This window comes from Eleutherodactylus coqui, chromosome 1 (assembly GCF_035609145.1).
Source record: "Eleutherodactylus coqui strain aEleCoq1 chromosome 1, aEleCoq1.hap1, whole genome shotgun sequence".
NCBI lineage: Eukaryota > Metazoa > Chordata > Amphibia > Anura > Eleutherodactylidae > Eleutherodactylus > Eleutherodactylus coqui.
In genome coordinates, this window is record NC_089837.1 from 264,832,687 (window position 1) to 265,409,402 (window position 576,716).

General features: G+C 43.8%; 1 protein-coding gene across 2 annotated transcripts; it reads left to right on the plus strand.

The window, feature by feature from the left end:
• Positions 1-64,269: 64,269 nt before the first annotated feature.
• On the plus strand, positions 64,270-476,391 carry BACH2 (BTB domain and CNC homolog 2). Of its 2 annotated transcripts, XM_066608426.1 has the most exons (8): positions 64,270-64,538; positions 146,871-146,995; positions 239,303-239,465; positions 249,277-249,352; positions 303,832-304,086; positions 414,680-416,209; positions 471,324-471,530; positions 473,072-476,391. In XM_066608426.1, exons 4-8 carry the CDS (start codon positions 249,296-249,298, stop codon positions 473,549-473,551), a joined length of 2,529 nt encoding a protein of 842 aa, XP_066464523.1. In that variant the 5' UTR covers positions 64,270-64,538; positions 146,871-146,995; positions 239,303-239,465; positions 249,277-249,295; the 3' UTR covers positions 473,552-476,391. The 2 variants fall into 2 exon arrangements, with proteins under 2 accessions (XP_066464523.1, XP_066464532.1); XM_066608435.1 differs by lacking the exons at positions 64,270-64,538; positions 146,871-146,995; positions 239,303-239,465; positions 249,277-249,352 and adding an exon at positions 257,720-257,835.
• The last annotated feature ends 100,325 nt before the right edge of the window (positions 476,392-576,716 follow it).

A 576,716-nucleotide genomic window follows, 5' to 3' on the forward strand; every position in this document is an offset into this window, starting at 1 on the left:
TGGGGTTCTTGAAGCCTACACTCACTACAAACACTCTCCCTACAGCAACTCCAATAGAACAGCACTTTCCCTCACTAACTCACACGGCATCTGAGCCGAGCCGCGGGAGGGTCCGACTTTTATACTCGGGTGACATCTGATCGCCCCAGCCACTCACAGCAGGGGGGTGGTATAGGGCTTGAACGTCACAGGGGGAAGTTGTAATGCCTTCCCTGTCTTTCAATTGGCCAGAAAAGCGCGCTAACGTCTCAGAGAGGAAACTGAAAGTAACCAGAACACCGCGTGGTACTCGTTACGAGTAACGAGCATCCCGAACACCCTAATATTCACACGAATATCAAGCTCGGACGAGTACGTTCGCTCATCTCTAGTCCCAACTCCATTATTCAATTCTATGCGCAAAAGAATTAGCGTCCAAATTTTACATGCGGAATGTAATTTTCTCTTTTCCCAATGTCATAGAAACATGAAATTTGGCACAAGCATTGATTGTGTCATAAATATGAAATGTTAATGGGTCCCAACTCGATTATTCAATTCTAAGCACAAAAGAATTAGTGTCTAAATTTTACGTATGGAATCTAATTTTCTCACTGCCTGATGTCATCTATATATATAAAATTGAATGTATGCGTGTCTGTCTGCGTGTCTGTTTGTCCTTTATGCGCTACTACACCATTCATCCGATCGCCATGAAACTTTGGGAAGTTGTTGAGTACACTCCTGGGAAGATTATAGGCATAATACATTTATGCTACGATAAATGGCGCGCATGCATGGTGTCGTCGACAGTTACGACCCCCCCACGTAGATCGTTCGATTTCCATCATTGCCACTAATTCTCTCACTTCCCGATGTTGTAGAAACATGAAATTTGGCAGGAGCATTGATTGTCATAAATAGGAAAAGCTAATGGGTCCCAGCTCGATTATTCAATTCTATGCGCCAAAGAATTAGCATCCAAATTTTACGTACGGAATCTAATTTTCTCGCTTCCCAATGTCATAGAAACTTGAAATTTGGCACGAGCATTGATTATGTCATAAATAGGAAAATCTAATGGGTCCCAACTCGATTATTCAATTGTAAGCGCCAAAGAATTAGCATCCAAATTTTACGTACGGAATCTAATTTTCTTGCTTCCCAATGTCATAGAAACTTGAAATTTGGCACGAGCATTGATTATGTCATAAATAGGAAAATCTAATGGGTCCCAACTCGATTATTCAATTGTAAGCGCCAAAGAATTAGCGTCCAAATTTTACGTACGGAATGTAATTTTCTCACATAGAAACTTGAAATTTGGCACGGGCATTGAATATGTCATAAATAGGAAAAGCTAATGGGTCCCAACTCCATTATTCAATTCTATGCACAAAAGAATTAGCGTCCAAATTTTACGTACGGAATGTCATTTTCTCACATAGAAACTTGAAATTTGGCACCGGCATTGATTATGCCATAAATAGGAAAAGTTAATGGGTCCCAAGTCGATTATTCAATTCTAAGCGCAAAACAAATAGCGTCCAAATTTTACGTACGGAATCTAATTCTCTCACTTCCTGATATATATAAATGAATGTATGTCTGTCTGTCTGTCCTTTATGCATTACTACACCATTCATCCAATTGCCATGAGACTTTGGGAAGTTGCTGAGTACACTCCTGGGAAGATTATAGGCATAGTACAACTATCCTATGATAGGTGACGCGCGTACGAGCATCGTCGACAGTTATGCCCCCCAGACAAAGATCGTTTGATTTCCATCTCAAGCACGAAAGCAAAAGGCATTACGAACAACGGGATGAGTGTTCAACTACAAAATGATGCATCCGCCGAATGTTTCGCAAGACAATTGCTGGATATTGAGAATGCTGAGGTAAAATGAAAGCTGTGCTGTGATTGGTTGCTATTTCTTATACTGCTGAGGTAACATGAAAGCTGTGCTGTGATTGGTGGCTACTTCTTATACTACTGAGGTTGCATGAAAGCTGTGCTGCGATTCGTTGTTATATATTATACCACTGAGGTAACATGAAAGCTGCGCTGTGATTGGTTGCTATATATAATACCGCAGAGGTAACATGAAAGCTGCGCTGTGATTGGTTACTATTTTTTATATTGCTGAGGCAGAATAAAAGTTGCGCTGTGATTGGTTGTTATTTCTCTTACTGCTGAGGTAACATGAAAGCTGCGCTGTGATTGGTTGTTATATTTTATACTGCTAAGGTAACATGAAAGCTGTGCTGTGATTGGTTGTTATATATTATACCACTGAGGTAACATGAAAGCTGTGCTGTGATTGGTTGTTATCTAGATATATAAAAACAAATTAATGTATGTCTGTCTGTCTTCGCAGCAACGCGCAACGGGTAAGCTAGTTTTATATAAAGGAAACGTTGCATGGTTACCTCCACGTGGTGTTTCCTGGGTAACGCAGAGAACTATGCAAAATGGTGAACATATGTTTTTCCGGTATCTCTAAAGTAACTACGACTTCATAAGATTTTCTGTGTGAACACCAGATAAACACCAGTACCAAATTAACTCGGGTGAAGCCGGGTATATCAGCTAGCTATTCAATAATAAACTTTATCAGGGAGCGACAAAGAAATTAAACTTTAGTAAAGCAAAATTTGTTTAGTTCAGAGCTACTATCGGTAACATTAATTGGGACAACATCCTCAAAAATATCTGTACAGACAGCAAATGGGAACAGTTTTAAAACATCCTATTTACCTCATGTGAGCAGTTTATACCCTTTAAAAATAAAACTACGAAGGGCTAGTGATAAATCTTTGGCTTTACCCAGAAAGAAATGAGATAGGGAGATGAATCTTTACATTTATTCCACATACTCTCTGCTGATGTCAACACACTTCTTACATCGGTATTCCAAGTTCTGTAAGCCTTGCAAAAAGAAGGATTTCGGTTGTGCCTCCAACCAGTCATCCGTAGCAGCCATGGCATCAGAAATGGTGTGAAATTTGGTACCCTTAAGTTGTTTCTTCAGGTTTGGAAACAGATGATAGTCGGAGGGAGCTAGATCTGGTGAATAAGATGGGTGGTCAACCAGCTGGAAGCCTAGCTCCACCAGTTTTGCCGCTTGTGCAGTGTGAGCGGAGACGTTGTCTTGCAGGAACAAGATTCCTTTGGACAGCTTGCCGCACCTTTTGACCTTCAGAGCTGCCTTCAATTGGTCCAAAAGCTCAATGTAATACATTGCATTGATGGTGGAAACACTTTGAAGGTAGTCCACTAGCAGCATGCCCTCCTTATCCCAGAACACAGATGCGTTCACCTTAGTGGCTGATTTTTGCACCCTGAACTTCTTTGGGCGAGGAGAACCACTGTGCCTCCACTCTTTTGACTGCTCCTTGGTTTCGGGGTCATACAAATAAATCCAGGTCTCATCCATAGTGACCAGTCGATCCAGGAAGTTCTTATCAGTCCGGAAACGCTGACAAATGGACCGGGAAGTTTTCACTCGCATACTTTTCTGATCTGTTGTCAAACATTTGGGGATCCACTTTGTAGATAGCTTCTTCATGTTTAAATGTTCATGGATAATGGCACACACACGTTCACGAGAAATCCCCATGATGTCTCCTTTTCCTTTAGCTGAAATTTGCCTATTCTCCAGTATGAGGTTGTGCACAGCACTGACGATCTCCGGAACAACACCCTCTCTTGGTCATCCAGGACGTTCCTCATCATTGGTGCTGAAGTGGCCCGTTTTAAATTTTTCAATCCAGTTCTTAACTGTAGAATATGAAGAACATTAATTGCCCAATGTCTGTGACATATCACCATGAATATCCTTCGCGGACTTTCCTTGCAGAAACAAGAATTTTATCACTCCTCTGCTCTCATTTGCTGTGAATATCGCCTTAGACTCTGCCATTTTGTTTTCCCGTGTGCATAGATCACTGCTGCCATAAACTACAAACACAAAATTTTGAAAACATATATTAGACACATACGGCTTTCGTGTGATGTAACATTTGTTACCATAGAAACAAAAAAAGAACACAAAGCTAAAGACTTATCAGTACCCGCTCAAAAAAGTAGAAGGAAATCAATATGGCTCGACAAGACTGTAAGGGGGGCAATAAACGGAAAAAAGAAAGCGTTTAAACTACTAGAATAAGAAGGCAGCGAAGAAGCGCTAAAATCATACTGGGAAAAAAACAAAATATGTAAAGGAAAGATCAAAAGTGCTAAGGAGGAGGCAGAAAGACTGATCACCAAAGAGAGCAAAAACAACCCTGAACTATTCTTCAATTATATTAAGAGCAAAAGGATTTGCACTGAGAGAACTGGCCCTTTAATAAATAATACAGGAGAGATCATAGAAAACGATGGGGGGGAAGGCAAATCTATTAAATACTTTCTTTCCAAATGTATTCACGAACGAAAGGGAAATGTGACACGAGATGCAGGGGAATAAAATGAACCCCACTGCAAAATATTGCATGCCTAACACAGAAAGAGGATTAAAATCGACAAATCAACGATGCCCAGATGGAATACACCCAAGGGTTCTAAGGGAGCAAGAGTGAAGTGATAGCTAGACCGTTATTTCTTATATTTATGGATACTATCAAGACCAGGGTTGTACCATTGGATTGGCGCATTGCCAATGTAGTTCCAATATACAAAAAGGAGTCCAAAAGAGAGCTAGGAAACTACAGGCCGGTAAGTCTCACTTCAATAACTGGAAATATATTCGAGGGGTTTCTGAGAGACACTATCCTATAATACCTCAAGGAGAACAACGGAATAACTCCTCACCAGCATGGGTTCATGAGGGGTCAATCCTGTCAGACCAACCTGATCAGCTTTTATGATGAAGTAAGCTCTAGGCTGGACCTGGGAGAGTCTATTGATCGTGTATATCCGGATTTCTCTAAAGCATTTGACACCATGCTGCATAATAGGTTGATATATAAAATGAGACAGCTCAGACTGGGTGAAAACGTGTGTATCTGGGTAAAAAACTAGCTCAGAGATAGAAAGCAGAGGGTTGGGTGCCACAGGGTTCAGTATTAGGCCCCATTCTGTTCAATATATTTATCAATGACCTGATAGAGGGACTGCACCGTAAAATATCAGTATTTGCAGATGATACAAGATTATATAAGATAACTAATGCAACAGAGGACAATATGCGGCTACAAAAGGACCTGGATAAGCTGGGGGCTTGGGCTGAAAAATGGCAAATGAAGTTCAATGTTGACAAATGTAAGGTTATGCACATGGGCAGGAGAAACGGATGTCACCAATATAGACTAAATGGGATACTGCTAGAGAAAAATTATATGGAAAAAGACCTGGTGAATTGTAAATTTAACTGGAGCAACCAATGCTAGTGAGCTGCTGCAAAAGCTAATAAGGTCTTGGGGTGCATTAAAAGAGGCATAGGGGTGAGGGACGAGAACATTATTCTTCCATTATATAAGGTACTTGTCAGGCCTCATATGGAATACTGTGTAGAGTTCTGGACACCGGTGATCAGGAAAGATGTTGCAAGAAGTCACAAGGGCGGAGGAAGTCCCAACGGGTTGTGTAGAGTGTCACGGGAGAGGACCCCTTTAAAATATAACCTTTATTAAATACAATTTAAAAACTTTAAATATGTTTTTTTAGGACCAGTAGCAAAAGACAAACAAACATGTATCAAGTGAGGCTGGTGCAAGAAAATTGCATCACCCACGTGCATATACACTAGCAGTAGGCTATGTACTATCTTGAACACGTACAATAAGGCTAGGGTCACACAGGGCGGATTTTCGTCGGAAATCTCGCGGTTTGGCCGCAGCAAAAACCGCGAGATTTCCGCCGGGAGAACCGCCGCGGTTTAAGCCGCGGCGGCTTTGAAGTGGCCCGGCCGCGCTGCGGCCCGGCGCTCCCATAGAGGAGAGCGCGGCCGCAGCGAAGAATGGACATGCTGCTTCTTTTGAAACCACCGCTGCGGCAGACGCGGTTTCAACCGGATTTACTGCAGCGGATTAGCCGTCCCGTGTGGACGAGATTTCTGAGAAATCTCATCCACATGGCTGGCTAATCCCGGGATTAGCGGCCGCGGGCGGTTTTGCCGCGGGCGGATCTGCTGCGGCAAAACCGCGGCAAATCCGCCCTGTGTGACCCTAGCCTAAAGGTGCTGACGATAGCCTACAGAACTCTCCCTTTGCACTTATGTAATAACGACTATGGTGCCAGTGTAAACTTATTTCTGGCAGCGTAAAAGAAGTGATCAATATATATGTCTCCACCTCATTTAAAGTGCAAAATCGTGAGTAACCACCCTGCCAAGTAAAAAACAGCAATGTGAGAGGATATTACTCAGCAATCATATCTAGAGACTGCACGACTCATCATAGGTGTGAGATGTTGCAATGCTTAAAGGGGTTGTCTCGCGGCAGCAAGTAACATAGTAACATAGTATGTAAGGCCGAATGAAGACATTGTCCATCTAGTCCAGCCTGTCTATCCTACTGTGTTGATCCAGAGGAAGGCAAAAAACCCCAGGGCCAGAAGCCAATTAGCCCTTTTGGGGGAAAAATTCCTTCCCGACTCCCTAATGGCAATCAGACTGTTCCCTGGATCAACCCCTAATAGTTCCTACCTGCCTGTATACCAGGATTGACCCTTAACCTAATATTTATATCCTGTAATATACTTCTTCTCCAGAAAGACATCAAGTCCCCTTTTAAACTCCTCTATCGATTTTGCCATCACCACTTCCTCCGGTAGAGAGTTCCACAGTCTAACTGCTCTTACAGTAAAGAACCCCTTTCTATGTTGGTGATGAAACCTACTTTCCTCTAATCGTAGCGGATGTCCTCTTGTTACCGTCGTGGTCCTGGGTTTAAACAGATCGCGGGAGAGATCCATGTGTTGTCCCCTCATGTACTTATACATGACAAGTGGGGTCATACACTTCTGTATGGCCATATTAATGCACTTTGTAATATACATTGTGCATTAATTATGAGCCATACAGAAGTTATTCACTTACATGCTCCATTGCTAGCGTCCCTGTCGCCATGGATCCGTCTAAATTCGCTGTCTTCTGACGTTTTTAGATGCGCTTGCGCAGTCCGGTCTTCTGCCTGGTGAATGGGGCTGCTCGTGCCGGAGAGCTGGTCCCGCGTCGTCATCGTAGCTCCGCCCCGTCACGTGTGCCGATTCCAGCCAATCAGGAGGCTGGAATCGACAATGGACCGCACAGAGCCCACGGTGCACCATGGGAGAAGACCCGCGGTGCATCGTGGGTGAAGATCCCGGCGGCCATCTTGGAGAAGGAAGAAGGAAGAAAGAAGTCGTCGCAGAGCGGGGATTCGGGTAAGTAATATATATATATATATATATATATATATTTTTTTTTTTTTAACCCATCCCTTGGGTTTGTCTTGCGCCGAACAGGGGGCCTATTGAAAAAAGAAACCCCGTTTCGGCGCTAGACAACCCCTTTAAATAGGGGCATTGGAGGTCTGGTAGATAACCCCCTTTGTTTAGGAATATTCAGGACTGGGTATACTGACAAAAGTGTGAGGTCAGCATATAATACGACCTAAAGCGGTTTAACCCCTAGTCTGACAAGCCAACTCCAAATGGAGATAAGGAAAATGTTTGAGTGGCAAATCGAATTTCTGGTTCAAACTGAACATGGATGATGGGTTCAGGGAGTTGGACGAGAAAGTCAGTTCGCTAAAGGGTTCAGATTTGGTTACAAAATTTAATTCATATTCAGATCTCGGTTCAGTTCGTGGTTCTACGCGTTTCGTCGCAAGAGCGACTCATCAGGAACCCATGAAAAAATAGAACCTTTGGAAAGTTTTACAAATAGCTCAAAAGGAGGATGTTTGGAGTACTGGTTGGCTAAAAATGAAAAACGACACTTGTGAGCCTCCAGAACAACTGTAAAAAAGGAGAGTAGTATAGAGTAGCTGAAATAAAGTAAAGCACTCGAAAATGAGAGTGTTACAAAAATATTCAAATTAGTAGATTTGAATATTCTCCACTATGCTGTCCCTGTCTGACTGGGTGGAAAACTGGCTAGTTGAAGCTCATATATCTGAAGCCCTAGTAAACAATCTCACCAAGGCAAGGAAAAATTTCCCATCCCCCAAGAAAACTGACAAACAAGGATACAGATATAGTCTCCAGCCTTAGTGGTAGACTGGAGAGCAATCGCTAAGGCTGGAGACTAATCGTGGGCATAAAGCGGACTCGGATGCTAGTGCAGCTGTGAACGTCTCATTAATGCAGTAACGCTCCTTTTGTTTGGCCCAAACCACTGTCTCAGATAACTGTGGTGACACGAGAGAAAATACATGTTGCCCAGCGCTGTACATCAGACCCCAAGCAGGAGGAGGAGATGGAATAATAAGGCCAAAAAACCATGAACGAGGTAGGACCCGCAATACTCTGTGTGGGAAGTATGTGAGCGGGCCCTGGGTCAGGCTCGGTCCCAGCCTCCAGGTGCCGTGTGTTAAATAGCTATGGGAAATCCATGTGTCCCCACGCACTTCATTCTGTGTAGGTGTCAGATAGTTAAACACCGTAATGGGAAGTCTTTGACTTCCTTGGGCTTGCCTATGCTGTGGGTGCACAAAGATGGTATTACACAGGAAGAAACTAGGGTGCCCAAACATGGCAGAATTTCACCTGGCCAAGGACCTTGGCCTTGGCCCACATTTCTGCCCAAGTCAGTCAGTGAATTTGTGCCAGATAGGTAAAACACCGTGATATGAAGTCTTTGTGCACCCACAGCATAGGCAGACCCCAGTAACATTTCTATAGCAAGAGTATAGGCGGACCCCAGAAACATTTCTATAGCAAGAGTATAGGCGGACCCCAGTAACATTTCTATAGCAAGAGTATAGGCGGACCCCAGTAACATTTCTATAGCAAGAGTATAGGTGGACTCCAGTAACATTTCTGTAGGCAAAATATAGAGAGACCCCAGTAACATTTCTGTAGTAAGAGTATAGGCGGACCCCTGTAACATTTCTGTAGCAACAGTATAGGCGGACCCCTGTAACATTTCTGTAGCAACAGTATAGGCGGACTCCAGTAACATTTCTATAGCAAGAGTATAGGCGGACCCCAGTAACATTTCTGTAGTAAGAGTATAGGCGGACCCCAGTAACATTTCTGTAGCAAGAGTATAGGCGGACCCCAGTAACATTTCTGTAGCAAGAGTATAGGTGGATCCTAGTAACATTTCTGTAGCAAAAGTATAGGCGGACCCCTGTAACATTTCAGTAGCAAGAGTATAGGTGGACCCCAGTAACATTTCTGTAGCAAGAGTATAGGCAGACTCCTGTAACATTTCTGTAGCAAAAGTATAGGCGAACCCCTCAAACCATTCAGTAGAAACTGCATAGGCGGACCCCAGTAACATTTCTGTAGCAAGAGTATAGGCGGACCCCAGTAACATTTCTATAGCAAGAGTATAGGCGGCCCCTAGTAACATTTCTGTAGCAAAAGTATAGGTGAACCCCTCAAACCATTTAATAGAAACTGAATAGGCAGACCCCAGTACCATTTCTATAGCAAGAGTATAGACGGACCCCAGTTACATTTCTGTAGCAAGAGTATAGGCGGACCCCAGTAACATTTCTGTAGCAAAAGTATAGGCAGACCCCTGTAACATTTCTGTAGCAAGAGTATAGGCAGACCCCAGTTATATTTCTGTAGCAAAAGTATAGCCGAACCCTTCAAACCATTCAGTAGAAACTGCATAGGCTCACCCCAGTAACATTTCTGTAGCAAGAGTATAGGCGGACCCCAGTAACATTTCTGTAGCAAGAGTATAGGCGGACCCCAGTAACATTTCTGTAGCAAGAGTATAGGCGGACCCCAGTAACATTTCTGTAGCAAAAGTATAGGCGAACCCCTCAAACCATTCAGTATAAACTGCATAGGCGGACCCCAGTAACATTTCTGTAGCAAGAGTATAGGGGGACCCCAGTAACATTTCTGTAGCAAGAGGATAGGCACACCCCCGTAACATTTCTGTAGCAAGAGTATAGGGAGACTCCAGTAACATTTCTGTAGCAAGAGTATAGGCGGACCCCAGTAACATTTCTATAGCAAGAGTATAGGCGGCCCCCAGTAACATTTCTGTAGCAAAAGCATAGGTGAACCCCTCAAACCATTCAGTAGAAACTGAATAGGCAGACCCCAGTAACATTTCTATAGCAAAAGTGTAGACGGACCCTAGTTACATTTCTGTGGCAAAAGTATAGGCAGACCCCTGTAACATTTCTGTAGCAAGAATATAGGCAGCCCCTATAAACATTTCTGTAGCAAGAGTATAGGCGGACCCCAGTAATATTTCTGTAGCAAAAGTATAGCTAAACCCCTCAAACCATTCAGTAGAAACTGCATAGGCGGACCCCAGTAACATTTCTGAAGCAAGAGTATAGGCGGACCCCAGTAACATTTCTGTAGCAAGAGCATAGGCAGACCCCCATAACATTTCTGTAGCAAGAGTATAGCCGGACTCCAGTAACATTTCTGTAGCAAAAGTATAGGCGAACCCCTCAAACCATTCAGTAGAAACTGCATAGGCGGACCCCATTAACATTTCTGTAGCAAGAGTATAGGTGGACCCCAGTAACATTTCTGTAGCAAGAGCATAGGCAGACCCCCGCAACATTTCTGTAGCAAGAGTATAGGCGGACTCCAGTAACATTTCTGTAGCAAAAGTATAGGCGAACCCCTCAAACCATTCAGTAGAAACTGCATAGGCGGACCCCAGTAACATTTCTGTAGCAAGAGTATAGGCGGGCCCCAGTAACATTTCTATAGCAAGAGTATAGGCGGCCCCTAGTAACATTTCTGTAGCAAAAGCATAGGTGAACCCCTCAAACCATTCAGTAGAAACTGAATAGGCAGACCCCAGTAACATTTCTATAGCAAAAGTATAGACGGACGCCAGTAACATTTCTGTAGCCAGAGTATAGGCAGACCCCAGTTACATTTCTGTAGCAAGAGTATAGGCAAACCCCTCAAACCATTCAGTAGAAACTGCATAGGAGGACCCCAGTAACATTTCTGTAGCAAAAGTATAGGCAGACCCCTGTAACATTTCTGTAGCAAGAGTATAGGCGGACCCCAGTAATATTTCTGTAGCAAGAGCATAGGCAGACCCCCATAACATTTCTGTAGCAAGAGTATAGGCGGACTCCAGTAACATTTCTGTAGCAAAAGTATAGGCGAACCCCTCAAACCATTCAGTAGAAACTGCATAGGCGGACCCTAGTAACATTTCTGTAGCAAGAGTATAGGCGGACCCCAGTAACATTTCTATAGCAAGAGTATAGGCGGCCCCTAGTAACATTTCTGTAGCAAAAGCATAAGTGAACCCCTCAAACCATTCAGTAGAAACTGAATAGGCAGACCCCAGTAACATTTCTATAGCAAAAGTATAGACGGACCCCAGTTACATTTCTGTAGCAACAGTATAAGCGGACCCCAGTAACATTTCTGTAGCAAAAGTATAGGCAGACCCCTGTAACATTTCTGTAGCAAGAGTATAGGCAGCCCCTATAAACATTTCTGTAGCAAGAGTATAGGCGGACTCCAGTAACATTTCTGTAGCAAAAGTATAGGCGAACCCCTCAAACCATTCAGTAGAAAGTGCATAGGCGGACCCCAGTAACATTTCTGTAGCAAGAGTATAGGCGGACCCCAGTAACATTTCTATAGCAAGAGTATAGGCGGCCCCTAGTAACATTTCTGTAGCAAAAGCATAGGTGAACCCCTCAAACCATTCAGTAGAAACTGAATAGGCAGACCCCAGTAACATTTCTATAGCAAAAGTATAGACGGACCCCAGTTACATTTCTGTAGCAACAGTGTAAGCGGACCCCAATAACATTTCTGTAGCAAAAGTATAGGCAGACCCCTGTAACATTTCTGTAGCAAGAGTATAGGCAGCCCCTATAAACATTTCTGTAGCAAGAGTAAAGGCGGACCCCAGTAACATTTCTGTAGCAAGCGTATAGGCGGACCCCAGTAACATTTCTGTAGCAAGCGTATAGGCGGACCCCAGTAACATTTCTGTAGCAAGAGTATAGGCGGACCCCAGTAACATTTCTGTAGCAAAAGTATAGGTAGACCCCTGTAACATATCTTTAGCAAGAGTATAGGCAGACCCCAGTAACTTTTCTGTAGCAAGAGTATAGGTGAACCCCTCAAACCATTCAGTAGAAAAGGTATAGGCAGACCCCTGTAACATTTCTGTAGCAAGAGTGTAGGCGAACCCCTGAAACATTGGTGTACCAAGAGTATATGCGAACACCTGAAAAAATTTGGTTACCAAGTGTGTAGGCGAAAGCCAGAAAAATTAGTTAGAAAACAGTATAGGCGAAGACCAGAAAAATTGGTGTACCAAGAGTACAAGTGCACCCCTGAAAAATTGCTCAACCGCGAGGGAAGGTAAAACCCATAAACATTTTTTAAAGATACAGCTCGCTTTTGCTTAATTTGTAACAGAGCCTGGAGGCAGCCCTGTGAAACAATTGGTTGCTGTTAAAGTATAAATACTTTTGAAACTTTGAAAAATTGTAAAAAACTTTTAAACAGAGCCTTTTGGGCCGCAGAAAAATTGGCAGCTCAGCGTGATGACATGCTGTTTTAGGAGGAGGGGTAGGAGGAGGAGGAGTAATAATATCTGAGAGTGATTGACTAAGCTAATGCCCCCTTTTTTTGTGGTGATAGAGGATGCATTTTTCTCCTGTTGCAGCAAAAAGAATCATTAGGTTCCGCTGCTTTCCGCTGGTGGAGAAGAGAAGTCTGGGGAAATCCAGCCATTGTTCATCTTTAGGAGTGTAAGCATGTCGGCACTGGCAGTTGACAGGTGGGTACGCTTATCCGTGATGATTCCCCCAGCTGCATTAAACACCCTCTCTTACAAGACGCTAGTGGCAGGGCAGGCCAGTACCTCCAGGGCATACAGCGCAAGTTCGTGCCATGTGTCCAGCTTTGACACCCAATAGTTGTATGGAGCAAAGGCATCACGGAGGACGGTGGTATGATCGACTATGTACTCCCTCATCATCTTTTTACAGTGCTCCCTCCATCTCAGTCTTAACTGGGGAGTGGTGACACAGTCTTGCTGGGGAGCCATAAAGCTGGGAAAGGCCTTGGAGAGTGTTCCCCTGCCTGCGCTGGACATGCTGCCTGATCCCCGCTCCTCCCCTGCTACTTGGCCCTCTGAACTGTGTCTTCTGCCACTAGCACTGTCAGATGGGAACTTTAGCATCTCTTTTTCCACCAGGGCCCTGTGGTATTGCATCACTCTCGTATCCCTTTCCTCTTCGGGAATGAGAGTGGAAAGGTTCTCCTTATACCGTGGGTCGAGAAGAGTGTACACCCAGTAATCCGTGTTGGCCAGAATGCGTCTAATGCGAGGGTCACGAGAAAGGCAGTCTAACATGAAGTCAGCCATGTGTGCCAGGGTCCCAGTATGCAACACATCGCTGTCCTCACTAGGAAGATGACTTTCAGGATCCTCCTCTTCCTCTTCAGTCCATACATGCTGAACAGATGAGAGGCAAACAACATGGGTACCCTCTGCAGTGTGGCCAGCTGTCTCTTCCCCCTCCTCCTCCTCCCCCTCCCCCTCCTCCAAAGCGCGCTGAGATATAGACATGACATACTGTCATCCCCTGTCTCCTGTTCCAACCACAAAGCGTCGGCCTTTATGCTTAGCAGCCAACTTCTTAGCAGATAAAGCAGCAGGATGGTAACGTTAATGATGGCCGCATCGCCGCTCACCATCTGGATAGACTCCTCAAAGTTTCCAATGACCTGGCAGATATCTGCCACGCATGCCCACTCCTAGTAAAGAATTGGGGAGGCTCACTACCACTCCGCTGCCCATGTTGCAGCTGGTATTCCGCTATTGCTCTACGCTGCTTGTACAGCCTGGCAAACATGTGCAGCATAGAATTCCAGTGTGTGGGCATGTCGCACAGCAGTCGGTGCTCTGGCAGCTGAAACCGATGTTGCAGGGTCCTCAGGGTGGGAGCGTCTGTGGTGGACTAGCGGAAATGTGTTCAGACACAGCTTACCTTGCCGAGCAGGTCAGACAAGTGGGGGTAGTTTTTCAGAAACCGCTGAACCACCAGATTGAAGACGTGGGCCAGGCATGGCACGTGTGTGAGGCTGCCGAGCTGCAGAGCCGCCACCAGGTTATGGCCATTGTCACACACGACGATGCCCGGTTGGAGGCTCAGCGGCGAAAGCCAGAGCTCGGTCTGCTCTGTCAGACCCTGCAGCAGCTCAGGGGTCATGTGCCTCTTGTCACATAAGCTGATTAGTTTCAGCACGGCTTGCTGATGCTTGCCCACCACCGTGCTGCCGCGCCGCACGCTACCGACTGCTGGCGACGTGCTCACACTTCTTAATTGAGAGGTAGACATGGCGGAGGAGGAGCAGGAGGGGGAGGGTTTGGAGGAGGTGGCATAAAATGCCGCAGATACCAGCACCAAGGTAGGAACCCCTATTCTGGGTGTGGGTAGGACGTGAGCGGTCCCAGGCTCTGACTTGGTCCCAGTCTCCACCAAGTTCACCCAATGTGCCGTCAGGGAGATATAGTGGCCCTGCCCGCCAGTATTTGTCTACGTGTCTGTGGTTAAATGGACCTTCCCAGTAACCGCGTTGGTGAGGGCACGATTTATGTTGCGGGAGACGTGCTGGTGTAGGGCTGGGACATCACACCGGGAAAAATAGTGGCGACTGGGGACCGAGTAGCGCGGGACCACCACCGCCATCATGTTTTTGAAAACCTCCGTTTCCACAAGCCTGTACCGCAGCATCTCCAGGCTGATTAATTTGGCAATGTGCACGTTTAAAGCTTGTGCATGCGGGTGGGTGGCGGCGTATTTGTGCTTTCACTCCAACGCTTGTGTTAGTGACAGCTGAACGCTGCACTGAGAGACATTGCTGGATGGAGTGGAGGACGGTGGAGGTGAGGGTGTGGGTGCAGGCCGGGAGGCGCTCGTGCCTGTGTCCTGGGAGGGGGATTGGATTTGTGTGGCAGGTTAGGGCACAGGAGAAGAGGCAGTGGTGTGACCTGCACATGCTGGTGGTGGTGAGGCTGGTAGAGGTGGCTCCCCGGCTGATCTTGGTGTGACACAGGTTGCACACCACTGTTCGTCGGTCGTCCGCGCTCTCACTAAAAAACATCCACACCTTTGAACACCTAGCCCTCTGCACGGAGGCTTGCCGTGAGGGGGTGCTTTGGGAAACAGTTGGGGGATTCTTCGCTCTGGCCCTGCCTCTACCCCTGGCCACTCCACTGCCTCTTCCAACCTGTCCTGCTGCTGCACTTGCCTCCCCCTCTGAAGCGCTGTCCTCAGTAGGCTTAGCAAACCAGGTGGGATCAGTCGACTCATCGTCCAGCTGCTTTTCCTCCGAATCCTCTGTGCGCTCCTCCCTCGGACTTACTGCCCTTACTACTACCTCACTGACAGACAACTGTGTCTCCTCATCCTCATCCACAAAAAGCTCTTGAGACAGTAGCCGGTGTTGCAGCCGTTCTGAGGTTCCCACCTTGCTTTCAGGCCAGACCAGGGTTTAGCGGTATTCCTTACTTCTCCCGGAGCTGAGGGGTGTGCTGACTGCAAGAGTGATATCAGTGATCACCTGGTGCTGAATAGCTCTGCTCCTATTTAAGCAGTGCTAGTACTGACCCCAGTGCTGGTCAATGCTTCAGTTGCCACTGGACAGCTGCTGTGGAACACCTCCTGGTTGAAGCTCCTTTTTGTATAGCTAAGTTCTTTATTTCTTCTTTGTTTGGTTTTATGTTCCTTTCTTTGGTATTAGGGCTCCCTGATAGGGATTTGTCAGTGGCCCAGGCACGTGTGCGGGTCCGCACCTATTGGAGCGATCGGCCCGCCGAATAGGCAGGGCCCCTTCCCGGGTTAGGGGTCTGCAGGGAGAGGTATTGCCGTAGTTTTATGTTTCCTTTGCACAGTTGTGCCTTTTCCTTTGTTTTGGAGGTTGCACTCCCGGTGGGACGCAACAGCCGGAAGTCCTCAGCCTCATCACCCGGACTCCGGGAACTTTCCAAAGGTTGGGCATCGGTCACGACAAACTCCTCAGGTGAGAGAGGAACCGTTTTTTCCCACTTATGGCAGGGACCAGAGAACAGTTCCTGGGAGTTTGCCTGCTCAGAATATGTTATTTTCATGGAGTGAGGAAGCTGGGAGGAAGGAGGAACAGCCAGAGGATTCAGAGTTGCAGTCCTTGGGCCGGGAGTAGTGAACTGCGTAGAAGACTGGGTGGTCGATACATTGCTGGACTCGTTTTCTGCCATCCACGACAGGACCTGCTCACACTGCTCTGTTTGTAATAAAGGTCTACCATGCGGACTCGTAAATTGTGATATGAAGCTGGGGAGCCCAGAAACTTGCCTCTCTCCTAATCCCACAGCAGCCGGCTGTGATTCACCAAGCCCAGAAACTTGGCCTGTGCCCACACCCTCATTTGGACGCCCGCGTCCGCGTCCTCGACCCTTACCCCTACTCCTCATCATGGCGGATTAAGAATAGAGCAGGGCCCAAATAAATTACCCCACTGTACAGCACTGACAACTGTGGCTTAATTCACTGCACACAGAGACTAGTAGATAGCGGAGGCTCTATGCTGTGACTTGAAAAAATTAACCCGCTGTCTTGCGCTGATACCTAGGGGTAATTTACTGCTCGCAGAGACTTGTAGATAAGAGAGGCTGTATGGAGTGGGAGAAGACTCTAAAGCCAGTGGATAGTGCTGGTAACTGTGGCTATCTCAACCCCACCAAGGAAAGGGTATTGTGAGACGCTCTGCACAGTTGCAGAGCTGAGATACTTTGCAGTGGCCCAGGAAATATTGCCGTACTGTTTACCGGTGAGACCTCTGTTTAATGCACTGCAGACATAGAACGATATAACTGAAATAGTTTGCAGTGGCCCAGGAAATATTACAGTACTGTTTAACGGTGAGACCTCTGTCTAATGCACTGCAGACACAGAACGGTATAACTGAACTAGTTTGCAGTAGGCTAGGAAATGTTAGAGTGCAGTTTCACGGTGAAAGCTGGTTGTACAGCACTGCAGGCTGAGAATGCTATTACGGAAATGCAGGGAACAGGCCTAGATGCGTAATACAAAAGTTGGTGCACTACTGCTACCAGACAGCCACAACTGTAAAGCACACGGTCAGATGTAGCCCTAAGGAGGACCGTTGGGGTTCTTGCACAGAGGATCAGGATTGTATAACTTTCCCTATAGAAGTCGCTGTGTCCTAAACTCTGCGTTATGCACAGCACACACAGAACGGTATAACTGAAGTAGTTTGCAGTAGGCTAGGAAATGTTAGAGTGTAGTTTCACGGTGAGAGCTGGTTGTACGGCACTGCAGGCTGATAACACTATTACGGAAATGCGGGGAACAGGCTTAGATGCGTAATACAAAAATTGATGCACTGCTGCTCCCAGCCAGCCACAACTGTAAAGCACACAGTCAGATGTAGCCCTAAGAAAGACCGTTGGGGTTCTTGCACAGAGGAACAGGACTGTATAACTTTCCCTATAGAAGCAGCTCTGTCCCTAAACTCTGCGTTATGCACTGTTATAGTTGAAATGGCCTGCACAGCCTGAGATGCTTAAAAAAAAAATTGGTGCACTACTGCTCCCAGCCAGCCACAACAGTAATGCACACTATGAAGAGTAGCCCTAAGAAGGACCGTTGGGGTTCTTCATGACAGATCCTACTCTAACACTGTCCCTTTATCAGCAGCAGCACTATCCCTAACCTCTGCCAGCGTGCGTCTGAGGCGAGCCGAGGGACCAGTTTAAGTACTCGGTGGTCACCTGATCGGCCCAGCCAATCACTAATGTGGGGGGGGAGGGCTGGCACGTCACAGCAGGAATTTGTAATGCCTTCCCCGCATGTCTTTGTCTAGAATATGACGCTAAACATGCTGGGAAGGAAATGCAATTGACTCAAGTACCGTGTGGTGTTCGTCTCAAGTAACGAGCATCTCAAGTAACCTAATACTCGAATGAGCATCAAGCTCGGACGAGTGTGCTCGCTCATCTCTACATAGATCTAATAATATTTCCCCTAAAACCTATCCTATTCAATACTGGAAACATTTTTGCTGTGATTTTTGGAAAATGGTAGCAAAAAGCCAAATCTTCTTTACAAAGTTTTATATTATGTCAAATCTATTCACACAAATATTTAGAACAGATTCATGCATATTAATTATAATATTAAGTTGTCATATACCAATGAATCTATCAGACTATAACTGAAAAGGAATCATAATGACAATATAGTTCTAGAGTGTTCTAAGGGGATTAAAATACTTCACTACAAGTACTGTATGACTCTTAAGCCTTATTATAAAGGGAATGGATTACAAATTCTTATCCAGCTGGAGCTCTTCTTTTTTGCTCTTCTTATTATATTATATGCATGATACAGTGATAACAGAAGCACAGATCATTGACATTTCATTGATTCAACTTTGTTGCATGTGGGTTTTGTCATTTCAAACCCTCATTATATTTATACATTGAAAACAAATCTACATATATAACTTTTGATGTGTATCACAAATATACAGACTAATGATTCTAGCATTTATGGTTGACATAGCTAAGGCTGGTTTTACATGCATATTTAGCCTCCAATGAGGCCAATATCAATATTGGTACATCGTTCTGAGCTGGCTGTTTACTCATAGGAAATATTTTGGTAGGATGGCAGTTATTTTTAGAGAAGAAATCTTTCCTATTTATGCAAAATACAATTCTGCTATTACTCCTAAAAGGGTTTTTCCCTTAAATCACTATTTATAATAACGATGAGAAATATGAAATGTTTGTCCTGAATAAGGACTGTTATAAACACAAGTAATTGAGAGACACTTTGCAGGTATAGAAGAGACTATAGGATTAGTGCTACCTATTAAAGTAAAAGATGCACTGAAGGTGACTCAAGTGTGTTGCGAACCTAAAGGGTTTATACATTCTGCGCAAACCCTTAATGAGCAAAATAATAGGTCTCCAAGGATCGTCTTGGTCTCCATTTTTTTCTGCTGCAGAGGCGGAGACCCTGAAAGATCACTAGGGCAAGCCAAGCAGACAACATTTAAAACCAATATCTCCACGGTCATCTGTATGGTGCTATATGGAAGCAACACAGGACATCACATAGAGTGCTACTGATCATAGCGCTGCAGGGACTCCATGAGCCTTTGTACAATCTTGGCAAGCTTAGGTCTACCATGTGTGTGTGTGTGAGTAGATAGATAGATAGATAGATAGATCTATATATATATATATATATATATATATATATATATATATATATATATATATATATATATATAGTGCTACTTTGGATCTTATTCTAATGCCTGAGGAAGAACCCTGAGTAGGTTTGTAGGCTTGCTGTATCGTCATCTCTTTTTGTTAGCCATTAAAAGATATCATCATATTTTGCTTTACTGGCTAATATGGTGCCAAACCTTTTTTCTTTTTAGGTGACAAATATGACATCCCTCTACAAGGATGAGAGCAATCCCTCCAGATCTCCTTCTTGCGATAAAATTCATTGATTAGTTCAAAGAGCCTAGAGCAGTGTTTCCCAACTCCAGTCCTCATGGAGCCCCAAAAGGTCATGTTTTCTGGACTTCCTCAGTATTGCACAGGTGATGTAATTATTGTCAGTGCCTCAGACATTGTCACAGGTCTCCTGTTGAGGCTTCATGAGGACTGGAGTTGGGAAACACTGGCCTAGAGGATACATCGCATATATAAACAGAGGTCAGATAGGCCTTTGTTTGTCCAAGAAAATACATTTCATCACATCTATATATATCTATATAGAAACATGAAATTTGGCACGGGCATTGATTATGTCATCAATAGGAAAAGCTAATGGGTCACAACTCCATTATTCAATTCTAAGCGCAAAAGAATTAGCGTCCAAATTGTACGTACGGAATCTAATTCTCTCAGTTCCCGATGTCATAGAAACATGAAATTTGGCACGAGCATTGATTATGTCATAAATAGGAAAAGTTAATGGGTCCCAACTTGATTATTTAATTCTAAGCGCAAAAGAATTAGCGTCCAAATTTTACGTATGGAATCTAATTCTCTTAGTTCCCGATGTCATAAAAACTTGAAATTTGGCGCAAGCATTGATTATGTCATAAATAGGAAAAGTTAATGGGTCCCAATTCGATTATTCAATTCTAAGCGCAAAAGATTTAGCGTCCAAATTTTACGTACGGAATCTAATTCTTTCACTTCCCAATGTCATAGAAACTTGAAATTTGGCGCGAGCATTGATTATGTCATAAATAAAAAACGCTAATGGATCCCAACTCAATTATTAAATTCCAAGCGCAAAAGAATTAGCGTCCAAATTTTACGTACAGAATCTAATTCTCTTACTTCCCAATGTCATAGAAACTTGAAATTTGGCACGAGCACTGATTATGTCATAAATAGGAAAAGCTAATGGGTCCCAACTCGATTATTCAATTCTAAGCGCAAAAGAATTAGCATCAAAATTTTATGTACGGAATCTAATTCTCTCACTTCCCAATGTAATTTGGCACGAGCATTGATTATATTATAAATAGGAAAAGTTAATGGGTCCCAACTCGATTATTTAATTCTAAGCGCAAAAGAATTAGCGTCCAAATTTTACGTACGGAATCTAATTCTCTCACTTCCTGATGTCATCTATATATATCAAAATGAATGTCTGCCTGTCCGTTATGCATTACTACACCATTCAACCGATCGCCATGAAACTTTGGGAAGTTGTTGAGTACACTCCTGGGAAGATTACTGGTATAGTACAACTATCCTATGATAGGTGGCGCGCATGCGAGCATCGTCGACAGTTATGCCCCCCAGACAAAGATCGTTTGATTTCCATCTCAAGCACAAAAGCAAAAGACATTACGATCAAGCGTGTTCAAATACAATATGATGCATCCGCCGTACGTTTCGCAAGACAATTGCTGGATATTGAGAATGCTGAGGTAAAATGGAAGCTGTGCGGTGATTGGTTGCTATTTCTTATACTGCTGAGGTAACATGAAAGCTGTTCTGTGATTGGTTGCTATATATTATACTGCTGAGGCAACATGAAAGCTGTGCTGTGATTGGTTGCTATATATTATACCGCTGAGGTAATATGAATGCTGCGCTGTGATTGGTTGCTATTTTTTATATTGCTGAGGCAGAATAAAAGTTGCGCTGTGATTGGTTGTTATTTCTCTTACTGCTGAGGTAACATGAAAGCTGCGCTGTGATTGGTTGTTACATATTATACTGCTGAGGTAACATGAAATCTGCGCTGTGATTGGGTGTTATATATTATAAAGCTGAGGTAACATGTAAACTGCGCTGCGATTGGTTGTTATATATTATACCACTGAGGTAACATGAAAGCTGCGCTGTGATTGGTTGTTATCTATATATATATATATATATATATATATATATATAAAACGAATGTATGTCTGTCTGTCTGTCTTCGCAGCAATGCGCGACGGGTAAGCTAGTGCACAATAAAATTATTTTTCATATGCATTTTCAGAGAAATGTAACTTTTTTATTTTTCCAGGTATAGACCTGCGTGAACTTGTTTTTTTTGTGGGATGAGCTGACAATTTTATTGGTAGCAATTTGTGGTATAGAAGTTTTTGTAATCGCTTCTTGTTGCTTGTTTTGGGTCCCAAGAACTATAAACAAGCACAACTTTGACATTGTTTTTTATTTTTCATCTATGCCATTCACTATGAAGCATAAATAACATGTTAACCTCATTCTGCAGGTCAGTATTAGGGAGATACCAAATTTGTATGGCTTTATAAAAGTATTTTTTCTAGAAAAACATTTTCTGCATCGTCATGTTCGGAGCGCCACATTTTTTGTTTTCTGTATATGAAACTGTGTGAAAACTTGTCTCTTGCAGGAGTTTAAGTTTTCATTTCATTTTGGGGTATACGCAACTTTAAAAAAAAATCTTTTTACTCCATTTTTTGGGGAGACAGAATGATCAAAATCATCAATTCTGGCATTACTTTTTTTAAAATGTATTTTACAATGTCAAACGTGCTAAAAATGACTTCTTAATTTCATTCCATGGGTTGTGTTGCCATATTTTGGGAGACCTTGCTTTTTTATTTTGTAATTTACAAAGCTGTGTGAGATTTTATGTGGGAACAGCTTATATTTTCATTGATACCAGATTGAGGAATAGGCAACTTTTTGTTTGCTTTCTATTGGGTATTTGGGAACCAAGTTTAAAAAAAAAATGCACCCATGTGGTATAAATGAAATGTTAACCTTATTCTGTCGGAACTTGAACATGTGATCGTCTGATTGCATACATAATAAACTGTACTACTTATGTAGTAAAGTGTGCTATGTGTAGCTTCCATTTCTCTGACTGACAGGCATATAAGAACACTAGCTAATATACCCGGCTTCGCCTGAGTTAATTTGGTACTGGTGTTTATCTGGTGTTCACACAGAAAATCTTATGAAGTCGTGGTTACTTTAGAGATACCAAGGAAAACATATGTTCACCATTTTGCATAGTTCTCTGCGTTACCCAGGAAACACCATGGGAGGTAACCATGCAACGTTTCCTTTATATAAAATGACATCAGGAAGTGAGAGAATTAGATTCCATACGTAAAATTTGGACGCTAATTCTTTTGCACTTAGAATTGAATAATCGAGTTGGGACCCATTAACCTTTCCTATTTATGACATATTCAATGCTTATGGCAAATTTCATGTTTCTATGACATTGGGAAGTGAGAGATTTAGATTATCTACGTAAAATTTTGACGCTAATTATTTTGCGCTTAGAATTGAACAATCGAGGTGGGACCCATTAACTTTTCCTATTTATGACATAATCAATGCTCATGGCAAATTTCAAGTTTCTCTGACATCGGGAAGTGAGAGAATTAGATCCCGTACGTAAAATTTGGACGCTAATTTTTTGCGCTACAATTGAATAATCGAGTTGGAACCAATTAAGTTTTCCTATTTATGACCTACTCAATGCTTTTGCCAAATTTCATGTTTCTATGACATCGGGAAGTTGGAGAATTAAATTTTGTATGCAAAATTTGGATGCTAATTCTTTTGCGCTTAGAATTGAATAGTCGAGTTGGGACCCATTAGCTTTTCCTATTTATGACATAATCAATGCTTGTGCCAAATTTCACGTTTCTATGACACCAGAAAGTGAGAAAATTACATTCAGTACGTAAAATTTGGACGCTAATTCTTTTGCGCATAGAATTGAATAATCTAGTTGAGACCCATTAGCTTTTCCTATTTATGACATAATCAATGCTCGTGCCAAATTTCAAGTTTCTATGACACCGGAAAGTGAGAAAATTACATTCCGTATGTAAAATTTAGACGCTAATTCTTTTGCGCATAGAATTGAATAATCGAGTTGAGACCCACTAGCTTTTCCTATTTATGACATATTCAATGCTCGTGCCAAATTTCATGTTTCTATGACACCGGAAAGTGAGAAAATTACATTCCGTACGTAAAATTTGGACGCTAATTCTTTTGCGCATAGAATTGAATAATCGAGTTGGGACCTATTAGCTTTTCCTATTTATGACATAATCAATGCTCCTGCCAAATTTCGAGCTTCTATGACACAGGGAAGTGAAAGAATTAGATTCCGTACGTAAAATTTGGACGCTAATTCTTTTGCGCATAGAATTGAATAATCGAGTTGGGATCAATTAGGTTTTCCTATTTATGACATACTCAATGCTTTTGCCAAATTTCATGTTTCTACGACATCGGGAAGTTGGAGAATTAAATTTTGTACGCAAAATTTGGACGCTAATTCTTTTGCACTTAGAATTGAATACTCGAGTTGGAACCCATTAGTTTTTCCTATTTATGACATAATCAATGCTCCTGCTAAATTTCACGTCTCTATGACACCGGAAAGTGAGAAAATTATATTCCATACGTAAAATTTGGACGCTAATTCTTTTGCGTATAGAATTGAATAATCAAGGTGGGACCCATTAGCGTTTCCTATTTATGACATAATCAATGCTCGTGCCACATTTCACGTTTCTATAACACCGGAAAGTGAGAAAATTACATTCCATACGTAAAATGTGGACGCTAATTCTTTTGCACATAGAATTGAATAATCGAGTTGGGACCCATTAGCTTTTCCTATTTATGACATAATCAATACTCCTGCCAAATTTCGAGTTTCTATGACACCGGGAAGTGAGAGAATTAGATTCCGTACGTAAAATTTTGATGCTAATTCTTTTGCGCTAGAATTGAATAATCGAGTTGGGACCCAATTACTTTTCCTATTTTGGAGATAATCTATGCTTGTGCCAAAATTCATCTTTCTAGGACATCGGGAAGTTGGAGAACTTTTGGCGAGTGAGTGAGTCAGTCAGTGAGTCAGTTAGGGCTTTCAGCTTTATATATATAGATACTAGCTGATATACCCGGCTTCGCCCGAGTTAATTTGGTACTGGTGTTTATCTGGTGTTCACACGGAAATCTTATGAAGTCGTGGTTACTTTAGAGATACCGGAAAAACATATGTTGACCATTTTGCGTAGTTCTCGGTGTTACCCAGGAAACACCATGGGAGGTAGCCATGCGACGTTTCCTTTATATAAAATGACATCAGGAAGTGAGAGAATTAGATTCCATACGTAAAATGTGGACGCTAATTCTTTTGCGCTTAGAATTGAAGAATCGAGGTGGGACCCATTAGCTTTTCCTATTTATGACATAATCAATGCTCGTGCCAAATTTCACATTTCTATGACACCGGAAAGTGAGAAAATTACATTCCGTACGTAAAATTTGGACGCTAATTCTTTTGCGCTTAAAATTGAATATTCGAGTTAGGACCAATTAGCTTTTCCTATTTATGACATAATCAATGCGTGTGCCAAATTTCACGTTTCTATGACACCGGAAAGTGAGAAAATTACACTCCGTACGTAAAATTTGGACGCTAATTCTTTTGCGCATAGAATTGAATAATCGAGTTGGGACCCATTAGCTTTTCCTATTTATGACATAATCAATGCCCGTGCCAAATTTCGAGTTTCTATGACACCGGGAAGTGAAAGAATTAGATTCCGTACATAAAATTTGGACGCTAATTCTTTTGCGCATAGAATTGAATAATCAAGTTGGGACCCATTAACTTTTCCTATTTATGACATATTCAATGCCCGTGCAAAGTTTTAAGTTTCTATGACATTGGGAAGTGAGAGATTTAGATTATGTACGTTAAATTTTAACGCCAATTCTTTTGCGCTAGAATTGAATAATCGAGTTGGGACCCAATTACTTTTCCTATTTTGGAGGTAATCTATGCTCCTGCCAAATTTCATGTTTCTACGACATCGTGAAGTTGGAGAACTTTTGGCGAGTCAGTCAGTCAGTCAGTGTGTCAGTCAGTGTGTCAGTCAGTGTGTCAGTCAGTGTGTCAGTCAGTCAGTCAGTCAGTGAGTCAGTGAGGGCTTTCGTCTTTATATAGATAGATGCTGTTAAACCATAATAAACCAGCATAGAAGGCAGACACAGTGACAATTATTTGGCCTCCAGTTGGCATGGCAACCATTGGTACTCTGCAATTGCATTGTGGAGGGTTAATGGACATAGGATAGGGACACCAAAGCACATACATACCTCCTTCATTTAAGGGGTTAATTGGCAGCAATAAGGCTTATCTCCGATCCAAACTACTGCAGCAGAACCATGGCTGTCAGTTACAGCTGTAAACCCGCTGTGGTAACTGTGGACTTAGCATCTGACCACCACTATACATGTACAACAAGTAGCAGGAACGTCTGTCCCTTTGTGCCGCACATGTACAGCACACATCAAGAAAGGATTAAATGAATGGCAAACAATTTAATTAAGAGTTATTTGAGGCTTTTTTGTTTTTGCCTTTTTTTGTGAATTCTGATATAAAAAAGTAATGAGTGGCAATGACAGCGCATCACAAAATTAGCTAGGAATAAATTGGATTGTAGACTAGAAGTGTTGGAAGGTTGCTATGGTAATAATAAAGGCATTATGTTTGCAGAATCTTTTAAAGTTGTGTAATATAGAATGATAGCAACATAATAGCATAGTTTGTATGGCTGAGAAAAGACATAAATGAATTCACTTTAGCCTACTATTGGGCAGTGTTGAACTAGGGGATGACAAAAAACAGCCTTGAGAATATAAACACATTACCTTACCTCATTTTAGGGAAAAAATGCCTTTCAGACTCCAAATATGATAATCATAATAAATCTGGACTTTCAAACATGCAACATGTACAGGCAGCAACCTGGACAGGCAGTGGTTACTCCCTTTGCATTGGAATAGGCCTACAGGAAGAGGCCGTAGGGCGGACTACACTGTCCCTAACCTGGCTGTCATGCTGCAGTACCTGATTCAGGGTCCACCTCAAGTGGTTGCATAGATGGGACTGTCATGCCATAGGAATGGAACACTGAGTCCTCTTTCCCATAGAACTCCTGGTCACAGGGTCCCCTGGTGGTTGTCCAGATCAAAGAAAAGCACTACTCATGACTTCACATGCTGCTCAACTTTTTATTAAACCAGTAACCAAACTTTTATTCCAAGTACGCTGCTTTGCTTGCAACTCTCTGAGCTTCTCCTCAAACTTGCATGGGACTTCTCTTAAAGCGATCTGTACAGCCGTACAGATAAGTTGGTGCTGACAGCTGTGGCAGGTTGGTACCGTATAACTGTCCCAGTAGTTAGGGACCTTAACCTTTTCCATTATGCCTCTTGATCTCTGTTCATGCTGCTTTGGTGCCAACTCTCTGAGCCTCTCTTCAAACATGCACGGGACCTCTCTCTCTACAGTTTGTCCGTGACTCACTTCTCAAACATCCTGCTGAATCAGCAAGATGGAAACTAGCACTTTGTAATTTTTCCTAGACCAGTCAGTCTCCTTGACTAGAATTTTTAAAGCAACATACCCCAATTAGCAAACAGCTTTTTATTCCACATACACACATCAGTATGTACCCACAAATGCTGTTCACGGGCTTTATACATTACACATGATGCATACTAGATGCATTGCCATTCATGAAGCACATTGCTGTTAAGAGGATTACATAGTAAAGGCCCTTTTACTTGGGCAGATAATCAGCTAAAATAGCATTCATGTGACTGAGGAAATGCTTGTTTGTTGACTGGTAACATCTTTCATTTATTAATATAGAAAATGTACAAAAAACACGTAAACCGGGAGATATAGAATATCTAATTTATATAGGATTGACCAGTCTCAAGCCACTCCCCAACTATGGAGAGCAGAGAAGAAAGAAAAGAAAAAAACAACTTTTAAATTAAATTAAATCTGCATCTGTTATTCCTAGTTACACTTTACAGTTGGCCCTTATGGTCCATATGCCTCTTCGAAGGTTTTCAGATCTCATACACTACCTTCTCCATTTTCCTATTAAACTCCACTACATTTAGTCGTTTACTAACTATTGGGGCTCCTTTAAGCTTCTATATTTTTGCTAATAATAATCTTGCTTGAAATAATATCCAAAATAATAACAGATTCTGACATTTATTCAGTTCTAATATCTTGACGCTTCTGAAAATCCAGATCATAGGGTCCATACTTATGTACATATGAGTCAGGCTATTAATTCACTGTATATTATCAATCCAATATCTTAACAGTTTGGAAAGTGTCAAAATAGGTGGGTTAACCTGACATTGTCATCTCCACAACACTAGTACTTCTCCAAACTCCCATTTTCCATAAAAGTACTGGTGTATGATATAATTAATGTTCAAAAAAACTGAGAAACCTTGTATGAGGCTTTCAAGCATATAAATGGGATTCCATCCATTATTGCTAACATTGTTTAACCATTTATTTTATCTTCCCAGAAATACTTCTTTACAAATCATTTATATATAGTAACTAGCTGATATACCCGGCTTCGCCCGAGTTAATTTGGTCCTGGTGTTTATCTGGTGTTCACACGGAAAATCTTATGAAGTCGTGGTTACTTTAGAGATACTGGGGAAAAAAATGTTAATCATTTTGCATGGTTCTTTGCATTACCCAGGAAACACCATGTGGAGGTAACCATGCGACGTTTCCTTTATATAAGATGACATCAGCAGGTGAGAGATTTAGATTCCGTACATAAAATTTGGACGCTAATTCTTTTGCACTTAGAATTGAATAATCGAGTTGGGACCCATTAACTTTTCCTATTTATGACATAATAATCAATGCTAGTGCCAAATTTCAAGTTTCTATGACATCGGGAACTGAGAGATTTAGATTCTGTACCAAAAATTTGGACGCTAATTATTTTGCACTTAAAATTGAATAATCAAGTTGGGACCCATTAACTTTTCCTATTTATGACATATTCAATGCTCCTGCCAAATTTTAAGTTTCTATGACATCGGGAAGTGAATTAGATTATGTACGTAAAATGTGGACGCTAATTCTTTTGCGCTTAGAATTGAATAATCGAGTTGGGACCCACTAAAAGTTCCTATTTATGACATAATCAATGCTCGAGCCAAATTTCAAGTTTCTATGACATTGGGAAGTGAGAGAATTAGATTCCGTACATAAAATTTGGACGCTAATTCTTTTGCGCTTAGAATTGAATAATCCAGTTGGGAGCCATTAACTTTTTCTATTCATAACATAATCAATGCCCATGCCAAATTTCAAGTGAGAGAATTAGATTCCGTACATAAAATTTGGACTTAGAATTAAATGATCGAGTTGGGACCCATTAACTTTTCCTATTTATGACATCATCAATGCTCGTGCCAAATTTCAAGTTTCTATGAGATTGGGAAGTGAGAGAATTAGATTCTGTACATAAAATTTTGACGCCAATTATTTTGCGCTAGAATTGAATAATCAAGTTGGGACCCATTAAATGTTCCTATTTATGACATAATCAATGCCCGTGCCAAATTTCATGTTTATATGACATCGGGAAGTAAGAGAATTAGATTCCGTATGTAAAATTTGGACGCTAATTCTTTTGCGCTAGAATTGAATAATTGAGTTAGGACCTCTTTACTTTTCCTATGTTGGACATAATCTATGCTTGTGCAAAATTTCATGTTACTACGACATCGGGAAGTGAGAGAATTAGTGGCGAGTCAGTCAGTCAGTGAGTCAGTCAATGAGTCAGTGAGGGCTTTCGTCTTTATATATATATAGACTAGCTGATATACCCGGCTTCGCCCGAGTTAATTTGGTACTGGTGTTTATCTGGTGTTCACACAGAAAATCTTCTGAAGTCGTGGTTACTTTAGAGATACTGAGGAAAAACATATGTTCACCATTTTGCATGGTTCTTTGCGTTACCCAGGAAACACCACGGGGAGTTAACCATGCGACGTTTCCTTTATATAAAATGACATCGGGAAGTGAGAGAATTAGATTCCATACGTAAAATTTGGACGCTAATTCTTTTGCACTTAGAATTGAATAATCGAGTTGGGACTAGAGATGAGCGATCACCAAAATGCTCGGGTGCTCGTTACTCGGGACGAAATTCCCGCGATACTCGAGGGTTCGTTTCGAATAACGAACCCCATTGAAGTCAATGGGCGACCCGAGCATTTTTGTATTTCGCCGATGCTCGTTAAGGTTTCCATGTGTGAAAATCTGGGCAATTCAAGAAAGTGATGGGAACGACACAGCAACGGATAGGGCAGGCGAGGGGCTACATGTTGGGCTGCATCTCAAGTTCACAGGTCCCACTATTAAGCCACAATAGTGGCAAGAGTGGGCCCCCGCCCTCCCAACAATTTTTACTTCTGAAAAACCCTCATTAGCAATGCATACCTTAGCTAAGCACCACACTACCTACAACAAAGCACAATCACTGCCTGCATGACACTCTGCTGCCACTTCTCCTGGGTTACATGCTGCCCAACCCCCCTCCCCCCTGCACGACGCAGTGTCCACAGCGCACACCAAACTGTCCCTGCGCAGCCTTCAGCTGCCCTCATGCCACACCACCCTCATGTCTATTTATAAGTGCGTCTGCCATGAGGAGGAACTGCAGGCACACACTGCAGAGGGTTGGCACGGCTAGGCAGCGACCCTCTTTAAAAGGGGTGGGGCGATAGCCCACAATGCTGTACAGAAGCAATGAGAAATATAATCCTGTGCCACCGCCATCAGGAGCTGCACACGTGGGCATAGCAATGGGGAACCTATGTGCCACACACTATTCATTCTGTCAAGGTGTCTGCATGCCCCAGTCAGACCTGGCTTTTTAATTCATACACACAGGCAGGTACAACTCCCTATTGTGAAGTCCCTGTGGACCCACAGCATGGGTGGGTGCCAGGAAGCCACCAGCGGTACATAAAAATATCCCATTGCATTGCCCAACACAGCTGAGGTAGTAATGTCGTGCTTAATGCAGGTGGGCTTAGGCCCACACTGCATGCCCCAGTCAGACTGGTAATATGTACCTTAACAGTAACCGCGTTGGTGGTAATGTGGTGGTGACTGTGGACCTAGTAGCGCGGTTTTATTTTGTTGGTTTTCGGAATGTGGCCAGGATTAAGTGGGCCGTGGCGGGGGATGTTTTTGAGGCACTACGTGTCCTCTCCACGTGTCCGTGGTTATATGCACCTTAACAGTAACAGCGTTGGTGGGAAATGGCCTCGCCGCCATCATGTCTTTGGGAAGCCTCTGTTTCCACACCCCAGAGACATACCATTAGCAGCGGTATAGGCAGAGCCCATAATTCGTAACATTTCAGCCGTAGCATTAGGACAGGCCCCACTAACATATCACTAGCAGCATTATAGGGGGAGCACAGTATTAGTTCCATTTCAGTAATAGTAGCACTCAAGACAGGCCCCAGTAACAATTCCGAAGCAGCAGTATAGTGGGAGCGCAGTCTTCGTTCCATTTCAGTAGCTGCAGTATAGACAAGGCCCAAGTTACATTTATGTAGCTAAAGTGTAGGCCAACCCCACACACCTTTCTGTACCATGAGTGCAGGCGAAGAACATAGAAATTGCTATGATTACACTGTAGGTGAGTGCCCAAAAAAATTGGTGTACCAACAGTACTAATGTACCTCAGTAAAAATTGGCCATGCCCAACCAAGATGGCAGGTGAAACCCATTAATCGCTTTGGTTAATGTGGCTTAAGTGGTAACTAGGCCTGGAGGCAGCCCAGTTTAACGAAAAATTATTTCAAGTTAAAGTTCCAACGCTTTTAAGAGCATTGAAACGTATAAAAAATTTTTAGAAAAATTATATGAGTGATTACGTGAGGTTTCAGGAGGAGGAGCAGGAGGAGGAGGAGGAATATTATACACAGATTGATGAAGCAGAAATGTCCCCATTTTGGATGGTGAGAGAGAACGATGCTTCCATCCGCGGGTGCAGCCTACGTATTGCTTAGGTATCGCTGCTGTCCGCTGGTGGAGAAGAGAAGTCTGGGGAAATCCAGGCTTTCTTCATCTTGATGAGTGTTAGCCTGTCGGCACTGTCGGTTGACAGGCGGGTACGCTTATCTGTGATGATTCCCCCAGCCGCACTAAATACCCTCTCCGACAAGACGCTAGCCGCAGAACAAGCAAGCACCTCCAGGGCATACAGCGCTAGTTCAGGCCACGTGTCCAGCTTCGACACCCAGTAGTTGTAGGTGGCAGAGGCGTCACGGAGGACGGTCGTGCGATCGGCTACGTACTCCCTCACCATCCTTTTACAGTGCTCCCGCCGACTCAGCCTTGACTGGGGAGCGGTGACACAGTCTTGCTGGGGAGCCATAAAGCTGTCCAGGCCCTTAAAGACTGTTGCACTGCCTGTGCTGTACATGCTGCTCGATCTCCGCACCTCCCCTGCTACCTGGCCCTCGGAACTGCGCCTTCTGCCACTAGCGCTTTCGGGTGGGAATTTTACCATCAGATTATCCGCAAGGGTCCTGTGGTATAGCAACACTCTCGAACCCCTTACCTCTTCGGGAATGAGAGTGGGAAGGTTCTCCTTATAGCGTGGGTCGAGCAGTGTGTACACCCAGTAATCCGTAGTGGCCAGAATGCGTGTAACGCGAGGGTCACGAGAAAGGCATCCTAACATGAAGTCAGCCATGTGTGCCAGGGTACCTGTACGCAACACATGGCTGTCTTCACTAGGAAGATCACTTTCAGGATCCTCCTCCTCCTCAGGCCATACACGCTGAAATGATGACAGGCAAGCAGCATGGGTACCGTCAGCAGTGGGCCAAGCTGTCTCTTCCCCCTCCTCCTCATCCTCCTCATGCTCCTCCTCCTCCTCCTGAACGCGCTGAGATATAGACATGAGGGTGCTCTGACTATCCAGCGACATACTGTCTTCCCCCGGCTCTGTTTCCGAGCGCAAAGCGGCTGCCTTTATGCTTTGCAGGGAACTTCTCAAGATGCATAGCAGAGGAATGGTGACGCTAATGATTGCAGCATCGCCGCTCACCACCTGGGTAGACTGCTCAAAGTTTCGAAGGACCTGGCAGATGTCTGCCAACCAGGCCCACTCTTCTGAAAATAATTGAGGAGGCTGACTCCCACTGCGCCGCCCATGTTGGAGTTGGTATTCCACTATAGCTCTACGCTGCTCATAGAGCCTGGCCAACATGTGGAGCGTAGAGTTCCACCGTGTGGGCACGTCGCACAGCAGTTGGTGCACTGGCAGAGTAAACCGATGTTGCAGCATCCGCAAGGTGGCAGCGTCCGTGTGGGACTTGCGGAAATGTGCGCAGAGCCGGCGCACCTTTACGAGCAGGTCTGACAAGCGTGGGTAGCTTTTCAGAAAGCGCTGAACCACCAAATAAAGACGTGGGCCAGGCATGGCACGTGCGTGAGGCTGCCGAGCTGCAGAGCCGCCACCAGGTTACGGCCGTTGTCACACACGACCATACCCGGTTGGAGGCTCAGCGGCGCAAGCCAGCGGTCGGTCTGCTCTGTCAGACCCTGCAGCAGTTCGTGGGCCGTGTGCCTCTTATCTCCTAAGCTGAGTAGTTTCAGCACGGCCTGCTGACGCTTGCCCACCGCTGTGCTGCCACGACGCGCGACACCGACTGCTGGCGACGCGCTCCTGCTGCTGACACATCTTGATTGCGAGACAGAGGTTGCGTTGGAGGAGGAGGAGGAGGAGGAGGGTGCTTTAGTGGAGGAAGCATACACCGCCGCAGATACCACCACCGAGCTGGGGCCCGCAATTCTGGGGGTGGGTATGACGTGAGCGGTCCCAGGCTCTGACTCTGTCCCAGCCTCCACTAAATTCACCCAATGTGCCGTCAGGGAGATGTAGTGGCCCTGCCCGCCTGTGCTTGTCCACGTTTCCGTTGTTAAGTGGACCTTGGCAGTAACTGCGTTGGTGAGGGCGCGTACAATGTTGCGGGAGACGTGGTCGTGCAGGGCTGGGACAGCACATCGGGAAAAGTAGTGGCGACTGGGAACTGAGTAGCGCGGGGCCGCCGCCGCCATCATACTTTTGAAGGACTCCGTTTCCACAACCCTATACGGCAGCATCTCAAGGCTGATAAATTTGGCTATCTGGACGGTTAACGCTTGAGCGTGCGGGTGCGTGGCGGCGTACTTGCGCTTGCGCTCAAACACTTGCGCTAGCGACGGCTGGACGGTGCGGTGCGACACATTGCCGAGGACAGCAGAGGTGAGGGTGTGGGTGCAGGCCAGGAGACGGTAGTGCCTGTGTCCTCAGAGGGGGGTAGGATCTCAGTGGCAGGTTGGGGCACAGGGGGAGAGGCAGCGGTGCAAACCGGAGGCGGTGAACCGCCTTCGTCCCACCTTGTGGGGTGCTTGGCCATCATATGTCTGTGCATGCTGTTGGTGTTGAGGCTGTTGGTGGTGGCTCCCCGGCTGATCTTGGCGCGACAAAGGTTGCACACCACTGTTCGTCGGTCGTCAGGTGTCTCTGTGAAAAACTGCCAGACCTTAGAGCACCTTGGCCTCTGCAGGGTGGCATGGCGCGAGGGTGCGCTTTGGGAAACAGTTGGTGGATTATTCGGTCTGGCCCTGCCTCTACCCCTGGCCACCGCACTGCCTCTTGCAACCTGCCCTGCTGCTGCCCTTGCCTCCCCCTCTGAAGACCTGTCCTGAGTAGGCGTTGCAAACCAGGTGGGGTCAGTCACCTCATCGTCCTGCTGCTCTTCCTCCGAATCCTCTGTGCGCTCTTCCCTCGGACTTACTGCCCTTACTACTACCTCACCGATAGACAACTGTGTCTCATTGTCATCATCCTCCTCACCCACTGAAAGGTCTTGAGACAGTTGCCGGAAGTCCCCAGCCTCATCCCCCGGACCCCGGGAACTTTCCAATGGTTGGGCATCAGTGACGATAAACTCCTCTGGTGGGAGAGGAACCACTGCTGCCCAATCTGAGCAGGGGCCCGAGAACAGTTCCTGGGAGTCTTCTCGCTCCTGAGCATGTGTCATTGTAGTGGAGTGAGGAGGCTGGGAGGAAGGAGGAGCAGCAGACAGAGGATTCGGATTTGCAGCAGTGGACGGCGCAGAACTGTGGGTGGACGATAGGTTGCTCGAAGCACTTTCTGCCATCCACGACAGGACCTGCTCACACTGCTCATTTTCTAATAAAGGTCTCCCGCGTGGACCCATGAATTGTGCGATGAATGTCGGTACGCCAGAAACGTGCCTCTCTCGTAATCGCGCAGCAGTCGGCTGCGATACACCTGGATCAGGAGTTCAGCCTGTGCCCACACCCTCACTTGGCCCTCCGCGTCCTCGGCCGCGTCCACGTCCTCTAGGCCTACCCCTACCCCTCAGCATGCTGTATTACCAGTGATTTGATTTCCCAGGCAGGAAATAAATTGGCGCAAGCCTGCAGGCCAAATATACTTTTTTCCCTTTTTTTTAAAAGGAAAGGCCCACTGCGTCTATTCAATGAATAATAAGTTTAATAACTGTGTTGTGCCCCTGCAAATGTGTCACAGAACTTTAGTGTTGCAGAGTTATTAACTACAGCTGAGCAAGGAATTTCACAGGCAGGAAAGAAAGTGGCGCAAGCCTGCTGTAAAACGTAGCTGGTTGCGTCTGATTTTTTTACGTTCTCCACGCAGCACACACGTACCCAGAGCCCCGAGGACTGTCAGAGGCAGGCCAAATATACTTTTTTCCCTTTTTTTTAAAAGGAAAGGCCCACTGCGTCTATTCAATGAATAATATATGTCTTCTGGCCCTGCCTAATCAATTCTGTCCCTGTAGTATTAATGCAGGGTGCAATGCTCTGCACAGACGATTTTGAGGAAAAAAAAAATATGCAACACAGCTAACAGCAGCCTGCACAGTACTCCACACGGTTAAATGTGGCCCTAGAAAGGACCGTTGGGGTTCTTGAAGCCTACACTCACTCCTAACACTCTCCCTGCCTAACCACCACTTCTGTCCCTAATACAGGGTGCAATGCTCTGCACAGCCGATTTTGAAAAAAAAAAAATATACACTACCGTTCAAAGGTTTGGGGTCACCCAAACAATTTTGTGTTTTCCATGAAAAGTCACACTTATTCACCACCATGCGTTGTGAAATGAATAGAAAATAGAGTCAAGACATTGACAAGGTTAGAAATAATGATTTGTATTTGAAATAACATTGTTTTTACATCAAACTTTGCTTTCGTCAAAGAATCCTCCTTTTGCAGCAATTACAGCATTGCACACCTTTGACATTCTAGCTGTTAATTTAAGCTTGTGAAATTGCACCCCACGCTTCTAGAAGCATCTCCCACAAGTTGGATTGGTTGGATGGGCACTTCTGGCGTACCATACGGTCAAGCTGCTCCCACAACAGCTCAATGGGGTTCAGATCTGGTGACTGCGCTGGCCACTCCATTACCGATAGAATACCAGCTGCCTGCTTCTGCTGTAAATAGTTCTTGCACAATTTGGAGGTGTGTTTAGGGTCATTGCCCTGTTGTAGGTTGAAATTGGTTCCAATCAAGCGCTGTCCACTGGGTATGGCATGGCGTTGCAAAATGGAGTGATAGCCTTCCTTATTCAGAATCCCTTTTACCCTGTACAAATCTGCCACCTTACCAGCACCAAAGCAACCCCAGACCATCACATTACCTCCACCATGCTTAACAGATGGCGTCAGGCATTCTTCCAGCATCTTTTCATTTGTTCTGCGTCTCACAAACGTTCTTCTTTGTGATCCAAACACCTCAAACTTGGATTCATCCGTCCACAACACTTTTTTCCAGTCTTCCTCTGTCCAATGTCTGTGTTCTTTTGCCCATCTTAATCTTTTTCTTTTATTGGCCAGTCTCAGATATGGCTTTTTCTTTGCCACTCTGCCCTGAAGCCCAAAATCCCGCAGCCGTCTCTTCACTGTAGATGTTGACACTGGTGTTTTGCGGGTACTATTTAATGAAGATGCCAGTTGGGTACCTGTGAGGCGTCTGTTTCTCAAACTAGAGACTCTAATGTGCTTATCTTCTTGCTTAGTTGTGCAACGCGGCCTCCCACTTCTTTTTCTACTCTGGTTAGAGCCTGTGCTGTCCTCTGAAGGGAGTAGTACACACCGTTGTAGGAAATCTTCAATTTCTTAGCAATTTCTCGCATGGAATAGCCTTCATTTCTAAGAACAAGAATAGACTGTCGAGTTTCAGATGAAAGTTCTCTTTTTCTGGCCATTTTGAGCGTTTAATTGACCCCACAAATGTGATGCTCCAGAAACTCAATCTGCTCACAGGAAGGTCAGTTTTGTAGCTTCTGTAACGAGCTAGACTGTTTTCAGATGTGTGAACATGATTGCACAAGGGTTTTCTAATCATCAATTAGCCTTCTGAGCCAATGAGCAAACACATTGTACCATTAGAACACTGGAGTGATAGTTGCTGGAAATGGGCCTCTATTCACCTTTGTAGATATTGCACAAAAAAACAGGCATTTGCAGCTAGAATAGTCATTTACCACATTAGCAATGCATAGAGTGCATTTGTTTAAAGTTAGGACTAGTTTAAAGTTATCTTCATTGAAAAGTACAGTGCTTTTCCTTCAAAAATAAGGACATTTCAATGTGACCCCAAACTTTTGAACGGTAGTGTATATACACTGCTAACAGCAGCCTGCACACGGGGAGATGGAAGGACCGTTGGGGTTCTTGAAGCCTACACTCACTACAAACACTCTCCCTACAGCAACTCCAACACAACTGGACTTTCCCTCAGCTAACTCACAAGGCATCTGAGGCGAGCCGCGAGAGGGGCCGCTTTTTATACTCGGGTGACATCTGATCTCCCCAGCCACTCACAGCAGGGGGGTGGTATAGGGCTGGAACAACACAGGAGGAAGTTGTAATGCCTTCCCTGTCTTTCAATTGGCCAGAAAAGCGCGCTAACGTCTCAGAGAGGAAACTGAAAGTAACCGGAACATCGCGTGGTACTCGTTACGAGTAACGAGCATCCCGAACACGCTAATATTCGCCCGAGCATCAAGCTCGGACGAGTACGTTCGCTCATCTCTAGTTGGGACCCATTAACTTTTACTATTTATGACATAATCAATGCCCGTGCCAAATTTCATGTTTATACGACATCGGGAAGTGAGAGAATTAGATTCCGTATGTAAAATTTGGACGCTAATTCTTTTGCGCTAGAATTGAATAATCGAGTTAAGACCTCTTTACTTTTCCTATGTTGGACATAATCTATGCTTGTGCAAAATTTCATGTTACTACGACATCGGGAAGTGAGAGAATTAGTGGCGAGTCAGTCAGTCAGTGAGTCAGTCAATGAGTCAGTGAGGGCTTTCGTCTTTATATATATATAGACTAGCTGATATACCCGGCTTCGCCCAAGTTAATTTGGTACTGGTGTTTATCTGGTGTTCACACAAAAAATCTTCTGAAGTCGTGGTTACTTTAGAGATACCAGGAAAAACATATGTTCACCATTTTGCATAGTTCTCTGCGTAACCCAGGAAACACCACGGGGAGTTAACCATGCGACGTTTCCGTTATATAAAATGACATCAGGAAGTGAGAGAATTAGATTCCATACGTAAAATTTGGACGCTAATTCTTTTGCACTTAGAATTAAACAATCGAGTTAGGACCCATTAACTTTTCTTACTTATGACATAATCAATGCCCATTCCAAATTTCATGTTTCTATGACACCAAGAAGTGAGAGAATTAGATTCTGTACGTAAAATTTGGACGCTAGTTCTTTTGCGCTAGAATTGAATAATCAAGTTGGGACCCATTAACTTTTCCTATTTATGACATATTCAATGCTTATGGCAAATTTCATGTTTCTATGACTTTGGGAAGTGAGAGATTTAGATTATGTACGTAAAATTTGGATGCTAATTCTTTTGCGCATAGAATTGAATAATTGAGTTGGGACCCACTAGCTTTTTTTATTTATGACATAATCAATGCTCGTGCCAAATTTCACGTTTCTATGACACCGGAAAGTGAGAAAATTACATTCCGTATGTAAAATTTGGATGCTAATTCTTTTGCGCATAGAAATGAATAATGGAGTTGGGACCCATTAGCTTTTCCTATTTATGACATAATCAATGCTCCTGCCAAATCTCGAGTTTCTATGACACCGGGAAGGGAGAGAATTAGATTCCGTACGTAAAATTTGGACGCTAATTCTTTTGCGCATAGAATTGAATAATCGAGTTGGGACCTATAAACTTTTCCTATTTATGACATATTCAATGCCCGTGCCAAATTTTAAGTTTCTATGACATTGGGGAGTGAGAGATTTAGATTATGTATGTTAAATTTCAACGCTAATTTTTTGCGCTAAAATTGAATAATCGAGTTGGGACCCAATTACTTTTCCTATATTGGAGATAATCTATGCTTCTGCCAAAATTCATGTTTCTACGACATCGGGAAGTTGGAGAACTTTTGGCGAGTCAGTCAGTGAGTCAGTTAGTCAGTGAATCCATCAGTCAGTGAGTCCGTCAGTGAGTGAGTCAGTGAGGGCTTTCGTCTTTATATATATAGACTAGCTGATATACCCGGCTTCGCCCGAGTTAATTTGGTACTGGTGTTTATCTGGTGTTCACACGGAAAATCTTATGAAGTCGTGGTTACTTTAGAGATACTGAGGAAAAACATATGTTCACCATTTTGCATGGTTCTTTGTGTTACCCAGGAAACACCACGGGGAGTTAACCATGCGACGTTTCCTTTATATAAAATGACATCGGGAAGTGAGAGAATTAGATTCCATACGTAAAATTTGGACGCTAATTCTTTTGCACTTAGAATTGAATAATCAAGTTGGGACCCATTAACTTTTCCTATTTATGACATATTCAATGCTTATGGCAAATTTCATGTTTCTATGACATTGGGAAGTGAGAGATTTAGATTATGTACGTAAAATTTTGATGCTAATTCTTTTGCGCATAGAATTGAATAATAGAGTTGGGATCCATTAGCTTTTCCTATTTATGACACAATCAATGCTCGTGCCAAATTTCCCGTTTCTATGACACAGGAAAGTGAGAAAATTACATTCTGTACGTAAAATTTGGACGCTAATTCTTTTGTGCATAGAATTGAATAATGGAGTTGGGACCCATTAGCTTTTCCTATTCATGACATAATCAATGCTCATGCCAAATTTCCCATTTCTATGACACCGGAAAGTGAGAAAATTACATTCCGCACGTAAAATGTGGATGCTAATTCTTTTGCGCTTAGAATTAAATAATGGAGTAGGGAACCATTAGCTTTTCCTATTTATGACATAATCAATGCTCGTGCCAAATTTCCTGTTTCTGTGACAAAAGAAAGTGAGAAAATTACATTCTGTACGTAAAATTTGGATGCTAATTCTTTTGCGCATAGAATTGAATAATGGAGTTGGGAACCATTAGATTTTCCTATTTATGACATAGTCAATGCTCGTGCCAAATTTCCCGTTTCTATGACACCAGAAAGTGAGAAAATTACATTCTGTACGTAAAATTTGGATGCTAATTCTTTTGCGCATAGAATTGAATAATGGAGTTGGGACCCATTAGCTTTTCCTATTTATAACATAAGCTCCTTAACGGCCATCGTCAAAAAACGTATGGGTGGTTGGTAAGGGGTTAAGCTATGATAATGTTGTTAAACTTTCAGTCACTGCTGTAGAAAAGGTAAAATTGGTAGGTCAGTGATAAAAAACTGAGTAAAGGCTACTATTAGCATAGAAAGGACTTTGTGTCGTTAAACTTTGCTATTATATGCAAACACAGATAACCCATACAGTTATCTTGAAGATAATTTATAAAGAATCAAGGTGCTGTTCAAAAGTTTGATTACTTCTTTCAATTTTTCAATTTTGATTGAGAATAAAAGCAGCTGAAAAATGTATTCCTATCCTATGAGTAGAGGAAAAGCGTTTCCAGAATTTGAAAGTGAATTGTTCTCCACAATCTGCAACCATATTGTCAGGGATTCCATGTAATTTGAAAACGTCAACAGTTTGTTTTTCTGAGACCATCCTCAATTAAGCATCAGCTTTACCATATTTTGATCTACTGTAGATTGGCAATTAATCACAAAATTAAATTGAGAAAAAAATACACTCTATCTTGCTTGTCTGGAGGAAAACCTTTTGGCATCATGGATGAATTCCGGATTTCAATGATCAGTAACAACCACTGTTACAGAATTAGGGCTCAGTCAGACGGGTGTTTTTTCGCGCGATTTGCGCATGCGCATGTGTCCGGCGATTTTATAAAACCATTGCTTTGCAATGGTATCGGACACATGAGCGCTTTTTATGCACTCGTCCGATAAATTATAGAACAGAAATCGCAGATCGCACCTATCTGCGATCTGCAATTTCTGTTCTCTTCTCTATATGAGCTCAATGGGGCCGGCGGCAGCAGCGCTGAGCCAATCAGAGGCAGGTCTGACTCACACCCATTCATGAATTCATGAATGGGTGTGAGTCAGACATGCCTTTGATTGGCTCAGCGCTGAGCCAATCAGGGGGCAGGTCTGACTCACACCCCCTTCACACCCACTGCAGGCCGGCCGCTCTGAACTCCGTCTGCCGGGAGAAGGTGAGTATATATATTTTTTTTATTTTTACACATTTCTGGATGAATTGCAGGGAAGGGCTTATATATTTAAGCCCTTCCCGACAATTCCTCCCGTGCTCGCCCGCAGCGCATTGCTTTCAATGGAGCCGGCTGTATTGCCGGCTCCATTGAATTCAATGCGCTGGACAGCTCCGGCCCATTTTTAATTTAACGCGGCTAGGAGCAGATTTTTCGGGCGATTTCTTTGGCCCCGGTCACGCGATTTGCGGATGCGCATCCGTCATGCAATCCGCAAATCGCGCAAAAAAACGCCCGTGTGACTAGGGCCTGAAAGCCCTTCAAATATTTGTAGACAGGTGTTAAGTTTCCTCTCAGTCTTATTTTTTGCAAGCTAAACCTTCCCAGATCCTTTAACCGTTCTTCATAGGACATGATTTGTAGACCGCTCACCATCTTGGTAACTGTTCTCTGAACTTGCTTCAGTTTGTCTATGTCTTTTTTAAAGTGGCGTGCCCAGAACTGGACACAGTATTCCAGATGAGGACTGACCAAGGAGGAGTAGAGGGGGATAATTATGTCATGTGATCTAGACTCTATGCTTCTCCTAATACATCCCAGAATTGTGTTTGCCTTTTTTGGCTGCTGCATCACATTGTTGACTCATGTTCAGTTTCTGATCTATTAGTATACCTAAGTATTATTCACATGTGCTAATGCTTAGCCCAACTCCTCCCATACTGTATGCGCTTTTTTCATTTTTCTTGCCCAGATATAGGACTTTGGATTTCTCCTTGTTAAATACCATTCTGTTAGTCGCCGCCCACTGTTCCACAGTCTCACTGCTCTTACAATAAAGAACCCCCTTTTGTGTTGTTGATGAAACCTGCTTTCCTCTAGATGTAGAGGATGCCCTCTTGTTACCATCGCAGTCCTGGGTATAAACAGATCATGGGAAAGATCCTTGTATTGTCCCCTAATGTATTTATACATAATTATTTGATCGCTCCTTAGCCATCTTCTTTCCAGGCTAAATAATCCCAATTTTCATAGCCTCTCTGGGTACCCCAGTCCTTCCATTCCGTTTATGAATTTAGTTGCCCTTCTTTCAACCCCCTCGAGCACTGCAACATGTTTTCTGAGCACCGGTGTCCAGAACTGTACACAGTATTCCATGTTGGGCCTGACAAGGTGCCTTATATAGTGGAAGAGTAATGTACTCGTCCCTCGCCCCATATGTCTTTTAATGCACCCCAGTACTTTATAGGGCATGGGATTAGCTGGAATCCCTGATATATAGAGATGGGATGTATTTATGGGAGTATTGTTTTCCCTTTTGCTTTTTCAATTTTTTTTTTTGATTATTCCTTATTTTTGTGTTTAAGAAATTGCATCCTAGCTGTGTTTACAGTAATATTACGTTTTTTTGTTTCTCTTTTTATTAGATTTAGAAATAAGGAAAAGGTTAATGTATACTTTCGCTCTGTATTCTCGTGTTTATCAGAACAAATATCGCACTATGCTGCTCTATTAACTATCTTCAAAGAACGGAAGCAAATGGTGTGTTGGATAGCCTATAGAACTTTTTTTTTGTAATTAAACTTTTTCCACAGATTTTATATATATTTTGTATTTTCTGAAATCAAAAGAGAAAAGGCCTGTTGTAAGCCATAACACTACTGTGAACAGAGCCTACATACAATTTTTTTATGAACAAAAATAAGAAGCAGCATAAAAAAAATATATGTCTGATTTTGTTCATTCTGTTGCAGTGGATGATCTAAAGAGGAAGTGTCGAAGTGCCTGTGACCCCGTGACCACTTCTTGAAGGAGTATACAGAGAAGGGCAAAACTGGTGCTCGAGGGAAACAAATGATGTACCTCGCACCCACAATAGACCTGTATCCTTAAGTATAATTTAGCATACAAATGGGCTAGGAAATGTGACTACCTGCAGTTTCATCAAAATGTATGCCTGCCATAGAGACATGTCAAAAGCCTAGAATATGACCCACGTTATGCATAGGTGCACATGGTGCAATGCAATACAAGGTTTCCCTATTGAAGACAGCTGCAGCGGGGGACCGATACTTCACCGAAGTGATGCAAGGCAGTTTTGTTACAAAAACGCCTTACATCCGTAGCAAAATCAACGGTTGGTGAGTGCGATATTGGGCAGTGATTCACAGCTCAATATAGCGCTTGTCCATGTGAAGTTGGTCTTAGGCCTCATGTCCACGGGGAAAATCAGGCCTGCTACGGATTCTCCATGTAGAATCTGCAGCGGGTCCCTCCTGCCCCGCGGACATGAGCGCTGAAAATAGGAATAAATCAGAATTAACTTACCTCTCACACGCTCCGGATACTTCCTTCGCTGCGGCGTCATCTTCTCTCGTCGCGGCCAGATCTTCTTTCTTCGGCTCGGCGGATGTGCATGATGACGTCGGTGACGTGCCCCGCGCATGCGCCGGGCCGAAGCAAAATGATCCAGCCACGACTGAGAGAAGATGGCGCCGCGGCGAAGAGAAGAACCGGAGTGTGTGAGTAAAATCAGATTTTTGTGTCCCGCGGATCCGGACGGCTTCCATAGGCTTCAATAGAAGCCCGCGGGAGCCGTCCCCGCGGGAGACCCGCATGAAAATGGAGCATGGTCCAGATTTTTTCATGCTCCATTTTTTTTTAAATCACTTTTATTGACGATCCACGGGTATTTATCTACCCCGCGGGTGGTCAATGCATCCCTATGGGATGCGGATCCGCGGGCAGGAGAAGAGTTAAAATCCGCTGCGGATTTTAATTCTTATTTTGCCCGTGGACATGAGCCCTTAATCCTGAACAAATTTACACATCTGTTATTTTCTTTTTGCAACAAAATAAATATATCACACTACTTTCCACCACAATTTTCTCTAGCACGCAATATTTCCTTTTTTTACTGTATAGTAGTAGAACTCACACAATGTAATAGTACGCCGGAGTTCAGAACTACACAAATTTTTAGCCATGCAGCATGGCGATTTTAGTACCTCAAGATGGTGGTAGTATTGCTTCACTCCATTACACCATACAGAGATCATACTCTTGTTGCTAGATACATTGATACTTCCTCTCTCTATAATGAGATATTATACACTGTTATCATATGTGTTGTCTACAAAGTATTGTTATTCTAAAACCTTTATTTTGTGGTAAAGCTCCCGGCCCGAGTACAGTTCTGAAACTATAGACCTATTCAACATAAAAAATAAGATGATAAGCAGGTAGAATATGATTGTGTTTGGTCTGTATGAATATGTTTTAGTGCAGGTAGTGTTGCGTGTGCAAAATTAAACAAGGCTTTTTTCTCATTTTGCACAGGACCTGGGACAGCATGGAATCTCCCCAGGAGGAACAGGAGGGAGGCATCTCAGTGTCTGTAATGAGCTTGGTGTCAACTCCGGTTACAATCACTTCTGATGTCACTGACGAAGGCACAAGCATCAGTCAGGGCTTCATATCACAGGGTCCTGGAGCTGGTAACAGCAACAGTCTCCTAGAAGTACAATTTTGCGGGATCAGAGAGTGGCAGAGGAGCTAAGACGAAAAGCAAATTAAAATTGTAAGCTTACTCTATGTAGAATCTCTGCTCCTACAAACTCCTTTGGATGTTTACGGACAAATAACAGGTTTTGCATTGTGCTTTAAAGCAGACAGTAAACATTGGTTTTTTTTTAAGTTTTAAAGAAAAACTTTGAATAATTAGGCCACATTATATAAGCTCGCAACCCACGTCATGGGTTCTCATTTCATTATATCACAGTTCCCTACTTTAAAAAAAAAAAAAAACTAGGTAAAACAAAACTTGTCCCTGAGAAGTCAGAAAGTAGTCCACAAATATGTCTCTGATTAGAAGTCCAGATGATGCAGGCCTACTGTGTGGTTTGATCTACTGCAACAACTTGTGAGGTTGCTGCAACCGGGTCATCAACCACAGTCCAACTGGCATCATTGGTCCAGCAAAAATTGTACAGAACCACAGTGGCTTGAATTACTGCTAACACATTCTTGGGTTCCATCTAAATTGTGCCTAGGAAAACTCATCAGAATCTCAAAGGCACATTTGACAAAAGGACAAGCCCATGTGAGACGGTAATTAAAAACCTGTCTCCTGGTGTCCAACCCTGTGTGCAGAAAAGATAGCAAAACGTGGGTGGCCAGGCCAAATCTCTAATCAATAATGAATAGGGCTGGTGGTCCTGAAGGACCTGGAAGCATATGTGGCTCTGGTTGGAAAAAAGCTGCTGCTGCATTCTGGATTCCATGAAAATGGGAGCATCTGCAGCGCTTCCATAGGACCCGATATCAACAAGTATAAACTGATAGTTACTATGAGCCAGAGCCAACAGAACTACTGAAAAGTACTGTGTATAGATGTAATATATCCCTGAGTGTGGTGGCTTCTTTACACAGATGTGCTTGTGTCCAGGGCTCCAATGCAGTTTGGAAATTGTGCAGCAGCTTGAAAACCTTCTACTATCAAGCAAGGCTTGTGGAGTGGGTGGCAGCATCACTGATGGCTTCAGCTGCTCCCAAATAACATTGCAGGTCCTCCTAAAGATCCCACAGATGGTGGAGTGGCCCAACAGGAACTCAAAATGCAGTGAAGCAAATGAATTCCTGGTGGTGAAAAAAATCTGAAAAGAAAAGAGAGACACAGAAAACGTTTCCGGATGATGTCTCAAGTCACTGTAAGGGCTGTTGAAGTCGCCCATTCTGGCTCTCTGTGACACCAGAGGGGGAACCCACAACTTCCGCTTCTTTCTTCTAGGCTCTTCTGTTAGGTTGTGTGTCTGGGACCTGTGGTTCTGCAGGTTTTTATGAGCATAGCTTCACAGTGAGGGTTAATAGAGCTGGCTGTGTGTGGTGATTCTCCAGCCAATCCCCTTTGGTCTGTTGCACTTAAATACCAGCATCTCTTGGTAGAAGATGCTGGTCATTTTACTCTGCGTTAATCCCACTCAGAGCTGCTGTTATGCATGCTTGTCTGAGGTGTCTCTCTCTCTCTCTCCTTCCTTGAGGATGGTCTGCACACCTGTTGTCCCTCCCCTCCTTGCATTCTGGGATGCGTGCATTGAGTAGGTATGGTGACGGCACCGGTGTGCACACCTGCAGATTTCTCCTTAACCCTTTACAGATGTGGCCTCCAGACGTCTGATATCTTATGTGTGTGTCAGATGGGTGATTCCTGACACTGTTCCCTGTTGTGCTGGCGTGATGGCTGACTCTTTATCCCCTTAGTGTGAGGACACTTGGACTAGCTATAGTTTGCTACATTTATGCATGTGAGTTCTGGGTGGGGATCCTGTTCTATGTGGTATGCATAACCTTGTGTGTTGCTGTGAACAGCAACATGTTTTGTATGTCTGTGCAGGTGGCCAGACATGTGCTCTATGCACAGTCATGTTCTGTGTGGTATGCATGACCTTGTGTGTTGGTGTGAATAGTGACTTGTTCAGTATGTCTGTGCAGGTGGCTAGACATGAGGTGTGAACTGTCGTGTTCTATGATAAGTGTGTGTGAACAGTGTCATGTCCTGTGTTTTGTATGTATTTCCAGTTTCTTAATCAGGGATAGCCAGGTCCCAGATAAAGACAGTGGGGCTGTCCTGATCAGGACAATCATCCTGGTTTTAGGCAGAGGTTCCTCACTTTAGTAAGGGACAGGTGTCCTTCCATCTTTACCTGGAGAGGTGTAGTTGGTCTATGCAACATGATGAGAGTTGTTGCGGTTTTATTAGGACACCATCTTGCGTCCGTGCAAAGGTGTGGCGCTTAAGTGCGCCACATGTACGTAACATCTACCTCCAGGATCGATGGGGCTGTGCAAAAGTGGAAAAAAACAGCCAAGCCAAGACCGCATCATCCTCTAATGAAGACATGGTTCTCAGAGCACTGCTAATGACTCTCACCAATGTGGAGCATGTGAGCACTAGAACGATGTTTCCATGGGGTTGGCCAACTTCTGACATCATTTCCTGCTTGCGTAAGTTTTTGCGCTTGTAAAATATGCAGCACATATGCAAGTATACGCGAGCAGAAACACACGCATACGCGACAAAACGCAGCGATATGAAATTCAATTAGAGGTAAAACACTGCAAATTTTACACTGTATACTAAGCAGTGTAAGCAGGTCTAAGTATTCACCCCCAAATGTCAAAACTTTGTGGAGACACTTTTTGCTGCAATTACAAGTCTCCTGGGGTACTATATATCTCTCTATTAGCTCAGCATCTCTAGACACTGGGATTTTCTCACATTCTTCCAGGTAAAACTGCTCCAACTCCTTCCAGATAGATAGTTATGCTGGTATCCATTAGTCTACAGGTCATGCCACAGATTCTCCATTAGATTGACAAGATCTGGGCTGTGACTGGAAGATATTTCCATGTTACCCCCAAGACCCCTCCTGTGTAACTTTGGCAGTAAGTTTTTAGGTCCTTGTCCTGCTGCAAGGTGGTCCTCTGTCCCAGTCTCACATTTGCAGCAGACTGGGACGGGTTTACCTCCAAAATTGTACTTAATGCTGTCTATCTTTTACTTCAGTCCTGACCAGTTTACCAATTCTCCCCCACTCCTTGATTCTGCCACATTGTGCTTCACTGCGGAAATGGTATTCTTGGGCTTAACAGGAAGTGTTGGGTGCCCCACACATATTGTTTTCCATGACTATCTCCTTTGAGTGGAGAACATGCTTTTTACCCTTATTACAGCAACGTTTTGAATGGTGTGATAATCACAGTATAATGCTCCTATTGATTTCAATAGGGCCTCACAGACATGCGCTCACATGCCGTGCTTTCTAGCGTGTCAATTTTCGAGCGCTGTCTGCTCTATTTTGCCACGATTAACCGCCTCATCACCCATCAGATTGATGGGGTGCATTAAAACCCACTGTTGGAGGCAGTAACCTGCGTCCGAAAACGGTGGTAAAATTGTGTCAAAATTCTGCAATCAAAATTGTGGCATTTTGCCAGCATTATGTGTGAGAGTGGCCTTACTGAGAGGTTTCATAGCAAAGAGGTGTATACATATAAAGGGTAAAAAAACATGCACTCTTAACTAACAATTTGAACTATTTTGTCAGGTGTGTTGCATTTTTAGTGTCTGTGTAGGTGACCAGACATGAGTTATGAACAGTTACTAGTTTAGGGTGGATTTCCTTTGTTGGTGCATGTGAACAATGTCCTGTCTTTTACCATCCAGGGTAAACCAGGCCCCTGGGTTCCAGTGTGGGGCCATTCCTATTGGGACGACCGCCCCGCTTGTAGGCAAAAGTCGTGGGATTATCTAGTTAGAGTAGGGACTCATGAGACAATGAGGACCCTTGCCATGGGCTCGTGAGCCTAAGTATCTTGGCCAAAATACGAACCAATACCTCATACAAGGATCAGTTCCTGCTACACTCAGAGGGAGAATACCAGTGCAACAGAGCTGAAGTGCTGCAATCTGGAGGTCCAGTGGGGACCAGTGAAGGCCCTGAGTCGGACAGGGATGACAACCCTCAACTCATACCCTGGTGGGGCTCAAATAGTATGGACTGTTTTCTGTACATGATTGCTGTGTTGTATGAATAAATGCTGGCAGGTGCCACAGGCGAGTGACCCCCAACTTGCCACAGCACTTTCACCTGTCTCAATCCATTCCAGCCAACCCATATTTGGGTTGTGTTTGCGTAGGTCTTTTCCCCATGGTCTGCCTGACCTCTATAAAATATATGGTGGACATGTGTTCCTTTTTTCATGACAACTAGAGTGTACTGTGGATATGAAAATCCACAGCATGACTAGCTTCATTAAAGCCACATTCACTTACATTATACTGCACTTTGTTGTGGAATGTTCACTGTATGTATCCCCTAAAACTTAAAAACGTTTTGGTGCCTCACTGACACGACATCACATACAGCAACAAAACACAAAGACTAAACACAGGCTCAATGTCAAGCCAGGGATTGAAGTTATATGAACAAAAGCCCTATGATCAGTTGTAACCAGTCAGGGAGCCGGTAACGCAGTGTATCCGTGGTCACCACCACTGTCCAGTGACCATATGCTGAATATTAGATGTCACTTAGTCTAGGTATGGCCAGGTAGACTAGTACCGATAGAGGCCCTACTGGACGTGATTTGGGGCTAATGACCAGATGATGGTCAGTGACTCATAAACTTCCAAGCACATAAAGATTTTTTACCCTGAGTAAATACCCTGATTAGAAACAGATGGATGACTGGAAAAAATGTTTTACAGGAAACCCGGACAACGATTAGGATAGGTTCTCAAATATAAACTGGTTCAACGCGTTTCTGTCAGGTGTTGACTCATCAGGAACCCAATATCAGATAGCTGTCATCTAAAGGATGGGTATCATGACCCATAGATACCAATAATGTATAATGTGGCTGCCGTATGTTTGAGTTGAGGGTATCTAACAGTCCAAAATAATGGCCAAGTGGCTAGGGGTTGGTAGCCCTTAGACTGTGAACCCTCGCCTACTCTTTCCCTAGTACTAGAGAACCCTTGGAACAGAAGAAATATTCTGTAAAAAGATTATAGTACAGAACAAGCTAGTGACCAGCTAAATCCTATATTGACTATTTAGCTGGTAACTAAGATAAATAATAGACCCTAATGAATTGATGTCTGATCTGTAGAGTATTTGGTCTAGACTATTCTAATCCCCTGTCCAATAGAGGTTACTAGGCTAGTGATTAGGGGATGAGCTCCAATCCTATTAAAGCAGTGTGGAAAGAGAGAGAGATGTGGCAGCACCTCCAGTCTGGATGGTAGACTGGAGATCAATGAACTCTGAGTGACTGTGTCTTCTTATATGAGGCAGAAAGGTTACCACCCCTGATGGGGGTTTGTCCCTATTAGCCAATACAAATGCACAGACTCTACAATGTACGCCCCATTGGGAGGAGGGGATACATACAGTGAATATTTTCAAAAAATCTTTTTCTTTCGTATCCTCCTGCCTCTGTGATTTATTGTTGTGGAATGTGGTGCACATTCTACAGCTAAAATTCAGCAACATTTCTACAAGTGTGAACTCACCTTTAATGGGGTTATACTAGGACCAAAGCAGCCAAAATGAGCTGATAATTGCCTGCAATGTCCAGGATGTCAGTGATGTCTTGTGGCAACTGGAAGTGGAGAGCAGTGGACTGGGCACCAGCAGAACAGTAATAGGGGAGGATCAGGTAAGGTCAGCACAGATTCTGTTATTTTTTATAGCAACTTTTTTGCTCATGGATAACCCCTTTTAATGACTGTAAACCAGAGATCTTGCAATGTCAATACACTGTAGATAATGCTCCATATAAAATGGGTCTAAGCATAAAAATTGGCATTTAAAGGCGCAGCTATCAACTTTTTACTGATCTGAATGATTAACTCCTTCACAATCAATGGCATACGTGCTTGTAAACTTAGCCTGCTCTATATACCATTGGTGCTAGCTGTAATTAAAAGCTGGCAAATGCTCACAATTCCCATGGTGAGATCAAGTGGTGATTGCAAACGTTTAACCATTGAGATTCCATGGTCTAAGCCAGTGTTTCCCAAACTTTTCAGTCTTGGGGCACCCCTTAGAAAAATTTTTTTACGCTGTGGCACCCCTACTAAAAGGGGGTGTGGTTAGGGGGAGTGGCTATGGTGTGGTCAGGGGCATGACTAGGGTGCTTATTACGACCTATGGTTTGACCTCTGGGCACCCGATGGCCTCTAGTGATCGCCACCCCGCTGGCTGCTGCATCACTTGACCAGTGATGCTGTGCTCACTAGAGGCCAGGTTAAGGAGGTGCCTAGAGAGCAAAGACTTTGGAAATGCGAGGGATCGCAGTATCTTCTGAAATCAGCAGCTGATTTCAAGTCAAAATCCACGATGGTGCGTACTTTGATTGTGTCTTTTGGGAATTTTCCGAAACAGAACATCCACAGTATTTTCTCTATGTGTACACATACCCTACTAAGCCATTATCATTGTCGCATTGCAAGCACCATAACGGTATGAGGGCTTGTTTTTTGGGGGACAAGTTGTATTTCTTAAGGCAGCACTCTAGGGGGCCATATAATGTGTAGAACTTTTATTATTTTTTTTCCTTTGGGGGGCCTCATTCACATGCCTGTGTGCGTTAAAAGCTGCAGGGGTCCCGCAGAGTTTTACTAGTCCGTGTGGAGTCAGCTACTGCTGTGAGTACACTGCACATGACCACGTAACGCATGCACACTATCGTGCGTAGTGCGACTTTATCCTGCTTTTTTAATGTTCCACTCTGTTTCATAGTGAGGCTGTGTTGCATATGAAGCCCATAGAAAAGAATAGGGCTGTTCATGTGCGATACATGTTGAAAAAGAGAAGGCTGTGATCTTTTTCTCACACATACACTGTGTTTAAGGGTAAGTGTAACAGTTAGCCTTACTTTTATAATATAAGCCTAGCTGTTACACCTACCCCTCACCCTAACCCTCAATCCCTGCCTCAAATTGCTGCATGGTACTTTTCCCCTGCCGGACCGCTCCTCCGCAGACAGCCCCCCTTAACCCCCCTGCAACGGCACTCATGGCTCTCACTGCAGGTCCACCTGCAGCCAAAGCAGGCAGGAGTGCTGTGAGTCACGTCCCTGCTGCTGTCCCCAGCTCCCGCTCACCCTGCACCTGCACTCTCTGCTCCCGCTGCGGCTCCACCTATGGCCAAAGCAGGAGGGAGTGCTGTGAATGGCATCCCCGCTGCTTTCCCCAACTCCCGCTCACCCTGCACTGGCACTCTCAGCTCCCGCTGCTGCTCCCCCTGCGGCCAGAGCAGGCAGGAGCGCTGTGAGTGGTGTCCCCGCTGCTGTCCCCGTCTCCAACTCACCCTGCACTGGCACTCTCAGCTCTTGCTCCCCCTGCACATCACACACTCACCCCGGAGTAGTCCTCAACAGCTGCAGCAGCAGGGTGGTGGCCAAGGGAGAGGACACAGCACAGCACGGCACCCGGGCAGCTGAAGCAGCTTGCAGAGCCATGAGTTCATGCCTATAAAGCCCTGTCTGTCCTTTGCAAAGTAAATAAATGGTATTTATTTTTCTTAAGACATATGTCTATCCAGTTCAGCTTACTACCCCCCCCCCCCCCCCAATGTTGATCCAGAGGAAGGCAACCCCCCTTAGTTAAAGGCTTAGATTTAACTAAAATTCCCAAGTCCTTTTTCATGTCCGTGTTACCCAGTGGTTTCCCATTTAGTGTGTAATGGTGACATGTATTTCTTCTGCCCATGTGCATAACCTTACATTTATCAGTGTTAAACGTAATTTGTCACTTTTCTTCCCCAGCTCCAAACTCATCCAGATCCATTTGCAACCACCATGAGTACTCTCTTGTGTTTATTACTTTACATATTTTTTTTAATTATCTGCAGATATTGATATTTTACTGTGCAATCCTTCTAACAGGTCATTCATAAACATATTAAAATGAATAGGCACCTGAACCGACCCCTGTGGTACCCCACTAGTAAGGGTGACCAAATTAGGGTTTATTCCATTAGTAACCACCCTCCGCTTTCTATCACTGAGCCAGTTATTTACCCACATTCTCATCCAGACCAAGTATTCTAATTTTATATACCAACCTTCTATTATACAGCACAGTATCAAACACTTTGGAAAAGTCCAGATACACAAGATCCAATGATTCTCCCTGCTCAAGTCTAGAACTTACCTCCATGAACCACATGTAACTTTAGTAATTTTCGTTTTGTTTGTGTCCCCCATGTGCCTTTGAAAGCGCTGCGGAATAGGTTGGCGCTATACAGATGAAGATTATTTTTTTTTATTATTATTCTTATTATAGCAGCTGATCAGATTGGTTTGACAGGAGTGACCTTAGATGAGGCTGGGCTTAACTGTTCTGCATGCTGAGAGAATTGGATAAGTGGCCCAAACTCATGTAAACCTTTGAAAACACAAAGTACTTATTTAACCCCTTGAGTGGCACGCCCGGAAATTTTCCGGGACGAGCTCCACTGCCCATAGCGATATAGCCCGGAAGATTTCTGGACTATGTTTCACTATGGGAGCTGCAGAGCACACTGCCATAAGCTGTGGCAGTGTGCTCTGCCTACACAGACCCACACAGAACAGTGCAGGACTTTGAAAAACAGCCGGCAATCTCCCGCTTTCATTTTCAAAGTCCTGCAGTGTTTTGTTTACAGGTTGCCATAGAGACCATCGGCTTGTCAGAGAGGCAGGGAGAGCTGGTGCTTGGCTGTCAGAGGATAGCCAGGCAACAGCTCTGCACAGCAAAGAATGGAGAAAACCTCCGATCTCTGCTGTGTTAACCCTTTATATGCCATGGTCTATACAACCACAGCATGTAAAGGGCTGACAGAGGGAGGGGGCTCCCTCTGTCAGAGGATAGCCGGGCACCAGCTCTTACACAGCAAAGAATGGAGAAAACCTCCGATTTCTGCTGTGTTAACCCTTTAAATGCTGCTGTCTATGTGACTGCAGCATGTAAAGGGCTGTCACTATCGGACCCCCAGAATGTGATCAGGGGATCCTGATAGGTCTCTGTGGAAGTCCCCTAAAGGGACAAAAATTTCAAAAAAAGTTAAAGCATTATTAAAATAAAAAACACTTGTTTCCCTTTATTTTGTAAAAAATTAAAAACAAAATTACACATGTGGTATCCCTTTGTTGTAATGACCCAGAGGAGGAAGTTAGTGCATTATTTAACCCCTTAATGACACAGCCCCTTTTTTTCTTTTCCCCTTTTCTTTTTTTCCTCCCCCCGTTAAAAAAATCGTAACTCCTTTATTTATCCATCAATGTCGCTGTATGAGGGCTTGTTTTTTGTGGGACGAGTTGTATTTTTCAATGGTGCTATTTAAAGTGCCATATAATGTACTGAAAAACTTTTACAAATTCTAAGTGTAGTAAAATGAAAAAAATGACATTCCGCCATCTTTCAGTGCGTTTTGTTTCTACGGCACACAAACTGCAACAAAAATGACATGATAACTGTATTCTATGGGTCAGTACGATTACTACGATACCAAATGTGTATAGTTTTTTTTTTTTGCTGTAGTATTTGTATATTTTTCAAAGACATTTAATTTTTTAAAATTATTTTCTGCTGCATCTTCTGCGCGCAATAACTTTTTAATTTTTCCGTCGACGTACTTGAGCAAGGTCTCATTTTTTGCGGGATGTCCTGTAGTTTACGTTAGTGCTAATTTGGAATACATAGGAGTTTTTGATAGCTTTTTATTGCATTTTTTCTGGGAGACAGTGTGACTGAAAAAGTGTATTTGTGGTGTTCTTTATTTTTTTTTCGGACTACATTCACCGTGCGGGGTAAATAATGCACTACTTTGATAGACCAGACTTTTACGGACGTGGCAATACCAAATATGTATTTTTCTTTTATGATTTAGATATGGCAAAAAGAGGGTGATTTAAACTTTTATTACTTTTTTTTTTTTAAACTGAAAAGGTTGCGAAAAAGAAAAAAAATATTTTAATTTGGTATTGGCATAATCGTACTGGCCTGTAGAATTACTTTAATACATTATTTATACTGCTCAGAGAATGCAGTGAAAAATAAAAATAAAAAACATGCCACAATTACAGATTTTGTTAATCTTGCCCCTAGAAAAAATGGAATAAAAATTGATCAAAATTTTACATGTTCCAAAAAATTAGATAAATGAAGACTAGAGTTCATCTCGTAAAAAACAAGCCCTTCTAGAGCTCTGGCAATGGACAAAAAAAATTAATACGGCTCTTGGAATGTGGCGACACAAAAGTAGATCTTTAAGAAAAAAAATTTTTAAATGTACAAAAATAGCAAAACATAAAAAAACGGTATAAACTTGGTATTGCCGGAATCGTGTTGACTCAGAGAATAATGTCATCACATTATTTATTCTGCACGCCGAACGCCGTAAAAAATGAAATCCAAAAAACAAATGGCAGAATTTCTTTTTTTCCCCCCAATCTCTACAAAAGTTATGCAATACATTTTATATACCCAACAATGATGCCATCAAAAAGTACAACTTGTCTCGCAAAAAAACAAGCCCTCATATGGCCGTGTCAATGGAAAAATGAAAAAGTTATGACTGTTGGAACGAGACTGCAAAATTAGTTGAAATTAAATGATTAGACCATTTAAAAAACCTGCCCTGGTGGGCACGACAGGGTGGTAAGAAACCCACCACTCAAGGGGTTAAATCAGTAAAGAAGTGATCTTTTGCTCACTTTGATGCCAGCTTTTATGCCCATGACCACTTTGGGCCAGGTGAATGCATCTATATTTGATGAGCATCATCACCCTCTTTGTGTTGGCGGTATGAGAACAATGGTCCAAACACATTTAACCCTTTGATACTACCAGTTACATATTTCAATCAATAAAAAATAACCATCTACCCACTTTGATGCCAGCTTTTATGCTCAGAACCACTTTTGACCAGGCTGACCTCAATTGTATTTGACGTGGATCTTTATGCTAATAGTGTTGGGTGTGAGACCAGTAGCTCAAACTCATTTAATCCTTTGAAAACACCAGTTACTTAATCAAGTCATTAAAAAGTGCCAGATTGCACATATTGATACCAGCTTTTGTATCATTTTGGGCCAGGCAGACCTCAATTGTGTTTGATGTAAGGCATCATCTTCTGTGTGTTGATAGTGTGAGAATATTGGCCATAACACAATTAACCCTTTGCAAATAGCAGTTACTTGTCAGGAAAAAGTGCCCACCTGACCCCTTTCCAGAAACAGTTTGGGCCAAATAGTTTGGGCCAGACTGACTTCAACTGTATTTTATGCAAGGGATCACTGCTCGTGTGGTAGCCACTGGCATACTGCTAGGGGTCGCAACTGCAACCCGACCCCTTAGCGAATGTGGGCCCTCGGGCCCTTGCCATATGCCTTTTTGTACTGCCTCGGCCCGTGGGCTGGCTGTGGGTGGCACTCAGGGAGGGTAGGGCCATTACTCGGGGAACTGGCACCCAATTACAGGCTGCTGGTCCTCCCTTCCACTGAGGGACTGCAGTTGTGATTGGTCACAAGTCACAACTGCACTGACGGCCGCGTGATTAATCCGGCCGGTGGTACACTGACAGTGTCGGGGAGTGGAGAAGGAGAGCGGACCATGCAGTGGTATGTACTGTATAAGTTATACCAGCTGTACATATAATTATATACAACATACCCCACATCTCAATATATATAGGAGATGTACATCTGCTATACACAGTGATATGGACCATGCTGGTATAACCTGAATATGTCCTGTATATAATTATGTATGTACTCTGGTATAAGCTAGACATCTCCTGTGTATAATTATATGGATTATCCTGGTATAAGCTGGGTATCTCCTGTATATAATTATATATGTACAGCTGGTATAAGTTATACATCCTGTATATAGTGATATGGACCATACGGGTATAACCTGGTATATCACTATATACAGGAGATGTATAGCTTATACCAGCTGTACATATATAATTATATATAGGAGACACCCAGGTAATGGTGGTTTTACCTGCATTTGGGTTTCCACTTTTTTGCTCCATTCGGGGACCAGGAAAGGGGGATCCCAGGAAAGGGACAGAACCCATTGGCTATATTGTGGTCCCTCTCCTTTCTGCCCAGCTACCCAACTTTTGGACGGAAGAAAAAGCACAGCATGCAGCACCTTTTCTCCTGGTATTTTAAGCTGGACCTGTGATGGAACCTCCGACTGGAAGTTCCGACACAGATATGAAACCAGGCTTATACCAGCAAGGTCGATATAACTGTATGCAGGAGATGTTTATACAGTATATCTCCCTGTATAAAGTTATATGGACCATGCTGATATAGCCTGGGTATCTCCTATCTATAATTGCACGTAATTAAAAAATGCATTAAAAACCTGCATGCGGTTTTAAAAAAAAATGGCAATCAGAATAATCTCTGGATCAACCTTTGATAGTTCCTATCTAAATATAAGACCCGGAACTACAAACTCGCTGGTCACCTAATGTCTATATCCTGTAATATCCTTCCGCTCGAGAAAGACGTCTATTCCCCTCTTAAACTCCTCAATTGATTTTGCCATCACCACGTCCTCAGGCAGAGAGTTCTACAGTCTCACTGCTCTTACAGTAAAGAACCTTCTTCTGTGTTGGTGACGAAACCTGCTTTCTTCTACACATAGTGGATACCCTCTTGTTACCGTCGCAGTCCTTGGTATAAACAGATCATGGGAGAGATCCTTGAATTGTCCCCTAATATATTTATACATAGTTATTTGATCACCCCTTAGCCGTCTTTTTTCCAGGGTGAAAAGTCTTAATTTTGATCGCCTCTCTAGGTATTCCAGTCCTCTCATTCCATTTATTATTTAGTTGCCCTTCTTTGAGCCCCCTCAAGCACTGCAATATCCTTCCTGAGTAGTGGGGTCCAGAATTGTACACAGTATTCCATGTGGGGCCTGACACGTGCCTTAAATAGTGGGAGAATAATGTTCTCGTCCTTCACCCCTATACCTCTTTTAATGCACCCTAAGACTCTATTAGCTTTTGCAGCAGCTGACTGGCATTGGTTGCTCCAGTTAAATCTACAATCCACTAGTACCCCTAGGTCTTTTTCCATATCATTTTTCCGAAGCAGTACCCCATTTAGTGTATATTGGTGACATTCGTTTCTCCTGCCCATGTGCATAACCTTACATTTATCCACATTGAATTTCATTTGCCATTCTTTTGCCCAAGCCCCAGCTTATCTAGGTCCTTTTGTAGCTGTACATTGTCCTCCGTTGCATTGACTATATTGTATAATTTTGTATCATCTGCAAATACTGATATTTTACTGTGCAGTCCCTATCAGGTCGTTGATAAGTATATTGAACAGAATGGGGCCTAGTACTGAGCCCTGTGGCATCCCACTAGCGATGGTGGCCCAGAGTACGAACCATTTATTTACACCCTCTGCTTTCTATCTCTGAGCCAGTTCTTTACCCAGATACACACGTTTTTGCCCAGTCCAAGCTGTCTCATTTTTTATAGCAGCCTATTATGTGGCACGGTGTCAAAGGCTTTAGAGAAATCCAGATATACGAAATCAATAGACTCTACCAGGTCCAGCCTAGAACATACTTGTTTGTAGAAGCTGATCAAATTCGTCTGACATGATCGCCCCCTCATGAACCCGTGCTGATGAGGAGTTATGCTGTTGTTTTTCTTGAGGTATTCTAGGATGGCGTCTCTCAGAAACATCTCGAATATTTTTCCAGTTATTGAAGTGAGACTTATCAGCCTGGTGGTCTAGCTATCACATCACTTAGTTCTCTTAAAACCCTTGGGTATATTTCATCTGGACCTGGCGATTTATCGATTTTAATCCCCTGTAACCAGCTCTGCACTTCCTCTTGTGTTAGGTATGCAATATGTAGCGGGGGTTCGTTTTTTCCCTTGCATCTTGTGTGACATTTCCTTTTCGTTCGTGAATACACTTGAAAATAAACTATTTAACAGATTTGCCTTCCCCCTTCGTCTTCTATGATTTTTCCTGCATTATTCGTTAAAGGGCCAGTGCTCTCAGTGCAAATCCGTTTGCTGTTAATATAGTTAAAGAATAGTTTAGGGTTATTTTTGCTCTCTTTGGCAATCAATCTTTCTGCCTCCTCCTTAGCAAATTTAATCTTATCTTTGCATATTTTGTTTTTTTCCCTGTACGATTTTAGCGCTTCTTCGCTGCCTTCTTGTTTTAGTAGTTTAAACGCTTTTTTTGGTTTGTTTATTGCCCCCCTTACAGTCTTATCGAGCCACATTGGTTTCCTTCTACTTGTTGTTCTTTTTTAAGGGTATGAACTGCTCACATGAGGTGGTTAGGATGTTTTAAACTTTTCCCATCTGTTGTCCTTACTGATATTTTTGAGGATATTGTCCCAATTAATGTTACCAATAGTAGTTCTCAGCTGATCAAATTTTGCTTTACTAAAGTTTAGTTTTTTTGTTGTTCCCTGGTAAGGTTTCTTATTGAATGACAGCTGGAAATTAATTATATTGTGGTCACTATTTTCCAAGTGTTCCTCAACCGGTACCCCCATTATTCGGTCCGGTTTGTTAGTTAATACCAAGTCCAGGGTGACCCTCCCTCTAGTTGGCTCCTGCACAAGTTGGGTAAGGTAGTTATCTTTAATTGTTCTCAAGAACTAATCCCCCTTGTTAGATTTGCAGGTTTCATTTTCCCATTTTATATCCGGATAATCAAAGTCCCCCATAATAATGACTTCATTGTGGTTTGACACCTCTTCTATCTGCTTTAATAATAAGATTTCAGTTTCTTCTGTTGCTTTTGGTGGCATATAGAAAACCCCTATCAATATTTTGTTATTTTTTCTCTCTGTATTTCTACCCACAGACATTCCATGGGTTCATCTCCTACACCTATATTTTCTCATAGCCTCGGCATTAAGTACGATTTAACGTACATACATACCCCTTCCCCTTTCTGTTCACCATGGTCTCTTCTCAAGAGATTGTAACCCTGTAAATTCACCGGCTAATTGCTCTTATCATCAAGCCATGTTTTCGTTATTCCAACTATATCGTAGTTTTCATCAGTCATTCTCGCTTCAAGCTCGCCCACTTTGCTGATCAGACTTCTTGCATTTGTAGCCATACAATTTAGATGTTTTTTTTTGTTACTTAAATTCATTTTGCTATTAATGGTACTATTGGCTGTTTTGTCAATTCTAACTGTACTAACCCCACCCCCTGCTCAACCCCCATTCCCATTACTTGGACCCAGGTCGCTATTTACACTGTCTACCCCCCTGTTTCTCTTTTTGCCCTCCCCCAGTCCCTAGTTTAAACACTCCTCTAGCCTACTAGCCATCTTCTCCCCCAGCACAGCTGCACCCTCCCCATTAAGATGCAGCCTGTCTCTATGGTAGAGTCTGTAGCCAACAGCAAAGTCAGCCAGTTCTTCAGGAACCCGAACACCTCCTTCTTACACCAACTCCGGAGCCACTTGTTTACCTCTCTAAGATCCTGCTGCCTTTCTAGTGTGGCTTTTGGTGCAGGTAGTATTTCCGAAAAAAACTACCCTGGAGGTCCACGCCCTAAGCTTGGATCCTAGGTCCCTGAAATCGTTTTTGAGGGCCCTCTATTTACCGCTAATCTGTTCATTGGTGCCAATGTGCACCATGACCGCTGGATCCTCACCAGCCCCTCCTAGTAATCACTCAATCCGATCCGCGATGTGTCAAACTCGAGCGCCAGGAAGACAACACACCGTTCAAAGATCCTGGTCTTTATGGCAGATTGCCCTATCTGTCCTCCTTATAATTGAGTCCCCCACCACTAGGACCTGTCTAGTCTGTCCTGCGCTCCCGGTCCCCATCTCACTGGAGCACTTATCCCCATGGCGTTCAGAGGGCATGTCGTGCTGCAGCGGTGCTGGCTCTGTCATGGCATCCCCCTCATCTGCCAACTTTGCAAATTTGTTGGGTTGTGCCAGTTCAGGACTAGCCTCCCTGATTCTCTTCCCTCTACCCCTCCTTCCATCTGTCACCCAGATGGCTGCCTGCTTCCCCCTGCTCTTCCGTACTACCATCCTCCCCTGCCTCTATCCCAGCGAGCGCCTGCTCAGTGAGCAGCAAACTCCTTTCCATGATGCCAATGGACCTCAGTGTTGCCAGTCGCTCATTTAGATCCAGGATTTGGGCTTCTGAATGTGCGATGAGCATGCATCTTGCGCAACAGTATGCACCCTCGAGGACTGCATACATTGCACAAGTACCACATTGGATGACATTGCCAGGCATGGAACTTAACTTGTGGAAGTGGTGAAGTAGTGAAGATTGACTATATCACCCTTCAAACATGCCTTCACCCATGCGCAGCCGTTCACACACCTCTGCCTGTGCGCAGCTGCTCTCACACCTCCGCTTGTGCGCCTTTTTTTTTTTACTTTTAACGCCCACACACTTTCTACTTGCTCTCATTCAGTCACCCAGTTATGCTTCACTTACACCCCACAAACAGACACTTACACACTCAGACTCTTACACCCCCTCACTTAGTCACAGACACACTTAGACCCACAGACACACACTAAAACACACACACTAAGACACACACACACTAAGGCACAGAGAATATACCTATCAACTCCCATCAGCAGCTCCAACACCTGCAACACCTCTCTTGGCGGCCGCGCTCACTGGCCTCCTGCCGCTCCGCTAACTGCTTCTCCTCTTCCTCTTCACTCCTCTTCAGCCGCTGGACGTATCTTTGCAGCGGCCCTCCTGGTCTTCATGTGGCTCTGGTGCCGCTGCAGCGTTGTCCTGCTCCCGCTCTCTGCTCCCCGGCTCCCGCTAATGTCACTTCCGCCTGCTGATGTCACTTCCAAGCGTAATAATAATATAATAATAATCTTAATTTGTATAGCGCCATCTTATTCCGCAGTGCTTTCAAGAATGAGAGAAATCCACACAGTACAACAATTACAATGTGAGATACAATCAGTTTGAAACAAATGGGGTGGGGGTGGTACAGGAGGTAAAGGGGGGGGGAGTGAGGCATGGAGAACACAGGCAGTTGGGGATTTCATGTGGAAATCAGTTATTAGAAAGCAAACGGAGTGGAGCGGTAAGGGGGTGCATTGGCAGATGTCGTATGTGATAGATAAGGTGGAAGGAATGGGGAACCATAGGGAGGGGCGGGGGACTAGGTCAGGGGATTTTGTATGCCCCCCTTTAGAGGTGCATTTTTAAGGCGCGTTTGAAATTTCGTGCATTGGGAATTGTACGGATGACTTGTAGGATGAGGACCCCGACAGCGAAGGGAAGAGGAGAGGAGGGGACCAAGGACCGAGCCCTGGGGTACCCGAACAGCGAGAAGAAGTGGAGAGGAGATAGAGCCAGCAAACGAGACACTGAAAGAGCAGTCAAAGAAATAGGAGGCGAACCAGGAGAAAGCTGTGTCCTTTAGACCAATAGAGTGGAGCATAGTGAGAAGGAGGTCATGGTCAACAGTGTCAAATGCAGCAGAAAGGTCAAAGAGGAGGTACTGGTGTACCTTGATGCCACCGGAAGCTAGGGATGTGACAGGACTTCCATGGAGGAATGCGCCTGTCAAGCCCCTAGCTCCCGATTGGTGGAATAGCGCAGGGTCCTGGAAGGTGCTGCAGTGGATATGGGGCACAATGCGTGGCATATCAGTAAAAAGGCCCAGCTCCAGCCCTGTAAACCGGCTATGTGTCACAGTAACGCCGCTGTTGCCGCACTCCCTGAATCTTACCCGGCGCTGTGTTCTACCGCTGTTATCCGGCTGTGTGTAACAGTGCAACGCCGCAGTAGTCTCTCTGCTCTCCTGATGCAGTGATTGTAGTGTCCCGTGGCGCTATGGGATCCCTGCAGTCTTCGGATGCCGGCTGTCACTGTGTCTCCCCCTGGCGCTGTGGCCTTTCTGCTGCAGCCCGCGATGTCCAACTTACATAGGGTGGGCGCCTTGTGGCCCTCCATCGGGAAATACACTTCAGGCCGCTGTGGCCTCCCTGCTGCCGAGGCCGCTCAGTGCTTCACCAGTCAGGCGTTGTCACCTTGTAGGCCGCCGGCAGGGATGGACCTTGCAGCTGGGGCTGTGGTATCCATGTAATATACATCCTTAGTGGGCTGCCAGGACCTGCAGCCCAGGTAGCTGTGCAGCCAATTACATAGAGGGGGTGTCACCCCCCTGTCAATCTTGTCCCCACCAGTACTTCACCAGTAGTCACTTCTCAACTTTGCCATCATCAGGTCATTTGATACTTTTGTGAGGGCAGTTTCGGTCGAGTGTAGAGAGCGGAAACCAGACTGGAGGGTGTCGAGAAGTAATTTGTCAGAGAGAAAGCGTGTAAGGCGGAAGTAGACCAGGCGTTCTAGTAATTTGGAGGTGAAGGGGAGGTTTGAGACGGGTCGGTAGTTAGCGGCATCAGTCGGGGCAAGGGTTGGTTTTTTAAGCAGAGAGGATATGATGGAGTGTTTACATTAGGAGGGGATAGTGCCAGAGGTTAGGGAGAGGTTGCAGATTGTGGTGAGGTGACTAATGGGAGCTGGGGAAAGGGACCGGAGGAGGTGAGAGGGGAGAGGGTCGCTAGTGCAGGTGGTGAGGCGGGCAGCAGAAAGCAGTCTGGAGACTTCTTCCTCTGTCGTTGGTTCTATCATAGTAAGTGAGTAGGTGCTGAATGCAGTGCTAAGGAGACTGGGATCAGGGCTAGCCGTGCTGTTTTTGGAGATCCAAACGTGAGTGGATCTGCATAAGGCAATATATTTAATTGCCTGTGAATTACCGTGTATCACATTTGCATAATACGCAGTAATCGTACACTCGTGTGAGCCCAGCCTAAGGGGTTACAAACAAATTTTCATGTAGTCCAGGAAATAAGCCATGCTTGGAAAGCTTACACCAAGGGGCTGGATAATGTATATAAATCCGTTTGGCAGCTGTATGCTTAGCGGTTTATATGTGGGTACGGGTACAGATAGAGGGGAGCCCAAGGTGAACATTTGCACCCGGGCCCCTGAGCCTCTAGTTACGCCCCTGGTGCCAGCAATGTGAGATAAGTGACCCAACCTCATTTAATACCCTTCCTGCATGCCCACTGTAATGCCCATTTTTTCAGGTAATTTTCAGCTGTATGCTCCTGATTGCATCGCACTGCAATGTCATTCATTATTAAACTACCTTCTGCTCATTAATGGAGCAGGAAAAAATGGCATTTTTACGAACAAGAAATTGCTGAATAAGACAGCAAGCCGCGCATGGCGAGAGCCGCAGAGGAATGCATGGAGCAGCTGGGCTGATGTGAAAGCATGAATCAATAGTAGGAGACAATGCGGTCAGTGTGCCGCCGGCGACAGCGAGCAGCACTGTGTGACACAGCAGCTCACAGCAGATGTCAGTAACGAGTAAGCCGCCAATAAACAACAGGCGCTCGTAGAAGGGGGCGGGCCGGCCGGAGAGCAACAAACACATAGCACTACACACGCCGGCAGGATGAGGGGAGAGCCGCACACAAGCCGCTCATTGTATACGGAAGGGGGCGCTGCATAATGTGTCAGCTGCCGGGGAAGTCACACTGCTGCCTCATCAGTGCATGGACTGACATCTCCACATAGGAGGCTGCTGTGACTCCTTCCTCTTCACCAGCTCCACGTACAAGGGCTGGGGGTGGATCCTGGTGAGAGAAGCTGTCCCCGGGCACAACAACAACAACAAGGACGGCGAGCAGCCTGAGCAGCGGCCGCGGCTGGTGCTGGCCATGTCATGTGTCCCTGAGCGGCAGGAGGAACTGAAAGTGCAAACAAGGTGAGTGCAGCCTGAGGAGGGGGCGCAGCTGTGGGGGGGAGCCCAGCGCTGCGCTCTCTAGCGCCCGCCCCGCACGCTATAGTGCGCTCATGTGACCACACAACAAAGGACATGGATGGAGGGAAAGTTGCTGTCACTAGTGTGCGCGGCGGTGCTGTCACCGTGTGCAGCCGCTCCAGCATGGCTCTTGTTATGGTGCTCCGGGGAGACAGCTGTTACACGGGGAGGCCGCTTCTAGTGCCGTTAACCCCTGCGTGGCCCAGGTGTTACACGGGGAGGCCGCTTCTAGTGCCGTTAACCCCTGCGTGGCCCAGGTGTTACACGGGGAGGCCGCTTCTAGTGCCGTTAACCCCTGCGTGGCCCAGGTGTTACACGGGGAGGCCGCTTCTAGTGCCGTTAACCCCTGCGTGGCCCAGGTGTTACACGGGGAGGCCGCTTCTAGTGCCGTTAACCCCTGCGTGGCCCAGGTGTTACACGGGGAGGCCGCTTCTAGTGCCGTTAACCCCTGCGTGGCCCAGGTGTTACACGGGGAGGCCGCTTCTAGTGCCGTTAACCCCTGCTTGGCTCAAGTTGGCGTACTTGCTTCCATAGAAATGGGGCAGTGCGTTTTCTACTGCAAAAGTTGTAAAACGTAGAAAAAAATGCTGCTTGCTGTGAACGGAAATGGCTATTTATATGGTAAAATTGTCACCTTTCCTACAGCCTGTGTGCGGCTTCTGTCTGTATGGTCGTTATTGTAAGTGGCGCACACTCCTGCTCTATGCTGAAGACCGTTACCTCACAAAGTGTCCATTACTGGTGACTGAGCAGTGGAGAACAACCAGAAGTGTTTATCTGTGTGCCGCTCATCCCGTACTGGAAGCTGTCTCCCATTCATAAGCATTGTGTGGCCGCTGAGCGTCCTGTCAGCCACGTGACGCTTTGTAGTACACATATACACATTATTATTGATGCAGCTCGCCCATTGGTGTGTTCTCTCATGGGTTAATCTTCATTACATGCAAAGCACTGCGCTCCTTAGCCAGCGATTTCACGGTCACCTTATGGTTCTTGCTGAAGCCTTGAGGGAAGAGATGGGAAATACATTGTGAGAACGGGGACTTGGCAGCATGACAGGGATACCGGCTAGAAGCGAGCACGTCATCCCCATGCAGCACATACGTGTGTCGTCACATGTGCTCCTTTACAATCTCCACAGTCTATTCCTAGCTTAGTCACGGAGTGAGACGGGGTGAGCAGCGCGGGGCGGCTGTATAATTAGAGGAAGAGCTTCATGAACCTGGCTTCAGGTGACCAGCGCGACATTTATAAAACGGCTGCGATATTTTTGAAGCTATTACGACACAATACCTTATAATTGAGAAAGGGGCCTTGCGGGGTTCGGCTTGTTACTTATGGCTGCAAGACATACTTAGCAAAGGCTTACGGTAGACTTCTGACAAGTATGGCAGGTCAGGGCTGGTGTGGAGCTTCTGCCAGTTTGCTCCTATTCTAGGCACTGATCATGAGCTTTAGTATAATATGTTTTGGACGGAGCTCCACTCAGTTACAACTTTTACGGAACGCAAGAGTTGTCCCCACGACAGTCCTGAGAAGTCAGCCCCGTTGTGCCATACAGACCCTTCTTGTTGGCTGCAAGTACAAAAACTGATTTCTGTGTGGCTTGGGCCGCTTTCACACTGCCGTTTGGGTCAGTTCAGGGTTTCTGTCTCTCTGCTCATTTTTGGAAGAGAGAAACTGAGAAAAAACGGATCTGTTTTTTTTTCCCCCGTTGATATCAGCGGGGTTTACAAAAAAAAAAGCTTCAGTTTGTTCCCATTCCATTAGGTTTTTGTTTTTGTTGGGCAGGAAAATAGTAAAGTCTGAGGCGTTATTTTTCCGTAAAAAATAAAAGGAAACCTGAAGAAATGGACGCCTTTCTGATTGCTTTAGTTTTTTTTTTTTAAAACATAATTGATTTTAATGGAGAAAAATGGATGTTTTTCTGTTCTATTTCAATTTCTCTTCTCCAAAAACGGAGCAGAAAGATGGAAACCCTGAGCTGAACCGTAACGCTGCTGTGAAAGCAGCCTTAACCCTATCATAAAAGTCAGATACCTCACCAGCAAGATTTGTCTTCTCAGCTCTGGTGTGATGCAGATTTTTCTTTAGGTTTCTTCTATGTGTAGGTAACAAAAATCTACTGGTAATCCCTTTTATTCACAAAAGAAAGAAGCTGTCAAGGTTGCAGGTTGGCGCTGCGCCCTAAAACTTAAGAGCAAAGATAACGGCAGTAACACGTGATTTCTGTATTAACAATCATTGACGTCTACAGGAAATCAATGCTTTATGTTTTACACTTGTTCGGTAAATGAGCGGGTGCTACTTACTGATGTGTGCAATATACACCCGGCCGTGACGCAGCACAGTTTGTAAGAATTTTTAAAGACAAGCAGCGGTGGTTTCACATCTGCACTCAGGATTCCGTTTTTCTCCTCCGTTCGGGCAGCAGCGAAGGGGAATCTCTGGTGGAACGGTTCTGTCCACCACCGAGCTGCATGCAGTGATTTTTCTTCTGGTATTTGCGTCCAAATCTGCAATACCACCTCTGGCAGGAGGTTCTGACGCAGATGTGAAAGCCGCCTAAAATAGAAAAAAACATGCATTTGAAACCTTTTAGATGGCTTTTTTTTATTTTGTAACTTTTTCAAGTTCAAGACAGAAAAAGTGCCATAATCAACATGTCACTTTTTGAAAATAACACACCGCAAAAGCCATGAATCAAATGGAGCTTATTTACTAATAGTGTCCTAAAGTTACAGTGCAAATTTCGGGTGAATGCCAATGGACGGATGTTTCCCGTGGTGGAAATCTGCGGAAGCTTTCCTTCCTGCCAGTGCTCACATGCAGACTTCTACCGTGGGTTTCCACAGCAGTAAATAAATCGCGGCATGTTCTATAGCATTAATGGAGACCGCGGAATTCTGTGATCACCAGCAGGCACTTTTTGTTTTTAAACGCGGTACTCCCGCGGCGTAAATGTACGGGTGTATCCTGCGACGCTCGTGGGCATGAGTCCTTAGACTTGACAGTCTTATAATGAGTCTAATTTATCACTGAAGGATAAATCTGTCACATTTTAAGACTGTCTAGTCTAAATTTACACCACCTATGGGTTGGCTTAGTTTATGACAAAAATTGCACCAAAAGTTTGGCACAATTTAGCCCAAGCCTCTTTGGAAAAGTTAAAAAAGCTGTCTGAAAATGTCTAAAAAAAAGAATCAAATATTTAATCAGTATAAGTATTAAATTTCAAATAAAAAAATGTCACTTCTTAATTCTAAGTGGATGTGATAAGTCACATACATATGGTGCGAGATCAACGTCCATATCAGGGCGAAAGTTACATCTATATTACCACCACCCAGAATGGGGGATTTCATGGGCAGATAATTGAGATTAAAGTATATTAAGGTGTGTAAGTTCAGCTTGGCATTCAGATGGGCACTTGTGTATAAACTATCATGTTTTCACTGGTCTTCTTTATAGTCTCAGGGTAAGGCATCATTCCCCCAAACACAGCATTTCCAAATCGGAGCTGAAGATTAGATTCTCCCGATTAGCCTTTTGACGTTTGGCATTTTTGACTTTTTGTAATCCTCACCAGCCGCTCTATCCTCCTGAATATGTTTTCAGTAATTTGAAATAAATTTCTCACACTCCTTTGCACCACACTTTTCTCAAATACTTGTGGTTTGCTTCCCCCACACCCTCCAGCGTTCTTGTAGATCTCATTGAGACGAATCAAATGACCCCTCACACAACGTGATAGCATGCTGGAGTCCAGAGCTACACGAATTATTTGCCGCAGAGTGATTTCAGTCCCTCAGGATGGTGACGCTATGGCATCACCTGGTAGCGGCATACTGCGGTCAGACTCTTGCTGCTCGGTACACTGGTCCTACCTCGTCACAATGAGACATTTAGCACTGTGGTCTAGAAATTATTTTGATCTTAAAACTTTTTCATGTTTTTGTAACTCTTATTGGCTCGAGTAGATTCTGAGACTATAGACGCAATCTACAACAAAACAGATGATCGATGTGGTGCAAGTATGTAAGACCGTTTCCTGGCCTAATGTGCGCCTGCAAACCGTTGTATTTTGAATAGTAAATAAGCCCCACTGTGTGTTGGGCTCCTCAGTGACCTGCTGTATATTTTAAAGTGACCCATACTAGTCAGTGTACTAATGTACACATTGTTTCTTTCACACGGACACACAGATTGTGTTAGGAAAACCCGCTATGCAGTATTCTGATCTGTATTTCTTGGATCTGTTTATGGTGTGATATGTACCATACTGTAGGTTAGAGTAGGAATATGCTGGGTAAATGAACGATGACCTTCAACCTAGTAATAGTTGCCGGGTCACAGCTGAGAAGCCTGACTAAGCTTTGGAGCTAAATTGGTCTTTCTTCTTCTTTGTCATCATGTTAAGCCTTAAGATCACCAGCAGAAAGGGAAAACTTGCCGGCAAACGTACTACAAATCATGTCCGTGTTATCTGTTGCTGACTTTGTTTCATCCATTTATGAATTATTGGACTGCTGAATAATCTATTTTGGGGGGAAAATGGCCAGTCAGCTGTATTAGTGAACACTGTGTATGCCTAATGAGTAGAAATGTAAAAATTACACTCTAATCTCCCTTAGGCCACATGCACACGGGCGGCTCGGATTCCTTATGTGGAATCTGGCCCTGGCAGCAGCGGTGTCCACGCATACCTGTTTTACTGTGGGTGGCCCGAACGGCTCGCCGTTAGACATGCACAGTACATATTTATTTTTTTAAATCCCTGCTTTTCCCGCGGTATCCGCGGCTTATCCACAATGTTGATTGCGGACAGGCTGCGGGTTGGGTGGCTTCCATTGACTTCAATAAAAGCCATCTGTGTGGACACCGCAGGAAAATGGAGCAGGTGGTGATTTTTCTTTAAATTTCTTTCCCTCCACGAGTGGAAACCACAATTGGATTTCGCTGGTGTGCATGAAAAAAAAAATCATTTTTCCTTGGCATTCTATGGAGGGTATTTGTTGCAGAACCCGGAGGCAGACGCCTGCTCGGGATTCTGCAGAAAAATCTTCCTGTGTGCATGCACCCTTAGGACTCATGCACACGGGCATGCACTGATTCCACTGCTAAATCCCACAGCGAAATCCGTGTGTGCCTGCAGACATGGGCATTATAAAGACAGGTTCTTGCCTCTCTGGACCTAGCGCAGGTCTCCTCCGCCGGCCCCACTGGAGACAATGGGCGAGATCGCAAAAAGATAGAACATGCTGCGATTTAGTTTTCACGCTGCATTACAGGCGTGAAAACATTGCAAATGTGAAGTGAGCCATTGCAAGCCATTGGCTTCAGAATTTTGCGATGACTCGCAGCTCTGGGAATTATTGCAATTTCATCGCCAGCACCCTCAGGCAGATATGCAATGATTAAAGTTGTGGTGTGATTAGATTAACAGTCTTACCACCGGAGGCCCTAAAAGTGGTTCCCCCCTTTGACTATAAAAAGGCTCTCAGAGGCTACTTATGTTCAGTGGACCTCTTTTTCCACTTGTGTGGAGATTGTTGACCACTAGGCTCCTCTATGAAGCAATCCAAGAGATTTAGACCTGTTAACAGAGTCTTGAAGTATGGGTTGGGCTGCCTCTGTTACAGGTCAAGCCCAAAAGCTTCCCATTGGCACCCGCACACACCACCTGGTAGGCGTGGCGGTGGAGATATTCTCCACTAGTAGCCTATATGTGATGTCTGCTCCATCTATCTTTGGGGCTGACACCCTGATATTCCTGGCTGCAGGATAGTTGTTACAAGAAGCCCTTCTCACATGCCTTTCCTCCTGCCTGGCCAGCGGCACTCCCTACTCCTTCCGCCATCTGTGATTTGATAACTCACGGCTAGCAGTGAGGACATTGGGGGCACCTGCAAGGAGGATTACCGGAAAGGTGAGGAAATAAGCGGCATCCTCTTCAAGGTAAACGCTGCCGCGGCTTCGTGAGCGAAGGAAGGGAGCCGTGGAGCTCTGTACAGGATACAGCTGCTGGCCGATGAAGTGCAGGACGGATGGGGAGAAAATGCCTGGCTGAGTGAACCCTGGAGGCTTGAGTCAAGAGGTGGGCATTACTATGCAGAGAAGATGTATGTGTGGGAGTCAGTGGGAAGCTTTTGGGCATGACCTGGGCATTGCCTGTAGCAGAGGCTGCTCAACCCATACTTTCGGTGGAGACATATTACGCTAGTACTGCATTTGAGAAGCTGGATGGTTGCATCGATGAATTGCTGCCACTTAGGTTGTTCTGACCCAAACTATTAGGAGGTGTTAGAACCAATGGATGTGTGAGGGCACATACAAGGCGACCAGGCTCAGGATCATCTAATTGTTTAACAAGTATAAGCAGTTCCAACTGTTTTGCTATCTGTCATTCAGTGACAGGTGGCTCCATCGTTACAGGCCCTTGTGTCTATTTGAACCATTTCCTCCGCGCCCTTAGCTGAAGGATATTTGGTTTTACGGCGCCTATCATGTGAAGCGTCTTTAACTATCTCCTTAGTTTGCAGTGGTGTCATGTTGTGGAGCTGCACACTGTCCTCAGTGCTGCTGTGATGGTCTGGGGGCTATCGCATATGACAGTCGGTCACCCCTAGTAGTGGTACGATGGACAATGACCGCTCAGCGATATCTTCAGGACATCCTGCAGTCACATGTGTTCCTCTCATGGCAGGGCTTCCAGGAGGTATTTTCCAGCAGGATAATGCTCAGCTGCATACACAAGGGTGTCACGGGAATGCCTCCACAATATTGCCATACGTGGCTGCCTAGTCAACAGATTTATCGCCAATAGGGCATGTATGGGACCATCTGGGATGCCAACTTAGACAGCCTAATATTTGCAAGATCTAGAGGCTCAGCTACAGCAAATGTGGACAGATATGCTGCAGGGTACCATATGGAAACTGCATGCCTCCATGCTTGCCTGTATCGCATCTTGTATCCAAGCTAGAGGCGGTACAACAGGGTACTATAGCCTCTATGCTTCCCATATTGCATCTTGCATACTAGATAGAGGCAGTACGACGGGCTACTAGAGTCTCCCTTCAAGGGGTCAGTTTCCCCCAATAAATGATCCTCTTGCTCTGATATTGTAATCCCTTACTTACATCAGCGTTACACTCACACGCAGACAACTCTTTCTGGGTGCTTGAGGTTTTTTTTACAATGAGTTTGTGTGTGTAGATAACTAGCCTTTCTGTTCATACAATCTGCAATCTGTATGGGTTGGATTGGCCCTTGTTTAACATAGTCATGCACTAAATACAAATTGTATTATCAATCTGATGTCTATGGTAATTTTTGAGACTGCGTGCAGTTTTCAGTTATTTTTAAGTGACTAGCTTTGGCTTTTCCATGACTGCTCAAGTGGACAACTATTTTTTGCTATTTATTTGCTAATTTTTTTTAGAGTTTCAAAGTATTCTACAAGGCACCCAGTGTTAATTTATTGTTCCATTAATGGCTTGTAAATGTTTGTATATTGTTGATGTATTGCATGAAGCGCTATTATCTAGGCACATACAGTATTGTTGTTTTTTCTCTAAGGCTAGGTTCACACAGGGCAGATTTGCCGCGGTTTTTCCGTTGCGATTTTGCCGCAGAAGAACTACTTCTGCGGAAAAACCGCTTCGAAGGTTAATTCGGGCTTGTGGATTTTCAGTTTTTTCCGCAGCGCTTTTTTACTTTTTGTCGCGTATTTGGTGCGGTTTTGGCTGCGTCCATAGAGGTCTATGGACAAAAAAGCGCTGTGGAAAAGACCAAAGAATGAACATGCTGCATCTTTTAAAACTGAAAGTTAATTATTTTCCCTTTTCCGGGTTATGCTAGATTCACACTGTTTATCTTTCCACTTGTTTTTAATGTATGTTAAAAGAAAAAAAAACAGCTAGGACTGGATCCTTTTGAATTCCGAATGTTTTCAGTTTTCTTCCAGTTGATTTCAGGCTTTGTCCTTTCACAGGATCCAAAAGCCCAGCATGCTACTTGTTATGTTTTTAAAATTAGCATAAACTAATATCATTTTATGCATCAAATCAATCCATTTGCATCGTACGAAGCAAAAAAAAATAAAAATCTAAAACAGTCAGTGTGTGCCTCCTTATGAAGGGCCCACTCACACGGGAGTATGTGGCCTGCAAATTTTCCATGTGTGTAATATGCAGTGCACAGCAAATACTTGCAATATGCATATTTGCTGTGTATGTTAAATCCTTATAGCCTATATTGGTGCGTATTGCACACAAAAATAGGATATCTTGCGGTATTTATCACACTTAGGGCGCCTACCCACTTGCGATTTTTTTATTTTTATTTATTTTTTTTTAAATTTATTTATTTTTTTTTCCCCTTTGCGTTTTTTCTGAAGAGCAATTAGGATAGAATGTGTTCTTGTCCACTTGCGTTTTTTTTTTCGGTCCGTTGCAATTTTTTTTTTTTGTTTATTCTTTGTTTATTGAAGGAAGTCAAATATGAACAACAATTCGTAACATTACAGGTAATAATAGTTGCATATAATCTTAGCTGAACAAAATCCAGAAACGAGATCGATTTTCCTTTATTATTTTTTTTTTTAACGAGAAAAGTAGAAAGAAAGTAATAATAGAGTTAGAGTTGTGGGGTGCAGGAGAGGTGGGGAGGGCAAGAGAGGATGGAGGGCGGTGAAAAGGAAGGGGGGGGGGGAGGGGGGGGGGGATAGGGGGTAGGCACCTCTTGCATCTCCGGCGGTGTAACATTTATGAGAAAGAGGTATGAAACGTGTCAGTAATCAGCTTACGTCTTAATCGGCTGTGTCAACCTAAGATAATAGGCTATTCCAAACCCTACAGCTAAGTCTAAGAATTAGTCCAAGAACTCCAAGTTTCCCTAAATTGTGTATGCGTTCTGTTTGCCCAGCTCGACAATTCCTCAAATCTACGGATTTCGTTGACTTTTGACAGCCACTGCGAGAAGGTGGGAGCTTGGGGTTGAAGCCAGTTTAAGGGAATAAGAGTTTTTGCTGCTGCTAAAAGGTGCGTGATCAAGTTTATTTTGGAGGGCTTGTAGTTTGCAGACGGTTTAGCAAGAAAGACATGCTCCGGGAGGAGGCTAAAGTCGCTGCTAGTTATGTCTCGTATCTTTGTCTCAACTTGATCCCAGAAGGGTTTTATTCGCGGGCAGGACCACCAGATGTGCACCAGAGAGCCGATGTGTTCACTGCACCGCCAGCATATATTGGAGTTCGCGAGTTTGTAGGCAAAAAGCCATTCTGGAGATTTGTACCAGCGTGTTAGTAACTTATAATGATTTTCTTGCAATCTGATGCACCTGGAGTGTCCATGAGCGTTTTCTAAGATAGTTTTAACCTCTTTATCTGACAAATTAATCTTAAGTTCTGCTTCCCAGGATCTAATAAATGTGGGTCTGGAAATATCCTGCCGATCGATGAATTTCTTTTTGAGAGTTGAGAGTTTCCTGTTGTGTGTCTGTCTGGCTGTGGCCACTCTTTCAAAATCCGTCAGCGGGCGGGAGGATGAAAATGTTCTATTGAACCTATCAAGGGTTTTTGATAAATGCAAGGTCTGTAGATGGTCGAGAGGGGGATGCGGGACCAGAGCTAGTAGTTTTTCAGTGAGTTGTGTATCTCTGGATGCCCGATGAAACCACAAGTCGTTTATTGTAAGTTTGTTTAGAAGGGTCCAAAGTTTTTCTGTATGTTTATCCAGCTTTATGTTTAAAATCCCTGGAACAAGGGTTAAGGGTGTTATAGGAGAGGGGAAAGGAGCTAATTCTTCTTGTAGAAGGTCCCAAATCTCGCAGGCACCGCTTATAAGTGGGTCATTTGTAGCTTTTTTGTAAATTTTGCCTGAGGGGCACCATAAGTCCTTTGAGAAGGTTGTTCCATATGAGGCATGTGCCAGAGAGCTTACGACTTGGTTTTTAGATGGATTCACTAGTTCAAGCCATCTGTTTAGCTGAATGGCTTTATAATATTTTTCAATATCTGGTAGGTTTATTCCTCCTCTCTCCTTTTTCTGTGTTAGCAATTTATGTGAAAGGCGAGGACGCTTATTATTCCAGAGGAATTTAGAGAAGTTTGACTTAATGCATTTGAAGAATGAGTTTGGTAGGCGAATTGGAATCATTTGGAGTTTATATAGAATTTTTGGTACAATATATGTTTGGATCAGGTTTTTCCTGCCAAACCAGGTTAAGAATGGTAAGTTGTATGTTTTAAGTAACATCATCACTTCTTCTAGAAGAGGAGCGAAATTTTTATTATACAGATTCTCTAAGTTTTTTGTAATCCGTATCCCTAAATAGTCGATGTAAGTTTTGGCCCAGCTGAAGGGTGAGGATGCCTGTAGTGTTTTTACGGCTGTTACAGGGAGTGTGATGTTTAATACAGTAGATTTGGCGGCATTTATTTTGAAGTTTGAGACTGTACCATACAATTGCAATAATTCATTGATTTTGTTCAGGCTCTTTTCGGGATTTGTTAGAATGAATAATATGTCGTCTGCGAAAGCTAGAGTTTTTATTTGATGTTGGTCTAATTTTAGGCCTTGTATATCTTTGCTTTGTCTAACCATCTGCAGCAGAATTTCTATTGAGAGGATGAAAAGAGTAGGGGATAGGGGGCAGCCTTGCCTTGTTCCATTTGAGATTGAAAAGGGTAGGGAGAATATGTCATTGACTTTTATTTTTGCGTGCGGGTTCGAATATAGTGAGAAAATAGCTCGTGTGAGGGAGGGAGGGAAATTAAATTTATCTAATACAGCTCGCATAAAGGTCCAATTTACTCTATCAAATGCTTTTTCAGCATCAATACCTAGCAGGGCTAGGGGTAGTTTTTTATTCTTGGCGTATCTCATAATGTGAAGAAGGCGCGCAGAGTTGTCTTTCCCCTCTCGACCAGCCACAAACCCAGATTGTTCTTCGTTAATTAGCCTCGGTATTATTTTATTAATTCTTCTAGAAATTAGTTTGGCCCATATTTTGACGTCTAAATTTAGAAGCGAAATGGGTCGGTAGCTACTGCACAAATGGGGGTCCTTCCCCTCCTTATGTATAAGGGTAACGTAAGCTTCTTGGGCTTGTTTTGGTAGTTGTGCTCCCTCTAGCAGGGCGTTGAAGGAGGAAACCAATTGAGGTAAGATAATTCCCTGATATTTTTTATAATAGGCCAGTGGGAGGCCGTCTGGCCCAGGGCTTTTATGTTGTGCGAAGCTGTTTAAGACAGATGTGAGTTCCTCTAAAGTTACTGGTTTTGTTAAGTCGCAGGCCTCTTCCTCGTTCAGTTTTGGGAGAGCTAATGGGGCAAGTAGGTCCTCAATTTTTTTCTTTTTATCTTCTAGTTCAGTGTTGTCTAGTTTGTTCAAATTATATAGGTCTGTGTAGAACTCTCGAAAAGCTTGAGCTATTTTTATGGAACTGTGATGTAATTTTCCCGCTCCGTCAGCAATTGTGGGGATATATGTTTTACTCCTCGCTTTTTGATGTATGAGGTCATGAGTCTACCTCCCTTATTGCCGTGTGCATACAACTGGTGTTTAAAGTATAGTAGGGATTTAGCGAATTTATTATTTAAAATATCTTTGAGTTTTTCTCTAAGCGCTGTTAATTTAGGTTGGGCTTCTTGTGCTTTTTTTTGTTTTGCTATCCGTTCTAGTATAGAAATCTGTGAAAGTATGTCGTCAATCTCCTTTTGATTACGTTTTTTCTGAGTTGCTCCTAGGGCTATGAATATACCTCTGATCACCGCTTTGTGAGTCTCCCAGACCAGCGGTTGTTTGTCTTGAGTTTGAACGTTCTCTTTAAAGAAAAGGTCCAAATTTTTAGCTATTTTTTCCGCTATTTCCTGGTTTTCCAGCAGAGATTCGTTTAGTCTCCATGACCAGTTTTTGCTCACTGAGCTCGGTTTGGTAAGAGAGACTGTTACAGGTGCGTGATCAGAGATTGTTATGTTTCCTATATTCGGGTTTTTTATTTGGTGCATTGAGGCTGAGGAGATAAAGATATAATCAATTCTTTGATGCGATTTATGTACTTGGGAATAGAATGAGTAGTCTTTAACTGTCGGGTTAAGGGTTCTCCAAACATCAATGACTTGAAGGTTTTGGAGTGAGCTAATTAATTTTTTCCGCGCTTTCTGAGATATCTGGGATTTCCCTGAGGATGAATCTAGAAGGGGGTTTATGGTGAGGTTAAGGTCAGCTCCTATTATTATCTTGCCCTCTGCAAATAATTTGAGTTTGTTTAAAGCTTCCAGCAGCCATGCAATCTGATTTTGATTAGGAGTATAGAGATTCACCAGAGTATATGTTTCGGAGTGAATTTTACCCTTTAGGAAGAGCATTCTCCCTTCTGTGTCTGATAATTTTTTCTCAAGGATGAACGGAACCGAGGAGTGAAGTGCTATAGCAACTCCTTTGGACGCGCTTGAGGGGTGATTGTTAAAGTGCCATTTATCAAATTCTTTTTTAGAAAGTTTTGGGGTGTTTTCACCTTTGATGTGAGTCTCCTGTAAGAAGACTATTGAGGATTTTAATTTTTTAAGGAGCCACCTTATTCTACTTCTCTTTTGAGGTGAGTTCATACCTTTTACGTTTAGGGTTGTGATTTTGTATTCTTCCGCCATTATGGGTTGAGGTGCGGGTGAATACGTTTATGCTGCAAGTACCAAAACAGCCAAACGTATTATTTTGGCTGGGTTAGGTGTGGTCTTCGAGTTGGGTAATAGAAGGGGAGGGGGGAAAGAAGGAGTCTGAGGGAGGAAAGAGAGGGGAAAGAGAGACAGGGGAAGGGAGAGAGAGAGAAAAAGAAAATTGATTGAATTGAAAAAAAAAAACAAAAAAAAACAAGGAATTCTATGAGAGTGTTCCCAGTGGAGTCCGGGAGTAAGATAGAAAAACAATCCTTCTCAAAATGAGGAAAAGGATCGTAAAACTAAGTGTATTAAGTGTTGTAGGTGGAACGTGCCCTACTTAATGCATAAAAGTGCTAATAAACAACATGAAATTTTCTTAGCATGCTAAATTCTTGCATAGTTATGTCTGTGCATAAAAACATCATGTCAAGTATCAAGTATCTCCAAATACAAACTAACATTGCAGGTGTGCGCGTGACCACCACCCGGCCCCCCCGATACACGCCGCGGGGGAGGAGGGGCGGGAAGGAGGCCAGGCGCAACCACCAATGCGTACATTGAACCAATAAGGTAAAACTTCCGAAGGCTCGCCGAAGGGGCCTCGACTCACAGTATCGCCAGGAGGCGAAAAGGAGCAAAAAAAAGAAGAAGAAAGGCTCCAGCGCCAACTGGGCCGGGCCCATCTCAAATATAACAGGCGAGCGTGATTATGTCTGTGCATAAAACATCATGTCAAGTATCAAGTATCTCCAGAATACAAACTAACACTGCAGGTGTGCGCGTGACCACCACCCGGCCCCCCCAAACACGTGCCGCGTGGGAGGAGGGGCGGGAAGGAGGCCAGGCGCAGCCCACCAATGCATACATTGAACCAATAATGTAGATCTTCCGAAGGGTCGCCGAAGGGGCCTCGACTGGCAGAGTCGCCAGGAGGCGAAAAGGAGCAAAAAAAAGAAGAAGAAAGGCTCCAGCGCCATCTGGGCCGGGCCCATCTCAAATATAACAAGCGAGCGTAATTATGTCTGTGCGTAAAACATTGTGTCAAGTATCAATTAACTCCAAAATACCAACTGACACTGTAGGTATGCGCGTGACCGCCACCCGGCCCCCCCAGACACACGACGTGTGGAGGGAGGAGCGGGGAGGAGGCCAAACACAACCCAACAATGCATATATGAAAACAGTAAGTCAACTCTTCGGAAGGGTCACCGGATGGGCCTCGGCTCGCATCATCGCCAGGAGGCGAAAAGAAGTAAAAAGGCAGAAGACAGGTTCTAACGTCCGCTGGGTCGAGCCCGTCTCAGAAATAAGAAACGGGCCAATCGGAGAGTGTCACATTTCCGAGACCAGACAACACCTTCACCTTTATGTCATATCATAGCCTTGTGGTGACTAGTCTCCGAAAGGGCGCCACAAAGATTAAGTGTAATTAAACAGGTGGTGGTGCATGGCGGTACTTATCAGAGGTAGATCAAGTCTCTTGTTCTAGCTTTGTCTTTCCCTCCAAGGCGAATTCGGGTTCGCTGCAAGCGTGTCTCGAACGGGTCCTCTACTGCGTATGAGAGGGTTGAAAAGAAGGAAGGGAAAAGAAAAAAAAAACACAGGGGACCGGGGAGCCAGATAAGTTGAAGTTAGTTTAAGTCATACACATTCTGGATATGATAGTTCCAAAGGACGACAGGTCTATGTCAGTCAGGTGAGCTGCATCGTCTGCTTCAGCTCTGACACCATTCGGTTTCTCAACCATCTTGCAGTATGGGGGTCCCAGTACTCTGTGCCTGCTGGAAGTCGAGCCTGGCTCTGGATCTCCTATTTTTGGGGGATTTGGAGCGTGAGACGGTCTTCCAAGGGGTCTGCTTCTCTAGTCTCCGGTCCCCATCCCTCCCCCCCAGAGGCATCCATGAAGTGATCTGGATTGGCGAGATCCCCAACACATTCCAAGCTTTCTCCAGATCAGCTGGAGTGTGTATGGTGATCCGTTTACCGTCTTTCTGAATCGCCAGGCCGAAAGGAAAGAGCCATGCGTACTGTAAGTTCTTTGCTCTAAGTGCCTCAAGGAGGGGTTTAAGTTGCCTTCTCTTTGCGAGGGTAGAAGGAGCCAGATCTTGGTATATTTGGAAGACAACGTCCTGATACTTTAATTGGCTTCTGTCTCTAGATGCTGTTAATATTGCATGGGTATCATTGAAAGAGAGTAGGCCGCAAATTATGTCTCTCGGAGGATCTCCGGTTTTTGGTTTGGGTCTTAGGGCTCTGTGAATTCTCTCAATGATGATCTGGCTGGCTCGTTCTTCGCCTAAGAGGTCAGTGAATATGGTTGCGGCAGCACTTCTCAAGGCATCAGTTGAAATAGACTCCGGAATACCCTTAAGTCTAATGTTTCGTCTACGGCTTCTATTTTCTTGATCCTCAATTAAGACTAAGGCTCTGTCAATCTGGTCTCTTTGTGTATCTACATGGTCGGTCAAATCGTTTGTTTGCGCGATGAGATCAGTGTATGTATTCTCCAGATCTTCAACTCTGTTACCTATTTGGTGGATTTCTGTTTTTATTTCTGTCAGTTCTTTCAGTATAGGATGTAGCGCCTGCGCTAGCGCTTTTTTGAGAAAGTTCTTGGTTATACTCGATCTATGTGCACTGCTACATTCTGTATCATTGTCGCTGTCAATATCAGAAGCCGACATATTATCGTCTTCTGTAACCGGCGGTGGGTTTTTCTTGGAAGGGCCTGCTGGAGATTGAGCGCTACGTTTCTTTAAAAAGCGCTGTAAGTCGGGTTGATTCTTGGAATTTATCTGCTGTCCGGGCGTAGAGACTGCTTTATCTTTTGTCTTTACCATTTTGGAGATAGCTAAGGCTAAGACTCTTGCGTAGGGCACGGTTTAATATGAATTTTTTTAGAACATGGTCATTCTACTGCTTTCCCCTTTTTTTTTTTTTTTTTTTTTTTTTAGGGGGAAGAGTATTTGGGGCACTCTCCTGTTTCTTTAATAGAGATGGGGAGATAAGGAGGTAGGTGGTTTTGGGAGGTGGGGGACGTGGGCCACCTCTGCAGGAAGAGAGTCTGTGCAGGTCAGTACTGTCTATGAGAAGCACTCTATGTGTGGTACAGAGTGCCCCCTAGTTGTGACTGTCGGCTGGATGTCTGCCTCAGTTCTGGGCTGGAATCCTGCTGTGCTTATGGGTGAGCACTGTCTCCTCCTGTGGAAGGCACTGGCCTCCTTTGCTGGGAACGGAGAGGTAAGCGGGGGCTCCTGTCTCTTTAAGGCTTATGTGTGACAGCCTTATGTGTGGTTTGCAGGTGCCGGCTTACCGTTATGGTTCCCGCGCCCGCCGCCGTCACGGAGCTCCTTATGCCTATGCTGTGTCAGCTCCGGCTCCACCGGTGTATGTGGCAGGGCAAGGGAGCTTCCTTTGCCTTTACAGAATGCTCCGGTTGCTTTCGCTCGCCGGCGTGCAGGCCGCGGTCTCTTGCGGCCGGAAATCTAGCCCCCGGCTCCGGCCTGTCAGCTAGGCCTCAGCTGCCGTAGCTCAAAGCGGCTTCTGCGGAGTCCCCGCTCCGGTCTCGACGCTCCCGATGTCTCCGGGAGGACTTCTTAAAGCTTGAGGAGCCTTAGATGAGTGGAGAGGATGTCCCCAAACTTAGTTTTTAGGGTGTTCTCCAGCGGGCTCTCTCTCAGTGCGGCTTCTCAGTATGGTGGTTAGGCCACGCCCCGTCCGTTGCAATTTTTAACATAGGAACTGTCAGTTGCATATGTGTCCTTATTTTTCTCTTAATGCACCCATGAATGTCAATGGAAATTAACGGAAAAGGTGCGAAAAACGCCGCGGAAAACGCTGCGTTTTTCACGCACGAAAATCGCAAACGCCAGTGGGTAGGCGCCCTTATAGAAGAAAAAAAACCTACAGGGGTATAAATGGCTTAAAAGAAATGGTCTTTTAGCACAATGTATTATTCAGGCTACATATGCCCTTGTGAGTTTATTAACTCATAAGCCATAATTAAACAGCTCATCGCGTTAGTTTAATATAACTGCAAAGTAAAATACATATATGGTTACATGTTTGTCACCTCTTTATAAGGCCCACTTACCCACGGGTAGCTATTTGCTGCAGAATCCGTGGCGGGCATCCGCACCTCGGATCAGCAGCAAATGGCGCCCATAGCATGCTATGGGAAATCAATTCTTCCTCCTCACTCGCGGAAACCAATTTCGGTTTCCATAAGTGGAGAAAAAATTGCAGCATGCTCCATTTTCGTGTAGATTCTGCGAGAACGGCTTCCATTGAAGTAAATGGAAACCGTCTGATCTGCAGCCCGTCTGCCCCCCAAAAATTGAAAAGAGTCTGTACTACGCATGTGCAAAGGCAAGCCGCTGGGTCTATTTGCAGTACAGAAAAGAAGCCGACAGAGTAGGTACACGCAAACACCACTGCTGCCAGAGCCGAATTCTATTGCGGGATTCCACATGCGGAATCCGGCTCTGCAGTGTGCAGGAGGCCTAAGGCTGCATCATGCACATTGCTGGAGCCAGATTCTCTCTCCTGTACATGTTCTTTCATCAAAAATGGGAATGAAATTAAGATAAAAGTAGAAAGGAATGTTTTCCATCTCTTGTGCTGGGATTTCTTCCCATTTTTGATGACAAAAGACATAGGAGAGTGGATCTTCCAAACAGAATGACCATAAAGGCCAATGTACATATGATTTAAACTTTCCCTGTTGATTAGGCTCAGTTACATCTATGTTTGGGTTTAGGTCATAATTTCATCTCTGTTCCATTTTTGGAATCTGGAAACTGAATTAAAATGGTAATGGTTTTGTTTTTCCCCCATTGATGAAATAGGTTTAAAAAAAGAAACAAAGAAAAAACCCTTGTGTTTGCTTCCGTCCGTTAGGTTTCCCTTCTCTATCTGGAACAAATAATGCTTCAGGCTCTGCTTTCTGTTCTAATGGAAACCCCAAAATGTCAATGGGAGAAGAACAGATCCATTTATTTTCGTTTAATTCGGAGCAGAGAGACTGAAATATGATTGAAGCCCCAACGTAGATGTGAACTTCACATAGAGGCTTTGTCACATTTGATTCTAGCAATGTTTCTATATTACAGTGGAGACTGTGATTTACACTTGTTTTGTTTATGCTTGTACACTTTTAGTACATTTTTTTTTCGTTTTGCAGTTCTAGTTTAGGTTAATTGCAAATAAGATAAAAGAACTATGCTGAGTATATCATTATTTCCATGACAGGATATGTGTTAAGGCTCATTTAGACGGGGCAAGTGTCAGGCAAACTATGTTCGACACTCGCCCCCACACATACTAGCTCTCGTGCACCTGCACGGGGGCTAGTATTGCTGGCTCACAGCAGGGAGGCTGCAGAAGATTTCTCTCCTCGTGCTCCCCCACCCCTCTCCATTGCCTTAACATAGTGGCCGTTCAGTACTGAACGGCTGCTATTTACACTGAACGATAAGCATTCATTCAGCTGATTGTCCATCGTTTATGCTGCATGAATGATGAGCGATGAGCTGATCGCTGATTGGTTAGTGTAAATAGCAGCCGTTCAGTACTGAATGTCCGCTATGGTAAGGCAATGGAGAGGGTTGAGGGAGCGAGAGGAGAGAAATCTCCTGCAGCCTCTCCACTGTGAGCCAGCGATATCAGCTCCCGTGCAGCAGCACGAGAGCTAGTATGTGTGGGGACGAATGTCGGTCTAAGTGGGCCTTTATTGATAGAAGCACAGCCTGTTTCATTAGCAGTCAAGATGACCCTTTCTACAAGTGCTCCTCCCGCTGTGTAGGCAAGGTGTACATGGAGTTCTGCTCTCAGGGACTAAATGTACTACCCAGGCATTTTAGAAGTTATGAAAATGCACAGCACTTAGTTCACATCGTTTATTTACAGATAGATGCTACATGCTATCGTGTTTCCCTGATAATAAGACCTACCCCGATAATAAGCCTTGTTTTTCAGGGTGGCAGGGGGGCTTGAAATATAAGCCCTCCCACGAAAATAAGCCCCAGCTACACTACATGTAAAAAAAAAAAGAAAAAAACCCACTCACCTAGCAGCCAGCGTTTGGTTCCCTCACACTGGTCTTCATCACTGCTGCAGGCTTCCGTGTCCTGTGACACGCCGACAGAGCAGTTCTTCCTGCTGGCGGGGCTTGAATACCCCGCTTCCAGCGAGCTGATGCTCCGATTGGTTAATCGAGCGCCGTGTCAGCCAATGAAAACCGGCGCTCGATTAACCAGTCATTCAATTCCCCACTACCAGAAAGAACTGCTCTGTCGGCGTGCTGGAGGACATGGAAGCCTGCAGCAGCGATGAAGACTAGCACGAGGGCCCTGAACATCGGCTGCTGGGTATTATAAGGCACTGCCTCTTTTGAGGCAAAAATTAATATGACAGTGTCTTATTTTCGGGGGCAACACGGTAGAACCAGAACTCCAAGCAGTCTTCTCAGTCTATCTGTAGAGGTGGAGCTGGTGTACAAGATACAAACTGTCAGGTTTTGACAAAGCACTGGAGACCACAGGTGCCAGAACAGTCTAGGAGCCAACTCTTTAGTGACTTGGCAAGACTTATAGATATTAGAAAAAAGCAACCCAATAAGTAAGGCAGCAGTTGTTAATTTCTAGGCATATTAGCTGTCTGTCCTCTTACTCATGGATGCATTTGGAGTACTCAATGAACATTTTGTATTCCATCATTCGGATGATTTATAGGAAGTTCAGAATTTGTCTGCTCTGTGATCACAACCGTACCTCCTATTATCTTCAGTTCTGTGAAACTATAACCGTGTAACATCATTTGGAAATGGTATTAAGTGAAAATAGATAAATAGCATCCTATTTTATTTGACCAAACTTGCTATATGAAGAATAATGCTACCGCTCAATCCAAATGTTTTCTGTGCTAAGGACTAAACCATTCTTAGTAAAACAGATGAAATAATAATAATGCTCTGTACATTTGCACAAATCTTTCTTTTTTTTAAACTTAGATCTTGGTGAGAACCTTCCATGATGTGCTTTCAACCTTTTCTCATGTTAAAAAATGTATACCGTATATACCGGCGTATAAGACGACTTTTGAACCCCGAAAAATCTGCTCTGAAGTCGGGGGTCGTCTTATACGCCGGTAATACCAAAAAAAAAGTGTAAAAAAAAAAAAAATCATTACTCGCCTCCCCCGGCGTTCTGTCGCGCTCCGGCAGGATGTCGCTCGCTTCTCGTCCCCGGCGCAGCATTGCTTTCTGAATGCGGGGCTTGGAATCCCCGCCTCCAAAAAGCTAATACACACGCCGTCAGCCAGTTACAGCCATTCAATGACAGCATTGAATGGCTGTGATTGGCTGAAGGCGCACGTGGCTTCAGCCAATCACACCCATTCAATGATGTCATTGAATAGTGTGATTGGCTGAAGCCACGTGCGCCTTCAGCCAATCACACCCATTCAATGCTGTCATTGAATGGCTGTAACTGGCTGACGGCGTGTGTATTAGCTTTCTGGAGGCGGGGATTCCAAGCCCCGCATTCAGAAAGCAATGCTGCGCCGGGGACGAGGAGCGAGCGACATCCTGCCGGAGCGCGACAGAACGCCGGGGGAGGTGAGTAATGATTTTTTTTTTTTACACTATATTACCGGCGTATAAGGTGAAAGTTGGGGGGTCGTCTTATACTCCCCGTCGCCTTATACGCCGGTATATACGGTAGGTGTTTTATCTGCTAAAACACTGGATCCGGAAGCTCTATATATCATTCCTCCCCTATCTAATATATATATATATATATATATATATATATATATATATATATATATATATATATATATATATATATATTTTTTACCAGTGTGATGTCAAACACTTCAATCATGACTTAAGCGAACAATGCTGGAACTCGCCGTACGTCCATATTCCTCCAACATTGTTCGCTACCCGGACCGAGTGGCAGGATGTGAGTATTTCTTTGCGTTATACACAGGACGCATACGAGCATGAAGCAGCGGCAGCAAGGTGAGATGCTATGGTGTGGAATTTAAATGTGCCTTCAAAATCCAATGTGCCTTCAATCATGAGTCTGGTCATACAATATCCTGGTTGAAAAACATACGGTGTACACAGTTGAAACAAATGCAGCTTTTTCCGCTTTTCAGAATATCGCTTTCAGAAAGTTATAGTAATAAAAAGAGGAAGTTGTGTGTTTTATGACTCTGAAGCTTTGATGTTCTAAAAGAAAACAGCCCAGAGCAGTGTTGTGATTGTTACAGAATACCATATTGAAGAGTTCATGCTAGAAATGACTGATTTGATTGTGTGGTGCCAAACATATCAGTGTCGATAGCGTGTTTGTGTGTGTGATGTGTAATCCATATTAATTACTCAAAGCAAGTGTTATTTTGTTAAAAAATAATAGTAATTGCTTAATAACCGAGAAGAATGCCAGTACTTTCCTAGTAAGTGTGGTCTTTATGGGATCTTATAACTATGTTGCCTGTACATTCTTCTTATGTATAGAACTCCAGGATATTATGGCACAATTTACAATGACAAACAGAATTGCATGATAGGATTTTGTTTTCTACATGGCATAAAACGGGTTAATTTTGACCTTGAAGTGGAAAACAGGAACTGTAAATGGAGGTGTTCCTGATGTCCAATTTGCATACACCCATCTTTTATTTATGAGGTAGGTGTGTGGAGTGGTTTGTGTATGTGAAAACAATAGCGCTTGTCAGCAATTTCCTACAGGCAGCAGCTGCTGACTCACGTGTCTGCTTCAGCCCTGAGTTGCCCTATCTAAATCATCCACAGCCTGAATGAAAGAATGTGCGACTGTCAGTTATCTGATTGTTGTTCATCTGGCTTGTACGTACCCTTTAACGAATGAAATAGAGACATAAAAGCCATTGGCTGGGCAGTTTGGATGCTGTTTACTCTGTATACATACTACGTTGGCCAGATTTTACCTTGATTGCACTTGGCTCATTCCAGCATGGAGTACAGAACAATTGCATCATTTTCATTGTAACAAAGGAAGTATTGTTCTCTTCTCTGTTGCACGCATCATGCTATTTTTCTGGGATTTCTTCCACAGCCTTTCCCCTTGCTGAGATGTAAATAAGCCTCCTACAGTACTGCGACTAAGAAATAGTCCAGACTCCTCTTTCAGAGCTTAGCTTTTCTTTTCTTGTTACTAATATGTTACTAACTACACCTGTTTCAAAAGTGATTACCACAAAATAGTAGGACAGAACAATTGATACCGCTTCTCATTTTTTTGTTTTGCAAGGTTTCTTGTGAATTCCCTAAGCAAATAATTGTTTCATTGTAAGAGACTCTGGGCTCATGTTCCCAAGAGGTAGGAAAGAGCCTGTCCTTAGCTGTTAAAGTTCATGGTGTTTTTCAGGAAATCGGGGTGAATGACCTGGAAAGATTCTGTAGAGTCATGCAGAAGTGGATCTTCCATCTTCCAACAGCAACTGCTTATTGCAGTGTATGTATACAAAAACTAAAGGGAAGTGTCTGTCTGTGGCACCTCTGCTACTATCTCCCACTGACCTTAAACTGCTACATTTCTTCTTTACACATCATATGTTATCATCTGCATCATACGGGCTTTTTGTTTGTTTGCTTCATATTCATTAGTAACAAAGCAAGAAAAATCTTCTAATTATACAGCTTGAAGTATTTTATAATCTTCAGTTTTTTTCATATGAAGTGTGTTAAGTAAAAATAAGGCAGAAAGCTAGAAAAATTACCCCTTTGTTTTATGGAATAAGAAACGTGAAAATAAAGTGATCTGAATTAAAGAAGTGTTCTAACAAAAACATATATATTTTTTCCACCACTGCTCCCCTCACCCAATTGTCTATCTCGCTTTGCACCTTTAATATGTACATTATACTCTTTTTCCCCACAGTGCGTTTTCCTGTTTGATGCTTATCGGGCACTATTTAGATTTTTAGCTCTCCCCCTGCTTTCTCTAAATCTTTGTTGTATTAGCAATTCCATGATGCATCCCATTGGCAGCTAGAGTCCGTACCATCTCTGCCTGCTGGGCGGACATTTTGATTATAATTACCCTTGTTTATTCTCCTAAATATGCTAAAGACCATAAGTGTACAGTCAGGGAGGATGAACTGTAATCTATTTCATTATAACTGTGTGACCAGAGTCTCTGAGTCACCTCTTCACAGAGGGCACAGAAACTCGTATGTGGAATAGCTCATGCAGTTTCAACCTACAAGTAACTGAGATAGTAATCCCCTTGCAAGAACAGATAGAGAAATAACTCCCAGGGAGTTACTAAGTGAAGAGGATTAATACTAGCAGATTGATATATATACATACATATATATCTCTCTGTGTGTGTGTGTGTGTATATATATATATATATATATATATATATATATATATATATATATATATATATATATATATATATATATATATATATATATATATATATATATATATATATATATATATATATATATATATATATATATATAATCTCAGTTACACAGTTAATTACTTTTTTTTTCCTTTTAAGCAAAGTGTTCCTTTCAGTACAGGGATTGCAATGCAGAAAATGTAGGTTTCTGTGCCAACAAATAGTTAAAGGGGTTGTCCCGAGGCAGCAAGTGGGTCTATACACTTCTGTATGGCCATAATAATGCACTTTGTAATATACATTGTGCATTAATTATGAGCCATACAGAAGTTATAAAAAGTTTTTTACTTACCTGCTCCGTTGTTAGCGTCCTCGTCTCCATGGAGCCGACTAATTTTTGGCCTCCGATGGCCAAATTAGCCGCGCTTGCGCAGTCCGGGTCTTCTGTGTTCTTCTATGGAGCCGCTCGTGCCAGAGAGCGGCTCCGTGTAGCTCCGCCCCGTCACGTGCCGATTCCAGCCAATCAGGAGGCTGGAATCGGCAGTGGACCGCACAGAAGAGCTGCGGTCCACGAAGCAAGAGGTTCCCGGCGGCCATCTTCACAGGTAAGTATAGAAGTCACCGGAGCGCGGGGATCAAGGTAAGCGCTCCGGTAAGCTGTCTGTACGTCCCTGCATCGGGGTTGTCTCGCGCCGAACGGGGGGGGGGGTTGAAAAAAAAAAAAACCCGTTTCGGCGCGGGACAACCCCTTTAAACCATAAGCCATGATATGCTCTATGTAGAAGTCAGTAAAGTCTCCTTGTTCTCACCATGGAAGTCAAAGGAGTCTAAAATATGTATTCTTGTTTTATACAGCGTTGGCTATTGTGTGGATACTACAGTTATGTATTGCATATTTGTATTCTCTGTATAGAAACTAATGAAATCTTAATTTATAGTTTGTGTTCTCCCCATATAAGACAATCCTAAAATACAAATTTGTATTCACCACACAGGAGCCATGGGAGTTCTGGTACAGATTCATATTTTTAGACTTCAATAAGGAGAACATTGATGTATATTATATGGGTTGCCTGTTCATGCTCTGCAAACTGAATCCTAGGTTTAGATTTGCTGAATCATCAGCTAATTGAATCTTGTGTTTTGCTTGTGAGTAAAAGAAGTTCCCAGCAGAATGTGTTCTAAATCCTCAAATTCATTTTATCCCTCCCGTAAATTGAGAACACTTTTTGTTTTGCCCTTGAATTATTACAGAATTACTTAAGTGTACATTTTGTTGAATTCTAAAGTATCTTTGCTTTTGAAGGTGATTGCTATATATGCTCCTCATCATAAAGCTCTATGATGTTGATGATGTGACACGTGGTGAGCTGGAATTTGTGGTCCTAGTACTGATTCAACATACATTTCCTTCATTTTCTCAATAAGGCCTCATGTCCACGGGGAAAATCAGATCCGCTGCAGATTCTCCATGGAGAATCTGCAGCGGGTCCCTCCTGCCCCGCGGACATGAGCGCTGAAAATAGAAATTTAAAAGCATTTACCTATCCGTAGCGGGCGGCGAAGGTCAGCTGTTCCTCACGGCCGGATCTTCATTTTCGGCCGGCGGATGAATTCCTGACGCCGGTGGCACGTCGCCGGCACGTCGTCGACGTGCCGCGCGCATGCGCCGGGCACATCCGCCGAGCCGAAGCAAGGGAGATGCGGCCGTGAGGAAGAGCAGAGCTTCGCGGCCCGCTGCGGGTGAGTAAATGCTTTTAATTCCTATTTTAGGTCTCCCGCGGATCCGGACGGCTTCCATAGGCTTCAATAGAAGCCCGCGGGAGCCGTCCCCGCGGGAGACCCGCATGAAAATGGAGCATGGTCCAGATTTTTTCATGCTCCATTTTTTTTTAAATGCCTTTTATTGACGATCCGCGGGTATTTATCTACCCGCGGGTGGTCAATGCATCCCTATGGGGTGCGGATCCGCGCGCGGGAGATCCGCTGCGGATTTTAAATCACATTTTGCCCGTGGACATGAGCCCTAAGAGAGTGTCAGAGGGAACACAGCTTTTACATCACAAAATGTAATCATACTTGTAATGCAGCTAAAAAGTCAAAAGATGCACATTTTAAATTTAAAATCTGTATATTAATTGTTTCTCCTAGTTATACTTTTGGCCAGTATTTGTTGCCTTGGAATAACTAGCTTGTGTCGACTATACTTTGCAATCTATGTAAGCACGAAGTAGATTTTTGTTTAGCTTGTACTGTATCACCTGTCCATAGTGATGCCTTTTTTTGTTGATCAATATCCTATTTTAATAAATGTTTTACACATCAGAAAGTTAGGTACATTATAAATTACATGAAAAAATGGAGACCGACTAAACCCATTCAAATGTAACACAATAGATGACCTGGTATGCCTTTCACAGCTATCCATGTTAGGGGAGGGCAAATACTTTTCGTTTTATTCATTTTTTTTTTCACGCGTGGTCATTTAATACCAGGTCCACTTGTATTTCTTCTATATAATTTGACTAATTTCTTTCTCTTAATATTACCACCAGGCTGTGCACTAGTTGGGCACTGTCTGCCATTGTTGTTGGTGGTTTCTGCATCAAAGAACTTCTATTATGTAATGAATAGACTGTATAGTCTATAAATCTGTAAAAGGGAAGAGTTCAGTAAAAACTGCATATTATTGTATTGCAATAGGTTTTTACACAAAAATTGTTTTGCAAGTACGGTTTAGGCTTATCTTTTAAAGGAAAATTTGGTAGTTATTGAAAGAAAAAAATGGCTAGCTATTAGAATAGCTAGAATACTTGTTTCCCTACATAATGACAAATTGTCAACTTTTTAACAGACCTTTCATTTATACCTTCCTCTTGATCATCACATCCTGAAACTAATTAGGTGTACTTCATAGCTTTATTTTATTTATTTATTTTTTTAAACCTTACTATTTTGTAAGACATTTCAGTGGGAATCATCCACAGCTTTTATTTTTAGTTTTTTCAGTTATTCACAGGCTTCTGGTGGACATTCTAGACTTCATAAGTGTAACTATTTTCAGCCTATTTAACCCCTTCAAGCCTATAATTTGCCTAATTACGTTGGCAGTTTTATGGCTGATTAGTTTTAATAGGACACTGCAATTTTCCAGTCCAGGCTATGGTGATAAGTTGACCTTAGCAATGTGATGTGGCAAAAAGTGAAATAATTATATTACATTTGACACAATTTTTACCATTTTAGTGTGGCCAGGTTTCTGAAAAGAAAGTGATTATTTTTGGTCTTTTTATAAAAAGAAAAAACCTAAAATGCAGTAAAAATTACCATAGTTCCTAACCTTCCAGTCCAAGCACAGATTTATCATGTATTCTGGATAAAATAGATGCCCTATGATAGTGCCACTGTCCCAAGCCGCGTTGCCTCTCGTGCAGAATGGGAGGCTTCCCAAAATCACAAAAAATACATGTCCTCCATTTATGCTCTTGCTGCCTGCTTCCTATGTGCACTTAATAAAAAAAAACTTCACCCAGTTGCTAGAAGTGTAACTGCTATTGTGGGTAAAATGTTTGGAGTATTTCTAAGGCCACTCTCACAAATGGTCTTGGCGCTTTGCCGCGATCTTACCTTCGTTTTCAGAGGCAGTTTCCTGCCTCGGACAGCAGCTTTTAGCACACCCCATCTTTAATGAGGTGCGCAAAATGCAGAATATAGAGCAGACAGCGCTCAAAAATCGCGGTGTTGGAAAGCGCCACGTTTGAGCACATCTGTGAGGCTCCATTTAAATCATTAAGAGCATTATACCGCGATGTTCAAAATGCTGCCATAGTTGCGTAAAAAAAACAAAACTGACGTGTGAGGATGGCCTAAGGGGAGATGCTATCCTGGAGTTCCTCAATGAAAATAATTACCATATATACTCGAGTATAAGCCTAGTTTTTCAGCACATTTTTTTTTTTTGCTTAAAAAGCCCCTTTCGGCTTATACTCGAGTGAGGTAACAAAAAAAACAAAATACTCACCTCCTAGCCTGCGTCTGTGCTCCTGGCGCGATGGTCTCCCCGGCGGTGCAGCAAGCTGCTTGAGAATTCTCCCTGCTCAGCTTTGAATTCCCCCACCGTCAGCGCTGTGTAGGTAAGCGCTGTGATTGGACCGAGCGCCAGCCAATCACATTCGGCACTCGATCATTCACAGCCATTCAGTGGATGACATCACTGAATAGCTGTGATTGGTTTATTGAGCGCCAGCTGTGATTGGCTGGCGCTCGATCCAATGACAGCACTTACTTGCACAGCACTGACGGCGCGGGAATTCAAATGATTTCACAGCAGCATTTAAAGGGTCAACAGCCCCGATTGGCTGCGCCGCCGAATGGGGCTGTTGCCTGCTGGTGTCAGTTGTAATAAACAGCTGACACCCGCGATGTATGTAACGGGAGGACGTAAAAACACGATGGGGTGGTCACGAAGGGGTTAAACCCATCTGATCAGCTTTTACAAGGAGGTAAGTTTTGGATTGGCGGCACTCTTTCAATTTGATTCTATGCCACATAGAAGAATGGTATATAAAATGTGAATGTGTGATCTAGGTGATAATGTGTTTAAGTTGGTAAGTAACTTTGTACAGTAAAATATCAGTATTTGCAGATTATACGAAACCTTGTAAAGTAATTTAACATGAGAGGGCAGTCTACAGTTGAAACAGATATGGATAAGCTGGAGGCTTATCTCCCATTCATCCCTATTGGTAAGCGTATGCACAGAATCGTCTGAAAAGAGTCAGTGTGTGCGCTTGACAACTTCAAAAGGACATAGTCAAGGAACAGGGAGTTCAGGGAGCTGTGTTTCAACGTAGTTTATGGGGCTCAGAGGTGATGACAGGTTCCCTTTAAATGCTATGTTACTCTAGCATCTGTACAGATTCTAGGTAAGGTAGATGGGCTTTCAACTTTATAGGGATTCTGTCTGCTGCAGTATCTATTTATGGGTCAGTGAGGCGCCATAATTTTATTTTTGTGGTCAGTAGCCACATCTCAGTGAAAATTCAACTTTAAAGTTTCAACACATACCCAGTACAAGTGCTATGTGGTCAGGTTGATGTCCTCCTGTGCTCTCCTTGTATGCCCAATCGGATGCTCTACAGATTCTCCTGATTGGATGTTACACCTATCAGTCATTACTGTAGAGCATCTAACTGGACAGAGAAGGAGAGCAATACAGGAAGTTCTACCCACAGAGCACTTTCAGTGGCCACATTTTAAAGATTAAAAGTTGTGTTTTGCCCTGATACTGCTACTGAAAGATGTAATAAAAATGTCTCCCTGCCCCCTATCTAGATTTACCAGCAGTTTTGCATGGGCAAAACTGCTGAGAGAATCCCTTTTTAATGGAGATCTTGCTTTTAAGCATTAAATGGTGTTTTACGAGAATAGCAAGTTATCCACAAGATAGGGGATCATTTGTTGATCGATGGGGTTCTCGCCACAAAGTTTATTTCATTTCACTGGGACTGCCAAGATACCTAGCAGTAAATTTAATAGGTTTATACCAGCTATATTAGTGTACAAGGGAAAAGAATTTACAATTTTATTATTTTGATTGTTTGTAAAATGCAGACCAAGATAATGGTACCTTTTTGATCCTGTAATGAAGGGCTAATTTACCCGCAAGAAGGAAAAACTATGATAGATTATGAAAAAAATATAGCTTTTTTTTTTTTTAATGAATGCATTAGTCCAAAATGCGTTAATGATTATGAAATTACGTGATTACATTTGCTAAATTAGGTGACAGAGCTGCCCTTCATTGTCCTATAATTCCCTCTGTAGGTTTGTAATGCTCTTTGACATATGATAGGTAACATATCTTAGAAAAATCTATTTCTGTTTTGTTTTTGAATTGGTAGTCTTTCATTTTCCCAATAAACAATCCATCATAGAGGTATGTCAATGAAAAAATAAACTAGTTATTTTAACGCGACAATGAAAAAAAGAGTGCTTTAGTCACTAAGGTGCAAAATTGGTCACTAATGGGTTAAAATAAGGAACTGAAACAAAGTATATTATGAAGTTGAATAACTTTTCACTATATCATGATTTTTCTTTAGAGAAGACTGGAAAACGCATTTAGATTCCGGGCTAGTGACAAATGTGTGGACCAATGTTTTTGAGTTATCAGGTCTATTAGTATGCGTGATATGTTATATAGAAAACTACTCCTGTGCTATAAATTGACCTTATACAGAATGCTGTGCCAAAGATAGTGATTCTTGGTTTCCGCCGATGCAAGTGACTCATTAGTATCAGTGAGTTGGTTACTTCTAATAATAAAACATGTGGTTTTAGTTAGTAAGTCTGAGTAAAAGGTTGGAAAATATTGCTCTTTTGATTTTTTTTTTTTTCTTCACCTTACAGTTTGGTAAACATTGCAGTATATCATGTATACGATCTCATGTTCTTTCCATAGTCTTTTTAGCGAAATGGCAAGTTGTTTAGCATGAATAACAAAAGTACCTTTACATTTAGTGTAGCAATTGTGAGCAGCACATACAAAATTAGGTTCCTCATACACTTTAAAAAAAAAAAAGGATCAAGTATTTATTAAATTCCGTATCCGTATCGGGGGGAGAGGGGGGGAGTCTTAGGGGGTTAATGTCTAAAGGTGCATTTAGACTGAAAGACGGTCACTCAAAAATCACTCAAACGGCAGTTTGGGTGACAGTTTTGAGCGATCATCATTGCATAACTCTTAAGTAGCTAATTAGTTACTTAAAGAGTTATAAATGCAGGTGGAGCAGGATACTGCTAATTGCGAGAAAAAAACAGCTGTTTGCATATACAAAACAGCTGCTTTGTTTTCAGTTATTAGCTGTGTCTCGCTGAGCAGACAGCTCCTTTGTTCTTGGAGCTTTCAGCTAGTATCCTGCTTGAATTATAAGCCCTACCCCGAAAATCAGCTGTAACTAAAGGGGGGGAAAAAAAAAGTATACATCACCTCTCCCGCGCTGTCCGGGGCGCCGCCGCAGCTTCTCCCCAGGTCCCGGCACTGATCTTCTTCTGATTGAAAAATCCCCGGCTGCTGGAAGTGCTAACTGTGATTGGCTGCCGCTTAGCCAATCACAGCCAGTGCTCGAAGAATGGCTGTGATTAATTCAATCACTGCCATTCATCGAGCACTGGCTGTGATTGGCTACGTGTCAGCCAATCACAGCCAGCGCTTCCAGTAGGCGGGAATTTTTAATCCCCGGCCAGAAGAGAAGATCAGTTCTAAGGTGATGTATGTGTATTTTTTTTTCTCTTCCTGCAGTTAGGGCTTTGACAGTAGCATTTGCTACTGTCAAAGTTGCATCGCATTGCACGAAAACCGCGTTTTCATGTGATGCAACAGAGAGGAAGGCTCCATAGGGAAACATGGGCTACAAAACCTCACGAGTCGCGGGCATATCGCCGGATCTGTGAGGTTTTTGTGTCATTTTGTAGCATGCTACAAAACACTGCATGTGTAAAGGAACCCAAAGGAAAGCATGGGCTTCTCATAAATGCGATTTGTAGCATTGTAGCAACGCTACAAAATCTCGCAACTTTGTCGCCCATGTGAAGGAGGTCTTAAAGTGTACTTTAAAACTCATGTGTCATTGGGGGACATCTTTAGCGTTACCTAGCATTTAGATGACATATATAAATATTCATTATAACAAAGTCCTGATAAAGTCTGAAAATGGTGAAGTTCCCACCACATTTTCATTTGTGTTGGCGTAAGGGCTTATTCAGATGAGCGTATATGGGTTGGGTTTTCACACCTGACCGATATACGTTGCCCTTCTCTGCAAGGTGAGGAGGTGGGCCAGGCGCTAGTGCATTGAGCTCCAGCCCCTTTTCCGTCTCTCGCCACTGTTTTCAATCGAATGTGCGGGATGAGGGGGAGCTAAGTTCCGTCTCCGCCCATCTCAGTGCAAACAGTGGCAAGGGGCGGAGAGGGGGCGCAAGCTCAATGCACTAGTGCCCGGCCCGCCTCCTTCCCTTGCAGAGAAGCGCAGCGTATATCAGTCGGGTGTGAAAACCCGACCGATATACTCTCCTCTGAATAAGCCCTAAGGGCTTATTTAGATGACTGTATATCAGCTCGGTGTGAAAACCGTGCCGATATACCGTCGTCTAAATAAGCCCTAAGAGTGTAAAGTTGTTTTGTTTTTTCTTTTTGGTTCTTTAAAATGTTTTGTTTTTTTTAAACCTAAAGTATGTTTTTTCCTCATTCATTCACCTAAGAAAATACGCAAACTATGAACTGTTTTTTCCTACTTTATTTACATATATGCCACAACTCTATTCGAATGTGTAACATAGTGCACAACTTCCATCAGAGAATGGAAAAATGTGGCATGCGGCAATGCTTCATACTGAACTTTTTTCCTCCTCTTCATTCCAGCTTGACCAAATAAGTAGGTGCTGTGGTTGTTGGAGGAAATAATCACACTATTTAAGTACGTGCTTCAGTTGCTTTGACAAGAAAATTGTTTTTTCAAAGTTAACATAGTTCTAATTCCTTTAACTTCCATCTGTCCTGGGGTTATGTTCTTGTATATGGTACTCATAGCCATACATGTGCTTTCTGTATAGTAGCTTGGTTAAGTCATCACATTGTCCCATGTATCTATAATTGTTTAACCCTTTTGAGTATTTGTTCCATAGTTTTAAATTACTCACAAATGTGATTAATCATTTACAGCCCTGAAAGGGTTAAAGGCTATGTACGCCTTTTTGCGCTCCTTTTTCTTTTCTTTAATCAATTTCAGAAATTAAGACACCTTGTAATTTTAGTTTTCATTAAAAATTACTTATTGTTTGGTTTCAATGCTTGTATTATTTTCCAAGGCACTACAAATCGGAGGACTGACAGATTTGCAAAATTGATCAGTGAGACTAAACTGATGGCTGCTTCTCAGCCTCTTCCCTAGCCTGCTCTCCTGAACACATTACACAGAAAGGGATTTGTGAGACGTGACTAGAAGAAATCAACATATAGTAATTTAAAGGTTCATGTGAATCTTTACCCAGGGAAAGCCTATTTCATTGTTGATTACAGTCACTCCAAGGTCTACGTTTTTGTTTTGTTTTTTAAACCACTGCCTTTCCTTAGCGATGACACAGAATCTGCGACCTTTCTGCAATGTCATTGTGGAAGGGCAGTGGATTGGAGAGCTTCCATTGACTTCAATGGAAGCCGTCCACATGGAATCTGCAAAAAAATGGAGCATGCTGCGATTTTTCCTTTGCTTGTGGAAACTGCAATTGGTTTCCCCAAGTGTGCAGGAAGAATCGATTTACCATAGCAAGCTATGGGCGCTATTTGCTGCAGATTCGCTGTGATGTTTGTCCAGTTCGTCTCCCACCCGCTTGTCACTTGATGTAAAGATAGCACTGTGCAGTAATCAACTACACTGTGCTTACCTGTTCCTCCACCACCAAGCTATCTCCCATTAGTAAATGGTAAACTGCGAGACAGCAATATGTAGTACTGAGTGGGCGTGGCTACACAGCCTCTGACACAGGGGAGGGGGAGCTGATCATTGCTGGGATTGCCCCCCCCCCCCCCTCCAGCACCAAATCTCAGTGGAGGACTTAAGACACCGTACGTTTAATGCCTCATGTCCACAGGCAGATTGGATTCCGCATGCGGGAGCCTGCAACGGAATCTGACCCTGCCCATGGCTGAGAGCACTGTGGTTCTTCTACTTACCCATCTGGGTCTTCATTTTCTTCCCTGCGGATGTGTGAATAAGCGCCACACATGCACAGTGGAGTTTTTAGTTTTTTTTCAAACTCATGCTCTCCCGAAGAATCTGCAGCCCGCCAATGGAAGCCGTCCGTGCGGGATCCGATGCTTATTCCGACGTGCGTATATCGGACGGATTTTCACGCCCAGCTGTTATACTCTGTCCCTCTCTGCAGGGGGAGGAGGCGAGCCCGGCCGGGAGCAGTGCACTGAGCTCCCGCCCCCTCTCCACACCTCGCCACTAGTTGCAATGGGAAGGGGCAGGAGCTCAGTGCACTGCTCCCATCCCATCCCGCTCCACATCCTGCAGAGGGAGACTGAGTAGATCGGCCGATAATGAAAACCTGGCCGATATACGCACATCGGAATAAGCCCTGAAATGGAACATGCTGGGATTTGGTCGGGGTGGTTAAAAAAAATAGGTCTGCAAATCAAATCTGCATGCTTTATTCCATTTGCAAATCAAGCCCGCCTGTGGACACTGGGCCTACGGCATTTTAAAAGCAGGAGAACGAAAATGCAAAGCAAAAAACAGGTAAGTACGGCAATTTTTTTTTCTGCAGAGACTTGGTAAGATACGTGTGTATTGATTTTTTTTTTTTCATGCACAGGGGTTTCCAAAGCCCTTAAATTTTTGACTTTAAACCAGTGTTTAATGTATTTAGTTTGGTGGACCTGATATCTATTGATAGAAGCAGCAAACTGTATTTTTTTTTACTTGAATCAATGGAGAAAAGCTTGAAAGCTTAATATATTTACAGAATTGCCTGTAGTATGTAATTACATAGACTGTTCCACAGGGGGTACAAATTTTGATCCCAGTTACTGATGACTAGACATCCCCCGGTCACACGGTAATAAAGAAGAATGTCGTTTATCCTCCATGCCTCTGTAGTTATCTTATTGGAGAGAATATTCAGAGATGGATCCTCCTCAGGTAGAGCCAGCAAACAAAGATGATACATGCTGCTCTGTGACATCATGGGATTGATAGAATAGTATAGAGCATAGGTACTCAATAGGAGGACTGCAGCCACCACCTGTTCGGGCTCCTGCTGCCCAGACCTAGAAGAAGGAACCTCTGGTAGTTCCCCGTCCCCCTGCACTAACGCTTTTCACTGTGATCACCCTTGTCAGGATGTGATGATGAACGCAGCACAGCTTTGCTCACCCCTGGCACTGCATTCAGTAATTTTGAGAGCAGGGACATGGGGAGAAGTGAAGCTACGCTGTGGCTTGTATCATAAGGCGGCAGCAGCATAGAACTCCTCTGCATGTATTTACATAGGACTGTATGTTAGATGGAGCAGAAGGGAGAGTAATAGATGTGTTTTACATGGGACTGTGTATTAGAGCCTCTTTGAGGAGAGATGCTTTATATCGGACAGTATGTTGAGGTTGAAAGGAGTGATGCTTCTTCGCTTGGGACACTATGATAGCGGAGATGAAGAAAGGGGAAAATGTGGTTTTTACATAGAACTGTATGATGGAAAAGTTAGTGGAAGATGGTGGGGTCACAAGGGACCGTATAAATAAGAAGGGCCACAGGGGCTCAGCATAACTAAGAGGGGCCACAGAAGATGCAGAATAACTAAGAAGGGCCACAGAGGGGCACTGTTTACTTTGGGATAGTTGCTGAGAGGAGTATTTGGGGTAACCTCAGCAATGGAAGAATGTGCAGAGATGAGTTGTAGCTAGACATTGTGGACTGAGCCCAGATAGAGAAGAAAACCAAAAACAGATGTCAGAAGCCAGATAAGACATTACCTGTGATCATTGGAGCTAACTGGTATAGAACTGATGTCCTGGCTCATCCATATGTACTGTAAAATGTGTAAATGAAAACGTTAACTCATTCGGCAAGAAAAAAGCCCTCACACAAATTAGTTGGGGGGGGGGGGGGAATAAAAAAATACTTGCTCTCAGAACAAGACGAGTTTAAGTGTTCTCTATTGCAGAAGTACTAAGAAAAAACATTTTTGTAATTATGTGCCTTGCTTGAACCCTCATTACCAGATAGTAGACCTTTACAAAACTATTTGAGTATCCTTGGCACAGAACAAGAGAAAGCGGGATGAAATCCAATAATTTCTGACTTTGTTAGGCCGGCTACTCGTGTCTATCGCCCTCTTGCTTTTTCGGGCGGATACGGGCGTCACTCTGCTCCTCCTATATGACTGGGCTTGTAGCTGTGTACTTTCCATTAGCACTGGATAATCCTCCCCAGTGCTCTCAGCTCAGCTGCAGGGTAATTGGTTATTGCCCTACTATTTAGCTGAACTGGGGATCCTCCTCCGTGCCTGCATATTGGTATGAGTTTATCTTGCAAAGGTCTCCTGCTTCTGACTCCTGTGTTTGCCCTGATTCTGAGACTTATTACCTGGATTACGTTTGCCCCGACATTGGACCAGATTCTGATTGTAGTTTAGACTGTTTCACGGTGCTTTGCATCGGTGTCTCTGACTCTTGTTGGTCAGCAGCCAACTACACCGGAGGTACTCCAGGCGTTAGCGGTCTGCGCGTTTTCCCGCAGCGAATGCTAGATCTCTGTACATGGGTTAAAGCGTGAATACCAGGGAACAGTCAGGATAAACCCTTAGGGCTCCCACACACTTGCGTTTTTTTTAACGCAACGTTAGTGCTGCGTTTTTCTTTTTTTTTTTTTTTTTTTTCAGCGCAGTTTTTTAACGCAAATATCAATGGGATTTTCTAATGTTAATAACGCATCGCAAGTTTGTGCTTTAGTGATTTTTGTGCGATGCGTTTTTAACATTAGAAAATCCCATTGACATTTTGCCTTAAACTGCAGCGTTTAAAAAAAAAACAAAAAAAAAAACGCAAGTGGCTAGGAGCCCTTAGGATTAGCCCAAAGCCAAACCTGTTAGTTGGATCCACACTCTTTGCCCGTAATGGATTTGAGTACTGAAGTGTCTGGCTGGCTACTGAAATGAAAAAAAGAGTGTGACAATCTGGTATGGATGTCAGATGCGGCACAAAATACCGGAAGAAACCACTGCATGCAGTGCTTCTTCTTCTAGCTAACAGCCAGGCAGCTGAACAGAAAGCGAACAGACCTCATTATAGCTAATAGTATCTGTTTGGCCGTGTTCAGTTCCATCATTAGATAGAGCCATTTGGCCACGGAGATTCCCCTTTCCTGCTCCCCGAATGGAGTAGGAAAGTGGAATCCCAGACATATAACATTTTCTAAATTCAACACTGGTTCTGTCCTCCTTGCAAAAAACTATGAGGACAGAAACCTGGACGGCACCATAGGGGGCAATATGTGAGATGGAGACCTCTTTGGTCTGTCTCATATTTTCCACCACAGTCAGTCTTTTACACAAGGCAGAAAAGTGCTGTGCTGCTGTGTAATCACCGTATTGAAACCTAGCCTTAAAGGAGCTGCCTAGGATTATTATTATTTTTTAAGTGCCCTCTTCAGTGAATACTCGGGTGACTATCAGCCCATGTAAAAGTACCCCAAGTCAAAAAAGTGGCTCAAAAAGTTGAAAGAAGATTGCCTTTTACAAACAAGGAAAAGGATACAAGAAGCAAAGGCAACGAATGTTCCTAGACATACATAGGGCTCTTGACATTTTATTTGAAATCACTCGTTTCTGAGAACATTTTCTGAGAACTGCAAACCCAACTGCTGCATACAAAAGTCTAGCAAACAGGATATAAGAAATGCACACATCGCTCATGCCGTGGGATGATCTGTTAGATTTACCTCTCTACAAATTTCAAGCTACATAATTGTGGAAAGATTTAGATGATAAAAACAGTATTTTCCCATATTTTTTCAGGTATGATTTTTGCTCCTTTTCCTATGTTCACAGGTTGTTGGCAGTAGCTACAATCATTGGCCCTGTTGGTTATGCATGCTCCCGGAAGCAGCATGGAGACTGATTAGCATTGTTTTTCAGCGGTGCAGTTTTGAATTCACATTTGACCAAGGAATATAGAGTAATTCAAAAATAATGGTGCAAAAGTAAAGCTGCTTTATTTGGGTTGCACCCAACAACCAGAATGACCTGAATCGGTAGAAGAACTCTTAACATTCTTTATCTTACAGATGTTCAATGTGGATGGCGTTCTTGACATGGCAGATATCAATTTGATAGTCCTGCTCTGTAGCGTTTCCAGCACTTAGGCCCCATGTCCACAGGTGAATTTGATTTGCAAAACCTGCGCAGGTCACCCGCAGCTCAAGCCGCCCATAGAGAAGCATAACCCCTGCGAATTTGATTTTAAATGATTTGCGGATGCCACACATGGATAAATCGCAGCATGCTCCATTTTGTCATGCGGATCATGCACGGGTTCGGCTCCATTTATCTCTATGGGAGCTTAAGTTTTAATTTTACAAAAACATATCGATTACCTTTTTCTTTAAAAATTTGCTGCACAGTGTTATCGTTAATTCTCGCTTCTTTAAACCATTTTTTTAAAGGATAACAATTTGCAACAAATTTGTAAAATTTTTCATAACCGAAAGGAATTGATTGTTTCTGTAAAATTAAAACCTGCTGATTATACGGGTAAAAATGAATAATAGCAGCATGTTTCATTTTCAAGTTATTTAACCCAGTTAAGCATATTCTATATAATGTACTGAAAAACTTTTAAAAAGTTCTAAGTGGAGTAAAATGGGAAAAAAAAAAAAAATTTCTGCCATCTTTTAGTGCGTCTTGTTTCTACGGCCTACAAACTGCAACAAAAATAACATAACTTTATTCTAGGCGTCCGTATAATTACTACGCTACCAAACTTATATTGGCAAAAAAAACTGGATATCATGTTTGAACTCAGCACACTAAAGTTATTGTAAGCCGCCGATCTGCTTATCGGTTACAAAAATTGTGTTGCACGGTGTTATCATACAGTGTAAAAGACCCTTAAAGTGCATTGCAAACTTGGAAGAGTTCTATCTTTTCATTTCATTCTAGCTGTTGTGATTCAAATCATGTATGAATAAATCCGCTTTTGTACCATTCTTTTGAATCGCCCTGTATGTCTATATGCATTTTATATTTTCTCAACGTCCTTGTGTGGGTTTTTTCTAGGTACTTTGGATTCCTCCAACACTCCAAAAATCTACTTACAGGCTTACTGGCTTCCTATGTTATTGCCCCTAATGGGTGTTGGAGGATGAGCATCTTTGTGACAGACACTGATGTCCATGCTGCATAACTCCATGTAACAGCTGCATTTTCCAAGTTGTCTTTTGAGTCCCTTGTGTGAGAAAAGCACATTGCAGATAATTGTCTTTATATTATTGGCATATGTTCCTGGTATGTCACATATTTCAGTGCAGAATGAATAGTGAAGCGAAAGTCACTACATATTCAGCCTTGTACATAAAACCAGATAGCATTGTTCTTGACGGCCAATCAGATATCCGCTTTAAAGGGAACCTGATATCTGCAGGCAGCATGTTATACAGCAGAAGAAGCTCAACAAATTAGTATCTAATTTTATTGGAAAAGATTTAAGAATAAAATTTTGCATTTTATTTTGCATCCCTGCTTATTCTGAGCTCAGGTCCGCCCACTGGTCCTCTATCAGTGTTTGCCGGCTATCTGTATGACTATGTCTGAACTAGCTGTCAATCACTATATAGGACTGCGTACTGAACCTCTAAGCGCAGAATAAGCAGGGATTTACATGAATGAAATACAAGTTATACGGAATCCCACTAAACTTATATATTAAACTTCTTGGCTCATCCTGTTCTATATGGCGCTGCCTGCAGTTTGGAAAGCATGTTCAAGCTGACAGGTTCCCTTTAATTTTTCAAGTGAAGATCAGAGAATTAAAGAAGCAATCGGCATAGATGCCAGCCCATGTACTAATTCTCGATATGAGACCTATCTGGATCTGCCAAGATAAAACGAGCCAAAGACAAATTTTATTATATAAATAGAGCCAAAATAATTTTGTTGCTGGGAAGAAACATATATATGGCCGCCTGCACACGAACGGATTTACATTGCGGAATCCGCGGTCGGCATCCGCACCACAGAGCTGCAGCAATTACGTGGAAAAAAATCGCAATATGTTCTAATTTAATGCTAATTCTGCAGGGGCTTCAATTAAAGACAATGAAAGCCGTCCGACCCACGGCCCTTCCATGTCATCGCCTAGCGACGGTGCAGGAATAATAAACCAAAAAAAATCTGTACTGTGCATGTATTACGGGGGGCTTGCTGCTGCCTTCTGCAGTACAGATAAATAAGATAAAATGCAGGTACGCGCGGACGCCGGCTGCTGCAGGGGGGGGGGGCGGATTCGGCTGTGTGCTCCTCCATGCGGAATCCGACCCGTTCGTGTGCAAGCTTTCTAGATCTGCAACAGGAAAGACTAACAGGATAAAGCCCTATCAATCGATCTATTGGTTATTTGATTTGTGGGTTTTGATCTATTTTTATTACTACAAATCTATTTGGCATATACACAGTTTTGCCTCAAGGGGAAACTTTCTTGACATGTTCACTGACCTTTTTCTTTTTTTTTGGTAGTTTACCATAAAATCTCTACATCAATGTCACTTCAGATGCTTTGTATATTATGAATTCATAATGCATCGGTTTGTGGAAAATGTGAAAGTATGTAGGTGTCTGTAAGCTACAGTGGTTACTAACCACTTTGAAACTTTTACATGAGGCATAGTCAGCATACAGAAATACTGTATATGTAGTACATGAAGAACAGACCTACAATATTGTTGAATATTATTGCAAGGCGTTTTCATGTGACAGCCGCGGCAGAGGTTCGGAGTTTCTTCCATTGTTTTCAATGGGAGATCTCGCATCGCTTCACGTGCACTTTGCACATGTTGCAATGCTGCTGCCGGCCCCATTGAAAACAATGGGCGCTGCAGTGCGAGAGCACACATCACGATAAAACATGCTGCGATTTGTTTTCCACATTGCGATGCCATGCAGGAAAACATTGCTCATGTTTATGACCCCATTAAAAAAAAAAAATGGGGTTCATATTTGTGCGTCTCGCAAAGCACAAACCTTGCGTGATTTTCTCGTCTGTGTGAAGCCGGCCTAAGTCAGCCTTCTACTGTATGAGATGTATACTTAATAATTTACTAAACTATTTAAAGGCAATTTAACTATAAAAGTATGTTTAGAGAATATTAGGTTTAGCAAACTAGTTTAAAATATACTGAAAACATTTTCCTGCGATTCATAATTATAGTTCTGCCTCATATAGAAGTGCACTTTGAGCCAAAACCAAATCTCCATATATAGTAAATACAAATTTAAAGAGATGGCAAATGTTTGTACATGTTTTATTCTTTAGAGTTAAATGCTCTTTAAGGAACTACTAGTAGTAGACAAAAGGAATCTCTTTCCAAGAATTGGCTTAAAATCATACAATGCTCCAACCTCCTCCGTTTGGTAGTGTAAGCTATCAATTTTGTAAAATATGTTTTCTTGCTTTTTTAGGAACTTATCTGTTATGTTGATTTTCTCAATACTTGGAAGAAAATATTCATTCTAGAAAAAACAAATTACAGTATCCTGTAAAATTGTGCTAACATGGATTCTTTAGGATGGGGTGGGTGATGGAGGAATAGTAGTGAAGCCAATCCATTGAGTTCTATTGCTACTTTGTGTTAATAGATAAATCCTTAAGAACCCTTACACACAGTGGGAATATCATTCAGTTTATAATGGGATAATGCGAAATTGAGCAATAATCGTCAAGTGGAAAGACTGCCAGTAACTGATTTGAAAATCAAGGTAGCCCTAGCTGACTTCTTTCACCACTTGTTTTAGCAACTTCACAATTATGTTTAACTCTATGTAATGCTCAGAGCTTCCTTTGGGGATCACACCATGATTTCTAGGAATTTTTAATATTGAGAACATAGTTAATATATCAATAATGATAACCTAGTTTTATAGCACTATTCTTACAGTGAAAACTACTGAAACACCAATGAACTAATGGCTTTAAAATGAAACTGGGTTTTAGCCAGAATACAGCCTGAGCTATACTAGGTTAGAAGTGGGAGATGAATGGAAATCTGCACATACCTGTAGCTCTCACTCTGGACTGTATATCCCGAAGTATTGTACCTATGGCATCAATCTGTTTTTTGTTTAAAGCCAATAATATTAGCTTTAAAACAAGATCAAGCTTCTCTATCTGCTACACAACCTGAGATACAGCAAGATGAAGCTCTGCACCTTCTGCAAACGGCTCTCCTTTTTCTTTCACTTTTTGAGGGAGGAGGAGGGGGCTTTCGGGTTGCTGACAGGTTACCTAGAGGTGGGAAGACCTAAATCAAATCCTTCTGTACAATACAGATCACCCTAACATGGACTTGAACTCAGAGGTGGAGAGAAGAGAAGCTGGAGGAGGGAGAAGCCCAGTCACCATGCACCAGCCAGGAGTGCGTATTTTTGTGCATTGTGCTAGCTTGGAGAAAGAGCTCTGGCAGACCTTCCAGAGTGAAACTTGTGGAGTGTGCAAGGACCTGCATATCCAATCAGCTACTCTTCCAAAATAAAGTATTTGCATGCATGCATCAGTTCTGCTCCAGTTTGCAATCAGTCCACATTCCGTTAAAGACTGATCAGTTTAAAAAAAAACTCCAAATGCAGGAGCGAAAACACCCTAAATCAGAGTGTGAAGAGTGGAAAAGCCATCTTAAGTATTAGGGACTGTATATCATGCAGACTGTAGTCTGAAACTAGGAGCTAGTTTCAACCTGCATATCTGGGTCTGAAAAGGAATGACGGAATGAAGATTACAGTCTGACACAATGCAATTTTTTTTTTATCTAAGGCCGCTCTCACACAGGCGTATTATCATTAATAATTGTTGCACGTATTTCCAGTAGCTCATTGATTTGCATTGGGCCACTCACACCAGCATATTCTTAGCGTGTAAAAATTGCAGCATGCTCTTTCATGGCACATAGACATAGACATAGATGCCAAGATAGTGCATGGGGATTAGCAGTACACAGCAAGTATGCATGTCATTTGCGTACTTGGTGTGTGCCCACGCGTGAGACTCTCGTGCGCAGCAAATGTGGTTGTGTGAGCCTGGCATAAAGGTAGCCACTAACTAAGAAAATCTGGTATAGCTGTTGTTGCTCTTTTATTCGGAAGCCATGATTATAATATAAATAGAACCTTACAGTTTAAATATCCATATCCTCCACATAAATACTGTAGTTATTTTTCTAAATACATTGTTGCACCGTACATAAAAAAATTAAAAAGTTACAAGATTTTGAATGCAGCGATTTTAGAAAAAAAAATTTCCAAGTTTTTTTTATTGCAGAAAAGTGGAAAAACTTTTAAAAAATGCAAAAATTTTGGTATCGTTGCAACCGTACCGACCCGCAGAAAAAATGGATTGCATCATTTGTGCTGCATGATTAATGCTGCAAAAAAAAAAAATCTATGGGAGAATTGATGTTTTCTCTCCCTGCTATCATAGAAAAAATAATAAAAGTTTTACAATATAGTCTATGTACCCAAAAGTGGCACTGATAAAAACTACAGTTCACCACGCAAAAAACAAGCCCTCATATGGCCGCGTCGACTGAAAAATAAAAAAGTTATGACTTCTGAAAAATGGAGAAGAAAATCCGCTAAAAATTGTTGCGTCCTTAAGCCCAAAATAGGCCGTGTCATTAAGGGGTTAACTATATTATCATATTCTTAAATGATTAGTGTAAAAACAAAAAAAAGCATTCTGAGGACAGCATAAGCTCACCTTTGTGCTGTACCATATTGTACTGCTCCTGAGGTATCTTAGCCCAGAGCAGCATTCAACATTCTAGGTGATAAAAGCTGTTGTGGTACAAGCCCTTTTAATGCTTTCAGTAATTACACTATGAGCCCTTTTTTAAAAGTATCTGTGTTCTTAATCAATGGTGTTTCATGAATATTAAATTGTGAAACCACTTTAAATATCTATAATTTAGAGAATCTGTAGGATTCTTCCTGCAATATTTTTAGCATAGGTTCGAAATTGTATCAATAGTTTTTTATGTAAAGTGTCTATAGTTCTATTCAAGTATTTAATACCCTTGCATGGATGGTCAAAAGAGAGCTTGTTTTGTATGTAATGTGTCCGAGATATTCGTAGGCAAGATTTGAGTTTTCTGTGTGTTTATCTCATAATAAGGGGTGAAAGTCTTCATTCATGTGTGTGCTGTACAAAAAAGCTGTTTTTAAAATGACACAAGTGCCAAAAAAATGCAAATCGTGATTTTTGCCTTCTGCTTTGCTCAGGTTCATTCAGAAACTTTTGGGTAAGAATATGCAACACATCTCTAGAGGACTTTTCAAAATGGTGTCATTTGTGGGGGTTCTCTGTCGTCTTGGTCGCTCAAGGGCTCTTCGAGTGTGCTATGGGGCCTAAATCGCTTTCAAACAACATTTCTGTTCTGAAAGCCACCGGCTGCTCCTTTTGGTTTGGGCCCCGTTGTGCATACGAACATAAGATTAGGACCACAATGGGTATGTTTCTAAACCTAAGACAAACTGGTATCCATGTTGGGTGTAAATCCTCATTATCGTGCACTACAGAAAAAAACCTTGTCTTTTTAAATGACATATTTGCAAAAAGATGACATTTTATTTTATCTCCCCTAAATTTCATTAATTCCTGAAAAGAAACTGTGGGGTCAAAATACTCATGACCCCTCTCAGTGAATAAAATAAAATGTGTATTTTTTAAAATGGGGTCATTTGTGGTGGTATCTGTCATTCTGACACCTTTTGAGCCTTTGAAAACTTGGCTTGGTGTAGGAAAACAAAATGTTCCTCAAAATGTTAATCAATGTTAAATTTGTCCATCTTCTAAATGGTTAAAAAAAAACTGAAGTTTTTCCAATGTGCTTCCAGAATAAAGTAAACAGATGAAAATCTATTTCTCATCAAAAATATGTACAGCATGTTTGCCTGAATTCCGTTACGGCCATCTCTCCCCATAGAGAGGAGAGCGGACAACACAGAAACTTAGAAAGAATTCACATGCCGCGTCTTTGAATTCCATGCGACATGTCAATTTCAGCGCTGCTTGGCCGCAATGGATCGGCTGCAGCACGTGGACAAGATTTTTGCAAATCTCGCCCACTTTGCTGCTTTATCCAGAGAAACTATGCACGGAAATTCCATGGCAATTACGCCCAGTGGGAACCCAACCTTACTGTTCCAGGCTCTAACAGCAGCAGGGCAGATTTGTCAATTAGCAGTGAGCTTTGTTTGCAAGATTTCACCACATGCGACTCTTTTGGCCCTTGTTGGATGGAGTGCTTTGGCTCCTTAGTAGGTAGGGAGACATCTACTTTCCACTATCGCAGAAGGCTAATCCCTTCATCCAGTTATTTAAGCTGAGCTGAAGGGTTGGATAAGCTTGGCTTACTTGGTCTGTAGAGAAATTCTAAGTACTTTAGCATAGCATTTATGGAAGTGTCAGTGACTGATGCATCATTAACAGAAATGTCGTTAATAATGTCTGCGATGATGTAGTTGTACTAACTGAGTAATCACTCGCCCCTGTACCAGGTTGTCCCTCCAGGGAGTCCAACTCCTATCTTCTGCTTTGCTGCACTAGCAGAGGGAGAAGAGGCTGCATCAGGCATGTGGCCGAGAAGATGATGACTCTGTCGTTGTGGAGGCTCCCGCCTGTCTTTCACAAGAATTCCCTTCATTTTTGCGAATGAACTAACGTGGCTTGAATTGGAAGCTCTGCTAACTTATGGCTCAGAGTTGTTTCTTTGTGCGCTCCCTGGGAAGTTGCTCGCTCTGGCAAGCGTTCTGCAGGTTCAATTGCAGGGAAGCCTCCACAGGAACTTCTGGGCGTGCGAAGCTTGGTCCCATGCCACTTTACTGAGAAAAGTAGGCAATTGTAGACAATTGGGCCGTAGGTGAGACCCATTTGTCGGTGATTTTTCTACTTTGGAGTTGCTGTGGAGCCCTAAAGTTTCAGTAACTCTGCATTTAGGCAGCCATTCACTTCGGCAGTCAAGCTATAACCCCAGGCTTTTGACTTTAATCGTCAAGTGGTTCAACACCAATATTCTGTTTGAAAGTGGCTTCACACCCACAAAAGGTTGTGGACCTTTACACCTACACGGACAGATTTCAAAAGGTGCCATGTAATTATTTTTTCATAAGGTAGTGCTGCAGGGGAATGGTACACTTGCTGGCAGGTTTCCCTGCAGATTACAGGTGACCACTAAGGCAGCAGTGGAGCACCCCGTCATCATTTTTTTAATTTTTTTTTTCGTTTTTCTTGTGGGGAACATTTGTGACATTAGTTTTTCAAAAGTGACACCCCCAATAAAGTGTCCTTCCAATTCTTCTTTTCCCAGCTCAGGTGTGGAATGACACTAATGCTAACTGCATGTTAAAATTGCCAAAGTAATGACTGGAAAATATCACAGGACCTATTGTAATCAGCCAGCTTAAATACAAAAACATACCCAAGTGTCTAAATAAATCAAAGCAGTTTAACTAATCGTTGCACAGTTAGTTATTAAGCTCAGGAAGGCTGTTGTTTTTTCAGAAGTAATGTGCAATAGGTTTTATGTGACTGTTAAATATTAATCAAATAGATTTGTAGGTGACCATTCATTTGTCTAAAAACGCCACCATTTCTTGCTGTGAGATGAAATAAAAATCCTTCACTACTAGCCCCATGTAACCTGATTATAGCCCCATGAGGTACAGTTACGCCATATAGGTTCAGGGTTTGTATAGAGGGTGACTGGAAGCCGCTTACGCTCCACACAATGCGTGTGTTGGCTGCCTTTTACAGCTGACACCCACCCTCTACAATTGCAATCAGCATTTCCGCTGATTGCGGCTGTTAACCCTTTTAAATACCGTCATCAATTTTGACAGTGGCATTTAAATGCCCTAATCAGAGATCGGGGGTCCAAAATGGGCCCCTGTGATGAGATCATGGGGGTGCTGTTTGGTTTCCTTAGCAGCCGGGGGCCTTCTGAAAGCCTCCATGGCTACCATTACAGATTGCTTATTAAGCCATGCCTGTGTTGTTTTTATGGTAATGTAAGCTACGTCACTAGCAAGTGCTCATTAAGATATTTTGTAACTATATTCTAGAAATGTAAAATAAAAATAAAAAAAATTAAAAAATGCACACTTGATTTATAAGGTATACACTTTTTACCTTTTATTTTTCTTGTACCTTCCTCCGCTGTAAACATCTATTTTGATCTTTTATCAGAATGCAATTAGTTTGCACCTGTTTTGGTGAAATTGAGGCCTCATGTCCACGGGCAGATTTGATTTGTGGAATTTGATTTGCGGTCACCCGTGCGGAAGATCCACATTTCAAAGTTCCCATAGGGAAGCATTGGCATCTGCTACTAATTTAAGCATGCGGATTACATTTGTGGACCGTTTGGTGTGGAAAACAAATCACAGGACGCCCAATTTCAGTGCGGACGGGCTTGGTAGAAGTCAATGGGTGCGGACCGTCTACAGTGCATCTGCAAATAGAATTGCAAATGCACTGCGGATTTGAAGGTTAAAATCAATTAGGGAGGTGGGGAAAAGGCTGGAAGGTGGGGTTGCAGATTTTTTTCCATGCGATGATCCGCAGTGCACCTGCTACATCCGTGCAGATAAACCATTACATCTGTGATCTCCCACAAATGGTTTCCACGGGCTCCTGCCATGGAAATCCACATGTGGAATCCGATCTGCCCGTGGACATGAGGCCTGAGGCCATGCGGGACTCCCGCAGCGGAGTTCGCCCTGGTGCCTGGCCAGTGACCTCTGCGTGGCCGCCTGCACATGGGCGGGTCAAACCCTGTATGCGGGATTCCCGCAGCAGACTTTGACCCGGTGGCAGGCCTGCTTAACTGTCTGGCATCTGCTCGTGTGCTGCCAATGTGCCGGGTGGCACATGCACAGTGCAGGGGACGCCGCCCCGCCACTATGGCGATGATGTGGCCCCCTCTGCTGCAACTGTGTCGGCCGGCGCATGCTCAGTTGAGAGGACGCTGCGCCGTCGCTGTTGTGATGACGCAGCTCCTGCAGCCATTCCAAAATGATGTTTGCAAAATGTCCGACTTAGCCGCAGCGGATTTGCCGTCACGTGTCCACATGGCTGGCTAATCCCGGGATTAGCGTCCGCATGCGGATTTGCCGCGGTGAAATTCTGCACGGAATTTCCGCGGCAAATCCGCCCCGCGTGAATCCAGCCTTAAATTGGAAAATTTTAGAATGACTTTGTTAAATCTCAAAAAAAGTTGTCAATTGTAATCTTTTGGAATGTTTACATTTTTTCTTAGATGTTTTGTTTTTACAACATCATGTATCATAATCAACAAAGTAATTGCATTGTTGTACATCAGTGTATAATGTAAGAGTATAGTCTGCTTGCTCACCAAGTGAGTCCGTCAGTCCGATAAAGACCCATGTACCGTTTTCACTACATAATTGCTGCAGTAGCTTTCAGATTTTTAGTGCATGATTACCTGGATCGAAATAAATATCGTAAAAGACTAAGGCCTCATGTCCACGGGGAAAATCGGGCCCGCTACGGATTCTCCATGGAGAATCTGCAGCGGGTCCCTCCTGCCCCGCGGACATGAGCGCTGAAAATACAAATAAATGGGAATAAACTCACCTCCCATCCGCTCCGTTTCTTCTCTTCGCGGCGGCGTCATCTTCTCTCGTCGCGGCCGGATGTTCATTCTTCGGCTCGGCGGGTGTGCATGATGACGTCGGTGACGTGCCCCGCGCATGCGCCGGGCCGAAGCAAAATGATCCGGCCGCGTCGGAGAGAAGATGGCGCGGCGCCGAAGAGAAGAATCGGAGCGTGTAAGTAAAATATGATTTTTGTGTCCCGCGGATCCGGACGGCTTCCATAGGCTTCAATAGAAGCCCGCGGGAGCCGTCCCCGCGGGAGACCCGCATGAAAATGGAGCATGGTCCAGATTTTTTCATGCTCCATTTTTTTTTAAATCACTTTTATTGACGATCCGCGGGTATTTATCTACCCGCGGGTGGTCAATGCATCCCTATGGGATGCGGATCCGCGCGCGGGAGAAGAGTTAAAATCCGCTGCGGATTTTAATTCTTATTTTCCCCGTGGACATGAGGCCTAAGGGCTCCTACACACTTGCATTTTTTTTTTTTACGCAAATGTCAATGGGACTTTCTAATGATAAAACCACATTGCACAAAAATCGCAAAGCACAAACGTGCGGTGCGCTTTTAACATTACAAAAGTCCCATTGACATTCGTGTTAAAAAAACGCAGCGTTTCACAAAAAAAAATTTGTGGGAGCCGGGCCCTAAGAGTGTGGAAAAAGTTACTTTCTCGTCCGTATCATTGGGGGCCACAGCCTAGACCATGGGATATAGCCACTGCCCTAGGAGGCGACACTAAGCAAAAAAGTGTTAGCTCCTCCCCCCTGGCTATATCCCCCCTGCAGGCACTCAGCTAATTAGTCTTTAGCTTAGTGTCTGCTAGGAGGCAGACGTGGCTATTCGCGGGAATCCGGGGAGTCGGGGCTTTTCCCTGGCTCTACTGGCCTCCCGGGGGTGACGCAGGCAGGGGGTGTCTCCACCAGTACTGCGGCGTCTCACCCAGAGAAGAAAAAGGGGCCAGACCCTGCAATGCGTATTGGCGTCAGTTACCCGCCAGCCATAGGGCTCCCCCTCCCTGGAGTAGCGCACTGTCTGACTAGTGACGCATGGGGGGCAGCACTGCTGGAGACAGATCGACGTGCGGAGAGGCTGTGGCTTCCCTGACACGACGCAAGGTACCTCAAGGCGGACGTAATCGAGAACGGACAGCATGATGGCAGCGGCAGCAGCAGCTCTCCCGGCAGCAAGGGTGGGGGCGCTGGCTGGGCAGGTCACTTCCGGGCCCGGCGCTCTGGGGGGCGGGGCCCCGACACTACGGCCGTAAAACATCACTTCCGGGTCGCAGGCGGACTTCCGGGGCAAGCCACACCCCCTCCGACCGCGGCAGACTTAAAAGAAGCAGCCAGGCAGAGGAATGGCCGCTCTCAGCAGCAAGACACTCCGTTTGTCTGGCACTACTGAGCCCAGCACTGTGCGCAGCTCTCAGCACAGCACACAGCAGCATCCAGCAGCATCCAGCATCCAGCCCTTATACGGCCCTGCAGACATTTGGCTACAGAGTGAGCACCCGGACAGCAGCAGCACCTTCTGTAACGGGCACCAGCAGCTGTATCAGCCCCGCAGCAGTTCCTGCCACACACCTGCCGGGTCACCAACGCTACTATTCCGTGTGGTGGACCCACGTCGACTCCCGACGGCCTTCAAGCGTCAGGACCAGAGGCTCCAGCTGGATCAGGGGAACCGCTAAAACAGCTGCTAGACTGGGTAAGCCCTGCCAAGGCAGCACTTCGCGGTGTCTCCCCTCCCCCTCCCCTGTCCCCCCCCGCAGGTACTCCTGTGGCAGTACGTAGCATCCCCTCTACCCGGAGGTTTTTCTGTTTGCCGTGTCTGACCCTAGATCAGAGGGTTCCAGCCCGGCCAAGGGGAGGGTGAAGCATTACGCTTGCTATAAGTGTACCACGGCACGTGCGGTTCCAGGGATCCCGGTGCCCCCCGCCGCCCCTGTGGAGCCAGGGCCCGAACCCCAATGGGCGAGGTCCCTGGCCGCTGCCGTTTCTGGCCTAGCCACATCATCTGCGGCGATTTTACGCCAGTTAGAATCCAGCTCGGACGTTTCCTCTTCGGAATATGCGCGCGGGAGGGCACGCAAAAGGAGGTCTCGCAGCAGCAAGGACACCTCCCGTAAATCTCGCCATACCAGGAGGTCGTCTAGACCCTCCAAGTCCAGGCGGTCCAGAGACTCTCATGGTTCCCATGGGTCCAGGGAGTCCGTCCATACTTACTACAGGTCAAGGCATTCTTCGCGGTCCCGGTACTCTGCAAGACCGGTCCGGGCTCGCCATGACTCCCCCCGAGCATCGTGCTCGCGGGCTTCTCAGGATACGGCCCAAACAGCGGGCGAGAGCAGTGGGTCAGAAGACGACGAACGCTCCGCGGTCTCATCTGCTTCTGATCTGGACGATGAACAGGTTTCGCGGCTGGCGAGCCTAATGGACAGCCTAGTAATAGCTGCAAGAGAAACCCTCCAAGTAACGGAGGAACCAGTAGACGACTCCTTCTACGGTGTCATTTAGACGGCAGAGGAGATCGCGACAGGTCTTTCCAGACCATCAGGATTTCGCGGACGTCCTTAATAAAGAATGGCAGAACCCTGACAAAAAATTTGGGTTGGGCGGTACCTCCGGTAGTCGATCCGCCGGTGTCACGGCTATCTAGAGGCACGGCGTTGCCAACAGCCGAAGTGGCAACCCTGGCTAATCCTCAAGACCGAAAACTAGATACATTTGACAAAATCAGTGTTTCAGGCTACGGGCACCGTCCTGCAGCCGATCTTCGCGGCCGCATGGGTCAGTAAAGCGTCCATAGCCTGGGCCAAACAGCTCCGGAAAGACATTCTGGCAGGCGCTCCACCTAGTGAACTACTTGAAGCAACAGACAATATCATACAAGCGAACAAGTTCGTATGCGCAGCAGAGCTAGGTGCAGCTAAGTTTGTGGCTCGAGCGTCCGCCGCTTCTGTCGCGGCAAGGCGAACACTCTGGCTGAAGAGCTGGTCAGCTGATTCAGCGTCCTAGATGGTACTAACAAAGTTGCCATTTGAAGGAAATGGGCTCTTTGGACCTAAGTTAGATGACTTGATAAAGGACGCCACAGGTGGCAAAAGCACGTCATTGCCACAAATTCCAACAAGAAAGGAAAAGGTTCCATTGAAGAGGAAACCGTTTTTTAGGTCCTTTCGTCGTTTCTCGTCCTGTTCTGGATCAGGGCAGTGGTTCCAATCTAGGAGGACCCCGACAGACGCAAGGAAGGGTCCAACCTTCAAGACGAGACAAGCATGGCGATCCCGACCTGGAACATCTAAGGCGGCGGGGGGGGGGGGGGGCAGGCTCTCCCAATTCCGGGAGACATGGTGGAGTTGCGTGAGCGACAAGTGGGTGCAGGAGATCGAGGCATCCGGGTACGCGATCGAATTCGCGATTCTGCCACAGAATTCGTTTTGCAAGTCCAGAGTGCCTGCCACCCCGGAAGGAGTAGCCAACCTACAATTGGCAGTGGAAAATCTTTTGGCACAGGGGGTTGTAAAACCAGTGCCAGGGGCACAAGAGAGGCAAGGGTTCTACTCAAATCTTTTTCTGGTGCCCAAAAAAGACGGCAGGGTGAGGCCAGTACTGGATTTAAGGAGACTGAATCAATTCATCAAAACAAAGCATTTCAGGATGGAGCCGATCAAATCCATGCAGCCGGGGGAATTTCTGTCCTCAATAGACATCAAGGACGCATACCTCCATATTCCGATTCGGGAAGCACACCAAAAATTCCTTCGTTTCGAGATGCAGGGAAGGCATTTTCAATTCACGGCTCTGCCATTCGGCCTGTCAACTTCCCCAAGAGTATTTACGAAAGTACTAGCAGCAGTGATGGCACTACTCCATGCAAAGGGTATAGCGGCCATACAATACCTGGACGATGTGCTAGTAAAAGCACTGTCACGGTACAGCAACATCAGGAGTTTACGCGTCACGATGGAAACTTTAGAAGAATTTGACTGGATAGTAAACCGCAAAGAATCGTGCCTAATACCAGCACAACGGTTGGAGTTCCTAGGCATGATATTCGACACCAGCCAGCACCGAGTCCTACTACCTCAAACAAAGGTAGACAAGCTTCTACACGGTATTAGGTCTCTAATGCAGAAGAGACCGTTAAACATCAGACACTGTATGAGTATTCTGGGCCAGATGGTAGCAGCCTTCGAGGCGGTCCCCTTTTCCCAGTTCTGGTCAAGGATGCTACAACATCTGATATTGTCCCGCTGGAACAGGTCCACACTGACCCTGGAACAACGAATCCGGATAACCCCTCAAGTCCAGGATGCGTTGAAGTGGTGGCTGAAACCTGGGAGGCTTCAGGCGGGACGGCCTTTGGGCCCAAAACGATAGGTAGTATTGACGACGGACACCAGCCACTCAGGCTGGGGTGGAACACTGGGGGGCCAGTCTGTTCAGGGAGTTTGGTCTCAGAGAGAAACAAGGTTGCACATCAACATCCCAGAATTACGGGCCATTTATCTGACTCTCCGGCACCTAGTGTGAGGAGCGGTGAGTGCAGCCGATGCAATTTTCGGTGGCCAGAATACTGGCATTCCTACAATCGGATCTCGAAATAGGATTAAGGGTAGGCTCGCTAAGGGGGCTGGTGTCAGCACTGACGGTGCTGTTTCAGAGGCCAATCGCAAACAGAATGGCTGTGCGTACATTCCTACAAGGAGTCGCCCATACGACGCCGCCGTTGAAACCTCCGGTTCAAACATGGGATCTTAATCTCGTGTTGGAGGCTATGACAGACCAACCGTTTGAGCCGCTGAAAGAGATCCCTATGCGACTACTGACCTGGAAGGTAGTATTCCTCGTCGCTATTACCGCTATTCGTAGGGTCTCGGAGCTGGCGGCCTTGTCTATACAGACCCCTTATATGACTTTCCACCAAGATAAAGTGGTACTGAGACCATCACCAGAGTTTCTACCGAAAGTAGTCTCGGAGTTTCACATCAATGAAGAAATTGTCTTGCCTTCCTTCTGTCCAACGCCAGTACACACAAGGGAAAAAACGCTGCACCAGCTGGACTTGGTAAGGGCGCTGAAGATCTATGTAAAAAGAACCAAAGCATTCCGTAAAACTGACACCCTCTTCGTGATTCCGGAGGGGCTCGGCAGCCTCAAAGGTCACCCTAAGTGGATAAGGTCCTTGATAACAGAGGCGTATCACACCTCAGGACGCACGCTACCATTTCGGGTTACGGCCCACTCCACACGGGCGGTGGGGGCCTCCTGGGCGGTCCGGCACGGAGCCTCGGCACTTCAGGTGTGTAAGGCAGCCACCTGGACTTCCTTACATACGTTTTCAAAGTTTTATAAGGTCTACATATCTGCATCATCGGACGCCGCGCTCGGCCGGAAGATCTTGCAGGCGGCGGTCCTTTGACCCCGTCAAACTTTAAATGCCCACCCAATATATATATTTTCGGGACTGCTTGTGGACGTCCCATGGTCTAGGCTGTGGCCCCCAATGATACGGACGAGAAACGGATATTTTTGGTATAACTTACCGTAAAATCTCTTTCTTGTCACGTTCATTGGGGGCCACAGCACCCACCCCTTGTTTATTTAAGCGGTTGCTGGAACTTTCTGTTCTTCGGTCATTGTTTAGCAGAGAATTATGCCAAAATATGTATCTTGGTATGTATAAAACATAATATGTATAATCGTACTCCCACTGGCTTCCTACTGCTTGCAGACAGACTAATTAGCTGTGTGCCTGCAGGGGGGATATAGCCAGGGGGGAGGAGCTAACACTTTTTTGCTTAGTGTCGCCTCCTAGAGCAGTGGCTATATCCCATGGTCTAGGCTGTGGCCCCCAATGAACGTGACGAGAAAGATTTTACGGTAAGTTATACCAAAAATATCTGTTTCGGGTAATCGTGTGGATTTGGATGTAGATATTGTACTGCAGTGAATGAATTCTGCTGTGAAAATTTCTGTTACAAATGGGGCATTCTGCAGATGTGAAAATCTGCAGCATGACTGGCCAAAGCCTCTGGCATGCTTCCCATGTGTACGGGTTGTGCCTGAGAGGCTTAGGCGCAACGCTCATCAGACAGCACACGGACACCTGTGTGTACAAGCTGCACATTGACGTGTATTACCATGTCCTAGTTCTCCTCTGATAGGGTTTGTTAAAAGCCCATTCACTTACATATTGTACTGTACATTGCTGCAGAATCTTGGCTTCCATTCTGCAGTAATTCTGCTGTGTGAACTCACCCTAACTTTGAATTGTATCACAGCAAAGGGAAAAATCAAATATCACTGCCAGTGGCCATATTTACTACTATACTAATACAAAGAGACCCTAGGACAAATAAAAGCACCACTTCCCAGCATAATGCAGACAGGCAGATTGCTATATGGAGCAGCACTGCACAAGGGCAAGATACTGATGCACTCGCACACCTGCAAGTGGCTGCTTAGTATTATACTCGCACTTAGATGAGGCGGGGTGCCAAGTCCCACAGAAATGTGTAGTAAACTATAGTTACTCTGAATTGGTACTATGTTGTGCTGCTGAAAAGTGTGTGTGTGTGTATGTATATGTGTGTGTGTGTGTGTGTGTGTATGTATGTATGTATGTATGTATGTATGTATGTGTATATATATATATATATATATATATGTGGCAATGTCTGCGTGGGGGGTTGGGGTTGGCGACTACAGAGCAGCACACTCGGTTGATTTAAAAAGTCCACTTTTATTTTCTTCAAGGAAATCCAATGCAAACACATCAGCCACTGGCTGCACAGGTATTATTGTATCGTGACCCCACCAGGAAGTACTGGTGGACTCAAGATTGACAGGGGGGTACCAGAGCTGCTTTGGCTGCAGGTCCTGGAAGGGCACTACAGAATTACAGAAAAGCCATACAGCGGCCCCAGCTACAGCAGCAAGGGGCTTCCCCGCCGGTAATCCTGAAGTCAGAACCCCCGTAAGTCTTGCAGCGCAGTGCAGAATTAAAAGTAGAGAGGGAAGTGCGCCGTGAAGCAGCTCTAACTCACTGTCACATCGCGGTTCAGGGAGTCCAAAGGACCGAGGGGAGAGACACTCACAGCCGGTGGCCCACACACTCCCCGAGGACAGCAGGGCTCATACAGCGGCAACACCCCTTACCTCTCCACCTTACCCCCATTTCACTTTGAAATCGCTGCCGGCTTCAGGGAGGCCACAGGGTGGGGGGAGAAGTGGCGGCAGAGACACTGATAGCCGGCGGACGCACAGTTGACGAGGGATCATACAGAAGAGGGGCAACAGCGGCCGGGGACTGCCACAAGCTGGGAGCCGGGTCACAGGGGTGCAGCACAGTGGCGGCTAACACAGTGCGGCTCACTAACATGCCAGGCGCTTCAGCCCCTCATACAGTGCAGTACCTTGTAGGACCTAAAAATATTCCGCCAATCTGGAGCTCGGGGTGTGGCAGGGGAAACCCTGTCAAACCCCTAGCTTCCGGTGGCATCAAGATACTAGAATACCGGCTGCACATACACTTAGTCCTGGTGAAAGATAATAAACGCTTGCCCATCAAGACGTTAACTGCACAGTAGTTCCTCACTACTAACAGTGGCCTAATGCCACTACATGTATCCAACAGGGTGATAGTCTGGAGGCGTCCTTATCTAGCAGGTTCGTGATCTCCCACAGACGTCAGGCTTTAGCGCCTCTCTCTCTGAGCGGGGCCTAGCTCTGGCGTCTGGCAGCAACACTGCTCTGGAATTGAGCTCTGCTCTCTCAGCAGCAGCTACAGCTACCAGCTTGCAGCCTGGGACTGAATGTGTCGGGAGTTTTTAAGCTCCTCCAAATAAGGAAGATGGAACCTCTGCAGCGCCACCTATTGGATGGCAGCATTCCTTCAAATCAACCTGAGCCTTTATACAGGCCTATAGAGCAATATATACGTGTATGTATGTGGGTATGCATGTGTAAATACAGATTTTTTTTTTTAACATGACCAAAACATGCCATTTTAACGGGAGTGTATAGACTCTCTATATCCACTGTGTGTGTGTGTATGTGTATATCTATCTATCTATCTATCTATCTATCATAGAATTTTAGTCATTTGTACTCATATTCTGTACTAAACTTGTTTGTGATTTGTCAATAAGCAACAAATGTGTAGCAGGGCTTTATGGAATAGATGTTTCATTCATAAAGTTTAGTGGCTTAAAGACACACAACACCACTACTCGCACATTTTGGCAGCCTTACTTCTGTAGTTTGTTTCAGATTTGATTCAGAACTTTGAAAACAATTTTTTTAATATAAACATTCCTATCTATAAAAAGATTCTGTATGAAGGTTTTTTTTCTCACTTATTTCCCTGATTTATGGTAATAAGCTTATTATATTGTGTGTGTGTGTGTGTGTGTGTGTGTGTGTGTGTATATATGTGTGTATGTGTAATATATATTTAAAGTGCTAACGACCACTTGTCCATCAATCCGTGTGTGAGTTACATGCAGCCGCCCCCTTATAACATTATGGTGACGTCATTACAGGTCCTTTACCCTCCTTCTGCACTGAATGAGGAATTATGGGCAGACAACATCCCCCACAAACCTCTGTGGCCCCAGTTGCTATGGATACAGCAGTACTCAGTCTGGCAGTTTGTAGCTGGACACCTGTGTGGAGACTCCAATAAATGACACATCACAAATGCACACATACATAGCTGGCGGTGCATATTGACCAACAACTTTAAAGCATAGTCCTTCACCACTATCTTTACATCTACTGAATGTGATATCATGTCATCTCAAAAGCTAATGCCGCCAACACCAGTCCATCTAATCATGAACCATTGTCCAGTGTTGAAACAAACCATCGCTGTTGTGCAAACATGTCACCACAGCGGGTTCAGTGCCACTATGAAGCTAATGCAGCTTACCTGAACAGCGATAAGCCACAATTTCGCCTCAGCCACCGGCTGCAGTTCGTAAAACACATGCAGCTAATATGCGAAAGCTACGAGCGAACATGTCTCCTCAGCGAGCTGCTGAAGTTCATAAATCACATGCAGCTCCTATGCGAAAGCAACGTAGCAGAGCTGTGTGTGTCACTTGCATGCAGCAGAGCTGTGTGGTGAATTGCGCCACCAGAAACACTGGTACTTTAATTTCCTAATAATTACTAGTCAAACTACTAACAACCACCTGTCGTTACATGCTCCTGCCTGACAGCAGCCGTGTACTTACAGGAACTGTGATGGTGTCACTGTCATGTGATCAGTCACCTGGGCTTTGTGTCTTTGAGTTACATGCTCCGCACCTGATCATATGATGGTGAGGTCATCACAGGTCCTTCACTTTATTAAAAAAAAACAAAACTGCAGAGCCGGAAGCATATATCTATATTCCACAACACTTCTGCTCGATTCACAACCTGATTGGTTGTTTGGGTTGGCTGATTCACAGTGATTGGTTGGTTGTTTTGGTTGGCTGATTCACAGTGATTGGTTGTTTGGGTTGAATCGAGTAGAAGTGTTGTGGAATATAAATATATGCGAGCTGGACAGCAGCCGTGTGCTACCAGCACCTGTGATGACGTCACCGTCATGTGATCAGTTGCCTGCGTGGGAGTAGTCCAGGGTCTCTTGACTGTGGGTGATCAGTGTGTGTGTAGGACTCTGCTGTTCTGGTTATGATCCCTGTTGTATGGGATGAAAAATGTATGTAGCAGAGCTGTGTGTGTGTGTGTGTGACGTGCATGTAGCAGAGCTGTGTGCTGCTTTGCGCCCTCAGAAACACTGGTGCTATAATTTACTAATAGTGTGTGTTTTTTTTAAAAAAAAAGTGTAAATTTTTTATTTTTTGGGGGGGGGGGGGGGTTGCTATCCCATCTTAGGTTATATAGGCAAAACAGGAACAAACATAATATATTATATTTTTTTAAAAGGACACTTTTCAGCCAACTTTTGCACATCATCTAATAGCTTGTTTGTCTCTTCAATCTTATAATGTACTTAAGTTAGAATTTCTGTTTTACCAATGTAAATCAAGTGTGAAGTGCTGTCCCTCTACAACCACTACCTGTTGTTTGGGATTCAACTTCTCTAGCAACTAAGACTGTTACACATCTTCTTAGCTGTGTGAAAGGAGCTAGCTTAACAGACACTCTCACTGCTCTGCATGCTGTCAGATCCGAAGTCCGTGTATACACAACCTCTGCTTCTCCCTATGGTCGGATTCCAGTTGCAAGATCCTCGCGGCGGGATGCAACCCTCGCTTACCTATCCGGCGCCTTCTCTCTTTGTTCTGTGATGTGCTGGCTGGCGCACAGCCGCGCATGTACAGAGCAGAGCAGGAGCGTCAATCTTAAAAACAATTCATTAATTTGGTACTGCTGTAACGACACACAGAATAAGAATAATATATCATTTATACTGCATGATCAAGGGCATGTGGGAAAAAAAATCACCCAAAAAATGAAAAATTCATCAGAAGGTCACATTCATTCCAAAATGGTACCAATGAAGGCATAAGTTTGCTCCACAAAAAACGAGCCCTCAAGCAGCTCCTCAGATAAAGAAAAAATAAGTTGTTTCTCTGCATATGGTGATACAAAAAAAGTGGTAAAAATGTCAAAAAAGAATGCAAATCTGGCAATGTCACAACCCTACTGGTATTGGTCGCTTAAAAAATAGGTTTTGATATTTTCATCAAAATTACAAAAATTCTCCCTATACTTACATGCTTTCTGACAACCAAAATAAATAAAGGGATGCTTTCAAAATGGTAACAACATACGGCGCACTTATGGCAAACGTTATTTATTAGCTAATTTACTTAGTATAATTATCTCTTGAAAAGAAGCAGGAAAATTCAAAGTTTGAAAATGTGCACATTTTTAAAAAATTTCTATAAATTTAATTTAAAGATTTATTTTTATGGATAAATGCAAAACGTATCAATGACAATTCACCACTTACAATAAGTAAAATGTGTTATGAAAAAAAAAGTTTCATAGTCCCCTTCATACGTAAAAGCATTCCAAATGTGTTACCAATTTAAATGGTACATGTCATTTTCAAAATAGGGCGTGGTCAGAAGGCCAAAACTGGCTGCTTGTGGAAGGGGTTAAACTGCATGCAGGTTTTTGATGCATTTTTTTTTTCTGTTCAAATATTTTTTATTGGTTACAAATCTGTCAACAGTTTAAACATAATTTAGGTCACTTCAAAAGTCTTGAGACCAAAACAAGAAAAGAACCCAAAAAACTATTGTATGAATATCTACTTTAAAGTCCGTTGTAAATACTATGAACTTGAAGGGGAGAAGAGACAGTACTTTGCAGAAGGATGAGATTGCTTTATGAGTGTTGATTAGTAGACAAATGTGTTGTATAGATGTAGAGAGGTGCGCTCTCGCCTTTTCTCCTCTCGATCTTGTCTTATGATACGATACTGGGTGTCTCGTCTCGACCCTTGTTAGAATTCTGGCATGGACTTCTCCTTTACTGCCGACACGTGTTTTACTTACTCTAAGACATACATTGGGATGGGGGAGGGGTGAGGAAGAGGCCAGGGGGAGAAACTTGGGGGTGAGGGAAGGGGAGGGGGGAGAGGAGAGGTATATGGAGATAGGCGATGTGGTCGGGGGGGGTGCTCCATGCGCGGATGAAGTGGTCGAGTTAGTTGATAGATCCTTGATCTATCCACTTTCTGAGGTTGTCGGATCCCCTAAACGCTACCCACGGCTGCCATGTCTTGTAATAGGCTTCCCATAGTTTGGGCTCGTCTGCTCCCTGCTCATCGAATCTCATGAGGGTATGGAGTTCCTCCACCCACATGCCCCTAGTTGGGGCGGTTGTTGAACGCCAGAGTCTTGGGATGAGTCTTCTTAGTGCTATTATAAAGTGTTTCAACAAACTTGATTTAGCTATTCTCGCAGCGCCTGGGAACAGTGAGAGCAGGGCGAGTTTGGGTGTCATTATCACGTCTGAGTGGTTAACATGGTTGAACAGGGTTGTCACTTCCTTCCAGAGCTCGGCTACTGGTTGACATTCCCACCATATATGGATCATGGTGCCTCTGCTCCCACTGCATCTCCAGCACCCCGAGGAGACCTGGGGGAAGACCCTCTGTAATTGGTCGGGGGTTCTGTACCATCTTGAAACGATCTTATAGTTGAGGTCTTGGATTCTACCCGCCGTGGAAACCTTATGAGTAAGGGGCCAGATTTTGCCCCAATCCTCGTCGGGGAGGTTTTCACCCAGCTCTCGTTCCCATGACTCTTTATATTTCAGGTCCTCGTCCCCCGTCTCCCGACACAGCAGTATTTTGTATAATTTAGAAATCATGTGCCTCTGGCTTAGGCGTGATAGGCAAATTTGTTTGAACTCCGTAAGGGATGCCGTCAGATTCACTTTTGGTGTCAGCGAGCTCACAAATCCCCTTAACTGCAAGTATTGAAACCAGGTACCTGGCTGTGGTGGGGACTGGCCCAGGATCTCTGTCATGGGTTTCAGTCCCGACCCTGTCACTACATCCCTTAGCCTGGGGGTTGGTGTGGCCGGGAGGGACAGCAGTCTCGTCTGGCTTATAGTGGTCTCGAATAGAGGGTTTGCTGTGAGCGGTGTTAATGGGCCTGGGACTGTGACTAAACCATATCGGGGCGCGAAGCTCGCCCATATGTTAAACAATTGGAGACTGAAGGGAGAGATGTTCGGAATTGCCTTAACACATCTGGGGGGTATCCAGGGCGCTCCGTAGAGGCCATCAGGCTCACCTGAATGCTCTACTTCCACCCAGAGTCTTGAGCTCCTACTTTTGATGATGTCAAGGACGCAGTTTGCGATGTTGGCCTTGTGGTATAGAGAAAAATCTGGTAGCCCCAATCCACCCCTTTCTTTTTCCCTCGTCAATATGGAGAAGCGTAGACGTGGTCTACGGCCCCTCCAGACGAAGTTTGTGATCAGAGATCTAAGTTTTTTGAAGAATACTCTTGGGAGCCCTATTGGGATGGCTTGGCAGATGTAGAGAAATCTGGGCAATACATCCATTTTTACTGCGTTAATTCGCCCATTCCACGAGATGTAGAGGGGATTCCATTTGCCCAAGTCCTTCTCCAGGTTCTCGACAAAGGGAATAAAGTTTAATTTATAGGCTGAGGCCAGCTCTGCTGAAATGTTTATTCCTAGGTATTTTAAGTGTGAGTCAACCCACCGAAAGGGGAGTACCGATCTCAGGTGGGTAACCTCGGCCTGCGGTAGCGAGATGTTCAGGGCCTCTGATTTCTGTGCATTAATTTTATAGTTGTTAATTCTCCCGAATTTTTCGAATTCCTTTAAGAGCACAGGCATGCCGACTCGGGGATTGGATAAATATAATAACAGGTCATCGACGAATAATGCCATTTTATGCTCTGCGGAGCTGATCTTAAGGCCTTTTATTGAGTCGTTGCTTCGGATGGAATTGGCTAGGGCTTCCATGGTAAGGATGTACAGAAAGGGGGAGAGGGGACACCCCTGTCTCGTCCCGTTGCTCACTCTGAACGGGTCGGACAACGTCCCGTTCACTCTAATTTTAGCCGTGGGGTCCTGATAGAGCGCCATGATCCACTGGAGCATCCGTGGGCCCAGTCCGATTTTCTCTAGCGTGGCTGAGAGGAAGGCCCAGCTCACCCTGTCGAAAGCCTTCTTTGCGTCAATCGACAGGAGGCATAGGGGAGTATTTGTTGATTTGGCCCTCGCTATTAGGGACATTGTTTTAATGGTGTTATCCCTTGCCTCTCTGCCAGGAACAAAACCGACCTGCTCCAAGTGGATCATTCTGGGGATTTGGTTCTGTAATCTATTTGCTATCAGTTTCGCGAACATCTTGATGTCTACGTTTATTAGTGAGATTGGTCTATAGCTCCCGCAGGCCAAGGGGTCCTTATCCGGTTTAAGTATAATTGTGATATGAGCTTGTAATGCCTGCGTGGGGAACGGGTGGCCTCTGCTTACAGTGTTGAAAGCGTCTAGTGCTATTGGGGCTAGTTCTTCCGCAAATAGTTTGTAAAATCTGGCCGTATACCCGTCTGGGCCTGGGCTCTTGTTGACTTTCAGGTTTTGGATTATGTCGGTTAGTTCTGCTGGTGTGAAATCTTGCTCCAGGGCCTCTGCCTCCGCTGATGTCAGGCTCTTAGGGGCATGTTCGGAAAGGTAGGTGTCTATCTCGTTTTTAAGGAGCTGGGTTGGGGCATGGGGCTCTGTTGGGATGTTGTAGAGTTTATCGTAATAGGATTTAAACTCCTCCAATATGTCTTTGGTGTTATGGACCAATTGACCTCTGGCAGTTTGGATTTTGGGGATATATGTTTGGGGGGACCTGAGGTGAAGGGTTCTGGCTAGGTGGTTTCCGCATTTATCCCCATATTCAAACGACCCTTTTCTAAGTTTGTCCCTGAAGGCCAGAGAGCGCTGATCTAGTATCCCCAAGATCTGTTGGCGGATTGAAGATATTTCCGCTCTCAGGACTTCACTTTGCTGTCTTTTATTAGCGGTCTCCTTGGCCCTCAGGGTGGCCAATAGCCCCGTGAGGGTGGCCGATCTTTCTTTTTTGATCCTGGCCCCCTGGGAGATCAACACGCCTCTTAGTATACACTTAAGGGTTTCCCATTTTATAGGTGCGGGGGTCTGGTCCGCTTAGTGTGTCTCCTTGAAGATTTCTATCTCTTTTCTGAGTGCTGCTACGCATAGAGAGTCTTTTAGGAGGTTATCATTAAGTCTCCAGGACTGGCTTCTAGGTGTAGCTCCCCAGCCCGCTAGGCCCCCAAAGACTGGGGCATGGTCTGACCACAGCATGTCCCCATGTGAGCACGAGGGGGAGCTATCTAAGAGACTGTGTGAGATCAAAAGATAGTCAATCCTGCTATAGGAGTTGTGAGCTGCTGATTGGAAAGTGTAATCTCGGGTGTCTGGGTGCAATATTCTCCAGAGATCTATTAAATGTAGTGTGTCTTATTTTTTTTTTGAGTGTCCTGGTTGCTGCCCGGGAGACGGAGGACTTACCCGATGTGGTGTCCATGACGGGGTCCATTGCCATGCTGAGGTCTCCACCCATAATAATTTTCGATCCGTCTGCAAAGTTGGCTAGGGCATTCAGCACCCTCAGCGCAGCGGAGACTTGGTTCTGGTTGGGGAGATAAATATTGGCAAAGGTGGTTACTGTACCTAGTATTTCTACTTTAAGAAAAATATATCTGCCTCCTGAGTCAATCAGGGAGTCGACTTGCTGGTACTGGAGGGTCCTATGTAAGGCAATGGAAACCCCTCCCGCCTTTCTCAGGGGGTCGGGACTATGTAGCCACGTGGGGTAGTATGAGGAGGAACAGGTTGGCACGCACCCTGCCTTGAAGTGGGTCTCTTGTAGCATAGCTACCATCACCTTTTTTTTATGTAAGTGGTAGAGGAGTTGTCTTCTCTTCTGGGGGCTGTTCAGGCCTTGGGTGTTGTAGGTGCAGAAGGTTAAATTCGCCATTTGGGCTTAAATGCGGGGGTGATTGCGTGCCTCCCCTCTCCCCTCGGATGGGTAGTGGGTGGGGGGAAATGGGGAGAAGTGGACACAAGAGGGGAAGACACATAAGGGAATAACATAGGGGGGAGAAACATGTAACTTGCAAACAAACAGTAATTGGTGAAGGGGCACTAAGAGACCCCTATAACTAATGGTCTGCCTAGGATAGGCAGGAAACAACAGCTTTAATAAGCTGTTAGCCCTACGTGGGAGAGTGAAAGCTACGAAGGGGTGGGCTCTCTCCCGCTTCCCGACCCCGTATGAAGAATGATTCCCGGGTTTAACGTCCGGGACTATTAGGCATGTATGTGAACGTTCCCAGACCCGGCCGAGTCAGTTCCCTCCCCTGTTGGTTTAGGATTATAGTGTGTTCATCTAGAAGGGGTGAACATGAAAGAGGGGGGGATAGATATGGAAGGAGTATAGATATGGAAACAGATGAATCAGATCGGTATAGCTTTGCATGACAGAATAAGAATGAGTTCGTCCGGATCATTCTACTGCTCCACTTCTGTCGTCGTTTTTTCCTCCCTGGCGGAGGTCTCTGCGTCGGCGTCTGGACCTCGGGGGTGCAGGTTGCCACGTGTTTCTTGGGGGCTGCACCGGAAGGAAGGACGGCGACGGCCAGTCCGGAAGTTGGACTGGAGGGAGTTCCAGAGCGCCCAGGAAATGCGGCAAGTCTCCCGGTCCTCGAAATGTTGATGACTTGCCATTCTTGGAGGCGTGTAATTGAAAGGGGAAGCCCCACCGATAGGGGATCTCTCTTTCCTGAAGGAGAGTCAGTAAGGGCCTCAGGGCTCTGCGCAACTGTAGGGTTCGTCGAGAGAGGTCCGGAAGAATCAGGATCGGGGTTCCCTTGAAAGACAGGTCTTTGATGTAACGTATTTTTTGTAAGATTAGGTCCTTGTCCTTATAGAAATGGATTCGGCAGATCACGTCCCTTGGTCTGCCAGGGTCGGAGGATTTCGGGCCTAGTGATCTGTGTATTCTGTCCATTTCTAGTGTGGAGGACTCTGGTCTTTTTAGTATATTGTTAAAAAATGACTGGGCCCAGTTTTCGAGTTGTGATGGTTCAACTTCTTCAGTAAGGCCTCTTATACGCACATTATTTCTTCGATGACGATTTTCCAAGTCATCTAGATGTGTATAGAGCTCTTGGATCTGCTGTGAGTGTAGATGAAGTTCTTGATCATGGGCCTCGAGAGTCTCTGTGACCTTTTCCTGAGCCGCCTCCACTGCCTCTACTCTCTGGCCTATTTGTCGAATCTCGTGTTGCAGGGACTCTACATCCTTCTTGCGCGCAGTCTCGAGTTGCTGAAAGAGAGTGTCGATATGGTTCTGCGTCGGTAGGGCCCGGAGGTGACTTTTCCAGTCCCAGCCGTCTTCGGCCACTGGTGTGAGGGTTGGATTGCTGGGTTCTCTCTGTGTGGGACGCCGGAGGTGCGGTTGGCCTACTATGTCACTGGGGTTATCCCCGCTATCTGGGTTTGGTTTACATGGTTGTGTCTTCAGGACCCTGGGTTTAGCTGCGCTCTGCGGGGCGAACTGTGTGGGTCTCCTCTGGACCCCGCTTCTTTGTGGGAGCGGGGAGCTATGGGTTTGCTGAACTGTAGGGCCGGCCCCTGCATCAAGATGGAGGCTATTTGAGGGATCTTTGAGAGGGTCTCTAGATCCTGGCGATGCTTCGGGGGAGCTGTGTGTCGGTGGGGAGCTGGGCCGCGACAGGACATGGCACAGTGATGGGGTATGATCCCTTGTTTGTGGGTGTTTGTTTGATGGGGGTCCTCCCCTTGGCTCTGGGGATTGTGGGAGCTCAAGGCTTGAGCTGGCTTTAGCCCGTGTTTTGCTGTCAGAGGAGGCCGAGCCTGTTACCCCTTGGGGTGACGGGGCCCCTTTTAGTATGGAGCAATATGGAGGGGCTCTGCCCTGTTGGGCTGTGTCCCCTGGTACTTGTGTTCCTGTGGGGCTCTGGTATAGAGTGTGCAGTGGGGTGTCCGGGGCTCCGGTGTTTACAATCATTGGGGAGAGTATGTCATCTCTCTCCCCTGTGCCCGGCTCTTCTGCTTCACTCACCGCTCCTGCCGCCGCTGGTGTTATATTCCGGTCCCGGCTGGCTGCGCTCGCTCTCCCTCTGCTGTTCCTGGCCATCTCGGGGGGGCCGCTGTTCTCCGGCGCCTCTCCACTGTCTCCTCCGCTCTCCCCGCTGTGCCTGCTGTCAGCACTGCGGTGTATGGTGTCTTCGCTCCTTTCACTCATCTCCGGCGGCTGTTCCTGCTCGGAGTCGGAGCTTGCAGGTCTCGCCGGAGGTGCTGCGGGCGCCATCTTGGGTGCGGCGGCTCGGCGCTCCTCTCCTGCCGCTCTCCTCATATACGCTGCAATGCCGCTCCCGGAGACTTTCGGCGATGCCCATGGGGTTCCTCTCCTCCTTCCCATCGCCATGGTTGTGAGTAGCCGGGTCTGGGTCATCCACGGACAAAGATATAGGGGTCAGTCGCGGGAGCCGAGCTGGGATGCGACTCACTCCTTCATGAGCTAACCACCCTAGCCTGATGCATTTTTTTTTTTATTGTGTGTAAAGCATGCAATCATATGCAGGAGGATACTAGGTTACACCAGCATGGTCCATATCACTATATACAGGGAGAAGTAAATAAATCTCCTGCATACAGTTATATTGACCATGCTTGGTGTAAGGCCGATTTAACACCTGTGTTGGAACCTCCGGTCAGAGATTCTGTCACAGATCTGGCTCAAAATACTGGAAGAAAAAGCACTACATGCTGTGCTTTTTCTTCTCTCCAAAAGCCAGGCAGCTGGACGGAAAGCGGATGAACCCCATTATAATCAATGGGGTCCATCCAGTGCTGTTCGCTTCTGTCCAGAGGCTGAGACGTTCGGTCGCGGTGATTCCCCTTTCCTACCCCCCTAAGGGAGCAGAAAAGCAGATTTCACCAGTGCAGGTGTGAAACCACCCTAACCTGGGTATCTCCTGTATTTAATTAAGCTATACATCCTGTGTATAGTGATATGGACCATGCTGATATAACCTGGGTCAGGGTATACCAGCATGGTTGATATCACTAAATACAGGATGTATAACTTATACCAGCTATACATATATAATTATATACAAAGGATATCCAGGTTATATCAACATGCTCCATATCACTATATACGGTAGATGTACATCCCTCTGTAACACTGTATATAGTGATGTGGAGCATGCTGATGTAACCCGGAGATCTCCTGTATATAATTATATATGTACAGCTAGTATAACTTATAACAGTTGTACATATTTGAGTATGTGCAGTACTTGCTACCGCATGTACTCCTCCTCCCCTCCCCAACACTGTCAGTGCACTACCGGCCGGACCAATCACGCGGCCGACCAATCACAACTGCAGACTCTCAGTGGAAGGAAGGAGCGTGCATTGGGGGAGTCTGCAGCCTGTGATTGGCTGCTGGCTTCCCGGTAATGGCCCTCCCCTCCCTAAGCATCCTGCGGGGCGTGGCAGTAAGACTTTTAATGGCAGGGGGCCGTTTGTAAAGGGGCTGGGTCACAATTGCGACCCCCTAGTGGTACGCCAGTGACTGCTGGGGTTAATCCACAGAGCAGCTGTCTGAACTCTTTCCTCCTCCCCTGATAAGCCCAGTAGTCTTGCTGACAGGCTACCTGGCTTTTCAATCAAGATTAGAAATATTATCAAGATCAAAACTTGAGTAATGAGCCATGCACTCTTTTTGATTAGCTCTAGTGATGAGTTTAGATCGATAATCTAATCATTCTGATACTAATATCATTATTGTAAGAGCATATGAGCCTTCCAGTAATCCTCTTGTATCACGTTGAGAGGTTATTTTTTCTTCTACTTGGTTTGGCATTCCAGCCACAAGCCGTATAGATATAGTTGGATTGTGACTGTGGTCATTAAAGCTTTCTCTATAGTTCTGAATATTTTTTTTAACGTGTATGTATTCAGCCTTTGTTTGTCGTGTTCTAATAGATTTCTCCTATTTTTGAATAGTCTTTTCAAAACACATTTTTTTGCTTTGTGGAGAGTGATGCATGCTTCGAGCGGGCTTGCCACAGCTTAAATCCTCTTTGGCTGGCTTCCTCTGACCAAACATCCCTCATCCAAATCCTGGTCACATATTCAGGATTGTCCTAAAGGTAACCCACTAGTCCATTTTTGTGGGTTGGTTTATTTGATTAGGGGTGTCTTTCATTGGGAACATTCCATTCCCTTTACACGCTAGTCTCTCTGATCTTTGGAGGTGTCTATTGTATTTTAGCCTGTCCTTGGCCCTGGTTTTAAGTAATCTAAATAAAGGATAATTTTTAGGTTTCTATATTCTATCTGGTGACAGTGTTTAATGAGGCAATAGATGGGTTCCTTTCTTTCAGAAATGTTAGAGCCCCTTAATGTTACTTTACCCAAGCCTGCCAAAGAATCCACTTCCCCCACCAATTTTTGTCCTATTTCCCTATTGAACAGTAATGTAAAATTTTCTGCTATGATCTTCAACATCCAACTTTTTTTTCCTTTTTTTTACTATTCTTTTAATGCTGGTTGCTGCAATTGCGGTATGTTTTGTCCCACAGTCCCCTGATGGAACACATTGGTTCCTGAATCTCATTATTTGGACACCATTTTAACGGATTTCTTCATCTGGGTGCATTTCCCCTTTATTTACAATTTCTAACAGAACTCAACAGGGCTGCACTCTCTCCCTCCTTATTTTTGCCTTTCTTATGGAACCTCTAGCTGAATAGATTTAAAACCAATAATAAAATTAAAGGAATTAAACCAGGACATCAGAAACACAAAATAGGACTGTATGCCGATTACATTGTCTCAGCTTTAACAGACCCTGTCTCCTCTTTAAAACAGGCCCAATCTGTAACTTCTTGTTTTGGAAAAAAATCATATAGGGTAAACAATACAAAATCTCAATTGCAGGAGGTTGGGATTGATGATAAAACTAAGCAACTTTTAATTATTCCTTCCCTTATGTACGGAATCACTATTGATCCCTTATTTAGGTATTCATATAACAAGCCCTAGTTCCTGTACATTCACTAAAAATTAAATGCTTCATTACATTCCATAACTCTTCAATAACTTTAGTAAACCCTTTTATTTTATGGGCGGGAAGGATAGCTGCTGTTAAAATGATGGTTTAACCAAGCAATAACTAAGTTTTTAGAACTGTAGCAATCTCTATCCCAAACTCCTTCGTTACTAAGCTACAGACTATTCTTAACAATTTCATTTGTGGTGTCACTCCTGCTAAAATTAAATTTTTCAACTTGGCTAAGCCCTATGAAATATATGGCATGAAAGCCCCGACATTAAACGTGATTTTCATGCAGCAATTTTAGAACAAAATAAATATTGGTGGATATCCTCTTTGAATAAGTGGTGGGCATTGATTTGGTCTACCGTCTTCCGGTATTAGTGTATCTTGACACCACCAGGAATTCCTGGTGGAGTCAGGACTGACGGGGGTAACACCCCCTGAATGTGATTGGCTGCACATGGTGTTGGGCTGCAAGTCCACTAAAGATGAACACAAAAAAGCATGCAGTGGACGCCGACACTGCAGCCGCAAACCCCCTGGAGCAAGTGCCTTACCCTGCGTGGGGGCCCACAAATTGTCACCCCCATCAGAGTAGAAACGGTGGTCGGCGCCGGCAAAACAAATTCACGCAGCTTTACAGCCAGCGCCCGTCACACTGCAGTGATGCAGGCGGCAGAAGAGACCTGACAGTCGCCAGCCGGGAGGTGGACGGCAGCGGCGGCAGACAAAAAAAGAGAGGTGAGGCCGTCCCACAAAGGAGAGGTGAGCGGGCGGCTGCGTAGCGTGGATGCAAGAAATCCCGTCCGGCACGGAGCACAGTGGCTGCAGCGTCTCCATTGATTTGTTTTAGCGCTTCAACCTTAGCCTGAGGGTTACTCTCGTTCTTTGGGCATCACATTCTCACATGTAAATGCTGCCATATTACAGCAGTAACATGGGAGCATTTACAGCTAATAATGTAAGGCTAAGAAGTATTGTAGGTCTCGGGCTTTGTCCTAATTCCCATAGACGGATTTCCGCCGCGTAATAGCTCAATGTACATGCTGAGGAATTCCGCAGCATGAAATTACCTGCGGCATGTCCTATTTGCCGCGGAAGTATACGCGGATGGCTTCCATTTTAGTCAATGGAAGCCGCCCGTCACGCTATACTTCCGCTGTAGCACAGCGTAAGTATAGCATGAATACGCGCCTTGCCTACCGCTGGCCACGTCATGTGACGCCGCTGACGCGCCATGCGCTGTACTGCACATGCGCGCCGGAGCGTCATGCGGGACCCGCGCAGTGGATCTGGAGGGAAGTATGGGGTCTTTATAGGAGCGCCGTGTGCATAAGGCCTAAGGCTGCAGCGATGGGACAAATCAACCACCACACTGTGCTGCTAGGACCTTTGTGCCTTGAGCCTATCAGGAGCTGGTGGTGTGACAGGTGTGTTCCTCCTGTCAAACCCCTAGCTTCCGGTGGCGTCAAGGTATACTAATACCTCTGATTCCTTATCGAGCTTGCTAACCATGGCCTATGTGCACATTAGGTTTCCTCATCCCTATCTCTAGTTTCAATCTCTTTTTTTACCTTCTACGTTTTTTTTTATGCTCCAACCTCACAGACTTTGAATTTGGAGCTAGGGAATCTGTGGGCATAAGGGAAATTGGTGATTTATATGAAAATAATTCTTTATTAGATTTTCCTACACTTTGTAACCATGAGAACAAGACTTAACTATGAGTTCCAACTGCAGGAATGGAGGATAGTTCTGTCTTGGACTAAAAAGGTTTCACATGGAATCAGGCATTGGGACCCCTCATAAAAAATATTTATGCGTTATGAGAGAATTTTGCCTCAGGGGTACTTACTTTCATACGTGGTGGTCCTGCCCTGTCATTTGTTCTTTTTGGAATACGATTTTTGATTTTGCTTAAACTCCATCATGTCATTATGTGGCCCTGGATTTGGTACTTGCTCTTTGTCTATAGATTAACTTCCATCTTGTTGTTAAGTGAATATCTTGCTTGGCAATTGCCAAAAAATCGAAATCTCCAGATGCACCTTCTTTGAGCGCAGTTATTAATTCTATTAATCTTGCATATCTTTTGGAGGAACTGTATTCTTAAAGATGCATTAATAAAACCTTCTCCTTTTCTTCCTGGGTACATTGGACGGAATATTTGTCTCAAAACCCCTGATAATGTTCACATTGCCTACATTGTTCTTTTTTCAGAGATGTGTTGCTTGTGCTGGGCCCAAAAGCCATGGGAGACCGTATAGTCTGTTTTTGTTTTGATCTGTTCAACCCCTGCTTCTTTCTGATTAGTTTTCCTTTCTATGGAACTTTGTGATTTGCGGACACTTTACTCCTTTTTATTTTAATATTTATTCACTTTTTGTACACTCATGCAATTATGTTAAATTAACACACTTTCTTTAATGCCTGTCGTTACCATATTGTGATATGTCTACCGAGTCTTTTCTTTTTAGACCTGCCTGCTAACTCTCAAATTTCGTTTTTTATTTCAAAATAATTTCAATAAAAAAATAATTATAACATATTTTTTTTTTTTTTTTGTGCAAAAGTAGTTAAAAAAAAAATATTTAAACTTGGCGGGGCAGTAATTATGCTGCTTTAGATAAGAACAATTTTGCCATCCATCTCTCCACCAAAAAAAAACATTGTAAAAGTTATACAATACATTATATGTACCCCAGAGTGATGCCATTAAAAAATACTTGTCCCAAAAAAACAAACCCTTGTAGGACTATGTCAACGAGTTATTGCTCTTGGAATCCAATGATAAAATCACTTGGCCCTTGGGGGACTGAGGGGTTAAAGGGGTTGTCCCGCGGCAGCAAGTGGGTCTATACACTTCTGTATGGCCATATTAATGCACTTTGTAATGTACATTGTGCATTAATTATGAGCCATACAGAAGTTATAAAAAGTTTTATACTTACCTGCTCCGTTGCTGGCGTCCTCGTCTCCATGGTGCCGACTAATTTTCGCCCTCCGATGGCCAAATTAGCCGCGCTTGCGCAGTCCGGGTCTTCTTCTTTTCTGAATGGGGCTCCGTGTAGCTCCGTGTAGCTCCGCCCCGTCACGTGCCGATTCCAGCCAATCAGGAGGCTGGAATCGGCAATGGACCGCACAGAAGCCCTGCGGTCCATGGAGACAGAGGATCCCGGCGGCCATCTTCAGCAGGTGAGTATGAAGACGCCGGACCGCCGGGATTCAGGTAAGCGCTGTGCGGGTTGTTTTTTTAACCCCCTGCATCGGGGTTGTCTCGCGCCGAACGGGGGGGGTTAAAAAAAAAAAAAAACCCGTTTCGGCGCGGGACAACCCCTTTAAGGGCTAATGCCCACGGCCTGATTATGTGGCGGAAATATGCAGAAAATAGGTTAAATAGAACCTAATAGCTTAATGCTAATGCTGCGGAATTCCACAGTGAGAAATTACCCGCGGCATGTCCTATTTGCCGCGGGAATACGCGTGAGCGGCTTCCATTGCAGTCAATGGAAGCCGTCCGTCACGCTATACTTCCACTGTAGCACAGCGTAAGATAGCGTGAAAATGCTTCCCCGCCCACCACTGGCGCGTCATGTGACACTGCCAGCGCATCATGCGCTGTCCTGCTCATGCGCACCGACGTGTCATTTGAGGCTTCGCGCAGCGGATCTGGAGGTAAGTATGGGGTCTTTGGGGGAAGCGGGGGCGTCGTGACGGACTCCGCTGCGGTATTCCGCTTGCAGAGCCTATCTCGGCCATGTAAAGTAGGCCTAAAGCAAGTGCTCCTTTTCACTTATTTGTATGTACCAGTCCAGGAATTGTGTCTATAAAGAGTAGGAGAAAATTACGTATTCTTATCTCGTCTTCAATTTTTCCTGTAAACGCCCCCCCCCCCCCTAAAACTGTTCATTGTTGAGAGTATTACTGAAGCATACAATTGTGTAATGATGCATAATAAGTGAAGGAAGGAGCCTTCTAAGGAACTGTGTATCGGTATGTAAATGTATGCTCAGCGTCTGTCAGCTGTAGGTGTTGTTTTGCTGAATGGCAAACAAACTACAATTGTCAAAAAAGAAGCTAGAATATGGCACTCATTTTGTAGTTTACTCTACTTTCACATTACTAATGTGAAGCACAGAGACAACTGGACATTAAGAAGTAAGGTTAAAAGTTGAGTCAAAGAAATGTGGTGCGACCTCAAATTTGTAATATCCTTAGGATAAGTGTTAAATGTTTGATCGCTGAGACCCAAACCAATCACTGGAATGAGGATCCCAAGTCCCCCATTGTGCTCAACTGTGGTGAGGAGGAATTTGATTATAAAGGCAGTTCAGTATATGTGTCGCTGGGCGTTGGAAACCGCCAAGTGATAAGCAGAGGTGAAAGGGGACTTGGGACTCCCCTTCTAGATACTGTGTGAGGCTGAGCAATCAAACATTTACATAATTGTCTGGTGAGAATTGTCATTGGTATGTAAATAATCTCTTGGTCATCAGTGTCAAAAATACATGTAGTTTGGTGTATTGACCTATTAGCGAGCCTAACTAAAAATTTAGTCCGTGAATCCCTGACCGTAGCACGTGCGTTTCAAATGGCGAATTAATTTTTCAATGGTCTTGGTTGCTGCTCGCAGGGTATGTCACAAAGGCACGGGCAATGGTTGAGCACTAGGTGGGTGTTTTAAAATCGAAACTTTGTCCTCCCGTCAGCCAATCGCTCTGCCTTTAGCCAAAAGCGAACTGCCAAACAATGGATTTTAAGTGGACTGAAAGACAACAATGAGCAAATGGGTAACGAAAATTACACGATGGGCGCGCGTTTACACACAACCATTATCACTCAAAAGTTGGCTCTTGAGCGATAATCATTGTGTTTAAATGGGCCTTTATGAAGGCTCTAAGCGTGATGTGAACAAAGGCTAAGCTTGTTACTGGAATCTATTAGCAAAAAAGGCTGATTTCTCAAGAATAAGAAACTAACGTAGACAGCAAATGGGAGCTTTTTGAGAATAATTAAAATAACACATTTTTATTTTTGTTTTATTTTAAACTGCTAATATTATAAAAAAAAAAATAAAATAAATAAAGCCCGATCAATCACCAAAAAAAAATCAGAACTGAAAAGTGTCTTTGCTGGGATCCCCACCTATCACAAGAACGGGAGTTCCATATCAATGGCACAATGATAACACGTGCACCAATGCTGCATGGGACTGCTGGAGATAGCAGAGTTCATGAGCCCTAGTCCTTTAGAGACTATTGGGACCACTGTTCTCCAGATCAGTGGGGAGTCTCAGCCATCTTCCTTAACTGATCAGATAGTTATTCCCTATTGTGTGGCTACAGAATAACTTCATTTTGTGAGTTAACCCTTTTTAAGCCATTTAACTAGACATGCTAAAAATCTAGAAAAGTTCAAAACGCTAATACTTTTTTGGTATTGCTATATGTATATTTTTAGTCTACATACAGTATATGCTGCTGTGTTTTTGAAGTGAATTACTTGTACGTATATGTCAAATAAGTCTTCCCATTAATGATCTTACATAAAAACAGAGAAAAAGTGTAATTTGTTAAGTACCGTATATACTTTAAATATAAGCCCTTCCCAGAAAATGATCCCTAGCTGTAGTAAAAAAGAAATTAAAAAAATTATATATATAATTTTTTTTATTACACATACTCACCTGTCCGCCGCTGCCAGGGGCTCGGCGCGTCTAGCCGCTTGTGTTCCTGACACTGTAATGAAGTTTTTTCAGCAGTTGGGGATTTAAAATCCCCGCCTGCTGAAAGGGCTGCGTCTGATTGGCTGAGTGCTCGACCAATCACAGGCAGCACTTAGCCATTCATTGAATGACAGCTGAGCACTGCCTGTGATTGGTCACAGCATTCAGCAAATCACAGGCAGCGCTCAGCCATTCATTGAATTCAATGAGGGAGGGGGGGGTGGGGGCTTTTTCAGCATAAAAAAATGTGCTGAAAAAGTCAGCCTATACTCGAGTGTATACGATAATTATTAGAGCTAAGGTTCCCTGACTATTGCCTCTAGAAAAGCTTGTCCATATTTTTCAGAAATTGTAAAACACAAAAGCATAGTATGAAAATAATTTCTACCTACTATTTGGTAATATTGGACCTAATTGGAGAAACTCAAAACGTTTATCTTTGCACAACCACCTACGCACAGCAATTTTCAGAATTTTTCTAAGTGTAGAATTTGTGTGTTAATATACTGATTCCATGGCAACTGCTACCTGCTCTGTAGACAGCTATAGACACTGCCTGCAGAATCTTGCCTTTATAAGAGGCTTTGGCTACTATAGTGGAATATGTAATACTTTTAGAAAAAAATGTTTTAAGGGAAGTACAGCTGCTTTATTAGACGTTTTGTTCTAAAATTATAAAAAGCACATGTAAAATTGCAGTTTGTACATTTTTCTATGAGTTTAAGAGAATTATATGGAGAAGTGACAAGTACTACATTTTACTACATTAACCCCTTGAGTGGCACGCCCGGAAAATTTCCGGGGACGAGCTCCACTGCTCATAGCAACATAGCCCGGAAGATTTCCGGGCTATGTATCACTATGGGAGCTGCAGAGCACAATGCCACAAGCTGTGACAGTGTGCTCTGCCTGCACAGACCCACAGAGAGCAGTGCAAGGGCTTTGAAAAACCAGCAGAAGATATTGCCGACATGTCGGCAATGTCCTGCTTTGTTTACAAGTTGCCATAGAGACCATCGGCTTGTCAAGCAAGCCGATGGTCTCTGTGGCAGGGAGAGCTTGGTGTTTGGCTGTCAGAGGACAGCTAGGTACCAGCTCTTACAGCAGAGATCAGAGAAAACCTCCGATCTCTGCTGTGTTAACCCTTTACATGCTGCAGTCTATGTGACTGCAGCATGTAAAGGGGTTGTCACTGCAGCATGTAAAGGGCAGTCACCATCGGACCCCCGGAATGTGATCAGGGGTCCTGATGGGTCCCTGTGGAAGTCCCCTAAAGGGACAAAAAAAATAAAAAAATAAAAAAAAATAAAAAAAAAAAGTTAAAAAATTATTAAAAAAATTAAAAAAACACTTGTCTCCCTTTACTTTGTAAAAAAATCAAAAATACAATCACACATGTGGTATCCGTGTGCGTCGTAATGACCCAGAGAAGGAAGTTAATACATTATTTAACCCCTTAATGACATGGCCCCTTTTTTTCTTTTTTCCCCATTTCTTTTTTTCCTCCCCCCTGTTTAAAAAATCACAACTTGTCCCGCAAAAAACAAGCCCTTATATGGCCATGTCAATGAAAAAATGAAAAAGTTATGGCTCTTGAGACGCAACTGCAAAACTAGTTGAAATTCAATGATTAGACCATTTTAAAAAACCTGCCCTGGTGGGCACGACAGGGTGGTAGGAAACCTGCCACTCAAGGGGTTAAACAAAGGTAGAAAATACACACATTGTCAAAAATTATGAAGCACTTAGAAGCAGTTGACATTTTTCTGCAAGACTACGTCCCAGGCATATGTGCAAATGATTTAGAGTTGTGGTGTGATTAGATGAACAGTCTTGCCATCTAAGGCCCTAAAAGTGGTTCCACCATTGGCCTATAAAAAGGCTCTCAGAGGCACCCAGCGTGCAGTGACCACTTTTCCTGCTTGTGTAGAGCTTGTTGCCCACTATACCCCTCCACAACACAAAGAGATTTCCCCCAGTTAACAGTTTGATTGCGGGTGCATTATTGAAATCCAAGAAGCTGGATGTTTGTATTGATGAACTGCCCACCACCTGAGCTGTTCTGATCACATTAAGAGATGTTGGGATCAGTGGATACACAAGGGCACGCACACAGGGCGAGCGAGCTTGGGTTGCCCTCGACAGACCAATAGTAGAGAAGCACAAGCAGCTCTCACAGTTTTGTTGTCCACCATCCAGAGATAAGTGGCTCCAACATTACAGGCGCGTTTGTCTGTTGGAAACATTTCCAGGTGCTTGATTGAAGGACACTTGGTCTCATGGCACCCATTACGTGTACTGTCCTTTACACCCGCTGTCGCTTCTGTTTGCAGTGGTTTTGTGGACTACAAAACTTGATTGCTATGGAGTGGAACTGGGTTGTCTTCAGCGATTTCATTCAGGTTTAGCTTCGGCAATGATGACGGCCGTGTTTGTGTCTGGAGACCTAGGGGGGAGCGCCCCAATCCTGACTTTGCTGTGGAGCTGTACACTGCACCCACTGATAGTATGGGGGGGCCATTGCATACAACAATCACTCACCCCTAGTAGAACTATGAGTGATAATGACAGCCCAGCAATATATTCAGCAAGATAATCATTGGCCGCACACAGCAAGGGTGTCACAGGAATGTCTGCATAACACTGTCACACTTCCATGACCTGCTTTGTCTCCAGTTTTATTGCCAACAGAACATGTATGGGACCTTCTCGGACGCCGACTTCGACAGCCTACAAGTTAACATGATTTAGAGGCTTTTTTACAGCAAATGAAGACTAGTATGCCATAGGATACCATACAGAACCTGTATGCCTTTATGCCTGCCTGTATCACACGTTTCCAGGCTAGAGGTGATACAAGAGTGTACTAGAGTCTCCCTTCAAGTGTTCCGTTTTCTGTAGTAAATGATCCTTTTGCTCTGATATTATAATCACTTACTTATATTAACCCCTTCACGACCAAGGACCTACCGGTACGCCCTGTGGCCGCGGGGTATGTATGAAAAAAGGTTGCGAGCGTCAGCTGTTTATAACAGCTGACACCCGTGGACAATAGCCGCAAGCGGCTATTAACCATTTAAATGCCGCTGTCAATTCTGACAGCGGCATTTAAATCCCCCGAACGATGTTCAGGGGTCCCGCACGGCCCCCCGCGGTGAGATCGGGGGAGCAGTGCAGGTGTCATGCCAGCCGGGGGCCTAATGAATGGCCCCAGGGCTGCCTTAACAGACTGCCTATCAAGCCATCCACACAGGGTGGCTTGATAGACTGCCTGTCAAAAAGCAGTATGACGTAATGCTATAGCATTACGTCATACTGCAGGAGCAATCAAAGCATCGCATCTTAAAGTCCCCCAGGGGGATTTCAAAGTAATGTAAATAAAAAATCAATAAAGTTTTTTTTAATTGAAAGAAAAAAAAAGTTGTAAAAGTTTATTAAATCACCCCCCTTTTGCCATATCTATTATTAAAAAATCTAAATAATAAATTAAAAATATGTATTTGGTATCGCCGTGTCTGTAAAAGTCCGAACTATCAAAGTAGCACATTATTTTTCGCGCACGGTGAACATCGATCGGAAAAAAAAATAAAGAACGCCAGAAATGCACCTTTTTAGTTACCCTGTCTCCCAGAAAAAACACAATAAAAAGCGATCAAAAAGTCGTATGTATTCCAAAATGGTAAACTACAGGACATCCCGCAAAAAATGAGACCTTTGCTCAACTACGTCGACGGAAAAATAAAAAAGTTATTGCGCGCACAAAATGACCGCAGAAAATAATTGAAAAAACTTAATGTCTTTGAAAAAAAAAAGAGGAGTTTAGTAAAAAAAAAAAAATGGTACTTTAAATAGCACCATTGAAAAATACAACTCGTCCCGCCAAAAACAAGCCCCCAAACAGCGACGTCGATGATAAATAAAGGAGTTATGATTTTTTTAAAGGGGGAGGAAAAAACGAAAATGCAAGAAGAAAAATGGCCGCGTCATTAATGTTACAATCACACATAGAAGGTGTCATTCAATTCCTACAACTCCTTCTTTGACAATGAATGTTGAACCAGAATGACCAGAGCCATTCACTTTAATGTATCTTGATATTTTTTTTATCTAACTGCTGAATTGTGTATAATATTTAATAAGATCATCAAAGCATTCAGTGCGAATGAAGTATGTGTGCAAAGTACATACTTGTCCTTGCACAAAGAATAAACAAGTCAAGAATTTTTTTTCTTAACTATTTTTTTTATTTTTACTAATACCCAATTGACCTCCACTGCCAAAAAGTGAGAGAGATTTGACATCTCAAAATTATATGTAACATTTGTCATGCGCTGCGGAATATGTTGGCGCTATACAAATAAAGATTATTATTATTATTATTATTATTAATATGAGACACATTCTTCTAAATTGGTACTCAAAATTGTTCATGAAATTGTTAAACAGCTTTTATACCTAATTAGAACATTGTTGTACTTAGAATACTTTAGGGCTTATCAAAGCCAATTTAACATATTTTGATTTATAAGAAAAAGATTTATATTTAATTTTTATATCCTGCTTTAATCTTTTCATGACCAAGGGTCATTGATGCGACTGCGCCCAAGTTACACTCTGCAGTTCTGGAATTGACACTTTCCAAAAAATCATAATTAGTTTTTTTTTCTGGGGAAATATCTACATGAGGGCTTGTTTTTTGCAGTACGAGTTGTATTTTTCAGTGTTATCATTTAACCCCTTAGTGACAGCCCTATCGTAAAACTACGTCCTGCTATTGCAGGACGTGTATGGAGAGAGGTAGCGGCGCTATCTCCCTCCATACAGCGCGGGCATCAGCTGTTTATTACAGCTGACACCCGCGGGCAATAGCTGTGCTCGGCCCTTCGGCCGATCGCGGCTATAAACCCTTTAAATACCGCTGTCAATTCTGACAGCGGCATTTAAATCCCCCGAACGCTGTTCGGGGGTCCCGCACGGCCCCCCCGCGGCGAGATAGGGGGACCGTGCAGGTGTCATGGCAGCCGGGGGCCTAATGAATGGCCCCAGGGCTGCCTTAGCAGACTGCCTATCAAGCCATCCACACAGGGTGGCTTGAAAGACTGCCTGTAAAAAAGCAGTATGACGTAATGCTATAGCATTACGTCATACTGCAGGAGCGATCAAAGCATCGCATGTTAAAGTCCCCCAGGGGGACTTCAAAGTAATGTAAAAAAAAATAATCAATGAAGTTTTTTTAATTGTTAAAAAAAAAGTTATAAGTTTAAATCGCCCCCCTTTTGCCATATCCATTATTAAAAAATCAAAATCAAATAAAAATATGTATTTGATATCACCGCGTCCGTAAAAGTCCGAACTATCAAAGTAGTGAATTATTTTTCCCGCACGGTGAACATCGTCCGAAAAAAAAAAAAAAGAACGCCGGAAATACACTTTTTTAGTTACCCTGTCTCCCAGAAAAAACGCAATAAAAAGCGAACAAAAAGTCGTATGTATTCCAAATTGATACTATCGGAAACTTCAGGACATCCCACAAAAAAATGAGCCCTTGCTTAACTACGTCGACGAAAAAAAAAAAAAGGTATTGCGCGCACAAAATGACCGCAGAAAATAATTTAAAAAAATTAAATATCTTAAAAAAAAATAAAAGTACTACAGCAAAAAAAAAAATACTATACAAGTTTGGTATCGTAGTAATCATACTGACCCATAGAATAAAAATAGGCCGTTTTTGTTGCAATTTGTGTGCTGTAGAAACAGGACGCACCGAAAGATGGTGGAATGTCGTTTTTTTTTTCCATATTTCTCCGCTAAGAATTTTTAAAAAGTTTTTCAGTAAATTATATGGTGCAATAAATAGTGCCATTGAAAAATACAACTCATCCCGCACATACAGCGACGTCGATGGATAAATAAAGGAGCTACGATTTTTTTAAAAGGGAGTAGGAAGAAACAAAAATGGAAAAAAGCAAAAAAAAGCTCCGTCACTAAGGGGTTAATGTTCCATATAAAGTATTGGAAGACTTTAAAAAATTCCTACGTGTGGCTGAAATTGGGAAAAAAACACAATTGCACCATTTTGGGAGGGTTTTATTTTTACAGTGTTTATGGTGCAGTAAAAATGACGTCTTTATTCTGTGAGTCAGTATGATTACAGCAATATTAAATTTAGGGCTAATGGCCATTGCCGGATTATGCCCATAGCCAAATAGCTCAATGTTCACGTTGCGGAATTCCATTGCGGAATTCTGCAGCGTGAAGTAACCTGCTGCATGTCCTATTTGCCGGGGGAATACACGCAGACGGCTTCCATTGGAGTCAATAGAAGATGCCTGTCACGCTATACTCCCGAAGTATAGCGTGAATACGCGCTCCGCCGGCCGCGTCATAAGACACTGCCAGCGCGATATGCGCTGTACTGCGCATGTGCACTGGCGTGTCATGCGGGAGCTGCACAGCAAATTCAGAGGCAAGTATGGGGTCTTTGGGGGGGGGGGGGGGATCGCCGTGACGGACTCCGCTGCAGTACTCAGCTAGCGGGGCCCGTCACGGCTGTGGGCATGGGCCCTTATAGAGATCTTATGCAGTACTCTGCAAAAAAAAAACTTTTAATAATGTAATAAGAACAGAGATTGCTTTCTGCCACCATATTTTGACCGCCATAACTTTTTCCCTCCCCCCTGTGTATAGGATCATGTAAAAGGCTTTTTTTTTTTTGCGTTGTGACATGTACCAATTTTGATGGTTTTTTTTATTCAGCTTTTACTTTGAGATGGAGTGACCAAAAAAGTGCAAGTCTGAAATTCCTTATTCTTTTCTAACGGAGTTTACCCTGCAAGATTAATTATTGTAATATTTTCAATAAACTGGACTTCTGCAGATTTATCAATTATCAATTTTTAGATTTATTTTTTTTTCCAAAGTCTGCGAAAGGGTGTTTTTTTTTTTTTTTTTTTTTTGTTTTTTTTTTACAATTGTTAAATCTTTATTTTACTCATTTGTACTTGAGAATGCTCACTTCTGCCATGACACCTGGATGGCTCCCCCAGGATTTTGTTACTTTGGGACATTTAAGTGCCGCTATCAGAACGGACAGTGGCATTTAACCCTTTCCAATCCACTGTCTGACGTCTAAAGACATTATGATTTAAGGCTGTACGGCTCCGATGTTCGAAGACATCCGTTGGGGTTCTCTTACTGTATATTGCCAGCCTCCCTGCTGTTGGAGCCTATCCAACATGTCACCTCATGCAATACTGGCTTTAGTCAGCAGATAGCGCCGTTTTATAACGGCATAAAAAGAGTAAGCCCCCTAGGAAAATCTGGATACAAATTGGATTGGAAAGGGTTAAAGGATTAACAGCTGTGATCAGAGTTCTCTTCAATTATGGCTCTTGCAGGGGGTGTCGGCTGTCAGCCCGTGGATGGCTATAGATGTCCTAACTGCACAAGGTTAACCCTTTCCAATCCAGTGTCTGACGTCTGAAGACATTATGATTTAAGGCTGTACAGATCCGATGTTGTAAGACATCCGTTGGGGCACTCTTACTGTATATTGCCAGCCTCTCTGCTGTCGGAGCCTATCCAACGTGTCACCTCATGCAGTACTGGCTTTAGCCAGCAGATAGCGCCTTTGTAGAATGGCAGAAAAAGAGTAAGCCCCCCTAGGAAAACCAGGACACAAATTGGATTGGAAAGGGTTAAAGATGAGGTTCAAACGAAGAGCATCTTTAAGCCTGGGTTCACACAGGGCAGACTTGCCGCAGTTTTGGCGCAGATTGCCGTTGCATATCCGCACTGCGGCAAAACCGCTGCGTTTGCAGTGCAATGCAGCACAAATGAGATTTGCCAAAAAGCTGTTCTCACAGTGCAGATTTTTTCCGCACAGCCGCAGTGCGGAAATGCAACTGCGGCACGGTTTTAAAAGATGCAGCATGTTCATTCTACAGTCTTTTCCGCAGCGCTTTTTTGTCCATAGACCTCTATGGACGCAGCCAAATGCGCTGCGGAAAAAAACACTTGCGGATTTTTCCGCACGAAATTAACCTTTGAAGCGGTTTTGCCGCAGAAGCAGTTCTTCTGCGGCAAAACCGCGACAGAAAAACCGCAGCAAATCCGCCCTGTGTGAACCTAGCCTTAGACACAAAAAAGTGAATAAGAGTGTGTGTATAGCTAGTATGGAAAAAGTACCTGGACAATGCTCTCTTGCTTACAGTGAATTTGATCTGGTTTCCACTTTCTTAGAAGTTTCCTTAGCTGTGCATATTCAAGTAATTATGTTTTGGTTACATAAGATCATTTTGCCTAAATAGCTAAATACATATAGATGAAACATTGCAAACCTGGGAATAAGAATATACATCAGCTGTTGGTTAGAGTCATTAAAACTGTAACGTAATTTTCCTTTCTTTTCACAGATCATGCTAGTTGTTAAAGACGTATCTGGATGAGACTTGCATCTCCAGGAAACATTAAAGATCACATTTGACAAGCACTACTAACATAGTGTACTATTAAATGACTGCTTTTGGACTAGCTTCAGGTAAGGAAACCTAGACTGATGTATTTGAAATGGGGAAAAGACAACTGACTGCGCTCGTGGGGTTAATGATTTTTATTATTATAACAGAGCGAGGCGTTTCGAAGGACATATACCGCCTTTATCAAGCTCAATGAGACTGATGTATGATGAGTTTTTGTGTAGTATTTTGTAGTTGTTTTCATTCTGGTGGACTATTCACTTACACTGTATGTACAGTTTATGCCTAGTTCATTAGAAGTGGCCCAAAGCCTGTGATGATAACGAAAGTCCCCTAAATGTACATAACTGGTTTCTTCCAGTGTCCTCATTGGTGAAATGGAATTATTAACCCACAACTGGCATGCTGTCTCATGGCACTATTTCACCAGCAATCTTTGTCTACTAATAAAACATTCTTCCAGTGTGCAATACATCAATTTTAAATGTTAGTGAAGCAAAATAATTTCTTTTAAAAGAATTTCTTTGAATGTGCACTTTATACAATTTTGTACTGTGGAGAACAATTCGGATCTGCTCTAGGTCTTAGATTGTGTAATGTTTGTATGATGAAACCACTTTAATTGAGTACCCTTTTAGATCGTTCATGGGCAATAGTAGTGAGGTTTTTAAAGTACCATATGAATGCAGCAAAATGCCCTGTTTGCGTCTTGAATTCAAATCCTAACAATATAAGATCTTGTTGAATAAAGAATGTCACAGTAGTCCATTGAACCCCGACTTATAACTAAGAAATATTGTGCCATGTGTCTAACGAATGCATGAAAAGAACACTTAGCTTATCTACTGTGTTTATTAGGAGAATGTTGGCCTGACCTCTCGCTGCCCATCTCCCAGTGCTGGCAGCCGCAGCGTACAGGTGAATACCACAGTAGCCATCTTTTAATAAATCAGAAGCAGGCACACTTCCTTATGAGTACAGCAATCACTACTCCTTTTTCTATGGGTATATTAGAAAAAAATGAAACTGCTGTTTTGTGCTATTTTGTCTTAGTAGCCACTTGGCAGTATATTATAGCGACAAATCTGTTTTATGAAGGAAAAAACAAAACTAGAACCAGCAAAGTAGAAAAAGGTTTGTGAATCGGGCAAAATCCACAGGAGTCACAATCTGTTTTCATTTGCCATGTTCCCTATTGAATTAAATGAGGTAGATGGCACAAAAATGCCAATTTACAGATTTTGGCATTAATGAAAAATTAGTGTTTTCCTTTTTACGTGCAGCTAAGACTAGCTTCACATAGTGTTAGGTGCTAGGAAGTGCTCCCACAGTATACATATAAAATACCCATATAATTAAATTAGCTGATATAACAGATGTTACCCAAGTTATTTTAGTACAGGTGTTTATCTGTTGTTCACGTAGAAAATTTTATGAAGCCGTGGTTACTTCGGAGGAACCGAGGAATAAAATATGTATACACATAGAGGAGTGTCAGATTCTCCTCAGACTGCATGTACCGATGTCCCTCTGCAGAATGTGCCACCCCCCCCCCCTACTGAGGTAGATTCTCCTCAGTGTATATACACAGAGAGGTGATGTAGATTCTCCTCAGTATGCAAATTATTTCCCTAAGTTTTATGGTTTCTGAGAAAAGAACTATCTTATGTATTGTGGATTTTCACACAGTTTTTCACTCTTAGAATTGAATACTGTTACAAACACTTTTTATTTTTCCTATTGAGGACCTAAAGAATGGTCGTGGCAAATTTCACATTTGTACAACACCAGGACATTGGAGAATTAGTGGCGAGTTAGGCAGTAAGGGATTTCACATACAATTAAAAAAAGAAAATTACATAATATAATGTTAGACAGATATACAAGTTTCCTTTTTGCTAATGAGTATCTAAGGCGACTATGCTATTCTGTCCTGCAAAAATAGCAGAAACAATTGGAAACTTGGCCAAAGAGAGACTTAGGCCCAATGTCCACTTGCACGCACTGATTCCACTGCTGAATCCCACAACGGTATCCGTGCATGCCTGCGGACATGGAGAGGAAAAGACAGTTTCTCCGGATCCAGCGCGGGTCTCCTCCGTCGCGGCTGGATCTTTCTTTAGCACGGTGGATGTGGCCGGGTGTGTCGGCAGACGCGCCTGGCGCATGCGCAGTGCTTTTTTGGAATAATCTCCTGCTTTCCCGGGGATCCGTGGCACGTCCACAGTATCAGGTGCGGGCAGTCCGTGGATCGGACCACTTTCATTGACTTCAGTGGAAGCCGTCCGCGCAGCATCCGCAGGAAAATGGAGCATGCTGCTATTTCTTCCCGCACGTGCGATCCGTATGCTGGGGAAAAAAATCACATCTGCATGCTTTTCGCTTGTGGGCGCCCATGCATCCCTGTGTGTAGCTTAATTTGCGGATCTCCCACGCAGGTGCCCTGCGCAGGTTCCGCAAATCAGATCCGCCCTTGGACATTGGGCCTAAGGTTTGCATCTTTGGTCTCGATTTGACTATTTAACGCCTGGATGGACAGGCTGGGTGCACACTGAAACACTTTGACAGTGGCGCCAGTATTGCAAATGAGCATGTTGCAGAAGTTCACAGCAAGTATAGGCAGTATGATTCTCTAGGCCAGTGATGGCGAACCTTTTAGAGACCGAGTGCCCAAACTGCAACCCAAAACCGACTTAGCCCCAGTGCGAATAGTGACCCACCCCAGAGCGGCTTTAGTGGTTATAGTGACCCCACACAGCGGCCCCAGCGGTAATAGTGACACCACATCGTGGCCCCAGTCGTAATAGGGACATCCCACAGTGACCCCCCATGAGTAATAGTGACACCACACAGAGGTCTCAGTGGTAATAGTGACATCCCACAGTGACCCCCCAGTAGTAATAGTGACACCACACAGAGGTCTCAGTGGTAATAGCGACATCCCACAGTGGCCCCCAGTAGTAATAGCGACATCCCATAGTGGCCCCTGTAGTAATAGCGCCCCCCTCTGAGACCCAAATCCCCCCCCCACCTCCTCTGCTTGGTGCTGTTGCTGCCACTGATCCCAGGAGCACAATGTGATGTGCTGCCGGACACCTTCTCTCCCCTGCTCTCGCGGAACCAAGTAGGAGATGTGAGGGGAGGGGGGAGGAGGATCCCGGCTGCACACTGACATCATAATGTGCCCCGGGATCAGCGCCTCTAGCAGCGCTGCTGAGTGAATACTAGAGATGAGCGAACGTACTCGGATAAGCACTACTCGTCCGAGTAATGTGCTTTATCCGAGTATCTCTCCGCTCGTCCTGAAAGATTCGGGACGCGCTGCGGAGCGGGGAGCTGCAGGGGAGAGTGGGGAGGAACGGAGGGGAGATCTTTCTCTCCTTCTCTCCCGCCCGCTCTGCCCCGCTCCCCGCTGCGACTCACCTGTCAGCAGCGGAGCGCCCCGAATCTTTCAGGACGAGCGGAGAGATACTCGGATAAAGCACATTACTCGGACGAGTAGTGCTTATCCGAGTACGTTCGCTCATCTCTAGTGAATACCAGTAGGGGAGCTGCGGCACCCCTGCTAGTATTCACTAATGTGGTGAGCGGCCGACAGCGGCGAGTGCCAGCTGGGAAGGCTCTGAGTGCCGCCTCTGGCATGCATGCTATAGGTTTGCCACCACTGCTCTAGGCTATCCCATCTCAGTATTGGGACACAGTTTTGTAAAGTAATTTACTATTTTGTTTTCTGCTAGTCAAACTACTAATGACCACTTGTCAGTTAGTATGTGAGTGCTTTTGGTGCTCCACCCCTGGTGATATCATTGCTCTGCTCCGTTGTGATGTCATCAAAGTTCCTACAACATATATAAAACACACAGCCTCACCGACAGAAGAACAACACCGTTAGGGCTCTTGAGAAGGGGAAGGCAAAAATAACAAAATGAGAATACAACTAAGCCATTATTATCTCAGACACAACTCTACGGTCCTGACAGAAGACAGCAATCTACCGTCACCTTGGAGATCCGGTGGACTGAAGGACCTGTGGTGACGCCACTTCTGTGGGAGGAGCCATTGTGCAGTTTGGTAGAAAGTACTGTATACTTGATAAACCAACAGCACCTACTATCAGGACCTGTGATAATGTCACATGACCAAGGGTGATCACTGTATCCAAGAGTCTGGTGATGTGTGGAATAGCAGAGCTGTGTGTGTGTGATTGAATCAGGTTGTAGCAGAGCTGTGTGTGTGATGTGTGGGATTAGGATGGATGTACAATGTAGGAGAGCTGTGTATGTAATGTGTGGGGATTAAGATGGATGTAGTAGAGCTGTGTTTGTAATGTGTGGGAATCATAATGAATGTACAATGTAGTAGTGCCGTGTGTGTAATGTGTGGGAATCAAGATAGTTGTACTACAGTTGTGTGTGGCATGTAGTAGAGCTGTGTGTGCAATGTGTTGTGTGTGTAATGTGTGGGGTCAGGTTGGATGTAGTAGAGCTGTGTGTGCAATGCATGTACCATGTAACACAGCTGTGCGGCGCATTGCGCCACCAGAAACACTGGTACTATAATTTTCTAATAATTACTAGTATCCTAGTTTTGAGTAAGGTAACGGAGATCTAATATGGGCCTACCGCAATAATCCACAGCAAAAATCCAAGGCTGAGCCTTAGAATTCTGCTGATCGCTGACTTTTAGCAGGGCCGCACGCTGAGTTCTCAGCGGGATACCGCTGATACTATCGTTTCAGCTGGTATCCTGCTTGGAGAACAAATCACGGGTATGCAGAAGACAAGCAGTCCAGCTTCTCTTCTGCATAGCCTGCTTGGAGCGCTCAGCTGTACACTAGCTGAATGCTCCGCGAAGACAATATCTGTATGCAGAAAACAAGCGGCCCCGCTTGTCTTCTGTATACCCCGCTCGGAGCACTCAGCTGTATAGAACAGCTGAGCGCTCCGAGAAGAGAACAGTTGTATACAGAAGATAGCGGCCCCTCTTGTCTTCTGTATACCCTGCTCGGAGCACTCGGCTGTATAGAACAGCTGAGCGCTCCGAGAAGAGAACAGCTGTATACAGAAGATTGGGGTCCCGCTTGTCTTCTGTATACAGCATGAGCTTCATTTGTACACTAATAAGCTGTTAAGCAGCTAATTAGCCACTTAAGTGCTTATGCAAAGTGAACGCTAAAAACTGTCACTCAAACTGCCGTTTGAGCAAATTTTGAGCGATCATCTTGCTGTGTAAATGCACACAATTATTATATTCACAGAGAGGGCAGCACAAGTCAAACTAAAAGTTGAAAAAGCCCTATTCACAGACGTGACTTGGTTAAAATAATAGATTTTATTAAGTTTTATCTAAAAAAACACACAATTGGGCACAACAAAAGACACAACACAAACTCCAAGTTGTAATGGAAAGACGTTAGCCCACCTAATGGTTAGTTGGAAATAGGTTGGTGGGTTTCAATAGTACAACTTGGTATTACTTCTGATACTCCGTATTTCTTAATGTCGCACATCAGTTAGGAATACAGACTACACAGGGGCTGTTCATAGGTTTTCCAAAAAACAGACCCCCAGTTGGATATCTGTAGTTTTGTTAATGTAATGACAGTATTCGACCAGAGATTCTCAGGTTGCGGAGAGATGATATTCAACCTGAGGAAGTGAATATCTCTGTCAAAATTTCTGCCTACTGAGCTGAAAAAATTTTTTAACAGCTCAAACGGACAGAATGTCAAAGATTTTGATTTTAGTCAATTTTTTTATTCCTTATAAACAGTACTCCTGCTCATGGCGACAATGTTTGAGCAGAAACTTTCCGGTTGCGAAAAAGTGATATTCAACCTAGGAAAGTAGTTATCTCTGTCAGAACTTACTGCTTAGTGAGCTGGAAAACATGAACCGCTCAGAAGGACAGTGTGTCAGGGATTTGAATTGTCAATGTTTTTACTCATTATGAACAGTACTCCCACTCTACGCGTTTCACCACTGTGTATACGTGGATCCTCAGGAGACTTAGTACTTGGAGAGTAATAATAACAGTAATGTTTCCAGAGTTGTGGTAGTAAATCGTTAGGGTATCACTCAATAGTTAGAGTATCACTAAAATATTTAATCCTCAATCAGAGAGTGAGCTCTTAGCGTTCAATTTGAGCTAGTCGGGTTTAGCCTCGATAAAGGGATAGTTAAAGGTTGTAGATACGAGGTTATTTATTTCGGATGTTAAACCCTTCTCTATCAGTCTCACTTCAAATTGTCCTATGCCAGGTATAATGGTCAATAGGATCTCTTTTCAATGAGAGTAGGGATAGAAAGTACTACATGCATGAGATTCCTGGGTTTGGAATTTTGGTCTGGAGGTAATAATACCTAGCAGATCCAAATTCCTATAATTGGGTGAAGGAGGTTTCAAGTCCTAAAGTCCTTAACTACTCATGCAAATGCATGCAATAAGGCAATTAGCGTAGCAGGACAAGGAGTCAATCCTCCCTAGGTATAGAGGAGTATTTTTCCCTACACCCTCCTTTCTCTTTTTCCCCTTTCTTTTTTTCCCCCTTCCCCTCTTTCCCAGTAAGCTCAAGATTACTGCATGGACTGCAATCCCTACAAAAAGATAGAGAGCTCAAGAGGTCAGAGCATGACATAGAGTAGTTCCCATCGCCTTGATGGTAGGCTAGGGAGTGGGGGCCGTCAGGAAAAGTGATGCTTAAATAGCTCATAGCCACACCTCATAATGGGTTAGCCCATTCATGGTAGCCAGTCATATTCTACCAGGAAGTAAATAAAGACCATATGGAATGGTCTCACGCTGATCTCAGTTGTTTAGTAAGCGTGGAAGGCCGAACAATAGCAGCCCTCCATCTAATCGAACATGTGTTACAACAACCTACCTGTCGATCAGTGTATATGATTGTGGATAAGATGTTAGATACACTATACGATCGTGGAAGCGCGCCGGAGAGGCGTTGTTGTAGAGCTGACGTCACGTCGTTGTTGATGCTCCGACGTGATCACGCGCGTGCGTCTGACGTCAGGGCGCTCCTAGTCCCGGAAACTCCCGAACGACTAGTATTGAGATGCGCCGGCGTCACGACGCAGAGCGTCCTACGTCAGCGCGTTACCTGTCTCCAGGACAACTGGGTAAACAGCATACTTCCTACCAGTGTTTGCCCTAATGACATATAAGGGGGCGGTGATCTGCAATGCCGGGGTGTGACTACGTCCTACGACAGTGTGTTACCTGTCTCCAGGACAACTAAATAAACAGCATATTTCCAACCATCGCTTACCCCGATGACATATAAGGGGGCGATGATCTGCGATGTCGGGATGTGACCCGGGTCTATGACCCTCCGCCTTGGAGCCAATGAAGAAGGTAATCCAAGGGCATACATTAATCCCACTTTAATAGTGGAATGTCGTCATGTCTGAAAATATCAACCGCTGTTCAGATCAACATAAAGTTGGAACAGCCTATTGATGTTGTATTAATTATTCTAAGAGAATCTCAATTATATTTTGGGTCATTTGTTGTAGATGATAGAGACTCTCATGCGGAATCTAGTTCAATAGTCACCTTGATATCACGTGGATTTAAAGGGAAACTTGGCCAGGTTATTAAATTAGATCAGATGAAAATAAACCTGATAGTATAGATGCGTTCTTAAATTATTTCGTTGCCAGGACCATTGGTCCTAAGGAATGATGGCCAAGAAAAGGTAAGTAAATCTTTATAAACAAGGTGACCCTAGTTGTCAGAGGGTTGAGGCAATAGACAGATACTTAGTGTTTCCCTATAAGAAGCAGTTGAACAGGAGTTGTTCATTCAGTCCTGACGGTTGGAGGGTCTCGCAGCGATATATCCATCCTGCCTCTTTTTGAAGAAGCAGGGAATCCATGTCTCCTCTTCTTCCGTCAGGTCTCACCATTTCCATACCCTGGAATTTCAAGCAATTTGGGTCGCCCCCGTGCTGTTGCCAAACATGGGTGGCTACCGATGTAACTTCATTCCTTTCTACGTTGCCGATATGTGCGAGGATTCTGCGGCGAAATTGTTGACGAGTTTTCCCTATATATTGCTTTTGGCATTTACAGGTGATGAGATAAACCACATTCATGCTTGTACAGTTAATAAAATCTCGTATTGAGTACTCTCTTCCTGTTTTTGTTGATTTGAAAGCATCCCCTTTTTAAATAAACTTGCATGCTAAGCATTTAGAGCAGGTGAAGGTGCCCCTTGGGATTGAGCGAGATAGCCAATCACCCTGTGGTTTTGAAGGTTTAAGAAAACTTTTCACTAGATGGTCTTTGATATTTCTGCCGCGTCGGTAGGTTATTTTTGGGTAGGGTGGAATAAAGGTTTGTATATCTTGGTCATTCCGAAGAATGTCCCAATATGATCTTAGGATATCAAGAACCCTTTTCTGCCCCGTATCAAATGTACCGACAATGCGCATTTCTTTTTTGTTTTCACGTTTTTTCGGAATTAGTAATTCATTCCTTTTACAGGCACGTGCGTGTTCTTCTGCTTGATTAAGGACTTGCGCTGGATATCCTCTTTTTTCGAACCTCTCTCTTAATTTCTGGCATTCGATGTTGAATGTTTCGTCTTCAGAGCAGTTCCGCCTTATTCTGAGATACTGCCCTTTGGGGATGCCATTTCTGAGGGGTTCAGGATGGAAGCTGTTCCAGGACAGCAAGCTATTTGTTGCCGTTATTTTCCGATACAAACTAGAGGAGAGTTTACCATCCGGTTGAACCTCAACGGATATGTCCAAGAAGGTCATAGACGATCTACTGATATCTGCTGTGAATCGGAGATTGATGTCATTATTGTTCAACCAATTCACGAAATTTTGGAACTCGAGTTTTGTCCCCGTCCACAGAATCAGTACATCGTCTATGTATCTGATCCAGGTCAAGATGTTTTTTGACCATTCCAGATTTTCAGTGGAGAACACGCATTTTTCTTCCCACCAGCCCAGGAGCAAATTTGCGTAAGTTGGGGCACATGACGTCCCCATCGCGGTGCCCCTGAGCTGGTGGAAAAATTTCCTGTCAAACAGAAAATAGTTATGTGAAAGAATGAAATTCAAAAGCTGTAATATGAATTCATTCTGTGCCTGATAGTGAATACCTCGTTGGGATAGGAAATGCGCTATGGCTTGTAAGCCCACTTCATGAGGGATCGAGCTGTAGAGAGCCTCGACATCCAAGCTCGCCAACCACGTATCGGGACTTACCGAAATCCCTTCAAGTTGACGCAGGACGTCCATCGTGTCCTGTGCAAAAGAGGGTAGTGCAGAGACAAATGGTCTCAATACACGATCCACATAAATGCTAGCATTTTGGGTAAGATTGTTAATGCCGGACACGATTGGACGTCCTTTTAAGGGACTGGTCCCTTTGTGAATTTTGGGTAGGGTATAGAAAGTCGCTATTCTAGGGCTTGTTGGTGTCATAAACTTGAATTCAGATTCGCTAATACACTTCAATTCTTTGGCAGCACACAAAATTTTGTTAAGTGCTGTCTGGAAAATGAGTGTAGGGTCTTCCCTAAGTATGGCGTATGTGGTTCGGTCATCAAGGAGATCCATACACATTTGTATGTATTTGTCCTTGTCGAGTAGAACCACATTTCCGCCTTTATCAGACGGCTTGATAACAATGTTTTCGTTGTTTTCCAAGGTCCTTAATGCCGATTTCTCAGATCGTGTCATATTTGGAGGTTTTTTGTGTTCAAATTTGATCTTCCTGAGATCCCTTGTAACTAGTTTCTCAAAAAGATCCAGTTCCGAGCAATTGATAGCTGGTGGGTTGGATTTATTCTTGGGTTTGCAATCCGTACATGCTGCGGGCCTTATCATTTCATCTTCTAGACTCTGGAGTTCTCTAATTGCCGGAATATCAGCAATAGCCACTCCAAGATCATTTGCCAGCTTACGGTCCTGGAGGGAGAAGTACTTCTTCCAGCGTAACTTCCTCACGAAGAGGGAGATGTCCTTTGTCCAGACGAACGGCTCATAGCGGGTCGTCGGGACAAAGGACAGCCCCCTCTCCAGAACGGCAATCTCATGCTTAGTGAGTGTATGTGTTGATAGGTTGACAATTTTCATTTTGTCACCCGATGACACATCTCTCCTTACTTGCTGAGGTGGCTCGAGCATGTTTGATATTGTCAGTAATTTGTTTGTTGTTCTCGGCGTCCCCTCAAAAAATACTGCGAGATGGGAAAATCCTGAGGGTGTTGTTGATTAGAACGCGCTCGCCCTCTACCACGTCCGCGGGTTCTGCCGCGTCCGTGGTTAGGTCGAGGGTGATTACTCGTATACACTAATCTAGACCCTTCGCTATCAGATTGCTCCGCTTCCGATGAACTGGGTTCAGTTTCAGAACCTCTATTTCCCCCAAAATAGGCTCTGTTTTCCCGAAAGTCGGCAAGATCGCGCAAAAACAGGGAATGTTTCCTATCTTTTATATGCTGGGTGTATTTAGCGATATTTTCCTGTAAGTTTTTTTCCAAGGTAGGGTATTCTGGATCTGCTAATAGTGTTTTGGATTTTTCTATCAGCTCATCCAGTCGTTTCTGATCTTTGATGAGTGTATTTTTTTCTTCCTCAATCAAGAGCTTTATCAGCCTGAGCGATGATTCTGTCGCTTCTACCTCCCATTTTTTAAGGAACTCAGGGTTACGACAGCGAACCGGGGGTAGTACAGGATTCCTCAAACCCCTTGGTACTATCCTATGCTCTTCATATTTAGATAATCCTTGTATTTCCCACCAGCATCGGACGTATTCCCTGTATACCTTAGTTAGCTCTTTAAAGACTGTCCGAATTGAGATGTTAGTCGAGTTCGAGGTATAACCCTCCTCAGAAAAAACTGAATTTGCCTCAGTCAACCACTCTGTAGTACAAATATTCCGCGAGACAAAACCTGCCATTAATATTAATTAAATTATATTCACAGAGAGGGCAGCACAAGTCAAACTAAAAGTTGAAAAAGCCCTATTCACAGACGTGACTTGGTTAAAATAATAGATTTTATTAAGTTTTATCTAAAAAAACACACAATTGGGCACAACAAAAGACACAACACAAACTCCAAGTTGTAATGGAAAGACGTTAGCCCACCTAATGGTTAGTTGGAAATAGGTTGGTGGGTTTCAATAGTACAACTTGGTATTACTTCTGATACTCCGTATTTCTTAATGTCGCACATCAGTTAGGAATACAGACTACACAGGGGCTGTTCATAGGTTTTCCAAAAAACAGACCCCCAGTTGGATATCTGTAGTTTTGTTAATGTAATGACAGTATTCGACCAGAGATTCTCAGGTTGCGGAGAGATGATATTCAACCTGAGGAAGTGAATATCTCTGTCAAAATTTCTGCCTACTGAGCTGAAAAAATTTTTTAACAGCTCAAACGGACAGAATGTCAAAGATTTTGATTTTAGTCAATTTTTTTATTCCTTATAAACAGTACTCCTGCTCATGGCGACAATGTTTGAGCAGAAACTTTCCGGTTGCGAAAAAGTGATATTCAACCTAGGAAAGTAGTTATCTCTGTCAGAACTTACTGCTTAGTGAGCTGGAAAACATGAACCGCTCAGAAGGACAGTGTGTCAGGGATTTGAATTGTCAATGTTTTTACTCATTATGAACAGTACTCCCACTCTACGCGTTTCACCACTGTGTATACGTGGATCCTCAGGAGACTTAGTACTTGGAGAGTAATAATAACAGTAATGTTTCCAGAGTTGTGGTAGTAAATCGTTAGGGTATCACTCAATAGTTAGAGTATCACTAAAATATTTAATCCTCAATCAGAGAGTGAGCTCTTAGCGTTCAATTTGAGCTAGTCGGGTTTAGCCTCGATAAAGGGATAGTTAAAGGTTGTAGATACGAGGTTATTTATTTCGGATGTTAAACCCTTCTTCTCTATCAGTCTCACTTCAAATTGTCCTATGCCAGGTATAATGGTCAATAGGATCTCTTTTCAATGAGAGTAGGGATAGAAAGTACTACATGCATGAGATTCCTGGGTTTGGAATTTTGGTCTGGGGGTAATAATACCTAGCAGATCCAAATTCCTATAATTGGGTGAAGGAGGTTTCAAGTCCTAAAGTCCTTAACTACTCATGCAAATGCATGCAATAAGGCAATTAGCGTAGCAGGACAAGGAGTCAATCCTCCCTAGGTATAGAGGAGTATTTTTCCCTACACCCTCCTTTCTCTTTTTCCCCTTTCTTTTTTTCCCCCTTCCCCTCTTTCCCAGTAAGCTCAAGATTACTGCATGGACTGCAATCCCTACAAAAAGATAGAGAGCTCAAGAGGTCAGAGCATGACATAGAGTAGTTCCCATCGCCTTGATGGTAGGCTAGGGAGTGGGGGCCGTAAGGAAAAGTGATGCTTAAATAGCTCATAGCCACACCTCATAATGGGTTAGCCCATTCATGGTAGCCAATCATATTCTACCAGGAAGTAAATAAAGACCATATGGAATGGTCTCACGCTGATCTCTTCAAAAAGAGGCAGGATGGATATATCGCTGCGAGACCCTCCAACCGTCAGGACTGAATGAACAACTCCTGTTCAACTGCTTCTTATAGGGAAACACTAAGTATCTGTCTATTGCCTCAACCCTCTGACAACTAGGGTCACCTTGTTTATAAAGATTTACTTACCTTTTCTTGGCCATCATTCCTTAGGACCAATGGTCCTGGCAACGAAATAATTTAAGAACGCATCTATACTATCAGGTTTATTTTCATCTGATCTAATTTAATAACCTGGCCAAGTTTCCCTTTAAATCCACGTGATATCAAGGTGACTATTGAACTAGATTCCGCATGAGAGTCTCTATCATCTACAACAAATGACCCAAAATATAATTGAGATTCTCTTAGAATAATTAATACAACATCAATAGGCTGTTCCAACTTTATGTTGATCTGAACAGCGGTTGATATTTTCAGACATGACGACATTCCACTATTAAAGTGGGATTAATGTATGCCCTTGGATTACCTTCTTCATTGGCTCCAAGGCGGAGGGTCATAGACCCGGGTCACATCCCGACATCGCAGATCATCGCCCCCTTATATGTCATCGGGGTAAGCGATGGTTGGAAATATGCTGTTTATTTAGTTGTCCTGGAGACAGGTAACACACTGTCGTAGGACGTAGTCACACCCCGGCATTGCAGATCACCGCCCCCTTATATGTCATTAGGGCAAACACTGGTAGGAAGTATGCTGTTTACCCAGTTGTCCTGGAGACAGGTAACGCGCTGACGTAAGACGCTCTGCGTCGTGACGCCGGCGCATCTCAATACTAGTCGTTCGGGAGTTTCCGGGACTAGGAGCGCCCTGACGTCAGACGCACGCGCGTGATCACGTCGGAGCATCAACAACGACGTGACGTCAGCTCTACAACAACGCCTCTCCGGCGCGCTTCCACGATCGTATAGTGTATCTAACATCTTATCCACAATCATATACACTGATCGACAGGTAGGTTGTTGTAACACATGTTCGATTAGATGGAGGGCTGCTATTGTTCGGCCTTCCACGCTTACTAAACAACTGAGATCAGCGTGAGACCATTCCATATGGTCTTTATTTACTTCCTGGTAGAATATGATTGGCTACCATGAATGGGCTAACCCATTATGAGGTGTGGCTATGAGCTATTTAAGCATCACTTTTCCTGACGGCCCCCACTCCCTAGCCTACCATCAAGGCGATGGGAACTACTCTATGTCATGCTCTGACCTCTTGAGCTCTCTATCTTTTTGTAGGGATTGCAGTCCATGCAGTAATCTTGAGCTTACTGGGAAAGAGGGGAAGGGGGAAAAAAAGAAAGGGGAAAAAGAGAAAGGAGGGTGTAGGGAAAAATACTCCTCTATACCTAGGGAGGATTGACTCCTTGTCCTGCTACGCTAATTGCCTTATTGCATGCATTTGCATGAGTAGTTAAGGACTTTAGGACTTGAAACCTCCTTCACCCAATTATAGGAATTTGGATCTGCTAGGTATTATTACCTCCAGACCAAAATTCCAAACCCAGGAATCTCATGCATGTAGTACTTTCTATCCCTACTCTCATTGAAAAGAGATCCTATTGACCATTATACCTGGCATAGGACAATTTGAAGTGAGACTGATAGAGAAGAAGGGTTTAACATCCGAAATAAATAACCTCGTATCTACAACCTTTAACTATCCCTTTATCGAGGCTAAACCCGACTAGCTCAAATTGAACGCTAAGAGCTCACTCTCTGATTGAGGATTAAATATTTTAGTGATACTCTAACTATTGAGTGATACCCTAACGATTTACTACCACAACTCTGGAAACATTACTGTTATTATTACTCTCCAAGTACTAAGTCTCCTGAGGATCCACGTATACACAGTGGTGAAACGCGTAGAGTGGGAGTACTGTTCATAATGAGTAAAAACATTGACAATTCAAATCCCTGACACACTGTCCTTCTGAGCGGTTCATGTTTTCCAGCTCACTAAGCAGTAAGTTCTGACAGAGATAACTACTTTCCTAGGTTGAATATCACTTTTTCGCAACCGGAAAGTTTCTGCTCAAACATTGTCGCCATGAGCAGGAGTACTGTTTATAAGGAATAAAAAAATTGACTAAAATCAAAATCTTTGACATTCTGTCCGTTTGAGCTGTTAAAAAATTTTTTCAGCTCAGTAGGCAGAAATTTTGACAGAGATATTCACTTCCTCAGGTTGAATATCATCTCTCCGCAACCTGAGAATCTCTGGTCGAATACTGTCATTACATTAACAAAACTACAGATATCCAACTGGGGGTCTGTTTTTTGGAAAACCTATGAACAGCCCCTGTGTAGTCTGTATTCCTAACTGATGTGCGACATTAAGAAATACGGAGTATCAGAAGTAATACCAAGTTGTACTATTGAAACCCACCAACCTATTTCCAACTAACCATTAGGTGGGCTAACGTCTTTCCATTACAACTTGGAGTTTGTGTTGTGTCTTTTGTTGTGCCCAATTGTGTGTTTTTTTTTAGATAAAACTTAACCACACAATTATTATCGCTCAAAAAATGTCTTTTGAGCGACTTTTGAACGAGAATCGTTGCGTCTAAATGGGCCTTAAAGCTTACTTTCCTTGCCACGTCACTTATTATCTCATCTACATAAAATGAGATTCGTTTTTTTTTCCTGTATTCTTAGCTGAAGTAAAAGCATTGCCTTTAATGTTATTACCTCACAGATTTCTAAGATGTTTTTTTTTTTTCTTAATTTTGCAATGATTGAGGCATAGACGCATAACTAAAACCACACATATACTCTTTTTTTATTCGTCATTTGCAGTATTGAGTACACATTAAAGGCCATATCAGTAGGGAACATACATTCACTCCAGATTATGTCATGTGCGTATATTCATGTGACAGCTGGCTAAACTTAGAAGCTGCCACATTAGTACAGCTCTACATGATCTACTGAGATTGATGGCTTTGTTGCTGGTGGTTCAGAGGTTAGGGTGCTTTTACACAGAACGTCCTACTGCCCAAAACGCCATCCTAGCGATAATTGATGTGGTTTTTTTTACACAGAAATGATTATTGCTAGTGAATGGAGGCGGAGTGGGCCGGGGATGCTTCCGACCCGCCTATCTCCATTCACTATTCAGATGTAAAGGACTGCTTGTTTATGCGGCCCGTCTGTCGGTTAGTTTTATGCATACAGGAACTGAATGTACGAGAAGTGAACCAATTCTTGTTCATCATTCAGTCGGGGCATGCATTTACACTAATGATAATCGTTCATATTACTGCTCAATGCGGCAATCTGAACGATTTATTGGCCCGTGTAAAAGTGACTCAAGATATTGAACTTACTGCTGTGACTTGAGCTGGGGCATGAAACTCAAAATGCATTCTTTTCCCTGCCATAACCTCCACTTATGCATACAGTTGTCCGTTTCTTTTATTTGCAACTGCAATTTTCAGTCCAATGCCTTTGCTTGCTCAGAATTTAACAGTGTTGTACTGAATTTGCCACATCTGGGGCTGTTTTGAAGAACCTAGTAGGAGTAAGTGCCTGTAGATATGACAGTTTAGTAAAGGCCCTTTTACACGACTATTATCGTTCTTCCGCGGGGCTTTGAACGATAATCGTCCTATGTAACAGCATACAGAAAGTGAACGACTGGACAAGAATCGTCCAGTTGTTTACTTTTAAGCAGCTTAAAATCCAAACAACACGTGGTCTGGTATAAACGGCAGACGCTCAGTACTGAACGGCCGCTGCTTACTGGGAATTGAGAAGAGCGAGGAGAGAATGCTCCTCCAGCTCTGTCAGTGATCCAGCGATGCTTGCTCCTGTGCAGAGCAAGCATCACAGGGACTAGTGCTGGGCATCGTTTGCCCAACACTCATATGTAAAAGGGCCAGAAGAAAATTGAGTTGTTCAAATGAGCGAGTGGGGGAAAAAATAAAGTGTCCTATACATTGATTTGTCTGATCAACAACTTGCCCTGCATTGCTCATTATTCTCATGTGCAGAGTATTACGTATGCAGTGATCAGTAAGGCCACTCTGACCTGGCTGTTTTCGGACGCAGGTTTCTGCGTTCGGCGGTTTTTAATGCACCCCATCCTATGGATGGGTGATGAGGTGCATTAAAGAAAGCAAAAATAGAGCAGACAGCTCTCGAAAATCGCCTTTATAGAAAACGCTACATTCGTCGCACGTCTGTGCGGTGCATGGAAATCAGTAGGAGCATTGTATTGCGATTAATTACGGTAAGAAGCGCATGTGTGAGCGTGGCCTGTCTACCAGAGTACATAGTACATTGATAGAACTAGTTATCTAGCTAACGATTAAACTGAGCATGACGCACCAACATTTTAGCACAACAATGCCTGTCAGTCCTGCTGGGACGTGTCATCAGTATGCCATAAATATGAGGCAGGATGACTCTCAGAAATGTTTATCTTTCTGAAGAGCCACTAGCTTCACATTCAGTGTCTTGTATGCGTAGTAAAAGTGTTTACAGATGTATGGCTGTCCTCGCAGACAAAATATCGAAGCTGCTGTTTTCGTCTAGTACATTTTCCCTCATTGTTGAAATTCTATCCATGTTCAGCTATGAAGCTGATGTCATTTATGGTGAATGTGCTTTTTCCACTTTCCAGGGGAGGGTTTGAGGTTTTTTTTTCTCAATGTGAAACAAGTGTCAAGGGCGCCACGGCAACTCTTGCGTCTGCCAAGAATGTGCCTATTTTTAAACACTGTGGATCAAATATCAGCAATGTGGGTTCCAAATCCTTATCTGTGTGTAGAAGGAAGCACTCCTCTGTGTAGTCTACAAATGGGAATGCCTCTACTTGTCCATGTTTACATTGCAGCTCCGCATGCTTCAGTAATTATAGGAATGGTACCAGAGGGAAAAGGGGGATGGGAGGACAGGATGCTATATGAGGTAAAGTTTGCTTTGAAAGTTGGTGAATGAAAAGGAACTCTGTCTGGGAAAGTAGTTTAAAAGAAGGAAGGGAGGGAGAGTTTCATCCACACAGGGAAATACTCTGTGCTTTACATCTACTTCACTGCATAGAAACCAGATGGCCAGCTGGAACACCCGCTCCGAAAATGGAGAAGCCAAACATATGGCTGATGGTCGAGAGAGGCATTTTAAAGCCAGAGCATTTCTTAGTGCTTCACATTACAGACTGTTATGTCATTGCCAAGCTAAGTGCTTAATACCCACTGTGGTCATCAGGCATACACTTACACAAATGACTTAGCTCTTCGTTGGCAAAAAAGAAGTTGACATCATCGGTTAGTTTTTCTAAATCATCCCTTTTCTTTCCTGTGCTGCAGTAGGGGGAGGTAGTTAATTATCCACTTGTGTTTTATTTGCATTAATTTCCGGTCTGTTCGTTTAGTATCTGTGACAGGGTACTGCTGATGTACGTGGCACTGGGAGATGTTGTTTTGGGATATCTGGGCAGCCCTAAGGCCTATGTTATCTACGGAACTGCTGAGCTCATTCATCTTTTTTTCACGGCCATTTCCTTTTATTTTCAGCCAAATCTGTCAAGCCTGACAGCCGAGTAATTTGAGCCAGAGAAAGGGCAGAGCTCCAGGTCCTTTCCACAAAGCAATTCCTCTCCTCCCCTCCTGGGAAGACTCTGAACTTGGCCTGCTTTATGCAGATGGATTTGTTGAGTCATGTGAGATCATTTGCACAAAAATATATAGTGAGTTAGCGGCAACCAGTAAAATGAACAGATAGAATGCAGCAAACTAAAGGAAATGCTTTAGAGAGGTTTGCTTACTAAAAACGGCTGATGAATTAGTTTAATATTATATCAACCCCCCCCCCCCAAAAAAAAAGATATATATATATATATATATAGTGTGTGTGTGTGTGTGTATATATATGTGTATATATATATATATATCTAAAATAGCTCACAAAGATGAATACAGAAATCTGGTTTTATATATCTGTAAGCATAAGCAGCTGTTAAATGACGTTCAGTCTGAAGATTTGACTGTTGTCAGCGGAGCTATAAAAGTCTTTCTAACTTGTTCTTAAGTGCTAAACTATTGTGTTTTTTTTATGATAAATATGCATGGTTGATGTAGTGTAACTTCTTGAGCCTGGGACCTATATAGATAGAGTGGATTCCCTGTGCGATCCATAGGACTCCTTGCTTTGGTGGCTTGCTGTGTGATTAGATTTTTTCACTCTGAAGATCCGATGACCAGCCGTGTGTTGTTCTGCTGTTCTGAGGCTGACTTAAAATATAATTAAACCTGCATGAAAATTATCCCTTCAAGAACCAGACAGAAGAATGTGGTGTAGATTCTTTCTTGAATAAGGTAATGTCTATTTCACAGAAAGAGGTGGGGCCAATCTAGTGAGCTAACTCAACACATCTATAAAAGGGAAAGAGAGAAGGCAAGTATCTTTCTCCAACATGATGATGTGTGCAATAAAGCAGCCCATGCTCATGTCTGCCTTCATTGCAGCTATTTTTTTCTCCTGACAGAGAGAGAGCATGAGGAGTTATACTTGTATTATCTGCTACAGTGTATTATATCCTGTAGTCTCTTCAAAAATTACAGAAGGTGCAACTAAAAAATAAAATGTCATCATTATGTAAAGTCACTCTACACATTGTAGGGAGCCTATAACTTTCTATCAGTGGAACCAGGTTTTTCTGTTGGCGTGGCATAGTTTCTACTCGGAATTTCATTTTACAGTGTATATGTGATTATAATAGAGTACATAAAATGTTGAGTAGCTTCAGTTTTCTACTGGTTGCTTAGTGAAATCTGTGTACAGTTTATAGAAACAATTACAAACTTCATAGCTGAGTTCCTATAATGCAATAACCTTTGCTTCACTTCATTCTGGGCAGCATGGATTCATTATCCTTCTTTTAGAAGAGCAAAGCTACTATTAATAAGTTTGTCCTGATCATATAGCATTCTTTGATCTAACTCAAAACTCATGTTAAAGCCAAGGGTCTTTCTACATGGAGCAATCAATCACCGGAACGAACTATAGCCGTTTGCGTTCAAATGATGTCCGTTACATGCGCAGATAATCGTAAAAAAAAATTTTTTCGTGTTTTTTTTTTTTTTTAATCAAAACTCGTTCGTCTGTCAGGGAAGTCGAAATGCCTAGGAGTTGTCTGCAAATGACTGAATGATCGCTCAGACACCTAGTGCGAGAGAGAGATACAGAGATTGATTTTATATATATATATATATATATATATATATATATATATATATATATATATATATATATATATATATATATATATATATATATATATATATATATATACACACACAAAAGGTATGGAGACACTTGGGAAACGGTTGGGAACTCCATCCTGTGTGTGCCATTATGAAAGCTACCGTTTTAGAACCAGGACAATTATTTTCAAATGGAAAGGGGTGCATGTCACATGTATCTGATAGAATTTGATATGGAATCCAAATCTGTGTTAAATGTCATATACCTTTTATTCCTGCCAAAGTTCTTAATTTTTCCATGATATGGAACACATATTCATTGTTTTCAAGGCTAGTCTTGCACAAGTGTCCTGGATCCGCAGTTGTATGTGCAGCACACTCTGGATTTTCACTCTGTAAACCCTGGGCTTGACCTAACTCCACAGGTGGAAGTCCAAAGGGGTGAGATACAGCGAGCACGGGAGTCACTCCACCAGGCCACGACCTCCAATCCACTTCCCTGGTAATCTCTGATCCAAAAACTCGCGGAAATCATGTCCATGTTGTGGGGCGGCACCATCCTGCTGGAAGATCACTGGGAATGTGCTGTCTTCATTCACACTTCATAACAATTGCAGATACTTGACAGCAGTGAGGTTACAGTCAATGAAGAATGGGCCTACTATCTTCATTCCCCCACATACCACGGCTCAACCATGACTTTCTGTGTGTCAGCCATGTTGAATGGATCTGTCCAGTGCAGTTTTGTGTCGTACCAGTAGCGAAGGTTTGTTTTGTTCAGTTCATCTCCCTGTTCAAGTACAAGTTTGCGTCATCACTGAACAGTATCATCTCTGTAAAATATATGTCCCGTTGCAAATGATTTTACACCCATTCTGCAAATTTAACACAGCGATTTAAGATCGTTCTCATTGTGATGATGCAGCAACTGGATCTTGTACGGGTGCCATTTGTGAATAGCCAGTACCTGCCCGATGGTGCTTTGACTCACCCCGCTCTCCTGTGACAGATGCCGAGTGCTATGATGTGGGCTCTTGCAGAAGGATGTCAAAATGGCTATTGTTGTTGCTTTTTTCCTGTGGCAGTTTTGTTATGTTCACTTTTTGGCATGTGCAATATAGAACCTGTTCGGTGAAATTTTAAAGCAATTTGCCAATTGTGCTATGGTGGATAGGTGGTGTATTACAGTGCCTACCATTGGAATCCAGTGCAATGACTTTGGTACTGCCCTCACCAGAAATCAGTACAATTTCTGTCCTCTCCTCACATGTAAATCTAGCAGTCATATCTTTATCTGTAACAATGAGAAAATTGATAACTTTGGCAGGAATAAAGGTAGTCGCATTTTGACAAGTTTGGCTTCCTCATCAAATTCTCTATTAGATACATAGATCACATATACCCTTTCTCATTTGAAAATATGCCACTGCATTAGACACTACTCCTCACAAGTTTGCCCCCTTCCCCTTAGCAACATGCCGCACACAGGATGGCATTCCCAAAAATTTGCTTTCCATTTATTCAGATATCTCCATACCTATTTGGAATATATATATATATATATATATATATATATATATATATATATATATATACACATACATACACTGCCGTTCAAAAGTTTGGGGTCACCCAAACAATTTTGTGTTTTCCATGAAAAGTCACACTTATTCACCACCATGCGTTGTGAAATGAATAGAAAATAGAGTCAAGACATTGACAAGGTTAGAAATAATGATTTGTATTTGAAATAACATTGTTTTTACATCAAACTTTGCTTTCGTCAAAGAATCCTCCTTTTGCAGCAATTACAGCATTGCACACCTTTGACATTCTAGCTGTTAATTTGTTGAGGTAAGCTTGAGAACTTGCACCCCACGCTTCTAGAAGCATCTCCCACAAGTTGGATTGGTTGGATGGGCACTTCTGGCGTACCATACGGTCAAGCTGCTCCCACAACAGCTCAATTGGGTTCAGATCTGGTGACTGCGCTGGCCACTCCATTACCGATAGAATACCAGCTGCCTGCTTCTGCTGTAAATAGTTCTTGCACAATTTGGAGGTGTGTTTAGGGTCATTGTCCTGTTGTAGGATGAAATTGGTTCCAATCAAGCGCTGTCCACTGGGTATGGCATGGTGTTGCAAAATGGAGTGATAGCCTTCCTTATTCAGAATCCCTTTTACCCTGTACAAATCTCCCACCTTACCAGCACCAAAGCAACCCCAGACCATCACATTACCTCCACCATGCTTAACAGATGGCGTCAGGCATTCTTCCAGCATCTTTTCATTTGTTCTGCGTCTCACAAACGTTCTTCTTTGTGATCCAAACACCTCAAACTTGGATTCATCCGTCCACAACACTTTTTTCCAGTCTTCCTCTGTCCAATGTCTGTGTTCTTTTGCCCATCTTAATCTTTTTCTTTTATTGGCCAGTCTCAGATATGGCTTTTTCTTTGCCACTCTGCCCTGAAGCCCAAAATCCCGCAGCCGCCTCTTCACTGTAGATGTTGACACTGGTGTTTTGCGGGTACTATTTAATGAAGATGCCAGTTGGGTACCTGTGAGGCGTCTGTTTCTCAAACTAGAGACTCTAATGTGCTTATCTTCTTGCTTAGTTGTGCAACGCGGCCTCCCACTTCTTTTTCTACTCTGGTTAGAGCCTGTTTGTGCTGTCCTCTGAAGGGAGTAGTACACACCGTTGTAGGAAATCTTCAATTTCTTAGCAATTTCTCGCATGGAATAGCCTTCATTTCTAAGAACAAGAATCGACTGTCGAGTTTCAGATGAAAGTTCTCTTTTTCTGGCCATTTTGAGCGTTTAATTGACCCCACAAATGTGATGCTCCAGAAACTCAATCTGCTCACAGGAAGGTCAGTTTTGTAGCTTCTGTAACGAGCTAGACTGTTTTCAGATGTGTGAACATGATTGCACAAGGGTTTTCTAATCATCAATTAGCCTTCTGAGCCAATGAGCAAACACATTGTACCATTAGAACACTGGAGTGATAGTTGCTGGAAATGGGCCTCTATACACCTTTGTAGATATTGCACAAAAAACCAGACATTTGCAGCTAGAATAGTCATTTACCACATTCGCAATGTATAGAGTGCATTTGTTTAAAGTTAGGACTAGTTTAAAGTTATCTTCATTGAAAAGTACAGTGCTTTTCCTTCAAAAATAAGGACATTTCAATGTGACCCCAAACTTTTGAACGGTTGTGTGTGTGTGTGTGTGTGTGTGTGTGTGTGTGTGTGTGTGTGTGTATATATATATATATATATATATATATATATATATATATATATATATATATATATATATATATATATATATATATATATATATATATATATATATATGTGTGTATATATATATATGTATATATTGTGTGTGTGTGTGTGTGTGTGTGTATATATATATATTGTGTGTGTGTGTGTGTGTGTATATATATATATTGTGTGTGTGTGTGTATATATATATGTATATATAGTGTGTGTGTGTGTGTGTGTGTATATATATATATATATATATATATATATATATATATATATATGCGCAGAGTCTCCCTCGGTATTATTGTACCTTGACGCCACCATCTACTACAGTTGGAGAGAGCAGTGACAGGCTGGTGACGCCCCCTGAACCTGATTGGCTGCCGAGATGGGTGCCCTGCAGGTCCTGAAAGGTCAGTATGAATATACCCAGGCACCTGCTGCTGTCCTCCCCGCTGTCGTAAGTATTAATATCCCTGGCGTCCTGCTGCTGTCCTCCCCGCTGCTGTAGTAAGTCTCCCAGGCTCCCCACGCTGCAGTTCTGTGGTCCCTGGCCGTCTCCCTTCTCTCACCTTCTCCGCTGATGCTGCTGTAGAACGCCGCTGAGTGCCGGTGTCCGTGTGGCTTCTGCCCCCTTGCGCTGTCCTGCTCATCGCCGCTGTCCTTCTCTCCCCAGCGGCAGCAGCAGTGGCAGGGAATGCCGTGTAAGGTGAGGCAGTGGCGGCACGACAGTAGAGTGCGTCCCTTCCCCGCTGCAGCTGCTCCTACCCGCTGGCCCTGTCCCTTCTGTCTGGACGGACCGCTTGGGCAGGGGAGATGGAAGTAGGTGGCTGCTAGTGGCAAACACATTTCTGCATGCTGTGTAGTGCTTTTTGCCTGCTGTGGACTGTTAGGGTTAGGGATAATTGTCCTGTTAGGCTTATATTACTAACTGTAAATGCTTCTATATTACAGGTGTAACATGGAAGCATTTACTAGTAATAATGTAAGCCTAACAGGGCAATTTTCCCTAACCCTAACCATCCACAGCAGGCAAAAAGCACTACGCACACTGCTGCTAGGACAGCCTTAGACAAGACAGCCAATCAGGAGTTAGGGGTGTGACAGGGGCATTCCTGCATCCAAGCCCTGTCAAACCCATAGCTTCTGGTGGCATCAAGATACAATAATTCTCTCCCTCTCCCTCCCCCCCTCCCCCCTGCAGACGGCTAGGTCGGATCCCGTTGCGAGAATTCTCGCAGCGGGATGCGGACCCATGCCCCTGCACAGCCCTGCGGCCCGCCTGATCCCGACGTCTCCTCTGCTCTGGCATGCGCTGGCCGCCGCCCAGCCGGCGCATGCGCAGAGCAGAGCCAGCGTGTCACCAGTGACTTTTCTGTGCGGGCCTCTACGAAACCCATACAGAAATGCAGCATCCCGCGATTTGTTTTCCGATCCTGTGTTCACGCGGACAAATTGCGGCCATGTGCATAGGATTGAATTATTTAATGCAATCCTATGCAAGCTGCACGGGCGGAAATCCTGCAGGAAATCCCGTAGCGGAATTTCCGCCCGTGTGCAAGACTGGAGCACGTTTAGAGAAGAGCTACCAAGATGGTGAGTGGTCTTCAAATCATGTCCTCCTGAGGAACAGTAAAAATGTTCTGATTGCAAAAAAGAAGGCAGAGAGGAAATTTAATAGCTGCCTACTAGAGATGAGCGAGCACGCTCGTTTAAGGCTGCTACTCGATCGAATAGCAGTCTTATCGAGTAACTGTGTACTTGCCCTAGCATCATGCAGAGGGGGGGAGGCGGGGGCCAGCGGGGAGGAAGAGAGATCTCTCTCACTCTCCCCCCGCTCCCTCCCCTCGCCCCCCCGCATGCTGCTTGGGTGAGTACACAGTTACTCGATAAGATTGCTATTCGATTTAAGTAGCAGCCTTAAACGAGCATGCTCGCTTATCTCTACTTACTACAAATATCTGAGGGGCTGTCACAGTGCAGAGGAATCGGCCTTATTCTCATTTGTACAAGGAAAGACTAGAAGCAATGGGATGAAACTGAAAGGGAGAAATTAGATATTAGAAAAAACTTTCTGACAGTGAGGGTGATCAATAAATGGAACAGGCTACCATGGGAGATGGCAAGTTCTCCTTCAATGGAAGTCTTTAAACAGAGGCTGGACAGACATCTGACTGGGATGATTTAGTGAATCCTGCATTGAGCAGGGGGCTGGACCAGATGACCCGGGAGTTCCCTTCGAATTATACAATATTTGCCTGGCTCTCATTCATGCACTGCAAACCTTAACTTATGAATGATTGTGACGTTTGGCTATCAGCACTACTGGCACCAATGAATGACTATTCTGGGAATATGGCTAGACAGGTTGATAACTCTATGCAAGGATTAAGGGTGAAGAATTCCTTAGACTCTGTGACACAGTCTAAACAGTGCCAAACTAATTGGTAATAGATAATCAACATCTCTGGTGCAAAACATTGCAATGTCTAGCTCCCCATATTTCTAAATTTTTAGGATCTCTTCCACAATGATTGCATACATGCTGTTTATTAATTTGTTCAAAGATCTTTCCCGGTATAGAAATCAGACTCACAGGCTTGTAGTTTCCTGGATCCACCTTCTTCCCTTTAGATAATAAAGGGAAGTCTGTGCACCCGGCATCAGCGCTGAGAAGAGGAGGAGTGGTGCTGACTACAAGAAGAAGGTAAGTATATGGGTTGGGGAAGGGCATTACTACTGGCCACTGTGAGGGTCACTATTAGTACTGAAGCCACTGTGGGGGCCACTATTACTACTGAAGCCACTGTGGGGGCCACGATTACTACTGAGGCCACTGTGGGGGTCCCTATTACTACTGGGGTCGATATAGGGGACATTATTACTACTGAGACTGATATAGGGGACACTTACTACTGAAGCCACTCAGCACGTGGCTGCATACCTCAAGCCAACTTAGGGTATATTTACACGTGGCAGAAATGCTGTGCAATTTCTGCAGCGGAAATTTCCGTGGCAAATTCCACAGCATTTCTGCATCAAAAAAACGTAAAAGCCCAAATTGGTGTGGATTTTGATTAGAAATCAACCGCATGTCCACAGCTGATTTCATTCTATGCGGCGCTCTCCTCACCTCCTCCGAAGGCTTCCGCAATCAGCGCTGCGCGACTCCTGGTCCCAGCGGCCCGGTTATGTATGGCCGCACTGGTCAGGTGATGTTGGTCAGGTGAAGCCACTACAGGCCGCCGAAAACCAGAAGCCAAGGTGCATTGACAGCAGGAAGCCTTCAGAGAAGGTGAGGGGGATCGCTGCATAGTATTAAATCAGCTGCAGGTACACAGATGATTGCCAGTCTAAAACCACACCAATGGTACTCCAATGCTTCAGCTAGGAAAAAAACACACTGTGTTCCTCACAGTCTATTGTAAAGCGGCCCTGTCCTTTTTATAATGACAGAGGTAAAATCATATTTTGGGATAAGCCCCGCCCCCTGAAGTGTTGGCACTTTGCTATAAATAAGTGGGTTTTGGGTTGCAGTTTGGGCACTCTGGCTCTAAAAGATTTGAAATTACTGTCCTATAGCAGCTTTTACTTTTGACTTTGATTCAGCTTTAAATAGGCAATCAGAACTAACTTGATTAACGAGCATTTATTGCCCTGGCAATCTAAGTGTCAGTTGTGAGAAGCGTGCCATGGCTGGATCTAGGATGGCTGTGGCTGAAGTCGGGACTAGACAAAAACAGAGCCTGCTTGCCTAGCAACCAGACGCTGTAGGTTTGGTCACCTGCTGGGACTCCTTGCTGGAGCCAGCACGGTGAGTATCTGGTATTAGCTGTTGAAAAAGTTAACATCAGCAGCTGATATTTCTTAAAGTGTACCTGTCTCAGGTATATATAATGAGTAGCACTATTTCTGGATGTTATATGACTTGTATATGGAATGCATCACCAGTTTTTCTTTGCACAAGATAGCAAAAAGTGGCAGCATCAATGGTGTTTACATAAAACAAAAAAAATCTTTATTGCTCCATGTTAAAAACAGGCATCGTTTCAACTGCTAAAGTCTTTCTCCAGACCCGGTTTTCTTTTGCAGGCGCCATCCGTAAATGTCAGTTCTCCCTAAGCTAATGAGTGGAAATTAGCTGCTTGATGTCTCCCATAAACTGCACACATATAGAAGTTGCGATTCTGCTCCTCGGTCTCTCTCTTGCACACAGAAGCAGCAGCATGGAGGACATTATACAGCAGTACTGAGCAGTCTAGATGTGGAGCTAGGGTGAGAGGGAACACGTATTAGAGCCAGTCTCTGTTGTCCCTGGTTATCTCTGTGGTATTGCTGCTTATCTCCATTCACTTTTGTTGCATGAACCTACCCTTAGAACGTATTAGTAAGTTTGCCTCAGCATGTATTCTCTGTTAGTGAAAAACTATAATATTATTGCTAAGCAATTTGAAAAGTACTGCTGCTGTGTCCACACAAATGTTTTCCCTTTAAAAAAATACACTTATGATCCTGTGCATAGAAAACCAAACCATATTTGTGTTTTCCATTCTGCTAATGCTTTCAAGGTAAAGGGAGAAAAACGAGCGCTTCTCAGGATTTAATAGCATCTTGATGCTACTTCAGCTTAATTTTCCTCAAACCACACGGCAGTATTCCCATCTTGACAGCCGTAGGAAAGGATTACGCCATGCTGGAAGTGGTCTGACTGAAGCTAAAAATAGCTGTGCAGATTGCACACAAAGAAAAGAATGTAAAACAATAGGAATCCAAACGGCTGGTGTGTCTGCATTTTCCTAGAAGACACATCAATAAGATGACTCAATAAAGACCTCTACAGATTTTTTAGAGCATGGACTTAGGAGACCTTTGCACACACATACAGAGGAGACTCATAACCTTATAACTCAGAGAGGGGTTTCTGTTTTCTATTCTAGTATGAGCTTTTCCACATGGAACTTTATGTCATTAACCAGAATGTGCTGGTAGAAATGTGAAACAAGTGCTTTCTATTCAGGTTATAATGATTTGATGAGAGACACAAGCTTTGATTACATGGTCAACTTTCTTGCATATGCTTGGAAAGTATTCAGTACAAAATAATACGAGTCCTTCTTATTTTATGTCATTTATCCATCAACCCTCCTCTCAGAAGTTCCCACCCAAGGTCATATAAGCCTTAGGCCTCCCTCCCACGAACGAATTTCCGCCGCGTAATTCGCGGCAGAAATCCGCTGCGTTGCCCGCAGCTATTAGGTTCTATTGAACCTAATAGCTCAGTGCTCACGGTGCGGAATTCCACCACGGAATTCCGCACCGTGAAATCTCCCGTTCTCACCTGCGGCATGCTCTATTTGCCGCGGGTGTACGCGCGGATGGCTTTCATTGCAGTCAATGGAAGCCGTCCGTTCACGCTATCTTCTGCTGTAGCACAGCTTAAGATAGCGTGAAAACGCTTCCCCGCCCACTGCCGCTGCGTCATATGACGTGGCCAGCCGCGTCATGTGACGCGGTGGGCGTGTCACATGACGCGGCGAAGGTGGGCGGGGAAGCTTCATGCGGGAGCAAGGATGTCGGATCCGCAGGTAAGTTTGGGGTCTCCTGGGGGGCGCCGTGACAGGCTCCACCGTGGAATTTTGCGGCGGAGCCCGACACGGCCGTGTGCAGCCGGCCTTAGGGCTCCTGCACACTTGCGTTTTTCTTGCGCATTTTTTTTTCATGCTATTGTCAATGGGACTTTCTAATGCTAAAAACGCATCGCAAGTTGGTGCTTTGCAATTTTTGTGCGATGCATTTTTAACATTAGAAAGTCCCATTGACAATCGCGTTAAAAAAACGCGCAAGAAAAACGCAAGTGTGCAGGAGGCCCTTAGAATAGGTTTCCACGCTGTGGTAATCACATGCTTTGAAGCCCTAATTACACACAATAGCCAATGACTGCGCAATCCTACCAGCGTTATCATGAAGGTCGTGTAGCCATTGGCTGCCATGGAAACTGTTTTTGCAGTTTTTCTTTTTTTTTCTCATGACACATAGGGTTATTTCTGTACATCATTTTCACTGACTTTTTTTAACTTTTTTTTTAGCTGTTTTATAGTTTATTTTTTAAATTAGTGTATTCATGCTAAAATAAAGCACAGGAATGCATTCCTCATACTGTTTCGGATGTTTTGATATATAATTTGTATAGTGTAAGATTACAGGGTGCATATGGTGACCTGTTATTTTTGTGACTATTTTTTTTACACCTCTATGTCCCTCATGAGGTCCTTGGGGCAATCATTCACATGGTCTTTTTTTTTTTTTTTTTTCATTTCACACTTTTTCACTGTAGCTGGGACATTCATAGGAGCCCCTTTTACAGGGAAAACTGCTCATCTGTGTCTGCTCCTACACTGCACCTGAATATCATATGTGACCAAGGCTTAATGCTGAACTATAGAAACCAATTAGTCTGTCTTCAAAGGCCTTATTCACATCTGCACTAATCTTTTCCAAAAAGAGCACAATGCAGAAATGACATAGTGCCAGATCCGTTATTCACCTTAGATGAACGGCACCCAACAAACCCCATTAACTGTAATGGTGTCTATCAGATTTCTGTCATGTTGTCTGTCATTTCACTAGAAGAAAAAAAGTGCTGCGTGTTGCTTTGTTTTTTGGTAAGTTTAGTGGAATCTGTGTTGGTGTCAACTAACAGAACCTCCAACACGTGTGCACAAGGCTTTATTGACCGTTCAGATAACCCTCTGAAGAATGAGCCCTTAGGCCTTCCTCATACAGACTTTTTTGTACAACGTTTAGCGCTGCATTTTCTGCGCTGCACTAAACTCTGAACAATGCTCCCTTTCATTTCAATGGGGCTGCTCATACAATCGTCAAAACATAGCGTCTGCAACGCTGTACTTTGACAGCAATGCATGTTCTATCTTTGGCTGTTTTCAGCTGTGTGTTGCCCATTGAAATGAATGGGCAGTGGTTTCAGTGCTGCTGAAAATGTGGCACAACTTGGTACCACGTTTTTGGCAGCGCTAAGCGCAAATGCTAGTTGCATTACCAAAAAAAAGAAAAAAGAAATCCTCACCTAGCAGGCGCCATCTGGGTCCCTGCCGCTGCTCTCCAGAGCTTCAGGCAGGCTTCTGGGCACTTGTCATCGCCGACGGAGCATCTTTCGCTAGTGACAGGGTTTGAAGACCCCGCCTCCAGCAGGAGATTGCTCTCATTGGCTCAGCCAGAGCTCGATGAACCAATCACAGCCATTCAATGGTGGCGCTCAGTCAATCAGAGCAATCGCTTTCTGGAGGCGGGGTCTTCAAACCTCGTCACTAGCAAAAGGATGCCCCGTCGGCACTGACAAGTGCCTGGGAGCCTGCCCAGAGCTCCGGTGAACAGCGGAAGGGACTCAGACAGCGCCGGCTGGGTGGGTATTAATTTTTTTTTTCAGCTTCCTTCACAGTGTTTTCAGCTATGCTGAAAACGCAGCCATAATGCTGGGAAAACGCATGCTGAGAAAATGCATGCCAACGCTGCTGAAACCGCAGTAAACACAGCGCTAAATGCCGTGTTTCTGCAAACGTCTGTGTGAGTGAGGCCTAAAAGTCCTGCTTCATGACAATATACGACTATTTGTCAACGTAATCAGCAACTTATAATGATGTTGTTTTAAGGTGCTAGACAGGAACCTAAGGCCCTTTTACACCGGATGTTATCGTTCTGGTCATAAAAAACCCAGCACTCTTGTGGGGTTTTGAACGATAATCGTCCCGTGTAAAAGTATGCAGAAACTGAATGACTGGACAAGAATCGTTGAGTCGTTCAGTTTTAAGCATGCTTAAAATCCTGAACGACGATCATTCAGTATAAACAGCAGTCATTCAGTCTTGAGCGGCTGCTACTTACAGTGAATTGAGAGGGGCAGGGGGAGAGCGAGGAGAGAACTCTCCTGCAGCCGCCCCGCTTTCCTGCTGGCCCTTCTGTCAGTGATCCAGCAATAACAGCACAGTGTAACAGCACGGGAGCAAGTATACACAGGGACGAGTGTCGGGCATCGTTTGCTCTATCGTTGCCTAATTTTCCAATATAATATTTAAAGTATCTTCAAGTATTGTTCTTGAATTTAAACCAATTTTTTTATCATATAGTATATTTTAAATTTAGAGGTATTTTAAGGATTTAAATTGTTTAGCTAATTGCAGTACACATTTCTGTTGAACAAGATTGTAAATACCTTTTAATTACTACACAACAGAGACAAACATCAATTACGGTAGTCATCCTAATAAGAAAACACAGTTGTAACCAATATGCATTACCGAAAACTCAAGTGTTGCAACTTTGAAGAGGCATCTTGTTGTAAAGCAGCAACTTGTCAAACATGCTCTTTTCCATTACTTTCAATTTGATTTTTAATGTGCCTCCGTTTAGAGTCTTTCTGCTGAAAGTGAGGATAAAAAAAAACAAAACGCAAATGCCTTTGATAAGTCTGTAGCTAATTTATCTCTCATTATGAGTCTGCTATTGCTAAATGCGTTGCACATCAATACAATAAGCTTGAACTAGTGTGCAGCAAGCGCTGAAAATATGATGTGTTTAGTAAGTGTGAGATAAACTATATTCCTTTAAATATATCTGCCTAAAATCTTATTGGAAATATATTTTTCACATCTGGCCAGGATGTACCAAAATCAGTCCCCTGAACAGTTCTCGGGCTACGTTTACACAGTGGAACAAAGAACATAAACCACCGCAGGTAACGTATGAAATAGCAAATGGAGGGGGAAACTTTGCCTATAGTGGATGCCCCATCCTAATAAGAATGCACCCCACCCATGATTCTTGGCTACTCACTGTCCCTACTTGGGACAGAAGTAAACCACTAACTAAGAATACAACTACCACCAGTAACCACAGTACTTAGCTTAAAATGAGCAGGAAAAAACAGACCAAGATCCAACTCTGATTCCAACACCCATTAGTTGAAGACTGAAAAACATCAAAACACCTAGAATACCAACACGCATAAGCAGATAGAATAGCTAAAGTAAGGACAAGTTATTGGTTAGTATTTTAGCCAAGATACTTAAACTCATGAGCCTATGACAAGGGTCCTCGTTGTCTCGTGAGTCTCTGCTCTAACAAGACAACTTAAACCCCAGGGAGTCCTGCCTGCAAGCAGGGAGATCATCCAAATAGGGACGGCCCCACACTGGAACCTAGGGGGTCTGGCTCGCCATAGATGGTAAACAGCATACAAGCTGAGCAGGACACTGTTCACACCAACAGACGAGTGAATTGCAGACAAGGGAATCCCACTCAGAACCTCATGCATGCTGCAACACCAAGCAAAACATGCATGACTCAAAACACCCAAGATTCTGTGAGGGAAAACACTCCAAACACCAGGAAAAGATAATTGACCAGTTCCATCTATCAAGAGGGGCTGACATTTACGTGCAGCAGACTTGTGGTGATTGGCTGACTGGAGCAATATACACCCAGCAGGCTCAATCATCCTACCTGGGAATCCTCACTGATCTTTAGGATAAAGTGACCCATGGTGGTAGTTTGAGGGGCACACTTGATTAATGTATATACTTTTTACCTTGCAGATCTTTGAATGATTGGGTTCTCCTAAAGAGTTGTCTTAGGCTTGACATTTATCACATCTGTTGGATAGGTGATAAATGTTGATTTTGACAGCTGAATTAAGAGGAGCACTGCTTGGAGCGTGGGCCCATTTTAAGGTTCTTCCTCTACTGTACTTTAGTGGGCACATCCAATCCGTCCAGTGGTCTGGCAGAGTGATTGCCACCCCCCCATCTCCCCTACTTTCCCTAAATTCGCTTTTATCTATGTTGCAGAATACAGTAAGGCTGCCTGTCCACGACCGAGATGGAATATCGCTAGCGATATTCTGCCGCGGGGGAGTAGGGGGGAGCCTTGACAGGTCTCTGTGATGAGCCTATCTATTAGATGCCGCGATTTGAATCCCACGAGCAGAGAATCACTGATTCTCCACTCGTGGACGTCGGGCTGTGCTTTCCATAGTTAGCCTATAGAAAGCGTTCACTGCGTTACCCGCTACCGGATTATTTCCACAAATGACGCAGTGACATATTGCCCATGGACAGGCAGCTTAAGTCATATAATTATGATGCTTGTATCTCTGTTCTTCCTTTTGAGGTTTTGTTTATATTAAGGCTATAGTACAGCCAATTGTTTTTGTTTTTTTTTCTTCTTTAATTTATTTACATCACTAAGGCATATAAAACTAAGTAATGTGCACTGTGATGCATGTTATAAGTAGCAACCCTTCAAGACTCTGCATGTTTAAGATTTAATTTATTCTGCACCAGTAAAATAATTTTGAATGAGCGTTTTATGAATTAATTTGTCTGCAGATTGTGAACTGAACTCAAACACCCACACCTCCCCCTGTTCAATATGTTACTGTCTAAGATTACTGTAGTAAGGAAGAAGCAATTAAAAAAACTCACCAGAGTGCATTACATCTTTAAAAAATAAAACCGTAATTGTTAACAGAAGTGAATGCAGTTTGGGTTCTCTCACACAACCGTTTTTTACCACGTACTACGCTTGCGGGTTTTGCGCACGTAATATGCAGTAGTTAACTTACATTGCTTTAAATAGTGCCTCTCACACAGAGCACACAAAATGTACGTGCAATAAAAGAACGTGACATGCAATATCATGGTGCATATTGCGCACGCATACACGCCAAGATGGTGTATAGGGATTTGTAGGCACACAGCAGTACACAATACAATGAGATACGCCTGTGGAAAACATTTGTATGAGAGAGCCATCCGTTAAATGCTGAAGTTATAGCCATAGTGCCTGCTGGAAAAAAGATATGTGTGATATTTGTACTTTCCAATATTTGTTAACTTTCTGTGATTACAAAGCTCATTTCCAGTTTGGCTCTTTTCCCATCTGTGTTTGGGCTTCTGTTTTGCTGCTCTGTTAAGGCAAGCAGGAAAATGGAATGCATGTAAAGAACAGATCAATCCTACAAAGGAACTAAGCCACTCCTAACGGACACTATTGACTGTATTGGAGTTTGACCTGCCCTCCGGCATTTTCCCAGAGGTTTAGACAGATCTATACCAGAGGCACCAAACAGGGCTTCAGACACAAATCTAAGCAGCTGACATGTCACAAACCAAGTTAAGACTACAGTTTTCTACTGTTTTGGTTTTGTCCACCCACAGCCTTAGTATTTTAAAGCGTATTTGCATTTTCAGGTGCACCCCTTGGCATTTTAAATCAAGTTGCCACGTGTGTAAATGAGAAGCAGCGGTATTTTGGGGCCATTATATGGCTTTAATCCTCTATTATTCACTCTGCAGGCTGTATCTGGCATTTTCAATTGACTCCAGCAATAGGTCTGTGTAAGGGGCTCACCCCCACCCCCCTTCCTCTATAGACATCTAAGGACAGCATGAGTCATTAACCTACTCCACTTCCTGTGTTCCCTGTTAGGCTGCCTGTCCACAGATGATGATCTGCGAGCAATAAATCGCCCGCAGATCATGCTCTGTAAAACTTTCCATAGGGTTGCTATGGAAACCGCAGCCCCGGCGTCAACGAGCAGAGAATCCTAGCGATTCTCCGCTCACGGGGTTTAAATCGCAGCATGCTGCGATTGCCACGATCCTCCACGGTGAGCCTATCTATTAGATAGTCTCATCTCGGAGACCTGGCAGTGCTGCCCCCTCCTCCCCTGCGTCGGAAAATCGCCTCGGCTGTGGACAGAGGAGCTTGCTAGAAACTGGCATTACTTAACCACAGGCTAGCACTTAAGAGTGATAATTTTTCAGCCTGAATTCGTCTCCACTTTTGCTAGTTATCACATTGCCTCTCCTGTCTTACAGTGACCCTTTAAGCCATTTTGGAATTTCCTTGGCCTTCTGCTTTAAGTACCGTAATTGATGGCAGACTAGCCCATGTGATCCAACAGTGCCACCATCCATCAAAGCAGTTCAGTACATCAGTAGTGTAGCTACCACTTCATAATGGTCCATAGATAGGATGGGACATTGGTTAGGATTCAGCCAAATGCCTCCCTGACATCTCCGACCAGTGTGGTGGACTGTAGCAGAAACGCTAATCTCTGGGTTAGTAATGCAGGTGAGCTGTGGGTAGGAAGATCCTAAGGATACGTCATTAATTTTTCAGTCCCAGTCCCTTGAAATGGAGATACTAGAATTGTATTTCTGTTCCAGAATATATCCTATGTTACATGACTAAGTGGAAATGTTCATATTTATTTTTCTAATTGTATTTTCACTTTGAAAATTACAATAAAATTGTTAAAAGGACTTCAGAGCCTATCAGAGTAATTATTTACATTTTACTAACTTTCTTGGCTTTTCTATAGGAGATTTGTACTACCATATGGTACTACAAAGTCTGTGTGTATCTTCTTAACCTTTTGTAACCACGGCCTTCAGTGCTTAAATGTCACTACACAATTTCACCTATTAAATTAAGACACTTTAGTAAAATAAAATGAGGCTGACACAGTATGGGCCTTATCTTTTTAATGCCGCAAACTTCCTAAAGTGTGCCAATACATTTTTAGACATACACACGAAAATCAGCCATAACATTAAAAACACCTGAATATTATTGTGTAGGTCCCCTTTCTTCTGCCAAAAAAGTTCACCCATTGGGATAGTAGAACTACAAGTACCAGGATGTTTCAGGCAGTAGATTTGTGAATGACAGGCAAATGACGAAGCCTGTTTGCGCCTTAGTGACGGAGCCAAACTTTGAAAATCTGACATGCATCGTTCAACGTAGCATAACTCCGTAAAGGCTTTGCATATCCAAGTGATTCTGACATTGTTTTTTCTCCACATGTTGTACTTTTATTTAGGTGGTAAAAATAGACCAATAGAATTTGTGTATATTTATTAAAAGTGCCAATATAGGGAAAATGTTGAAAAAATTGTCATTTTTTTTCACATTTTCAACTGTAATATCTCAAATATATGCATACTGTACAAATTTTGCTCAGATATACACTACCGTTCAAAAGTTTGGGGTCACATTGAAATGTCCTTATTTTTGAAGGAAAAGCACTGTACTTTTCAATGAAGATAACTTTAAACTAGTCCTAACTTTAAACAAATGCACTCTATACATTGCTAATGTGGTAAATGACTATTCTAGCTGCAAATGTCTGGTTTTTTGTGCAATATCTACAAAGGTGTATAGAGGCCCATTTCCAGCAACTATCACTCCAGTGTTCTAATGGTACAATGTGTTTGCTCATTGGCTCAGAAGGCTAATTGATGATTAGAAAACCCTTGTGCAATCATGTTCACACATCTGAAAACAGTCTAGCTCGTTACAGAAGCTACAAAACTGACCTTCCTGTGAGCAGATTGAGTTTCTGGAGCATCACATTTGTGGGTTCAATTAAACGCTCAAAATGGCCAGAAAAAGAGAACTTTCATCTGAAACTCGACAGTCGATTCTTGTTCTTAGAAATGAAGGCTATTCCATGCAAGAAATTGCTAAGAAATTGAAGATTTCCTACAACGGTGTGTACTACTCCCTTCAGAGGACAGCACAAACAGGCTCTAACCAGAGTAGAAAAAGAAGTGGGAGGCCGCGTTACACAACTAAGCAAGAAGATAAGCACATTAGAGTCTCTAGTTTGAGAAACAGACGCCTCACAGGTACCCAACTGGCATCTTCATTAAATAGTACCCGCAAAACACCAGTGTCAACATCTACAGTGAAGAGGCGGCTGCGGGATTTTGGGCTTCAGGGCAGAGTGGCAAAGAAAAAGCCATATCTGAGACTGGCCAATAAAAGAAAAAGATTAAGATGGGCAAAAGAACACAGACATTGGACAGAGGAAGACTGGAAAAAAGTGTTGTGGACGGATGAATCCAAGTTTGAGGTGTTTGGATCACAAAGAAGAACGTTTGTGAGACGCAGAACAAATGAAAAGATGCTGGAAGAATGCCTGACGCCATCTGTTAAGCATGGTGGAGGTAATGTGATGGTCTGGGGTTGCTTTGGTGCTGGTAAGGTGGGAGATTTGTACAGGGTAAAAGGGATTCTGAATAAGGAAGGCTATCACTCCATTTTGCAACGCCATGCCATACCCAGTGGACAGCGCTTGATTGGAACCAATTTCATCCTACAACAGGACAATGACCCTAAACACACCTCCAAATTGTGCAAGAACTATTTACAGCAGAAGCAGGCAGCTGGTATTCTATCGGTAATGGAGTGGCCAGCGCAGTCACCAGATCAGAACCCCATTGAGCTGTTGTGGGAGCAGCTTGACCGTATGGTACGCCAGAAGTGCCCATCCAACCAATCCAACTTGTGGGAGATGCTTCTAGAAGCGTGGGGTGCAATTTCACAAGCTTACCTCAACAAATTAACAGCTAGAATGTCAAAGGTGTGCAATGCTGTAATTGCTGCAAAAGGAGGATTCTTTGACGAAAGCAAAGTTTGATGTAAAAACAATGTTATTTCAAATACAAATCATTATTTCTAACCTTGTCAATGTCTTGACTCTATTTTCTATTCATTTCACAACGCATGGTGGTGAATAAGTGTGACTTTTCATGGAAAACACAAAATTGTTTGGGTGACCCCAAACTTTTGAACGGTAGTGTATATTTCCATCTGTTCACTTTATTCTGGACGCATGTTTGAAAAACGTTCTTTTTTTTTTTTTAACCATTTAGGAGATGTACAAATTTAACATTAATTATCAACATTTTGAGGAACACTTTATTTTCCGGCACCAAGCCAAGATTGCAAAGGCTCATAGGTGTCAGAATTATAGATAACCCCACAAGTGACCCCATTTTAAAAACTACACCCCTTAGTGTATTTACCAAGGGGGGTCAGGAGTATTTTGACCCCACAGTTTCTTTTCATGAATTAATGCAATTTAAAGTAGAAAAAATAAAATTTCATATTTTTGCAAATACGTAATTTTTAACACAGGATTTTTTTCTATAGTGCACATGAAAATAAGTATTTACACCTGAAAATGCATTCCCCCGTTTGTTTTGTGTTCAGAAACACATACCCATTGTGGCCCTAATCTTCTGTCCGTATGTACAACAGGGCCAAAACCGAAAGGAGCAGCCAGTGGCTTTCAGATCAGACATTTTGCTTTAAGGCGTTTTAGGCCCCATTGCTCACTTGTAGACCCCTTGAGCGGCCAAAGCGCGAAGGACCCCCACAAATAACCTCAGTTTGAAAACTAGAACTCTTAGCGCATTAATCTAGGGGTGTACTGCGTATTTTGACCCAACAGTTTTTGAATGACGCAAAGCAGAAGTAAAAAAATTACGATTTTTTTTTTTGGCAATTATGTCATTTTAAAAATAGTTTTTTTTGTACAGCATACATAGGAATGAAGACGTTCACCCCAAAATGTATACCCCCATTTTTTCCGTGTTCAGAAAAGTACCCCTTGTGGCCCTAATTTTCTGTCTGGATGCACAACGGGGCCCAAACTAAACGGATCGTCAAACTTTAACTGTCTTTTAACTTTTACGTGATCACCATTATCTATTGGATTATGGCGATCACATGACCGAAGACCGCTCACTGCGGTCCCCCGTCACATCTCCAAGCTCTTGGCTACCTTCAGTAGCAAGGAGATTTGAAATTTCTTCTTGCCCTCCCCAGCTTCTGCGTCTGCCATTTTGGCGACAGGCGCATGCGCCAAAACTGAGGAAAGGTCCACGGATAAGGATCCCGTCAGGGGACATCGCCGGTGGTGTTATTTAAGTAATTTCACCTCCCCTCACGGATCCGATCCGTGACGGGAGGTGAAAATTGAGCTTTTTTTTACTTTTATCCATTGAATAACGGCGATCACGTGACTGGGAAAAGCGTACCATGACACCCCATGAAATCTCCAGGCTCTTGGCTACATTTAGTAGCCAGGTGCAGGGAGATTTTAAATTACCCCGCCAATCTGCGGCTTTTACGCCTGCGTCCGCTGTTTTGGCGACGGACGCGTGCGCAGAAGCCGGGCACGGTCCACAGATAAATCTGGGGGCTTTAGGTACCTAATTTCATCTCCCCTCATGGATATGATCCATGAGAGGAAATGAAACAAACTTTTCTTTTTTTTTTTTTTCTTCACTTTTTAAACTTTTTTTTTTATTTATTTTTTTTTTACTTTTACATGATCTCTGCTATCCATTAGATAGCAGCGATCTTGTGACCGGGAACCGCATACAGCTGCTCCCGGTGACAGCTTCCTGTTCCTGCTCTCGGCTACTCATACTAGCCGGGAGCAGAGAGTTTTAAAATTTCCCAGGCCTCCCGGCTCTCTGCACATGCGCGTGACGTAATGCGTCCGGCGCGCGTGACGTAATGCGTCCGGCGCGCGTGACGTAATGCGTCCGGCGCGCATGTGCAGGCGCCGGCGGCAGGGCCGGGGAGAAAGAAGATGATACCGGACGGCGCGGAGGACGGGGGGTGAGTACCCTCAGCTCCCCTTACGGATCGGATCCGTAAGGGGAGCTGAAATCTCAACTGTTTTTAACTTTTTGGTAACTTTCACGCGATGGATACCGGCGATCGCGTGACTGGGGGTGGGGTCCCGCGGCCCTGGATGACAGCTCCATGCTGTTGGCTACCTCCGGTAACCGGCAGCATGGAGCTATCACGTCCTGAGCCTGCAGGGCTTTCATTCCTAGAGGAGGCATGCTTTTGTGTCCTCTAGGAATTAAGCCCAGCAGGCCAGGACGTAAAAAGGCAATGGGGCTATCACTAAGGGGTTAAACCAATATACCTCAGAAGATAAGCAGCTACTATACTACCACAATTCAAATCTTTTTGAGAGGTTTGCAGTTAGAGCTGGAGTTATAAACTTTAGGCCGGCTGCACACGACCAGGTCGGTTTCCACATTCGTAGCCCGCAGCAGAATTCCGACCCTGTGCCCAGCCGGCATGCGCGCATACATGCTTTCTTCTTGGGGGCTGTACTGTGGATGGTCTACATGGCGAGCCGTCAGACATGCGCAGTACAGTTTGTTTGTTTGTTTTTTTTAAATCCCGTCTTTTCCCACTTCAATGGAAGCCGTCCACGCAAAAACCACACCAAATTAGAGCATGCTGCAATTTTTCCTCAGCGAGCGGAAAGTCGCAACTGATTTCCAATTGTTAAGAGGAAGAAGCGTTTTGCAGTAGCATGCCATTGGCGGTATTTGCTGCGGAATCCAAAGGCGGACGCCCGCTTCGGATTCCACAATGTAAATCTGCCTGTGTGCAGCCGGCCTTAACCTCCTATATCTCAGAATATTTGTTGTGTTGAGAAACTAGTTATTGGCATTAATGTGAGGTCAAAGTCAAACCTTGATCTGCAGTTTAGCATGAGTTGTAGCCATTTGTAGCAAGGGCACATTTTATATGTCCTTTGCTACTGAAATGCCTCTCTGCAAGGACCTAGGACATACATCCTGGAAAGAAAAGGGGTTATTCCAAGAACACACAATCATGCCTTTCTCATTTACAGCTTCTATTCAGGTTCAAGTGCCCAGAGCTGGAGGATGCTAAGTGTAAGGGTCCATTTAGATGGGACAAATGTCGGGCAAACGATGCCCACCACTCGTTCTTGTGTGTCTTCGCTCCTTTGCTCCTGCACGGGAGCTAGTATCGCTGGCTCGCTCACAGAGTGGCCAACAGGTGGGCGCAGGCGGTTGCAGGAGATTTCTCTCCTCTTACTCCCCCGCCACTCTCCATTGACTTAACACAGCAGCCGTTCAGTACTGAATGGCCACTATTTACACTGACCGTTGAGCGATCAGCTCATTGTCCATGGTTTATACTGTATGGACATTGAGCTACTCGCTCATCACTCAGTGTAAATAGCGGCTGTTCAGTACTGGGCGGGGGAGCACAAGGAAAGAAATCTCCTGTAGCCTCCCCGCAGGTGCACGAGAGCTAGTATGTGCAGGGCTGAGTGTCGGGCATCGTTTGCCCAACATTCGTCCCATCTAAAAGGGGTTTTAGTTTAGTTCTGGGGTGGATGAGAATTAAGGCTGTTGGCACAGAACGGTGTTGCTGACTATAGACACAGCGTGTCAGGACAGCAATGGAGATAAAGGAAGCCCATGTTTGGGGGACAGGAGCCTATGGTCTGCTTCAGCTGCGCTGGAAACCTAACAAGCTCATTAGAAGCAGCTGCAGCAACAGAGTTCATAGAGTGGAAATAATTAATCATTGGTTGCCTCAGTGGATGGTTATGGCCCATTGCACACTAAGGATGCCTGCAGAATTGGTGTCTTTCCAGACACCAGCAGCATTCACTGAAGGCCTAGCAACATGACATGGCTGCTGCAAGAACATGGAAAGACAGTACCATTGTAGCAGGGTGTCCGATTCCCTCTGCTGCCGTTGATGTATGAGAGACTGCCATATTAGATTTGGACATGAGAGGGCTCCAACATAAAGTAAGAGACTTTCTTCAATAGAAGAGAATGAGCAATGTTAATCTAAAGAATTTGTTGGAAGGTTCTGGTAGACTGCCTAGTAGGATGTAAAAGATGACTAGTTGTGGTTCTGGAGTCTTCTTGTGTGGGGCAGCTCTGCAGTGCTACTGGACAAGTTAAGATGCTGCTGTGGGATACTACCTACTCACGAACCACATCTGAAAATTGTTGGTGCTGGAATTTCGTTACCACTACAGTTGGTTGCTGCTGCGACTCTGAAAGCTTCTGGTGACTACTCCAGAAAGTATGGAATCGGGCGAATTCCTTAACCAGCTTGAGTTGATGGAAGATTTACACTAATCTAGCTCAGCCAATGGTGCCACTTTTTGAGAGCCAAGAGAGAGCGGTCTCCTGCGATTGTTGTGTACACACATACTACAGGAGAAGAGGTGGAATCCTGTATTGTGCCAGATCATAAGGTTTTATCCATCTACCTGGAGCCTATCCAAACACGTCAGAAGATGACATTTTACATATTTGGGGGATTTTGTATTTACTGTGTGACATATAATGCTGAAAATGTGATATTCATTGTTAATGAAGAGTGTATTTGAGAAAAAGCTGTTTAAGGTTAGAATAGAGTGCTAAGAGGATCACAGTTAGCATAGAGTTGCAACAAGTTTCCTGGTTATTATCTGGTGTGTTACGAGGCTTTCATTCTTATTGCTAGCTCCAAACCTTTAATGAAATAAACTATTTTTATAAATGGGTCTCCTTACTTAGCATTCTATCCTACATTCCTGGGTGCCTTGCCACGTCCTGCTACACCAGGATGGTAAGCAGTGAGCAGCAACTTGATTGGCACAGTACATAACAGTTTGCAGTGTGGCAGGGTGCATTTTCCTGCAGAATATTTACATTAGAATGTATTTTTTCTACTACGCTGATTCATCTATAAATGTATCCTTCTATACATATCTGATTCTGATAGATCCTATTGGAGAGTAACTGCCAATTAGCAGAATATTGTGTACAAGCAACATACTTTAATACTTTGTATGCCCATCCCACCCCTCTTTGGCTTCTGATAGTGCTTTCATACTGTTCAGCATTCTTTAATTGGATTTTATGATAATGTCCTTTAATTCTATAGAACCAGACTTTCAGTAGTCTCTCAAAAACTCTGTTGGTTACAAGCCCTTCTGCATTCATTTTGTTTTTAAGGCTGCACCAAATGTACTCTAAGCACCTTGAGCATGGATTCTTTAAACACATGCATCACACTTTTTGCTGTGCGCCAGTGAGCCCCATCCTGCATAACCATGCCACTTATTGAGCTGATTATACAGCCAATTCTCAATCACATTCCAGTACTGATATTGATCCATCATTCTTTTTATTGTGTGCAAATGACCTGACCCTTTTACTGAGGTGACGCCTCAGACCATTGGTTTATCCAGATATTTAACTTTTGGGGCAACGCAGTCATCTAGGAATTTTTCTCCTGGCTTCCTCCTTACATGCAAACAACAATTGTCCATCTTTTCAGACATTGACTCATCAGAGAGGCACACTCTTTTCTAATCTTTGGAACTCCAATTGATAAACTGCTTGGCCTAAATAAAGGCTCTTTTACACAGGATTATCGCTCACAATTTGCTCAAGAGCCATATTTTGAGCTATAACGTCGTGTGTAAATGTGTTCCTATTATGCACCTACTGTGCACTTTTTTGTCCATTGCTGACTGCAGATAAGCATGAAATCCATCGGGACTGATAAGATGGACTGCACGCTGAGTTCTTCGCGGGCAGCACTGATAACATTCTCTTTAACATCTCCCCCCCCACCGGCTCTCTGCCTTTTCAGCTCCCTTTCGAGCAGTTTGCAATGGGAGTGGGTGGAATGGGGCAGAGCTAAGCTCCCGTCCCCTCCCCTTGTCCATAGCCAGCAACATGAGTGGGCGGGACAGAGGATAGCTTAGCCCCACCCCCATCCCACCCCCTCCCATTGCAAATGCCGGAGTGGAGGAGAGAGGCGGTGAGGGAGGGAAGGGGGGACTGCTTAGGTGGAAGCGTATATCGGCCGGCCATGAAAACGCTGGCCGATATACGCTCGTGTAAATAAGCCCTTAAACTGTAGGGCAGTAACAAAAAAAAAACAAAAAACACGTGCCCGGTAGACTAAAGCCCCAGGGTCCATGAGTGTAATAGCTGATGGCTATCAGCTGCAAGAGATAGCCAAGAGGCTGGAGCTGTCATAGGTGGCCATGGTGTACGACCCCGGTCACGTGATCGCCACTATCCAATGGATAACGGCGGTCACATAAAAGTACAGTTAAATAAAATTGAAGTTTCATCTCCACTCATGGATCGGATCCGTGATAAGAGCTCAAACTACTGCAAGAACCTGATGCCGCTTTCTGATGCAGAGCCTAGGAGATTTAAAATTACTTGCCTAAGCCCCTCGGATTTGTACTCCGATGGGATCTTGATCTGCGGTCCTCTCCCTGGCTTCTGCGCATGCGCCCGTCAGCAAAATGGCAGGCATATGCGCTGAAGCCAAGGATTGCCCAAGAAGTTTTAATATTTCACGGGGTGGGGCGCTTTATGTGATACCTGGTCATGTCATTGCCGTTATAAAATGGATAACTGTGATCATGTAAAATTCAAAAAGAAAGTTAGGTTTACCTACCCCCACGGATCAGATCTATGAGGGGAGGTGAAATTACTTACCTAAGGCCCCCGGATTTGTCCCCTGACAGGATTTTTATACACAGACCGTTCCCTGGCTTCTGCGCCTGTGCTTGTTGGCAAAATGGTGAATGCAGGAGTTGAAGCTGGGGTAGGGTCCGGGAAATGTGCAGTGACTGGAGGCCTTGTGGAGCGGTCCCCGTTCACGTGATTGCTACCTTTTTATATCATTGGATAATGGCAATCTACCTTAGGCCGGTCTCACACGACCGGATAGGAATTGCGGATTACGCATGCGTTTGATCCACGGTAATACACGGATCAGTCAAATTGATTGGATTACACCATTCCGCTCACATCAGCGGGTCAAAATTACATAATCCACTTGCAGAAAAACAGAATGCAGCATGTTCTATTTTACTGCGGATATCTGCGACATAGAGCCCATTGTGCTCTATGGTCACAGATATACCCGCAGCCCATATGCAATTACATTGTGTACAGGCTGCAGGTACCCATGTCATCGCTAAATGATGGTGCAGGAAATATGAACAAACACACAAAAGGTGTACTGCGCATGACCGCCTGCGTGAGTATGCAGTTATGCGCAGTACATTCACGTGGCCGTACATAGGTCCATGGCCGGACTCGCAGCTGGGATCCTCCTGGGGGCCCATGCAAGCAGATTCCAATTACGGCCGTGTGAGCCCGGCATTATTCAGATCGCTACCTATAATGCCTATGTAATTTACAAAAAGTCCCCAAGATCGCTCACTGTCCTACAGTTCCAGGAGCAGCTTGTTGAGTTTGTTGAGACCACCGCACCTCGCAAGCTTACGAAGCCTCACAGAGCGCCAATTTTTACATTCCATCCCTGCCACTGAGGCCAAGAAATACTCCCCAAAAAGTGTTGGTTTTCCAGTAAGCATGGAAAGATTCTTTTTAGGTTGTCCGTTTATTTTTCTGCGCAAGTGTGCAATGGGGCCTGGAGTTTATTCAGTTAGGCCTAGCCTTGTGTGCTATAAGTAGAATGGGGCTAAAATGGGGGTATTGCTGAAAACAGAACTACTAGTGCTATAAAATTTTGGGTGTGTCTCTCCAGTTTTTCCTGCTTGAAACAAAGAAAACTGTGAGAATGCTCAGTACACACCTAGATGAATTTGTTACGGGGTCTAGTTTTCAAAATGGGGTCACTTATGGGGGCATTCTATCGTTTTGGCAGCTTGATGGCTCTACAAGTGAGAACTAGCCATGGGGGCATTCTATCGTTTTGGCAGCTTGATGGCTCTACAAGTGAGAACTAGCCATGTTTCCAGTAAGCAGATTGGGGCTACAATGGGTATGTTTCTGAACACAGGATAAACAGGGCTATCCATTTTGGGGTGAACGTCTTCATTCATTTGTGTCCTGTTTTTAAAATGACACAATTCCCAAAAAATAAAAATTGTAATTTTTTTCCTTCTGCTTTGTTTTGATTCATTCAAAAACTGTGTGGTCAAAATATGCAGTACATCCCTAGATTAATTCATTAAGTGGTCTAGTTTTCAAAATAGGGTCATTTTGTGAGGGTTCTCTATCATTTTGGCCTCTCAAGGGCTCTACAAGTAAGCAATTGGGCCTGAAACACTTTGAAGCAAAATTTTTGTTCTGGCTATCTCTTTCGATTTGGGCTCCATTGTGCATAGAGACATAAGATAAGGGCCACAATGGGTATGTTTGTGAACACAGGACAAATCTTTTCATGTGCACTATAGACAAAAAACTATGTTTAAAATGACATATTCACTTAGAGCCCCGGTGTGTATGTCATCGGGACCCAGCGATTTGTCCTATTTTAAACTTTTAACCCCTTGAGTGGCGGGTTTCCTACCACCCTGTCGTGCCCACCATGGCAGGTTTTTTAAAATGGTCTAATCATTGAATTTCAACTAATTTTGCAGTTGCATCTCAAGAGCCATAACTTTTTCATTTTTCCATTGACATGGCCATATAAGGGCTTGTTTTTTGCGGGACAAGTTGTGATTTTTTTAAACGGGGGAGGAAAAAAAGAAATGGGGAAAAAAGAAAAAAAGGGGCCATGTCATTAAGGGGTTAAATAATGTATTAACTTCTCTGCGTCATTACGACGCATGGATACCACATGTGTGATTATATTTTTGATTTTTTACAAAGTAAAGGGAGACAAGTGTTTTTATTATTTTTTTTATAATTTTTTAAAACTTTTTTTTCTTTTTTTTTTCTTTTGTCCCTTTAGGGGACTTCCACAGGGACCCATCAGGACCCCTGATCACATTCCGGGGGTCCGATGGTGACAGCCCTTTACATGCTGCAGTGACAGCCCTTTACATGCTACAGTCACATAGACTGCAGCATGTAAAGGGTTAACACAGCAGAGATCGGAGGTTTTCTCTGATCTCTGCTGTAAGAGCTGGTACCTAGCTGTCTTCTGACAGCTAACAACCAGCTCTCCCTGCCACAGAGATCATCGGCTTGCTTCTGACAAGCCGATGGTCTCTATGGCAACCTGTAAACAAAGCAGGACATTGCCGGCAGATTGGCAATATCTTCTGCTGGTTTTTCAAAGCCCTTGCTTTGTTCTCTGTGGGTCTGTGCAGGCAGAGCACACTGTCACAGCTTGTGGCATTGTGCTCTGCAGTTCCCATAGTGATACATAGCCCGGAAGATTTCCGGGCTATGTTGCTATGAGCAGTGGAGCTCGTCCCGGAAAATTTCCGGGCGTGCCACTCAAGGGGTTAATGGGGCTCTGCACTCCTTCCTGGGTCAGATTGGTGACACTTAGTGGAGAGTTTAATTTATCACTCTGCATCTCATCTGACATTTCCTTTTCCTCAGTAAATACACTGGAAATAAAAACTATTTAAAAGATTTGGTTTGTCCTCATCACCCTCTACAGTTTTTCCTATATTAACCCTTTCCAATCCAATTTGTATCCTGGTTTTCCTAGTGGGCTTACTCTTTTTCTGTCGTTATACAACAGCGCTATCTGCTGGCTAAAGCCCGTACTACATGAGGTGACACGTTGGATAAGCTCTGAAAGCAGAGAGGCTGGCAATATACAGTTAGAGAACCCCGATGGATGTCTTCCAACATCGGAGCTGTACAGCCTTAAATCATAATGTCTTCAGAGGTCAGACAGTGGATTGGAAAGGGTTAAAGAGCCAACCTTTACCATATTAATTTGTTTTGCTATTTATATATTTGTAGAAAAGCTTAGGGTTAGTTTTACTCTCTTTGGCAATGAGTTTCTCTGTCTCCACCTTTGCTGCATTTATCACCTTTTGACATATTCCCCCCCCCCCTTTTTTATGGGCACCTTGTTTTTGCAGTTAAACACCTTAAGGATCAGCCACTTTTTAGGGCTTTTACCCATGCCCACTGCCCTATTTTTTTTTCCTTCAGCTACCAAAATTATTTTTGCTACTTTTTCTTTTACTGTGACATATAGGGCTATTTTTTTAATATCTTTTTCACTGACTTTTTTTTCCATTGTTTAGTTTTATTAGGGGTAAAAGGCTAAAAGTGATGGTTTTGTGTATGTATATTTTTTCATTTTATTCTGTAATTTTTTCTTATTTATATAGAACTATTTTTACCATCTATTTCCTCCATGATGTTGTTAAGGACCGTTACACATGACCGGTCACATTAACCTTTCAAGCCTTGGGTTCCAAATTAGTGTGTACCTGGATGCATCAAGGAGGCCAAAAACTATATAATTTATAGTTTTTAGTTCCCACAGATACGTAGAGTTGAGCTGCGGCAGATATACAGCTCACTCTGCTTAAGGCGTGCGTACTCTGAATCTTTATTAACTTTTCATACCGTTTCTCAATACAGGAAAGGAATACGTCATTAGTCATGGCTTTAATCTTATCGGGTTAGAAAAACATCAAGAATCGTGTATTTTTCAACAATCAGCGTAGTGAGAATATCTTGCAGAAAATGTCCTTCAAATGATTATTCCTCCCTTGTGAGTTTGGATGATCGCAGCGTCTTATCAGCACGATTTGCTCTTTTCCCAAAGCTCAGGACGTGGGGGAGTCTCTTCTGATAGCGACTGTACCAGGCAAATGTTCTCGGATGAATAGAAAAAAAAAATCATTAGACATTGCACCGAATGTCATGCAGCTAAAGTTATTTCTGCTTTAATTATTGTTTCACTACACACAAGCTTATTTACATCTTATAATGCTCCATTTTGTATCTAGCGGCCATTTTGAGACAGATTCTTCCATTTTATGGACCTGTACCTTCTCAATGTCACATAAGACCTCGGGGGGGGGGGGGTGGGCGGGATGGGGTTATTACATGTTTTTAAAAAAAAATTTTTATTTGACTCTTTTTTTTCCACTGCCGGCCGCAGCAGAAGAGTGAGCGGCCGGGCCGCTTCAAAACCGCCGCAGGTTTTGAAGCAGCAGTTCTCCTGGTGGAAATCTTGCGGTTTTTCGCTGTGGCCAAACCGCGAGATTTCCTGTCGGGAATCCGCCCCGTGTGGACCCAGCCTTAGAATACAGCACATACATGTTGACTTTATGTAGCTCTTAATTATAATGCTCCTGCTCCTCCTCTGTTTGCAAAAAGAAATGTGGACCGACATGCTGTAGGATACTATACACAACCTGTATGCTTCCATGCCCGCCCGTACCACATCTTGCATCCAAGCTAGAGGCGGACCAACAGGGTACTAGAGCCTCCCTTCATGTGTTCGCTTTTCTACAATAAATGATCCTTTTGCCCTGGTATTCTAATCCCTTATATTAATGTTACAATCACACATAGAAAGTTTCATTTGATTCTGACAAAGCCTTCTAGGTGCTTGATGTTATTTATTTTTTGACAATGAGTGAATGTGTGTGTATATATATATATATATATATATATATATATATATATATATATATATATATATATATATATATATATATATAATCTTTTTTAATTGGATTATAATGTACACTCGCACTTACCAGTACTGTGTTCACTCATTGATTATCTATCCTCTCTTGTTAGCACTTAAGGCCTAGCAATAAATTCCCAATCTGTGTAGCAGAGTACTAAAGTCATCCATTTGTATGTTCTGGAGAGCAGAAGCACTTGTGACAAGATGTTATTCAGTAATGGTGCTACACATGCTCTGCATATTAGCCCTTTAACCCCTTCATGACATGGCCTATTTTGGGCTTAAGGACGCAACAATTTTTGGCGGATTTTCTTCTCCGTTTATCAAAAGTCATAACTTTTTTATTTTTCCGTCGACGCGGCCGTATGAGGGCTTGTTTTTTGCGTGGCGATCTGTAGTTTTTATCGGTGCCACTTTTGGGTACATAGACTATATTGTAAAACTTTTTTTATTTTTTTTTATGATAGCAGGGAGAGAAACCGCATCAATTCTGCCATAGATTTATTTATTTATTTTTTACAGCGTTAATCATGCAGCATAAATGAGACATTCCATTTTTTCTGCGGACCGATACGGTTACAACGATACCAAAATTCTTACATTTTTTTTAGGTTTTCCCACTTTTCTGCAATAAAAACCCTTTTTTTTTTTTTTTTTGGAAATCTTTTTTCTATTCTAAATTGCTGCATTCAAAGTCCTGTAACTTTTTTTATTTTTCGATGTACGGCGCTCTGAGTGCTTATTTTTTGCGAGACAAGCTGTAGTTTTTACTGGTACCATTTTGGGGTACATACGGCTTTTTTGATCACTTTTATTGCGTTTTTAGTGAGGCAAAATGCTACAAATTAGCATTTTGCCTCAGTTTTTTTAGCGTTTTTTTCCGTGCACAGTCAAAAGCATGTGCAACTTATTGTATGCGTCGTTACGGACGCGACAATACCAAATATGTGGGGTTTTATTTATTTTTTTACCTTTTTTTATGCTAATTTGAGAAAAAGCATAAAAAAATGGGTTTTTTTACTTTTTTTACATTTTTTTTAATTCCTTTTTTTAATCTTTGTTTTTTTTACACTGTTTGTGTCCCTCTGAGGGACTTTAACCACTGCCCTGATGATCGCTGTCATAAGGCATGGCAGAGCTACTGCTCTGCCTTGCCTTATCGCTTATACAGCAATCATAGGCATAGGCAATACAGGACTCCAGTGTCTGGTGTCCTGTTGCCATGGTGACAGGCCGGGCTCTCGCGATGACATCGCGAGTTCCGGCCGGAGACACAGAGGGAGTCTAAGTAGAGGGAGGGAGTCTAAGTAGATCGCGGCAGGGAAGGGGTTAACAGCGGGGGGGGGGGGGGGGGCGCATCTTCGATGCCCCCTCTGTTGCAGCGGGACGCCGGCTGTGACTGACAGCCGGCTCCCGCTGCAGGATAGCGCGGGATCATATGTGATCCCGCACTATCTCCAGGACATAAGTTTACGTCCTGTTGCGGGAAGTACCAGGCTGCCAGGACGTAAACTTACGCCCTGCAGCGGGAACGGGTTAAACTATTTTCTACATACATTCAAATATTATGTAGTTGGTTTAACCCTCTCCAATTCAGTGTTAGACCTCAAATGATATTCAACTTTCCCTGCATAGCCGTGATGTCAGACGAGGTTTGACACATGTTTTTTACACTAGGGAAGACAGCTCTAGGATGTCAGAAGCTGTTCTGCATATCAAGTATAATCTTGTGCTTTTAGAAAAAAATGCATATATGTTGATGTAGAAGTTTTCCTTTCTCTCTCTTTTCCCCACCTGCACATTATACCTGACCATGAAATATGTAAAGCGCAGGTAAAATCTTTTTCATATTTACACAAGTTCTGTCATCTGGCATCCAGACAACACACATACATCCACTTGTTTTCTAGGTCGAAGTGTAATCAGCCCTATGGAGTGATTGATCAGATTTGTATGAGTAGATATTATCCAAGTATATTGTGTAAGGCCACCTATACACGGGTGGATTTGCATTGCGGAATTCGCGTTGGGGGTCCGCACTGCGGTTCTGCAGCAAATACTGTCCTTAGCATGCTATGGAAAAACACTTTTTGTCCTGCACATTTGTGGAAACCAATTGCGGTTTCTGCAAGCGTAGAAAAAATCCCAGCATGCTTGATTTTCGTGCGGTGTCCGCATAGACAGTCATTGAAGTCAATGGAAGCTGTCCGACCCGCAGCCCGTCTGCAATTAACATTACGTATAGGTCACGGATTCCGCTTTATTGATTAGCGACGGTGCGGGAAAGATAAACATTTGGAAAATAAAAAAAAGCTGTGCTGCGCATGTTTGACGGCAAGTCACTGGGTCCATGCGCAGTACAGATAAAGAAACAAAATGGCAGGTACACGTGGACGCCGGCTGCGGTTAGGGCCAGATTGCGCTCCGGGCTCTAGCATGCGGAACACGGCTCTGCTGTGTGCAGCTGGCCTAGTAATGTGTATGTTAGAACTTTGGAAGCAGGTAACGTATTCTAGAACTTCATCATGGGCCTTGTGTGGCACAGTGTGTTAAAGCAGCAGAATGCGGTCCTGAGCTCTCGCTTAAACCACACATGATTTAGGGAGCCGGCTTAGTGGGGGGTAATAAACAAATTACCTAAAAGCGCTGCGGAACAGTTGACACTATACAATTACAATCTTCTTCCTTCCCCTTCATCTTTCACATACACAGCTCTCATTGGACGTTTTATCCAGACGTATTATGCACAATGACAGTTGTGTACTAAGTACAGACGACAGCAGTGGCCTACAGCATTATTTCCAAGCAGGGGCGTAACTATAGGGGATGCAGGCCATGCAGTTGCACCCGGGCCCAGGAGCCTTGGGGGACCTATTAGGCCCCTCTTCTCTATATACGGAGCCCAGTACTATGAATAAAGCATTATATTTGGGGGCTCTTTCACACCTTGTATATTTAAACCATTTATTTTCTCTTTGTCCTGCATGCAACTTTTTTAAAAATTTTAATTTGGAAAGTGCCTAAAAAATTGCTATACTCCGCTATAGCGTTTCACCTGCTCCCAGCCATTTCAAACCACGCTGCGCTGTTCACCCAAGGATTTACTGGTAGAGGCATATGTTCACATGATATCTAAGGCCAGTCATTGATCTCAGCATTTCTGATGCTGGGGACTGACCGTGTGCATCAGATAGTCAGAGAAGCAGTGTGCCCATTTTTGTTTCTCCAGGTCCGGAGGGTCACTTTAATTGAAGCTGTGAGGGTGTATTAGTTATTTATTTAGGCCATGAGGGACATTAGTTCTAAATAGAAGCCATGAGGGGCTATAAGTTCAGCACACTGTATGGAAAGAAAATATAGAGGTTTGGAAACCAATTCACGGTGGCGTCAAAGATGTTTGTGTGTCACGTTCTGCAGACAATTGTGACTGGGAGAAGATGTTATGGCATCTGGACCGGAAGGAGAAGTAAATGGGAAAGCAAATAACTACAGTCAGTGAAGATGTCACTTGTGATTTACTGGATATAATGGCATTGTAATCACTTATGCAGTCTATAGAGTAACTGTGTAGAGCTGGTATGTACTGGTATGTGGTTATTAGGGTAATAATGGTCCTTGGTACACTGCTTTGGGTTTTTTCAAGCTACACTATGCTGGTATTATTTGGCCCTCATATAATGTTATTATTGGTAATCGTGATCTTTGTTGTGGTCTTTATTCAGTGACCGTATGTTGGTACTAATCTCTACATGATAATTATACGTAATAATGGTGTGGTGATATTATTTCACTCAGATATAGTATTATATTGGGAATGTTGGTTTTGCACAGTGACAGTATGGAGGTAATTCTAGAGGTCATGAGGATTGCAATGATACAGTGTGTGTTTTTTAGCTTTCAAAAGATAAGACAACTGTTTGTGTTTTTTTTTTTTTTTTTATTGTATACTCTTTTTAAAATAAACTTTACTAATATTTGTCCTGCTCTTTATTTAAGGTGGTTTCACATCTGTATCGGGGAGCAGGAAAGGGGAATCCCCGTGGCCAAACCGTTCTGTCTCCTGACTATAATGGGGTCCGCCCACTTTCCAACCAGCTGCTGGCTTTTGGACCGAAAAAAAAGCGCTTCATGCAGCGCTCTTTCTTCTGGTATTTTCAGCTGCATCTGTGACAAAACCTCTGACCAGAAATGAATTATTCCCTGTGAGTCTAAAACTGCAAAGCAATCTATTAGGCTGTGCTGAAGGCATACAGCTGTGGGATGCCTGGAGGACTTTTCTAGGTCTCTGGCTGCCATGGTTACCCATTGGCTTCCTGTGATTGTGGAGAAATGATAGGGACAAAGGGAGCCCTCTCCCTCTGTTTAACCACCTAGATGCCGTGGTTGCTATTGACCATTGTATCTAGGGAGGTAAATGACTAGTATCAGAGTTTTCTCTGATCCTGTCCATTAGATGAGAGCTCAGTTGTCAGTCAGCACAGAGCTTTCGCCAGAATCATGTGGGTGAAGGACCCATGACATACAGTAAATGTATATCGACTAAAGACAAAAAAGTTCATGATGATTAATTATGTTATTGAGGCTTAAAGGGAACCTGTTATGTTACCATGGTGCTGTTAGGGAATGTGACGGGGAGCCGGATGATGTATTTTTTTTGTACTCTCCTACTCCCACGATCCAGTGGTGTCCACCTCTGAAGTCGGCGCAGTGCACAAAAATCTGAATCTTTTCCAAGTCTTCCTGTCACATCCCCTAACCGCACCATAAATTTGTTTGTACGTGACAGTTTCCTTAGGTTAAAAATAAGTAGCACATTTTAAATGGCCATTCTCTTCTTGGCTGCCAGAGCCTACGAAAAGAGTTGAGAGCTTAGCCCACCACTGTTTCTGTAGCTCCCATTCCCTTCAGTAAGAGCTATGGGAATAGTGCTTGGCTCTTTCTGACAGATCGTTGGAATAGAGCACCTAGTTTGAAAAGCTAAGAAGGGAATACCTTTTTAATATATACCTCCAGTACTAACCTGTTATATGCATTGTAGAATATTTGCTCCAAGGAGCTATACACACCACATAGGCTTCTCTCCTCCTTCCTTCAACATAGCTGTGTCTGTTGGTTTGCTGATCCTTGCCTACGTGTGTTTGCCCTACTTATTTCCGGTTGGTCCATCTACTGTACAACATGAAGCCACTTTGTAATTTTTTACCAGGACCACTCTGAGTTCCCAGTCCGTCCCTGATGGTTAGAACAGCTGTTTCACTACAAGATGTTATGATAATCTGCTATATCTTTCTGTGTTCTTTTGACTGCAGAGCATTTTACGTGCCCAGTTATTGCGTCTACACACTCAATTATAGGACCTGTTTATACAGCCATATTTGCTGTCTGGCCAAGCATGAGAATTTGTCCCTGGCATAATGTAATCAGATACTGCCACAGTTATCTAATAGTGCCAAACTAAGTGTACAATTCTTTTTCTTCTTCTAACATGAAGGCTATTGATAAACGATCTTTCTGAACATGCAGTAAAAGATACACTAAAAACAGCTGACAGGTTCCTTTTAATTGTCCTTTTAAATTCCGACATTATCAGGATACTTTGGTGTCAGACTGTAGGAGCCTTGCATGTTTTTATGATATATAAGGGATATTAATCTGCTGGTTCTCTATTGTCTGACACTTGGTGGTTTAAGCACTGTATTGATCTGTTGTGCAATAGCATACTGTATTCACACTGCAAATCCTTCATTATAGTCTATCTTTGCATCCTATTAGGAATATGTTTTCAGAGTGCTACAGTACATGTATCTAAAGTAATATCCTGCTTATGAGATCTTTTGAGTATGCACCTGCCCAGCAAGGTACAGGCATAAAGTTGCATGGTTCATAAGTTTAAAATTTCAGCACTGTGTGTGAGGTCTGCTGCTATGGCGGACTTTCAGCCCGTCATATTTAGCAAACCTCACGGCTCCCCTTTTTTTGTACAGCGTTTAGCGCTGCACTAAACGCTCTACAACGCTCCCATTCATTTCAATGGGGCTGCTCACACAAGCGTCAAAACACAGGGTTTTAAACACTGCGCTTTGAAAGCGATTGTATGTTCTATTTTTGGTAGTTTTCAGCTGTGTGTCGCCCATTAAAATAAATGTGCGGCGGTGTCAGCGCTGCTGAAAACGTGGCACAACGTAGTACCGTGTTTTTGGCAGTGATAAACACACCCTGGGGGTGGGGGTGGGGGGCTTGAAATATAAGTCCTACACCGAAAATCAGCCCTAGCTGCAATAGACGGAAAAAAAATAACAATACTCACCTAGCAGGCGCCGCCCAGGTCCCTCCTGCTGCTCTCTGGAACTTTGGGCAGGCTTCCCTTTACTTTTCAGTGCCAGCAAAGCATCTCTTCAATGAATGGCTGTGATTGGTGCATCAAGCACTGGCTCTGATTGACTGAGCCAGCACTTGATAAACCAATCAGAGCAATCTCTTGCTGGAGGCGGGGTCTTCAAACCCTGTTACCAGCAAGATGTGCTGTGTCGGCACTGATAAGTGCAGGGAATCCTGCCCGGAGCTCCGAAGAGCAGTGGGAGGGACCCGGACCAAACCTGTTACGTGAGTATTGCTTTTTTTTTTTTTTTTCCAGCTTCCTTGGCTGCGTTTTCAGCTGTGCTCAAAATGCTGGCAAAATGCATGGCAGCGCACCTGAAACTACAGTAAACGGTTCAACGCTGCGTTTCTGCAAACGCTTGTGTGAGGGAGGCCTAATGGAGAACTAAGCAGGGGGAGGAGACGACATGTAAAACAAGGTATAACATTATATTACAAAATTACAGGTTATCCTTTTATGTTTCAAAAGGATTTATTGAGATTTAATATAGTAAGATGGCAACACTCTGCCTCAAAAACCCCACGCAGGGGGAGAAGACAGTGTTATCCTCTTATGAAGCATATAACGGTACTATTGTATCTTGTCTCCAGTCTCCTCCACCAGAATGGGTAAAGACCTAGTGATTGGCTGTATCCACCAAGTGTACGCCCACAAGCAAGTGATTGGTTGCCTTTAGCAAGGTCCTAGCAGCATGGGCATTTAGTTTTGCCTTGGATGGAGGGTTAGGGTTCTTTTCAGTGTTAGGCTTACATTATTAGCTATAAATGCTTCCATGTTACAGCGGGACGCAGCAGCTAGCAGCGCAAGACGAGTGAGCCGTCAGAAGTGAAGAGAGACGCGGGGTGTGAGTGACAGAAGCGGAGAAGGGAGACCGGAGGGGGGAGTGAGGACAGGGGCAGCTAGCAGTGCAGGATAAGCGAGTACAGAAGGGAGAAGCGGGGGTGTGACTGACAGAAGCAGTGATCGAAGAACTGAGACGCGGGGGGGGGGAGTGACAGGAGCAGAGAAGGAAGATGGGGGGAGGGGGAAATGAATGGCAGGACCCTAGAGGCTGTTGGACGACGGGAGTGCCAGGTCCTGGACGGTAGCCAGCCCTGCAGCTGATTGGGGAACTGGGGGCGTCACTTGGCTGTCAAGCAGCCTTACCCTTGTCTACACCCATCACTTTTGGTGTCGACAAGGTACAACAGTACCACATATAACTTTCACTTTGATTCACTAGAATACCCCTTTAGTGGCCGTGGAAGGAAATTACAGTAGGTTGCTGCCAGTTGAATATACTAAATATTATAATATGCTATTCTTTAAACATCGAATATTTGATCAAGATGATAAAATTGTCATTTATTAACCCATGTAGCCAGGAAGGATAGTGCCTTGTCCCCGATTTGTAACTTTCCATGTTGCTCTTAGTGTTATGGTGGATGACCTGGCACTGGTTAATCAGATGTTTGCTGCTTTCTACACTGATATGTATGTATGCCTGTACACTTGATAATCTGCCATCTGTCTGTCTGAACAATCTTGATATCTTTATTTTTTTTTCCTGAAGCTGTCTTAGAACAGTGTGGCCAAATTTGGATGGGGCGTTGCATGAGGAAGAGAGAGTGGCTGCTATTAAATCTTTCCATAATAGGAAATCCCCAAGCACAGATGGGTTCTCTATAGAATTGTATAAGCAAAAAGTAGAGTTCTTGGCCCCCAAACGCCTTCTTCTTTACAAGTATATTCTGCAGGTTAGTACCTTGCTAGATACAATGTGAGAGGCCCTGGTAGTATTGATTCTCAAGCCTGGGAAAGACCTTTTTTGTGGCTCATACCATCCTATTTCCCTCCTTAACAGAAATGTTAAAATATTGGCCAAAATACTAGCAATTTACAATAATTCCGTTCTCACAGAGATCATACATGCTGATCAAACTGGCTTTATGCCGGACAGGAGTACAGTCATGAACCTTAGATGGCTCTTTAATAATCTTACGCATGCATATTCTAATTGTAGGAGAAATACCCTTGTATGTATTGATCAAGCCAAAGCTTTTGAATCTGTGAAATGGAGATATTTGTGGGTTGTAATGTCCTAGTTTGATTTCAAGCCAGTATTTTACTAAGTGGATACAGGTCCTCTATTGCTCTTTATTAGCTAGTGTTAACACTAATGGTCATAGTTCTGTACAGTTCTCTGTATGTAGGTGTTTGCAGCATGGCTGTTCTCTGTCCCCAGCCTTACTTGCTTTAGCTATTGAGCCACTTTTAACTTGGGGCTTTGCTTACTCAACAGTAGTTGGGTTTTAGCAAAGTATGAACAACATATAGCATTATATGGAAAGGCCCTCTCCCCTAGGATTCCATTGAAATCCTTTTGTCTGTTGGTGGAAAAGAGGGGGCTAGCATGTCCACATGTCTACTACTCTTACTTAGCCAGCCAACTGGTTTATGCAGGATGATGGCTGTCCTTATCAGATTACAATCCCGTGATGGGCTTGTAACGTAGAGGGCTGGGCTTTAATCAGAGTCTGAGGAGGTTCCTTCTGAGAGGTCCTACATTTCGTGGGGTTACCCTACCTAGTCTTATGATGGCAACACTTAAAAATTTGGCACATTGTTCTTCCCTCAGCTCCTTAGGAAACAAATTAATGGTATCCACACACCCATTATTGTGCAATACACATCGGCCCCATTTACAATATTTTATGGAATCTCCCGTTTGGAGACTTTAGGGTGTAACTCCTTTTTCTACTATAGTAAGCCAGGGCACCCTCTATAGAGTTCAGCAATTGCAGTTACATTTTTGTATACCAGGCAGTTACTATTTCAGGTATTATCAGCTGCAGCACACTATTTTAGCCAAATTTGATGGCATTGACTATTTCTCACATTTTGACTCTTTTGGAGAGTATGGCCCAAATAGCCAACCTTATGAAACCACTTTCTAGTTTTTATAGACACCTAATACAACATCTTGCTCCTTTAACTCCTTTACTGGCACACTCGGAAATTTTCCAGGACTAGCTTGCACTGCCCATAGTGATATAGCCTGGAGGATTTCCGGCTATGTTTCACTATGAGACCGTGAAGAACACTATGCCATTGGCTGTGGCATTGTGTTCTACATGCACATTCCCACAGAGAGACAGTGCAGGACTTTAAAAAAAGAAGCAGGAAGATATAACCAATCTGCCGTCAACTTCCCGCTTCTTTTTTTTGAACTCCTGCACTGTTTACAGGTTGCCAAGGAGACCATCGGCTTGTTAGAAGCCGTCTGATGGTCCCTGTGGTAGAGAGAGAGCTGGTGATCGGCTGTCAGATGATAGCCGGGCACCAGTTCTTACAGCAGAGAATGGAGAAAACCTCTGATCTCCGCTGTTTAACCCTTTACATGCCACGGTCTGTACGACCACAGCATGTAAAGGGCTGTCAACATCGGACCCCCCGCAATGTGATCAGGGGGTCCTGATGGGTGACAGCCTCCAGGTCTGCCAGCTAAATTAGGCTATGACGCGGCCCCTTTTGTTTTTTGTCATTTCCCGTTTTTCCTCCCCCCTTTTAAAAATCGTAATTCCTTTATTTATCAACGTTGCTGTATGAGGGCTCGTTTTTTTTCAATGGTGCTATTTAAGTACCATATAATGTACTAAAAAACTTTTTAAAAATTCTGAGTGGAGAAAAAAAAAATGGCATTCCACCATCTTCTAGTGTGTCTTGTTTCTACAGCGCACAAATTGCAACAAAAATGACATGATAATTTTATTCTACGGGTCAGTATGATTACTGCGATACCAAACTTGTATAGGTTTTTTTTTTTTGCTGTGGTACTTGTATTTTTTTTCCAAAGGCATTTAATTTTTTTAAATTATTTTCTGCCGCCATAACTTTTTTATTTTTCCGTAGACGTAGTTGTGCAAGGGCTCATTTTTTGTGGGATGTCCTGTAGTTTAAGTTAGTACCAATGTGGAATACATACGTCTTTTTGCTCACATTTTATAGCATTTTTTTCTGGGAGACAGGGTGACTGAAAAAATGCATTTCTGGCGTTCTTTATTTTTTTTCGGACGACTCTCATTGTATGGGGTAAATGATGTGCTACTTTGATAGATCAGACTTTTATGGACGCGGCGATACCAAATATGTATTTTTCTTTTATGATTTAGATAGATATGGCAAAAGGGGGGTGATTAAAAAAAAAAAAAAGAAAAAAAAGTTATAAAAGTTTTAAAACATTTAATAAAACTTTATTGATCTGATTACTTTTTTTTAAAGCCACCCCTTGGGGACCACAACTAGCAATGCTTTGATCACTTCTGCAGTATGACGTAATGCTGTAGCATTACGTCATACTGCAATTTGACAGGCAATGGACAAAGTAAAAAGTTATGGCTCTTGGAACGCGATTGGAAAATTAGTTGAAATTAAATGATTGGCCCACAGGGTGGAAAGAAACCCGCCACTGAAGGCTTTAAAGCAGAAATGGAAGTCTGATATGCTAGACTTAGACTATTGGAAAAGGGGGAGGTATATTGGCTGGTTCAGGAACCCCTTTGGTTAGTGAAAAAATAATATAGAAGCACCTCGTCTAGAATCGTAAAATAAGGAGGTGCACACTTGGAAGATTGTACAACAGAGCAGTAAACTCTGTACAATGCCCAGCGGCAGCACTTCCTTATCTTGCTTCTGGGAGAAAGCTCTTTGAATCAACGTGCCAAGGCCATGAATCAAAGTGTAGGGAAGGTGCTGCTTTGTTCCAGACAGCTTCACGGTGCAGGTGGCATGGACCGGCCGCTTTATCAGGCCAATATGTTATCAATATGTTAACAGGTTAAGAATTTATGTATGCACTTTGGATTTAGTATCTTCATATTCCTTGCATTGCATTGTAATGTATAATTTTCTTCTTTGTCCTGATTGTATCGCTGAATCAAATTTTGATCATATGTATTTTCTGTGTGCTTTATTTCTCATCATAATGTTCCTTTAAAAATTATCTAGACATTTTTTGTATGATTTATTATAATTCCAAAATGTCCTTGTAGCCGCTATAAAACTCTCTGGTTCTAAGATGATGATGATAGCGTTTTTTTCTTGGTTCTTCAAAGCCCTGCACTCCCTCGGGGGTTTTGAACAATAATCGTCCCGTATAAAAGCGTGCAGAAGCTGAATGACTGGACGATGCAGTATACAGTACATAATGCAACAGAAATGTTAGGCAGTATATGAATTTTTAATTCCGGATGGTAGAAATATATTCTTTGTACACTAAACCTAATTTTAGTTATTCAGGTTTGCAGTTTTAATTATGAAATGCTTCTCTGTAATTTTTGTTTTTGCTATGTAATTGTGAGCTGTGCATGTCTTTGAGATGTGTAATGAGTCAATTTGGAGCAATTAGCATTTTTGCTCATAAGTCCAGTAGGATAACTGCAGGCAGTTGTGCTAATTGGATGCTGCAGACCCAAGCATAGCTGAGCTCAGTGTACATGAATGGGAAGGTGAAGATAATGGATGGGTATGTTGGCAGTGCTGCTGCATCAGACAGCAGTCCTCTCATAAATATTTGCAATACTTTTCTCTTTTCCACTAACCTTTACAACATTATGATGATGTAGAGGAGACAGATTTTTTTTATTTCTGTCTTTTGTCCTGCAAAGCAGCATGATCCTTCGTTACAATGAATTTTTGCTATGCACTGCCGTACATGAGATACAAAAGCCAACAGGGTTACAATCATTTCAATCGTGCACAAAAAAGGAATTGATGCCTGTCTTCATGTATATAAAGTGATATAAAACAATGCAGCATTTATTTCTTGCATTGAAAAATATTACTAAGGCTGCTTTCACATTAGTGCTAGAACCTCTGTTAGGAGGTTCCTTCGCAGATTCATTTGGTGCTGATAGGTTCCATCATAAGACGGATCCGTTCAGCCAGGGAATTCTACTTTCCTGCTCCCCCGATGCACATATGAAAGCAGCCTCATCTATTAGATTGGTGGTACACTCCCGGAAATACAATAGAATTGAACTGAAATATATCATTAATATCCTCTAGCATCTTGTAGCCTTCAGTAATCTATAGTTTGTAGATGTGCTAAATGGCAGCCATAGGGAAATTGTGTAACCTTTAGGCTGCATTTCTATGTTTAGATCGCTCATGCTGCAAAGAATTAGTGTATTGGGGAATGTAATATTACTCGGTTTCCTAATGTATTTGTGAGTATGCCTGCCAACTGGTGGAACCGCCGCAAACAGCATTACTTTCTTATTATCGTCTATTATTATGCATTCCTTAAAAGTTTCTGAATAATAGTTTTATACTAGTAATGAAAAAAAAAAACAGAAACCCCACCCTTTAAAAAAAATGCTTCTATTTGCAATTAATGCAAAGATTTTACATGTATGCTACTCTAATATTGGTGCTCAAGGAGAATTTTTCTATGTCCAGGAGGTTCAGTGACTCCACGCCTCGATAAATTGCTCATGAAAATTTTATTCCCAACTAGATAGTTCTCAGTGAAAGATTTGTTTCCTTTTTCCTGCCTACACTGGGATAGCTGCTGAGTCTTTGCTCGGCCATCTAATTGGAATTAGAAGCTGGGTAAATTGTGTTTAGAATGTGAGCATTCCATTGCAGGTAGATTTAGAAGTACTAGCTTTGGTGTTAGTTTGGTGACGCATATTGTAATTATATGGGATTCAACATTCATGGGATTTCCAGAATAAAAATATAGCAGGACAATCCCACCATATGTCATGTAGGGAGCCTAAGCAACAACCACATCTTCATGAGGCATTGGAAGGGTTTGGAATACATTTAACAACCGTATGTGGTAAGCGATATTATCTGGTTAGAATTTTTCAATGACTTTTCCTGAGCTCCTATGTACCTAATGTGAGCGTTTTATGAACTGTTCAGCACCCCCCATTATTACAGGGACTTAGGCTTATTAGGTAAAGTGTGAGATAATAGTATTTCATAGAGTTTGGAAATCTGCTGATTAGACTGAATAGAGAACAACGTAAGAGTCTCGAACCATGCGAGGTCATGATGTATATTATGAGAACTCAAGAAAGCTTCGCACAATCTTGCAAAATGAGCATATTGCAATGCATTTAAGCTAGTACCTACGTTTTTAGTCTGTAGGGAGGGCAAGGACAGGACAGAATTATTCTTTAAAGGATTTTTTTGTGGACAATACTATTGATGACCTATCCACAGTGAATGACATCATTGAATGGCTGTGATTGGCTCATCGAGCACCGGCTGTGATTTGGCTCAGGTTGCGGTACTGAGCCAATCACAGCATTCCTTTGCTGGAGGTGGGGTATTCAACCCACGTTACCAGGAATAGAATGCTCTTTCAGCGCTGAGGACGACAAGAAAGAATGCCGGCGCACCTTGAGAGCAGCGAGAGGGACGGGGACTGCGCCTGCGAGGCTTTTTTTTCATGTAGTGTAGCTAGGGCTTATTTTCAGGGAAACACAGTAGTTATGGTGCCCCATAGTGTTTCTTTTGATAACTTTTCAAAATGTTTACTGTTGGTGAGTAAAAGATGCTTTTAGTGCACCAATTCTTATTTGCTGGACTATACAATAGCAAGAATTACTGTGTTTGCCGTCCATGTACAAAGTATCCAGGTGGTAGGACTGAGTCGCTGAGTATGTGTGTTCACGGCCACTAGACAGGTGAGCGTTCTAAGAGAGAATCAAAAGAACAGCAGGGGATGCAATAACTAATAGCAATATCTAGACACAGGAGGATTTTTTGAATTATTTCAATTGAAAAGTATTGCTTTGTGTGATCTTGCTAACAGAGAAATGTAATATTTAAGTGTGGGAAATCTCCTTTATTCTATTTTGAAAAGGAAAGCCACATCCCTAAGGGGGCAATCACATCAGTTTTTTATTTACGTCCAAGCTTTTAGTCAAGGATTCCATCTTAATCCCAGAGAAAAAGGATGTAGAGGGAACCCCTGAGTGGATTCATTTACTTCTACTGCTAAAAACTGAGACCAAGTAGGTCTTTGTTTTGGCATTGTTCCGACCCTTTCCAGCATTTTGTGTCCGAAAGAATAACATGGTGTACCACATTATTTCCAGCTCAACATGCTAGAAACTAACTGAACGCTGCCAAAATGTAGACCTATTGGTCTTCATTTCAGAAATAGAAGTGAATGGTTCCATCTGAATACCTTTTTGGGGTATTCAGATGTAATCCCTGACATAAGGAAAAATTATGTGTGAATGAGCCTCAGGAGATGCTAGCGTCATGATTTGAAATGCAGAGAGTCATTATGACCAAATGTTTATTTCATTCATTCATATATTAGTGCCACAGAATGATGGTCATTTTGTAGCCACCATATTTGCAGTCAGGTGGAGACCCTTTATATACTGTACCTTCGTATCACTCAGGAAATGCTTCCATATAATTGACAGGGAAAGCAATGTTGTCAACCCATTGTGTGCTATAGAAGTTCTTGGCATGTTAATTTACAACTTCCAGTACGACCTGAACAAGGGTACGGATATGCTGAGAGTAGTAGTTTCACTAGCCAAAATGCTGTGGATCTTATGTGTGAGCATAATACTGATGTGATGCAGTCAGAGACAGAATACACAATGACACTGAATGACTCGTAGGTGACTTCCTCTGCGCTCCTTCATTTTCTTCTGCACCTGGGCCACATTTTCATGACTTCTTTCATCTAGGTTTTGCCTCTGCAGAGTTTTCTGCCCATTTATCCTTCGCTTCTCTGAAATTCTAAGCACCACATAACGAATCACATACCGAATCATCCATTGAGGAGTTTAAGAGGGGTCAAGATGTCTTTCTCGAACGGAAGGATATTACAGGATATAGACATTAGGTGACCAGCAAGTTTGTAGTTCTGGGTCTTACAGTCAGGTAGGAATTATCAAAGGTTGATCCAGGGATTAGTCTGACTGCCATTATGGAGTCGGCAAGGAATTTTCCCCCAAATGGGCTAATTGGCTTTTGCCTCTTGGAGTTTTTGCTTTCCTCTGGATCAACTAGGGGGTTGAAATAGGCTGAACTAGATGGGCATTGTCTTCATTCAGCCTAACGTACTATGTTACCTGAATAGCGCTACTCACTGTACCACCCACTACCCTCGAAATCATAATGTGCACTTGAAATGAATACATACTGTCTCTTAAAATAATAATCTACACTGTCCACTTGAAATGAATAATGGAAATTAATACAAGTTGTGCCCCCTGAAATTATCTTATTTTTTTCTCTATCAGTATCCAGACTGCCATGAGGACGTCTTTCAGCTACAACTCTTCTTTGCACATAATCTCCGTTGTTTGCTGCTGCCTCCAAATTCCCTCTTAGTTCCCGGGACAAAATAATTTGCCCCCATCACAGTAATGATCCCTCTATGTTGCCACACATGTTGTAGGTAATCAATAGAAATTTCAGCGATTTTTGACAGCGCTGGAAAAAATCTCACATGTAAATAAATGCATAAGAAACCAATGCTATATGTAGATAAAACGGAACCTGCCATTCACAATAAAGCCGGACTCACATGAGCGTAATTTCACCGCTTGATACGGGGTGAATGGAGTAAAATAACATACATTTATTTTCAAAGATCAATTCACATTTGCAAATATTCATTGCGTCTCACACGCGCACATTGCGTGTGGGAGACGTGAAATGCGCTGTCATGCACAGTCCAAAATCAATGCCATATGCTCCCCACCGGCTCCACAGTGGTAAAATGCTGCATGACTCACGCAGCATTTTACGCATATAGTCGTGTGAGCCCGGCCTAACTGATCTACTCTTATATCGTGCAAAATTACTTCTGCACTGATCACAGAGGGTATCTAGAACAGTCTCTTATACAAGCCAATGGGTCAGCTCTAGAGATGAGCGAGCACGCTCGTTTAAGGCTGCTACTCGATTGAGTAGCAGTCTTATCGAGTCACTGTGTACTCACCCAAGCAGCATGCGAGGGGGGGTGACGGGGGCCAGCGGGGTGGGAGCGGGGGGCAGCCTTAAACGAGCATGCTCTCTCATCTCTAGTCAGCTCCCGTCCATTGAGTAAATGGCCTATGAAGCTGCAGTAAAAGCATATTTTTAAATGCTGTTAAATGTAGCTTATGAAAGATGGCAACCCCCATAGTAATGTATAGACAACAGGATAGAAAATTATACAATCAGAAAATAAACGCAGATTAGAAAAATGTTTCTCCATCTGATTTTAATCAATGACTGAAATGTTTGGTGATAAACACCCTTCAAAGTTTTTGTTTTGGTTTAGCAGGTGAAAGTAGGACAAGCTGTGACCCTTGAGTAGTATGAGGCAGCAGTTTACAGGGTTACGCTCTTAGAGCGGATGGTATTCAGGAAGTATGTACATCCTGCTGGTGTGGGGACAGCGTTTTTTTTCTTAATGTTTTCCAGTGCAGCGTTCTAGCCGGTAGATTGTTGCTAGGATACCACCAATGCCGCGCAGACAGAGGTTTTGCTGGTCATATACAATGCAAACTATAATCATACTAGCCAACTTGCAATGTTGGAGCTGCTGATTTAAGCCTTAATTCCTTTTCTGTTTCTCAGATCATGCAAAAAGCACTATTTCAGATACTCTTTGAACCTTCTATGAACTGTGTGTTGTAATCATGTGTTGTTCTATAGGCTAGAATTGCATTTACCATAGGTACAGATAGCCAGCTGCGATGCATAGAATCACAATAGGGTCACATTAGGAGAGATTTCTGAAATTAAAAATGGCATACAAAAGTTATAATAATTTGTGCAAGCGCTTATGTGGGGCTTTCGAGAGGTGTGACCACTTCAGCACCTTTACATATAATTTATGCCAGAAACTGGCATTAATTATACCAGAAAATATACTGCAGCTCATAGCTAACCTAGATTTCTCTGTAGGTGCCAAGGTGCCTGCACCACTTCACACATTGGTTTAATTGTGTGCCAGCAGGGATCATATTAAGATTGGTCTTTTTAAATGCCAGTCTTAATTAATCTCCCCCGTTGTAATTACAGTGGTGACAGTGTTGATTTTTCCCACTGTTATCCCCAAGAAGAATTGTAAATCAATTGGTAGTGCTTGAGAACAGGACATCATAATATAGCTTGTACTGTTGTGCCTGTAACACAGAATACACCAAAAATATTGAGCCAGTCACATATGGGTTTCCATAATGTAGGTCCAGTCACATAGCCAGCAGTTATTGTTCATCTTTATAAATAAACTAGCTGATTACCCGGTGTTGCCCGTGTATTTTATTTTTAGACACGAAAAGAATTTAAATATGTATGTGTGTGTGTATATGTATATGTATATATATATATATATATATATATATATATATATATATATATATATATATATATATATATATATATATATATATATATATATATATATATATATATATATATATATATATATAAAATGTGTGTGTGTGTGTATATATAATGTGTGTGTGTACTGACTTAATATATTAGCATATGAGGAGGAAGAGGTCATCTGTGTAATATATTAGTATATACGGAGGAGGTCATCTGTGTAATATCTTACTGCATGAGGAGGAGGTCGTCTGTGTAATATTAGTATTTGAGGAGGAGGAAGTTATCTGTGTAAGATATTATCTGAGGAGAAGGAGGTCTGTGTAATACTGACGTAATAAGTCTAAAACTCAACGACTTCCCCTGTAATTTTTGTTGCCAATAGCAACCAATCACAGCTCAGCTTTCACTTGTTATACTGCTGAGGTAAAATGAAAGTTGTGCTGTGATTGGGGTCGTCTGTGTAAGATATTATCTGAGAAGCAGGAGGTCTGTGTAATATATTAATATTTGAGGAGGAGGATGTCGTCTGTGTAATAGATTAGTGTATGATGAGGAGGAGGTCATCTGAGTAATATAAGACTGTGAAATAAAAACCATCTGCTCAAGTGCAATTCTGGCATTCCCCACCCTCCTCTCCAGGGGTAGTGGGGCTGTGTTATCCCCACCAAATTTGTACCCATGGGATGAGTTATATATGTATCAAGTTTGGTTGAAATTGCTCCATGCGTTAATGAATTATGGTGGCATATACATACATACATACACACACATTCCCCCCCCCCCCCCCCGCCTCAGGGGTAGTGGGGCTTTACTATCCCACCAAATTTGTCCCCATGGGATGAGTTATATATGTATCAGTTAAGTTGAAATTGCTCCAGGCGTTCATGAGTTATGATGGCACATACATGCATATATACATCCTATATTTGATAGATAGATGATTACCCTTCAGGTGTTCAGTTCTCTAAAATAAATTTTCCTTTTCCTCTGATATTGCAATCACTTGGGCCCCCTGCACACGGGCGGAAATTCCGTGGCGGGATTTCCCGCAGAACTTCCTCCCGTGGCCGCTGCCATGGGATTGCATTAGAAAACGCAATCCTAGGTAGACGGCCGCGATTTGTACACGTGAAAACCAACGCGGAAAACAAATCGTGGCATGTTCGATTTCTCGCAGAGGCCCGCACAGAAATGTCAGTGGTGACGGGCCGGCTCCTCTGTGCACATGTGCTGGCTGGACGGCAGCCGGCACACAGCGCAGCGAGGAGACGCTGGGAGCGGGTGAGCCGCAGGCCTCTTCAGGGGCACAGGTCTGCATCCCGCTGCGAGAATTCTCGCAGCGGGATCCGACTTGGCCGTCTGCAGGCGGCCTTACTTACATCACCATTACAATCACACACATAGGCCCCCTGTCCACGGCTGTGAATTCGCCGGCGGTACATCGCCGGCGAGTCACACAGGCTGGAGCAGGCTGAAGCTTTTCCTAGCGTTGCTATGGAATGCGCCGGCCCCGTGTCCATGAGTGGAGAATCATTGCGATTCTCCGCTCGCAGTAGGCAATTCGCAGCAGGCTGCCGCGGTCAGTAGCTCTGCCATGCCTTATCACAGCGATGGGCAGTACTGTGGTGAAAGTACCCCAGGGGGACACATGTTGTGTAAAAAAAAAATAAAAAAAAGTTTAAAAAAATGAATCAAAAATGTTTTTAAAAAAAACCCTTTTTTATGCTTTTTCTCATATTAGCATAAAGAAGGTTAAAACCCCACATATTTGGTATTGTCGCGTCTGTAACGACGTGTACAATGAGTTGCGCATGCTTTTGACTGTGCACGGAAAAAAACGTTAAAAAAAAAAACGCTAAAAAACTGAGGCAGAATGCTAGTTTTTAGCATTTTGCCTCCCTAAAATCGCAATAAAAGTGATCAAAAAAGCCGTATGTACCCCAAAATGATACCAATAAAAAGTACAGCTCCTCTTGCAAAAAATAAGCCCTCATAGAGCTCCGTACATAAAAAAATTAAAAAGTTACAGGACTTTGAATGCAGCGATTTAGAAAAAAAAAGACTTCCAAAAAAAGACTTCCAAAAAAAGGGGGTTTATTGCAGAAAAGTGGAAAAACCTAAAACAAATGTAAGAATTTTGGTATCGTTATAACCGTACCGACCCACAGAAAAAATGGATTGTGTCATTTATGCTGCATGATTAACGCTGTAAGGCCTCGGTCAGACGGGCGTTTTTTGCCGCGATTTGCGGATCGCATGACGGATGCGCATCCGCAAATCGCGTGACTGGGGCCGAAAAATCGCCGGAAAAATCTGCTCCTAGCCACGTTTCGGGCTTTGAAATGGGCCGGAGCACAGGAGCGCTGTCCAGCCCATTGAATTCAATGGAGCCAGCAATACAGCCGGCTCCTTTGAAAGCAATGGGATGCCGGCGAGCGCAGGATGAATAAGCCCTTCCTGCAAATCATCCAAAAATGTGTAAAAATAAAAAAATATATATACTCACCTTGTCCGTGCAGCCGGAGTTCAGCCGCGGCCGGCTGGCAGTTTTCCTGAACTGCTCTGAGTAGTATTCAGCAGGCGGGGATTCAAAATCCCCGCCTGCTGAATGGACTGCCTCTGATTGGTCACAGCCCTCACCAATCAGAGGCAGCTCTCACTCACCCATTCATGAATGGGTGAGTGAGTGCTGCCTCTGATTGGTCCATGCGCTGAGCCAATCAGGGGCAGCTCTCAGCTATTGAATGACAGCTGAGAGCTGCCCCTGATTGGTCCCTGCGCTGAGCCAATCAGAGGCAGCACTCACTCACCCATTCATGAATTCATGAATGGGTGAGTGAGAGCTGCCTCTGATTGGTGAGGGCTGTGACTAATCAGAGGCAGCCCATTCAGCAGGCGGGGATTTTAAATCCCCGGCTGCTGAATACTACTCAGAGCAGTTCAGGAGAACTGCCGGCCGGCCGCGGCTGAACTCCAGCTGCACGGACAAGGTGAGTATATATATATTTTTTTATTTTTACACATTTTTGGATGATTTTCAGGGAAGGGCTTATATTTTTAAGCCCTTCCCGAAAATTGATCCTGCGCTCGCCGGCAGCCCATTGCTTTCAATAGAGCCGGCTGTATTGCCGGCTCCATTGAATTCAATGGGCAAACATCATTCTTCTCTGAAACAGCTGTTACAGCTGTGGCAGAGGACAATGATTTGTGTAGTATATGTTCTCAATGGGGTCGGCGCTGCTGCCGCCGGCCCCATTGAGCGCATATAGAGAACGCAAGGAATCGCAGATAGCTGCGATCTGCGATTTCTTGTCCTATAATTTATCGGACAAGCGCATTACAAGCGCCCATGTGTCCGATGCCATTGCAAAGCAATGGTTCTATAAAATCGCCGATCGCATGCGCAAATCGCGCGAGAAATCACCCGTGTGACCGAGGCCTAAAATAAAAATTTATGGCAGAATTGATGCGTTTTCTCTCCCTGCTATCATAAAAAAAAAAATTAAAGTTTTACAATATAGTCAAATGTACCCAAAAGTGGCACCGATAAAAACGACAGTTCGCCACGCAGAAAACAAGCCCTTATACGGCCGCGTCGACGGAAAAATAAAAAAGTTATGACTTTTGATAAATGGAGATGAAAATCAGGCAAAAATCATTGCGTCCTTAAGCCCAAAATAGGCCGTGTCATTAAGGGGTTAATGGCCTTATGGCGCTAGCGTTTATTTTCTGTAAATTATTTACTTTGGCACACTTCACTCCAGCAAACTATACTTTAATAAACCTGTCCCATACTGTTAAATGCAACTGTTGAGGCAGCCTTCAGCCACCAGCAGGAAAAAGGTTTCTTCCCAATATAAAAAAATAGTGTGTCAACAACAATCAGTCCTTTTCTATAAAAAATTACAAATAAACTATATACCACTTTACCTATGTTGTTTTGGTATTCTTATGAGTAATTGTTTCAACAAGAAAGTTTTGTCCTTGCTGAACAAGTCTCAGCATTTATTTTGCATGATCAGAAAAAAAAGAAGGCGCACATAATTGAGGAATATGGATATGATTTATAGTAGTAACAAGAAGAGCTCATTCTGTTCTTGCTACATTGACAAGTTAATATGATTTTAGAAAAACAGTTGATAAGATAATGCTCAAAGCAAATACATGCAGGAGACAGAAGGTAAGATTATGCCGCCCACACTAACACAGGAAGCTGTGGGGTCATACAGATAGTATGTATTACGCCAGCTTGTGATCTTCATCTAAGAAGCAAGCAAGGTAAAAGTGAATAAAAGCATATAGCATTATCTGCACCACTCCCTTCCCCAATCCGGAAGTCCTCAACCACTTGAGTGCACAAAAAAAAAAATCACATTTACAAAGAACGCTGCCTAGACATGGTACAGTAGGAATTCAAAACTGTGATGTGGTATCATACTGGATATAGGATCAGAACTAATATGTGCGTCTCACTGCATTTTACAAAAAGAATCGCATGAAAACTTCCCATGAAAACAACATGTGCATGCATCTTTTACACAACATACATTTTGGTGATTTTTTTTCATTTTTCTGCCATTGAATACAAATACATCAATAAATGAGGTATATTGTGAAAATGCAACTTTGTGTAAAAGGTGAACAACAAACAGTAAAAGGCATATGGTGTGGGATTTGATACTACAAATTACAATTGCTTTTTCCTTGCATGTCCGTCTTTTTGCAGACGAGATGGAAATGTAAAGCTATTCCTTCAATTAGTATAACAGCCTGTGGCACATGAGAGGATTGCTGGCAATAGATGCGGAGTAACAGACTTCAGAGACAGAAAAATATACATGTACATCCTTTGGATATGGAAATGACAAGTTGCAGTGAGAAGTATTCTCATTTATAAATCATCATTACTGTATATGTTTCAGCTACAGATATCAGAGAATGGTAGAGATGGAAAGGATCTCCAGGGTCATCTGGTCCAACCCCCTGCTCAGTCCAGGATTCACTAAATCATCCCAGACAGATGTGTGTCCAGCCTCTATTTGAAGGTCTGACCCAGGAAGAGTAGAGGGGGCATAATTACGTCACGTGATCTAGACTCTGCTTCTCGTAATACATACCAAAATTGTGTTTGCCTTTTTTGCTACTGTATCACATTGTTGAGTCATCATGTTCAGTCTGTGATCTATTAGTATACCTAGGTCTTTTTCACATTCTTAGCTCAATTCCTCCTATTCTGTATGTTCTTTTTTTTTTTTTCCTTGCCTAGATATAGAACTTTACATTTCTCCTTGTTAAATACCATCCTGTGAGTCGCCGCCCACTGTTCAAGTTTGTCCAGAGTTCGCATCCCAAAATCGTCCCATACATGTTCTACTGGTGATAAATCTGGTGTCTGGGCAGACCATGGGAGTGTGGCAATATTGGAGACCTTCCTGTGACACCCTTGCTCTGTATGGTTGAGCATCATCCTTCTGGAAAATGCCTCTTCGAAGCCTTGCCATGGGAGGCAACACATGTGACTGCTGGATGTCCTGAACATATAGCTGAGCTGTCATTGTCCCTCCTACCACTACTAGGGATGACCATCTGCCATATGCTATGGCTTCTCAGACCATCACACCCGCAGTGGAGGCAGTATACAACCCCACAGCAAAGGCAGGATTAAGGCGCTCACCGCTAGGTCTCCAGACACGGCTAATGTCAGTACCTAAACTAAACCTGCATTCATCATTTAAGACGAGACGGTTCCTCTCCATAGCAGGTCCAGTAGGTGTCAAAGGCAGTACATATAATGGGCACCATGAGACCAAATATCCTATGCACCTGGAAGAGATTCAGACAGACACAGTGACCTGTAACAATGCTGTCTCTGGATGGTGAACAACAAAACAGTTGTTACTGCTTGTGCCTGTTGGATGATCAGATGACCCTCTTCTGTTTGTCTGTCGAGGGCATCCTGAGCCTGGTTGCCTGGGCGAAATCTTTTTGATTGCATTGTGGAGGCATGTCTGGTAGTCAACAAGCTTTACACAAGTGGAAAAAGAGGTCCACTACACCTAAGTAGTTTCTGAAGACTTTTTATAGGCCAATGGTGGACCACTTTTAGGGCTTCAGCTGGCAAAACCGTTCATCTAATCACATCACAACTATAATGATTTTCATATCTGCCTTAGATGTAACTGCATGCAGAATTTTTCATGCAAAATGACAACTTCTTCTAGGTGTGTATACTAATCTGCACCTAGAGATCTCCAATGCATATTCCAACTCAAACTCTGGACAGAAGCACAATCACAAAGGTATAGATGTAGCAAACACTAAGTTACCATAACACATTAAATGTCAAGTTAACTGCAATATACAGTGGTCTCGTAACCTAAAACATTAGTTGATTCTGGGGCGACCGGTTGTATGTCAAAAATATTGTATATTGAAACCATAAAAAAAGGAAAACTAGTAATTGGTTCCAAAGCCCTGAAAATGTCAAACAAAAATACTTTAGCTGTATTGTTCATTGGCATAATTTTCCTTACTCTTCATTTTGTAAGTCCCTATTTATAAAAGTCAGAGAAAGATGCTGGGATTTGTAAATCACTTTCCACATTGAAGACAGGAGCTTTTCAGGGTCATGTATAAAACGTACGTACCAGAAAATATAAAAGCCACCATTACCGGATGTCCAAAGAAGGACGTCATTCTGTCACAATGTAGATAGAGGGCAGTAGAGACAACTGTACTGTACTAATGAATTCACTTCAGTAATACAGGGATTACTCCGGTGAAATGCCCATGCTGATTGACTGGGCATTTAAGCAAACCGCAAGGCAGACCTGGATTGTCTGTGACATTGTATGTTGAATCTGGTTTTAAAGAGGACTTGTTTGTTACCTGTCCTGACATTTCTGTTTCAGTAGATACTGGTATTGCCCATGATATAACCATCTTTTCTTATAAGGCCGCCTGCACATGAACGGATTTGCATTGCCTAATCCGTGGTCTGCGTTCGCACGGAAGATCTGCAGCAAATACCATCCATGCTATGGGAAATCGATTCTTCCTGCACACTCATGAAAAACCATTGTGGTTTTCTTGAGTGGAGGAAAAATCGCAGAATGCTCTATTTTCATGCTGCGTCTGCACGGAATGCCTTCTATCCACAGTATAGATGAAAAGAGAAAGACAGGTACGCGTGGATGCCAGACGGGCACAGGGTCGGATGACGCTGCAGAATTCCGTATGCGGAATCCAACCTGTTCGTGTACCGGTGGCCTAACTTGTTGGTGTGCCATTTCTCTATTATTAAAATAGAGTAAATTGTCAATTGGGTGTTACCAGTTGGAGATATGTCCCAGTAAACTCTCACATTGCCCAATTAGTGCTGTAAGCATCAGATTGTGTGGGGACACACCCATTTGTCAAGGAGAAAGGTAACACCTAATTGTCACTTAATTCATAAATTTTTATGAGGAATTACAAAGCAACAGAAAAATGCAGAGTTCTAAGATATAGTTAGTTAGAATGCCCTCAGACAGACCATTGCATTATATTTTATGAAGCTATACACATCAGTAATTTTTCACATGAACTGATGATCCATTTGAAAAATTGCACCCATGTCCTATTCTCATCTTTTTTCATGGACGAGAATAGGACATGCTATGTGCAGATGTGACGCAGACTGGTATCTGTGTGCTGTCTGATACGAGTTGCACCCAAGCTTCCCGGGCACAACTCACAATACAGCCCTTATGAATCCAGTCTAAGTGATTGTGTACTGTATTTAGGTACTGAAATCACATCTATACTGTTTAGTACTTCTCTAGTGTCCTCCAGGATGATGACCTGTTTCTGTGTGTGCTGTAGAGAGTTAGAGAGCAGAATCTGCATTTTTCACTGTGTGTAGTGTATAGAAGATCTCATAGAAACCATGCTTCTCCTACCAATTCTGAGAGAACGGAGAATCAGACATGCAGTCTGCAGAGGGGAACATTAATGATAAATGCTGGATGCAAGTCATATAATGGCTGAAAATAGCGTTGTTCCTCATGTACACAAACTGCTGCATGTTCTGACATTTTTTGTTTGAGGTACACTTTAAGTTACATTGTGGTCCCTTGGAGTGCAACAATATGACAACACAGCCCTCAGACTAAAAAAGGTTGTGTACTCTACCTTAAAGGCTTTGTGGACTTCGAGTCATTTTTTTGCGATAAAACTTAAGCAACCTTGCATTAGGTCTTCTTTAAAAAAAATCCTAATGTATAACATGCTAGGTAATATACCCATGATTTTATGAATAGCAGTTCTGGAATATAAAAAATGGGCCACAGATTTGAGCCCAGCACCAAACTCTTATGAAAGCAGAAAATCTTTGTTGCCCATAGCAACCAATCACAGCTTTTATTTTACCTTAGCAGTATAAGAAATGTAAACTGATCTGTGATTGGTTGCTATCGGCAACCAAAATTACAGGGGAAGTTGGTGAATTTTCAGTTTTTAATCCCGCCAATATTCGTCGCCTGGTGCTGAAGAACAGCCATGCAAAATTTCACTCAAATCGGACCAGAACTATTGATTTGCATATGCCCAAAGAAACAAACAGACTTTGTGTTTTATATATGAGGCAAACCTAGGAATCTGTATGTTAACAGACTACAAATAAACCTTGTGATCCAGTAGCCATGCTCTCTTCCATCTTTCTTAAAATCTTGGTAACATGCCAAATGTGCATTAGCAAAATGTAGTAACTGCAATCATGAAGATGTATAGATCTGCATAGGAGCTGTAAAAACAGAAGCATAGAAAATGTTTAATCAAGTATTGTAGTAAAGTAGCTTTATTTTTCGCTTTAAATATATGAAGAAAAAATTGGTTGCTAAACTGGACATGGCCTTTAACCCCTTAATGACGTGGTCCTTTTTTTTTCATTTTCTTTTTTTCTTTACCCCTTTAAAAAAAAATCGTAACTCCTTATCCATCAACGTAGCTGTGTGAGGTTTGATTTTTACAGGTTAAGTTGTATTTTTCATTTGTACTATTTAATATACCATATAATGTACTGAAAAACGTAAAAAAAATTCTTTGTGGAGTAAAATGAAAAAAAAAAAATGACATTCCGCCATCTTTCAGTGCTTCTTGTTTTTACGGCACACAAACTGCAACAAAAATGACATAACTTTATTCTATGGGTCAGTACGATTACGACAATACCAAACTTATATACTTGTTTTTTTTTTTTGCTGTACTACTTTTATTTTTTTCAAAGACATTTAAGTTTTTTTAAATCATTTTCTGACGCCATCCTTTACTCGAAATCTTTTTATTTTTCAATCAACCTAGTTGTGCAAGGGCTTATTTTGTGCAGTACGTTCTGTAGTTTCCATTGGTACCATACATGCAACTTTTTGATCATTTTTATTGCATTTTTTTCTTGGAGACTGTGTTCAAAAAGGTGCATTTGTGGCGTTCTTTTTTTTTTTTTTTTTTTCCTGACTACTATGACAGGCTTTCTAATGCATTTCTATACTTTTTTTATAGGTAAATGTTAGATTTTTGTTCTGCTCTACTAGCATTACAAAAAAAAAACTTGAATGTACATGTTGGCCTGTAAGCATTTTACGGTTGTCTTTTAGCAATAAAAAATGGACATATAGTGAATATGTTGGCATATGTTTATCTTGTAAAGGTGGCAAGAAAGGCACCACTTCTAATGAAAAACAGAATTGGTATAGTGTGATTGCATGCCTTTCATCTGGCATTTTCATTGGAAGACAGATTAAGTCAATAGCTATTTAAAGCCATGTAAAGCAAGGTTGGACTTACAGAGTAATTTGCAACCTGATAAAGTAGCTTGGGCCAGACTCGCAATGTTCCCTTCAGTACAACTTCAGACTGTCTCTTGGATGGGGGCCAAGAGGAGAGTATCTGTGTAATGCCTTCCTTAATAATAAGTAATGTGTGCTTTTTTTTAAACTTTTGATGATTGTACACTAATTGAGTAGGGATGATCTCATTGCAGTCTGCAGTGTCCGTAATGTCCAGTTCCTCTGCTTGATGCAAGGGTGTAACGATCGTTAAGAAGCAGTCTCAATGTCTTGATCTCCATTTCCCATGTGATTTGAGGGACTAATCATTGGTATATCTGAGAAATACTTAGGGTCTCAAGTGAGGAGCAGATGAATTTTTCATGATTTATTGTGGTTATTTGAGTGCTAAAGCCTTTTGTATTTATTCAAAAGCATCTCTTGTCTTCCTATGCTGACCTCTTTTAGGCTTGCAGATATAGAACTCTCGGTGAGTGAAATGCCTGCAGCTTGCACATACAAGATTTCTAGATTTCAGATTACCCTTTAGTTGATGTTCTAAGCAACTTAGCTATTTAAATAGCCTTGTGACAAAGATTATTATTTTTTTTTTTGGACTAAGCAGCCCACAATAATATATATATATATATATATATATATATATATATATATATATATATATATATATATATATATATATATAAGATTTCTATATTATATGCAATATTCCTGCAAATACTTTGATATTTTTACACAACTTTGGCTGCTATTGCACCTACGTTAGGGCTCAGTTCAGGCTTTCCAACTCTGCTCCATTTTCCCTCCGATTTATCTTGGTGGAGGAGAGAAGCAGAAATTAAACTTTGAATAAAAAGACTGATTTGTTTTTTTTTCTTAATTGATTTCATTGGGGTTTCAAAAAAACTGAAAGGAAACAAAGAATTCCATTTACTTCCACTCCGTCAGCTTTCCGTTTTTTTGATTGGGAAAATAAACTTGCAAACTGCACTATTTTAACGTCCAAAACATTGGAAACTTGACCAAATGGAAGCTTTTCCGTTTGCTTTCTATTCTTTCAAAACCTAAATAAAATCAATGGGGGGAAAAAAGCAAATACACTTGCTTGTTTTTTTTCATTTTAATTTCAGCTTTTCTCCTCCAAAAATGGAGCAGAGAGGCGAAGACCCTGAACTGAGCCCTAATGCAGGTGTGAAAGCAGGCTTGGTGCCTGTTATACGAACATCTGAAACACCCGGGCAATATCCAGCTATCAACACTATAAATTTGCTTGCAGTTACAATGCTGTTTCATCAATGTGGCGAGAACCTCACATCCTAAATATGTGCTTAGAATGTTCTGATAATCAAGTAACATTTCCTTGGAAACAGTATCTATGCACATGTACAGAACATCACCCCATATAAATGCAGCATGAGGGTGTTTTAAGGAGAAAAAACATAATGCAATTTGTAAGCACCAGTCTAGAAGCTGCTTTCCTATTCCCTCGTGTGAGAGGAAAGGGAAATGACATTGAGGGAGATTTATCTACGTATGTCCAAGACCCTGGAGAGAAACGTGATATTCTGATAACCTCACACATGCTAAGGTATGTAGGCCTTTCTCTGTGCAACTTTTCTTCTACTTGGAAAATCTCATTAAAATGACCATTCTGTTGATTGATGAGTCTTTTGTTTAGACAACACCTTTTTATAAGTAGACGTATTGTGCCATCTGAATGAATTAATTGAACAGTGACCCTGTATAAACTAAAACTAGGACCTGCATCCGTTTCTTTGCTTTTAAGGGCAAAGTGTGGGCAGTCAATTTATACAAGTATTCTGGAATAGTAAAAGATATCCTCTCAATGAAAAAAATGTAATGTTTCTTCATTAGACACATGAGCAGCATACTATAATTCTGGGTGATGACAGTGTGCCTGTTCATTGACTGCTGTCAAATAATTAAATCAATTGATGGCTGAATGTCCAATTATTTAGTTATACTGCATTTTATCTGTCCTTGGTAACCTAGCAGATTTGTGTACGGGACTGATGTAGGAAATATTAACTTGACATTAAACGTCTTATGATAACTCAACTGTACTGTACTACAATACCGTAAATAGAGTTATCATGATGTGCCAGGCAAGATAATGATTGCTACATCTGTAGTATGACTTTAGGAGCAAACTACCTAGGGTTTGTTGTCTGTTACTGTGGAGACCAAACGGAATGCCAGTCCGGAACAGTTCCATCCTATGATGGAAATGAAAGGCGCCCAATGGCTCCATTGTCTACAATGGGGTTCGCCAGGCTTCCAGTTTGCCACTCAGCATTTTCTCAGACAAAATAGCGCAACATGCTTAGCCATATACTATGTAGCTCCTTCCAAAAGAATGATAAATAAGGGACAAAGAACAAAGTGTGCAGCCTGGTGGGGAAAGGCTGCTTCACTGTATACTACAGTATTGCTGTGTCAGAAGGTAAGCTGTGGCTAAGGGCTGATATTAGTGATGTGCATTCCATCTCTAGTCCTGCTTGCAGTGTGTGAGCATAATCGCTGTCAGCAGGGGAAGCTATTCTTTGTGCTGTGGGTGTCAACTGCTGTCTCTCATAACAAAGAATGAGTCACTCTGGCTTCTAATCTGATAGTGAGATGTGTTTGTGTGAAGTCATTCTTTCCAGTGAGCACTTGCATTTTTCGCCCCCACAGCTTTGCTTTCACCTGCTATGCAGTTAAATATTGATGTAATTTACTGTTGTCTGACGAGACACTTAAGCAGAATATCTCCATCTACTGCATAAGGAAAGCTGTTCCCGCTCAGTATTATAACCCTTCAACCAGTGACATAGTCAAGGTAGACACTAGTTTGTGATGGGAGCCAGCTTCTTGGTAGTGATACAGGCTTCATTCTCCAGCAAAAGGGGACATTGAGAGAAATAGCGAAGAGATTAATTGACTTATAAAGTAATGGCCTATTTACACGTAACTATTATTATTCATTATAGTTGTATTCCAGAGATTCGGCAAAATGTTTATAATTTTCCTAAGGTTTCCATTTATTGCCAGTATTCCAGTCGTACATCCAGATCGTCAAATTGAACTCCAGTACCTTTTTTTGCTGACCTGCATCAGTGCTGCTTTCCACCAGCTTCAGATTTCCACGTTGTTATTTAGAAGGACCACCAGGGAGTGCGATAACTGCATATCCCACAATGCCTCATTGCCAGTTACTGACAAGTGTGCATTCACAACTGTACAAACTGTGTAGTCATTACAGAATTTGAAGGCACTGAGCATGCCTGACCAGTGAAACAGCAGACCCTATAGGTCGTAACCGTTGGATACCAATAGAGCACGAAGTATGTATGGCAGAAGACCACAGGGAAATCAATATTTTTATAGCTTTGTAAAACAAGTCATAACCTCATATTGCAAAATTACGTGATCACTTCCTGAAGCATAGAACTTTCACTTTGAATTGCTGGAATACCCCTTTAAGTTATGGCAGATCATTTTTATTAGCAGCTTGGTTAATGATTATTAGATAGCAACCAAGGTTTTTTCTTCTCTGCTTACAGAGTGAAAAATGGAAGAAAATAAGACACTGTGCCCTTTTTGGGGCAAAAATTAATATAAGACAGTGTCCTATCTTCGGCGAAACACGGTAGTGCTCATTTAAATGGCTATAGCCATTTAAAAAAGTGATGGCATATTGCTTGACTATACCAACACTTTGCTATTGGTGGAGGTCCTACTTCTGGGACCACCACCAATCCTGAGAATGAAGGTGTGGCAGCACTTGTGAAGTTCTGTTTTTTTTTTTCTTGCACTGCGCTCTCCGGGCCATCTGCAGTGCATCAATGTTCAATTAACTGGGGACAGCTGCAGTGTGACAGTTTTAATGTACACCATTTATTACCATATAACAACTCCGCAGGCGAAATTTAGGCTACCCCTAGTGCCCTAAACTAGCCTTAGGTAGGTTTCCATTAACTAGATCCTTGAATATTATCAACGGCTTCCTTTTGAGAAGAGGTTGTCCAGATCATTTTTGCATTTTATGCTAATGCTTTTAAATGAGCAGAAATGTAAATGAGCAGAGCCTAGTAAGAAGTGTGCTACAGTGGGAGCAAAGCTCTTCTTGTATGGCATGTGATGGAACCTGCCACAAATTGTTTTCTATCAGCGTTGTACAAATAAACCCCTAAACTTGTTCTGATCTCCAATAAGATGATCTCGTGCTGATACAGAAGGGTATGCTACAGTTTGTCCATAAAACCTTACAGGAAAAATGCAAGAAAAGTCAACAGTGTATATTAGTATTTCTTTTTTTTTCCCATCAGATTTCTGCTCTATGGTATATATAGTTCTACTTTTACCATTACATTTTTTTGTGATTTGACATTATTGTGTTAAATAGTGGACAGTAGTGAACATGAATATTTATTGATGCAGCATATTGTCTGTATCATGCTTAGAACGGATGAAGTGGACTAATAATTAGAGATGAGCGAGCATACTCGTCCGAGCTTGATACTCGTTCAAGTATTAGGGTGTTTGAGATGCTCGTTACTCGAGACGAGTACCACGCGATGTTCGAGTCACTTTCATTTTCTTCCCTGAGAAATTTGCGCGCTTTTCTGGCCAATAGAAAGACAGGGAAGGCATTACAACTTCCCCCTGCGACGTTCAAGCCCTATACCACCCCCCTGCAGTGAGTGGCTGGCGAGATTAGGTGTTACCCGAGTATTAAAATCTGCCCGCCCGCGGCTCGCCACAGATGCATTCTGACAGAGATCAGGGAAAGTGCTGTTGATGCCAGAGCTGCTATAGGGAGAGCGTTAGGAGTGATTTTAGGCTTCAATAACCCCAACGGTCTTTCTTAGGCCATAGAAATCGCAGATCGCACCTATGTGCGATCTGCGATTCCTGTTCTCTTCTCTATATGCGCTCAATGGGGCCGGCGGCAGCAGCGCCGACCCCATTGAGAACATCTAGAAGACAAATCATTCTTCTCTGCCACAGCTGTAACAGCTGTGGCAGAGAAGAACGATGTTTGCCCATTGAATTCAATGGAGCCGGCAATACAGCAGGTTCCACTGAAAGCAATGGGCTGCCGGCGATCGCGGGATGAATTGTCGGGAAGGGCTTAAATATATAAGCCCTTCCCTGCAATTCATCCAGAAATGTGTTACAATAAAAATATATACCGTATACACTACCGTTCAAAAGTTTGGGGTCACCCAAACAATTTTGTGTTTTCCATGAAAAGTCACACTTATTCACCACCATGCGTTGTGAAATGAATAGAAAATAGAGTCAAGACATTGACAAGGTTAGAAATAATGATTTGTATTTGAAATAACATTGTTTTTACATCAAACTTTGCTTTCGTCAAAGAATCCTCCTTTTGCAGCAATTACAGCATTGCACACCTTTGACATTCTAGCTGTTAATTTGTTGAGGTAAGCTTGTGAAATTGCACCCCACGCTTCTAGAAGCATCTCCCACAAGTTGGATTGGTTGGATGGGCACTTCTGGCGTACCATACGGTCAAGCTGCTCCCACAACAGCTCAATGGGGTTCAGATCTGGTGACTGCGCTGGCCACTCCATTACCGATAGAATACCAGCTGCCTGCTTCTGCTGTAAATAGTTCTTGCACAATTTGGAGGTGTGTTTAGGGTCATTGTCCTGTTGTAGGATGAAATTGGTTCCAATCAAGCGCTGTCCACTGGGTATGGCATGGCGTTGCAAAATGGAGTGATAGCCTTCCTTATTCAGAATCCCTTTTACCCTGTACAAATCTCCCACCTTACCAGCACCAAAGCAACCCCAGACCATCACATTACCTCCACCATGCTTAACAGATGGCGTCAGGCATTCTTCCAGCATCTTTTCATTTGTTCTGCGTCTCACAAACGTTCTTCTTTGTGATCCAAACACCTCAAACTTGGATTCATCCGTCCACAACACTTTTTTCCAGTCTTCCTCTGTCCAATGTCTGTGTTCTTTTGCCCATCTTAATCTTTTTCTTTTATTGGCCAGTCTCAGATATGGCTTTTTCTTTGCCACTCTGCCCTGAAGCCCAAAATCCCGCAGCCGCCTCTTCACTGTAGATGTTGACACTGGTGTTTTGCGGGTACTATTTAATGAAGATGCCAGTTGGGTACCTGTGAGGCGTCTGTTTCTCAAACTAGACAGATAAAGGAAAATTCTTTTCAGCAGCACTCACCATAACCCATAAGGGGGGGGTTTCTTCCACATGTAGTGTCCTGCACGCCGAACTGGGATTGAATCCTAATCCCATAGATTCAGACAAAGTAAAAGAGAAAAATAGGCAGCAGAGTCCAGATCTTCAGGTGCAATAAAGACTTATATTTCCATCAGAACATCACATCATCATGAAATACAGCGACGTTTCGACCGTTACATAGATGGTCTTTGTCAAGCTTGACAAAGACCATCTATGTAACGGTCGAAACGTCGCTGTATTTCATGATGATGTGATGTTCTGATGGAAATATAAGTCTTTATTGCACCTGAAGATCTGGACTCTGCTGCCTATTTTTCTCTTTTACTTTGTCTGTTTCTCAAACTAGAGACTCTAATGTGCTTATCTTCTTGCTTAGTTGTGCAACACGGCCTCCCACTTCTTTTTCTACTCTGGTTAGAGCCTGTTTGTGCTGTCCTCTGAAGGGAGTAGTACACACCGTTGTAGGAAATCTTCAATTTCTTAGCAATTTCTCGCATGGAATAGCCTTCATTTCTAAGAACAAGAATAGACTGTCGAGTTTCAGATGAAAGTTCTCTTTTTCTGGCCATTTTGAGCGTTTAATTGGCCCCACAAATGTGATGCTCCAGAAACTCAATCTGCTCACAGGAAGGTCAGTTTTGTAGCTTCTGTAACGAGCTAGACTGTTTTCAGATGTGTGAACATGATTGCACAAGGGTTTTCTAATCATCAATTAGCCTTCTGAGCCAATGAGCAAACACATTGTACCATTAGAACACTGGAGTGATAGTTGCTGGAAATGAGCCTCTATACACCTTTGTAGATATTGCACAAAAAACCAGACATTTGCAGCTAGAATAGTCATTTACCACATTAGCAATGTATAGAGTGCATTTGTTTACAGTTAGGACTAGTTTAAAGTTATCTTCATTGAAAAGTACAGTGCTTTTCCTTCAAAAATAAGGACATTTCAATGTGACCCCAAACTTTTGAACGGTAGTGTATATCGGCGTATAAGGCGACGGGGCGTATAAGACGACCCCCCAACTGTCACCTTATACGCCCGGAATACAGCGGAGCAAAGAATAAAAATCATTACTCACTTCCCCCGGCGTTCTGCGGCGCTGCTGCAGGCTGTCGCTCCCTCCTGGTCCCCGGCAGAGCATTGCTTTCTGGACGCAGGGCTTGAAATCCCCGCCTCCAGAAAACACACGTGCCTTCAGCCAATCACAGCCAATGACAATGATGTCATTGAATGGCATTGCGAAAATTTCGTCCCGAGTAACGAGCACCCGAGCATTTTGGTGCTCGCTCATCTCTACTAATAATCCTTATGGAGGCCTTTGAGAAATGATAATGCTCTTTAGACGTGTCTGAGTCATGCTACCCCATTGCTCATTTTTAGTTAGATTCCTAGGAGCTGATGAAGCAGCCTCATGGAGTGCTTTCTAGTAAAAGTTGGTAGACTGCAGACTATTTCTTTATCAACTCTGCTTAGGACTAGGTACTCTTAGTGACTGTAAGCTAATTGACTCCAGAGTTGATCTTTATTCTTGCATTTACAACTAACATGATGACATATGTCCTTTGAAGCCAGCTTTCTGCTTCTTATCAGACCATTATCCAAAGGAATTTTATCTTTTGCTATAGCTATGTGTTAAGGTCACAGTCCTTTTTTATGAATGATTGCTTATGAATATAGTACCAGATGCCAAAGTCACCTTGCTAATTGTGTATTAAAATCACATAAGTGGGTATTGTCATTTTAGAAAGCTCTTGCTTAAAGGGGTTGTCCCGCGGCAGCAAGTGGGTCTATACACTTCTGTATGGCCATATTAATGCACTTTGTAATGTACATTGTGCATTAATTATGAGCCATACAGAAGTTATAAGAAGTTTTTCACTTACCTGCTCCGTTGCTAGTGTCCTCGTTTCCATGGAGCCGACTAATTTTCGCCGTCTAATGGCCAAATTAGCCGCGCTTGCGCAGTCCGGGTCTTCTTCTTTTCTGAATGGGGCTCCGTGTAGCTCCGTGTAGCTCCGCCCCGTCACGTGCCGATTCCAGCCAATCAGGAGGCTGGAATCGGCAATGGACCGCACAGAAGCCCTGCGGTCCACCGAGTGAGAAGATCCCCGCGGCCATCTTCATCAGGTAAGTAAGAAGTCACCGGAGCGCGGGGATTCAGGTAAGCGCTGTCCGGTGTTCTTTTTTAACCCCTGCATCGGGGTTGTCTCGCGCCGAACGGGGGGGGGGTTTGAAAAAAAAAAAAAAGCCCGTTTCGGCGCGGGACAACCCCTTTAACTTTTTTCCTTTTAGCTTACTTTCTACTAATGTCTGGATTCATATGTATCCAATGCAAATTGCCCGTTTCTTTTTACTATAAATAAAATATGTACTTTTTACAATTTAAACTATTTAAATAATACTATTACATACTCGGCCTAATTGTAATGTGAATAGTCTTTCAATGAACATAGAATCATCACATTACCTAAAATAATTCTTTGAAAAGCAGAAACCATTAAGATAAGGAGCATTTTAGGCTCTGGTCACATCTACCGTACATTTAAGGCTCTGCTGGGAGATAAAGTTTTTGATGGGAAAAATATGAATGCACGTAGATAAAACAACAGACCTCCTCAGCGAAAACAGACGGACCACATGATTCAGTAGGGTCCATTGGGCACCACTGGTGTCCATCGTGTGATGAATCTGTCACAGCACTGTGGCTTCAGTTAGGAACAGTAGTGCTGACGCAGATGTGAACAGAGCCTTGCTGAGGGTATTAAAATGCTGACTTAATTACATGGATAGGTGCTTTACAATGGCTGTAATTATGGAAGATCTGTACAAATCAGACTCAAGAAGCAAAAGTTTTAAAGTTATTCTAGACTGTGGGATGTGTTTAAGCCAACTAACCCAGGTTGTCTTTATGGAATGTGTCATTAGAAAAAACCTCTATTGCTAAAAATGTTTAACATGAAACCTCAAATTTATTTTATTTTTTTCTTATTTTTTATGTCACTATTTGCAGTACAGTGATTTCCCGCTATATAGTGGTTCAATGATTGCAGCTTCACTGCATCGCGGATTTTTAGACCATATATAATTCTCTTTTAGCTTTGTTCTTCACTATATCGCGGAATTTTGAGGTACATACAGGAAATACAATACACCACTAGTGCTTGCAAATGCGAGATTGTACACTGCACACTATTGGCTGATGGATTGTGTTCTGTATCGGATTGACTTACTAATCATAGCATTGGTCTGTTTGTTCACTTTTGCGATTGTTTGGCAGTTCACCCGACAGATTCATTAGTGTAAATATAATGCCGCTACTTTGCGGATTTTCACGTATCGCCGGAGTCTCTGGAATATAACCCCCGCGATAGACGAGGGATCACTGTATTTTTATTTTTTTAATACAATTTTCACTCTGGCCGCGGGAACTGACACTAGAAACCACTTTTCAGCAGACATCACATCACAGGCAGGATTACAATGAAAGGCAACACCTGAATGTAGATAATTTTTTAAATGATGTGCTAAAAATATAGTTACCTTCCCTTCAAAGCAAATCTGGCACCAAATAGAGCCCTTGTTTTGTGGTGGCTATAAGATGCCCTTTGTCACGAAACTCCACATGTGCGTCTGCAGCCTCCAACCATCCCCATAACTTCTAATCAGGCATTAGTTCTTTGTGTAATTTTGGTTAGTTGCACGCACCAAGCGCGTTTTTTTTGCATAGACTACCAAATTTTGTATGGCGTTTACATAAGTAGAAGTTACTACCACATTAACCCTCTTGGCAGATCTGACTCAATAGGAGAGTTTGGCCAATTTAATTTTCGCACCACTTGCACAGGTGCTCCCAAGGGCTTACTTTTCTTAAACATCTGCACCATAACAATATGAGCTATGTTTGGTAAGAGCATCCTTTTAAGGCCTCATGTCCACGGGCTGATCGGATTCCGCATGTGGGAGACCGCAACGGATTCTGACGCTGCTCATGGCAGAGGACACTGCAGGGCTTCAACTTACCCGTCCAGGTCTTTTGTGGGTCTTCTCTCTTATTCGCTGCGGATGTGTGTGGAAGCGCCGGCACATGTGTGCAGTGGAGGTTTTTTAATTTTTTGAAACTCCTGCTTTCCTGGGAATTTCGCGGCCCGTTCGCAATTCAATTGCAGACGGCTTCCTTTGACTTCAATGGAAGCCATCCGTGCAGGATCTGCAGTGAAATGGAGCATGCTACTTTTTTTTTTTTCCAGACCAAGAGGTCCGCAAATTAAATGTGTGTGCTTTATTTTACTTGCGGACAGCCATGTATCCCTATGGGCGGCAAGTCAGATCCACCTGTGGACATTGGGACTGACAGAAATATAATTGACACAACAATCTTAGTTTTTTTTCTTTCAGCGGTGATATCTTAACTGCTTCCTGTTATCTGATGTACATGTACATAAGATGTTGCAGGGGAGTTTACAGAGTGCAGTGGCATATGCAGTAGGTGCTGGCTCTGGTATACAACTGCCACTCGCCCTGACTGCTTTACAAATAATGTAAGTGTATTTGGTCGCCTTACACCTCACATTGCCTCAGATGAGACCGGACAGTCACAAGAAATCTAGTAGGTTTAAATTTTTTGCGGCTGTCTGGTTGAGTCAACTAGCGAGTCACAATTCTACCACATTCATTTACATTACTTATGATGCAGAGTGCCAGGGACAAAGTCCCCATATAGCCCCAGCCTTGGGCTCTGCCGGAAGAAAGGTCTGAATATGATAATACTGACAGGCGCAATACACTGCAATAGACAATTAAGCAATTACTTGGTAAAATCCCCTAGTGGGATTAAAAAATTGTGTATAAAAAAAAGTTTAATAAAATTAATCTGAAATTTAAAGCTCAACCCCCTTTTCCATTTATTAGATAAAACAAAAACAAAACAATGAAAAAAAATAAATCCGTTTCCGTAAAAGTGAAAAATATCATATTATTTTCCCAGCACAGTAAACTCTATAAAAAATGCAATATGATATTCAGTCAAGCAGTGACAACAGCATACACTATACCTCTGAATTAGGAGGGTGGAATCAATGAAGGCAGTGATTTGCGCGCTTCCGTCACTGGATCTGGAACCTAGATCACTTGACAAAGACCACAGCAACTTGGTGGTTGAAACGTTGTGCTATTGATGTTGGATGGATTAAAGTTTTCTACGTTTGCAACAATTCCCTTGGATGCTGCTTCCATTTCATTATATTGGGCTATAAAAAATGCAATAATGAAGTAAAATCAAAATTATATGTGCTAAAACAGTACCAATAAAAACCACAGCTCACACTCCAAAACTCAAGCCCAAACACAGCCACATAGTTTTTATTGGTACTATTTTGGGCTACAGATGACCTTTTCCCTTAATTTTGTGAGCAAATAAGATTACAGTGATGCATTATTAGATATAGCTTCATTGCTCCATGTATTTGCTTCTGTTTCTGTGTCCTCTGATGGATGGTGTGTTCAGTTTAGAATATAAATATTTTCCAAAAACATGGGTTGCCTGTGGGCGTGATTAAGGACGTACAGGCCTGAAATATTTAGGGCTTATTTACACGGGTGTCAAAATCACACGCGCTCTGTGCATTTGTGCGACACACAGAACTCGCATGATATCTTAACCCATTGTTTTCAATGCATTAACTTACACAGGCATTTTTCCACTTGTGGTACAGGATGGAAAACTAGAACATGTCCTATTTTCATGCAATTCATGCACGAGAATAGGACCTATAATGAGCGGTGTCTCCTACAGCACACGGACAATGTGCTGTGCGATCCGAGTTGCACTCGCTAGCGCCGATGTAAATACAGCAACTTCTGCCTATATGTCTTTCATATGTACTGTACTGACACTGGCTGTGATCTTCCTTTTTATATTAGATGGAATAGAAAATAAAGATTTTAACTACGGATGTGATGCTTGCTTTCTCATTCTTGTTCAGTCATTGTGAGTGTAGCATATCAAACTGATTTTATTTCTCCACACTTGTCCTCAAACACCTCCAGCAAAGTTATGTTTTCAGGATTTCCTTAATATTGCACAGGGAATGTAATCATTATCAGTGCCTCCAAAAATTGTCGCTTTTTTCTATACAATATCTTCAAATCCTAATTTGTCGGGTGTACTTCAGGACTGAAGTTTAGAAATACTCAATTTGCAGACAGGTATGACTTGATGCATTAGCAATAGTCAACAATGCTGAAATACCATCCTGTTACACTAGATGACACTAACGGCTCATTCATACGACCGTATTGCCTATTTCGGTCCTATTCACGGACCAAAATACGCTGATACCCTGCTCGTAAAAAATATCATCCCATTGAATTCTCTGCGTATTACCTGCATATTTATGCATGCCCAATGATTTCAGTAAGACATGCTGCTTGTTGTTTTTTTTTCAGTGGATTCTATTCACTGCGTACTACGCAAGTAACGAATACACCCCTAATATGCTGCGTATTTACACTTGTATGATTGAGCCCTAAGGGTATGTTACAGGAGCATTAGCAGCCACGGGTAATGCTCACAATTCACCACTAATTACCGGCTGAAGATGCATGTAAATATTAGTGGTAAATGCTGTGGTGTAATGGCACCCAAATTACCAACTGAAGTTCATAGAATTCTTAAAATGTTAATTTCATGTACGCCTTTTAGGCCCCTTGCACACGGGCGGAAATTCTGCCGCGGGATTTCCCGCAGAATTTCCGCCCCTGGACGCCTGCATAGGATTGCATTGCAAAACGCAATCCTATGCAGACGGCCGGGGTTTGTCTGCGTGAAAATACACGCGGAAAACAAATCGCGGCATGCTCTATTTCTGTGCGGGTCTCGCAGAGGCCCGCATAGAAATCTCTCTCCCGGCGCCCCGACTCTGCTCTGCGCATGCGCTGGCTGGCCGGCAGCTAGCACATCAACGAGCTAGAGCCACAGGAGAGGTGAGTGCCGCACTGGTCCCGGCAGGGGCTTGGGTCGGGTGCCGCTGCGGGAATTCTCGCAGCGGGATCCAACCCGGCCATCTGCAGGCGACCTTAGGCAACTAACAACTAACTTGTTATCTAGTGACGCAACATGACTAGCGAGTATAGCAAGTTCACAACATGTGATGTGTTGACATTTTGGTGAGTGTGAATATTAAAGGAGAAAGCTCCTTTGTAATGAAGCGGTGCGCTCAGGTTTCAGAAGGATGTGGCTTGTTTACTCTTTGGATTACTGTGTTGACTTTCTACTCTATGAAATGAAGGAATTTCTAAATGTAAAATGTCTGAGCGGTGATAAATGAAATGTCCTCCATCCTATCTGTGTGTAGTGACCTTCAATGCCAAAGTGTCGAGTGATGCCAGCTGCAGAGAAGTCCATCAAGTGCCTTATTGTACCCTAGCAACTAAAAGCATATCTACTGTGTTATGTGTGTATGCAAAGATGGATAGTTTTTATAAGGCGCCATTAATTCCAGGGTGCTGTACATATGGAAAGGGTATTAGTAAAGGAAAAAACAAGTACAATAGACATGAACTAGATGGGTTATAGACTGATATAGAAGGTGAGGCAACTCTGTCTGCGAGGGCCTTTAGTCTACAAGGCAAGGGGAAAAGAGACCATAGGTGAGGCTAGAAGCGGCTCCTATGTGTAATTTTCTTTCTTTTTTACATAACTGAGAAGCAAATCTGACTAAATATAACTTTCCTACTTTGGGGAGTGGTGGCATTCTCTTCAATTTACAGCAACATTATTTTCCTCTCTGCAAATGTTCAAAAACCTCAGTAGTCCACAAAAATCCATTGGTAGCAATAGGGTAACTTTAATTACAAGGACCACGTACAGTCTATGCACATGGACTCGTGGTCCACGTGAAATAACTTGTGGGACGTCTTAATCCTGTTCATTTCCAGTTGTGTGCACCTATCCTTAAAGGAGTTTGACAGCCTCTGTCCCATTTTTTTTTAAAACCCCGCATTGAAATTAATGGGTGAAAAAACTATCAATTTAGTTCCATTTTATTTATGTTTCTCTGCTCCAAAAGCTGAACAAAGAAATGAAATTATGACTGAAGCCCTAACGCAGATGTGAACTGAGCCTATGTTGTAACGTTGCACTATATTTTAATTGCTAGACTCCTAGTGGACGTGCAGCACAGTGGTCCTGGGTTTGAATCCTGGTTCCACCTGCTCAAAGTTTGTATTTTCTCTCTTTTAGTGAGTCTTCTCTGAGTACTTCAGTGACCTTCCACATTTAAACAACCCCCCCCCCCCCCCCCCAAACATACTGATGGCTTAATTTGGTTTCTTATGAAATTTGCCTTAGTGTATGAGATTGGAAGATTATAGTGTGTCCAACTGAGGGCAAAATATATCAAAACCTAATTTTGTTTGCAATTTTTTCAGCCACATTTTTTACTATCTAGGCATTTGGTTACCAACAATTTGTGTAGCCTGTGTACAGAGCTAAAGGAGGCATTCTACTCCTAACTTCATACATCCCACTGGCTTCATTTTCCTGAGTTTCTTTAAAGGTGGAAACATGAAAGCTCTAATATATATTTAAAAATAAAACCCAAACCGTTTTCTAAGGTTTTTGCAATATTTAAACAATATTCCTATTTTCTACAGCTAGTGCTTTTATTTCAGAAGTGTATTGTGTTTCAGAAACAAAATCCCCTTGTGCGTTCAGGCGTAATTTGTTCTACAGTTTTGTGTATGATATTTTTCTGTACACAACTCAGTGCATCATAGAAAAGTAGTTTAGGTGTTCGTATTTCCCCCACCCTCAGTGATTTGTATTCTGCAATAAATAGTTTGTGTCTCTTCTCTTTCTTTCTGCTTGAACACGTTTTCAGTAGTTTTTGCCATCATGATTTAGTCAACTGAGTAATAAAAGGAAGTAGTGCATGGAAATAATTTAAGTATAACTGTATACAAAAGGGTCCAGAATAGATTCATGTAAATTATCTTGAGTTTCCATAAGGGAAGTTCATGATGATATCAATGTTCTATGAACTTGAAACAAAAGTTCTTTACTTGGTTTAGCAGTTTACTGTGTCTTTCTGGGCAGCTGAGTACCTGTGATATTCGCCCATTGATTTTCTAACAAATGTTAACTAGTGACGTTGCAAGAGATAGAAAATGTCTATACACATAGGGGCAAATTTATTAGAAATGGCATTTCATACATCAGTGTAAAGGTACTTTTTCTAGTGGTATTGATTCTGAGAACCCACCTTCCATCTATCCCTATAAATGTAATAAAAATACTATAATATAAGTAATAATACCATATACGATACTTTTAGATGTAGCTGGAGGGGATAGAGTTTTCTTCTGTGCATCCCTCTTGCAGCTTGATCACATTATGAACAAACTATAGATATTAATTTCACATTAATGGATCTATTTTCCAACATGCCACAAACCCTACTTTTTTTCCTTTTTAGAGGCTGAAGGAGTGTCACATCCGGACTTTAAAACCAAGTCTTCCATGTTCTCACAATGACCTTCCGACGTGTTTATCATCAGCATGAAGGCAGAGTGTCACATGAATAACTCTTCTGTGATTTCTGGAAAATGTATATTAATAGAGAGAGGCATCATTTAAAGGTAATCCACTGTTTTTAAGCTTTCAACATTTTGCATTTACTTGTTGATAAATTCATGATCTTCTGTTTTTTAAATTTATTTTGGTCTTCGTTATCCAACTTATCATTTATTGGTTAGTGTGTTCCCTATTAAACATGGTGTTATCTCATGACCACAACCCCTTCTGTCATATGGCACACTAGGGCATATGCATGTCATAAAGGGGAGTCCCCCTCTACTAGACTGACAAGAGAAGCCTATGGAGTGTCTCCCACTCTGCTGGGTCAGACCCATCCATATACATTGTATGGTGGTCATTCATTTGAATGACTGCCATGTAATAGTTCAGTACACCAGCAGACACAGCATTGATTTGAGAAGCTAGACCCATAGTGATCAGCTGATCACCACATCAGCTTCTATTCATTTTTCCCATATTGGACATTTTTCTTTCTTTTATATAATTATTGGACCTTTTTAGCATGATTTTCTAATTTTGTAATATTTTCCTTAGATGAGATCAGACCAATGACTGAAATCAGTAGGAAATTTTGACAAATCTGTGTTCAGAAGAGAACTGCCGTAGTGTGAACAGTAAGGTCATGTTCACACGTAACAGCCATAGCATTTGAAGTGGCAGCAAAGTGAATGAGATTTTGAACATCTCATCCACATGCTGCAGAAAAAAATCCTTACAAAATCCTTGCAGAAATTGACATGATGTGCGGATTTTAAATTTGCAGCATGTCACTTGTAGCAGTGGAGATTCTGTATGGATCCAGCTTCTTCAGATAAGTTGGGGATTTCTGCATCAGAGTCCACACATTATGGTACGAATTTTGATGTGGATTTTGCACTGTTGTGGAATGTTTGCTGCGGATACTCCGTAGTAAATTCCACCACGTGTGAACATAGCCTAATAATCTATTGACTTTTGGATGCGTTGAGCTGCCAGATTTAATTCTCGTTCATACATGGTCAAATTTTGTGTACAAATTAATAACTAGTATATCACAATCTATGCTAGTCCAAAAATGTTATGTTGCTGTTCCTTAAGTGTGTTTTAATGTTAAATACTTTTTTAATATTAGGGAATATATTCTTAAAGGGGTTGTCCCGCGCCGAAACGGGTTTTTTTTTTTTTTTAACCCCCCCCCCCCCCCGTTCGGCGCGAGACAACCCCGATGCAGGGGTTAAAAAAACAACCCGCACAGCGCTTACCTGAATCCCAGCGGTCCGGCGTCTTCATACTCACCTGCTGAAGATGGCCGCCGGGATCCTCTGTCTCCATGGACCGCAGGGCTTCTGTGCGGTCCATTGCCGATTCCAGCCTCCTGATTGGCTGGAATCGGCACGTGACGGGGCGGAGCTACACGGAGCCCCATTCAGAAAAGAAGAAGACCCGGACTGCGCAAGCGCGGCTAATTTGGCCATCGGAGGGCGAAAATTAGTCGGCTCCATGGGAACGAGGACGCCAGCAACGGAGCAGGTAAGTATAAAACTTTTTATAACTTCTGTATGGCTCATAATTAATGCACAATGTACATTACAAAGTGCATTAATATGGCCATACAGAAGTGTATAGACCCACTTGCTGCCGCGGGACAACCCCTTTAATGCCAATGATATTAAAAGGTATCTGCAGAATCAAAAAAGCTCTCCTATATGGTGTGTGTGGTATTACAGCGCTGTTCACGTTAGTGGGCTGAACTACAATACCAAACACAAGCCATGCACAGGTGTGGCACTGTTTTTGAAATAAAGCATCCATGTTTTATTTTCTTAGAGGTTTCACTAGACTGAAACATAACTTACACATGAACCTTGCGCCTGCAAGTCTTCTAAGTCAACCGAACAGACAGTGCCATGGCAATGAATGTTTTTCGGTTTCGTACGCTCATGAACAGCATTATCAGCCTTTTCTTCTTTCTTGAAAGAACATCCGATTTTATTGAAAAGCTGGTTTCTTTTTGACATAAGCGGTTAAAAGAATTGCATTTGGTATGGTATATGATCATCGCTTTTTTGGATGCAGTCTATGGAGAAAAACCGCAAACTGTCCGTGCTGTCTACATCTGTGCACAAATAATACATTAGCGCATGTGTTTAAAGCATTTATAACAACTTTCATCACTAAAAAATGAATTCTGACTCATTGATAGTTGATATTTCAATCATTAGGGTTTTTATTAGTCATTGTTGGCTTTACAGATTACTCAGTGACTCAGTTGAAGAAATGCAAATAAGATTGCTGAACACTGGCAGGAAGTGAGAGTTTTGAAACCTACTTAAAGGCAGACCACAGATTTTCATTCTTGTGATTATCCTTTGCAGACTCTCATATTAAGACTTGAATTTATTATTTCACTATATAGAAAATGTAGTGAGACTTCAAAGTGTTAAGCGTACTTGTTTAAAAAGCCCTATGTTTTACCAACTCTAAAGTAGACAACCCCTTTCTATTTGACAATACCCTGAGGAATAGCTAAGCACCTTCTATTAAAACTGTTATGTTTTAGAAATCCTGCCATGCTAATCACTCAGTCCCAGGTTCAAATCCCACCAAAGACATATGCATTGACTTTGTAGATTCTCCAATTTCCTCCCACACTCCAAAAACATTGTAAAGGTTGTAACAGAACCCAATAGCAAGTGATGTAAAGTGCTATGTAATATGCATGCGCTATATAAATGTGATGGTTTTGGAGATGGCTCAGTGGATGTGGTATGCTTAGATTCACCTGTGGGTAATTAGCATGGTTATTTAATCTGGCTGGATACTGAGCTGACCTGCTGTTGTCTGTCTCTCCCTGGCTGAGCTTACAGTCAGAGCTTTGTCCTGGATTGCTCAGTTACCTGCCGCATCTCAAACTACTTCGTTTCTTATCTTTTCAAGTTTTGGTATTCTTGTGTTTTTTCTCTTTCCTACATAGGCTGAGGTAAAACAGCAGCAACCAACCCTGAGGGCTTCAGGTAAGAAGCCCAAACTCTAGCTACCTGATAGTTTCTCTGGAGACCGACAGACATTTGTGTGTTTTAACCCCTTCATGACACGGCCTATTTTGGGCTTAAGGACGCAACAATTTTTGGCGGATTTTCTTCTCCGTTTATCAAAAGTCATAACTTTTTTATTTTTCCGTCGACGCGGCCGTATGAGGGCTTGTTTTTTGCGTGGCGATCTGTAGTTTTTATCGGTGCCACTTTTGGGTACATAGACTATATTGTAAAACTTTTTTTTTTAATGATAGCAGGGAGAGAAAACGCATCAATTCTGCCATAGATTTTTTTTTTTTTTTTTTACTACAGCGGTACTCATGCAGCATAAATGAGACATTCCATTTTTTCTGCGGACCGGTACGGTTACAACGATACCAAAATTCTTACATTTTTTTTAGGTTTTCCCACTTTTCTGCAATAAAAACCCTTTTTCTGGGTAATCTTTTTTTTTTTTCTAAATTGCTGCATTCAAAGTCCTGTAACATTTTTATTTTTTGATGTACAGCACTCTATGAGGGCTTATTTTTTGCGAGACGAGCTGTAGATTTTATTGGTACCATTTTGGGGTACATACGGCTTTTTTGATCACTTTTATTGCATTTTTAGTCAGGCAAAACGCTAAAAATTAGCATTTTGCCTCAGTTTTTTAGCGTTTTTTTCCGTGCACAGTCAAAAGCATGTGCAACTTATTGTACGCGTCGTTACGGACGCGACAATACCAAATTAAGCATAAAAAAATGGGTTTTTTACTCTTTTTTTACATTTTTTTTTTAATTCTTTTTTTAAATCTTTGTTTTTTTTTACACTGTTTGTGTCCCTCTGAGGGACTTTAACCACTGCCCTGATGATCACTGGTATAAGGCTTATACAGCGATCATAAGCATAGGCAATACAGGACGCCAGTGTCTGGCGTCCTGTTGCCATGGTGACAGGCCGGGCTCTCGCGATGACATCGAGTTCCGGCCGGAGACACAGAGGGAGTCCGCTCCCTCTGTGAACTCTTTCCCTGCCGCGATCTACTTAGATCGCGGCAGGGAAGGGGTTAACAGCGGGGGCGCATCTCCGATGCCCCCCCGCTGTTGCAGCGGGACGCCGGCTGTGACTGACAGCCGGCTCCCGCTGCGGGATAGCGCGGGATCATATGTGATCCCGCGCTATCTCCAGGACGTAAGTTTTCGTCCTGTTGCGGGAAGTACCAGGCTGCCAGGACGTAAACTTACGCCCTGCAGCGGGAAGGGGTTAAAGAATCTTGCAGACTGTATTTCAGGTTACGCCCTGTGTCCTCTGGTAACAAGCTACAGAGGGTTGGCATGGTCATTTCCAGGTGTGGGCTTTTTCCTTGCCTCCCTTCTCTGAAGCTTTATCCTATGTGGTTCTTTAATGCCCTAGGTCTAACCTATGACGACCTCGATAGGGTCTCACTGACAAAGGGAAAGCTCAGAGGCTTACATCAGGGAGATTCTTCTATTGAGGAGTTCTGCGCCGTGTTTCGCCGTTGGGTGACAGAAACTCAATGGAATGACCCGAAGCCAGTTTTATTGTGGTCTAGTGGATAAAATTAAAGACTTATTGGTGGTATATCCACTTCCTCAAAGTCTTGATAAGGCAATGTCTTTAGCCATCAGAATAGGTAGATGGGTTAGAGAAAGGCATAGGCCGCCTGCACACGAGCGGAAATCCCGCGGCGGGATTTCCAGCGGGATTTCCGCTGCTCAAAGCCTGCATAGGAGTGCATTACAATACGCACTCCTATGCAGACGGCCGCGCGAAACCTCGCGCGGCAAACAAACCGCGGTATTCCCTATTTTTGTGCGGGGCTCGCAGAGCCTCGCACAAAAACGTCACTTACCCGGCCGCCGGCTCCCGTCTGCGCATGCGCCGGGGCCGCCAGGCGCGGGTGAGTACACGCTCGTCTCTGCAGGCGCTCGGGTCGGGTCTCGCGGCGAGAATTCTCGCCGCCTGATCCGACCCGCTCGTCTGCAGGCGGCCATAATGAGCTTTTCTCTGCCTCTGCTTTCATGCCTACTGATGGGCAGGAACCCATGTAACTGGCTTCATTGGCTGGCAATGCCCGTAGAGGGAAGAGGGTTCAAGGCAGAGAACAGTGTTTTGGTTTTTTTTGCAATCCTACTAGACATTTTGTGCAGAATTGTCCTTGACGTAGGTCGCAGTCAGAAAACTAGGTGGCCTGGAGGTTAGAGGGAAGGTTCCTCTACATCCACAGTTTGCTTCGATGTCATCTTCCAGGTTAGTTCTTACCGCTGAGATACTCGTTGGGGGTGGTATTGGTCCAATCACAATCTTTTTGGATTGTAGAGCTGGTGTCAATCTAATCCATCGAGACATAGGCCGCCTGCAGACGGGCGAGTCGGATCCGGCGGCGAGAATCCGCCGCGGGACCCAACCCGAGCGCCTGCAGGAACGAGCGCGTACTCACCCGCGCCCGGCGGCCCCGGCTCTTTCATGTGCCGGCTGCCGGGCAGCCGGCGCATGCGCAGACCGGAGCCGCCGGCCGGGTGAGTGACGTTTCTGTGCGAGGCTCTGCGAGCCCCACACAGAAATAGGACATAACGCGGTTTGTTTGCCGCGCGACATTTCGCGCGGCCAAACCGCAGCTGTCTGAAGAGGAGTGCGTATTGTAATGCACTCCTATGCAGGCTTTCAGTGGCGGAAATCCCGCCGCGGGATTTCCGCCTGTGTGCAGGCAGCCATAGTCAAACGTTTAGAGTTAGAGGTAAAATCTCTGGATTCACCCATTCCTGTCTCTGCTATTGATGCCTCTCCATTATCCTAGAGGTGTTTCTTTCCGAGGGGACTAATTTCTTGATGGGAGACCTGGTGTGGTTGTCAACTAAGAACATTAAAATCAAACGGTGTTGGAAGTTAGGTCCACGGCAGATGTCCATGCGGATTGGCTTGTGAAAAATGTTCACAGACTGAATTAGAATCGACCTGGTCCTTAGGGTCCTGGGACCCCTTCTAAAAGGGGAGGTACTTTTACGGTGGTGCTGGAATAGCTGCCTTGCTGACAAGTCTGGTGCTGTTTTTGAAGATTGTTCTACATCTTCTGGATCAGTGGGTGTGGTATTACATGTGACTTGCTTAGTCGCACCTGTAGGTAATTAGCATGGCTATTTAACCTAGCTGGATACTGAGCTGAACTGCTGTTGATTGTCAGTCTCTCCCTGGCTGAGTTTGCAGTCAGAGCTTTGTCCTGGATTGCTCTGTTACCCGACGCATTTCAAGCTAAGTATTGCATTTGTTTTCTTTTCAAGTTTTGGTATTCTTGTGTTCTTTCCCATGTAGGGTCAACTAGGGGCCGAGGTACGCAGTAAGGGCCGTCCTTATTGGGACGATCACCTTGCTTTCAGGCAGGGTCCTTTCCTATATTTTGGTTCTATTCCTTGTTTTGTCATTTGTTGTTTTGCATTTGTGGGAGATCTGCAGGTGACAGATCCAGTGCATCCAGGTTGGACATGACACTGTGCTATTGTAAATTGATAATCTGAAAACTTACATGCCTGCCATGGTTTATCTTTATAGCTCCTATCTTTCGGTTCTAAATTAAAGGGGGGTCTCCGGAACTTTACTATTGATGACCTGTCCTCCAGGATAGGTAATCAGTAATCAATCAGCGGGGGTCCCAGCAAACACTTGGCCATTCATTTTTGTTTTCAAATCCTGGATAGCCCCTTTAATAGTTGTTTGTTTGGAAATCTTAACTTAAAGGGGTTGTCTCGCGAAAGCAAGTGGGGTTAAGTACTTCTGTATGGCCATATTAATACACTTTGTAATATACATCGTGCATTAATTATGAGCCATACAGAAGTTATTCACTTACCTGCTCCGTTGCTGGCGTCCCCGTGTCCATGGCTCCGTCTAATTTCGGTGTCTTCTTGCTTTTTTAGACGCGCTTGCGCAGATGGGTCTTCTCCCTTCGGCTCGGCACCATCGGCGTTTTGGCTCCGCCCCTTGTACGCGTCATCGCGTAGCTCCGCCCCGTCACATGTGCCGATTCCAGCCTCCTGATTGGCTGAAATCGGCACATGTGACGGGCGGAGCTACGCGATGACGCGTAGAAGGGGGCGGAGCCAAAACGCCGATGGTGCCGAGCCGAAGGGAGAAGACCCATCTGCGCAAGCGCGTCTAAAAAAGCAAGAAGACACCGAAATTAGACGGAGCCATGGAAACGGGGACGGACGCCAGCAACGGAGCAGGTAAGTGAATAACTTCTGTATGGCTCATATTTAATGCACGATGTATATTACCAAGTGCGTTAATATGGCCATACAGAAGTACTTAACCCCACTTGCTTTCGCGAGACAACCCCTTTAAGTCTTTGTAATAATGCTCATACAATCTGTGCAGATGTGTGCGCCTTCCCAGCACTTCAAAACATAGGCAGGTTGCCGATATACAATATTTGAAACATGAATTCATTAGGGCAGATTTACGAAGAACCTCTAATAGTTAGACAGTGCAACTTAAAATGTGCCAGTTTTATCACAGTGGTTCATGTTGGCTGTTAAATCTGGCATATCTTTAGATTGTCTAAACTAACTTTATACCACGTATCAGCTAGCTTAGTTTACACCAAATTTTGCTGCAGTTTTTGGCTCATGATGTCACATTTAGGGCGCACCCCTTTTTTCAAAGCTATGCCCCATTGTCGGGCAAGACCAAAAAGCAAACACTGGGATTTTCAATAGTAAATGTGCCCCATTATGTTTGCATGTATGTTTTGTGAAGAATTATCAAACGTCTAACATTAGAACTGGTGATTTTCAAAGTAGATGTAAAAATATCTATAATAATTGTTAATCAACTTAACATTTTTTAGGTTTTACAACATATTGTGTTTTGTTTTTTTTATTGTATGAATCTTATTCTACCCTTTATTTAAATGCCATACAGTTTTTGACCTTACTTGGCCTACAGTACAGAATGAATCAGAGAAAGCTGAGTATTGCATCAAGACACTCTTGATGACACATGTTTTTCAGCATGATAGAACAGTCATCTTTTCTTTTCCAGAGACTATTTATTATATGATATACATGTGTGTCGATATTGGTGTATCTATTGTATTGGAATACATTAAGGCTGCTTTCATGTGGGCGTATTGTCATTGCGTGTCTCGTGCGACACGCGATGCCAATAGCTCGATGACCCGTATTGGGCAACTCATGTGTACTACTCATGGGAAAAAAATTGCAGCATGATCTATCTTTGCACTTATTACGTGCACATACACGTCAAGGTAGTGCATGGGGATTGATGGAGCGCTACAAGTACGCATGTCATTGCACAGTTTTGTGAGCCTGGCCTATGTTGTTTCAAAAGCTTTGAAATGACATTCATTTGTAAATGGGTAGTGAGATGGAAGTATTTGTTGGCACTGATTCAGCACAATTCGCATCAACTCAAGAACACTATCCCACATCGAAAGATGGTGGTGATAGCATCATGCTGTGGGAGACTCTCTTTTCATTGGAGTGTACAGCTTATAGTGGTCCTTTGGACAGATACTTGCATCTCCAGTATGGATCTTTGGAGCTCCTTCAGAATTATCTTTGGTTTCTGTATTAAATCTCTTGAGTAATGCTCTCCCTATCCTATCTGTGAGTTTTAGTGGGTGGCCTTCTCTTGTCAGGTTTGTGATTGTGTCATATTCTTTCTATTATCCTACAATGGATTGAATAGTGCTCCATGGGATGTTTAATGTTTAGATTTTTTTTTAATAGAACGCAACACTTCTTCACAGCTTTGTCTCTGACCTGTTGGGAGAGTTCCTTGGCATTCATGTTCCTTGCTTAATTGTGTTGGCACACTCTGGGGCTTTTCTGTGCTGATGTATTTATATTGACATCATGTGACAGATCATGTGACACTTTGCACACAGGAAAACCTTATTCAACTAACTATGGGACTTGCAAAGCAGGTGAATATAAATGCACTTACACCTTGTAAGGCCTTGTTTATTTGTATGTGTTTTTAGATTTTTTGTTTTCATTCCACTGTCACAATTTGAGTATTTTTTTTTTTAGGTCCATTACTTAAAATTTAAATTAAAAACCATTTTAACCTCAGGTTGTAATCCAACAAAACAGGAAAACATCAAGGGGGGGTACATATTTTCACAAGGCACTGTATATTCCAGCATTTTTCCTAGGAATGTGCAGCTACTCTATACCATTCATTTTAGTTTATGATTATTATAGCAATCTTTATCCTCCTACTTAATTACCATGTTTTAATACATTGGTAAGACACAAAGGCTTTTTGTCAACATATTAGTTAATGCAAGTTATTATTAAATACTAAACATCAAGTCTAAAGGGGATATTCTCAACTCAAGAATCCTATTTGAATGTGTTCGAAATCGCAAAACCATGCACTCGTCCATAAGATGTTTATTTCCAAAATTCTCCGTTCCCCAGATATTGCAGCTTTTGATTCCTCTGACGTCTGATTGTTTACTGCTTGTTGCCAGAAGAAAAAAAATTATCTCCCTGTATGGGAAGTATTAGCAGAGGAAGCCAACACTTGTGCACTTCTTTTATCTAAATTTGATCCATAAAAGGAGTGGTCTGTTTTCCTGGCCATAAGCAGGAAACCACCAGAGGGCAGAGGAATAAATAGCTGTAGTATCTGAAGAACAGAGCATTTGGAAATAAACATCCTATGGACGAATGCATAGTTTTTGTGATTTTTAAACACATTGAAATAGCGTCCCCGAGATGAGCATACCCCCTTAAATTCAAAGCCAATATCATTAATAATTGACCCATTGCTTAGGGCTCATTCACATCTGAATCAAAGCTTCTATTTGCAGATTTCTGTTAAAATGCAGCATGGATATCTTGGAAAATAGCAGAAGGCATAACAGAATCTGGATAAACCACATTAAGGTCAGTGGGTTCCATCCAGCATGCGCTATATTTGGCATTGCCAGTTTTACGGTTGTCTGACTCCAAGGATAGAACCAAACAACGGAAACTGTAATGGGTTAAAAAGAACTTTGCCTCGGGCAAAAGAGAGAATGGAAATAAAAGGGAAAGAATGAAGACCTGCATGGTGTAGACAGCCCAACCACAAGGGTAGGCTGTCATATATGTAGTGCCCACAGGCATGACACAGGAAACAGAGGGTACACTCCATCCACCAGACATCCACAGATGGGGAGAACGTGACCAGGGAGGATCTGAGAAATCTCGGAGTGACAAGGATGCAAAGAGTATATGAGTAAACCCCTTTTTTAAAAGAGGTTCTCCCACAAACAAAATTAATCCTCTCTTTACACAGGATACATGGAAATCGTAAGATTGTTGGGGCCCCACAGGACACTAGAACAGACTTCTTCATTGCATGACAACAGCGTGAAGAGATGTTGAATGGGGGAGCAGCAGTTGAGCATGTGTGCTTCTGCTCAATTCAAAGTCTATCAGCTGATGAAAACAGCCAAACTCTTCTCTAGTAATCATGAGGATCCCAGCAGAGGGTATCCAAGTGATCTTCTATTTATTACTTACTTTTATGGTTGGGTATAAATGCTAAAGGGGGTTTCTGTGCACAAAACGAAAATTCTGAAAGTGCTGAAATGTAGGAGGTATATAGCGAAGTATCGGCAAACCCATAACTTTTATCTGGACCCTCTTCTTCGTCTCATTCAACTATCCATCTGATATCGCTTCTGCAGTAAACACAACAACACACTGTTACCTACAACTTCCAGCATTTTTACCAGCCAGCACTGTAGCTCCGCCCACAGATCACACGTTCTACAACTTACTAGCACCAACCTCTTCCTCAGTGAGAGGGCAAGAGCAAGCCTGCTGAAGCAGACGGGACCTTCCGTCACTCTGAACTGCACACGAGCAATACAACGCAGTGCTTCCGCTCCTGTCCTCCCATCATGCATTGCTCAGGGGGCTATGGACAGGGGAGGAAGTAACAAATGTGGACTAGATGTCAGACGAGGTGGAAATATTTCTCAGGTGGAGGGTCATGTGACATAAAAAAAAATGAAGAAAGTAGCTAGTCGGGCACAGTGAACCTATTACAAAATGACGTATTGTGATGATGTACATTAGATTTTAAAATGTTAGTCTTTGCCCAGATTACCCCTTTTTCCAACCAATAACATTTAAGACTGAATTTAATCTCCTTTATCAAAATCTTGCTTTTGCTGTGAGGCTCTAAAATATACTTCATTCTTGGCTTCCAGGTCATATTGCCTGCTAGCTGCAACACCACAGAAATATATTCCTAAGTCTATGTATGGTAGAGAGTGTGAAAGGGTGACTGAAGCATTCTCTAAACCTCACAGTTGTGACTGTCAATCACACTTTCCAAGAAACCAGTGACATTGCAAAAGAAGCTCTTGCCTATCATTTTCTTCTGTCATCCGAGTACTGACATCTCTGCTGTAATTTCATCTTGCTGTTCTCTCTCACTGTGAATGTAGTGGTCTTCTCAGCCAAGAAGTAATTAGCTAACCTATTTCCATATGTTGATTATGTATATACTAAAGGATTGGTTTGGGTTTTAGTAAATAAAGTTTAAATGGGGAAAGCCTGCAAATCTGAGTATCGCTGCATAAGGACTGTACTCCTCTCACCCAGTAGAAGCCATCTGTTGCAGATCACTTCTGCTTGGTCAGAGGAGGTTTGTCCTGCACCAATGGTGTAGGAAGCAGAAATTACATGTGACAACATAAAGAGCCGTGGAACGTGTTGAGGATGAGTATTGCAGCTTTAGGGCTTAGACTGGTGTTGAGGTCTTTGATGGCTAATACCAGGGATATTGTGAAAATGAAGGGCGCTGGGGGTCATTTTGTCAGGGACGCTGTCGTTGGCACATATTTTAGCCAGAAATATACAAAGCAGGGGAAGGGCTGTGACTGTGACCTATTAGGCAATCCGTGTGAGAAATGAGAGACTAAATTAATAGTTCATTTGTGTTTGTGATATTGGGCACATGGTTTCCTCTTAATTTTTACATCAAACTTTTGCTCTTAAACCCTTATAGAGCAGCCAATTGTGGACCATAAAAACAATGTGTTTTTATTTCTTTAATTTCTCAATATCTCATTGCAAAAGCCATAACTTTTTTATTTTTCCATCACTGTAGCTAAATCTGAGCTTGTTTTTTGGGGACAAGGTGTATTTTTTGATGGCTCCATTATTGAGTCTTTTATTTTCTATGTTAGTTTTAAAGTAAAAAATTAGGGAAATGCAAAGAAAAAAACAAAACACAAAAACTGCATTTTTTTGCATTCCCCCCCTTACTTTTTACCATATAGTAGAAATAACATGTTAACGGTATTCCATGGGTTGTAGTACTACCAAGTATGTTTTGTTAGTTTTTAAAATTCCCTTTAAGGGCTCCCTCACATGAGCATATCCCGCGCAGGTGAGAATGCAACAAGTGCACAATAACCTATATACTTTCTGTGTGCCGACAATCCCCATATGGTATTAGTGTATCTTGACGACACTGGAAGCTAGGGGTTTGACACCCCAAGCTCCTGATTGGAGGCAGATGTCAAGGTCTTAGAAGGTCTTATCGGGCTCAGTGTAAGTAGCCAGTGTTCCCCTGGCGCGGTATCGGCTCCCTGCTGTGCTTCTCCAGCAGTGTAATTGCGGCGACGGCTGTCACAGTGATCTCTGGGCTCCCCCCCCCCCCACTGCGTTGAATGGGCTCTCCGGCAGTCGGAAAGTACCTTTACGCCGCTGTGCTGCTGGGGCTGCCTGGCTAAAGCGGGAGCCGCGGGGTCACTGCCGGCGCTCGAGAAGTAACTTTACGCCACTGTGCTGCTGGGGCTGGCTGGTTGTAACGGCAGTTGTTGTATTATTTCCCCATACATCGCTCGTGGGCTGCCTGGACCTGCAGCCCTTCCAAGTCTGCAGCCAATCGGGTACAGGGGGCGTTACCCTCGTCTATCTTGATTCCACCACTTGTGGTGTCAAGATACACTAATACCTATCTTAGTGTGTATGCACACGTAATAAGCACCAATATAGTGTATGTCGCAATCTTTTTTGCATGCACATTTGTTGTGCTGTGTGTGAGAGGCACTGTGTAAAAATCATTGTGAGATTGGTGCTGTGTGTTACGCATGCAAAACCTGGTAGCATAGGCTTGTGTGAGACTGCCCTTACAGTGAAGTATTTTGAAAAAATGCAGGTGTGAAGGAAAAATCAAAAGTTCATGCTTTTGAATGCCTGCATCTTGCTGTGAATCCTCTGCACAGACAGTGATCGCAGATTCTGCAATTATTATCTGTTCGTGTGAGGGCCCCCATAGAGCTGTGTTGCCAGTCTATAAGAAAACTCTGCAAAGATGGGAATAGATGAACTATATTACAGTGTCCCCACCCCTATGTGTACTGCAAGTACACAGCTGTAGCATGATGAGCACGTGCCTATACAGATGCCCCTGCAAATAATGCATTGAGATTTTTTTCCTCTGGGCAGACTTTAAAGGGGTTGTCCCGCGCCGAAACGTTTTTTTTTTTTTTTCAATAGCCCCCCCGTTCAGCGCGAGACAAACCCGATGCAGGGGTTTAAAAAAAAAAAAAAAAAGGATAGTACTTACCCGAATCCCCGCGCTCCGGTGACTTCTTACTTACCTTGCGAAGATAGCCGCCGGGATCTTCACCCACGGTGGACCGCAGGTCTTCTCCCATGGTGCACCGTGGGCTCTGTGCGTTCCATTGCCGATTCCAGCCTCCTGATTGGCTGGAATCGGCACACGTGATGGGGCAGAGCTACGAGGAGCAGCTCTCCGGCACGAGCGGCCCCATTCAGAAGGGAGAAGACCGGACTGCGCAAGCGCGTCTAATCGGGCGATTAGACGCTGAAATTAGACGGCTCCATGGAGACGAGGACGCTAGCAACGGAACAGGTAAGTGAATAACTTCTGTATGGCTCATAATTAATGCATGATGTATATTACAAAGTGCATTAATATGGCCATACAGAAGTGCTGAACCCCACTTGCTTTCGTGGGACAACCCCTTTAAGTCCTTTTCTTTTGTTAGTTGGAATGCAGTCATCAATTCTCACATGCAGAGAAAGGAGTAGAAAGGGTACATTGGCTACTGGCTGTACTTCTGAAGCCTTTCTGTTTTATTAAATTAACTCAATAGAGAGGATTCGTACTAAAGCAAGCACCGTAGATTTGGCTGACGAATATGTGAAAAGAAAATGCAAATTCATCTCGGAGACTTTCACACTGTTTTTGTGTTTTGCAATTTAACACCTGTTCAATCTGTGAACTTCAAGAAGAAAGTGTGTATTTTAGTAAATCTGTGTGTGTGTGGATTACATAAAAATAGAGGCACATTTTAAATATATATGATGAACCAGTACAATGACTTACATAGTTTAGTAGTCTTGACAAAAGAAAGCATGGTCATTCTTTCTTTTATTCTTACTTTTTGCTGCCTCAGCGCTGTACTTTCTAAGATGACTATTTTGTTATCATTTTTAATTAAGTAAAAAGCCGTTATGAATCGGCTTGTAAAAACTTTTGCATGCTCGCTGTAGAGAGGTCAGTAAAAATATGCTGTATCTATCATTCCCTATAAAAAATGTTTTTTTAAAAAGTTGCAAGTAACCATAACGGGCACTGTAGGACCCTGTGGATATGCAGACACACACAGTAAGGGCAGGCTCACACAAGCGTAATTTCCTTGCATATTACGTGTTCAATATACGCACGCATAATACGTGGTGAATGAAGTCAGAGTACATTGATTTTCTTTGATCCATTCACACTTGCGTATATTCTTTGCATTTAATACTCACGTAAAAGAGCATGCAGCATGTTCTATTTACCACGTATTACGTGTAGTAGAGCCCTATTCTTTATTGTGCATACAATATGCTGTACATATGCAATTCCATTGCCTATGTGCTGCGTTTATATGCAGTGTCGCTAAGCAAAAGAGCTGGAAAGTTTTAAAAAAATTACAAAAGGAATACTGCGTGCCCATGAGATACACTGTCATGCATAGTCAAAAATCACTGCTGTACAACGATGATACACCGGCTCACGCTGCAGTAAAACACCACATGCTCGTGTAAGCCCGGTCTAGAGGAACGAATATGTTCTTCATATCTTTAGGCATCTGCCAGTATAATCAGTTAGCAATTCATAATGCCTCTCGTGAAAATGTAGCAACCTAGCATTAGGTTTATGTTAGGCCTCGTTCACACGGGCGATTTTGTTGCTACAAATTGCATTTGTGTGAAGCCTATGGTTTCCTATGGGTTCCTTCACACGTGCAATGTTTTGTAGCATGCAACAACCCAACACTTAAAACTCGTGAGGTAGCCAATATTTCTCTACGGAGCCTTCCTATCTGTTGCATCGCACGAAAACGCAGTTTTCGTGAGGTGCAATGCAAAGCCAAATCTAAGCCCTAGCTGCAGGGGGGGGGGGGGAAATAATACACATACATCACCTTACAAGCGCTCTCGGACGCCGCAGCAGCTACTCCCCAGATCCCGACACTGTTTCTCTTCATCATCTACTGGCCTGGGATTGAAAAATCCCCACCTTCTGGGAGCGCTGGCTGTGATTGGCTAATCGCGATTTTCGTGCGTTGCAATGCAACTTTGACAGTAGGAAATCCTACTTTGAAATCTAAGCCCTGGCTGCAGGGCCGCCTTGCCGCGTCTTCTCCCTGGGTTCCGGCACTGTTTCTCTTCATCTTCTGGACGGGAATGGAAAAATCCCTGGCCCCTGGAAGCGCTAACTGTGAATGGCTGACACTAGCTGTGAATGCCAATCATAGCCAGCGTACGATGAACCAATCACAGCCATTCATCGAGTGCTGGTTGTTATTGGATATGTGTCAGCCAATCACAGCCAGCGCTTCCAGGAGGCGGTGATTTTCCATTTCCCGGCCAGAAGAGAAGACTACGATCATTACCGGAGACCTGGGGGAGAACCTGCAGCGGAGCCACAGACAGCGCTTCTAGGTGAATTATACTTTTTTAAAAACATTTTCCTTCAGCTAAGGTTAATTTTTGGGGTAGAGCTTATATTTCAATCCATGCCTCGCCCCCCACCCCTGAAAATCCTCGCATATAGCGCTACAAAGTCGCTGTATCACAGCGAGAAACCGCAGCGATATCGGCAGGACCAGCGATGCAATATTGCTGCGATTTTCTCGCTGCGATGCAGTGTGGCCCGTGTGAACAAGGCCTTAGTGACAGGGTACAGTAGTAGGAGAACCACAAAAATAATCCACTCTACAGAAGGTCCCTTATCTCTGGCATACCAAATGGCACCCTTTAGGGTTTATCCACACACGGTGGGTTAGATGTGTTGAAAGTCGTAGCAATAATTACATCAGAAAAGCTGCATGCTTTCTTGCAGCAGTTGTTGTTTTTCTCTTTAATTATTATTATTGTCCATATTCTTATCGCATCGAAGCCTCATGTAAATGAACCCTTAGAATGGTTTTGGAGTTAGAAAACCTAATGGGTCACGTTCTGTTTATCTTCTATTATTCTTCACCTTTTCATACAGGCTATTATTCTTCACCAGTCTGTATGAAATGGAAGAAGTTGATGTTACTATGACAGCATGTGATTTTTCTTGCAGCTGACTTGCTTGGAGGATCTCAAGGCATATCTACTATGCAAATAATAGGTTTTGGTGATTTTTTTCCTCAACTTTTGTCCACCAAATCATTTGTAAATTATGCTGTAATAGCTTCACAATTATACAACTTTTTTCAGTTCTTCATGTCTAAAATACATGATAGATGCGCCAACAGCTGATGGACGCTGCTGCTCTGTTGTTCTTCCCTTGGTTAGAAAAATGTCATTCTGCCTTCGTGTTTACAATGATGTCAAATGCCGCATAACTTCTAAACAATTAATATTTTTCTTTTCATCAAAAAATATATCCCTGCACTAAGGCTGAATGCAGACAGCCGGATTAGATTCCGACTGCGAGATCCTCACAGCGGGATGCGACCCTGTTCTCCTGCAGTGACCCCCTGCTTACCTGTCCGGCGTCTTCACTCCATCCCGGCCGGCGGCTGTGTCTTGCGTCCCGGACTGCGCCTCTCTGCTCCGTCACGGCCGGTCCCCGCGCACAGTTGGTGCCCATGTGCCGGTGCTGCAGACGCTCCTGCTGCTGTCCAGCTGTGTAGCCAATCACGTACAGGGAGTGTCGCCTCAATCTTGGCTCCACCAGTACTTCCTGGTGGCATCAAGATACAATAATGGCTCCCAGATGAACCTCCATTGATCACATACTTGCATGGCAGAATCGCCAATAAAGATGATGATTTGGCTGAGCTGCCATGTGCAGAATGAACATGAACAGTACATGACCACTGAAGCTTTTTTTGGGATCGGTGTGGCAGGGGCAAGGCTTCTTTACTATACAAGGGGCCACTGAATGAGATAAGTGAAACATTTTTTTTATCCTAAACAATTTTCTGCCCCTCATTTATTTTCATTTTAGTCCTGGAAAGCCCCTTTAAGGCCTAATGCCCGCGGCCGGATTTCTGCGGCGTTTCACCACAGCTATTAGGTTCTATTGAACCTAATAGTTCAATGTACACGCTGCGGTATTGTAGTCAATGGAAGCCACCCATCACGCTACACTTCCGCTGTAGCACAGCGGAAGTATAGCGTGAATACGCTCCCCGCCGGCCGCGTCATATAACGTTGCCGGCGGGTCATGTGACACTGCCGTGCGTCATATGACACTGCCGGCGCATCATACGCTGTACTGCGCCTACGCGCCGGAGCGTCATGCGGGACTTCACGCAGCGGATCGGAGGTAAGTATGGGGTCTTTGGGGGGGGGGCGCCGTATTACGCTTGCGGAACCTGTCACGGCCGTGTGCATAAGGCCTAAGTCCACTCTCACACATGTGTTCAAAAAACCGCATTTCACTGCAACTTTGAGTGGCATTTTTGAATGCATGTCACAGCGTTTGACAATGCTTTTGTGATTGGTAATGAGGGGTGTTGAACAGTGCTCTAAAATCGCAGCGTTCAAGCACAGGTCTGTGAGGCCCCATTGAAATCAAGAGGAGCATTGTACCATACTAAAAAGCGGCCAGTGTGAGAGCGGTCTTAGTGGGAAAATATGTTTAAAAAAATTTAAAATCATTAACTTTATGATGTGCTTAGTATAGTGTCACTTCATGGAAACACCTTTATTTCCCCCTCACCACATAAGTTTTACTTTCAGTTTTGCAGAGATTCAGAGTAAACCAGTCATCTAGTGAACGCGATCTAATGTACCCATGTATGAGACACTTCTCTTTTAAAGCCAGCAAGCATGTTTATGATTCCGGGAGACAGACAGCTTCAGTCTGTGCTAATTTAGGATGAAAGCTTTCCCGTGAGCTACAGGTAGGAATAAGTGGAAACCTGGCGTTGTAATACTTTTGTATCACTGTGTATGTTGGTGTTATGCACTTCCAGTTCACATAAGACAGTGTCATATATATGAAATGTTAAATAATGTGCATATTGATATGTAGATACAAAACTTCTATATAATGCTATGTTGCTGATAAAATTATTCTTGGTTTCATAAGGGGTTCATGAACATCACTTGGTGTTTTTGAATCTGTTAAGCTCTTTGGTCAGAAGCAAAAAATTTTTCTGACGCTTCAGGGGCTTTGGCTGTGTACAGTTTTTTTGGTTATGTGACAATTGAAATTCATAGGAATAAATTTTCCACAGGTATGGTCACTGGTAAATGCAAATTTTCTAAATGGTGTTTTAAGATTGAAACAACAAAGTAAGAACGTTTTATAGGGTAAAAAAGAGGGGAAATGGTGAAAGAAAAAAACTACATGACTGAAGTGGACTTATGGCAAAATATAAAGCCCATACTATTTTGCATTGTTTTGGAAAAATTGTATTTTTGAGAGGTGAAAGAGGGGTGGGGGTTGGTGTAGTCAAAGATACCAGACAGGTTGGATGGATGTTGTAAAGAACATTTAGAGCATGTTCATATGAGGCAGGTATGCTGTGGACTTTACATCTGGATTTTCAAACAGAAAATCTGCAACACATTACAGTAGCATCAAAATGGATGAGATCTTCACAAATCTTGGCCACATATTGCAGGAAAACAATTATTCTGTAAACTGATGTGCTGTAGACTTGAGATCTACGCTACATCTATTTATGTCACTGATTTCACACATTGCAGTGTATAGGGGGAAAGCCATGGCAAATCCACATGTAACACAAAATCCACAACAGAAAATCCAGAATGGAAAATGTTTCCGTGTGTTCATACCCTTAACCCTTTACAATCCACTGTCTGACATCCAAAGACTTTCTGATTGAAGGCTGTACAGCTTCCGATGTCCGGCAGGGTATTCTTACTGTATATTACTGGCCACTCTGTTGTTGGGTGCCTCTCCAGCATGTCCGATACCGCAGTACTGGCTCTAGCCAGCAGGTGGCACCATTGTATAACTGCAGAAGGAGAAAAACCCCTAGGAAACCCTGAATCAAAAATTGGATTGCAAAGGGTTAATATCATCTGCAGGGGGCTAACTCTCTTACTACTTATTGTTTCATAGCTGATTTCTATAAAATGGCCTTTATTCTAAGACTGACTGTCAAAGCAAGCAATAATCAAGCCTTATTTCCTTGGTCTGTTCTCACTACTGGCTTGACAGGTACAGCGGATCCATTTTCAAACAGTACAAGTCTAACGAATCGTGACTTGTTGGTGTCTTGAAGTCAGTATGGTTAGTGAGGTGTTTTTTCATGGTAGGATTAACAGATCACACTGCACGATTTTTGCCGTCAAGCATACTGTAATGGCATGGAACCCGATGCTGGTGTGAACATTCTGACTATTTTTTCTATTCTAATAACAATTGATCTAAAAAAATTACCTTTTCCTCACATTTGTTCTGATTGAAATGTGTCTGAAAAAAACATTCCTAATTACTGGAAAAGTAAAACTCATTTACCAATATGGTAATGAGGATAGTGACATGTAAATATACAGTGGCACTATGTTAAATTGATTTTAGTTTGTGTTCATCCCTGTGCCATCTATGCATGTTGTATAGGGATAATAGTGTTTATCAGAGCATGGAAAAAGAGCTGCCCGCGAGCCTTATGGTGTCTTGTATAATCAACCAGGGATCCAGAAACACGCTTTAATGTCATATATAAGAAGTAAATGTACCAGTGCAACCCGCTATATGACTAACTTATTACAATATTATATAAGCAATGTATAGAAAATAATTAATTAAAAAGCTACAGTGGTCACCTGACTGCTGATGACATCATCTGCCACTACAAACACCAGGACCACGGCGGCAGAAGACAAGTGATGTTCAATATTGATTGTATTTAGTTGACCACTCTCCTTTTTTAATGTATCCTGATATATTACACACAGCTTATATCCTGCTTACCAGTACATTACCTTGAGGGGGGTATAGTTTCTAAAATTGGATCATGTCTTATAAATTATAATAGTAATCTTAATTTATATAGCGCTTACATATTCTGCATTGCATACAAATCAGACACTATGAATGAAGACAGTGTAAAACTAATCAAAAAGAACAGTAGGGGTGAGGGCAAGAGCTTCAGCCCAATAAAAAAGGGGGTGGCACAAGGAGTACAAGTGCTTGTAGTGAACAATGGTCTGGTCATCTTCTATAAATAAGGTACTATTAATAATGCTAAATATGCAAAATATCTACATATGTTAATAAGTGCATTCGTATGTATGGGGTGAGTGGGACCCTGTGATCAGGTTGGAATGAAGAGTATAGCTCTAAGATCAATGGGGAAAAGTTAGAGAAGGAGATATGATGCAGGGTGTTTGGGATTAACCTGATTGCTTGGGGTAGCACATTCCAGAGAACTGGAGCAGCTCAGGAAAAGTCTTGGAAACAGGAGTGGGAGGTTTTCACAATAGCAGAACATTAGTCTGAGGAATTAGGAGAATGGGAAGCATGGATAGGGAGGTAGACTGAGATGAGGGAGGAGATATATGGTGGTGGGTATCATTGAAGTGGTACTCCTGTAAAAACCCATATAACCAAAACTAATATTAATACCCAATTTAAATATATGCACCTAACAATATGTTAAGTCAAATAGGATGAAACATGCAAGTTTTAACAATATGGTGCCTTAACCCCTTAGTAACCAAGCCAGTTTTTACCAACTAACTTTTAAGTTTTTTTTATCATCCTATTCCAGGAGCCATAACTTTTGAATTTTCCTATCACCCTAGATAGATATAGATAGATAGATACAATTTTACTACTGAACAGTGATATAAAATTTTAAGCCAAAGCTTTAGCCAAGCCTCTTTTCCAAATTGTTCTGTCCTTAAAATACAGCGACCAGGCAGGATTTGTGCAGTGCAAGTAGAAGTCAGATGCTATTAGAAGAACTCTAGCTCTATTATATGGAGTGGGGGAAAATTGAGTGCCTTCTCTGATCCTTACCTGGATGCAGAGAAGGCGTTTAACAGAATTCATTGGGGGTATGCCTTTACGACACTACAAAAATTTAGACTTTTAGGGGGGATGTATATACTCAGTAATTCAGGCCCTATATTCGATGCCATCTGCTAGGGTACTAGTTAACAGTGTATTATCAAGTCTGTTCTTGATCTCAAATGTTACACAACAAGGACTGTCCACTGTCCCCATCATTGCTTATTCTGACAATGGAACCCTTTGCGGAGGCGGTAAGGCTCAATATCAATAATACAGGGCATCCCTATCTCCTTCCCATAACACAAAATAGGAATCTTAGGGTACAGGCCTCAATAGTGCACTCTCCGAGGGAGAGAGGAGGGTTGGGCATTCCAAACCTCACAGTTTACGATCTAGCAAATCTGATTAAGCAACTGAGGCCTTGTTTTTTTTCCGGTGGAGGGTATTAGTTGGCCCTCAATAGAGAGGAACATGATAGGTAGAGGATCCCTTTGGAACCTACTATTAGCAGTGACGGCTGGACTTTCCTCTCTCCCTTCGAAATGCCAGACCCTAGAGGCCTCCATGAACTCGTGGAAAAAATTGATTCACACCTCCAGCATGTACAAACCAAGAAAAAAAATTACCTACCCATCGAGGTGTTAGAGGGACAGGGGGTTGGGGGCTTGGCGGAAGAGAGGAATATCCTTGATTGCAGACCTGTTTCTAAATGGCATTTTTTTTAAACCCCTGCTTTTCCACGACCTTTCCGCAATGTCAATTGCGTAAGGGCCACGGGTCGGATGGCTTCCATTAACTTCAATGGAAGCTGTCCGTGCGGAGCCCGCATGAAAATAGAACATGCTATGATTTTTCCTCCTGAAGCAGAAAATCGCAATTTATTTCCCCTGGTGTGCAGGCAAAAGCATTTTTCCATAGCATGTTATGCGCGGTTTTTGCTATGGAATCCGGATTCCGCAATACAAATATGCCGATGTGCAGCAGACCTTAAACTCTTCTGAAACTCATTGTTCCATCTAATAAACAAGATTACAAAAATGTGTATATAAGCCAACCCAAACATAGCTGTGCTTTTATTGCACATAGAGGCTATCCTGGGTAGGTTTAGAAAAGTGGTGGCCCATTTCCTTCTCTCAGTGAAGCTCTCCACTGCAAGAATGTGGAAATGCAAAGATCCCTACAGTCAACAATCTGATATTGGATTAGTATTCCTTTGAGAAGCTATATGGACAAAGTACCGTAACTCAGTCCCAGCATTCATAGAAATGTGGCAACCTTGGCTGGATTATCATCAATCCTTGATGGGAGATGACCAATCTACCATTCACAAGCTGTAATGGCTAAAGGAAGTTGCCTCAAGCCCTATATGGGTTTGGCTAAAGATGATACTGCATACTGACTAGAAAAGTGGAACTTTCTAAATCTTTAAGTCTGTATAGCCTCCTCCTGCCCTTCTTTCCCTACGTTGGAAAAAAAAGTAAAAGGAGTAGAAATAATATGAAAGTAATTGCAGGTTTTATGACGCAAATACTTCATTAATCTTTTTCAATAAAAATTATTGGAAGAAATTGTGAGTTTGGAAATGTACTTTAAGGGCATATTAGCTGGCAATGAAGATGCTGAAGAAAGCGCAATTTGTTAGCCATGCACTTTTGCCATCATGTAGAGTTTTGCTTCAATAAGAAGTCCCTCCCCCCAATTACAAAGAAGGTAAAATATCTAATGTCTTAATTTATGGCTCATATTTCTGCCACTTGTAATGTTTTCTGGTGTTCCTGTAGACGCACAGGTTAGCAGCATGAATGCTCATTGCTGTACAAGTCTGTCCAGATGTTGTATGCAAGTCGCATATATAGATGGAAAGGGAGATTATTTTGAATAACTCACTGTAAATAAATCCTATGCATTGTAAAGGACTCTGTTCTGTTAGTGCTCAGCCTGCTGTAAAATGATCCTACGCTATATAGATAATGTAAGTATCTCTTTAATGTAGTTAATCAGTATGCAGCTCACATTAACCACTCTGCTACTCAGAGTGCTGTTCATTTCTGTGTCAGCAGGTTTTTCCCAGATAATTACATCTGCTCTAGGGTCTGTTACATCTAGTGAAAATTTGCCTTTTTAGTGGGATGACCAATATACTGTGACTGATTTAATTGATAGCATGTCAACCCATAGCCAAGAGGCATGCTAAAGAGAACTGGTACCTGCTTTCTTTCAGGAAATTCCAAACCTTAAAGGGGTTGTCTCGCGCCGAAACGTTTTTTTTTTTTTCAATAGGCCCCCCGTTCGGCGTGAGACAAACCCAAAGGATGGGTTAAAAAGAAAAAAGATATATTACTTACCCGAATCCCCGCTCTGCGACGACTTCTTTCTTCCTTCTCCAAGATGGCCACCGGGATCTTCACCCACGATGCACCGCGGGTCTTCTTCTCCCATGGTGCACCGTGGGCTCTGTGCGGTCCATTGCCGATTCCAGCCTCCTGATTGGCTGGAATCGGCACACGTGACGGGGCGGAGCTACGATGACGACGCGGGACCAGCTCTCCGGCACGAGCGGCCCCATTCACAAGGCAGGAGACCGGACTGCGCAAGCGCGTCTAAAAGCGCCAGAAGACAGCGAATTTAGACGGATCCATGGCGACGGGGACGCTAGCAACGGAGCAGGTAAGTGAATAACTTCTCTATGGCTCATAATTAATGCACGATGTATATTACAAAGTGCATTAATATGGCCATACAGAAGTGTATGACCCCACTTGCTGCCGCAAGACAACCCCTTTAATCTCCTTGGTACCGTCCATGTTCCACTAAGTGAACAGCTGAGACAGTTCCATAAAATCAAGCTGCTTTTGTGTGTATGCAAATCTACATTTGTTGTAATTGATAAAAAAGAAGAATCAATAAGTCTGGCAGTCATCCAGCTCCACCCATTCTCCGAGTGTTGTCTATTGTTACCCTCGTGCAGTGAGTTTGCCCAGTCTACCATTGGATTCACATCATTCAAGATTTCTTGAGAAGGTTGGGCAGAGACTAAATAGGTTGACATCAATCTTCCAGTAATGAAAGTCAGGGAGCAGCTTTTTAATTATCCTGTTATTCGTGAATAGACATACTTTACTAGTATTAGTAGAAACTAGATCAAACAGATTACTGATCTAATAAGTTGAAATGCTGAATCTCTCCTAAAAATAAGACCTGAAATGGAATATAATACTGCTGAGATGTATAGCAACTGTTTTCTGATGTTGGATGACAAAAGAAATTCTGCATGTATGAAATAACTGAGTTCAGGCACTTGGCTATCTCTGGCAGTTCCATTGAGATGAATGGTGTGCATGTGCGACCATTGCTCCATCAAAGGACCCCCAACAATCAGCTAGTAGATAAATTAATTGTGCTTAAAAGGAGTTGTCAAACGCTGTCTTTTTTTGACATAATTTGCTATATTATCATGTTTTGCTCATTCATGAAATTACTAAGAAATTATTTCTTAGATGGTAACATATGTAAGATAGCACTGGGAAACGCTGTATGCAGGATGAACTGTTTAGTATAGAACTTTGTAGCCATATGCTTGACATGATGAGGGTTAATTATTGCGCACATTGAAGCTCTGCTCACACAAGGCAGATTTGCCGTGGCAGATCTGAGAAATCTTGTCCACACGGGATGGCGAATCCATCGCAGCAAAGCCGGTGTTGCGGCGTGGATTCCCGGGCCGCAGCGTGTTCATTTTTTTTTTCCCATTGCAGCCGTGCTCTGCTCTATGGGAGCTCCGGAAATCTCGCAGTTTTTCGCTGTGGCCAAACCGCGAGATTTCCGTCGTGTGAGAACCCAGCCTGAGGATTGTATTGGGACAAATGTGTCCATATGGCAACATTAGAACAGTCCATTGGATATAAATGATAAATATTTGTCATCAAATGATTTAAGGAATTTTCCAGACCTATGCCAACTATGACCAATATGGCACTGCGGCTGCGCTCAGTTGGCTGATCAGTGGAAGTTCTAAGCAGTGCACTTATGCTAACCGACTTTGGATGACCCATTCAGAAGATAGGTCATCAACAGTTAAATCCCGGAAAACCCCTTTATTATGGGTATATAAGGAAATAGATGTATCATAATTTCCCTTATGTTTACAATGTAAGGAGCATATGTCTTTCCTGCAAACTATACATTTCATTTTATGCTTGTTGTATCATGCAGCCTTGACACTCTATATTGAATGGTGAAATCCATTTTGTGATTTGTGCAGTACATTATTTATATATTTATGTTCTAATTTAAATGTTATCTAATTTATACAAAATTAATTTGATGTGAGATCCATCCGTTACGGGGTAATCTATGCTCCACGGGACATGAAACATATACAATATTGTTTTCAGCTTTGTTTTTTTTTTTCAGTGCCTTGGCTAAATTTTTGTAGTATTCTCCGCCTCTTTTAATAAATGAAGAGATCCTAAGATAAATACAAATTTTACAGATACATTTACAGTAAATGTTTTTGTTTTGCAGCACTACATAAGTGGTATCTGTACATAAGGAATTCAATATTAAGGTTGTTAACCAGCTGTCATTCTTATTCTCAATAAAAGCAATTAAAAGAGAGATATTCATTAGTCAATATTTGTAGCTATGAGGGCGAAGTATAGGGGTAGTTCATGTTGCCATGGCAACATGGTCTATAGATATCTTTTCTTTAGCACTTAAACCAAGAGAACCTTCTTTTTTTTTTTAAAGGAATTGTGACGGAATGAATTCATCTGAGTAGCACTCTTATTCTGTAGTTGACTACTAATAATGTACCCTGATGCTTCAGCTGACTAGCTGTAGCGAATATTCATATACATTTGATGTGCTAGGGGATTGAAACCCACCAGCTCACACTGTTACTGCTTGCTAGCAAGCCTCCAGTGATGTCATCATCATTATTCATCTCAGCGTCTTGAAGATGCTACAGCATCTTCACTGCACTGCGGGGCTTATGACTGGAGATGCATAGTGTCTGCAATCTCATGTTTCTAATGTTAAAACATATCTAATGTGCTTAGAGCCATGGGAAAGTCCCAGATAAGGCTCATTTAAGGTATATAACCACATGAATACACCCAATATATTGCCAGTAAGGATACAGACTGATATAACAGCCCTTCTGGTTAGTTAGGTATGAGCGGGCAGTCTCTATTGTCTGACATAGTAGAAGGTAAAGAAGAACCATCAGCAGCAATGAAGGAGAGTGTATCTATCAGTGCCATGACTTGACAGAGCAGAGAGTTGAAATGATAGTATCTCTGAGTGTTTCAGAAAGTAGCGCGGGAATTCCACTTCAGTAAATTACATTACTAAGACAGACCCAACGGCATTATATCTGAATGAGCACCGGAAAGAAAAGGTTGTCAGTACAAAGCTGAAGATATTACGGAACAACTGGCTTCAGGCTTAGATCCCTCTGTGTTTTTATTCTGTTTGGGAAAAATCCATGTTTTATAGCACACAGTTTGTGTGTGCTTCTATATGTGAGACTGCATTGTTTGAGCATGAGTGATGGTGCCAGTGTAAATACCATACAATACTGTTATTCTAAGGCTGCTTTCACACCTGCATTAGGGCTCAAAGGGATCCGTTTTCTTTCTCTGTTGATTTCAGTTGCTGTTAGGTGTCCATTTTTTTTGTACGGAAAAATAGTGGTCTGTAGCGTTATTCTTCCTGCCCAAACAAAAACCAGAAACCTGACTGAATGGAAGCAAACGGAAGCTTTTCTGTTTGCCTTACGTCTTTTGAAACCCCACTGAAATCAATGGAGAAAAAAAATCTATTTTTCTCCCATTTTATTAGTTTCTCTCCTCCAAAAACAGAACTGCGAACCACAAACCCTAAACAAAGCCCTAATACAGGTGTGAAATCAGCCTAAGGCTGCCTGTCCACGGGCGTTATTGAATTGCGGGAAATGCAATGCACGCTTTCCATAGCATTGCTATAGAAACTGCAGCCCCTCTGTCCACGAGTGGAGAATCATAGCAATTTTCCGCTTGCGGCCAGCAAATCTTAGCATGCTATGAAATCTGTCAGATAGGCTGACAGTGCAGATCCGTCTGCCAGCTACTGCTCCTGGGCGGGATACCGTAACGCCCATGGACAGGCAGCCTGACAGTAAGGCAAATGGTGCAATCTAGATTGAAAAGAAAAAACGTGATGTCATTTAAAAACAATTATAAATACTCAATTCAACTCGCAATAAATAAACTTCAGAAGTAGTATAGATAAAGGATTTGCCTAGTTTTCAAAATCCGTTCTATGTCACAACAGGGTATGTCAAACTGATACAACACAAGTCTCTCCACTTGGGAATCCTGTTGGCTAGAGCCAAGAGCAAAATCAAGCCCAACTGCCCCCTGTGAAAGACTACTGGTGATACAGTTCTACTACACTTTACATTCATTAATAAGCAGAGTGTGATTTACTAAGGTTGCCTGTCCATGGGCGAGTTTGAATTGCAGGGGAATGCAGTGAAAGCTCTCCATAGTGTTGCTATGGAGAGCGCGTCCCCTCTGTCCACGAGCGGAGAATCATTGCGATTCTCCGCTCGCAGACGACAAATCTATTAGATAGGCTGACCGGCAGAGATCCGTCTGCCGGCTCCTGCTCCCGGGCGGCGGAGATCCTAAGAGTTCCTTTGCAATGGCAAGCGTGATATAACTGTAATATCTCATATTTGCTCATGCGATGTCTGAGCATCAGCGATGATTTTTCCTGGAAAGTCATCGCGCATCACATCGCCACTGCCCCTAATTTTCTCGCGTGATAGACGACAGCAGGTGCTGCTAATGTTAAAAATGCATTGCATCACACAAGCAACGCAATGCATCACACAAACATCCAAGTTCGTGCATTGCAATGCAATAAATCTGAGGCTCCCCAGGGAAACCTGGGTGAGAAAAAAAGCAAAACGCAGAAAACTAAGGGTGGGCAGCGATTGCTAAATTTCGCAACATCGCATGATAGAAAACATTGCAGAGGAGAATGAAGGCATCGAAAAGCATGGGTTTCATAATTCTGCGTTTTCTCGCCAGTGTGAAGGCAGCCTAAAGTAAATTCTGCAGATTCTGTAAATTCTGATTTTATTTTTATTTATTTATTTTTTTGTGTAGTCATAAGGGTAAGATGCAATGTTGACTTTGTGTCTCTGCTTTGAGATGCCTGTTGTTTGTTGTTGAACTCTTATAAATTTTCATGTAGGTTCATCCCTGACTAATAACATTTATTGCCATGTTACCCTCACACATCTCTAATTAAATTGTATAACTTCACTTTTAATACTCCCAGCTACATAAAACTGAAAATACATTTACAGTATGTGCGTTCCATGGATGTCCGGGGCTTGTGGATTATACTGAGAGAAAAGGTCTTGCAATGTTTGTGCATTTTATACACATCAAGTCATTATCCCATGTTGTATAGCAGCAAAGGCTAGATGCTTTATGCTGTACACATTTACTGTAATTTGGTCAGGATTCTTCAAATATGGATCTGTTCTAATACCAGCATTTAGGAAATTATTTTTAAAATTTATTAAATTTATAGGTTATTATAATAAAATAATTTGGATTTATTTTTTGTTTTTACAAACAGTTGGTTTTTCTTTTTTTCCAAACAGGAATAATTGGAGGAGCTAGTGCTGCTGAGAACTACCTAAAGCAAACAAAAGAGCAAGTGTGGGAGCTTGTGAGGTGTAGTTGATTTCAAGTGTAGTTCTTTTAAGTGTGTGACTTAAAATGGGATGGAATCTCTGCTTATTTTATTTGTATTTATTTATTTGTGTTTATATGAAGTCACAGTGGTTTTATAGCTTATACATTGTAGCTATATTTATCTTTTCTAAAGGTTAATACATTGTGCTGAGAGCTACTTAAAGAAAACAATAGGGCGATTGTGGGAGCTTGCGAGGTGTGGTTGTTTTAAGTGCATGTGACTTAAAATCAGGTAACCTCAGTTTTGGGGGGACTCAGAAGGGAGACACTTACATCTGTTTACTGTTATTTTTCACTGGTATAAATTACTTGATTTTTATCTCTACCATCCCCATTTAGAATGTACGCCATAATTGGCAATACTGTCCAGTGTAAATCTTGTATATAGTCCTTGAACAGCCGTTTGAGAATGCATACCGCTGTATAAAATGTGAGTGTGTGGTACATTTTGAGGACTAGAACCTGGATTTAAATGAGCAGCTTGCAACACTGAGATCCATTGACAACATTTAAATACATTTGCTGATCCCTGAGCAGACACTCAATTGGGCATATGTGGGAGTAGATGGTAGCATGGGAGTGCAGGATGATCGGGTAGCTAGTTGTGTATCAGTTAGGATGAGTAGAGGGAAGAGTGCTGGTCAGGCTAGTCCTGAACTGGCACACCCCAGCAAGTTTGCAAATGAGGGAAGAGTCATTATAGAATTAACACTGCTGCAGCATGACACACCCTCTGACCACCAGGGAGATATCTGCCTCCAGTAAGAAAAGGGGAATGGGAGCACGGGGCAGGCCAGACAGGTCCTGCTAGTGAGGGACTCAATTTTTAGGGTGCAGACTGGACAATCTACCACAAAGACCAGGATCGTTGAACAGTGTGTTGTCTTTCTGATACTTGAGTATGACACATTGCAGATCAAGTTGACAGATTACTGGGAGAGGGCTGGTGAGGATCCAGCGGTCATGGCACACATTAGCACTAATGACAAAATTAGAGGTAGGTGGAAAGTCCTTACAATCTATTTCAAGGACCTAGGATGTAAGCTTAGGGTAAGGACCTCCAAAGTAGTAGTTTTTGAAATTGAAATACTACCTACACCACACGCCACACCAGACAGACATTGGGAAATTATGGAGGTAACCCAGTTGTTCAAGAGTTAGTGTAGGAAAGAGGGATTTGTGTTGCTGTAAAATTGCTGTCGGCTACAGTTTCTACCATAGAGATGGGTTTCATCTAAATGGGGAGGATGCAGCTGTGCAGGGGGAGAAGATGGCTAGAAGGTTGGAGGAATGTTTAAACTAGGGACTGGAGAGGAAGGGCACTCACAGTGATAGAGTGGAAGATATTGTAGACAGTAACCTGGGACTTCGTAATGAAAATGGGAGTAGAGTGGTAGGACGGATTAGTACAGTTAAAACTGGAGGAACAGTTATTAGAGATACACTTAAAATAAAAAATGACCAAAAACTTCTGTAGTGTATGATGACTAATGCCAGACCTCTAGCTAATAAGGTTGACGAGCTAGAAGTAATAATGTTTTAAGAAAACTTCGACCTGGTTGGACGAAAACTTTGACCGAGCAGTTAACATGCAGGGTTATAGTTTTTTCAGAAGGGATTGTAAAAAAGGGGAAGGGATTTTTTTTTTATGTAAAATTCTATTTAAAGCCCACACTATGTGAAATGAATTGGAGTCTTTATGGGTAGAGATACATGGAGCGAGAAACAATTATAAGATCCTCATAGGGGGTTTGCTATAGGCCACCAAATATAATACAATCCACCAAAAATCTGTTACTGAGGTGAATAGATGAAGTGTCAAATCACAATGAGGTAATTATTTTTGGGGGCTTAAACTATCCAGATATAAACTGGGTGCATCTGGGAAATAGGGACTGTAATATAATAAATTTCAAATTGTCTTTCTAGAGGACGTTTTATCGGGGAGCTACAAAAATTATAAACGTTAGGAGGGCAATATTCGATCAGCTCACAGATGGTCCTAACTTGTCCTGACTTGGACAATGGCCTCAGAAATAAGAGTACAGACAATAAATGGGAATTTTTTAAAACCATCTTAAATACTTACTGTGAGCAGTTTGTACCTTACAGAAATAAAAGGGTTGGGAATAAAAAAAAAACAATATGGTACAGTAAAAAATGTAAAAAGTTCTATAAACAACAAAGAGAAAGCATTTAAACTACTAAAACAAGAAGGCAGTGAAGAGGCTATAAGAAAAGAGTAAATTATGTAAAAAGCAAATAAAAACTGCAAAGGTAGAGACTGAGAACTTATTGCCAAAGAGAGTAAAGTTAACCCTAAACTGTTCAACAGATGGAACTGTTCGACCTTGGGGATTCCCCTTTCCTGCTCTTCTCGCCAGCACAGGTGTGAAAGCACCATTAATGGTATATGCTCTCAGTGGATCACTGTTACTAGTGGGGTATCACAGGGGTCCGTATTGGGCCCTATACTTTTTAATATATTAATCTTTGCAGGGATTGTACAGTAAAATATCAGTATTTGCAGATTATACAAAACTATGTATATCCACTATGTCATCCTGCCGAGTGGGATGACTTGGCAGAATAAACAGCTGAGACCGAGTAGAAGACAGAGTAAAAGTGGATGCTCGGTACAGGGAAGGAGAATGGGCCTTACCCTGAACTGAGGAGGGCTAGATGTCCCTGTCCTGGAGATACCCCTGGTGGTGGAGAGATCCAGGCCGCCTTTCCTGACTCTGGCTCCTAGACTTCCATACCTACCTGGTGAAGATGGAATCCAGAGGCATGTGTACTGAGCTGCACTGATTTGCAGAGATGGATGTAAGATGGACGCCAGAGCTAGTCCTATGCAGAGATGACAGATACAGGAAGATAGCAAAGACAAACAGGACCCAGTGGCAGAACAGACAAGGAGCTGGGAATACAAAGACACAAATAAACTATTAGCAGAGAACTGTAAACAAACAGGATGGCTGCTCTTAGCAGCTTGCATGCAATCTCTCAGAGAAAGCAAAAGAACACCAAAGCATTGCGGGAAGCTCTGGAGGGTTTCTATAGGAAGTTGATTGCAAATCTGCACAGGCTGGGTGAAAGACACAGTAACCCTGAGACTGCTAGAAGAAAGAGAAGCAGACTCAGAAGATAGGACGATGCCTTGGTCTGCTAAACCTAACAAGAGGACAGTATACGGTTGCAACTGGATCTGGCTAAGCACAGGATTTGTGCAGAAAAGTGGCAAATGCATTAATAAAACGTAACGTTATGCACATGGACATGGAAAATACATGTCACCATTACACACTAAATGGGAAAATACTGGGTGAAACTGACTTGGAAAAAGACTTGGGGTTTTTCATAAAGATTTTTATTTTTTTTTTTTAACCTGTAAACTTAACTGGAGTAACCAGTGTCAGGCAACTGCTGTCAAGGCAAATAGTATCATAAAATGCATTAAAAAAGTCTAGGGGCACATGAAGAGAATATTCTTCCCCTTAATATTCCATGCGTGGTTTGACCAGTGAATTGTAGTGTATAGTTGTGAGTACCAGTACTCAGTAAGGACATTGCAGAGCTTGAATGGGTCCAAATAAAGGCAACAAAATTAATAAATGGTGTGGATAGTCTACAATATCCAGAGTTATCAAAATTGGGGTTATTTGGTTTAGAAAAAAGACAGCTGAGGGGCGATCTAATATTTAGGTATAAATATATCAAGGCCCATGATCTATTTATACCTAGGACTCACAAGTAAACAAAATTTTCCATCAGCACTCAAGAAAAATCTACCCAATAAGGGGAGGTGAACACAACATGCACAGCCACCTAGTGAGCTATGAATCCAAAGCTCCAATTGCAAAGTCCAGAAAGAAGTGGCAGCACAAATGGTGAGATAGAGGCTTGACAAAGCCCCGGAAGGGTTAAAACGTTGCCTTTTTATAACACATTGAGCAATAAAGACTAGGTGATTATTGTATCTCACCCTTTTTCCTGCCAGGTCTTTCTGGACTATTTATACCTAGGACTGTAACAGTAACAATGGGGCATCCTCTACGTCTAGAAGGAAAAAAGAAGGTTTCTACACCAACATAGAAGGGGATTCTTTACTGTAAAACAGTGACCATGGAACTCTCTGCCTGAGGATGTGGTGTTGGCAAACTCACTAAAAGAATTTGAGGGGTCTGGACATCTTTTGTTGAGTATAACAATATTGCATATTATAGTCAGAAGCCCTGTTGATCTAGGACAGGGGTGTCAAACTCATTTTCACCGAGGGCCACATCAGGCTTATGGTGACCTTTAAAGGGCCGATTGTAAGACCGTATAGTAACTGCCTGTTCACACATGTGTATTTGCGTACATAATATGCAGTGAATAGAAGCCATTGATGTCAGTTCATTCACATGATGTATATTTACACACAGCATGACCTATTTAGTTGTGTACTACGCACCCCAATAGGCCATTGAAGTGAATGGGCCGCGCAAATACATGGTGAAGGCGCAGGAAACCGATGTATTCACTGCATATTTGGGCACCATCTCAGTGGGCCCATCTGCGTTCTTTTTGGCGTGCCCAAGTATGCAGGCATTAGCGATACACAGCGTATTTGTGCTACCGAAATACCCATGTGAACGAGCCCTAAAAGTGACCCCCACAGTGGCCCCCAGTAGTAACATTATCCCCCCCAGCAGCCACCATTAACCCCCCCCTCTCAGCAGCCACCATTAACCCCCCCCTCTCAGCAGCCACCATTAACCCCCCCCTCTCAGCAGCCACCATTAACCCCCCCCCTCTCAGCAGCCACCATTAACCCCCCCTCTCAGCAGCCACCATTAACCCCCCCCCCTCTCAGCAGCCACCATTAACCCCCCCCCCCTCTCAGCAGCCACCATTAACCCCCCCTCTCAGCAGCCACCATTAACCCCCCCTCTCAGCAGCCACCATTAACCCCCCCTCTCAGCAGCCACCATTAACCCCCCCCTCTCAGCAGCCACCATTAACCCCCCCCTCCCAGCAGCCACCATTAACCCCCCCTCCCAGCAGCCACCATTAACCCCCCCTCCCAGCAGCCACCATTAACCCCCCCTCCCAGCAGCCACCATTAACCCCCCCTCCCAGCAGCCACCATTAACCCCCCCTCCCAGCAGCCACCATTAACCCCCCCTCCCAGCAGCCACCATTAACCCCCCCTCCCAGCAGCCACCATTAACCCCCCCTCCCAGCAGCCACCATTAACCCCCCCTCCCAGCAGCCACCATTAACCCCCCCTCCCAGCAGCCACCATTAACCCCCCCTCCCAGCAGCCACCATTAACCCCCCCTCCCAGCAGCCACCATTAACCCCCCCTCCCAGCAGCCACCATTAACCCCCCCTCCCAGCAGCCACCATTAACCCCCCCTCCCAGCAGCCACCATTAACCCCCCCTCCCAGCAGCCACCATTAACCCCCCCTCCCAGCAGCCACCATTAACCCCCCCTCCCAGCAGCCACCATTAACCCCCCCTCCCAGCAGCCACCATTAACCCCCCCTCCCAGCAGCCACCATTAACCCCCCCCTCCCAGCAGCCACTATTAACCCCCCCTCTCAGCAGCCACCACTAACCCCCCCCCCCTCTCAGCAGCCACCACTAACCCCCCCCTACCAGCAGCCACCACTAACCCCCCCCTACCAGCAGCCACCATTAACCCCCCCCTACCAGCAGCCACCATTAACCCCCCCTACCAGCAGCCACCATTAACCCCCCCTACCAGCAGCCACCATTAACCCCCCCTACCAGCAGCCACCATTAACCCCCCCTACCAGCAGCCACCATTAACCCCCCCTACCAGCAGCCACCATTAACCCCCCCTACCAGCAGCCACCATTAACCCCCCCTACCAGCAGCCACCATTAACCCCCCCTACCAGCAGCCACCATTAACCCCCCCTACCAGCAGCCACCATTAACCCCCCCTACCAGCAGCCACCATTAACCCCCCCCCCCTCCAGCAACCACCATTAACCCCCCCCCCCCTCCAGCAACCACCATTAACCCCCCCCCCCCCTCCAGCAACCACCATTAACCCCCCCTCCAGCAACCACCATTAACCCCCCCTCCAGCAACCACCATTAACCCCCCCTCCAGCAACCACCATTAACCCCCCCCTCCAGCAACCACCATTAACCCCCCCTTTCCAGCAGCCACCATTAACCCCCCCTTTCCAGCAGCCACCATTAACCCCCCCTTTCCAGCAGCCACCATTAACCCCCCCCTCTCCAGCAGCCACCATTAACCCCCCCCTCTCCAGCAGCCACCATTAACCCCCCCCCTCTCCAGCAGCCACCATCAACCCCCCCCTCTCCAGCAGCCACCATCAACCCCCCCCCCTCTCCAGCAGCCACCATTAACCCCCCCCTCCAGCAACCACCATTAACCCCCCCCCCCCTCCAGCAACCACCATTAACCCCCCCTCCAGCAACCACCATTAACCCCCCCTCCAGCAACCACCATTAACCCCCCCTCCAGCAACCACCATTAACCCCCCCTCCAGCAACCACCATTAACCCCCCCTCCAGCAACCACCATTAACCCCCCCTCCAGCAACCACCATTAACCCCCCCCCCTCCAGCAACCACCATTAACCCCCCCCTCCAGCAACCACCATTAACCCCCCCCTCCAGCAACCACCATTAACCCCCCCCTCCAGCAACCACCATTAACCCCCCCCTCCAGCAACCACCATTAACCCCCCCCTCCAGCAACCACCATTAACCCCCCCTCCAGCAACCACCATTAACCCCCCCCTCCAGCAACCACCATTAACCCCCCCCCCTCCAGCAACCACCATTAACCCCCCCCCTCCAGCAACCACCATTAACCCCCCCCTCTCCAGCAGCCACCATTAACCCCCCCCCCTCTCCAGCAGCCACCATTAACCCCCCCCCCCTCTCCAGCAGCCACCATTAACCCCCCCCTTTCCAGCAGCCACCATTAACTCCCTCCCAGCAGCCACCATTAGCCCCCCTAAACCACATACTTACCTCCTCCTTGCTGTCTGTGCAGCTTCCCCTCCGCTTGCATATTAACATTTTCCACATCACTTCTGCCCTATTCAGCAGTTCCAGCAACCTGATTGGTGAATCAGCCAACCCAAACAACCAATCAGGTTGCTGGAATTTCTGAATAGGGCAGAAGTGTTGTGGAAAATGTTAATATGCCAGCGGGGAGCCGCAGCAGCCCAGCTGGTAATCACTTAGTGGTGAGCAGAGTCAGCACGCCACGGGCCACATAAAAGGAGGCAGCGGGCCGGATTCGGCCCGCGGGCCTTGTGTTTGACACATGTGATCTAGGAATTTATTTACATTGTCAGATTGGTTTAGGGAAGGATTTTGTTCCCCCTAAGATTTGAGAATAACATCTCAATTTCCATATAAAACCTAAAGTAGTAAAATTAAGTTTACAGTAAACAACTTTAATTTTTTCTACATCCTTTGTGTAGTACTTTTTCTTTAGAAATACTGGAGACACGTGAGACAACAGTGAGAGAACTGCCAAAAAACACGGAAACAGTTTTATAAAGAGCATATTAGAGGACAGACGAAAATAATGATCTAAACAATCAAAATACATAAAGTAATCTTGTATTCAGTTTTAACCACCATAAACCCTCAAAGGAGTTTTGCAGGCAGCGCCCGCTTTCAGTGCTGAGATACACTGGGGTCGGAGCGGGAGCCTCTGTGCTGACCCCTGTGTACTGACCGATGCTTATAATTGCAGGCTCAATGGAACTCACTGCCAAAGCTGGTAAAGTAGGCAAGTCGCACACTGACCTTGAGGTATTCTAGTTCATAGTCCTGATCACTGGCATACCGATAGGGGTCGCAATTGCTTTCTGGCCCCTTAGTAAATCGGGGGCTCACATATGATTATATATGTACAGGTGGTATAAGTTATACATGTGTCTACATATAGTAATATGGAGCATGCTGGTATAACTTGGGTATCTCCTGTATATAATGCATATATGTACAGCTGGTATAAGACTATATATTATATATACACACACAAGATACCCAGGTTACACCAGCATGCTACATATGACCTAATGCAGGGAGATGTATAACTTATATCAGCTGTAGATATAGAATTATGTACAGGAGATATCAGGAAGGTTAAGGGATATGTTCTTTGCGGTCTACAAGGTATAGAATACCAGCCGGATAGCAATTTATAGCCTTCTTCTTGGAACTTGTTAGGACTTGTGCATGAACTCAAAGATCCTGCCCAACTGGTCTGGAGGGAATTAAATATTAGAATTGTTTTCCCATTTAATCAAGTATGGTGATTTGTATCTTGGTAGGACTACAAGAAATATGAAATGGACATGTGCAGTAAAAAGAAGATCCGAGACACCCAGCAAATCTGGGAAACCATCAAGCTCTAGATATAAAATGATTATTTTCCTGCAGAGCACTACGTTTAAAAATGATCCAAAGATAAACCTCAGTAAATTATGGGTTACCCACAATAGGGTATAAAGGAGAGGGGAAAGGAGAAACTGATTCTTTTGCAAACAGGTTACAGCAGACTGGGAGCATAAAGCCCGTGTTTTGGTGGGACCTCAGGAGCGCTCGAATAGGAGAGTCTGCCCAATAAATTAAGTGCAGAGGGTATGCAGCTAAGGAGTATTTTATGACCATCAAGATTCATAGAAATCCGGGAAGCATAGTAGTAACACTGTATATCAGGCAAACACACCCTCCACTGGTTTTACAGTAGCTGTTAACGTAGCTGGTTTATTGTCCCAGATAAATTTAATCATATACGAGAACAAAGACTTAAAGAAATTAAATGGTATTTTAATGTGCAAAGCTTGCAAGATATACAAGCGGGATAACCACCATATTATTCATTTAATAAATTGCACAGAGAACAAACCAGGTATACAAGCCCTTCAACCACCTGTTTAAGTCCCTCTAGTGCAGTGTTTCTCAACTCCAGTCCTAAGGACGCCCCAACAGGTCATGTTTTCAGGATCTCCTATAGTAAGAACACCTGTGGCAATGTCTGAGGCACCGACAATAATTACATCACCTGTGCAATACTGAGGAAATCCTGAAAACATGACCTGTTGGGGGGTCCTGAGGACCGGAGTTGAAAAACACTGATCAGAGATTGTTCAGAGAAGAGGAAAATAATTTTGACTATATAGCTCTGCCAGGTGGTCTCTTGAATTTCAGACACTTAGGTATTTGATAGCTTCGGGAGACCATCTAAATTGGAATGCAGATTCAAGAAAGTGCTGAAGAGATTGGGGGAGTGACACATTTAAAGCTTAAAGGGGTTGTCCCGCGGCAGCAAGTGGGTCTATACACTTCTGTATGGCCATATTAATGCACTTTGTAATGTACATTGTGCATTAATTATGAGCCATACAGAAGTTATAAAAAGTTTTTCACTTACCTGCTCCGTTGCTGGCGTCCTCGTTTCCATGGAGCCGACTAATTTTCGCCGTCTAATGGCCAAATTAGCCGCGCTTGCGCAGTCCCGGTCTTCTTCTTCTTTCAATGGGACTGCTCGTGCTGGATGCCGGCTCCGTGTAGCTCCGCCCCATCACGTGCCGATTCCAGCCAATCAGGAGGCTGGAATCGGCAATGGACCGCACAGAAGCCCTGCGGTCCACCGAGTGAGAAGATCCCCGCGGCCATCTTCATCAGGTAAGTAAGAAGTCACCGGAGTGCGGGGATTCAGGTAAGCGCTCTCCGGTGTTCTTTTTTAACCCCTGCATCGGGGTTGTCTAGCGGCGAACGGGGGGGGGGGGGGTTGAAAAAAAAAAAAAACCCGTTTCGGCGTGGGACAACCCCTTTAAGTCTTTTGCAAATTAACTTTGAAATTGGAGATATATTGGTATACTCTGAATTCAATACATTTGGGAGAGAAATAGCTGGAAGATTTATAAAAAAAAGAAAGAGTAGGTCATCTGTGCAGGTGACAGTTTTGATATCTAAAGCTTTAAGAGTGAGACCTATAATATCTGGGCTTGCTCTGATTTTCTACAGCAAAAGTTATGATATCAAATGGAAAATCAGTGGGGAGAGGGGACAGCTCTGTTTGGCTCTATTACATATACTAATAGAAGGAGCAATAACTCCATTAACATTAGTCAAGGCCGTAGAATTACGATATAGGGAATAGATCCAAAATCTCTTGACTGGTCCCATGCCAATGTGTTTTAGCACGAAAAAAAGAGGGGACCTTCCCACCCAGTCAAACACCTTCTCTACGTACATAGATAGAAGACATAAAGGAATATGATTAGTATGAGTGTAATGCACTGCATTCAAGACTTTAATGTTATTTCATGTCTCACAGGGGGGAATGAAGCCGACTTGGTCAGTATGAACTAGGTCTGGTAACAAAAGGACAAGACTTATGGTCAAAACTTCAGAAAATGTTTTAATGGGGTTGTCCCGCGCTGAAACGTTTTTTTTTTTTGTTTGTTTGTTTTTTGCATAGGCCCCCCGTTCAGCGCAGGACAAACCCAAGGGATATGTTGAAATTAAAAAAAAAAAATTTTACTTACCCAAATCCCCTGTCTGCAACTTCTTCCTTCTTTTCCTCCAAGATGGCCACCGGGATCTTCACCCACGATGCACCGCGGGTCTTCTCCCATGGTGCACCGTGGGCTCTGTGCGGTCCATTGCCGATTCCAGCCTCCTGATTGGCTGGAATCGGCACACGTGACGGGGCGGAGCTACGCGAAGACGCGTAGAAGGGGGCGGAGCCAGAACGCCGCTCGTGCCCGGACCGACCAGAAGGGAGAAGACCCTTCTGCACAAGTGCGTCTAATCGGGCGATTAGACGCTGAAATTAGACGGCACCATGGAGACGGGGACGCCAGCGCAGGGAAGGTGAGTATATAACTTCTGTATGGCTCATATTTAATGCACGATGTATATTACAAAGTGCATTAATATGGCCATACAGAAGTGTATAACCCCACTTGCTGCCGCGGGACAACCCCTTTAAGGTCTATCAGCCCATAATTGGAGCGCAGCATGGGATCTCTACTTTACTTATGAATTACATTGAGGCTCTGGGGCCTACTAAGTGCATTATTACTGAGTGGGGCCTATATAATGCATTTTTAATGAGCAGGGACCTATAAGGAGCATTATTTCTAAGTGGGGGCCTTTAAAGAGCATTATTTCTGAGTGGGGGCCTATGAGGGGCATTATTACTGAATTGGGGACTGGTATGGAACATAATTATTAAGTGGGGGCCTATATGGAGCATTATTACTGAGCAGGGGCCTGTGTGGGCATTATTATTGAGCAAGGGCCTATATAGGGCAACAATACTGATTGGGAGCCTATATGGGGCATTATTACTGCGTTGGAGCCCCTTCCCCTGTTCCCTCTGTTCTACCACAATTCACGCCATTACACTTTGTGCCTGATATCATAATTACTAAATAAACTGGTAACTGGAGGGTAGGAAACCAGAGCCGTTCTGACACTGTTCAATCAGCATTGACTGTGTCAACATCTCCAGTGTTAATGCTTTATAGCTGGAGTATTCTTAATGTACAGCAGTCCATCACATGATGGGGATCGAATAGCTGAGCAACAACATTAGTTTGTCCTGGAATGACCATAGTAGCCAAAAACCCCAAATCTGTGAATTACTAGTAATTTGTTGCAAGCCTCTAAAATATCAACTGGAAATAGGAAAAAAATGAGGGTTAAAGAAAAGAAAAACCACATAACTGCAAATTTAGAAGCTTAGCACTTCCATTTGGATGGTCAAGACTTGTGGACCTTCCTTGCCGAATTAAATCTTCTGTGTCTGTGACATGTGAAATGATGAACGAAAGCGAATTTCCCCTTCAATACCACATAGTTTGTGTTTATCAGTTTCACTGTGGCCAGAGCGCAGTGGTTCGAAAAAGTATTTCCTCGAAGATGTCCTGTAGTATGATATATTTGTAGCACTTAATAGTTTATGACAATAAAGATCAAAATGTATTGCACAAATAAACCTGAGCAATAAAAACACAGGTATAGAATTATGTCTACACTTATAGACAAGACTCTATAACATTGAATCTTGGAAATAAGAGATTACTCTGTGAATAATTTAACAAAATCTTAATAAACAGTATGGCAGTTTTTAGAATCATGATAAACTTAGGGTGGTTTCACATCTGCGCCGTTATTCTGCTTTACTCCTCCGTTCAAGGAGCAGTAGAGGAGAATTACTGCGGCTAAATGGTTCCATCCACAGACAGAACCAAACAGTGCCAGATGGACCCCATTGACTAAAATGGGTTCCACCCGCTTTCCGCTCAGCTGCCCGACTTTTGTGTCACGTCCACATTGTGACGCCCTGTCTCTGTAGCCTGAAATCTTCACGCAACTGCACACACGCTAAGCACCAAAAGAAAGTGAACTAAAAAGCTGCGAACGGGACTTGAGGACAAACCTAAACCAACGACTGACAAACGCTCAAAACAATGTACATAGTTCTGTTCTTACCCTACACAGCAAATGCTTGTACTCTGAACAAATGCAAATGTGAAGATCTGAAGCTGCTGAGGGCTAAGAGGAATTTCTACTTTCCTTTAAGAAATCTGATTGTAAATTTCCTTATGATGCACGGTTCAGTTTGCTGATCTGAAACTTTTTTTATTACTACATTGGAGAATGAAGACCTATAATAACTTTTTTTTGCAGAAATTACTTTCAGTACCTTTTTGCTAAAACCCGTAGTTGCAGTGATGTCTGCGGCATTTACATAAAGCTTTCACAATTGTATAAAAAGAAACTTTTGTTTTTACTAGCAAGAGGGAACAAAAAAATGAAAAGTTCAGACAGCATGAACCTCAGTAGTGGGGTATGTCCCACATCAGAACAATTACTTCATTTATGTTGTTATGACATACATGGCAAAGAATTTCTAATAAAGAAATCTTTATTAAAAGATCTGGTGACCTTAAAAGTTCCCAGCCATGGTCCTGTGATGTCTCATTTTAGTCATTTAAGTCAGTAGTCTAAAAGAAAGGTTATGACCTAAGATAACCTGAATACTATGGAAGACTGGGATCTACAAGGTGGTAGTGCAGGTAAATATTGTTTTTTTTTCTTTTGTATTTTCTTTATTGCAACAACAATTAAAATAGCTGGCAAGTCTTAATAATGAAACATAAACTTTAAAACATTATCTGCTATTTAAAATTGTGAAAATTCAAAGCCATCAGAAACATGTCAAAATCTAAATGCAGGGTGGCATACTGGACTTGAAAATTTAAAGCATAGGCAATCTCATATAACCAGGGCTATCCTAATACAGTAGAACCCCAGTATTATCCCAAGACGTTTCAGGCTTTCCTTCAGATGAAACCGAGTAATGATAGAAAAAGTGGAAATTTGGTATCGACAGTACCTGGCATTGATCGGAATAACAGTTGCTTACAGAGCTGAGGAAGATGGATAGCTAAGTGTTTCTAAGTAAGACCTGAACGTTTTTAAGTGTCTTTTTACAACCCCAATTCCCAAAAAGTTGCTATGCTGTGTAAAATGTAAAAAGAAAAAATGTAAGGAAAAACAGAATGCAATAGTCTGATGTAGGATTCAAGCTTTTCAACTGTCCTGAGTTGTCTTTGCCAGAATTTTCATTTCATAATGCGTCAAATAGTGAAAGGTCTAGACTGTAGGTAGGCCAGTTTATCACTTGGACTCTTCTTCTGCTAAACAATGCTGTTGTGATGGATGTAGTATATGGTTTAGCATTGTTTTGTTTGAAATATGCATGGCCTTCCTTGAAAGACTTCTGGATGATAGCATGCAGTGGATATGAAAAGTCTATAACCCATGTTAAAAAGCCATGTTAAAAAATCCAATAAAGATGAATAATGTAACCCATTTTATCTGTACAATTCCATGGAAAAACAAACTGAAATATTTTAGGGTTGAAAAATGTTTTAAAAAAACAAAATGCTGTATAAGGCTGACACTCACTGGCGTTTATTTCTCTATTGTGCTGCGAGAGCAAGTGAAAACGCTCGCCTCGCAGCGCGAGAAAAAAGCCGGGATGACGCCAGGATATAGCCAGTCTTTTCAATGGGGCCAGCTGCAGCAGCGCTAGCCCCATTGAAAAAAAAGGGAGAATACCGCGGACTTCTGCCACAGCTGTGACAGCTGTGGTAGAAGGGCAGCATGCTGCTGCCAGTCCCATTGAAAGCAGTGGTTTGTGGCAAACCCTGCAGTATGATTTTCAGGGAAGGGCTTAAAATATAAGCCCTTCCCTGAAAAATCATTGTTAAGTGGTAAAAAAAATAATTAAAAAATTTACTCATCTCTCCGCCGCTCAGACGTGTCCTTTGGCTAGCTCCCCGACACTGCTGTCCAGCACTTTCAGCAGGTGGGGATTTAAAAATCCCTGCCTCCTGAAAGAGTTGTGCTGATTGGCTGAGCGCTCAGCCAATAACAGCTAGTTCTTAGCTATTAGCGGAGCACTCAGCCAATTACAGCTAGTGCTTAGCTATTCATGCATGAAATTTGTATTCTGTACCATATTATGTAGTGAAAACTGATGTCAGATTCTTTGTCAAAAAAATAACACTGCATTGCAAAAATGATACATTGTTATGGTTAACCAGAAAAGCTACAGTTGCATTCTATGGAATATAGTTGTTGATAGTTCCATCTTACAACCATTACTTCTATGGTGAATGTGGCCATTGTGAACTGGCAAACAGCTTTCACGGAATCAGTGTTTTGGTAGGTGAGGGTCCCATATCCTGTATGCTATAAATTGTGGTTTTAGTCCAGTTTCACATCTGTGTTGGGGTTCCGTCACAGAACCAGCGAAAAATGCCAGTAGAAAAAGTGCTTTTTCTCCCATCCAAAAGCCAGGCAGCTGAGCGGCAACCAAAGAACCCCATCGTAGTCAATGGGGTATGTTCGACACAGTGTTTAGTTCTGCCCTGAAATGGAGCCATTCGGCTGCAGGGATTCCCCTTTCCTGCTCCTGAAATGAAGCAGGAAAGTGGTACTCCCTGCCCAGCTGTGAAACCACCCATAAACCTTTTAAGCTGCATTGGTATGTAACAATTTTGCAGACTGCCAGTAAAACATTCCTAGCATAGTTAAAGGGGTTGTCTCACGCCGAAACAGGTTTTTTCTTTATTCAATAGGCCCCCCGTTCGGCGCGAGACAAACCCAAGGGATAGGTTAAAAAAAAAAAAAAGTTTATTACTTACCCGAATCCCCGCGCTGCGGCGACTTCTTTCTTCCTTTACCAAGATGGCCGCCGGGATCTTCACCCACGATGCACCGCGGGTCTTCTCCCATGGTGCACCGTGGGCTCTGTGCGGTCCATTGCCGATTCCAGCCTCCTGATTGACTGGAATCGGCACACATGACGGGGCGGAGCTACGAGGACCAGCTCTCCGGCACGAGCGGCCCCATTCACCAGGGAGAAGACCGGACTGCGCAAGAGCGTCTAAAAACGCCAGAAGACAGCGAATTTAGACGGATCCATGGCGACGGGGACACCAGCAACGGAGCAGGTAAGTGAATAACTTCTGTATGGCTCATAATTAATGCACAATGTATATTACAAAGTGCATTAATATGGCCATACAGAAGTGCTGAACCCCACTTGATTTCACGAGACAACCCTTTTAATCATTAGAAATATAGACATTTACAGCATTAAAATCATTCTAGATATGCTACCATGATTATACAATTTAATTGTTCCTGCAATAGATTTGTATATTAGGAGTTGTATGCTAAACATTCTGCTAGCAGATTGACACAACATCTCGTAGGTAGCAGATTGACACAACATAATATATTTTTTTGATGGCTTATCATTGGTCATTTTGTGTATATGTATATATACATACATACAATTGGGAATAATTATGATCTCTCAGAAATGATAGAAATTGAAACTATTATTCAATATATGTGTTAACAAGCCTACCACACTATGTATAATGTGCAGTGTATATTTTAAAATAGCAGGATACTCCAATGCCATCTGGTGGTAAGTAAGCTATTTTGTGATGAATTTTCTAAATGGTCATATGTTGGTCATATTTTATTTTACACATTTGAAACAAACCTGTCAAATTTTAGACAATAGTTACTATTGTTGAGCTCTTTGCTGATTTGTACAATGCAAAAAATAATATTTCTCAGTCTATTAGTTAGGTTACGTTTTTAACGGATCTGTTTCTTTACAATAAAATTGATAGCAAAAGGGAAATAAAACAGAACTGAATGAAAAAAAAAAATAGTTTCTGTTTAGTTAATGGATCCAGTAGATAGGTTGGTTAATAAAGACCCGGAAACTGTGCTTTTTGTTTGGTTCTGTTTTGTTCCATTTATTTCTGTTATTAAAGGGAACCTGTCGCCTCCCTACAGCACCATAAGCTAAGCCATCCAAAGTTTGTTCCCTGGGGACATAGAAGTAAATTGTACTGGTATCATAATCTCAAACAGTTCAGCCTATTAATCAGTTTGAATATGGCAACACGACCTAGATACTAATTGTTTGGGCAGATAAATAAAACATTTCTAAAGAATCCTCCTTTTTTAATAATAGTGGCGCACTAGTTATACCTGCTAAGAGACAGGCAGTGACAGAGAAAAGCATGGCATAGCAATGCAATGCAGCTCTCTAACCTTTAAAATGCTAACACAGCCGTAATGTGTAATTACAGAAATCAGTGTGAGAATTGTTGCACTATATAATTATCTTTTCCTGAAACTTAATTGCTGAATGAATTATTAATCCAAATCAGTGTTGTATAGAATTTCCAGGGACCAAAAAAAGTCTATAATTAAATCGCATCAGTTTTATTTTTGTGCTTGTGTTTTACTGTGCTGTAATTGATAATTAATTGATAAATTAATTGATAAAAGTGTATAGGAGTTACATGTGGGTGGCATCTGCAGGTTCTTTATGCTTTCCAATCAGAACAGTGTAAATAGCTTTTTTGCTTTTTTGCCATTACTTGGCATCTTAACACACCCATTATGGCCCTACTGCTGCTTATTTATGTCATGAGATCCATTTTCCTTCTGCTATTCATATTTAACGCTGATTATCTGTCAAAGATGGAAACATAGTAGATGGCAAACTTGGTATTGCCAGCTTCCAGCAATAAAAAGACATCTCCAAAATTTTAGTTATCACTCAAAACGTGATATGTTAGTTAACTTTGCTTTATCCAGGCCTTTGCATGCAATTCTTACCCAGACTCTTACGTTGGCATCGTTTTTCGCACAAATGATCTCTTCCAGTATGTAGTTAGGAATACAAATTAGGTTAAAGGGGTTCTGTCATTACAATCTGTATTTTTTTTCTCCAGTAAATCTGCCCCGCTGGCACAACCTGTGGTAAATAACACATATAAAACGTTTTTTTCAGAAGTAGTACTTACCTAGGCTTCATTTTTCACCTCCATGCTCTGTTTACATCTTCAGCCCCTCCTGCTAGGAGGTCATCTCCCAGCACCCCTTGCTGTGCTGACCACTTCCGCCCTCACAAAGCTACTTCCGCCCATCCAGTGCAGTGAATAGTCCTGCCTGCAGTCTACCAAAATCTGCTAGTGTTTCTCCCTGGGTCTCTGAACACCCAGAGTTTCCCAAGGGCCTCCAGATCTTCCCTGCAATCTCACTGTAGCCACTCACTGTAGTCACTCAAAGCAGTCACTCATAGCAGTCACTCATAGCAGTCACTCACAGTAGTCACTCCACATGGTAAAAACAGGAATATTCCCCATGCAATGTATTGTATGAGTGTATGTATATATACATTTATCTATGCATATATGTATCAAGATGTGTGTGTATAGATATATGTATGTATGTGTGTGTGTGTGTATATATATATATATATATATATATATATATATACACATACATACACACACACACATATAATATGTATAGTAATATATCTACACACTGCATAGGACATGTACGTTCCACGCTTACACCCATGTGCGGCTGCCCTCAGAGAGACAAAAAAGTGCACAAAAGTGTGCGCAACTGCACTTACATCTGTGTAAAGCTGGTCCAATGGTATGTATATATGTATGTCCTGTTGTACCGCCTCTAGCTTGGATACAAGATGTGATACGGGCGGGCATGCAGGCTCTAGTACCCTGTTGTACCGCCTCTAGCTTGGATTCAAAATGCGAAACGGACGGGCATGGACGTTCTAGGACCCTGTTGTATCGCCTCTAGCTTGGATACAAGACGTGATATGGGTGGGCACGCTGCCACTTGGGATGCATTATGCATTGACACTTGGGGGTCAGGATAACAGCATGCTGACAATAGAGGGCAATGTATAGCTTTATGTCTTTGGTGATGTTAAATTCATTCTCTGTGGCTGATTTTACACAAGTGAGCACTATATCAGCCCGAGAAACTCAGACAAATATCTCGCATGGCAAATATGCGAGTGTGTCTGCCAGTGCAGTGCGCCTTGTAAGAACAATGCCTTGTGATGTGCGTATGTGTGTATCATATATATACACATACATACATACATACATACATACATACATACAAACAAACACACACACCGCTGTAGGAGCAACTGTAAGAAACAAAATAAATGGTGGGAATACGGCGGCCGCCTGATCTTTCACGCACATAGTATTCATAGGGGAGGTCCTATATTTTCTCGGTCAAGTATTAACGAGAGAGAAACCACAGTAATCATAGGCTTAGTTTTGTCCCAATATACGGCCGTGACAATCATGGCCGCATAAGGGAAGAAAATTACATTCGCCTGAAACCGCCATATACACACACACAGACAAATAAAGCTAGATAGATATATGTGTGTATATACACATAAACATATAGATGAATAGACGCGGATGGATAGACGGGCAGACGCAGACGGATAAATGCAGACGGATAATTACAGACGGATAGATGGATAAATACAGATGCATAGAGAGATAAATGTAGACGGATAAATACAGACGGATAGACGGATAAATACAGACGGATAGACGGATAAATACAGACGGATAGACACAGACGGGTAGACAGATACAGATAGCATATATATGCATATAAATATATATATATATATATATATATATATATATGCATATATGCTTTTTATATATATACTTTTATTTATATATATATATATATATATAAAAGCATATATGTGTGTGCATATATATATATGCATATATATATGCATATGCATATATATATATATGCATAAATATATATATATATGCATATATACATATATATATATACATATATATATATACACATATATGCATATATACATATATATATATGCATATATATATATACACATATATGCATATATACATATATATACATATATATATATACACATATATGCATATATACATATATATATATACATATATGCATGCATATATATATATGCATGCATATATATATATGCATATATATATATATATATGCATATATATATGTATATATGCATATATATATATATGTATATATATATATATATATGTATATATGCATATATATATATATGTATATATGCATATATATATATATATATGTGTATATATATATATGCGTATATATGCGTATATATATTTATGCATATATATATGCATATGCATATATATATGCATATGCATATATATATGCACACACATATATATATATGCATATATTTATATATGCATATATTTATATATGCACACACACATATATATATATATGCATATATTTATATATGCACACACATATATGCTTTTTTATATATATACTTTTATTTATATATATATATTTATATAAATAAAATATATATATGCTTATATGCAGAAGCTTGCATTTCCATTGGCTAATAGAAATATATTCTGCCTGACAACAGTGTCAGGGATACATTTCTATTGGCCGAGAGGCAGCAGAAGCTTGCATTTCCATTGGCTAATAGAAATGTATTCTGCCTGACAACAGTGTCAGGGATACATTTCTATTGGCAGAGAGTGTGCACGTGTAACGTGCTCCCAGGCGAGCGCGAGCGCGCCGCAGACTCGCGCATGCGCAATCGTGTGCCGCGCTCCCAGGCGAGCGCGAGTGCGCCGCAGACTCGCGCATGCGCAGTCGTGTGCCGCTGTCTCACGCGTGCGCAGTCGTGCCGTTGTCTCGCGCGGCTACCTTCATTCCGCGCTTCCTCACAAGACAATGTACGCACACGTCACTAGTGACGTATGCGTACATTGACCTGAAGGAAGCGGAAGGTAGGCAGTGTACGCTTTTTGACCGGATGGAAGAAAATCGGGTGCTGGAGGTCACGTGACCGAATTGACAAGCGGCTCCAGGAGAAGATTTGGGATAAGAAGAAGAGGTAAGCAGGCTGCCTGGGGAGCAATAGGTAAGTATAAAATTTTTTGTTTTTAATGACAGAACCCCTTTAAGGCAGATCTCCATATAATCCATATATATAAAGGCAAAAGCCCTCACTGACTGACTGACTCATTCGCTCACTGACTGACTGACTCATTCGCTCACTGACTGACTGACTCATTCGCTCACTGACTGACTGACTCATTCGCTCACTGACTGACTGACTCATTCGCTCACTGACTGACTGACTCATTCTCTAACTTTCCGGTGTCGTACAAACTTAAAATTTGACACAACCATTCTTTAGGTCCTAAATTTGAAAAGTAAAGGGGTTGCAACTTCAATATTTACTTGTAAGCATGAAAAACTGTGAAAATCCACAATACATGAGTTAGTTCCTTTCTCAGAAATCATAAAGCCTAGGGGAATGATTTCATAGAATGGTAGAGTTGGAAGGGACCTCTAAGGTCATCGGGTACAACCCCTTGCTGCTCAGTGCAGGATTCAGTAAATCATCCCAGACATATATTTGTCCAGCCTCTGTTTGAACACTTCTATTGAAGGAGAACTCACCACCTCGTAACCTGTTCCACTCATTGATCACCCTCATGGTCAGAACTTTTTTTCTTTATATCTAATTTGTGTCTCCTCCCTTTCAGTTTCATCCCATTGCTTCTAGTCTTTCCTTGTGCAAATGAGAATAGGGCTCATCCCTCTGCACTGTGACAGCGCTTCAGATATTTGTAGACAGCTATTAAGTCTCCTCTTAGCCTTCTTTTTTGCAAGCTAAACATTCCCAGATCCTTTAACTGTCCCTCATAGAACATGATTTGCAGACTGCTCACCATCTTGGTAACTCTTCTCTGAACTTGCTCCAGTTTGTTGATGTCTTTTTTTAAAGTGAGGTGCCAAGAACTGGACACAGTATTCCAGATGAGGTCTGACTAAGGAAGAGTAGAGAGGGATAATTATCTCACATGATCTAGACTCTATGCTTCTTTTAATACATCCCAGAATAGTGTTTGCCTTTTTGGCTGCTGCATCACATTGTTGACTCATGTTCAGTCTATGGTCTATTCGTATACCCAAGTCTTTTTCACATGTTCTGCGCTTAGCTCACTTCCTCCCATTCTGTATGTATTTTTTTCATTTTTCTTGCCCAGATGTAGGACTTTGCACTTCTCCTTATTAAATACCATTCCTTCAGTCTTTTTGAATACTCTTTCTCTTCCCTAGTGTTAGCTATCCCTCCTAGCTTTGTGTTGTCGGCAGATTTAATGAGTTTCCCATCAATTCCCTCATCCAGATCATTTATAAAAATGTTGAACATCGCTGGGCCTAGGACAGAGCCTTGTGGTACCCCACTTGATGCATCCTTCCACTTGGATGTGCAGCCATTTATGACCACTCTTTGAGTACAATCACTCAGCCAGTTGTGAATCCACCTAACAGTTGCCTTGTCAATCCCATTTTTGGTCATTTTTTCAATAAATATGCTATGCGATACTTTGTCAAATGCTTTACTAAAGTCAAGATATACTATATTCACTGCATTTCCCTGATCAACCCAGTTGGTGATTCTGTCATAGAAGGAAATTAGATTCATCTGGCATGACTTGTTTGTTACCCTTGTTTGTTAACCAAACCCATGCTGGCTCTGGTTAATTACTCCATTTTCATCCCAGTACTTGCGTACATACTGTTTAATTTGTTCAAAGATCTTTCCCGGTATAGGAGTCAGGCTCACAGGCCTGGATCCACCTTCTTCTCTTTTTTTGAAGATAGGGACATTTGCCCTTTTCCAATCTTCTGGGACTTCTCCTGTTCTCCAGGAATTTTCAAAGATTACGGCGAGTGGTTTCTCAATTACCTCCGCTGCCTCCTTAAGTATCGTAGCATGTAATTCAGCTGAACCTTGAGACTTGAATTCATTTACGTTAGCTAAGTGTTCCCTCACCATCTCTCTACTTATAGATAGCCTGCATTCTTTTATTCCCCCAATATAACACAGGGAACATCAGTTAATGTTCCATCTACTTTCTGAGAGAAAACAGATACAAAATAGGAATTTAAAAGTCCGGCCTTCTCAATTGACCTCATTCTTAACCAATTCACAATTTCATCTTGTAAGCATCTAATAGCATCTTTGACTTTTCTTTTGCTTTTGACATACCCCAAAATCATTTTTATAGCTTTTAGTTTCTGTTGCAAGCCTCAATTCATTATTAGTTTTAGCTATTCTGACATTTGCCCTGCAGACCTCATTATATATTTCTTTAGATATTCCACCCTCTTACCATTTGATAAACATATTTTCTTATTTTTTAACATGTGTGCAAGTTCTGTGTTCATTCTTCCTGGTTTCTTTAAATGCTTTCCATTCTTCCTTCTTTTAGGGATTGTTAAGGATTGTGCTTTGAGAATCTCATTTCTCAATATTTCCCAACCACCTTGGACATTTCTGTCTTAAAGAACATACAGCCATTGGATTCTTCCTATCCTTCCTATTTGTATAATGACGAGAATCTACCTCACCTCTATGTGTATATACTGAGTAAAATCTACCTCACCTCTATGTGTATATACTGAGTAAAATCTACCTCACCTCTATGTGTATATACTGAGTAAAATCTACCTCACCTCTATGTGTATATACTGAGGGGAATCTACCTCACCTCTATGTGTATATACTGAGGAGAATCTAACAGTCCTCTATGTGCATATACTGAGTATAATATGTCTGACCTCTGTGTGCATCTACTGAAAGTCTGTAAAGTACATAAGGAAGAGGCCATAGACAACAGGGATGGAGCATGCCTTTAAGTCTGGGGGAATGATGAATAAAAACGGGTGTTACCTTTAAGGGTTAAAAGTGAGTAAAGTGGGAGGTGTGGCACATTCTGCAGAGGGACATCAGTACATGCAGTCTGAGGAGAATCTAATGCTCCTCTATGTGCATACATATTTTATTCCTCGGTTTCTCTAAAGTAACCACGACTTTATAAACGTTTCTGTGCAACAACAGGTAAACTGCTGTACCAAATTAACTCTAGTATATCAGTTAGTGTGTATCTGTGTGCGTAACGTGCAACTTTGGTATATCAGTTAGTGTGTGTGTGTGTATATAATATATATTATATAAAATATTATGTTTGTGGGCGGTAGGGAGGGGTAGAGGTCATATGCGATAAGCAGAGTGGAAGGTGTAGGGAGAAGCAGGGGACTAGGTCGGGGGTTTGGTGTGTGTGTAATATATATATATATATGTGTATATATATATTTTGTGTGTGTGTGTATGTGTATATATATGTGTGTGTGTGTGTGTGTGTGTGTGTGTGTATATATATATAATATATATATGTGTGTGTGTGTGTGTGTGTGTGTGTGTGTATATGTATATGTGTAAGGCCGAATGAAGACAATGTCCATCTAGTCCAGCCTGTTATCCTCCTGTGTTGTTGATCCAGAGGAAGGCAAAAAAAAAACCAAGAGCATGAGCCAATTAGCCCTTTTGGGGGAAAAATTCCTTCCCGACTCCCTAATGGCAATCAGACTAATCCCTGAATGAACCCCTAATAGTTCCTACCTGCTGTATACTGGGATTAACAGTTAACCTAAGATTTATATCCTGTAATATCCTTCCGCTCCATAAAGACATTAAGTCCCCTTTTAAACTCCTCTATGGATTTTGCCATCACCACATCCTCAGGCAGAGAGTTCCACAGTTTCACTGCTCTTACAGTAAAGAACCCTTTTCTGTGTTGGTGATGAAACCTGCTTTCCTCTAGACATAGCGGATGCCCTCTCGTTACCATCGCAGCCCTGGGTATAAACATCATGTGAGAGATCCCTGTATTGTCCCCTCATGTATTTATATGTGTGTATGTATGTGTGTATATATGTGTGTGTATGTATGTGTGTGTGTATATATATATATATATATATAACACACACAAATACACTAACTGATATACCAGAGTTAATTTGCTACAGCCGTTTACCTGTTGTTGCACAGAAACGTTTATGAAGTCGTGGTTACTTTAGAGGAACCGAGGAATAAAATATATTTTATTCCTTGACTCGCTCTCTTTCATTGACTCGCTCACTGACTCGTCACGAATTCTCTAACTTCCTTGAAAAACTTAAAATTTGTCATGACCATTCTTTAGGTTCTAAATAGGAAAAGTAAAGGGGTTGCAACTTGATTATTCAATTCTAAGCACGAGAATCCACGAAAAACAGTGATACATGAGATGGTTCTTTTCACAGAAATCATAAAGCCTAGGGAAATTTTTTTTTGCACACACGCTACCTTCAGGTCATGGAGGGGTATTAAGCAGGCCTTTTTAAGAAATTCATTCTCCAACCCTGCTAATTTGTGATCAAAACGTAAATCTTGGAAATTCAGCATGTAAATAGGGAAAGTACATGAGTCACAACTTGATTATCTACCTCACCTCTATGTGTATATACTGAGGAGAATCCAGCTCACTTCTCTGTTATACTGAGGAGAATCTACTGCACCTCTGTGTGCATATACTGAGGGGAATCTACCTCACCTTTAGGGTGGTTTCAGATGGCCGTATGCGCATGGAGAGTAGTTACGCATGAACTTGTTTTTTTTCTTCCTTTCCTCGTCAGCCGTTCAAACTCCACGCCATAGCGTAGAAGTTTGAAAAAAAAAAAAAGTAAGATAGGTCCTACCCTATCTTTTTTCGCACATAGTTAATACAACATGCGTGTAAGATAGGGCAAGTCCTATCTTTGCGCGCCTGTACAATTAATGGGCGAAAACCGCGATAGTGAAGAAGAAACTACTGAAATCAATGGTTTTGTTTTGTCCCTTTATGCAAAATGGGGAACATATTGTATTCCTCGGTTCCTCTGAAGTAACCATGACTTTGGAAAATTTTCCGTGCAAAGAATGGGTAAACATCTGTGCCAAATTTAGGCCCCCTTTCCATCACTATTCTGCCGTGGGGGACGAGGGGGGAGAGCTGACAGGTCTCAGTGCTATGATTCTCCGCTCGTGGACACCAGCACTGCGATTTCCATGGCAACGCTATGGAAAGCTTCAGAAAGCGTGATCTGCGGGTGATTTATCGCCCACGGATCATCGCCCGTGGACAGGCAGCCTAACCCACGCAAAGCTCTGTATGTCAGCTAGTATATAATATGAATATGTATAATAACAAAGGAACATCACCACGTCCTCACGCAGAAAGTTCTATAGTCTCACTGCTCTAACAGTAAAGAACTCCCTTATATGTTGGTGTAGAAACCTTTTTTCCTCTACACATAGAGAATAACCCCTTGTTACATTCACAGTCCTGGTTCTAAATAGATAATTGGAGAAATCCCTGTATTATCCCCTGATATATTTATACATAGTTATTAGGTCGCCCCTCATCCGTCTTTTTTCTAAAGTAAAAATAACCCTAATTTTAATACCCTCTCTGGTTTTTGTAGTCCACCCATTCCATTTATTACTTGAGTTGTCCACCTTGAACTAAAATATGTCCTTCTTAAATATCAGTACCCTAAACTGTAAACCATATTCTATGTGTGGTCTGACCAATGACTTAGAAAGAGGAAGAATGATATTCTCGTCATGTCCCCCTATACCACCCCATGATCCTATTTGCCTTGGTAGTAGCTGCCTGACATTGGTTGCTGCAGTTCAGCTTACAGTTAACTAAAATCCTCATGTCCTTTTCCATGGCAGTTTTGCCCAGGGTTCTACCATTTAGTGTGTAATGGTGACATGTTTTTCCCTACCCATGTGCATGAACTTGCATTTATCAGTGTTAAATCTCATTTACCACTTTTCTGCCCAAGTTCTCCACTTATCCAGATCCATTAACAACTGCCGTCGTCTCTTATATTAATTATTTTACATAGTTTTAAGTGATCTGCAAATATTGATATTTTATTGTGCAATCCTTCTTCCAGTTCAATACTAAATATATTAAAATAATGGGGCACAATACTGACCCCTGTGGTACCCTACTAGTAATGGTGACCCAATCAGAGTATGTACAATTAATAACCAATCTCTGCTTTCTATCATTAAGCCAGTTACTTACCCACTTACACAAATTCTTACCCAGACCAAGCAATCTCATTTTGTATACCAAGCTTTTATGTGGCACAGGCTCAAACGCTTTGGAGAAGTCCAGGTACACAAAATCCAATGACTTTCCCCGGTCCAGTCTAGAACTTACCACCTCAGAAAAGCTAAACAGATTGGTTTGACAGGCGTGATCTTTCATAAACTAATGCTGATATACATATAGAATTAAACCGCTATTTTCCTTAAGGTACTCCAGGATAGCATCTCCTAGACAGCCTTTAAAGTAGAAGTAGGATTTACTGACCTGTAGTTGCCAGGTTCACTTTTTTGACCATTTTTTGAATTTCGGCACCACATTGGCTATTCGCAAATCTAGTGAAACAGACCCTATCACTATGGAGTTCATAAATATAGGAAACAACGGTCTGTCTATCACCTTGCTTAATTCCTTTAGAACCTGGGGGTTGTATAATATTTGGACCTGGCGATTTTGTCTATTTTAATCTTTTTAAGGTAGCTCTGCACCTCCTTCTGGGTTAAACTAGTGACATTTAGCTGAAAGTTACGTTATCACTCTGCATCTCATCTGACATTTTTTATTTTCCTCTGTGAATACACTGGAGAAAAGGCTATTTAATAGATTTGCTTTCTCCTCATTACCCTCTACAATTGTCCTACATTATTTATTAAAGGGCCAACACTTTCAATATTTATCTTTTTACTATTTATATAATTAAAAACTAGTTTAAGGTTAGTTTTTTACTCTGCTTGACAATAAGCCTCTCTGTCTCCACCGTTTGCTTTTTTAATCTCCTTTCTATTTTATTTTTTTTTCTTTATAGGTCTTTAAGTGCTTCTGCTCTGCCTTCTTGTTTTAGTGGTTTAAATAACTTTCTTTTTGCTGTTTATTGGCTTTTACATCAATATTGAGTCATATTGTTTTTTTCCCTATTCCTAAGCTCTTACAGATTTATAGTTTATAACAGTTCTGCCATTCTTGTCATAGACATTGGCTTTTCCAGAACTAATCTACTGGAAACGTCAGGAAGTCAGGAGCCTTTGTAAACAAGTAAAGCTGCTGTATAGTGTAAGGTATGGGTGACAATCTTTCAGGCAGAACTATACTGTGCTAGGCCTTAAGGCGCAGTACATGACAAGTATACTTGTCTTGGTGGTCTTTGAATCTTTGTATAATGAATCCGCTGTGTATTAGGCCCCCTGTCTACGGCCGTGGTGGAATATTGCCAGCGATATTCTGTCGCGGCGGACAAGGGGGGAGCGCTGACAGGTCACAGCAGTGAGCCCATCTGACAGATAGGCTCACTACGGAGAATCGCGGCATGCTGCGATTTAGATTCCGTGAGCGGAGAATCGCTATGGGAAGCTTCACACAGCGTAATCCGCCAGCGATTTGTTGCTGGCGGATTCACGCATGTGGACATGCAGCCGTCGTCAGGGCGCAAATAGTAACTCTGCACTAAATCTGCTCAGAAAGTGATTTTATGAAGAGGCTATCCACATGCATTTAAAAATGTTTTAATCTGAATTGGAGACCTTTGTGCAATGTCAGTGATCTGTATTGGACTGTGTTTGTGTTGTCTGATACAGTGACTGAGGCTGCACATAGAGCATTATACATCTTGCACCTTTACATTCTGTGGTAAGCTGATTTGTTTAAGAAAGGTCCTGCATTCCCATCAAAATATTACACAATTATAAATGCATGTGGTTTGCCTCTTAATAAAAGATGACTTCTTCAGCAGTACACTAGAGTGCAGAGTCCCACTCTAGTATCAAAGAAACTGTTAGTGATGTTTGGAAGTTGAATGGTAATAAATCATGTAATGTGAATGTACTAATGGTCTTAAGTAAAGCAGCGTTTGTATTTACTGCGGTCTGTCAAGAGTCATAGTGAAAGTACTAGAATATGCAAGGGAAGTTACTTGAAACTATTATTAGTATTATGCTTTATATAGAACCAACGCAATTTGCTTAAATATCTATGCTTTTTCCCTATTGGAGATCACAATAAAATTTTTCTTACAGGTACTCATTCTGCTCATTTTGAAGTCGATTCAAAATTCAGTATTTACACTGGCTGTTGTAATATTTTCAGGCAAATACAAAATTCAGGACCTAAAGCTAGGATTGTATATAGTTATGGGACTCTGACCTTACAGTACGCATTGAAGTTCTAGAAAGTATTTTATAGTTTCATAATTTTTCAGTGCTCTGGTAGCAGCAGCAAGGACGATCCTACAAAGCCATTGGCGTGCCACACATGTCCCTTCCATGACTAAGGAGATGTCTCATTTATGCTGTATGGAGGAATTACCGTACGTGCAGGACATTCTAGAGAATCTAACAAATTCCTGTCAGTTTGGCAATTATGGATTGATTTAGAATTTTCTTCAGAGTTACAAACTCTATTTTCCTAGTTGCTTCACTCATTGGACGAGGGGAAAGGAGGGGAGGAGAAGAAAAAAAAGATGATCATGACATGTCATTAGAGGATGGGGATTTGTCGCTTAAACACATTGGCCATGTTCGTCTCTACCTTCCTTGTCTCTATCACATGTCACCTTTGCCTCCCCACCTGCTTTTCTTTTTTTTTTTTCTCCTCTCACTTTCTCGCTCTTTTTCTCCGCCATTTTGTTTTTCTCATTCTCTTTCATTGCTGCTAGAGGATATGGCCTCATTACATCTAGGCACTATCCCTTATGCACTTTTAACAATTTTATGATATAGAACTTTCAAAAAAAAGGCCTGTATATATTGGTTCAAAGTGTTCTACTAAAAAGTTATGTCCTCTAATTTTACCTGTTCTATAGATCCTGTGAGAAATCTTTTGATATTTTGTATTTTTCTGTAATTTATCTTCTTGAAAACTTTAAGAAAAACAGATTGAAAAAACTGAATGGGCAACCAGTTCAGTGACTAACACAGGGTAGAGGTATCACTGTAGCTGTTCAACAGAAAGATGAGCCTGACTGCTGCATTCCAGAAAGAATGGAGAGGTGAGAGTTTAATGAGGAAAAGACTAATTAGTAAAATTTACTGAAATTAAGAGGCGAATGAATCGGAGTAACCATAAGATTGGTTTCTGGGGATATTTATGAAACGAAGCTTGAATGATTAAGTGATGAACAGATCTGAATGGAGCATAATACGAAGATAGCAAGTGGTCCAGACAAACAGGAAGAAAACAAAAATTATCCTCAAGGCCGGTAGAGTGACTCATACTGCGTAGAATATGATGAACTATGGTGCAGAGAGATCCAGAAGAATGAAAAGTATGACTTCAGTTGCATTAGGGCTAAGGCTACATCTTGTACAGCTAAAGATCACAATATTGTTATGCAACAGTGCAACCTAATGTAAGCGAGTGCGAATTCATTAAAGGGGTTGTCCCGCGGCAGCAAGTGGGTCTATACACTTCTGTATGGCCATATTAATGCACTTTGTAATGTACATTGTGCATTAATTATGAGCCATACAGAAGTTATAAAAAGTTTTATACTTACCTGCTCCGTTGCTGGCGTCCTCGTTCCCATGGAGCCGACTAATTTTCGCCCTCCGATGGCCAAATTAGCCGCGCTTGCGCAGTCCGGGTCTTCTTCTTTTCTGAATGGGGCTCCGTGTAGCTCCGTGTAGCTCCGCCCCGTCACGTGCCGATTCCGGCCAATCAGGAGGCTGGAATCGACAATGGACCGCACAGAAGCCCTGCGGTCCATGGAGACAGAGGATCCCGGCGGCCATCTTCAGCAGGTGAGTATGAAGACGCCGGACCGCCGGGATTCAGGTAAGCGCTGTGCGGGTTGCTTTTTTAACCCCTGCATCGGGGTTGTCTCGCGCCGAACGGGGGGGGGGGGGTTAAAAAAAAAAAAAAAACCGTTTCGGCGCGGGACAACCCCTTTAAGACTTGTAGGTTGCAACAACATGATCTGACAATTTCCAAACTTGGGGGATTTCTTGTTATATTCAAGTTGCGGCAACATGCTTGCCAAAACGAGACTGCATTCATTTACATTAGATAGCAGTGTCACATGGCAATACTGCTATATTTGACTGCACAATGTATGTCTCTGTCATAGTTGCATTAGCTGTCAGGAGATCATTTGAGACTTTAGTAAGGATAGTTAGGCCTCATGTCCGTGAGAGACCTGCGGAAACTATTTGCAGGAGATCGCGGATGTAATGGTTTTTCCACGCTTATGTACGCGGATGCATTGCGAATTATCCGCGCAGGAAAAAAAATACGCAACATCCCCCCTCCCAACCTTTTTCCCACCTCCCTAATTGATTTTAACTTTCAAATCTGCAGTGCATCCTCATTGACTTCTATTGAGCCCATCCGCATGGAATCCGCACTGAAATGGAGCATGCTGCGATTTGTTCTTCACACCAAACAGTCCGCAAATCAAATCTGCATGCTTAAATTCAGTTACGGATGCCAATGCTTTACTATGGGCACTTTGAATTGCGGATCTTCCGCAAATCAAATCTGCCTGTGGACTTTGGGCCTTAGTGTAGAGTGCAAAAACCAGATTGTATGGGGTCGAAAAGAGAGCTGGTGGAGAAATATCTGAATAGGCAGAGTAGACCAAACACTGTACTGCAGACGTTTAGTAATAAAAGGGAGATTAGAGATGGGATGGCAGTTAGCAGTGCAAGTTTGGTGTAAAGTATTTTTTTTACTTTCCAGTTATGACATATGCATGGGGACTCATCTCCAGTTTAGCCCTGCAAAGTTTCGAAAATAAGATTTGCTGAACTACTAAACCAATTGGTATAATTGGCAGACCACTAAAAGTTTTAGTTTTAGGGTCCATTTACACAGGACGAGTGTCGGGCAAACAATTCCCCACTCGTCCCTGTGTCTCCATGTTCCCTTGCTCCTGCATAGGAGCTAGCACCCCGGACTGGTTCACGGAGCAGCCAGCAGTGGGGCAGAGCAGTGCAGGAGATTTCTCTCGCTCCCCCGCCCCCCTCCATTCACATAACACAGCGGCCATTCACAACTTGACGGCCGCTGTTTAAACTGAGCGATGAAGCGCTCATCGTTCAGTTTAAACAGCCGCCATTTAGTAGTGAAAGGCCGCAGTGTTATGTGAACCTCCTGCACTGCTTCGCCCTCCTGCTGGCCGCTCCGTGAGCGAGACAGCTCTGCTAGCTGCCTGCAGGAGGACGCGAGCGAGGAAACACAGGGACGAGTGTCGGGCATCGTTTGCCCGACATTCGTCCTGTGAAAAATGGACCTTACTTTGCATGCTTCGTGTCCACACCTAATTTACATCTTATTATGGATGACCCCGCTGCCTCTTAAAATTTCCTTCTATTCAGCTATCTAACACACATAATTAGTCTTAGTATTTCATGTTTTTAATCATGGTTGGCTGTTTTAATTTATCGAACTTTTACTCAGTTAGGATAAACTGATTATTTACTTTACATGCATGCCTTTTTAATATCAAGTGGTTTAATATATTAAGTACATAACTCATACATATTTAAATTTATCAAATAAAATGTAAGCTAGATGCTGTAAAAGATGATGAAACAGTTGAAACTTCAGGCCATTTAGCTATAACTTAAAACACAAATTTATTTTTGTCTAATTGCTTGCCAACTGTGTTATGGTTGATTGAGACATTAAATAAATTTGCTGACTCTTCCTGTTCCCAAAGTTTTGAGAAACCCAGTTTTATTTTCTTTCATAGCATGCAAGAAGCTAAAATATGTATGTAATTTACTTCAGAGTTACATACTTTTTGAGCTAGTGCAAACAAACACAACACAAATATGAAGTAAACATACTTATTTGTGAACTTCAAAAATACAACAATTAAGATTAGCAATGCTTGACACTCTTGTCTGTAATATAGACTGGTTTTACAGATAGCCTTCACTAGACTTGTACAAAATTTTTGAAATCTTAGTATTGTTATGTTTTATTGTCCATCAGTGATCAATTGAATCTCATTATCTGGCCTGCTTAAAAATGTTGTAATTTTTTATTGGTGAGTTTGGAGTACATTTAATTTTTTGACTTTTTTTTTATACATTTTTTTGGTAGGAGGATGTAATAAAATGGCATATTGGTGCAGTTTAAATAACATAACTATATTCTACAAACTGTTATAATTAGGACTGTATCAGATATGTATTTTTATGATGAACTGTTTAAATAAAAAAAATTAGATTAAACCCCCAATGAGGACAAACTAAAATAATAACTAAGATAAAATGGCTAAAATAAGCTAAATGAAAGGGAGCGTGATGAGCAGCCAACATTGCTGGACGCATCTAAGCTTAGCTCTGAGAGGACTCTATTAATCCTTCTTGTATCATCAACCTTTTTCCTCAATATACAGTCATCATCTAACCTGGGGCCAATTGCTACCTCCTGAGTGCCACATAAGCAGCACTCATATGCCTCTAGCCCATCTAAGCAAGAGGTGTCTCTTTCTACAGCACTTTGTGGAGCTGATGGAACTCCTGTGATTTTTCCTGCCTATCCGAGATTGCAGTCTTCAACTGCTGGAGACCTGGGCAGTAGTGCTGGTGGTACTTATGACCAAGTCCCCTCTACTCTGGATGGGTAAGGATTCCTGCCCCTCTGTGCCCAGCCACCTGTAGATCTGACACAGTGGCACTGATCCAGTTTTAGTCCACCTCAGTCCTGCGCAGTTTACCCACTGCGACTGGGATCATTGTGCTATTTTTTTGTTTGTGCTGCAAACCACAACTGGTGCTGTAACCCCTGGGTGCCTATATGTAACGTAGAGGCAGCACCATATATAATCCTATCACTGAAAAGGTATTACCTTAAAATATAACATTTATTGAATACCCAATTAAATTGGTATGGCAGAATTCCAACCATTCATAACAACAAGAGGAACAAAACTACAATACCAACAACAAATGACAGATCCTGGGGGCATAAAGATGATAATTGGTCTCCAATAATCATTTTCTGATTAAGGGAAGGAACCTCAGTAGATTTCAAAGTAGGGCCACCTTTTTCATACCAATTATTTCAATGTGAGTAGGTCTCGTGTACAGGATCAATTAGCGTAAGTTATTCTTTTTTTTTCTCCATTATTTAATAAATGTATCATCCAAAGATTTTTACACAGATTAATTTGCAAAGATGAACCGTTTTTAAATCCTGTATTTTTCCTGTACTAGCCATGTAGTTTGAAATGCAGTGCAAAACCATGGCAAAACGTCTGCTATATGCTGCCAGTGCTATTTTATATATGAGTAAACACTCTAAATGTTCATTTGCACAAGATAAGTTGAAAGCCTTCTTCCCAGTTGTCTCTGAATTTTGATGTCAGTGACCACAATGTCTAACTTGGGGCAGGAGTATGGTAGTTTTCACATAATTTTAATTCTCAGGCAGAAGTGTAAATTTTAGGATAATCATAAAATGGTAATTTTGTATGTCCTTCATGTCTATTTACAAGTTATGGTGCTGATAATAGCCATTCATTTTCCCGTTTTACAAATGAAATATTACATCTTACAGATATTAAAGAGGTTTTCCGGGTATTTCCTATTGACTACCCATCCTTAGGATAGGTCATCAGTAGTTGATTGGCTGGGATCTCAAGCAGTGGACCACCATCAATTAACTGATCCACTGGCTGTGGTCAATACAACTAAGGCCGCCTGCACACGAGCGGAAATCCCGCCGCGGGATTTCCCGCGGGATTTCCGCCGCTGAAAGTTTGCATAGGAGTGCATTAAAATACGCACTCCTTTGCAGACGGCCGCGGTTTGGCCACGCGAAATCTCGCGCGGCAAACAAACCGCGGCATGTCCTAATTTTCTGCGGGGCACGCACTCACCCGGCCGCCGGCTCCGGTCTGCGCATGCGCCAGCTGCGCTGCAGCCGGCACATGAAAGAGCCGGGGCCGCCAGGCGCGGGTGAGTACGCGCTCGTCCCTGCAGGCGCTCGGGTCGGATCCGGCAGCGAGAATTCTGCTCGTCTGCAGGCGGCCTAAGGTAGATGTCCACATTTGGGGCCAACCGGGAAGTGTAATAGTAGGCATTGCTGTCATTAATTTCATTGGTAGAGATCCTTCTATTATATTTCGAGCACCGATTTCAATGCGGATGTCTGGCTCAGCTGCATTGAGGAGGATTGGCTGATCCGTGGGGATCCTGAGCAGCAGACCACTGCCGATCAAGTGTTGCTGACCTATCCTCAGGCTCTATGACTATTTTTTTTAGAACTGTTGTAATTATGAACCAAGCTTTTTTCCAAAGTTCACAAAGTTAAATACATAAATATAATACAGCTACTGCAGGTATGCCTACAGTGTAATGAGAGCACTCAAAGTCTGTATTGCATGTCATATAGATGCGTTTTACAACTAGATCTGTGACAATTTTCTTTAGTAATAAAATGTGAAGATAGTTCCAATAATCTATCTATTTTTCCGTTAAATCTTCACCTTTAATTTTTTTTTAAACATAAAGTATGAGTACTAAACAGTCAGATATCTAAAGTGCTCTATCACTGTGCTGTTGTACGTAAATAAGAGCTGAAAACTGACAGACACTGGAATCGCTAGTTCACATACTAGACCTACGTTTGAAATGGGACATGGGTTTGGAGGACCTGCCGTTTCCTTATAGTTCTTGTTAACTGTCTTTACTTTTTTTTTCAGGGTGTGAACGGAATGTCTGCAGATGACAAGACTGAATCTCCCATGTACCTGTATGAGTCAACTGTACATTGTACCAATATTCTTCAGTGCCTCAATGACCAGTGGAAACAAGACATTCTGTGTGATGTTACTTTAGTTGTGGAAGGGAAGGAGTTTCGGGCCCATCGAGCAGTGCTGGCTGCATGTAGTGAGTACTTCTTGCAAGTGCTGGTTGGGCCAACGGAACATGGATTGGTAATCAGCTTGCCAGAAGAGGTATGATGTGATGTCCTTTTTTACTTTATAGTTAATTGTGATAAATTATAGGCAACATTACTTTAGTTAGACTTCTAATGAAAAACTAAATCTATAGCATTATTTTTGACAAATATATTTCAGTCAATTCAGTGGAGTTACTGGGCTCTGTTGTAAAATATATACTTAAGGGGGTTGTCCAGTGTAGAAAGAACATTTTCATACAACCTTTAAGGGAATTCAAAGTTAATAGAGGGAGATCCTATTCTCTTAAACAGCGTGGAGAGTGGTTGCAAAGAACATTTCCCCATGAAGGAGCTGTCTTATGCATTACACAGATAGCCCATTGATTTGATCTGGTAATCCTGCAGGAAAGCTGAACATTTAGGCCCAATGTCCACGTGCAGATTTTATTTATAAAATCCGCGCATGGCCCCCGCACGAGAGATCCGTGCGTCTTGCTTCCCATAGGGATGCATTAGCATCCGTAGGGTAGCTAAAAGCATGCGGATGGGATTTCTTCCCGGCGTGCGGGTCGCATGCTCTAATGTTCTAATTTCCTGCGGAACTGCCACACGGACACTATGAAGCCTATGGAAGCTGTCCGTATCCGCGGCACAGCGGCTGTTTTTGTGCTGTACCACGGATATGCGGTACAGCAGGAGTTTAAGAAAAAACAGCTGTGCACTGTGCATGCGCGGCACGCTGCCGGCGTGCCGAGCACATCCGCCGGCTGAAGGAAAGAAGATTCCGCCGCAGTGTCAGGAGAGGGTAAGAAAATTTATTTTCCCTCTCCATAGCCACAGGCACGCACGGATTCCACTGCGGGATTCAGCAGTGGAATCTGTGTGTGCAAGTGGACATGAGGCCTGAGTCTAACTTCACAAGAGCGAGTGCGATATATTGCGCTTACCATCCATGTGAAATGCCCCCGGATGCAAGACGTTTTTATGTCAAAACAGCATCACATCAGTTCAGGAATGTAAAGAGCCTCCCGCTCGTCTGACAGCTGTGGCGGAGAATCGCAAAGTTTGTCCCATTGTTTTCAATGGGTGTCCTCGCATTGCGTGCACTTACACGTGGTGCGATGCTGCCACTGGCCCCATGGAAGAAGAGGTGAGCACTGCTATGCGAGCGCACGCAGCAAGAAAGAATATCCGGCGATCTGTTTCCCACATCATTGTGCCATGCAGGAAAACATCACTCATGTATATGACCCCATTCAAAAGAATGAGGTTCATATTTGTGCGTCTCGCCCCTTGTGAAGCAGACCTTACTGCAGGGTTGAGGTCTTGGGTGTGATCTACTTAAGGGTGTTTACACAAATACTACATTTCTCACCCATTCACAAGATAGATGATAAATGTATGAATGTTGTGGTTCCAATCACTGGCAAAGCGCATGTGTACATATCGCTTTAATGCTGAAACAGAAATCGCTTGGCCATAGTGATCAACTCTATAATGATCAGCAGTCCCCGTCTCCATGGTGCCGTCTAATTTCAGCGTCTAATCGCCCGATTAGACACACGTGCGCAGAAGGATCTTCTCCCTTCTGGTCGGTCCGGGCACGAGCGGCGTTCTGGCTCTGCCCCCTTCTACACGTCATCGCGTAGCTCCGCCCCGTCACGGGGACGCCAGCGCAGGAAAGGTGAGTATATAACTTCTGTATGGCTCATATTTAATGCACGATGTATATTACAAAGTGCATTAATATGGCCATACAGAAGTGCTTAACCCCACTTGCTGCCGTGGGACAACCCCTTTAAGGGGCTGTATTCTGCATTAGAAGCCCGGGGCAGGTCTCCCGTGCCAGGGAGAGAGCGGGTGCTTGGATGTCGGATGGCAGCCGGGCGCTTTGGTATAACTCTTTGGACTGAAGAAACCTTGTATTCCTGGTGTTTAACCTTCTACATGCCACAGTCAGTGTAAAGGGCTGAAATAGCTCCCTCTGTCACCCATCAGACCCCCGCAATGGCTTGAATATAGCCTTTGGGTCTGCCAGCCACGGGGGCCTCTCCCTGAGGCTCATAGGCTTTCAAATGCTGATAATGAAGTCCACCAGTGGGGAAAAAAACAAAAAGTTCAAAAATATATAAAAGAGTAAAACAAATAATAAAAATAAAAACTTCAGAACCCAACACCACTATTCCTGCTTTACTATGTAAAACAATAAAAATTATACATGTGGTATCGCTGCGTTCCTAATGACCCAGAGAAAAAAGTTTGTACATTATTTAACCTGCAGAGTGCACATAATCAATAGCATGAATATCATTTAATAGCACATCACAGTGCTATTAAAATGTACAACTCATCCTCCAAGAATTAAACCTCACATAATAGCATTAACAAAAAAGAAAAATATTAGGGGTCTTTGAATGCAGTGATAACATTTTTTTTTATGTGAAATTTTGCAAAAAACCTATATAAATTAATTTAACATATCATTTATACTGCACGCTGAACACCAGTAAAAATAAAAAAAACATGCCAGACTTTCAGATTTTGTTAGTCTTCCCTCAAAAAATGGAATAAAAAGCAATCAAAGTGCTTTATGTTCCCAAAAATTGTATACATACAGAGTTCATCCTGCAAAAAACAAGCCGCCATAGAACTCTGACGATGGAAAATGGCTCTTGGAATGCGGTGACACAAAAGCAAATCTTTTTTTTTTTTTAAATGATTTTTGTGTACAAAATTAGCTAAACAAATAAATACTTTATAAACTTGGTGTTGCTGGAATTGTACTGAACCAGAAAATAATGTTATCACACTATTTATTTTTCACACTCAATGCCGTAAAAATGAAGTCCAAAAAACAAATAGCAGTATTGCTGTTTTCCCCCAATCTCCCTTAAAAAAAAAAAAAAAAGTTCGTGAAAGTTATACAGTACAATATAAATATATATATATATATATATATATATATATATATATATATATATATATATATATATATATCTATCTCCAAGGATCATGGCATTAAAAAATACAACTTATCACACAAAAAGCAAGCCCTAATATGGCTATGTCGACTCCTAGAATGTGACAATGGAAAAAAAAAGTTAAAACTCATTATTAACTAGAGATGAACGAGTATACTCGCTAAGGGCAATTGCTCGCTCGGGAGCAAAGGTTCGGCTGCCGGCGGCGGGCGGGGAGCTGCGGGGGAGGAACAGAGGTGAGATCTCTCTCCCCCCCCCCCCCCCCCTGACTGCCGCAACTCACCTGTCACCCGCGCCGTGAGCCGAACCTTTTCTCCCGAGCGGGGAGATACTCGCTAAGGACAGCGAGTATGCTTGCTCATCTCTATTAATAACCCCTTAGTGACAGCCCCACCGTGTTTTTACGTCCTGCCATTGCAGGACGTGTATGGAGGGAGGTAGCGCCTCTATCACCCTCCATACAGCGTGGGCGTCAGCTATTTATTACAGCTGACACCCGCGGGCAATACCTGCAATCAACAATGTGGCAGATCGCAGCTATTAACTCTTTAAATGCCGCTGTCAATTCTAGCAGCGGCATTTAAATCCCCCGGCCGATGTTTGGGGGTCCCGTACGGCCCCCGCCCCCCCTACGGTGAGATCGTGGGAGACGTGCAGGTGTCATGGCAGCCGGGGCCTTCTGAAAGGCTCCATGGCTGTCTTGGCAGACTGCCCATCAAGCCTTCCGTGTGGGATGGCTTGGTAGGCTGCCTGTCAGAATGCAGTATAATGTAATGCTATGGCATTACATCATACTACAGGAGAGATTAAAGCATAGCTGGTTATAGTCCTCCCTGGGGAGTAAAAGAAAGTGTAAAAATAAAAACAATAAAGTTTTACTAATTATTTTTTTTAAAAAGTAATAAAAGTAAAAAAAAACAAAAAAACAAAACAACTTTTGCTATATTTGCAATAAAGAATCTAAATAATAAAGCAAAAATACGTATTTGGTATCGCTGTTCCCTAAGAGTCCGATCTATCAAAGTAATGCATTATTTACCCCACACGGTGAACGTTTTCTGAGAAAAAAAAGAATGCCAGGAATGCGCTTTTTTTGGTCACCCTATCTCCAAGAAAAAATGTAATAAAAAGCGATCAAAAAGTCATTTGTATTTAAAAAATCAATGGAAACGACAGGACATGCCGCACAAAATGAGCCCTCGGACAACTATGTCGATGAAAAAATAAAAAAGTTATTGTGCGCAGAAAATGGATACAGAAAAATATTTTTAAAAAACCGCAAAAAACAAAAAAATATATAAGTTTGGTATCCTAATAATCGTACCGACCTATAGAATAAAGTTATCTGGTCATATTTGTTGCAGTGTAAACAGGATGCATTAAAAGATGACGGAATGTCATTTTTTTTTTTCATTTAGAATTTCTTTAAAGTTTTTCAGTTCATTATATGGTACAATAAATAGTACCATTGAAAAATACAACTCGTCCCACAAAAAAACAAGCCCTAATACAGCGACGTCGATGGATAAATAAAGGCATTATGATTTTTTAAAAGGGAAGAGGAAAACTTATTGACTCGAGTATAAGCCTAGCTATACTCCAGTATATACTAGGTTAAAAAAACCTCCGTACTCACCTCCCAGCCGGTGTCTGTGTGACCAGCTGCTTGGATTCTCCCCGCTGTCATCCCCCACTGTCCTCTCTGCTTGGCTCTGTCAGTGCTGTGTAAGTAAGCGCTGTGATTGGATTGAGCGCCAGCCAATCACAGCTGGCGCTCGATCCAATCACAGCGCTTATTTACACAGCACTGATGGCAGGGGATTTGAAAGCTGAGCAGGGAGATAACAGCGGGGAGAATTCTAAAGCAGCTTGATTGGCTGTGAATGATCGAGCATTGGCTACGAATGGCTAAGGCTCTATCCAATCACAGCTCTTACTTACACAGTGCTGACGGTGGGGGATGACAGAGCCGAGCAAAGAGGATGGCGGGGGATGACAGTGGAGAGAATTCAACCAGCCTGCCGCACCACCGCCGGAGACAGAGACGCCGGCTGGGAGATGAGTATAGAGGTTTTTTTTTTTAAGCCTTTCCTGACTCGAGTATAAGCCGAGGGGGGCTTTTTCAGCGCAAAAAAGTGTTCTGAAAAACTAGGCTTATACTCGAGTATATACAGTAAGTACGCGTCCAAAGTTATTGCAACCTGGCTTGAACACGGCAACCAAAGTATCGAAGTGCCTATGGCAAAACCTTGGCCTGAATGCCATAAAAAAAGTGTACTGAACTAAAAAAAAGTCTCAATTGAGTTACACTAGTTTTGTCAAGAGGAATTAAAAAAAGAATTCTGATAATTGCAGAAAGGTCGTTGAAAGCTGCTAGAATGCTTGAATTAAGTTAGGGCTAATGCCAACGGCTGGATTTCCACCGTGGAATTCCGCAGCGTGAAATAACCCGTGGCATGTCCTATTTGCCGCGGAAATACCCGTGGACGACTTCCATTGTAGTCAATGGAAGCCGGCCGTCACGCTATACTTCCGCTGTAGCACAGCGGAAGTGTAGTGTGAATATACTTGCCTGCCCACTGCCGGCCGTGTCATATGACACTGCCAGCGCCTCATGCGACACTGCCAGCGCCTCATGCGCTGTACTGCGCATACGCGCCGGCACGTCATGCGGGACTTGCACAGCAGATCCGGGAGGTGAGTCTGGGGCCTTGGGGGGGGGGGGGATTGTGACGGACTCCGCTGCGGTATTCTGCTTGCAAAGCCTGTCACGGCCATGGGCATGAGCCCTTAAGTAATTAAAAAGCGATGCCACAAAATACTAACAAGGTGTATATTAGTGTTTTAAGCTTTGAGTTTTAATATAGTGAAAGAAACCAATTCATTGTTCACATCTAATGTTATTTTAAATCAATGTAACTACCTTTTATTGACTTGATAAAATGATAGATTTGGTTGCATGAAATGTGTTTAAATCTCAGTTTGAATACCTTTAGCCTGAGTGTATGTTAACTATTGGCCTCAACTGTATTTACACTGTAAACATTTTGTATAGATTACTTCAACTGATTACTGTGTTACTGGCCTTTGATGCCGCATTTCTGTGCGTTTCAGTGGGATTTATATGCCTTCTAATTTTTCATATCCAACTGCGATTGGTGCCACTCTAATTATTATAAATAAATTACTGTAATGAAGCCGGCTAGACACCAGAACTTCACCTATAGCTGTCATTTTTCCTCTGGTAACTACATGCCGCTTTCACCAATGAAGTAATGCTCCCTGCTAAGTGGCACACATTTTTCCCTGCTGCCACCACAATGGATCCACTTCCCTGAGCCACCAATCCGCACAACACTCAGACACTGGCTTCTGCATTGAAGTGCTGTCCAGCCTATTCAGTGTATTGAGGGGCCGGATCGCAACTACGACCCCCTATAGGTGTGCCACTGATGCGAGGTATTGGGGGTAACTGTCAAAGTTGGATATAGCATTAATTTTACGAAAATTGTATAGTTCCATCTTTTTTACCAACCATCACTACTGGTGAAGACCAAGGACTTTTAGATGGTTCAATAACTAATGTAAGCATTTCTTGAACCTCATTTTCTGCCTTGTGCTTTAATTTTTCTGGCATTCGATAAGGTTTTTGTCTGATTGGAGCATGGTCTCTAGTATTTATTTCATAACAAATAAAAAACAGGCAACCAGGCTTACTGCCAAAAAACACGTGAACTTGATTTTTAGGTTCCTGAAGTCACAATGTTGCGCCTCAGATAATTTTGAAGTTGAGGTAACATCTGACCACTCTGCACAATTTTTTTTAACAAATTAAAAATCTTTTCAGAAATATCCTTAAAAGACTCTGTAATAATGGTGCAAGCAGTATTACTTTCTGGATTCACCTTTGGTTCAATCCAACATTTTAATAAATTTACATGGTAGACCTTACTTTTTTGTTTTTTTTATATGGGGTTTTATTTTCAGTCTGCAGAACAAGTTTGTCTAACAACTTAATACGAGGTTCTTGCCATTTTGCCAACAACTTATTTTCACTGCCAGGAAGTAAGAGCAGACCCCTGTCACCTACTTTTGTTGATATATTATTGGCATGTCGATCATTCCATTTCTTCTGGTACACTATGGCTTTGTGGACATTATCATGGGCTACCTTGATCAGTTTCAATAATCTCTCATTTGTAACAATGCTCTACAACATATTTTTTTTTTTTTTTATAAATTCTTTATTTATTTCAGGAAGTTATTCAATGACCACTGAGTAAACAACTTTGAGGTTCAATCTCGTTCACATTGCCTGCATGTCTCAGTATTAAACAGATTAACTAGAGAAAATTTCCATGTAAACGTAGAAAACATGTCAAATGGAATAATAAATCAGGTCTCGCCTAACTTCCTGGCTCCGTCTGCAGCACTTTCCACAATACACTATGCCGAACTTTATGGCTTTATGCATTGTATAACATATTCAAAGGTAACTAATGAAACAGACTAGACACATGAGGGGTGTGTACAGGGTTGCGACTGAGCTTGTCGCTGATGGGGTTATGGCAGGGGGGTGTGTGGCTGGGTGGGGGTGGGGGGTATTTTAGTTAGTTTGGGGGTTAAGTAGTTGGCGGTATTCTTCCGTGTTTTGGAAGTCTATCCAGTGGTACCATGTTTTCCGGAACCTTTCTTGCGTACCCTTTAGTGCTGCAGAGAGGTCCTCCATCTCCTTAATCCAGTTGACTGTATTTAGCCAAAATGCCAGCGAAGGCGGAGCTGTCTGTCTCCACCGCCTGGCTATACACGACCTCGCCGCGTTCACCAAAAAGCAGACCACCGATTTTTTTATAGGTAGCCAATGGGATGTCACTATGATGTAGGAGAAAGAATGCAGGCGTCCTCGGGAGGGTGTAGTGGGTAAATTTAGAGGTGACCCGCCAGACCTCTGACCAGTAGCCCGCCAGCACCGGACATTCCCAAAAGACGTGCAGCATGGTCCCCTGCTCCGATCCGCATCTCCAGCACGTGGGAGAGACCGACGGGAATATCTTATTCAGATGGGAGGGCACCCTGTACCATCTGGAGAGGATCTTAAAGCCGGATTCTTGTATTCTGCTGGAGATGGATGCAGAGTGTGTGATAGTGTATATTTTGTGTGTTTCCTCGGCGGTGAGGTTGATTCCCAAATCCCCTTCCCATTTTTCAATGTATCTTGGGGGGGCGGTTCCCGGTTGTGAGACAAGGATATTGTAGATTCTAGATAGTGTGTGTCTCGAGGGGCCCTCTCCAGTGCAGATTACTTCAAATTGTGTTTTTGGACGGGAAAACCTATTTGGCTGAGGTAGGGACTGTAGAAAGTGTCTTAGCTGTAATATCTGCCAGAGTGGGAGAGGGGTTGGGACGGTGGGCCCTCTCAACGTGTCCACCGAAAGCCACTGGCCATTTTGTAGGAAGTGTTCTGCCCTATATCTGCCTTCTGTTAGCCAAGTGCGGAACACTCCCTTCTCTCCTCCCGGGTGGAAGTTCGGGTTACCCAGGATCGGGAACAGTGGGGATGGCCTGGGGGATATGTCTATCCTCTCTAGTATTTTGGCCGCAGTTGACAGTGTGGGGCCGATGGTGGGGTGTCGCATCACCTCTCCTAAGCTGGGACCGTCCGACCAGGGGAGGGTCACCAACGGTGCATGTGACGCCGTTTGTTTGATGGCTATCCATTGCTTGAGTGCAGCATGCCGATGCCAGTCTATGATGCGTACCAGGTGAGCCGCTTGGTGGTATTTCACGAAGTCCGGAAGCCCTAGGCCACCCTCTTTTTTTGGTCTTGTCAGCGTATTACGTGCTATCCGGGATGTCTTTCCTGCCCATATAAATGTGGTGGTGAGAGAGAGGAGATGTTGGAAGAAGCTCTTTGGGACATGTATGGGGAGGGCTTGGATTAGGTAGAGGACTCTGGGGAGGATATTCATTTTAATAATAGCTCCTCTGCCAAACCAAGAGAACGTACCTTTGGTCCACTGGCTGAGGTCTTGTCTGACCCTGTTTAGGAGCGCTGGGAAGTTAGCCGCGTATAAGTCCTCGCTTCTCGGCGTTAAGTTTGTTCTTAGATATTTAATGTGGTCCCTTGCCCATGTGAAAGAGAAGAAGTCCTTGAGTTCCTCCACTAGGGATTGTGTGAGTGAAACGTTGAGCGCAGCTGACTTATGGTAATTGATTTTGAAATTGGATAAAGCTGAATAATGTTTGAACTCGGCCATAAGGTTTGGTAGAGTAATTCGTGGGTCTGAGATAAAGAAAAGAAGATCGTCTGCATAGGCCGCTATCTTGTGTTCGGTGTCGCCTGCTGTGATCCCGTGTATATTTGGGTTGGCGCGGATTTTGGTCAGCAATGGCTCGAGGCATAGGATGAAAATCAGTGGAGATCCCCGTTCGCAATGGGGAATGGTTCTGAGAGCAGACCATTTACTCTTACTGATGCTGTTGGGTGAGAGTATAGGCTCATGATCCATTGCAGCATGTTTGGTCCCATCCCCATATACGTCAAAGTTGCAAACAGGAAATCCCACTCTACCCTGTCAAAAGCCTTATCTGCGTCTGTGGACAGTAGGCATGTTGGCAGGGGAAGGTTGCGTGCTGCCTGGATAAGGTTAATGGCTTTAGTTGTATTATCCCTTGCCTCTCTCATAGGGACGAAGCCCACTTGGTCTGTGTGGATTATGGCTTGTAGGTAGGGGGAGATCCTGTCTGCAAGTATTTTGGCGAATAGTTTCAGGTCCGCGTTTAGCAGGAATATCGGGCGGTAGCTTTGGCACTTTGAGGGATCTTTGCCCTCTTTAGGGATGACCGAGATGTTAGCAGTTAGGGTGTCTCTGGGGATTTTGCTCCCATTGGTTATGGAGTTAAATGCCTGGATAAAATGGGGGGCCAGCGTTTCCGCGTATTTCTTATAGTACGTTAAGGTAATCCCGTCGGGTCCCGGGGCTTTTCCGGGCCGCGAGGCTGCGAGCGCTTCTGTCAGCTCGCTTGGCGAGATAGGGGCTTCCATCCTGTCTATTGCCTCCTGCGGGAGTTTACAAAGGTTCGCCTGCTGCAGGTATTCTCGAATTGAGGCTCTCTTTTGCTCTCTCGCCTGGGTAGACTGTGGGGGGGCTAAGTTGTACAGAGAGTGGTAGTATTCCCGAAAGGCATCGGCTATTTGTTGCGGTGAGTGTTGTACGAGGCCTTTGGAGTTATTGATGTGCGGAACGTATGTGCTGGCTCTAGTGGACCGCAGCGCTCGTGCCAGTGTACGACTGGGTTTATCTCCAAACTCATAGAAGTGCCGCCTGCATTTCGCTATGCCTGCTTTGGCCCTCCCCAGACAGTAAGAACGGACCTTTTCCCTCAGTTGGAACAGTTCTGCCCCGCAAGCGCTGTCGTGGGTAGATTTATGGGTAATCTCTAATTCCTGGACCCGGTCCAGTAGCTTTTTAAGGTGCGCGGACCTTTCCTTTTTAATGCGGGAGCCTATATTAACGCACTGACCACGAATTACGCATTTGTGCGCCTCCCAGATCGTTAGCGAGTCTACGTCCGGCGTTGTGTTGAGAGTAAAATAGTCTGTAATCGTTTTATGGATTTCATCCGAGATTACTGGGTCTTGGAGGAAGGACTCATTGAGTCGCCAATGCCATGTCCTGTTATGAAGGGATGGTAATTTTACTGTTAGTGTGATCATGGCGTGGTCTGAAAAGGTAATGTTGTCTATTGTTGCTGATACTAGGGACGATAATGTGGAATGTTGGAGGAGGAAGTAGTCTATTCTGGAATACGTGCTGTGTGGGTGTGAGAAGAATGTGTAATCTTTGGTCGTGGGATGCAGTATTCTCCATGGATCTACCAATTGGTGACTGTGTAGTGTACGCTTGATCCTACGGTGTACGGAAACGGAGTGGCTGTCAGATCCTCTAGATGTGTCTATCCGTGGGTCCAGGGGGACATTGAAGTCTCCTCCTAGCACCAGGGTGCCCTCTCTGAATTCGTCCAAGTCCTCCAGGAGCCTCTCGAGAAAGGCCACCTGGTCGGAGTTGGGGGAATAAACCGCGGCAAATGTGAATGGTGTGCTGGCGAGCTTACCTTTGATGAACAGGTACCTGCCTCCCGGATCGTAGCGCGTCTCCCCGTGCTCCCATGGAACGGAGTTGGCCAGGAGGATTGAGACCCCTTTGGACTTGGACTCCGCATTCGTACTGTGGTATGCCTTTGGGAATCGGGTGTCCGCGAACTTCAGGCAGGCGTTCGTACGGAAGTGGGTTTCCAGCACGAAGGCCACCTGCGCCCTCTTCTTCTGGAGTAGATGGAGGATGGAGGACCTCTTCTCTGGTACGTTTAAGCCCTGCGCATTAATTGAAATTATCAAAAGGTTATTCGGATCCGATGACATGGCACCTCTGATCTTTGGGGTTGTTACTAGAAGATTCGCTCCGGGATGGGAGGGGGGACGTGGTGTGCAGAGGGAATAGGTGGGGGAGGATGTGGCAGGGGGGCGGGGGTCAGTTGGGGGGACACACGACACAATAGGGAAAACACAGTGACTAGAAGGTTAATCTCTAACCAGCCTAGTGTTTGGCCGCTACAACTTAATCAGGGAGCCTGGTGCCCCCGAAACCGTGAGGCCGGACCAGGTCCCCTGATACCCTGCTGGGGGAAAGTGTGGAAGTGCACCGAATCAGCAAGGCCGCCTCCGGGCTCTCAAGTCTATTAACCAAATCTGGAGGGAATATGACCGGTTTCTTTTTCTTGTGTAGGTTCCTTTCTTTTACGCTCTCGCCTGGGAGCTCCAGGCCGCCGCCAATGAGGGATCTGCTGTGCGGGGGAACAATTGCGGGGACTGCTGTTGTTATTGTCCACTTTTTGTGTGTCCGTCTTTGCTTGTGGGTACTTTCTGTCGAACTATCAACGGGGGAAACGAATGGAAACATAGTCAGTGAGTCCCTTGTTCTGTATATATGGTGTGTAACTCAAATTCCAGGGCTGGGGTGTTGGTTTCTTCATCTTGGGAGACTCTTTTGCTCAGGGGATTGTGGGGGAAAAGTCCATCGGTTCGGTCCAATCCGGTATTGGCACCGCTGGGACCTCCAGGAACCTAAACGCTCCTTCTAGGTCTGACGGGGATCTGACCGTGAAGATGCGCCCTCTTTTCCGTAGGATCAAATGGAAAGGGTGACCCCATTTATATGTGGCATCTGCTCTGCGCGCTGCCTCGAGCAGGGGGCAGATCAATCTCCTGCTGTTGAGAGTCAGCCTAGAGACGTCGGGCAAGATGGTGATCTCCGCTCCCTTGAATTTGACTGGGCCTCTTTCCCACGCCAGCCTTTGGATTTCTTCTTTCTGCCTATAGAAGTGCACCCGGCATATTACATCTCTCGGCATATTGGTGTTCCGTGTTCTGCCTCCTAGCGTCCTGTGGACCCTGTCCAATTCTATTATTCGGTCCTCCGGCCGCTGCATTAATTTATTGAAGATGGCCGTTACACAGTCATGCAGCGCATCTGGGGGTACGTCTTCTGGTAGGCCTCGCAGTTTTAAGTTGTTGCGGCGCCCCCTGTTCTCGATGTCATCGAGATGAAAGGTCAGGTCTCTAATCTGTCTTTGCTGTCTTTCTATTGTTAGAGAAAGTTGTTGAAAGTCCGTAGTCGAGACCTCTGGGTTTTCCTCAAGGGCCGCCACCCGCTCTGCGAGTGCCTGTACTGTGTGACTGACTGTCGCAATGGCTTTGTCATGTTTTTCTTCAATGCGTTGCAGTTGCATCTCGAGGTCTGTTTTGGTGGGTAACGCACGAATCATGACCCATAGGGCTTGCAGTGTTTGAGAATCATCTGCAGGCGGTGTTATTAGGTTGTCAGGGGTCGTCGTTGCAGGTGGCTGTGTGCGGTAAGGGTCGGATGGTGACTGGCTAGTGCGGGGGGGTCGGGGGCCCTCTTCTTCTCCTGTAGTGTGGGTTGCCTTTTCTTTTGTGGGTCGTGTGGAGACGTCTGCCTCAGCGCCTCTGAAATACGGCTGTCCCTTACTGTCATGCCCCAGAATGGATGTTGCATCCTCTCCCTTTCTCCCTGTGCGGTGTATTGGGCTAACGTGGTCCTCCTGTGGTGTCCCCGGGTCTGCTGCCCCCTTCCCCTTACTAACCTTCATAGTTGTCCCTCCTGGGAGTATCGTTGCTGCATTTGCTGCATGCCGAGGTCCCTTCACCTCGTGGTGTCTCGGCGCCAAGTTGCTTAGGGGAGGGGGGGGGGATCTTCTCCCGTCCACAGCTTCTGCATGTGGAGCCTCTGCTCCCCGGTCTTGCTGCGGGGTATGCTCCGCTTCCCTGTGCAGGGGTGTACAGGTGTCTGCCCCGTTCTCCGTCCCCTTTTCTGCCGCGTCCGGCGCCTCAGCCTCGCTGGCGGGCTTTCTGTGGGGACCCGGCGCCATGATGGTGGGATTTGACAGCTCCCCCGCGGCGCCCAGCATCGGGGAGCCCTTCTCCTCTCTCCGCGGCTTCTGCTTCCCCTGGTTACCTGGCGACGGCGTCCTCCTCGTGTCTGCCGCTATTGCAGGTAAGGGCACTTCTTCTTCCCTACGGAGCTGCGGGGCAGGCACCACGTGTGCGCCGGCGGGATTTCGCTGTGTCCCGGCGCTTGCTCCGTTAAGGAACCTGCTGATGGGTGATCCGCGGGACTGTGGCTGGCTCACCCTTCTCTTCCCCACCCTGGTCATCCTTCTTGGGTCTCGGTGGCTGGTTTATTTCCCCGTTTTGGTGGCTAGCGGCGGCGGAGCTCCGGAGCCTGCGACCTCACGCTTCCATGGCTAGACATGGCCTACAACATATTTCTGATGACCAGTTGTACCTTCCCATATCTCTCTGATAATATTCAGATGTCCTCTTAGTCGTCTTCCATATAACAATTCAAATGGGCTAAACCTTTCGGAAACTCACAGTCGCAAATAATAGAAAACACAACCATTTGTCCCATAATGTTTAATTAACAAATTTTCTAAGTATACTCTTTAGTGTTTGGTCAGATCGTTCTGCCAGCCCATCTGTTTGTGGATAAGGGGTAGTTCTCAGAGACTGAATGCCAAGAAGGTGATACACTTCTGACAGGAAAGAAGAGGTGAAATTACTACCTTGATCAGTTAGGACCTGCTTAGGTGAACTGAGCCTGCTAAACACATTTAAAATGTCCTCAGCAACCCTTTTAGCAGTGACTGTTCACATGGGAATGGCCTCAGGGTACTTAGTACAGCAATCTACTATGGTAAGAATAAAACAGTTACCTTTATAACTTTTCTGTAGTGGACCAATGATATCCATGCCAACAGTTTTAAATGGCTCATTAATTACAATTACGGGCAATGTTATAAGCTCTGCTTTAGACCGCCTGCACACGGGCGGAAATCCCGCGGGATTTCCACCACTGAAAGCCTGCATAGGAGTGCATTACAATACGCACTCCTATGCAGACGGCCGCGGTTTGGCCGCGCGAAATCTCGCGCGGCAAACAAACCGTGGCATGTCCTATTTTTGTGCGGGGCTCGCAGAGAAACGTCACTCATCCGGCCGCCGGCTCCGGTCTGCGCATGCGCCGGCAGCCGGCACATGAAAGAACCGGGGCCGCCGGGCGCGGGTGAGTACGCGCTCGTCTCTGCAGGCGCTCGGGTCGGGTCCCGCGGCGAGGATTCTCGCCGCCGGATCCGACCCGCTCGTCTGCAGGCGGCCTTAGGAGGAGCAAAAGCAGTATACTGGCTCACAGGGCAACTACAACAATAAGCGGATACTTCATCATTAGAGTTGAGCGAACGTACACTGCCGAGCTTGATGCTCGTTCGAGTATTAGCATACTCGATGGTGCTCGCCGTGTTCGACGCCGCCCCAGTTTTGGCCCCTCCCCGCTGCGATGTGTCAGTTTTGACCCCTCCCTGCTGCGCACGTTAAGAGTAGTTTGTGGCTGGCTTGAGAGAGAGAGGACAAAAAAAAAAAAGCTCAGCAACCGGCGGGTCCCATACAAAAATGCTCGAGTCTCCCATTGAAGTCAGTGGGGTTCATTACTCGAATAGAGCATTTGGGTACTCTCTCATCTCTATTCATCATAAACTGCAGGCCAATAGAACATTTGCCAAATTCTTTTTATAACCCAAATAAACAGCACCAAAAACATGTACTAATTTCAGAATTTCTAATCTGAACTTCTTTGAAACAACCAACTGTTGCACTTTTCTTTGAATTTCCACACACACTATACAAATTTTTATCTTATCACAGTCCAGCATTCATATACGAGTACTAGCCTTCCTTGGAAAGTCTTTTTTTTTCCTGAAGACCTGTTCTGGAACACTAGAACTCTTTGTATTTGCTGGCTCCATGATCTCCTCATGAAATGGGAACATTTCTTAGGCCTCATGTCCACTAGGAAATTCGGACCCGAGCGGATTCTCAATGCAGAATCCTGCAGCGAGTCCCTCCTTTCTCGCAGACATGAGGCCTGAAAATTGATTTTTCTTACCTGTCCGGACACAGTGGATCTTTCATCCGTCGCGGACGGATCTTCTTTCTTTGGCCCAGCGGATGTGCTCGGCACGCCGGAAGAGTGCCGTGCGCATGAGCCATGCACTCTTCTTCTTCTTTTTTTTTTTTTTAACTCCTGCTCTCCTGCGCCGGAAAGCAGGAATTCAGCTGCGGATGTGCCGCGGATACAGATGACTTCCATAGGCTTCTATGGAAGCCTGCGGGAGACCCGCAGAAAATGGGGCATGCTGTGGGTGATTTCCCCCACTTGCGATCCGCGTGGCAGGAAAAAAGGATATCCGCAGGTATTTACTTACCTGCAGGTGTCCAATGCATCCCTATGGCTGCGGAAAACGGAAAAAAAAGAAATTCTACCATTTGTTTTTTGGATTTCATTTTTAGGTCGTTCAGCGTGCAGAATAAATATTGTGATAACATTCTCTGAGTCAACACGATTCCGGCGATACCAAGTTTATACAGTTTTTTTTTATGTTTTGCTTTTTTTGTGCATTTAAAATATTTTTTTTTCTTAAAGGTTTGCTTTTGTGTCGCCACATTCCAAGAGCTGTATTAATTTTTTTTTTCCATTGCCAGAACTGTAGAAGGCCTTGTTTTTTGCGGGATGAACTCGAGTCTTCATTTATCTAATTTTTAGTAACATGAAAAATTTTGATCAGTTTTTATTCCATTTTTTTCTAGGGGCAAGATTAACAAAATCTGTAATTCTGGCATGTTTTTTATTTTTATTTTTCACTGCATTCTCTGAGCAGTATAAATAATATATTAAAGTAATTCTACAGGCCAGTATGATTATGCCAATACCAAATTATAATAGTTTTTTTTTTCTTTTTCGCTACTTTTTCACGGTTTAAAAAAAAAAAAAGATTATTTTTTATCGCTGCATTCAAAGACCCCTAGCATTTACATTTTTTACTCAATGGAGCTGTGTAAAGTTGTACTTTTTATTTGTACCATTTGTTGATCCATGCAGCATTTTGATCACTTTCTATTCTGTCTTTTGTATGGTGAGATAGGATAAATTAGCTATTTTTTTTCCCATGCCGTGCACCCTACAGATTAACATTTACATCCTGCAGCGTCGGGGTATGTATGAAGAGAGATCACGGCGCGACCTCTCTTCATACAGCACGGGCGTTAGCTTTTTATAACAGTTGACACCCGCGGGCAATAGCTGTAATCGGCCACGTGGCTGATCTCGGCTATTAACCCTTTAAATGCCACTGTCCATTCTGACAGGCATTTAAATCCCCCGAACATCCTCCCGTACGCCTACCCGCGTGAGGTCGCAGGGAGCCGTACAAGTGTCATAGCAGCCGCGGTCATTCTGAAAGGCCCAGCGCTTCCTTAGCAGACTGCCTTTCAAGCCGTCCCCGTGGGGTGGCTTGAGAGACTGCCTGTCAAATCGCAGTATGACGTAATGCAACAGCGTTACGTCACAATCTATCAAAGTAGCGCATTATTTGCCCCACACAGTAAACGTCGTCTGAAAATTAAATTAAAGAACGCAGGAAATGCACTTTTTCAGTCACCTTGTCTCCCAGAAAAAATGCAATAAAAAGCGATCAAGAAGTCATATGTATTCCAAATTGGACATCCTGCAAAAAACTAAAAAAGTTATTGCGCGCAGAAGATTAAATGTCTTTAAAAATAAAATACAAGTACTACAGCAAAAAAAAAAACTGTACAAGTTTGGTAACGTAGTAATCGTACTGACCTATAGAATAAAGTTATCATGTCATTTTTGTTTGCAGGTCGTAGAAACAAGATGCACTGAAAGATGGTGGAATGTCGTTCTTTTTTTTTTTCCATTTTACTCCACTTAGAATTTTTTCGGTACATTATATGGTACTTTAAATAGCACCATTAAAAAATACAACTCGTCCTGAAAAAAAATAAGCCCTCATACAACGACGTTGATGAATCAATAAAGAAGTTACGATTTTTTAAAAGGGGGGAGGCAAAATCGAAAATGGGGGGGGGGAAGGGGGCTGCGTCATTAAGGGGTTAATTAATGTACTGCCTTCCTTCTCTGGCTCATTATGAATGCAGGGATACCATATGTGTAATTTTGTTTTTAATTTTTTAATTTTTTACAAAGTAAAGGGAGAAAGGTGGGGTTTTTGGCGTTTTTACTTTTAGAATTTTTTTACTTTTTTTTATTCTTCTAATACTCTGCTATGCTGAGGCATAGTCATTAGACAGGCTATGACACTCAGACAGAGTCTTGAGCATCATAGCTTAATTTAGCTGCAGCCCCTGAGGCTATATTCAAGCCTCTGAGTGCCACAGAGACCCATCAGGACCCTCTAATTACATTCCAGGGGTTCCGATGCTGTCAGCCCTTTACATTCTGCGGTTGCACAGACCATGTCATCCAAAGGGTTAAACAGCGAAGATTGGAGGTGTTCTCTGCTGTAAGAGCTGATGCCCGGCTATCATCTGACAGCCGATCATCAGCTCTCCCTCCCACGGGGACCATCGACCAGTTTCTGACAAGCCAATGGTCCCCATAGCAATGTGTTAACAGTGCAGGAGTTCAAAAAAAGAAGCGGGATGTTGCCGGCAAATCTGTTCTATCTTCCCACTTCTTTTTTTAAAGTCTTGCACTGGTTCTCTGTGGGGCTGTGCAGGCAGAATACAATGCCACAAGTTATGGCTTTGTGTTCTGCATTGTCCCATAGTGAAACATAGCCCGGAAATCTTCCAAGCTATATCACTATGGGCAGTGGAGCTCGTCGCGGAAAATTTCCACTAAAGGGGGTTAAGAGGTTAAAAGAGGTATAGTGGCGTGGGATGAGAACATTATTTTTCCACTATGTAAGGCACTTGTCAGGCCTCACATGGAATAGTGTGTACAGTTCTGGACACCAGTGCTCAGGAATGATGCTGCAGTGCTTGAAGGGGTTCAAAGTAGGGAAACTAAATTAATAAACTGAGGACTGGAATACCCAGAGGGGCTATCAATATTGGGATTATTCACCATGGAAAAAGGACGCTTAGAGGGCGACCAAATAACTATATATAAAGATCTCTCCCATGATCTGTTTATACCCAGCACTGCGACGATAACAAAAGGACATCCTCTACTTCTAGAGGAAAGAAGGTTTCGTCATCAATACAAAGGGGGATTATTTACTGTAAGAGCAGTGATACTATGGAACTCTCTGCCTGAGGACGTATTGATGGCAAAATCCATAAAGGAGTTTAAGAGGGAGTTAGATGTCTTTTTAGAGCGCTATGATATTACAGGATATAGGCATTAAATAACCAGCGGGGTTGTTGATTTTAGAGTCGGGTAGGAACGTTGATCCAGGGATTATTCTGACTGCCATTATGGAGTCCAAAAGAAATTTTTTTCCCCCAAATAGGCTAAATTGGTTTCTGCCTGCTTGAGGTTTTTTTTTGCCTTCCTCTGGATCAACAAGGGGGGAGGGGTGGAAACAGGCTGAACTAGATGAACATTGTCTTCTTTCAGCCTAACATACCATGTTACTGGCTGCACTTTAATATTTGATGTGGAGTCATTTTTTTGTATCTCCATGAGCACAAGTAATAGGTTCTTTGGGGTACTCTGTCTTCTTACTAAGTCCTTATTTACCAGACTGTTTACTGCCAGAATCCAGCAAAGCATCTGCAGTCTGTCCATTAATTTGAATAGGCCAGATAAAGTACCGTATATACTCGAGTATTAGCCGACCCGAGTATAAGCTGAGACAGTAAGTTTTACTGCAAAAAACGGAGAAAACTTATTGACTCAAGTATAAGCTGAGCTATACTCGAGTATATACTGGGTAAAAAAAACCCTCCATACTCACCTCCCAGCCGGCGTCTGTGTCTGTGCGACAAGCTGCCTGAATTCTCCCTGCTGTCATCCCCCGCCGTCTTCTCTGGTTGGTTCTGTCAGTACTGTGTAAGTAAGCGCTGTGATTGGATTGCACGTCAGCCAATCACAGATGGCACTAGATCCAATCACAGTGCTAACTTACACATCACTGACTGCAGGGGATTTGAAAACCGAGCAGGGAGATGACAGCGGGGAGAATTCTAAAGCAGCTTGATTGGCTGTGAATGATCGAGCACCGGCTGTGATTAGCTGACGCTCGATCCAATCACAGCTCTTACTTACACAGCGCTGACGGCGGGGGATGACAGCGGAGAGAATTCAAGCAGCCTGCCGCACCACCGCCAGACACAAAGACGCCGGCTGGGAAATGAGTATGGAGGTTTTTTTTAGCTTTGCCTGACTCGAGTATAAGCCGAGGAAGCCTTTTTCAGCACAAAAAAATGTGCTGAAAAACTAGGCTTATACTCGAGTATATACAGTATTTGGAAACAAAGAGCTTTTCCTGGGGCAAAATTTAGCTACATGTCCCTTCTCTTGACAAATATAGCACATTTTTTCTCTGCTGGCTTTTTTTAATGGTGTTGGGGTGTCTTGACCTCTCCCTCCTGAGATCATTCTGTATAGTCTGTAGGAACCAGCTACAGGTTTGCTTATGTCTCTTTTTGCAAGGAAAAATTCTCTGCCAAACCTATTGCTTTGTCAGTATTTTTGGGTCGATTTTTTTTCTAACTCCGGCATGAACATCAACTGGAAGAATTTGAATAAACTGTTCAAGTATTATTGCTTTACTGACTTATTCAATCGTTATGGTGTTTGGGTTCATCCATTTTATATATAAATCTTGCAGACAGGTAAAAACTTTACTTGGGCTATCAGTGTAGCAATACTTGAGTTCTCTGAACCTCTGTCTGTAGGTGTCTTCTCTGATGTCATGTAGCCTTAAAATTGTCTCTTTAACCAAGTCATAGTCACTTCCATCCTGTATGTTCATGTGGCTGTATGCTAGCTGGGCTTGTCAAGTAAGATATGGTACTAGTCTTGCCACCCACTGTTCCTTAGGCCACTGAAAGGTGCTTGCCTCTGTATCATCTTGAGGAGTAAGTTTTGTAATGTTAGGGCCTTTCCAATGAAGCACAGTCACGGATGGAGAATGAGCAGGTGAAACTGTTTGCTGTACATGTAGCATTTGGAGCACTTCTTTCCAACATTCATCCTGATACTGCACAATTTCTCCATTTGTCTTTTTTCTGCTTTAATCTGTTGCACAGCCAGCCATTTCATCAGGTTAGCAATGCTTTCAGAAAAAGACTTGGACTTTGAATCAGCAGCACTTGAACCTGTCAAAGCACCAACTCATTGCACCTCTGCTACCTCATTGCTCTGTGCAGTGTATTTGACTTTAGGACTGGCACCTTGACTTTCCTTTATTTTTGTGCTTATTCTCAGAAATCCGCTTTGAAGGTACTCTTGTTTTAACACCCCATGAATGGGTCTTCTACGTAATTCCTTTGCTTCCTTTAAATGAGAGTACTTGAAAAATACTCAGATTTGATCCCACTGCTGCCACCATATGTGAAACTTGGGATTTCGAAAGGAGCCACAGACCTTGCCTTGCTGAAAACAATATGAATGACAGAGATACCTGACCACAGGTGAGCAAGGTGAGCAGTGGTAGCACACTGTGACAGTAACCCCATCAGGCCCCCTTTTTCTTGCAGCATAACATTTTTTTGATTAAATAGGGGGCATTGATATTCTCCAGAGGTTGTCACAATCTTTCCTCTGGACCGTATGCCTTCCAATCCACCGAGTAGAACAGTTTCCCTCCTATTTTCTTGACATCTAAGTTTTCTTTGACTCCATATTCCTCTTCTGCAACAGTGTAGGATGCAGAAGATCTGAAAGGTTGCGCATATCTGTTAACCCCTTAACGACCGGGCCATAGTCTTTTTACGTCCTCCCGAAGTGGGCTTTATTCTCTGAGGACGTAAAAACATGCATCCTACAGAGAAAAAAGCCCCTCGTGCTCTGGACGTGACAGCTGTCATCCCGGGCTGCTGTGACACCCCCCCCCCCCCCCCGGCATTGCAAAAAAAAGTAAATAAAAGTGCCCAAAAAGTCGGATCGGATCCATCAGGGCAGCTGAAATTACTCACCCGGGTCCGGCACGCTGCTCCCCGCTCTCCCGCTGCTCCGGGCCCCGAAGCCGGTCTTCTGCGCATGCGCGCTAGGCGGCATTACGTCAGCCGCATGCGCAGAAGGCCTGGCGGCACGGGAGATTTAAAATCTCCTGGCTCCCGCCTCCTGTAGGTAGCCGGGAGGCAGGAGATGTCAGCGGGGACCGCGGAAAAGTGCAAAAAAGTTTTTAAAAAGTAAAGTTTCACCTCCCCTCATGGATCGGATCCATGAGGGGAGGTGAAAATACTCACCCCAGGTCCGCCGATGTCCCCGGTGTTTTGGGACCCGAAGTCCTCCTCTGCGCATGCACAGAGGGGCTCGAGCCTCGGGAAATGCAAAATCCCTCTGCTCCTGGCTGCCATGTGTAGCCTGGAGCAAAGGGATGTCACTGGAGACATGATCACTGTTATCCAATGGATAGCAGTGATCATATAAAGTAAAAAAAAATGTAAAAAAGTTTTAAAAAGTGTACGTTTCATCTCCCCTCATGGATCATATCCGTGAGGGAGGATGAAAGTACATACATAAGGCCCCCGGATTTATCCGTGGACCTTACCCCACTTTCTGCGCACGTGCCCGTCGCCAAAATGGCGGAGGCATGCGCAAAAGCTGTGGATTGCCAGGATAATTTAAATTCTCCCTGCTCCTGGCTACAAAACGTAGCCAAGAGCCTGGAGATTTCACGGAGGGCCGCGGTGAGTGGTTCCTGGTCACGTGTTCGCCATTATCCAATAATGGCGATCACGTAAAAGTTAAAAAAAATTTGAAGTTTCATCTCCCCTCACCGATGCGATCGGTGAGAGGAGATGAAACTTTTTACCAGAGGCCTGCGTATTTGAACCCCCGACGCAATCCTCCTTCGTGAACCTTCCCGAATTCTGCACATGCGACCGCCGGCAAAAACCCGGACACATGCGCAGGAGTCGGGGAGCCCAAGAAATTCAAAATCTCCTTGCTCCCAGCGACCAACGGTCGCCGAGAGCCTGGAGCAGTGACGGGTGGCCTCGTTGAGCGGTCGCTGGTCACGTAATAAAAAAGTAGCGATCTACCTTTGTCCGGTCTCACATGACCGGATAGGAATTACGGATTCCGCATGCGTCTGATCCGCGCTAATATGCAGATCAATCGCATTGGATTACACAATTCCGCTCACATTAGTGGGTTGGAATTGCGTAATCCACTCGCAGAAAACAGAACGCAGCAGGTTCTATTTTACAACGGATATCCGCAACACAGAGCCCTTTGTGCTCCATGGTCGCGGATATACCCGCTGCCCATACGCAACTACATTGTATACGGGCTGCGGGTACCCGCGTCATCGCTAAGCGACGGTGCGGGAAATGCAAACAAAAAAAAAGTACTGCGCATGACCGCCCATGTAAGTACGCAGTTATGCGCAGTACATTGCGCGGCCGTACGCAGGGTCACGGCCGGCTCACAGCTGGGATTCGCTGCGGGCCTCCGCAAGCGGATTCCACCTACGGCCGCGTGAGCACGGCGTTATTCAGACCGCTACCTGTAATACGTATTTTTCAAGAAGCCCCGGGAACGCTTGCCTTCATGCAGTTGCAGGAGCAGCTTGTTGAGCGCCTTCTGTGTGAGACCTCCGCAAGCTTACGGAGACTCACGGAGCGCCACTTTTTACACCCCATACCCGCCACTGAGGTCACGAAATACCCCCAAAAAGCATGAGAGGAGGGGGGATACTTGGTTTTATTGCCCCATGTACCCATCCCAACCAGCCTCCATAATTACCCCTGTCTTCGGAAATACCACACAGTTCACATTATTACTTTTATCTAAGATTTGCGAATGCGCGCGGGGGGGGGGGGGATATTTTTAGGGAGTCAATTTTTATTCCGTACAAATAAGCAATGGGGCCTGTAATTTATTCAGTTGTGCCCTGAAATCCAACGGGTGTTCCCTCCTTTATAGGCCTTGCTATGCGTCCTGTAAGTAGATGAGAGCCACAATGGGTATGTTTCTGAACACGGGACAAACTGAGGTATCCATTTTGGGGTGATCGTCTTCATTCCTATGTACACTGTACAAAAAAACTTTTTTAAATTTAAAAAATTGCCCAAAAAATTGAAAATCGGTACTTTTTCCTTCTGCTTTGCTTAGATTCATTCAAATACTGTGGGGTCAAAATACACAGTACACCCCTAAATGAATTTCAAAATGGGGTCATTTGAGGGGGGTCTTTATAGTTTTGGCCGCTCAATGGCTCTATAAGTGGGCAATGGGGCCTGAAATTTATTCAGTTGTACCCTGAAATCCAACAGGTATTCCTTTCATTGTAGGCCTAGCCATGTGTCCTGTAAGTCTATTAGGGCCACATTGGGTATGTCTCTGAACACGGGACAAACAGGGGTATCCATTTTGGGGTGAAAGTCTTCATTTATATGTGTGCTGTACAAAAAAACCTGTTTTTAAATTGACGCAATAGCCCAAAAAATGAAAATCGTAATTTTTTCCTACTGCTTTACTTAGATCTATTCAAAAATTGTAGGGTTGAAATACACAGTACACCCCTAGATAAATTCCTTAAGGGGTCTAGTTTTCAAAATAGGGTCATTTGAGGGGGTTCTCTATGGTTTTGGGCGCTCAAGAACTCTACAAGTGGGCAATTGCGCCTAAAAGGACTTCAAGCAAAATTTATGTTCTGAAAGCCACCGATTACTCCTTTCATTTTGGGCCCCGTTGTGCATGCGGACATAATATTAGGGCCACAATGGGTATATTTCTGAAAACAGTACAAACAGGGGTATCCATTTTGGGGTGCAAGTCTTCCTTCATATGTGTGCTGTACAAAAAAAGCTGTTTTTAAAATGACAGAATTGCCAAAAAAACAAAAATCCTAATTTTTTCCTTTTGCCTTGCTTGAATTTATTCAAAAACTGTGGGATCAAAATACGCAGTACACCCCTAGATACATTCGTTAAGGAGTCTAGTTTTCAAAATGGGGTCATTTGTGGGGGTTCTATATGGTTTTGGGTGCTCAAGAACTCTACAAGTAGGCAATGGGGCCTAAAAGGACTTCAAGCAAAATTTCTGTTCTGAAAGCCACCGATTACTCCTTTCATTTTGAGCCCCGTTGTGCATGCGGACATAATATTAGGGCGGGCCACAATGGGTATGTTTCTGAAAACAGCACAAACAGGGGTATCCATTTTGGGGTGCAAGTCTTCCTTCATATGTGTGCTGTACAAAAAAAGCTGTTTTTAAAATGACGGAATTGCCAAAAAAAACAAAAATCACAATTTTTTTGCTTTGCTTGAATTTATTCAAAAACTGTTGGGTCAAAATACACAGTACACCCCTAGATAAATTCGTTAAGGAGTATAGTTTTCAAAATGGGGTCATTTGTGGGGGTTCTATATGGTTTTGGGCTCTCAAGAACTCTACAAATGGGCAATGGGGCCTAAAAGGACTTCAAGCAAAATTTCTGTTCTGAAAGACACTGCCTACTCCTTTCATTTTGGGCCCCGTTGTGCATCCAGACATAAGATTAGGGCCACAATTGATATGTCTCTGAACACGGGACAAACAGGGGTATCCATTTTGGGGTGCAAGTCTTCATTCATATGTGTGCTGTACAAAAAAAGCTGTTTTTAAAATGACAGAATTGCCAAAAAAACGAAAACCACAATTTTTTCCTTTTGCTTGGCTTGAATTCATTCAAAAACTGTGGGGTCAAAATATGCAGTACACCCCTAGATAAATTCCTTAAGGGGTCTAGTTTTCAAAATGGGGTCATTTGTGGGGGTTTTCTATGGTTTTGGGCGCTCAAGAACTCTACATGTGTGCTATGGGGCCTAAAAGGACTTCAAGCAAAATTTCTGTTTTGAAAGACACTGACTACTCCTTTCATTTTGGGCCCTGTTGTGGACTCAGACATAACATAAGGGCCACAATGGGTATATTTCTGAACACGGGAGAAACAGGGGTATACATTTTGGGGTGTAAATCCTCATTTTCATGTAAACTATAGGAAATAAATATGTCTTTAAAATGACATATTTGCAAAAATATGAAATTTTACTTTTTCTCCTCTAAATTGAATTAATTCCTGAAAAAAAAACTGTGGGGTCAAAATACTCATGACACCCATCAGTGAATACACTAAGGGGTGTAGTTTTTAAAATGGGGTCATTTGTGGGGGTATCTATTATTCTGACACTTATGAGCCTTTCCAATCTTGGCTTGGTGTAGGAAAACAAAGTGTTCCTCAAAATGCTAAAAAGTAATGTTAAATTTGTACGTCTCCTAAATGGTTAAAAAAAACCCGAAGTTTTTCCAATGTGCGCCCAAAATAAAGTAAACGGGTGGAAATATAAATCTTAGCAAAAATTTCTATATTATGTTTGCACATATTTAAGATATTGCAGTTGGAAATGTGAAAAAATGACGATTTATTTCAAAATTTTCCCAATTTTGGCGCTTTTAATAAATAAACACAAATTCTATCGGTCTATTTTTTCCGCCTAAATGAAGTACAACATGTGGCGAAAAAACAATGTCAGAATCGCTTGGATATGCAAAACCTTTCTGGTGTTTTTCCATGTTAAAGTGACACATGCCAGATTTGCAAAATTTGGCCTGGTCATTAAGGCGCAAACAGGCTTGGTCACTAAGGGGTTAAGAATCAATGGCTTCAGGAAGGATATGTGAAATAAGTTTTTAATTCTCCATGGTTGACCTGACTTAAAATGTTTGGATGGGACTAAAGAAGCATGGTGCACATTTAAAAGAAGGCATATTGAGGCATATGTTAATTGGAAGATAATAGACTTGATCCCCCGGAGAATTTTTTGAAGGAGTTCTCCTTTTTTTTTTTTTTTTTATCAGCAGCCTTTTTCACTAGAACAGTGGCATATAACAGAGAGCACTTATGGTGCATTCACACGGGCGTATGCATATTACAGTCCATGAATACACAGCATATTCATGGTCCGAAATATGCTGTTGCCTTGTGTTTTTCTGCCTATCTGCAATCTTTTTACTCGCATAAATACGCAGCATATTTATAAGCGTTAAAAAGAACACACAAAAATGCTTTGATTTTGTGTGTAAATACACAGCGAATGCTCAGGTGTCCTGTGTATTTCCCACGTATTGGGATTCTGCATTGCACGATATGCAACAAGATAGGACATGCTGCGTATTTTTTCACGCGATTCCACATCATTTGAAAAAATACGCTCAAGTGAATTAACTCATTGAAACTAATGGGTTCTATTCACTGCGAATAGACTATGAAGAATTTTGTAGATTTAGAGGATTGGTAAACGTGGGTATTATGAGAGAAATCGGCCCAAGGGGGAAGAGATGCCCAATTGTCCTGTTGGGAGGTCATAAAATGACAAATATACAGTTCTAAAGATTGATTGGTCCGCTCTACCTGGCCATTAGACTAAGGATGGAAAGCGGAAGAAAAGTCTAACTTGACATCCATCAGACAACATAACAATCTTGTGTAAATTGTAGGCTACAACCAGAGAAAATATGGAAGGGGAAGTCTTTGTAATTTAAAAATGTGTGCTACAAACAGATATGCAAGGCAAGATACATATGGCAGATGTGGAAGAGTGATGAAATGGGTCACTTTAGAGAATTTATCTACAATCGTCCAGATTACTGAATAACTAGATGAATTAGCCTGAATGGTATTCAAGTCCATAGCAATGTGTGACCACGGTGACTGCTGAATGGGCAGAGTAGACTGGCAGGATGTCTTGTTTCGGTCACTAACTTGGCAAGCGGAGACAAATTCTCTAATGTCTTTATCCATAATAGGCCACCAATAATGATGAGAAAGAAGTTTAAGAGTCCCCTTATAACCTAGATTTCCAGCCAATTTAGAAACATGTCTCAGGACAGAATGCAAGACCTCTGATCAGCAGGAATGTAGGTTTTTCCTAGAGGAATTTCATGTAGATATGTGGTATCAATAGAAACTATTTTTTCAGGTTCAATGATGAATTGAGATTCAGGACTGTCAATAAACACATTGAAGGACCTGAAAAGGGCATCAGCTTTAGTGTTCTTCTCTGCAGGTTGAAATATAGAAGGAAGTTTAACCTGGTAAAAAACGTCCCCAGTGGGCTTGATGAGGAATTAGATGCTGAGCAGACTGAATATAAGTACACACTTATGATCTGTATAGATGTGGAATAGATGGGCAGATCCTTCCAATAGCTTTCTCCATTCCTCTAATGTGAACTTAATTCCCACTAACTCACGATCACCAATGGGTTCATCTTTCTTAGCAGAGGTAAACCGTTTGGAGAAGAAACCACATGTAATGGTTTTTCCTTTGGCATTCTTTTGATAGTGTCCATCTCCCAATTAAAATGGTTTTGAGGTGTCGGGATGATGATGAAGAATAAGAGCACTGGCATTTTTTTTTTTTTTAATTTAGCAAAGGCCCCTTCAGGCTCACATAACCAATTTTTATGGTTCACACCTCGACAGGTCATGGCAGATAATGGAGCAGTCAAAGATGAGAAATGTAGAATGAACTGAAGGTAATAATTTGCAGATCTCAAAAATCGCTGGATAGCCTACAGACTCTCTGAGTTTTAAGCCAATTGACAACAGCAGACAGTTTCTCTTTGTCCATACTGAGACAGTGAGCTGAAATGATGTACCTCATGAAGGCTAAACTGGACTGTTCAGACATTTCTCAAGCTTGGCATAAAGAAGGTTCTGACATAAACACTGTTAGACTGTTTTGACATATTAGCGATGCGAGGTAATATCATGAGAAAAAATCAAAATGTTATCCAAGTAAACGATCACGCAGGAATACAGAAGGTCTCAGAACACATCATTGACAAATTTTTAAAACAGCAGGGGCATTACACAAACCAAAATCCATGACAAAATATTCATAATTTTCATTTCCGGTGGTAAATGCTGTTTTCCACTCCTTTCCCTTACGTATTCTGATGTGATTGTACGTGCTATGAAAATCAAGCTTGATAAAAATTGAAGTTCTCTGTATCCTGTCAAACAAATCATAGACTTGAAGTAATGAATATTTATTCCTTATGGTCACAACATTCAGACCTCTGTAATTGATGCACTTTTCTTCTTTACGAAAAACCACCTTGCGTCAGCTGGAGGAGGCGACTTTTTCGGATGAAACCTCTCTCAAAATTCTCCTTGATATATTAGGACATGGCTTGAGTCTAAGGAAGAGTCAACAGATATACTCAACCTCTAGGAGGAGATTCGCCTGGCTGGAGGTCAATCGTGTGATCATATGGTCTATGTGGCGGCAGGGTCTCAGCCTTTTTCTTACTAAAAACATCTGCAAACATATTGTTTAAGTACACCTGGAAGCTCAGGAGTAACTTGCAACTTGAGGACTAGAGAAACAGAACGTAGACAATGGGTATAACAGTAGGTTCTCCAGCACGTGATTTGCCCAGTATGACAGTCGATGACTGGAAAATGCAGGCGAAGTCAAGAAAGTCCCAACAACACAGAGTTTATAGCTCTGGGTAGAACCAGCAAAGGGATTTGATATCTGTATAGAAGTCCAATTTGCAAATCCAGTGAAATGGTGACACATCTGATGACATCAGACAGGAGCTCCCCATCAACAGAAGTGACAGAAATGGACTTCTTCAAGGGTAGCATAAGAATCCATGACCACCAACGTCTGGTGGATGAAGTTTCCGGTAGTGCCAGAGCCCAGATATGCTTCCATATCGAAAATAAAGTCACCACAGATCAAAGATGCAAGTAGCAGAAACTTTGGAGAGGACTTATCTGGTCATCCCATTCTAATTCTGCAGCCAGTATGCAAAACTGAATGGCATATCTTTGACCAATATATTTCAAACGGATGTTTCTGAACAGTTACATACAGAATTTCAATGGCCAGAAAAAAAATCATATTTCCTTTTATTTAGTGGATTTCCAGTTCTTATACCAGGAATGTCTGGAAATTTTACAAGATGCATTGAACTGATTCACAGAATGATTTGCTTCTAAGACTAGTAGATCTGCCAAATCAATGTCAAAAAGTGTTCAGAATATGTGATATAGCGGTTTTCCTCAGGCAAAAAAAAAACTGCTGGTGTCTCATTAAGCCCTTAAAGGGGTTGTCTCGCGAAATCAAGTGGGGTCATACACTTCTGTATGGCCATATTAATGCACTTTGTAATATACATTGTGCATTAAATATGAGCCATACAGAAGTTATTCACTTACCTGCTCCTTTGCTGGCGTCCCCGTCGCCATGGTGCCGTCTAACTTCGGTGTCTTCTTGCTTTTTTAGACGCGCTTGCGCAGATGGATCTTCTCTCTTCGGCTGGTCTCGGAAGCATCAGCGTTTTGGCTCCGCCCCCTTGTACGCGTCATCTCGTAGCTCCGCCCCATGACGTGTGCCGGTTCCAGCCTCCTGATTATATGCTATATTTATAATAACCCTTGAAGGACCAAGCACAGTAGATTTACGAGTGGCATTAGATTTAGCAACCTTATTACCTCATAATCTGGTGACCAGGTTGTTGCAGCAACTTTCTGGCATGTCACATTGTATTTTTACTAGAGATAAGCGAGCATGCTCGTTTAAGGCAGATACTCGAGCGAGCATCACTCTTCTCAAGTAACTGCTTACTCGTCCAAGCAGGGGGGGGGCGGCGGGTGTGAGCGGGGGGGGGGGGGGGGCGGGTGAGAGGGAGATCTCTTTCGCCCGACGCCACCCCGCATTTGCTCGGACGAGTAAGCAGTTACCCGAGAAGAGTGATGCTCGAGTATCTGCCTTAAACGAGCGTGCTCGCTCATCTCTAATCTTTACAGTTCTCTGATTTTGCCCAATCAGAGCTCGACAGTGTCATAGAGACTTCTTATATGAGTATCTCACCATTTTCATGTGCTGTGGTATCAGGGAAATACAGTTTGACAGGTGCATTAATAGTTTATATTCAGGCTTCTTGTTTTCTTTATTTCGAGTTACTAATGAACTGAGGAGCAGACTACTATATTTATAAATATGTAGAGGGAACATACAGTAATTGATTTGTCAGTGACCTTTCACTTTTTAGTTAACCATATCTGATGTTTGCATAATTCTGGATTGAACACGAGTGCTGTTTAGAACGAGAGATTACTGGATATGGCAAATTGTATTCATCAAAGAATGATGGTATTACTAAGGTATTTCTACCTGGCTATCAGGAAAAGTAAACTACTCAATTGTGTCAGATCTGGGGACAATTCAATGGGCAGTGTAGAGAATGTCAGAAAGAAAGCAGTAATTGAAACGGAAGTATATTGAAAAGTTAATTCATTTTATATCTGCTGTAGAACATTACATCACCATGGAAAGTAATTTTAAAGGCAAGTATATTACAGAGTTTATCTTTTTTAGAGGAGTTGCAGGTTATCATAATGCCAATGATAATAAATTAAATTTTCAGTTAATTTAAAAGTGATCAGCAGTTTCATACAATTAGGTTATTAATTAGGCATAGAGGTAAGCTTATGAAGACAACCATTTTTTAAACAAAAGTCCGCAATCAGTTGATAGAGAAGTCGAACCCATGGAACACTCTTAATGTATATTGCTATACACTTCCCCAGCAGGGTAAATGTACCATTACATGCTGAGTTAGGATTGCTGCTATAGATGAAGGTCCCGAGGTTTCATCAATATCTCTTTTAATCTCTCTAGTGAAAAAAAAACCCTTTTAATAATACACCTATATATTGCTTATGGTAATAAAGGATTTCTTATCCTGCTATGGTTACAATCTTAATGTTATAACATTTTAAATACAATCAGGTTATAGTCACAGGGTTCATACGCATCATGGAAATCCTAGAATTTGATGAAAGTCATGGAATACCTGGAAATGTCATGGAATTTTCTGATTTGTCATGGATGTTTTTTTTTTTTTGTCATGGAATTTTTTCTGAGTCTTGTTAAGAGTCGACTAGGTTCTTTTTTCACCCGTAGCATTGAGAGATTACTCTTGTATTCAAGCTAATTGACTGCAGTTCATACACTAAAGATGGGTAGATGATTGGGTGATCGACAGAATCAAAGAAGCTGGTTTGTCAAAATATTTCAAGTTGTTTTCTATCTGAGAATAAAGTCTGTTAAAAAAAATTAAAAAAAAACTTTTGGCAAACTCGCTTAATTTAATTCTGCTGTAGTGGTGGTATTGTTCTGTAGTTTGGTGCTGTAGTTCTGTAATGTTTAGGTTCACCCCGGGTAAAACTGAGTCTTCCCCAGCTGTAGCGTTAAACCTTTTACATCCACCAATATCCCTTCGAATCTGCAAATAATGACATGCACCACTTAATTCTTTGGTTCATTTTGTCTGCAGCAGCCATTTATTACAAGCATAACATAATATTACATATTGTTAACCCCAACAATAAAAGAGAGGAGGTCCTTGGAGCCCCACCATCTGTCACCTCACCATTTTGGGAAATATCCATACTGACTCCCGCCGCACACCAACCAACTCGGGCGACCCGTTTTCCCAATTGCATACCGTCGCAGGCCAACCGACTCAGGAGACCCAGTTTCCCAACTGACTCGGGAGATCCAATATAGAACAGCTAGTCATGACCAAGCTAGACGCTTTTTAAAGTGCATTAAAGCTTTTTTCTCAACCAGCCTCTCATGGTTAGGGATTTTTTATTTAAAAAAAAAAAATTATTTAACTGGAAATAGCTTGACTTAGGGTGTCTCTCATTATTTTTGTATTTAAAACAATAAAAAAAGCAAAAGCAATAAACCTCTGATTGCATGTATTTTGAGTTCCGCAAGTGTCATTGAAAATGAAGATTTTGTCATGGAAATGTCATGGAAAATGTTTTTGAAAAACCTGTATGAACCCTAAGTCATTCACTTCTCAATATTGTCATTTTTCTTATAACGTATGACAGAGATTGCTGTCAGGCAAGGATACCGTAGGTCATGCCAGTATTCTGGGCAAGAAGCCATTATTAAATTAATATTACTTCATCATCGCTACTAATAGCTCTTGAGTACATGGTTAAGTCATTTAGATGGAACCCTACCCTAGAAAGTACAAATGCTTGTGAAAACCAGTTTCTCACATTTCCAGTAATATGTATTCAATGATACATACAAAAATAACTTTTTCCACCATTGTTTTCCCTTAAAATATAAATCAACTCAGTAATGTTTTAATATCAGTAATGCAATTAACAGTAATTATTTTCAAATAGCTGACTTGACAAGAGAAATTGTACATTCTAATGGCCCTTTTACATGGGATGATAGTCAGCTAAACCAGGGGTCCCCAACTCCAGTCCTCAGGGACCACTAACAGGTCATGTTTTCAGGATATCCTATGGTAAGAACACCTGTGGCAATGTCTGAGGCACTGACTATAATTACATCACCTGTGCTATACTGAGGAAATCCTGAAAACATGACCTGTTGGTGGTCCCTGAGGACTGGAGTTGGGGAACCCTGAGCTAAACGACTGCACAAGCACTAACGTCACAACTAAGGTCATTAGCACTCATGCAGAGCGTTTACACAGGCAGAGCTCACCGCTGAATTGTGGGCTTCTCGCTGGCTTTTCGCTCAGCCCTTCACCATGTACAGTGGCCTAGCTATAAGTGAGGTAAGTAACATCCATTGAATCCTTTCTCACCTCTTTCTGAGTTCATTAAAATCTGCCTTTCTGAAATCCAACCTTGAAGTAGGAGTTTTCTGAAGTGTTCCTTCTCTGTTATCAAAAATTCATTGATAGCATGATCTCTGCCTTCTAAGGTCCCAGCCCCTTTACTTCCTCAACCATTTTCTGCCTGTTAACCCCTTCCCGCTGCAGGGCGTAAGTTTACGTCCTGGCAGCCTGGTACTTCCCGCAACAGGACGTAAACTTACGTCCTGGAGATAGCGCGGGATCACATATGATCCCGCGCTATCCCGCAGCGGGAGCCGGCTGTCAGTCACAGCCGGCGTCCCGCTGCAACAGCGGGGGGGGCATCAGAGATGCGCCCCCCCGCTGTTAACCCCTTCCCTGCCGCGATCTAAGTAGATCGCGGCAGGGAAAGAGTTCACAGAGGGAGCGGACTCCCTCTGTGTCTCCGGCCGGAACTCGCGATGTCATCGCCAGAGCCCGGCATGTCACCATGGCAACAGGACGCCAGACACTGGCGTCCTGTGTTACCAATGCCTATGATCGCTGTATAAGCGATAAGGCATGGCAGAGCAGTAGCTCTGCCATGCCTTATGACAGCGATCATCAGGGCAGTGATTAAAGTCCCTCAGAGGGACACAAACCGTGTAAAAAAAGCTAAGATTAAAAAAATGAATAAAAAAAAAATGTAAAAAAAGAGTAAAAAAAACCATTTTTTTTATGCTTTTTCTCAGATTAGCATAAAAAAAGGTAAAAATAAATAAAACCCCACATATTTGGTATTGTTTCGTCCGTAACGACGCGTCTAATAAGCTGCACATGCATTTGACTGTGCACGGAAAAAAACGCTAAAAAAATGCTAAAAAACTGAGGCAAAATGCTAATTTTTAGCATTTTGCCTCACTAAAAATGCAATAAAAGTGATCAAAAAAGCCGTATGTACCCCAAAATGGTACCAATAAAAACTACAGCTCGTCTCGGAAAAAATAAGCCCTCATAGAGCCCTCAGTTACAAGACTTTGAATGCAGCAATTTAGAATAGAAAAAAGATTCCCAAAAAAAGGGTTATTATTGCAGAAAAGTGGGAAAACCTAAAAAAAATGTAAAAATTTTGGTATCGTTATAACCGTACCGTCCCGCAGAAAAAATGGAATGTCTCATTTATGCTGCATGATTAACGCTGTAAAAAAAAAAAAAAAAATCTATGGCAGAATTGATGCGTTTTCTCTCCCTGCTATCATAAAAAAAAATAAAAAAAGTTTAACAATATAGTCTATGTACCCAAAAGTGGCACCGATTAAAAACTACAGTTCGCCACGCAAAAAACAAGCCCTCATACAGCCGTGTCGACGGAAAAATAAAAAACTTATGACTTTTGATAAACGGAGAAGAAAATCCGCCAAAAATTGTTGCGTCCTTAAGCCCAAAATAGGCCATGTCATGAAGGGGTTAATAATAATTAGATTTAAGATAGCAGATGCCTACCTTTTGAAAAATAAAGAGTAGATAAGAATTTGTTGGAACCACTACTTTTCCTGAGAGAGATTCCCAATAAATGTCTGTTTAGTTAAACTCTCCCATGATCAGTGTCTTACTTTTTTTCAGAACTTTGCCACCTGATGTGGAAAGAGTTCATCCATATCTTCTGCTTGGGCACGCGGCCTATAGTAAATGCCTACAATGGTATCTTTTCTATACTCTTCTGTTTGTGATCGTTGTTTCTTGCTTTTCTACATTCATTCAGAATTTTTTGTCTTTGTTCTTTCTTTCCACTTCTAATAGCAAGTTTTTAAATTGTATTCATTAGCTGTATATTTTTGTCAGGCCTCTAACTTCCCTTGCCATGTTGTTCAAATTTAAAGCTCTCCTGATGAGTGTAGCTAGGCGCCCACCAAATATATGCTTACCTGTCTTTGTAAGGTGCAACCTGTCTCTAGCAAGGAGTCCATCATATAGGTAATTCACTCCATGGTCTAGAAATCCAAATCTTTGCTGATGGCACCATCGACATAGCCAGTTGTTCACGACTAGAATCCTGTTCCATCTCCTTATTCCATGGCCGTCCACTGGGAGGATGAATGAGAAGACCACCTGTGCTCCTAGGTCCTTCACTTTCCTGCCGAGGTCTTCAAAGTGTCTGCAGATAGTTGCAAGGTCCTATTTTGCGTTGGCATTTGTCCCTACATGTAGTAGAAATGGGTAGTGTTATGTAGGACTGAAGAGTCTTGATAGCCTGGCATACACATTTTTGATTTGTGCACCTGGAGGACAGCACATCTCTCGTGAGGTTATGTCAGGTCTGCAGACAGCGGCCTCTGTTCATCACAATAGGGAAACCCCCACAACCAGCACTCTCATTTTCTTCCTTACAACATCCCTTTCTCCGTCTAAGAGGATTTGGGGTACTTACTAGACTGTTCTTTGTTGGCAAAGTCATTTCTTGATGTACCTCTTTGTTGTTCTCCTGCATGAGAGCCTGGTACCGGTTCCTGAGCAGTATGGGGGCTGACTGACTCCTGATCCTCCTGCTTCTTTGGGTCAAATGCTTTCATTCCTCTGCTTCTGCAGGGAAACTGAAAATGTATTTTCCTTTAACATTCAGAAGAACAATTTCTGCTCTGTCAAGGAAAACCTCATCTTTCTTAATGAGTTTCAATGTAGCAATTCTCTTCTGAAAATTTTGCACATTTTCCTCCAATAGAGACACAAGCTTGTATTTCTGACAGGTGATGTTTGGCTTTTCCTCTGGTAGGTCTGTAAACATATAGCATACCATGCAGCTCACCATATGGCTACTCTCCCCTTTCATGTTGCACATAGTCAGTTGATGTCCACTTCTAAATTTCTAGAAGTCAAAAATTCTCGTAAGGCTATTCAACCTATAAGAGGTCAATGGCACGCAATCCAGCGATGTCCTCCGAGCAGGTACACCTGGCTAAACCGAGCAATCCTCCTAATTACAGTGACTCGTTATTCTTCCCAGAATGCCTTAAAAATAAGCAAATTATCTTTCTGGAGCTCCAATCCCTGGTCTGTTTTGTGTTAATTTCTTAGCTAAAAATATTCACCAAATTTACCACCCGCATAAAAAATATTATGTCACAAAAAATAATCTCATAATCAGTAAAAATATTTTCCCAATATTTTCCCAATGGAAAAATATTTTCCACAACAGCACCACCTGAGAGATCGCCTCCTCCTGATAGGACAGGAACACACCGAGAGGTTAAAGTCTCCCCCCCCTTCCCCCCTTCCTCAGTGTTTTCCTGTCCTGCCAGGAGGCAGGATCACCGAGAGGGGCTGGTGAAGACGCCAGCCTGAAGAATCTTACTGGCGAATCGAAGGGCAGTGGGTCAGCCTGCCCTCACTTCCTGCAGAGCAGCTCCCGAGACGCCACATGTGGGGGTTCCCCCGGGCCAGGTTCCCCCCGTGGGGGGTTCAAAGCGGGGCTCCAGCTCTCCTCCGGCGCCGGCTTAGGACCGAGCGCGGCACTTCCTGGATCCCCTTAACGCGTGTTGGAAGGGGCGGGGCGCGGCGCCATGTGACTAGCATGATGACGTCATCTCGGCCGGCGCATGGAGGGGGCGGGGCTTAATCTTAAAGGCGCCAAATTCAAAAAATAAAACAGGAACCTGAGAGAAGATGGCGCAGATCAAGTAAAGGCCATTTGGTGAGTGTTTGGCTTACTGCCCCAAGAGTGTCTGCAGCACCAGCAGTAAAACATGAGTGCTCCAGCACCAGAGGTTGCGGAATGTCAAGCCGCAGCGGGAACCTTAAGTAGCCAGTGGGGCAAACAAGGTCATGTAGATTCTTGTATGTTATTGTGAATGTTGCATCCTTATCCGCAAAAAATTTTTTGTTTATCTGCCAGGGGGATAAAAGGGATGCCCCTCCCAGAACAAAAACAAAAAAATGCGCAGAATGCGGCGCAAGACTGCTGGCTACGTATGTGAAGTCCTTATGCAAAACATGCATAGCCAGGCTAGTCAAGGAGGAATCGGGGAGATTCCTCGAGGACGTCAGAAAGCTAGTCCGGGAGGAGGTACGGTCAGCCCTGACAAATCCAAAACCATCACCAACGGGGGCATATAGACCAGAGGAGCACTCAGACTCTGAAGAGAGTTCGGGGTCAGAACCAGAAGAGCCGGTGCTCGAGGAGTCCTCAGAAGAAGAGGACTACAAGAAGTACCTCTTCCATAGAGAAGACCTAGCGGAGCTCATCAAATCGGTTAGAGCCACGCTTAAGATGGAAGAACCCAAAGAGCCTCGCACCATACAAGACGAAGTCTTTGGGGGACTAGGGGAGAGACGGAAGCATACCTTCCCGATCCACAGCAACATCTCAAAGATGATACAAAAGGAGTGGAAAAAACCCGACGCGGGATCCTTCTCCTCTAGAGGGGTTAAGAGACGCTTACCCGTTCGAGGAGGAGGTATGCGCAAGTTGGGAGGAAAAACCCAGAGTGGACGTCCCAGTGGCTAAGGTTGCTAAGAGGACAACCTTGCCCTTCGAAGATGCCACACAGCTGAGGGATCCAATGGATCGGAAGGCGGAGAGCCTACTGAGAAGATCCTGGGAGGCAGCCGCCAGTACACTCAGACCAGGGGTCGCAGCCACGTGTGTCGCTAGAACCCTGGGGGTATGGCTGGAGCAGCTGGAGCTGCATATCTCAAATAAAACGCCGAGGGAACAAATCATAGATTCCCTCCCTATACTGAAAATGGCCACAAGTTTTCTGGCGGACGCAGCGGTGGAGTCGGTGAAGCTCTCGGCGAAAGCAACGGCCTTAACCAATTCCGCTAGAAGGGTCCTGTGGCTAAAGTCTTGGTCAGGCGACTTGGCTTCAAAAAACAAATTATGTTCACTCCCCTTTCATGGCCAGTTCCTCTTTGGTCCGGATCTGGACAAGATCCTCGAGAAGGCATCCGACAAAAGGAAAGGATTCCCGGAGGAGAAACAGCAGAAGGGGAAGACCTTCTTCCGGGCCCCAGCACAACAGCCGGAACCGTATAGGGGCAAGGGCAAGACGGGCCGTTGGAGTTACCCTAAGGGGGGTAGAGGGAGGAATTTCCTCTGCAACCCTCATCAGGGGGATCCAGCCAATCAGAAGCCCTGACGCCATCCCAGTGGGGGCGAGGCTGCGGAGCTGGATCCCGGAAATCCTACAGCAGGGATACCGAATCGAACTGGTGTCCCTCCCCAGGAGAAGATACGTTACTACCAGAGGTCCAGCGCAACAACTGCACTCGCTCCAGCAAGCAGTACAGGACCTACTACGTCTAAATGCAGTGTCCTTCGTGCCTCAGAGAGGAGAGACCTGGGGGCATTACTCCAGACTCTTCCTAATAAAGAAGCCGGGCGGAGGATCACGCATGATAATAAATCTAAAACCGCTGAATGCCTTTGTCAAGTACCGGAAGTTCAGAATGGAGTCGATCTCTACAACAGTGAGGTTAATACCCAAGGGAGCCTACATGGCATCTATCGACCTGAGGGACGCCTACTTTCACGTGCCAATCCATAGGGACTCGCAAAAGTACCTAAGGTTCGCCCTAGAGATGGACAAAAGGACGAGACCTCTCCAGTTCAGATGCCTGCCCTTTGGAATCTCCTCGGCACCTCGCATTTTCACAAAAATCATGGCGGAGGTAGCAGCCTACTTGAGGCAGAGATCGATTCTGATAGTCCCCTATCTGGACGACATCCTAGTTATAGCAGAGTCCAGAGAGCTTCTAGTAGAAAACCTGGCAACGGTGCTCAACCTGCTTCATTTCTTAGGATGGATAGTGAATTGGGAGAAGTCCAGCCTAGACCCCAGCAGGGAGAAGGTGTTCTTGGGCATAAAGCTCGATTCAGAAGCTCAATGCTCCTTCCTCCCCGAAGCAAAAGTCCAGAAGATCCGACAGCTAGTAGAATCCTTTCTTCGGAGACTGTCATGCTCAATCCGGGAGACGAGGTCTCTCCTGGGAAGCCTGACATCATGCATGCTGGGGGTAGCATGGGCTCAGGCGCATACCAGACCTCTGCAATCGGCGGTTCTGTCAGCCTGGGACGGCAAGCAATCCTCACTAGGAAGGAGAATGCACATAAGAAACTCAGTAAAAATATCCCTGCGCTGGTGGACATCCTCAGTAAATCTGCGAAGGGGGGTCCACTGGATACTGAATCCGGCCATGCAAGTCACGACAGACGCAAGCTCCTGGGGGTGGGGGGCGCACGTCAGAGACAAGCTCCTGCAGGGTCCATGGCCAGGGGGATGAAATACCAGTCCTCAAACTACAGAGAGCTACAGGTGATCTGGAAGGCCCTCCAGCATCTGGGGGACTCAGTAAAAAAACAGCACATAAGAGTGCTATCAGACAATAACACGGCAGTCGCCCATATTCGACATCAGGGGGGCACGAGGTCACCAGCCCTACAAAGCATCGCACAAAGAATCTTTCTATGGGCGGAGGGCCGCATCCTCTCACTATCGGCAATACACTTAAAGGGGTCCCTGAATCAGAGGGCAGACTTCAGAAGAGAACTGGTGTACGCCTTTCCCCCAATTCCATTAATCCCAAGAGTGTTGCAGCACTTCAGGTCGCAGGCATGCACTCGGATCCTAGTGGCTACCTTTTGGCCAAGGAGGAGCTGGTTCAGCCTTCTAAGAAACCTGAGCATCCAGGACCCAGTCACCCTTCCTGCTCACGCGAATCTACTAACACAGGGGCCTCTGAACTACCCCGATATAAGCAGACTCCACTTAACAGCCTGGATACTGAAGAATCCACACTGAGAGGCAGGGGGTTCTCAGACAAGGTAGTCAGGACTCTAATGGCAAGTAGGAAAGAGACAACCAACCGCATCTACCAAAAGATCTGGAAGAGGTTTATCTCTTGGAGACAGGGGAAGGACTTCTCGAGCAGCAGTGCTGACATCCCATTAATCCTGGATTTCCTGCAGGAGGGCCTCTCCCCGAGCACCCTAAGAGTCCAGACGGCAGCCCTTAGCGCCCTATTCGACACTAAGCTAGCGGGAGACAAGTGGATCAGTAGATTCCTGACAGCGGCAGATAGGTTGCGACCTAGACCTACAAATATATGTCCCGAATGGAACCTAAATTGGGTCCTGGGGGCTATGTCTGCGGAACCCTTCGAACCAATTGAGGGGCTCTCAATAAGAATGCTCACAATTAAAACAATTTTCCTAGTGGCCATTTCCTCAGCGAGACGGGTCAGCGAGCTACAAGCCCTATCAATCCGCCACCCGCTCTTCAAGATAACAGACACGAAACTAGTTTTCAAAACAGACCCGACCTTTTTGCCTAAAGTAGTGTCACCATTCCATAGGGCCCAGAACATAGTAATCCCTTCGTTCTTTAATAACCCAAAAAACGAGAGAGAGAGAGCCCTAAATTGCTTAGACGTCAGGAGAGCGGTCCTGAAGTACATCGATGCCACGGTTCCCTGGAGGCAGGACGACAACCTGTTCGTCCAGTTCTCAGGCCCCAACAAGGGGAAAAAAGCGGCTAAAAGCTCTATAGCCAGGTGGATCTGCCTGGCCATTAACGAATCATATAGGACCCTGTGGAAGGAGGCTCCCTCGGCTCTTAAAGCCCACTCCACGAGGGCAGTAGCGACTTCATGGGCTGAGCATAGCTCGGCATCCGTGGAACAGCTATGCAAGGCAGCAGTGTGGAAAAAGCCACACACGTTTGTCAGGACATGACCTTTGGTCGTAAGGTCCTCTCGGCGGCAATCCCACCCTAGAATAACTTTAGTTGGTACGTCTCAGGTGGTGCTGTCGTGGAGACGACTTGGGAAAAGGGTGATTATACCTACCCGATAATCGGGTTTCCAGGAGTCTCCACGACAGCACCTGTACATTCCCTCCCAAAAAAAATAAAAAAAATTCATAGGCATATACGTTTAAAAAAAAAATACCAGATAGGTAAGAATTTTTTGCTTAGCTCCTACCCTGGCAGTTTTCGTTATAATACACTGAGGAAGGGGGGGAGACTTTAACCTCTTGCTGTGTTCCTGTCCTATCAGAAGGAGGCGATCTCTCAGGTGGTGCTGTCGTGGAGAATCCTGGAAACCCGATTATCGGGTAGGTATAATCACCCTTTTTTAAAGCATTTAAAGTTAATACCACATAAAGTGACAGGAAGTGGTTAAAAAAGGGGAAAAAAAGCTATCTTTTTATATAATGTTTCAATCATTGTTGATTACCATAATGCCCGAAGTTTGTGAGACTAGCCTAAGATTGTTAAAGGTTTTGTCCTCACATTTCCAATTTCTTTCACTCTCTAGGAAGACTTAAAGGGGTTGTCCCGTGAAAGCAAGTGGGGTTATACACTTCTGTATGGCCATATTAATGCACTTTGTAATATACATCGTTCATTAAATATGAGCCATACAGAAGTTATACACTTACCCCCTCCGGCGCTGGCGTCCCCGTCTCCATGGCGACGACTGAAGCCTTCTTCTCTGGTCGCCGCAACAGTCGGCGCTTGCGCAGATAAGAATCCTCTGCTGGCTGTGTCCGGGCTCACGAGCGACGTCCTGGCTCCTCCCTCTTCTCCGCGTCATCTTAGCTCCGCCTCCGTCACGTGGTGCCGATCAGCCAATGAGGTGGCCGTAATCGGCAGTGGAACGCAAGACTGGAGAAGAACATCCACGGTGCACCATGGGAGAAGACCCGCGGTGCACCATGGGAGAAAACCGGCGGCCATCTTGAAAGAAGAATTTTTATAAGTTCACGAAACGAGCTAATGGTGAGTAGAAACGCTCTTTAAAAACGCTTTCCACGGGTAGTGTAGTATGTTTGCTTTAGAAGGGGGACTGGGAAGAGAAAAAATTTACATTTCTGCCGCAGGACAACCCCTTTAACTTTCTTATTTCATGTCCCGCCTCCTTTTAAACACTCTTCTTGATGATCTAACCATTGTTTTTGCTTTATTGCACAGTGGCACTTTTCGTTTATTCAAGTTGCAAAATGTCTATGGGGAAACCACTTGAAACAGACAATCCTAAATAATGCATTACTACATGTAAAAGGAATTTGCTAGACTGACTTTCTGAATTACATGCTTGCTTGGCCTGCATTGTAAACCAGGGGGAAAACAATCAGTTCATGGGCTTTTCCTGCCAATATTGAAACTGTATAAGACTAAATGTGTTAGAAGGTTTGCCTACACCTATATTTAGGGATGGTTTCACATCTGTGTCAGAAGCTCCATTTAGGGCCTCTGATGCAGATATATCCAAAACTCCTGGATGAAATTGCGCAGTGCGCTGTGCGGTCTCATCTGGGAAAATGTCAGACAGCATAACTAAAGCCAAATGGATCCCATTATATTCAGTGGGGTCCATTTGGCTCCATTTAATTCTGTCATAGGACAGATCTGTTTGGACAGGGATTCTGATTCCTTGCATCTATGATGGAACAGAAAAACGGAAACACAAACAGAGCCCTTAACTGGTGTGAACCCAGCCTTATTTCAATTTTTCATACATTTTGGGAGTTCCAAATAATAAAATTTTAAAGCGCGTCTTTCTTTTTACATAACTAGTAATTATAAGGAAATTATGGTACCAGTGTTTCTGGTGGCGCAGTGCTCCACAAAGCTGTGCTACATGGTACATCAATTATGATCCCCACACATCACATGTACAGCTCTACTACATCCATCATGATTCCCACACTTTACACACACAGCTCTACAACATCCCACTCACAGTTCTACTACATCCATTTTGATTCCCACACATTACACACACAGCACATTACACTCAAGGCTCTGCTACATTGTACATCCATTATGATTCACACACACACAGCTCTACTACATCCATCTTGATTCCCACACATTATACACAAAGCACTGCTACATTGTACATCCATTATGATTCCCACACATCACACACACAGCTCTACTACATCCATCTTGATTCCCACATATTACACACACAGCACATTACACACACATGCTGACCCCACACATTATACACACACCTCTACTACATCCTGATCCACACACCTCACACACACACAGCTCTACTACATCCATATTGATTCTCACACATTACACACACAGCACATGACACACAGCTCTACTACATCCTGATTCACACATATCACACACACAGCCCTGCTACATCAACATCCTTCCTGATTTTCACACCTTACCAGAATCCTGGATACAGTGATGAGCCCCTGGTTATGTGATCCCTGACATCATCTTGGGTCCTCGTGGCTGCTGTCGGCTAATCCAGTATACAATACTTTCTACCAAACTGCACAATGGCTCCTCCCACAGCAGTGATGTCACCGCAGGTCCTTCAGCCCACTGGATCTCTGTGGTGGCAGTAGATCGGTGTCTCCTGTCAGGACCACTGAGTTGTGTCTGAGATAATAGCAACTTAGTTGTATTCTCATTTTGTTATTTTTGTCCTCCTCTTTTCAAGAGCCCTAATGGTGTTGTTCTTCTGTCGGTCAGGTTCTGTGTTTTATATATGTTGTAGGACCTTCGATGATATCACCAGGGAGCGGAGTGATTATGTCACCAGGGGTGAAGCATCAGAAGCACTCACGTACATACTTACAGACAAGTGGTCGTTAGTACTTTGATTACGTGTTTATTATACTACTTGATTCCTTACTGTTATAAAAAAAAAAAATCTACTTTCATCAACAAGTTAAGGGCCCTTACCCACTTGTGTTTTTTTTTTTAACGCTGCAATATCGCTGCGTTTTTTTTTTACGCAATTGTCAATGGGACTTTCTAATGTTAAAAACGCATTGCACAAAACTTGCGATGCGTTTTTAACATTAGAAAGTTCCATTGACAATCGCGTTAAAAAAATGCAAGTGGGTAAGAGCCCTAACAGAGCATTCTGCTGTTAAAGGGATGTCAAATGAATGCTGCTCCATACACTGTGGACCCGGTGTCCACCTGGTGGTTGCAGCCACAATCAGAGATAACTCCAATCATGGCTATTAACCTTTTAGGTGTCCTGAACTGCTCACCTGCAATGAGCTCTGGTGTCATGACAGCCTGGGGCCTTATAAAGTATTGCAGTATATTGTATAAGCGATCAAAGGATTGCGAGTTAGGAGCCTGAAAAAAAGAAATGTAAAATTAATCGAAATAGTTTTATTTTAATTATTATAAAAATATTAAAAATAAAAAGCATATCATAAAAATTCACAACAAAATAATCATATTTAGTATTGTTGTGTCCTTTAAAGTTTGAGCTATTAAAATAGTGCAAAAGACATACACAACTCTAGAATTGTACTTTTATTTTGTTACCCAGTCGCCAAGAAAAAAAACGTAATATAATAAAAAGCAAACTTTGAATATGCCCCAAAATGGTACCAAGAGAAACCTCGGGTCATCTGCAAAAAAAAAAGAAGACACACAGCTGCATCAATGGAAATGGAAAAATAAAGTTGTAAGAATCGGAAGATGGCAACAGAAACATTTTTTTTGAAAGGCAATTTAATTTTTTATAGTAGAACAAAAAAAACCTATGAATTTGATATTGTCGTAATCGTATCGACCCACAGAATAAAGTTATGTCATTTTGCCCCAGTGTGTACGCCGTAAGGGCGAAGTCAGACGAGTGTGTATTTGTGCACACAAAACTGCGCATCTATTAGAACCATTGGTTTAATATGATGTGTTCACGTGTCCGTGTTTTACAGGAGTAAAAAATACTCACACCTGTAAAGATAGGATATGCATGCACTGCATAGGTCCGTGCTCTGCAAGAATCCCTGTGGGTAATTCCCTCAGAACTGAACACTGTGACACTACTGTCACAATGTTCAGTGATGAGGGGACTCCCCGCGGGGATGAAGGAATCCCCTGCCACAGCTATGGCAGAGGACCGTGATGTTCTCCCATTGCTTTCAATGGGGCCGGCGCTGCAGGCACCCCATTGAAAGCAAAAAAATGGTACTAGTGTACTATGGGCTGGCTGCAGCGCTGTCAGGGCTCAGCGAGTCTTGACACTTGGCTCCCCGACACTGTACTGAAGTTCTTTCAGCAGGCGGGGATGTAAAAGATGGCGGAATGTTTTTTTTTTTTCTTTTTTTATTTTAATCCACTTAGAATTTTTTTTAACGTTTTTCTCTACATTATATGTATGTGTCATTAAGGTGTTAAGCATATATGCAATAAATGCTTGACAGGTGCTGCTCCCACCTTACTTTTCATGTAGTTCAGTGTAGATCTTGCTTGGATCTTTCTGTAACTCCCAAAGATGTTAAAAGGAGAACTGTCTAGTAGTGGTTGGCCTCCCTTTATATATAGTTCTCCTAATGGGTTTTTCTTTTGAATTTTAATTATTTCTTCATTGCAGAATGAAGATATATTCCTTTTTTTCTATCGGCTTCTGTTGGGTAAAAAAACAAAAACCTTGTAAAACAGTGAAGATATTTGTTTACACGCGTACTGCAATGCAAATCCAATTTTCAATAGAATAGTGATCTCCTCACGTGTACATGCATGTGATTTGTTATTAACCCCTTCCCGCTCCAGGACTTAAGGGTACGTCATGGAGCCTCGGGGTATGTATGAAGAGAGGTGACGGGGCGACCTCTCTTCATACAGCACGGGCGTCAGCTGTTTATTACAGCTGACACCAGGGGGCAATAGCCGCAATCGGCCGTTTGCGGCTATTAACCCTTTAAATGCCACTGTCAATTCTGACAGCGGCATTTAAATCCCCCGAAAGGCCCCAGGGCTGCCTTAGCAGACTGCCTATCAAGCCATCCTTGTGGGGTGGCTTGATAGACTGCCTGTCAAATGCTATAGCATTACGTCATACTTCAGGAGCGATCAAAGCATCGCTGGTTTTAGTCCCTGAGGGGGACTTTACTTTAAAGTTTAAAAAAAAATCAATAAAGATTTATTAATTGTAAAAAAAAAAAAGTTATAAAAGTTTAAATCACCCCCCTGTTGCCATATCTATTAATAAAAAATCTAAATCATAAAATAAAAATATGTATTTGGTATCGCCGCGTCCGTAAAAGTCCGATCTATCAAGTAGTGCATTATTTTTCCCGCACGGTGAACATCGTCCGAAAAATAAAGAATGCCAGAAATGCACTTTTTTAGTTACCCTGTCTCCCAGAAAAAACACAATAAAAAACGATCAAAAAGTTGTATGTATTCTGAATTGGTACTATCGGAAACTACAGGACATCCCGCAAAAAATGAGCCCTACATCGACGGAAAAATAAAAAAGTTATTGCGCGCACAACATGACCACAGAAAATAATTTTAAAAAATTAAATGTCCTTGAAAAAAATAGTACAGTAAGAAAAAACCTATACAAGTTTGGTATCGTAGCAATCGTACCCACACATAGAATAAAGTTATCATGACGCTTTTGTTGCAGTTTGTGCGCTGTAGAAACAAGACACACTGAAAGATGACAGAATGTCGTGTTTTTTTTTCATTTTACCTCACTTACAATTTTTTTAAAGTTTTTCAGTACATTATATGGTACATTAAATAGCACCATTGAAAAATACAACTCGTCCCGCAAAAAAACAAGCCCTCATACAGCGACGTTGATGGATAAATAAAGGAGTTATGATTTTTTTGAAGGGGGGAGTAAAAAACGAAAATGGAAAAAGAAAAAGGGGCCGCGTCATTAAGGGGTTAATTTATGAAAACTGATGCGTAATGTTGACGGTACATTTGCAGTCAATCAGATGATTGATTCCAATTTCAAACCTACGCAGGCCTGGTCACTCTATTAATCAGGTTTCTGCTGTCTAAGGGGTCCTTTCTTCTATGCCAAATACAAAACATTACCATTTAACTTGTAAATGCTACAGACTGCAGTTTGTTTTGGAAGTCTTGAAACAGAGGTTGGACAGATATCTGTTGGGGATGATTTAGGCCTCATGTCCATGGGGAAATTTGTGCCCGCATGAATTCCCCGTGCAGAATCCCGCAGGGGGTCCCTCCTGGCCCGCAGATATGAGGCCAAGAAATAGATAATACTCACCTGTCCGGACGCTGTGGGTCTCCCCTCCGTCGCTGCCGGATCTTCTTTTTTCTGCAGATCACGCATGCAGGAGACTCTCGCGGTTTTACTAGTTCTATTTTGCCCGTGGACTTTGGGCCTTATTGAATCCTGCATTGAGTAGGGGGTTGGACCCGATGACCCTGGGGGTCCCTTCAAACTCTCCGATTCTATTATTCTATGACCTATTCAGTTGGAGGTGACTTGTCCTCTTTGAGTGGTAGTGATGTGGCTCCTCTCAAACCCCGGAATTAAACCAGTCTGAAACATTTTACCTTTGAGTCATTTAGCCACAATTTGAATGATCGTCTTTCATTTTGAGCAATAAGCAGCTGCTTAAGGCCCAATGCCCACAGTGATATTCCGCAGTGAGATTCCGTGCAGAGTTTCCGCCGTTGCACACTGCCATAGGATTGCATTCAGTTTATGCAATCCTATGCTGACAGAGGCGATTTGACCGAGTGAAAACTTGCGCGGTATTAAAATGGCAGCATGTCCTATTTCTGTGTGGGCCTCGCAGAGACTCGCACAGAAACGTCACCGCTGAAGCGCATGCGCGGCTATGCGCCAGCCGGCACACCACAGAGCGGAGAGAGAAGACGCCGGACAGGTAAGCAGGAGGTCAATGCCGGGGGCACGGGTCGCATCCCGCTGCGTGAATTTCACAGTCAGAATCCGACCCGGCCGTGGGCATGAGGCCTTAATTTTGGATCTGATGAATGATGGCGGGATGACAGCATACGATATTTTATATATTTTCAGGTATTGCAATGCTCCATGTTGTTTTAAATGAAAACATAAGGGAGTATTGTAAAACATTCAACTCTTAAACAACCACTTAGATGGAGTTTTCCTGTAATTCCTCTTTGTGCTAATGACTGAAACAACCACACACAGCAGAAATCCTTCCTACAAACATTAGATATGTCATAGATGTGATTGCTGTGCATCAGATTCGTACAGCTTGCAAAAACCTGCTTAGCTGCATGTGAGAGCACAGTAGTATGAGATGTGGAAATTTTTAATTAATTTACTCAAAGGCATGTTGTCATTCATTATTTATACAGCTCATGTTCTATACTGGGAATGATGTGCACTAGATTACTGAATTGCTGTTTTTATGAGATAACTGTTAATTCATATCCATATGTTATTTTTTTCATGCTTTAATTAAAAAGAATCTGTCACCAGACAAGTCTCTCTAACTTAGGGCATCTGTTACAACAAGTATTGCATACTATTACACCCACTTAATGCTCGTGCACACACAGCACAAAGTTCTAGTCAAGACCAGTAAGAGATTGGTCTATTATAAGAAAGGTGCACTGTAGTTGGTTGTGTGGTCTTTCTAGACCAGTGGGTCCCAAACTTTTTCAGCCATAGAGCCCTTTTTGAAGGAAAAGTTTCTCGTGGAACCACAAAGCGAAGAGGGTGTGGTCAAGGGGTTAGGGGTTAGGGTTGTGACTTATCACAGCATATGATTTTTACCTTTGTCATTATAAAAAGCACAGGGCTGTTTTAAAAAACAAACAAAAAAGTGGGTGAAACGCTGAAGTGCTGGATGGGCTATTGATATACATTATATTTAAAATTAACATGCTGTGGAATTAAATCCCATATCACATGTCAAAATCCGCAAGGGATTTTCCACAGTGTGTGGATGAGATTTTCAAAATCTCATATACTTTGCTGCTACAGCTACTGGGAATTCCACAGCAAATCCACCCCGTGTAGTAATAGTGACCCCTATATTGGTGGACCTGGTAGTAATACTGACCCCCTATATTGGTGGCCCCAGTAGTAGTAGTAGCGTTCCCTATATTGGCCCCATGTAGTAATAGTGATCCCTATTGTGGCTCCAGTAATTATATTAACCCCACAGTAGCCCCAGTAGTAATAGTGACCCCCACATTGGCCCCAGTTGTAATAGTGCCCCCCACATTAGCCCCAGTAGTAATATTAACTCCACCGTAGGTAGCCACAGTAATATTAACCCCAGAATAGCCCCAGTAATATTAACCCCACAGTAGGTAGCCCTAATAATATTAACCCCACAGTAGGTAACCCCAGTAATATTAACTCAATAGCCACAGTAATTATAGCCCCACAACACATATACTTGCCTCCTCCTTCAAGTCAGTGTCGCTCCTCCTCTTATTCGCACTGAGACCAGGTGCACACTGACATCAGTGTGTGATCCCGGAACGTTTACTCCTTTGTCCTCTTCTGCGGAACTAAGGAGGAGAGGACTCGGGGAGGAGGATCCTGGTGCACACTAACGTTAAGGTGTGCACCGGGATCAGTGCCGCTATGTGATTAGCTGCGGGGAGTTGCGGCACTCCGGACGATAATCACTACAGTGGTGAGTGGCCGTTGGCGTGCGTGCCAGCAGAGAGGGGTCTGTATGCCCCCTCCAGCACAAGTGCCATGGGTTTGTCACTACAGCTAGGTTACAGTACCTGACTCTCCCAAGAGCTCGGTGGAGCACAGTTTGGGTACCTCTGTTCTAGACGAATGGATTTAATGTAATGCCCTAATGTACATTTATACACAAAGTAACACATAAGGAAAAGTATGCACAGAAGGTATTGTAAGGTGGAGGCTGTTCATGCTCTAAGCAGTGTCAGAAGGCAAATGAGGAGCATCATGGGGAGCAGTGCTTTTTGGGGGCTCTGGAGTGCAATTTCATAGAGGGGCCATTGGGAGCAGTCTACAAAAGCAGGGGGGCCATGGGGATCTTTCTTTGAGAGGAGGAGCCTATGGGTCTTATGGGTATGATTTGACTCTATACGCAGTACTTATTCCACCTGTACAGCTATGCTAAATACATATGTAACTTATATCTCAGTAGATAAACTGTCCAACAGTATGTGCTCTATATACAATGCAGAGTTTTTACTGGCACTGGTTAACTAGTAAAAATACCAGCGAAGCCAGTAAACTACTGACTTGTTGGCAACCCTAATCCCTAAACTCTTTTGAAAAATATTTACAAAGTACCGGGTGGGAAACATTCAACTAGCCTCGTCAGGTGTAAGATCTTTTTTATAATGTACAATATGCAGTTTGTATTGTGAAACCTGCTGACAAATCCTCTTTAATCCCTTAAGGAACCAGGGTGTTTCCGTCCTAGAAGACTAGACACTTTTTAGGGATTTTATCCATTTGGGGGTTTTACAGCCAATTTTTTTTTTCTTAACATATAGGACTTTTTAAAATACCATCTTTCACATTTTTTCCCCCCATTTTATTAGGAGTGAAAGGCTTAAAAGAAAAAAGATTTTTTTTTAAATTTGTAGTTTGTTTATTTTTAAAATTATTATATTTGCGCGAAAGTAAAGTATAGGAATGAGTTCCTTATTTTGTGTTGGATGTTTTGTGCAGCCTTAGATTACAGGGCGCATGTGGCAACGGTTTAGGCTTGTGGGTGATGGTTCGTCTTCTTTTTTCTACATTTATTTCATTCTGTAATTTTATTAAACTTATTTTTGTAACCTTTTTTTTAATATATCTACGTCCCCCATGACGTCATATGAGATCTCTGGGGAACATTCACATTGTCTTTTCTTTTTTTTTCTTCTCGTAATTTCACACTTTTCCACTGTAACTGAGGCATCCATAGGAGCCCCAGTTACAGGGAAAAACATCCCTATGTAGTCACCAGCGTATCACTAGGGGTCGCAGGGATCACAATTGCGACCTGGCTCCTTAGCGAACATTGACTATAATGGGGTCCATCTGCTTTCTGTCCAGCTATTCAGATGTTGGACGAAAGAAAAAGCACTACATGTATGCATAGATCATGTACGTAAATTCCTTTTGCAGCTGTATGCAGTGTGGTTTAGGTATAGGCATGGGTACATGTGGCGGGGGGGCCCAAGCTGATCTATTGCACCGCAGCCTCTGAGCCTCTAGTTACTCCCCTGCCTGTAGTGACAGTAGTCACGGGCAGAGCAGGTCTGGGCCTGCGAAGACCCTGCAGCTCTGCCATGACAGGGAGCAACCGGCGATCACATGGTCGCTGGTTTGAATAGCAGAAGCATCACTTTTGCTTTCTCTATTCACTACATAGCACTCTTATAGCCTACAAGAGAGAAATTGCTTCTGCCTTCTCCTTGGGGTCCTCGGCTGTGACTAACAACCGAGGACCTGACCTGCTCCTGCTACATTGCAGGAGCTTTAATACCACACTGTATTACTAGGTGAATTTATGGCGCTTGCTACTTATCAGATTAAAAGGAATCTTGTCACCACCTCAGAGCACCATAAATTAAGTTATGTTGCTCATAAGCCAGCTTCCAAGGAGTTCAGGGATTTCTTAAAGTAAATTTTAATTGGCCAAAATAATTAACAAATCAGCACAGGCAACTCGGTAGTGCAGTACATTGCATAGGTACGGGAACAGATAAATCATTACTTATGTATATACGTGCATTCCTCTTAAAACATAATATTTGGCTAGAAATGTATATTTTATCTTTATTAGCTATTGCTAATCAACAGAATCACAGAAAAAGGAGACTCTCCAAATGTAATAACCAGATATAACAGGAAAAAATTTAAAAAAAGGGGAGAAAGAAGAAAAAAAGATGAACAAGAACCCCTAAACCACCCCCCTCCCTACCCAACCCCCCGGCGCAACTCTTAAAAAAAATTAATAAATTTAGCTTAAGACAGGTCAAGCGGATGTCTTTCAATTTATTTACCTCTTAATACCTAGACAGGCACTCTTATTGCGGTCACGGGTCAATTCAACCAACCACCCCAGATCTTATCACATTTCTCCGGGCATCCCCTGGCCATATACGTCAGTTTGTACGTTGGGATTGCAGAATTTACCACCTGGACCCATGCACTCCTGGTCGGCCTCCCAGGGTGTTTCCAGTTTAGTAAAATTACCTTCTTGGCATAAAAAAGCAGCAATTTATATAATGTGCGAATTGCTACGGCCACCGGCCGGTTCCCAACAAGCTCAAAGAGGCACACTCCAGGGTGCATGACCCTTGGGGCCCCCAAATGTGCTTACATGAATGCGAGAACGCCCCATAAATAGTCTTGCAAGAATGCACACTCCCAAAACATGTGAATAACAGTCCCATCAGCAACCAGACATCATGGGCATATCGCTAAAGAGAGTAGACCTATAATGCACAGCCTGGAGGGGGTATAGTACTGTATATGCAGTGCAAGAACTTAACTTGGATGAGTCTGTCTCGAGCTCTAACCAAAGGGGGACCAGAACCCTTTAGTATGTTCTCATAGATGCTAGATAGTGGATTAACAAGGTTGCAGATCTGCGCCAAGCCCTCCACCTGCGTCAGGGACATTGAGATAGATAGTCCCCTAACTGGTCTCTGACTACATTCCGAAGCTGCTAATATCTAAAGTAGGAATGCTCAGGCAGGCCATGGGTTAACTGCAGCTGCAGAAAGGTGCAGAATGTACTCTCACTGACTATGTCAGAGAGAACATTGACACCCCAAGTCTCCAAAAAGCAGACTCCGGAAAACATCGCAAGTGCAGCAAATTGGGATTATACCACAGGGGGGGTGTGGGGACCACATGGCTGCCTCCTCAGTGGACAGCTATAAGGCACAGCACCAGACCTCGAGTGTCACCAGTATGGGGGTGGGCAAAGGGATAACAGAAGCTGAGGGGCAACTTGCCAGCAGCTCCCCCAGGCTCTGGGCAGGGCCCACCACTCTGCGCTCCAGGCCCACCACCGGATTATAGTCCGACAAAGACAGCCATCATCCCGCATATCCCAACTGGCCAACCAAATAATAGTAATAGAAATGTGGTAAGGCTAATCCTCCCTCGCTCACCGGAAGGCACAGAGTCTCCAATCTAATCCTGGGTGAAGCATCTCTCCACAAAATATGTAGCACAATCCCGCGAAGCATAGTAAAAAACTTTTTAGAACTAACATAGGAGTGTTATGCAATATGTACAAAAATTTCGACAGCAGTCTCATTTTTAGCAAATTTATTCTGCCCACTAGAGTAAGCGGGAGAGATGCCCAGCGCACCGCCATTTCCTCAGCCCAGCCCAGGAGGGGAACTAGATTAGAGTCGTGAAAAGTAGAGACCCCTGCTGACACCTTTATGCCAAAATAAGTTGTCCAACTCAGCGGAGTGAGCAGCGAAAGTTCAGTGGCCACAGGTTCCAATGCCAGCAGGTGGGTCTTGTTCCAATTAACCTTGATGCCAGAGTGCATGCCAAATGCGTCAAATATAGCCAGCGCAGAGTCAAGAGAAGACTGGAGAAAGAGAACGGTGTCCTCTTGCATAATGCACTCTTCATAATTGCTCAGTTTAAACACCTTTACTGCCGGCGATGTTCGGACCTGAATCGCAAGAGGCTCTATAGCAAGAACAAATAAGGAGGGGGACAGAGGGCAGCCTTGGCTTGTACACCTACCCAGGGAAAACTGGGCAGAAACATGGATATTGGTTTTAATATTGGCCACCGGGGAGTCATACAGGATCCCGACTCACTTAATAAAGGTTGGCCCGAACCCAAACTGCTACATCACTGCCCACAGGTATTCCCACTCTACTGAGTCTAAGGGCTTTGCCATTTAGTGTGCTCATATGTCAGATGGTTGAAAAGTCACCTTAGGTTCATGTCTGTGCTTTTTTCAGGCATGAAGCCAGAGTTCAGGGATTTAGTTTTTATACTCCCCTTACTCCCTGTTCCCACCCTGTCACCCGTAAAAGTCGATGCCAGCAAATTCATATCTGCAGCTGTTCAAGTATTCCATAGAAAACAATATATGTGTGCAAGTAGTCTGCAGAGATAAGTCCGCTGACTTCTACAAGTGACAGCACAGGATCAGGGAGCCAGATGAGTATAAAAACTACATCCCCAAACTCCTTGGAACCTGGCCTATGAGCACCATAACTTAATTTATAGTGCTCATAGGTGGTAATAGTCTCCCATTAAGAGCACAGCCGCATACATGTTTTTGTGGATTGAAAGGATTGGTTATTTGTGATATTCATATCTACTCGACACCTACTGCTGACCTTTATTTTTATGTCCATCTGTTTCTGCAGTGTATATCAGGTCATTTTGCCAACAATTTCCAGTATACACATGCGCTTTTTACTGAGATTATAACCCTCTTATTGATTTCAATAGGGCCTCGCAGACATGCGCTTTTTCGAGTGCTGTCTGTTTTTGTTTTTTTGCTGTTTAATGCACCTCATCACCCATCACAATGATAGGGTGCGTTAAAAACCACAGTAACTTGCGTCTGATAACAGCGGTAAAATCGCTGCATTTTGCTGACTGTGTGTGTGAGATTGGCCGAAGGGAAAAATGGGAGCATTTATTTTTAAGAAATCTAAACATACTCGACTTTGGCTTTGAAAGGGAGAGTTAAAGGGGTTGTCTCGCGACAGCAAGTGGGGTTAAGTACTTCTGTATGGCCATATTAATGCACTTTGTAATATACATCGTGCATTAAATATGAGCCATACAGAAGTTATTCACTTACCTGCTCCGTTGCTGGTGTCCCCATCTCCATGGCTCCGTCTAATTTCGGTGTCTTCTTGCTTTTTTAGACGCGCTTGCGCAGATGGCTCTTCTCCCTTCGGCTCGGCAGCAGCGGCGTTTGGCTCCGCCCCTTGTACGCGTCATCGCGTAGCTCCGCCCCGTCACATGTGCCCATTCCAGCCTCCTGATTGGCTGGAATGGGCACATGTGACGGGGGCGGAGCCAAAACGCCGCTGCTGCCGAGCCGAAGGGAGAAGACCCATCTGCGCAAGCGCGTCTAAAAAAGCAAGAAGACACCGAAATTAGACGGAGCCATGGAGACGGGGACGCCAGCAACGGAGCAGGTAAGTGAATAACTTCTGTATGGCTCATATGTAATGCACGATGTATATTACAAAGTGCATTAATATGGCCATACAGAAGTGTATAACCCCACTTGCTTTCGCGAGACAACTCCTTTAAAGAATCCTGTATTTAAACATACTTTGCTCTGTTTCATTCACTTATGATATAATAGTAGCAAGACATGAATTCTTTCTAGTCTCTGGTGTTGGCAATGTTAATATATCTCTTGAATCAAAATCTATGTCTCCCAACAGATGCACTGTCTGATGGAAGTCCTTTCTGCTGAGAACATTTCTCCAAGTAGAACATTTTAGTAGTCTCGTGGGTGTTGTTAGGAGAGAGAACACACATTAAATATTCAGCAAATCATTCAAGTGAAAATGTTATAACAAAGAAAAAAAAATCTGTACTTTTTATTCAGTGAAGCAAACTCATTTTGGTTCAGAGTTTATGACCTGTGCACATCTTCCAAGAACTACAACCCCCATGCTTTCATTTAAATGTGCCATGTATCACATAATACTGCACTATTTTGTCCTTTATGATGCCTTATAGCATGACATAAACACAACGGCCTCCGTTACATTCAACAGCGTCCATTTGGTGCTGTTGCTGTCCAACATATGAGTGATCTGGCACCACCTTGAAAAGCATGCAGAACTGATGCAGAAAGTATACTAGAAGAAGTTTTTAGAACACAGAAATGCATATACTCGGTGGAACTGTAGCAACCCTGGAATCTTTTGATTCCAGCAGCTAGAACTGTGACTGGAAATACATTGCAGGGCTGATCCAATCACAGCAACAGAGTAATAAAATGATGTAAAGTGGTTTCCTATGAAGCCCATATATGGCCTACTGATCAGATATGCCACAACTGAGAGTCACCAGGTATTCACTGCCACCACAAACGATGCATGGAATTGTGGTGTTTGCAGGGAAGGCAAGCCAGTACTACTTAAGATGTATCAATTCTATATGCCATAAATGTATTTTGATTTTGAGAAAACCATTTTGAATCCAGTTATTTATATTGTTTGAACTTTGATCATTATAAGAAAGCACGAATGCAATTTGACATATATAGTGGCCAAGGAACATGATCGTCCAACAGCTGTATAAAAAAAAAAAAATTAAATCCATTGCCTTTAAAAATAGATTATGGATAAATAACTCAGCATGTTAAAGATATGCAGTAGGGACAAATCTTAGCCCCACATCAAATTTTTAGTTTTTAGAGTTTAGTAGTATTTTAAAGTGTATGATATCTACAGCAGCCGTGTGATTAGCTCGGTATTGGTGTACCATGATGCCACCGGAAGCTAGGGGTTTGACAGGGGAACGCCCCTTTCACACCCCCACCTTCCGAAAGGGTCAAGGTTGTAAGGTCCTAGCAGGCCAGTGTGGATTGATTTGTGCAGCAATGCAGGCTTAAGCTTAAGGTTACTTTGCTTGTTGGCCTTACATGAACATGCAAATATTTAAATGTAATTAATTAAGGCTATGAAGCAAAGTAACCCTGTGCCTAACCCTGCAGTGCAGGCACAAATCAATCCAGCTGCTGCTGCGTGTGCGCTCCCTCCGGGCCGGCATTTCAGCCATGATTACCAGCTGCAGCACACCTCTGTGTCGGGCGGCCCCTGATGCCTCCGTCCGTGCAGGCGGCTGCGCGCTCTGTGCTGGCGGCCGCCTAAGTGTTCCGTCACGCTGGCCGCCCCTGTGCTCGGTGACGGCTCCCGGCTCTCTGGTGGGTGACTGCATCCGCCTCTGTGCTCCGTTACGCCGGGCGCCTCTGTGCTCGGTAACGGCGGCCAGCTGTCTGGTGGGTGATGGCGCCCGCTTTTGTCATCCCTGATGCCCGCTCCCCCGCTGGCAGCTCATAAGGTTCGGCCTTCTGGGGCGCCGCTGCAATGCAAATTTCACCTGGGGCTATAGTGTACTTGCAGGACCTGCAGTCGAATAAACTCCGCAGCCAATCACGTTGAGCAGGTGTCACCTCCCTGTCAATCTTGGCTCCACCAGTAATTCCTGGTGGCATCAAGATACACTAATACCAACTAGCTCTTGCTCTAAACACTGAATGAAGCAGGTTACTGTGTCTTTTACAGTGGTGTGTGCAATTTCCATCTGTGAAAAGAGCACAGTTTTCACTGTGTATGTGCCTGTTGCATCCGTTTTTGATGTGTGTTTTTTACATCCGTATTCACTGTGTTTTTCACATGTAGCAAAAATAAAATGCAAGCAGGCCCAATCGATGTCACTTTTTTTTCCACTGTCTCCTGGCAACATGCGTAAAAAATACGCCGTGAATATGCTTGCAATTCGTTGTGTTTTTACACGACCCCGTAAACTTTATTGGGCGATTTTGGTCCTAACGTACAGACAAAAATAGGACATGCTGCATTTTTTTACACGGACGATCACACGGACTTTGGGTGCACGCACACGCGGCTGATTTACTACTGATTTTCTGTAATAGAAAAAATCAACAGCAAATTTTCATTCAGATCTGCATTAAAATCTACACCAAATGGCGCAGATTTTTTCAGCTGTGAAAGATCCACAGCAAATTAGCTGCATGTGAACACGCGCGTTTACAGGAGGAAGTGAGGAAGTCTTAGCACAACCTATCGAAGGGCTTGTTCATGTTGGGTTTTTGGGCTCGGTGTTCTTGCTTCGATATAGAAGCAGGACAGTTGCCTGCAGCTGCCGAATAGAACCGTGATATGAAAGAGCCAGACAGACCCCATTGACTACATTGGAGTCCATTCGCTTTCTAGATAGGCTTCCTGCATTTTACAGGATGAAATAGTGTGTGAACGAGCTCGTTCCAGTCAGCAGTTGAATTGCATGCAGCATGTAAACAAAGCCTTCTCCCTAGCAGCTGAGCACAACCTCACAATGTTTCCACATGTAGCAGAGTTGGGGCAGATTTTCTGCAGCAGAAACAACGTACCAAAATTTGCAATACAATCTGCATCAAATGGTGTGTATTTTGATGTGGTTATTGGTGTGGGTTCACACTACAATCTGCAGCGTGCAAATATACCATCAATCTTTCATACAATAAAACCTTGGAAATAGTATGTAATCAGTAAACACCACCTGTGTTCAGAAGAGAATTTGTGAATTTTTATTAACACAGTGATGGTCTTGTGTCTGAAAAAGGTATTTACAGAAATGAATGTTCACAGTCTTAGGGCTCATGCCAACAAGCGTCGCAGGATATGCCTGTGGATTTACAGCGCGGTGGTAATTGTGGAATTCCGCGGTCTCCATTAATGCTGTATTAATGGAGACCTCCCGCGGCATAAATCTGTGGCAAACAGAACATGCCACGATTTATTTCCCGCTGCGTAAATCCGCGGTAGAATTCCGCATGTGAGCATTGTCAGGCAGAAAGCTATTTGTTTCAATAGAACCTAATAGCTGTGGAATTAACATGCGGATTTCCACCGCAGGAAACGCGGTAGAAATCCGTCCGTGGGCATTCACGCTTATTGAATTTTATACAGTATTTTCCTTCTTTTTTTTAATCTCCAGTTATATTTGTTTTCTTAATTGAAATGGCATTTGGTATTTTAGCTCTTTCCCTTGTAAAATGTTGCAGCTGGTTTGTTCATAAATAGGGATGAGCGAGTATACTCGCTAAGGCACTACTCGCTCGAGTAATGTGCCTTAGCTGAGTATCTCCCTGCTCGTCCCTAAAGATTCGGGGGCCGCCGCAGCTGACAGGTGAGTTGCGGCGGGGAGCAGGGGAGAGCGGGCGGGAGAGAGGGAGAGAGAGATCTCCCCTCCTTTCCTCCCAGCTCTCCCCCGCAGCTCCCCGCCCCGCGCCGGCCCCCGAATCTTTAGGGACAAGCAGGAAGATACTCTGCTAAGGCACATTACTCGAGCGAGTAGTTCCCTTAGCGAGTATACTCGCTCATCCCTATTCATAAACCTCAATCACCAAAATATCCGTCTGGATTAAAATAGTAAATGCTTAACATTTGGATTGCAGAGCTCCTGTAAAATCTCTCCCTGAGGAAGTCTTAGGGCTCATTCACATGACCGTATCCGTAAAACTCTGCGGGGGTCCCGTAGGGTTTCTCTGGTCTGTGTGAGCCAGCAGAGACAGTGTATGGCAGCAAGTGTTCTGCTCATGACCACGAATCTCATGCATACATTCATGTTAGGCCAAAAGGAGACCATGTCCATCTAGTTCAGTCTGTTTTCACCCCCCACTTTGTTGATCCAGAGGAAGGCAAAAAAAACCCTAATGAGCCAGAAGCCAATTTAGCCCATGTAAGGGAATAAATTCCCTCCCGACTCCATAATGCCAGTCAGAAAAATTCCTGGACCAACGTTTTGAAAGTTCCTAACTGACTTCTGTAATAATATAGCGTAGCATACGCTGCCCATGCAAAAATCTAGGTCTCTCGCAGTGTGGTACACAGAGAAATAAAGCATGCTGCGATCTTTTTCTCATGCATACCTACACACAGTGTTCATACACTTATGTGAACAGATTAATGAAAGTCCATTTACTTTCATTGACTCAAATCCCCACGTTACATTGCTGTGCATCGCGGCTGTAATATATGCTGAAATCACGGTCATGTAAATGAGCCCTTAGTGAGGATCACTTTACAATATCTCTGCCTTTACATGGGCCAATGATCAGGCAAACAATAACATTGTCCAGCACTCATTCCTGAATATTGCCTGGTGTAAAAGTGACCTGCGATCAAATAATAAGTTGAGAAAAGTATCCCCATTTATATGGGACGAATGTTGGGCAAACGATGCCAGACACTCGTCCCTGTGTGTTCTCGCTCTCCTGCTGCTGCACAGGAGCAAGTATCTGTGGCTCTCTGACAGAGTAGCCAGCAGGGAGCCGAAACGACTGGAGGAGATTTCTCTCCTCGCGTTCCCCCGCCCCTCTCCTTTCACTTAACATAGTGGCTGCTCAGTACTGAATGGCTGCTGTTTACACTGAACAATCATTGTTTAGGCTGCATAAAATCCTGAATGATGATCGTTCAATGTAAATAGGAGCCGTTCAGTACTGAACGGCTGCTGTGTTAAGTGAATGGAGAGGGGTGGGGAGATCAAGGAGACAAATCTCCTCCAGCTGCCCGACAGTCAACCCGTGGAAATGGGGCTAGAGTCCTTTGTTGCCCGCACATCCCCCCCCCCCCTTGTAAACTGGTTCACACAAACGGTCACCTGTGGCGTCATCCATACAATGCACCTCATGATACTGTGATTGGGGCATGTAAATTTGAAACCAACGAGCACCAATCAACTTGCTATACCATCAATCTGCATTCATTGTGGTAGAGATTTTTTGACACAGGCAAATCTCAAGCTGTGTAGACTATGAGGGAGCTGCAAAAGGGAGTCATCTAGTTGGCTCGGAGCACACAGCATAGGTCTGACATCATGTTGAGAAGAACCCACACATTAGGCAGAGATGCGGGGACATTATATGGTTCAGAAAGACCTAAATTATGCGGGTTTGACACATTTCTGGCTGCTCTTTATCTGTTACCTAATATTTGATTGTTTTGTAATAGTAACTGTATACTTTGAAGTGGTATATCGGTAAAATCCATTACCCCTATCCACACAGTAAGGGATAACTAGCTGCTCGGTGGGGGTCTGATCAATTGAACGACTTGATGGATAGGGGATAACTTGCTGCAGTGGGAATTCTGCTTTAAAGGTGTTGCTTCACTACATCCCCTTTTTACTTTTTATGATATGTTGGTGAGACCCCATGTGACCTCCTACCATTACCAAGAATGAGCGTTAGGCAACAAAGGAGCAGTCAGTTCTTGAAGTTGATGTGTTGAAAGCAGGAAATATATGAAAGTATAACGATCTTTGCGACTTTGGCAAGGGTTGATTGCCCTAGCTAGACAACTGGATCACAGCATCTCCAAAATGGCAGGTCTGTTAGGGTGTGTATGTGTATATATAAATAAGTATGTGTGTGTATATATGTGTATGTATGTATGTGTGTGTGTGTGTGTGTGTGTGTGTGTGTGTGTGTGTGTGTATATATATAATATATATAAAATGTAGTGGTAACTTTGGGGTTACTTATACAGGGACCGCCAACTTCTTCATCTAAGATGGATGGCGCCACTCTCAAAAGCTTGTTCTGTTGACCACTGACTATTCGCTTGTATGTCCCTCTCAAAATCAGTCTAGTGGCAACATTAACTTTCTCATCAACACAGTTCATTCACTGTCCCCCATGAGGTTGTGAGTCTAGGGGCGTCTTCCCTGTCAGACTTTGGGCCTTTACAGCTTGAATCCGCATCAGAGCTGTTTTCCCCATCCACAGTGGTGTTGCTGAAGCTTTTAACTTCTCCAACCACACTCCTGCAGCTGCCCCAGCCAATTAGCAGTCAGTCTACCTGTTTTCCAGCCCCCTACAGGCCATCATGTGTACTGCACAATCTCTATCTATCTATCTATCTATCTTGTGTATATATGTAAATATATATGTTTGTCTGTAAGCTCTTATGTCATATTCAGAAGGGATGCTTGTATATAATAAACTCTTGGTCAAAAAAAAAAAATCAAGCACCAAGAAGGAGTGGTCGTTTTCCTGCAAAACTCTGCATGCAGTTACATCTCAGGCAGATATGCAAAAGATTAGAGTTGTGGCATAATAAGATGTACAGTCTTACCACCTGAACTTGTTGACCACTAGACATGCTTCTACAATGCAACTGAAGAGATTTCGCCCAGTTAACCGTGTTTGAGAGAGGGCACATTATTGGAATGTGAGAAGCTGGATGGTTGTATCGTTAAATTGCCGCTACCTGGGCTGTTCTGACCAGACTGTTAGAAGAGGTTGAGATCAGTAGATGCATGAGAGCACATACAAAAGGCATCCACGCTCAAGACAACCCATGACAGACCACCAACAGAGAGAATCATCTGATTGTATGACAAGCACGAGCAGCTCCAAATGTTTACTTGTCCGCCATTCAGAGACCATTTGCACCATTGTTACGGCACTGTGCCTGTAGGAACCATTTGGTCATTACATGTACTTCATTTTAACACCCAGTGTCATCTCCATTTGTAGTTGTGTTGTGAATGACAAAACCGGACCACTGTGGACTGGAACAGGGATGTCTTGAGCGATTAATCCAGGTTTAGGCACTGTTGATGGCCATGTTTGGAGATCTAGGGGTGAACGCCTTAATCCTGCCTTTGCTGTGAAGCAGCACACTGCCTTACTGCTAGTGTAATGGTCTGGCGGGCCATCATATACAACAGTTGGTTACGCCTCGTAATGGTACGAGGGACAAAACCAGCTCATCGATATGTTCCGGACATCCTGCAGCCACATGTGTTGTCTCTGATGGCAGGGCTTCCAAGAGGCATTTTCCAGCAGGGTAACGTTCAGCTGTATATAGCAAGGGTATCACAGGAATGTCTCCACAACATTGTTACACATCCTTGGCCACCCCGGTCAACAGATTTATTGCCAATAAAACATGCATGGGACCAACTGCGACACCAGCTTCAACAGTCTACAATTTTGCACGATCTAGAGGCTGAGTTACAGCAAATGTGGACAGATATGCCACAGGATACCATATGGAACCTGTATGCCTCCACCCTCACCCTGTATCACATCTTATATCCAAGCTAGAGGTGGTACAATAGGGTACTAGAGCCTCCATGCCCACCTGTATCACATCTTACTTCCAAGCTAGAGGCGGTACAACAGGGTACTAGAGCCTCCCTTCAAGGGTTAAGTTCTCTGCTATAAATCCTTTTGCTCTCCTATTCTCATCACTTCCTTATATCAAGGTTACAATCACACAAGAAAGTTTCATTTGATTCCAACAACTCTTTCTAGGTGCTTGAGGTTTTTTTTACAATGCGTATATATGCTATCCGCTTTTGTTTGTATACATTTTTGCATGTTATCCTACAAAACATATGTCATTGTGTTCTCTAGCATGTTGACTATCTAGTTTCTGTCGTATTAATAGCATAAATTTTCTAGACACCAAGGAGTTTCATCTCTAGAACAGCAACCCATATTAGCATAAAATGGCCCAGTTCTGTCAGTTTGATTAATTTGTTCCTTTGTCTCTCTACCATGTGATAAGTCCTCTTAATGGTTACAACATTTCATGTGTCAAAGTATATCTTTGTAATGACTTCAAAATGTTGTTTATTTTCTTCTCTGCGTTATTTTTCTCATTTAGGTTTACACTTAAGTCTTAATTTATGCCATGCTTTTATTATCAATTGCAGTATAGGCGTGATTGCATATGGTATAGGGTATGCACGATCCCATGGGCAGCAGCTGCTGATGTAAGCTGAAAATAGATCCAGCCTATGCTCAGCACTTTTCCCAGAGGTCTCCAATTATTAGTTACAGGCATGCTGTAGGACAGCTTGGATCCTCATTTAGCAAGACGACTCTTTGATTCTCAGTGCAGCACAGTGACTTTGCTCAATTACTAACTGCTGTGTAATTTTTTTTATTTCTTGCATCCAGGCAATGACTTCACCAAACATAAATTGTATATATAGTCTGTAATATAAGCCTGATTTACTGGGGGTATAAAAAGTCTACACACCCCTGTTAAAATGCCATGTTGTGGTCATGTTAAAAAAATTCGACCAAGATTAATCATTTCACATTTATTTCCACCTTCAATTTTGATTCCATTGAAATCATTTAGGGTAGAAAAACAAAAATAACAAAACTAAAATAATGTGGCTGCACCACCAGAAACACTGGTACTATAATTTCCTAATAATTACTAGTCGTTGCATAATTGCTGCATGTCTCACATGTGGCATGCAGTGAATTAAGGATGTAAAGGACCAGAGTAAACAGAGATATAGGTCTCCAGCAGACGGCTGGGTCGGAATTCTTGCAGCAAGATACGAGCCGGGCCCCTGCAGTGACCACTGCCGCTCACCTCCCAGCGTCTCCCCGCTCTGTTATGTGCTGGCTGCAATAATATGAATAGGTAAATATAACATTTTTGTATTCTAATGACAGAACCCCTTTAATGTAATATCATGCAGTCCCATTATAATTTACTGTCCTACAAGTCAGAAGAACGTCCTATTAGTCCCAGCTATTAAAGTCATCCTTAATGGAACACTAGCAATTCCCATTGTGCATGGAAAAATGACAATTTTCATTAAAATAAACAAGTTCTACCCTTTTCCTGTTGCGTGAGACAGAGAGATCGCTTAATTTCTTCAATCTCTTGATAGAGTTCACTTATTGTAAACAACCTTGAAGGTGACAGTGACAACGAGGGGAAGGACAAGTAGCTTAGCAACTTGCTTGCCAGCAGCTTCTCACCCATTTGCCTCCATATCTCCTGGGGAGAAATCCAATCTGAAAAATGATTGAGACAAAGTCTGTTATGCAGTGTGCGCATCTCCTCATTGTCAGCACTGGTTTTGTTGACTCATCCTATTAATTCTAGACAAATTTCATGTCCTTATTCCTCTTTGCTTTCTGCTGCAATGCAGTGATATGAGGAAGTAAGGCCCTTTCACACCTATGTCTGGGCTCTTTTTGGATTTTCCGTCTTTCAGCTCTGTTTTTTGAGCAGAGAAATGGAATTAAAACTAAAATTTTCAGTTTGCTTCCTTTCCGCTTGGTTTCTGTTTTTGGTTTTTTTTATGGATAAATAGCAAAGTCTGCAACGCTATTTGCCCTTCAAACAAATAGAAAATAGAACGTAAGCAAACTGAAAACTTTGTTTGCCTTTTGTTTTTTTTTTGAAACCCCATTGAAATCAATTTAGAAAAAACGGATCGTTTTTTTCGGTTTTATTTCAGTTTCTGCTCAAAAAACACAAATGGAGCTCAGGCGCAGATGTAAAAGGGCCCTTATTTCTATTCTTTCCCAATACCGTGCATCATTTATCATGAACGATTTTTAAGTGATCTCTAATACTGAACCACAAATTGCACCTTTTTTAGAGGGTGTACAACAGAAAGTTATGTTTTTATATTATTGATTAGATTTTGTTCAATTTTTGCAGTCATATTGAAATATTCTGTTTGTCAGCTATTTGTGTAGTATGCAGATGAATCAGTTGCTTGACTTTTGATTGAGCCATAACACATGGTTAGTCTATAAAAAAGTAATATATATTCAGCATTATATCAATGAAATGGGTTTTCCAAGTAGTTTTTTGTTAAAGCCCCATAGAGAAAAGTCTCTGTCTCCCTTGCATCTCTCAAGCCACGGCTTGGTCCTCTGCTCTGGTTGTTTGTTTACAGACTGCAGTCCCGCCTACTTACAGAACATTGCAGGGTGCTACAGCCAATGACAGAGCTTAGCGATTGATCACTAAGCCCTTTCATTGACTGCAGCAGCCTTTGACATCCCGTAAACAAGATGGGAAAGCCTGTAAAAATGACATGAGGGGTTTGGGAAGTGGTGAATGTATGCTAGTATTTTACTAGATGAGAAAAGTTATTAAAGTGACTAAGCTAACACTACACTTTCATAAGTGTGACAGTGTAGTGTTTGTTTAGTCCGTGTATTTAGTATGGTGTCTGATTCTGTGAGTGTAAAAAAAAAATAAAAAAATGTAAAAAAAAACGCAGACAAAAAAACTTTGATGTGTCATCCATTTCGTGGTTAATCAATGTAGTGTCAGTGTCCATCAGTATGAGAAAAAAAACAACTTCCTGGTGTGTTCCTTTCCCATAGTAACCAATCTTGTCATTATTCAGTGTAGTGTGTGGTTAGTTAGTGTAGTGTCAGCATATCCCTTAGTGTAAAAAAAAAATAAAATAAAATGTTCCTGCTGTGTTTCCGATTCCGTCCCATGGTCACCCTATCTCCGTGATCGCCCAGTGTATCATATATCTATTGTATGGGCCGAAGGAGGTTTACTGCAGGAGGAGAGGAGGATTACACAACAATAATAATAATAATAGTGTCTGAGTCAGACTCAGGTAATGAGGATGACCCCATTTTTTTGGCATTATCCTATTTATCAAGCGAGTCTGAACTCCCTGTATACCTGAGATGATGTCCAGAGGACCCTGATTCATCTGATGCTCATTGGGTTACCTCAGAAAATTTCAGACCCCAGATTCCTTTACTTGGAAATCAGCGACACAATTTAATACAGCAGGGCTCAGAGGAGCGGCCTTTTTAAAGTCTTTTTTGGATAATTTTATTGCCCATGTTGTTACCCAAACTAATTTATAAGCCCAGAATTTCTTCTGAGAAAGCTCAAACTCTAGTTTTGTGAAACCACACAAATGGACCCCTGTGGGTGTATGAAAAATTGCAACATTTTAGGGCATTGTATTATGTATGTGGCTAGTAAAGAAGCCGAGCATTAGAGCCTGTTGAAGCATGGAGATTTTATACCACACCTCAGTTTTCCTTCCGCATGGCGATGTCAAGGACGTGTTTTGAAGTGATCATAAAATTCCTGCTTTATAATGATAATACGCAGTGTCCACCCAGCGATGACCCCCAATTATGATCGCTTGTATAAAATCAGGCCGGTAATAGAGCATTTTCATTCTACATTTTCACAGGCATACACCCCTGAGAAAAACATTTTATATAGATGAGTCCAAGATAAATTTCAAAGGGAGGTTTCGATTCAGTCGGTACCCGCCCTTTAATCAGGCACAGTATGGGAATTGGTGCACCCACTACTGGACAGGGTTACCACTTCTACCTGGATAATTTTACACCAGTATTGCCTTATTCCAGAGCCTCGCTTCTAGAAAAGCTGCGACATGTGGCACTGTTAGGGAGGCTTCTCTGTTTTTTCTAAGTCCCTGTTTTGGCGAGTTCTTAGATGGGGTGACAGCAGGGCACATTGTAGCGACGAAGTATTGTGTGTCAAGTATAAGGACAGCAGGGATGTCCTGATATTGAGCACAATACTCGGCCATAGCAGTACCCTGTGCCCAGTACAAGGTAATTATACAGAGACTCCCCAAGCCAGACTGCTTCCTTGACTACAATAGGTACATGGAGAGGGACAATGGAGAGGGGCGGGGGGAGAGCAGGGTAGAGAACTCTCCTCCAGCCTACCTGCCTGCTTGCCGCACTGTGAGCGATCCAGTGATGCTCGCTCCTGTGTAACAGCATGGGAGCGAGTATACACGGTGACTAGTGTCTGGCATCGTGTGCCCAACACTCGTTACGTGTAAAAGGGCCTTCAAGGCTGGGCTCACATGAGCATATCAGTACAGCGCATTCCGCACCTGGGTCTTGCGCACGTTATATGCTGATCCAATCTGCCATGATTTGCACAAAATATGCGCCCAAGATAAATCTCAGCATAATCTATTTTTGTGCCTAGATAGTATATGGATATGGAAGCAAGAAAAGAAATACTGCGGCAGCATAAGGAGGTGCTAAATAGAAATGGATTTATTTCCCCATAATACAAAAAATGTGGCGACGTTTCGACCATAAGGTCTTTATCAAGCTCGAAGATATTCACACACAGTGTGCAATATATAATGATTAAAGCACATCCCACTGTCAGGTGATCTAATCCCTCCCACTTACAGGTGTTATGCATGAGAATACAAGCACATATAGAAACATATAGAATGCATAAATATATATTAAAACCATTAACAGAACCAGTGCACGCAAACGCATAACCCCACCGCGCATGCGCGAGATACATAAAAGATCCCATGGTATGATGTGCGGCAGAGGTCCGTGGTGTATTTAAAAAAGGATTAGCACAGGCAAAACCCAATTGCGCAAACACAGGGTCCAGAGGAGATCCCACGGTATTAAACTAATGATGGAATGGTGGTCTAAACAAATTTCCCTAAGGCCCCCTGTCTACGGGCGATGCGAAGTCCCGCGGCAGATCGCCGCCGATTTTCCGCCGGTCAGCGCTATCTGATAGATAGGCTGGCCGCGGAGAATCGGGGCAATTCGCAGCATGCTGCGAATTGCCCGCCGCGAGTGGAGAATCGCAATGATTCTCCGCTCGTGGACAGGTGCCAGTGCTTTCCATAGCAATGCTCGTGGACAGTCACCCTAAATAGGAAAAGAATATAACAAGACTTCCATAAAAAGAGTGTATCCCGGAAATAGCCAGCAGATAGATCAGGAGTTTATAGTTTACATGGAACAACCATTAAAATATCCCATACTGATATGGAAATATTAGAATTAAGTGTTATTATAAAAAACCAACTACATATAATATATTCAATCATGGATAGCTAGAAGAATTATTTATTTATTTATTGTCATATATAGCTGCAGACCCATAATGATGTAGTCCCCTGCAGTACAAATATAGGGGGCTCTAGACCCATCCATGTAGAATCATAATGGACTAGATGTTTTGCTGCAAAAAACATGCATGGAACTACATCAGTCCAGGACTAGAATAATTATAATCTGTGCTACACTTGATCATTAAAATGTCCCCAACATGTCATGAAATTATAGCCACAAAGGGAGTTATACAAGGGATAAACCCACTAACCTTTACCAAACAGAGGTTCCGCGTGGACTAACGTCCATTAAGCCCCCAGGAATGTCACCTAAATTACAATTCTACAGATCAATTGTCCCCTTAAGATAAATATCCATAATTTGGCCCATAACTTGTTTATGCCATGCATTAGGGCTACCACCAGAACCCGAGGAAAGATATTTATCGGAAGGACATAAAAAAAGGCAAAGAAATTCAATTGGATGCAATATATTTTTTATTTTGAGCCATATCAAATATGTGACAGAAAAAGCTGTCAATCTCCCTAATATACAGCTAGGAAGGGTGAATAATGAAGCCACTGGTTCTACACAAACACCACCTAAAATGACAAAAAAGAGAAAATTAAAAATTGCAAATATTAAACGAATGTAAATCAATTTTTCTACTGCGACATGAAAGCTCGACACATCCTCTTATTAGATATGAGGCATGTATGAATACTCTACATTCAGACCATGGGGGGACATGGTATCTAAATCATAGATGCAGTTAAGTTCCTTTTTCTTTAGTTGTAAACAACGATCCCCTCCCCTCGGCAACATCGGAAGATGGGCGATTACTATATATTTAAACTGGCTGATCACATGTTTGTTCCACAAAATGTCTGGAGACAGGCAGCTCCGTGTTTCTTGTCCTAATCGTACTCTTGTGCTTCACCATCCGCGACCTCCGTAGTGGTCTCTTTAACATACCCCAGACCATATGGGCATATGATAAGATAGACCACGAATGATGAAGCACACAAGTATCTCCCTTTGATATGGTATTTGTTACCCCGGAATGGATGCGTGAATAGGTCTCCTTTTAGCAAGTTGCTACAGCAGGAGCAACATGGAAAGTTGCCTCTTTTCACGGGTGCCAATGTTAACTGTCTGTTTTTTCTCCTTGGTGAAGAACGAGTGCACCAGTCTATCACCAATACTCAAGCCCCTCCTGTACGCCATCATGGAAGCATTTTCAAATTCCGGAATATCCGGACAAGCTGCAGTAAATAATGACCAGTATTTTCTTATTATGGCAGCTACCTTCCAACTATTGCCATAGAAAGTGGAAACAAATGGCAATCTGTTTTTTTGTGTTTTATTTTTGGGGCCAAAAGTTGAGCCTGAGAAAGAGGTCTAACTTGTGTCAAAGTTTCCCTCATTAGCTGTTCAGGATAGCCCCTCATCAAAAATCTATTGCACATCTTGTGCAGTCTCTGGTCAATTGTATAGTCGTGTGTAATGAGTCTCACACAATAATTGGCTCCATGGTAGAAATTTTTTTATTGGTGCAGGGTGGTGACTGCCATATACCAGGAGACTATTGTGATCTGTAGGCTTAACAAACAGATCAGTCCGTAGTAGTGTTCCATTTTTCACCACCAAAACATCAATAAATTGCATTTCCATACTAGATTTTGCCAATGTGAATTGTAGTTCCAGATAAATGGAGTTCAATGTCTTATAAAACTCACCATACCACAGGATGAAAATGTCATCAATGTAACGCCACCAGCATTTGATTTTTGGGTTATAGTTGGAGGTGAACACAAATTTTTCTTAAAGGTCATGCATATATATATTGGCGTAAGCTGGCGCCATGTTCGAGCCCATCGCTGTACCCTGTCGCTGCCTGTAGTACACCCCCCAAAAAAACCAAGTATATGGCTATAGTCTGCACGCAGCCAGTAAGGGATTAACTCTTTCCAATCCGATTTCCCTGGCACCCACACACTCCCAAGCTCTTATTTATTTTAGGTGGGATAGCTAATACAATGCCATACAGAGTCATCCTATGTTGTTGTTAGCGTTTAGTCGTTCTTGACCCTCAGTGACCTTAAAGGCGAGCTTCCCCCTTCCATGTTTTTTGGTTTTGCACTGCATCCTATAACTACATATAATGTGTATAGTACATGTTTGGGTGGTTTCAAGTCACAAAACCATAGAAGAATTTGGGAATATAAATTGATAACAACCTTTGACACTCTGAATACTGGGTTAAATTATTCCCAAGGATTTATGCGTGAATGGGAGGTGTGAGACATTTATTGCACAGATAAGACTGCTGGCCTGGTGAAAACCCCCATCAACAGTAATTCAGGGAGCATAAACGTATTATCCCTTATCAGTGTCTAGTTAAAAATGTTTGTGTACCTCTTGTAGCATTCCTGGCCTGACGACCCCCACCCAACAGTTATTTAGGAACCATAAAACTTTCACTCTGTTATCAGTGCCTAGACCAAAAAAAGTTTGTTTGCTGTTGCAGAATCCCTTTTAAGTGCAAACCAATCACATCCATATCTGTGCCTTGTCATAAGTATGTATGTTATAAGTATGTATAAATATTCATGCCTCTTCAGATCTAATCCATTTTTAGCTTGACGAAGAGCCCGAGAGGTACGGAAGCTCCCTATTACATGATGTATTTTTGTTAGCCATTAAAACTTAACATATCTACAAGATTACGTGGTTTCTCTTGCTGGGAACAATCACATTTTGCTCTACTGGCTAACACGGTACCAAACCTTTGTTTTCATTATAGTATGTTTCTAACAATATACGGGACGATGCTCCAATGTTGGAGGCGGTTCTGCATGTTTATACTCCCTCCCTTTTTTCAGAGGGAACAACTCTTTTAGTATAGTAAACTTATTTCAACACATAAGACTATCTCCTATGAAATAACCTACATCAAAGAGCCCTTTCAGATGGGCTTATTTTCAGTCTTTGTAGTCTGTGAACAGCACATGTATCATAGCCCACGTTTTTTCACATTAACTAGTGATCCTTGTGAAAAAAAATATTGCAACATGTCCTATTGTCATTTGTCTGCTGTCTGATAATTTTTGCCTCTTGCCTACAATACTGCGAATAAGAGTAGATCCTCCCCTAATACAAGTGATGTGTAGTATCTGCAATACAGTGTTAGGCCTACTTCACACGACCGGCCAAAGATGGGGCAAGACCTATCTTTTGTCATGGCGTAAAAATCGGCGACAAAAGACGGTCGCGTATGTGCTATTTTTCCCGCCTCGATGTTTTTTATGCGCCCAAAAAGCGTTCATCTGAATGAATATATTAAAATCCAGTGCTTTGGATGGTCTTGATTTTGGGGCAACATTTTTTTTTCTTGTGGTTAAATACCTGCGTAAATACGGTCTTGTAAATAAGGCCTTAACCCCTTAACGACCAGCCCATAGTGTTTTTACGTCCTCCCGAAGTGGGCCTTATTCTCTGAGGACGTAAAAACATGCTTCCTGCAGAGAATAATGCCCCTCGGGCTGTGGACGTGACAGCTCCATGCTGTCGGTGTCCGCAGGTAGCTGACAGCATGGAGCTGTCATCCCGGGCTGTTCGGAGCCCCCCCCCCGGCATTGCGATCGGCGCTATGCAATGGATAGCGCCGATCGCAAAAAAGTAAATAAAAGTGCAATAAAAGTTAAAGATTCAGCTGCTCTGATGGATCGGATCCATCGGAGCAGCTGAAATTACTCACCGATGTCCGTCGCACAAGTCCCAGCTGTCCCGATGCTCCGGGCGCCGTAGCCGTCCTTCTGCGCATGCGCGCCTGGCGGCATTACATCAGCCGCATGCGCAGAAGGCCCGGCGGCGCGGGAGACTTAAAATCTCCTGGCTCCCGGCTCCTGTAGGTAGCCGGGAGGCAGGAGATGTCAGCGGGGACTGCGGTGAGCGGTCCCCGGTACCGCGATCGCCGTTATCCAATGGATAGCGGCGATCGCAAAAAAGTTTAAAAAAGTGTAAAAAAAGAAAAGTTTCACCTCCCCTCATGGATCGGATCCATGAGGGGAGGTGAAAATACTCACCTCAGGTCCGCCGATGTCCTCCGGCCGGTGTCTGGACCCCCCGCTGGCTTCTGCGATGTGCCGATGCGGCGCGCATGCGCAGAAGCCGGCGAGCCCGGCAAATTCAAAATCTCTCTGCACCCGGCTGTCACAGATAGCCGAGTGCAGGGAGATATGACTGGGGACCGCTGTATGCGGTTTCCAGTCATATGATCACCGTTATCCATCAGATAACGGTGATCATATAAAGTTAAAAAGTAAAAAAAAAAAAAAAAAGTTAAAAGTAAAAAAAAGTTTAAAAAGTTAAAGTTTCATCTCCCCTTATGGATCGTATCCGTAAGGGGGGATGAAATTACGTACCCAAGGTCCCGGATTTGTTCCCTGGTGGGATGTTGATCCGCGGATGTTACCCCAGCTTCGGCGCATGCGCCCGTCAGCATGATGGCGGACGCATGCGCAAAAGTGAAAGATTGCCCAAGAACTATAAAATCTCCCTGCTGCTGGCTACAAAAGGTAGCCAAGAGCCTGGAGATGTCACGGGGAGTCGCGGTATGCGGTTACTGGTCACGTGATCGCCGTTATCCAATGCATAATGGCGATCACGTAAAAGTTCTTTAAAAAGTGACAGTTTCATTTCCCCTCACCGATGCGATCGGTGGGGGGAGATGAAACATCTTCTCGGAGGCTTCCGCATTTAAATCCAGATGCGATTATCCTCCATGGACCCTTCCGGCTGCTGCGCATGCGCCCGCCGGCAAAATGCCGGACACATTCGCAGGAGGCGGGGAGCCCAGGAAATTTTAAATCTCCTTGCTCCCAGTGACCAATGGTTGCTGAGTGCTTGGAGCAGTGACCGGCGGCCTCGCTGAGCGGTCCCCGGTCACGTGATAAAGTAGCGAACTAACATTAGGCCGGTCACACATGACCGGAGAGGAATTACAGGTTCTGCATGCGCTTGATCAGCGGTAATCCACGGATCAATCGCATGCATTGGATTACACAATTCCCCCCAATTAGCGGGTCGGAATTACGTAATCCACTCGCAGAAACAGAACACAGCATGCTATATTTTACCACGAATATCTGCGACCTAGAGCCCTTGGTGCTCTATGACTGCGGATATACTCGCACCCCATATGCAAACACATTGTGTACGGGCTGCGGGTACCCGGGTCATCTCTAAGCGACGGCACGGGAAATGCAAACAAAAAACTGCCTGTGTGAGTAGGCTGTTAAGCGCAGTACATTACGCAACCGTACGCAGGGTCACAGCCGGGCTCACAGCTGGAATCCGCTGCGGGCCTCCGCAAGCAGATTCCGCCTACGGCTACGTGAGCCCGGCGTTATTCAGACCGCTACCTGTAATCCGTAATTTACAAGAAGACCCGGGAACGCTCGCCTTCCTGCAGTTCCAGGAGCAGCTTGTTGAGCGCCTTCTCTGTGAGACCGCTGCACCGCAGCAAGATTACAAAGCCTCACAGCGCCACTTTCTACACCCCATCCCCGCTGCTGAGGTTACGAAATACCCCCCAAAATACATGAGGAGGGGGGGGATACCCGGTTTTCTTGCCCCATGTGCCCAGCCCAACCAGCCTCCGTAATTATCCCTGTCTTCGGACATAAAACGCATTTATATTATTACCTTTATCTAATATTTAGGGAATGCCAAAAAATGGGGATGGTGGGGGGGGGGGATTATTTTTAGGAAGTCAATTTTTTTTCCGTATAAGTGGGCAATGGGGCCTTGAATTTATTCAGTTCTGCCCTGAAATCCAGCGGGCATTCCCTCCATTATGGGCCTAGCCATGTGTCCTGTAAGTAGATTAGGGCCACAATGGGTATGTTTCTGAACAGGGGACAAACAGGGGTATCCATTTTGGGGTGAAAGTCTTCATTCCTATGTACACTGTACAAAAAAACCAGTTTTTAAATTGACAAAATTGCCAAACAAATGAAAATCGTAATTTTTTCCTTTTGCTTTGCTTAGATTCATTCAAATACTTTGGGGTCAAAATATGCAGTACACCCCTAGATGAATTTGTTAAGGGGTCTAGTTTTTAAAATGGGTCATTTGTGGGGGTTCTCTATCGTTTTGGACGCTCAATGGCTCTACATGTGGGCAATGGGGACTGGAATTTATTCCGTTGTACCCTGAAATCCAACGGGTGCTCCTTCCATTATAGGCCTAGCTATGTTTCCTTTAAGTAGATTAGGGCCACAATGGGTATGTTTCTGAACACGGGACAAATGGGGGTATCCATTTTGGGGCGAAAGTCTTCATTCCTATGTACACTTTCCAAAAAAAACTGTTTTTAAATTGACACAATTGCCAAAAAAATGAAAATCGTAATTTTTTCCTTCTGCTTGGCTTAGATTCATTCAAAAACTGTGAAGTCAAAAAAGTCATTATACCCCTAGATAAATTCTTTAGGGGGTCTACTTTTCAAAATGGGGTCACTTGTGGGGGTTCTCCATCGTTTTGGTCACTCAATGGCTCTACAAGTGGGCAATAGGGCCTAAATCTCCTTCAAGCAAAATTTCTGTTCCGAAAGCCACCGGTTGCTCCTTTCATTTTGGGTCCCATTGTGCATATAGACGTAATACTAGGGCCACAATGGGTATGTTTCTGTGCACAGGACAAACAGGGGTATCCATTTTGGGGTGCAAGTCTTCATTCATATATGTGTGGTACAAAAAAAACTGCTTTTGAAATGACAGAATTACCAAAAAATGAAAATCGTATTTTTTTTCCTTCGGCTTGGCTTAGATTCATTCAAAAACTGTGAAGTCAAAAAAGTCATCCTACCCCTAGATAAATTCGTTAAGGGGTCTACTTTTCAAAATGGGGTCACTTGTGGGCGTTCTCCATCGTTTTGGTCACTCAAGGGCTCTACAAGTGGGCAATGGGGACTAAATCTCCTTCAAGCAAAATTTCTGTTCCGAAAGCCACCGGTTGCTCCTTTCATTTTGGGCCCCATTGTGCATCCAGACATATGATTAGGGCCACAATGGGTATGTTTCTGAGCACGGGAGAAACAGGGATATCCATTTTGGGGTGCAAGTCTTCATTCATATATGTGCTGTACAAAAAAACTGCTTTTAAAATGACAGAATTACCAAAAAAATGAAAATTGTAATTTTTCCCCTCGTCATCCTGACAGCATACACATGGAGGATGTCCACTGGACCCCTGTTGGGACAGGAAGCGGAAAAACATACAAAAGGCACCTCCCGCCACCAGCTCACCAGTGTCTTCCTGTCCCTACAGGACAGTCCAAGCGGAAGCCTCCAGGGGTATGCTGGAGGCAAGAAGAAAGAAGAAAATTCCTATGCAGCCTGTCCGCCCGTGGGGGGACGACTCTCTGGTCGGGCTGGCAGAGCTTGCGCGGGTGAGACCCTACGTGGGGACCCTCACCCGCAGGATCCAAAACCAGCACCACGTTCCCTGCGGGGAACCCTTCCCTAGCGCGCTGCCCAGTGGGGTTGTCGCACTGGGAAGATACAGCCCGTACCTGCAGGGCTTGGAAGCCTCCTCCGGATCAGGCACCCGCTCTGGACGTCGGCCCGGGACCCTGGCTTCCAGCGATCCTCTGTCGGCGTGAGCAGGTATGCCAGCGAGGGGAGGGGGGGGGGGTAGAGCGCGCGGCGCGGGCCGGCGGTTGCGCTCGATCCGACGTCCCCGGCCATCTATGCGCCCTCCTCAGAGCCGACGCAGAGTGTATCCCCCGGGTCCGGCGCGGCGGCATGACGTCAGCACGGCCGCGTCACGGGGGGGCGGGGCCTCAGGGAAAAAAGGCGCCAAATTTGAAAATCCAAAAAAAAAAGAAAAAAAAAGAAAAGGAGAAAGCAGGATTCGCCACATGTCTCGGTCTGCACCTAAGTAAAGATGTCGGCCAGAGAGGACACGGAGAGCAACCCGCTGGTGAGTAAACCTCCGGGGGCTCACACCAGGGGTAACGAAGGGTCAGGTGCTGGAAAACCCCCCCTTTTTTTCTGCTGTCTCCGTCTCTTAGGACAGAGAAGCACAAAAGAGCAGAGAGGCCAAGAAGCGCGTGCGCAAGTGCCCAGTCTGCCTGCGGCGACTGGACGAGGGACACACCAAACCCTTATGCGCAGCCTGCACAGAGAAGGTGGTCCGGGAGGAAGGCCCCTCGGGCATATCAGACATCCGAGCTATGATCCGCGAGGAGATCGAGGCCTCTCTCTCGTCTCTTTCCGTTCCGCCCCCCACGAAAAGGGTAAGGCGGTCACGGATAGAAGAATCAGACTCGGAGGAAGGGTTCTTAGAGAATTCCCCCTCAGAATCCATACCGCCCATGGAAGAAACGAGGAAGTACTTCTTCGCATCGGCGGATCTGGGGCAGCTACTAACAGCGGTCCGTCACACCATGCAGGTGGAGGAACAGGCACCACAGCAGCCATCCCTCCAGGATACCCTGTTCCGGGGACTCATACCTCAGCCCAAACCATCATTCCCGGTCAACGATATCCTAAAACAGCTCATCTTGACCGAGTGGAAACAGGCAGAACGCAAGTTTTTCCTGTCTAAGGAGTTTAGAGAGCGTATGGTCTTCACCCCGGAAGACATTGAATTCTTGGACACCGTCCCGAAGGTGGATTTGGCGGTCGCCAGGGTCTCGAAGAAGGCTGCCCTCCCCTTTGAGGACATCTCCCAGTTGCGGGACCCACTGGATTCACGAGTGGATGCGGCAATGAAGAAGGCCTGGGAGTCGGCGGCCCTCACCATGAAGACCAACATTACGGCCACGTCGGTAGCGAGATCCATGACGGTCTGGCTAGACCAACTCCAGGCCCTGGTCTCGCAAAGGGGTTCGAGGGAAGATATCGCCAACTGCCTTCCCCTCCTCCAACAGGCCACCGGCTTCCTGGCGGACGCCTCGATGGAGTCAGTAAGGTTCGGGGCCCGGTCGGCGGCACTTTCGAACACAGCCAGGAGGGCCGTCTGGGTAAAAGCCTGGACAGGGGACAATGCCTCCAAGAACAGGCTTTGCTCTTTGCCCTTCCAGGGACATCGCATCTTCGGACCTTCCCTGGATACACTCCTGGAGAAGGCCTCAGACAAAAGTCAGGGGCTACCAGCAGACAGACCCGTCAAGCGGCCTTCCTCCTCCTACCCTCCTCCCTTTGTCCCCCCGAGAACATACAGGGGGAAGGGGAAAACCGGACGCTGGTCTTACCCCAAAGGCGGAAAGGGTGAGAATCCGCCCATCGGGATCCGGCAGGTGGGGGGCAGACTTAGGGGGTTCGCCAATAGATGGAGCGAAATAACCTCCAATCCCTGGGCCCTTCGCCTGGTCTCAGAGGGCTATACAATTGAGCTTTCCGCCCCCCCTCCCCGGAGGTTCGTGGTTACCCCCTGCCAGTCACCCGCGTCGGCCCGGGCCCTCCAGTCGGGGGTACGGGACCTGCTATCCCTGGGGGCCATTATCCCAGTTCCCGTAGAGGAACGGTTCAAAGGCTGCTACTCCCCCTTGTTTCTTATTAAGAAGCCTAACGGGGCCTACAGAGTTATAATCAACCTGAAATACCTGAATAAATCTATAACATACCGAAGATTTAAAATGGAATCAGTAAGATCAGCGATCCCCCTAATCACACCAGATAGCGTCATGGCCACGGTGGACTTAAAAGACGCCTATTATCATATTCCTATACACTCAGACTCCCAACAGCTTCTTCGATTCGCCCTGATGATGGAAGGGTCAGTCTCACATTACCAATTCGCATGCCTGCCGTTCGGGATTTCCTCCGCACCTCGGGTATTCTCCAAGCTAGTATTGGAGATGGTAGCAGCACTAAGGACGGACAAAGTACTAATTGTCCCATACCTCGACGATTTCCTGCTTATAGCAGGATCACCCTCGGAACTCCAGCACCGGGTCAACCTCACCCTCCGCCTGTTCGAGTCGCTAGGTTGGATCATTAACTTCGACAAATCCAATCTTCAGCCCGAACAAAGCAAAAAGTTCCTAGGGGTTATCCTGGACTCACACCACCAGTGCTCTTCCCTCCCGCTAGAAAAGCAAAAAACGATCCAAGACGAAAGCCGGGCACTTTCGTTAGCCTCCCAGGTTTCCCTTAGGAGAGGCATGAGGGTCCTCGGTCTCATGACAGCCTGTATTGGAGTAGTCCCGTGGGCCCAGTTACATGGTAGAACTCTCCAGGACTTTATCCTGAGCAACTGGGACAAATCTCCAGCTTCCCTGGATCAGGAAGTCACCCTCACTCACAAAGTAAGGTCCTCCTTGGGGTGGTGGACGTCTATCTCCAACCTCGCCAGGTCCACAAGTTGGGACCCGGCATCCCCAGTATCCATCTTCACTGACGCGAGCGCAACTGGCTGGGGGGCCCACTTAGGCTGTCGCTATGTCCAGGGGGTCTGGAACCAGAAAGAGGCCACTCAATCCTCCAATTACAAGGAGCTTTGCGCGGTCTGGAGGGCCATCCGTGACCTCGAGACAGAGATCGGGGGTAGACCCATTAAAATATTCTCGGATAACATAACAACTGTGTCCCTCATTCGCCACCAGGGATCCACGCGGAACCCCCGACTACAAGACCTGGCGGCGAAAGTGCTCGGGTGGATAGAGCAGCGGATGCCTTCCGTTTCAGCGTTCCACGTAAGGGGCCCAGAGAACACCATGGCAGACTACCTCAGCCGCAGGAGAATAGACCCTGGGGAGTGGGCACTACATCCAGAGGCATTCCAACTGATTACAGAAAGATGGGGGACTCCAAAGGTGGATTTGTTTGCCTCTCGGGAGAACAACAAGTGTCCCCGGTTCTTTTCCAGGGGGGCAGACGGGGGCTCCCTGGGAATAGACGCACTATCCCAAGCATGGGAATGGGACCTGACATACGCCTTCCCACCTATTCCCCTGATCCCTCGGGTTCTAAAGAAGATCCAGGGGTCCCCGGGCTCCGTTATCCTGGTAGCCCCATTCTGGCCCAAGAGACCTTGGTTCCCGCTCCTGGCCGCTCTATCAACACAGGAGCCCCTACATCTGCCGTGGAGAGACGACCTCCTACAACAGGGTCCCCTGATTTGCCCAAAAACCCGACAGTTCAGACTAGCGGCCTGGAAGCTGTGCGGGTAAAATATCTGAACCAGGGCCTATCAGGGAGGGTGACCACCACCTTATGTGAGAGTCTCAAAGAGTCCACCAGGAACATATACACCAGGGTGTGGGACACCTTCTCTAAGTGGTTGGGGCACAGTATTCACGACCTCCAACAACCAGACATTAATAAGATTCTAGAGTTCCTTCAGGATGGACTGGACATGGGCCTAAAACCTGGTACCCTTAAGGTCCAGGTGGCCGCCCTAGGAGCCTTCTTTGACTTCCCGTTAGCCGACCATAGGCTAGTCAAAAAATACCTTAAAGGAGCAGTTAGACTTCACCCCTTTATAAGAAGAACCATGAACCATGGGACCTGAATCTTGTTTTACAGGCCCTTTGCGCACATCCCTTCGAGCCCCTGGAAGAACTCTCAGTTAAGACCCTCTCATATAAGGTTGCCTTCCTAGTGGCCATTACATCCGCCAGGCGGATCGGGGAAATCCAAGCTCTCTCTATAAAAACCCCATATATGACCATCTTCCCGGACAAGATAGAGTTTAGACCCGACCCCTTCTTTCAACCGAAAGTCCTTACGGACTTTCACAGAGAGCAAAAAATAGTACTTCCCTCCTTCTGCCAGGAACCCCGGAACACTACGGAACAGAGGTTCCATAACCTAGACGTGAGACGAGCAGTTCTGAAGTACTTAGAGGTCTCACATACCTTTAGGAAATCTAATAACCTCTTCATTCAATTTCAGGGTCCACGCAGAGGAGGGGCCGATACTAAGGACTCCCTAGCGCGGTGGGTCAGGAGGGCCGTAGAAGAGGCATACAGATCCCAAGGGATCCCACTCCCGGGCGAAGTTAGAGCCCATTCTACTAGGGCGGTCGCCTGTTCCTGGGCGGAGAGAGCCCAGGCGACAACCGACCAGATTTGCAGAGCCGCCACATGGTCAAGCACCCATACTTTTGTAAAACACTACCGTCTGGACGTGGGGGCCAGCCGGGACACTGCCTTTGGGCGGAAAGTTCTGCAAGCAGTGGTCCCTCCCTAAAGCCCGTGATTGTTGGTATTCCTCCATGTGTATGCTGTCAGGATGACGAGGGGAAGACAGGAATTAGGTTTACCTGTTAATTCCTTTTCTGGAGTCATCCTGACAGCATAGGGGCTTTTCCCTCCCCTTCAGTTATCCTTCTCTACGTGAAGTAACGTATTGTACTATAAGTTTCGTTATTAAAAATGAGTGATTAAGCAAAGCCGGGTCACTGTAGTTATTTGGTACACACTGGTGAGCTGGTGGCGGGAGGTGCCTTTTGTATGTTTTTCCGCTTCCTGTCCCAACAGGGGTCCAGTGGACATCCTCCAGGTGTATGCTGTCAGGATGACTCCAGAAAAGGAATTAACAGGTAAACCTAATTCCTGTCTTTTCCTTCGGCTTGGCTTAGATTCATTCAAAAACTGTGAAGTCAAAAAAGTCATTATACCCCTAGATAAATTCGTTAAGGGGTCTACTTTTCAAAATGGGGTCACTTGTGGGGGTTCTCCATAGTTTTGGTCACTCAATGGCTCTACAAGTGGGCAATGGGGCCTAAATCTCCTTCAAGCAAAATTTCTGTTCCGAAAGCCACCGATTGCTCCTTTCATTTTGGGCCCCATTGTGCATCCAAACGTAAGATTAGGGTCACAATGGGTATGTTTCTGAGCACGGGACAAACAGGGGTATCCATTCTGGGGTGCAAATCCTAATTTTCATGTGTACTATAGAAAAAAGTCCTGTCTTTAAAATGACATATTTGCAAAAATATGAAATTTTTGTTTTTCTCTTCTAAATTGCATTGACTCCTGAAAAAAAACTGTGGGGTTAAAATACTCATGACACCCCTCAGTGAATACGTTAAAGGGTGTAGTTTTTAAAATGGGGTCACTTGTGGGGGTATCTATCATTTTGACTCCTATGAGCCTTTCCAATCTTGAATTGGTGTAGGAAAACAAAGTGTTCCTCAAAATGCTGAAAAGTAATGTTACATTTGTACGTCTCCTAAATGGTTAAAAAAAAACGAAAGTTTTTCCAATGTGCGCCCAAAATAAAGTAAACGGATGGAAATATAAATCTTAGCAAAAATTTCTATATTATGTTTGCACATATTTGAGATATTGCAGTTGGAAATGTGAAAAAATGACGATTTTTTCAAAATTTTCCCAATTTTGGCGCTTTTAATAAATAAACACAAATTCTATCGGTCTTTTTTTTCCACCTAAATGAAGTACAACATGTGGCGATAAAACAATGTCAGAATCGCTTGGATATGCAAAACCTTTCTGGTCTTTTTCCATGCTAAAGTGACACGTGTCAGATTTGCAAAATTTGGCCTGGTCATTAAGGCGTAAACAGGCTTGGTCACTAAGGGGTTAAGATCATAGTTGTATATTGGCTTCCTTTTTTTTTACTCCTAGAAAACTTCTAAAATGAGGTCAGATTTACATTCTTGGTATAGTATTAACAGCTCAGCGCTTCCTCTCAGCCAGGGTGACTTTGTACTGTAATATGTATATTTTCTTCCATTCCATAAAATATCACTTACAGCATTTCATCACTATTCCACTACACAGCTACTTCAAAATTATTTCTCTTTTGGATTTTTGCCTCTGACTAAAACTGTTAAACATATCATCATAAATTGTGAGGCAAACATTCAAAGGACACAGCGGATTGTATATGACAGTGCTCTTATTTTATGGTGGTAATAATACATCCTCCAAACGTTGACTCAACTTATAAATTAGCTTTTTATGTATAACCTTAAAATCCTTCTATACGGTCAAATAAATTGGGCGCATCGACGATGTAGCAAGTTGATCAATGCTCATTTAAGACATTTCACACTGGGCAGTTGTCAAAAAAGAAGAGCCACATGAATGATCATTTATGACTTTCAATCATTTGAGCAGCAGTTAATTTCCATTATTGTCAGAAGCACATCTCTTGTTTCCACAGGGAGATGTGCTGCTGAAAAATGATGATGATTTTTATATGCACATAAAAGATGCATTCAGGTGACACCAGTGTTTGTCTGCTGATTGCCGGGATGTTTCATCTGGAAATAACATTGATAGCTTGCTCAGGAATATAAAAACGTTCCACATACTCTTTAATAAGCGCTGCAAAATAAATTGGCATATTACAAATTAAGATTATATTATTATTTGTTATGTAGTGACAGCTTGGGGGTCACTTGTATAGAGCTTGTTGACCACTAGACATGCTTCTATGATGCAATCAAATGGTCATATCTATGAACTACCCGTCACCTGGGCCATTCTCACCAGACTGTTAGGAAGGATTGGGACCAGTGGATGTGTTGGGCCACGCACACAAGGTGACTTGGCTCAGGATGCGCTTCAAATACTACCAGTATAAAGGATCATGTGATCCTCTGATAAGCATGAGCAGCTCCAACTGTTTCATTGCCTGCCATCCAGAGATAGTTGGCAGAATTGTTACAGGCCCCTGTGTCCGTCAGAACGATTTCATGCACTTGACTGAAGGACATTTGATCTCAGAGCACCCTTTTCCTGTACTGCCTATGATATCAACTATTGTCTCTGTGAACGACAACACTGGACTGCTGCAGAATGGAACTGGGTTGTCTTTAGCGACATCCAGGTTTAGTTTGGGCACTTACAACAGCTGTGTTCATGATTGAAGACCTAGGATTGAGCACCTCATTCCTGCCTTTGCTGTGGAGTCGCACAGTACCCCCACTGCTGGTAAAATGTTCTGGGGGGCCGTCGTATAGACAGTTGGTTAGCCCTAGTAGTGGTACAAGGGACAATGACAGCTCAGCGATATGGTCAGGACATTCTGCAGTCACACGTGTTCCTCTCATGGCGGCTTCCAGGAGGCATTTTTGAGTAGGATAATACTCAGCTGCATACAACAAGAGTGTCACAGATATGCCTCCACAATATTGCCACACTTGTGTGGCTTTCCCCTTCACCAGATTTATCACCAGTAGAACTTGTATGGGACGATCTGGGATGCCTATTTCGACAGCCTACGAGTTCACATGATCTAGAGGCTCAATTGCAGCAAATGTGGACCATGCTAGCCCGTATAGCATCATATATCCACGCTAGAGTTCCCAACAGGGTACTAGAGCCTTCCTTCAAGGGGTCAGTTTTCCACAATAAATTATCCTTTTGCTCTGATATTGTAATCACTTATTTATATCAACGTTAAACTAACACATAGAAAGTGTCATTCAATTCCGACAACTATTTGTAGGTGCTTGATTTTTTTAATTTTTTTTTTAACAATGAGTATAAGTTAAAAAACAGATTGGCCTATTCCTAGTACACACATTCTATGTTCCATTCAGACAACCATATTTTTTGTCCGTATGCTGTTCTTGTATTCCATGGACCATACATGGATGCATCCTAACTAGAGATGAGCGAACGTACTCGGTAAGGCCGATTTCGCAATCGAGCACCGCGATTTTCGAGTACTTCACTACTCGGGTGAAAAGTACTCGGGGACGCTGTGGGTGAGCGGGGGGTGGCAGAGGGGACCCCACTCCACCACGCCACGCCCCGCCCCCCCGGCGACCCCCGAATCTTTTCACCCGAGTAGTGAAGTACTCGAAAATCGCGGTGCTCGATTGCGAAATCGGCCTTACCGAGTACGTTCGCTCATCTTTAATCCTAACCAATTAGACTATTCAGATGAACATTTTCTTCACGCAGACCAATAGTCCACGTGAAAAAAATATCTGTATGTTCTATTGTCGTCGATGCGCTGTAAGGTTTTGTTTTTTTTCTGAAGAACTCGGGCACAACTCGAACACAGCAATCTGAATACTGCATTAAAAGCCACTATTGCCCAAATTTTTTGCCATTCTGTAACATTTCCCAGGAAGTGACAATTTATATAGTAAATGATAGGTTGATGCATAACATACTTCTGAAGGGCATTTTCATTTTGCATCCTAGAAATAGTTCCAATACTCTTTAGCTCATTCATTGCTCCTGGTGAGTACGTTTTATAGTCCAACACACAGCATTCACAACCAGCAGCTCGACAGGCAAAAAGCAGGTGTCTGGACAGCGTGTTCTAATTTGTAATGAAAGTATTTGGACGTTGTGTGTGTTACCGTATAAGTCCTCTTCTGGCTGCACACTGCAAGCTTGCATTCTGCACAAGCATAAGTTGTTGGCAGAAGCTAAATTAATTCCAAACTTTTGGCATGCCAGACTTCATTTTCTCATGTATGTTTTGTATGCCAAGCAATGAGGCTCTTAGGAAATAGGTGCAGTTGAAAGTTTTTTTTTGTTTTTTTTTTAACACCTTGGTTGAGGAGGTCTGTTGACTCACACATGCTATCCAAACTGCAGGCTCCATGGCATAGAACAGGAGGAACTGAGCAGATTGTTACGTAATGAAAATGAAAGTAAATTGCGGCAAAGCTGCGCTTTGTCGAACACCTGTCTCAGGAGCAGCTCGTATCGGACAACATATGGTCATGCTGTCTGATGTGCCAGAGACCGCACAGTGGCGTGCTAGCTGATTCACAGGAGCAGGTAAGTCTATAGTATTTACAGTTGTGCCCTTCACAGTTATAGACTAAAATAGTAATTTTTATTAAGATCCTTTTTAAAAAACATATATATGGGCTATAAAGACTCACAAAACATAAATACAAAGGGATGTAACATTACCCCTTCCACACAACAGTACGTATAATCTTTAAGTCAAGAGGTCCCAGTGCTTATAGAAAATAGGGATATCTTATGATCTTAGCAAATGGTGCATATGATCAATAAGTATGATTAAAGAGTGAATATACCCATACAGTTAGACTCAGATCTTTTTGATATGGTCTGAGAGATAGAGATGAGTATATCAGTACGAGCTCAAATTTTGGCTCACTTCGGGCTCTCTTGACAGGTAGTGCATATGATCAACAAGTCTGATCGAAAAGTAGATCGACCCACACGGTTAGACTCAGATCTTTGTATATGGTCTGAGAAATACGAATGAGTCTATCAGTACGAGCTCAAATTCTGGCTCAGTTGAGGCTCGACGCGTTTCCCCACAGATTCGTGGTTCATCAGGAGCAGAGCCTGTATTGGGCTGTCTACTTATATAAGTATACACACTTCTGTGTTGTGTGACCAATAGAAGTCATTTTTCTGATAGTCTGATACCATGTGATGAGCGTAGTGACGTTATTACGGCGCTTGCACATGCGCAGTTGTACCCGGAAGTATCGCTATTCAACTCTCCGGTCAGGTAACGTTCTCTATAAGCAATCGGCTGAGTTATACAGCGATGGCAAAACGGCAGCAGGCTGCTATTAAAGGACTTTATCTACACCCTGGCTTTTGTCTTTCTTAAAATCTGTATTCTAGCAACATGGAACTAATTACATGCACAACCCCAAGACCACTCCTCCAGACAATTGGAACTGAACCAGGATAGGTCCTACTCATGGACCCCTCCTAAAAGGGTGTACTCTTAAAGCTATATAACGCTCTCAAACTGAGATGGTCATTTATGCCTCTAGCTCACCATCAGAGCTACAGGCGCTGCATCTTTTCTATTTTATTTTATCATTTGATTTTTCTCAACCCTGATATACCTGAAACTTATCGCTAGGCATTAGAACTATTGGCGCACTTTTGCAATCTAACTACTTTGGCACTAGTTGTAGGATCAGCCTTATCTATACTCCACACAGGCTGACTCTCATCTATGTCACGGCTGACCCTGTGTTTAATCTAGCTGCCCTCTTTATGGGTCAATAGATGCTATGCATCTTTTGTAGATTGCCTTTCAATGAGAGCTAACTTCTCTTCTATTCGCCAAGATTGTCTCTAATAGCCAACACTAGTGATCTGCAGTCCTAACTGTCCTTTAGATCTACTATGAGCATTACAGACATAATTGCTACCTCCAGCACCTTCTGCCATCTCAGTTAGGTGACTGCTATCATTGGCTTAGCAATTAGTCGCCTGCTCACTAATCGTAAGATACGCGATTTCATATAGGACTAATTAGGCTGGACTTAAGAAAAGGAGAAAATATATATCCTTTCTTTTCTTAAGCTATATTTGAGAAACAGGACCTGATGCTGAATAGTCTGCACATCTCGTGCAAGAGACTATTCAATATCAGTGGTTGATAAACTATCAGACTATCAGAAAAATGACTTCTATTGGTCACACAACACAGAAGTGTGTATACTTCTATAAGTAGACAGCCCAATACAGGCTCTGCTCCTGATGAACCACAAATCTGTGGGGAAACGCATCGAACCTCAACTGAGCCAGAATTTGAGCTCGTACTGATAGACTCATTCGTATTTCTCAGACCATATACAAAGATCTGAGTCTAACCGTGTGGGTCGATCTACTTTTCGATCAGACTTGTTGATCATATGCACTACCTGTCAAGAGAGCCCGAAGTGAGCCAAAATTTGAGCTCGTACTGATATACTCACCTCTATCTCTCAGACCATATCAAAAAGATCTGAGTCTAACTGTATGGGTATATTCACTCTTTAATCATACTTATTGATCATATGCACCATTTGCTAAGATCATAAGATATCCCTATTTTCTATAAGCACTGGGACCTCTTGACTTAAAGATTATACGTACTGTTGTGTGGAAGGGGTAATGTTACATCCCTTTGTATTTATGTTTTGTGAGTCTTTATAGCCCATATATATGTTTTTTAAAAAGGATCTTAATAAAAATTATTATTTTAGTCTATAACTGTGAGTGGCGTGCTAGCTGTGTTCAAAAATCAGGCAAAAATAGGACATTCTTTGATTTTTAATTTTTTTTTTACTTCCTGTCTAAGTAAAAGAAAGCTTTTGTGCAAACGCTCATTCAAATGAATAGGTGCTATTTCCGGCCAATTTGCGGTCCGAAAACCGTATGGAAAATAAGCCTGTGTGCATGTACCTACCCTACCTTGAATTTTATACTCTGCTCATTCTGGACTTAGAGGTCCCCTGTGCAGTCCTATCAGTGATTTAAAGTTATCTGTGAATGACTGTGCATACAGAAATAGCTGTCCATTACTGATAAGCCAAGAATGAGTAGAGAGTAAAATAAATGTTATCCTGAATCTTTTGCCATAAACTATATATCAATCTGCTCAGTTTATTCTACTCTATAACATGCTACCTGCAGTTTGGACACCATGTTTGAGCTGACCTGTTTGCTTTAAAGGTGTTTTCTCTGACTAAGATATCGGTGACTTGTCCTCAGGATAGGTCATCATCAATATTGGATTGGTTGCGTATACACTGCTCAAGATCCCCGTCGATCAGCTGTCTGAAGTGGCCGTGGCTCTCTGTTGAGCGCTGTGGCCACTTCAGTGCATACTAGGCACAGTGCTGTATATTTCATAGTGGCTGTGCCTGGTATAGTAGCTCAATTGCCATGTGCCATTCAGGTCTCTTAATAGCCTTGGGCGTTCTGAAGGCACACATGACTGCTTTGATTGCTTGCTTTATTAGGACATGGCTGTAGCATCTCAGTAAAAAATACAATTTATTGTACTGCAATGACAGCATTGAATTATACTGTATAAACGATTAAACAATCACAAGTTCAAGTCCCCAATGGCAATAAGAAAAAATTTCTTTACTATTATAAAACGTAAAGAATACTAAAGGTAAATAAAACCTTTTTCCCGGTTGTCACATCAGATTTTTTTTAAATTGGTATCCCTGCTTCCATAAAAGTCCAATTTATTAAGATATCAAATTTTTAATCTTGCATGGAAAATGTCATCCCATCTCCAAGAAAAATTTGAACAAAAAGTCACATGTAGCCCAAAATGCTACCAATAAAATCTATATGTCACCTGGCAAAAAAACGAACCCTCACACAGCTACATCAATGGAAAAATTAAAGTTCTGGAGGTCAAAAGATAAATGTAGAAAAATGCATTTTGTCATTATTTTTTTAATGTAGTACTGCATAAAAAACCTTTATGAACTTGGTATTGCTGTAATCAAATTGACCCACAGAATAAAGATAACGTTTCATTTTTACTTCACAGTTAGGCCTTAGTCAGACGGGCGTTTTTTCACGCGATTTGCGGATCGCATGACGGATGCGCATCCACAAATCGCGTGACCGGTGCGCGCAAGTCGCCCGAAAATCTGCTCCTAGCCGCGTTTCATTAGAAACGGGCCGGAGCTGTCCAGCGCATTGCATTCAATGGAGACGGCAATACAGCCGTCTCCATTGAAAGCAATGCGCTGCGGGCGAGCCCGGGATGAATTGTCGGTAAGGGCTTAAATATATAAGCCCTTCCCTGCAATTCATCCTAAAATGTGTAAAAATAAAAAATATCTATGTACTCACCTTCTCCAGGCAGCCGGAGCTCCGAGCGGCCGTCCTGCAGTGGGTGTGAAGGGGGTGTGAGTCAGACCTGCCCCCTAATTGGCTCAGCGCTGAGCCAATCAGAGGCATGCCTCACTCACACCCATTCATGAATTCATGAATGGATGTGAGTCAGACCTGCCCCTGATTGGCTCAGCGCTGAGAGGCAGCAGTCACTCACCCATTCATGAATTCATGAATGGGTGTGTGAGTGTTTTCAGCCTCTGATTGGTCAGGGCTGTGACCAATCAGAGGCAGATCATTCAGCAGGCGGGGATTTTAAAGCCCCGTCGGCTGAATAGTGCCAAGAAGCAGTTCAGGAGAACTGACAGCGGCCGCGGCTGGACTCCGGCTGCAGCGGAAAGGTGAGTATACAATTTATTTTTTATTTTAACACATTTTAGGATGAATTGCAGGGAAGGGCTTATATATTTAACCCCTTCCCGACAATTCACCCCGCGCACGCCGGCAGCCCATTGCTTTCAATGGAGCGGCTGTATTGCCGCTCCATTGAATTCAATGGGCAAACATCGTTCTTCTCTGCCACAGCTGTTACAGCTGTGGCAGAGAAGAATGATTTGTCTACTATATGTTCTCAATGGGGTCGGCGCTGCTGCCGCCGGCCCCATTGAGCGCATATACAGAAGAGAACAGGAATCGCAGATCGCAGATAGGTGCGATCTGCGATTTTTTTTTGTTCTATAATTTATCGGACGAGCGCATAAAAAGCGCTCATGTGTCCGATACCATTGCAAAGCAATGGTTTTATAAAATCGCCGGACGCATGCGCAAATCGCGGCTAAAAACGCCCGTCTGACTAAGGCCTTAGGATGCATTCACACGAGCGTGTGCATACATACGTGTGCACAAAACCACACATCTATTTAGAACCATTGGTTGCCTATGCTGTGTTCACATGTGCGTGTTTTACAGGCGTGCAAATGCGTGTAATGCAAAACATAGGACATGCGTGCATGCATAGGCCCATGCTGCGTTTCAATATTCCCCCGCGGGGAGTCCCCTTGTCACTGAACATTGTGACAGCCCTGTCACAGTGTTCAGTGACAAGGCAACTCCCCGCGGGGAGTACAAAATTCCCCTGCCACAGCTGTGGCAAAGGAATGCAATGTTCTCCCATTGCCTTCAATGGGGCCGCGGCTGCTGCCGGTGGCCCCATTGAAGGCAATGGGCTGCCGACAACCCCTGCAGTGATTTTCGGGGAAGGGCTTTAAAAGTAAGCCCTTCCCTGAAAATCATCCCTCAGGGCTCAGTCAGACGAGCGAATATACGCTTTTGCGGGAAAAAATCCACATGACCACGTCCATTGCCACCCATATGTTCTATCTTTGACAGGTGCAAATTTTCGCCCGCACATGTGGTGTGTTTTTTTTCCCGCGCAGAAAAACGCGCGTATATCCGCTCATCTAACTGAGCCCTAACTGTAGTAAAACAATAAAAAAAACATTCAGGCCCCATGCACACGGGCAGAAATTCCGCAGCGGGATTTCTCGCAGAATTTTCGCCCGTGGCTGCTGCCATAGGATTGCATTAGAAAACGCAGTCCTATGCACACAGCCGCGATTTGTCCACGTGAAATCACACGCTGAAAACAAATTGCGGCATGTTCTATTTTTGTGCAGGTCTGGCCATGTTTTTCCTGTGGATGTGAGGCCTAAAGGAGACAGCAGAAAACGTTAAAACCTACTACTGTCTTGCTGAACTACATGCCCATTGTCTTCTTTCAGTCTAACATACTATGTTACTATGTTTCTCCTCCCAAGTCCTCGTCTGTGACTAACAGCCAAAGACCCAACCTGCTCCTGCTAGATTGCAGGAGATTTAGGCCTCCTTCACACGGGCGACAAAGTCGTGCGATTTTGTAGCGTTGCTATGATGCTACAAATCGCATGTATGAGAAGCCCATGGTTTCCTATGGGTTCCTTCACACATGAGATGTTTTGTAGCATGCTACAAAATGACACACAAACCTCGCAGGTCCGGCGATATGCCCGCGACACACGAGGTTTTGTAGCCCATGTTTCTCTATGGAGCCTTCCTCTCTGTTGCGTCGCATTGCACGGAAACGCGGCTTGCATGCGATGCGATGCAAGTTTGACAGTAGCAGATGCTACAAAGTCGCATGATTTTGTAGCATCACATGCGACTTTGTAGCGCTACAAAATCGCGGTATTGCTGCGAGAAAATCGCAGCGATATCGTACGGTGCAGCGATGCGATATCGCTGCGATTTTCTCGCAGCGATGCGGTGTCGCCCGTGTGAAGTAGGCCTTAATCCTGTGCCGTATTTTTACTGTCAGAAGGGATTAAAGCCCAGGACCAAGCACCATTAATTTATAGTGCTTGGGGCTTAAGGAGTTAAAATAAGATGTTGGGAACACTGAGCATCCCGTTATTGCAAAGACAGAGGATATTTATCTGTCTACAAGCTATGATATTATAATATTCACTGGGAAACAAGGAGCTTAAGATTGAAATCTATAGCCAGGCGAAATCCATCCCATATTTATTAGGTATGCCGGCTTTCATTCAGATGGTGAAGTTCTATCTCCTCTGTGTAGAATTCCTTTGGGGCTACGGAGGTTAAAGAACAATGGCAAGTGAATGCTGAATCCCAGCCGTTGAATTTTAATGAACAGTAGCTTGCATGTAGAGTAGGTTTCAAAGTATTTCCTGGGGCATAAGGAGTCCTTTAGTGGCCCCTGTGCATAAAAATCAGGAATTGTGTTATATTTAAATGTAACAAACATAAATGCGAACAACGTAACGGCAATGAGTAGACATTTCTAGAAATAACCTCAGGAAGGGGGAAATAGAAATAATTAGCTCATGATAAGCATTTATCTAATCCTCGTGCTGAGAGAATATTTTTGCCATTCTAAAAAAAAATGATATATTTTGTATAAATGGTGAATTGTGAGTAAATGTGACAGCAGCAGTACATATACTAAACCTTTAAAATTATATTTGGAGCCTTCTATAGACCTTATGGGCCAGCTACACACATTGTGCTTGTGTTGTATGTTTTTCTCATGCTAAGTCAAGATGAGATCTTGAAGATAAGTAAATGTAAACTCACATTTGGATCCAATCCTGGTTTTGTTTGCAGATGTGCCACAACCAAATGGCTTTATAACTTTTCTAGGTAATAGTTTGTCTTGGCAGTGTGTTTGTCATTAAGCCACAAATATTACAAAAGGTCAGTGCACCAAATCCGAATTCTATACTGGTTCAGGTTATTGCCTCTATGGCTTAAAGGAACACTAAATATAAAAAACTAGCTTGTTAGCTGTGACTTCATCCACGTGGAATTTATATTTTTTTATCTTATCCGTGTTTTGCTGTATATGGAAACGTAAAACGTTGAAATAGTGAAAGGAATGTAACTGTAATATGCTATGTCAGCACGGTTCTGTACAATACATTTTTGGTCTTATCTTTTACTAGGATATAAGGGTTTTGTGGGCTGTATACACATGAGCCGCCACATACAGCTGCCCATGAGAAAAACATGTTTATTCTAAATGTACACCTGCTTCCTTGAGGCCTCCTTCCCACGAACGGATTTACGCCGCGTAAATCCGCGGCAAAAATCCGCTGCGTTGCCCCCTGCTATTAGGTTCTATTGAACCTAATAGCACAATGCTCACGATGCGGAATTCCACCGCGGAATTACGCACCGTGAAATCTCCCGTCCTCACCCGCAGCATGTTCTATTTGCCGCGGGTGTACGCGCGGCCGGCTTCCATTGCAGTCAATGGAAGCCGTAAGTGTTTGCCCTTGAGACATAGTGATCGTCATCGCAAATGCTGTTTTTCGAGAGAGTTGCAGCCTTTTGAATTGAAAAGGCAAATCCATCGGTATTATCGTAATGTGTGGAATTAAAACACTTTCTCCTTTTGCTTTTCCAGTCATAATAATGACTCTTACAATGTTTCGCCCCAGGTGTGTAATTTGTAATTGTGTGCCATTGCATAGTTTTTGCGCATCAAGATTACACATTTATTGGACCGGAAAACATAAACTTTTAGGCCACTCTCACACATGCACTTTTTACCATGATTACCACAGCGTTTTGAGCACTGTAATCGCATTATAATGCTCCTATTGATTTCAATAGGGCCTCGCAGACATGTGCTAAATCCCGCGATCTTAGAGCGTTGTTTGCTCTATTTTACGGCGTTTAGCGCAACTCGTCACCCATCACAACGAGGGGTTGCGCTAAATCCTGCTGTTAGAGATAGGAACCTGCACTTTAACCTCAGTTAATGGGAAGGCACTCCTGACAATTCCAATGAGTTAAGAAACTCTATGGGTATGAGTTGACTTGTTCAGCATCCAAAACATTATCCACAGACAGATACTCTATAATTTCTCCTTCAACTTGCGCGGCAAAATCTGTCTGTCTAGTTAGTACAGCCCAGCTTTCATTGTTATACCGCTGAGGTTAAAGGGGTTGTCCCGCGACAGCAAGTGGGTCTATACACTTCTGTATGGCCATATTAATGCACTTTGTAATGTACATTGTGCATTAATTATGAGCCATACAGAAGTTATCAAAAGTTTTATACTTACCTGCTCCGTTGCTGGCGTCCTCGTTCCCATGGTGCCGACTAATTTTCGGCCTCCGATGGCCAAATTAGCCGCGCTTGCGCAGTCCGGGTCTTCTGCTTTCTTCAATGGAGCCTCTCGTGCAGGATGCCGCCTCCGTGTAGCTCCGCCCCGTCACGTGCCGATTCCAGCCAATCAGGAGGCTGGAATCGGCAATGGACCGCACAGAAGAGCTGCGGTCCACGGAGGAAGAAGATCCCAGCGGCCATCTTCACCGGTAAGTATAGAAGTCACCGGAGCGCGGGGATTAAGGTAAGCGCTGTGCTGTTTTTTTTTTAAGTCCCTGCATCGGGGTTGTCTCGCGCCGAACGGGGGGGGGGGGGGTTGGAAAAAAAAAAAAACCGTTTCGGCGCGGGACAACCCCTTTAAATGAAAGCTGTGCTGTGATTGGTTGCTATGGGCAACACAGATTTTCTTTAAAATCTCAATCCATGTTAATGTGTCTTTTGTTCAAATTTTAATCCTGGGCAACGCGGGGTATCCCTGCTAGCTTAATAATCATATACGTGCGGCAACGACATCTGCCCTCACCTATCTGCCCGTTTGTGTAGGCATAGCTCATAATGTGCACCCCTTTTCCCTCCGCCTCGCTGGACAAGCAGCGAAGCGGAGGTGCACCTGCGCATCGCCAAATGCATCTGTCTTATCGCGCTCCCTAGAAAACTCTATAAATTTTCAGGATAAAACCTAGCCTATGTCCTTCTTCAAGATGCAAGCTATCCCCCTGCTAAATTTAATCAAAATCGCTTTAGCAGTTTAGCCGTGAAAAGGTAACAAACAGACAGTTAAATTTGCATTTATAATATTAGTATGAATAAATATCCCATCCTTTAAGCCTATTCTCTATCATATTACAATCAAATTGAGAAATCTATAAACAATTCTTCTGTGTCCTAGGAAATTAGCTGTTTTCCCCTCCTGCTTTTCACAATCCAGTGTCTGGCTGTAAAACAACCGACTGGAGAAGATGTATTCCCTGGCTGATCAGCACTATTAGGCCTCCTTCCCACGAACAAATTTCCGCCGCGTAATTCGCGGCGAAAATCCGCTGCGTTGCCCGCAGCTATTAGGTTCTATTGAACCTAATAGCACAATGCTCACGATGCGTAATTCCACCGCGGAATTACGCACCGCGATTTCTCCCGTCCTCACCCGCAGCATGCTCTATTTTCTGCGGGTGAGGACGGGCTGTACGCACTGACGGCTTCCATTGCAGTCAATGGAAGCCGTCCATTCACGCTATCTCCCGCTGTAACCAGCGGGAGATAGCGTGAAAAAACGCTTTCCCGCCCACCGCCGAGCGTCATATGACGCCAAATGACGCGGTCCGGCCGCGTCACGTGACACGGCCGGTCGTGCACGTGACACGGCTGGTGACGCGAGGGCGGTGGGCGGTGACGGGCGGTGACGCGCGGCGGTGGGCGGGGAAGCGATTTCACGCTATCTCCCGCAGGTAAGTATAGGGGCTCTGGGGGGCGCCGTGACGGGCTTCGCAGCGGAATATTACGCTGCGGAGCCCGTCACGCTCGTGGGAAGGAGGCCTTAACCTTTTAAATGCCGCTGTCAATTCTAAATAGTAAAAATTAGAACCATAAAGTTTTACCAAATATTAAATTTTTTTTTAAAAAGTAATAAAAGGTCAAAGAGCCCTCCTCTTGCCATATTTATAATAAAAGAATCTAAATAATGAAATAAATATACATATTTGGTATCGTTTGTAAAAGTCTGATCTATCAAAGTAATGCATTATTTACCCTGCACAATGAACGTCGTCAGAAAAAAAAAAATAATGAAAAACACCAGAAATGCACTTTTTTCTGACACCCTGTCTAACAGACAAAATGCAATAAAAAGCGATCAAAAAGTCATGTGTATTCAAAATTGGTACCAACGCAAACTACAGGTCATCCAGCAAAAAATGAGCCCTCATAGAACTATGTCAATGAAAAAAATAAAAAAGTTATTGCGTGCAGAAAATGGCAGAAAAATTTTAAAATATATTTCTTTGAAAAAAAATACAAGTGGTACAGCAAAGAAAAAAAAATCTATAAATTTGGTATCGTAGTAATCGTACTGACTCATAGAATAAAGTTATCATGTCATTTCTGATGCAGTTTGTGCGCTGTAGAGACAAGACGCACTAAAAGATGGCGGAATGTCATTTTTTTTCTCCATTTTACTCCACTTAAAATTTTTAAAACATTTTTCTGCATATTATATGGTATATTAAATGGTACCATTGAAAAATACAACAAAGGAGTTACGATTTTTTAAAAGGGGGAAAGAAAAAAACAAAAATGGGAAAAAAAGGGGTGTCATGAAGGGGTTAAATATCGTGGGTGGCTGTGATGGCTGTGCGAGTGTATGGATAGTACATGGGGGATGTGGTTACTGTGGGAGAGGCTGAAAAGTACGTTGGGGGACATGTGATAACTGTGAGTTGCTGCGATGACTGAGGGGTGTGTGGTATGTGCAGGGTTGTGATGACCTGGGGGAGTGTGGATAGTACTTGGGGTCTGTGATTCTGGTGGATAGGTGTGGAGGTAAATACCCTGTTTCTCCCAAAATAAGCCCTTCCCTGGAAATAAGCCCTACCCTGATTTTTCGGGGAGGCGTGAAATATAAGCCCCAGCTGTACTACATTAAAAAAAAAAAAAGGAATGCTTACCTAGCAGTCTCGGCCCAGGTCCTCCTGCTGCCATCCAGAGCTCCACGATGCATACTGCAGTCCTTATTCACCCACAGAAGATCACGTCTTGGTTATGGGATTCATAAATCCCACCTCCAGGAAGCGATGGCTCTGATTGGTTCGCAAGCACTCGATGAACCAATAAGATGGCTGTGATTGGTTAATCGAGCGCTGCATTGATTGGCTGAGCAGCGGTTGATGAACCAATCACAGCCATCATGTTATGGAGGCAGGATTTATGAATTGGCCAATCAATGCAGCGGCTCAGTGTGTCAGAGTCCTGGAGAACAGCAGGAGGGACCTGGACTGAGCCTGCTAGGTAAAAACTAGTAATTATTAGGAAATTATAGTACCAGTGTTTCTGGTGGGACATCACACACACAGCAGCTTGATTACCACACAAGACTAACACAGCTTGGCTCCTCCCACAGCATTGACATCCCCACAGGTCCTTCAGCCCACAGTATCTCTGTGGTGGAGGTAGGTCACTGTGTTCTGTCAGGACTGCTGAGTTGTGTCTGACATAACAGCAGTTTAGTTGTATTCTTATATTGTTATTTTTGTCTTCCCCTTTTCAAGAGCCCTAACTGTGTTCTTATGTTGGTCAGAGTCTGTGTTCTATATATGTTGTAGGACCTTCATTGATGTCACCAGGGGTGGAGCATGTGAATCACACACACACATACTCACAGACAAGTGGTCGTTAGTAGTTTTTATAATAAGACATCCCCTGAAAATAAGACCTAGTCCCTCTTTTGCGGCGACAATTATTATAAGACATGGTCTTCTTTTCAGGGAAACACGGTAGTATGTGAGTGGCTATGATGCCTTGGAGGTGTGAATGTATGACCATGGATGGGATGTCAGAGGGAGGTGCCTGGATAGTACATGAGCGGGCTGTGATTCATGAGCAAGGAAGTAGATAAGGGACTGTGACTACGGGCTTCAAGGTTCCTCACTCACCTCTCCCTGGTAGTGTTTGAATGGGAGATGACTCCCAGGTAAATGTGTCATGGGATTGCCCTGGGAAGTGAGAGTGAAAATGGCACAATCAGAGAGTCTATACATCCGCCCAACTTGGCATCTACATTGTGAGTTCTGAACTCTAATCACGCATAACTAGTTCTTGATAGTATTACAAATGCATCCATTCCCTGCACATCTCTATAGCTTTGCCATTTCAACAGACCTGCACATACGTATGTAATTGACACACATCATGAGCTGGAGACATGAAAACTCCCAGAATGAGCTCCTGCACATGGCAGACCCGGATTCCTAATGCAGAATCCCGCAGTGGAAACTGGCCCTGGGAGCAGCAGCGTCCGCACGTACCTGGTACTTTCAGTTTTTATCTGTCCTGTGGATGGTCTGCATGGTGAGCCATTGGACATGCACGGTACAGATTTTTTCTTGCAAACTATTGCTTTTCCCACGCTAGCCCATGACACAGGATCTGCAACCTTTCTGCAATGTCAATGCACAAGGGCCGCAGATCAGACGGCTTTCATTGACTTCAATGAAAGCCATCCACGCAGGATCTGCAGAAAAATGGAGCATGCTGTGATTTTTCCTCCGCTTGTGGAAACCACAGTTGGTTTCCGCAAGTGTGGAGGAAGAATCTATTTCCCATAGCATGCTATGGGCGCTATTTGCTGCAGAGCCACGGTGGACACCCACCGCGGATTCTGCAGCAAATATCTGCCTGTGGACAGGAGGCCAAAATTATATAAATATAATGTGTACGCCAGTTGTACTAAATATATTAAAGTGATATATGCATTTCTGGAAAGCTGGTCTCCTTTCCCGAAATGAATACAGTATATCATAGGTCTGTCACTTGAGTCACATTTTTTCTATATAAGGAAATTGTATGCACAGCTATAAATAAATACTGATTACTCGCAGAAAATATATATAATGTTATTAAAGCCTATATTTCATGTGCATATAACTTTAAAGTTCAAACCCTATTTTTTTACATGCTATTGATGTACATGCACAGCAATTCATATATAAAACACAGAGCCTGACCAATAGAAAAAAAAAACAGTCAGGACTCTTAAAAGGGAAAGGACAAAAATAACAAAATGAGAATACAACTAAACCGTTATTATCTCAGACAAAACTCAGCGGTCCTGACAGAAGACACCGACCTACCGCCACCACAGAGATCTGGTGGGCTGAAAGACCTGCGGTGATGTCAATACTGTGGGAGGAGCCATTCTGCAGTTTGGTAAAAAGTACTGTACGCTGGATAACCGACAGCAGCTACTTCCAGGATCTGCGATAACGTCACCCTCGTGTGTTCGTCTGTGTGCATGGAGTCAGGAATCACATGACCAGAGGCTCATCACTGTATCCAGGAGTCTGGTGATGTGTGGAAATTGGGATGGATGTAGCAGAGCTGTGTGTGTGTGTGAGTGACTCCGGATGTAGTAGAGCTGTTTGTGTGATGTGTGTGAGTCAGGATGTAGCAGAGCTGTGTGTATCATGTGCTGTGTGTCTCATGTGTGGGCTCAGGATCGATGTAGTAGAGCCGTGTGTGATGTGTAAGGATCGTAATGGATGTACCATGTAGCAAAGTTGTGTGGCGCATTGCGCCACCTCAAGCACTAGTACTTAAATTTCCTAATAATTACTAGTTCTGAAAGATAACGATTATCTATACCCCAAAAATTATACACCCATCTCTATTAAATCTTGATTTTAAATTTTTATCTATTTTAACATCTCAACTGAGTCTCTTCCTCCCATCCCTCTTTCACAGGGATCAGGTAGGATTTATTCTCTCCAGACAAACACTTGATAATATTCAAAAAGAATTGAATATTATTGATTATGCCTCCAAAAAGACAGTTCCCACAACTCTCTTAGCCCTAGATATAGAGAGGGCCTTTGATACTGTTTTCCGGAAATATCTGTTCTATATTTTGGAATATATTGGGATATATTCTCTACTTGAGTATCATTGCACTCTACTCCTTCCACTGTACTTAAGATTCTTTCTCATGTAATTACTCCAATACCTATTAGGCAGGGTACTAGACAGGCCTGTCCTTTATCCCTCACCCTTTTTGCACTAGATATTGCGCCTGTTGCAATGGCTATTAGATCCAATCCCAATATAAAACTGTGCCACTTGGTCACACTGAATATAAATGGAGACTTTTTGCTGATGACTTATTATTGACTCTCAACCACTAACTTCATTACTGAATTTGATATCAACACTGCATGCCCGGCCCACTCACTCTGGTCTCAAAGTAAATTTTGATAAGTCTGAGATCGCATTCATAATTCCCCAACTTCCTCAGTAAAATTAATCAATCCAAATTTCAATTTCCATTATAAACCACAATACATATGATACCTTGGTGGGAACTTAATCATTTCCTTATATTCCCTAAATATGTGGAACTATGTCCTTAATTAAGAAACTATCATCTGACTTAGTGAAATGGAATAAATTCTCTTCTATCCTGAATAGGTAGAATCAAGGATATAAATATGGTGGACGTCACACAACACCTTTATGGGTAGAATTTGAAAAGAACAGACTGGCTTTGTATCCTCTAACCTTCCGGACCTGAACTCTTGAGCCCTTGATTCCAGGTCAATTTACACTCACTACTCATTACTTCTCTGGAGGTGCACTAGATTTAAATATGGACTATCCTCGAGGCCCTCCCCCATACGTTCAATCATTCCTAATCCTAAATTCCCTCTGAGCTTAGATCTATCTTCCTTTCATTGGTAGAACTCAAACCAACTAACTATTCTACACCAATTTTGTACCAGATTAGAACAATACACATTACAGCAATGTATAACTTAATTTAACAGTCCCAAATAGGATCTTTTGAGAGTTAACCAAATTTTAGATTTTCTCAATTCTTTATCTCTCCCACCTACACTGCCTAAACTCACCCTAATTTATAATAATCCAAATTGACCTCCCTTTGGGGGGTAAACTTCCATTTATGTACCACTATCTCAAAAGGGGGCCACCAAGTCTCCCTTATGGAAACCCCAATAAAGATTCTCCATTGAATGCACCTAGTTCCCCAACTGATGCATTATTGCTTTCCCCCTTCAACAAAAGTTCTACCACAATGCTATACGAAAGAATTAATGCGGTTAGAACGAATATCTGCCTTTTTAAATACTTGGCGATCCTGGATTAACTATATAGATGCCCTGGGTCTTCGCTATAATATATTATTCATTCCACTCTTGATATATGGATCTAATTTTATCCTTACTATTAATACTTCAATTCCATTTAAATTTGGAAGCCTATATGGATTTTTGATGACCTTTCCTATTGTTTCCCTATCCCCCTATGAATCGTAATTAAAATACATATACATTATCATTGTTCTTATTAAGAACATTTCTATGAGCTTTCTTGTATATTTTGTCAATATTGCCCCTTGTGAGGGGAAAATATTGTGATTCTTGATTTTCCTGTTACTTTGTTGAATACTAATAAAAACCTGTGAAACAAAAAATGTTTTGTCTCTTGCGATGCAATGCTGAAAAAATACTAATACATGTGCTTGATCATTTAAGCACAAAAGGTTATTAAGGGGTTAAAATTAACATCATGCCAAAAGCGTGAGTGGCCGTTGTGAAATTCCATCCCTTGTTGTCAAAGGAGTGTTGTAGTAGAGCTGTTATGCAACCTATTTTATGTACAATATATGTTCTTACTCAGAGCCTAGATTGAGAAATCCCTGCATAATCTACTAAAGAAATGTTGAACACAACATCCAGGATACAATGAATACTTCTTTTGTTCTTTTTCAATAGCTCTTTGCCCATGCTGATGAAATAGCTTTACTATTGAATGTTATGATTGGTTGCAAAATTGTTTACTGTATATATGTGCTAGGGCAGGAAAATCCCTCTTCATGCCTATAAGAATAAAGGACCGTTTTACTACAGAACATATTTTAGTGAAAAAAGACCTACACAAAGTTGTGATTATCATGTGAGATTATTTCATACCCATTCTATTCATGTGTTCTTTGAGTAAATTGTATTTATTGTGAGATATATTTGTCATTTTACTCTTTAGGTGGCCATACACTAGATAAATATAGGCCAGGTATGGCAAACCTTTTAGAGACCGAGTGCCCAAACTGCAACCCAAAACCCACTTTTTATCGCAAAGTGCCAACACATCAGGGGGCGGGGCTTATCACAACGTATGATTTTACCCCCATCGTTTTAAAAAAGTAAGGCCTGTTTCAAAATATTCAGTGTGCAGATTTTGACTTTTTTGGATGCGGAAATGCTGCAGAATGTCCTTAGCAGAAATTTCTGTGGAAAATCCTGCAGCATTTCCCCATTCAAAAATCAGTAAAAATCTGCATGTTGTCTATTTTGAAACAGCTCTGCCCATTTCCGCCACATGTAAACATACCCCAGAGGTAATAGTGACCCCCCCCCCCCCACAGCGGCCCCCAGTAGTAATAGTGACACCCCACAGCGGCCCCCAGTAGTAATAGTGACACCCCACAGCGGCCCTCAGTAGTAATAGTGACACCCCACAGCGGCGGTCAGTAGTAATAGTGACACCCCACAGTGGTCCCAGTGTAATAGTGACACCCTACAGCGGCCCCAGTGTAACAGTGACACGCCACAGCGGCCCCCAGAGTAAAAGTGACATCCCACACACCCCTCTCCCCCCCCCCCCCCCGAAACCTACATACTTACCCCCTCCTCCTCATGGAAGCTCCGCTGCTTATCTGTTCAGCGCTGATCCCGGCGCACACTGTGACGTCAGTGTGCTGCCGGACACCTCATCCCCCTGCTCTCGACGAACCTAAGAAGAGACGTCGGGAGAGGGGGGAAGAGGATCCCGGCGGTACTGGTGTATCTTGACGCCACTGGAAGCTGGGGGTTTGACAGGAGGAATGTCCCTGTCACACCCCTTGCTCCCGATTGGCTCAATGCTTTAAGGCGCTAGAAGCGTGTGCATGTAGTTCTGCCTGCCGTACCCGGTTAGGGCGAGGATTATTTTTCCTATTAGGTTTAGCTTATTTAACATGGCATCATTTAAAGTGAATAAGCTATGCCTAACAGGAAAACTAACCCCTCACCCTAACCTGGTATTGCAGGCAGAACTACATCCAGACGATACACCTATCAGTCAGTGCTGGCTGCAGGCCAGCTGTGTGCTCCGTGGCATGCGGCTCACTCGCAGTTGTGGTGCGCTCTGCACTGTCCTCCTGCGCCTCAGCCTCTGCAGCTCCCAGGGTCGGAGCTGTCCTCCCAACCGCACTCACCGCTGTCCTCTGTCCCGGCCCTCCCTGCCTTGCCACTGTCCTCTATACTGGGGCCGCTGGCCAGGCTCTGCGCTGCCTGTCCCGGCACTCCCAGCCTCGCTGCAGTCCTGTATGCCGGGGCCGCTGGGCTGGCTCTGTGCTGCCTGTGCCAACGCTCCTAGCCTCGGGCCCGACGCTCTCAGCCTTGCCGCAGTCCCCCACCCCCACCCCCCCAGCCAATCAGAAGCTGGGGGTGTTAATCAGTTTGTTGACAAGTGTATTATGTTGCCACCCCTTACTTCTGGTGGTGACCTAATACACCAGTACCGATCCCACTAACGTCACAGTGTGCATCGGGATCAGCACTGCTATCAGCGCAGATGAGTGAATGCCGTCAGGGAAGCCACAGCCCCTGCCGGTATTCACTAAAGTGGTGAGTGGCCGATGGTGGCGCGTGCCAATAGGGAGGGCTCTGCATGCCGCCTTTGGCACGCATGCCACAGGTTCGCCACCACTGATATAGGCTAACATGTTGATTTGGGTAGCATCCACTAATGATCTAATGCATATGCGGGAAGCCCATTTATTTGTACAACCCTAAGGGCCAGCTCACACTAGCATGCTGCATGTATAACAAAGCGTTGTACCGCTGTGTGAGCCTGCTATCACTGCACAGGGCTGCGATTTCTCACTGTGCATGACAGTGTATCTTACACACGCTCTCATGCACAGTTGGACTTTTTTTTTTCTTTTATTTCCGCTCTGTTGCTTAGTGATGTTGTGTATAAACACCGCACATGCACAATATTATTGTGTATATGCAGCGTTTATTACGCACCCATAGAGAACAATAGGGCTCTATCTATATTACATGATAAAATAAGACAAAAGTTTAGTACCCTGTTAAACAGTGGATCAAAATGTGATACCGTTAAAGGGTATCATATCTACAAGATTACTTGGTTTCTCTCGCTAAGAACAATCACGATAAAATAAAACCTGCTGTGTTCTTTCTACGTGTGTATAATAAACAGTACAAAAACACCAGTGTGAGTGGGCCAGTGAAAATCAATGTACTTTCATTGACTCTATTCACCGCGTATTATGCACGTATACTTCGCTATGAAATTACTCTTGTGAGCCTGCCCTTAGTAGTGTCTGACCATAACATATGCCCTTCTATCTATTGAAATGAAAATTCACACGTAACCAATCCCCACGTGCATGTTTAAGGGAAATTAGGGAGAGATCATGGCCAGACGAGTATTCATGCAGCAGTTATCTTGGGGCTGCATTGATTGTTTACTGTGATAATACTCTATAAATTGTAGTTGTTTTTTCACTTGTCTAAAGCCTCCCTTACACAGGCATTTTTTTCAGAGCTTAAAGGGGTTGTCCCGCAGCAAAATTGTAAATTTTTTCTCTGCCCAGTCCCCCTCCTAAAGCAAACATGATAATCTACCCATGGAAAGCGATTTTAAAGAGAGTTTCTATTCACCGTTAGATCGTTTCATAAAGTTATAAAAATTCCTCTTCCAAGATGGCCGCCGTCATTTCCCAAGGTGCACCGCTGGTCTTCTCCCATGGTGCACCGTGGATGTTCTTCTCCATTGGCTGATCGGCACGATGTGCCGGGGGCGGAGCTACGCGATGATGCTGAGAAGGGGGAGGAGCCAGGACGCAGCTCGTGAGCAAGGACCTTCCAGAAGGGGATTCCTGTCTGCGCAAGCCCAACTGTTCGTGCGACCAGAGAAGAAGTTTGATCGTCGCCATGGAGACGGGGACGCCAGCACCGGAGGGGGTAAGTGTATAACTTCTGTATGGCTCATATTTAATGCACGATGTATATTACAAAGTGCACTAATATGGCCATACAGAAGTGCATAACCCCACTTGCTGTCGCGGGACAACCCCTTTAATGCAGCGTTTTCGGCGCTTCGCTAAACGCTGAACAACGCTGCCAATCATTTTAATGGAGCTTCTCAGATGAGCGTTTTTAACGCTCCGATTTTGAAGCGATATCTGTTCTATTTTTGGGCATTTCAGCGTTTTTGAAACGCAGTGCGTTGCCCATTGAAATGAATAGGCAGTGTTTTTTTTAGCACTGCTGAAAACATGTCACAACTGGGTACCGTGTTTTTGACAGTGTGAAACGCCCTAGCTACACTACGTGAAAAGAAAAAAAAGCAACACTCACCTAGCAGGCACCATCCAGTTCCCTCCTGTTGCTTTCCAGAATTCCTGCAGGCTTTCGTGCAGTTATCAGCGCCGACAGAACATCTCTTGTCGGTAATGAAAGTCTGCAGAAATACCGGAGAGTTGCCGGAGGGACTTGGACGGCATCTGCTAGGTGAGTATTGCTTTTTTTTTCTTTGTCCTGAAAACTCTGTCAAAGTGCATGCTAATGCTAATGAAACCACAGTAAACGCAGCGTTGAAAAACACAGCGTTTTTGCAAACGCTTGTGTGATGGTGACCTAAGACCAAGCATAGTAGATTGTGACATCACCATGTGGCATATCTACAACACTTTGTATGACAAATTTAGGGCTCCTTCCCACGGACAGATTTCCGCCGCGTAATATGCGGCGAAAATCCACCGCGTTGCCCGCAGCTATTAGGTTCTATTGAACATAATAGCTCAATGCTCACGGTGCGGAATTCCATCGCGGAATTCCGCACCGTGAAATCACCCGACCTCACCCGCGGCATGCTCTATTTGCCACGGGTGTACGCGCGGACGGCTTCCATTGCAGTCAATGGAAGCCGTCTGTCACGCTATCTTCCGCTGTAGCATATATGACGTGGTGGGAATGTCACATGACGCTGCGGCGCGTCACGCGTTGTATTGCGCATGCGCGCCGAAGCGTCATGCAAGACGGAAGACGCCGGATCCGCAGGTAAGTATTGGGGTCTCTGGGGTGCGCCGTCATGTGCTGTTCATTGTGCATATGACCGCTTCAGCAGTCACACGCTGTTCATGGCGAAATTACTGTTGTAACCTGTGATTGACTGAGTGTACGCATGCATAGGGACTGCCACAGCTTCTTCCATGATGGGAGTGGCTGGGACCAGGGTTCGTTTGTAACTCAGATGGGCACTTAAGAAGGCGAGTGTGCCACATTTCTTTGTTTTACAACATTCTCTACCCCATACATTTTTTTAAACTTTTTTTAGTCTTGGAAAATCCCTTTAAAGTGACGTTGGATGCTTTTTGCTACCCTATCTGAGAGTATATAATAGAGGGAGAGAAGCTGAGCTCAGTGATATACAGGTTTATATAATTGGAAGCAGGATTTCTGTGTGAAAAGCAGAGTAAATCCTGGCAGGACTCCTAGGAAAGGCAGTGAGAATCCTGCTCACCTCACCCACGCAGGCTGATTGACAGCTTTCCTTGTATCTGTGTGTGTATAGAGAAGGCTGTCAATCACTGTGTGTGAGTGAGGTTCGAAATCATACATTCATTGTCTAAAAAGCTCAAGCACCTAGGAGGAGTTTTTTTAGAATCGAATTAAGCTCTATATGTGCGATTGTTAATATAAGTAAGTGATTACAATATCAGAGCAATAGGATAATCTATTGCAGAAAACTGACCCCTTGAACGGAGGCTCTAGTATCCTGTTGGGCCGCCTCTAGCTTGGATACAAGATGTGATACAACAGGGCATGTAGGCATACAGGTTCCATATGATATCCTGCAGCATATCTGTCCACACTTGCTGTAACTGAGCCTCTAGAACAGGGGTGGGCAATTAATTTTCCCATGGGGCCACATGAGAAATTGGAATGGTTTTAGAGGGCCAGACCAACATACGAAGGCTCCATGCACATTGCCTTAATGGGGCCGTATTCCAGCCGCCCGATTTGCGGCCAGAATACGGCCGCCATTGAAAATGAATGGCGCTGTAATACGGCGCGGTGAACACCCGGTGTTTCACCCCGTTTTACGGCGCGGCCCCCGTGTCTGCCAATGGAGAGGGGAGCGGTAAGGAGCACTCCCATCTCCACTCAGAAGTTACAGTGGCATCACTTAGGCCTCATGTCCACGGGGAAAATCGGGCCCGCTACGGATTCTACATGTAGAATCTGCAGCGGGTCCCTCCTGCCCCGCGGACATGAGCGCTGAAAATACAAATAAATGACAATAAACTCACCTCCCATCCGCTCCGTTTCTTCTCTTCGCGGCGGCGTCATCTTCTCTCGTCGCGGCCGGATCTTCATTCTTCGGCTCGGCAGATGTGCACGATGACGTCGGTGACGTGCCCCGCGCATGCGCCGGGCCGAAGCAAAATGATCCGGCCGCGGCTGAGAGAAGATGGCGCGGCGCCGAAGAGAAGAACCGGAGCGTGTAAGTAAAATGTGATTTTTGTGTCCCGCGGATCCGGACGGCTTCCATAGGCTTCAATAGAAGCCCGCGGGAGCCGTCCCCGCGGGAGACCCGCATGAAAATGGAGCATGGTCCAGATTTTTTCATGCTCCATTTTTTTTAAATTCACTTTTATTGACGATCCGCGGGTATTTATCTACCAGGCGGGTGGTCAATGCATCCCTATGGGGTGCGGATCCGCGCGCGGGAGAAGAGTTAAAATCCGCTGCGGATTTTAATTCTTCTTTTCCCCGTGGACATGAGCCCTTAGGGAGATTTAAAATCCGCAGCGGATCCCCCATAGGGATGCATTGACCACCCGCGGGTAGATAAATACCCGCGGATCGTCAATAAAAGGGATTTAAAAAAAAATGGAGCATGAAAAAATCTGGACCATGCTCCATTTTCGTGCGGGTCTCCCGCGGGCTTCTATTGAAGCCTATGGAAGCCGTCCGGATCCGTGGGAGACCTAAAATAGGAATTTCAAGGATTTACTCACCCGCAGCGGGCCGCGAAGCTCTTCTCTTCCTCACGGCCGCATCTCCCTTGCTTCGGCTCGGCGGATGTGCCCGGCGCATGCGCGCGGCACGTCGACGACGTGCCGCCGGCGTGCCGCCGGCGTAAGGAATTCATCCGCCGGCCGAAAAAGAAGATCCGGCCGTGAGGAAGAGCAGAGCTTCGCCGCCCGCTACGGATAGGTAAATTCCTTTTTATTGTTATTTTCAGCGCTCACGTCCGCGGGGCAGGAGGGACCCGCTGCAGATTCTACATGTAGAATCCGTAGCGGGCCCGATTTTCCCCGTGGACATGAGCCCTTAGTTTCGCTGCTTCCCGTTGCTGACACCGGACTCATTGGTGAGTCACCAGGACACTCTTTGCGGGCCGGTCCGAGCTATTCAGCGGGCCGGATGTGGCCCGCGGGCCGTGCTTTGCCCAGGTCTGCTCTAGAACATGCAAACTCCGAGACTGTTTGAAGTTGGCATCCCGGATAGTCCCATACATGTTCTATTGGCCATAAATCTGGTGACCATGCAGGCCACGTATGGCAATGCTGTGGAGGCATTCCTATGACACCCTTATCCTGCTGGAAAATGCCTCTTGGAAGCCGCCATGAGAGGCAACACACGTGGCATATTGGCATTTCATTGTTGTGGTGTTTGCATAGTGGTCTTTCCCTTTTTTTTATATCTGGTCTGTATCTCATGTATGCCTCCAATAAGTATTTGACTTAGTAATGCATTCCTTGTGCTTCAACCCATTCTTGCTATGCCACTATCCCCAAAATAACTTTCCAGTATTAGTTTTACAGTCAGTTCTAACTATATCTTAAGGATGTGAGTGGCTAATTTGTTAAACAATTATCTAATTAGTTTAATTATCCCATTTGTTACCTATTTACACTTTTCTCTAATTTAAAAGACAAGTAAGGCCACTCTCGCACGTCTGTTTTTCTGCATGATTACCGCAGCATTTTGAATGCAGCGGTATAACGCTTCCATTGATTTCAATGGAGTCTCACAGACAGATTTTCCTGTGTTTAGCGCACCTCATCAATGATGGGGTGTGCTAAAAGCTGCTGTCGGGTGAAATCACGGCGCCTTGCCAAGCGCATGTGTGAGAGTGGCCTAAAGAAGGGTATTAGAAACGTTTAGTCCTTTTACACGTGACGAGCTGTCGAGCAAATGATGCCCAACACTTTTCCCAGTTATGCTCGCTTAGGGTTGCCACCTTTGTCACGAAAAAATACCGGCCATTGTAAAAAGGGGTGTGTCTTGGGGCGTAGCTTGTTGTAGCATTTTTTTTTTTTGCTCCTTTTATTATTCCAGTGGCTGCTGGTGATGGGGCCCACTCAGTAGCTCCAGTGGTGATATTGCCCCCCTTGGTGCCCTTCCCCACCGCTGAACCTCCAGTAGGGCAGCAACCCTGCTATCAAGTACTAACTTGCTAAACTTTAAGTCATGACAACACTGAAGTGCTCATAAAATGTCCACACTGTGCATAGTATGCTACTGGGATAGCTGAAATTCAAAGCAACACTGAATGTAATTTGCATGTCAGATACTCACTCTGACATGTGTATCGACGACGTCCATGAGAATGCGCTGCACATGCGCCACTGTGCCAGGCAACACCCAAGTTCTCGTGACAACTTGTGTCCTCACTACATAATACCGGGCCAAAATTTGGTTCTGTGCATGCGCGAGACTAGAAACTGTCCAAAAAGCCGTCCAGCGGCTGTGCTCATGCGCAGGATCCAAGACAGCATGTTCTCACGAGTAGATGATGTTTAGTGTGAATCACACTAAACGTCATCTACTCGCGAGAACACGCTGCAGACGCTTGCATCGCATGCAATCTACATGCAGGCACAGATCACTGAGTGACCTCATGTCTACCCATCCTCTCTCTCCCCGTGGCCCGACCAAAATACCGGCCTGTAAAAAAAAAAAAAATACAGGCACCGGCCTGGCGGGAAAAGTACCGGCCGGGGGGCAACGCTATGCTCGCTCCTCTGCTATTACACAAGAATATCGCTGATATCACTCACAAGGCTGGTTACCATGTAGCAGATAGGACGGATCAGCACTCTGGAACTCATTTAGGAAACGTACAAAATCTTTATTCCTTCAACATACAGAATCTGCGAGGTTTCGGCCTGTTAGAGGCTTTTGTTACAACATCCCCCCACTTGGTGATTTTAGTGCTTGTTCTGCTGTTCATTAACGTTATTATCGGGATCACTCACAGGGCTGTCGGAATAGAGGCAGAGTGGGCCAGGGAGCGTTCAAAAGTGAATGACTACTGTTTGCATGCAGAAACTGAAGAATTCTCGTTCACTCACTGAATGCGTTTACACAGGACAATTCATTGAAAGTCCTGGGGGAGCACAAGAATCTGAATAATAATCGTTCCCTGTAAAGGGGGCATTATTGTGACTATTTTGTTTCACCAAGTAATTGAAATTTTTTGAGTATGGTCCTCACAAATTAGTTTGGTTTGTTCCCCTCTGATAGCTTTGACATGCCTAATACACCAATGTGTACAAAGGAGTATTTCTTACAATTGATGGCCTAAGGCTGCCATTAGTGATTGTTATGGATAACTTAGAAATGGTGAACTGAAATCTTTATATTGATTAACAGCTTGGTTTTGGTTTTTTTGTTAGAATTTAGAATTTTGGTTAACACTTAATAAAGCCTTGTGTGATATGGTTCAAAAGCAGAATTTAAGAAATCCAAAGTCCTCTCTATTCTTTTATTTAAGGGGATATTATAAATCTTCATTCTATTTAGAGGTGACCTTGTTAGATTCCTGCTGTAATATTTATTTTACATCTGAAGAAGTAATTCAATACATTTGATAGTCTTTCATCTGATACATGCTGATATATTCAGCCAGTTGCCAGATGTAAAGACACAGCAGTCATCTTACTAGGGAAAAAATAATTTGTATTTCTGTATCTGTAACACATAGAATGGCTGTATTCTAGTCATGCAATCCTAATAAAATAGGATTTGTCATTCACTAATAGAGTCAGATGTAATTGATTGTGTTGATTTAGCACGTTTTTAACACTCATAAGGGATGCTGTTTAAAGCTATCCTGCTTGTATTCTAGTCTATTCTTCTTTTTCAACCATGGCATGATGTGCAGAAATAAGTGGAATTAGTTATTAAATGTGGAGTCACTGCTGACCTGATGATAGATTAACTGCTATTTTAGTGTGTTTATATATGGACATTGTAGTTGTCAGGTTATCTCACTACACTTGAGGGACTCTGGACAATTGCAGTGCTGATAGTAATGTTGGCAATTTCCCTACTTTTTCTTTTTTGCAGGTCACTGCTAGAGGCTTTGGTCCATTGTTGCAGTTTGCCTACACTGCGAAGCTATTACTGAGTAGAGAAAACATCCAAGAGGTCATCCAATGTGCTGAATTCCTACGTATGCACAACCTGGAGGACTCATGCTTCCGCTTCCTTCAGTCACAGCTTCTAAACAATGAGGATGGCTTGTTTCTGTGTAAGAAAGACACCTCATGCCAGGGTGTGTACAATGAGACTTTTGATTGTGAAGAGGAAACTATGGAATCTGAAACCTCAAAAATATCTTGCCCCAAGGAAAGAATTCCCCACGAGCCTTTCAACTTTGGATCAGGTGAGAAAGCGGCAGATAGAAATGAAGTTATTTTGCCTAATTCCAATATGCAAAGGGAAAACAAAGAAAGTTTAGACAAGGATCCTATAATCCGCTACCCTCGATATAAGAAATACCAGTTGGCTTGTACTAAGAATGTCTACAATACATCACACAGTACCTCAGGTTTTACAAGCACATTCAATGAACATAACTCTGAAATTGACCTAAAATCAGGACTTCCTTTAAGCCAGATAAAAAGTGAACCTCGGGATGATGATAACGATGAAGAGAATGTTACACTTTGCTTCTCTGGAGATGATAATGACATCAGGGATAAAGAAGGAGATGTTGAGATGGTCAGGAAACAACCCAGCCCTATTAGCTGTGATAACTCCAAAAGCGTGTCATCTCCTTCCAGAACATTTTTTAGTAGAGCAAAAGGGGGGGAATTTACTGACTTGCCTGGTACTTCCCAACAACGTTTTGTCAGAAGTCCTTCATGCCCTGTAGAAAAGGGAGCAACTCAGGGTGACCATAAAACTGAATACAACCCTTTTACTGGGAATTATGAACTGTCCTGTGAACCTCAAAAAGATTCCTCTAGCTTCCTCATGGTTTCACCTCTCCGAAGGTCTGGTTCAGAGCTTGCCTCTAAGCATGAATTGGAATTAGACAGGAGAAGTGTCATATTCTCTTCAAGTGCTTGTGACCAAATAAGCACCCCGGTGCAATTGTATTCTGGTGTCAATTGTTTGGACAAAGAGTTTTCTGAGCATGTGCCAAAGGGTCTTTGGGCAGGAGCTAGCCAATCTCTACCTAGCTCGCACACCTTTTCCCATAGTGGGCTGATAGCAGACCCATTGCCAGGAAGGCTGCGGCCAAACACTAGTTGTCCTGTGCCAATTAAAGTATGCCCTCGTTCTCCACCTTTGGAAACTAGAACAAGGACATCTAGCTCATGTTCCTCATACTCATATGCAGAAGATGGCAGTGGTGGATCTCCTTGTAGCCTTCCCCTCCTTGAATTCTCATCATCTCCCTGTTCACAAGGCCCACGATTCCTAGCCACCGATCATCAAGAAGCTTGTTCAATGGCTGACTCAATCTATAATCAAGTACGGCCGCAGATAAAATGTGAGCAGTCTTATGGAACAAACTCAAGTGACGAATCTGGATCATTTTCAGAAGCAGACAGCGAGTCATGTCCAGTGCAAGATAGAGGGCACGAGGTAAGGAATCCAAGTGTTAGTTGAATTTATGATTCTAAATATCTTGTTAGAATTGTATATGTGACAGAGTATGTTACAGTATGATGTTGCCCCGCTACTATAGCAATTAGTTTAGAAGCAAGGTAGTTTGTATTATACACACAGCACATGGTTCTACTCGACTCAGTGGTGTTTAGCCAGCTGCACTTTTATTAACAATTTACATACAGTTTCAAGAAAAAGCAAGTTATCCATTTTCAATTACTTGGATTTCTGCATTGATTACTAATAAGATGTGGTCTAATTGTGTATTATTAGTTTAGTTAGAAACACAAACGGTTGTACTGTTCATGTCTTTTATTGAGTAAACATTTGTCATGCAGGAAGAAAAAGTAAGTTAACCTCTCTATTAATGACTTCTCCAAGATCTAATTGGCAAAAGGTGTATTAATTAAATAAGATTGAAAGTGTGTGTTTCACAGGCACTTGTCCATTAAATAAAGGCACACAAAGCCTCATACCAACAGTGACACATGATGGTGGGAACTTAATGGTTTTGAGATGCCTTGCTGCCATGGGGCCCTAGATGCCGTGTGATCATTGAGAAAACAATGAATTCTAAGGTAGATCAAAATACAGAGAATGTAAGTGCAGTAGTCCATGACCTCAAACTGAAGAGAGTTGGGTGATGCAACAAGACCATAATCCAACGCACATGAGTAAATAAACTGAAAGTTATCTGAAAAAGATGGTGATTTGTGTTTTTGAATAATCAAGTAAGAGTCTTGACCCTAATGCTATTGAGAATCTTCAGAGGGCTATGCATGCAAGGCATCCCAGAAATATTGATGATCTAAAGCACATTTGCACATTTTCATGGGAGGAATGCTCTAAACATTTTCAATGTTGTACAAATCTTATTTGTAGCTATAGAAAATATATTTTTTTAAATAAATTTTTATTAAGCATATTTTGTCATTCTTAGACCAAACAAACAAACCACGTGTATAATACAACCTCCTTCCCTCAAGTCTCTCTTATATATTTGTCTCATAGACCCTCTGTAACCACTTATAGGACATTAATTACTAACGTTCATTAAAAAAAATAAAAAGGGGAGAAATCCCTATTTTGTGTGTTGTACTCCTTTATAGGAAGCAGATATGTTTTTCCCCATTCCACTTAAGGTGTGCAATGTTCTTTTTGCCGTGACATTTTCTTTTGTTGTTGTTAGTGTGTCCCCCCCCCCCCCCCGTCCCCCCGTCCCCCCCTGCTTGATTCTTTAAATTTTGAGACACATGGACAAAGCCTAGGAGCAAGCAACATTTCCACTATTAACTCTATAAATGCATCAGTTTCTCATTACAGTACATAAAGTTATGAAGAAGATGAAGAACAATTATAGTACAGTACAGGTGTTAAAACAGTTTGTAGTTTATGTTGAAGTCCCCCTCCATATTTTTTTTTAGAAATTGGGTATTTTTCCTGTATTAGTTATCCTCAGCCCTAAGCCACCCATTTCCCTATAGTAGATTAGCAATCATCCCATTGGAATATTGCTAGTTGAGTTCAACTGTGCTAACCCAGGGGTACTCAACCGATTTATCCATAGTTTATTATACTTATGACCTGTTTTACGTTTAAGATATATTCCTCATTTAGCCAATGCGATATACAAGAGCCTTGCTATTGCGATCTGTTCATGTTCCCCCACAGGCAAATCATTGACATATCAGAGGATATATATTAGTGGTTTGAGTTCCAGTTTGATCTTGTATACAGTATTAATCAAAGAGTGTACCTCAGTCCAATACCTATTCAATTTTGGACAGCGCCACATCATGTTAATCAGTCCTGCAGTTTGGGTTTTAGGGCTCCTACCCATTTGCGTTTTTTAACGCAATTGTCAAGGGGACTTTCTAATGTTAAAAATGTATTGCACAAAAATCGCAAAGCACAAACTTTTTTAACATTAGAAAGTCACATTGACAATCGCGTAAAAAAACATAGCGATATCGCAGCGTTAAAAAAACACAAGTCGGTAGGAGCCCTTACGTATTCATGGAAGGTTATCTCTTACTTCTAATCCATATAAAAAGGCGGGAGTTCAGTACACCCTATGTAGCAAGTATAGTTGTGATGATGTATGAGATTCACTAAGGGACAATTTAGGGGTCATCTCTAAGATTTCAACCTAGTGTGAGTCTTCCATAGTTCTGATATCCACCTCCCATTTACTTTAGACAGTGTCTGGGTTTCGTGAGTATGAGTGGCTTTGTATATAGGTGTATACCAGCGATATATTCCCTGCTGTCGATGAAGACATACCTATAATATCCGCTAATGCAAAGTTAGTATATTTCATTTCCCTAGAGACCAATTCTGCCTGATAAGCATGTTATAGCTGTAAGTATCTATAGAATTGTGCATTTCATAAAGCATAATCAGTTTACAACTGATCAAATGATTTAAGTACTGACAGTATTTGAGAAACCCTTTTAACTCCTCTATTCCTCCAGTTTTTAAAATATTATAGTTTTATTTAGTTCTAGCAACCAAGGGGTGCCCCAAGTGGGTGTGTACTGGGTGCATCCCACAACCCCCACAACGTCACTCGTTTTCCACCAGATTTTATGTAAGTGAAAGAGTGGGAAAGTATTGAACGCTACATCTAAACTTCTGTGCCTCCAGAGCCTCAAATAGATGCATGTTTTCAAAGTACCTTTTCAGTAACTGATAGCTGGCATCTTGTATCTCTTCTGACTCCCAGCCTCTAAAATGTTGCATTTGTGAGGTGAAGAAATATGTCACTGGAATGGGTAGAGCTAAAGCACCCTCATCTTTGGATTTAGGCTGCCTGTCAACGGGCATAGCAATATCCCGCCGCCTAGGAACGGGAGAACTGATGGTTCTCGCACTGAGCCTATCTGACAGGTAGGCTGACCGCGGCAAATCATTCCGATTCTCCACTCGTGGATAGATTTATCGCCGCGGGGAACGCAATGAAAACTTGCCCGTGGACAGGCAGCCTTACAGAGTGTCTCCAGTTTTATACGTTCACAATTTTTTCATCATATGAGGTCTCTAAATAAGCTGTTAATTTTGTAGAAGAAATGCTGAACAATCCACTGTGGCAAGTTGTGCAGCAGATATAACAATTGTGGCATCCAAGCCATCTTAATTAGGTTTACTCTTCCCACCACCAAGAGAGGGAGTCTACACCACACCCTTAAGTTTATGTTTAAGTCTACTCCATAATGGGTCCAAATTCAACTCGGTGTATTCAGAAACAGTTCTTGATATAGTGGGATCATGGGATTTAAATGCCGCTGTCAGATTTGATAGCGGCATTTAAAGGATTGACCATCCCGATCGGCTACACGGCCGAACGGGGCTGTTGCCTGCAGGTGTCTGCTGTAATAAACAGGATGTATGTTATCTCCCTCCATACAAGTCAATGGCAGGACATAAAAACACAATAGGGTGGTCAGTAAGGGGTTAATTGTCGTGGATCTTTATAGTTTGAATTCACTTTGATCAAGGTAAGTGTTGGGATTACCCAGGATAGACAATTTGCTAGCACTTCAGCTATTATTTAAACGTCTGTGGGGATGGGTCTGTGCAAATCTACCGATAGAGGGTCTTTTTCTTGTTTGTGTAGAATAGTAATTATTGCTTCCTTCATAGGGGGGGCAATTCATAACTATATTTAGCCTCATAAAAAACCTCAAGTAAATGTTGGAGTAATATTATAGTATTCTATTATGCAAGGTCAAAAAAAGATATATGTCCATCCAGTTCAGCCTATTAACCCACAATGATGATCCAAAGGAAGGCAAAAAAAACCCTAATGAGGTAGGGGAAAAAAAATTCCTTCCTGACACCAATCTGGCAATTGGAATAAACCCTGGATCAACAACCCTTTTTAAGTTATTAATGATTATAACATATAACATTGTATCACTCAATTCAAAGTAACGATCCGCGCCACCATATAACAATCAATAAGAGTAACTCACCTGGTGCACAGCGGGGTTCCCGCAGACCGTTAAATCCTTGGGGAACAACCCGCCTGCACCTGTGATCCGAGTATGCCTGTAGTAATATACGAAGAGACTTCAGATATCCTTCGATGGGGAAGGAGAGCCGCCGGAATGAAAGCAATCCCAAAGAGAGAAAACTTCCCTCAATGGGTTAAAACGAACACATCTTCAAATAGAAAAAACTCTTTCCGCGCTCCTGCTGGAGCTCCTCTTCGGAAAAAATGAACTGTCGTGGCAGACAGTATTTATATAAATTAATCATAAATTTATTTCCGTTATACAACGCGTTTCGGCGTTCTGAAGACGCCTTTCTCAAGTACTTGAGAAAGGCGTCTTCAGAACGCCGAAACGCGTTGTATAACTATTGCTGCAAGATTTCCACTTGCATGCAATTTTTTATTCGGAAATAAATTTATGAATAAAAAGCAAGAGCGCGGAAAGAGTTTTTTCTATTTGAAGATTTATTGTATCACTCAAGAAAGACATCCAGGCCCCTCTTAACTTCTTTATCGAATTTATCATCACCACGTCCTCAGGCAGAGAGTTTCATATTCTCACTGCTCTTGACAGTAAAGAACCCCCTTCTATGTTGGTGTAGAAACCTTTTTTCCTTTAGACAAAGAGGATGCCCCCTTGTTACAGTCATAGTCCTTGGTATAAACAGATCATGAAAGAGAGGGGAGGGGTATGTCTCTATGTTAAATCCTACTTAATGCCGAGGCTATGAGAAGATATAAGTATAGGAAATTAACACATGAAATCTCTGTGGGTAGAAATGCAAAAACATCCTGATGGGGGTTTTCTATAGGCCACCAAACATAACAAAAGAAACTGAAAAGTTAATAATAAGACAAATAGAAAAGTTGTCAAACCGCATTTAAGTAATTATTATGGGAGACTTTAATTATCCAGGTATAATATGGGAAGAGAAAAGCTGTGAATCTCACAAGGGCAATACGTTCTTGAGAACAATTAAAGATAACTACCTTAGCCAACTAGAGGGAGGGCCACCCTGTACTTATTATTAACAAACAGACCGGACAGAATCACAGGGGTGCAGGTTGGTAGTGAAACTTGGGAAATGGTGACCACAATATAATTAGTTTCCAGCTGTCATTCAATAGGAAGCCTTATAAGGGAGTAACAAATAAACTGAATTTTAGTAAAGCAAAATTTGATCAGCTCAGAATTACTCCTGGCAACATTAATTGGGACAACACCCTCATAAAGAACAGTACAGGCGACAAAAGGGAGAAGTTTAAATACATCCTTATCACCTCATGTGAGCAGTTCATACCCTTTAAAACTAAAAGTACTACAAGTAGAAGGAAACCAATGTAGCTTGACAAGACTGTAATGGGGCAATAAGCAAAAAAAAGAAAGCATTTAAATTATTTAAAACAAGAAGGCAGTGAAAAAGTGCTAAAAGCATACAGGGAAAAATCTAATTGTGTAAGGAAAACATCAAACTGCCAAGGAGGAAGCAGAGAGACTGCCAAAAAGAGCAAGAATAACCCTAAACTATTCTTAAATTACATAAACTGCAAAAGGATTTGCACTGAAAGCACTGGCTCTTTAACAAATAATCCAAGAGTAATCATAGATGATAATGGGGGGAATGGGAAGGGGGGCGGCAAATCTATTAAATACATTTTTCTCAAGTATATTCACTAAGCAAATAGAAAGGTCACATGAGGTGCAGGGAGATGAAACAAATCCCTGCTAAAAATCCCCTGAATAAAGGAAGTGCACAGCTGGGTAAAAAAGATTAAAATCAACAAATCGCCGGGCACTGATGGAATACACCCAAGGGTTCTAAAGGAACTAGGTGGCATGCTAGACCGCTATTTCTTATATTTAGGGACTTTATTGAGACTGGGGTTGTACCACTGGATTGGTGTTTTGCCAATGTGGAACCAATACAATATATAGTACAAAAAGGGCTCAAGAAGAGATCCTGGTAACTACAGACCAGTAAATCTCACTTCAATATTTGGACCTGGCAGTTGACTGTAGACTTAACTGGAGCAATCAATGCCAGTTAGACTGATATAGGGAGGAGCCAAGAACAGATATATGTGACAACCACTCACTGTACTGTGGTATCTTGTCTCCTCCAGAAGGATGGGTGGAGACCTGGTGAATGATAGTATCCTCCCAGTGCATGCCCCCAAGCTGCTGATTGGCTAAGGTGTGGCGAGGGAGCCGGAGGTGCATTTGCTCTCACTGTCACATGTGACAGCACGCCATGGCTTCTATCCAACACAATCCCTGCATGCAATCATGCTGACATCGCCACCAGCGTCAGTGGCGCTGCAGGAGGACCAGAGGGCAGCGGTGACCACAATGACACCACAGGAGCCGCTACAGCACAAAGAAGAGTGGCACTCCAGGGTGAGTGAGAGCAGCTGGGAGCGGTTAACTGCTATGGCTCAACGAACAGCGTAGAGAGGGCCTGTGACAGGAGGGCGGAAGGGTGTAGTGTGTGCCTTAAACGAGCTGCCAGTTTAACTGTTACAGCAGCCGGGAGCGGATTGGTCACCAGGGGACATTGCAGGTTGGCTCGAGGCGGGGAGGATGCAGCCAGACGATGCTATGGGGACAGTAACTGTGGCCGCAGATGGGTTGCCTAGCAAAAAGAGTGAGAGCAGCGGCATATAAGGAAGACTCACTGGCGGTCACACACTCACAGCTCCGGCATCTGTCAGGAGCGCTGCTGCCAGGACATCGTCTACAGTCACAGACACCAGCAGCCAATCACGACTAGTGGGCATCACTTGGCTGTCAAACTGGCTATACCGTGTCTCCACCCATACTTCTCTTGGAGACCAGATACAACAGTACCACCACTCACAGCCCTCTTAATAATGAGGGGGTGGTTGCTTAGTGTTAATTCCTGCACAAGAAAGTCAAATAAAAGATGTCAGACCACATGATAAATGTAGTGCACCATACAGGATTGCAACCCATTAATGTCACCAGGTTTGAAACCAGCAGGCTGCCCTGTACCCCAGAGGTGCACCACACCGGCACTGACACCTTGCACTCCCCCAACAGTCATAGATAAATGTGAAGTATTAGCTGATATTTTAGCTAGAATATGTGAGCCCATAACCCACAGCAAGGGTCCTTGCTCTTTGTGGGTACCTACATTAAAAGTTAAAATCAGAAAGCGGCCACATACTCACTGATATATTTTTACACGAGGGCAGGCATATAAACCAGATATCCCTCAAACATGAGGAAGCCAGACTGATATATGAAAGAGCCAAAAACAGACACATATGAGGACACTGGAGACATTAATGGGTTGCAATCCTGCATGGTGCATTACATGTATCGTGTGGTCTGACATCTTGTATTTCAAATATTTGCAAATCATGTTGCAAATATTGCAAATTCATTATATTGCAAATCATGTCCTATGAAGAACGGTTAAAGTATCTGGGAATGTTTAGCTTGCAAAAAAAAAAGACTGAGAGGAGACTTAATAGCGGTCTACAAATATCTGAAGGGCTGTCACAGTGCAGAGGGATCAGCCCTATTCTCATTTGTACAAGGAAAGACTAGAAGCAATGGGATGAAACTGAAAGAGAGGAGACACAAATTAGATATTAGAAAAAAACTTTCTGACAGTAAGGGTGATCAATGAGTGGAACAGGTTACCGCGGGAGGTGGTGAGTTTTCCTTCAATGGAAGTGTTCAAACAAAGGCTGGACCAATATCTGTCTGGGATGATTTAGTAAATCCTGCACTGAGCAGGGGGTTGGACCAGATGACCCTGGAGGTCCCTTCCATCTCTACCATTCTATGATTGTATTTGACTTTCTTGTGCAGGAATTAACACTAAACAACCACCCCCCTCATTATTAAGAGGGCTGTGAGGAGTTGTCTCATCAGTGTCCTCACATGTGTCTGTTTTTGGCTTCTCCATAAATCAGTCTGGCTTCCTCATGTTTGGTCGCCTGCAGATGGCCAAGCGAAATCTCGCGCGGCAAAGAAATCACGACATGCTCTATTTCTGTGCGGGGGTCGCAGAGCCCCGCACAGAAACGTCACTCATCGGCTCCGCTCTGTGCATGCGCCGGCAGCCGACACATGAAAGAGCCGGGGCCGCGGGAGCAGGTGAATGTCATGCTGCTCTCTGCAGACACCCGGGTCGGGTCCCGCTGCGAGAATTCTCGCAGCCGGATGACCCGGCCGTCTGCAGGCGGCCTTTGAGGGATATCTGGTTTATATGCCTGCCCTCCTGTAACAATGTATTAGTGAGTATGTGGCTGCTTTCTGTGATATTTTTTTTTGTTTGTTTGATAATTCACTTTCTGTAATTTTAACCCTTAAAACCCAGGGGTGTATGCCATTGGGATCCGGCGATTTTTGTCTATTTTATGCACAATTTTTTTCACTTTCAGTTTTTATTTTAGTTTAGCATAGTATCTATGTGGTTTAGCAATCACATTACAATATAATCATAGTATTACTTAATACAAGTGCCAAACGAGGCTTTTTTTTTTTTAAATTGAACAGTTTGTTAATGAATTACAGATCCCTATCTGGTCGTTGTCTGTTACAATGGGGTCCAAATACTCAGGAATTTGTCATATTTGTCTTCTGTTATCGAGGTTAGCTTTTCATTTATCAGGTACCAGTTCATTCGGCGTTTAACCCCTGAAAAGTCTAAGGATGCTTTTCGCCAGGAATGAGCCATAGTTTATTTTGCAGCTAGGAAGAAGAACGAAATTAGTTTTCTTGAGGAAGGAGGTATATTTTCAATCCGTTTATTTAACAGGGCTTCCCAAGGGTTTTTTATGTAAATTATGATAGGTTACTGAGTATATTAAGAAATATGTCTTAATCCAAAGCCTTTTGACCCGAGGGCACGACCACCATATGTGGAGCATGTCTCTAGGGGAGGAGCAACCTCGGAAGAAATCTTTGGAGTAACCTGGAACTGCATGTGCTATTCTTGTGGGGACTAAGTACCACCACAGGAGAACTTTATAAGAAGTTTCCAACATTAATGTGTTACAGGCACCACAATTGGTAGATATCCAAATTTAAGACCACTCATCGTCATCTAGGGTGCTACCTAGATCTTGTTCCCATTTGGTTATATAGGATAGTTGTGTGCGGTAGGTGGAATGTACTAGTCTTGAATATATTTGTGAAATAAGACCTTTTGCTTGTGGATATTTAAGACAAGATGTTTCAAAGGGGGCAATAGATAATGGGGAGTTTGTGTTTTTAAGAAGAGTGGATACAAAATTCTTGAGCTGCAGGTAATGGAATATTTCAGAAGGCGGCAGATCCGAGTTCTTCTGAAGGGTGGGGAATGTAACCATGCCCTCCAGCGAAAGTAAATGGTATACTTTGGAAATGCCTTTATTTGTCCAATTCCGAAAGGAAAAGGGTGAGTCAAACCCTGGGGGAAATAAGGGGCTATGCAAAAATGGTAATAGGGGTAAATGAGGGGATATCAGCTTTCCAGAATATTTTATAGAATCCCAGATTTTAAGAGAATGTTTTATTATGGGGTTAGAAATAGCGAGCCTATAGGTCGGGGGCGTCCACAAGATTGAATCTACCGTAAGAGGGTGAATCTTGCTGGCCTCAAGGGCTATCCATAAAGGAGCATTAGTTGTGGAATGGAGAGACGCTAGTTGGGCTATCTGGGCTGCCTGGTAATATTTAACTAAGCGTGGGACTCCTAAACCTCCCTTCAGCCTATGTCTATACAAAGTGGAACGCGACACTCTAGGAATGGATTTATTCCATATAAAAGGAGGGCCATCTGCGGAAGAATCTTCAGGATGTGGTCAGGTACTTAGGGAGAAATATCATCTTTAGAAAATTCACTTTACCGATCCATGAGATATGGTATCGGTCCCAACTTTCCAGAAGTAGTCTGGGTTGACTGAGGAGTGGGATATAGTTTTGCGCGTATAATGAGGCATAGGAGTTTGTCAGATTTATACCCAGATAGCCCAGCGACCCAGACCTCCATTTAAAAGGAAAGTTGGTTTGAAGAAGAGAGACCATTTGTGGGGAAAGTGTGAGGTTGAAGGCCTTCGACTTGGCACCATTAATCTGCAAACAGGAGAGTGACCCAAATCTGGACAGTTCCGCCATAAGATTAGGGATGGAGGTATGGGTAGAGGAAATTATTACCAACATATCATCTGCAAACATACTGATTTTATGATTGATCGAAGCAATTTCAATTCCCTTAATGTCGCGGCTGTTGCAGATTTTTATTGCTAGTGCCTCCATGACTAATATGAAAATGAGAGGGGACAGAGGGCAACCCTGCCTTGTGCCTCGTTAAATCACAATATTGTCGGAACAAAGGCTTTAGGGGAAGTGTGAAGAATCCGCAACCATATTACAAATTCTGTGGGAAACTTCCAGTGTTCCAATACGGGAAACAGATATGACCAACTAATAGTGTCAAAATCTTTATAAAAGTCCGAAGAGAGCAGCATTGCAGGGATGCTTCTGGTCTGGCAGATGTGTGTGAGGTGGGCCATTCGACGGATACTGTCTGGGGCTCGGCGTCAAGGGACAAACCCTGCTTGGTCCTTTCCTATTATTGACTGTAAAGCTACGTTCAGTCGTGAGGCTAATATCTTGGTAAGGAGTTTTATGTCCGTATTAATTAGGGAGATAAGCCGGTGGTTCTGTTCATCCAGTGGTTCTCTTTCCGGTTTAGGGACCATTGATATAGCTGGCAGTAGAGCTTGTCCTACTTGTTGTCCCTCTCGGATAGCATTACAGTAGTTTGCAAGATGGCTATGCAATAATCGTCCCCCTCCACCCTGGCACCTACGTCCCCGTGAAAAACCATACCTGAATCTAAAAACCCGCCCCAACATTACACTCAATTGCATCATGAAACAGGACAGAATCATACACACCAAGCTGCATGGGAGCTGTCATCCTACCATCTGGTCCCATTAGGTACTGACCGTTCATGTTACTCCCTGCTCCAGCTTCTCCAGAGTCCTCCTGATGATCACTCCTGCCATCAGCCGCTGTCGACATATCCACTGCTCCGGAACCCGCTGGTCCTGCCTGCTGCCCATCTTGGCGAGGAGTAAACACCGCTGACCATAATCATATGGGTCTTTTCTCCCTTGACTGCTTCTGCTCTCACCTGGTGCACTCCCTTGAGCTCACTGTAACAGATCTCCCGCCTCTACTTGGGGGCTAAACATGGACCTTCCATCTTCTCCTCACCGACCTGCACCGCTGCTGCTTGCTTCGGTCTCCCTTCCACTCCTTCCTCGCTACCCGATCCTCTCCCTGGTCAGTACATCGCCGAGAGAGACGCCCGGTGTGATCTCCTGCCGTCTGCCAGCTCGTGTCCACAGCCCTCTCTCCCGACTAGTGCCTGGACCGCTGAGCACCGTCGTGCCCGACTGCCTGCACGGACACCTCCTGCCCTGCCTCCCCTTGCCCCTACGTATAAGAAGGGAGCAACAAAGCAGACGGTCCCCATAAGAACTCCTCAGGCGACGCCAAGCACGGGGAATCCCATCCTCTGTGGGTGGCCTGCTCCATTGTGCTGGTCTCACACGCTCCTGCACTCCATCCGCTGTGGCAGGGAGCTTCCGTAAGGCTCCCACTGCACAGTTCTGCCAACCAGCGCCGTGAATGCTGGCAGCTGCCCTTAACTCCTGCAGAACCTGCTCAATGTCAGCCATAGTGTCACGTGAGTATAACTCTCGCTCTCCTACTCTTACTTTTACCTGTTGCTGCTACCTAAAATGGCGTCCCCCAACCAGTAAACAACCCCTTTTAGGGCTCATGTCCACGGGCAAAATAAGAATTAAAATCCGCAGCAGATTTTAGCTCTTCTCCTGCCCGCGGATCCGCATCCCATAGGGATGCATTGACCACCCGCGGGGTAGATAAATACCCGCGGATGATCAATAAAAGGGATTTTAAAAAAATGGAGCATGAAAAAATCTGGACCATGCTCCATTTTCGTGCGGGTCTCCCCAAAATTCGGAATTTACTCACACGCTCCATTTCTTCTCTGCGCCGCGGCGCCATCTTCTCTCCGTCGCGGCCGGATCTTTTTTCTTCGGGACGGCGCATGCGTGGGGCACGTCACCGACGTCATCATGCGCATCCGCCGAGCCGAAGAAAGAAGATCCGGCCGCGACGCAGAGAAGATGACGCCGCGGCGAAGAGAAGAAACGGAGCGGATGGGAGGTGAGTTTATTCTCATTTATTCTTATTTTCAGCCCTCATGTCCGCGGGGCAGGAGGGACCCGCTGCAGATTCTCCATGGAGAATCCGGAGCGGGCCTGATTTTCCCCGTGGACATGAGGCCTTATACTACCCCACCCATCTTTAAAATTACCAACCCCCCTTTACACTGCCCAGCTCATGTTAACGCTCCCCTCACTACTCAATAGTTAACCCCTTCCTGTCAGTTCCCTAATCACCCCTGTTATGTAGGCCCTTATGACCCCTGTGGGTTCTCTACGACCCCTTTCTATTTGGTGATAATGCTTTATCGATTGGTTCACTGCCAGGCGTTTAAAAAGCTCACTTATACCACACACATTCCATGAATTTACTGTAAATTTTTCAGCCATTTACGAAAATCGGTATATATTAGCATATTCATTTTCTACCCTAATAGCCTACAGTCAGATGGTCCCAGTGTAACACAATGTTCAATCTAGTAAGTGTGACTATTATACATGAGAGAGAATTAAACAATCCCAAACATATTCTACCTGTTAGGGCAAACTGGCTATCTATATGTCTAGAGTGTTCTAATTAGACATATAATACGAGCTCAGAGAATCAAACACAGGTCACGCTCTTTAGGAATTGTAATACACAATGACTCTGCTTTTTTACAGTTAGGTGTCAGTTTAAATAGAGAAAAAGGTAGGTTTAAAGTCTAACGGCGGTGACATGCATATACATTCACAGGACACATGATTCCTATACAGCTAGTTTGAACTAATTCTTTTTCCATACAATTAAAAGATCACATGTTGAAGAGTAGTCATCCTTTTAGGGCTCATTCATACAACCATGATTTGAGTAAGTATTATGAATGCAATGCACTCTGTGAGTGGAGTCAATGAACATACATGGATTTTCATTGATCCGTTAACATTAGCGTGTAAACGCTGCATGTAGATACAGGTGTGAACAAGATCGCAGCATGCTCTATTTCACTGTGTATCATACAGCGAGAACTCTATACTTTTGTATAGCATACATGCATGACTCTGCAGGGAGACCGAGCCGGGAATTTAGGGAAAAAAAAACAGACAAAAGTCCCACTGCACATGACAGCGTGCTTTATGGTTCAAACGGATTTTATTTAGTCATATTTTCAACTAGTGTGAACAATTACAAGATGAGTTTGTCCCCCGTATCTTGGCACGTAAAGACATTGTTCATGTAACTTACTTTACATTGAAATAAGAAAAATGACTAGGTTTTCTTAACTGAATTATACAAAAAGAAGAAACTTCAGAGAGTAGAATTTGTAAGTAAGAGAGATAGAAATTAAGAAAGATAGGTGAAGAAAATGAAGATCTCCCCCGCGCCCGGTGGAGGCGCCACCCCCCCTCGTCATTTTATACCTTTATATTTTCCTGGAGCCGTGACATCTTACCTCGATATTTCCCCTCTGAGGAGCCATTCCTTGATTCGATCAGAGGAACGAAATGCCACCCAAGTTGCCCACGTTGCGTAGAACCTCTGGCGCCTGTTGTTATCCCTAGCGATGGTCTCTTCTAATTATTTTATATTATCTAAGTTTTCTAGCCAGGTCATTCTAGTTGGGGTTGTTGTCGACTTCCATAGCCTTGGGATCACCTGCCTCAAAGCCAAGATGAAAAATCTGAGTAGGACTTTTTTTGCCCCTGATATAGAGCCTGGGAATACTGACAACAGGGCCATTTCTGGGGTGAAGGTGATCCCGGCATGGGTTAGAGCGTTGTATAGCCTATTAACATCTTCCCACAAGTTTCGGATCCCAGGGCACGTCCACCATATATGCAGGAAGTTCCCTTCGTCCGCTGTGCACCTCCAGCATCTATTTGATAGCTGAAGGTATATTTTGGCTAATTTGGATGGTGTTTTATACCACTGGGAAACCAACTTGTAGTTCATTTCCTGCATTTTGCCCGAAATTGAAAGCTTATGTGTCAGAGTCAGAGCCTTTGACCAGTCTCCGTCTGGGATTGGTTTCCCCAGTTCTCTTTCCCACTGTGCTTTGAACCCTACTGCTTCGTCCTTTGTCTCCTCCGCTAGCAAAATGCGATATGAGAGGGAAATCTCTTTCGTTGGTGGTACCTTTGCCACACACAACTCCTCAAACCTCGTCAAGGGCTTGTTTAATAGTGCCTCTGTACCCAGAGATCGGGCATAACATTGAATCTGTAAGTACTGGAACCACGCTCCGGCCACCGACCCCCTAGGCCCCAGAATGTCTTGTAATGTTTTGAGATGCCCGTTTTCCATTACATCTCTGATGCGTGTTGTGGTGACCCCCGGCCTAGCTATCAACGATCCATCGTCTGTCGGGACTGGCAACCCTGGGTTTCCTACAAGTGGGGTGAGTTGTCCAGGGCACGACACCAAGTTTTTTCTTTTCGCAAACCTGTCCCAGACCTCTAAAATACTTGTTAAGAGGGGAGGTAGTCTCAGTTCTTTCCTGTTCTCTCCCCTGGGTATCCAAAACAAACCCATTGCTTCCCCTGGTATTGATTCCTGCTCCATCGCCACACAAAGTTTGGTGTTTCTATTGTGTAGGAGATCCAAGACGCATTTGCATATTGCCGCCTTGTAATATAAGTCAAAGTCTGGTAGGCCTACTCCTCCCGCTTCCTTCGGTCTAGTGAGTGTTTTAAATTTTAATCGCGGCCTGTATCTCCCCCAGACGAATTTCGTCGTTATTCGTCTGATACGAATCATGAAGTCTCTAGGGACCTTGATGGGGAGGGTCTGGAATAAATATAGAAGTCTAGGGAGGGAAACCATTTTTAAGACATTGATCCGACCGAACCATGACATTGTTAGGGACCTCCACATTTGTAAGTCTTTTTCTAGTTTGGAGAGTGCCGGTTTGTAATTAAGCTCAAAGAGTTGGTCTGGATTCGATGTTAATGTTATTCCCAAGTAGTTTATTTTGTCTGTGCGCCATTGGAAGGGGAAGGAGTTGTTTAATTGTACTGCTTCTTCTGGTGGTACCGTGATATTGAGGATTTCGGATTTGTGTGTGTTCACTTTGAAGTTACTTAATCTTCCGAATTGTTCAAATTCTTTAAGGATACTTGGGAGGGCAATTGTGGGGTTGGTCATAAAAATTAACAGATCATCAGCGAACAGAGCTACTTTCTGTGCTGAGGCCTCCGTCTTGTAGCCCTTAATGTTGGGGTTGTTCCTTATGGCATTTGCCAGGGATTCCATGACAAGTATATATAATGTGGGTGATAGTGGGCACCCCTGTCTGGTCCCGTTTCCTATTTTTAAGGACTGTGAAAGGGCCCCATTGACCATCACTTTTGCCGATGGGTTTTTGTATAGGGCCATAATCCATTCTCTAGCCCTCGTTCCTAGACCTATCTTTTGCAGCGTTGCTTCCAGGAAGCCCCAATGAACCCTGTCGAAGGCTTTTTCAGCGTCGACTGTCAGTAGGCTAAGGGGGTTCCTGGATTTCTGTGCCCTTAAGATGATGGAGAGGGTTCTGAGGGTATTGTCCCTAGCTTTGCGGCCCGGTACGAACCCAACCTGTTCTTTATGGATTAAGGTTGGTACTAGGGGTTGCAGTCGGGTAGCTATTATTTTGGAGAAGATTTTTGTATCTACGTTGAGGAGTGAGATGGGGCGGTAATTACTGCATTCTAACGGGTCTTTCCCAGGCTTGGGCAGGACCGTGATGATTGCCTGTAAGGCTTGTGAGGGGAAGGGGCATTTGTTTGATATGGCATTGAACGATTTTACCAATATAGAGCCCAGCAAGTCTCCGCATAGTTTGTAAAATCGTGGGGTGAACCCATCAGGTCCCGGGCTCTTATCTACTTTCAGGTCCTTGATTACCGCCACCACTTCCTGTTCTGTAATGTCCGTCTCTAACTCCTGGGCTGTTTCCATCGGGATAGAGGGAGGGGCATTTTTGTTTAAGTAGGCTTGCACTATTGTGTCACCTCTAGGTTGGCTAGCATTCGTGTCACTTTGAATATTGTACAGTCCTTGGTAGTATGACTGGAATCTGTTGAGGATTTCTCCTGTGGAGTGTAGCAATCCACTGTTGGGGGAATTAATGGCAAATATATGGGATTGAGCTGTTTTGGGATTTACGGCCCTTGCGAGCCATTTGCCACATTTGTCACCATATTCATAGTAGCCCCCCCTAATTTTGTCCCTGTGGCAAAGGGTTGCCTGGTCTAGGATGTCCCTGACCTGGCCCCGCAGATTTGATATGTCTGCCCGTAACTTGTCTGAGGGCGTTTTTTTGTTTGAGGCTTCTAACGCTCCTAACTCCTCTAGTTTTTTCTCTAGGTTCTGGGTGCGCTCTTTTTTTTTAGCCTCGTTCCATGTGATATACATACTCCCCGAACTACACATTTTAGGGCCTCCCATTTTATCGGAGCTGCCGTGCTGTCTGCTTTGTGGTCTTCCTTAAAGTTTTCTATCGTGGATCGGATTTCTTTCAGGCATATTTCATCATTTAAGATGTTGTCATTTAACCGCCATGTGTTTCTCCCCCCTCGGTCCCCCGTAAGTACCCTGAGTGATCCGTAGACCGGAGCGTGGTCTGACCATACCATGTTGCCTATAGAACTTGTAGGAGACGAGTCTAGGAGTGTGTGTGATACCAACAGGTAGTCTATTCTACCGTAGCTATTATGTGCTACTGAGTAGTGATTATAGTCTCTAGATCCTGGGTGTAAGGTTCTCCAGAGATCTACTAACTTCATGGAAGTCAGTGCCCTCTTCAATCTGCACAGTGCTGCAAAGGAAACGCCAGACTTACCCGTTGATGAATCTAATGGGGGGTCCAAACACGCGTTGAGGTCTCCACCCAGTACTACTTTTGTTCCCGTCGCGAAGTGCGCCAGCAGATCCAGGATCTCCATGCCGAACTGAGCCTGCCCCTGGTTGGGAAAGTACACATTAGCGATTGTTAACACTTGATATCCAATTGATATTTTGATGAATAAGTATCGACCTTCAGGGTCTGACATGGATCCCAACAAGCGATGGGGAAGCTGTCTGTGGATTGCAATTGAGACCCCCCCAATTTTTTTATCCCCATGGGCGCTATGGTGCCATGAGGTGTAATGGCGTGTGGTGCATCTCGGTGGACTGCCTACTGTGAAATGTGTCTCTTGTAGCAGCGCTATCATTATTCCTTTTCTATGTAGGTGGGAGAGGATTTGTCCTCTTTTGGCGGGTTTGTTAAGGCCCCTAACATTGAAAGTGCAGAATGTCAGCTTCATCATGTGATTGGTGTAATGAAGGTGTCCCCACCCACCGAGCGCAAGGAGATATAGAAAAGGAAAAGAAAGATAAGAGAGAGTTGAACACTAATACACCCAGAGAAGGGTGTCGAAAGGGGAGGGTTCTCCGGATACCAGTCCAGAGTTGTTTGGGATGCCGCTAGTCTACGACTAGTGCGGGGACGGCAAGGATAACCGTCCTTCCCTTGGGGGGCGAAGAGGTGCATGGCAGGGGTGTTTCCCCGCTCACTCCGACTTGACAATTGGGGTCCTAACTGGGCCCTATTAAACAATAGGCAAACCTTGTGATTAACTAGGCAACCGTCCCGTCTCATTTTAACTACTATGACCTGTTTCGTATGTTGCACACTTGCGCTAAGTCTGTGCTTTCCTGGGTAGAGATGTACTGTATCCGGACCTACTCGTGTTTGGCTTACGCTTTCCCTTTGGGTTGTTTATACTGGGGAATGCGGACAGGGGGAAGGATGGAGAGAAGAAGAAAAGGCAGAGCAAAACAAAACACATCATTTTGGAATCAATTCTCCCTGAATTTCCCTCCAAACCCCTTCTCCCCAAATGGTGCATGCGGTAGGTTGTCTCATTCCTCCCAGTGGCGTTGGTACGATGACTGAGGAACCGTGGAATGTCTTGTGTTGTCTATTTCTTTGTGTTGTAGTTTCATACGGTGTTTTAAGAGTGCATGGAGTTCTCAGTTGAAATGCTTTGAGACGTGGTGGTGGTGGGTTTTCTGGTGATTTCGTCCTAGTTTTGGTTGTCTCTATGGCTTCTTGTTTTCTTTTGAGGTCTTGGGTGTGCTTTTTCCCACTGTTCTCTTGGTTGCCTGGCGGGCAGCGACAGCGGTGCCTGCCAGTCTGGCAGAGTGGTTAGTGGCAGATTTAAAGTTTCCAGGAATTTTGGCAGGTCGTTAAGGGTTCGGAATGAGGCTGATCTCCCCTCTCTTGTGGCCGTGAGTTGAAAGGGGAAACCCCAGCGATAGGGGATATTGTGCTCTCGTAGCGCGTCTACCACCGGTTTTAGAGCTCTGCGATGCTGAAGCGTGCGTCTTGCCAGGTTTGGTAATATCAAGATCGTGGAGCCTTCGTGCGCTAAGTCTTTGCAAAGGCGAGCCTGTCTAATGATTGCCTCTTTTTCTTTGAAGAAGTGAACTCTGCAAATGATGTCGCGTGGTCTTTTAGGGTCTGTAGATCTCGGACCCAGGGCCCTGTGTATACGGTCGATTTCAAGCTGTTGGTCTGTTGGTCTTTGTAGCAGTGCAGAGAAAAAATTTTGCGCCCAAGCTTCCAGTTGGTCGTTCCCTATGACTTCGGGTAGACCCCTTATGCGTAGGTTTTTCCTACGATGTCTATTTTCAAGGTCTTCTAGATGTGACATGATGTCTGTGATTTGTGCAGCCTGGGCTTTTATCGCTTGGTCGTGCGCAGTCAGGGTGGAGTAAGTTTCTTCTTGCGTTTCCTCCAGTTCGTTAACTCTGTGCCCTAGCTGATGGACCTCGGTTTGAAGGGATGATAGAGCTTGCAGTTGTTTCTCTTCGAACTGTTGAAATAGCTGTATGATGTCCGTTGTGGTAGGGAGGGTTTTTAAGTGCTCTTTCCAATCCCATTCCGCTTCCTGTTCTATGGCGTTGTTTTCTATTGATTCTGTACCCGGTGCTGAGGGGGTGCTTTGTTCGGGCCGTCTTCCCTCCTGTGGTGAACCACAAGTACCAGAGGTGTTTGTTGCCTTAGATGTGTGCGGCCCGCCCCTGGTACTGTGGGCTACAGTCACTCTTGTAGCTTTGTTCTGCTTAGTACTACAAGTCCCATGTTTGTTTACAGCCCTGGGGGATGGGGCTTTATCTCCAGCCCTGTGGGTTGTCACAGTTGTAGATGGTGACCCCTGTGGGGGGTTCTGTGTTTCAGGGGGGTCTGCTGCTCTGGATGTGGAGGCTTTTTCCCTTGTCCTAGGGGCAGGGATCAATGAGGGTGATTTCTCACATATAGGGCTTCTGTGTTGCTAGGGGTTTGTGGGGCTGGAGGGGGGAGACCTCTCCCTCTCATTGTGTGCTGAGGGCATTGCAGGCTCTTTACTCTGTGGTGTTATGCAAGCCCCGTGTGTCTCTGCCGCGCTGGAGGGGGAGGGCTGCCTGCTACTGCTGCTGGCTGATAGTGTCCTACCCCGCTCCCGGCTCTCTCCTGTGTCCTCTGCTGCGCTCCTGTCGGCTCCGCTGAGCTCCTCTTCCTGTGCGGGTTGCCGAGATGAAGAGCGCCCACGTGCCGCCGCCATCTTGGATGCCTGCCGCGCGGAGTCCGGAGCTCCGAAAAAACGGCCGATCTGCCCGGTCTTCTTCCCCTCCGCTGCTCCGAGACCCTCCTGCTGCTTTCTCCTCCCTGTCATGGCTGCTCGAGGGTTGTTTCTGCTGCCGGTGAGTGCCTATTCCTGCTTTAAATGTCGGTAGTGGCGGGGAGCTACTAAAGGAAGCTGCTCACCCGTCCATGTACAAGCCACGCCCCGACAGCGTGCTTTATATTCGCTGCCATATGTAGTGATAGCCGACTCTCCGCCGGACCTGTAAAACACTGTGTGAATGAGCCCTTATAGGAAGGAAAATGCTAGCTTCATGTTTGTTCAAGATCCAGTATTCATAGTTTATTTTGAAACTCTTAACTGCTCTCATTACCGTGTTTCCCCAAAAATAAGACTTACCCCTGATGATAAGCCCTACCCTGATTTTAAGGGAGACTTGAAATATACGCCCCCCTGAAAATAAGCCCTAGCTACACTAGGTAAAAAAAACTGCAATACTCACCTCGCAGCCGGCATCTGTGTCCCCCACTATGTTATCCCCTGCGTAGCGGCTGGCTGCTCCATAACCCTCCCCGCTGTCGTCTCTCTCTAGTAAACGGAAGTGCTTACTTGCTGGAAGCGGGGGAATTTAAAGCCCCTTCACCAGAGACAGATGACAGTGGGGAGGGTTACAGAGCAGCCTGCCGCACCACCGGGGAGATCATCGCGAGGGACATAGACGCTGGCTGCGTGGTGAGAATTTCCCCCCACCCCTGAAAATAAGACACTGTGCCTCTTTTGGGGCAAACTGTAATATAACACAGTGTCTTATTTTTGGGGAAACACAGTAGATAAGGAACAAGACAAACCTGGGTACTGGTGTATCTTGTCTCCACCACAAGAATGGGTGGAGACGTGGGATTATCCTGGGAGAGGTATAGGTTACGCCCACAGCTGCTGATTGGCCCCCTCTCTCTCCGCTGTTGCCATCCTTTTGGCATGTAAGCTCCTTTGGCCACTGCTAGCCCCGTTCAGCTCCATAAGGCTGCAGGTCAAAGAATAGTAGAGAGCGCCACAGGTAAGTCCAATCCACACTTGCTGGAATATGCGGATACACACACGATGCGTCTTCTCCCCAGTACTCCAATCCTCTGATTCAAAGGAGAGCTGCAGATGCAAACTGGGGGTGTCTGAGACCAGAACTCCCCCAGATATAACAGAAAATGGAATGTCAGAAAAAAATCTGCGCTCAAAACGGAGTAAACTAAGGACAGGTTCACACGTGAGTAAAGATTAGGTATAACACTTACTTTTAAGGAGGGGGGTATGATGTACAGATGCCCCCTCCTCAGGTGTCCTCCACAAAGTATAAAGCTATGCTCCAAGGTGCATAGTATTAATCCAGAAGTTGTAGTCAAACGAAACTTTTTAATAATAAGGCAACGCGTTTCGGTGCAAAACAAGGCACCTTTCTCAAGCCATAAGGCTGCAGGGGCGCTCCCGTCCATCGCTGTGGCGGTCTCCGACGACCTCCCAGCACTGTCTCCCGCTGTGAGTGTTGCCGCCGACGTGCCTGCAATATGTAATGCCATCCCCAGGCCCTAGATGCCGGACCCGCTCTGTGTCAGCCTCTTTAATCTGAACTGCGCTTACACCCTGCTCTCCCTTCACCAGCTGTCACGGGCACTGCTGCCCAGAGCCCAAGAGATACACACAGGAAAACGGAGTAACCCTCAGCGGCCGCATCCCCCTGCACTCCCTTCCCCAGCTATCACAGCCACCGCTGCTGAGAGCCTGAGATAAACACACACAGGGGAGCGGAGTAGCCCCCAGCAGCCGCATCCCCTGAAGCTGCAGTAAGCGGCGGTACAGCGGGGAGGAGAGTATCCCTAGTGGCAGTGGGGTCAAGGCAGTACCAGAGCAGAGGTGTTAGCAGACCGGGGAGGACAGGGACACCGTGGACAGTTGCAGCAGCCGCAGCCAGAACAAAAGCACCTAAGAAATCGGAAGCTGAGGGGCCTTAAATGGGCAGTAACAAGGCGTTACCTGGACTGTGCACATCTCCACCCATTCTTAGGGTGGACACTAGATACACCAGTACCACAAAGGTGCATTATTTGGTATGTGTGGAGGATGTTTTCTGTAGAGCATTCAAGCTGCTTTCTCCTACATTGATTTTGTTCCCTAACACCCCCCAAACTGAACTTGTACACCCAAAACAAAAAAAAAGCAGGTTGGGGTAGAAGGCCTCCCTTAACCCCTTCAGTGGCATGCACGGAAATTTTCCTGGATGAGCTCCACTGCCCATAGTGATATAGCCTGGAAGATTTCCGGGCTATGTTTCACTATGGGATCTGCAGAGTTCAATGCCATAAGCTGTGGCATCGTGCTCTGCCTGCACAGTCCCGCAGAGAAACAGTGCAGGACTTTAAAAAAAGAAGCAGAAAGATATTACCAATCTGCCGGCAACTTCCTGCTTCTTTTTTTAAACTCCTGCACTGGTTTGTTTACAGGTTGCCATAGAGACCATCGGCTTGTCAGAAGCAAGCCGATGGTCTCTGTGGCAGGGATAGCTGGGCACCAAGCTCCTACAGCAGAGAACGGAGAAAACCTCAGATCTCTGCTGTTTAACCCTTCTTTACAAGCCGCAGTCTATGAGACAGCAGCATGTAAAGGGCTGTCACCATCAGACCCCCGCAATGTGATCAAGGGGTCCTGATGGGTCTCTGTGGAAGTCCCTTAACCCCTTGAGTGGCACGCTCGGAAATTTTCCGGGACGAGCTCCACTGCCCATAGCGATATAGCCGGAAGAGTTCCGGGCCATGTATCACTATGGGATCTGCAGAGCACAATGCCACAAGCTGTGGTATTGTGCTCTGTCTGCACAGACCCACACAGAGTGTTCAGGTCTTTGAAATAAGAAGCAGGGAGATACTACCGATCTGCCGGCAATCTCCCGCTTTTAATTTCAAACTCCTGCACTACTCTGTTTACAGGTTGCCATAGAGACGATTGGCTTGTCAGAAGCAAGCCGATGGTCTCTGTGGCAGGGAGAGCTGGTGCTTGGCTGTCAGAGGACATCTAGGCACCAGCTCTTACAGCAGAGATCAGAGAAAACCTCCGATCTCTGCTGTGTTAACCCTTTACATGCTGCAGTCTATGTGACTGCAGCATGTAAAGGGCTGTCACCATCGGACCGCCTGAATGTGATCAGGGGGTCCTGATGGGTCTCTGTGGAAGTCCCCTAAAGGGACCAAAAAAAAAGTTAAAAAAAAGTTTAAAAATTATTAAAAAAATAAAAACCAAAAACACTTGTCTCCCTTTACATTGTAAAAAAAATAAAAAATAAAATTTCACATGTGGTATCCCTACGTCGTAGTGACCCAGAGGAGGAAGTTAGTACATTATTTAACCCCTTAATGACACGGCCCCTTTTTTTCTTTTTTTCCCCCATTTCTTTTTTTCCTCCCCGTGTTTAAAAAATCATAACTCCTTTATTTATCCACCGACGTCACTGTATGAGGGCTTGTTTTTTGCGGGATACGTTGTATTTTTCTTTATTCTATGGGTCGGTACGACACCAAACTTGTATAGTTTTTTTTTGCTGTAGTACTTGTATTTTTTTTCTAAGACATTTAATTTTTTTAATTATTTTCTGCTGCATCTTCTGCGCGCAATAACTTTTTTATTTTTCCGTCGACATAGTTGAGCGAGGGCTCATTTTTTGCGGAATGTCCTGTCCTTTTTGATAGTACTAATTTAGAATACATACAACCTTTTGATCGCTTTTTATTGCATTTTTCTGGGAGACAGGGTGACTGAAAAACTGCATTTGTGGCGTTCTTTATTTTTTTTTTCAGACTACATTCACCATATGGGATTAATAATGCACTACTTTGATAGATGACACGGTGATACCAAATATGTATTTTTCTTTTATGATTTAGATTTTTTTTATTATAGATATGGCAAAAGGAGGGTGATTTAAACTTTTATTACTTTTTTTTTTTTAAGTGTGAAAAAGTCGTGAAAAAGAAAAAAAAAACTCTTAGAATTTGGTATTGGCATAATCGTACCGGCCTGTAGAATTACTTTAATATATTATTTATACTGCTCAGAGAATGCAGTGAAAAATTAAAATAAAAAACATGCAGAATTACAGATTTTGTTAATCTTGCCACTAGAAAAAATGGAATAAAAAGCGATCAAAATTTTACATGTTCCTGAAATTAGATAAATGAAGACTAAAGTTCATCCTGCAAAAACAAGGCCTTTTAGAGTGCTGGCAATGGGAAATAACATTAATGCAGATCTTGGAATGTGGCGACACAAAAGCAAACCTTTAAGAAAAAAAAATGTTTTAAATGTACAAAAATAGCAAAACATAAAACCCTGTATAAACTTGGTATCGCCAGAATCGTGCGACTCAGAGAATAACGTTATCACACTATTTATTCTGCACGCTGAACGCCGTAAAAATGAAATCCAAAAAACAAATGGCAGAATTTCTTATCTTTTCCCCAATCTCTCTACAAATTTTTTTACAAAAGTTATGCAATACATGATATATGCCCTAAAATGATGCCATTAAAAAATACAACTTGTCCCGCAAAAAACAAGCCCTCGTATGGCTGTGTCAGTGGAAAAATGGAACGCGACCTAAAAATTAGTTGAAATTAAATGATTAGACCATTTAAAGAACCTGCCCTGGTGGGTCTGGCAGGGTGGGAAGAAACCCGCCACTCAAGGGGTTAAAGGGACAAAAATTTAAAGAGTTTAAAAAAATAAATTTTAAATGATAAAAAACTAAAACTAAAAATGCCAAAACAGCACCTCTTTCCCTTTTACTTTGTAAAAAATTTAAAACAAAATCACACATGTGGTAACCCTGCAATCGTAATGACCCAGAGAAGGGAGTTTTTTAAACCCTTAATAATGCGGCTCCTTTTTTCTTTCCATTTTCGTTTTTTGATCCCCCCTTTTAAAAATCATAACTCCTTTATTTATTCATCGACGTCGCTGCATGAGGGCTTGTTTTTTGCGGCACGGGTTCAATTTTTAAATGGTGCCATATAATGTACTAAAAAACTTTAACAAAATTCTAAGTGGAGTAAAATTAAAAAAAAAAAACACATTCCACCATCTTTCAGTGCGTTTTGTTTCTACGGTGCACAAACTGCAACAAAAGTGGCATGATAACTTTATTCTATGGGTCAGTATGATTACTTCAATACCAAAGTTATATAGTTTTTTTCTTTTTTTTTGCTGTAGTATTTGTATTTTTTTTAAATTTTTTCAAATTATTTTCAGCTGCATTTTCTGCGTGCAATAACTTTTTTATTTTTCCGTTGATGTGGTTGTGCTGGGGCTCATTTTTTGCAGGATGTCCTGTAGTTTACATTAGTACCAATTAAGAATAAATACAACTTTTTAATCGCTTTTTATTGCATTTTTAATGGGAGAGAGGATGACTGAAAAAGTGCATTTCTAGCGGGGTTTTTTTTCGGACTACGTTCACTGTGTGGGGTAAATAATGCACTACTTTGATAGATCAGACTTCTACGGACGCGGTAATACCAAATATATATTTTTCTTTTAGGATTTAGATTTTTTTAATTATAGATATGGCAAAAGGAGGGTGATTTTAAACTTTTAATCCTTTTTTTATTTTTTTTACAATTAATAAAACTTTATTGATCTTATATTTCCTTCTTTTTTAAGTTCCCCTGGGGAACCACAACTAGCAATGCTTTGTTTGCTCCTGCAGTATGACGTAATGCTGTACAATTGCAGTTATTGTCCACGGGTGTCAGCTGTAATAAACAGCTGGGCCCGTGCTGTATGAAGAGAGGTTGCGCCGCGATCTCTCATCATACATACCCCAACACTGAAGGACGTAAATGTACATCCTGGAGTGGGAAGAGGTTAATCTGCAGGGTGCAGGGCATGGAAAAAAAACATTTAAAATGTGTCAAAAATAGCTAATTTAGCCTATCTCACCATACAAAAAACAGAATATAAAGTGATCCAAATGCTGCATGGATCAACAAATGGTACTAATAAAAAGTACAACTTATCCAGCAAAATAAAAAGCCTTACACAGTTCCATTGGTAAAAAGAATTAAAATGCTAGGGGTCTTTGAATGCATTGATAAAAAAAAAATAACGAAAAAGTAGCGAAGAAGAAGAAAAAAAATATTACAATTTGGTATTGGCATAATCATACTGGCCTTTAGAATTACTTTAATACACACTAGTCAAACACAAGGCCCGCGGGCCGAATCCGGATCGGCGCCTCATTTTCTGTGGCCCGCCGGCTGTGCAGCAAGTTCCCTTACCCTCCGTGCTGCTGTCAGTATCAGATTGTCTATCGGCTTGTTTTGTCTAGCAGAGCCGATAGCACATTGACAACGGCTGCGGAGAAGGGAAGAAGCCTGCAGATAACATGATCCCTGGTGCAAGGAGTGCAGGACTGTCAAGTGTGTCTGTACGTGTGTGTATAATATATATATACTTACATATAAAAGTGTGCGTATATAATATCACGTGTGTATATAAGTGTGTGCCTATGCATGCATATATATATAAAATATATATATATATATATATATATATATATATATATATAATGTGTGTGTGTGTATATATATAATGTGTGTGTGGGGGACCCTATTACCACTGGGACCACTATGGGACAACTATGACTTTTGGGGCCATTATGGGGGTCACTATTACTATTGGGACCAATATAGGACTACTATGACTTCTGCAGCCATTATGGGTCACTATGGCGGTTACTTACTACTGGGGCCACTATGGGTGACCCTATTACCACTGGGGTCACTATGGAGACCTTATAACTACTGAGGCCACTATGGAGGACCCTATTACCACTCGGGCCACTATGGGGTTTGCTATTACTATACAGTCTTACAATTACAATTGGCCCTGTGAAGGCAACCATAAGGCTGATGTGGCCCTCAGTGAAAATGAGTTGAACACCCCTGCTTTAATATATCATTAATACAGCTCAGAGAATGCAGTGAAAAATAAAAAACATGCCAGAATTAAAGATTTTGTTAATCTTGCCCCTAGAAAAAATGGAATAAAAAGTGATCAAAACTTTTTATATGTTCCTAAAATATAGATAAATAAAGACTAGAGTTCATCCCGCAAAAAACAAGGCCTTCTAGAGCTCTGGCAATGGAAAAATAAAGTGAATACGGCTCTTGGAATGTGGCGACACAAAAGCAAACCTTTAAGAAAAAAAATGTTTTAAATGTACAAAAATAGCAAAACATAGAAAAACTGTATAAACCTTGTATCGCCGGAATCGTGTTGACTCACAGAATAATGTGATCCCATTATTTATTCTGCATATTGAACGCCGTAAAAATGAAATCCAAAAAACAAATGGCAGAATTTCTTCTTTTTCCCCCAATCTCCCTAATTTTTTTACAAAAGTTATGCTATACATTATATATTTCCCAAAATGATGCCATCAAAAAGTACAACTTGTCCCGCAAAAAAAAGCCCTCATATGGCCGTGTCAATGGAAAAATGAGAGAATTATGGCTCTTGGAACCCGACTGCTAATTTTGCAGTTAAATTTCAGCTAAATTTGAAATTAAATGATTAGACCGTTTAAAAAACCTGCCCTGGTGGGTCTGACAGGGTGGCAAGAAACTGGCCACTCAAGGGGTTAATCGAAGACTCTTGAACAGCCGAACCAGAGAGAAAAACCTCATAATCTTCTGTAGCTTTTTACGAAGTTTCCCGATGTACTGCAAATAACATGTTAAATCTCTTAAGATATTGGTAAGCCATCAGGTATCATGGGCCAACGAGCTGAACGTGATTTATTGCACAGTTGTTTTTCACTATTATCCAGGCAATTGGCAATGTCTGTGGGAGTAAAAAAAAAATGCTTTCCCCCAACGCCATAACCCCTGGTTTAGTTGGATACAGCATAGCGTAGGGAATATGCAAATTTCGTATGCAAGGCTTTAAATGTCTAGTGTATTTTCTGGATCTCTGCAGAGAAGTCCAGGGGAAATTATATTTTTGCACCATTCAGCACTATATTATTTTGTTCTTGGGCTTTATGTAAAATTATGTCTCAATCCTTTAAGTGAAGAGGTTTAACCCCTTATTGACGCGGACCCTTTTTTTCCCCATTTTTGTTTTTTCCTCCCTCCTTTAAAAAAATCACAACTCCTTTATTTATCCATCGACGTCGCTGTATGAGGGCTTGTTTTTTGCGAGATGAGTTGTATTTTTCAATGGTGCTATTTAATGTACCATGTAATGTACTGAAAAACTTTAAAAAAAATTCTAAGTGGAGTAAAATGAAAAAAAAAAAAATGACCTTCCGCTACTTTGATAGATCAGACTTTTACGGACGCAGCGATACCAAAGATGTATTTTTCTTTAATGATTTTGATTTTTTTATTTTAGATATGGCAAAAGGGGGGTGATTTAAACTTTTATTACTTTTTTTTTACAATTAATAAAACTTTATTGATCGTTTTGTTTTTACTTTTCTTTTAGGTCCCCCTGGGGGACTACAACATGCAATGCTTTGATTGCTCCTGCAGTATGACGTAATGCAATAGCATTACTTTGGCCATACTTTTTCTTTCTGAACTGTGGATATTTACTTGCTGTGCTCACTAAATGACATGAAAGGTATAGCTGTTTATTAGAGATGAGCGAGCACCAAAATGCTCGGGTGCTCGTTACTCGAGACGAACTTTTCGCGATGCTCGAGGGTTCGTTTCGAATAACGAACCCCATTGAAGTCAATGGGCGACCCGAGCATTTTTGTATATCGCCGATGCTCGCTAAGGTTTTCATTTGTGAAAATCTGGGCAATTCAACCCCCCCCCCAACAACTTTTACTTCTGAAAAGCCCTCATTAGCAATGGATACCTTAGCTAAGCACCACACTACCTCCAACAAAGCACAATCACTGCCTGCATGACACTCCGCTGCCACTTCTCCTGGGTTACATGCTGCCCAACACCCCCCCCCCCCCCGCACGACCCAGTGTCCACAGCGCACACCAAACTGTCCCTGCCCAGCCTTCAGCTGCCCTCATGCCACGCCACCCTCATGTCTATTTATAAGAGCGTCTGCCAGAGAAAAAGCAGGCACACACTGCAGAGGGTTGGCACGGCTAGGCAGCGACCCTCTTTAAAAGGGGCGGGGCGATAGTCCACAATGCTGTACAGAAGCAATGAGAAATCCAATCCTGTGCCACCTCCATCTGGAGCTGGACACGTGGGCATAGCAATGGGGAGCCTATGTGCCACACACTATTCATTCTGTCAAGGTGTCTGCATGCCCCAGTCAGACCGCGTTTTTTTATAAATAGTCACAGGCAGGTACAACTCCGCAATGGGAATTCCGTGTGCACCCAGAGCATGGGTGGCTCCCTGGAACCCACCGGCTGTACATAAATGTATCCCATTGCAGTGCCCTGGACAGCAGAGCTAACATCAGATGAAATGCAGGTGGGCTTCGGCCCACACTGCATGCCCCAGTCAGACTGGGGTTCTTTAGAAGTGGACACAGATGCATTTACAACTCCCTGTGGACCCACAGCATGGGTGGCTCCCTGGAACCCACCGGCGGTACATAAAAATATCCCATTGCATTGCCCATCACAGCTGAGGTAATAATGTCATGTTTAATGCAGGTGGGCTTCGGCCCACACTGCATGCCCCAGTCAGACTGGGGTTCTTTAGAAGTGGACACAGATGCATTTACAACTCCCTGTGGACCCACAGCATGTCTGGCTCCCTGGAACCCACCGGCGGTACATAAAAAGATCCCATTGCATTGCCCATCACAGCTGATGTTACGTCAGCTGTAATGCAGGTGGGTAAAAAATTAATTGGATTACACTGTAGGCGAGGGCCCACAAAAATTGGTGTACCAACAGTACTAATGTACCTGAGAAAAATTGCCCATGCCGAACCGAGAGGGCAGGTGAAACCCATTAATCGCTTTGGTTAATGTGGCTTAATTGGTAACTAGGCCTGGAGGCAGCCCAGTTAAAATAAAAATTGGTTCAGGTGAAAGTTTCAACGCTTTAATGAGCATTGAAACGTATAAAAATTGTTTAGAAAAATTATATGACTGAGCCTTGTGGGCCTAAGAAAAATTGCACGTTCGGCGTGATTACGTCAGGTTTCAGGAGGAGGAGCAGGAGAAGGAGGATGAATATTATACACAGATTGATGAAGCAAAAAGGTCCCCGTTTTGGATGGTGATAGAGAACGATGCTTCCATCCGCGGGTGCAGCCTACGTATTGTTTATGTATCGCTGCTGTCCGCTGGTGGAGAAGAGAAGTCTGGGGAAATCCAGGCTTTGTTCATCTTGATGAGTGTAAGCCTGTCGGCACTGTCGGTTGACAGGTGGGTACGCTTATCCGTGATGATTCCCCCAGCCACACTAAACACACTCTCTGACAAGACGCTAGCCGCAGGACAAGCAAGCACCTCCAGGGCATACAGCGCGAGTTCAGGCCACGTGTCCAGCTTCAACACCCAGTAGTTGTAGGGGGCAGAGGCGTCACCGAGGACGGTCGTGCGATCGGCTACGTACTCCCTCACCATCCTTTTACAGTGCTCCCGCCAACTCAGCCTTGACTGGGGACCGGTGACACAGTCTTGCTGGGGAGCCATAAAGCTGTCAAAGGCCTTAGAGAGTGTTCCCCTGCCTGATCTCTGCGCCTCCCCTGCTACCTGGGCTGCGGAAATGCGCCTTCGGCCACTAGCGCTGTCGGATGGGAAGTTTACCATCAGTTTGTCCACCAGCGCCCTGTGGTATAGCATCATTCTCGAACCCCTTTCCTCTTCGGGAATGAGAGTGGAAAGGCTCTCCTTATACCGTGGGTCGAGCAGTGTGTACACCCAGTAATCCGTAGTGGCCAGAATGCGTGTAACGCGAGGGTCACGAGAAAGGCATCCTAACATGAAGTCAGCCATGTGTGCCGGGGTACCTGTACGCAACACATGGCTGTCCTCACTAGGAAGATCACTTTCAGGATCCTCCTCCTCCTCCTCCTCTGGCCATACACGCTGAAAGGATGACAGGCAAGCTGCATCTGTACCCTCAGCAGTGGGCCAAGCTGTCTCTTCCCCCTCCTCCGCATGCTCCTCCCCCTCCTCCTCTTCCTCCTCCTCTGGCCATACACGCTGAAAGGATGACAGGCAAGCAGCATCTGTCCCCTCAGCAGTGGGCCAAGCTGTCTCTTCCCCCTCCTTCTCATGCTCCTCCCCCTCCTCCTCAACGCGCTGAGATATAGACATGAGGTTGCTCTGACTATCCAGCGACATACTGTCTTCCCCCGCCTCCGTTTCTGATTCCAAAGCGTCTGCCTTTATGCTTTGCAGGGAACTTCTTAAGAGGCATAGCAGAGGAATGGTGATGCTAATGATTGCAGCATCCCCGCTCACCATCTGGGTAGACTCCTCAAAGTTTCCAAGGACCTGGCAGATGGCTGCCAACCAGGCCCACTCTTCTGTAAATAATTGAGGAGGCTGACTCCCACTGCGCCGCCCATGTTGGAGTTGGTATTCCACTATAGCTCTACGCTGCTCATAGAGTCTGGCCAACATGTGGAGCGTAGAGTTCCACTGTGTGGGCACGTCGCACAGCAGTCGGTGCACTGGCAGATTAAACCGATGTTGCAGTGTCCGCAGGGTGGCAGCGTGCGTGTGGGATTTGCGGAAATGTGCGCAGAGCTGGCGCACCTTTCCGAGCAGGTATGACAAGCGTGGGTAGCTTTTCAGAAAGCGCTGAACCACCAAATTAAAGACATGGGCCAGGCATGGCATGTGCGTGAGGCTGCCGAGCTGCAGAGCCGCCACCAGGTTACGGCCGTTGTCACACACGACCATGCCCGGTTGGAGGCTCAGCGGCGCAAGCCAGCGGTCGGTCTGCTCTGTCAGACCCTGCAGCAGTTTGTGGGCCGTGTGCCTCTTCTCTCCTAAGCTGAGTAGTTTCAGCACGGCCTGCTGACGCTTGCCCACCGCTGTGCTGCCACGCCGCCTGACACCGACTGCTGGCGACGTGCTGCTGCTGACACATCTTGATTGCGAGACAGAGGTTGCGTAGGAGGAGGAGGAGGGTGGTTTAGTGGAGGTGGCATACACCCCCGCAGATGCCACCACCGAGCTGGGGCACGCAATTCGGGGGGTGGGTAGGACGTGAGCGGTCCCAGGCTCTGACTCTGTCCCTGCCTCCACTAAATTCACCCAATGTGGCGTCAGGGAGATATAGTGGCCCTGCCCGCCTGTGCTTGTCCACGTGTCTGTTGTTAAGTGGATCTTGGCAGTAACCGCGTTGGTGAGGGCGCGTACAATGTTGCGGGAGACGTGGTCGTGCAGGCCTGGGACGGCCCATCGGGAAAAGTAGTGGCGACTGGGAACCGAGTAGCGCGGGGCCGCCGCCGCCATCATGCTTTTGAAAGCCTCCGTTTCCACAAGCCTATACGGCAGCATCTCTAGGCTGATCAATTTTGCAATGTGCACGTTTAACGCTTGAGCGTGCGGGCGCGTGGCGTCGTACTTGCGCTTGCGCTTAAACAGTGGCGCTAGCGACGTCTGGACGCTACGCTGAGAGACATTGCTGGATGGGGCCGAGGACAGCGGAGGTGAGGGTGTGGGTGCAGGCCAGGAGACGGTAGTGCCTGTGTCCTCAGAGGGGGGTTGGATCTCAGTGGCAGGTTGGGGCACAGGGGGAGAGGCAGTGGTGCAAACCGGAGGCGGTGAACGGGCATCGTCCCACCTTGTGGGGTGCTTGGCCATCATATGCCTGCGCATGCTGTTGGTGGTGCCTCCCCAGCTGATCTTGGCGCGACAAAGGTTGCACACCACTGTTCGTCGGTCGTCAGGCGTCTCTGTGAAAAACTGCCACACCGTAGAGCACCTTGACCTGTGCAGGGTGGCATGGCGCGAGGGGGCGCTTTGGAAACCAGTTGGTGGATTATTCGGTCTGGCCCTGCCTCTACCCCTGGCCACCGCACTGACTCGGCCTGGGCCCACACCCTGACTTGGGCCTGCGCGTCCTCGCCCGCGTCCACGTCCTATAGGCCTACCCCTACCCCTCAGCATGGTGTATTACCAGTAGTGCAGAAACAGAACGCTGTAGTTAAATGTGCCGCTTATTGGCCTGTGGTTGGAGGCTGACTTCGTTTACGGAACGCCAGGAAATAATTTGGCGCAAGCCTGCTGTAACACTTAGCTGGCTGCGTATGATTTTGTAGAACTACTACACCCAGCACACACAGACCCAGAACACTTGAGCACAGTGACAGGCAGGCCAAATAAATTTTTTTCCAATATTTTTTAGAAAAGGCCCACTGCCTATATTCAATCAATAATATATGTCTTCTGTCCCTGGAGTGTGTCACAGAACTGCAGAGTGTTGCACTGTTATTAACTGCAACAGAGCGGTGATTTCAGAGCCAGGAAATAATTTGGCGCAAGCCTGCTGTAACACTTAGCTGGCTGCGTATGATTTTGTAGAACTACTACACCCAGCACACACGGACCCAGAACACTGAGTACAGTGACAGGCAGGCCAAATAGATTTTTTGCCCAATATTTTTTAGAAAAGGCCCACTGCGTATATTCAATCAATAATATATGTCTTCTGTACCTGCCTCCACACTTCTGTCCCTGGAGTATTACTGCAGGGCGCAATGCTCTGCACGGCCGATATACCAAAAAAAAAAAAAATGTGCAACACTGTAAAAAGCAGCCTCCACACTACTGCACACGGTTAGATGTGGCCCTAAGAAGGACCGTTGGGGTTCTTGAAGCCTACAATAACTCCTAACGCTCTCCCTGCCTCCACACTTCTGTCCCTGGAGTATTACTGCAGGGCGCAATGCTCTGCACGGCCGATATACCAAAAAAAAAAAAGTGCAACACTGCAAAAAGCAGCCTCCACACTACTGCACACGGTTAGATGTGGCCCTAAGAAGGACCGTTGGGGTTCTTGAAGCCTACACTAACTCCTAACACTCTCCCTACAGCAGCTCCAACACGATAGCACTTTCCCTCAGCTATGTCAGAACGCATCTGTGGCGAGCCGCGGGAGGGGCCGATTTTTATACTCGGGTGACACCTGATCTCGCCAGCCACTCACTGCAGGGGGGGTGGTATAGGGCTTGAACGTCGCAGGGGGAAGTTGTAATGCCTTCCCTGTCTTTCAATTGGCCAGAAAAGCGCGCTAACGTCTCAGAGATGAAAGTGAAAGTAACCCGAACATCGCGTGGTACTCGTTATGAGTAACGAGCATCTCGAACACGCTAATATAGATAGTCCCCGACTTGCGAACATTCGAGTTACGAATTTCGCTAGATACGAACTATCTGTACAGCACAGTATGATGTAATGCTATGGCATTACATCATACTGTGCAGGGGCCGGAGAGGCTTCTATCAAGCCTGATAGAAGCCTGTCCGGTCACATCGCGGTTGCTGGGCAGCCGGGGGCCTTCTGAAAGACCCAAGGGCTGTCTATGCAGAGCGCCTATCAAGCCGTGCGCTTGATAGGCACTCTGCATAGGCAGCCCTGGGGCCTTTCAGGAGGTCCCCGGCTGCCTAGCAACCACACAGCGTCCCGCGATCTCATCGTGGGACGCTGTACGGGCCCCCTGAACGTCGGGTGCCGGCTGTTCTTACAGCGGGCACCCGGCGGCAGCAGTTCTGACGAGCCGCGCCGCTCGTCAGAACTGTCAACACTTTAAATACCGCTGTCAGAGCGGTATTTAAAGTGTTAACAGTTCCGACAAGCGCCACGGCTCGTCGGAACTGCTGCCGCCGGGTGCCCGCTGTAAGAACAGCCGGCACCCGACGATGTATGGAGCGGGATCCACCCGCGATCCCCTCCATACTACCATTTGTTCGACTTGCGAACAAAACGGACTTGCGAACGGGCTGCTGGAACGGAACCTGTTCGCAAGTCGGGGAGCATCTGTACTCGAACGAGTATCAAGCTCGGACGAGTACGTTCGCTCATCTCTACTGTTTATGTATTAGTTAAGATTGTGTTTGTCTAGAATTGTGACTTGAATAATAATTCAAACCACATTTTATTCAATGTAGAAATCAAGGTAATTCCAAAGAGTTCACTTACTTTTACTCTATATATAATTATACCATTTGAATTTTCCTTGACTAAAGTTATGTAATCATTTTTTCTGCTTATAAGCACAGAGGGAAGTTAGAAGGATAGAATATCATATTTTTGAAGGCGTGTGAATCTGCCAAGCAACATATAAAATTCATCTAAAAGTTGAAACTCCCTTCATCAAATCTATTATGCATGTCTGTGATGACTATTTGGTACTTGTACATGAAGTAATGTTTTTGTCTTTACTCTCGGTGTTCAGACACAATACTTTCTGGCAGTCAACAGAATAGCAGCTTTTGCTGCCCCCATATAAGAAAAAAGCAAAGCCAACATTGAAGTGAACAGACATGGAAGTGCAACTGTTCACAAACTGATTATCTGGTTTGTTAGACAGCATTTGGGGGGTGGGGGTCTTAATCGTATTCAATAGCCGCTCATTTCCGAGCCATAGCCACATGAGCACAGAACGTATGCTTTAGGCCGCCTGCACACGGGCGGAAATCCCGTGGCGGTATTTCCCGCGGGATTTCCGCCACTGAAAGTTTGCATAGGAGTGCATTACAATACGCATTACAATACACACTCCTATGCAGACGGCCGCGGTTTGGCCGCGCGAAATCTTGCGCGGCAAACAAACCGCGGCATGTCCTATTTTTGTGCGGGGCTCGCACTCACCCAGCCGCCGGCTCCGGTCTGCGCATGCGCCGGCACATGAAAGAGTCGGGGCCGCCAGGCGCGGGTGAGTACGCGCTCGTCCCTGCAGGCTCTCGGGTCGGGTCCCGCAGCGAGAATTCTCGCTGCCGGATCCGACCCGCTCGTCTGCAGGCGGCCTTACTGTGTACCCTCTAAAAATGTTGCATGAACAGCGCAGTCTTCCAAGTAGAGCTATGCACAATAAATTATAACCCATTGTTACTTAAAATATATCATTAAGGCCTCCCTCACACATGAACGCGTTTTATTTTCGTTTTCGTCCACAGCATCGAAATTCGAGCGGCTGTGTGAAGCTGTATTAGAGGTTCCATTGAAAACAATGGGAGCCTCTGACAGCGTTTAGTGCTGCGCTGGAAGCACAGCGCTAAACACTGAAAAAAAAACCATCTGTGTGAGGGAGGCCTAAGTAGGCATGAATATGCAATACCACAATTGGCTTTTAATCTATAAACAGAAAATGTATTACATGTATAAACACTATATGTAACTTTTTCTTGTTTGTGGATTAAGGGCTCATGCCCATGACCATGTTTTCACTGCTTATCACGCATGCGTTACATTTGTATGGGCTACGTATGATACGCTGCCCCTACACAATACATTTATCGAGTTTGCCATCACCACGTCCTCAGGCAGAGAATTCCACAGTCTCGCTGCTCTTACAGTAAAGAACCCCCTTCTGTGTTGGTGTAGAAACCTTCTTTCCTCTAGACGTAGAGGATGCCCCCTTGTTATAGTTACAGTCCTGGGTATAAATGGATGATGAGAGAGAGCTCTGTATTGTCTCTTGATTAATTTATATACCCCTCAGCTATCTTATAAATTAAATAATCCCAATTTTGATAACCTCCTGGGTATTGTAATCTGCCCATTCTGTTTATTCATTTGGTTGCTTGCCTTTGTACCCGCTCAAGCTCTAATATGTCCTCCTTGAGTACCTGTGCCCAAAACTGTACAATATTCCATGTGTGGTCTGACCAGTGACTTGTTAGGAGGAAGAACAATGTTCTTGGCATGTGCCTCTAGACCTCTTTTGATGCACCTATGATCCTATTTGCAGCAGCTGCCTGACACTGGTTGCTCCAGTTAAGCTTACAGTTAAAGGGGTTGTCCCGCAGAAGCAAGTGCAGTTATGCACTTCTGTATGGCCATATTAATACACTTTGTAATATACATCGTGCATTAAATATTGGCCATACAGAAGTTATACACTTACCCCCTCCGGTGCTGGCGTCCCCGTCTCCATGGCAACTACCAAACTTCTCTGGTCGCCGCAACAGTCGCGCTTGCGCAGAGAAGAATCCTCTTCTGGAGGATCCGGGCTCACGAGCTGTGTCCTGGCTCCTCCCCCTTCTCAGCGGCATCGCGTAGCTACGCCCCGTCACGTAGTGCCGATCAGCCAATGAGGGGGCTGTAATCGGCAGTGGAGCTCAGACTGGAGAAGAAAATCCACGGTGCACCATGGGAGAAGTCCCGCAGTGCACCATGGAAGAAGACCAGCGGTGCACCTTGGGAAATGATGGCGGCCATCTTGGAAAAAGATTTTTATAATTTCATGAAACAGCTTCATGGTGAGTAGAAACGCTCTAAAAAACCGATTTACATGGGTAGTTTGTGATGCTTGCTTAACATAGGGGACTGGGGTGTGAAAATTTTTTCGTTTTGGCCGCGGGGGACAACCCCTTTAACTAAAATCCCCAAGTCCTTTTCCATGTCGGTGTTACCCAGTGCTTTCCCATTTAGTCTGTAATGGTGACCTGTATTTCCTCTGTCCATGTACATAATCGTACATTTATCAGTGTTAAACTTCATTTGCCACTTATCCTCTTGCAACTGCATTCTCTCCTCTTTTGTGTTACTTTATTTACATAGTTTTGTATCATCTGCAAATATTTATTTTTTTTTTTTACTGTGCAATTCTTCTACCTGGTTATTAATAAATATATTAAGAATAGGGCCCAATACTGACACCTGTGGTACCCCACTAGTAACTGTGACCCAATCAGAGTATGTACCATTTATAACCACTTTCTGCTTTCTATCACTGAACCAGTTACTCACCCACATTCTACTCCGTTATAACACCCACTTTTTTCCTTTTTTAAGGGGACGACAAAAAGTTCAGTCTTTAGTCACTTGAAGACATTCGTTGTGTGTGTGCATATATCTATATCGATCTAACATCTCTCTCTCTCTCTCTCTCTCTCTCTCTCTCTCTCTCTCTCTCTCTCTCTCTCTCTCTCTCTCTGTATGTATGTATGTATGTATGTATGTATATATATATATATATATATATAATATGTGTGTGTATGATATAATTAATGCACAGAAGTTGCTCGCTATTCGTTCACAGGTTTTTAAGCTGATTTGTCAGTTAGCTTAAAGACAGTGGCTGGATCCCGGGCTTGTTGTTCTGTGTAAATACTCCCAGCTCAGCGCTTCACCAATCCGTGAAAAGAGTTAAAACTACTTACCTAAGGCCTCTGACGATGTCTTAATTGGGATCTTTATCCACTGACCTTTCCCTGGCTTCTGCGCATGTGCCCATGTGCAGAAGCCGGAGAAGGCCGGAGAGATTTAAAATCTCCCTCCTCCTGGCTACCAAAGGTAGCCGAGAGCCTGGAGCAGTGACCCGGGGTTGCGGTGAGCGGTCCCTGGTCTCGTGATCGCTATTATCCAATGGTCTAAAAAGGTAGCGATCTACGTTAGGCCAGTCTCGCATGACCGGATAGGAACTGTGGATTCTGCAAGCGTTTGATCTGCGGCAGTACGCAGATCAATCAAATGCATTGGATTACACAATTCCACTCACATTAGTGGGTCGGAATTGCATAATCCGCTCACAGAAAATATCCCCAGGTAAAATAGAACATGCTGCGTTATATCTGCGACATAGAGCCCATTGCTGCTAAAAGTTATTAAAGTCAAGGGTTCACTAAGGCCACTCTCACGCATGCTGTCGGCAAAACGCTGCGATTTCATGCAGGTTCCTGCCTCAGACAGCGGGGTTTAGCAGACCTTATCATTTTGATTGATTGAGGTGCGCTAAGCACGGCAAAATAGGGCAGACGGCACTCAAAAATCTAAGCCTATACGCAATTACAGAGCGCCACTTTTTATACCCGCTTCCCTGCAACTGAGCCAAGAATTACCTCCAAATAAAGTGTCAGGTTTGCAGCAAGCATGGGAAGAGGAAGAATACCCGTGTTTATTACCCCACGTGCCCATCCCAACCAGACCTCTGTAATTACTTCTGTTTTGAGACATACCACACAGTTTTATATTATTACTTTTATCTAAGATTTAGGGAATGACAAAAAAAAGGGGGGGGGGATTTTTTTGGGAGTCAATTTTTTTGCAGTGGGGCCTGAAAATTATTCAGTTGTGCCCTCAAAGCCGATGGGCGTTCCCTCCATTATAGACCTAGCCCACTGGTATAACTATAAGGGATGCGGTTGCACCCTGGCCCAGGAGCCTTAGGGGGCCCATAAAGCCTTTCTCCAGTTTTCCCAACTTGAAATGAGGAAAACGATCATGAAAGTGACATACTGTGTTTTCCTGAAAATAAGACCTACCCTGAAACTAAACCCTAGCTTTTCAGGATTTCCTGAAAAGCAGCAGGTAGGACCTGGACCAAGCCTGCTGGGTAAGTAAAATAAGACATTCCCCCAAAATAAGACCTAGCACCTCTTTGGGGGCAAAAATTAATATGTCTGATTTCTGGGGAAACACGGTATTTGTAAAAAGAAAAAAAAAATACACTTTATTTTTCACCTGCTTTTATAATAATTTTTACAAAAAAATGTAGGATCAGCATGCTCAGTACACACCTAGATAAATAATAGAGATGAGCGAGCATACTCGTCCGAGCTTGATGCTCGTTCAAGTATTAGGGTGCTCGAGAAGCTCGTTACTCGAGACGAGCACCACGCGGTGCTCGTCTCGATTAAACGAGCACTGACCATTGAATTCAATGGAGCCGGCAATACAGCCGGCTCCATTGAAAGCAATGGGCTGCCGGCTAGCGCGGGATGAATTTTCGGGAAGGGCTTAAAAATATAAGCCCTTACCTGAAAATCATCCTAAAATGTGTAAAAAGTAAAAAAAAAAATATACTCACCTTGTCCCGGAAGAACGATGTTAGCCCATTGAATTCAATGGAGCCGGCAATACAGCCGGCTCCATTGAAAGCAATGGGCTGCCGGCGATCGCACAATGAATTTTCGGGAAGGGCTTAAATATATAAGCCCTTCCCTGCAATTCATCCAGAAATGTGTAAAAATTTTAAAAAAATATATACTCACCTGGTCCCGGCAGACGGAGTTCAGCTGCGGCCAGCTGGCAGTTCTCCTGCCTGCTGAATGAGCTGCCTCTGATTGGTCACAGCCTGACCAATCAGAGGCAGATCTCACTCACACCCATTCATGAATTCATGAATGGGTGAGTGAATGCTGCCTCTGATTGGCTCAGCGCAGCTCTCAGCTGAATGACGGCAGTTCAGCACCACAGTGCAGGGGACAGCAGGAGAAGACGCGGCTGTGCCCCGGCAGCTGAAGGGAGGTGAGTATCTATTTTTTTTGTTTTTTAAATCACTTTTAATTCATTTCCAGGGAATGGCTTATATGTAAAGCCCTTCCCTAAAAAAGAATTCAGGTGTGCCAGCAGACCATTGTCTTCAATGGAGTCGCCGGCAGCAGCAGCGGCTCCATTGAAGAGAATGCCTGCATTTTTATTCTTTTTTACACTAAAATCTTTCTTTTTCAGGTAAGGGCTTATATTTTTAAGCCCTTCCCGAAAATTCATCCCGCGCTCGCCGGCAGCCCATTGCTTTCAATGGAGCCGGCTGTATTGCCGGCTCCATTGAATTCAATGGGCTAACATCGTTCTTCTCTGCCACAGCTGTTACGGCTGTGGCATAGGCGAACGATCGTTATGTGGACAGTGGGGGGGGGGGGGGTGTCTCACTCTTGCCATTATTGTGGCTTAATAGTGAGATCTCGGAGCCCGAAATGCAGCCCTGCATGTTGCTCCTTGCCTGCCCTATCCATTTCTGTGTTTTTTACATGACTTTGGTGATTTGCTAAGATTTTCACAAATGAAAACCTTAGCGGAGCACCAGTCATATACAAAAATGCTCGAGTCGCAATGAACTCTCGAGCATCACTGAAAGTTCGACTCGAGTAACGAGCACTCAAGCATTTTGGTGCTCGCTCATCTCTAATAAATAAGCTAAGGGGTCTAGATTTCAAAACGGGGTCATTTATGGCAGGGTGTTCTATCATTTTGGCAGGTTAATGGCTCTATAAGGGAGCAATGGTGCTTGGATTTTAATCAGTTCTGTCCTGAAAGCCAAAGGGTGTTCCCCTCCCCCCCACCCCCTCCATTACAGGCCTAGTCATGTGTCCAGTAAGCAAATTTGGGGGTACAATGGGTATGTTTGTGAACACAGGACTAATAGGGGTATACATTTTGGGGTGCAAGTCTTCATTTATGTGTGTTCTGTACAAAAAGAACCTTTTTAAAATGACACAGTAGCCACAAAAATAAATTTTTTCACTGGTTCAATCACAGCCATTCATCAAGTGCTGGCTGTGATTGGCTAAGCCTCAACCAATCACAGCCAGCGCTTCGAGAAGGCAGGGATTTTTCAATCCCCTGCCAGAAAAGAAGATCCATGTCAGGACCAGGGGAGAAGATGCGGCTGGGCTGACAGCACGTCTAAGGTGATGTATGTGTATTTTTTTTATGCAGTTAGGGCTTAGTTTAGGCTTTGACAGTAGGATTTCCTACTGTCAAAGTTGTGTCGCACCGCACGAAAACCGTGTTTTCGTGCAATGCAACAGAGAGGAATGCTGCATAGGGAGATATGGGCTACAAAACCTCACGAGTCGCATGCATATCGCCGGACCGGCAAGGTTTTTGTATCGGGTTGTCGCATGCTACAAAACATCGCATGTGTGAAGTAACCCATAGGAAAGCATGGGCTTCTCAGGCATGCGATTTGTAGCATTATAGCAACGCCCGTGTGAACGAGGCCAAAGGCTACTCGTAGCAGAAATGCTGCAGAATTTTCAGTTGAAAATTCTGCAGCATTTCGTCATCCAAAACATTAAAAAAATCACCCTATTAGTGCAGATTTTGACTTTGGCAGCATATCCACATCTGATTTCAGAAGATATGGTTCTTCCCACACCTCTGAAGTCTTTGTGCTGTCAGCGCTCCTCGCCACCCAATGGCTTGTAGTAAGTGTAGCGCCACTGGTCAGGTCATGTGGAAGTGGAATAATACAGCATTTCTTCTAAGTGTAAACATACCCTATGGTTACACTGATCCATAGACCCAAAAAGATTGAGTTTTGTGTAATTGCTCCACAGAACAGAACCCCAAAACTTCTATGGCTCATTTATATTGTTTTGAGAAAGTTGGAACTGTCTTTTGGGTCAGTAAGGGTTGACCTGAGTAATGCCCCTTTTACACAGGACTATTCTTGTTTGAACAAGCACACAAACTAGTGCCACCACCACTATTTGTTTCTCGACCCGATATCGCCTATTTCAATGTAGCCTAACTGTAAATGAGTTATCGCTGACAGGGCCAGCTCCCCTTCCTTTACAATACAGAACTGGCTGACTTTGTATAGTACTGGTGACCATTGACACTTTGTGGTCATAAAAGTTATAAAGTTTGTGACAAGTCTTTTTCCACCACCCTCCCAATGTGTAGCAGTAAAAGACTCATCCGCCCCACCCCCACCCCACCCAGTGCGTATAACAGATCTCTTCCCCAACTTCTGTCATTAGTTCCACAAGCCTAGGATATATAAAACAGATTTGTACCAACAGTATCCCACACTGGGCCAGGCAGTTCAAATGCATCAGCCAGTCAAGGAGTTTCAAACCGCAAACTCCACAGGAAGTCCTTATGAAATAAGTGTAGGACTGGCAGCGTGCAAAGATGCAGTAGAGAAAAAGAGGTTTATTCTCCCATCACAATAAACAGCGACGTTTCGACCTGACAGCCTTCCTTGAGCTTCAGGAAGGCCGTTGGACAGAAACGTCGCTGTTTATTGTGATGGGAGAATAAACCCCTTTTTTTCTTCTGCACCTTTGCATGCTGACAGTTCTACATTTATTTCATAGTCCCACAAGCCTGTCAGTCTATCCGATTGACAGATGGTACAAGATTATCAGTCACCCAGCTGTTACTGTATTGGAATACAAGTTAGAAAGTAAACTGGTAAAATTGTTTTGTAATCAATTACAATTACAAAAAAATAGCCTGCAAAGGTGTCCATAGCTTTTAATGGGTTAATTTCCGTTGTTTCTTAAGAGTTATAATCTGTGTATGTGCTGGATGTCCATGCTTAGTGGTCATGTTGAAAGTGCAATGTTGTATGCCCATTTGGGTGTCTGATGTAGTTGATATCCCCACATTCCAAAGGTACAAAGTTTGTTGTGTAGCGGTTGTCTGAAAGGGAGCAAAGAGCAGACTTTACATACCGCTGTGGTCTACTTTGTGATATGGTTTATGCACAAGATCCTATTGTCTGCACAGTTCCATAGTGTGATCTCTGGAATGTAAATCATGTGTATAGAAGGACTCATGCGTCACAAGCATTTTCAGGATCTCTCTGAATTCAGTAAAGGGATGTTTCCAATACCCAGCTGATAGTAGTCTGATAAGAGCTTTACGGTTTTTTTCCCCGCACACGCAATCCGCGCCTGAAGGGGAAAATGACATCCGCAGGTATTTAACTACCTGCAGGTGTACAATGCATCCCTACGGGGCGCGGATCCGCGTGCAGGAAAAACGCTGCGGATTTAAAAACACAATTAGGCCGGCTGCACACGGCCGTCACGGTGCCCCCCAGAGACCCCAATACTTACCTCCGTCCCGCATGACGCTTCGGTGCGCATGCGCAATAGAGCACGTGACGCGCCGGCCGCGTCATATGACATGCCCACAGCGTCACATGAAGCGTCGGCTGCGTCATATGACGCGGCTGGCGGTGGGCGGGGAAGCGGTTTCACGCTATCTTCCGCTGTGCTACATCGGAAGATAGTGTGACGGACGGCTTCCATTGCCGTCCGCGCGTACACCCGTGGCAAATAGAGCATGCCGCGGGTGAGGGCGGGTGATTTTACGGTGCGGAATTCCGCGGTGGAATTCCGCACCGTAAGCATTGTGCTATTTGGTTATAATAGCTGCGGGCAACGCAGGGAAGGAGCCCTTATCCCATGGACATGAGGCCTAATTCTGTTCTGTATTTTTATGCAGTATTATTTACCACGTATATATGGAGTCCTTGTAAAATAAAAAGTAACAAATTGCCATATGCAAGCTGAGTTTTCTAATGAATGTCAGTACATCAGTAATGTTTCCATGAAAGTGGATAGGAGACTGGTCCTGTCCCTTACATAAAGCAGCATATTTAAATGACAGTTCTACTTTAGGAGTGAAATCTCCTTCGCATGACTAAATGATATAACAGTGTTGGGTTAGTAATAGTTAATCCTAGCTGATGCCGAATTAACTTTGCTGACATTTTCTTTTAGATGGGTTATATAAAATCCTAAAAGTTCATACACTGCATAGAACACAAGATACCTTGCACACTTATTTAAAAATGTATTGCGTTGTTTCCGACAATTACATATTGATTTTATATCATTGTTATATAATTAATAGCAATTCAATATTTTTTTGTGGTTTTGCATGCTTAGGGCCTATTTACACGTCAGTAGGTTTTTTACATGCGCCCACCGGCGCCGTAAAAACGGCTAAACGGCAAAGGGCCAGGCACATATGTGCCGCGGGGCCTGGGGAGACATCACACACACACACACACACACGGGGTGGAGCTAAGCTCCCACCCTCTGTCCGCAGCCAGCCATTGGAGGGGTGGAGCTTAGTTCCCCCCTCCCATTGCAGAAAGCCGCAAGCAGCGCAGAGAACAAGAGAAGGGGGAGGAAGTTTAGCAGTCTTGCTGCTGAACTCCCTCCCACCTCCCTTCTCCGGCAGCTAGCATAGGCTCCCATAGGAATCTATGCAGCTCGTTGCCCGCGTGAAAGCACCTGGTCGGGTGCTTTCACGCCGCGGAAACACGCCCCTGTGCACTGATGCATTGTAAGCCAATGCATCAGAGGGGCAGCGTACATCGACCGGCGTGAAAACCTCAGCCGATATACGCCCCCTGTGAATAAGCCCTTGTAGGTGTATTTTGCAGTTATTGGACTACTCTACTAATGAATGTTTTATTAGTCTTTCTATAAATTGCAACCTGTGAAGTTTTGAACTAATGGCACGAATACTATTCAAATAAGTTACTGAATTAATGTATGCAATTGCTGCTCTCTCATGGCGAAAGTTGGGTACTGCAAGACCATAATGTATTTTTAAAAAACCTGAATCGTTTTGCAGTTTTCATTCATTTTTCCATTTCAGAGACGCGGAATTATTGCTTTAAGGAGCATGTTATACAGTGTATGTTAAACGGAAAAAATCCATATAGAGTGCATACATACAGTATGCAGCATTGATTAAAGTCCGAGGAAATTGCATTAAGACGTGAGTGCTGGGCCACTGTATTTCTTTCAGATGTCAGTTTGGCAGTCAGTTGGACTGAGCCCCTATTGCTGTCCTTCTGTGTACATTTATTATTAATCAGACAAAAGACTCTCACGTTAGGTAGAATGGTGATACATATAGCAAAAAGGCCCCGTACACCAGCGCAGTATATGACGAAAGGCAACGACACATGTTGCAAATTCCACAATGCTGTTACCTTGCTATATACTAATGGTGGTGTTAAACAAATGCTAGTAACAGTCTAGCAATCATCACAAAAATGCAGCTGCTACCACTTCTCTAATAGTAGCCTAAGGGACCCTTCATATGAGCATAGACGTATTTGTGCGTGTTTTTGCAGAACGGAAGTTGCGTATTTGAGCATGAAAATGCTGCATTTACAGTACTTTTTGCACGAGCAAATGCACAGAAAAATAGCGCATGTTGCGTGGCACAATTGTGCTTGCAAAATATGCACTTGTGAAGAACCCATTTAAATCAGTGGGTTCTATTTTCTGCTTATTGCGTGTGCAAATATGCACGCAAATATGTCCGTGTAAAGGGGTCTTAGGCTGGGTTCACACACGGCGGATTTGCCACGGAAATTCTGTGCGGAATTTCGCCGCGGCAGGTCCGCCTGCGACCGCTAATCTCTGGATTAGCCAGCCAAGTGGTCGATATTTCTCAGAAATCTCGTCCACACGGGACGGCCAATCCGCTGCGGTTAATCCGGCAGAAACCGCGGCTGCGGTCGGCAAAGCAAAGCTTTGCCGACCGCAGCATGTCCATTCTTTTTTTCTTTCCGCTGCGGCCGCGCTCTCCTCTATGGGAGTGCCGGCCGCAGCAGAAGAGCGAGCGTCCGGGCGGAAATCTCGTGGTTTTTGCTGCGGCCAAACCGCTGGATTTCCACCGGGAATCTGCCCCCTGGGAACCCAGTCTTAAGAGTACTGTTCCATGAGCATCGTTTATGCTCGTGTTATGGAACTAATTGCTGGTGAACCTGAAAATTGTCTGCAAAATGTGAGTGCTAGCACTCATGTAATAGCACTATTACTTAGGCCTTATTCACACAAGTATTTTACATGGATGTCGGCCGAAAATCGTTACCATGTGACGTATTAAATTTCAATGCATTCATACACTTTTTTTTGCGATTTTTGGACAAATGAAAAAATATCGCACTGTTAAAATGTCAAATCGGCTATAGTTTTTGGTAGCCAAATTTTCATGCTGTGTTAAAAGATAGGTTTTGACTAGAGATGAGCGAGCATACTCGCTAAGGGCAATTACTCGATCGAGCATTGCCCTTAGAGAGTACCTGCCTGCTCGGAAGAAAAGGTTCGGCTGCCGGCGCGGGTGAGAGGTGAGTTGCGGCAGTGAGCAGGGAGGTGCAGGGGGGAGAGAGGGAGTTTATCTGCATCCAGCGCTCGGAAACTAAGGCCTCATGTCCACGGGCAAATTCGGATTTTAAATCCGCAGCGTTTTTCCTGCACGTGGATCCGCGCCCCATAGGGATGCATTAGACTTCCGCAGGTAGTTAAATACCTGCGGATGTCATTTTTCCCTGCAGGCGCGGGTCCCGCGTGCAGGAAATATTCCGGACATGCTCCATTCAGGCGCGGGTCTCCCACGGGGACGGCTCCCGCAGGCTTCTATTGAAGCCTATGGAAGCCGTCTGGATCCGAGGAGACCCGAGCCTGAATTAAACTCACCTGCTCCGGGCGATGCAGGTCTTCCTTCCTTCGCGGCCGGAAACTTCTTTCCTCGGCCCGGCGGATGTGCCTGGCACATGCGCGCGGCACGCAGCCGGCGTGCCGAGCACATCCGCCGGGCCGAAGAAAGAAGATCCGGCCGCGACGGAAGGAAGACACGCACAGGCCGCTGCAGGTGAGTTTATTCTTATTTTTTAGCATCATGTCCGCGGGCAGGAGGGACCCGCTACGGATTCTCTATGGAGCGTTTCTGACCCACATTCCCCATTTAAATCCAAAGGGTAAAATTGCCACAAAAACACCTAATTGTGGTTGTCAAAAACCAGAGACTGCCTTCACAAATGAAGTTTTTAAGCATACTGTGTGAATGGAATAAAACATCTCACCATTGCAGAACCATCTGATGAACTATCTGCAGAATCAGTACCTAATAGTGTGGACCTAGGCTCATGCACATAATTATATTACACCTACATTTTGTTTGGAGCCATAATAGTGCACGCATAGAAGTGCTTGGACCTTTACTAAGCAAATTGTTTTAAAGCTGTTTTAAAGATTGGGCTAGCATTTCTAGCCTGCCCGACCTTTCTCCCCCCTCCCCCCCAACAGTAATTTAGGGACCATAAAACTTTCACTCCGCTATCAGTGCCTAGACAAAAAAAGCTTGTTTGCTGTTGCAGAATTCCTTTTAAGTGCGAACCAATCACATCCATATCTGTGCCTTGTCATAAGTATGTATGTTATAAGTGTGTATAAATATCCATGCCTCTTCAGATCCAATCCATAAGCCTGAAGAAGAACCCTGCGTCGGTTCGGAAGCTCGCTATTACATCATGTATTTTTGTTAGTCATTAAAAGGTATCATATCTACAAGATTACGTGGTTTCTCTTGCTGAGAACAATCAAAGATTGGGGTGAATCGCCAAAAACCCCTTTACTATACTGACATTACCAAAACAATCATGTTTCAAATATCCTTGCTGCTTCTGCACTGCTGATATATGTATAAGGCCTTTTTCACACGGGCGACAGCGATATTGCCGCAAGAAAATCGCAGCAATATCGCAGCTTTGTTCCTGCTATTTCTGTGCAATATCGCTGCGTTTTCTCATGGTGGCAATATCACAATTTTGTTGTCATGCAACTTTATAGCGCTCTTTTTTCAGGATTTTTGCGGGGCTTGGAATATAAGCTTTACTCCCGAAGCTTCGGCACACTAGTTGCAGTCTTCAGCCGCCGCTTCCTGGTTAGGAGGTTTATAAATCCCGCCTCCGGGAAGCACTGGCTCTGATTGGCTGAGCCGCGGAGTTCAAGAACCAATCAGTGCAGCACTTGATGAACCAATCACAGCCAACCAATGCAGTGCTCGATGAACCAATCACAACCATGTCTGCTAGATGTAAACATGAAGAAACAGAGGCCTCCATCAGTTCAGACGTCCGAAGTTGTTCATGACATTCAGCAATGTGTTGCAAAGAGCCCTCGAAAATCAACTTTGAGACTGTTCCAGCAAGTTGTTGCAGCAAGTGCTGGAGTCTCTCAACCTGAAACCATACCGAATAATGTGTGCGGGAATTGAAAGAGCTCAAAAAAGCTAAATGTGCACATTTCTGTACATGGTTGCTATTATTGGTAGAGGACTTTTGGATCCAATGCTGTGCTTTGGGACAGAAGAAGCATTGTTTCATCTAGCAGGTCATGTAAATTCATGAAATACAAGGTACTGGTCTGTTGAAAATACCCTCTTCTTTCCAGCTTGACTCTTGAAACAGCACTGCACGGCCAGAAAATTGGAGTTTGGTGTGCAGTTAGGAACCCGAATAGTGGGCCCAGTGTTCTTTTGAGTCTGTTTCCTGACCAACTAACACCAAAAGAATGTATTGCTTTTTAGAAAAAGACGGGCCAACGTGCCACACCTCCCATGACTCACACTGTTTCATGAACTGCTTCACGAACTGTTTTTGAGAGCAAGGGTTTGTGATCACATGCAATTGACTGACTTCTGACAGCCATGCTACTCGTCCAACACCCAGGAATGGAGAAACCTCAGATCCTGGCAGTTTAACCCCCTAAATGCCATAATCAATTGCCAGTGCAGTATGTAAGCAGACAACAGGAGGAGGCTTCTTTGTCACCAATTGACACTCCACAGTACGATCACAAGGTATCAATGAGTTCTCATGGCAGTCAGAAGCCTGACAAAGTCCTCCATGTCTGCCATGTAAGTGAGCCTATTAAGCCCTGCATCCCACAGAGTTTAATAGAGTGCTGTTACAAGCTTAGTGGAATGCACTATATAAGTAATGCAGTGTACTACATAGTGATTAAACTATCACATCTTTAGGTCCCCTACAGGAACTAAAAAATAGTGTAAGAAAAAAAAATCCAGTTTAAAAGAAATACACATTTTTTTCACACTAAAAAGTGGATAAAATACAATTTTTTTTCAAAAGCAACACATAATAGATATTACCACATGCGTAATGCCCTAGACAATCAAAATATTTTGTTATTTATCTAAAATTCTTCCGTTTGACTGCCAAAAAACTACAACTCTTCCTGCAAAAAAACAAGACCCAACATAGCTCCATTGCTGAAAAAATAAAAATATTATGGGTCTTAGGCTCTTACCCACTTGCCTTTTTTTAACGCTGCGATATTGCTGCGTTTTTTTAAACACGATTGTCAATGGAACTTTCTAATGTTAAAAACGCATCGCACAAAAATTGAAAGCATAAACTCGCGATGCATTTTTACCATAAGAAAGTCTCATTGACAATTGCGTCAAAAAAAAGCTGCGATATCGCAGCGTTAAAAAACGCAAATGGGTAAGAGCCCTTAGAATGCGATGATGCAGATTCAGTTGTTTACCTTTAAAACTGTGTTTTTAATTTGCAAAAGTGGTAAAAAATGTTAAAAAAAATAATATAAACTTGATAAAATTATCAATTAGTTTTACCAAATACTGAACACTGTAAAAGCAATAGGCTATGTTGACAGGTTATGGCTCTTTCAATGCAATGAAGAAAATTCCTTGGTCCATGGGGCACAAAATAGGCTGGTCGTGAATGGGTTAAAATAAATTGATCTTCTTTGTGTTAGCAGAATGTAATGTACTCTGCTCAACTTTTTTATTCTTGAGACAAAACTTTTCTCTTAACATTTACTGGGTAATTAGTCGTCTTTTGACAGGTGTCGGTCTCTTCCCACACACAACTTGTAGGTTTTTACCTGATTTTAACCATTGTGCTGCAAGACTGAAATATGTAGACATCAAAATAGTTTTCTGTTTTGAGTCATTTTACATGCCTTTTGTTTTCACTACCTTTAGCAGTTGGTAAGAATTTCTTGACCAATCACATTATAATGAATTAAAAAGCACAAAACAGTATTTTTTATACCTGTTTGCATAAATTGTTTGATATTTTTCATGTAATAGAATGCACAAAGCATTTATCATCATTGTAATGCCATGCTTTTAGAATGGAAGTGCTACGAATAGTGTCTGTCAAGTTTCAGCCTAACCATTTCCAGTGTCTTGACATGACAGTCGTACACAGGAGAAAAACTCAAATGATCCAAAGTACCCTCAAGTTCTGTTTGTTCAGTGTATCTTCGTTAGTCTAGTACACATGTGTCAAACACAAGGCCCGCGGGCCGAATCCGGCCCGCTGCCTCGTTTCATGTGGCCCGCGGCGTGCCGACGCTGCTCACCACTAAGCTATTACCAGCTGGAGTGCTGCAGCTCCCCGCTGGCATATTAACATTTTTCACAACACTTATGCCCTATTCAGCAATTCCAGCAACCTGATTGGTTGCTTGGTGAATCAGCCAACCCAAACAACCAATCAGGCTGCTGGAACTGCTGAATAAGCAGAAGTGATGTGGAAAATGTTAATATGTGAGCGGAGGGGAAGCAGCGCAGACAGCAAGGAGGAGGTAAGTATGTGGTTTAGGGGGGGATTTAGTGGTTGCTGCCGAGGGGGGTGTTAATGGTATTAATGGTTGCTGCTGAGAGGGGGGGTTAATGGTGGCTGCTGAGAGGGGGGGTTAATGGTGGCTGCTGAGAGGGGGGTTAATGGTGGCTGCTGAGAGGGGGGGTTAATGGTGGCTGCTGAGAGGGGGGGTTAATGGTGGCTGCTGAGAGGGGGGGGTTAATGGTGGCTGCTGAGAGGGGGGGGTTAATGGTGGCTGCTGAGAGGGGGGGGTTAATGGTGGCTGCTGAGAGGGGGGGGTTAATGGTGGCTGCTGAGAGGGGGGGGTTAATGGTGGCTGCTGAGAGGGGGGGGTTAATGGTGGCTGCTGAGAGGGGGGGGTTAATGGTGGCTGCTGAGAGGGGGGGTTAATGGTGGCTGCTGAGAGGGGGGGTTAATGGTGGCTGCTGAGAGGGGGGGTTAATGGTGGCTGCTGAGAGGGGGGGTTAATGGTGGCTGCTGAGAGGGGGGGTTAATGGTGGCTGCTGAGAGGGGGGGTTAATGGTAGCTACGGGGGGGGGGGGTTAATGGTGGCTGCTGGAGGGGGGGGGGTTAATGGTGGCTGCTGGAGGAGGGGGGTTAATGGTGGCTGCTGGAGGAGGGGGGTAAATGGTGGCTGAGGGGGGGGGGGGTTAATGGTGGCTGAGGGGGGGTTAATGGTGGCTGCTGAGAGGGGGGGGTTAATGGTGGCTGCTGAGGGGGGGGGATAATGGTGGCTGCTGAGGGGGGTCACTATTAGGGCTTGTTCACATGGGTATTTCGGTAGCACAAATACGCTGTGTATTTGCGCAATCAAAAATTGCTAATGCCTGCATATTTAGGCACGGAAAAAAGAACGCAGATGGGCCCACTGAGATGGTGCCCAAATATGCAGTGAATACATATGTTTCCTGCGCATTCACCACATATTTGCACGGCCCATTCACTTCAATGGCCTATTGGGGTGCGTAGTACGCAACAAAATAGGTCATGCTGTGTGAAAATGTACATCATGTGACTGAACTCACTGAAATCAATGGCTTCTATTCACTGCATATTATGTACGCAAATACGCTTGTGTGAACAAGCCCTTACTATACTGTCTTACAATCGGCCCTTTGAAGGTCACCATAAGCCCGATGTGGCCCTCAGTGAAAATGAGTTTGACACCCCTGGTCTAGTAGCAGCCTCAAGCCCCATTTAGACGCAACGATTATCGCTCGAAATTCGGTCAAAAGCCATTGTTTAAGCGATAATCGCTGTGTCTGTCTTGCGCCCGTTGTCTTTCAGTCCACTTGAAATTCGTCGTTCGGGTGTTTGCTTATCGTTTGGTTAAAATGACATTCGTTCAGTTATCCAGCGATTTGAGGGGAGTTTTCAATGCAAAGACCACACAACGATAATACAACGACTGAAATGTCACTCACCGGCCACCGGCTCCGCCCGGCAGCTGGCACATGAAAGAGCCAGAGCTGCGGGAGCGGGTGAGTTCCACGCTGCTCTCTGCAGGCACTTGGGTCGGGTCCGGCTGCGAGAATTCTCACAGCCGAATCCGACCCGGCCGTCTGCAGGCGGCCTAAATGGGGCTTTAGTATGCTACAGTATATTTTAAAACAAGTGCCATACTTTCCATTACTTTCCATACACACAGACCATATGACTGCTGTGATGTCAGTGGTCATAAACACTTGCCTGCAGCTAACTTTGCAAAGAGATTTGTACAGCTCCCATTGATAATAGCTATATAAATGCATACACCTTTGTTGCCCAACCTTTTCTACCTTGGGGCACCCCTACCAAAAAGGAGGTTTGACCCAGGAACAGAAAACAACTAGGATTTGCTTGATAAAGGAGCTGCAGAGGCACTGAAACATGTTGCAAACTATATCCTTTGGATTCAATCCTCTTTTCTTGTTACCTCTGTACCTTGCTTTTGGAATATTAAAAACCTTTATATATTGAACAGCTAAGACAAGTACTCTTCTTGAGAACTGTTTTTTGGGAGATCTTCAGGAGTGAGAACTCCCACATGAGTAATTGCGCTCTATTCAACACCTGTCTGCATTTTACCCTGCGAGCACCTGATCACTTTTTCTACAGATTCATCCACATTGCTGCTACTGTAAATGCCAAGGAAAATCCTGCCGGGATACACAGGGGTAGGAGCGGAAATAGTGGCTGGCGCATGTAATTATAGGTACAGCTCTCATTGACATCAATAGGAGCTGCGCCTGTAGTGGCCGGTGCATGTAATTGCAGGCACAGCTTTATTTGAAATTAATGGGAGCTATGCTTGTAATTGCAGGTGCATTGTTTTCAATGAGAGCTGCACCTGCAATTTACGAGCACTGGCCACTACACAGGGTCAGAGCAGCACTTCCGCTCCAACCCTGGTATGTCCCAGTAGGGATTGCCTGGAAAACCCATTTAATGGCTGAGTGATTCCCAGCCAGGGAACAGCGGCACCTCTGGCAGGCTCTCGCGGCATACGAGGGTGCGGCGTCACCCCTGTTGGGAATCATTGGCATACATTCACCTGAATGGGGTGGCTACAGGCAGCTGAATTTCATAATGTGACTACGACTATGATTGGTCAAAAGGAGTGACTATGTGAACAGAAAGAGAATACAGTATACGGATGTATTTACCCTTAAAGGGTTTCCGAGGCCAAAACTGTATAAACCCCTGCTAAAAACTATTTTGAATCAACATACTATGGTGCCAGACTGCTGTTTCAGCAGTCTAGCGCCACAGTATCTGACAAGTTATAGCACCTGGCCAGAAGGCCAGGTGACTTCCTGTAAATCTATTACGTAGGCTTCTAATGTAGAAGCTCCCCGCAGGTTTATGTACCATCACTGATGACGTCTCTATTGGACGTGCTATTGGTTGCAGCGGTCATGTCTGTAAATAACCCATGTGACCACTGCAGGCCGAATAAACAAAGCATCAGAGGACTGGAGGTCACAGAGGGGGTGCAGTGTGGCAGAGGGTAGGTGAGTATTTGTGGTTTTTGTTTTTTTGTTGTTTTTTTTCAAATAATAATACTTACCAATGTGTCATAACAGGGGTGAGCTTGGTAATCCCTTATAACAACCATGCATTTCTTTAAGTTATTCACTCTGACATAATATCAATTGAATCAAATCTGACACCATCCAGTAAGGCCTCCTGCACGCGGGAGACACCACATCGCTGCGAGAAAATCTCAGCGATATCGCATCGTTGCACCGTACGATATCGCTGCGATTTTGTAGCGCTACAAAGTCGCATGTGACGCTACAAAATCACGCAACTTTGCAGCATTTCCTCCTTGCAAAGTTGCATCACATTGCATGCAAGCCGCGTTTTCGTGCGATGCAACAGAGAGGAAGGCTCCATAGAGAAACATGGGCTACAAAACCTCGCGTGTCGCGGGCATATTGCCGGACCTGCGAGGTTTGTGTGTCGTTTTGTAGCATGCTACAAAACATCTCATGTGTGAAGGAACCCATAGGAAACCATGGGCTTCACATACATGCGATTTGTAGCATCGTAGCAATGCTACAAAATCACGCGACTTTGTCGCCCGTGTGAAGGAGGCCTAAAAGGGACTTGTACTTGGGTTCCCATGTTTAAAAAAAAACAAAAACATATTTGTGACAGATAGCATCCATCACAGCCATCCAGTAAAAAACCTTACAAAGTTAAATGTAAATATTTGATTTAACATGGGAGTCTATGGGTGATTGATGGCATCCATTAAACATATACATTTTTTCTTTTTTACATGTTTAACATCTCGCACCTTATATCTCTGGTTTGGAGACAACACATCTGAATGTGGCTCTCGTGTTGAAAATGGAACTCCAACTGCTGTAAAGAAATGTAACGAAATATAGCATTTTTTAAAAATGACATTAATTCTAAAATAATGACATTAATCCAAAAAAAAAGTTTTTATTCGAGTTGCTGTTTGAGGGTAAAGCCTATTCAGTGATTTTTCTGTTCTTCCTGGTTAAGGAGTATCCACTTGTTCAGTTTTCGCAGCTGCACATGTGCTCTACATTATAGGTAGTTCAGGGCACTGTAACCTACACTGGTGAAAATCTTCATCTAGTGTATTTGTACTAGTCTGCCTACATTAAATGCACAGCAAAAATAGTACTACATTATGTCATATTTCTACCTTTGCTGAAACAGTTTTTTTTTCTTCTGAACAGTATTGTGTTATGTCTTCTGTCCTGTAGGTTAAGCTGCCCTTTCCAATTGATCAAATCACAGATCTTTCACGTAATGATTTCCAGATGATGATAAAAATGCACAAGCTGACCTCAGAACAGTTGGAATTTATTCATGACGTTCGGCGGCGGAGCAAAAACAGAATAGCTGCACAACGCTGTCGCAAGAGGAAACTTGACTGTATACAGAATTTAGAATGTGAAATACATAAGCTGGTGAGTACTCTATAACGTCATTGTGGAATAAGAACAGAGAATTGGTTATACCATAAATTGATTTCCAAACAGGCTGTTCAATAAAAAGCATGGGAAAAAAAATTCTGTCTTCTGAAAAATGGTTACATGGGTTATCGCATGATTAAATGTTACATTTCTCTGTTCATACAAAACATAAAAGGATTTTCAATTGGAAATTTTTTTTTGAAAATGCTCCCATGTCTGGCAATTAGCTAGCCTAAGGAGCATTTTTAGCTAGAATTTGCAAGACAGTTACCTCTCAGTTGATTTGCACACAGATTGAACATTAAATAAAATATAGCCAAATATTGTTTAGATCACACTACACCAAATAAACTTTCACAGCTGTCCTTTGCTACTTATCAATCGCTGAGCTCTGTTATTGGCTGCAGCACCTGTGACGTCCAGTTAACAGGTTGGGGCAGCCTGTAAACATGATGTCAAAGGGAAGACCTGGAGCAGCAGAGCGGTACACAGCAGGAGCGGGAAGAGGGGGTATAAGGCGTTTTGTTATGTTACTGCATAGGGAATGGATTTTACACAGGAGCTATTATTCGGACAACCCTTTTAAGCCTTTAAAAAGTAGAAGTCCTTTCTTCTTCCCAACATAAATTCCGTCCGGCAACCCTGCTTTATATGGCCATAGAGGTAAATAAAACAATTCAGACTTGTTCCTGACACTGCTATGGGAGTTCACTGTGTTCAGAATTACCTGTTCAGTTAGATTTATGACAATATACTGTAGTAGTGGAACACAAGTAATTGTGAGGGCATACCTAAGTATGTGAGGGCATACCTGACAAAAGAAAAAATGGCGAGACAGCTCTGAGCTCATTCAATAGTCCTTAAATGCCTGCAATCAACGCTAATTTGCTGCATTTAAAAGGAGAGGGTTCGGGAGGAACACTCTTTGATTGCATCAGGGGGATTCCCTGTACCAAGATCAGAGCCCCACACCTTCTATAGGTAGGCAGCCACAATCCATTGAAGGACCTCAGAGCTGTCTGGCCATATTTTCTTTTGTTAGGACATACTTAGGTATGCCTTCACAATTGCTTGTGTTCCATTGCTACAGTATATTGGTATAAATATAATGGAACAGGTATTGTAGTTCAAGCCATTAATTTGAGAATACGTTGACAGGTTTCAGCGATCTTGAGTTTTATACTGATGAATGGCAGTAATTAGCTACAGCTCTCGCGTGTGTGTGTGTGTGTGTGTGTATATATAATATATATATATGGAACATCACCTCTGCAGCCATGTAAACAAAGTCCAGTGGAGAGTTGTAGTGGTAGGGGATCAGAGTGGTGGTTATACATTAGCTAAGTTTGTTATTTTTTGACCATTTCTCACCCTCTCTCCTGTTTTACTATAATTCAGGAAAACCCCTTTAAAAACTATGGAAGAACTGTGCAAACTAACATGATGTAGATATCATTAACTAATAACTTGTTTCGGGTTTATATGGTAATGCAAAGGTTTGCTGTAAATTATGATTTATTTACTTCTTCTATTAGGTATGTGAAAAAGAAAAGTTATTAACAGAAAGGAACCAGCTGAAGGCCTGCATGGGAGAGCTACTAGATAACTTCTCTTGCCTATCCCAAGAAGTTTGTAGAGATATCCAGAGTCCAGAACAGATCCAAGCCCTGCACAGGTACTGCCCTGTTTTGAGGCCTTTGGACTTACCCACAGCTGCTGCATTTAACCCTTTACCAGCAAGAATAGAGCAAAAACTTATCCCATCCCAGGATGTGGGAGAAAACATGCAGTGCTGCAATGAGCAAGGTCAAGTACAGCTTGGAAGCCACTCGGTTTCAAACAATATACCAGAGAATTGTATAGCAAGAAGAGTTGTGGAGGGATCTGAGCACGGTACTTACTCAGAGAGGGAAACTTGTTTGGAACAGAACAGTCAAACAGTGACAGTTGACTTCTGTCAGGAGATGACCGAGAAATGTACTACGGATGAACAACCAAGGAAAGATTTCTCCTAGTGATGTCACAATTGCATGGTCAAACAGAAGTCACTCGTCAGCCTTTGGCTGCCACTGCCTCCAGAAAACATTACTGGTGCACACTACAGCAGTCTTAGCAGCAATACTGTTTTATATGTATTTTCCGCCTCTCTGAAAGTTGGTGATCCTTTCACGATGGTGCTATACCTTGCTCAGGCAAGGGACTAGACAGTGGTTACACTGTCCTCTTTGTGTTCTGTAATATTTGTTAATGTATTCTAATTTCAGATCTTAACAGGGATGGATTTAATACCCATGAGGACCCAACAGCAGCTTATATTCTCAGTGACCCATGTCACAAAATCTCAGGAATTTCCTCAGAATGTTCATTTGTTTTCATTAAAGACCGCTAATCAAGATTTTATAGGTGAACTGTATATAGATTCTATATCCATATGCAAAAACTCCACGCATCCCTTGATTTTCACAACCTGTAACTGGAAGTCAACTCTTCTTTTTTCTTCACACAATATCCAACATTCCTTTTTATGTCATTGATGCCACAGACTACTTCTTATTTTTTTTTCAGTCTGACACTATCATTTAGTTTTCAGTTATTTATAAACCGCTGTATTGGAATTTTTTTCCTTATTATTACACATGAGCTTTTAGCGTCACACCGCGCCAGTCTCCATTTCAGTCAAGCTGTATTGTTATAGTTTTTTTTTTCCTTACGCAGACTTTCTCCTAGCCACATGCACTGAGTTTCGCTGTTGTGTGTATTTTTAACATGACTACATATGCATTATTTGTTTGCATAACAAAGAAAAAAAAAAAAGAAAAACTACTCAGGATGTAGAAACATGTTCTTGCCAAATATTGCATTTACCATATAGTGTAAAATTTCAACTCAAAGTTTTCCCAGTCCTGGCTACTTAAAAACTGTTTAGAAGAATGAACTTTGCTTGATGCCATCTCTGGATTTCTCTAGGTGTTTTTCTTTTCAGAGAAACCTATTTGAAATCAAAATAAGAAGGCTGACAAAGGGTGTTTGCTGCAGTCCATCAAACCAATGAAAATCACATACCTCATATTAACAGTGCAGGAATTCCTAGAACATGTTTTATAACACCATACATTTTTTTACTAACTAGTTTATATTCAGTTTTTAGGAAGAAACTTATCCTGGCTTCCCTGGGTGTTTTCCTTAGTGACATGGTCACAAACAACTCCTATATTGGATCATGAGGATATACTATACTGCTGGTATTTGGAAGACGAAAACGTAAAAATACGTTAGAATTAATTGTTGTTTGTTTGAATTGTTGCTATGCAAATGCGACGCAAGGCAGCTCAGATGTATATTGAAGTAGGTTTTGACCATGTAGCGCACTTACGTGCTGCAGCAGTCTCAGTTAATTAAGCTTGGTAACTTTTATCGGTTACCCCATTCTCTGTGCTTTGCTTGTAACGTACAGATGTGTCCACCCTTAAATTTCTGCGAATTTTGTTAAGGACTCACAATTTCCCATAATACAAATTCAATACAATATCATGTCATGCTAGTAAGATCCTCGTGAGGCTGTGGTTCACAGCCACTGGTGGCCACACATGGATAAGAATGACTAACGCATCTTTCAGAGAGTATCACACATCTTGGAACATGTCAAGCCAAGAGGAATGGTAAGGAGGACACATCTGTAAAATGACAATAAAATTGCTGTTGAGTATATTTAGATGATCAATTGCAGTTTTTGTCTTGAGTAAGTACTGACTTTGTGATCAAGATTATCCCTACATACAGTCCTATGCCATATAATGTCTTTTTTTCATCCATCTGTACCTTATTTTCAAATGATCAGTATCAAGGCAATCAGAATTGCCTCTATCACATCAGAATTACTTAGATATATGTCACATTGGTTAATGAAAGGATGCTGATTTGCGGTTCATGCTATGTTGGAAGTAGAAATATATTTTCATAACTTCTTTTGGAAATCCCTACATTATGAACATTTTAAGTAATAGAATATATATTCCGTAAGCAATTGATAATGTTATAGTTGGTGAAAACCATGAAGTATTAAAGAGGTTGTCCAGCATTAAACTATTGATGGCCTATCTTCAGACCAGTGCGCTTGTGCATGGGGGTGATGTGTAGAAAGCAGCCAGCCCCATTCACAAAGCAGGGACCCTGCTTGGTATTATAGGCAAAGTTCCCTTTGAAATGTGTGTAATAGGCATTTAGAAGGCAAGAATCTCTGTAGTTCTCTAAAAACAGTCTATAAACCCAGCAGAGCAGTTCCTCCTCCTAGTCCTGAGAGAAGCAGGAGATGGAGAAACTGATATATTTCATGTGCAAGGAAAATTGTGAAAAGTACAGGATATAAATCATATATTTGCCAGAAAGAGGGCTATTCCTCGCACATGACAGCTTATTTTGAAAAGTTATCTGAAAACTCAGGTATGTTTTAAAGCTAGACAACCCCTTTAAAAGCTAGCCCTATGAAATACACAAAAAATATGACATTTTACTGTACTTGAGAGACTATAAAGAAACTTCACATTAGCTGAATATGTTTTTTTTCCTCTCTCCATCCCTTTATAGTCTAGCTTAGGAAATCATAATCTTTATACTTTGCATTCATGGCATAGGCTGCTATACCAAAGTAAGTTCATAGGCAGCATTTCACATTAAGCCAATGCATGATTTCACTGTGCTCAACATTCAAGCCTTTGCTAGTCATGCCAGTAACCATGGCCTCTCTAACCACAAAATGAATTGGATTAGTGTTTTTACAAAGCATATTATTCTAAATGAGCTACATATGCAAACTATAAATTTGATATCAAACTTCTTGCATTTTTATTCCCAGTTAGCCCACCTAATAGTAACTGTTTACTTTACAGTCATTTTTGTCTATTTATATGTGTTCTGCCATCAGTTTTGTACATTTGGTGCAGAATTCTTCCTTTTTCTAAACCGTCTAAGCTGTAGGATAAGGTAACTCTTGTAATATAGCAACAATGGCTGAAAGGGCATTGGAAGGCAGTTTAATGCAAATATTAACCAATTTACAGTATTCTTGCCTAGAAATTTATGATGATTGATTATATAAAAGGTGTGCCTACCTTTCAAGGGGTATTTGCACCTTAGACATTTAGGCGATAAATTTCTGATAGATGAAGGGGTTCCCTTCTGGGACCCATATTTATCTCAAGATCTTCCTGCTTACCTCTTTCTGCTCTCTGCTACCTAAACCGGCTGCTCTTTATAGAAACAACATAGAACAATCCACTCGATTGTTTCCATATAACCTGGTTATAACAGGAACCCTATGGAGATGAGCAGAGAGCTGAGATGCAAATACCCTTTTATCCTGTCTTGAAATGTCTCAAATTATACAGTTTGTCATGATACCATTCTAACAATTCAATATAATCTCACGCTATCCAGTAAAAAAAATATGTATATGGTAAACCAATTTTTTATTTTTTTTCAATATGGATGCCTACGGGTGACTTATGACATATACTTTTCTATATTTTACATGTTTGTTAACATCTTGCAACATACATCTCAGGATATGTCAAGTTACAAGATGAGTAAAGGAAGAACTCAAATGTGTATGTGTATAATATAAATGTACGTATATAATTATTACACGCGCAATGTATATACACATTATTCCTGTCTCTTAACAAAGTCACCATTCAGCTACAGTAGAACCATATGACACCCAAAATGACTTGACACAAATGATCAGGTTTTGGATCTAAAATAGTTTGACTACCTATGCTTTTTAGCTGTGGAATATCCAGCAGCAGAAGTTTCTTTAAATTCTTATTTTAATTTAATTGATAGAATTTGCTTATGCATTTCAAGGCACACTGCCTTGCAAAATGTTTCAGTCAGTATACATGAAACCAATTTTTCTACTATTTGCCTTGTTTGGCTGTGTTCTGAACATAGAAAATACATTAATGTACTGATTGGTGCTTGATGTTGAGAAATATGATACAAACATGCTTATCAGGGTTATATTCTCCAATTTATGACACTTTGGATATAGTATTAGAAATCCTAAAGCTTGTGTTAATGAAATCTTAAAAGATGGTAACAGAAGAAACATATTTTGAATTGAAAAACATTTCATGATATTTCATGTTCTGTATTGTATCACTAGTTCCCCATATTTCAGATTTGTACTACGGACTTAGTGGCTACTTAATCTCCAAATTTTTAGTTTTGGGAAATTATTCAACTAACAAAGAAAAATTTAGGGCGAACAAAGCAAGTTTATTTTGTGGACAACAAGTGAAAAATCCCACTAAGGGTCTGTTCACAGGGGCCGGAAATGCTGCTGAATTTCCACAGTGGAAAATATTGCTGCAAATTCTGCAGCATTTCCGTATCAATTTTATCAGATATAGTGCTCCCCCCCACCTCCCAATTCTTTGCGCTATCGGCGCAGCCTTTCACCTCGCACCCGGTGGCCTCTAGTGAGTGCAGTGTCCCGGCTCAGCTTGATGCGGAAGTGGCATCACCTGGAGGCTGCCAATAAAAGGCTGTGCTGATAGCTAAAAAAATTAGGCGGTGAGGGGGGAGCTGTGCATATACACAGCTGATTTAAAGTTGATGGTTTCTTTTGTGGAAATGCTACGGATTCTGCCATGGGATTTTCTGCTGCGGTATATCTGCAGCATTTTTCCTACGTGTGAACATACCCTGAAAGTCAAATCTAAAAATGTGTTTATGTATTCTTGATTATGATGCATAATGCGCACTCATTGTTCTGCATTTATGGTATACACTATCTTGCCTTTGGAACTGTTCTATGTGTATTATTTTATGTGTTTAAATTTAGCCCTGGATGTTCATTTATAGTAGCTACTGTCTGAAATCTTGAGATGATAAATATCAAGTAGCAACAAAGAAAGACTTGTTATGCCTGTTGAGATACCCTAGCAATTTATTGCAGTTTTGCATTTATCTGACATTGGCGACAGATTGAATCCTATTCTAGGTTTTTTTTTTTATTTATTTCTGTACATAATTTATTGGGTTTCCAATATACATTGTTTATATATTGTACTTGTACAAAGGTTATACTATTTTCTGCGCAGTATCTAACGCTTGACTTAAGATTAAGTGGTGAAGAGCAGATGCCTGCAGTATACTTTATTAAGCTTAGCAGTGTTTTGACTGTACTTTTTGTATTTATTAATAGGAATTTTGTAGTTTTTGTATTCACTTCACATTCTCTGCTGCCACAAGTTTTGTTGCGTTCTAATTTTAAACATATTCTTAAAAGGGCACTCCAATGAATACACATTTTTCCATCACTGCACACCTCACCTTACCGTCTGACACATTCTGGATATCTCCTATATATATGGTACTCTCTTCCATGCAGTACAGCATCCTGCCTAATACATATCAGACACCATCTTGACTTTTAGATTTCTCTCTGCTTTCTCTTCCTCTGAGCTGTGCTATCCAGCCTCTGTTTAAAGACTTCCATTGAAGGAGAACTTACCACCTCCCATGACAACCTGTTCCACTGATTGATCACCCTCACTGTCAGAAAGGCATCCTATGATGCATCAACACAGCGTCACATGAACAGCTAGAGCCAGAACCATCCCCACATGCTAGGAGGACAGTGTGATTTATCATCGCTTTCTGTGTTCTTTTCATCGCCTTCTATATTCTCCTAGACAGGGTAAAGACCAAATATATACAGTCAGGAAGGATGAACTGTCATTTTCTCCATTAAAAGTGGGTTACAGGAGATGTATAACTCTCAGCAGTAACTATGATAGAAACGTATGTCCCTCTCTGAAGAGACTGTGTGGAACTATCCATGTAATTTCATCATAAAGGATGTTCTGGTGACTCCTGTAGAGAACAAAAAGGAAAATAATTCCCAGATGATGACCACGAGATCACATGACCCAGCTGAAGAGAAGGATTATGGGAATTTTCAGATAGAAAGGAATAACTAAACAAGGTAATACTTACTGAGTTATATATGCTAGGGGACTAGTTACATAATGAATTGGAAAAAATCACCAGAGTGGCCCTTTAATCTATCTTACTGCATCTACAATTTCTCATTTGGTTAGCCACATTTCCTTACTGTTGTGACATCTAACTACTCTTGTTAAATGCTATTTATCATCTTTATTATATGATTATCTGTCTCTTTATACAATTTCTATTGGTTTTACTCAGTTTGGATTAGTATCTTGGAACAGCAATTTGGCGACCCCTTTCATAACATTTTTATACAATAATTATTTTTTTCTTTTTGTTGGAAACTCCTTTATTCTGTCACTCTTCCAGTACAGTTATCACCACACCTTCAGTCGTTTGAAATGAATATTAAATACCGCATGCCACACGTACTGTAATGGGTAGCAGTGATATGTGCTGTATTACAGTCTATATACTAGTGCCATAACAGTTAATGTAACATTGGAGAGGTTATCAGCTCTCTAATCCCTTGAGGCCTAGCTGCTAATCTTATTTACTGTATTTGCTGCTTCTTGTTATCCTTATGTTTTGTATTTGGATGCAATTTATATGAAATACTACTTTTAAAGCTCCCAGAGACACAGGTAGTGTTTTGTTAAGGCATTTATATTTGCTAGGTTTTATTAGGCCTAATGTCCACAGGCAGATCTTGTCTGTGGAATCCGCTTGGGTCACCCCCGCTAAAAAAACGCAAATCAGGCCGCCCATAGGGATGCATGGCCATCCGCAAATACATTAACCCTTTCCAATGCAGTTTTGGATTCAGGATTTCTTTCTGCAATTTTACAATGGCGCCATCTGCTGGCTAGAGCCAATACTGCAATATGTGACATGTTAGAGCGGCCAGTAATATACCGTAAGAATACCCTGCTGGACGTCTTCCGACATCAGAGCTGTACATGCTTTAATCAGAATGTTGGAAGATGTCAGACAGTGGATCCTACACGGACTGCTTCCATTGAATTCAATGGAAATCGTCCGATCTGCGGCTGATTTGCAGCGGATCCACGGGAAAGTCGGAGATTTTTTGTAACATGCAGTGCACATGTGCCGCGCAGAAGAAAGAAGATCCAGCCGGGACGGAGAAGACCCGCACAGGATCTGGATAGGTGAGAAAATGTCTATGGCCGCGGACAGGGTTGGATCCTGCTGCACCGGTGGACATGAGGTCTTAGGAGTAAAGAAACTTGAAAAATTAGGTGGTTGCATTTTGTATTGGAGTTCGGAAACTATAAGCTAGCAAATACTTTAAAAAAAAACAGTTATGGTAAGAATGTTTCTTTGATTTAAAGGAGTATAAATTAATTATCTTGCAGAACTACATATGGAGAGCCAATACATTGGTTGTATCTTTTCTAAGGTATTTTACAGCTGTTGAAAATAACCCAACTCCAGTAACTGTTAGTTTAACTTGCAATAAGTATTGGAATATTGCCCAATGACATATATAGGACTTAATTGTCTTGTCAGTGTTCTGATGGGGATAGTTTTGAATGAATAATTGAATTTCCGTTGAAGCTATCGCTGTCAGAATTTTGTGGGTGAATTTATTATATTAAACTATTTATAGCTGTTTAACAGTTTTTATTAAATTACTTGACTATAATCTGTTTACAAATATGATGATGGCAAAAGCAGTTTTAAAAAATTATAAGCCATATTACAGTTATCAAAGGTTACACACCATTCAAGTGTATTGCTAATTAAAAAGCGGTCTAATCAGCTATACACTCAAATTCTACTGTAAGACCCTATTCACATCGATTAATTTTACCATGGATTTTGAATTTAGAATTCAAAATCAATTTTAGAATTCTATTGAATACTATGATAATTTGTGCCATAGTTCATTCAGTGCATATTTTGAAATCTACATTGTAGAAAATTTACTTGATAAGTCAATTTTGGGGCAGAAACCGTGCCAAGCAGCTGCACGTGGATTTGTCCCATTACCTGGGGCTAAATTTGTGTGCAGATCTGCATAAAAATCTGCAGCTGAAGTGTCAGATCCATGTTAGAAATATCCAACGTCGATCTGACACGACTAAAGGCCTATTTACACATAACGATTATTGATAATCTTTCAGTGTGAATGCGAAAAAAGTCGCTCACTTGTCGTTAGCAGTTGTTTAAGCTGACTTTTTAGTCAGATTTAAAAACCTCGTTAGTTTGCTGTATTGTCGTGCCGTGTAAATGCTCCCCGCTCAAGGCTTCCCATAGGAGGTGAAGCATTGAGCAAGAAGCCAGCGAGCCATCAGCAAGTCATTTCTGTTTAAATGCTCTGCACGAAGGCTTGATTACCTTAGCAGTGACGTCAGCGCTTGTGCAGTTGTCCAAAAGACTGTCGGCCTGTGTGAAAGGGCCTTTAGACCATTTGAATGATGTCCAAGGCCTCAAGAGGTGTGTTAGGAAGTTGGCATAGCAATGTATTTTGATGTTAGTGCGTTTAAATGTTATCAGTGCAAACAATACCACAATCTCCTTGCTTCAGGTAATCAGTGTGCTACTACCTCTGTGTTCAATAAAATTCCACAACAAGGGTCAAGCCTTACACAACTGTAGTAAGCTGTGTACACATGGTTTAATTGAAATAACATCTCACTATAAAATCTGTGTGCCTGTTTTTCTAAACCCCTTTCTTCAGTATATTCAGTATTGTGTGCTAACTGAAATTGCCTTGCAACCATTGACTCTCTCTGTGTCTACTAAAGAGCTTTGTTTTAGGAAATCCCACACAGCATCAGGAAGCATGGAAAAATGGTGCATAAGATCATGCATGAAAATTTGTTAAATATGTACTGAAAAAGACCTATTATAACAAGAGATATATGCTTTAACAAGCATTGACACATTTATTTCAAACATAAAAGCTTATTAAAAACTCATTTGGGTCAGTGGCAATGTTAAGCAGTGTTATTACTGGCAGGCATATCGTATAAACTGGTTGTTGTGCAGCAATATACCGTACTTATAAAGCTTGAACAGCGTGCTTAAAGTCATATAGTGTCCAGTATAAGTTGCATTTATAATTGCCACATTTTTAAGATCTAGAGTTTTATTTTGTCAGGATTTTTAGCTTTTTGATGGGCATTATTATTACTGTATTATATATAACTAGCTATTGTTTAGGATTTACTACTTTTCTTCATTATCTAATTTACTGCCAGAAATATCCTTATTGTAAGCACCTTTCTTTCAGTCTTTACAGTTTGACAAAGAGAACAATTTTTTAATTTTTCGAGGGGGTGGGGGAGGGTATGGATAAATATTTTTGGCGTATAGTATTGTGTATACATTTGTGCGACCTGTGGATAGTAGCAACATGAAATGTCAGGGTGTGTTTACACGTTGCAGAAATGCAGCAAAACCGCAGGTTGAAGTTACAGTACAGTTACTGCAAAATAATCCCAAACAATTTACGCATGCTATTTAACTGAGTACGTGTCTGGTAAACTAAGTCAAACGTCTTTATGGCGGTCGAATCGTGGGTACAGACCAGTTCTTTAAGAGGTGTTATGGTTCAATAGACATAGGGGGAGATTTATGAAACGCTTTAAAATAAAAACTGTCTTTGTTGCCTATAGCAACCAATCGCAGCTCAGCTTCCATTATCTTGTAAAATGAAGGCTGTGCTGCAATTGGCTGCTTTTCAGAACAGAGAGTTTTTCTTTTAAACAGTGTTCCTAAGTCTACTCTGTAATCTTCATCAATGTCAATTTTAATTGTGAACCAGAGAATTAAAAAATTGAGGAACATTTGGGTTTCCAAGTGAGATCATATGCTGCTCTTATTGTGTTAGCACTTGAATTGAAAGTGAGAAACTAAAAACTACATATGTAGCACATTTTCATATTTAATTTTTGCAAACTAGGATCTGCCTTATTGCCTGTAGGGGAAGAAAAATACGTTTTCGAACAATTTGAATTTGGTAACATTCTGACAATATGGTCACCCTCTAATAATTTTAGATAAAATCCAATTGTTTCCCATCTAATTTAGTTACCATAGAATGTGGCAAAATGTAACATTCGTTCTGTGCTCAGGATGAATTGCAGAAAATACATGTGTTTTGATTAATTTATCTACAAACTATCACTTAATATAGATTAAAACTAAGATAAATAAGCTGAACTGATATACTGGATTTATATTTTCTACACAGAAGCTAAAAATTAGTTATGTTAATTTAGGAACATATATTTTATGCCATTAACTTAATCTATCAAAGTCATCTTGGAATGGCTATGCTTAACTTTTATTCTAAGCACTTTACAATATGTATTGATTGGTTAGAGGATACACCAATTTAAAGCTATAATAAAGCACTTATATGTTGGAAAATTGCCATTAAATCAGTAATATCTGCTGTAGTACAGGAGGATATAAATATAAGCCATTGTATAGTTGAGTTCACTTTTTATATTTGTAAAATTATTAGTTTCTGTAAAACAGAAAAGTTGAATAAAAAAACGGAGCACATCGGATCAATGCGTTGAACTGTTTAACACTCGTCTACTAATTAATCTTCATCATGTTACCGATACAGACTTCTAAATGCTATTTAATGAAACACAGTGTAGCTTATGCTGTGTTTAGACTGTGGATCTCTGAGAGAAGGAGAAAGATGCAAATCCGTGAAAGATATAATTTTAAGGGCTGCAGCTAAGCTAAAACTGTGCTGCAGAGAGATGTAGATGTGTGTGGTAAAGAGAAAGCTACATGTATGAGAGAGAAAGAGATAGCCACAAATCATTAAAAGATACATGCTTTATAGGTGCAGCTAAAGCTGTGTTGCAAAGATCCAGTTTTCTCTTTACCACACACATCTACATCTCTCTTCAACACATTTTTACCTTTAGCAACAGCTCTAAAACATATATCGTTCACTGATTGGCATCTATCTCTTTCTCTCTCTGAGATGCAGCTTTCTCTTTACCACACACATCTACATCTCTCTGCAACATGGTTTTAGCTTTAACTACAGCTCTTAAATATATATCTTTCAACGATTTGCATCTATCGCTTTCTCTCTGAGATGTAATTTTCTCTTTACCACGCATATCTACAGCTCTCTGCAGCACAGTTTTAGCTTTAACTGCAGATCTAAAACCTATATCTTTCACGGATTCGCGTTTATCTCTTTCTCTCTCAGAGATCCAGCCTTCTCTTTATTTTCGTATTGAAAATCATTTAATTCTTGTTCATTGTTTAGTCGTTGGCTGCGTTAAACTGAACGATGAACTAGAGTTATATGCTTCTCATTTTTAGTTCACTTTCAGCCAACATAAAAATCAGCACCAGCTTGTGCACTTATGATGCAGTTTGAACACTGATCATTCTCAAGAAGAATTGTGCAGTCTAGACACACTGCCTGAGCTTGGACGATCTGGTGATGACTCCATTTTAGTAACTGCATAGCTATAGTTCAATTAGCATAACATACCTTTACAGAATGTTTGCTTCTCTTGTAGCTTGCTCTTCGTGTATTTTCATGGCTTCCTAGCAGCCCCTTGATATCTATGTGAACATTTAATTACATATACACAAGTTCTGTACACTATACATTACACTATCTCTTAATGGTACACATCTTTGTTTTTAGTCCTTTCCAGTCATTTAAAAGAAAGCATTAAAAGATAACACTAGAAGTTATCTAAAAAGACGATAGAGAAAACTGCAGGTACAAAACTGTGCAATCTGAAGACCGAGACATACTCTTAGAGCACGTTTTGGCAGTAAATGGAGAAAGGATTTAATTTGAGCATTTAGTTGCCATTTGTTGTAGTAACTTGTCGTTACAGTAAGTTCATGTATATATCAGATGTTTAGGATGGAAAAAGCAACTGCCTTAAAAGATTAAAAGTGACAAAAGTAATATGTATTGCTCATACAGTAGCCAAATAAATTGTATGCATAGTTAAAATTTTCCAATATATTCATACTACAGTGCTCATTGATTTGACCAGCAATAGCAGATCATGATACTTTACGACTGATGGTGCTTTTAGACGAACGAAAGTGAACGATAATCGTTCAGTAAAACGTGCACCAACAACCGAACAATAAATGATAACCGTCACTTTTTGCTCGTAGTTCATTTTATGTAAGCATAAAAATCATTGTTGGCTCGTTCACTTCCCATTCAGTTTAAACAGCACTCATTCAGTTGTTCTCATTCACTTATACAGTGAACGTGAAAGACTGAACGATTCTGAATGATTTCTTGTTTGAACGAACCAGCAGTTTGTCTGCCTGTATAAACAGACTGCACGAGCAAATGAGCCAACTCTGATATTCTCTTGTTCACTCGTTCAAACAATAAATTGGCTCATCTAAAAGTACCTGCACTTTCACACTGGAGCGCCCATGTTTTGTCAGCCATTTTTGACTTCTTCCAGCAGTTAAAGACAGCCCCATATAGCGCCAGTTAGTCCGCAAAAACAGCCGACAGAGCACAAATGCTTTAGCGAGCAAGTGCAGAAACTCTTTAAAGGATTATTTCCTTCTTGTCAATTGATGCCATATTTCTATAATATGACATTACTTTATGATCATTGGGGAGGTCCAACCTCTAAGGCCCAGACTGATCCTGCATCCCCTTCTACATTTTTCCTGCACAAACGTGTCCCAACTATGCAAAGAGCTATGGTCAGTTCTGTTCACTTCAATGGAATCTTACTGCAGTGCACAGCACACCCAGGTATGCTAGAAGAACAGAACTGATCTTAGGATCAGTTTTGCAAGATAGTAATACCTCTTCAATAGGGGAATTTCTTAATACTGGCAGGCCATGCTAGCATTGCACTAACAGCTTGAAAATGTTCATGAGTCATACTCTGAGTGTTTTCAGAAAAAGTTTGACACCGGGTTCCATGAATATGCAGTTCTGTCTAAACATCATATTTTTCAGTGTATGCACACTGTGGAACTGATGTAAATCCGTTGATAAATCTGACCCATTGGATAAATTGCATTCATCATCAATATAAAGAACATAACTATGTTGTGATTTGAAGTGCACTCATTGTCAAAAAAAATCAAGTACCTAGAAGTTCTCAGGATCAAATAAAATTTTAGCTGGCTAATTGTAACATTGATATAAGTGAGTACAATATCAGAGCAAAAGGATAATATTTTGCAGAAAAATTAAAGGGATGCTCTAATACCTTACTGGGCCACCTCTAGCTTGAATGCAAGATGTGATACAGGCGAGTATGGATGCATACAAGTTTTATATGGTATCCTGCAGCATATACGTGCACATTTGCTATGACTGAGCCTCCAGATTGTACAAACTTGTAGGCTGTCGAAGTTGGCATCCTAGTGGTCCCATACATTGTTCAATTGGTGATAAATCTGGTGACCGAGAAGGCCAAGGAAGTGTGGCAATGTTGTGAAAGCATTTTTGTAACACCCTTGCTCTGTATGGTAAAGCATTATCCTGCTGGAAAATGCCTCTTGGAAGCTGCCATGAGAGGAACACATGTGGCTGCAGGTTGTCTTGAACATATCGCTGAGCTGTCATTGTCCCTTGTACCACTACTAGGGGTGACTGACTGTCCTATATGATGGTCCCTTAGATCATCACACCAGCTGTGGGGGGCAGTGTTCTGCTCCGTAGCGAAGGCAGGGTTGAGGCGCTCTCCCCCAGGTCTTCAGACATGAAGACGACCGTTGTCAGTGTCCAAACTTAACCTGAATTTGTTGCAGAAGACAAGACGGTTCCACTCACGACACCACGGCAAATGGAGGCAACAGTGGATGGTTGTCAAAGACAGTACAATGGGCGTCATGAGACCAAATGTCCTTCATAAATCTGGTGACCAGGTCTGTAACGATGGTACCTCCTGTCTCTGGATGGTGGACAACGAAAGAGCTGGGTCTGCTCATGCTTGTGGGATGATCAGAAAATCCTCTCTACTGGTGATCTGTTGAGGGCTTCTTGAGCCCGTTCATTTTGTGTGCATGCCCTCATGCATCGACTGGTTCCAACACCTCTTAACAGTATGGCCAGTTGGTGAGCGATTGAACCATCTTGCATTCCAATATAGTGCCCTCTGAAACTATACGAAATCTCTTTGATTGCATCATAGATGGCGTCTAGTGGTTAACAAACTCCACACAAGTGGAAAAAGAGGTTTATTACACATGAGAGCCTTTTTATAGGCTAGAGGTTGGAACCAGTTTTAGTGCCTCAGTTGATAAGACCTTTCAGCCTATCACACCACAACTTTAATCATTTGCATATATGCCTGAGATGTAACTGTATGCTGAGTTTTGCAGCAAAACAAGAACTCCTCCTAGGTTCTTGATTTTTTTTGGACAATGAGTATATATAGCATGTTATTTCAACAGAGAACAGTAAAATTGCAACTAAATTATCTCATAGGTTCCTTGCCCATTCATAGGCTTTAATATTGGTTATGTAATAAAGCCACTCCCACTGTATGTAGGTGACTGATATATATTTTTTTATTCTCGTTTTTCCTGAATGCATTTGTCAAATAAAAAAAAATAAAGGCCCATTTAGACGGGACGAATATCGGGCAAACTATGTCTGACACTCGTCCCCGCACATACTCGCTCTCGTGCTGCTGCACGGGAGTTAGTATCACTGGCTCACAGCGGGACGGCAGAAGGAGATTTCTCTCCTCGTGCTCCTCCGCCCCTCTCCATTGACTTAACATAGCGGCCATTCAATACTGAACGGCTGCCTTTTACACTGAACGATCATCGTTCAGCTCATCGTCCATCATTTAATCTTCTTTTCCATATGCAGTAACATTAGCCAAATACTTTAAATTTTCCTGAGATATTTCATAACCTGATGTTCATTTTGTGCAGCTTCAATGAACTATATAGCCACATACATCTGCTTATTGTAAATAATACCCAAGTATATGATTTGCTTAACATATATGTGCAGTAAAGTAAGTATGTATTTATGAAAGAGAAATACAGTAATATTTAACGACTTTGGCAACCACTAGGTTGCTGTATTACAATATATATTGACCCACTGTCATAGGTGTACATAGGAAGCATACATGCTTATAGAGGATTTATAAATACTTAAAATAATTTCATTGTCACATATTTCTTCTTACAAAACATTAAACATTTCATGCTGTGCATTTATTTTTAGCTGTTCCTAATTTGGCAACCAATTCCTTTTCAGCGCTAGACAGAGTATTAAATAACCCTTTAACAATTCACTGGTTAAATAGTTTCATGATTATGCAGTAAGTGGTAAGCAAATTACTGTTACATTTCATGCTGATCTATTTATGTTTAGCTATTCATGGGTAGTAGTACTTGATAGACACTGTCGCTGGGTTCTTATATGTCTACTTGTGGTGCACAACAAAGAAAGGCAAATGTGACCATTGTGAATACTTATAAAGACGCTTGTTTACCTCTAATATGACACTTTAGTGTCTAGAAATATATAAATATCCATCAAGGAGAAAAAAAACTTCTGGGTGTCCTATACCTGCTGTTTGTCTGAAAGATGTTTTAGTTTTAACAGCACAGAAGGAAGTAGATATTTTAGTGTTTCATGTACAACAGTGCCTTTTGTCATGGGCACTCAGTATATGACTGATACTATCAAAGAGGGCAGATTATTATAGACATGCTTGGGTGGACAGCCTATTCACAGGACCTCCTTTATGAAAATGAGTACCGCTAGAAAGTGTAGCAACTCTGATTCCACCTACTACTCTTCCAGTATACCAGTGTTAAATAACCCCACTATTTGTGGAGTTCATACTGGAGGCCCAGTGCATTTCTTGGGCACATGTAAATTAGGCATTTATTTTTGGCTGCATATTACAGAAAGCATTTGTGATCGCTTTAAAACTGAAGATGACACTGTTCATTTGTATGCATTTCCTTGTTAATACGAGCTGTACGATAAATTGAGAATGTTTATCCTGTAGTGTGTTGAGTGGAGGGATTTTATCACCACTGGTGAGATGCCTTGACAGTGGTAAAATTGCCCTTCCAATGACTAGGCCCACCATCATCCAGTTCATTGATGTACGACGACAGCTTAGATAACCAAGGATACTTTGGCAACCCATACATCTGTTAGAGGTTTAACTTAAGTACCAAATGAAAAATCTAAATATTCATTTGTATGTATAAAAAGTGGTTAAGCACTTAAGTACATATCAAATCTTAAGTTTTTTCGTTTCTTACTGTCGATGATCCTCTCACTAGACTGTCTTTTTGTAATACACTGTATGCATTCTCCTAGTACAGTATAAACAGCCTCTAGGGGGTCACCAACTGAGCCGAAATCCTGCAGTGTAACATTTTTGCTGTAATATATCAGTGAAAATTCTGTCCGTATAAAATCTTTTGAAATTCTTATTTTGGATTTATTTTTAAATGGGCTGCTTGGTCTTTCATTTGTTATTTTCACTTCTGCTCTTTCAAGGCCTAGAATTGTGACTAAACCTGACCAAAGCAACACCCCTAAATTCTGCCAGCAGAGTTGTTGATTTCTGAATATCTTTAATGTTGTAGAGGTTGTAGAAGTAATAGGATCCAAGTGTACCTATCATTATTTTGCCTTACAAGCTTCAAACTCCATAGTCAAACAGGGTTTTTCTCAGTGTATGCAAGTGGAGGCCTCTACCTCCCCTTCCTCTCTGCTCCCCAGGTCAAACAGAATGGACAGTTTTCACACACATCTACCTGTAAAATCCTCTGTACCTCTCATAACTGGTCAATGACTGTAACAGGTTACATCAGGTGTTTTTCTACATACTTTTTACACAGATTCTATGGGATGTAACTTAATTCAATGCAGCATTTTATTGTACAAGTTCTTAAGCGTGTCTATTATTTTTTTTAGGTAACTGTGGTTTTTCTTGTGGTTTTCTTGTAAAAATGAGCTGTTTACGCTTATTATATGTTACTAAAAGTTTTTACATTTTTGAAAGAAGATGCAATGCTATAAACTAATGAATTAAAATGTGTAAATACAGTATTGTTCAAATTTCATTTTACTGCTCGTGTTAACTCATTTTTTGGTCTAGACACCATCTCTGTTGATGAAATAAAGACATATCATTTATGTATTTAAAAAAAAATTCCCATACTTGCTGTGATGTGTTACACCTATTGTGAAATACCTGCTGACATGGTACAACATACAAGCCAAGATGAGTCAAACTTCCAATTGCTAGAAGATCACATATAACAGGCCCCCTGTGAGATGTGTTTAGTTTGCAGATGAGACAATTTCCAAATAGTAGTTTTTATTATTGTGAATAGTAAGGTGTTACAACTAATTGCTTCCATTCCGTCAGGTTCTGCAAAAAATGGTAACATTACAGAATGTTTCCGTTTGCCTTCTATTTTTTTGAAAACCTATTGAACTCAATGGGGAAAAAATTCGATCCATTTTATTCAGGTCTATTTCAGGTTCTCTCCTCCAAAAACAGAGCAGAGAGACCGAAACCCTGAACTGAACTCTAACACAGGTGTGAAAGCAGCCTAAGGGCTTATTTAGACGACCGTATATCGGCTGTTTTCACACCGAGCCGATATACGGTGTCCTTGTCTGCAGGGGGGGGGAGGATGGAAGAGCCAGGAACAGGAACTGTCCTATTGCAAATAGTGGCAAGGGGTGGAGAGGGGGCAGGAGCTCAGTTCATGCTCCTGGCTCTTCCATCCCCCCCACCGCAGACAAGGACACCGTATATCGGCTCGAAGTGAAAACTGAGCCGATATACGGTCGTCTAAATAAGCCCTCAGACATCAAATTATGTTTTCTGAGTCCTACAATCTTTACAGGTTTGACAAAACATTGTCATTATAAATAATAATACTAATGCTGTACTGGTGGAATAGATCAGTATTACAATATAAATTGAAAAGGATACACGAGATCCAATGACACTCCCTGGGCCAGTCTAGAACTTACGTCCTCCTAGTAGCAGATCAGAATTCACAGGAGCGACCCCCTTATAAACCCATACTGACATGGAGATATACAGCTATATTCCTTGAGATATTCCAGGATATCATACCTTTAAAACCCTTCAAACATTTTACCCCTAATAGAGGAAGACTTACTGGCCAGTAGTTTCTTGGCCCACATTTGAACCATCTATATTACACTCAAGTTTGGCACTAACAACCAATCAGGTTGAATCAGGGAACCCAAACAACCAATGAGGTTGAATCAGACAAGCCAAACAACCAATCAGGTTGCTGGAATTGTGAATCAGAACCAATGAGGTTGCTGGAATTGCTCCATAGTGCCGAACTTGACTGTAATATTGATATATGCGCACCACAGTGGTTATGCGCCAATCCAGTAGAACACACCTCGTCACTATAGAGTTCTTAAATATAATAAACTGTCTATTATATTACTTTTTGTATGCCATCAGGACCCAGTGATTTCTCTAGTTTTATTTTTTTAAGATGGCTCTTCACTTCTTCCTAGGTTAAATTTGTGAGATTTAATGTAGAGTTTCCTTTATGCCTCTGCATCTCAGCTGACATTTACTTTTACACTAGGGGGAAAAAACTAATAGATTTGCCTTCTCCTCTTCACCCTCTATGATTTTTCCTATATTATTTATTATGCCACAGGACGTAAGGTTATGTCATGACAGTGTGATACTTAACGCAACAGGATATAACCTTATATCCTGTGATGGCGCGGGATCAGAGGCTGAGCTCACACCATCTGGCAGCGGGCACCGACTGTTACTGATAGCTGGCCTCCTGCTGCAACAGCGAGGGTATATGAAGACAGCAACCCCTGCTGTTAACCCCCTACATGCCATGGTCTATGTAGATCGTGGCATGTAAGGGATTCGCGCGGGGGGTGCTCCCTCTGTGACGTCATCGGACTTTGGAGATGAAATCGCAAAGGGTTGACGGGTTGTCATGACGCCAGATACAGGCGTCCTCCTGGCTTGCTATTGCCTATGATCACTACTACAAGTGATAAGGCATTTAAATACGTAATTCCTGCAATGCTTTATCATAGCTGCTACAGTTCAGGTCCCCTTCAGAGAGAAAACCTTTTTGTTCATTTTTCCCTATTTGTATAAAAGAATTAAACATTTAATCAAAACCCCACATATTTGGTATCCTTGTTTCTGCAATGAGCTGTACTATAATTTGAGCACACTATTTATCCTCAGCAGCAAAACTGTAAGGCCTTAGTCAGACGGGCGTTTTTTTCGCGCGATTTGCGGATCGCATGACTGATGCGCATCCGCAAATCGCGTGACCGGTGCGCGCAAGTCGCCCGCAAATCGCCCGAAAATCTGCTCCTAGCCGCGTTTCATTAGAAACGGGCCGGAGCTGTCCAGCGCATTGTATTCAATGGAGACGGCAATAGAGCTGGCTCCATTTAAAGCAATGCGCTGCGGGCGAGCCCGGGATGAATTGTCGGGAAGAGCTTAAATATATAAGCCCTTCCCTGCAATTCATCCTAAAATGTGTAAAAATAAAAAATATATATATACTCACCATCTCCCGGCAGCCGGAGCTCCGCGCGGCCGTCCTGCAGTGGGTGTGAGTCAGACCTGCCCCCTGATTGGCTCAGCGCTGAGAGGCAGCAGTCATTCACCCATTCATGAATTCATGAATGGGTGTGTGAGTGAAACCTGCCTCTGATTGGTCAGGGCTGTGACCAATCAGAGGCAGATCATTCAGCAGGCGGGGATTTTAAAGCCCCGCCGGCTGAATAGTGCCGAGAAGCAGTTCAGGAGAACTGACAGCGGTCGCGGCTGGACTCCGGCTGCAGCGGAAAGGTGAGTATACAATTTTTTTTAATTTTAACACATTTTAGGATGAATTGCAGGGAAGGGCTTATATATTTAAGCCCTTCCCGACAATTCACCCTGCGCACGCCGGCAGCCCATTGCTTTCAATGGAGCGGCTGTATTGCCGGCTCCATTGAATTCAATGGGCAAACATCGTTTTTCTCTGTCGCAGCTGTTACAGCTGTGGCAGAGAAGAATGATTTGTCTTCTATATGTTCTCAATGGGGTCGGCGCTGCTGCCGCCGGCCCCATTGAGCGCATATACAGAAGAGAACAGGAATCGCAGATCGCAGATAGGTGCGATCTGCGATTTTTTGTTCTATAATTTATCGGAAAATTATAGAACAAAAAATCGCAGATCGCACCTATCTGCGATCTGCGATTCCTGTTCTCTTCTGTATATGCGCTCAATGGGGCCGGCGGCAGCAGCGCCGACCCCATTGAGAACATATAGAAGACAAATCATTCTTCTCTGCCACAGCTGTAACAGCTGTGACAGAGAAAAACGATGTTTGCCCATTGAATTCAATGGAGCCGGCAATACAGCCGCTCCATTGAAAGCAATGGGCTGCCGGCGTGCGCAGGGTGAATTGTCGGGAAGGGCTTAAATATATAAGCCCTTCCCTGCAATTCATCCTAAAATGTGTTTAAAATTAAAAAAAATTGTATACTCACCTTTCCGCTGCAGCCGGAGTCCAGCCGCGGCCGCTGTCAGTTCTCCTGAACTGCTTTTCGAGCGCATAAAAAGCGCTCATGTGTCCGATACCATTGCAAAGCAATGGTTTTATAAAATCGCCGGACGCATGCGCAAATCGCGGCTAAAAACGCCCGTCTGACTAAGGCCTAAAAGAAAAGGCAAAATGCTTATTTTGTTTTTTCTATCCCAAAAGCGCAATAGCAGTGATCAAAAAATCCATACGTACCCCAATATGTTACCAATAAAAACTACTGATCGTGACGCAAAAAGAGGCCCTCACAGAGCTCTGTCCATGGAAAAATAGAAAACTTATGGGACTTTGGAAAAAAAGTGATGTAACTCCAATAATGCCGTATGGTAATGGACATCAGGGCGCATGCACCAGGAATGTAACAGCATTAGACATAGCCGGGAAGTTAGATGGCTGCTATAATACTCAAATTGGGATACCTTAAATCAGCAAGACATCGCTGGGTTCAATAGAGGATAAAGATAGTATCAGCACTTTATAACAAATCTCAACCAGGTTTATCTAAATATTAACCAATCTACCCAAAATATAGACCAGAGCTATAAATGTAAACCGTGTTTCCCCTAAAATAGGTCCTACCCCGATAGTAAGACCTATCGGGTTTTGGGGGAGGCTTGAAATATAAGGCCACCCTTGAAAATAGGAACTACCTCAGGTGCCCCCCCCCAAAAAACACAATACTCACCTGCTCCGCGGCATCCTGGTGGTCTTCGGCGGCGGTGCTGCGGTAAGCTGCGTCCTCCACGTCTCACAGCGGAGCTTCTGGTGGTGACGAGGCTTTGTATACCCTGCCTCCAGCAAAGCGAGCTCTGTGATTGGCTAATTGAGTTCCGGGCGCCAATCACAGCCGGCGCTTGATGAGCCAATCACAGCCATTCACTGAATGGCTGCGATTGTCTGCTGACACTCAATTAGCCAATCACAGCGCTCACTTTTCTGGAGGCGGGCTTTGTAAAGCCAGCAGAAGCTCCACTGTTAGACGAGGAGGACGCAGCACCGCCGCCGAAGACCATCAGGACGTCGCGGACCAGGTGAGTATAAGGCCCTTCCTACCTAAACAGTGTCTTGTTTTGGGGGAAACCGGGTATCATACTAAGGCTGGGTTCACACATGGCGGATTTGTTGCGGTTTTGCTGCGGTTTTTCCGTTGCAGCTTTGCCACAGCAGATCTGCTTCTGCGGCAAAACCACTTCAAGGGTTATTTTTGTCTTGCGGATTTTCTTGCGGAAAAATCCATAAGTGTTTTTTTCCGCAGCGCTTTTTTACTTTTTGCAGTGTATTTTGGTCCGGATTTTGCTGCGTCCATAGAGGTCTATGGACAAAAAAGTGCTGTGGAAAAGACAGAAGAATGGACATGCTGCGTCTTGAAAAGCCGCGCAGCAGTTGCATTTCCGCACTGCGGCTGTGCGGAAAAAATCCGTCCTGTGAGAACAGGTTTTTGCCCAAACACATTTGTGCCACATTGCACTGCAAATGCAGCGGTTTTGCCACAGTGCGGATATGCAACGGCAAACCGCTGCAAAACTGCAGCAAATCCGCCCTGTGTGAACCCAGCCTTATTTCTGTTCATTATCCAAAACAAGGGAAAAATTGGGAAACTGGACAAAATAGTAAAAAGAAAAAGAATTATGCAACTCTCCACAAACCAAAGTATATGCAAAACACAAAAAGACCCCTAAAAAGGGCCCATAACTCAGTAATCGAAAATTCTTACATATGGCTAGACATATGGTAGCCAAGCTGAAGCCTTCAATCGACGCATATATCAAAGTTTTCACAGAGGATATTCAGTCACTAGAAAAAACAATACAAAACAGAAAATCAATATATAATATAATAAACATATAACTACTCAATTATTAATCCTAATTAAAAACATACCAAATAATACATAGTGACACAGAACATACAGGTAAAAATAACCACAGCACTCTATCACATCAGATGAATGGTGAAGTATTAAACTCCAAATTTTAACCATTCGGATGAAGAGTATCCAAGTTAAAAATCCATTTTAATTCCTTTTTTAGCAGGGCCCTATCCCCACCCCTGCCATTTTTGAGGACATAATCAATTACCCAGTATTTTAGTTGGCTTGCTGAATGTCTGGCCGCAATAAAATGCTTGGGCAATTGGGAGGTCCGTTTTTCTTGTGCGAATAGTACTTTTATGGCTCAAAATTCTAGAGCTCATCTCCATGGTGGTCTCCCCAACATAGAGGAGACCACATGGACAGGATATTAGGTACACTACAAATGAGGAACGACAAGTATATCTGTTGGAGATAAAAAAAAAAAAAATTCCCAGTGCGCGGATGATTAAACGTATTGCCTTTTAACATGTTATTACTACATGAACCTTCAAAACATTCCCTCGGCTCCCTCACTCACCTTCCAGTCATTCAAAGTCCCCATCCTATGACTCTTCCGCCCAATGTCCCTGCGTGTTGCAGTAATTTTCCAGCCCCCAGGTCCCACCCACTTGTTCCTAGACCACTTTGCTGCCTGGCTCCCCCACTTACTATCCTGTAAAATCCCAACCCTCATCCTTGGCAATTTCAATATCCCTACTAACGACCCCATCTCCTCATCTGCCTCCCAGCTTTTAATGCTTACCTCCCTCTGCCTATAACAAATCTCAGACTTTCCCACTCACAACACTCTTGATTTAATCTTTTTCTGTCTCTGCTCTGCCTCTCACTTTACTAACTACCCTCTTCCACTCTCAGATCACAACCTACTCTCTTTCTCCATCAGGCACCCTAGCATCTCCCGTGACCCTCCTATCTATCGCACCTCTAGGAACTTCCAGACCGTCCGCACCCAAAAGTTTGCTGAGACCATTCTGTCCTCCCTGTCTCCTATTTCTCTCCTCCCCTGCCCTAACCTGGCAGCTGAACACGACCATACCACTCTCATATGTGCCTTGGATGAAGCGGCACCACCCGTGACCCAAGCCATCAATCGCAGACCACAGCAACCTTGGCTCATGTCCCAAATGCGCTTCATCCGGTAGTGCTCTAGAAGCGCCGAGTGGCTGTGGAGAAAATCAAAGCTTCCTGCAGACTTCCTCCACTTTAAATTTATGCTTAAAACTTATAACCTAGCCCTTTACCATGCCAAATAAGTTTATTTCACCTCCCTTGTCTCCTCACTATCCCACAACCCCAAAATGACAACTTCCACTCCCTCCTCAGTCCCAAAGAACAGGCCCCCATGACTGATCTCAGTGCTGGACAACTAGCTACCTATTTCAAAGAAAAAAAAATCGACAAGATCTGAAAAGAAATTTCCAAAAACTGCACAGCCAACCCCTGATCGCAGTCTCCTCAGCACTGCATCCAGAACCCAATCACTTTCTATGTTGGAACCAAAGACAGAAGAAGAAGTCTCCAGGCTGCTTTACACTGCTCGCCCCATCACCTGCGCTAGCAAACCTCTAACCTCCTATGGTCCCTTTCCCCAGTTCTTATTACTCATCTCACCACCATCAGCAACCTTTTCCTAACCTCTGGCACCTTCCCCTTCGCAATCACACACTCCATCATATCCCCTCTGCTTAAAAAAACAACCCTTGACCCGACCGCTGCCGCCAACTACTGACCCGTCTCAAACCTCCCCTTCAACTCCAGATTACTAGAATGCCTGGTCTATTCCCGCCTTACATGCTTTCTCTCTGACAACTCTCCTCCCCTCCAGTCTGGTTTCCGCTCTCTACACTCGACTGAGCGGAAACGGCCCTCACAAATGTATCAAATGACCTGACAATAGCAAAGTCGAGAGGCGACTACTCCCTATATAATCCTCATTGACCTCTCTGCTGCATTTGACACTGTCAACCATGATGACGTCTTGACTATGCTCTGCTCTATCGACCTAAAGGACACTGCTTTCTCACGGTTTCCTTCCTACCTCTCTGACCGCTCTTTCAGCGTCTCCTTCGCTGGCCCTATCTCCTCTTCACTTCCTCTCACTGTCGAGGTACCCCAGTGCTTGGTCCTTGGTCCCCTTCTCTTCTCTATCCACACAGACCCAGTTGGACAAACCATGCTCAAATTTGGCCTCCAATACCATCTCTATGCTGATGACAGCCAACTATACACCTCTTCCCCTGACATCTCTGAACCATTCCTCTAAAATATCACCGACTGTCTGTCTGTTGTCTCTAATACTATGTCCTTCCTTTTTCTTAAACTTAACCTCTCTAAAAGCGACCTTCTCATCTTACTGCCTTTCAACCAACCTCCCCTCAGCATCTCTATTCTAGTGTCTGGCACTATCATAACCCCCAGACAGCACGCCTGCTGCCTTGGGGTCACACTGTTCTCTGACTTCTCCTTTACACACACACACACGCACACACACACACACGCGCACACACACTCACACACTCACACACTCACACACACTCACACACACTCACACACTCACACACTCACACACACTCACACACTCACACACACACACACTCACACACTCACACACACTCACACACACTCACACACACTCACACACACTCACACACTCACACACACTCACACACTCACACACACACACACACACTCACACACACACACTCACACACACTCACACACACTCACACACACTCTCACACACTCACACACACTCACACACACTCACACACACTCACACACACTCACACACACTCACACACACTCACACACACACACACTCACACACACTCACACACACTCACACACACTCACACACTCACACACACTCACACACTCACACACACTCACACACTCACACTCACACACACTCACACACACTCACACACACACACTCTCTGGCCGAAACATGACACATGGACCTCAGAAATATTGCTGAAATAGGGCGGTACCTCACCACGGACACGCTAAAGATATTCGTTGTTGTCCTCATCCACTCCTGACTTGACTACTGCAACTCGCTATTCATTGGCCTTCCCCGCACCAGACTCGCTCCTCTCCAATCCATATTAAATGCGTCAGCTGCGCTCATTTTTCTATCCAGCTGTTACTCAGACGCCTTTGCATTATGCCAGTCACTGCATTGGCTCCCTATCCACTGCAGAACTAAATTTAAACTCCTTAACCTCACCCACAAAGCTCTCCATGGTGCCACGCCACTGTACATCGCCTCCCTCCAGTCCATACACCACACACAGCCCACCTATTTCCACATGTAATTCCCATGCTGCCTGTTTCCCCATGCCTCATCCCTCTCCCCCTGTACCTCCTGAATCACCCCTATCCTGTTTGTTTCAAACTAATTGTATATCACATGTAATTTTTGTATTGCCTGTGTTTCTCCCATGCTTGAAAGCGCTGCAGAATAAATTGATGCTATACAATTAAAGATTATTTACTTATATTATTTTGTGGCACTTGCATTTACCACCCAACTCTCTCCACTAACTCAAACAACTTTAAAAATATGGAAAAAATTTCACAACGTGTCAATCTCCTGAAAGCTAAGATGGAAATCAGAACAGTCACAAGGCTCTGAGCTCCACAAGAAAAGGACATGATCCCAACAGTAGAGGAGAGGAAAGAGTCCTCCACTGCAACATGACAAGAAGGAGAATGATGAAGTCTGGCCCCGAGCAACTCACTGACTTTTTCACTGCACGGAGGAGAGTGTTTCAGGAGTGTGCCGCCTGGAATGGAAAAATATCGGAGGTTGATCAGGATAATTATTTTAAGCAACAAAGGGGGTAACAGGACTTCTCATGACCTCCCGTTCCTTGAGCCCAGCGAGACCCTTCACCTCACACTAGATGGGTGCCCTCAGACAAAGAGAGGCAACGTGTCCCAGGCAGGGGCCTTAAAGGGGTTGTCTCGCGAAAGCAAGTGGGGTTAAACACTTCTGTATGGCCATATTAATGCACTTTGTAATATACATCGTGCATTAAATATGTGCCATACAGAAGTTATTCACTTACCTTCCCTGCGCTGGCGTCCCCGTCTCCATGGCTCCGTCTAACTTCAGCGTCTAATCGCCCGATTAGACGAGCTTGCGCAGAAGGGTCTTCTGCCTTCGGGTCTGTCCGGCAGCAGCGGCGTTTTGGCTCCGCCCCTTCTACGCGTCATTGCGTAGCTCCGCCCCGTCATGTGTGCCGATTCCAGCCTCCTGATTGGCTGGAATCGGCACACGTGACTGGGCGGAGCTACACGATGACGCGTAGAAGGGGGCGGAGCCAAAACGCCGCTGCTGCCGGACCGAGCCGAAGGCAGAAGACCCTTCTGCGCAAGCGCGTCTAATCGGGCGATTAGACGCTGAAGTTAGACGGAGCCATGGAGACGGGGACGCCAGTGCAGGGAAGGTAAGTGAATAACTTCTGTATGGCTCATAATTAATGCACGATGTATATTACAAAGTGCATTAATATGGCCATACAGAAGTGCTTAACCCCACTTGCTTTCGCGAGACAATCCCTTTAAAGATGGTGCCTGCTCTTTCACTCTGCAGAGAAGTTCATGCTCCACAGCATAGTAGCCCATATGCAGGGGGAGACAGGTTAGAGCAGGATACACCAGCCACAGATGACAGGCACTCTTTCTCAAAATCACTAAACCGTGACAGAGAAGATCCCTTAATGAATATCCAATGTTCAGACCATGCTGCTTCAGAGCTGTTTATTAAATAAATGATTCTAGCTTTGAGAGAATCCCTACAGAGAGATTTGTCAACTCTATCAGCCTCAATGAATTCCTCCATATTGGAATTTGGGAATAGAGTAGATCATCTTGAAAATTAAAGGGAAGAGGTTACATCACACAATGATTTCATAGAGCAGCACTGCAAAGTAGTAGAAGATCTGGAATCCCTTAAATGTAAAATGGAGAATAGAAATAGACATAATAATTAGAGATGAGCGAGCACCAAAATGCTCGGGTGCTCGTTGCTCAAGTCGAACTTTCCGTGATGCTCGAGAGTTCGTTTTGAGTAACGAACCCCATTGAAGTCAATGGGCGACTCAAGCATTTTTGTATATGACCCATGCTCCGCTAAGGTTTTCATTGGTGAAAATCTGCAAAACCCCAAAAAAGTGATGGAAACGACACAGAAATGGATAGGGCAGGCGAGGGGCAACATGCTGGGCTGCATCTCAGATCCCCAGGTCCCACTATTAAGCCACAATAGCGGCAAGAGTGGGCCCCCCACCCTAACAATTTTTACTTCAGACAAACCCTTATTAGCAAGGCACACCTTAGCTAAGCACCACACTACCTCCAACTAAGCACAATCACTGCCTGCGGGACACACCGCTGCCTCTTCTCCTGGGTTACATGCTGCCCAACCCCCCCCCCCCACACACACACACACACACACACACGACCCTGCGTCCGCAGCGCAGACAAAAGTGTACCTGCGCAGCCTTCAGCTGCTCTCATGCCACACGCTGGCTGCATAGCCACACCACCCTCATGTCTATCAATAAGTGCGTCTGCCATGAGGAGGAACCGGAGGCACACACTGCAGAGGGTTGGCAGGGCCATGCAGCGACCCTGTTTAAAAGGGGCGGGGCAATAGACCACAATGCTGTACAGAAGCAATGAGAAATCCTCCGTCAGGAGCTGCAAACATGGGCATAGCAATGGGTAATCCATGTGCCCACACAGTATTCATTCTGTCAAGGTGTCGCATAGCTCAATCGACACAGCAAGGGGAAAGCCATCTGCACTCTGCCCCCTACACAAGTCAGTCAGTGTCTTTGTGCCAGACAGGTCAAACACGGCGATGGGAACTAAGTGGGCACCAACAGCATAGGTGGGTCCTAGGCAACCCAAGACATGAACAATTAATAAATCTGAGCGGCCAAACATGGCAGACTTGCACCGCGCCCACGACATAGGCCTCGGCCCACAGCTTCAGCAATCGTAGGCAGGAAGCTGACTTTCACTGCACCCAGGACATAGGGCTCTGCACAAACCCTCAGCAATCGTGAGCCTAGAGCAGACTGCAATGCTAGCGTAGCTGTGAACGTCTTATTAGCGCTGTATTGCTCCGGTAGTTTGTCCCAATGCAGTGCCCCGGATAGTAGAGCTAACGTCAGATTAAATACAGGTGGCCTTTGGCCCACACTGCATGCCCCAGTCAGACTGGGTTTTTTTATAAATAGTCACAGGCAGGTACAACTCCGCAATGGGAATTCCGTGTGCACCCACAGCACGGGTGGCTCCCTGGAACCCACCGGCGGTACATTAATAAATCCCATTGCAGTGCCCTGGACAGCAGAGCTAACGTCAGATAAAATGCAGGTGGGCTTCGGCCCACAGTGCATGCCCCAGTCAGACTGGAGTTTTTTATAAATAGACACAGGCAGGTACAACTCCCCATGTGAAGTCCATGTGGACCCACAGCATGGGTGGCTCCCTGGAACCCACCAGCGGTACATAAATAAATCCCATTGCAGTGCCCTGCACAGCAGAGCTAACGTCAGATAAAATACAACTGGGCTTCGGCCCACACTGCATGCCCTAGTCAGTCTGGGTTAGTTTTTTTGGGGCCATGTACATTGAACACCGCGATGGGAACACTTAGTGCAACCCACAGTATGCACAGACCCCTGTAATACTCCTGTAGCAAAGGTATAAGCTGACCCCACTAACAGTTATGTTGCAGAAGTCTAGGGAGACCCTATTAACACTTCTGTAGTAATAGTATAGACGGACCCCAGTAACATTTCAGTAGCAGCAGTATAGGCAGAGCCCAGTATCAGTTACATTTCAGTAGTAACAGTATCGACAGACCCCTGTAACATTTCCGTTACAGCAGTATAGGCAGAGCCCAGTATTAGTGGGATTTCAGTAGTAAGAGTATAGGTCTGCCGGAGCCGGAAGCCCGCAGGGCTGGTAGGTGGAAGGCAGCATGATAGGGTTAACGGTGAGGAGGGGGTTAATTGGAGAGGAGAATGCCGGGAGAAGGCGGGGCCTAGTAAGAGTGGTTAAAAAGAGCGGCTAGAGCAGGAAAGGCCATTACAGCGAAAGAAGAAGAGGAAGAAAGAAGCAGAAGGTAGAAGAGTGAAGAGTGAAGAACGAAGAGCAAAGAGCGAAGAGCAGAAGTTACCCCCGAAGTGCCGGCAGACCCGAAGATTCCAGCAGACCTGAAGAGCCCAGCAGAAGGCAAGAAAGCGGGAAGACCGAAGATCCGAGGTGCCGGGAGCAGCCCCGAGATAGCAAGCAAGAAAAAGAAGAGCCCGAAGACCAGCCACTTACCCGTAGAAGATGGAGGCGATCCTCGCGAAGATCCGGGCAGCAGCGGAGGAAAGGGGTCTTGACTGGCTCGTGCAGCTCTCCGGTGAGGCCCTGGGAGCAGCGGCGGGGTGCCCATCGGCGGCGGCAGCAGCAGGCCAAGCGGCGGCGGCGGGAGGTGCGGAGGCGGCTGGAGAGGTCCGGGCGGCGGGCCCGATGCTGATGACAGGTGCGGGGCCGGCGGCGGCAGCACCAGCAGGGCCGGCAAAAGAGCTAAGGCCGCAGAGGGCGCGTACACCCGAGAGACTGAGCCCCGAGCACGCTCCCTCACGCAGGCAGAGATTGCGGAGTTCCTCTCCGGCCCCCCCACGTAGTAGGTGTTGCCGGGGGGAGCCAACAGGCAGGGGGAGCAAGGCGGGGAGGACTCCCGCCAAAAGACGAGGTGCGGCGTACATCGCGAGGTCCCGTGCTGAGAGGGGGCGGGGCCAAGCGCTGCACAGAGAGCAAAGGGCCTGGAAAGAGTCGGGGGCTGCTCACCTGGAGGTGCATCGGAGGGGCAGCAGCCCTGCAACAGTTCCAGAGATGGGCGGCCCGGAGTATCTCGGGGTCGGTCGACAGAGTCATCCGGAAGGCGGTCAGCGACGACAGAGGTGGCCTATGTTCAATCGGCACCAAGAAGATCAGCGGTGGTTGCGATCTCAGCGGAGCGGTCACAGCCCGGCGTTAGTGGAGTCCAGGAGGAACAGCAATATGGCGGGACGGCGGCTGGTGGGTCCACAGCCCCTGCGCAGCCAGGTGAGTTATGCTCTATATCTGGTGTGTCCAGCAATGTTAGCCGTGTAGCGCATGCGGGGAGTAGTATTGGGCAGTTTGCGGGGGGTAGCGCAGCGGTAGGTGGCGCGCTAGGTGTAGGCAGCGAAACAGGGGCATTGCTGGGGGTTGTGCTAGAGTTGTTGAGGAGGCAGGGGGTAGGCTACGCCCCGTCGCCTGTCACAGCATGGAGCTTGCCATGCAGTGCGTCGTCCAGCATGGGGGACGCACCGGGAGGACCGTTGGCTGGTGGGACTGGGGTAGGACAGGCGGTTGGGGTGTCGCAACCTGCCCCGCTTGCGGGACAGGTGTCCACGGGCGTTTCACAGGCGGGTGCACAATCCACGGGGGAAATTTCCCAAGTGGGGAGTGCTGCGGGTACCATGGAGTTAGGTGGGACGGCCGGGGTTGCAGTGGCGGTCCAGACAGAAAAGGTCGGGGAGGGGGTCCGGCTAGACGATAAGGCCAAAGGCAAGGTCTACGTCTGCTTTGAGGGCCCGTTGGGGGCCCACCTGAAAAAAGAGGTTAGGGAGAAGATGTGGAGGGACGAATATGTGGAGATATTCTCCCTCCTCCCCTTGGAGAAATTTAATTTAGACAAGGGAAAACAGACAGAGTTCAAAAAAGAGGAGGAGGAGAAGCATAGGTGGCGCCTTATACCCCAGACGTTCGCAAATTGGCTGCAGGCGTTTGCCATTCTAGCGTGCGTAATCGGCGAAAAAGCGCCGGACAATTGCTCCAGGCTTTTTTGCTATATGGACTCAATAGGAGAGGCGTATCGGGTGTATGGGGGGCAGACCTGGCTGCGCTATGATGAGCAGTTCAGGCAGCATAAAGCAGTGCGCCCATCTATCAGATGGGATTACAAAGATATAGGTCTATGGTTGAGAGTAATGGCCCCTGCGCGTTTCGGTCAGCCCTTTCAGGGCAGTGCCGGGTCGTTCGGCTCGGCCTCCAGTTTAGCGGGGAGACAGGGGAGTTCAGCGGGGGGGAGTAGGACCGGGTACTGCTGGCAGTACAACGAGGGTCAGTGCAAGTTCGGGGCAACATGCAAGTTCCGTCATGCCTGCTCCCACTGTAGCGCGGGGTCCCATGGAGCAGCTAGATGTTTTAAGAAGGGAAAGGGAAAAGGTCCAGGGGGTTTTACAAAAAGGGATGACCCCGGTGATTCTGGAAGAGATGGTACCTTATCTAAGTAGGTACCCGGATAGAGAGAAGGCAGAGTTATTGTTTAAGGGTTTTAGGGATGGTTTTCACCCCGGTTCATGGGGTCCCCTTTTCGTTAAAAAATTTACGTTCCGCGTTAGAATATCCGGAAGTGGTGACAGAGAAGTTAAAGGGGTTGTCTCGCGAAAGCAAGTGGGGTTAAGTACTTCTGTATGGCCATATTGATGCACTTTGTAATATACATCGTGCATTAAATATGAGCCATACAGAAGTTATTCACTTACCTGCTCCGTTGCTGGCGTCCCCGTCTCCATGGCTCCGTCTAATTTCGGTGTCTTCTTGCTTTTTTAGACGCGCTTGCGCAGATGGGTCTTCTCCCTTCGGCTCGGCAGCAGCGGCGTTTTGGCTCCGCCCCTTGAACGCGTCATTGCGTAGCTCCGCCCCCATCATATGTGCCGATTCCAGCCAATCAGGAGACTGGAATCGGCACATGTGATGGGGGCGGAGCTACGCGATGACGCGTACAAGGGGGCGGAGCCAAAACGCAGCTGCTTCCGAGCCGAAGGGAGAAGACCCATCTGCGCAAGCGCATCAAAAAAGCGAGAAGACACCGAAATTAGACGGAGCCATGGAGACGGGGACGCCAGCAACAGAGCAGGTAAGTGAATAACTTCTGTATGGCTCATATTTAATGCACGATGTATATTACAAAGTGCATTAATATGGCCATACAGAAGTACTTAACCCCACTTGCTTTCGCGAGACAACCCCTTTAATGAAGGAGGTTAGGTTAGGGCGCATGGCGGGGCCGTTTAAAGAGCCGCCCGTGCAAGATTTTGGGGTGTCACCTTTGGGAGTGGTACCTAAGAAGGAGCCGAATAAATTTTGGCTAATTCACCATTTATCGTACCCAAAGGGGGCGTCTGTAAACGATGGAATAGACCCCGAGCTATGCTCGGTTGTGTATACATCGTTTGATGCGGCGCTTCAGTGGTTCCAGAAATATGGAAGGGGGGCGTTGATGGCAAAGGCTGACATAGAGTCAGCCTTTCGCTTGCTCCCAGTAACACAAGAAAGTATGAGGTTGTTGGGGTGTTTTTGGGCAGGGAGTTATTTTGCGGATCGTTGTTTGCCCATGGGATGTTCTTCGAAGCGTTTAGTTCTTTTCTAGAGTGGGTAGTGAAGGACACGGCGGCAGTGCAGTCGGTCATTCATTACCTGGATGATTTTTTGTGCGTGGGGCCGGGGGGTTCGCCGGTTTGTGCGAACTTGCTGGGGACCTTGCAATGGGTGGCGAAACGGTTCGGGGTGCCTCTGGCACCTGAGAAGACGGAAGGGCCCACAACTTGTTTAAGTTTTTTGGGCATCACTATTGATTCGGAGGCAATGGTGTGCCGCTTACCGGAGGAAAAATTAAGAAACTTGCAGGAGGAAGTAGGTGCAGCGCGGGTGGCGAAGAAAATCACGATAAAAGGGCTGCAGTCACTGCTGGGCAAGCTGAATTTTGCCTGCAGGATCATGCCCATGGGCCGGGTTTTCTGTAGACGATTAGCGTCGGCAACGGCAGGGATTCGGGCCCCCCACCACTTTATCCATTTGGGAGCTAGTCACAAGGCAGATCTGGCAGTCTGGTCCGCCTTTTTGGAAAAGTACAATGGCAGGTCGGTAATTATGGGGGAGGTCAGTAACAACGTGGACTGGGAGCTCTATACAGAGCTGCAGGAAGCGCAGGGTTTGGGGCCTATTTTCAAGGTAGATGGTGTGCGGGGGAATGGCCGGAGCAGTGGAAGCAAGAAGGTTTAGTGCGGAACTTAGTACTATTAGAATTATTTCCAATAGTAGTGGCTATCACGCTGTGGGGTAACCAAGTGAGATTCCACTGCGACAACATGGGGGTGGTGCAGGTAATTAACAACCTCTCGGCGTCATCCCCCCCAGTGGTAACCTGCTGCGTCAGTTGGTGCTAGAGGCCTTGTCATTAAACATGTGGGTGGTAGCGGTGCACGTTCCAGGTGTTGAGAATTCAATTGCGGATGCTCTCTCTCGATTTCAGTGGGAGCGGTTCCGGACACTGGCGCCGGGCGCGGAGAAAGAGGGGAGGAAGTGCCCGAATCGAATCTGGAACGTGGTAAGCGAGCAATGGGGGGCCTGATAGAGCGGTCACTGGCTCGGCGGACTAGGGCGGCATATTGCGCAGCGTGGTGCGAGTGGGAAGAATGGTTGAGGCAGTGTGGGGGGGAGCGTTCAGAGGAGGATAGAGTGGGCTTACTGTTGAGCTGGTTGGAAAAGAGTGCAGATTTGGGTCGGTCGGTGGCAAAAGTCAATCAGTTTATAGCGGGGGCGGCCTTCGGGTTTAAATTACGGGGGGTGCGGGATGCGATGAAGAATTTTCTAGTAAGACAGGCGCTGAAGGGTCTGAGGAGAGGGAACGGGAGGCAGGACACTAGGCGGCCGGTATCGTTTGATGTCTTGGAAAAATTAGGGGAGGCGGTTGACGTTATTTGCGGGAAAGAGTTCGAGCGGCGGTTGTTTAGAGCGGCTTTTTCATTGGCATTTTTCGGGGCCCTACGGGTAAGCGAATTGGTGTCCCCTGGCAAGATCTCGGGGGGCGGCCTGCAGGCGGAGGACGTAAGGTTGGTGGACGGGAGGTTGGAGTTGCTTATCCGTCGGTCTAAGACGGATCAGCAAGGACGCGGTCAGGTGATTCAATTGGGTGAGGTGCCGGGAGCCAGTATGTGCCCTCTGAGTGCTTGGGAGCAGTATAGCTAAGGGTTAAATTTTTGCACGGGCCCATTGTTGCGTCATGAGAACGGGCAGTTTCTATCGCGTTTTCAGTTTATAGCGGTGTTCAAGAAGGCCTTGGAGGTGGCGAGGTTTAACAATACACAGTTCGGGTCACACTCATTTAGGGTGGGGGCGGCGACGGAGGCGTCAGTAAGAGGCATGGGGGAGGAGGCAGTAAAGAGAATAGGTCGTTGGGAGTCAGGGCGTTTTAAATCATACGTGCGACCCCACCTGCTTTAAGTTCAAGGCGGGGTCGTCCGGAGGGTGGGGGGGACATATTGGCGGTTTGTTAACAGTAGTACTGTTGTTGTTTATTTTGCAGATTGTCGTCCAGCCTTAGTTTGGATCTTGGGAGACTCCTATGTTTTTTTGGGGAGCAGAGAGAGCGGGGGTACGGCCGAACGGTAGGCAATTGCGTTTCCCAAAGAGCAAGGCGGTAGTTAGATGGATGGGGATTAGAGGCATGACTTGGGGCAGCGTATTGGAGGAAGTGGAAAGAAGGGTTAGGTGGGATAGGGCGCCGGATGTATTGGTCATACACGCGGGGGGGAACGATTTGGGAAAAAGGAGGTTTAGGGATCTGTCAAGGGACATAAGGTATGACTGCCTTAGACTTCAAGCGTCATACCCGGGAGCAGTCGTAGTGTGGTCCGAAATTGTGCCGAGGAAAGTTTGGAGGGGGGCGCTGTCTGAGAAGGGCCTAAATAGAGCGAGGGTTAAGCTGAACAAGGAAGTGTCGCAATTCCTGGGAAGCAAAGGGGGGATAGCGGTTCGGCATATAGACTTGGAAAAAGGGGTCGGCAATTACTGGAGGTCAGACGGCGTTCATTTAAACAACATTGGCATAGACTTATGGCTGGAGGGATTGCAGGAGGGCATCGAGCGTGAGCTATTGGTGTGGAGGGCGGCGCAGGCTCAAGGGGGTCGAGCCTCGCTTGCTGTGGCGGGGGAGGGGGAGGGGCCCTTGGAGCCCGTGTAGAAGGTTAGTGGGGGAAGGCAGGGGCTACATACCCCTTCCCCCCTTTTGTTATTGGTGAATCGTGGCCTGTCGCCTCCTGGGTTACAGGGCGGAGCCCTGATAGTCGGTCGGAGAGGCTAGCCAGGGGTGGCTAGCCAGCCTCGGGGTCGGGAAGAAACGGCGGCCGGAAGTTAATTGGGAGTGTGGTTGGTCTCCCGAGTCTGCCGACCTGCGGCGGGAGGAAAAGGTTTATGGAGATAGCGTCGCCTGAGGCAGCCAAGTTGCGGCGGGTGACCGGGACAGCTATTTCCCTGTTGGTTTGAGGCGACAGGATATTTTAGGGGGGGGGCTCCAAGGTCCTCTTCTCAGGTTTGCCTTGGGGAATGTTTATAATGTTTATAATGTTGTGATATATTTTAAAAGGGTAAAATGCGTTTAAAATGTATATTAATGTTGTTTGTTTTAATAAATGGCTGCTGTGGCCAAATTTTATCCAACAGATGGTGTCGGTGGTCTGTACGGGTAATGGTAGGTGGGGGATGTAAGGGGAGGGTCATAGCAGCGACGACTCCGTTATACCCAGGTCAAGACAGATAGACAACACCTATGTGGAAAAGCTAGTATTTTCTGAGACAAGAGAGGGGTATTTGAGTGCAATGAAAAGGATATTCAAGGTACTAAAAGTCTGCACTCCTCCTCATCTCAAGCTGAAATATGGAAAGGCTTCATTCATATGTTTTCTGTTGTCAATTTCAAAGTGTTAGCAAATAGCAATCCAAGTTTCCGACTACTACCACGGATTTTTCTTAGGAATTACCAAATATGATCACAAGTAAAGGCCTCATCATCGGTCAGTCCCAAATCATTCAGGGAGTATGTGGTTCTCAGCTGGCCTGCTTCCACCAAGGATCCGTGCCTGCTGCTACTCTGTCCCTTGCCCTGCAGGGATGCTGTGTTCTATAGTCACCTGTATTCTGACCTCAGCTGTACGCTTATCTTTGGACTTAGCAGTACCAACAAGTTGGAAGCCACCATTGCTCTACCAGTCGGCTGAAAGCTTCAGCTAGGCATAACGGACTACTACCGTGGTTTTGTTTAGTTTGTTTTCGGAATGTGGCCAGGATAAAGTTGTGGAGTGTAGAGATAGTAGCGCAGTTTTATTTAGTTGGTTTTCGGAATGTGGCCAGGATTAAGGATTGGAGTGTGGACCTACCGTGTTTCCCCGAAAATAAGACAGTGTCTTATAGTAATTTTTGTTCAAAAAGGTTTAAAGGGGTTGTTTCATGAAATCAAGTGGGGTTATATACTTCTGTATGGCCATATTAATGCACTTTGTAATATACATCGTGGATTAATTATGAGCCATACAGAAGTTATTCACTTACCTGCTTCGTTGCTAGCGGTCCCCGTCGCCATGGATCCGTCTAAAATCGCTGTCTTCTGGCGATTTTAGACGCGCTTGCGCTGTGCGGTCTTCTGTGCGGTGAATGGGGCCGCTCGTGCCGGAGAGCTGGTCCTCGTAGCTCCGCCCCGTCACGTGTGCCGATTCCAGCCAATCAGGAGGCTAGAATCGGCAATGGACTGCACAGAGCCCACGGTGCACCATGGGTGAAGATCCCGGCGGCCATCTTGGTAAGCTAAGGAAGAAGTCGCCGCAGCGCGGGGATTCGGGTAAGTACTAAACTTTTTTTTTTTTTAACACATGCATTGGGTTTGTCTCGCGCCGAACGGGGGGCCTATTGAAAAAAAAAAAAACCCGTTTCGGCGTGAGACAACCCCTTTAACTTTTTTTACATGTATAGCTGCCTGGACACTATTTAAATTGACTATTTTAATTTACTGTTAGCAGGGCTTAATTTTGGAGTAGGGCTTATATTTCAAGCATCCTCAAAAAGTCTGAAAAATCATTTTGCATCCTCAAAAATTCTGGAAAATCATGCTATGTCTTATTTTCAGGGAAACAGGGTATTAGTACGGTTTTATTTAGTTGGTTTTCGGAATGTGGCCAGGATTAAGTGGGCCGTGGCAGTGGGGGTGGTGAGGGGCTTTCTTATTGTGTCATTTAAGGTGAAATTCTTGGACTGCCGCCAGACGGACCACTGCAAAAGCATTTGCCAAGAATGTTTTCAGTGTTGGAGGAGGAGGAGGATGTTTTTGAGGCAGTACGTGTTCTGTCCACGTGTCCGTGGTTATATGCACCTTCCCAGTAACCGTGTTGCTGAAAATTTGTCGTGCCTGGGGGCATAGTAGCGTGGCCTCACCGCCATCATGTCTTTGGGAAGCCTCCGTTTTCACAACCCTGTGACATAGCAGTAGCAGCAGTATAGGCAGAGCCCAGAATTAGTAACATTTCAGTGGTAAGAGTATGGACAGACCCCAGTAACATTTCCGTAGCAGCAGTATAGGGAGAGTCCAATATTTGTAACGTTTCAGTTGTAGCAGTATAGACAGGCCCCAGTAACATTTCCGTAGCAGCAGTATAGGGAGAGCCCAATATTTCAAAGGTTTCAGTTGTAGCAGTATAGACAGGCCCCAGTAACATTTCCGTAGCAGCAGTATAGGGAGAGCCCAGTATTAGTAACATTTCAGTAGTAGCAGTATAGACAGGTCCCAGTAACATTTCAGTAGCATCAGTAGGACAGACCCCAGTAGCATTTCAGTACTAGCAGTAGGGAGAGACCCCAGTAACATTTCATTGGCAGCAGTAGGGACAGACCCCAGTAACATTTCAGTAGCAACAGTATAGACAGACGCCTGTAACATTTACGTAGAAGCAGTATAGGGAGAGCCCAGTATTAGTAACATTTCAGTAGTAGCAGTACAGACAGGCCCCAGTAACATTTCTGTAGAAGCAGTATGGGCAAAGCAGCAGATTAACATTTCCGTTGCAGCAGTATAGGGAGCGCACAGTTTTTTTAACATTTCAGTAGTAGCAGTACAGACAGGCCCCAGTAACATTTCCATAGAAGCAGTATAGGCAAAGCAGCAGATTAACATTTTCCTTGCAGCAGTATAGGGAGAGCCCAGTATTAGTTACATTTCAGTAGTAGCAGTATACACAGACCCCAGTAACATTTCCGTAGAAGCAGTATAGGAAGAGCCCAGTATTTGTAACATTTCAGTAGTAGCAGTATTGACAGACCCCAGTAACATTTACGTAGAAGCAGTATAGGCAAAGCAGCAGATTAACATTTACGTTGCAGCAGTATAGAGAGAGCACAGTATTTTTAACATTTCAGTACTTGCAGTATAGACAGACCCCAGTAACATTTCCGTAGAAGCAGTATGGGCAGAGAAGAGAAGTCTGGGGAAATCCAGGCTTTGTTCATCTTTATGAGTGTAAGCCTGTCGGCACTGTCAGTTGACAGGCAGGTACGCTTATCCGTGATGATTCCCCCGGCTGCACTAAACACCCTCTCTGACAAGACGCTAGCCGCAGGGCAAGCAAGCACCTCCAGGGCATACAGCACGAGTTCGTGCCACGTGTCCAGCTTTGACACCCAGTAGTTGTACGGAGCAGAGGCGTCACGGAGGACGGTCGTACGATCGGCTACGTACTCCCTCACCATCCTTTTACAGTGCTCCCTCCGACTCAGCCTTGACTGGGGAGTGGTGCACAGTCTTGCTGGGGAGCCATAAAGCTGGCAAAGGCCTTGGAGAGTGTTCCCCTGCCTGCGCTGAACATGCTGCCTGATCTCTGCGCCTCCCCCGCTACTTGGCCCTCGGAACTGCGCCTTCTGCCACTAGCGCTGTCGGATGGGAAGTTTACCATCAGTTTGTCCACCAGGGCCCTGTGGTATTGCATTACTCTCGAACCCCTTTCCTCTTCGGGAATGAGAGTGGAAAGGTTCTCCTTATACCGTGGGTCGAGCAGTGTGTACACCCAGTAATCCGTAGTGGCCAGAATGCGTCTAACGCGAGGGTCACGAGAAAGGCATCCTAACATGAAGTCAGCCATGTGCGCCTGGGTACCTGTACGCAACACATGGCTGTCCTCAGTAGGCAGATCACTTTGAGGATCCTCCTCCTCCTCCACAGGCCATACACGCTGAATGGATGAGAGGCAAGCAGCATGGGTACCCTCTGGAGTGGGCTCAGCTATCTCTTCCCCCTCCTCCTTCTCATGCTCCTCCCCCTCCTCCTCCTCCTCCTCCTCCTCCTGCACAATGCGCTGAGATATAGACATGAGGGTGCTCTGACTATCCAGTGACATACTGTCTTCCCCCGCCTCCATTTCCGACCGCAAAGTGTCAGGGAACTTCTCAAGAGGCATAGCAGGGGAATGGTGACGCTAATGATTGCAGCTTCGCCGCTCAACATCTGGGTAGACTCCTCAAAGTTTCCAAGGACCTGGCAGATATCTGCCATCCAGGCCCACTCCTGTGTAAAGAATTGAGGAGGCTGACTCCCACTACGCCGCCCATGTTAGAGTTGGTATTCCACTAAAGCGCTACACTGCTCATACAGCCTGGCCAACATGTGAAGCGTAGAGTTCCACCGTGTGGGCACGTCGCAAAGCAGTCGGTGCACTGGCAGATTAAACCAATGTTGCAGGGTCCGCAGGGTTGCAGCGTCCGTGTTGGACTTGCGGAAATGTACGCTGACCCGGCGCACCTTGCCGAGGAGGTCTGACAAGTGTGGGTAGCCTTTCAGAAACCGCTGAACCACCAAATTAAAGACGTGGGCCAGGCATGGCACGTGCGTAAGGCTGCCGAGCTGCAGAGCCGCCGCCAGGTTATGGCCGTTATCACACACGACCATGCCCGGTTGGAGGCTCAGCGGCGAAAGCCAGTGGTCGGTCTGCTCTGTCAGACCATGCAACAGTTCGTGGGCCATGTGCCACTTCTCTCCTAAGCTGAGTAGTTTCAGCACGGCCTGCTGACGCTTGCCCACCGCTGTGCTGCCGCGCCACACCGACTGCTGGCAACGTGCTGCTGCTGACACTTCTTGATTGCGAGGTAGAGGTTGCATTGGAGGAGGAGGAGGAGGAAGGTTTAGTGGAGGTGGCATACACCGCCGCAGATACCAGCACCGATTGGGGCCCGCAATTCTGGGGGTGGGTAGAACGTGAGCGGTCCCAGGCTCTGACTCGGTCCCAGCCTCCACTAAATTCACCCAATGTGCCGTCAGGGAGATATAGTGGCCCTGCCCGCCTGTGCTTGTCCACGTGTCCGTTGTTAAGTGGACCTTGCCAGTAACCGTGTTGGTGAGGGCGCGTACAATGTTGCGGGAGACGTGGTCGTGCAGGGCTGGGATGGCACACTGTGAAAAATAGTGGCGACTGGGGACAGAGTAGCGCGGGGCCGCCGCCATCATGTTTTGGAAAGCCTCAGTTTCCACAAGCCTGTACGGGAGCATCTCCAGGCTGATCAATTTGGCTATGTGCACGTTTAACGCTTGAGCGTGCGGTGTGTTGCGGCGTATTTGCGCTTTCGCTCCAACGCTTCTGCTAGCGACAGCTGGATGCTGCGCTGAGAGACATTGGTGGATGGGGCCGAGGACAGCGGAGGTGAGGGTGTGGGTGCAGGCCAGGAGACGGTAGTGCCTGTGTCCTGAGAGGGGGGTTGGATCTCAGTGGCAGGTTGGGGTACAGGGGGAGAGGCAGCGGTGCAAACCAGAGGCGGTGAACGGCCTTCGTCCCACCTTGTGGGGTGCTTGGTCATCATATGCCTGCGCATGCTGGTGGTGGTAAGGCTGGTGGTGGTGGCTCCCCAGCTGATCTTGGCGCGACAAAGGTTGCACACCACTGTTCGTCGGTCATCCGCGCTCTCAGTGAAAAACTGCCACACCTTTGAGCACCTTGGCCTCTGCACAGTGGCTTGGTGCGAGGGGGTGCTTTGGGAAACAGCTGGTGGATTATTCGGTCTGGCCCTGCCTTTACCCCTGGCCACCCCACTGCCTCTTCCAACCTGTCCTGCGGCTGCACTTGCCTCCCCCTCTGAAGACCTGTCCTCAGTTGGCTTATCAAACCAGGTGGGGTCAGTCACCTCATCGTCCAGCGGCTCTTCCTCCGAATCCTCTGTGCGCTCCTCCCTCGGACTTACTGCCCTTACTACTGCCTCACTGATAGACAACTGTGTCTCATCATAATCATCGACCTCCTCACCCACCAAAAGCTCTTGAGACAGGTGCCAGAAGTCCCCAGCCTCATCACTCAGACCCCGGGAACTTTCCAAAGGTTGGGCATCGGTCACGACAAACTCCTCAGGTGGGAGAGGAACCATTTTTTCCCAATCAGCGCTGGGGCCTGAAAACAGTTCTTGGGAGTCTGCCTGCTCATCTGAATGTGTCATTTTCATGGAGTGAGGAGGCTGGGAGGAAGGAGGAGCAGCGGCGAGAGGATTCAGAGTTGCAGCAGTGGACAGCGTAGAAGACAGGTTGCTGGAGACATTGCTGGATGCACTTTCTGCCATCCACGACAGGACCTGCTCACACTGCTCATTTAGTAATAAAGGTCTACGACGTGGACCCAGAAATTGTGATATGAAGCTGGGGACCCCAGAAACTTTCCTCTCTCCTACTCCGGCTGCAGCCGGCTGTGATTCACCTGGACCAGGAACTCGACCTATACCCACACCCTCACTTGGAACTCCGCGTCCTCGCCCGCGTCCACGTCCTCTAGCCCTACCCCTCAGCATGGTGGATTACGAATAGAGCAGACACAGAGCGGTGTACAAAAATGTTGAATTCTTATTGGCGTGCAGTTGGAGTGAGACAGCGCTTATGTAACGCAAACTGTAGCCAGGAAAAATATAATTCAGAAGACTGCAAGCACGCCTAGCTGTGCAATATGCAATACTAATATTCCTGAGCTCACAGCAGCCATGCAGTGAAATGCAGAGAGTGACAGCTAGCCGTAAGGATTTTCTGGGGTTTTTTTTGGTAATTTTTGTGCAATGCAATGCAATGCAGGCTATATTGCGCCAATGTGAGTTTCCCTGTATGGGGGTCTGTCACCGTGCGTGCAGTTTACAGCAGACACACAGCGGTGTAAAAAATGTTTAAATTTTTATTAGCGTGCAGTTGGAGTGAGACAGCGCTTATGTAACGCAAACTGTAGCCAGGAAAAATCTAATTCAGAAGACTGCAAGCATGCCTAGCTGTGCAATATGCAATACTGATACTCCTGAGCTCACACCAGCCACGCAGTGAAATGCAGAGAGTCACAGCTAGCCGTAAGGATTTTCTTTTTTTTTTGGTAATTTTTGTGCAATGCAATGCAATGTGAGTTTCCCTGTATGGGGGTCTGTCACCGTGCGTGTAGTTTACAGCAGACACACAGCAGTGTAAAAAATTTTTGAATTCTTATTGGCCTGCAGTTGGAGTGAGACAGCGCTTATGTAACGCAAACTGTAGCCAGGAAAAATATAATTCAGAAGACTGCAAGCACGCCGTAAGGATTTTCTGGGGTTTTTTTGGTAATTTTTATGCAATGCAGGCTATATTGTGCCTATGTGAGTTTCCCTGTATGGGGGTCTGTCACCGTGCATTCAGTTTACAGCAGACACACAGCGGTGTAAAAATTTTTGAATTCTTATTGGCCTGCAGTTGGAGTGAGACAGCGCAAACTGCAGCCAGGAAAAAAATTATTCGGAAGACTGAAAAGCACGCCTAGCTCTGCAATAATGAGGTACTACAACTACCAGCAGCCACGGAGTTAAATGAAGACGGTCACAGATAGCCCTAAACGTGTTCTTTTTTGGGGTACTTGTTGACAGGATTCTACAGTAGCACTGTCCCTGCCTCACCAATACTGCCCCTATACTCTGTAGAATTGGCTGCAGACTGAGAGCGCAATAGTCTGCAGAGCCCAAGATGAAAGAAAAAATTTGGTGCAAAGCTGCTCCTAGCAGCAACAATTGTAATTCACACGGTAAGATGTGGCCCTAAGAAGCACCGTTGGGGTTCTTCTACACTACCCACTGTCCCTGCCTGACCAATACTGCCCCTATACTATGTAGTACAGACTGCAGCCTGAGAACGCTATAGCCTGCACGTTCGATATAAAAAAAAAATATTGTGCAAAACTGCTCCCAGCACCCACAACAGTAGTGCACTAGGTGAGCTATGGCCCTAAGAAGGACCGTTGGGGTTCTTGCAGACGCTAACACTCTCCCTATAGCAGCAGCAGCACGGTCCATAATCTCTGCCAACGTGTGTCTGAGGCGAGCAGCGGGAGGGAAAGATTTAAATACTCGGCGGTCACCTGATCTCGCCAGCCACTCAGGGGGGTGGGATAGGGCTGGAACCTCACTGGAGGAAGTTGTAATGCCTTCCCTGCATGTCTATTGGCCAGAAAATGGCGCTAACATTTCAGGGAAGTAAATGTTATTGACTCGAGTACCGCGTGGTGCTCATCACGAGTAACGAGCATCTCGAACACCCTAATACTCGAACGAGTATCAAGCTCGGATGAGTATGCTCGCTCATCTCTAATAATAATATAAAGATTGGAGGTATTGCAGAAACAGTCCCCCAAGCAGCCCTAAAGGAACACGTGTAGCAATTAATCAAACTTACTACCTGACTCCAAAACAGAAGAAAACATAATAAACAGAGTGCATAGACTGCCTTAGCCTAAAACGGTTCTACAGCACTTCCCCAGAGACATGATAGTGTGCATCCACTTCTACGACGTCAAGGAAACCATGATACGAGATATAGTAAAAATCCATACGCTCCTGGTGATTGGATAATAAGTACATAAAGGATGATAAAACTTGCTTCGTAGAGGAGTCGTGTTACAGAAAGGACTCCTTTAACACCTTCCCGCTGCAGGGCGTAAGTTTACGTCCTGGCAGCAGGGTACTTCTCGCAACAGGACGTTAACTTACGTCCTGGGGTTAGCGCGGGATCACATATGATCCCGCGCTAACCTGCAGCGGGAGCCAGCTGTCAGACACAGCCGGCATCCCGCTGCAACAGCGGGGGGGCATCGGAGATGCGCCCCCCCGCTGTTAACCCCTTCCTGCCGCGATCTAAGTAGATCGCGGCAGGGTAAGAGTTCACAGAGGGAGCACGCTTCCTCTGTGTCCCTGGCCGGCTCTTGCGATGTTATCGCGAGAGCCCGGCCTGTCGCCATGGTAACAGGATGCCAGACACTGGTGTCCTGTGTTACCAATGCCTATGATCGCTGTATAAGCGATAAGGCATGGCAGAGCAGTAGCTCTGCCATGCCTTATGACAGCGATCATCAGGGCAGTGGTTAAAGTCCCCCAGGGGGACACAAATGTTGTAAAAAAAAATCAAAGATTAAAAAAATGAAGAAAAAAAATGTAAAAAAAGTAAAAAAACAATTTTTTAGGCTTTTTCTCAGATTAGCATAAAAAAAGGTAAAAAAAATTAAAACCCCACATATTTGGTATTGTCGCGTCTGTAACCACGCGTGCAATAAGATGCACATGCTTTTGACTGTGCACGGAAAAAAACGCAAAAAAAACCCGCAAAAAAACTGAGGCAAAATGCTAATTTTTAGCATTTTGCCTCACTAAAAACGCAATAAAAGTGATCAAAAAAGCCGTATGTACCCCAAAATAAAAAAGTTACAGGACTTTGAATGCAGAGATTTAGAATAGATAAAAGATTTCCAAAAAAAAAGGGTTTTTATTGCAGAAAAGTGGGAAAACCTAAAAAAAATGTAAGAATTTTGGTATCGTTATAACCGTACATGGAATGTCTCATTTATGCTGTAAAAAAAAAAAAATCTATGGCAGAATTGATGCGTTTTCTCTCCCTGCTATCATAAAAAAAAAACTAACGTTTTACAATATAGTCTATGTACCCAAAAGTGGCACCGATTAAAAACTACAGTTCGCCACGCAAAAAAAAGCCCTCATACGGCTGCGTCGACGGAAAAATAAAAAAGTTATGGCTTTTGATAAACGGAGAAGAAAATTCGCCAAAAATTGTTGCGTCCTTAAGCTCAAAATAGGCCATGTCATGAAGGGGTTAAATCCAGGTCAGTCTTCAATGATCCCGGAAAACTTCTTGGGTAATTTCGGTCACAACTTTTATTCAAAACAACAGGGTATTCATAAGATATAGTGTAGGCCAGTAGTATGCAATGCATTTTGAAGGTACTAACCTTCTTTTTTAACCCCTTAACAACTGCCCCATCGGGAAACTACGTCCTCAGTAAGTGGGCTTTAATCCTAGAGGATGTAGTTTTATGCATCCTCTTTGGATTAATGCCCACTTGCCTGAGGACGTGACAGCTCCATGTTGTCGGTGCCCGCAGGTAGCCGACAGCATGGAGCTGTCATCCCAGGATGCGGGCAGTCACCACCGGCATTGTGATCGGCGCTATCCAATGGATAGCGCCGATCGCAAAAAAGTAAATAAAACAGTGAAAAAAGTTAGATATTCAGCTGCCCTGATGGATCGGAGCCGTCATTGCAGCTGAAAATACTCACCCGGCTTGCCCGGGGTGTCCCCCGGAGATCGGGTCCTCCCGGACCTGCAGCCGACCTTCTGCGCATGCGCGCCAGATGATGACGTCATGCGCAGAAGCCCGGGAGCCCCCGGCAAATTTAAAAACTCCTGGCTCCCGGCTCCTGAAGGTAGCCGGGAACCAGGAGGTGTTACCAAGTACCGCTGTGAGCAGTCCCCGGGCACGCGATCGCCGCTATGCATTGGATAGCAGCGATCGCGAAAAAGTTTTTAAAAAGTAAAGTTTCACCTCCCCTCATGGATCGGATCCATGAGGGGAGGTGAAAATACTCACCTCGGGTCCTCTGCGATGTCCCGATGTCCTGGGACCCGAAGTGGCCGTCTGAGCATGCGCGCCCGATGATTGAGATCGGGCGCGTGCACAGAGGGGCTCGAGCCCCGGGAAATTTAAAATCCCTCTGCTCCTGGCTGCCATGTGTAGCCAGAAGCAGAGAGATGTCACCAGGGACATGATCACTGTCATCCAATGGATGACAGTGACCATGTAAAGTAAAAAAAAAAGTGTAAAAAGTAAAAGTAAAAAAAAAAAAAGTGTAAAAAGTAAAAAAAAAAGGTTAAAAAAGCTTGCATTTCATCTCCCCCCACGGATCATATCTGTGAGGGAGGATGAAATGATGTACCTAAGGCCCGCGGATTTATCTGCGGACCTTACCCCAGCTTCTGCGCACGCGCCCGTCGCCACAATGGCAGGCGCATGCGCAAAAGCTGTGATAATTTAAAATCTCCCTGCTCCTGGCTACAAAACTTAGCCAAGAGCCTGGAGATTTCACGGGGGGCCGCGGTGAGCGGTTCCTGATCACGTGTTTGCCGTTATCCAATGGATAATGGCAATCACGTAAAAGTAAAAAAAAAGGAAAAGGTGCATCTCCCCTCACCGATGCAATCGGTGAGAGAAGATGAAACTTTTTACCGGAGGCCGTATTTGCACACCGACGCGATCTTCCTCCGTGAACTTTCCCGGATTCTGCACATGCGACCGCCGGTAAAACACCGGGCACACGTGCAGGAGTCGGGGAGCCCAGGAAAATTAAAATCTCCTTGCTCCCAGGCGACCAATGGTCGCCGAGAGCCTGGAGCAGTGACGGGTGGCCTTGTTGAGCGGTCCCCGGTCACGTGATAAAAAGGTAGCAATCTACCTTTGTCCGGTCTCACATGACCGGATAGGAATTACGGATTCCGCATGCGTCTGATCCGCGCTAATATGCAGATCAATCGCATTGGATTACACAATTCCGCTCACATTAGCGGGTCGGAATAGCGTAATCCACTCGCAGAAAAGAGAACGCAGCATGTTCTATTTTACTGCGGATATCCGTAACATAGAGCCCATTGTGCTCCGTGGTCGCGGATATACCCGCAGCCCATACGCACCTACGTTGTATACGGGCTGCGGGTACCCGTGTCATCGCTAAGCGACGGTGCTGGAAATGCAAATTTAAAAAAAGTACTGCGCATGACCGCCTTTGTGAGTAGCCAGTTATGCGCAGTACATTACGCGGCCGTACGCAGGGTCACAGCTGGGCTCACAGCCGGGATCCGCTGCGGGCCTCCGCAAGCGGATTCCGCCTACGGCTGTGAGAGCCCGGCGTTATTCAGACCGCTACCTGTAATACGTAATTTACAAGAAGCCCCGGGAACGCTTGCCTTCATGCAGTTCCAGGAGGACCTTGTTGAGCGCCTTCTGTGTGAGACCACCGCAACTCATCAAGCTTACGGAGACTCACAGAGCGCCACTTTTTACACCCCATACCCGCCACTGAGGTCAAGAAATAACCCCAAAAAGCATGAGAGGAGGGGGGATACACGGTTTTATTGCCCCATGTACCCATCCCAACCAGCCTCCGTAATTACCCCTGTCTTCGGAAATACTACACAGTTCACATTATTACTTTTATCTAAGATTTGGGGAACGCCGAAAAGGGTGCGGAGTGTGTGGGCGAGGGGGTATTTTTTTAAGCTGTCAATTTTTATTCCGTACAAGTGGGCAATGGGGCCTGTAATTTATTCAGTTGTGCCCTGCAATCCAACGGGTGTTCCCTCCATTATGGGCCTAGCCATGTGTCCTGTAAGTAGATGAGGGCCACAATGGGTATGTTTTTGAACACGGGACAAATGGGGGTATCCATTTTGGGGTGAATATCTTCATTCCTATGTACACTGTACAAAAAAACCTGTTTTTAAATTGACGAAATTGCCAAAAAAATGAAAATCGTTATTTTTTCCCTCTGCTTTGCTTAGATTCATTCAAATACTGTGGGGTCAAAATATGCAGTACACCCCTAGATGAATTCGTTAAGGGGTCTAGTTTTTAAAATGGGGTCATTTGTGGGGGTTCTTTATCGTTTTGGACGCTCAATGGCTCTATAAGTGGGCGGTGGGGCCTGGAATTTATTCCGTTGTACCTTGAAATCCTACGGGCGCTCCTTCTATTATAGGCCTAGCCATGTGTCCTGTAACTAGACTAGGGCCACAAGGGGTATGGTTCTGAACACGGGACAATCAGGGGTATCCATTTTGGGGTGAAAGTCTTCATCCCTATGTGTGCTGTACAAAAAAAACAGTTTTTAAATTGATACAACTGCCAAAAAAATGAAAATTGTAATTTTTTTCCTACTGCTTTGCTTAGATTTATTCAAAAATTGTAGTGTAAAAATACACAGTACACCCCAAGATAAATTAGTTAGAGGGTTTTGTTTTCAAAATGGGGTCATTTGTTGGGGTTCTCTGTCGTTTTGGCCGCTCAAGGGCTCTACAAGTGTGCTATGGGGCCTAAATCACCTTCATGCTAAATTTCTGTTCTGAAAGCCACCGACTACTCCTTTCATTTTGGGCCCTGTTGTGCATCCAGACAAAAGATTAGGGCCACAATGGGTATGTCTCTGAACACGGGACAAACAGGGGTATCTATTTTGGGATGAAAGTCTTCATTCATGTGTGTGCTGTACAAAAAAAACCCCGTTTTTTTTTAATTACAGAATTGCCAAAAAAATGAAAATCACATTTTTTTCCTTTTGCTTTGCTTGAATTCATTCAAAAACTGTGGGGTCAAAATGGGCAGTACACCCCTAGATAAATTCGTTAAGGGGTGTAGTTTTCAAAATGGGGTCACTTGTGGGGGTTCTCTTTGGTTTTGGCCACTCAAGAGCTCTAAAAATGTGCCATGGGGCCTAAAACGCCTTCAAGCAAAATTTATGTTCTGAAAGACACCGACTACTCCTTTCATTTTGGGCCCCGTTGTGCATCCTGACAAAAGATTAGGGCCACAATGGGTATGTCTCTAAACACGGGACAAACAGGGGTATCTATTTTGGGGTGCAAGTCTTCATTCATGTGTGTGCTGTACAAAAAAAAACCGTTTTTTAAAATGACAGAATTGCCAAAAAAACGAAAATCACATTTTTTTCCTTTTGCTTTGCTTGAATTCATTCAAAAACTGTGGGGTCAAAATGGGCATTACACCCCTAGATACATTCGTTAAGGGGTGTAGTTTTCACAATGGGGTCACTTGTGGGGGTTCTCTTTGGTTTTGGCTGCTCAAGAGCTCTAAAAATGTGCCATGGGGCCTAAAACGCCTTCAAGCAAAATTTATGTTCTGAAAGACACCGACTACTCCTTTCATTGTGGGCCCCGTTGTGCATCCTGACAAAAGATTAGGGCCACAATGGGTATGTCTCTAAACACGGGACAAACAGGGGTATCTATTTTGGGGTGCAAGTCTTCATTCATGTGTGTGCTGTACAAAAAAAAAAACGGTTTTTAAAATGACAGAATTGCCAAAAATACGAAAATCACATTTTTTTCCTTTTGCTTTGCTTGAATTCATTCAAAAACTGTGGGGTCAAAATGGGCAGTACACCCCTAGATAAATTCGTTAAGGGGTGTACTTTTCAAAATTGGGTCACTTGTGGGGGTTCTCTTTGGTTTTGGCCGCTCAAGAGCTCTAAAAATGTGCCATGGGGCCTAAAACGCCTTCAAGCAAAATTTATGTTCTGAAAGACACCGACTACTCCTTTAATTTTGGGCCCCGTTGTGCATCCTGACAAAAGATTAGGGCCACAATGGGTATGTCTCTGAACACGGGACAAACAGGGGTATCTATTTTGGGGTGCAAGTCTTCATTCATGTGTGTGCTGTACAAAAAAAAAACGTTTTTTAAAATGACAGAATTGCCAAAAAACCGAAAATCCCATTTTTTTTCCTTTTGCTTTGCTTGAATTCATTCAAAAACTGTGGGGTCAAAATGGGCAGTACACCCCTAGATAAATTCGTTAAGGGGTGTGGTTTTCAAAATGGGGTCACTTGTGGGGGTTCTCTTTGGTTTTGGCCGCTCAAGAGCTCTAAAAATGTGCCATGGGGCCTAAAACGCCTTCAAGCAAAATTTATGTTCTGAAAGACACCGTTGTGCATCCAGACATAAGATTAGGGCCACAATGGGTATATTTCTGAACACGGGAGAAACGGGGGTATCCATTTTGGGGTGTAAATCCTCATTTTCATGGGCACTATAGGAAAAAAATATGTCTTTAAAATGACATATTTGCAAAAATATGAAATTTTATTTTTTCTCCTCTAAATTTAATTAAATTCCTGAAAAAAAAAACTGTGGGGTCAAAATACTCATGACACCCCTCAGTGGATACATTAAGGGGTGTAGTTTTTAAAATGGGGTCATTTGGGGGGGTATCTATTATTCTGACACTAATGAGCCTTTGCAAACTTGGCTTGGTGCAGGAAAACAAAGTGTTCCTCAAAATGCTGAAAAGTAATGTTAAATTTGTACGTCATCTAAATGGTTAAAAAAAAGCACAAAAGTTTTTCAAATGTGTATTCAGAATAAAGTAAACAGATGGAAATACATATCTTATCAAACATTTGTACAGTATGCTTGGACATATTTGAGATATTACAGTTGAAAATATGAAAAAATGACAATTTTTTCAAAATTTTCCCAATTTTGGCGCTTTTAATAAATATACACAAATTATATCGGTCTCTTTTTACAACCAAAATGAAGTACAACATGTGGCGAAAAAACAATGTCAGAATCACTTGGATATGTAAAGCCTTTACGCATGTCAGATTTCCAAAATTTGGCTCCGTCACTAAGGCGCAAACAGGCTTCGTCACTAAGGGGTTAAGGATGAGAGATTGAGTCAACATGGCGTCTCTATTGTGCTAGTCTGTGAAGTGGCGAGAGATGCTGTGGTGGGGAAAACCGTTTGCAATGTTGGAGTGAAGCTTGTTGGCTCGGATCCTCTGAGGGTTAATTGTCCGGCCAACGTATTGTAATCCAGAGGGGCATTCTAATATGTATACCACATATTTTGACCCGCAATTGAGAAAGTTACGTATTTGATACTTATTACTTAATATCAGTATCAGATGAAGTTTGGTAGTTTGCCATCATGTCTCTATGGTTGTGATGGTACTAAAAGATTTCAAAGGGTTTTGTCCTTCCAAAAGATTATTTGTGGATGATCAGAAGTTTATTCCGAAAGAAATGGGTCACTATGCCGGATGCCCCAGTGTTTAGATAAACTCTTTTTTTTTAAAGGAATGATGTGAGTTGAATTTGGTAATAAAGGATGGAGTTTTACTCTTATGAACGTTATTTATTTACTGATGGTTCATCACATCGTGCTTTCAATATTGCCAATGTTTCCTTAAAATATTTGATTGTGGGGGCGTGGCTTGGGCGTGGAGGAGTGAGGTTGCCACGAACCAGCCAGAAGACCCTAATTCAGCCAAACAAACCCCATTAAAAAGATGAAATGAGTGGGGAAGAAGAAAGGAGTAGCCCCAGCAGCAGGGACCCAAATAAGCCAGTTTATGCAGAGCGCGGGTGCTGCAGAGAGGCAGAAGCAGTCCCCCAACATGGCGCCGGGCTGCCACATGGAGCCAACATACCAGCGCACCGGAGAGAAGGAGCAGGTGCGACCGCAGGGTTCTCTTCAGCCGCCGGAGCAGGGCAGAAGAAAGAGCGGGACACAACCATCGGAGGGCTGCCGAAGCTCCCCCATGTCCGACAGCAGAAGAAACTCACAGGAAGTGAGGGGACAGACGCCGGCACAGATCATAACACAGCTGCCAGAACCTGTCAGTAAAGGAGGTGAGACACCACTGCAGGAGGGCCCCCCAAGCTCCCCCACACTCACCAGTCAAGCCCAGCAGGGAGAGATGGTAATGCACAAAGCCCAGAGGCTGGAGAACAGCCACACAAAGGAAGCATACAGCTTCCCCACAGGCAAGCATACCAGCACAGCGCAGGGCTAAAGATGGGCATACTACTGAGAAAGTACAGGCTCATAAAATGGAAGAATCTGTCTCAAAATGGCCGCTAGATACAAAATGGAGCATTATAAGATGTAAATAAGCTTGTGTGTAGTGAAACAATTATTCAAGCAGAAATAGCTTTAGAGCAGTATATTCGGTACAATGTGTAATGATGTGTCTCTCTCTGTTCTTTTTCATGAGAACCAAGTCTGGACAACAGTTCTTATCAGGAAAAGTCCTCCCACACTTTCAGAAAAACTTGGACAAGGGAATTGACTGTACTACAGCGAGCTGAATAACAAAGGGAGGACCAGGGAGGACCAGATAACGCTGAAGTGAAACAGACGCTTGAGAACATAAATATATTCTCACTAAACAATGCATGATTCTAATGTTTTTTCTAACCCAATGAGATTAACCCCCCGTGACTAATGACGTATTCATTTTCTGTATTAGAACGATATCAAAGTGAATAAACTTTCAGTGTACGCGCCTTAAGCAGAGTGGGCTGTATATACTTGCCGCGGCACATCTCTACATATCTGTGAGAGCTAATTACTATAGATCATATAGTTTTTGGCCTCTCTGATGCATCCAGGTATGAACTAATTTGGAACCCAAGGCTTGAAAGGTTAATGTGACCGGTCATGTGTAACGGTCCTTAACAACTGGCGTAGTCGGCAGGATGATTTTTTGATTGACGCTGATGATAACCATTGGACTGCGACACAGACCTGGATTGATGATATCAGCCGTGCCAAAGGCCGGGGACTGATCAACCCCATACAGCGCGGTAAGTCACATATATACATATATATGATGTCTACCGTGGTCTGTTTTGGCACGTTTGATTGTAGTCTGTCCTGCGGTCAGTCGTTATTTCAATGTACAATTGTTAAGCTGTCATCAATAGACATTGTTACCTCAGGTCTTGGGTAATCTTAAGTGACACCAAGGGACAGAATCGATAGATATAGGTACCTAAGTTGTTGTTGCAAATTTATTGTGTATTTAAAGATATCCATGAGTATAGGTTCCAGGGGGTGATTCTGACCTCCATTGGAAAAAGGGCTCGGATATTAGGTGTATTTAAAGATATCCATGAGTATAGGTTCCAGGGGGTGATTGAGCATAGGGCATCAGACGTGAAAGTCTTTGAACATCACGTGATTGAGCATAGGGCGTCAGACCTCCAGTGGAAAAAGGGCTCGGATATTAGAAACATGTTGAAGTTCTTTAAGAAGACTACTGATCAGGGTCTCCTGGATTCTGTCCACTTGGTGTCATGTAGAGGAGAGGAGTATGTGAAGAAGGTTAAGAAGTTATGTGAGATAGTGGGTATGCCGTCTGGTGGCAGGTTACAACCTGGATTGTGGTCAGAAATGTAAGTGTAGAGGGTCACTGAATGATGCTGGTTTATTGAAAGACGCTGAAATGTGGCATAAGGTTTCTGTACAGTTGAAAGCTGAAGGTTATGAGGAAGTTGAATGGATTGAAGAACATGTAAAGTCTTACAAGTACCGTAAGCCTGTCAGACCGCCTCCATATGGGGGCTCTGATAAGACTGATGATGTTCCACATTGGATGTGCACAAGGTGTGGAATTCAAAACCAAGCATATGTGTTTATCTATGAGTCTAAATGCAGGGAATAGTTCATATTCACAGAGAGCGGACAGCCGTTTTACAAAGGTGGGGGCTGTCGGAGAAGGCTTGAAAAGTGTGTTAGCTGATAATGAAGGAATTGTAGTTAATAGACGATTGCTCAAGTTTGCAGAGAAAGATGTTTCAGTAAGTGATGTAAAGTTGAAGTAAGATAATTGCAGTTTCAAGTTGAAGACAAAGGAAGGCAGCCCTTCTTCTGAGGGCACCGCCCCGGCTGTGTCATGAATGATGTTTTTCTCCCTTTGCCCTGCCCCTAGATGACCGTGTTGTTATTGGGGCCAATACCAGTCGATATATCTTGATACGTGTCTAGTATGTAGTATTCCTGGACCCTCCCGTCACCATCGCCCAGTCAGGCCACACCTTCGGTGGCCATTTCAGTGCCAGCCATGGCCCAGCGGCCATTTTAGCATCTGTTGCAACAATACCTTCAGTTACCCCTCAGACGTCATCTTAGCTCCGCAGCAGAAATGAGCTGGCCTCTGACCTCCCATCTATGTATGTTTTTACCCAGCATACCAATTCTTTGAACTGCAATGACGAGTGCCTTTTTCTGAATTTTGCATAGAAACGTTCAAGTCCCCTCATCCCGCCTGCAAACAGCCTCCTCCCGATTATCTGTTCTGCAGTCTGTGTTTAGCACCCCCATCCCAAGTAGGTCTGTGCTTAAAATTTCCCATGAATGTAGTTGTTGCTGGAAAAATCTTTTCCACTTTGCAAGGGGAAAAAATGGAGGAGAAAGGGAATCCTCTAGTCTGTGTCCCCCTATGACATGAAGCAAGTTCATGCAGAGTCTGCAGACAATTATGTGACAATTAACCACCGTGCTGTCTGTCCTGTATGTTTTAATGTCATAACATTGTGTCATTGCTGTACGTGTTGTCCATTCCTCATAAGTCAGATACTGCTGAGAAGAAAGGTCGGAAGGAGAGGGTCAGTGTGTGATAATATATATAGATATATAAATATAAAGAGTACATAGAGGGTTAATGCTTGATCTATTAGAAGCTGCAGCTAGTCCGGAGCAGGTCCTCCCCCCTTCCCTTTGTTTTTCTCTTCATCTGGCTCTCAAGGCCAAAGATTAGAGCGGAGAACACTGGACAATTAATTAAGTTTGCTTGACTAGAATAGAACCCAAAATGAATCCAGTGAATCTTACTGTTTTTGCTGTTCTTTGTGTAAATGTCAGTTCTGTAATTGGTTGGACGTGTGCATAATTGCTAAATGTGTGTTCCTTTTATGGGGAATATTAGTGTTGTGGAATCTGTTGTACATCTCTAGTATTACAGACAGTTAAAGTTTGACTGTTTCCAGGGAGGGGTGGTAGTGATTGAATGCATTGTTTGCAAGATAAGGACAGTTGCATCATACGCGTTACGTCCTGTGTGAACTCTTACTAACATTTGAATGAGAGAGAGACAGACTTGACTGCATGGATGGATGAGAGTTAATGACCCGTGTTCAGACTATGATAAATGTAAGATGTGTGATGCAGATATTGACTGGGGATACAAGTTTTTCTCCCCACCTTCTGCATATGCAGACTGTAAATTTTCAATGTGGGTAGATGTTTGTAGAATATTCATGTCTCTATTATTGGCACTGATATCTTACAGGCCTTATCTGCATCCATCAAATTCTCACCAGATGGATCAGTACGGGTGGAGACCTCAGGTGCCGGTTCAGAAGAGTTTTGTAAACTAACTGCTCCAACAAACACCCCTCTTTTTCCAGTCCAGAAAAGATGCTGAAGGGTCAGTCAGCCACCTACCGCATGTAGGTGCTGTGTGCTGATGATCTGGAAGCCTGCCAACAGGCCACAATTTCACTGTTAATTTTTCTTGCAGAAAATGTCTGTAAAACCTCTAAGGACAAACTCCAGTTCTGCAAAACGAAGGTTGTTCTCCTGGGTCATTGTTTAGGCCAAGGAACTGGACATCTGACATAGGAACAAAAGGCTGCTGTCCCGGCCATACCTGTACCTATATGCGTTGCCAAACCCCGCACCTTTCTGGGCCTTGTTTCATACTGCCGACCATGAATGCACTCGGTTTCCCTACTTATGCAACCACTCTATGACTGTCTTTCAATTATTCTTTTCTCTCTCACCTCTGAAGCAGCTCCCTCGTGTGTTTGTGCGGTGGCAGCAGTACAGGCAATGGTTAACAAATCTTCGGAGTTGGTATTGAACTACCCCTAGTGGTCCTCACCCCCTATGACACCCGGAGCATATACACGCAAGTGCAACCCAAGCACTTATTTCTGGCCCGTCAAATCCAGCTACAATGTGCTCTTGTCATTCTTCTCACTGTTGCTACTACCTTGAACTCGGTTACTCTCCCAATTAAGTACCCTAGTTCAAGGGGGGGGAGAGAAGATATAGGTGATCTAGGTATTGCAGGTCAGCTATTTTTAAATTTTTAATTTTTTTCTTTTTCCTTTTTACAATAAGGTTATGATCTATTTGAAATAGAATACCAGCCTGATTGTCTAGCGGTAATCTGTGCAAGGGGTTTCAGAAGTGCCAATTCAGCTGGCAGAAACTGAACCGCTTGAGGTAATATTTTAAGGGTCACGATACCTCACGCGCTTCCTTATGCTGGAAGGTCCTGAAAGCATATTGAGAATTGCGTGATGGGACCCTTGGGAGGTTGTATCAAACTTCACCCGTCCGGTGAGGCTCGTATACACCCCGGGTCTGAAAGTCACCCAACCTTATGTCGGATGGCAGCAGACCAGAGCGACACCTCTACCCGTCCTCACTCTTACGTACGCAGAGGAACAAGCTCTTAGCCCCCTTTGGTCCGTCAGTACCCCCTGACACATGTCCAGGAAGATGCAATTGCAGACATTGTCTCTTCTTTATGTTAACTTAAAGCCCTTAAGAAATGTGTCTTCCCAGCCAATACCCCTTTTGTTCCCCGTTAAAGAGAAAGAGTTTAAAAGGGCCAGCCAGACTGTCAGTATTTGTTTGCATTTATTTTCAGAGGAAAGCAGTACTGTTGGACAGTGCTGCCATAAGGGGCACAGAATAGCCCAAAACCAGTTCACCAGATGCATGAAGCTGATATTAGACGCCTGGCCAATTCCCGAGGGCACCACCCTCTTGTAATATGTTGATGATTTACTTTTTTTATGTACTCCTGACCCAAATAGTTACCTCAATGTATCACTAAGCCTTTTGTGTTTCCTCCATCAAGAATAGAAAAGCTGTAAGTTTACTAATGGAAGCCATCATGTTGCCAGAACAGGTGGCCATAATAAATGTTAACTGAAAGCCCTTGTTAATAATGCATATTCTGAGTTGTTTTTGTAGATGGTACCAGGGTAATTGACGACTCCACGCTGGATATGCAGTGATCACGCAACAAGATGTCCTAAAAGCAGAATGCCTCCGCATGTCCCAGGACAGGAAGCGGAGTTACAGGCCCTCACTGAGGCGTGTGGAGTGGTAGAAGGTAAGACGGCAAACATTTACACTGACTCCCGGTATGCATTTGGCATAGCTCATGACTACGGCCTAACATGGAAGGCCAGACAGCTTGTTACCTCAGCAGGACAGCCAATTAAGAATGGTGCAGCGGTGACAAAGTGGAAAGCTCACACCAATTCCTACAGCAGAGAAACAAGAGGCAACGCCATCACAGACCACACAGCAAAGGCAGCGGCCCTCAAGCCGTGGAAGAAAAGAAGAATTTAACAATAATTTTGGACTTTGATATAAACCTTGGACTTTGAATTACTTTGATACAAACTTTGGACTTTGATATGCTAAAGACTTTACAGTTACAAGCCAGCAATGAAGAAAAAGACAAATGGACTAAATATGGAAGCAGCAGAAATGGGACGGTGAATGGCGAACAGACAACAGAACTTGCCCACCACGGTCCCTGTGCCCCATGATGGCCCAGCGAATGCACGGAAAGACACACCTACCGGGGGTCCAGAAGTCCGCCTTGAGGTCGTGTCCTCTGGCCTGCTCCGTCACCTCCGGTGCCGTCCGGCATAGCGTGCCCACAAGGGTCTTTCTGACTTTATTCCTGATAATGTTGCCTCCTGTGGCTAGAAACGCGCTGACGCCAAAATCTGCGATCTGCACTGAGCCGTCTTCACCCAGGGGGATGTTTCCAGCCTTAACATCCCTGTGGATCTGGCCGTTCTTATGCAGGTACTCCAGGCCTTCTAGCACCCGCTTGCCTCATCCAGCACCCCGTTCAAAGCAGCAATGATGTCGACGCTTGAACAAGGACGAGTGGCTCCTGGGTTTCCTGTAGTTGCTGCATCATCACTTGTCCAATTTTGCATGATCTTTGCCGTAAGCAACAGGGCAGAAGTAAATTTGCCAAATAACACTTGCCTAGACCACTCTACCCATTTCAGGGATTGCAAATTGGCTACACTCAGCTCCCACTTGTTGGGAAGCATGAATATGTGCTTGTTGTTGATTTCTTTTCAGGTTGGAGACCTACTCTGTTACCAAAGTAAATAAGCAGGTAACCGTACAGAAGCTCATGAATGAGGTAATCCGCAGATACGGGGTACCGGAAGTGATTGAGTCAAACAAAGGTACAAATGTCACAGGGGAAATAATGCAATACATCATGTCTGCTTTGGGTATATTCCAGGCTTTTCACACACCCTACCGTCCACGGAGTAGTGGGAAACGGGCAAATCTTGAATTGAGTGTCTTCCATTAGTTTTTCTTTTTTTCCGGAGGATACATGCCACAGTAGCCAAGTTTGGGAAATGATTCTCTTGTTAATTTTGTCATAGGTCTCTCCAAGGAATTGTCAATAACGCATTCTGTGGTCTCTGCTTCTCTCTCAGGTCCTACAGACGAGCGTCACAATCTGAAACCAGGTGGCAGGTTTGATCCACATGTGTATATATATAGATGCAATCAGAGTGCCAAGAGGGGGTGCCAGATGAGTTTAAAGCCAGGGATCAAGTTAAGGCCGGATTTGAGTCCCTGTTTGGAATAGTAACCATCAATAAGAATGTTTGTATATATATTACAACCAGCAGGGGTTCGTGAGCTATACAAGAGATGCACTTTAGGGGCTTGCTGATCAGTTGGGCCCCACGGCCACCATGGCTTTCCGGAACCGAGTGGCTCTGGATATGATGCTAGCCGAGAAAGGTGGTGTTTGTAAAATGATTGGTGAAAACTTGCTGTACATATATTCCAGATAACACAGGGCCCCACAGGTAAAGTGACTATCGCAATAAAGAAATTGGCCACATTGTCAGAAGAGCTGAAGCGTAATTCTGGGATAACTAACCCCTGGGATGAGTGGTTTGCATGGACCGGACAATGGAAACAATTCTTGATGCAGATAGGAATAGGGATTCTGGTTACTCTTATCATACTCCTGCTACTTTCTGTCTGTATTGTGCCCTGCATAAGACGCTCCTGTGCTAAGCTTACAGACCAGATAGTGCCTGTTGCTCCCGTATATGTTGATGCGGAAACCCCAGGCAATGGCTATATGCCTATAATACAACAGAGCGATTTGTCCCCTTATGGATCTGTCTCAGCAGAAACAGGGGTGACCACTCTAGTCTCCCAGCCATTAGAATAGAATAGCATGTATGTTGTAGATCCCTTCTGTGTCCATCATGTCTTCACGTTTAGTTAGTTAGGATTAGTTGTCGGGGAAGGGATTAGCCCTTGGACAGCTGACCAACAATGATAGGTAGGGCATAGATCATAAGCTAGAGATAGGGAAAGCAAACCTTACCCCGCCCAGTAGAAGTTATAAAGTATCATTTATTTTGAGACAGTTTCTAGGGGGAATTGAGAAAGTACAGGCTCATAACATGGAAGAATCTGTCTCAAAATGGCCGCTAGATACAAAATGGAGCATTATAAGATGTAAATAAGCTTGTGTGTAGTGAAACAATTATTCAAGCAGAAATAGCTTTAGAGCAGTATATTCGGTACAATGTGTAATGATGTGTCTCTCTCTGTTCTTTTTCATGAGAACCAAGTCTGGACAACAGTTCTTATCAGGAAAAGTCCTCCCACACTTTCAGAAAAACTTGGACAAGGGAATTGACTGTACTACAGCGAGCTGAATAACAAAGGGAGGACCAGATAACGCTGAAGTGAAACAGACGCTTGAGAACATAAATATATTCTCACTAAACAATGCATGATTCTAATGTTTTTTCTAACCCAATGAGATTAACCCCCCGTGACTAATGACGTATTCATTTTCTGTATTAGAACGATATCAAAGTGAATAAACTTTCAGTGTACGCGCCTTAAGCAGAGTGGGCTGTATATACTTGCCGCGGCACATCTCTACATATCTGTGAGAGCTAATTACTATAGATCATATAGTTTTTGGCCTCTCTGATGCATCCAGGTATGAACTAATTTGGAACCCAAGGCTTGAAAGGTTAATGTGACCGGTCATGTGTAACGGTCCTTAACACTACTACACACCCTATCTCCACAGCAGCAGCTGCAGCACACAGCACAGGTTTCCGGTGCCACAGCCCCAGCCCCAGCAATTTACAGCACACTGTGCCCACAAGAACGCGGGATCCTTCAGCACCGCCTGCAGATGACACTCAAACCCTTCAGGCCCTATGGGATTATGATACGCGCACTACCTACTAAGACAGACCTAGAAACACAGCTGCCGTGGATTGAGGAGAAATATGGAGCAGCCATTGATGCGGTACACCACTTAGTACAGGCGCTCGCAGAGCGTGCCACTACCCTAAAACAGTCCGCAGGTGCCCCTTCTATGGACTTTCAACATTTAGCCTCAGTGGTGGAAAAGCAGCAAAAGCAGCTCAGAGATCTGACGCTACACCTAGATGACATTGAAAACCGAGGCCGGCACAATAACCTAAAACAAAGAGGCCTACCAGAGGACATTCCACCAGAAGCCCTGCACGATTGTGTCATGGCAGTATTTAATAAGCTATTGCTTCGGCCTGAGGACAGAGCAATAGAGTTAGATAGGGTTCACCGTCTCTTTGGCAGAAGGGCCCTGAATACAAATTTACCGAGAGATGTTATATGCCGCGTCCATTTTTACAGACAGAGGGAAGAGATATTGCGCCTGGCCTGGGAGCGAGGCCCAGTAAGTTATCACAGGACTGAGATCACCATCTTGGCAGACTATTCTAGGCTGACCCTGAATAGCCGAAGGATAATCCGCCTCCTGTTGGAAGCCACACAAGAAGCGGGCGCGACATACAAGTGGGGCCATCCATTCCACTTGATAATCCGCAGGAGAGGCCATCTGTACATGGTCAAAACCCCAGCAGATGTGGAGGGAGCGTTTGCTTTTTTTTAGAGGTCCCCCCAGTCCCAGTGCTGGACTGGACCTTACCTATGGACTCAACACCCACAAATGACTGATCAGTACCTACATCTTTGGGCCCTCCCTGTGACTAAAGACCGTGGTTAAACATAATGTCCGCAGGTTATCCTTTGGAACTTGAGCGTGCTGAATGTTATAAAGCAGGTCACTCTCCCTACCCCTCGGATTCAATAGAGGGAACAAGTACGGACTTCGCACTTATTACAGTTTCCATTATTCTCTAGTCTAGGACTGACAGGATGCGGCGAAGTGGAGTTTCAGTTTTATGTTTGCTTACCTAAGGAGTACTGTAGCAGAAGAGGTCCAAAAATTAATGATAATTTCCTTGATACAGTGATTACTCATTATACCATCTCTTAAGTTAGATCTGCTACTTCATTATTCTAAAGCTTTTCCACGTTATCCCAAGTAGGGACTCAGGGACTCCGGAACCCCTGCTGGATAGAGGGGTGGACAGACTGCCTGAATATTTCAAAGTGACCCGTAAATTATGGTCGTTTCGGTTGTTTGTTTGTCTTTTCCCCGTCTTTCCAGGGCAACGCTGTTTGTCTGCCTTCCCCCTCTTTTGCTTTTTCTCCCAGTCCACTTTCCCCATTTCTCTTTCCACCCCTGAAAGGAGGAGGTTCCCTCTGCGGTTCTGTCACTAACGGCGAGCTGAAACTGACTGTATCCACAATACCGACTATGCCTGTGCGCTCAGCTAACTTTACTGTTCTTTCTATTAACGCTCAGGGCTTGAACGTTCCTGAAAAGAGGTGCTCCATCCTCTGTCTTCTGTGGAAAAAGAGGGAACAGGTGGACACTTTCGGGCGGATGCGACCCCGATGTTTGCGAATGCGAGATTCCCGAGAGCGTACCACATCATGAATGTAGAAGCTAAATCAAAGGGAGTCTCGATCCTGATCTCCAGTTCAGTCCCGTGGGAACACATTGAGACGTGCAGTGATCCAGGAGGTCGATATCTTGTTATCAAGAGTAGGCTCGCCAGCAGATCAGTCACACATGCTTCACTGTACCTACCCAACTCCAACCAGGTGACTTTCTTGGAAATGACCCTGGAGGACTTGAACAAATTCAGGGAGCGCACCCTGATGCTAGGAGGCGACTTCAATATTCCATTAGACCCTCAGATAGACACTTCATGAGGTAGGAGTAGCCTCCCATTATTCGCACACTGCAGGTTCAGGAAAACCCTCCACAAATATCAGTTGATCGACGCGTGGAGGAATCTGCACCCTACTTCCAAAGATTACACATATTTCTCTCCCCCACATAATACATATTCCAGAATTGATTACTTTTTGATACACCATTCCTTTATGGCACAACTAATCTCGGCGCAAATCGATAACATCACATTCTCAGATCATGCATACATTACCCTCACAGTATCTCTGCCCACTTTACAGGGCAGAGAATGGCACTGGCGCCTCAATGAATCTTTAATCCAGGACCCTACTACGTCAGCCGAGATACGTTTAGCCTTACAAGAGTTCTTCGAGCATAACAACATTCCAGAGGTAAATCCATTGACAATCTGGGAAGCCCACAAGTGCATTATTCGAGGGTTATGCATAAGTCTGGGGTCCCGTATTAAGAAACAAAGAGGAGTCCAGATGAGTGAGCTATTAGAACGCATTCGGGAATTGGAACTAGTCCACGAAACCACTTTAGATAGCACTCAAGGGGCTGAACTAGCGCAGCTCAAAGATAAAGTGCGCAAGATATACTTCAATCAAGGTAAAATAAATCTGGTAAAATGTAGAGACCACTTTTTTGAATTCGTCAACAAGCCTAGCCGCAGACTAGCCCAGGCACTGCGTAAAGTGAGAGAAAGAACATATGTCCCACATATCACTAACTCTAATGGCAGGTCCCTACATATCCCCAATCAAATAACAGAAGCATTCAGAGAATATTATCAGTCGTTATATAACCTGTCCCCATCCCAGACAGAGCAGGACAGAAATTCCCGAAGAGCATCAATTAAAGAATATCTCCAGCAGTCAAGCCTTGGCAGGTTCTCAGCAATAGAGATAATGGAGGCCCCAATAACACAAAGCAAACTAACAAAAGCCCTCCTGAAAGCCCCTGGACCAGATGGGCTCACATTATTATACTACAAGAAATTTGCGGAGACTCTTTCCCCACATTTCATTGGGGCCTTTAACTCTTTGACATCTGGGAAGGACATGCCGAGAGATTCCTTAAGGGCACACATAACAGTTATCCCAAAGGAAGGCAAAGATCCCTTGCAATGTGAGAGCTAGCGACCCATTTCCCTGCTAAAATATTAGCGAACCGGATTTCCCCTTATTTAACACATCTGATCCACAAAGATCAAGTAGAGTTCGTCCCACTTAGAGAGGCAAGGGACAATACAGGGAAAGTCATTAATCTGGTTCACCTTGCTCAAAAACTCTCTATTCCAGTTTGTCTGCTGTCTACTGACGCAGACAAAGCATTCGACAGAGTAGACTGGGATTTCCTGTTCGCCACCTTGCCGCACCTGGGAGTGGGCCCCCATATGACGCAGTAGTTATCTAGCCTATACTCAAATCCAATGGCCTCGGTCAACGTAAATGGTCAGCTCTCGGCCCCTTTTTCCATCGCAAGACAGGGTTGCCCACTGTCGCCCTTGATTTTTGTCCTATGTCTAGAGCCACTCTTGGGACATATCCGTTCCAACCCAGACATAAAGGGAATAGCATTGGAAGGTTCGGAGCACAAGATCGCAGCATATGCAGATGACTTGTTATTCTTTGTCACTAAACCACGAATCACTCTGCCAAATCCTCTGTCCGAAATTAATCGGTACTCTCTGTTATCCAATTTTAAAATCAATTACCATAAATCGGCGGCATTAAACGTATCTCTTCGCCAAACCTTAGTGAACAAACAGGATTCTTTCTCGTTCCCCTGGAAGAGAGACCAGATATTATACCTCGGGATAAATCTTACACCCGCAGTAACGGAACTATACCCGGCAAATTTTGCAAAACTTATAAATAGGATCCAGCTAGATTTAGCATCCTGGACAAAGGGTCTTTTCTCATGGTTCAGGAGGTGTGCTATATTTAAAATGAATATTTTACCGAAAGTGCTCTACCTACTCCAGGCCCTACCGATTCATGTACCTAGACAATTCTTTCAACAACTATTCACACTTATGTCTAAATTTATTTGGGCAGACAAACCAGCCAGTATAGCACACGGCATACTGTCCAGACCTAAAAAGGAAGGTGGAATGGGCCTACCTAATTTCTTCCGATACTACCAGGCAGTGCATCTAAAGCGCATAGTGGACTGGCATAGACACCGAGACCTTAAACAGTGGATTGATATAGAACAGAAGTCCGTTCCAGTGTCCCTCTTAGTCCTCCCGTGGACACAAGACCAGGTCACTGCAGAACTAGCACGTCACCCCACAATCGGCCTTACGATGACAACTGCAACTAGAATCTTCACAGGGATGGGCATCTCCCCCAGACCTTCACCGATGTTCCTAATTCTCGGCAACTCACAATTTCCCCCAGGCACTGAGAGTGTACTATTCCGAGAATGGTTTGAAGGCGGTAAATTTAGAGCAGGTCATTTCTTGCGTGACGGCCAATCGAGTCCAGAAGGAGAGTCAGTGATCCAGAGTGGCCAGACACAGCTCCCATTCTGGCAAAACATACAGCTGAGACATTTTCTAAGGTCCCTCCCCCACCCTAGTACATTCTCAAGCCCTAAGACGCAATTTGAATCGGCTTGTAGCGAAGAAGGCCCCTCCAGACACACGTTATCAAAAATGTATGGTATCCTAAACTCACATCCAGAGGCCATGCCACCAGGTTTCCTGCAGAAATGGGAAAAAGACCTAAATATCACATTTAGTACGGAAGAAAAGGAAAAAATCTACACAATGACACACTCAGCATCTATATCAAGTCAGATACAAGAATCAGCATATAAGATCCTCTCGTGCTGGTACAGGGTGCCCTCTCGCCTCCGCAAAATGTTTCCCTTGGTCCCCGCCATGTGCTGGAGATGCGAGGCTGAACGAGGGACGTTGATACATGTTCTCTGGGACTGCCCAGTGCTGGTGAACTTCTGGTCGGAAGTATGGTGAATCACCTCTAAGTTTACTCAGCGAGTATTGCCGAAATCACCGGCCGTTTTTCTCCTGCATCATTGCGATATCCCAATATCGACTTACAAAAAGTCAGTGGTACAGCATCTGATAGGGGCAGCGAGATCTTGCATTCCCAGGCTCTGGAAACAGAGTTCTCCACCCACTATCAAGATGTGGTTCAATACAGTGAATTGGATCATGGAAATGGAGGACCTCACGGCAACACTTAAAGGAACACAAGAAAAGTTTGCAAAGACTTGGTACTATTGGATAGAGTTCCAGAATACGGAAGAATACAGGCAATTATCTAGCTCATGATCGAGTATTGATTCATTTCCCACTTCTCTTTTCATTTTTCTTCTTTCTCTTCTCTGGTGTGTGTTCCCATATGTGTCATGTGTTTATGTGAAACAGGCAGATTGTTACCAAATAAAGGTCTATCTTGAGGACTCTAGACAAGAAGGCCCTTGATTAAGAAAGAGGACGCAGAAACCTTAGCATCTAGAGAAAATAGACATAATGTTGTTCTCGTTTTGTTTGGTTGTTTTACTAGGGGAGGGATGGGGGTTTTCTTGATATTTACAAATAAGTGATTTCTGCGAAACAGTTATTGAAATCTTCATATAATATGTATGTTATGGTTGCAGAAATGCAGTAGAATGTTCTTCATATGGAAATTGAAAATTTAAAAATAATTAAAATATATATATATATATTTGATTGTTCGGTAAAATCTAGATCTGTAGTGCAGTTTTCTCTTAATTCTGCAAAATTGGCCATATGGGATATTTAATTTCCTTTTTTTGCGCGGCAGCTCCTAAAATCCAGGTAGTTGTTGGCGTCTGCTGTTTTAAAATGCGTTTTTGTTGGCCATCCTGAATAAAAACATTCAAATCTAAAAGAACCATCTGGTGAGTGTCCACATTTTCTAAAAACTCCAGGCCCCATGCTTTGCTGTTGAGAGCCTGAATAAAATTTTGGAGGTCCATCTCTGAGCCATCCCAAATAATTAAAATATCCTCTATAAAATGCTTGTAAAAGACTATTTTTGGGTTATTCACATAGTCTTCTTCAAAAGCACCTATACACAAGTTGGTGTAACTGGGAGAAAATTTAGCGCCCATTGCAGTACCCTTCCTCTGGAAATAAAAATTGCTATTGTAGGTAAAATAATTGTTTGTGGGAATAAAATTAATGGCATCTAAAATACAGGGTTGCTGGTGGGCTGGCATCAGGGGATCTGGGTCAATAAAATATTGGATGACTTGGATACCCCTATCATGGGGGATGTTGGTGTACAGGGATTTAACATCTAAGGATGCCAGAGGAAGGACCCAGGGTACCTGTTTAAGAAAACTTTGGAGGTGTCCTGTGTCCCTTAGATAAGAAGGCAAGTAGAACAAAAACTGGTGGTCAACATATTGTGATAACTTACTTGTAATGGAGCCTACTCCAGCAATGATGGGCCTTCTGGGTAGATTCAGAAGAGATTTATGACTTTTAGGAAAGAAATAAAAATATGGGGTATCACAGGTGCTATTAAATATAAAATATTGTTTGCTTTTTGTGATATAGTTCCTTTTGAAAGCACCCTAAGGAAACCATGATATATGTAACTTGAAAAACGTAAACCCTTCCATCCAGCAAGCACCATACAAGAAAATCAAGCCTTTTTTTTAAAAAAAAACAACAAACTCATTTTTATTAAAGATTTGTAAAATGACAATACAAAATATATCTTCTGGTATATACTTCCGACATATTAATACCAAACATATGTTGCTTATAATTATGCAGATTGACGAAAGAAAGAGAGAAAAAAACATAGCAAAAAAGTATGTTTTAGAAAAATCTTCTCTTTTAAATTCCTGGACAATCTTGCAGTTGGACTGTTATATAAAGCAGCTTGAAAACTAGCAGCCTGGCCAGGGCCTAATTGTATAAAGCGAAAGAAAGGAGAGTTTGGGTAAATGGAAGGAAGAGGAGGGGGAAGGGGGGGTCCTTGAGACAAGAGGGTGTTTCCCATGGGGTGGACGCCACCAAAAGCAGCCTCGGACTGTAAAGTGGAGTTGATAGAAATGTTTTTGTTACTATTGTTGTCACAGGGAGATTATGATTCTGTTGTCTTGTTGGGGGAAATTGTATTCTAGCCATGAGGTCCATATTTTCAGGAATTTCCTTTGTCTATCTGCTAGAATAGAAGTCAGTTTTTAATTTACTAGGTACCAATTCATCCTTCGTTTGAACTCGGTAAAATCCAAGGAAGCCTTTCGCCACGTGCAAGCAATAACTTGTTTCATGGCCAAGAAAAAGAAGAAAATTAATTTCCTGGAATCGGGGGGGGGGGGGGGGGGGAAGATATTATTAATGCGTTTGTTCAATAGAGCTTCCCAAGGGTTTTTGTGTAGATTGTGGCCCGTAACGGAGTTTATTAGAGAGTACACTCGGATCCACTCGGATTTTTCCTGTTGCAGGATCTTTAAATATGGCTTGAGGGCTTCCCTTTTAGATAGTGTCGAATGTGCCAGGTCAGGGAACAACTGTTATTCAAAGCCCTGAAATGTCAGCTTGTGGGAGGTACGCACTGCTCGCATCAGTTGCTCCTTTGTGCGGTGGAAGTGAAGTTTTAGCACAATGTCTCTAGGGGGACTGTTTGGGATTTGTTTTCGTAAAGCTCTATGAACTCTATCAAGTTCCAGTCGTTCAATTGGGATATTAGGGCAAAGTTCCTGGAACAGCACAGTCACTGTCTATTGGAGATCTATGATAGATTCCGGGACTCCTCGGATGTGTAGATTGTCCCTACGTGCCCTATTTTCCACATCTTCTAATTTGTTGAGGAGAAAAAGAATTTCCTCGTGGAGTTGCATTATTTCTTTTTCGTGGGAGTCCAGGACTATGGTTGCGTTGTCCATTCTGTCTTCTAGAGCTATTGTTCTCTGGCTAAGGTCCCGAAATTCATTGGATAGTTTAGTTGTGATTTCGGAGGAAATTTTTGAAAGTTCCTTCTGCAACAGTATTTGAATTTGAGCCAGAAGGTTTTCTGGGACAGTAGGGGTTGCGTCTCCTGAAATATCATGGCTGGGGTTTTTTAATTTGGCATTGTAGGGTGACTGTTGACCTTCCATCGACAAGTTGGATGATTAATCCGAGGGGATACAGTTCGCCTTTTTGGTTAGCAGTTGTGAGCTCTGGCTGTATTTTCCTGCTCTGGAATGTATGCGGCTCATGGTTATTGTGTTAGTAGTAATTTAGGTTAAATGGTGTTTTAGCCAGAGTTGCAAGTGTGGTGGGGTTTAGGGTCTTTCCCGAGTGTGGACCACTTCACGTTGTTGCTTGTGGCTATTTTGCCTTAAAATGGCATTATCTTTGTAGAAACTAGAATCTCTTGTTTAATACATTATGAGCGTGGCACGCTATTTTGAATAATAAGTGCGTTTTATATGTATAATATTTGACAATGGCTTCGGTGAAGTGTCAACTTTTGTTAAGAAAACGTACGCTCTTGTAGGTTTAGCTTGTTCTTGATGTATCAGTATCGGCCACTAGGTGGCAGCAGAGACAGCCTGTCATATATATCTGGCACTGTGTTTTGTAATGGAGTTAAAGGGGTTGTCCCGAGGCAGCAAGTGGTTCTATACACTTCTGTATGGCCATAATAATGCACTTTGTAATATACATTGTGCATTAATTATGAGCCATACAGAAGTTATAAAAAGTTTTTTACTTACCTGCTCCGTTGCTGGCGTCCTCGTCTCCATGGTGCCGACTAATTTTTGGCCTCCGATGGCCAAATTAGCCGCGCTTGCGCAGTCCGGGTCTTCAGCAGTCTTCTATGGAGCCGCTCGTGCCAGAGAGCGGCTCCGTGTAGCTCCGCCCCGTCACGTGCCGATTCCAGCCAATCAGGAGGCTGGAATCGGCAGTGGACCGCACAGAAGAGCTGCGGTCCACGAAGACAGAGGATCCCGGCGGCCATCTTCAGCGGTAAGTATTGAAGTCACCGGAGCGCGGGGATTAAGGTAAGCGCTCCGGTAAACTTTCTTTACTTCCCTGCATCGGGGTTGTCTCGCGCCGAACGGGGGGGGGGGTTGAAAAAAAAAAAAACCCGTTTCGGCGCGGGACAACCCCTTTAAACCTTGAATCCTCTAGTGGGGCTGGAACTACAGACGTTATCTGAGGTTAGTGTCACAGACTGAGATATTTATCCCACCACTTGTGGGGGAAGATTGTTTTGCTTTACTCTCTGTATACTGGATAAAGTCCTTTTGTAGAACTAATAGCTGTCAGAGAATGGTGCCAATTATAGTTGGTGTTCAGAGCCTGCTGTGTGGTGAATGGTGTCCAGACAGGGCTTACAGATGATGGGGGAGCAGGGTCTCCTTTTTATGATGCAGCATGTACTGTTTGCAAGGAATATCACTGTGGTTCTGGTCTGTGTGCTGCTGGCTCAGCTGTGCAGGGGTGTAGAAGAGCTGCAGGGGACTCACCCAGGAAGATGGCAGTGATTCTGGCACTCCACAGCTCCAGCTGCTGTGTCTCTGCAGTAATGCTGTGTCTTCCTGAGATCAGTGGGTCCTTCTGGTGCCTGGAGGATTCTCTTCCCCTGGAGATGTGAGTGTCTTCTGCTCTTCTGGCAGAGGGCCGCGGGATCGCTGGTCCTCCATGTGGTTGGTCGGGTGAGAGATTTTGCTCCGGCGGTGGCTCCAACAGACTGCCGACCTCTGACTTGCGGGCCCCTACTGACTGGTGCCCACTGCTTGTACAGTGTAGGGGCAGTGTGAAAGCCCCTGAGGGCACCTGGCATACACTTCCTGCCAGGCAGTCACCATCTCAGTACCGGGATGCCTATCTGAGGGGACCGCGGCAGTTTCACCTCCTGTATCCAGACCAACCATTGCCGACGTTCTAAAAGCAATTACAGAATCCCACTCTGCTCTCACAGAGAAAATTGATGCCCTGCAATCAGGCTTCAGACTGTTGCGTGCAGATGTTCAAACACTGAGGGAACACACGGTCAAAATTGAGCCACAAGTCTCTATCCTAAAAGACCCCATTACACCGCTCTTGGATCGGGTGTAGACCCTTAACTCCAGCTTTGCAGTGCAGCAGAAAAAATTTGACAACACGGAGAATCAACTGCGACAATGCAATTTCAGATTCATAGGCTTCCTGGAGGGAGCTGAGGGCAAAAATCAGTTCTCAAGCAGGCATATGGTCCAAACTTGTTTTTACCTCTATTCTGCATTGAAAGGGCTCACTATATCTCATCTAGAAGCCCGCTGCATGGAGGCTCCAAGTGTAGCTTCATAGCCAAACTGTTCAATTACAGGGACGGAGAAAATATCCTTGAACTTAACCCTGAGAAGAATCCGCTGAAGGTTAGAGGGTAAATAGTCCGTATCTTCCCAGACTTTTTCTAAGAGGTGCAGCGGAGGAGACAAAAAGTTTGCAGAAGCAAAAAAAGTGCTGCACTCAAAACAGCTTGTTAATGCCATGTTATACCCTGCTAGGCTGAATGCGCGCAAGGATAATTGCTCCTATTTCTTTGTGAGTCCAGGGATGTCCTAATTTGGCTTGAACAAAATTGAATTATGCCTTTGAGACACTAAAGGTTTTTGGGGCCGACCTACTGATTCTTCTGCATTGCAACTACTGAGGGTAGGTTATCACTCCCTTTCCTCTTCCCCCTTTCTCTTAGCCCATATCTACATGATTCTGTCTCTACTTTCTCACAGGGTGATTCTACGACTACTGTTGTTCTCTCTGTCTTAGCTTTTTTGTTAGTTCTCTTGGGGCAGACGTCACGTTCCTTACATAGTTGTGAATTATGAGATCTAAACCTGTCCTAAGTTCGAGGGGATGGGTAGGGTGGGAAGGGGGGATTTTTGTTAAGGTTTGTAAGGGTAAACTGACTACTTATTCCTACTTCACTTTTTCTTGGCGAGACTCTTTTCTAGTGTTCTTTGTAAACAATTTCCAACTCTACAGCAATAGCTAGTATGCATCTCAAACTGGTCTCCTGGAACTTCAGGGCACTGAACTCTAAATTTAAAAGAGCACTGGTCTTCAAGTTCCTCAAAATCCACTCCTCACATATAATACTATTCCAGGAGAGAAACCTCCAGATCTAAAAATGTCACATAAGTGCAGCAATATAGTATGCTGTATAGAGGAAATAACAGATTCCATCAAGTCACTCCCCAACAGGAAATCACCAGGTGTAGACGGGTTCCCTGGGGAGTGGTATAAAAAGAATGTGGAGTTCTTGGCCCCTCAACTCCTAACACTGTATAACTCCATTCTGCGGGAAGGTGCTCGGCCAGAGACCATACGCAAGGCTCTAGCTATTATGATCCTCAAAACTGGAAAGAAACCTACAGAGTGCAACTTTTATCACCCCATCTCACTCCTTAATAGCAACATTAAAATCCTTGCAAAAATACTGGCGACAAGTATAAACTCAGTTCTTGGGGAGATCATATATCAGTGTGGCTTCATGCCTGGAAAAAGTACAGACATGAACCTAAGGCGGCTTTTCAATCATTTGACATACAAACACTCTAACTGTGGGAAGCGCACCTTGGTGTTTATAGACCAGGCAAAGGCCTTCGACTCAGTGGAGTGGAAGTACTTATGGGCAGTGATGCAATGGTTTGTACTTAAGCCAACCTTTATTAAATGGGTTAGGATCCTGTATGACTCTCCAGTGGCCAATATTAAAACCAATATCCATGTTTCTGCTATATTCCCCTTGGGTAGGGGCAAGAGACAGAGCTTTTCTCTGTCCCCTTGCCATTGCTAAAGAGCTCCTTGTGATCCAGGTCCAGACATCACCAACAGTAAAGGGATTTAAATTGTGTAACTATGAAGAGCGTATAGCGCTATATGCGGAAGACACTATCCTCTCCCCAGGACCTGGAGTCTTTTGTTGACTCCCCACTAGCCATCTTTGACACATTTGGCCTACACTCTGCCATTGGGGTTAACTGGGACAAAACCCAGCTTCTGCAAGTGGACCCTGCGGTGGTTGGGCTTCCTTTGCCTGTCCCACTGAGCTGGACAGTTCAAACAACTTATTTAGGTATAAAAGTGTCAGTGGAGGTCTCTCCTTTTTACTACCTTAATCGAGTCCACCTCCTGGGCTGGGCTGAGGAAATGGTGGTACATGGGCCTCTCTCCCACTTACTTTAGTAGGCAGAATCAACTTGTTAAAAATTCCCCTACCGAGACTCTAAGCAAATTTTTCACCATGCTTTGTGGGATTGTACCACGTATTTTGTGGAGAGGCACCCTACCCAAGATTAGATTGGAGACCCTGTGCCTTCTGGTGAGCTGGGGAGGATTAGCCTTACTCTGCTTTTACTACTATTATCTGTTCGGCTAATTGGGGTATGCTGGGTGATGGCTATCCTTGTCAGATTATAACCCAGTGGTGGGCCTGCAGCGCAGCGTGGTGGGCCCTCACCAGCATGCCCACTCCCATGCTGGTAACACTTAAAATTTGGCACCGGGCCTTACAACTGACCCCTGAAGAAAGTGCCATGTGGTCTCCACATAGTCCCCTTGTGGAATAATCCCCATCTGCTGCACCTGTGATGTTTTGCAGAGTCTGCTTTTTGGAGACTTTGGGGCATTAATGTCCTCTCCGATATAGTCAGTGAGAGTACCTTCTGCACTTTTCTACTTTGGTGGTGTTGCTTTTTCCCTTTTTTTTTCTTCTTTTTTTTCTGTTGCACTTGGTCTCTGGACTTTTTTATGTTTTTTTTTTTTACTAGCAACATTTGACAAAGTTAAAATAAAATTGCATAGCCAAATATTATAAGTTGGGAGAAATGTATGCACATACATAGGTACTGATGGATTTTCTGTTTTTGCATTTATGCATTGCAATGTACCACCAAAATGGACACCTGCTTATTTGTTGTTTATTCTGGCTAAATAAAAGTTGCCTTAGACCCTTAGTCACTAAGCCTGTTTGTGCCTTAATGACCAAGCCAAATTTTGGAAATCTGACATGTGTCATTTTAACATAGAATAACTCTGTAAAGGTTTTGCATATCCAAGTGATTCTGACATTGTTTTTTGACACATATTGTACTTCATTTAGGTGGTAAAAACAGACCAATAGGACTTGTGTATATTTATTAAAAGTTCCAAAATTGGGAAAATTTTGAAAAAAATTCTCATTTTTCACAATTTCAATATCTCAAATATGTGCAAACATACTGTAGAAATTTTTGATAAGATATATATTTCCATCTGTTTACTTGATTCTGAATGCACATTTGAAAAACGTTAGTTTTTTTAACCATTTAGAAGACATATAAATTTAACATTACTTATCAACATTTTGAGGAACACTTTGTTTTCCTACACCAAGCCAAGATTGCGAAGGCTCATAGGTGTCAAAATGATAGATACCCCACAAATGACCCCATTCTAAAAACTACACCCCTTAATGTATTCACTGAGGAGGGTCCTGAGTATTTCGACCCCACAGTATTTTTTTAGGAGTTAATGCAATTTAGAGGAGAAAAAATAAAATTTCATATTTTTGAAAATATGTAATTTTAAAGGCAACATTTTTTTTCTGTAGCACACATGAAAATGGGGACTTACACCCTAAAACCGTTCTCACTGTTTGTCCTGTGTTCAGAAACATACCCATTGTAGGCCTTAACAAAATGATTGTGAAAAATGTATGATTTTCATTTTTTTGGCAATTGTGTTATTTTAACCCCTTAGTGACGAAGCCTGTTTGCGCCTTAGTGACGGAGCCAAATTTTGGTAATCTGACATGCGTTGTTCAACGTAGCATAACTCCGTAAAGGCTTTACATATCCCAGTGATTCTGACATTGTTTTTTCGCCACATGTTGTACTTCATTTAGGTTGTAAAAAGAGACCGATATAATTTGTGTATATTTATTAAAAGTACCAATATTGGAAGAATTTTGAAAAAATTGTCATTTTTTCACATTTTCAACCGTAATATTCCAAATATGTCCAAACATACTGTACAAATTTTTCTTTCAATATATTTTATTGATTTTACAATATATATATAACTTTATCTTGTCAAAAGCGATAGAGTCGTGATTTCGCTTCTCCATCGTCTTATTGTAACCATTAAAAGAGAACTTATGAAAACCAACAAGATATAATTGTTACATTCAATTACTTGACAGACAGAGGCAAAGGGGAGGGTGGAAAGTAGAGGTTGGGATGGAGGAGGGGGGTGTCGGGGGGGGGGGGGGTGCTCCAGGTTGGACCCCTTGTCTAGTTTTACCACTTGTGGCGTCGTTGGGTCAGTCATAATTGCCATTCTGCAGCCACCTAGTGAATGAGTGTGAGTTACGTGCGTCTATCCAGACCGCCCAGGTGTGGTAAAAGCTCTCATGTCTGGTTATGTCGTCCTGTGTCCTCAGTTTCTCTAGTCGTTCAATCTCGTCCATCGCCCCCACCCACGCACCTCTGGAAATTTCAGTGTCCTGCTTCCAGAATCTGGGAATTACTTGTCTTGTGGCCATAATGAAAAATTTCAGTAGGCCTTTTTTAAATGAGTGGGTGCCGGGTGGCGGGATAGACAAGAGTGCCACCTCAGGTGTCAGAGATAGCGGTTGCCCGCTCACCTTCTCGTATAGCTTCTCTGTGTCTTTCCATATGGGTGTAATCATGGGACACTCCCACCATATGTGTAGCATCAAGCCCACTTCCCCATGGCACCGCCAGCAGGTGTCTGGCGTCGCTGGAAAGAGAGAATGGAGTCTTTCCGGTGTCATGTACCACCTTGACAAGATTTTAAAATTCAGTTCTTGTAACCTACTGGACACCGACATCTTGTGGGTGTGTTGGAATGCCTTGTTCCAGAGCTCTCCGGGGATGGGTCGACCCAGCGCCTCCTCCCACGCGGCAATCCACCTGGGGGTGTGGTCCCCTAATCGCTCTTCTAGTAGTTGACCATATAATAATGACACAGTATGTCTAGGTGCCTCTTCCATGTCACATAGTTTCTCGAATGGTGTGAGCGTTAAGTTCCACCCTCGTTCGGGTCTTATCTTACTCAGGTAGCTGCGAACCTGCAGATATTGCATCCATGAGCCCGGGGGAGTCCCCCCATTCCCCTGTAAACTCGCCATGTCACGGATGCCCTGCGCGTCCAGCACCTCCCCCACCCTTGCTTCAGTCCCAGAGGGCAAAAATCCCAGACTACGAGTGTCCAGCGTTGCCGGGATCTGTGGGTTTCCTGCTAATGGGGTGAGGGGACCCGGGATGGATGTCCGGCATCCCCCCTTCCATGCCCCCAGGAGCGTGACCATCAGGGCCGAGATCTCCACCCTCTCCCCTTTAACCCCCCTGACCCCCTTCGGGATCCAGAATGCCCCTTTTGGTGAGAAGGTGTTGCTCTCTTCTTCTATTTGCACCCACAATTTATCTGACCTGTGGTGGTATAGATCAAATATCAGGGTTCCGATTGTGGCTTTATGGTAAAGATATATGTCGGGGAGGCCTACCCCCCCTTTGGATTTTGGCTTGGTTAGGCTTTTGTAACTAAGCCTTTTAGCTCCTCCCCTCCATATGAAGCGGAGTATGTGACTTCTCAGTCTGTCAAAAAAGATTTTCGGGGGATTGCATGGTGCGGTTTGAAAGATATATAGGAGCCGTGGAAGGACATCCATTTTGACTGCATTCATTCTACCGAACCATGATAGTGACCCTCCCGCCCATCCCTCCAGATCTTTTTTCAAAGTTGACAACAGGGGTTTATAGTTTAATTCATATAGTTGGGTTGGGTCGGGTGGGATCTGGATCCCTAAGTATTTAATTGAGTCGCTTCCCCATTGGAATGGGAGGGCTGTGGCTATGTTCCTGGCTTCTTGTTGTGGGATCGTAATATTCAGCACTACTGACTTTTGGACATTTACTCTATAGTTGCTAAGCTTACCAAAGGTTGCAAACTCTTGCATGATGTTGGGGAAGCCTATGCGGGGTTCGGTGACATATAGCAGGAGGTCGTCTGCATAAAGTGATAGTTTATGTTCCTCTTTTCCGCTCCGTATTCCGCGTATTGATGGATTATTCCTGATGGCATTTGCGAGTGCCTCCATAACCAGGATATATAACGTGGGGGATAGGGGACACCCCTGTCGTGTGCCATTCCTCACCTCAAATGTAACCGACAGCTTACCATTGACCCTGACCTGTGCCGAGGGGCGGTGGTACAGGGCCTGTATCCATGCTATTGCTCTGGGGCCCATTCCCACCTTCTGGAGGGTTGCTTCTAAGAATTTCCAGCTGACTCTGTCGAACGCTTTTTCAGCGTTGACAGATAACAGACATAGTGGGGTCCCTTCCTTTCTAGCCCGATCGATCAGGACCAGGGTCTTTATGGAGTTATCTCTTGCTTCTCTCCCCAAGACAAAGCCCACCTGGTCTCCGTGAATGATCCGGGGGACCGCGGGATTCAATCTATTCGCTATCATTTTGGAGAAAATTTTGAGATCGCAGTTGATGAGTGAGATTGGTCGGTAACTGCCACACGACAGGGGGTCTATTCCTGGTTTGGGTATTAGAACTATATGTGCCTGAAGGGCCTGGGGTGGGAAGGGGCAGCCTCCGGAGACCTCATTGAATGCTTGGAGCATCATGTCTATAATCAAGTCTCCGCATATTTTATAAAATCTCGGGGAGAACCCGTCCGGGCCTGGGCTCTTCCCTGCTTTAATTTCTGAGAGTACCTGTCTGAATTCCTCTGGTTCGAAATCTCTTTCTAGTCCCTCAGATTCCTCCGGTGGGAGGGACCCGGGGGCGTAGAGGTCCAGATATTCCGATATTTTTTGTGCGTGTTGGGTTTCTGTCTCGGTCCCAGTCTCGCGTATGTTGTATAATTTGGAGTAAAATAATCTAAATTCCTCTAATATTTCCTGTGGGGAGTGAACCTGCCCGCCCCCTGAGGAATTGATGGAGTGTATGTGCAGGTGGGCTGCCCTCGGGTGTAACGCTCTGGCGAGCCATCTGCCACTCTTATCGCTGTTCTCTTAGTAGCCGGCTTTCAGTTTGTCCCTTCTGCAGAGAGCTTTTTGATCCAGGATATCTAGTATTTTATGCCGGAGTTCTGATATCTCCGCTTGGAGGATAGTGGAGGAGGCTGCTTTGTTGGAGGTTTCTTTTGAATTAAGTTCTTGTATTAATTGGGTGAGGCGCGCAGTGTGGTCCCTTTTGATCCTTGCACTATGTGAGATGAAAACCCCTCTCAACACACACTTAAGGGTTTCCCATTTTATTGGGGCGCTCGTGGGGTCTGACTTGTGATCTTTTTTGAAGTTTTCTATGGTCTTCTTGATGTCGTGCAAGCATGCGGTGTCTTTAAGTAAGTTTTCATTGAGACGCCATGTATGTGTCCCCCCCATGGTGTCCCCCGAGCCCAAGGATGCGTATATCGGGGAGTGGTCAGACCATAGGAATATGTCCATAGAGCACTTAGGAGCCCCATCGAGCAAACCATGTGAAATGAATATATAGTCGATTCTACTATACGAATTGTGCGCTGTGGAGTGAAAGCTCTAATCTCGCTTACCCGGGTGGAGGATGCGCCATAGGTCGATCAGATCCATACTCACGAGTATCTTTTGTACTTTGCGGATGGCTGCCTTGGCTAGTGCTGAGCGTACCGTGGAGGAATCCAGCCGGGGCTCCATACACATGTTGAAGTCGCCTCCTAACACGATCGGAGTCCCCTCTGCGAAGTCTGAGAGTCCCCGGAGAGCCCTGGAAGCGAACCCCACCTGTCCTTGGTTGGGAAAATACATATTGGCAATTGTGAGAATTTTGTTAGCAATAAGTATCTTTATAAATATGTACCGTCCTTCTTCATCTGACTTCTGTGCCAGCACCTCTGGGGCCAATGACTTGTGCAGGGCTATAGAGACCCCACAGGTTTTGTTTTCCGGGTGAGTGGAGTGAAACCATTTGTTATAATATTTGTTTCTATTGCAGTCCGGTGCACCGGTTCGCGGGAAATGTGTTTCTTGGAGCATTACTATCATCACCCTTTTCCTGTGGAGCCTGTACAGCACCTGGTTGCGCTTGTTGGGACAATTAAGGCCCTTTGCATTGAAGGAGCATGTTGTTAGGTCAGTCATTGGGATGTGCTGTGGGTTGGCCATAGTGTTTGGGCGTCTTGGCCCTTTGTCTTACCCAAGGGTGTCGCCTGGAGCTGGAGGGGGATGAGGGCCGAACATAAGGGTGGATCGGGGCGGGGAGGAAGGGAAACTTAAAGCCACATGTGGACATCGATAAAGAAACGATTATTACTATTATTGTCCAATGTGGTGAACCTTCTAGAACTAATAGACGACTGACGTTTATGCAGCAACGTGATGCTGCGGTCCCTAGTGGGAGGGAGGCTGGGTGAGTCAAGTCCACAAGCCGCGCCTCCCCACCCCACGTCTGCTGTGAAACATTATGGTGGGCATCCAGACCTTTTACGAGATAAGAGTGTGAGGGACAGATAGGTATAGTAAGTAGGGAGAGGTGGTTGAATACACGTGTTAGTGTTAGAGCAGATGAGAGGAGTTTGTTGTTATTTGGGGAAGAACAGGGAGGTCCCCTTTTCCATTGCGCCTAAGAGGGGCGCATTGTTGAAATGAGAGAAGAGCAGACAGATTATAGCGGAAAAGTTCAGCGTGTGAAAAGCAGTTGGATGTCTGTGTTCTTGATTGGAGGTCCGATGTAATATTATGTCCTTTCCAGAGATGCGACTAGTCGGTCTCTATATGGTAAGTTTGATAGTTCTTTCCGTGGTCCTTGTATTCTAGGCCGTGGCTTATGCTTTGTTTTCCGGACTTGTCATTAAGGGCGATGCTTGCGTGCGGTGGGTTCGTCCGGTCCTCTCTTCCGGTGGTATCGTTCGAGATTCGGTGGAGCCTCGTGCAGATGCAAAACTAGGCCAGACTCATTTAGGGTGTTCTCTTGGTGGATGGCCCCTATCGTCCTTTTGTGGCTGTTTGCGTCTGGAGATAGCTACTTGCCACTGGTCCCGGGGGGGTTGTGGAGTCAGGGCGCTTGTTCTCTGCCATTCTGGTAGTGAGACCATCGGAAGTTTCAATGTTGTGAGGAACTTAGGTAAGTCTCCCAATGTTCTAAATATAACTGTCTCTTTTCCGGCACCTGCTATCAGCTGGAATGGGTATCCCCATCTGTACGGAATTTCCTTTTCTTTGAGGATTGTCAATAGGGGTCTCAATGCTCGCCGTTGCTGGAGTGTTCTTTTGGATAGGTCTGGTAGTATAAGTAGGTTCCTGTCGCGGAATTTTATCGGACCTTTGGATCTGATCAGACGTAGGATCTCCTCTTTTTCTTTGTAGAAGTGGATCCTACACACCACATCTCTCGGTCTTTCAGGATCTATTGATCTGGGGCCCAACGCCCTGTGGATCCTGTCTATCTCGATTGGGTTGTTCGGGGTTCTGTTCAGGAGATCGCCAAAGCATTTCTGTGCCCAGGCCTCTAGATGTTTGTTCTCGACTTCCTCACTTAGTCCCCGTATTCTCAAGTTGTTTCGCCTGTGGCGATTTTCTATGTCGTCTAAATGGGTTGCTAACTCAGCGATTTGGCTCGCATGTTCACATAAGATGTCATGATGCTCGTCTATTCGGTGGAACACTTGTTCTTGTGTCTCTTCTGTTTCCATTAATCGTTGTCCCATCTGGTGGATTTCTTTTTGTAGGGACTGTAGCGCGGATTTTTGGGATGAGGCAAACTGAGCAAAGAGGTTGTCTAAGTCCCTCTTGGTGGGGATGCATCGGAGATGCTCCTTCCAATTCCAATCATCCAAGTCTGATTCGGATGATTGTATCTGGTTGTTGGCGTCCCCCTGGAGTTGGTGCGATTTTGTGCCCATGCTGCGTTTTTCTGACCTCGGCGTGTCTCGCTGGGCTGGGATTGCAGTTGCGGGGGTATGTCGTTCGGTGTACTTGTTATTGCCACTCATCTGGGGCATAGGTGTGTGTGGCAGCTCTTTTTTCCTTGCCCCTTGTCTCATGTGTGCTCCCCCTTCATGATCTTTCAGTGGGGGGGCCCACCATTCGGGGTCTCTGGGGTCTTTGGGGGGTTCCTTCCCCTTGTTTCCTTGGGGTCTTGGTGGTGGTCTTGGGGGGGCTGCCCACTCCTCCTCACTGTCATGGGGGAGTTCCAGGGGCTGGTGTGTCCCTTTCAGGGCCTCTGCATACCCCTTATGTCCCGCGGCGCCCCCACCCCCTGAGCCCGCCAGTTCTTTCTCACTGGGGGTTGGTGGGCTAATATGGCTCTCCCCCCCTGTACCTGAGCGGTCTCCTGCCATCCCCCGGGTGTCAGCGCTTCTCCCCGCTGATGTTTCTGCGGCCGCATCCCCGTCTCTCTCCACTTCCGGTCTCGGGGTTGGGGAAGATGGCGGCTGGGCACGCACTTCCGGTAGGGCCTCTCCGCGATGTAGCTCCTGTCTTGGTCGTCCTGCAGCCGCCGGAGGTGGTGAGTGCCCTCTGTCTGGTGTCGGGGGGCAGCTGGGGCTTTCCGGCAGCTCACCGCTGGTGTTCTCCGGCAATTCGGGGTGTCCGCGCGTTCGCGCGCTTTCTTCCGGCGCCATTCCGGTCAGCTGGGCTGTGGGTGATGGCGGACTTGCTTGCGGTGTTCCCCTTGGCGTCTGGATCGGGGAATTGTCGCTCCGACCGGAGTCTTCTTGGTCTGCTGGCCGGCGTCTTCTCCCCCTTCTCTCCTCCGTCTGTTCCGCCGGGGGTCGCTTCCCGCCTCTACCCTCCTGCTGCTTGCAGCGCTCACCGGCGGCCGTCATGAAGCGATCCAGCGGTCCCTTGTCTTCTTCTTTGCCTTTTGCTGCACTGTCCCCTCTCTTCTTCTTGCCCATTCCTGCTTTTGGGCTGACTTTTGGGAGGTCTGGATGCCTTTTTTATTTGTTTTAATGGCGTGGGGAGGACGGAGCTCCTGCTACCTGCGACTTAGCTTCTCATGGTCCAGGCCACGCCCCCATACTGTACAAATTTTTGATAACATATGTATTTCCATCTGTTTACTTTATTCTGAATGCACACTTGAAAAACATTTGTGTTTTTTTTAACCATTTAGAGGACGTACAAATTTAACATTACTTTTCAGCATTTTGAGGAGCACTTTGTTTTCCTACACCAAGCCAAGTTTGCAAAGGCTCATAAGTGTCAGAATAATAGATACCCCCACAAATGACCCCATTTTAAAAACTACACCCTTTAATGTATTCACTGAGGGGTGGCATGAGTATTTTGACCCCACCAGTTTTTTTCAGGAATGAGTTAAATTTAGGGGAGAAAAAATAAAATGTCATATTTTTGCAAATATGTCATTTTAAAGACATATTTTTTTCCTATAGAGCCCATGAAAATGAGGATTTACACCCCAAAATGGATACCCCTGTTTCTCCCGTGTTCAGAAACATACCCATTGTGGCCCTAATCTTATGTCTGGATGCACAATGGGACCCAAAATGAAAGGAGCAGTCGGTGTCTTTCAGAACATAAATTTTGCTTGAAGGCGTTTTAGGCTCCATAGCACTTTTGTAGAGCGCTTGAGCGGCCAAAATCAAAGAGAACCCCCACAAGTGACCCCATTTTGAAAACTAGACCCCTTACCAAATTTATCTAGGGGTGTACTGACCATTTTGACCCCACAGTTTTTGAATGAATTGAAGCAAAGCAAAAGGAAAAAATTGTGCTTTTCATTTTTTTGGCAATTCTGTCGTTTTAAAAACTGCTTTTTTGGTACAGCACACACATGAATGAAGACTTGCACCCCAAAGTGGATACCCCTGTTTCTCCCATGTTCAGAGACATACCCATTGTGGCCCTAATCTTTTGTTTGGATGCACAACGGGGCCCAAAATGAAAAGAGTAGTCGGTGGCTTTCAGAACAGAAATTTAGCATGAAGGTGATTTAGGCCCCATTGCCCACTTGTAGAGCCCTTGAGCGGCCAAAACGACAGAGAACCCCTACAAATGATCCCATTTTGAAAACTAGACCCCTTAACGAATTAATCTAGGGGTGTACTGTGTATTTTTACCCTACAATTTTTGAATAAATCTAAGCAAAGCAGTAGGAAAAAAATTACAATTTTCATTTTTTTGGCAGTTGTATCAATTTAAAAACAGGTTTTTTTGTACAGCACACATAGGAATGAAGACTTTCACCCCAAAATGGATACCCTTCTTTGTCCCGTGCTCAGACACATACCCATTGTGGCCCTAATCTACTTACAGGACACATGGCTAGGCCTATAAAGGAGGGAACACCCGTTGGATTGCAGGGCACAACTGAATAAATCCCAGGCCCCATTGCTCATTTGTACGGAATAAAAATTGACTCCCTAAACCCCCCCCTCCACGCCCTTTTCGGCGTTCCCCAAATCTTAGATAAAAGTAATAATGTGAACTGTGTAGTATTTCCAAAGACGGGTAATTATGGAGGCTGGTTGGGATGGGCACATAGGGCAATAAAACCGTGTATCCCCCCTCCTCTCATGCTTTTTGGGGGTCATTTTTTGACCTCAGTGGCGGGTATGGGGTGTAAAAAGTGGCGCACTGTGAGTCTCCGTAAGCTTGATGAGGTGCGGCGGTCTCACACAGATGACGCTCAACAAGCTGCTCCTGAAACTGCAGGAAGGCGAGCGTTCCCGGGGCTTCTTGTAAATTACGCATTACAGGTAGCGGTCTGAATAACGCCGGGCTCACACAGACGTAGGTGGAATCCGCTTGCGGAGGCATGCAGCGGATCCCATCTGTGAGCCCGGCTGTGACCCTGCGTACGGCCGCGTAATGTACTGCGCATAACTGCCTACTCACACATGCGGTCATTCGCAGTACACCTTTTTTTTGTTTGTATTTCCCGCACCGTCGCTTAGTGATGACGGGGGTACCCGCAGCCCGTACACAATGTAGATGCGTATGGGCAGCGGGTATATCCACGACCATGGAGCACAATGGGCTCTATGTTGCCAATATCCGCGGTAAAATAGAACCTGCTGCGTTCTCTTTTCTGCGAGTGGATTACACAATTCCAACCCACTAATGTGAGCGGAATTGTGTAATCCAATGCGATTGATCTGCGTATTACCGCGGATCAGACGCATGCGGAATCCGTAATTCCTATCCGGTCATGTGAGACCGGCCAAAGGTAGATCGCTACCTTTTTTTCACGTGACCGGGGTCCGCTCAATGTGGCCACCCGCTACTGCTCCAGGCTCTCGGTGACCGTTGGTCGCCGAGAGCAAGGAGATTTTAAGTTTCCTGGGCTCCCCGACTCCTGCGCATGTGTCCGGTGTTTTGCCGGCGGTCGCATGCGCAGAATACGGGAAAGTTCACGGAAGAAGATTGCGTCGGGGTGCAAATACGGAGGCCTCCGGTAAAAAGTTTCATCTCCTCTCACCGATCGCATCGGTGAGGGGAGATGAACCTTCCCCTTTTTTTTTACTTTTACGTGATCGCCATTATTCTTTGGATAACGGCGAACACGTGATCAGGAACCGCTCACCGCGGCCCCCAGTGAAATCTCCAGGCTCTCGGCTAAGTTTTGTAGCCAGGAGCAGGGAGATTTTAAATTACCACGGCTTTTGCGCATGCGCTTGCCATATTGGCGACGGGCGCGTGTGCAGAAGCTGGGGTGAGGTCCGCGGATAAATCCGCGGGCCTTAGGTACGTCATTTCATCCTTCCTCATGGATATGATCCGTGGGGGGAGATGAAACGCAAGCTTTTTTTTAACTTTTTAAAACTTTTTTTATTTATTTTTTTTTACTTTTTGCACTTTTTTTTTTTTTTACTTTTTACCCCTTTTTTATTTTTTATTTTTTACTTTTTGCACTTTTTTTTACTTTACATGATCACATCCCTCTGCTCTTGGCTACACATGGCAGCCAGGAGCAGAGCAATTTTAAATTTCCCGGGGCTCGAGCCCCTCTGTGCACGCGCCCGATGTCAATCATCGGGCGCGCATGCGCAGACGGGGATTTCGTGTCCCGGGACATCGGGACATCGCGGAGGACCGGGGGTGAGTATTTTCACCTCCCCTCATGGATCCGATCCATGAGGGGAGGTGAAACTTTACTTTTCTTTTACTTTTTCTACTTTTTCGCATTGGATAGCGGTGATCGCGGGCCCGGGGACCGCTCACAGTGGTCCCCGGTAACACCTCCTGGTTCCCGGCTACCTTCAGGAGCCGGAAGCCAGGAGATTTTAAATTTGCCGGGGGAAACCCGGGCTTCTGCGCGTGCGCGTGACGTCATCGTCTGGCGCGCATGCGCAGAAGGCCGCCGGCGGGTCCGGCAGGACCAGATCTCCGGGGGACACCGCCGACAAGCCGTGTGAGTATTTTCAGCTGCCGTGATGGATCCGATCCATCATAGCAGCTGCATTACTACTTTTTTACACTGTTTTATTTACTTTTTTGCGATCGGCGCTATCCATTGCATAGCGCCGATCGCAATACCGGGGGGGACTGCCCGCATCCTGGGATGACAGCTCCATGCTGTCGGCTACCTGCGGGCACCGACAGCATGGAGCTGTCACGTCCTCAGGCCAGTGGGCATTAATCCAAAGAGGATGCATAAAACTACGTCCTCTAGGATTAAAGCCCACTTTCTGAGGACGTAGTTTCCCGATGGGGCAGTCGTTAAGGGGTTAAAAACAGGTTTTTATTGTACAGCACATACATGAATGAAGACTTTCACCGCAAAATGGAGACCACAGTTTTTGACTTAATCTAAGCAAAGCATAAGGAAAAAATTACAATTTTCATTTTTTACCAATTGTGTTATTTAATTTTTTTTTGTATAGCACACATATGAATGAGGACTTGAACCTCAAAATAGATACCCCTGTTTGTCCTGTGTTCAGAAACATACTGCACACATGGCTAGGCCTATAATGGGGGGATTGGATTTCAGGGCACAACTGAATAAATTCCAGCCCCCATTGCACACTTGTGCAGAAAAAAAAATTGACTCCCAAAAAATAATCCCTCCCTCTCCTTTTTGTCATTACCTAAACCTTAGATAAAAATAATAATGTAAGCGGTGTGGTATGTTTGAAAATAGGAGTAATTACTGAGGCCCAGTTGGGATGGCCACATGGGGCAATAAAACCGGGTAACCCTCCTCTTCTCATGCTTTTTTGGGGGTTATTTCTTGACCTCAGTGGCAGGGATGGGGTGTAGAAGGTGCTGCTCTGTGAGGCTTCGTAAGCTGACTGAGGTGCGGAGGTCTCACACAGAAGGCTCTCAACAAGCTGCTCCTGGACGTCTTTAAATTATGTATTACATGTAGCGATCTGAATTATCCTGAGCTCACACAGCCGTATGTGGAATCCATTTGCGGAGGCCTGCAGCGGATCCTAGCTGTGAACCCTGCCGTGGCCATGTGTACGACCATGCAATGTACTGCGCATAACTGCGTATTTACACAGGCGGTCATGCACAGTACACAGTTCTTTGTTTATATTACCCACACTGTCGCTTAGCGATGACGCACGTACCCGCAGCCCATACACAATATAGTTGCACATAGGCTGCGGGTATATCTGCGACCAAGGAGCACAATGGGCTCTATGTTGCGGAATATTTGCGGTAAAATAGAACATGCTTCATTCTGTTTTCTGCAAATGGATTACGTAATTCTGACCCACTAATATGAGGGAAATTGTGTAATCCAGTGCCTTTGATTGATAAGCATATTACCGCAGATCAAATGCTTGCGGAATCCGCAATTCCTATCTGCTCCTGTGAGACCGACCTAAGGTATTTGCTACATTTTTGTCACGTGACTGGGGACCGCTTAACGAGGCCACCGGTCCCTGCTCTCGGCAACCTTTGGTGGCCGGGTGTAAAGAGATTTAAAATTTCCCAGGCCATCCAAGGCTTCTGTGCATGTGTCCGGCACAGAAGCCAGGCGCATGGGCATAAGCCAGGGAAGGTCCATGGAGGAGGATCACGTTGGGGTTCAAATGCGCAAGCCTCCGGTAAGAAGTTTTATCTCCTCTCACCGATGAAACTTCAACTTTTTTTTTAACTTTTACATGATCGCTCACCGTGGCCCCCCGTGAAATCTCCAGGCTCTTGGCTCCCTTTGGTAGCCAGGAGTAGGGAGATTTAAAATTTCCTGGGCCATCTTTGGCTTTTGCGCATGCGTTCGCCATTTCGCTGATGGGTGCATGCGCAGAAGCCGGGGGAAGGTCCGTGGATAAAGATCCCATCTGGGGACCTTAGGTATGTAATTTTAGTACCCCTCATGGATACGATCTGTAAGGGAAGATGAATCTAACTTTTCAATCTTTTTTTTAAACTTTATATGTTCGTTAACAGTGATCATGTGACCAGAAACCGCATACAGCAGTCTCCCTGCACTCGGCTATCTTTGCCAGCTATGCGCAGGGAGATTTTAAATTTGCTGGGCTCTTCAGCCTTCTGTACATGCACGTCACATCGGCACATGTGCAGAAGCCTGTGGCGGATCCAGATTGCCATGGGACATCACAGAGGATGGAGTTAAGTATTTTCAGCTGCCCTCATGGATCCAATTTAATGAGGGGAGCTGAAACTATACCTTTTTTCATTTTTTTTCATTTTTCCATGATAGCCCGGGGACCAGTCACCACAGTCTCTGGTGATATCTCCTGCCCGCTGCCTCATGGTCCTTTCTGGACCAGGTCACCGTGGTACATCGCAGAGGAAGGGGGTGAGTACACTCAGTTGCCCTCATGGATCCGATCTGTGAGGGTAGCTGAAACTGTAAGTTATTTTTCACTTTCTGTTTACCTTTATAAGATTGGCGTTATCCATTCGATAACACCGATCACATTGCTGGGGGCGCTCCCCGCAGGCCCCCACGACAGCTCTGGTAACCATTATCTTGGAGCTATCATGTCCACAGCCTGCAGGGCTTTAATCCCCAGAAGAAGCGTGTTCTTACGGCCCTGGGGATTAAAGCCCAGCAGAGCAGGATGTAAAAAGTCTATGGGGTGGTCACTAAGAGGTTAAAAAAAGCTTCAATCCACAATACAAGAATACTTCTTAAACAATGACACACCTGAAATAAATCCTTTCACAATATGGAATACACAAATCAGTAATTAGGGGCATAATGATTCAGCAGGGTTCTTTGTACAAACTAGAAAGGGACAAATCCTTAATCACCCTTCTTTCTTTAACTCCTTCTTGCTATATGATGTACATTTATGTCATGCAGGTGTGGTATATGTATGAGGAGATATTGCGGAGTGACCTCTCTTAATACAACAGAGGCGTCAGCTATTTAATACAGATGACACCCGCGGGCAAAAGCTGCAATCAGCCGTGCGGCCGATTGTGGCTATTTACCTTTTAAATGCCCTGAACAATGTTCGGGGGTCTCGTATGGCCCCATCACGTGAGATCACAGGGAGCTGTACAGGTGTCATGGCACCCGGGGTCCCATGTAAAAAAAAATAAGTAATAAAAGTTTAAATCACCCCCCTTTTGCCATATCTATAATAAAAAAAATCTAAGTCATAAAACAAAAATACATATTTGGTATCGCCGTGTCCATAAAAGTCCCATCTTTCAGAGTAGTGCATTACTTACCCCGCATGGTAAATGTCACTTGAAGAAAAAAAAAAGGACGCCAGAAATGCACTTTTTCAGTCCCCATGTCTCCCAGAAAAAAATGTAACAAAAAGCGATCAAAAAGTCGTATATTTCAAAATGGTACCAACGTAAATTACAGGACATCTTGCAAAAAATGAGCCCTCGCAAAACTACGTCGACAAAGAAATAAATAAGTTATTGCACGCAGAAGAAAAAAATTACAAAAAATTAAATATCTTTGAAAAAATATAGAAGTACAGCAAAAAAACATACAAGTTTGCTATCGTAGTAATCGTACTGACCCATAGAATAAAGTTTTTGTTACAGTTTGTGTGCCATAGACGACGCACTGAAAGATGGCGGAATGTTTTTTTTTTTCATTTTACTTCACTTAAAATTTTTTTAAAGTTTTTCTGTACATTATATGGTGCATTAAATAGCACCATTGAAAAATACAACTCATCCCACAAAAAACAAGCCCTCATGCAGCTATGTCGATGGATAAATAAAGGAGTTATGATTTTTTAAAGGTGGGAGGAAAAAACGAAAATGGGATGCCCCATCTCACTATGTCCCTTTGTACTGACAATGGAACCATTGAATGGAAGCATGGCAACCTAAATTGCATAACTAAGTGGTTAATCTAATTATCAGACTTAGGGTGAAGTCACACGAATGTATATCGGCTCGGCATAAAAACCGAGCCGATATACATTCGTGTGACTTCACGTTGTCCTTCGTGTGCAGGGGGGGGGAGGATGGAAGAGCCAGGAGCAGGAACTGAGCTCCCGCCCCCCTCTCTGCCTCCTCTCCGCCCCTCTGCACTATTTGCAATGGGGAGAGGTGGGGCAGGGGCGGGGCTAATTCTCAGAACTTAGCCCCACCCCCGCCCCGCCTCTTCCCATTGCAAATAGTGCAGAGGGGCGGAGAGGGGGACGGGAGCTCAGTTCCTTCTCCTGGCTCTTCCATCCCCCCCCCCCCCCCTGCACACGAGGACAACGTATATCGGCTCGGCGTAAAAACCGAGCCGATATACGTTCGTGTGACTTCACCCTTAAGTTTCAGTCCTTCTTATGCAAACATAGAAATATTGGTTCTGGAAATGTATCCTATTTTACATTTGCCCCCCCCCTTTCCTTCCCACGCCCCTCTGTCCCCCCTCACCTCGGTTCATGTTATTATTGCATAGGAAAAGAAATGTGTACAGGCACTCTACCTGACTGTATATCTTTACATGTAACAATGTGTTATACAATTTGACATTTTAATAAACAAAATCGATACAAAAAAAACTTTCCCAGAAGAATACATTACGTTAGACTTGCTCCAACATGCCATCCTATTACTGAATATTTCAAATTGAAGAGCACTAGGTATTTCTACACTCACATAGCAAGGAAGCCGGTTTCACAAAAGCATAGGCACAATTGCGCACGCCTTAGCACAACTTTTTGCACGCCAAACAAACACACTGATTGAAATGGTTAATGAGTTCCAGATGTGGTCTTCTTCCAGCATATTTCCACAGTGTTTCACACATCTCACGTCTTTGGTGCATTTGTGCACCCCCCACATTGATTTCTCTAGGAACCTTTGGTGTGCAAATGTACCGAAAGATAAAGCATGTTAACTTTTTTGCCTGGCTGAAAATGCACCAGCGAAATACACGCATGTGAATTAACCCATTCTTCGGGTTTTATTCACTGTGTATTGTGCGCACAAATACATTTGTGTGAAGCTGCCCTTAATGGAAGACTCTCTCGCTCCATTTGAACAATTTAAAATTAAATATCATTTATCGCTAGGGAACCAATAGAAATACAGTATTTGTTAAACATAAATCTCTTCTTCTCCAGGGCAACCTAAATACAATTCATATATTTTGCAAAGCAACTAAATGATTAAAGCCTTATATGCATTACTACATGATCATGCTAGTTTTCAAAAAACATACCCTCTGAGAGTGGAAGAAGGAGTTTGGTCAAACATTTTGTGACAAAGAATGGAAGCAAGCCTTCTATCTGGCTCGCAGGGCATTCAAGTGCAGCACTCATGTAGAAACATTAACCCTTTCCAATCCAATTTGTATCCTGGTTTTCCTAGGGGGCTTACTCTTTTTCTGCCGTTATACAATGGCCTATCTGCTGGCTAAAGCTAGTACTGCATGAGGGGACACGTTGGATAGGTTCTGACAGCAGAGATGCTGGCAATATACAATAAGAGAACCCCAACGGACGTCTTCCAACATCAGAGCTGTACAGCCTTAAATCATAATGTCTCCGGACATCAGACAGTGGATTGGAAATGGTTAATGAAAATGAAATAGTATTACACACCAATCCGTCCGTCTAAGATACATCCTGATTGCTCCGCCGATTGTTGGAGAAATTGTGGCAGCAAGGGTTCATTGCTACATATTTTGTGAAATTGCCCTTTCCTCCAGCAGTATTGGGACTCCGTATTTCAATTACTGTCTTCCTTAGCTGGTTATGCACTCCACAAATACTCCTCCTTAGGCCGCCTGCAGACGGGCGGAAATTCCGCAGAATTTCCGCCCCTGGAAGCTGCCATAGGATTGCGTTAACAAACGCAATCCTATGCAGATGGCCGCGAGTTGGCCGCACAAACTCTCGGGCGGCAAACAAATCGCGTCATGCTCTATTAATGCCATTAACCGGCTGCCAGCTCCTCTCTGCGCATGCGCTGGCTGCCCGGCAGCCAGCACATGAAAGAGCCGGGGCCGCAGGAGCAGGTGACTGTCACGCTGCTCTCTGCAGACGCTCGGGTCGGGTCCCGCTGCGAGAATTCTCGCACCCGGATCCGACCCGGTCGTCTGCAGGCGGTCTTAGCCTTGATAAATATCGGCTCCAATCTATTTCTACAGAAATTTTAAATCCTAAGCTGTAAAAAACACAGATGAAAAATGCAAGCACTTTCCCCGAAAATAAGACACTGTCTTATATTATTTTTTGCACCAAAAGAGGCACAGTGTCTTTTTTTCGGGGCATGTCTTGTAATACTCACCTAGCAGCCAGGGTTCGGGTCCCGTGCACTGGTCTGCGGCGCTGCTGCAGGCTTCTGTGTAATCTACAGCAGTGACAGAGCATGTCTTCCTGGTAGCAGGGCTTGAATACCTCGCCTACAGCAAGTGATTGCTCTAATTAGTTCATCAAGCACCGCATCGGTGCTCAATTAACCAATCACACCCATTCAATGATGTCATTCAATGAATGGCTGTGACTAGTTTATTAAGCGCTGATGCGGTACTCAATAAACCAGTTAGAGCAGTCGCTTGCTGGAGGTGAGGTATGCAAGCCCCGCTACCTGGTAGAATTGCTCTGTCCCAGCTGAAGACTACACGTAAGCCTGCAGCAGCGCCACAGCCCAGCATGAAGTGTAGTGTAGCTAGGACTTATTTTCAGAGGAGGGCTTATATTTAATATACCTAATCTAATTCTCTAACGTCTCGGTGTCATACAAACTTGAAATTTGGCATGACCATTCTATAAGTGCTAAAGGGGAAAAGTAAAGGAGTCAGAACTCGATTATTTCATGCTAAGTGCAAATGTAAGTGCACCCCTACGTAATGTACCTAAATATAATTCTCTAATATACCTATCTAATGTACCTAAATTCCCATTGTTGTACAAACTTGACATTTCGCACAATAATTGTTCAAATCCTAAATCGGAAAAGTAAAGGGCTCACAACTTGATTATTTTAGTGCAAAAGTAAGTGACCCCCTATGTAATGTAAATATTTACACACACCTGTACCGCACAAATGTGACATTTGGCATGGGCATTCCTTAGGTCATAAATAGGAAAAGTAAAGGGCTTGCAACTTGATTTTTCAATTCTAAATGCAAAAGTAAGTGACTGCCTATATTATGTAGTTTCTCTTTGTTGTATAAACATGAAACTTGGCATAACCATTCTTTAAATCCCAAGTAGTGAAAGTAAAGGGGTCGCAACTTGTTTATTCAATTCTAAGCACAAAAGTAAGTGACCCCACATGTTATGTACCTAATCTAATTCTTTAACTTCCCGCAAACTTGAAATTTCGCACGACCGTTCTTTGGGTCATAAATAGGGGGGGAAAAGAGGTCGCAACTCAATTCTAAGTGTGAAAGTAATTGAACCCCTATCTAATGTAACTAATAACACACATCTGAACTGCACAAACATGAAATTAAAGGGGTTGCAACTTCAATATTCAAGTCTATACATATACATGTCTGCTACTGCAGTGCAAAACATCTAGCTAGGATCTCAGTGGCAGAAAGCATGAGTGGGATAGTAAGCAGATGTCTCCTAGGAGAATGGAGATAAAATTGACAACTGAATGTACAAGGTGATTCTCTTGCTAGGAAACCAAAACATACTGTATCTCAATAACTTTTTAATTTTTGTATAGGTCTTTATGAAAATTTATATTTATTTAACTTGTATGTTGTAAAACAAGGTCTGCCTAGAGTATGTGCTGAAAATGGCCCCCTCCAGCTTCTATGCACTTTTGTATGCGAGCCTGCATATTCGTGAAGACATCTTCTAATGCGGAATGGAGTAGTAAATACAAAAAAATCTCTGCAGTAAGAAAATGATACTTACTGGGAAAGGCGGGGGATCTATATATAGAAGCCTCCTCCTAGGATAAACGAACTGTGGCTTAACTAAGAAGTAATATTTCAAGGAGTTTAATTGTATAACGGGAATGAATTCACTAAGAGGGCCACAGTGGAGGAAAGCCCAGAGCACGTGGAGTGGTTGGCAGAGGTTGGATGGCAAGCAGGAGAATGCATGGCTGTAGCTGTGTCACCATAACGGGTCATGTGATGGCATCAGGATAATGGTTGTGTGCCTGGGCTCACAATGTTCACTAATAAGCAATAGTGGTGGATGGTATACAGTGGGGGATGGCGTGTCCCATGTGAGACCATCAAAGTGGGAATGCCTCTCTAATGTTTAAATCAACATACATGGAGATTAAATGATTATTACTGTAAGAGAATGTAGAAAGAGGCGTGGTTTTAGGGAGGGGAGGAGTGAGGAATTTAAAAACATCTATATATATAAAATTGAATGTATGCGTGTGTGTCTGTCCTTTATGCGCTACTACACCATTCATCCGATCGCCATGAAACTTTGGGAAGTTGTTGAGTACACTCCTGGGAAGATTACTGGCATAGTACATCTATCCTATGATAAATGGCGCGCGTGCGAGCGCGCCACTAATTCTCTCACTTCCTGATGTCGTAGAAACATGAAATTTGGCACGAGCATTAATTGTGTCATAAATAGGAAAAGGTAATAGGTCCCAACTCGATTATTCAATTCTAGCGCAAAAGAATTAGCGTCCAAATTTTACGTACGGAATCTAATTTTCTCACTTCCCAATCTCATAGAAATTTGAAATTTGGCACGAGCATTGATTATGTCATAAATAAGAAAAGTTAATGGGTCCCAACTCGATAATTCAATTCTAAGTGCAAAAGAATTAGCGTCCAAATTTTACGTACGGAATTTAATTCTCACTTCCTGATGTCATCTCTATATATAAAAATGAATGTCTGTCTGTCTGTCTGTCCGTTATGCATTACTACACCATTCATCCAATCGCCATGAAACTTTGGGAAGTTGTTAAGTACACTCCTGGGAAGATTACTGGCATAGTACATCTATCCTACGATAGGTGGCGCACATGCGAGCATTGTCGACATTTATGGCCCCCAGACAAAGATCATTTGATTTCCATCTCAAGCACAAAAGCAAAAGGCATTACAAGCAAGCGTGTTCAACTACAAAATGATGCATCCGCCAAACGTTTCGCAAGACGATTGCTGGATATTGAGAATGCTGAGGTAAAATGAAAGCTGTGCTGTGATTTGGTTGCTATTTCTTATACTGCTGAGGTAACATGAAAGCTGTGCTGTGATTGGTTGCTATATATTATACTGCTGAGGCAACATGAAAGCTGTGCTGTGATTGGTTGCTATTTTTTATATTGCTGAGGCAGAATAAAAGTTGCGCTGTGATTGGTTGTTATTTCTCTATCTGCTGAGGTAACATGAAAGCTGCGCTGTGATTGGTTGTTATATATTATACTGCTGAGGTAACATGAAAGCTGCGCTGTGATTGAGTGTTATATATTACTAGCTTACCCGTCGCGCGTTGCTGCGAAGACAGACAGACATACATTCGTCTTTATATATCTAGCTAACAACCAATCACAGCGCAGCTTTTTTAGGTTACCTCAGTGGTATAATATATAACAACCAATCACAGCGCAGCTTTCATGTTACCTCAGCTTTATAATATATAACACCCAATCACGGCGCAGCTTATATGTTACCTTAGCAGTATAAAATATAACAACCAATCATAGTGCAGCTTTCATGTTACGTCAGCAGTAAGACAAATAACAACCAATCACAGCGCAACTTTTATTCTGCCTCAGCAATATAAAAAATAGCAACGAATCACAGCGCAGCATTCATTTTACCTCAGCATTCTCAATATCCAGGAATTGTCTTGTGATACGTTCGGCGGATGCATCATTTTGTAGTTGAACACGCATCCCGTTGCTCGTAATGCCTTTTGCTTTTGTGCTTGAGATGGAAATCAAACGATCTTTGTCTGGGGGGGCATAACTGTCGACGACGCTCGCACGCACCCCACCTATCATAGGATAGATGTACTATGCCAGTAATCTTCCCAGGAGTGTACTCAACAACTTCCCATTAACTTTTCCTATTTATGACATAATCAATGCTCGTGCCAAATTTCAAGTTTCTATTACATCGAGAAGCGAGAAAATTCAATTACGTACGTAAAATTTGGACGCCAATTGTTTTGCGCTTAAAATTGAATAATCGAGTTGGGACCCATTAACTTTTCCTATTTTTGACATAATCAATGCTCCTGCCAAATTTCAAGTTTCTATGACATTGGGAAGCGAGAAAATTAGATTCCCTACGTAAAATTTGGACGCTAATTCTTTAGCGCATAGAATTGAATAATCGAGTTGGGACCCATTAACCTTTCCTATTTATGACATAATCAATGCCCGTGCCAAATTTCGAGTTTCTATTACATTGGGAAGCGAGAGAATTCGATTCCGTACGTAAAATTTGGACGCTAATTGTTTTGCGCATAGAATTGAATAATCGAGTTGGGACCGATTAGCTTTTCCTATTTATGACATAATCAATGCTCGTGCCAAATTTCGAGTTTCTATGACATTGGGAAGCCGGAAAATTAGATTCCGTACGTAAAATTTGGACGCTAATTCTTTTGCGCATAGAATTGAATAATCGAGTTGGGACCCATTAGCTTTTCGTATTTGTGACATATTCAATGCCCGTGCCAAATTTCAAGTTTCTATGTGAGAAAATTACATTCCGTACGCAAAATTTGGACACTAATTCTTTTGCGCATAGAATTGAATAATCGAGTTGGGACCCATTAACTTTTCCTATTTATGACATAATCAATGCTCGTGCCAAATTTCACGTTTCTATGACACCGGAAAGTGAGAAAATTACATTCCGTACGTAAAATTTGGACGCCAATTTTTTTGCGCATAGAATTGAATAATGGAGTTGGGACCCATTAGCTTTTCCTATTTATGACATAATCAATGCTCGTGCCAAATTTTAAGTTTCTATGACATTGGGAAGCGAGAAAATTAGATTCCGTACGTAAAATTTGGACGCTAATTCTTTTGCGCATAGAATTGAATAATGGAGTTGGGACCCATTAGCGTTTCCTATTAATGACATAATCAATGCTCGTGCCAAATTTCACGTTTCTATTACATTGGGAAGCGAGAAAATTCGATTCCGTACGTAAAATTTGGACGCTAATTCTTTGGCGCATAGAATTGAATAATCGAGTTGGGACCGATTAGCGTTTCCTATTTATGACATATTCAATGCTCGTGCCAAATTTTAAGTTTCTATGACATTGGGAAGCGAGAAAATTAGATTCCGTACGTAAAATTTGGACGCTAATTCTTTTGCGCATAGAATTGAATAATGGAGTTGGGACCCATTAGCGTTTCCTATTAATGACATAATCAATGCCCGTGACAAATTTCACGTTTCTATGACATTGGGAAGCGAGAAAATTAGATTCCGTACGTAAAATTTAGACGCTAATTCTTTGGCGCTTACAATTGAATAATCGAGTTGGGACCCATTAGCTTTTCCTATTTATGACATAATCAATACTCGTGCCAAATTTCATGCTTGTACGACATTGGAAAGTGAGAGAATTAGTGGCAGTGATGGAAATCGAACGATCTACGTGGGGGGGTCGTAACTGTCGACGACGCTCGCACACGCGCCATTTATCGTAGGATAAATGTACTATGCCTATAATCTTCCCAGGAGTGGACTCAACAACTTCCCAAAGTTTCATGGCGATCGGATGAATGGTGTAGTAGCGCATAAAGGACAAACAGACACGCACGCAGACATACATTCAATTTTATATATATAGATAAAGCTGAGGTAACATGTAAGCTGCGATTGGTTGTTATATATTATACCATGAGGTAACATGAAAGCTGCACTGTGATTGGTTGTTATCTAGATATATAAAAACTAATGTATGTATGTCTGTCTGTCTTCGCAGCAACACGCGACGGGTAAGCTAGTATAAAATATATTGTTAAACAATTCATGTCTAAAAAACACCAAGGAGGAATAAAATACTGGAAAGATGTAATGTATGCAATATGGTATGGAGTATGTAATATAAATAATATAAATATTTTATTTGAAAAAAAGAGAAAAAAAAGGGTGGGGGGTAGGTTGGATTTACCAAGCTAAAATCCTAACATACTGCTAAAAGAGATAATTGTAATAACAAATTTGTATACGTACATGAAAATTATGCATATATAGCTTTTCATGTCAATAAAACTATATAAAATTATATGAGGCGATCATATATAGTAGAATTCATTATAAAAGCACCAACAATACACAAAACCCCTTAGTGACGGCCCTATAGTGTCTTTACGTCCTGCTGTTGCAGGACGTGTATGGAGGGAGATAGCGCTGATATCTCTCTACATACAGTGCGGGCGTCAGCTGTTTATTACAGCTGACACCCGCGGGCAATAGCCACAATCGGCCGTACGACACCGATCGGGTTTATTAACCCTTTAAATACCGCTGTCAATTCTGTAGTTCTTTCATTTTTAAAGGGTATGAACTGTTCACATGAGGTAATTAAGAGGTTTTTAAACTGCTCCCATTTGTCGCCTCTGCTGTTGTTTTTGAGGACCAATTAATATTACCAAGAGTAATTCTGAGCTGATCAAATTTAGCTTTACTAAAGGTTACTTTTTTGCCTCTCTGATAGGCTTATTGAATGACGGCTGGAAATGAATTATATTGTGGTCACTATTTCCCAAATGTCCCTCAACCTGCACCCCCATGATTCTGTCCAGTTTGTTAGTTAATAATAAGTCCAGATGGGCTCTGCCTCTATTTGGCTCCCACACAAGTTGGGTGAGGTAGTTATCTTTAATTGTTCTCAAGAACTTATTGCCCTTGCGAGATTCGCAGGTTTCATCTTCTCATATTATATTCAGATAATTAAAGCCTCCCATAACAATTAAGGCCCATTTATACACAACGATTATCGCTCAAAATTCGCTCAAAAGCCATCATTTGAGCGATAACCGTTGCGTCAATATTTGATCATCTAGCTAGAAATCATGGATGACTGTTATCAGTGCCACATGCTGATTTTCTCAGCGGGTGGTGCTGATAGTATTCTTTCAGCTGATATCCTGCTGGCAGTTCTCAGTGGGACACCAGCTGAAAAGCTCTGAGAACAATGCAGCTGTTTGCATATACAAAACAGCTGCTTTCTTCTTAGAGCTACTGTGGCAGTGGATTAACTCTTAAGAAGCTAATTAGCTACTTAGAGTTATGCAAAGATGATCGCTCAAAACTGTCACTCAAACTGTCGTTTGAGCGATTATCTTTCAGTATAAATGGGCCTTTACTTCATTTTGGTTTAATACTTCTATTTGTCTTAATATTAAGTTTTCAGTTTCTTGTGTTGTTTTTGGTGGCCTATAGAAAACCCTTATCAGAATTTTATTTTTCCCTCCCTATATTTCTACCCACAGAAATTCCACGTGTTCATCTCCTACACCTATATCTTCTCGTAGCCTCTGCATTATATAGGATCTAACATACAGATACACCCCTCCCCCTTTCTGGCTCCCACGGTCTCTTCTGAAGAGATTGTAACCCTGTAAATTTGCTGCCTAGTCACACTTATCATCAAGCCATGTTTCCATTCCCACTAGATCGTAATTTTCATCAGACATTCTCGCTTCAAGCTCACCCACTTTACTGATCAGACGTCTTGCATTTGTTGCCATACAATTTATATGGTTGTTATTCTTTATATTCCTTGTGCTACTCATGGTCCTATTAGCTGTTCTGTCAGCTCTAACTGTACTAACCCCTCCCCCTGCTCGACCCCACTCCCATTACTTGTCTCTGTCTACACTATCTATCCCCCTATTTCTCTTGATGCTCTCCCCCTGGTCCCTAGTTTAAACACTCCTCCAACCTTCTAGATATCTTCTCTCCCCAGCACCACTGCACGCTCCCCATTGAGATGCAGCCATCCTTACTGTAGAGCCTGCAGCTGACAGAAAAGTCAGCCCAGTTCCCCAGAATACCCAAACCCCTCCTTCCTCTACCAACTCTGGAGCCACTTATTTACCTTCCTAATCTTCTGCTGCCTTTATGGTGTGGCTCGTGGTACAGATAGTATTTCCAAAAAACTACCTTGGTGGTTCTTGCCCTAAGCTTAGATCCTAGGTCCCTAAAATCGTTTTTGAGGGTCCTCCATTGACCTCTAACTTGGTCATTGGTGCTAATGTGCACAGGAAAGTGGGCATGATTGTGCTGGTCCAGTTGGGGACTTCTGCAGTGTTCCGAAACACCTATATCTGGCCCCTCCATAATTGTCATACATATCATGTCTTCAATGTGGCTGCACTGTGCAAAGTGTCTTGTCTACTGTTATGTGTATTGCGCAGCTGCAGAATGCAAGAGGTAAATGTCTGAAAGTGTCTGGGATATATCTGGAAAAGTAGGTTCTGTCTAGTCATGTGATGTCTATCCTCTATAAATATGATTGATTAAGAGCAAGGTGTGGTCCTTCTACTTTAACAGCAGAGAGAGGAAAAAGAGTGACGGCCACATGGGAGTACCTTCAAACCTTATGTGGTGAAGTGATGGAAGAGGAGAGGTAGCCAGATTTCCACCATTCTAGGACCTATCTCTGAGGAGTGCAAGGAGTGAAGAAGTCCGCCGTGCAGTGTTCTACAGAGCAAGTTCTGAGTGAGTGTCAGGGGAGTGTTGTGTCCCCCTCCAGAGTTATTCAGAGTCCCGGAGTGTGTGTTCAGGAGCAGAGCACCACAGATAACTTAGACTGTTTGCCCAGTTTCATCCTGTGTTCTCCTCCCTGACCATCTACTGAAATACTGTCCTTCCCGCACGTGCAAGTAAGCTGTATTTCTGCAAGTGGAGTTCCAGTCACTGCCTGTTCCCAAGTGAACTGTGTCTGGACTCTCTTATTTAACTGCCGAGGATTTGCCGGTGTGAAAGGAACGGAGGAGTCACGCGTGACATCTTCAAGTCCATTACACTTATACAGGTAACTGCTGTCCCTGCGTTGCCTGGAAGAGACCTAGCAGTGCCTGAGCTAAGGTTGCATGCGTCCCTTTGGGAAGTCTGGTCAAACCACCGTGACAAGTGACACCTCTACTCCGCCAACTCCTCATTGCGGGCCTCATGTCTTGGTCACCATGGGGCACCACAGAACTCTTCTTTTGGTGTGACAAACAGGATAAAACACCTTTGTGCTGCATCTATATATCTGTGTTACTGCAGAGGTACTAAGAAAATTTCTTCTGGCAAGTCTGGAGCAAAAGGTAAGAAAATGTCTGTGTCAAGTTCCCGCCATATCTACAACTGTTTTACAGGAAGATTCCTCTCAAACTGCAATCTCAAAAAAGTACTACGCTGTGAGAGATGACGTGCTGTTGGACCATGTGCAATTACTGGACTTTGCTGCAGAGCCCACGTGAGTCTCAACATCGCTGTTCAAAATGGCGCCCAGCCGCCCTGTCTACTTCCTTCTTCACAGGGTGTGCCCAAGAAATTGCCGCCAAAAGTTTCCCACCAAGACGTCCCTGCCTTGGCTCTCCACAAAGTAGGAGGGAGGACTACTCCCACCCAGGAACTTTGGCGCACAACCCAGGACCACCCCCAGGGAGTGGAGTCCACTAAACGCCACTGGACCTCTCAGTTCAGACCGCCTTCCGCCAGCAAGCTGCAGAGATGTTGCCACTTCTGTCAACAATCCCAAGCACTGGGCCCATCCAGGGTGTGGCCTCTGGATATCCATCACTGTAGTTACGGCATTTTTGGGTAGACGAGCCAGAGCTCGTGGAGCCAGTCACCCTGTTGTTCACTCTATTGTCTACACCACTAGAGATTTCTACTGAAGAAATTCCCCGGGGGAGATTCATATGGCCCAGGACCTTAAAGCCTGCCAGGCCTATGAAGGCCATGATGACTCCCTACTTGGAAGTGTCCCCTACACCAGCTGCCATCCGGCCGCTTGGCCCTTGCCAGGGTGGATCCATGAATTGTGCCCTGGATTTTAATCCACCAGGACAATAGAGTTGCCTGAACAGCCATCCCTCCAGGGTTTCGTCCCTTTATTAGGGGCTTTGAAGACACTGGAGTAAAGATCCTCTTCCATTTCTGGGAGTGTCTGCACGAGAGAACTGCGGAAGCCGCATGCCATACCGCAGAAGCAGGTACTTGAGCCTACTTCAGCTTCCTCAGTTGCGCACATACAGACCCCGACTAGGAGGCTACGTGATCCGGACAGCCCCTCGTCTGTGGCATCATTAGGCACAGTCTACCTACACCCAGTGGCTGGGCAACAGATTCTGAAGCAGATGAGGTGATTTCTGTTTCCAGTGTGATCCGGCCAAGGAACAGCTTTGAGTTCTAAAAGACTCTTTACGTAAGAGAGTTTTTATCCTATTAAGCCCTTGAACAATTAAGGACTGAAAAGTTATATTTTCTCTTGCATAGAAAAATTTTTATATGTTATAATTTCCCTATAACATCATAGTTCAAGTATTGTACAGTAGGTAGAAAAAGTATTATTAATCAAGTAATATTGTTCAGCTTAACAAGTAAAAAGCTCATGATTGATTGAGACCACGTGAATGGCGTGAGTGATCTATGTGTATGACTGGAGGTTCTTTGTTCCGCATGTCGTGTCTTTAGTGCCAATATCTGTCCACTGTTCAAGTCTGTCTCAGTAGGCGGAGCATCCTTTTCACCTTATTTCTTTACCCCCCTGTATTGGGTTAAGCTGTCACCCCTTACGGAGTCTTCTCCTTCTTTCAGAGAAAGTGATGGTCATTCCACTTGTCTCTTGGTTTTTCCTACTAGTTGCCTGTCTCTATTTTGAAGTACCACATCAGTGTTGTATTCTCTTGTCAGAGGAAGTGATGTTCATTCCATTTGCCTCATGTCTTTTGTCTTTAGGGAAAAGAGTCATGTAATTGCCCCATAGCTATACTAGTGTATCCTGAATTCAGTTCAGCCTAGTTGAATCTTCTCATGGTTTTGGCCAAAACCATTTCATACATGTGGTCATAACAATGCCTTACTAAGAAAGGGACATTCAAAAGGTGGCCTCAAAACACCAGAATGGGTTAATCTTTTATATAAGTAACCGGAGGGTAGGAGCTGTGTTTACAGGTTTCACCTTGCACACTCCATGATTGTGTAGTGTTCTTAAAGATGAACTGGAGTAGTACACTGAGATATCTTTTCTCAGGATATAAGACTCTGCTTTAGAGGCGCCAGGGTCGGCTTATTTTAAGTAAAGGGGAACTGCAGTGGCCCAAAACACCTATATCTGGCCTCTCCATAATTGTTATACATGTCTTGTCTTCAATGTGGATGCATTGTGCAAAGTGTCTTGTCTGCTGTTATGTGTATTGCACAGCTGCAGGATGCAAGAGGTTAATGTCTGAAAGTGGTTGGGATATGTATGGAAAAGAAACTGTTCCATCTAGTCATGTGATGTCTACCCTCTATAAATATAAGTGATTGAGAACAAGGTGTGGTCCTTCTACTTCAACAGCAGAGAGAGGAGGAAGAGTGCCGGCCACATGGTGGTACCATGTGGTGAAATGATGGAAGAAGAGGAGAGGTATCCAGATTTCCATCATTCTAGGAACCACCTCTGAGGAGTGCAAGGAGTGAAGAAGTCTGCCATGCAGTGTTCTACGAAGCAAGTTCTGAGTGAGTGTCAGCGGAGTGTTGTGTCCACCTCTGGAGTTATTCAGAGTCCCAGAGTGAGTGTGTGTCCCTCCGGGGAGGAGTCTGGTAGAGCCACCGTGGCAAGTGACACCTCTACCCCACCAGCTCCTCAGTGGGGGCCTCGTGTCTTGGTCACCGTAGGGCACCACACTTCCATAGGTGAAGTTTACACTGGAAAGCTGTGATCATTGTGATCATGTCAGACATCTGTGTGATGACTTGTTTGGGTTCCTGAAGCCTCTGATTCAGTTGGCTGAGATTCTTTGTTATGCTACATAGCATAGCAGCATCACACAGCCAAGTTGGAGCCAAGTGCAATTTCTTCCATAAGCTCAAAAAATCATTTATGGTTTTTTTTCATGCTGTGCCACCTTACTACTGCATGATACGGCACATCTCCACCTCCTGCAAAATCTGCTGGAGCTGGTGATGATTCAAGCCACACGCCAGAATGTAGTTCTCTGTTTTCATGACTGTGGTCATTATGTTATCTAGTTCCAGAACCTTACCACACAGAGCTTGTTGATGGATAATGCAATACATTAGAGGTGTGTGGCAGTTCCTTTTTGCATTTTGTCCTTCATTATTCCAACCAAGCCTTTTTTTTTCTCCATTAATAGTTAGCCCCACCAACTTTTTATTCATTTTTACTTATGGACTTCTCTATTGCATGAAAAATGTCCTTCCCTGTTGTCATTTCATGCATGACAGCTGCATCCTAGAGCTCCTCAGTGAAGTTTGCCTTCACACCTCTTAGGGCTCTTGCCCACGGATGGATATTTGCTGCGGAATCTCCAGCGGGCATCTGCTCTGCGGATCCTCAGCAAATAGCTCCCATAGCATGCT

Excerpts from the sequence above, each read along its gene's own strand:
- BACH2 (XM_066608426.1), top strand. The coding sequence starts at position 249,296 with ATGGATATCTTGGAAAATAGCAGAAGGCATAACAGAATCTGGATAAAC. Across the intron at positions 249,353-303,831 it reads TCTGGATAAACCACATTAAG|GGTGTGAACGGAATGTCTGC; the intron begins GTCAGTGGGTTC and ends TTTTTTTTTCAG. Across the intron at positions 304,087-414,679 it reads TAATCAGCTTGCCAGAAGAG|GTCACTGCTAGAGGCTTTGG; the intron begins GTATGATGTGAT and ends TCTTTTTTGCAG.